We start from the raw sequence: 576,716 nt of genomic DNA, 5'->3' as shown, positions 1-576,716 counted from the left end.
CAATGACCCAGGTCACTGACTGGCAACTTAGTTAATTATATAATTAAAAATATTTCAGCCGCCTTTTCCTAGTAACCAAGGGCGCTATCTAGCCTCTTTGTTAAATGAATGATTATATTAATAAGAGAAGCGCTTATTAACTAATGACCCGCGGCACTTTTGGGCAACCTTATTAAATTAATAAAGATTAATAACCCAAGTGCCTCTCACCCAATTGCCCAGGGGGCAAAACGGCCACCCTGTTAATTGAATAATTCTTGATATAACAAGCACCTATCACTCCATAATCTGGGGTGCTTAATGGCAATTCTGTTAAATAAACGTATAGAAACAACACAAATACCTATTAACCTATGACCCAATGCGCTTACTAGTAACACAGTAAATTTAATTTTTATAAATATTACAATCACCTATCACCCAGTAACCCAGGGCACTTACTGAAAACTCCCCAGCTAAAAATTTGTCATAAGTTCTTACATAAGTTCTTACGTTATTTCTTATGTAATTTCTTACATATGTTCTTATGTAAATTCTCATATAAGTTCTTTAAATAGAACTTATGTCAGAACTTGTACACGATCTTACATTTGCTTATCAACCGAAAACTTACATAAGATCTTATGTAATTTTTTATGTAAGTTCTTATGTAAGCCCACCTGAAAAAAAAGTCGGAATTCTATGTAGAATTACTTCTGTAAAACTTTCAGGAAAGCCATTTGGCATTACACATGGTTTTACATAAGGCCTTACATAAAGGGTTTAAGCTTGGTGATACCATATGTAATTCCATATGGAAAAAAACATGGAATTACTAATTGGAAAAAGAAAAAACTTCTATCATCTAGAAATAACTGCAAAATACCATAATAAGTTATTTGCGGTTTTGCGATATGCCTTACCATCGGGATGATAACTCCAAAACAAGGGGGTTCAGCTGATTTTACTTCTATGGAAAAAAAAATTTTTTTTTTATTTTATTTTTTTTATTCTTGAAATATAACTTGAATGCTCTTGTTTTCCAGTTATCATCCAGATGGTAACACTAATTGTTAACAGTAAATGACGCATTACAGTATTCTGCAGTTATTTCTAGATGACAAAATTTTTTTTCTTCTTCCAATTTGTAATTCTATGTGTTTTTTCAAATGGAATTACATATGGCATTACCAAGCTAAAACCCCTTATGTAATGCCATTCGTAAAACCATATATGTAATGCCACATGGCTTTCCTGAAAGTATTACAGAAGTAATAACACATGGAATTTTGTCTTTCTTTTTCAGGTGGGAGTTCTTATGAGAGTTCGTGTATCAGTCGTTTAAGGAGGTTCGGTAGTGATAATTTTTTATGATGAAAATTTTTAAATTTCGATATGTTGTTTGGGAGAATAGTATCAAATTACAGCTAAATTTTTGAAGGGTTTAACCACACCGTTTTCAAGATATATTGACCTGAAAAAACAATATTTTAACATGTAGGCTTATGGAGAAATCACTTAAATTTCACATAAAAAAAACGGCTAAATGAACTTGCTTTTTTTTTTTTTAAATGAAAGAATATTGTCAAAATAATATTTTGTCAAAGTTTGAGAGAGCCCTACCACAAATTTCTATTAAAAAACAGCAAAAAATGTGCTCGCAGCCGACGACTTGGCAACGCTGCTTTTGGCGGGCGCTTTGAAATGTAATGAATAGTAAAAACTCCTTTTGTAATTGAAAATTTAAATATAAAAAATTCAACCGAATAAATGAGTACACTGTCATCAGTAGACGACGACAACAGCAGTAGACGACAACTATACAGTAGACGACGTGCCAGCAGCCGAAAAAATTCACAACTTTGCCAGACGCTCTCCCTCCCCTTGCCTCTCTGAGATTTCCCCCCGCTTACACTACCGAACCTCCTTAAACGTATTTAATTACCATCTACATACATTATTCACGGTGAATTTTAAAATTTTTCCTGCATAAAAGCGGTTAAATAGCTAATATAAATTAGTAAATACAAAAAAAAAGCATTTTTTACCTTCACTAAGGGGATTGGAACCTTGTCAAGAGAATCTCCAGACAAGTGTCTTACCCACTTGGCCAGAGTGGATTCGATACACAGGAAAGAATTGATGTCCTCGCAAGGTACTTCTAAAACTGTTAATTTTTTTATTTGTTGATAACATTTACCACCTTGGTTACCTCATCGATTAATAAACATTTTATAAATGTATTTATAACATTGTTTTGGGTCTGATAAAGCGTTTCTCGACAATAAATCTAGTAATTGATTTCACAACTACTCTTCGTTCACGAATTTTATTTGAACTTGACTTATACTTTTTATTCTAAGGGAAAAATAATGTGTTTTTAAAATTGTAATAAATTTATTGTAATTGCTATAACAAAGTTGAGGATTAACTTTTTCTCTTCAATACTTTAATGTCGGTATCGAAAACCAGCAGCAAAAATAATTTCCCAATTATTCATACATTACTCAAAAAATTATATAAATTCTTAAAATATAAGTTACTACATGAAATAAACTCTTTAGAAAAAGTATTAGATCTAAATAAGAAGTGGAAAAACACGTTCCTTAACTTGTATGAGAGATTGTAAAAAGCAATAACTTAAGGACTTAATAGCATCGATGTTAGTACATACTGATATCAGATGTACCATATAAGGACGTCAATTCTTTCTCGTGTATCGAATCCACTCTGGCCAAGTGGGTATGACACTTGACTAGGAATCCTCCGGACTAGGTTCAAATCCCCTTAGTGGAGATAAGAGATGCTTTTTTTGTATCTACTAATCTATATTAGCTATAGCTATAGAATATATTCTAACAGCTTTTATGCAGAAAAAAATTTAAAATTCACCATGTATGTATCTAGAAAGTAATTGAATACGTTTAAACGATTGATACACGAACTCTTATAAGAACTTATATAAGAACTTACATAAAAAATTACATAAGATCTTATGTAAGTTCTTGGTTGAAAAGCAAATGTAAGTTCGTGTACAAGTTGTGACACAAATTCTGATAAAAAAAATTATATGAGAACTTACGTAAGAACTAACATAAGAACTGACACAAGACATTACATGAGAAATTACGCAAAAACTTATGTAAGATCTTATGACAAATTTTCAGCTGGGTCTGTTACATAAATAATTATAAACAACTAAAACGCTTATCATCTCATGACCCAGGGCAATAACTCGCCACTCTTTTAATAATATAATTATAATTATTAAAAGCGCCTTCCACCCAATAAACTGAGGACTTACTGGCATTTTTGATAATTGAATAATTATTAATAACACAAGAGCCTATTACCCAATGACCCGATGCGCTTACTGTCCTCTCTGCTAAATAAATTATTATTACTATTTCAAATGCCAACCACCCAATAGACCAGAGGGCTTATTAGCGACTTTGTTAAATAAATAGTTTTTAATAACACAAGAGACTACTACCTAATGACCTGGACTGCTTACTGCTAACACTGTCAAACAAATAATTATAAACAACACAAACGCCTATTACCAAATGAGCCAGGACGCTTACTGGCATTTCTGTTCAATAAATAATTATCAATAAAACATGAGCATATCACCCAATAACCTGCGGCGCTTTCTGGCCACTCTGTTAGATAAACAATTCATAATATTACAAATGCCTATTACCCAGTAGAACAGGGCACTTACTGGCAACTCTGTTAAATGAATAATTATAAACAACACAAACGCCTATCATCTTACGACCCAAGGCAATAACTGGACACTTATTTAATAATGTAATTATAAATTTTACAAGCGCCTTTTACCCAGTAACCAGAGGCGCTCACTAGCCCCTTGGCCAAATAAACAAATATTAATAATACAAGTGCCTATCACGTAATAAACCGGGGCGCTAAGTGGTCACTCTGTTTAATAAATAATTATTAATGTTACAACAGCCTATTACCCAAGGGACCAGGGCGCTGTCTGGCAACTATATTAAATAAATAATTATGAACAACGCAAACGCCTATCACCCAATGATCCAGAGCGCTTACTGGCAACTTTGTTAAATAAATAATCGATAATAACACAAGTGCCTATCACCCGATGGCCTGTGGCGCTTACTGGCAACTTCATTAAATAAACGATTATGAATATTACAAGCACTAATTATCCAATGACCCAAGGTGCTTACTGGCCGCTGTGTTGAATGAATAATTGAAGTCAATATAAGCGCCACTCACTTAAGGACCCAAAGCGCTGACTGGCCACATTGTTAAATATATAATTATATCAACACACGCGCGTTAATTATATGACTATGAATTTTACAAGCACCTATCATCCAGTAACCAAGGGCTCTTACAAGCCACTTTGTTGGATTAACAATTATTAATATTATAAGCGCTTATTACTCAATACCTAGAGCAATTACTGCCCACCTGAAAAAGAAAGACGGAATTCCATGTGTTATTACTTCTGTAATACCTTCAGGAAAGCCATGTGGGATTACATATGGACTTATGTATGGCATGACATAAGGTTTTTGCTTGGTTATGCCATATGTAATTCCATTTGAAAAAACACATAGAATTACAAATTGGAAAAAGGAAAAAAATTTTGTCATCTAGAAATAACTGCAGAATACTGTAATGCGTCATTTACTGTGAACAATTAGTGTTATCATCAGGATATTAACTCTAAAACAAGGGGATTCAAGTTATATTTCAGGAATAAAAAAAAAAAATAAGAAAATAAAATTTTTTTACATAGAAGTAAAATCAGCTGAACCCCCTTGTTTTGGAGTTATCATCCAGATGGTAAGACGAATTTGTAACTGCAAATAACTTATAATGGTATTTTGCAGTTATTTCTAGATGATGAAAATTTTTTTTTTCCAATTAGTAATTCCATGTGTTTTTCCAAATGGAATTACATATGGCATCACCAAGCTAAAATCCTTTACGTAATGCCATATGTTAAACCATGTGGAATGCCGTATGGCTTTCCTAAAAGTTTTCGGAATTAATTCTACACAGAATCCCAACATTTTTTTTCAGGTGGATGACCACTTCAATATACTTACAATTATTAACAATATAAGCGCTTATCACCCAATCACCCGAGGGGATTTCTAAAGAATTAGTTAAATGGATAATTATTTATAACTTAGGTGCCTACCACGCACCGACCCATTGCACTTATTGGCCCCTCATTTAATCACATAATTATAAATATTACGAGCGCCCATTACCCAGTAACTCAGGGCTGTTGCTGGCAACTCTGTCTAATGAATAAATATTAAAAACACAAGCGCCTGTTACCCAATGACCCGGTGCGCTTACTAGCCTTTCTGCTGATAAAATAATAATTAATATTACAAGCGCTTATAACCCAATGACTCAAGAAGCTTACTGGCCCCTTTGTTAAATCAATAATTATTGATACATGAAGCGCCTATCATCGAATGACCCAGGGCACTATTTGGCAATGCTGTTTAATAATTCCTTATTAACAACAAAAATGCCTATATCTCAATTACCCAGGGCAATTACTGACCACTCAGTTAATAATATGACAATGATATTACAAGCGCTTATCATCTACTAACCAAGAGCTCTTACGAGCCACTTTGTTGAATAAATAATTATTAATATTACAAAAGCCTTTCATGCAATGACCCAGGGCACTCACTGGCAGCTCTGTTGACGAAATGATTATTAATAACGCAAGCGCCTATCCCTTTATAACCCAGAGCACTTACTAGCACTTTTGTTGAATAAATAATTATTAATAACACAAAAGCCTATCACCCATTGAACCAAAGCGCTTACTGGCCACTTAATTTATTATATAATTAAGAATATATAAGCGTCGATTAACCAGTAACCCGGGGTGGTGACTGTCAACTCTGTTGAATGAGAAATTATAAACAACACAAACGCCTATCACCTAATGACCTGAGGCGCTTACTGGTAACTTTGCTATATAAAAAATTATTAATAACCCTAGTGCCTATAACTTAATGATCCGCGGCACTCACAGCAAACTTAGTTAATTAAATCAATATTTATAACACAAGTGTCTATAACCTAATCATCTGACGCCCTTATTGGCCACTAAGTTAATGATATAATTTTAAATATTACGAGCACCTATTACCCCGTCACTCAGGGCAGTTAGTAGCTACTTTGTAAAATCAATAATTATTTAAATCGAGAGCGCCTATTACCTAATGACCCCAGGCGCTTACTGGCCTCTGTGTTAAATACATAGTAATTAAAAACGCAATGACCTGGAGCGCTTACTAGCGACTATGTTCAAAAAATAATTATCAATACCAGAAGTGCCTATCACCTAATGACTCGGTGCAACTACTGGCCACTCTGTTGAATGAATAAATATTAATATTACAAATGCCTATCACCAACTGGACAAGGGCACTTACTGGTCGCTTTGTTAAATACATAATTCTTAATATTACAAGCGCCTATCAGTTAATGACCTACGGCGCTTACTGGCAACTCTGTAAAAGAAATAATTTCTAATAACACAAAAGGCCTATTACCCAATGAGTTGGGGCGCTTACTGCCATGGCTACTCTGTTAAATAAATAATTAACAATATTGCAAACAGCTATCACCCAATGGTCCAGGGCGCTTACTAGCAACTTCGTTAAATAAAGAATTGTTAAGAACATAAGTTTCTATCACTTCATGAACCAGAGCTCGACTGTCAACTCTGTTGAAAGAATAATTATAAACAACACAAACACCTATCACCTCATGACCCAGAGCACTTTTTGACAACTCTGTTAAATAAGTATAGTTATACCTAGCGTATTATTAATAAAGTAGTTAGAGCAATAATGCGTAATTGTAGCATCAGCAAAATAACCGGATGACACTTCGTAACATTGCAGTAGAAGTGATTTCAAACCTTTCGTTCTTTAAACTACTTAATGCTCCCAATTCATCCAGAACCGAGATATAGGAGGCTGAAAAAAACCTTTTTTTTTTGCTTGTTAACCGAACTAAACTACAGTTAACAGAAAGGTTACACCTAACGTATAACACACAATTTTTGCCAGCTGAACCGTATGGGCTGATTTAAAACATGAAATTGTTGAGAAAAAAAATTGTTCAATTAACCCAATTATTTTGTAAATGACCCAATTATTTAAAAAAAAAATGATTTTGTGTTTTAAATCAGCCTGCACATTTCGGCTGGAAAAAATGGTGTGATATACGTTAGGTGTACCTTTCTGTTAAACGTCGTTTGGGTCGGTTAACATGCAAAAAAAAATTTTTTTTTCGTCGCCCCATATCTCGGTTCTCGATGAGAGGGAAGCGTTGGTTTACGTGGACGAAAGGTTGGAAATCGCTTCTACTGCAATGTTACAAAGTGTTATCCAGTTATTTTGCTAATACTATAATTACGCATCATTGCTCTTACTAAAGTGGCTAATAAGTGCACCAAATCACTAGGTAATAAGTGATTTCTTATCTTAAAATCTCACCTGATGAGAAATCACCTAAGAAATTTTAGTAGGGGCTTCTGCGTTGTTAGTCAATTTTTTACTAAATACTAAAATATAAGCACCCCGTACAACCTGGTGATAGATAGGTGCTTATTATATTATAAGTTAATGTCTTATTAATTAATAAAGTAGTCACCCGAACAGAAATCTATTAAGGATACCTCCTTAGTAAGTGAGGACCTCTATTATATAGTTATCCTACAGCGGACTTACTGAGGCAAAATAACGCGGCGTACAACGTGTGTTCCAGTAGCGCTCTCCGACAACTTACCGAAAACTTAAACATGACGCAAGATATCGCAAGACATAATTAAGTTATCGGTAAGTTGTCGGAGAGCGTTACTGGAACACACCCACAGTTGGTCCTCTTTAGGTATCCTAATTAACCATGTACAGATGTATGTAACCAATTAAACTTGAAGCATTTTTCCGGTCACTAAATATATGTGCGAATTCAATAAAAGCGAGGGACAGAAATAGAGTTAATTTGTCGACAGTGTCTATTCGGACACGTTCCGTGTATATTCCGTGAAATAGTTCGTGTACACTCCGTGTAGACAACATCTAGATGGCGTGCCTTTCCGTTATCTTCCGTAATCTTTCCGTAAAAATCGTTGTCTACAATACATCACGTAGTTTCTAGTGGAAACAAAACTCCGTATACTTCCGTGAGAAAAAAAAAAAGTTGTCCCTATCAATCCGTGAAGGCAATACCAAGTTCGTAACGGTCCGTGAGGACAAAGCCAAGTACGTAACGGTCCGTGAGGACAAAGCCAAGTTCGTAACGGTCCGTGAGGACCAAGCCAAGTTCGTAATGGTCCGTGAGAGAAAAAACAAAGTTCGTAGTGGTCCGTGAGGACAAAGCCAAGTCCGTAATGGTCCGTAAGTATAAAATTAAGTTACAGACTTGGCTTTGTCCTCACGGACCACTACGAACTTTGTTTTTTCTCTCACGGACCATTACGAACTTGGTTTTGTCCTCACGGACCGTTACGTACTTAATTTTATACTCACGGACCATTACGGACTTGGCTTTGTCCTCACGGACCGTTACGTACTTGGTTTTTATACTCACGGACCATTACGAACTTGGCTTTGTCCTCACGGACCGTTACGTACTTGGCTTTGTCCTCACGGACCGTTACGAACTTGGCTTTGTCCTCACGGACCGTTACGTACTTGGCTTTGTCCTCACGGACCGTTACGAACTTGGTATTGCCTTCACGGATTGATAGGGACAACTTTTTTTTTCCTCACGGAAGTATACGGAGTTTTGTTTCCACTAGAAACTACGTGAGGTATTGTAGACAACGATTTTTACGGAAAGATTACGGAAGATAACGGAAAGGCACGCCATCTAGATGTTGTCTACACGGAGTGTATACGGACTATTTTACGGAGTATACACGGAACGCACGGAATATACACGGAACGTGTCCGAATAGACACTATCTAATTTGTCAGAGTAAGAGAACTGCTAAATTCAGTAAAAAAATTATGATGAAAATATAAATTATTGATTAAATGGGATATTTTGTGTCCCAAAAGTAGTTAAATTGCTTATACTTTTAATACTTAAAGTAGTTATTTAGTATATAATAAATATATATGAAGTTTTGAAAGTATAAGCAATGTCAGTACCTTTGAGTTGCAAAATCTCAAAACTATATACAATAGGCTTAAGTATAATGCCAAAAGTTTTAATTTTTCATCACTCTGCACGTTTTTGTTTAATAATGATTATAACGGCGGTGATAAAGTAGTCTTATTTTCTTTAATTATTGTACAGCACGTTAAAGTCATTTAAATAAGTATACATTTTTTGCATCAATCTATTTTTTATTCTATATAATAATAATAAAGTACCTGTAGGTATAATAGTGTATTTCATTATTATCCTATCTCACTCTCTCGCATTGAATTTATATACATATATTTCAACTCTTGAAACTCATTAAGTTTTGTTAGGTAAACAGCTCTTTAGGATACCTATAAAGAAGAGGACCAACTGTACGCCGAGCAGTGGAGGGTAGGTAAGTTACCTTCCGTAATTTACTACGTTTCTTACAAGAAAGATACCTGTAAATTACCTGGATCAGTTTCTGACATTGAATGTCCTTTTGTAAGAAAACAGCTGCTCCTATAGTGCCCATGTTGTGCGTTGCAAAATTAACTTCATTTGTACGCACATTTACGTAGGAGTAATTATAATAGAAATTCATGAGTTGGTTTCAGTAATACCAATACAAACATCTGTGTTTTCAAATAAAAATGTACTGCTTTAGTTACAAGCTAACTAGAGTCCCTAAAGTAGTACCAAACGTAAAGCGCGAAATTCAAATCAAGTCTAACAACACAAGCGCCTATCACCCGATGACCCTGAGTGCTTACTGGCTACTCTTATAAACAATAAATTATTAATTAATAATACAAGTGTCTACCATCCAACGACCCGGGGCACTTACTGGCAACTCTGTTGAATAAATAATTATGAGCAACACAAACGCCTATCACCCAATGACCCGGGGCGCTGACGAGCCACTCTCTTAAATAATGAATTGTTAATTAATAACACAAGTGCCTATCACCCAATGACCCGAGGTGCTTACTGGCCACTCTTATAAATAATAAATTATCAATTAATAATACAAGCGCTTGAAAAACAAAGACGGAATTCCATGAGTGATTACTTCTGTAAAACCTTCAGGAAAGCCATGTGGCATTACATATGGTTTGACGTATGGCATTACATAGGAGTTTTAGCTTGGTAATGCCATATGTAATTCCATTGGAAAAAACACATAGAATTACAAATTGGAAAAAGGAAAAAAATTTTGTCATCTAGAAATAACTGCAGAATACTGTAATGCGTCATTTACTATTAACAATTAGTGTTACCATCAGGATGATAACTCCAAAACAAGGGGATTTAAGTTACATTTCAGAAATAAAATAAAAAAATTTGAAAATTAAATTTTTTTATATAGAAGTAAAATCAGCTGAACCCCCTTGTTTTGGAGTTATCATCCCAATGGTAAGATAATTTGTCAACTGCAAATAACTTATTACGGTATTTTGCAGTTGTTTTTAGATGATAGAAATTTTTTCTTTTTCCAATTAGCAATTTCGTGTGTTTTTCCATATCGAATTACATATGGCATCACCAAGCTAAAATCCTTTATGTAATGCCATATGTAAAACCATGTGTAATTCCATATGGCTTTTTTGAAAGTATTACAGAAGTAATTCTACATAGAATTCCGACATTTTTTTCCAGGTGGTGCGCTTATCACCCAATGACCTGGGACGCCTAATGGCCACTGTAATAATTGTTAAAGTGTAAAATAATAACACAAGCACCTATCACATATTGATCCATAAATAACGTAGTGGCCAGTAAGCACCCCGGATGATCGGGTGATAGGCGCTTGTCTTATTAATTAATAAATAGTTAATAATTATTTAATAGTGTGGCCAGTGAGCACCCTGGGTCATCGGGTAATAGGCCCTTGTGTTTAATAATTTATTGTTTATACGAGTAGCCATGCGCCCCGGGTATTTAGGTGATAGGCGCTTGTGTTGTTCATTAATAATTTATATATTCAACAGAGTCACCAGTTAGCGCTCTGGGTCATCGGGTGATATACGCTTGTGTTATTAATTAAAAATTTTGTTATTTAACATAGTGGCCAGGAAGCATCCCAGGCTTTGGGGTGATAGGCGCTTGTGTTGGTAGACCTTGTTTCAATTTATTGTTTACGTTCGGTGCTACTTTTAGGCTTACTGGGGTGTGTTCCAGTAACGCTTTCCGACAACTTACCGACAACTTAATTGTATCTTACGATATCTTGCGTCATGTTTAATTTGTCGGTAAGTTGTCGGAGAGCGCTACTGGAACACACGGCTAATCAGTTATCAGTACGACCTCCGTCCTCCGTCCGAAACTCCGACGAGTCTGACTGTCCGACCGCCGTGAGTCGCTTACACGCGCATGCGCATTGGTTTCTGACAATCAGACAATTTGACATTTTTAGGTATCTTACAGGAAATTTACATGTAGAGTAAGGAACCTCTTGTTTACGTCGTTTACCCACCACTGACGCCGCGTTACTTGGCTTCAGTAGGTCCTCCATAGGCTATTTAGTTGTTTTCTAGAGAAACTCTCGTTCACCTCAACAAGATTTCTTTTTAGGCAGTAGGGGCCCTGGGGCCGTACCATATAACTATTTTTCTGTACATCGGCCTATGTTATAACATAGGCCCGCGAAGCTAAAAAAAGTTATATGGTACGGCTCCTGGGTTATTTGGTGATTGACACTTGTGTATAGTTTCATAGTACTTCACTAATTAATAAAGTGGCCGGTAAGCGCTTCGGGTCGTCAGGTAATAGGCCCTTGTATTAATAATTAACAATACATTATTTCATCAAGTGGCCAGTAAGTGTGTTTTGTGCTTACACAAATCAGATTCTCATACTTTTGAAGAGTATTTTAGAGTTTCTGACATTTCTTACAAAATTACAAGTTGAGGATGTTAGTTAAATCTTTGTTTCAGGTATGTGTTGGAAACATAGAGGTATAAGAATAGAGGGGAAAAGCGCTATACTCAGCGCTCGGAGACAGAATATTTTTTCCGAGGATGCAAGGTTTAAGTTGGTAACACCTTGCATGAGCGCTCTCAAAAGTGACTGCCAAACTTGCGGGAAATTCAAATTGGCTATATGGAGCAAGATGCAAAACCCCAGATAACTCGACAACATTTCATACACCATAACTTGATAAATTAATCCTAAGCTATTTAACCCAATAACCCAACGCGCCTAAAAGCAGTATCACAAGCTTTAATGATTAATAAAATACAATAAACAATAACGCAAGCACCAATCCCCACACAACCCGGAGCACTTACTAGTTGCTTTGTTAATTAAAATAATAAATAAAATAATACAAGCGTCAATCCCCACGCAACCCAAAGCACTTACTAGTTGCTTTGTTAATTAAAATAATAAATAAAATAACACAAGCGTCAATCCCCACGCAACCCGGGGCGCTTACTGGCCGCTTTGTTTTTTAAAGTAATAAATAAAATAACACAAGCGCCAATCACCACACAACCTGGGGCACTTACTGACTGCTTTGTTTATTAATTAAATAAATAAAATAACACAAGCACCGATCACCACACAACCCGGGGCGCTTACTGGCCGCTTTGTTTTTTAATGTAATAAATAAAATAACACAAGCGCCAATCACCACACAACCCAGGGCACTTACTAGTTGCTTTGTTAATTATAATAATAAATAAAATAACACTAGCGTCAATCCCCACGCAACCCGGGGCGCTTACTGGCCGCTTTGTTTATTGATTAAATAAATAAAATAACAGAAGCACCGATCACCACACAACCCGGAGCACTTACAAGTTGCTTTGTTAATTAAAATAATAAATAAAATAACACAAGCATCAATCCCCACGCAACCCGGGGCGCTTACTGGCCGCTTTGTTTTTTAATGTAATAAATAAAATAACACAAGCGCTAATCACCACACAATCCGGGGCACTTACTGACTGCTTTGTTTATTAATTAAATAAATAAAATAACACAAGCACCGATCACCACACAACCCGGGGCGCTTACTGGCCGCTTTGTTTTTTAATGTAATAAATAAAATAACACAAGCGCCAATCACCACACAACCCAGGGCGCTTACTAGTTGCTTTGTTAATTAAAATAATAAACAAAATAACACAAGCGTCAATCCCCACGCAACCCGGGGCGCTTACATGCCGCTTTGTTTTTTAATGTAATAAATAAACTAACACAAGCGCCAATCACCACACAACCCGGGGCACTTACTGGCTGCTTTGTTTATTAATTAAATAAATAAAATAACACAAGCACCGATCACCACACAATCCGGGGCACTTACTGGCTGCTTTGTTTATTAATTAAATAAATAAAATAACACAAGCGCCAATCACCACACAACCCGGGGCGCTTACTGGCCGCTTTGTGTTTTAATTAAAAAAAATAAAATAACATTTCGGAATGTTATTCCTTATTTTATTTATTCAATTAATAAACAAAGCGGCCAGTAAGCGCCCCAGGCTGTGTGGTGATTGGCGCTTGTGTTATTTTATTTATTCAATTAATAAACAAAGCGGCCAGTAAGCGCCCCGGGTTGCGTGGGGATTGACGCTTGTGTTATTTTATTTATTATTTTAATTAACAAAGCAACTAGTAAGTGCTCCGGGTTGTGTGGGGATTGGCGCTTGTGTTATTTTAGTTATTGTTTTAATTAACAAAGCAACCAGTAAGCGCTCCGGGTTGTGTGGTGATCGGTACTTGTGTTATTTTATTTTTTTTAATGAAAACACAAAGCGGCCAGTAAGCACCCCGGGTTGCGTGGGGATTGACGCTTGTGTTATTTTATTTATTATTTTAATTAACAAAGCAACTAGTAAGTGCTCCGGGTTGTGTGGGGATTGGCGCTTGTGTTATTTTATTTATTGTTTTAATTAACAAAGCAACCAGTAAGCGCTCCGGGTTGTGTGGTGATCGGTACTTGTGTTATTTTATTTTTTTTAATTAAAACACAAAGCGGCCAGTAATCGCCCCGGGTTGTGTGGGGATTGGCGCTTGTGTTATTTTATTTATTATTTTAATAAACAAAGCGGCCAGTAAGCGCCCCAGGTTGTGTGGTGATCGGTACTTGTGTTATTTTATTTTTTTTAATTAAAACACAAAGCGGCCAGTAATCGCCCCGGGTTGTGTGGGGATTGGCGCTTGTGTTATTTTATTTATTATTTTAATGAACAAAGCGGCCAGTAAGCGCCTCAGGTTGTGTGGTGATTGGCGCTTGTGTTATTTTATTTATTACATTAAAAAACAAAGCGGCCAGTAAGCGCCCCGGGTTGCGTGGGGATTGACGCTTGTGTTATTTTATTTATTATTTTAATTAACAAAGCAACTAGTAAGTGCTCCGGGTTGCGTGGGGATTGGCGCTTGTGTTATTTTATTTATTACACTAAAAAACAAAGCGGCCAGTAAGCGCCCCGGGTTGCGTGGGGATTGACGCTTGTGTTATTTTATTTATTATTTTAATTAACAAAGCAACTAGTAAGTGCTCCGGGTTGCGTGGGGATTGACGCTTGTGTTATTTTATTTATTATTTTAATTAACAAAGCAACTAGTAAGTGCTCCGGGTTGTGTGGGGATTGGTGCTTGCGTTATTGCTTATTGTATTTTATTAATCATTAAAGCTTGTGATACTGCTTTTAGGCGCGTTGGGTTATTGGGTTAAATAGCTTAGGATTAATTTATCAAGTTATGGTGTATGAAATGTTGTCGAGTTATCTGGGGTTTTGCGTCTTGCTCCATATAGCCAATTTGAATTTCCCGCAAGTTTGGCAGTCACTTTTGAGAGCGCTCATGCAAGGTGCTACCAACTTAAACCTTGCATCTTCGGAAAAAATATTTTGTCTCCGAGCGCTGGCTATACTAGCCCATTAGCGGCAGCGACAGCATAACTAAGTGTAACGGGGCATCTGTCCTTGTTGCCAAAGCCACGTTATTGGCTACTTCTTCGTCCTGAATCCTACAGTTGATTCAATCTCATGTATGACTCGACCAATAACATAACTGCCAGACAAAGACAGATGCCTCGTTACGTAGCGAATTCTGCTGTCGCATATTACGCCCCCTTTTCTCCTCTATTCTTATACCTCTATGGTTAGAAAAACATCCTAATCATGTCAGAAACCCACTACTGCCGTAGAGATATTATAAAGAGATTTATAATGTCTCTATGACTATACTGCTCGTCTATCTTCAGGAGCCGTACCCCGTACCATATAACTTTTTTTCACTTCGCGGGCCCATGTTATAACATGGACTGATGTACAGAAAAATAGTTACATGGTACGGCCCCTGTAGGTCAGTTCAGTAGTTCAGTACGCCATCCGGAACGAGTATTATTTAGCGGTTCTCTCGTTCGCTGTCGCTGAAAATAGTGAAAATGCGATATTCGGATAATTCGATACATCGTTCGATATTTCAGGATACTTTGACCTTCGGAAACGAAAAACGATAAAAACTTGCAAGGGGGACACAATTTTTAGAGTGAAAAAAAAAACATTTTGTTAAGTCCCAATATGATATTAAGTGCTTCTTGATGTAGACTCGTTAGAAATCTATCATGAAGGTATTATAAAATAGAAAGTTTTTTGGTAGTGTTTACTTGTGTTAACGTTACTCTTCAATCTTTTAGGATGTCATACAACAGCTGTTTTACAATAAAAATTTGAAATTTTTAATACCATTTCTAGTTTTTATTGTTGGAGGGTCTATAGGATTGGAACAGTTCACATCCTTAAGGTAATCTATGTGAAGATTTTTAATTTTTGAAGAAGTTGCAAAGAACTAAATTGCATTTGGAAAATGTTTTTAATTGACTTTATCTTATATGCTAGGTCTACTTACGACAAATCATTGTTAATAAGTCAATATTATACTAAAGCACTACATGCATATAAACGTGGATTTAGTATTAATAAAGACACTGTGTTTTATGTACTAAAATTTTAAAGAAATTGTATGATCTTTGAATTTATTTAATAAACTGTAGGTTTTGATGTAACGCAGAGCTCACAATACCTGAAAGTCTAATATACTAGGTGTTTATTTCTTTCAACAATTCTCACCTTTTTTTTGGTTGTCATAATTTATGCTTGCAAGATTTAAATTAAAAAAAATAATTTACACTTTGACATTAGAGAAAACAAGTTATTTTTTGAATTTGTTGTTTTTCTTGGTATCTTTCGACAGTATGTAAGCAGCAGATTTAATTGAACATAAAAAAAAACATCACTCAGTGTTCTGTATAACAATTACGTTAGAAGGTTATGATACAAGGGTAAAAGCATGATGTAAGAACATAGGTAAGGTGTGGCGTTGTGCATCGATTTTGATTGACCAATCAGGAACGCTTCCATCGCGCCGCCATGTCTGTCTGCAATTTCAAAAGCTATTGAAATATAAAGCATGTTAACATCAAGAAACTAGTGAAACAATGTATATTTTTTAATTCTATATTTTCACCCCAGTTGTTTCAGTGACCAAACGTACAGTTCGTAAATATTTACACAGAAAAAACTGACTAAACAGGTAATCATTCATCAATTGACGTACATGTACATTCATACGTATGTCTATATCTATATATGTCACACTTCAAGTTTGATGCAGGGGAAAGGTTTTAGTTTCAACTTTGGCCACTTCGTTTCATTCTATAGGTTCTTTGGCGCTGTAGTACTTAAATCTCCCGCAAATATAGCGTCGAGATGGAAGGCGCAGAACGGCCAGCGTTGGGTTAGGCCAGCGTTGAGTGAGGCGGATTCAATATCGGAACTTTTTCCCTCGATCGTATATATAGCTATTCAATCTAGGAAGAATGTTCCGTCGAGCAGACAGCACAGCGGTGAAGGGGCATTGCCAAAGACACGCGAAGATTCAAAATTGTAATATTAATAACACAAGCGCCTATCACCCAATGACCCAGGGCGCTTACTGGCAACTCAGTTAAATAAATAATTAATTAAATTACAAAACTGCGTATCACCTTATGACCCAAGGCGATGACTGGCAAATCTGTTAAATAAATAATTATTAATAAATAAAACAAGCGCCTATTACTCAGTGACTTTGAGAGCTTACTTGCCTCTCTGTTAAGTGAATAATTATTAAAATGACACAAGCGCTAATCACTTCATGACCCAGAGCGCTTACTGGCCACTCTGTTAAATGAATAATTATTAAAATAACACAAGCGCCAATCACTGCATGACCTGTGGTGCTAACTGGCCCTTCTGTTAAATAAATAATTATTATAATAACACACGCGCCTATCACCTAATGAGCTAGGGCGCTTACTGGCATCTAAATTAAATAAATAATTAATAAAATAACACAACCGCTTATCACCTCATGACCCGAGGCGATTACTGGCAACTCGGTTAAATAAATAATTCTTGATAAGAAACACAAGCGCCTACCGCTCAGTGACTTAGAGCGCTTACTGAACACTCTGTTTAATGAATAATTATTAAAATAACACAAGCGCCTATCACGTCATGACCCGGGGCGATTACTGGCCACTCTGTTAAAAAAATAATTATTATAATAATACAAGCCCCTATCACCCAATGACCTTAGGCGCTTACTGGCCACTCTGTTAGAGAAATAACAATCAAAATAACACAAGCGCCAATCACTGCATGACCTGGGGCGCTAACTGGCCCTTCTGTTAAATTAATAATTTTTCACAACACAAGCGCCTATCACCTAATGACCTGGGGCGCTTACTGGCAACTCAGTTAAATGAATAATTAATTAAATAACACAACTGCGTATCACCTTATGACTCGAGGTGATGACTGGCAAATCTGTTAAATAAAAATTATTAATATGTAAAACAAGCGCCTATTACTCAGTTACTTTGACAGCTTACCCACCTCTCTGTTAAGTAAATAATTATTAAAATGACACAAGCGCTAATCACTTCATGACCCAAAGCGCTGACTGGCCACTGTTAAATGAAGAATTATTAAAATAACACAAGCGCTTATCACGTCATGACACGAGGCGCTAACTGGCCCTTCTGTTATATAAATAATTTTTCATAACACAAGCGCCTATCACCTAATGACCTGGGGCGCTTACTGGCAACTCAGTTAAATAAATAACTAATAAAATAACACAACCGCTTATCACCTTAAGACCCGAGGCGATTACTGGAAACTCTGTTAAATATATAATTATTATAATAACACACGCGCCTATCACCTAATGAGCTGGGGCGCTTTCTGGCAATTCAGTTAAATAAATAATTAATAAAATAACACAACCTCTTATCACCTTATGACCCGAGGCGATTACTGGCAACTCTGTTAAATAAATAATTATTGATAAATAACACAAGCGCCTATCACTCAGTGACTTGAAGCGCTTACTAGCCACTCTGTTGCATGAATAATTATTAAAATAACACAAGTACCTATCTTCTTATGACCCGAGGCGATTACTGGCAACTCTGTTAGATAAATAATTATTTATAAATAATACAAGTGCCTATCACTCAGTGACTTGGAGCACTTACTGGCCACTCTGTTAAGTATAATTATTATATTAGCACACGCGCCTATCATCCAAAGATCTGGAGCGCTTACTATCAAGTCTGTTAAATAAATTATTTTTAATAATACAAGTGCCTATCATCCAATGACCCGGGGCCTATTTGGCCACTCTGTTGAATAAATAATTTTTAATAGCACAAGCGCCAACCTCATAAAACTGGATTATGAGTCTATTTAAAGCCTTACGTTGGAAAAGGTTTCAAGAAAAAAAAAAAAAAAAAACAAAAAAAAAATCAAAATAAGTTCAAAGCAGTAAAATTACCTGATCGAGCTCTGACCAACATAGATTTGATAAAATATTCTAAAATCTTAAAAATCCCACGTTTTCGTGGAGTATTCATGAGAAACAACTTACCTGCTGACGGCCCATAGTTTTCTAAAGCAGCTATGGTGAATCTCGATGATACGAATGGATCTAGAACTCACTGGGTAGCTTATCGAAAATGCAGTAATAATGTTTTATATTTTGACAGTTTTGGAGATCTGCAGCTTCCTATCGACTTAATGTTATATCTAAAAGTTAAAAAGGTGAAATAAAATCATAAGTGTTATCCAAAATTTGACTCTTACAACTGCGGTTATTTGTGCTTAAAGTTTCTTTCAAAACAAATATAACTTTCTTACATCGAGAAAAACCTCTTAATTATACTTTGACAACAATGGAAGAAACATTAACAGTCCATCAAAGCATCGAGACATCTAAGGAAACAGCCAACACGTTAAAAACTATCTTATCAAAACATACAGTTTATAAAAAATCTTGGTCTAAAAATAAGAAACCGTGGTAAAAAATAAGTTTGATACTTTTTGTTGTATATAAAATGGATGAGATTCTAAGTACTCAGTCTCCAGTCACATTTGATGAATCTATTGCGCACTATAAGATAAATGCTTATCAGCCGTATGCATCGTCAATGTATGGTAACAGCGATGAAATTCGTATTTTAATTCAACATCAAGGTTTGTGTCTTTTACCACCCAGAAGTTCTTAATATGTTTCTAGAAGATTGATCAAAGCAGATTAAAATACAGCAGTAACAAATACTGCATTAATAAACAATGCCATTTGCTACTTATTTGAAAAAATAAGAGATGAGATAAATGCTATAGAGGTGGAAAAGTACAATAATGTTGGATTAACAATCCTTATAAAAAATTGGTCATCATTTCGTCCTGATCAAAAATCTACGATAAATGCAGTTTGGCTTGGTGTTTGTGAACAATATAATAATATTACTAATCATAACGGCTACTTTGATATCATGCTCCCACTGAATATCATTTTAAATTTTGCTGAAGACTGTCGTAAGATAGCTGTTAGAGTAAAACATGAGCTTATACTTAGAAGAGCAAGAAACGATATAAATGTCGTGTTGCAAACTACATTTTATGCCAATGCTCCTGATCCCGTGGCCGTAGTAACTTGGGAAGACTCTAAAATAGTATTATTAAAGCTTGAGTGGCTTATACTCCATGTGGTAATGTCAGATTCTCATAAAATTTGTTTATTAAATTATCTGCAAAAAGATAAGCTTATACCTATGAGTTTTCGAACTTGCAAGTTATATAAATATTCACTTTTATCTAGCACATCCAAACATATATAGACAGTTCAAACATCTTATCAGTTAAATAAGCCGGCTTTACATGACCACTTACGTTATTTTAGCTTTCAAAACTAACCCTTAAAATCAGAAAGATGTAAGCGTTAGTGTGTGATCACTGCAACATAAGAAATGTGAAACTCTATTTAAACCCACAATATTATCCTTATAGTAATCTGAATCTTGATATAACGCGTAATCAGTAAGCATTGATATATAATATGTATACTAATTTTCACAATTAATACTACGGCAAAGATCGTGCACCTTCACTAGGCAAACATTACATATTCATATGAATACCTTTAATCGTCCTTAATTGTTCCAAACAAAACGAGTCATTGAAAAATGCTCCAGTTGATGTGAGGCTAAAATTTGAGTCGCATACAAATTTTCCTGCCAATACGTGAGCTTATTGCTTAATTTTGCATGACTATATCGTTCAGTATAGTCCGATGAGTGAGAATGTCAAGAAACTCGTGAAAAGATGTATAAAGTCGATTCAAAGTTTTGCTAGCATCAGTTTATTTTTAACCAATATGGATAAAAGTCAGAGCAACAGCTGGAGTAAAGAAGAAGTAAAAAATAAACGACGACAAAAAGAGTGGAAAAAATTTATGATGAAAAACGAGAAGAAAGACACAAAGGTTGAAAAAACAAAATCTGAAGGAAAATCGTAAGATAAAGACTGTAAAATTGTTTGAAAATTGATGTGTTTAATAAGCTTGACTTCAATCAATATGTCACATAAACCGTGTACGAGTAATTATACAACAAATGTTAAGTATCAAAAAATCTCAACTAAGGATGATGATGATAGAAACAAGAAATCTGAGCTGAAAAATTTCGTCGATTAGTATTCAACCAACAAAGGGTTTTGTCCTAAAAATGAAAGTCATGAAAAATAAAAAAACAATAGATTTAAATATTATAACAGAGGAAGATAAAATATTTCGTGGTCATGTAAGGTTTCAAGAAATCAGGTACTGATTATGTGCTCAAAGAATTGGCTATCCCTCCGCTTAATACTAACAATACAGAAGCACAAGTATTTTTTTTAAAGCATCCTTTATCTGGCAAAAATCACCTCAAAAGTATAAGCATGAAAATTTATACCTTGAACTTTGCTATCGCGGACTAACCTGGAACTCAGAAAAAATTGAGTATACGGAGATATGAATTATTTTACGGGAGAATCTTGAAAATGTTACAAAGGTACATGTTATTGGAGATTTAAAAACAAGTGGCCATGAAATATTTGGCTTTAAGGTTATATATTTGGCCGAAATAACAGACTATCCACCGTTAGAACTCCCAAGATTGGTTACTACTTGCACACATCACATCGGAGCCTACAAATCTATGTGTGCTCTTCGTAATGTGAAGCGAATGAAAAAACTTAACTTTAATATGGAATGGGTTGATATTAATGATGACAACAATAATAGAGAGCTGTAAGAATGCATTGTTTTGTATTGTATTTTAAGAATGAGATGTTTAACAGAGTCATTTTATAAATCATGCTCATTTTATTTTTTTAAATAAACTGATTTTAAAAAATAAGACAAAAAATGTTTAACAACTATTTCTCTACCACTTTACATGCTACATTATCATGCAAAGCCCTCGCTAATACAAAAAAAAATTTTTGTATACATACAACTACCACGTAAATAAGCTGCATACGATTTTGCACATTTAAACAGCCCACGTAAGCTATTGCTGCTGATGACTTACGCTTATTGCACTGCACGCAAACTGAAACTGTGTTGCAGGTCAGCAGGTGTCTCATGCGGCACTACAGGCGATAATGCACATTGCTACTTACCCAGCGCGCGCAAACTCAAGCAGCGCTGCAGGTAACGTTTGCAACCTCAAGCAGCGCACGCACAAAGAGTGTGAGGAAGCCACAACTCCTGATCGCTGATTAGAAAATAATAAAATAAACATTTAATAATAATAATAAATAAAATAAACATTTTACATTTATTCAAGAAAATGGAAAAATTTTCGTCAAAAATTCGTTGCAACTGTACTTACAATCGTAGGACTGCTTTGAAATTCGACGTATTTTATCTTATTTGTGAACACTATGAAGCCGAACAGTTTTCAAGTTGGCAGAAAAATCATAAATAATTGAATAAAATGAACATTTTACATTTATTTGAGAAAAAGAAAAAGTTTCGGTCATAAATTTACTATAACTGCACTCACAGTCATAGGACTACTTTCAAATATAACATATTTTATCTTACGTGCGCATAATAATTAGCCAAACAACTGTCAAGTTGGCAGAAACATTAAAAATAATGGAATTAAATAAACAATGGATGTATTTTAAGAAAAAATTCCTTTTTTTGCGAAAAATCTGATGTAACATTACTCAAGACTTAGGAATGCCTTAAAATTTTATTTTTATTTCATTATGCGTATGTATACTAAGAATCTAAATGATGTTTCAGGCTGCAGAAAAATTATAAATATTGCAAAAATATAAAAAATTGGACGTTTACTGAGGAAAAATACACTTTTTTTTAGAAAAACAGGATTGATTATTTTTACAGACATAGGAGTGCTTTTTAGTTAAATATATGTACATATTCAACTAAAAAGCACTCCTATATCTGTAAAAAAATATATATATGTATATTTTTTTACGTACGTACACTATTAGGCTAAATAATTTCTAAGGTGACATAAAAGTAAATTATTAAGCAAATTACACTATGGACGTTTATAAAGGGAAAATCTAATTTTTTCTTAAAAAAGGAAATTTTACATTACTTTCAGACACACAAATGCTTGAAAATAAAATCTTTTTCTCATTACGTACGGATTCTACTTGGCTAAACAACATTTGAGTTTTCAGAAAAGTTATAAGAATTACACTACGTAAATAATAGACTTTCCTTGAGGAAAATTTTTTTTGTTCTGAAAAATTGACTTCAACTGCACTTACCGACTTGAAAACATTTTGATATATGATGTATTTTACCTGGTTGATGCATTTTACAGCATTATTGTATACTTTTGATGTTGGCAGAAAGGGTAACAATGAAATTAAACAAATAGCTCACAATAATTGCTATGATTCCAACATTATCGACAAGTTAATTAAAAATATACAGTATAAGAAAGCTATAAACAAAATTTTCCCTCAGTCTGCAAGAGAAACTGCACCGTATCATGTAATTACTTACGTAGGCAAATTTTCAGAAAATATTAAACAACACTTGAAGAAGTACAATATAAACATAGCTTTTAAATCAAACAAAACTTTACAAACTATCATCAAAAATAATAAAGATCAGGCGGAAAAAGAAAACAAATCAGGTATTTACGAACTTAGTTGTGGTTCTTGTGATAAGAAATATAAAGGACAGACAGTTAGAGCTTTCAAGTTCAGACTCAAGGAACACGAAAATGTCTACGAAAAACAACTAGATACTTCTAGTTATGCCAATCACATTCTTAAATGTAATCATATTTACAATAACAATTTTAAGATTTTACACACATGTAACAAAAGAACTCTTTAACGAACGTTTGTCATACGAAAGTATCAGCTTACTTACCACTGGATGTATACAACACGGCTCTATCATATTTACAATATTTACATATTTGTCTGTGATAATATTCGTTTATTTTGTATATTACTTTTTTTTATTTATTGCATGATATAGTTTTTCCTAAAGGTTTGAATTTGTCGGGTAAAATTAAGGGTACGACGGAGAAAATTCTAACGTACTTTAAAAATAATACATTCGCAATAGCTATCCTTATCTTACTCATATCATCTTCACAAAAAGGAATCGATGAGAATGAAGCTACATTAGTAGCCCATGTGCATACATACACATCACAGTTTTCTCCAGTATTGCCCATCCTATTTTTTTACCTTGTAATGTCATTTGAAGAGTACATTTTTCACTCATTCCAGGGAAATTCTTATTCTTTCAAGCTGCCAATAAGTGCACAAAAGCCATTTATAATTTATAACTTTAACTCTCCATGAAGAGAGTCAAAGTTAACTATAACTTTTAAGGGTAAAATCTCTACTAACAGGGTCCAATGATTAGAGCTGTTAATTGGAATAATCCAAATTACTTCATTCAGAATGTTTTGCAACTAAGCCTACTTTATGAAACTCTCACTTATGTAATTAAAAATCAGAATTTTTTCAAAAAATAATTAATCAAAGCATTGGATTGATATTTCTTCATTTTTGAAATATTAGGCAAAAGGCTGAAAAATCCATTTATCACTCCATCGTCTAGGTATTGAATACTATCTTTGTATGAATCCAATGTTGCAAAACTGTGAGTATCAATCATGTATTCATTTATATCCACGGTTAAGTTGAGAAAGCCATTGGGATATTCAGTAAATTAAAATAGATTATTCGAACCACATGATAAAAATTATTAAGCTTAGTTTCGTTCTTTATCTTATCATCTGGCAGTAAATTATTTATCGCTGGTTTTTTAGGAGGTCATCAGTAACGGAACTGCATTTGTGTCGAAATTATCTTCACTTATTGTTACTACAGATTTCTTCAAGTACTTTTTTTCTCCAACTCTTTGATTGCACGTTTAGTTTTTTTTATTCTATTTTCCATGTCGCTCATTACTTTTTCTATGGTTTCAATTTTTTCGTTTTTTATGTATAAATTTAGATTGAGTCTAATAACGATTAGGACATTTTTTAATTTTTCTTTTCTTTTGCCAAATTCCAACTTCTAATGTTTTTTTTTTTTTTTGTTTCCGTTTAATAACTATTTTTGCTTAGAGTTTTGTAGAATCTTCCTCACAATGTGTCCTTTTTTTATTTTTTTGGTGCGAAGTTTGTCAGGGATACCGTCTCTATTGTATTTTTCCGTGAATTACTTTTTCAACTTTTTTAATTATGTGTGGGATTGAAATGTTCTCTTCTTTGTCTAATATCTGTTCTTTCAATAACTTAAATCCATTTTTAGCAGTAGCATTTCTATCTCTCGCTAATCCAAAGCGTGAAATGCCAAATGTCGACCAAAGTGAAAAGTACACTAATGAAAATTTGATAACGTAAGTCATTAACTCTTCACAATAAAATTTGTTCATTTGAGATTCTATTGAAATTTAGCTAGTACTTCGTGCTGACGTTTGAAAATAATTTGTAGTATAGTGACAACAGTTTAACTAAGATACTACCTCGTTTATCAGAATCATTGTATTTGTCATCCTCTATACATAAATGCACGTCAAATTCTTCTGTTACATTTATTTCGACAACACAACTCGAAAGTAATCCCTTAAGGCCACTGTCCTTGCATACATTTCCAAATTTTTCGAAAAATAGCTCTGCATCTGAATAACTCGAGCAATGCATCAGACAACTTAGCAAATAACTTGCAATTTGTCGTTCTGCAGTTCGATTTTTGTTGGGAAAGCACTTTTTTAGTTTTTTTCTTATATTTGAAATAAGGTTTGAAGAGCACGTGTGTATGATTGTCAAATTAGGGTTGATTTTTTTGTGTATCTCTGTGTTGCGGTACAAAAAGTTCATGTACTCACACAGACTAATATTATTAAAAGTGTAGTACGAAGCTTTTAATAGTACCACGGAAAAATCTGTTTTAATTTTATCGATTTTCCGAGCAGTTATTTTTTTGGCGTTATCGGAAAAAAATTGCAAATAAAAAAAAATTGCCGTTTCTGTATACATTGCTGAAAAAGCCTCAGCTATCTCAAGTGGTGTAATATTTTTATTGCCAGATAAAAATAGAGCGTAATAATAAATGGTGATGTTTTCTTTGACGTAACTTGGTTTAGCTGCAATACTGCATGTTGAATTTAAGTATAAGAAAGTTTGATCCACACTTTGAAAAAAATGCAATTGTTTTTTAGTAAACAATATAATAAATACGCTTTTGATGGCGTGAAACTGAATACACCCTTCAATTTTATCTCCGTACGATTCATAATAATGTTTCTCTAATTTTTCCATATAATAATAACAACTTTTGTCAAGATTATCTTCAGCGCTACTCTCACTTTTTATTTTTTTAAGGACTGTTGAGCTCAGTACGTCATTCAAATTCCCTTGAGCTAAGATTTTTTTCTGGGACAACTTGTATTTTTGACTATTTGACAAAAGCCATAGATTTTTTGTCGAGTTGGTTTGACAGTTCGGTTCTGTCCATGCGTCTCATTTTTTTCTGGGTCATGATTAATATTTTTGAAAGTAAATACGTTGACGATTACATCAGTAAATGGAGCACGTACGGGCTCTGTGATTATAAATTTGTATGACGTACACGTAGAGTACTTACATGTGGCCAATACCCAGAAATATAATTCGTTTCTTCTTTTTCTTTAGTATGCAACCAACTATCTTTCATCAACAAAATACAATATTAATAATTTGAAAAAAAATATTTTTTTTTAATGAATCACACCACTTTCGTTTTTTTTTTTTTTTTTTTTTTTTATTTTATTTTATTTTTATTTTTATTTTTTTTTTTATACCGGGTTAACGTGACAGCTCTTAGGCAAAGTCGCCGGGGCCACCTGCTCACCACCTATGTGTGGGGGTGTATTGCCGCACCCATTTTCCAACCTTTTTACTGATGTTATACCGAACCCATAGGCACGGTGCGAGTATCTCCGTTCAAACGCTTTGCTAGTTAAGCTAATAGTGTAATAGAAATACCAGATTGGCCAAAGAATGAGAAATACTACACCAATAAAATTATTGTCGTATAGATAGACGATAAAGTAACAAATATCCGTCTCTAGCAACTTCTGAAAATTGTTGATAAGATGTTTAAAAAATCCACAAAAGTTAAAAATCATTTTTTTTTTAAATTACTAAAAGACTTGAGACTGTGTGAAAAATGTTTTGAATAAAAAAGAGACCTTGTAAAAAGACCTCCAAAACCCCGTAAAAATTTCTAAAATCAATTAATTTAATCATCAACAAAGTTGAGAAAACCATCAAAATATGCTTTTTTCGATTGTTAAAAACTAATAATTTCTGAAACTATGCAATTTAAAAATTAGTGCTGATTGTGCATCTCAACGATGTCAATAAACCTTTTAAATTTCAAATCGTTTGGTTCAATAGTTTTTGCGAAGAGCCATTTATTTACTAAAAAGGTGCTCTCGGAAAAGCGCTGTCAATTTTTTAAAACAATTTTTTAGTAATACATCCAACGGGATTCTCTATTTATAAGCCTCTAATATCATGTATGTGTTAAACTTAATTTTTTTTACCGGGTGTTAAAAGTGGCCGTTAGGGTTGGGCGACGAATATGTACTTATCTACCACTGCTTTAAGTCAATTCAGTGGCTTAAGAGATATGCAGTACACGTATTTGCAAATCTCGGATCGAACCTAATCAGTCGTCACACAGTCCGTCTTATATACTTTACGTCGCTTTCTTACTTGCGATTTTCGCTAAAGACTAGTGGTCGCCACCTGGCGAGCGATAGGTGGTACTATCAAGTACTAAGTTGGAAGTCGGAGCTGCGCGCGAAATTTCAAAATTCAAATTTATGTAGAAACGATCTAATTTAAGAAAAATGATTGTTTTAATAGCCGTTTCCTTTATTCCTGGATGTCCCGCGTAGTGAGTGTTGTGGAACTCATAGAGCACTCGGGGTACCATGCTTTGGGGTACACAGACCTTCCAACTTGAGTCCTTCCTTGGTCGCTGCCATATCAAGTCGTCGACGAGTCCATGACAAGCCAAAAACTGGGTATCTGATGGTGAGAGAGTTGGGCTCTCTGCTGCTTGGATGCTATTGTGACCAAGTTCGAGACAATACGGGTCCTGGAGCTGTGCATCTTTAATTTCATTCAGTAATGAAGATGTTTCGACCACGCAACAGACAGGTATAGTTGGTGTTTCCCGAGAATTTGTTGGAGGCAGTATCCGGTCCACATCGTCTTGGTTATCCGGCTCCTCTTCCACCGTATTCCGTGAAAGGAAGTCCGCCAGCTGGTTTTCTCGACCCGGACAGTGTTCGATGATGGGATTGTACTCCTGGAGTAGAATAGACCATCGCTTCAATTTATCTTGAGTTTCCTTAGCCGTGCGTAGCCAAGTGAGGCCCTTGTTATCCGTTCGCTAGGTAAATGATCGATCCTCCAGAAAGGGTCGATATTTCTTAATAGCCCAAACCATCGCTAAGCACTCTTGCTCATTGCTATGATATTTTGCTTCACATGGATTGAACTTGGCGCTAGCATAACTGATGATACTACGCTGTCCATCAGGTCTGATCTAATATAAGACGGCTCCCATTCCACGAGCGCTAGCGTTCGTCTGCAAGACATATGGCCAACCCTCATGTGGTCGAGCCAATTGTAGAGGTTTCGAGAGTTCTTTTTTGAGCCGCTCCATGGCTTCTTGAGCTTCTGGTGTCCATTTGTATGGCCGTTTTTTGCTAATGAGGTCAGAGAGAGGCGCTGTTATTTCGGAATAACGAGGCACGTATTCCCGGAGCCATCCACTTGTGCCAAGGAAGAACTGCAGCTGTTTTCGAGTTTTTGGTACTGGTAAACTGCATAGCTTCTCGACATGCTCGGGTAAGGCTTTGTTCCCCTCGGTGGTGACTTGATGTCCTAGGTATGTTAACTCCGACACCCCGAAGACACATTTTCCGATGGCTACTGTGAGTCCGTGGATTTGCAACCTCTTTAAGACAAGAGCGATATGTCTGAGGTGTTCTTCTTGTGTGTTGGAGTAGACGATGATATCGTCCGGGTAGATAAGACAGAACTTCCCCAGGTATTCGGTAAGGACTTCCTGACTCATTAGCTTTTGGAAGGTTCCAGGTGTTCCTTTCAGCCCGAATGGCACAACTCGGAATTGGTAGCAAATACCGGTGTGTGTGAAGAAAGCTGTGTATTGCATAGACTCGGGTGCCATTGCTATTTGCCAGTAGCCGCTTTTGAGATCCAACTTCGAGAATCAAATAGCTCCACCTACGTCCTTTACGGCGTGATGTATGTGGGGTACCCGTTGAGAGGTGTCTTCGGTAATCGAATTCAGCCGACTATAATCCACACAGAATCGCATGGTGCCATCTTTTTTGGGTGTCAAGACGACAGGGGAGCTATATGATGAAAAGGATGGCTTGATCATGCCACCAGCTAGCATCTCTTGAACTTGCTCCTCGATGAGTTCCCTGCGCTTGTCTCAGCAAGGATATGGTGCTAACCGGAAAGGTTGGTGTGGTCTAACCTGGAACCTGATCTAAGTTTAGAGCTGTTTGATGATTCTTCCGAGATGGGCGTGACACAAATGGGATAGTTATTCGTAGGCTACTTCCGAAGTATAGCACTCCCCTCGTCAAATCCAAGATAGATTTCTCCGTGTACAGTGTTGTTAGACCCAGGACCATTTGATGTCGTAGGTCTGGTGCTACGAGGAAGCTAAATTTGAATGACTTTCCCTGAATCCGTAGGTCAAGACAAACACTGCTGGAGGTCGTGAGAGTTGCATTACCACAGGCCAAGTCACACTGTTTAGTATAGGGTGTGATCTTCTCCTGTCCCGAAAGTAGTGAGGGATGTACAAAATTGTCGGTAGATGCTTGGTCGACCAGAGCAGCTATTTCTCGCTGACCCAGTCCTACCATAATTTTATGTAGTGGTTGGCGGGGCATGCTGGTGACATTTATTGCCGGCGTCCCTCCGGAGCGCCTGTTGCCGGCTCCCCTGACACTCCAGTTTCGTTTCCCGGGCGAGTTGAGGCTCGAGAAATTTGAATGGGGCAGTCCTTGTGAAGGTGGTAATCGGGACAGAAGTGAAACTTGGGTGGCCAAGTGTTTGGGTTGGCTCCAGTAGAGGTAGTCACTGGGGTTTGCCTGGCGTCCGTACCAGACTTCTTGCCCCGTGTCTTCGTGAGGTCTTCTTTCAACTGGACTGCCATAGTGAGAAGATCCGTGTAGGTCTTGAATGTATGGCTTCGGAGAAACTGATGAATAGATAGACGAATGAGCTCGACGACCGTGGTGATTATTACTTCTTCCTCGGCTGCAGGACTGATTCTTTTAAACAGAAGGTACTTCTCCTTCAGAAATGCTGCTACTGGTTCCTTCTCGGTTTGATGTTTGGAACATAGCTCGGAATGTAGTTTTCCCTTGATCGCCGGACTGTCGAAGCGTGCCCGAAGGAGCTCCCCAAATTGTTTAAAGGTGAAAGACAGATATTTATAAACCTGCCACCATTTTTCGGCGTCGTCACAAAGCCCCTTTGTTGCTACCAAAGTCTGTTGAGTATCCAGGGTGCGATAAGCTTTAAAATAGAGTTCACATTGAGAGAGAAAGACCTCCGAGTCTTCATGGTTGCAAGCTCCATATGTAGGTAGCTCGGGTAACTGCTCCTGAGCCCTTTGCAGAAGTTTAGCTAGTAGCTCCTCGAGGCCGGTAGTGTCTGTAGCAGGCATTGTATCGTGTGTTTTTTTTTCTTTGTTTTTTTTCTTTTCGAGCGCCACTAGGTGTTTCTTCCCACCTAGAAGGAGTTTTGCTTGATAGCGAGTTAGGCATTTATCAGTCGGCGGCGCTGTTAGACTTGGTGACTCGTGAGCACACTGCTCGTGGGTACCCCCCAGCAGCAGCTGAGAGTTTTTGAGAGATGGCCCCACGTCGAGTGCCAAATTGTTAAAGATTGTCGTTGGGGTTGGGCGACTTTGAGTGGGGAAGTACGGTTTGAAGAGATCAGAGTCACTCTCGAGTGACTCGAGCCGTCCCTTTAAGTCGAACAACGATGGTGGCATTGCTTCCGATGTTGTTGGCGTTGTGGCTCCGTTTGATTTATTGGAGTCAAACTCATCTGTGAGATGCGATGATTGGGCGGTAATTCGTAAAGGCCTCGACGAGTTAGTCACCAGGTTGACTAGTGTGTGTCTAGTTTTTTTTTTTTTTTTTGGTATTTATTTATTTACTACATTATTACAAGACACCATCTCTCCCACCCTCGCCGGGGTCTCTTGGACTCGTCTCGGTGATATTTTCGATGTCGAGAAGTCTCGGGATCTTGAAGTGGGGGTAATACCTGGACTATACTCCGAATGAGTGGCTTGGGAGCCTCCAACACCTCTGGGCTCGTAGCTGGAGAGGTTGTAGTAGGTGGAGGCGGCCGTCGGGGGGCAAAGGTACTTGGTTTTTAGGGGGGTGGTCCGTACCCTCTGAGTGGGATCACTTATAGTGGGACCAGTGGAAGGTTGGGTTATACCTTCGAAAAAATCTTCAGGGAATTGGATAGCCACGTCTCGAGTAGCCTTCCTTGGTCGGAATTCTATGAAGGTGACTACCGCGTACCCATGGGTGATACATTCATCTATCTTTTGGCCTGGGGTCAACTGTCTCCACTCGTGAGTTGAAGGTGGCGAGGTCATGAGCACCCAGATCCCAAGATAGGACTAGGAAAGGTTCAAGAAAATGTAGACAAGAGTCTTATATTAGTACAGTGATATTTATTGAATATGTACTTATCTACCACTGCTTTAAGTCAATTCAGTGGCTTAAGAGATATGCAGTACACGTATTTGCAAATCTCGGATCGAACCTAATCAGTCGTCACACAGTCCGTCTTATATACTTTACGTCGCTTTCTTACTTGCGATTTTCGCTAAAGACTAGTGGTCGCCACCTGGCGAGCGATAGGTGGTACCATCAAGTACTAAGTTGGAAGTCGGAGCTGCGCGCGAAATTTTAAAATTCAAATTTATGTAGAAAAAATCTAATTCAAGAAAAATGATTATTTTAATATACAATAATTAATAAAATAATGCCCTGGATGGTAACACGGGTTACCGTGACAGCCTACTGGCCTAGTCCTCGGAGCCACCTACTCGCCGCCTATGTGTAGGGGTGTATTGCCACACCCATTTCCAACCCTTTTTACTGATATTATACCTGAATCCATGGGCACAGTGTGAGTATCTCCGGTGGAACACCTTGCCAGTTAAGCTGACACTCTCTGCACCAATGGTGCATCGGGTTTACTCGCCACTGTGTAGCCTTTTCCCGAGTAGGACTCCATATTCCAGGAAGTCTACTCCTCGCAGGTTAAGCCAACGCTCTCTGCCGAAGCATCGGATCCGCTAATCCCTGCCTATAGCCCGAACACTCTTTCGCATTCATCCAGGCCCGAAGACCTGTGGGGCAAGAAAAACCCTGGAATTACTTTAAAGGAAAATTCCATGAAAAACCCGCTTCGAAACAGCTGGGGTTACATAGGAACTTTTCCCGATGAAAACAGTTTTTGAAAAATTTTGCATTCACCGGGAATCGAACCTACGACCCCTAGAACAGCGTTGTATCAGTATCGAGCGCGCATACCACTGAGCCAACGTCGCTCCTCACATCACCCTTGTTTTAACCTTTTATTCTCTTTATCAGGGGAAAATTTCTCCCAAAATTATTTTGACAGCGAAAACGGTGACTGCTCGATCCAATTGTCATGTTCCGGTTGACTTTTTGATTGTGTATATTTATCAGCTTTATCAGCTCCTTTACTAATATTATTATTTTTTCTGTTTCCAAATTTTCCTGATTAATGTGTAACGACGAAATATATATGAACTTGGAGAAGGTCAACGAGTCATTAGCATTAGCGGAAATATCGGTTTTATCCGAAGTTGATGCACCAGTTGCTTAACGTGAGGTATTTTCAAATCCCATTAAATTCTTTATTGAATCTACGAATAAAGTGGCTTATCAACAACGTTCAGAATAATACGCTATATTAATGCAGGAAAAAATCCTCTTGCTGGAAATTTTAGCTAAAAAATTAATGTGCAGAAAACTAAGATACAAAGTTGCTTGTTGTTTGAACCAGGTATCCCTCCAAAATCGATAAATGTTACGTTTTTTAAGTGAAACTTCCTATGTTAGGCCGTGAACAGCCGCGTGAGGGGAAATGCGTTACGAAAAAACGTACCCACACACATACATTATAGGTATGTGGTATGTATGTTTCTACGCTAAGACTAAACCGATGCGCTTACTCAAGCTGAGGTATAGGTATGAAGAAAAGATAAGGGAAGATAAAAACAGTTATACATTTTTTCTTTTTTATATTATAGTGCTTTACGTCTGGCTCGTATAAAGGGCACTACTCTGAGCACTTAGCACCTGGAAGAAGGAAGTGGAGAAGGGATGGGAGGCCTCTCATTACTGGGAGGGGGTAAGGAGAAATTAGGCAATTTTGATGCAAGAAGGTTGCCTAACACATGTAAAAATTCACAGCGGTACTTGTCCGAAAAAGTCGCCAAAAATAATTATTGAGGTGCAAAAATATATGTTACATGGATTCATAAAAACAATCATTATTATTCTAAAAATAATAAAAGTCATACCTCAAAGGCATACATCCCTCATATTCTACCTATAAATGAACTTATTTTCTATTCTCTATTATGTATTATAAAAAAATTGTCACGTGACCAAAACCCATATTCTTCATATTAATGTTAAGATTAGTAGAAACAAGTTTTTAAATTTTAATTTTAATTTATAAATAATCGTAGAAAACGATATTGAATGACGAATTACAACCTTATAATGGAAAATAGCTATACGTCCAGTGCGCTCTGGTGAGAGGAGACGCAAGCAGACGCTCACTTCGCCTAAGGTGTTCTCAACTCACTGCGAGGCGCCACCGCTCGTTAACAGGCTGACTACCAGCACCGCCAGCTCAGCTGGCAACAACGCCGTCCTGTCTCAGTCTGGCTTCAGCTCGCATGGCGGCAGCAGCATTTTATCTTGACTTACTTTTGTGTATTTCCTTTTTGTCAAGTATTTATTTTGCGAGATTGTACGTTAGTACCTGAGGCTAATTGGATTAATAAAGACCAAGAAGTCTTCTATGAGCGTCGCGCCTTATTTACTACACCCTGCGCTACCGTCATCTTCCTTGTATCACGCGCGCCCGCAGACTCCATCTCCAAAAGTATATATGTGTTTTATGCACGCGCGTACTCGAATACGTTGTAATAATAAAATGTTTACTATTTTGATACCGGATTCTTAAAGACCTATTTAGATTAGGTATAATCTAATTTTCTCAGTTTCTGTTATATCGAGTTTAATAACATTTGAGTCAGAAGTCTCACTTCTGCCGGGGGTCCTGAGACCCTCATCTGGTTTTTTTTATACGTGACATCTGCATATTTTAATTACACCTTTTTTTTTTTGGTTGAAATCAGAACGTCCTCCGAATTTTTAGGAGTAGAACTACATTTTTATATAATGCTGGTATCTAAAACTATAACATTTGTTGATGCCAGAGAAATATCTAACTAAGAAAAAATGTTAGTGTAGTCACGTAATACGTATGTATTGTCAATATAATTTTCTTAAAAATCAGTAAAAATCGATACAGTTTCCAAATCTTTCCGATAAAAACAGAATTTTTGTTTGTTGCTGATATTCGTAGAATGAGTTTAAAAGCCTTATACGTACTTATCACGGATATATTCGTATGAAAAATTGATCAAAATCGATGACGCTAAGGTTCCGAACATTCAAATTAAACGAAATTTGGAACTTCGAAATTCAGAGTTGTAATAAAGAAAAAGCATGCTAGAAAGTCAGTAATAATTAATTACACTTATAATAACAATGAAGCACCTTGTTATGCGTAAAAACAAAAACAAAAATTCGCAAAAAAAATCCTCAGGTTCGGAAGTAAGAACTTATCTAGAAAATTAAAAAATTCGGATATCCCTCTGGAATCAACTTAAATCTTACGTAGAAGCATGGGTAAACAATCAAAAGTCAATTCGTTAGTTTCAATTGGGAGGGCGTACTGTTTTAAACCGATTTTCTCATTAAAATCGAAAAAAATTTTGAAATATCTGTAGGGTGTCCTCCCAATGTATTCTCACAATTTGACTTTTAATTGCTTACGAATGCATTTATGTAAGATATAATTCGATTCCAGACGGATGATCTGTTTTTTTTTGTTTTTTTTTTCAACAGGTTCGAATGCCTAAATATTTAATTTTTTTTTTGATTTTACATCAAAAATGGGTCAAAATTGATACGTTCTCCTAATATACAAGCGAGTAGTCGATCTGACGCTTAGGACGTGTTTAACGTAACTTGTCTATCAGAACTTGAACGCGAAAAAAACGCAATCATTTTCTCTTTTAGCTCGCTAAGGCTTGGTTGTTCTAACTTTTGTTCTCTACATACTTTTTTTTTTTATAAATTTTTTCACTGTACAGTTTCCTTAGAATTATAGGTAAACAACAAAATTTGTCTTGGTAAATTTCGTACCAAGTTTAATGGGTGTAATTAAGTTGCACTAAAGTTTTAACAAATGCATTCACATTTTGATATATTTTTGCGCAGAATAAACAAATAGCTGTAACTCTGTGTTCAGTGGATACAAACACTTTTTTAAAAACATTTGTACGCAAATCATAGCTACGTGCACTTACCAATAGCTCTCAACAATGAAAAAATGAAGAAGAAAAAAATAACACGTGCAAATAATTACTGTCTGATAAACTACGTACGTAACTCGAAGCCGATAAAACACCACCTAAGTCGTTACGACCATTCCCGACGATTACGATACAATACTGTGATTAAAATCCTAATTTTCGGAGTTTTCTGTACATTGAAATAAATCCCTGTCACGTCATGTTTTAGTGTGTTGATTTCTTGTAGATGCTTAGAATATAAACTTGTACAATATGCAGTCGTTAGAAGTAGAAGTGTATTACTGTGTCATTACTTCCATAATATACACTGTAAACCTTTTTCCTGCAGAAACAAAACTTTAAAAAAAGATGCTCTCATTGCGATTCGAATCTCTACTTTAAAATTGCTAGCCAATGACCTTATCGACCCCACTACCAACCATCGTGTATAACAGATCAACAAAACCTTTGTGTTACCACCATAAAAGTAATTAACAAATAAAAATTATGTGTCAATTTTCAGTCTAAGTACACCCACGGTTATAAATTAATAATAAACAATAGAATACATCGAAAAATATACATTACTAAATATTTAAATATAAAATTTTTCCCCATGCCTCAAAGATAAAGTGCAGCTGTAAGTGACAAGTAAATCAAGTATTGCATCGATTCTACGACGCATAAAAATTAAAAGTGATCTTTGAGTGAACTTCTGTATCAACCAATTTGAACAATTGACTATGCATCAAATAATGCTATTTACAACATTTTCAGACGTCTAAAAAATATAGGATTTTGCTGTTGCTGCCAACTTAAGAGATATATAACGTAGTAGTATGTATTAGCGAGAAAAATGTTTATTAAATTTCAGACTGTTGCTATTTTTAATGAATGATTAGGCCGAACTCTTGTCAGATTTTGCTTTAAAATACTACATTTGTCTGCAGTAAACGTAGTTAGTGTAATTATTTAGATTTTTTTAACGATTGTCTTAACCAAACTATTATTTAAAGTTGTTGCACTCTAAAAGATAAAGTGCGTCAACTTCAAATGTATTTTTATTTCTGAAGGCAGAGTTGAAACAAACTTTTCAATAATAATATTAAATATCTTTTCATAAACTTCCATTGAGTATCTAATGTTATTATTTAAAATTTTTCAGCCAACTTGACAGTCATTTAACTTTTATAATATGCACAAGTAGGATCAAGTATACTATATTTCAAAGCAGTCCTATATGTATAAGTACAGTGACAGAAGAATTTTTACGGATTCTTTCTCCTTTATTGAATAAACGTAAAATGTTTATTTCATTCCATTATTTATAATTTTTTTTCCCACTTGAAAACTGTTTGGCCTTATAGTATGCACAAGTAAGATAAAATATGTTGCGTAATCTCTAAATATTTTAATTCCTTTTTTTTCCTAATAACCATTGGTCATTAGGATTCGATCGTCTGTCCAAGTAGGTAATAATTATAGTGCGCATCGATCATCTAAAACACCCTATTAGCTTTTATCGAGTTTAATGAAAAGATCTCGTCCAAAAAGAGATCATCATCATTGAAGCTTTTAATAATTTTACTTCTGGTTTTTTGTTTTTTTTATTATAAATGTCAACTATTACTAATAATATTTATAGTACAGTAATCGAACAAAAAAATTTTAATTATATTGCTTAATAATCAATTTAGCACACATCAATATCTCGAATGCACTCTGTCTTGGTGTCTAATTTCGATCTTTGATAATTCGTAATTGCGTTTGAGGTTTGATATCACATTATCTGATGCCCAACGTCGATATACTGAATATACTCATGATGTAAGAACATAAGGTGTGGCGTGGCGCATTCATTTCGATTGATCAATTAGGAACGCTTCCATCATTTCTATTTTAGTTACTGTAGTTACCTAACGCATAATTTGGTATTACTACTAGGCAGAAGGTATTGTCAATGCTTATAAAAAAAATAATGGTAATACAAATGAAAAACAAATAAAAACATATAATTTAAATAAAATCAAAGAAACACTTATAAAGTATAAAACTTCCAAACCCATACAAATAAAAAATAAAAATGATATAAAATGGTGTATGAATTTATAAAAAAATGTGAAAAGTATTTGTTGTAGTAGCCATAATCGTATAATCATACATATATAACAGTTTGTCACAACTTACTACCAGAGAAAAAAATTAAAATAATGAAAAATATTTTGTTATACAAGAAATATGTCTTATTTGCCTTGATATCTCTGACATTTGTACTTTAATCATTAAGATGTATCAGGTACACATTTTGCGAAATTTTTACAACTAATTGTATATATGTAATAAAATAATTTCCGATTCTTTTACATCCACATCTGAACTTGAGATAGAAATCTCCTCAACTTTTTTCATCGATTTATTCAATCAATTTATTGCACGACATGCATCGTCATTCGTGCACTTCAGCTCATTACTGTACAGAGGCTCTCTGTACTTAAAATGATTTAAGTAATGTACAAAATGCTCTTTGATTGCCCTCTTTCCCTTCAGAGTTAAAACACGAGTCTCAATAGTCTTAAAATTTTTTTTAATACATCGACTAGTGAGATTTTTGTGACCCCAACGAGCATAAACCATAGTAATTTAAAACTTACTAGGCTGTAAACTTACGTATACCTCTTCAATAGCACTTTTTTTGCTTTAAAAACACTCTGTGTGTTTAAGGGAGTTGGGTCGCTCCCTCGGGGAGGTGAAGAAGAGCACGTGTATGTGCAGAAAGCGCCGTGATAAAGTCTGCTGTACTAACCTAGCCTAAAAACATGCGCCCTCTGGATTACAGAAAATACATTTGTGTTCAACTTGCCAGTACTCAATAATGTTTAAATAATATACTTCAAAAAAATTACAGAATATTCTTCAAGGTATTCTAGTTTCTTATAGTATTGATCAAATAGCCTAAAAAATTTTTGTATGGGAGATAAAAAAATAAGGAGTAAACGGCATAATTAACCTGATCTTCTCTTGATAAAAGTGTGTTATGAATTTTCAAAATTAGAGATTTTAATGGTACAGCATTAAAGTACACGGTCTCATTCAGGCCTAAACTTAGTTTTAGATCATGATTTTGAGTAAAAAGGCTTCTAGAGATGATTTTGTAAAAAGATATTATGCCACGTAAAAAGTCAACTTGACTTAGTGCATTCTTGTCTCACGCATAAATGTATCATACGAGCTAAAAAAAATTTGTTGACGTTTGTGCAAGTATCTCCACAACTGCAGACGCGATTTTGTTGAAACTTTTCACGTGAATCAATAAAGTTGTCATAAATAACATATCAGTTTTTTAAAACATTTTCATCACTGTGTCAAGCGTAATAAGTATTTTTCTACAACTTTTTTGATAACTTACATTTAAGCCCATGTTAAAGACGACGAAATACGGAAACTTCATGAATTTTTTCCTCGAAATCTGTAGACGCTATTGTGTTTAACTTTAATGACAACATCTATGCAATATTTCTTTACAACGTATAATTTTTTTGAATCATTTTCATTGTTAAGTGAATTGCGATCCAACTCCCTTAGTGTTCGAAGATGTCCTATCAATTGGATCTCCGCATCTTCTGCTCTTTAGTCAGCCACTGCAGCCTCTGCGAAAAAACAAGTGAATAATAGTATAAAAAAAGTTTTTACATCAAGAATATATTTCCTTAATTTATTATTATTAATAATTATACATTTATTCTTGTCAACCTAAGCCCATATAGTCGGGTAGATGAAGCATGATTAAATGGCTAATAAGGAATTTTTTTTTACTACGACGAAAACTATTGAAATTGCTTCGTAATATAATCTTATAATGTGGAAAAATAGTTTTTTCTAAAAAAGTTGACCGCTCTATTTATTGTTAAAAGTAGTCGATTTTTTTCTTTGAATTTTGCTTAGAACTTTTTTTTGTGGTGGTATAATTTGTTTCCTATTTGATTATTTATCATTGGGCACCGGTAAGATGATCTAAAAAAATTTTTCGCCAAGTTATAGCGCAAAAAAGTTCAAAAATCGTGATTTGAAATTTCAACTTTGATACAATCGTAACTTTTACATTTCTTTATGAAAATGCTGAAAAATTTAAGATTTTACAGCTCTTATAACCATCTTCAACAACGCCCGAGGATTTTGTTGTAATACAAGAAATGACGTCACAAAACGATAAATCATTTCAAAGTTTACTTGGCAGTCCTAATTGTAAAAGTGCATGCAGACCAACAAGTCCGGATGGATTGTATTAAGGATACAAAAGACTTTGATACTATAAAAAAAAATCTTTTTTCTTCAATTTCGACCCCTATTTTGATAAATTTTGATTTTGCAATATAAACAAATTGTTATAATTTTATTATTTTTGCATGTAGCAGAACGGGATCAAGTTTACATAAAAGTGTATGTTTTTTTACAAATTAAAAAAAAAAGTTTCGATTCGATGGTTTTTTTTAAATAGTTATCAACAAAATAAGAAAAAAATTAGATTTATTAAAAATGCATCTAAGTAAGCCCCCTTGACACAAATAGCACGACGCCTGAATGCATGCAACCCAACGTTCTGGAACCGTAATTGCATATTAAAGTGTATAAAAAAATAATTTTTTTAAATTGTTTTTTATGCGCTTAGAAATCTAAAGGATACGTAATGTAATGAAAAAGACGTTCCAAAAGTTTAAAAAAATTTGTCTGAGCCAAAACATAAATTAAAATTTATACGACTGCAAAAAATACGAATTTGTTGATAACTATTGAAAAAACCATCGAATCAAAACTTTTTTTTTTAATTTGTAAAAAAATATACACGTTTATGTAAACTTAGTCCCGTTCTGCTACATGCAAAAATAATAAAATTATAACAATTTGTTTATACTGCAAAATCAAACTTTAAATTTTTTTTGTAGTATCAAAGTCTTTTGTATCCTTAATACAATCCATCCAGACTTGTTGGTCTGCATGCACTTTTAAAATTAGGACTGCCAAGTAAACTTTGAAATGATTTATCGTTTTGTGACGTCATTTCTTGTATTACAACAAAATCCTCGGGCGTTGTTGAAGATGGTTATAAGAGCTGTAAAATCTTAAATTTTTCAGCATTTTCATGAAGAAACTTAAAAGTTACGATTGTATCAAAATTAAAATTTCAAATCACGTTTTTTGCACTCTTTTGCACTATAACTTGGCGAAAAAATTTTTTTAGATCATCTTACCGGTGCCCATTGATGAATAATTAAATAGGAAACAAATTATCTTTGACTATTTTTTTAATTTAACCACCACAAAAAAAAGTTTTAAGCAAAATTCAAAGAAAAAAATCGGCTACTTTTAACAACAAATAGAGCGGTCAACTTTTTTAGACAAAACTATTTTTCCACATTATAAGATTATATTACGAAGCGATTTCAACAGTTTTCGTCGTAGTTATAAAAAATTTCTTATTGAATGCTTCAACTACTCGTCTAATGGTCAGTAAAATATTTGTAATTTTAACTTCTTGTAAATCTTCAAAATAATGTATTCAAGAAATTAATGTACAACAACCCTATAGCTGAATCTATAAACTTTAACAGCCACGTTAAAATAATTATGAGATATTCTCCTGAACCTTACATTACGACGAACAGAGGAAAAATATGTAATGGAAATTGGTTGAATAATTTTTTACTCGCAGTACACACCTTATTATTGTTGTAGAATAGTTTTCATATTTTTTTCTAATTTCCTTTTTCCTGTAGTTCTTTAATCTCTTTGTGGGAAATTATTCGCTTTCTTTTTTTCTTATAATTGATTTTGTAATTGCTTAACTTTGTCATCGCTTTTTTTCTGGGGAATACAAGATATTTTTCTCAAAAAATCAATACCAATAATGCTGTCTATCAGAACCTGTAGACATAAGTTAAATATTTACAAAAATGTGTTACCTTTTCTGGGATACTTTGATCAACGTGCAAGTCAGCGTCATCTTTTTCTTTCTTATAATGAGAACCGCTTGCAGCTATCGGGTTTTTTTATCATCTAAAGTCTCTTGATACTGGTCAACTAATTTTAAAGCAGTATCCACAGTTCTTTATAGTTTTGTTTTTTTAGCCTGCACATCATGTAAAATAACATTTAGGAGATACATAACAAATCAAGAATTAATAAAGCATCTAGTTATTCCACTTTACTGCTGCTAACGCTTTTTCACGCTTATCTTGATCGAAATCATGAGTAAAACCCTATACATTTAACTTTAGTACATGTAGTCCTTTTTGTGTGAGTTTTTGAACTCCTTCTTTGGTATCTAAAAGAGCTACATGTGTCAAGAGGGCTTACTTAGATGTATTTTTGATAAATTTAATTTTTTTCTTATTTGTCAAAAATACTGAAGGTGTACACATGTTTCAATAAATGTATTTTATTTCACATTTTTTATTAATTTATAATGTCATCACCTTACACATTAAAATCCCAATTTGAACGCGGTGCGCGGTTAATTCGTGCAAGTTAAGCTAAGCTAACGCTAAAGCGCTTTCACTCAAAAAGTGGAAAACTTACAAAAATAAAATGACAACGGTATGATGAGTCCTAAATCATCCCGGAAAAGCAGTCCGTATTTGGCCTGGACCCATTTATTGGCATTACCTAGTCAAGAGAGATATACGACTATATATCAGTAAGGTAAAAACTTTTACAGTCTCTACTGAGTGCTTAATACGTCTGTGCATATCCAAGTAGTCGATTTTTTCTCTAATAGATAGAAAACGCTTGTATAGGCTGAAATATATATCTGGGAGAGTCATCGTAGGCTGTGCTTGCGAACTCCCAGATACCTAAATAAGTGACATCTATACCAAGAGATAACTCAAGTTATTCTGACCTTGTGCTTCGACTACGTCAGCATCCATTTTCATAAAGGCGCGAAAATTTAAATTAAAAAATTTCGAATTTAATTGATTTAAAAAGAATCAGTGACATAAAATCTATTAATTGTTTCGTATACATTAAAAAGCGATTTCTTTATATAGCTTTAGTATTATTTCTTGAATAAGTACTAAATGTAAATTTACATTTTTGTGTGCGCTTATTTCGAAGTAACCTTTCAGGTGATTGCGAGTTCCTCAGAATTAATTAGAACTTTAGGAATTCGATTAATAAAATAATTTAATTAGTTAAGGTAGTCATTTAAAGATATACGTTCTAGCCAACGACTGATAATTCAAAATAATAAAGTAAAAAGGTTGAATCATTTTATTGCATTAAAAAGTTTTTTTTAATAAAGTAATAATCTTGAACAATCGCTGTATAAATTGCAGAGTTTCTAAGATTATTCAACATATACAAAATATAAAGTCACTTATTTTTTTCCCCATTAATTGAATTGGTGATTACATTCAATTGACTTTGCACTGGGTAACACCCTCTGACAGGTAGATGACTTTAATAACTACGTGTTGGACCTTGATTCCTTGGTTTTTGCAAAATGAAACATATATCAGTTGTAGCCGGTACACCGTGATTACACCACAAGAAAATAATGGTTGTAATACTTAGCATTAAAAAATTTTTTTTTGATGTTAATAAATAAAAAAATAATAGTATTTATTACCCTATAGAGAACTTATAACATTTAAAAAATAATAAAATTATAAATCTTCGTTCCAAAAATATATAGGTAATATAAAAATATGAATATTATTCGATTTACGAATATTAGAACCCTGTACGTAAATCAGTTTTGCGATATACCCAAGACTTCTCTTGGTTGCTTTCGGCTAGTAGCGCAAGCGCAGAAGAACCGTGCTCTCTCTCTCTCTCTCTCTCTCTCTTTCACTAGACAGAGAGAAGTAGGGGAGCCCCCCTACCTAGCCTTTAACTTCAGCTCCGCCCACTTCTCACAACTTAAACATAACTTTTGATTCTAGCTCCTTGTGTCTCTCGATGGTCCAGCGGACTAGCTGTTTTGATAACGATAAATTAGATGTAATTAAAAAGATGAATTTTTTTTTACTTATGGCTTAGAAGGTTCAGGAAAAACATTTCTATATGAAACGTTAATTTACTATTTTACTTCTCGTAAAAAGAAAATTTTAGCTGTGGCATGGACTGGTAAAGCAGCAATATTACTTGCAAAAAGAATGATCAGTCATGAAACGTTTCGTTTACCATTATACTTGAGTAATATAGAAAGTTCGTTCGTGGAATTTAAACATGAGAAAAAAAATAGAGGTAAGTACATTTGATTATATCTATCGAGGCCTCTATAGTCTTAAAAAAAGCTTCAGAAAAAGTTGGAAGTTGAAAAAAATACAACTTGATTTCTGTGATACAAATATCTATTTTGGTGATAAATTAATTGTTTTAGAAGAAGATTTTAGGCAGATTCTTCCAGCTTTATAAAATAGTAACGAAAGCATGATTGTACAAAAAACTATTGAATCATCATATCTTAAGACATTGTTTCGTGTTCTAAAATTAAACATCAACATTTGTTTAATTGACAGAACATTTTCTAATTCATCGTAATTATTATTTTTTATTATTGTATGCAGAAAAAAATTTTCTTTAGTCTTAGTGTTTTTCACCACTCCAAATAATGTCGAAGTCTTAATGAAATTTGATTGTATTTAGAAATTCACTGCTTTCGCATGATTTATGATACATCGCGTTAGCAAGATGCAAAAATGAAAATGGAATGTATATTGAAATAGAACGGAATAATAATTTGGAAACAGAGAATATTGTTTGGAAAGAAGCTTTTGACGTTTACTATTCTAAAGTAGATTTAAAAAATTGAAATTTTATACATTTGCAAAAGTATAAAATTGTACGTAATACTATTGTACAGTTTATTTAAATAATAAATGACGTATAAAATCAATCAAATTATTATTCAATTATTATTATTATTTCATGACATAATACGGTGAATTTTAATGATTATTGTATACTGTTGACTTTAATAAAAAAATAAATTATACCGTATTATTATACTTTATAACATTTTTACGTATTCTGTTTAGTTTTATTGAATATACTTACTTAAAAAATAATTTTTTTAAGTAACTGATTAGTTTTGGAAAATGAAATTTGTAATAGTAAAACATTAAATTAGAAAACGAAAATTTGCTTTTATATAATATGTACATTAAGTTTTTAAATAATGTAAAGTTTTTATTACACATAAACTTTTTTTTTTTAAATGTTGCGCATTATCTAGGTTTCAGAGAAAGTGATAAATTTTATTTAAATATGTAACATATTTTCATGAAGAGAAACATATGATTCCTACCTTATTATGGTAAATAGGGTTACGAGTAAGGCCCATGGTTTAAATATTCTATAAGATTATTCGTAGTTTTTTAATTTAGTATGCAAATATCGTGTCATGCCTTTATACATATTTAATAATGCAATTATGAATCGTACTGAGAATTTAAGAGAAAAAAAACTAGCGCAGTATAGCACTACCATAAGAGTGGTGTGGAAATGTATTAACAAACCAGATAGATAAAATAACTATTAATGGAGTGGTAGAAAATGTCTAAAGATGGCTAGAACAAATATTAGAGCGTTGCTTAAACTATCCTGTTTATAAATTAGAATCCTTTACTACATAAGTTTTGAGGTAGGAGACAAAAGGTTTTGTTTAAAATTTAATACGTTATCTCGGAATAAGAGTTGTGAGGTTCAATATAACAGTTTAATGTTCAGTCCAAAATCAGCAGTCACGTCATTTTATTCTTTAAACATTTGCGTATATTGCAGATAAATATTTTTACAAACAAAAATGAAATTTTCGGAACAAAAGCTTGATTAAAAAGTTTTGTAGAAGTTTATGACATTTTTGTTATAATTAAATATAAACATTTAAATTCCATAGTTGAGTCTTTCTTCCCCTCCATATTATATATATAATATAATATGCTACAAATAGACTCTTACATTTTGAATCTAATTATACTGGGCAACAAAAGAAGATTATAATTTATAATTTAATACACAGGGCCATAAGACTCTCTGACAGTTTATTCCATAATGAAAACGTGAAAATTGTAAGACATATGCTGCTTGAGAATGGCTATCCTAAGCATTTTATTAATAAACATATTAAGAAAAGACTTTGTAAGATCAATAATGATGTTACAGAGAAAATTCCAGAGCAGTTACCTCTAAATACAACCATTATAAGCTTACCATTTTTTCCAAATAATTTTGATAAGATACAACGTTTTTTAAAAAAATTTAATATACAAGTAATTCCGAGAATAAACAAAAAATTGAATCATATTGTACAGTTGGGAAAAGATACTACTGATACTTTGGATAATACTAATGTCGTATATGAAATCTCATGCAGTGACTGTTCAGCAAAATATACAAGTGAAACGAAGAGAGCTTTAAAAGAGAGAAAACGAGAACACCAAAACAACTACAAACCGGAATCGGTAGTTCCTTTAGACCAAATTTCTAATAACCATACTTTTGAGTGGGATACTATAAAAATATTAGACAAAGAGCCGAATTATGGTAAACGTTTGATCTCTGAAATGTTACACATTACCTCCAACATTCATAATATAAATAAGAAAGAAAATGTTTATAATTTAAGTTGCACTTATCGAAGTTTCTTTAATTCTGTACGTTTTTAAAGACTATGTACGTTCTTAGAATTGTATACTGATATGATATGTGAACTGAGGGCTCGGGTCATCGCACTGCGAAACTTGTTTGTGTGTGTGTGTGTGTGTGTGTGTGTGTTTGTTATAAAAGCGGGGTACATTGCGGTGTTGGGGCCTTTGCCAGTTTGACTTGCGTGTGAGCCATTTGCTCGATACGTTAAATTAATTGTCTTTCACGGTTTAAATTAAGGTAATTTATTTGTCAGTTCTACATTATATGTATCTGTTGTTTATATTAGTCATTGTAATAATTTATTATTGTCAATAAAGCCTAAAGAGGTCGACACACCAGTCGACGAAACGTCGCTTGAACTAAGTATTTTTATTTGCCCCAGAAGATCAACGAAATAAACTTATATACATTTAAATTTCACTCATAGTATTAAGAATAATCCAAGTAATTTAAATTTTGCTCTATTTTCTGGTTATGATGACAGCGGATATTATAACTTATAACAACATAATTATGTCAGAATTGAGGAAAAACTATAGGAAATTATAAACAATAATTATTGTAATTTAAAAAAAGAAATTGCAAGATAAAATAAACGTACCATTTGCAATAAAAAAAAATAAATTTCTAGCGTCTCAAATAGTACAATAAGATCAAAAAACAATAGTTCGAGAAGAAACAATTGGTCAACAAATAGAATCGATACAAATAAAAATGTTACACACAAAAAACAAAAATTTAGAAGAACAAGCTAGTATAACGAACGTTCTTCTACAGAAGTGAAGTCAATAAATATTAATATAATTTACTGTGAAAAGGATTATCATAATTGTTTACAAGAGATTTAGGTGTTATTTAGGTGACAAACATAATTTTGAATTTTTAATTATAAATAGCTTTTTGCTATAATCACGACATTGCCACTAAAACAATACAAAAGAGAAAAGATTATTATGATGTTGAATAAAATATCTTAAACCATCATCGTTTCAATAGTTGCTTTAATTTATTATCATACAGACTTCAAGCAGGTAAAATTATTTTTCCACGTTTACAAAAATTAAATTTTTGTCTTTTAGAAATCTTTGCCAAAATTTTACACAACACAATTCGCTACGTTAATATTCTAAAATAATACTGTTTTAATTCAATAACAAAAACTTGGGTGAATTGGAAAAGAGTTTGAAACTATTGAACATTAGGTTGACTTAACTTTTTATCTCCTAAGGGCTTGAAGCTTTTTTTTTTAAACTTATTTTAAATCACATTAATGGAGCAGAATTTTTAAAAATGTTAAGAACAGTTGACGGAATACTTTATAGTGTGACGTACAGTATCTAGAACCTTTGTAAGTTCGCGCCCAAGACTCACCTCTCACGGCGCATGAGCAGCGGATACAGAGTATGATGATCACCTTTCGGCGGCGGGCCAGAGCGTTATCAGCTCTCCCGCTCTCTCTCTCCGATCAGCCTCCGAACCTAACGCCACGCACGCGACTGCTCTCGCTTTGAGACTCTAATAAACGAACATATACTTTCTTCCACGTGTATTCAATCCCCTTACACCCCGAAACTCCACAATTCCCACGTAACAGGAGCACATATAAAGATTCTGATACTGCTTTAGGTTTAGTGGAACACGATTTTCGAATTCATACTATTTTTGAAGAAGCATGTAACGTTATGCTGGAATGTCAATGGAGGAAATGTTATGTTGTTCTTTATATCTAAAGATATTTAATGCGCAAAAATTTAATGAAAAAATTGAACTAATTTTTATTGAAGTTAAAAAAAAAAAATTAATAAATAATACTTTATGCCAGCTTAATTTAATTTTCAAATGTAAAGAAAACTTCAAAAACTTCCTAAAAAAGCCTTTGATTGACAAAACCTTTCTTAAAATTATTATTAGATATTGAAAAAGGAATTATTAAATCATTGCAAGTGCCAAATAAATGGAAAATAATTGATGTTTACTCTGATATTTTTGGTAAAGGTATTAACTATTCAATGAATAACGTTATACTTACTTTTCATAATTAATATACTTAATTTTTAAATAATGAAATTTTAAATCATGTAAAAAGATAAATGAGAACATATTACAGCATAGATCATGCTACTTACAAAGGTATTGAAAATCTGATAGTGATATTTATATAAATTTCCAATTGAATATCCAAACAATAATTTTCAAGGCCTATCTCCACATAAGCTTCATTTAAAAATTGAAAAAATCGTTATGTTGATATGATATGAGGCAATTAATAAACTTATTGAGAATTAAAGACCAAATAAACCAGCGTGTCAAAGCACTACTTTAAGGGTGGTGTGAAAATGTGTTATCAAATTATATTCATTAAATAATTAGGAGGGGAGTGTAAAGTAAGTAGTTTCACTAAAGATGGCGCGATAATTTGCATAATTTTACTGCATTTAGAGATGCAGCTAAAGGGTGGCTTGAGGGAGTTTTTAAAATTGTGAGGGAGGCTTCTTAGGTTCAGGTATAGGGTTATACAACAGCGAGAGGGTTCGTAGGGGGGGGGGGGAGACAAAAATTTAATCTAGTAAAAATAAGGTAAATACCGATAGAATCTTACCTTATAAAAATGGGCTCAGAATAAGGTCAGCGTGTGGTTAAGAGGGGGCTCTTCAAAATTAAGCGAAGGTTGAGGCAGCTGAAGGGGGTTTAACGAAAATTTAACCCAAAAAAAATACCGTAAAAACCAATAAAATTTTACTTTTTTCAGAGGGGGGCTGGGAGGGTAGAATGACCCTTTAAAATCACTAATTAATATAGGAAGATTTATGTACATGTATAAATGCATATATATATACAACACTTAGACCTCGTCTAATCAGAACGGCTATAGCCTTCCTAATCTGCAGCAACTTAGAAAGAGTGCCAGATAGTAATATCGAAGCTCCAATAGCTTGTGCCTTTAGTCGTAATGCCAATTTTTTATAAATTTCACTTAGTTTATTATCTAAAATTAGGTGCTGTACGAAAGCCTACTTTCATATAATACACCAAAAAATATGTGAACAGTGTAGAGTCTAGTCCATCGGAAAAGTCGTTCTTTACTCAGTTAGCTACTCAGACGATCCGGAAAAAGAGTCTCAGAGAGGTGAAAATGCTAGTATACTTGATTGTCGTACTTTAAGACAAAACTGTTTTATCACCATGATTTATCTCATCGTCAAGAAGAAATTTAAAGTCATAATTGATTTATAGGGGGTGGTTGCGCAAAGCGTCCTTATTATTAAATGACAAAGTTAACTGTTATATTATATACTTAACTGTGTAGGCATTCCAAGCAACGTTCCACCATATAAAACCATTTATAGTGGTAGTTGAAATGCTATTTATTCATTTTTGTTTTACTCAAAGTCTTTCAATGACAATATAATGTAATATACAATTCAATGAAATTCAATGAAAATATATCATAAAAATAATACGTCATACAAATTTTTGTACTGTAAAAATGTTCATCTGTAAAGAATGTTAAGTAATAAGAACACGTTTTTTTTTCTAACAATAAATTTTTTTTCATCTATTGTTCCACACCGCCCAGAAGGCAAATTAATGGACTTCATACATACAAATAATTAATAATCATTCGATTTATTCAACCAAGAGTACGATACCAAGTTATATCAATTGTATTTCAATTTATTTGTAAGTATAAAGTTCTTGGTGCGCTAGCTTTTTTTTTTAGTATTTATAATAAACTATGAATAAAATTTTTATGTGTATGTATAATATTATTCAGTACATGAGTTAATAATACCAATATATACATATGTTTAAATTACATTTAGTTTATAATTAATACAAACCGTGGAAGTTTCGCATTAAGATGGCTTATTTTATGAGTCAACTTATAAAGCCCTATCAAACCACGAAGATTTAGGTCCATTTCTATTCTGTTTTAAATTAATGTTGAAATTGGTAGAATAGGTAAACACAATATCTATTTATGTAATGCATTAGTAAGTAATAAATTTTGTCTATACATAAAAGAATATTTAAATAATGTTGTTATTATTCGATACATTATTGGATATAGTCAAAATTTTCTTTCCAAACTATATTTACAATTTCTAAAATGTTTTTTCTATCGATTTGAACAAAAATTCCATTTTTATTTTTGCATTTGTTATAGCCATGTACAATTGACCATGAGAAAATGGAAGTTTTTTCAAGTATAATCCCACATTATCAAAACTTTGAGCTTGAGACTTGTTTATAGTCATATCAAACGCTACAACTAATAGGAATTGTTTTCTATACAAAATAAAAGGTAATAACGAAGTATTTACAGTATTTAAGGTAATTATTGGAATAAAAACTTTATCATCAATTTTTTCTCCCGTAATTATTTCACCTTTTGCAATATACTTCAACAATTTTGTAATTCGCAATCGTCTACCGTTCTACAATTCGTCTGGTATACTCAAATTTTGACTTAATATTACTATTGTACCTATTTTTAATCCAAGTTAATGAGGTGGCAATCCTTCACCAATATTGTTTAACATTTTCATGGGAAAGTTAAAATAAACATTATCATCTGATTTATCAACACCTTTATAGGTTGCAGTATCGATGCTGTCATAATTTTAGTTTCTCCAATTAATTTAGTTAAGATCTTATTATTTAAAATAAAAGTATATTTATTATGTGAAGTTAGTATTACGTTATTACAAAAACAGTTGCTGTAATTACCAAATATTTTGGTACAGACATCATCTGTTGTCCGGAACTTAGGAATGTTAAATGTTTCTATGTCCCCTTCTCCAATTCTTAACAATAATTTTATAAATTCTTCATCAATAGAACGAGTATTATTTTGCAATCTTTAGATATTATACAGGTTTTGATAATCAGATTCCAAGAAAAAGCTGTTAGTTTAAAATCTTTTTTTTCCAAACTTTCAAGTTGAGAAATTTCAGTTACATGATTCTAATTTTTTTTTTTTTTTTTTTTACCGGGTTACAGTGACAGCTTTTAGGCCAAGTCGCTGGGGCAACCCACTCACCACCTATGTGTGGGGGTGTATTGCCGCACCCATTTTCCAACCCTTTTACTGATGTTATACCTAATCCATGGGCACAGTGCGAGTATCTGCGGTGGAATACCTTGCCAGTTAAGCTGACACTCTCTGCACCAATGGTGCATCGGGTTCACTCGCCACTGTGTAGCCTTATCCCGAAGAGGACTCCATATTCCAGGAAGCCTACTCTCCTTGCAGGTTAAGCCGGCGCTTTCTGCCGAAGTATCGGATCCAGGCTAATTAGCATCCCTAGAGAAGCCCCATGTTTCAGGGAGCACTTCTCGCTGGTAAGGCGAGCGATCCCTGCCTGGCACATCGAATCCGCTAATCCCTACCTCCTAACACTGTTTCGCATTCACCTAGGCCCCAAGACCTATGGGGCAAGGAAAAAACCCTCGAATTACTCTGAACGAAAATTCACGGAAAAACCCGCCTCGAAACAGCTGAGGTTACATAGGAACTTTTCCCGATGAAAGCAGTTGTTAAAAAAATCTGCCTTCATCGGGAATCGAATTTACTTTCGAATCGAATTGGCTTATAAATACGTTTTTTTTTAAATTCTTGCAGTAAGTCACCATTTTAATACTTACCCAAAAATAACACGCGTTTATGATTGCAGTCTTTGTTTAATCTCGTCTCAGAAATCGTTAATATCATTAATATTGACGCCTAGATATTTAAACTTTTTAACCCTCACGAACGACTTTCCCCCTACTTTTACTGCGATTAAACTTGGCTCATTTATTCTGTCGGTAATCTTTTGTTTTTTCTTTACTTAGTTTAAATCCTATGTTTTCTTGCTTTTTCAGTTAATTTTTTTGTTTTTCGTACAATAATTTTCCCACAATCAACCAGTAAACTTGAGTCGTCCACGTATCTTAGTATTCAAGTCGTTTTATTTAGCGGTAACCTACTTTCATCTTCCTGAACATTTTTGATCACTTGTTCAAGATCTAAATGAAATAATAACGGAGATAGCACGCCCTCTTGTATAAACCCCTTCCGTATTCCAAATTGATCGGAAAATTAATTTCAATATGAACCCTTCTTTTGCTGTCTTGCATGCAGACGTGTATCATAGGTACATGTTATTTGAAATTAAGTTCCTTATGCCGCGTTCGGCGTAAAGACTTAGCCAATAAAAAAATAACGTTACATAAAACCGTAAGAGACTAAGATAATAAAGGAGACTGGTTACTAGTCCCTCCCATCCACTGCTTTACTTCCGCTCTTCCCTTTCTGCGCATTAGCTCCACTTTTCTACCTCTCACTCTTTCTCTCTCTCACACATACTATATTACAGAATAAGACTTTTTTATTCTATACGGGATTTTTTCCCTCTTGTTTTTCCTCATTGTACATAAAAAAGCGCTGCACCTTCGATTTCATAATTGCGTTCGTTGAAAACTTCGTAGATTATTTTGTTGTTCTCCTGATTAAGCATAAACACCAAGATCTATCTACACATTGTACATAGTGTAAGAGAAATACCTGATGGAAACCCCGTTTTAGGAATCTGGAACAGCTAAATATTTTTTAAACATTGTTGAAAAAATTCGTAAAGTGAAAAAAATGGTGTTTTTGAAATAGCACAAAAAATACAGACCGCACGGAAAATTGGTCCATGTGTAAAATGTAGCTCTTAAAAAATCTACAAAAAAAAAATTGATTGCAATAGGTGATTTTTTTCGTCTACAAAATTAACTAAAGCTAGCATATTTTTCGATTGTTAATAACAATTAACCATTTTAACCAAATACTTCCAAAATAAATAAAAGTTGTGTATCTTGGTGGATTTAATACACGCTCAAACCTTTAAATCAATATAGTTATTAGTTATTGTCAAAAGTCATTTGTTTATAACAAAGATGCTTTCGTAAAATCGCTGTCATTTTTTTACAAGTTACACTAATGATTTTAATTGAATTCTCTTCTTGAAGACTTACTTTATCAATTATAATTCTTATAAATTTTGCAAATAATATTCTCCAAAAACGTATTCAAAAAACAGGTACGTTTTAACGTTATAAATAAATGGAATAACTTTTACGTTTTCAGTCGTATAACGTTGGGTGTATGTGCATATTGTAGGTGCTATTTTTCTACAAATTTAAAATGAAAAAAAACTTGCTTTAACTAACTCAGGAGCTAAGATAATTTTTTTTTAGTTTGATTATGTCTTTTCGAAAAATAAATATTTTTCTTTGAAATTATACATTTGTATAGTACATTACTTTACAGTCTATACATCGGTTGCGTATCTTCCTAATAAATGAATTTAATACCAAAGGTGTTGGCCGTTATTAAAAAACGAACCAGCCGTAGAAAATAGTATCATCTCGGGAACTACAGGTCGAAGAGCAACATTTTTTAATTTGGAGTAGCTCGTAAAAATAATGAGATTTAACACAATTTTAACTTTCTAAGAATTAGTAAAAGATATTGATTTAACAATTAATGATTTTCAATGAACGCTGACATTATTTTTCTCGCTTTAAACTAATCTAACTAGTATAATCATTTTAAAAATTACATTTTTTTGTATCCTGGTGTATATCGACGGCTCGGTAAAAGATAGAGCCAACTCAGATACTTGGTAAAAAAGGAGCCAACTCAGGTTCGGGTTGAAGAAGCAGCCAACTCGGGAGTAATTTTTTTTCATGAAGTTTTGTAGTGGTAGCAGTGACATTCACAATAAAGATATACCTATATAAACGAACAAAGATTTTTGGATGATCCGATGTTTCACTGCAATTAGACGTAATTCTCTGATAAGACTGTGGACATAATGCATTTTGAATGTTATTTAAAAAATGTTTAACTAATTTTTTTTGTTTTGAAACATCGTCTTGAAAAAACAACTTATTTCAAACACAAATAAAATTTTTTTTTTAAAGCTTTAGTATAAATAATTATTATATTTTTTTATTTTTTCCTAATTATCAAACACATTAATTGTATGTCAACGCGGCATCCTATTAAATAACGTTTTTATCAAATGCGATAGTTATATATTATATTATTATATATATATATCAACTGTGATATTCTTGTACAAAAAAGATAAGGTATCATACACAAAAATCCCATATTTTTGTAAGTATATTTGTGTACATGTACATTCGCATACAACATTATAGTCATATTTGTTTAACGTTTTCTCTTCCCCCTATGATCACAGCAGAATAGTAAAGTACCCAATTAAATAAATATAGTATGCTCTGTTACAATAACATGAATTACATTTCTAAAACGTTGAAAAATCTTTGTTCCTTTATATAGGTATACCTTTATTGTGAATGTCAGTGCTACCACGAAAAAAATTACTCCCAAGTTGGCTGCTTCTTTAACCCGAACCTGAGTTGGCTCCTTTTTCAAGCCACATTTGAGTTGACTGCTTTTTCAACCTGAATTTCAAGTTAGCTTCTTTTTCACCAAGTATCTGAGTTGGCTCTGTCCTTTACTGAGCCGTCGATATATCACTGTGCTACTTTGTAAATATTTAGTCGATAAAATAAAAAACACGTTCTTCTTATTCTTGGCAGAGACCGCACTCTGGCCACCTCACTTAAGAGATAGAGAACGATATTGACAAGAACAAATTTTATAAGTTTTTTAAAATAATTGTAATAGTTAGATTAGTTAAAAACGAGAATTCTCTATGATTTATCTAATCGTAAACATTTGGTCGAAACCAACTAGTTACGTCTAAACCCACATCGATAGTTATCTATAATATCTTTCCCAGAAGGTATTGGTCTGTCCAGGAGAATATTACATAGTACTTTATAGCAGGTTAAAAGTAATGATATATCCCACAGTTATCACAAATGTATCCGTCTCCTTTTTTAAAAATTGGTATTAATTGGTATTATGGCTGATTCGGTCCATTCTCAGGGATTCTGTTCCTTCCTCTTAATTTGCTTTATTAAGCCATGTATTTTCATACTTAATTGCTTTCTCTCTTCATTTATCAGTTCCACAGGTTTGCTGTCCATTCCCGGAGCTTTATTGTTTTTAAGTTTGTGGATCGCTTTTTCTACCTCCTTAGTTGTTGGCTAATTTATCTCTATTTCTGCGGTAAAAACGCCTTGAAGGTTTTCATCCTCATTATTCGTATAAACATTGAATAATTAAATTAAAATAATTTTTCTCTCTCGTTAGTGCTTCCTCATTATTCGCGATCATATAACCATTTCCATCTTTAATATAAATATTTCAATATCCTTTTTAATTTGCATTTATTCCCTAAAACATATCACACACATTGTTTTTTATGTAGTTTTCAATTATATTTATAATTCTCTTATTTTTCATTCACATTTCTTTTTCCTTAATATCCTACTTGCTGCTGTTCTACAATTTCTATAGTTTTCTAGAACTATTTCATTGTTATTGTTGAAGTGTACGGCTCTTGCCATTCCCCAAGCCTTTATTAACTTTATACATTTGTCATCAAACCACGGTGTCCCACTACTTTGCTTTTGCTTCTTCAATCGCGTTTTTTATTTCCTCACTTTTCAACTATGCCCTGCACCAGATCTAACATTACTGCGGGCTGATCAGTTATACAGTTATCGATTTCCCGTTTATACACTAATTTTTCTATCACAAACTTTTTTTAAGATTTACTGGAGCACTGTTTTCTCTCCGTTTTTAAGCGTATCCTAACCTTAGTTACTATCAGAAAATAGTCAGAGTCGCAATCAGCTCCTATATAGGTTCTGGCATTAAAAATGTTAGCTGTGTCTTCTGTCGGTTAATACATGATCGATTAAAAAATTTGTTAAGGCATAGAAAAAAACTGTTTTTCGGATTTACTTAACACCGTTTACCACTAAAAAAAAGTTTAAATATTCAGGAGCTATAAAGTTCATTAAATGCTTCCAGTTGTTTCACGATCTAGAATTCTTTTTCCTTTTTAGTAATACAAAATTACATTACTTTAAACGAATTTGATTTAAAGAGTGATTTTTAATTATGAATAACACAGGTCAACATTTGATCTACGCAGGAACGCCGGAAGCAGTCAGTTGCTCCTAGGGTTTTTGGGGTCGCTGATTACGATGAAGGGGTTGGCCGACCTTTATCAGGTCAGGTTCAAGGTCATTTGAAGGTCAAGTGGAGAAGAAGTCTTTTAAAAAATCTGAAAAAAATCATACCCATATTTTCGAGGTCAGCGAATTAAAATAAGGGGTCGGCTAACCTCTATCAGGTCAGGTTGAATGTCATTTAAAGGTCAAGTGGAGAAAAAACCTTTTAAAAAATCTGAAAAAACCACACTTATATTTATAATGTTATCAAATCAAAATAAGAGGTTGGCTAACCTAAATGAGGTCAGTTATAAGGTGATTTGGAGGTCAAGTGGTGAAGAAACCATCAAAAAAATCTACGAAAATTCGTGCATATGTTTCATAGGTCGCTAAATCCAATTTTTTTTAAGTAGTAACGTCTTCTAGTCGTTATTTTTTATCTTTTACGCAGAAAGAAAACATAAAAGACACGCTTAAGCTGATATTTCTGGTGAATCTTCGGCTGTTTTTTATCGTTATTTAAGCTATATTATTCATCGGCTCGAAACCTTTTCCGTTGAGTAAGAAATGATCGTCTAATTGCTTTTCACTTGTGTGTTTCATTCAACTCTCTGCAAATTCCAACAAAAGTCTGCTAGCGTATTTGTACCCTGAACTCCTTGATACCTTACTTCAAAATCTCTTAGATCCTGGTGTATCCTCTCACCTTACTCCTCGCTGAAGTCCCCTAAGTTTTCAGGGAAGGTTTCTTCTAGGAGGCCAGACTTTTCTCATATGGTGTTCATCTCGCGCTCGACTATTGCACTCGCAAAGAAAGCATGGATATGATGTGAATCCTCTTTGTAAGCCGATCATGATTGTTGTTATTTTCAGATCGCCACAAATATTTCATTTATGTTCATCATATTTTAATTTTTGTAATAAATAATGCAAATTATGATATTCTTTGTTCATTGAAACAGAATAAGCAATAGGTAAAGGAGCATACACATTCTCATTGTGAAGCAAGATAGCTTTCAGACTTCTTATCGAAGAATCAATAAGAAGATGCCAATCACAAGGTCTGTATTCTATGTCAAATTTCTTAACCAAACTTTTGATATCAATGCAGTAAATCAAGTTGTTTATTTTTGTAAAAAACTTTCTAAATGGTTTGTCTCTTAAACGGTAAAATGTAACGTGTGTTCCAGAAGCCAAGCACTTTTTTTCTTTGAGTCTTGATGCTAGAATTTCTGAACTTTCTTTTAAAAGACCCAAATCACGACAAAAATCACTTACATCAGCTTGGGATGATTTTAAGAGGTTAGCCGACCCCTTATTTTAATTCGCTGACCTCGAAAATATAAGTATGACTTTTTTCAGATTTTTTAAAAGGTTTTATCTCCACTTGACCTTCAAATGACCTTGAACCTGACCTGATGGAGGTTACCCAACCCTTTATTTCGATTTGCTGACCTCGGAAATATGGGTATGATTTTTTTCAGATTCTTAAAAAAGTTTCCTCTCCACTTGACTTTCAAATGACCTTAAACCTGACATGATAGAGGTTAGCCGACCCCTTATTTTAATTCGCTGACCTCGAAAATATAGGTATGATTTTTTTAGATTCTTGAAAAAGTTTCTTCTCCACTTCACCTTCAAATGACCTTGAACCTGACCTGATGGAGTTTAGCCAACCCCTTATTTTGATTCGCTGATCTCAAAAATATAGGTATGATTTTTTCAGATTTATTAAAAAGTTTTTTCTCCACTTCACCTTCAAATGACCTTGAACCTGATGTGATGAAGATTAGCCAACCCCTTCATCGTAATCAGCGACCCCAAAAACCCTAGGAGCAACTGACCGCTTCCGGCGTTCCTGCGTAGATCAAATGTTGACCTGTGTAATCAATAAGCCATTTAAGGAAAACTAAAGTCAGAACATTTATTAGTATACTGTTTGTTAGTTAAAAGTTCAGAAGTTGATATAAAATTATCTGTCAAACTTTATATCTCTGTAGTACTTCAAAAACCAGTCTTCAAAAAAATTTTATTAACTTATTTAATAAACTAGACATTATTAGACTTAGATGCAGGCTATATTTTATCGTAAAGCTGTGTATCAACGTATCTATTAAATATGTTATCTAACAACAGATCGTACGCAACCCTAAAAAGTGTTGAAAGATGCTTTGTTAATCTATGTATTAACAGGTACCCGTATTGACATTGGTTAGAATAAAATATAACTGTAAATATATTTTACTATTATTTACTCATACAAACGTTCAAGTTCTCGTTTAAATTTTGTTTTGATAATAACTTTTCTAGCTCTGTATTTTTATGAAATTCTCTTTACGATCAAAAAAGTTTTATTTGAACAACTATAAGATTATAATACAGATAAAAAAAATTAGTTTTTCCCTTTTATCATTTTAAAATGTCAATGAATTTTTAGTCAACATTAGGATAAGTACCTCATACTTTATCTGTAATTGGTTAAATAATATTTTTTTTATTAACTTAAAAATAACAATAACTCTAATAAAAACAAGTCAATAATTCACATTATGTGTTTGAGTTTGTATTAGTAGTAAGCATACCTTCATACATGTAGATTATTATCAAGTTGTGTATTTTTCTTATGCTTCTGACTAAGGTGTATTTCAGGTACAAATACGAGAATGTAGAGAGATGTAACTTCAGAGATGAGGCCAGAAAAAATGGAATTACCGTAAGGGAATCGAATGAAACAACTTTAGAATCACAGTATGAACCAATGAAAAAGGTAATTAACTATTTTCAAATTAAGTAAACTAAAGTTTTGTAAGATAATATAGATAACGGAGTTGAACATGTTTTACTTTAATTTCAATCAGTCAATAAAGTTTTTTTTCATTACTAATCAACACTATTCAATTAGATGTAATTATTTTACAGCTGAAATTGTATCTTTCATTACGTGATTGTTATTAATATTTTAAATGATAATTTGTATCTGAAATTATTGAAAAATGTCAGTTGAATTTTCGTGTAATTAAAGTTCTTTTAAGTTTTTGTATCATATTCATACAAGGTGTATAGATGGAAAAGTAGTTTTCCAACAAGTCTTGTCGTGTTTTAGAAGATTTAATTTTTTTTTTCGTAAATTCTTTCGTATACATGATTTTTTAATATTTTATTTTTTAGTTTAAAAAATGTCTAGTAGTCATTAATAAATTCACGCTTGTCTTCCTGAAATCCGAGTCAAGATTCTTACATTTAGTGGAGTAAATAAGTCGGAAAATGTGGAAAACCTAGGAAACAGCACCGATTTTAAAAATTTTTGTTTCCACCTGTTCCTTAGACCTTCAGGAACATTCATCGGCACTGACCCCGGTCCCGCGTGCAAAATCAAGGGAGGGGTGGATGTTGGAACCCCCCCAAACCATCTCAAATGTAAAAAAATTTATAAAAGCAATATTTTTTCTTAGAAATGCCTTCTAGTAGGTATTTTTGGTCGCTGATCACGAATCTGAGGTCCAAATTTACAAATAGTGCACCTTACAGCGGGATTTGTAGAATGGAGTGCCACTAGACAAACATTGTTCAAGCATTAAAGTAGTACATCATTAACTTTGTTTCAAACTTACTGTATTTAGTGATGTTTTAAAATATTTTGATAGGTGGGGAAAGAAAGCAAATTATAACAATAAATAATTGCAATGCTGCACGTATTCACACAGTGATATAAGAATGAGACAATCTTTATTAAAAAAAATTAGAAATTAATTACATATAAAATACAAAAGGGCAATTCACTCGTAATCCGAATCATTTTCAAAAACTGGCACTGTACTGTCTGTTGCTTTTTCTTTTGCGTCGCTGGTCCCCTCCTCATCTGGTACTCGATTGGAACAAATTATTTCATCATGATTTGTGTCAGATATCTCGTGGTTATCGCAGCTTTGTCCACCACAAACTTTACACGTTTGTGAGCAAAATACGCCATTCTTGCGACAACCGCAAGCTACTCCGCATCCACTGCGGCAGCCACACAAAATAGCATCCAAAATTTTTCTTGGCGCTGTCGGTTCCGTCATCCTTACGGGGTACAAGACGCTGTCAATCAACTTTCAACACCAATCTGTGGGATTTAGGGTTGAGATTGTATTTTCATGATTAGGCATTAAGAAACCGATCCACGATTTTACCTGATAGTACACCCGCTTCAGATGTTCCCTGAAACTGTTCAGGGCTGGAGGTAACATGCCAATATTGACCGTATTTTTCTTCGTTGACTTAAGATTTTAAGCATTTTTTTTCAAAAACAATATGTATCTGGCCTTGCACAGTTGTTTTTCCGCCGAAAGAGTAGTATCAGACGCATTTACTTTGCAATTGTATAACTCTAACAAGCATGCTACTCCACCTCTTAATACTTGATCGATATCATTTACATATTCTTTAAATGAACCTACTTCATGACGCAAATTAGCAGATGCTGGTCTATCTCTGTTAAGAATGTCAAAAAAAATTTTTTTGCCACGATTGAAAAAAGCAGACGTAGTGTCAGTTCCGGTGAACGCAAGGGCAAACAGAATATGTTCCTTTACATTTTTGTAATTCTTATCCAAACTCTTCGTTGAGAATAGCTTCATATCTACTGTCCCGCTACTACTTTTAGGTTTTAGGAAAAATATCTCTTGATCATCTGTCAGTGCAGTCAAAAATACTAAGACATCTATATCTTGAGATACAGCAACAACTTTTTTATCAGGGTAGCAGTTGGATACGATCGCTTCAGCAGCTATAGTTCTGTCAGCATCTCCTGTACACAAAATTAATTTGTAATTTTCTTCAAGCAGATACTCGTGCAACATTTTTATAAAATTTTTTTTTTTATTTTCGTTAGACAGAAATTTACTTTTCTCGATGGCTAGTTTGGTATTTTTATTGAATCTATATTCCATAGAGATGTATTTTTTGGTCCTTATAGTCCTCTCTGCTGCTTTTATTGTAACGTCATCGTACCCGTCAAAAACAATAGTAACATATTTGCCATAATTTATTTTTATGTGCGATAAATAAGTAGATGTTATGTTTTCGAAGGTATTACCAGTTTTCCAGGGAATCTTATGCAACAACATACCAGCATCGATCACATAATGAAAATTAAGTGTATCTAATTCCACGTAGTACTCTTCGAAAAAAGCGTATAAATCTGACTTAGTATTTTTTCTCATTCCTTTGGCATCAAACAGTGCTAAGGGATACGTAGCTAACTCAAAGGAAAATAAGTCTTCGAATTCTTCAGCAGACGTCGCAGTATTTATGTACACAATGCATGCCCGTTGGAATATTAGGTCAGTGCTGATTGGAATTACAGTGTCATCTACTGTTACAGTTTTGTTAATTTTATCTAATGATATTACAGAGTGCTTCCTTGATAATTTCAAGTCTTTAAAATTCTGTCCAACAATACTTTCGAGTCTACCGATTCCTTTTTCAAAAGCCTTGTGACAATCAACTTTTTTGTCCGCAAGTAATCCTGTTGAGATAGACACAAGGCCTGAACTGCTAATGAATTGAGAGCTAAAACTGAATTCAGAGCTAAAAGGATTGTGTGCGTATGAAAATTCTCGCAACGCAACAATCGCCTTAGCATCAGTTTTTTTGCGAGCATCTTGCGAATCCTTATGCTGACAGGACTTTTCTAATCCCACGCCCGAAAAGTTTTCTACACCTTCTATAACGTCTTTTGTACATAATGATATGGCCAACCACTTATGCACAACACTTTCTGCTGCACCACGACGGAATGGACCACCATCGACACTCTAAGCATTCATTAATGTCTGCTCTATGGTTTGATCAGAAAATATTTCACTCCAGAACATATCTTTCCGACGAATAGTCCTGTATCCTCCCGTAGTGAAAGCCTGATATTCAAGAGGGTCCATAACTTTCTCCAATGCCAGCATATCTTGAAGGTACAGCTGGGCTGATTTAGTATACGACATATGGCCAGCAGAGTGAAAAAACGGAATCATTAATCCGACAGTTCTGAGAAGCGCCTCCCAATCGCCCGATTTTTCGGCTGCAATCAAGTCTTTCAGTACTGACACCATCCTGAAATATAATACCCACAATTCAGCTGTTTTGCTGATACGCTGCAATTTTTCCAATTCATTTTCAAATGCATTTACAATATCTTTCAACACCTGACTTTTTAAAATGTCTTCACCGTTGCACTCTCTTGAATTAAAAAATATATCGGAGACCTCGTCAAATTCGAATACTTCCAAAAATGTAGTGTCTTTGCTTTTTAAATCATCGAAAATCGTTTGGGCCAACGCAAGCTGTATTAAAGTGTGTACGCGCACAGCACGTGAGTATGCATGTCCTGTCAAAATGTGTTTTACGGTTCCATCGGCATATATTTCACACATCAACTCTCTCAAACCTGAACCAGCCATAATTTTACCGATACAGCCCATATATGACATAAGCATGTGAAGACCTCCTAGACGAACTATTACATTGATATTTCCGAAATCAGCTACCCCAACAATATCTCTCGTCTTGAAATACAGGGGCTGGTCGTATGTAATAAAGCACGTTTTTATATCATATTGTTTTGCCGTTGAAACAGACTTCTTAGCTGCAGTGTACAGGGTGTCGAACTCACTTGGCGGGTTGTAAACAAAATCAACGTAATTGATTGCCGACACATCGTAATTTTTTTTGGACTTTGTTAACACTTCAAAAAAACCATTCCATCAAGGAAAATAATGGTCTCGTAAACGCTTGGCCCACTGACTGAAGACCAGGATTGTACTTTAGATGCATCGAAATCAAGAGGGATTATTGATGTCGAGCATAAAAAAAATTGTTAATATAATTAAATTCATCTTGTTCGGGTTCTGCTTCGCTGTTACAAACCCTTTTAGAAGCTGACGTATCAGTTGGTGATTCTGCTGTTCGTTTTGCATAATATTTCGCTCTACAATTTTGATGTACGTATCCATCGGTATTATCTGCTGTTAACTTATCAAGGTGCTCTTGTAATTGATCTTGTTTGACCTGCGAAGCTAATTGTAGTGTTTTCAAACCTTTTGAGCCAACTTTGTTTAGCACAGATCCCTCGAGGATAGCGGCAATGACCCCGACGCCAAAGTAGTCACATATGACGCCAGTTTCAGCAGAGTCGCTCATGGTTATACGTCTACAATAAGAAAATCAATGGTACCTTAAGATGTAAGTAATGAAGAGTCACATATTGTATAGGGCGCGTTCAATAATAATTGTTAAGAAATTGTTTATAATATTAACAGGGATCACAGAAGTAGCTGCATATCCAAACACGTGGTCAAAATATTCCAACGAATGATTCATGCATTATTTCACTCTGTATCTCTCACACTCCATGTATATTTCAGTGTTACATATATATATATATATATATATATATATATACGCATGTACATATACATGTGTGTGTGTGCGCGTGTACGTATATATCTATACATGCATGTAATTATATCAGAATCAGACAGTAAATTATTGAGAGAAAATCTTATTGTTTTACGTGACCATAATGCAATTGAACAGAATTTAACATAATATTGCAAACTTAAATATTACGAAGTATTAGAAATGTTAACGTACCTGTGCAGGTTAATTGTAGAGATTTTTTTAACAGATGACTTTTTCACTAACATGTAATGTATTCATATGATCATAACTTTAATAGAAACAATAATTATACGAAAAAAATCTTTTAAAAAAATTAATGAACAATGCTTAGCTACATCAAATTAATGGTGAGATTGGTGAGCCACGCGTTCTTGTAGAGGTATAGTGGTTACAAAGCTGTATCGAGGCAATATCTGAAGCAGTAGAGAAGAGGGGCACCATGGGGTTCATTCTTATGAAAGGTCAATATAGAAACGTAAAAATAGAGGGAATTTTTAGACGCAGTATCTGATGGATGTCACCAAGATCACACAAACATACGTATATCGTTGAGCTAATTCTTTTAAAACAATAAAATTTAAATATTTCTAACATAGTGCCGTAAGTTATTTTTTAAAAGAAGACCTCAGATTCGTGATCAGCGATCAAAAATACCTACTAGAAGGCATTTTCGCAAAAAAACATCGATTTGACATGTTTTAGCGGAAAAAATGGTTTTTTAGACCAAAAATGGCCCAAATCCCGCTGTAAAGTGCTCTATTTGTAAATTTGGACCTCAGATTCGTGATCAGTGACCAAAAATACCCACTAGAAGGCATTTTCGCAAAAAAACATCGATTTGACATGTTTTAGCGAAAAAATGGTTTTTTAGGCAAAAAATGGCCCAAATCCCGCTGTTAAGTGCTCTATTTTAAAATTTGGATCTCAGATTCGTGATCAGCGATCAAAAATACCTACTAGAAGGCATTTCTAAGAAAAAATATTGCTTTTATAAATTTTTTTACATTTGAGATGGTTTGGGGGGGTTCCAACATCCACCCCTCCCTTGATTTTGCACGCGGGACCGGGGTCAGTGCCAATGAATGTTCCTGAAGGTCTAAGGAACAGGTGGAAACAAAAATTTTTAAAATCGGTGCTGTTTCCTAGGTTTTCCACATTTTACAGTATTTTCCGGCTTATTTACTGGGCTAATTATTGTATCCGTGTCTTTTGTAACTTACCCATTTTTATCCTTGTGCCAAATTCTTTTTTATATAATGATATATAATTTATATCATTTTGGCCACGTATTTACTTGGATTCTTCTATTCGGCTTTTATTTTGCATTTTTCATAAATTTCTCTGTTATCTTTTGCAATTACATGCTTAGATAGTGAGACATGTTTTCTTAACATATTGACATACGCAGATGTGCCACCCAATGAGAATGACATACTTTTAGCCCCTATGAAGTAATACACTGTTTACATGTATCATATTTCTTTTACTACTATTATTTATTTATTCATATTACTCTTACTCTTTCCCATTCGAGCTTCGAGGACTTTCAATACGTTGCTTAGTGTAACATCTACATTTTTCTTATCAAATATTTAGACGTACAAATATTAAAAAATTAAGTTAGTTTAATTATTAAGTAATCAAATTAAAAAATTAAAAAATTAAAAATAGAGAGTAAAAAATTAATAAAAAATTAAAAACTAATAATTAATAGTTGTGACTTACGAGTTAAACTGAGTATTGAAAATTTAAATCACTAATCATAGTTGCTTAGTTTTTCTAGCTTTAAGTTGTGGTCTGTGTACACTTTACACTTAATCTGTTCTTATTCATTCGTTTAGTGTTTTTTTCTTCTCTTCCTGTCTTTGTTACCATTTCCTTTGCTTTTAAATTTCTACTCTTACGCGTGATAACAACACACCCCTAGATACATTCACGTTAATTAGAGGTAAAAATTACGTTCTTTACGTGAAAATACCTTCGATTAAATTTAAAAAGTGCAAACTTTTATGTAAATAGTCCTTAATGCTCCATCATTGATAATTAGTACGGAAAATTTAAATACCTCGAAATCAGCAGTTTTGTTTTCAAGCACTTACCCGAAATTTTCAAATTTCTAATAGGGTTTGAGTTATCACTGTGAAAAAAATGAAACAGAGTGAGATTAAAATTGATAACTATTTTAGAAAAATTAAAAGTAGCCTATCTAGAGATTAGGTAAAAATTTTCTTAAGACTATCAGTGTCAAAATGTATAATTAGTGAAAATTAATTTAAAAAAAAATCTTACAACGAGTTTGTTGTCTTATTTCACTAATCCTTCCCCTATTTCAATCATTCTGAGCCTATATTTTTTCTTTTATAGTTCTAATTAAAAATTTAAATTTTAATGTACACACACATACGCATATACGCATATTTATATACTACAAGGGTTTCCACCACTCTTACCCTGCGCGCTCTGCGCGCCAACCCCCTGCTAATAAATTGTAATCCCTTATATTATCTTGGAGTAGGGGGAGGGATTTATAAAGTTAATATAGAAAATATTAGAAATAATATAATGAAACTATCAATATTGAGAATGCTTGTCATCGTAACGGACATAAGTTGTCTAAGAGAATTTAATAAGAAGTGCCTCTATCTATATGTGACCCTTGATATGATGACAAACATATTAGTATTGCTTCGTATACCTATTTATTACGTATTGAAAATTTCTAATCTATCGACGAAATATTTTCTGAAGTAGAAGAAATAAAGATAGATAGTTAAAAGGTAATATTATAAATAAAAAAACTTGATTTAGTTTAGCTTATTGAAAAATCACAATTTATGATTATGATTCAAAACTAGAAAATTTTTTATTGGTAAATGTAAATAAATATTTTTCATTTGCTAATCAAAATTTAGTAATGAGCTTTTGAAACAGAAAATGTACATAATGTTATTTATTTTTAGCAAAATTTTAATTTTATATGATTTCTTATTATCCATATTGAAAACAATTATTATAGATTGAGTTAATTATTAGATTATTTCTTTGTAAACTATTGTTTGAACAATTTACAAATTTAACCGTGTTCTCGTGATGTTGTAAGTTCCTAGAATGTAAGGTAAAAGGCTGTTCGGTCTTTTCGTGTTAACGTAGGGCTAATGTCTAAAGCCTTACCATCAAAATTTGTACTACTTAAACTGAAACATCATTTTGATTTTTATAAAAAATGTACGAAATCTGATGCAATTAACATAGTGTTTGATCAAGTAAAAAATAAATTCAGAAGTATCTTCACATTTTAGTGAAGTGTTTTTTATAACTTTTAAATACTCAAAAGTATGTTATTTTGTAAAAATTTTAGTAGAAAGTTTTTGGCATTTAGCAAACCTCCACTGTTTGTATTGTAATTGTTTTTATGTGAATTTTCGGATAATGCATTTACTTTTTAGCAATAGTGTGCGGAAAATGGGTGCTTTCCGCACTGGTATTAGTGTGGAAAATCGATTTTCCGATATAGTGTGCGACAAAGGTGTACGGCAAAGGTTTTTCCGCACAGTGTGCGGAAAGGTGTGTGGCAAAGGTTTTTGTCGCACAGTGTGTGGAAAAAGTGTGCAGCAAAGGTTTTTGTCGCACAGTGTGCGGAAAAGGTTTTGCCACATACCGGAAAAAATTTTGCTACACACTGGACATCAAAATTCATACCTATTCTGTACCTATTTTCCTCACACATTGCGAAAAAACTTGTACGCAACTCCTGCGGGACGATTTCCCGCACTCGTGTGATAGACTCGCACTCGTGGCCGGTGACGGTAACTCGTACCTTGCGATCACACTCGTGCTACGCACTCGTGTGCTCAACTGGTACTCGTTCCCGTGAACTCCGGCCACTCGTGTGAGTCAATCACTACTCGTGCAGGAAATCGTCTTTTCCGCACTTGTTACGTAAATAACTATTATTATTATGTCTTTGTAATACATGTATCGATTCTAAAAAGTTACATGGCACATAGAATACTATAAACAAAAAAATATGCTGGTCTAAATTTTATATTTATAAAATATACACTGCTTACTGCGTATTTTGTAAGTGTAAAGTCAACTTATTCTTATATAGGTGGCCAGAAAAAATAGATTGAAAACCTACAAAATAATAGACAAATAAAAAGTTTCTAGAGAGAGCCCCAAAAAATGTGTGGAGGGCGAGGTACGGCTAATTAATGGCTATCTTATTAAATTCCACATAAACCCCCACACAGCTCACAACCCCACAACCTCCCAAAAGCCCCCCCCCCACATAGAAGGCAAAATTTGACTGTTTTCAAAGTTAATTTGACATTTCTATTATTTTTTTTAACCCCCTCCTCACAGCTTCCACAACCCCTCCACACCCCCCACATTATTTTTCTTGTATCCGCACAACCTATCCACGTAACAAGTATTAATAGTTTATGTGCAGTTTAAAAGATTATTCTTTTTATCTATTTTTCCACACGGCTACAGAGGCGAATCGATAGGAGAAAGAGAGGCAGGATGAGTTCAATGGGTAAGTCGGTCAGTCACATTTTTAATAAAAGAAATTATTTTTATACCACGGACTATTTTTTCTTGCTTTTTAATACTTTCCCTTTAATCGTCTTCAACTTTTAGGTCCATAAAATTTATCATCGAATTTTTAATTTTTTTCGAAATTCGGCTTCAAAACACGCTTGCCATCGAAAATTTGTAATCTTTGTTTGGATAGTTAATAATTATTCAGGAATTTTTAAATTAGGTATGATTAAAAGAGCCATTTCAGAGCTTTCAGAAACCAGTCGAATTATTATTGTACTACATTTAAAACAAAAGTTATACTATTTCAAAAAAGATGTGTTAAAGGGGCAGGTCGATCACCAACTAGAAGGGCAGGATTAGAACGGGGACTAGTTCCAAGAGGACATCTATATCTCTTTTCTAACCTAACTTTCCCTTTCCAAAACTTCGTTTATTTATTATACAAGTTTTGATATACTTAGTTAGAATTGAGAATGGTACGAAATTACCGAAGAAAAAGTTAAGGAAATTGCAATTGGCCATCGATGCAGTGCACAATGATAAAAGTATTTAAAGTTCTGCTGTTGATTTGATATACCCAGAACGACCCTTCAGAGGAGATTAAAGAACCAAAGTGTAAAAAGTGTAGGTAAGTCAGTAAACCGATGAATTTCAATAAATTATGCCAATATTGGTTGATTTTATTTGTAAAAATTTATATTTTTACACTTATGTACTGATTAAAGTTACAAAAGTTTTTATGATGAGCAAGAACAAGCTGTGGGTCAATATGCACTTGACATGGAAAAAAGACTTTTTTTTTCTTTTACAAGTCAAATGGTAACAAGTATTTTTTATTATTCCACAAGTAAGGTATTGAAATCCAAAAAATTATAAAAAGTGATATTAACAATTCAGGTTTGAAATGTTGGTTAAACTAAACATTTAAATATGAAATTTATCTGTATGTATTTTCAAAAAACCAATAAATTATACCAAGTGATATTAATTAATAAAGTTTGAAAAATTTGTTAAATTAAATATGTACAAGTAGTTATTATATCAAATAAAATCGACGGAGATCTTTTGATATAAATTTTTATAATTTTTACATTAGATATATATACACCTACATGCCTACACAAAATTTTTTCTTATCTCTCCGTGCTCATCGTGTCCCACGCTGCGGACCGCCTTGCCCCATAGGGGAGCAAAACGGTCTTTTTAGAGAGGTGTAGTAATTTGTTTTTTATAATATTACTTCTTTGCTCCTTTCACTTAAATTTAATTTAATTCTATTGCGCATACTTTGCACTTCAAGAATCACCCTTTATAATTTAGTATTGCGATTAAATAAAAGATATGAAAGCTTGGTGAATTTAGGGTGCCCATAGCATCCGCCTTTTCCCTACTGCACGCATATTAATTAATTATAACATCAATATTTGTTGATGTAATAATATTGTCACGTACGATATAGCTATACGTACGTGCGCCCTTTCTTTTTGGGTCTTACTACAGATGATTATAGTGGGAGAAAGCGGAGGCTTAAGCACATAGGATGCCGAAGGGAGCTCTCTGGCTGGAACCGGTAGAGATGAAGGTTGTACACACGCGACGCGCTCTTCTTTCGTTTTTGCATAGATAAAGACTTTGATACTAGTTCCTCGACTATTTACTTCGTGAGCACTCCAAGACCTTAGAATCCTTCGAAACAGTTTTGGTGTCAGAAGTGGGATGGTTATCGCGTTATAAAAATAAATTTTTTTCCGGTTTTTCTCGACGGTAAAGTATCAACTCTTGCGATTTTTGGGAAACATACATAGTGTCGTGCCACGAAGTGAACAAGGAACTGCTAGGAGAGGGATCAGCGAAACAAGGAGTGGCCAGAGTACGAAGAAAAGCAACTTCAAACCAAGGACCGAGACAAAGGATACCCGGGACTACGATAGAAATCGAGCAAACAAGGATGTTAAGGGTCTTGGTTGCCGTTGTTCTAGCCGGGAGCATACGGTAAGCACTTAAGATTTATAAATAAATAGATATTTATACTGTCTCAGGGGTTCTGTTGAAACTTTTTAGTGCGATATAAATTTTTTTTTTTTTGCTATCAGTTTTGCGTTCGGTATCCTCCTCATAGTATTGGTGGTGCGTCACTAGAGTAATTTATCGTGTGTCAAAAAGATTTTGGATTGTGAAAAAAAATTGATTAGGTTGAAAGCAAGAAAATAATAAATAAATAAATAATAAATTAGACACACGATAAAATTAAAATAAAGCGGGTTTATCATCGTGGAATAGAAACGCAAAGAATCGTACAGAAATTTACTTATAAGTGTTTAAGCGCTTCCATACAGACAGGAAATAAAGAAAAACAAAAAAAAGGACAATAAAGAATCTACGATGGAAAACTTCTATAAAGCGCAAAGTGACGTAATAAGTGATAAGAAGGACGAAATTTCCTTGTATCTGGAAAATGAGTTAGAGTCAGAAACACTGACCGTATTTTTAGAGCACAACCCCGAAACTCAAATAGAATGGAACAAAATGGGCAAGAAACAGCGTATACTAGTGTTAAAATTCTTTTAAAAAATGAAACCAGGGGTAATTAGGGAGAAAGTCTCACAAACAACGTCATGCATAATAGGGGTGGGTGCAGAATATTCAAAGACATAATAGGGGTAAGTGCAGAATATTCAAAGACCGTAAGAAACGACGCTGCGAATATGTCACCCTTTAAGAATGCAAATTATACAGCCGAAAATGGGATGAGCGAAATTTTGAGGAACGTAAACTTGCACTCGAAAGATACGCTTCAACATGCGTTCAGACGAAGAGAAAAACAAGCGGCGCAGAAAAAATCACAGCAATGTGTGCCACAGTTTTCGGAGAAAACACTAACACATAATTGTACGGAATCAGTACTTGGTCATAAAAACAATTGGGGCTTAACGTCAAGGACGTAGGAAGAGGTAAGAATGTATGGGGGGCAGCAAATGGGAATTCCAAGTTTTTCGGGCGCGAGGATGCATGATGCTGTAGCCAGCTACAAACCTACAGGCCCAATAAATGAAAAGGTGAGAGGCCAACCGATAGCACCGTCATCTGACTGGCCGTTTCGGGATAACAATATGAATAAGGAATACATTTTGCGAGACTAGCAACATTAAGCGCAGCCAAATTAAACTTACATAAACCCCATCATGAGTCAACGGCGAGTGGAAAACACGTACCCTGTTAGCATTCACTATAGTGCACTGTCCCATGTCAATAGCGCGGCTACTGGCATCCCTATATTCAATGGAGATCCAATAAACTTTCTGCTTTTTGAATAGATGGTGAGAATAGCAAATCTAGCAGTCCCGCCGCAATACAAAAAATACTCCATAGGTACACTAGGCAGTAAATTTAGGAAGATGGCGTCAGATCAATTTGGCACCCGGTTATCTCTGTTTAATACCGTACACGCATTTTTACTTGCTCTATCACGGTGATTTGAGAGTGTGGGAGGCATCGATACACAGCTAGCCCAACTTAGTCACTGACTCAGCTGAACAGCGAGTCAGTTATTCAGTACTGCAGCCGGGCGTAACAGCTGCATAATAGGATAATTATGACTCATGACGCCAACCCATAGCTGTCCCAAATTCAGAAAACTGCCCTCAAGCAATCCGCAGATAGAGAGTCAGAAAAACAGTTTATCTATGGATTGAAAGCGCCATACAGTTGGAACGTGGCCAGGGTAAAATCTATAACACTGAAGGAAGCCATGGAAGCGGCTATAGACGTAGACAACGAGTTAAGTCTACGTCAAATAGCATCCAATAATTTCAGCACATATGCCACACGGGAGAGATTTGGTAAGAGAAACCCAAGCATAGGTATGGTAATTAGCAATGCGCTGGAGGAAAAGAGTGATACGGACGAATGGGATGGCAACCGGGATGCTAAGTGGTGATCATATTGTCAGAAGCACTGTCTGCACTCTACGAGCGGGGGCGAAAATCTATGGAGATACGCGAAAAATGGAAGAATAAAAGACCCCGATAGGCCCGAAATAAAACCGCCCAAGAGACTAACAGAGATGGAGGACAAAAATGAACGATGACCTGCGTACGATGATCAAGCACCTAAAGCGCAGTAAAGTAATCCTGATCCTAGAAATTACCATAACAAACATAATAGCTACACATCCAATTATAATAGTTATAATAATAACAACAGATATTTTAATGGCAAAAATAGTCGCCCTCTGTGGAATAATAACAGGAACAATTCGAAGAGAATAGAAATTGCAATGATCAAAACAGGGGAAATAACTACGCACCCAATAATAACAATTATGATAATCATAATCAGCAACGAGAAAACAGTTATAATAATTACGTGCCCGGTAATAAGAACTATAACAATTATAATCAGCGACAGGAATATAATTATAATAATAACGGACCCTGGGACAACAGTTATGACCTCTACAATCAGCGAGGAAACCAAAATAGTCGATATAATCATGAAAAAATTACGAGAACAAATGGGTCACGCGCGGAGGATTTAATTTCCCAGGATGCTCGGTGCGCTCCCCAAGCGTCGGGCATCCCCCAGTAGATAGGAAGATAACAAAAACACTCGGCAGCACAGAAACGTCAAGCGTACAGGTAAGAGAGACACTAGCTGCGAGTGCTAGCGTTGATGTGATGGGAAGGAGAGATAATTTGCCTCAAAACAGCCCTCGAATGGAAGAAGAACGAAGCGATAACGGAAGCGAGTCTCAGCGTGTAGCAAAAATAAATATTTTTCGAGCAGGTACAACACCCCCTTCGGTATTCATGACAAGTACTCAACTGAGAGGAGGGGAAGCAAAATTTTACGCGGACACAGGAGCTGAAATTTCCATCATAAAGGAAGACAGTGTTCTTCCAAATGAAAAATAAACAAAGTTGAATATAGCGTTACAAATAATTGTACAAGCGGCGGAAACAATAGTGATTTCAAGAACACTGACAATTTAGATACTTTTTTGGATAAAAGAAAAATAGCGAGAATCGATAAAATAATGCAGCTTATTGATGTTTCAAGCTGCAATGAGGAAGAAAAATCACACGTCCACAAACTCATTATCCATTTGTATTTGGCCTAGATAGAGAACCACTGAAAGCAACTCAAATATTGAAACACCGCATCATAACTACGACGGATAAGCCCGTGACGGTGAAACGCTATAGGTACCCACCAGTGCTAAGGGAACAGATAAAAAAAGAGATAAAGAAATTGCTTGAGCAAAGAATTGTCGAGCCTCTAAAGTCGCAGTACAATTCTAACATGTGGATTGTACCCAAGCATGCGGGGCCGGACGGGGAGAAGTGTTGAAGCGTGGTAACTGATTTTAGGCAGCTGAACGAAATGACTGTAGGAAGCTGCCATCTCTTACCATTCCAAAGTGATATACTCGAGCATTCAGCGTCAGCTTAATACATAACAGTAGTCGATTTGAAACAGGGATTTTTTCTAATTGAAATTCACGAGGATGACGTACATAAAATGGCATTTTTGGGGCTGGACGGGCATTATTGGTATAACAGAAAGCCAATGGGATGTACGGACTTGCCCAATACATTTTTAAGAGCGATGTCACTCGCTTTGGCGGGTCTACAAGGGCATGAAATCGAAGTGTATTTAGATGACATTCTGGTGTTTGCTCCGAACCTCAAAGAGAACGGAAGGCGTTTTATTGGACTTTTCAAGCGACTTTCAGAAGCAAACTTAACAATTGAGCCGAAAAAAATGGCAATTTTTGAAACACGAGGCGAAAGTACGAGAACACGTAGTAGGAAACAGACAAATAATAACAGATTCAAAAAAACCGAATCAGCGTGTAATATATCCAAGACCTAAGAATGCAAAAAAAAAATCAAACAATTTCTCAGATTTGTCGGATATCATAGACGATTTCTCTAGAATTATGCAAAAATTGCTCAGCCGCTCTCTAAACTCTTGAGAAAAGGAATAGAGTTCAAATGGGAAAAGCAGCAGGAGCAAGCTTTCAGAACACTAGTTGACGTATTATGTAGTAAGCCGGTACTTATTGCACCTGATCTAGACAAGCCTTTCATAGTTACAACGGACGCGTCAGATAACGCAATAGGGGCAATATGAGGCCAAGGCGAACTGGGGAAAGATAGGTCGTGTAAATTTGCTTCATTATGCCTCCGAGAAAGCGAATTACGCTACCCGACGTATAATAAGGAACTGTTGGCGATCGTGTTCGCAAAAAAAAGTTTTGGCCGTACTCATTTGGGCGAAAATTTACAGTGGTCACAGATCATGAGCCACTTAAACATTATCATACGTCAAAGAAGCCCGACATAAGATTTAATAGGCTAAAAGCGGAATTCCGAGGCTACAAGTTTGACGTAGTATATCGGCCAAGAATTTCAAACAAAGCACCTGACGCACTCTCTTAAAATTTAGTAACAGGAAAAGAAGAAATAAATACTGAGCGGCCACGCCAAGAACTGTATTAGCTGGCGGACGAACAGGTGAAAGAAGGAATAGCCAATAGCGATGGGCCTCCAGCGCTCATTTTATAAACATGACCGACCCGTAAACAGCGTATTCAGGGAAATACAAAGAAAGCAAAAATTATTTACTCAGATTCAGAGGACTCAGATAAGGAAGAATTGAAGAAAAAACAAAATTTTTATGGATGGAATGGGAATTAACGCGATAGGAGAATAGATGGCCAAGCTGATGGTAAAGGAGACTCCAAATCCAAGGAAAAAGTAGAAATACACAAAAAATTAAGCAAAAGGAAAATAATGAGAAAACGAGGTCGCCCAAGGAAGAATATTATAGCTTGAAATTTAAAAACGGAAACGAACGTGGTAGCAAACGAGGTAGCAGAAAGCACTGAAACCTTTAGAAAAGGTGTTTTCAAAGGTAGAGATGTCGAAGCGTTGGAGAGAGCTGATCAAGCACGAAAGAAGTCGAAGGAAGAGGAGAGTAAAGGAGAGTTACCACAGTATGGGCATACAGCGAATGAACCGCTCACTGACGGTACTTATGAATGTAACAAAAAGGTGCAAGGGCAAATGTCAAATAGTGCAACAGCACCAAACGCGGAAGAAGAAGAACGTAGGTTAGCGAAGCCCTCAGAAAGCTCAGAAACATACTTCGCTGCAACTACAGAGGCAGACAAGGAACCGGATATACACGATTTGTTGGAAGGAAGATCAGACTATCTGCGGGTGCAAGTTATAATTGACGTAAGAAAGCGGGATGTAGAGGAAAGGCCGGGAATGAGGATTGACGTGTGGGAGCCCAACGAAAAAATACCTGAGGAAAAAGCGTCACAGGAGGAAAGGGAAAAAATAAACCTAACGTTGCGTCAAATTGGTAAGCGAGTCCAGTTTGAAGAACTGGGGGATCAAACAGCAAAGAAGCCCAACTTAGCGTAATATTTTTATTTAATCTTCACCTCCCGACTGACGAGCTGAGAATGATATTAAAAAATTCAAAATACCTGCAAAAGTATAGGGAGCCAGAAGAAACAGAAAATACACTAAAGTCGGGTACAGAATATGAAAACGAGAAATGTATATACATATTTTCGCAAGAATTAAAAAAAAATTTGTGTGTGTACACCTTGAATTAAATAAGGGAATTTACATTTATACGCACTAGATTGCAACAGACAAAGAAAAAATCGCCCACTTACATCTAGAAAGTTACGACGAGAACGTACATTACATGCCCCTACATAGATATACATAGGGAAGAGCGTTATTTTTCATTAATTCGTGGCCCTCGGACAAGCCGTGAGTGAACAACAAATTATACGCAAACAAAATATAAAATAACTGATAACTGCGTAACCAACAGACGTACAAAAATTTAGTTTTCTGAAACTTTCGTGGCCCCCGGACGCGCCGCGAAAAAAAAAATATAACGGAAGCAAGTAAATAAACAATAAAGTTAGGACCGAAGAAAAACGGAAACACATATATGCACCCTGGCAGAAGTAAGATGTCATAAAAATAACATACGAACGATATTGGAACAAAAAATAAAACATACAAGATGTGCGTGGGGCATTCTCTAACGAAAAATGTAACAAAAAGGGATTATAATAAGAATAATAGTAATAATAAGAATTATGTAACAACAATGATGAAAATAACAGTAAGGTAATTAACAGGTAGCGTTACCAAAACAAAAGCGAGGCGCTACAATCAACGAAAAATTATACAACACGTATGAAAATTTTAAAATTGGGCTGCAAGCATGGAAGATACAGGGTGCAATAGACGAAAAAAAAAAAAATCAAAAGGCAGGGAAGAGTCCGAAAAAAATATTGATCTGATTTTAGGTAACGCAAACTTATTGTTGTTATTTCTAGATACTGTGATTCCCTAAAGCAATCACATTCGTGGCGTTTAAGGACCACTCCTTTCTTTCTTAAAAATAATTTTAAAACACCCGACTTCCCCCAGAAATTCCTCAAAGATCCTTCCGGCACAAACCTGGAGCAATCGAAAGCAATTCTCGTAACCCGACGGAGGCCCACAGACTGCGTAGTGAACTCCCTTAGGTGACGCTAGTATCCGGAAAAATACAAAACAAACAACACATGGAAATCCACAAAAAAAATCATCGTAACGGTTTACACGGACGCTAGGGTGGCGTAAGAGAAATAATCAGCAATGCTGCTAAAAACAACACCAACAATTTCTGCTGAAATAAACCCGCCTAGCACCTCAGGACGTGGGACACACTAAAGACCCGATAATATTACGCTGGTGGCAAACCACCACGATAATTCAGCAAGAAAAAAAAAAACAAACAAACAAATACAAAAAAAAACCAAAAAGATGGGTAATTTGGTTAAGTAGTCGCCAACCCGGGCAAAGATAGTGGCTACAACACGCAAAATAAAGCATACGAATCAACAAAAAGCCGCAACGCAAGCTAGTGAAAAGGGAGAGAAGAAAGTTGAAAACAGTAATTGCAGTGAATGGGTGCTAGCGCTGTCGGATTATCGAAATCTATAAGGCTCCATTATAAATCTCTTTCCATACATGATACAAAAGAATGAAAGGAAGGTAGCGGAAAAATTTTATAAACAAAAAATTGGACTGACTAATATAAGCCAATTGAGCCTCTGGCACAAGATTGTTCATCTTCCTGGACTCACCTCTATTGGAGTATAATAATAAATAAATTTGCGGATAAAGTACACTTATTGAATTACCAACAAGAATGAGAAATATAAAAAAAAAAAAATTAAGAAAAATAAATAAATTATAAAAATAATAAGGACAGAGTAAAAAAACATAAAAGATTCAGCAACAAGGAAGTGTAGTCGCAGTAAAATAGCAAGAAACAGATGTATGTATATTGTATAGCGTGTGAGGAAATAGATATCTGTAAAGAGAGTGCCACACTCGCAACTGAAAATAAGTACACGGTTCTTGAATGGTATAATGCATTGGGTCGTGTCATTTTTGAGTAAACCACCTTCTAGGTACGTATACGTGCATGAGCGTAGATATAGGAAAATAGAAACATAGATAGAACGTTAACAAAGACGACACAGCCAAACGCTCTCTTTTTTCGCCCCTCACTTTCTCTACTGCGGTTCTTAAATATGTCAAAAACAAGAATATACCCGCTGGAATAGAAAAGGATATACGAAATAAGAAAACATTACGGTGGCGTATCACCAAGCATACGAATACGAGGTAGTGCAAATAGTACGCGTAGCGGTAAGAGGTGCACCTCCGGCAACTTACAATATGCAACGTCCTCTCGCACAAGAGGAGGGAAAAACAAAATTAAATTAAATTATGTATACATACATAAATCTAAGCTACGTTCGCTGATTTTAATTTAGTTGCCATTTTTATGAACAAAAAACGCACTATGTAAAAATATCTAATAGGCTCGGAACGCAGCCAATTGTAACAATAACACTAATAAAAACATTAAAATAATGATCAAACCAACCGTAGAAGAAAAAGTAATATTATACAATACATTATAACATACTGTAATGCCATACATAACTTAAGGATTATTACACTCTATGAATTTATAAATAAGAATTTTTCAATAATGCACTATATTATAAAGGGAGAAGAGCGTGAACAAAATCAATAAATGTTTACACAAAAAAAACCGGTTTAGCGAATTTGTGTAAAGGAGGAACAAGGACAAAATTTTTTTTTCCTCCACCTTTTTATTCCTATGTTGGAAATGTCACATACAACACAATTAACGCTACACAAACATTACTCTAACCAAAACATACAAATTAAAAAAGAAATCGCCATCGAGGACGATAGCAGCGTGGCCTCGGAAGTGTCACGTACGATATCATAGCTACACGTAGGTGCGCCCCTTCTTTTTGGGGCCTTCTACAGATGATTTTAGTGGGAGAAAGCGGTGGCTTAAGCAGATAAGATACTGAAGGGGGCTCTCTGGCTGGAACGGGCAAGGACGAAGTACACACGCGACGCGCTCTTTTCTCGTTTTTGCATAAATAAAGACATTGATACTAGTTCCTCGACTATTTACGTCGTGCGCACCCTAATACCATAGAATCCTACGCAACAGTTTCAATAACATAATTTAATACGTTAATTAATAATCATAAAATTACTTTAATTTATAAGTATTAAAAAATAATTTTGTAACGTTTTTATTTGTACATGTAATAGTATCAAGTCATATAAATAAATATAGTAAATAGTAAATTTTATATTTATAATAATAGTAACAAAAAAAGTGTAATACTTTGAAAAATGTATACTTATCAATTAATTATTTATTAATTCTCATTTAAAAAACTCGTGTATATCTTACTTATTTCCTTAACGTATACTTGTTATGAAATGATGATGGATGTATATTAATTTTAGAAACTAATGAATCAAAATTTATTTCTGTAACTGCAATTCGAAATATAATGATCATAAAACAAATGAAATGTTTTAAAAATAAAAGTACAATGACTTTTTGTAACGCATATACCAAGCCACTACATTATATAACAATAAATTTTGTTAACCAAATTAGTGATCTCTTACTCTAAAAAATTCACGATAGAATTTCTTAAACCAAAAATTACAATTTTTGAATATTAATAAATATCATAATAACTTTTAATTAATTGCCAAGAATTTCGTCGAGTTGTTTCTAAAAATTATCAAGTCAAGCCAATATACTATGTTGAACTTTCTTTCCAAACAATATTTCCTATTTCCGCATTTTTTTCTCTTTCTGCTTGAATAAATAAATTATTTTGATTTTTGCGTCTTGATAAAGCCTTGTGTAATTTGCCCTGAGGAAAAAAAGGTTTTTTTGAAAAATAAACATACACTATTAAAACTTTGACCTTGAGATCTATCTATTAATACAGCAAACGCCACAACGGTTGCAAATTGCTTATGATTCAAAATAAAAGGTAATGTTAAGAAGTTTTCCGTGTTTAAAGTTATTTTTGTAATAAAGATTCTATTATTTTCAAGTTCTTTTTTAGTTGTGATTTCTCTCTCTATATTATACTATTTTTGATCGTGTTTCATTACAGTCCATCTGGTGTACTTAAATTTTTTAATAACATCACTATTATTAATTATGAGGTTTAGTTCATTAGGTGGTCATCCTTCACAAATATTGTGCTACATTTATACTGTAAAATTAATCGTCCCATTCAAACACTTCTCTGTAAGTTGCATTATCTATACTATAGTACATTTCAGTTTCTTCAGTTAATTGTTTAAGAATTTTATCATTTAAATAGCAAGTGTATTCGTTATGCGATGTGAGTATAACACTATTTATAATACAATAATAGATATCAGGAAACATTCAAGACCGTACATTATTTAACATCTAATTTTTAAGAATATCAATGTTTTCTATCTTCCGTGCCCCAATTTTGAATAATAGTTTTGAAAATTCTGTATTTGTAGAACGAATACAAAACTTTAATTTTAAAATTTAGAAAGTTCTATTTAAAAGAAGATAAAGTTGTTTGTTCGATTAAAATTCTTCTGTAACTATTTTTTATCACCAAGAGATTCCGACAAAAATCACCTTCTTAAATAATTATTTTATTTCCAAAATGTTTTTTAGTGTAACATAAATTTCTTAGTGTTCTGTGTACTATTTTCAATTATTTTTTTAGAATTATTGAAACCTCATACCAGAGAATTAAATCATTTTCTCTCAATTTTTTTTCATCTCACTCGAATTTTAAAAAGGCACTCTCTAGATTATTAAAATCTAAAGCAAGCCTATTTAAACGAAAGTTCTATGACTTGTCATCCTTTTTGGAAGCAAAATTAATGTTATGCCACGTATTGCTTGGTCTAGGTCTTTTAATTTTTAAATTTTGAAATATACTCTGTCTTTACGTTTATGTATGTAGCCATAAATATTTTTCTTGCTTTTAATTGATGCACATAATTTGACGTTAATATGACATTTATATTATATCAACGAGAATTCATTATACGGTAGAACTATCGACATATCTACGGAAATTTCATGTTTTCGCCAAAGTTTACAAACATGATGTTCAAAGTATTATTTTCTCTCTCATATCTGGGGTAACCATTTGTTTGAAATAAAGTTACGTTTGTAAAAGATTCCGAAAAATTTTCCTTACAATTTTGATCAACTATGTAATGACTTTGTTCTGCATGAGGCTTATAAAGCATGTGTTTGATCACTTATTTTTTAAGTTTTGTATCTCTAGAACTTTCAGCTTAAATAATTGCATCAATTTTTTCAGGTGTAATAATTTTTTTATCAGGATGCAAAGTTATTAAAATGTGTGCATGAGGTAGACCACGTTTTTTGGAGTTTGGTGATATAGACGTATGCTAATACCTAATTAAATACATTATTTTCGATGATGTTATCCAGAACTGACAGTCATTTCAAGTGAAAGTCTAACAGTTTTGTTTGAAAAATCATTATGTCTTGTATTTTTAGGAAGATGTAATAAAATCAATTTCAATGTTTTTCATTTCGGGTAACACGTTATTGTCATAAGTAAATCTGGTCCATCACATTTCTTTTATCATAAGCATTGCATTTTGAAAATTGTTTGTGCATAAATCTTGGACTTCTGATATATGTAGATAAAAGTATAAATTGATTTCCAATTTTTTCCTTTGTATCAAAATTTTTGAAATGTTAGATGCGCTATTAATAATTGCGTCTAACAAACCTTAACAACATTCAATTCTTAAATTTTTTTGTTTTCATCTCAAATAATTTAAACGATCATGTTCAGTTATTATGTAAAAATAAATAAAAAATCTTTTTCTCAACCGTACCCATGTAATTATGAATTAAAATTTATTTCATTTGGTCTGCAAGACAGTCTGTGTGAATAATATTGTAGCATAGTAAGTTAATCGCTCTTATTTTAGTTATTTCTTAGATAACCAGTACTCCATTTCAAATCTTCTAAGGGAAAAATTTATGGAAGCACCATGGGATTGAAAAAATTAGTTAGAGTACATACAGTTGTCAAATATATTGCTTCATCATATACTTAAATAAATGGGGCCTTTAACACACCATATTTTATCAAAATGCAAAAATTTTCACATTAAATGTAGTTTTAACGTACATGATATAAGAGAATTCTTATAAATTTTTACATATCTATATAATAATAATAATAATAATAATGATAATAATAATAATAACAACAACAATAATAATAATCATAATCATAATTTTAAAAAAGTGAATGTACTATAAACTCTATGATTCAGAATAGCATAAAAACTTATTTCCAAAACAATTTACATAGTTAATAAATTATATATTTATCTAAAAAAAGTTTTTTAACATTATTTGTAACTATAAGGCTTATCCATCTGCCTCATAGGCTGTGTGAAAATGATAAGTATTATATGATAATAATAATTTATCTTGAAAATCTGAAAATATGTTAAGAATATTTATTAACAAAAACACAATCAAAAAGAAAATTTAATTTTAAAAATAATCATGGACGCTTATAAAAACATTAAAACAGTGGACAGAGGGTGCTGGAGTACCCAAGTATGAAGTTATAATTCTATAAAATTACAAGGCAAACACTACAGTTATGAGTATGAAAATATTTTTTATGAAACGGTATTGTGTACGAAAGTAGTGCAATTATTGTAGAAATGAGTATACCTACTTCGATTAAGTATGATTCCCATTAATATTTAATGAGTTAACGATTATAAACAATATATTCCGGCACAATATAATAAAAATAGTATACAGGCTGGCCAGCACTAGACTTCGCTTTCATTGAATCTTCCAATCTTATTTCTAGTCCATATTTAATCCCCAAAATATAATTGTATTTAGAGAATTAAGAAAAACCATCCTGTAGTACCACTTTCTTCAATAGGGTAGTATTACATGCCAGTGAATGTCCCTTCAGGACTTTCATCACACTTAGGTTTTTTTGACAGATATTATTTGAATGTCAAACGTATAATAAAATAGCATAAAAGTACCCAAAAAAATTTCAGCTCGTTTGACTGTACCATTATTTTACACATGTTTAATTTTAAAAAATCGACATTTAACATGTAACCTTATAAAAATCACGTTAAAAGACATTTACGCGATTTGTAGAAATCTCCCAATTTTTTGGGTACAAAAGGTTACTTTTAGATAAACCTATCGAATTTTCAAATAGACTCACTAGTTGGTTTTTCAATAAATCTAGAAAGAGGGGATGAAGCGTGCGTAAAAACATGTATATGAGAAAAACAATTGCCAGCTTTACTACACACATTAGCGTTCCTGTCACTTTTCTGAACTTTCCCTTTGCTAACTATGTGAAAAACGTCCTTGAAGTCAAAAAATCACTTTAACCACGAATAAAAAAATTGTAAAAGAATAAAACGCAATAAAAATTAATTATTATTTCTTACACTATTGAAAAATTTTTGTTTAATTTTTGAAAAAATATGAAAAATTGCGTAAACAATTATTTATTTACTGTAAAAGTAGCAAACTAAGTATATAAGAATAAATATTTATTAAAGTAATGGAAAGCTGCTCTGCTAAAATGTAGTAGTTTCTAACTTTTCTGAAAAAAAATTTAAAAAAAATTATTCTATGAAATAAATTGTATATTAATTTAATTTATAATTGAATCAAATGAATAAATAAACATTAAATAAAAATTTGCATAAGAAATAAGTTACAAACTACACCATAACATGCAGGAATCGATATTTTCAATATTAGGACCGTTCGTAGCAGAGTAGATAAGGGCCTAGCCCACTGTGCGGAAGGTCTGCGGGGTTCAAATCTCTTTAGAAACTGTTTTTTTTTCTCCAATCGGTTAAAAGAAATACAATTCATAAAATTCAAAATGTATGGTGTGGTGTTAAGTGGTGGGGAAGAATCAGGCAAAATCCATTTCCGTCACACTTTTTCTCAAGGTCTGAATCTGAAATCGTGGATTTACCCTCGCGCATAACGCGCCTATAGAAGTATAACTTCAAAAATATTTTAAGGAGGATTAAGTAAAAGTAAAATTAGAAAGTTTTGTATAATGAGATTAAATAAAAAAAATGGAAAGTATCGTTTAAATAAGATTTTTGTAAACGTATAATTTATAACAACCGTAATTAAAATAATATAGTAATTAAAAACTGAAAAGGAAACTTTCTCAAAAAATTTTTTAATTAAATTGGCTCTGTGTTTATGGAGGTTAGGGTGCAAAGCGTGCAGAGGGATGAAGCCTTACTAGTATATATGTGTTTAAAAATATTTATTTATTAAATTTTCAACTATTCGTGCGCTGACCTCTACTATTATTTATTAGTCCATGCTATTCCAGGTAATGAAAACTATATTGATATAGAAAATATATTTTGTGCAATATAAGAAAGATCTGCTTTAAAAAATGTGCAATAATAGGAAACTGCTTGCACATACACTCTATTTTATAATTTTTTCAGATCTTAATATTTCTTTCATGATAGTATAAGAAGCATTTTTTAATACAACTCTCTTTTAAATATAATGATAAAAGAGTAAACAATGAATCGCCATTTGACCTGCTTCTACTATTATTAATAATATTTTCAATTTTTTTAACTTCCAAAAGACAATACTAATTTAGTTTTCTTATTCTCTGCTTGGAATACAAATAATTACAAAAATTATCTATTAACTCGTTTTCATCTAACAGAATAATGAATATTCATCATATTCCTTGACTAGCTCTGTAAATTGGTTTATAATCATGAGCCGTTTCAAAAGAGCAACACTGACACGGTTTATATTATTGCAACACAAAGGGTAATTTGAATTTGTGGATGTATTAGTGTCATGTTATACGAAAACAAATATACTTTTATAATGACTATAGTAGCTAAGAAATTGTGGTGGTAAAAATAATGATGATAATGATAATAGCACATAGGTATAAAGTCACTATTCTTCTTAAGACTAATAAGTATAGCTAATAATGATAATAGTAATTAATGATAAGATGTTTATCCTGTTTAAAACTTAAAATTATATGAAATTATAATATTAATATTAAAATGACAACAATCATAGTAATAATAATGTTTGTAGCATTATTTTTGATCATACTATTAAATTACTACCAGTTATTTTTTGTTTGTTTTTTCTTTGTGAATACACTCCAAGGATGTGCGAGGGTTATAGCGAAGATAAGAGCTATCGGAAGAAAAAAAACAGATCTTAAGCAGAACATCTCTCTTTCAGATAAGTGTGGGAAAGGTCTGAAAGATGAACAAAAATACTAAATGTGTTAAAGTGAGTCTCCGACGTTGCAATGAAAATTGATAAGATTTGTCAATACATTTCATGAATGTCGAGAAAGATCACAACATAGTAATTCTAATAACTCATAATCAATCATTTAAAATTTTTAACATTAAAATCTGCTGAGCTGAATAGCTTTGCCATCAACGCTGCCAGTACTTCTCAGATGGTTCCCCCCTTCCCCTCTCCCTCAGCCGTTGCCCGTGGCGGTCGCGCGAGCTCGTGGCGAGACGCGCAGTTTAGCTGAGTTAGTTCTGAAGCACCCGTGCTACCGCTAACACTGTTACGTCGTTATAAATAAAAATACCAAATTTACAGAGTGGCATTGTAGAGAAGCCTTGTACTTTGTGTTGTATTAAATAAATAGAGTTAAAGAGTTAATACTCTCTTCTGTAAGTATTCATTTAACCTTGTGCCCTGGCCATTCATCCCATACCTCCGATAAAATCCTAGACTTAATCTAACGCGAGCACTTCACTCAATGATTTGAGAAGAATTATTTATTGGCGTGTTTAGGTATGCACCCCCTTCATTTCCATTCACCCCTTCCTTAAAATAAGGCAAAACTCCGTTTGGTTCTCTGTAAAATAACTCAAGGAAATTTTACTGTAGCCCTTACGCCTTCTTTACTGCCTTAACTTTTTTGTTCCGCTCCCCTTCACCCCCTCTGAAAGTAAGGTAAATGTCCCTATCAAGGAATATTGTCCCTATGGTGGAACGATTTCTTATTTTTTGTACCAAAATTTTTATTGCTTATTTATAAGTTTACAAAAATTGCAATAAATAGCTTAAAATATCTTTAAAACTTTTTTAAACATTTTATCTGAGTACACCGACATGAGAAGTAAATAAAAAATAATTTAAGAACGTGCACTTCCTGCATCTAAAATTTATGAGAATAAGTGACACTTACTATAAAGAGAGAGGATTTTTTTACCCGTCCTGTAATAATTGTAAAGCATTATATGAACTCGGAGTTAAATTTTTTTGCATGTATTAAAGCTATACTTTAGATTTATACGTATAGTTTGATGAAAAACTAGAAATTTTTATTAATTTTCGCACGTTCCGTTCCATGTTTATTGTTCGGTCAAAATGTACATTAAAAGGAACAGCCAAAATAACGCATTCCTCATTACCTGTGTAAACAAGACATCTTGTCCCCATCGTGAAGCACACTTTACTGGTCGTTATTATAACGTATTGAACAATTTCGCAGTGTTTAAAGTACTATTTGTTTGTTTAATAAGATCAGATTTGTCATTGCTCATCTTAAATTAATTGGTCAGTAATGTTAAATCACAATAACTTGAAAACATAAAACTTAACCTTGAAACTCTATTCAACATAAAGTATCACTTATTTATTTTAGATTTTAGTATACAAAAATGTCAAACACGGGTGCCAAAAAAACAAAAAAAAAAATAAGCAGAGCCTTTAAATTTAAACTCTCCTGAGATACAGTTGCATATCGACGCCTCGTACGAAGACCAGCACAGTTCAGATTTTTCAACGTTATGTTGAACGGGAAAATCTGAACTGTGCTGGTCTTTGTACGAGGCGTCGACATAATATTGCACCTTAACTTGGTAATCTACCCCTACAAATTATTTTGAATAATCGCACAATAATTTCAGAAAATATCTTTCTCTCTGTTTCTCTTACTTTGTTTCAAACACTTCAAAATAATCCAACATACACGAAAGCAATAAATCTTTGAAAATGTTTAACAACATTTTTACACTGCCTGAAAAGTGTTTGCCAAAAAAAAGGAAAAAATTATAGGAAAAGTAAAATTTGTCGCTGAATGCAAATCTGATCCGTGGTATAACATCCAGTAACAAAAAGAAGACAAGGAAGCTGAATAAAAAAGATGCAAGAAAAGAAGAAAGATTTAGTTGTAAAAAAAAAAAAAAACAGATACAGAAATCAAGGAGATCGAAATCAAAATATTACAAAAAACAGGTAATGCGGAAAAAAATTGCAAGAAGACAAAAAGTCTTAGAATATTAAAAAGAAAGAGTTAGACTTGTAAATTAAAGCTATTCTATTTTATTAAACATCAAACAAGAAAAACCGTAGATAGTTTATTATAATTTATTTGAATCTAAGATTTTATATTAAAATGTACTTAAACTGGAAATGTTTTATATTTACCAAAAACTATATTAAAAAAAATTTTACTAATGTAAAAAGGTAATAAAAATAAACATTAATTTTAAGTAATAAAAAGAAATAAATACGAAATTTTTTAAATAAAAAGTAAATCATATATATTTTACCTTGTCTTACCCCCTCTCATTTATTATTACCTTTAAATTACGCATAAATAATTTGAAAGTTCTATGTATATTGATTTCAAGTCATGTTCCGTGATAGGGACAATGACTGCGGAACAGTGCTGCCTAACTACTGCAGACGCTTAATGTATATTTTGATCACCTTCTAATTTGTCACATAAATTTTTCAATTCTGCTTAAATTTTGATATAAAACAGCAACCTACGTTCAAAAACAGATAACCCACCATTATTGATCAAAATTTTATGATTAAACGTTAAAAAAAATTTTTTATCTGTAATAAACGTAAATCGATACCAAAATTCGTTCCATGGTAGGGACATTTACCTTAGGGCAAAATTCAATTTACTTCACTGTAAAATCAAATCAATTGATTTTTAGATGCCCCCCTCACCCTCCTTGCCAACCCTCAGTCCCCCTCAAATTGTGTGTCTCCTCCTCATCCCCCTTAAAATGACTAAATTATATTTATTTGTTTGGCTCCCCTTACCATCCTTAATATTTTCGTGCCTCACTCTTGCCCCACTTAAAGAAGACTCTCCATCTGTTGACTTCACTTTAAAAAAAAATTATTGCAAAAAGGTACTAAAAAAAAAATAATAATTTGAAATATGCTGTTTATCAAGAAGTGCTGTTAAAATATTTTTGAGTGATAATTATTTGATTGTAATTTTTAGGTTATTCAAATATCATCTAACTCTTTTTTAGATCGAAAGATACAGTTCAGCTCTACGTAAAAGTCATAAATTAATTTCATGTCAATATGTGGCACGGTATTTTCATATTTCATACTAATTCAGTTGGTTACAACAATTTTTTTATTAATGTTTAAAAAAAAATTTGTTTCTAATGAATAAATATTACCACGTAACATAATGTATTTATATTCTATAGTTACTTACTTTTGTAAAAAAAAATTTTCAAATTTGTATATATGTTATGAATGCTGTTCAGTCAATATTTTACTAAAATTTTGTGTACGTATTTTCTTGTTACGTCCGAACTTCTATAAGTGAAAAGTGGAACTCGTAGATTCGGTCTACAAACAAATAGATTTCATTTTTGTTCGTCAGAAACCAGCCGTCGGCCCAAAGGCTTTATTTGCTTTTACTAACGGTATACTTTTCTTTTAAATCGTTGACTCGGCGTTGTGGTGTTAGGTTTCACCGAGCGATATGTATAAAGTAGTGTACGCCTAGCTGGCGTTGACCTACTGTTTAAGTTTATGTCATACGGTAGAAGCGTATCTTAATCATCTTTTTATCTCACGTCTTTGTGAAGGTCTTTGTCATCCGTTGTCTATTTAATTTTTCCTCGATATTCAATTTATTCATCAGAATTAGAATTATGTGTCAATCAATTAGAATATTGGATCTTGAAATGTTTCATATAACTTAGTAATTTGAATGTTTTTGAATTGAGAAAATTAATTTAATCAACAACCTAGTTATGTCTTATCTAATGATTTAATGAATTAATAAAAGCCAGAAACAGTTAATTTTAGAAATAGTATAAATAATAAAGTTTAAGATTCGCATTTACAATATTTATACGTTTATAGTTTCTTTAACTTAACTTACTTCTATGATCGTTAGTTAGACGCTGCTTATACGCACGCAGTCGCAAGATCTTACAAGGTTGACCGTCGCGGTGTTCCTAATCCTACACAAGAGTACTCGTGGCTATGACAATAATTAAGCTTCTGTTTTTAAAATCGGAACCCAAGTCGATGGTGCTTTGTTTCTTGTTGCACCTTGATTCACTTTATAGGCGAGCTTACAGTGGCTTGGTTTGCTCGAGCTTTTCTCACACAGCTTAGTCACTGAACTAAGTCTTACATTTGCTTAAAATGCGCGCTTTTAACACGTAGCTTAATCACCGAACTAAGTCTTACATCCGCTTAAAAGACGCAGCATAACTCACTCTCTAACCTTTATAGTTACTTTGGAGCACTTAATGGAAGAGAAAAGGCGAATATTGTTATGTGCGAGAAGTTTTTATACTCTTGCGTTTAAGGAGGACGCGTCAAGTTGGGGATCTAAACGACCAATCAGAGCTTAACCTAATTACTCTCGATTGACGCGAGCATAGTCGTGGTGTTATAATTACGCATCAATTGATGGTTGAAACTGCTGATCTCTCAGATTTTATATTAGGGACAAGTTGTTGTCGAAATTGTGTATGATATTTTTTGTGGACATACGCAGTAAAGAATATTCAAAATAATTGATCATTCACATTCTTGGGTGCACAACTGCGAATTGATATCGTAAGATGAGCACTTTATAAGATTGTTGGAGGTTGCACGCGTAGTTCGAGTTTTGCGACGGTAGCTTGTTTCAAAAGAAGTAAGTTATATGTCACGCGATTGCCGAAGCAGGTATACCGCTCGGTGGTTCGACATCGCTGAACTTTTGCTTTTTATAATTTAAAAATGAAACTCTGTGTTTTGAAGAGATAAATTTCAAGTACATGACATGGGACATCTTCTTAACAACATCAATTTTTATTTAATATTTTTTCATGTACGTTAAAAAACTGTTATCTTAATTTCTATATTTATAGTAAATTTTTTTTTCCACAAACGTACTTCTTAAAAGTTTAAACTAATACATTGTATAAATTGAATAATCATACTTGAAATAATCTTTCCCTTCTTTTATACTTGTAGGTAAAATACTATCATGTACATTTAAAAATAATAATATTTATAGATTAACAATAAGTATTTACTGTAAGTTGGGTATAAGGGGGATCCGTCTCTTCGTAGATGCGTAGGACTACTGGCGATGTCTACCAAGGATCTTATTATTTTTCTTATCAAGTCAAGCTAAAATAATTAAGAGAAATCACACATGTTATGTAATTACAATTAGCCATCTAATAATTTGACATAAATAAACATATTAGTAACAAAAAAAGGCTAACGAGCTTAAACTTCTTACTTTTAATAATTATGGAGAAAAGTTTTCTAGTGACTGATATGGTATTACGTATATTATAAATCTATTTGCCTCAAGGGCTGCGTGAAAAAAAACATAAAATTCATATCGTTGTACAACTAAAGGAAATTGTTTTAAAACTGAAAGTAAACATACAATTTGTTTGAGTAATATGAATAAAAATTTTCAAATACTGACTGCAGGGAGTGAAGTAGAGGAGGGGAGAATCACTTCTTTGATTGTTATTATACGATTGATATTTTCCAGTATCAATTACAAATTATAATAACATATTTAGTTTATCACATTTTATGAGTAATGAAATACAGTTAATCTTTTCCCCTGATTTGCGTAGTGTAAAAAATGAATACCTATACATTTACAAACATCATACAATTATTCTGGCTCTAAGAATAAAATGGATTACATAAACAAAAAATAATAAAGAGAAACGAAAAGCACAATAAAAATGCAAGTGGTTTAGTTCAAATAAAAAAATTAATTGAGGTGGACGGTAAATAGTAACTGATGTGGTGGCCATGTGGTTGGCATGGCCTTAAAACCAATGAACTTCATGCAAATAAGGGAGAAAAGAATTCTTCTTTATTTTATGAGTTGGCTGTAATGGAGGAAAACAAAAAAAAGCGGTGAGCCTCGTTGCTGGAATGGATGTATACATGCATAAATTGTCTTGTACAAATGAATGAATACGTTTATTTCCACGTTAGTTGTAACACTCCAATTATGTATAATGCTTTTAAAATTGTAACTAACAAATTGTTTCGTTATTTAAATTTCCTATTTGTGAAATTCCCAAATGAATTAAATGCGAAATTTGTAAACTTATAAGTCACACTTAATCTTGTATTTAGTGTTTGTCTTACTACTAATGCGAGCTTACACTATCACTGATCTAAAACTTCAATCGCACGTGTCAGAAAAATGTGATCAGTACTGTTGTATTCTTATTTCCTAATGTACAAAATCAAGACATGAACAATCATACTTCCAACCTGCTGTTTTGTTGTTCACGTAGTTTTGCAAGAATATTGCTTATTAGTCGACCTAAGTCAATCAGTGATATTTTTCACTCGCTTCAATTCTAAAAAAATGCTCCATTGAGAGGAAAAATTGTTGATTTTTATACGTGTGTCACCTGTCCTCTAAAGTTTTAGTCAACTCTTGACTCTTTTCTAGTCACGGATTCATTCGTATAATTTAAGGAACCATTAAGAAGTACTATACGATGCACTAGGGAACTCCGAAGCATCAATATCAAAGCGAGATAGATGTAAGTTATTTGTCAGCAGTATAATTAATAGTAAAACTTGTTAGTGTGATACGATAAATTCTGTTTTAAACGAAGAATAATTGTAACTTGGCTATGTAAAAGAATAATTAATATACCGTAAACGACATGTGACATCATATCTAAAATTCTATAACCCAGCAATTTTCACTATCTAATAATTAGTTTCATATTTATTATTACAGTTAAAACCTGACATTTTGTTGTTAGCAAGTGTCCTTGATCACTTTTGGTCAACATGCATGGCAGCTTACAACTTAAATCCTGCACGTGACTACTCCACGTTTATTCTGACGTGGAATAATATAATAAAGGTTACCTATGTTGGATTAAAGCTCTCACCTACATTTCCTCCCAAGCTCTAGGCGTACTTGGACCAAACTTTTTTTTCAATTTGCAGAAAATTAGCAGCTACAATATGCACCTCTTCCCCACGTTGTATTACTAAAAGTGTAAACGTTATTTCATTTATCTATACCAAAATCACTTTTGTTATAACCCACGAAATTTTGGCCGTTTTTTTCTTTTTAACTTTGTGGATGAACGAAAAGATCAATTATAACCCTTCATTTCTCCTTTTGTATATCACTTCAATAGCTACACTTTTTATGTTCATATGTTTTCCGTGTAATCTATACTTTCAGCCCTATTAAAAAAAAAAAAAAAAAAAAAAAAACTTTAACTATGCAAATTTTTCAGCAATGTTTCAATAAAAATATTTTTTCTGAAGATAGATAATCAACAGTCTAGGTTACCTGTATTTGCTGTGAGGATGAATACCAGCAGCGCTCCAGCAGATTTTTTCTAGGTCCTGAACATGTCGTGAGCAGATTGTTGTGCCGTGATACATACGAACTCGGTGACATAAATATTCATTGCAATTAATTGAGAGATCTTGGTACTGAGCACTTTTGATATATAAAAGTTTGTGTGATGAGTTATTCATAAAAAATTTGTTAACCTATCACAGTGCTGTGTATCACCAATAAATATGAAGGGCGATGATGCAAATGACACAAAAAGGTTATGGGCATATACATGTGTATATACGTGTGTGTCTCTCGGTGTGTGGTTGTCGACTGCAGCCGATGTGCCGACGACGGCGACGACTGTACACAGTGTACATTTAGCTTTTTTGTAACTAAAGCAAAGACATACTAGAGCTACTGTCAGCCAATTATTAATTTTTTTATGAGTAACTGATTGCACTAACTTTCATGTATTAAAAGTGCAGAGTTCCACAAGCTCTCAATTAGTTGCAATAAATATTTGTCACTAAGTCCATATGTATCACAGCACAACAGTTGGCTCTCAACACGTTCAGGTCTTAGGAAAAATCCGCTGGAGCGCTGCTGGTCTTCATCTCCTCAGCGAACATGAAAATGATTTTTTTGGTGCAGGATCTGTGAGTTTTCATCGAAATCGTAGATCTCTTACACTATATATAAATTAAGATGATATTTTGTTCTACTAAATCGACTAGTATTTTAGTCAGGACAATACTATCTATTCTCTTATTTATATCATGCATCCAATCGACATTAGCTTTGCTGAAGACATTAATTAAAATTACATCTCGTTTCAATGCCTATTTCATACATAACCACTAACTTTTAATCAGTTCCATTATTCTCAATAGTGCTTAATGAATCTGCGTCTTCTTTACACAAACTTTAGATGGTAGTAGGTAGCTCTTCAAATTCGGTAGCAGTGAGTGGATCTAAAATATTGAATAAATCCTGAATTTCCATAATATTCTAGGTAATTGCCTATTATTAGAAACGTTTAAAAAAAATTGTATGTACGTTACTATCAACATCAGTATTCTAACCCTCACTCTTCAATTTAGTTTATTAATGAGGAGTTCAAAAGTTTTGTTGTGTTCGAAAATTTTACTATTCTTTAAATAAAGCAAATTATTTACTGTCATTCTATTTTATTTCAATAAAAAATTAGGAGGTCATCATAAAAGGTAAATGTAGCCAGTTCCTAAATTAGTTTTTCCAGCGTGCAGATCTTAATGATGACTCTCTTTAATGTCTTCAATAGCAAAAGCTAAGGGTAAAATAATTTTGTTTGTTTCATAAAATTTTGTTCGATGTATCCAAAGTGACCATTAAGCAAAATGTGATAAAATTCTTTTATTTTCTACAGAGTTTATGTATAAGATATTGTTGCATTAATTAAACCATCAGTTTTAAAAAAATATATCAAATTATCTTTTGCGGTTATAGATGGGCCATAGAACTTTTTTCGTGTTTTCTGAATTTTTTTTATCTTGTAGCTTGACGTGACCTATGTTTCTAACACGTAACCTAACAGATTTATGTACATGCCAAAATTATTGTGTATATCTTATGGAATCGCTGGCTTTCTGTATTATCTTTTCCAAAAGAATCCTAAACTTATTAAAAGTAAGACTTATAACTTTAATAACTTTCTTACTTATCACATTTAATGATAATTTTGTGAGTTTTTTTTGTAAAAGTAGATTATAGAACATTGTATAAACTTACTGCTAAAATCTATTATATTTTCAACATATTTTCTGTTAAACAGTAAATTGCTATATATGTCAACGATGATTTTCAATAATGATTTATAAGTCCATTTAGTAGTTTCTTGTGTTTTTAATAACATCTCAATAATTTGACGATCAACATATAGGGTATATCGAATTCAATCCATTATGAATAGTTTTAAAGTGAGTAAATCGTCACACTTAAGTGTTAAAGAAAAAGTTTTGTTACTGCATTATATATCTGTAACACTATTTTATTTACTAATGTTGATTTTACACCCTTAATATTTAATACACATTTGTGAAAGAATGACAAAGTCTGTATACATTCAAGACAGTATATTATCTCTAACCATAAAGTGAATTTTATCAAATACACAAATAAGATTTCCCATGAGAGTTGGTAAATAATTAAAAACAACGTCCAACGACGGTACTATTGTACTTTTATATTTATTAAAAAACAAAAATACCGTTTTGGCCGTTTAAGCAACGTCGTGGCTTTCATCAATTGAAAAACCTCTGACTCTTACGAAAAGGATGTAAAATCGTAATCATAACAAAACTCCTATTTTTAGCCATTTTTTCGAAACTCAATGTCTCGCGTTCTAAATAATATTAAGAGCTGAAATTCAGACACAAAGTGCAGATTTCTTCGATTCAAACTCCAATGGTTATTAATGCGGGAATAGTAGAAAAAAACTTTGAACAACGAGCAGCAGAGGGCAGAAGGAGCAATGGCATCTAATGGACAACAAGAGAGGAGTACGGAGTACGTCTTGCCGGAGAAGCAGCAGAACGACGAAGGTAAACGAAAATACAGCATTACAAAAGGAACTGTGAAATCGAGAATGGGATAAATAATGGAGCTGCAAAAGAGATTAGTAACGATAATCGAAGACAAAAATACAATGTGCGCAGAGGTACGAAGTTTAAGAATGGAAATGGATAGGGCTGATAAAGAAAGGGAAAAGTTATCAAGTGTAATCATATAGTTAAAAAGCAAAGAGAGTTACAGATATAGGTATCACGATTAAATTAGGATGCGAGGTTGAGTTTTTAAAGAAAGAGATAACTAGTCGTCAAAACACAAAATGATGAGATAGAATGAGAAGCAAGGATGGGGTTAAGAGGATTAGTAGAGAGATTTTCAAAAAAATAATAAATTAACGGAAAACAGACCATATTGGCCAAAAAGCCCAGAAGCACTTGTAATAAGCGAATTAAAGTACGAAATGATAGAGAAACAAAAAAGAAAAAACAATGTAACTGGAAAGAGACGAGAATAATAGCTATAGATATAGAAAACGAAACAAACAGCATTTTGTAGAGTGAATTGAACGTAGAAACAAAAATCAGGGAAATCAGAGTAATAGAGGGGCAATAGTGGTACGTTTGGAATTTCTGCATAACAAAATGTAAATTATGAGAAATAAAAGAGGACTAAAAGGTATTGATACATGACTTAATGATTGTACACAAAGTGAGAAAAAAGAGGCAGAAGAAATCAATGAAGTGGCATGCCAGGAGGCTTAAGAAGGTTTGGAAGTTTCATTCAGAGAGGCGAGAAACAGAGAGTCCCCCCTGCCCGCACACCTCCTCTTGTACTCTACAAACTTAAAACTGTACGACTGTAAATGCTTATATTTTTGAAAAATGCCTGGCAAGGCTTGATTTTTTTTGTTCATCATCAAAGGCATCTTCCTTTTGTACCAAGGTTTCTATGAAAACGTTTTTTTTTATTCTAACACATTTAGAACATACCTTAATTTCAATTAAAATGTAAACCTAACGTTGCTTTCTCATAAGAGACCGTGTTAAACTGTCAGTATTTCATAATTTTTTTCTCGAAAATTTCCCCTGGTGAAAAATCTAAAAAAATTCATGTGCACTCCTAATATTCTCAAATACAAGATACATTTTTTTTGGCACTTTTCTCCATTTTAAACTTTTCTCCCAAACCTCCTTAAATGAAAAGAGAAATACAAATAGGATGCCTGAAGCTAAAAGTTGAAGAGATTTAGTATAATTGTCGTTTATAATATTGTAAATATGGATTTAATATTAGAAAAAATAAAAGGCATTGCAAAGGAAGCAAGCAAAGGGGAAAAGCAATTTATAATACAACATAAACGTGCATAAAGGGAAATGGTAAATTATCAATGAGGGAAAGAAAGAAAAAAATGGAGCTTCTAACATCCCAAAATAATATTAGAAATCGTTAAAAAAACATTGCATAATTTATGTGATGCAAATATCCATTGTAGTAAGACATTAGTTGTTTTAGAAGGACATTTAAAACAGATTCTTCTAGTTCAAAAAAAACAGTAATAGATCCATGATCATACGAGAAATTATTAAATTATTATATCTTTGGTCATTATTTCGTATTCTAAAATTTTTTTAAAAATATTTCGTAGAAATTATAGAAGAAAAAATTGAGTCATATAAGTGCCAAATGAATAGAAAACTACTGATGTTTGCTCTGAAAATTTTAGTGAGGATATTAACTTTTTTAATAAATTATGTTATACGTACTTTTTGTAACGAATATACTCACTTTTTAAATAATAATATTCTAAATCATCTAAAAATAGAAATAAAAATATACTACAGCATTGGTAATGCTTCTTACAATAGTGCTGATGAATCTGATGGTGATATGTATAAAAAATTTTCAGTTAAAATCTTAATACTATTCATAAAGGCTTACCTCCGCATACGCTTTATCTAAAAAATGGAACTATTGTTCTGTTAACTTAAAATTTAAATAAAGCTGATGGCTTTTTTTTCTACCGGGTTACCGCGACAGCCTACTGGCCTAGTCGCCGGGGCCACCCACTCACCACCTATGTGTGGGGGTGTAGTGCCGCCCCCATTTGCAACCCTTTTACTGATGTTACACCTAATCCACGGGCTCAGTGTGAATGTCTCCGGTGAAACATCTTGACAGTTAAGCTAACACTCTCTGCACCAGTGGTGCATCGGGTCCACTCGCCACTGTGTAGCCTTTCTCTGGAGAGGACTCCATATTTTAGGACATCCACTCCACGCTGGTCAAGCCAGCGCTCTCTGCCGAAGCATTGGATCCAGGCTAATTAGCATCCCCGCAGAAATCCCATGTTTCAAGGGCCTCTCCTTGCCGGTAAGACCGGCGATCCCTGCCTGGCGCATCGGATCCGCTAACCCCTACCTATAGCCCTAATACTCTTTCGTATTCACCCAGGCCCCAAGACCTGTGGGGCAAGAAAAAAACCCTAGAATTACTCTGAAGGACAATTCCACGGAAAAATCCGCCCCGAAACAGCCGGGATTTCATAGGAACTTTTCCCAATGACAACAGTTTTTGAAAAAGTCTGCATTCACCCGGAATCGAACCCACGACCCCTAGAACAGCGTTGTGTCAGTAACAATCACGCTTACCACTAAGCCAACGCTGCTCTGTAGCTGATAACTTATGTAACAGTAAAAGATTATGAATTACAAAGTTACTCAGAATACAGTATTGAAGCAAAAATTATGACTGGGAAGAAATTTGGAAACAGAGCTTTTATATCAAAAACAATTTTGAATACAGAAAACATTTTACATATTTCAATAAAAAGGGAAAAGGAATTTCTGTCTTCTCGTGGGACATGGGGCTACGAGCAAGATACATGGTTTAAATATTCTATAAGCTTGATTATTGTTTTTTGATTGCGTATAAAAATATCATGTAATATTCTTATACATATCGATTATCACAATTCTTGAACTTATTTAAAATTTAAGAAACAATATCCTCGTGCTATTGTACTACTTTAATAGTGGTGTGGAAATGTGCTAAAAAATTGTATAAATAACGTAAAGTAACTATCACATTCGAGTAAGAAATTTCAACGTTGAGTTTCGGAGTGATGGAAAGTAGCTGAAAAGGGCTAGACAAATATTTTTCTCGATAAAAATAACATGAAAATAAATACAATTTAACCTTGTATAAAAGAGTGGCTAATATGGTGTTGAGGTAGCTAATAGGAGCTAAGAAAAAGTACTAATAAAGTGTGAAAGAGGGTTGAAGCCTTACTAAGTAAATGTTTATAGAAATTTTAACGATACTGAGAGGGATTTTTCAAAGACGGTATGGAGGTCTGAGGGGATTGCATGCGAAAATTTGACTAAAAAATAGGATGTGAAAATCGATAGAATTTTATCTCATAAGAGTCAACTTAATAAGAATAACGTGAAAACTGACAGTATTGTACCTTATTTAGAAGGAGGTCCGAATGGGGGGAGAGGGGATGTGTGGAATGACAATTTTAAATCACTTTTAATGTAGGAAAAAAAATATAAACATACTCTCCTTTACTATGTATTTCTTTTAGTAGTTTAGGTTACGAACTACCCCGCCACTCACAGCCACCCTACAAAATAAGAAAAAATTTTCTTCATTTCTTCAATGTTGGAACTTAATACATTTTTGGTTAGATCTATTTTGACTTTTGTCTACTTAGCTAATACAACACACGTATTGTAGTTTAGTAGACAATAAACAATAGTCGTACAACTAATAAAAACTGTATTTTTAAATAAAGTTTAAAAATAAATTGTTACAACGCGCGTTTACAGAGTACTTATAAATATAGAATTTATAAACCTAAAATTATCAAAATACATTATAGAAATTTATATTGAAAATAATTTTTTAAAAAGAGAGTACAGAAAAATCCACTCTCTTTTTAGTAGTGCGCTAGCAACCATATTTCTGTTCTAGATTGAAATGGTTAGAATGGATGGATTATCGTGTGGTCTTTTTCCCATTCTATCTTTGCAAAGCTGAATCCTCAGCTGTATTATTAAAACACAATAAGGCTGAGACATTACGATTCATTTTTCTAGACTCCTCGTTTGTCTCTTACTAGCATCTTTGACCTTGTTTAGAAAGTGAAAATTTAACAGCACATGAAAAAGCTTTATTGAGTAAAAAACCAATTTAATGATGTAAAATTAAAATCGATTTACTAAAAATCAAAAATATTTTATACACTTATTAATATAGAATAGTTATTAAGTTAAATTAGAAAATGTTTTTGTAATAGTCTTCGATATTTATTTTCAGTTCATACAAAATTTAAATTTTTTTCCTTAACTAGATTTTTTATTCCTAAATCATTTAAACATTACATTGGTATAAAAATTGCATTATTATTTTGCATCTAAATAATGCCACATTTATTTGACTATAAGATAATAAAGGTTTCTGTAAATATAAACCTATATTAACGAAACTTAGACCTAGAGAGTCATTAAAATTTCTGAAAATAAAGAAAATTGCTTCCTGTATGAATTAAATGGTAATGGCAATGTATTTTCTGGATTTAGAGTTATTTTTGCAATAAAATATATGTCTAATTTTATCTTTTAGATTTTTTAGAAATAATAAAAAATGTTGTTGTAGTCACCAGTATTCCTACACAACCATGAAGAAATTTGACAACATTTACTATTTTAAACGCAGCTTTTAAAAAAAATAGATTAATTTCATAGAAATAAAAATCATAAATACTTTATTTGCCATGGAATATAAAAAGCTTTTTACTATGAATTGTTTTAAAAATAAGTTTGTAGGCTGCTTGTAATTATAAGATTTTTAGTGTGTTAACTTTTTTAAAACTATTATTATTATTACATAAATATGTAAAAAATTATTAATATATGTTTTATATGGCATGTAATAACTATTTTCGTCACATTCTGATTGAAAATTGCTTTGCACATCATTTTCCATTGGAGAATCATTATAACCTTCAATTTACAAACATACCATTTTTAGTTTTACATCGTGATAACGCTTTATACAATTGGCTGTTCGTAAAGATTTTTTCAAATATAAATCAACCATACTAAAAGTGTGTCTTTACTATTTATTAATTCTTATAGCAAACGTTAAATTTAGAGATAATTGCTTTCTGCGAAGTATACTAGGTCACGATAGTAAATTACCCATATTTAAAGTTATTTTTGATATAATAACATTATTTTATAGATTTCTTTAGTTGTTGCTTCTGCTTTAATGTTATGCTTCAAAAATTTTGTAATTTTCATTCGTGTATTATTACAAATTAAATCTCTTTACAGCATAACTATTGTAGACAGTAGAGTGTGAAAGGGAGAACACAAGACATAAAAAACCAGACAAAGTTAATTTATAGCTTTTAAGATTATTTTATTACAAAAATTATTGTTGTTATACACACCTGACTACCTCAACGCTCTGGGCCCACTGACTCGCTGCCGCTAACTCTCCATCGTCGCAGTTCGCCCCTCGCTCTGTCTCTTTCTCTATGCGCCCCTTCCTTCACCTCGTCTCACACACACACGCGCACAACACACTTCGAGCAGCTTCGCGACCTGTCAACTTTCGATAGTTGGAAAGACGAGTGGAGCGTTGGTTTGCCAAGCAAGTTATTTATCTCGCAAACTGGGAGAATCCAAAAAAACACCATCGAGATGATTGCAGCCTGAACGGCCCCAAGTTACTTTACCTGGGCACGCTGTGCGACCTTCATATAACGGGACATTGCGCCCTTCGAGGTCCATGATGACAATTTTTGGCCTGAAGGCCACGATTTCTCGTACCTCGATCACCCCGACTGATTCAACCACGATAGTCAAGTACTGCTCTAACGTATCCCAACGTACTTTATGGTCACTCCGACGCTTCCGCTCGTCAACCGCACTATTTACAATTAAGTTCTCCTGTTTTTGTTTATGACCATTACATAGAACGGCAGCCAGGCCAGGCGGTCTTACTTATGTTTACGCAGCACATTACCGTAGATCGGATAGTTATATATAATTGGTAGTTAGTGATCAAGGAAATAATAGGATAAAAATACATACTTAGAAACGGTAATAATACAATTTTAAAAGAAAAATTATTCGTGCGATTCAATCTCTTACAACTATTGCTTTAACTTAAAAATTAAGTTGATGGTGTGGGAGATCCTTATGAATACTGTTTCAAATTTATATGAATGTTACTGTTGAAAATATCATTAGCTTTGTAAGTTCCACGATTTATGCTGCAGTAAGTTAATATGTACTCGTTCAGTTAATTTAAAATTTAGTTCCTTTAAAAAATAAGTGTTTTTACAAAAAAAAATCCATTTTATTTCATAAACGAAAATATTCTCACCACAAATTATTAGCTTACCAACATCTGAAAATTCTAAATCTTATGATGGTTACTTTTTCTTGTTTCTAATAATAATTTAGAAAAACTTATATCTATCTAATAAGAATTTGTACTGAGTTTTAAAATGTGAAAAAGATAATTTTATAAATTCACTTTCTAAATTGTTGAAGTCCAGAGGTAAACAAAAGATTTTACGACTAGTCATTCCACTTGGAAGCTGATACTATGTAATAAATGTAAATCTTTTGTGAAATAACTTGAATAATTTTACTACGTGTGATCGCCTAAAATGTTTCCTGAAATTAGAAACCACAAAAAAAATTGTCTTTATTAACAAGGGAGCACTTTTGTGCTGTATTCTTCAAAAATTTCATCAATTTAAGTATCATTATTGATAAAACCCATAGCGATTGCAGAATTATTTCGTATTTAATATTGTCATGTGTTTTAAAATGTTCTAGTTAAATTTTTTCATGCTTTTTATTCAATTATAACTCGTGATAGTAATTGTTAATCGTGTTATAGATAGTGAAGCCCTTGCTGAAAGATGTTTCTTTTTTGTAGCTCTATTTCATCTATATAGTTTTTCAATAAAAATGGTTGTTTCGTAACAGGAAAACATACAATTAAACAAAATAATTAAAAATACTGCACTTACCATAAGTTTAACTGAACATGATTTATAAATTGAATATAATTTACAGGAAACAAGAAAGAACTATTAAACAAGTAAGCTTCCTCATCAAACCAGGCATTTTTTTGCGTGGTTGTTCATATCAGGAACTGTACAATGTGATATACTTGAGAATAAGTGTAGAAAGTATTTGACTGAATATTTAATTCATAATAGAAAATCTGTGCTATTCTGCACATTAACGAATCTCTTCACAAAGATAAATCGTTATAATCATTTCATTTATCCTTACTATATATAGTTGATTTATAAGGTAGAGATAAGTTAGAAAGAAATGCAATCTGTAAACTTATGATTAATATAACGTATTAGCAGCTACAGAATAGACAAAAAAATGTTTTTAAAATTATATGTAACAACGTTGATAAAAGTTTTTTTTGTACGGTCTCAAAGTATCAAAATGAACCCTATAATGTGAAACAAACATTTATGTATTACTTTATATCACAAAAAAATTTAGTCATTGGCATGGGTTGGTATTGCATCAGCACTACTACCAATACTTAGAAATTACTAGTCATAGGTCTTCCGCTTATTTTTGGATTTAAATCACATAAAAAATGCATTTTTTAAATTTGATACTGTGGAAGAAATTACGTTGTCAATTTGATAATTTAGGATAAGGCTTTTGTGAGTCTAAAGAAAGCTTGAGGAATGATAGATAGAACTTTTGTTTTGCTAATCACAATTTTTTTGAATTGCCGTTAGAAATTAAAAAGGAAAAAATAAAATCCCTGAACATCCCTCAAAAATAAAAAGTCAAGGATGTGTACTTAAAATATTTAGGAAAAATAACAAATCTGTATTAATAACCGCAATTCTGACTTCTCATGATAAATACACTTCCTTTGAAATAGTAAAACTTTTAGTTAATAAAAGGAAGTATGACAACTTATTATGGTATGGATTATACCTCGTAAAAAGGTATCGATAAATCAGGTGGTAAAATTTGTAAAAAAAATTTATTCTTAAAATATTAAACAATATTCGTCAAGTTTTTCTACCCTCAAGAACTAAATTCAAGTCCCAACGACAGTTAGATTAAGGAGGAGTTTAAATATAGCTGATGGTTTGTTCGACACACGATTGAAGATTATAATACTTTTTAGTATTATACTAAAACTAAAATTATAGTTGAAATACATTTTAGAAATAAAAACTTTTTACCGAAAGTCATTTTAAGCACAGGTAATATATATATACCTCGTTATTACCTTATATATATATATATATATATATATATATATATATATATATATATTATAAGAAGCCATTTTTTACAGTTTTAGCATTTGCTATGATAATTAACAAATCTGACAGGGCAAAGTATCTATGAAACAGGTTCATATAAAAAAAGCCTTCATTCTCTCATGGACAAGTACGCGTTTTCATATCAAGATGCAAAACCAAGGAAGATATATTTATACCAATGAAACATAAAAATAATTTAGACGTAGAAAATGTTGTTTAGTAAAAAATTTTGAATTGAATAAAAATACACGTTTTGAAAAGTAAAAAAGAAAGTTGAAAGTCTAGTGATACGAATTATAAGAGCATTAGTTTTAATCAATTTTCATATGTATTAATTATTCCGAAGGAATACGATACAGCTGTTTCGATTCACTGTGCCAATTGCAGACGAATATTGCACAGTTACTAAGTTTTGCGAGAACTTTATTTTAATAATAAAATCTTATGATTGTCACCACTGATACCATTGTAAAGAAAAATATACGTCCACACAAATATAAATATAAATTTTACATAGGTCGTCGCAGATAAATACTACCAAATAAAATTTTTCTTAATCCTTAAGTAAAACAACGTTTAATATACATGTGTTATAATTTTTTTTACGTATTTCCGTCAAATCAATCTCTTAGACTTATTATTAAATATGTAACATTGTGGATTGTAAATATATTCTACAGCATTAGCTAAGGCGAACTAACGAAGGATAGACCGTGTGAATACGCTTCACGATGCCTCCGAGGGAGCAAATTACGCTACCCGACATATAAAAAGGAACTGTTGGCGATCGTGTTCGCAAAAGAACAGTTTTGGCCGTACTCACTTCGGTGCAAATTTACAGTGGTCACAGATCATGAGCCACTAAAACATTATCATACGTCAAGGAAGCTCGACATAAGATTTAATAGGCTGAAAGCGGAACTACGAGGCTAAAAGTTTGACGTAGCATATCGGCCAGGCATTTCAAACATAGCACCTGACGCACTCTCTCAAAATCTAGTAATAGGAAAGGGAGAAATAAACACTGAGCGGCCACGCCAAGAACTGTATCAGCTGGCGGACGAACACGAGAAAGAAGGATTAGCCGATAGCGATCAGCCTCCAGCGCGCATTTTTAAAATACGAGCGACCCGTAAACAGCGTACTAAGGGAAATACTAAAAAAGGAAAAATTATTCACTCTGATTCAGAGGATTCAGATAAGAAAGTTCAAAAGGAAAAACAAAATTTTGATGGATGAAAAGGAAATAAGCGTGATATGAGAATAGACGGTCAAGCTGATGGCGAAGGAAACTCTGAGTCCGAAGAAAAAGTAGAAATAAATAAAAAATTAAGCAAAAAAATAAGGAAAACAGTGAAAAAACGAGGTCGCCCAAGAATGAATATTATATTTAGCAATTAAAAAACAGAAACAGACACGGAGGCAACGGGTGAAATTATTTTACAGGGGCCACTGAATGATACATTAGGCTATATACAAAGGGTGGACCGAATGCAACATGGGATAAATTCAACAAGCACACTAGCATTAAAAAAAAATGAGGTCGTATCAAAGGGACAGAGAACTCGTGAGCAAGTACCGTTTTCTATTACGGAACGCAACGAGAGTCCGTCAAAAGATATTATTGTTGCAAATTGTGGAGCACCAGTAATAATGAATATTGAATCAGGAAATCACAGTACGGGACTCGATGATTGGGGCTGGCAGCTGATACAAGCAAGCTTGGCGGCCGAAGAGGCGAGGAAAGCGGAAGGCACCCAAGAGTTAACGAAAGCAGACGAAGTAGCGAAAGGTACCGAGACCTCTGGAAAAGGTGTTTTCGAAGACAGAAACGACGAAGCGTGGGAGAGAGCCAATCAAGCACGAGAAAGAACGAAGGAAAGAAAGAGTGAAGGGGAGCCACTACAGTACGAGCATACAGCGAATGAGCCGCTTACTGACGGTACTAATGAATGTAATAAAAGGGTGCAAGGGAAAAAATAATTTTGTAAGGGACATAATGAAAATAAGCGTGACATGGAAATAGAATGCACAGGTACAGATATATCAGACGATGAAGCTAAAAAAAATTGTGATTCCGATCACTACTGCAGGAGATGATCCTATTTTCCAAAGAATGACGGACGAAAAATTAGGTTATATTATGAAAGAACTAGGGTTTCGAAGGGGAATAAAAACGACGAGTACACCAGCAGCAGTAGAAATCGAGGAAAGAGAGTGAAACTTGCGCAAGAGACAACTGGATATATTAAACAGACAAAAGCCGAATTCTTCGATTACGCCAACAATAATGAGCCCTTCGAAGAAAATAGTAATAGCTAATTGTGATACGCCACAGACGTCAAATAGTACAACGGCACAAAACGTGGAAGAAAAAGAACGAAGGTCAGCAAGGCCCTCAGGGAGCACAGAAACAAACTCCACTCCAACAACAGAGGTGGACAAGGAACCGGGCATACACGATTTATCGGAGGAAAGATCAGAGGAACTGCGGGCGCAAGTTATGATCGACGTAAGAAGGCGAGATGTAGAGGGAAGGCCGGTAATAAGGATTGACGTGTGGGAGCCTAACGAAAAAATACCTAAGGAAAAAGCGTCACAAGAGAAAAGAAAAAATACAGATCCGACGTTGCGTAAAATTGATAAGCGAGTCCAGATTAAAGAACCAGGGGATCCAACAGTAAAGAAGCCCAACTTACCATTAGACACAAATGCGCTGACAGATAAGTGGCTAGAGTATTTTAACGATAGTACACGAAGAGAAACGAGTGTTGATGAATGAAGAAAGTTACACCTCATAATATACTGTTTAAAGTGGTAGGACTATTTCATAGACAAATATTGGTATTTAATTTTAACCTCTCGACTGACGAGCTGAAAATGACATTAAAAAATTCAGAATACCTGCAAAAGTATAGAGAGCCAAAAGAAACGGAAAATACACTAAAGTCGGGTACAGAATATGAAAACGGGGAATGTATATACATATTTTCGCAAGAATTCAAGAAAAATGTGTGTGTACACCTCAAATTGAACCGGGAAAATTATATTTATACGCACTATATTGCAACGGACAAAGAAGTCGGCCAATTTCATCTAAAAGGTAACAGCAAGAGTGCCCATTACAGGCCCCTAAAACAAAATTCTAACACCGAATCAAAAAGGTATTCACATAACGAAAAGTGCATAAGGCCCCCAACTGAACCACCACCACCACCAGACCCTTAAAGCGACTGCAAGCCATTAACTGACGACAATACAATGCAAATAGATATAATAGTAATTTTTATAATAATATTATAATAATTTTAGCAATTATAATATTATAGTAATTATAATAATAATGACACAAGCAATATGAAATATAAAAATAGTAAAGCTAGTATACCAAATACGTACGAAAATTAAGTTTTCTTAAATTTTTGCGGCCCCTGGACGCGCCGCAAAAGAAAAATATAACGGAAGCAGGTGAATAAACAATAACAATAATAGAGAAATATATACGCGTGGATGGTGGTGGAAATATTATTAGGAGCAGTTGCAGGATAGTTTGGATTTTTAAAAATGGGGGGACCCCTTAATACTAAATTTGGCCAAAATGCTTACAGGTAGAAGAAACAGTTATGTAAGTGAATGTGCAGCAGCGGGTGCAGCGACAGGGCAACCAATAATGTTACAGACCATACAAAGACCTGTCGCATCGCAAAACCAAGTGCGTGTAGCGGTCAGAGGCGCACCGTCGGCAGCTTACAATATACTACGACCTCGCGCATAAGAGGAGAATATAGAGAAGCAATCACTATATTAAGAATAATAAGAGTAATCAAAAAAAATTATATGTATATGTATTGGTATACATATATCTAAGTTACGTTTGCTTCTTATAATTAAGTTACCATATCAACGAACAAAAAAATTCCATTATGTAACATAACATCTAATACGCTCGTAGCGCAGCCAATTGTTACAACAATATAACACTAATAAAAAGCATTAAAATAATGATCGAACCAACATTAGAAGAATCAGTAATATTATACAATACATTATAACGTACTGCAATACAATATCATATACATACAAGAAGTTGCAATAAGCACTTATACTAAGTAATAACCCTTAACTGCTAATTTTAGAGGATTTTGTTACATACAAAAATATAGTGAACGAGATTGAAATAATGGAAATAATAATTGGTTACGGCCATGTATTTCATATCGAATAATACTTAAGATCGAATAAAAATTAACAAATAAGAATTTTGCGATAATGAACTATATTATAAAAAGAGAAGATCGTAAGCAAAAGCAACGAATGTTTACACACAAAGAAATAAACAATTTAACGAATTTGTGAAAAGGAGAAACAAGGACAGGATTGTTTTCCGTCTATCTTTTTACTCCTATGTTGGAAATCTCATAGACAACGCAAACAACATTACGTAATCACAATACTCTAACACAAACACACTCGATAGTAACATGAGCATAACGCCATCTAGGACGATAGCGGCACGGCCTCGACGTGTCACATACGATATCATAGCTACACGTACGTGCGCCCCCTCTTGTAGGGGCCTTCTAAAGACGATTGTAGTAGAGCAGAGGGGTATGCAGATAGGATGCTGAAGGGAGCGCTCTCTGGCTGGAACCGGCAAGGACGAGGGTCTTACACACGCGACGCGCTTTTCTCTCGTTTTGCATAAATAAATACGTTGATACTAGTTTCTCGGCTATTTACTTCATGTGTACCCCGAGACTATAGAATCCTACGCAACACTATCTTCACCGAAAATTTTTTTATCTTTTAGCCAAATTGTATTTTCTTGAAAATTTTTCGGTAGAATGAAAAAAAAATTACGTAATTAAAATGGTAGCATCACACTACTAGCTTCTTCAAAAAATTTGTCAATTTGTGAATCATTTTCTACTAATTCTGTGGTATTTAATATGTATATATTAGGTTACTTTTCGATAAAAGATTGTATTAAAAAAAAAAACGAAAAATAAGAAACTTTTTTATTTCGCTAATTTATTTTAATCTGGAAATGGCTGGTTGACGCGTAGGGGGCGAAGCCCCTCTAGTATGAATACATACAAATAGTTAAATGTGTGGACCTCCCCAATGCCCGCTGCTACTACCCAAAAGACCCCCCACTATTCCTTCACTGCCCTCCCACAAATTAAGAGAAAATTTGTCTCATTTCTACGTTATTGTAACCCAATAAATATTGGATCTAGTCCTCCACTATTCCCTCATCGCCCCTCTACTATCCCTTTACACGATTTTACTTGCCTTCTTACCCCCCAGCGAATCCCACACGCTTTTTTTTACTGTTTCAGTGCATTTTTATCGTCGGCGCAAAATGGATAAAAAAGATGGATAAAGAATAAACAAGCCTGTACTAAATATGTATACGATGGATTCAGTAACAATACAATATAGTTATAAAAAAAACATTAAGTATATCATGAACGAGAGCACACGCACGGTAAAATTATACGTTGTTTTATCTGTGATTAAAAATTTGTAAATAGTGCAGAATAAGTTTTCGCATTCAAAAGGCATTACAATAAAGTTCATAATAGAGAAAATAAATAATTTTAATAGCTTATGAATAATTATGTACAAGTATAGTCATGTTTAATACATAATTTTCTTACTTTTTTTTGAGAATACAGATGAAACCCTTTTGAACGAAAGATTAGATCTTAATGTATCAATATCTTAAAATATCTATCTTAATTAAAAAAAAAAAAAAAAAACGAAACTCAAATAATATTGTGTTTATTGCAAAAATATCTTGAGTACTATGCTGGAATTTTTTTTTATCAAGTTAAATAATTATATTTCAATTACTTCTATTATAAACCATTATTTATTGCTTATCACAGACCAACTAAAGCTGATTTTTTAAAAACAACTATACTTAACATATGTGAAAGGTATTTATTGTATCTTTGTTATCATAACTATTATGATTACTTATACAATTCATGTTTTTCAATTAAAAAAAATTTTTTTATTTTAGACGTTTCGCCTCCTACTTTAAAACCTATGTGAAGGATTAAAATGCAATAATAGGGAGTTGGTGCGCAGAGTGCGTAGGAAGGCCGAGCGTTACTAGGATATAAATAGGTGACTCTGCCGTAAGAGGCCAATTTCGTGTTCAGAGCTCATGCCATTACAAGAAACTAAAAAAGAATGTTTAAACTACGTAAAGTTATGTTGAAAGTGTTAAACTTTTCTGGAAAAAACTTATAAGTTAAGGTGCTGACTTCTTAATGAGATAATTGAGAAAACATAGTCAAAATGTCACTTTTGTACCCTATGTCAATCTTAATTTCGCACCTAAACAATCCTACTTGGAAAAGAAATAAGCTTTTCTGACATGTCCTCGCACAAACATTGTCAAGTATAGACGTCGTACGTTACATTTATGCCGTCATAACATTACTTTTAAATCTATAAGCAAGAGTTTCAACTAAATACTAAATGTCCTACTATTCGAACGAAAATTTCGGTTTTAACGGAAATCACTTTGAAAGCCACACTGTTCTGTTTCGTAACACCTTTTAGTGGTCACTTTTCTAATCCCACATCATGACAAGGTAAATGCACAAGCCTAAACTGTCAAAAATTTTAATTGCTTAAATTAATACGTATTTTAATTCTCAATTTTTGTGTATACAAATATTTTTGTTTCTTCTGCACCCCCCCCCCCCCTTAATCTGCCACTCTATTACTCAAATAGGTAAAAAAAATTTTTTTCTTGTACTATTTATTGGCAGAACAGAAGGGTTAGTAAAATTAACAAGAAAAAATTATCTTTCATAAAGTAAGTATCTAAGAAAATGTGCCGAGTCCGAAGTAAAAATAATAATTAGGGCAGCTGCCACGGCTAAAAAACTGAAAATACCGTTTCTTGGCTCCTGTAGTTCCTACAGAAAACATTTGTTTTTAAGTCATAAAAAAATTAGATCAATGAAGTGTACTTAGTTGCACAACTCTAGTATCAAAATAGACAAAGATAGGATACTTAGCAATAGGCTTTTTTAAGTAACTTATTATAATTAAGTTAAAAATCTTAAATTTAGAAATGTTGTAAATATTGTATATTCGCTCCGAAAATCAAGTTATGAGGAATAAAAAAATCTATGCCAGCTTTCATGGTCGTAGATGTGCGCTATCTGAAGGTCCGATACAGACTCAAAGTTAATTTTTTCTTATTTTCATAAAATATCTTAAAAAATAAGAGTTATAAGAAAAGAAATGTTTCCATAATTATTATAGGAGTCCAAAGCTATCCATTTAAGTTGGTTATATGATGAGATTTTGTCGGCAATCATAAATTAATGGATATAAAAAGTACCATGGCAGTGATCTCGTTTGCTCTATCGTATTTGTATGGCAGACGAAATTACGAGGTTATTAGTCAGTTGTAGTTCTGTAATATTTTTGACTTCCAACTAGGAAACCAAAAGTATGATTTTATAAGTTATTGAACTTTTGCTCACTTATTGAAATAGTGTCATCATGTTGAGAATTGCTAAACTTTTTTGTTCTCAGAATATTATTGTTAATAGTATAATAATTTCTTAATAAGCTTGTATTTTTATTTACTGTTATACAAAAAAATACGTTTCAGTACCTTCAGAACGCCATTTTTTTTCACGAGCGAAAGGTGTTGCGGTCATTCTCGGAGCCAATACGTATACGTATCAATATATTGATTCCATAAGATTATATCGTGATACTTTTGATAGGACAAATATTACAAACAATCGAGTTTTAAAATGAATCAATAAAAAAGCACTTAACAACGCAAACAAGCTTCTTATTTCATTAAGTTTATGATAATATTAAAATATAAGGCCTACCAGCGCTCCTTAATACACTTGTAAGAACGCCATTTTGAAAATTGTTTTACTTGTTTATTCACTCACCGTGGACTTAAACAAACTATCCTTAGCTAAAGATGCATGCAGTATTAAATAAACATTTAAAAACATTATGGGGGGATGAGGTCTTGATGAGAAACTTATCTGATTTATATATATACACATTGAGATTAATTTGGACAAACTTATTAGGGTATGTTTTAACGTGATTGTTTGAAGCGTCAACTCTGCTACGTGAACATCGCCTTGTGATATTCTTAGTTACATGTTTAATTAATCATCAACACAATCGCCAGAAGATGTCTGAAAACATGTATTCTTAAGTAGTTTTTCTTCAGTTTCACGATGGTGCTATTTATTTTTACTTGCATCTTCTCTAAGTAGCCAAAAAAATTCATTTTTCTAATAATATTTACTAAAAATCAATCTTTACATGGCTATTATTGGTAGTAAAATGATTGTCTGTATTGCTTCGTCATCTTTGGCCCATGACCACTATTCAGCATCAATATACAGAAAGCAATAACCAAAACTGCTTCGTGCAAGCGTAGAATCGTATTTTCTCATAAATTATGATTTTTTTCATAAGCACTTTAATCTTTACATAAGCATTTTAATCTAACCTATTTAATACTTAGGTGTCTTCAAAAATTTTTTCAGTTACAAATTACAAAACTCAGTGAATTTAAGCAATAACTTTATTACACCATATATGTGCATGGAGCTCACGATTACAATGCGAGTTTTTAAGAACTTTAATATCTTGATAATAAATACAGTTATCGACCTTCAAAGTTTTGAAGTGTTTGCAACGGACATTTTTACAGTATCACAAAATAAAAAATTTATAGATGTTTTTTCAATACCTACCTTACGCGGCATGCACCATCTATTACGTAATGCAAAAAAAATTAGTAAAGTTTATACAGAATTTTTTTTATTTTACACGTTTTAAAAGCAATTTTTACATTAAATCATTCAAAATCAATATCACTTGATGGTTATTAATTGGAAAAAACAAAAATTGAAATATTTGAATCCTTCAACTACTACAGGCATCAGAAGCGGCGCGGCGTTGGCTCAGTGGTAAGCATACTTGTTACTGATACAACGCCGTTCTAGGAGTCGTGGGTTCGATTCCTAGTGACTGCAGATTTTTTTAAAAACGGTTTCCACCAGAAAAAGTTCCTATGAAACTCCGATTGTTTAGGGGCGGATTTTTCCGTGGAATTTTCCACAAGTAATTCCAGGATTTTTTCCTTGCCCCACAGGTCTTCGGGCCTGGGTAAATGCAAAGCAGTGTTAGAGCATAGGTAGGGATTAGTGGATCTCATGCCAGGTGCCACACAGTGCGGCCGAAGGCCGCTTTCTGCGGCCAAACCTCCAAAATAAAAATCTTTAGTTAGAGTTTTTTTGTCATCAAGTTGGCTAAGGGAGTCCCCTAAGAGACGCAAAATTTTTGGAGTTAAGTCCCTTACCTCGAATCCCTTCCATAATCTTAGTCTGAATGTGGCCGTTATGGCACGTGTAGCAACGCGTAGGGAAATCGATTAATAATCGTTTGCATTGAACACGTGAGAAAGTTTTTACTGCCAAGTAAACCTGAAACAAAAAAATGGATTCTACATCTGAAGGTAAGTACAATACTTAAAAAATTTTCTGTTTACAAAATACTAAATAGTCAATTGTTAAAAAGAGATATGCCCAGACTGTGTTTTATTATTATTATTTTTTTTTGTTATCTACATAGTCGAGTGAAAACTTTTTTATCTTGATAAATCCTGCTCTCTAAGTTATTGAAAGTTGTTAATAATATTTTTATGTACCAAAAAAAATTAGCTGCCCGTTGCTGCCCGTTGAGTTTTTTTGTACATTTATTTACAAGAATAAGCAAGTGAGACGGCGAATATACGCACCTGAAACCACCTAATGTAACTAAGATGTGCGTGTGCGCACGTGCGTATGTATAAGATTAGAAGTGCCTCATGTTTGAAACGAATTCACTGTAAATATTCATTGCGAATATTTAATGTAAAAGTTTTATTTGTTTTTTTAGGATCCAGTACTTCAACGGAAGATGAAATAACAAGATTAAAACTGTTCAATGTAATAAATAAAGAAATTAAAAAAGACATCAACGATATATATATATATATATAAATATATATATATATATATACATACAATGATGGAAAATTTTATGTCTAAAACGCATAAATGTCAGTACAGATTGTCAAATGACGAGCAAATAAAAATAGCAAAATTGATATCCGAGATGAAAAAGAGGTGGAACGATAGTAATCGAACAGAAGAAAATTTCCAAAGGAAAAATCAAGATTGGCTATCAAAACCAGTAGATTTACACAAACCAGAGAAAGAAAAATCTGTTACAAAGAAATCTACCCCGGGTCGTCCAGGAGTGAGTTTTTCAGAGTCTTCTGATCGTAGTAACCGAAGAAAAACTGAAAATTTACGAGCAACAGTATCGACAGACGAACTTTTGTATTCTGCAAAAAGTAAATTGCGGGCTGAAGGTAAAACCGATTTTGCTATAGTAGTAGATGATGTTACAAAAAGTAGTCCTACGAAAGCTAAAAAATATAGTAAAAGTTTGGACTCCGTAGGTAATAAAAATATTCCTTTTACAAGTGACAAGGCTTTATCTCTGTTTATTGAAATTGGGTTATCACAAAGTAAATATCAACAGTCGCGTAACGCTCATTTGGAAAATAAATCAAACATGATACCTTCATACAAAAAGCTACAAAAGTCAAAATTGCAATGCTACCCAACTTCGGGAATATCTTTTACGATAGATAAAGCTGAAGTAAAATTACAACCTCTATTAGATCATTCATTGGATCGTATTCTTTCAATTCAAATGGAAGAAGTGAAAACTTTATCAGAGGATGAATTAAAAAATTTAACTTTATTTTGTAAATGGGGCTGCGATAGTAGTTTGGGACTCTCTGCGTACAAACGAAAGCTTGACGAGAACAGCAATAGCGATGAAAGTATTTTTTTTACATCTGTTGTTCCACTACAACTTTTTTACACTAATACTTTGACAAAAGAAGTAAGTGTTGTATGGAAAAATCCAAGAACATCGTCAACAAGATATTATCGGCCTGTTTCAATTGAATGTGCTAAAGAATCAGTAGATTTAACAAAAGAAACAATAAATAACGTTGAGCAGAAAATACGAGAGTTGATTCTATTAACTACTACTATTTCTGGGAAAGAAGTATCTATTGAATATGATTTGAGGTTGACGATGATAGACACTTAAGTTTGTAATTCAAGAACTAATACAACATCCGCGATGCATTGCTATTTATGTAATTGTACATCTAGTCAATTTAATGATGTAAATAAAATGTTAGAACAGAAAACTAAAAAAGCTCATTCACAATTTGGCCTGTCAACTTTACGTAGTTGGATTCGATGCTTTGAATTTGATGAATAGTGTATATTATTCAACATAATCAAGATGCATGTCAATTTATAGGTTTTAGGGGTCGCTGATTATGAATTCGATGATGATCTATAACTTATAATGATCTATTAAGTAATACATAGGTTTATTTAGGGTCGTTTATCATGAATCTGTTATCAAAAATAGTAAATTCCAAATGGCCGATCTAATATGACGTCATGTCATATGAAAAAACTTATAAAAATCACAGAACTTCGACGATTGAATAAAAATTTTTTTTTGAGATTTGTAAGCTAAGTAGCTGAAAATTTATAAAAAATTAACAAATTCAAAATGGTGAAAAGCAATATGGTGATGTTATATAATAAAAAAACTTTTTTTTTTCATGTATTCTTATATTTTTATTGAAATCAAAGAGTAATTTACAAATTTTCAGTTTAGAAGTGCAGTATTCAATTAAAGTTAATGAAATATGTATAATTTATTAAATATTACGTAAAAAAATTTTTATTGCCTATCTCATATCGGTCACAGTCATCTTCATCCATGTCTGTTTCAGAAGCGGAAGACCTGTCAGAAGATTGTTTATCTTCTATTCTATTATTCACATTGGGAGGTGCTAGCAAATAAATACAATCTTTAGATAAAGATTTGAGTGGTTTAAAAGGTGATTTTTGGCAACTAATTTATAAAAAAAAAACAAAAAAAAAAAAACACATTTATATGTACTCCAACAGCCAAGACACAGCCATTAATTTAAAGAAACAGACTGAAAGTGCTCAATCGCGTTCTTATCGTGAAGCACTAATTGTTTTTTTATTAAGTAACTACTGGTGCACCTTGCACACAAGTGCCACAAGTGAGATAAGTATTGAAAAATATATAGGAATTTTTTATTTTGCAATACTATAAAAAACCCGTTACTAACACTTGCGAACTTTGAAAGTCGATAACTTTATTTATATGAAGATATTTGAGCACTCAAAAGCCCACATTGTAATCGTGAGCTCCGAGCAAATATAAAAATATTGCTTCAATCCACTAAGTTATGTTATTTGCAACTGTGCCATAAATAAAAACATAAAAATTTTTTTAGATACCAATTTATTGTACAGGTTATACTAAGGGCTTATGAAAAAAAATTAAGATCTACGGGAAGTGACGTTGAAATTTTTGATATTAAATCAACTATTTTTTTAATTGTTAATTGCATGAAGAATTTGAAACAACTAACTAATTTTGAATTATATATGTTACGTACCTTGCACTACTTATTTCCCAATTAATATAAAAAACAAACAGCATCCTGTATTTTTTCCCGACCATTCACGTATAAGCATATATTCAGCAGTTTTATCTTGTTTTGCAATTGAAAAATTAAATTTTTTTTTACTAATGATTTTTATCTTGCAACTAATTTAACGACAAAAAAACCCTCTGTGTAACATTTTTTTCTACAAACTCCAAAAAAAAATTGTTTTTATTGTAATAACCCAATAAACTTTTGACTTAGCCCCTTATTGTCATAATTTAACCCCTTTCAGATCCTTTTACAGTTCCTCCCCCCACCCCTCGGCTGCCTCTTAGCCCTTTCGCAGTCGCCTCAACACAAGGTAAAATTGTTTTTATTTCAATGTAAAACAAACTCCATAAAATTTTTTATTACTCCTCTCTGCCCCCTCACCACCCTACAATTTTTACTTGTTCCTACTTGCCGCTCCTCATTCTCTTGCCACGCTTTTCTTGGCTTCCCGAGCCCTTTTTTTTGCTTTTCAATTTGTTTTTACGCCTGCTCGCGTCCTTTCCCCTCCCTTCATTGTCTTTCAACGCTGTTCTTGTCCCCTCCTTAGCCCCTTCTTATAAGGAGTAAAAATTTATTTTATTTCCATATAAGATAACAATCTTAGTCAATGATTGCTCGTAATATTAATCCAATTTGTTCTATTATTATCTATTTTTTTCACTCCGCCCATTACAAAAATAGGCAGATGCGTTGATCTTTTTATTTTCATTATGTAGATGTGTGTATGATGTGATGTATATACGTTTATTTACAAAATTTTATATTATGGTGAAATAATAACAAAAGTTGAGATCATCGCCAATCAATCTTCATGTGGAACCATGAAAATATGCGCTATATGAAAAATGATATTCATAATATAATATACAAATTTAAAGTACTCTATATAAAAATATTGCAACATGAAGAAAGATAGCAATTCGTTAGAATTTTGCCAGTAGAATATAATGGAACTATTAAAAAAATTTTTTTTTAAATAAAATGCTTTTTGAAACCTACTTAAGCTGAAACTACCCCAGCGTCATTTTTATTTTTATTTTGCACGAAAATACCATCCTTTGTCATGCATCTTCATAAGGCAATATATGATTGACCTTATAAAAACAATGATTTTTTAAAAGATGGTCCTACTGTATTAAAAATTTAATCTTGTAATTTATTTATAGTCATTAAAAAAGCTACAACCAAGAAAACTTGCTTACTGTGTAGAACAAATGATGAAAAAGGTTTGTTTCTAGTATTTAAAGCGGTTATGGTATAAAAACTATTTGTCCAATTTTTTCACTAAATATTCTTCCTGCCTCAATATTGAACTTCAACAACTTCGTTATTTTTAACCTTGAGCCATTACAAAAACCATCTGATGTACTCAAATTTTTTATTAACATAACGACTGCTCTAATTTTTAAATTTAGTTCATGAGGTGATGGACCTTTACCAATATTATTTAGTACTTCCATTGCAAAATTGATGTAGATTGTTGTCGGATTGGTCGACTCGTTTAAATGTCGCTTTATCAAAACTGTTATATGTCTTTATTTCACTTTTTATCGTATTTAAAACTTTATTATTTAAAGAATAATAATAAATGCTCCTCCCTCATGCTTTTTCCACGCTTTTTTTGGCCCCCCTCTTCTCTTCTTCAACAAATTTTAATTATGTTTTTACGCCTGCTCGCCCCCCCTCTTATTTTATTTCCACTTGTTTTTTAGCGATTCGAACATTTTTTGTTACAAAAATCAATTTCCTCTAACTTATTTGTTTTTGTACACAATCAATATTTTTAGGTGTGGGTAAATTAAACGGTTTACGATACTTCCCTTCCATTGCAAGAATTTGAATTATGTCAATGTCATATTCCATGAATTCCACGGCTACAGCAGTATCTTTAAACGTTTTATGAATGATTCCATTATATATTTTTAAATCGTCTAATAATGTCACACCTCGTATTTTATTTAGTATTAATTATAAACAGGAATGTTCATTATCTTTTGAAAAAACAATATTTAATATTCTAATAGCAGTGTTTTAATTAAATTAATTTTTAGCGCAGAGGGGATCAAGCCCACTAGTATATAAATGTATTTGTGCATTAAAAATGAAAATACATTAAAATCATATTTTTTACAGTTTTCTAATGGCTCAGATAATTATTATATTAGGAAAATAATTTTTAAGAATTAGTTAGATTATCTTAAGATAAAAAACAGCAACAATCAATTTTGGAAGAAAGTATGGTCACATTCGTGTTGAGCAAATGAATGATTAATTGAAATATTGAAAAAAGCAACTTTTCAAAAGGTTTTTTGTTACAAAATTCAACGGGGAAAGACTTTTATTTTAAATAAATCTATCTTAATGTTAAGTAAGTAAAAATACATCAAAATAATATTTTTCCATCCAAATCTAGTAACTTACATGATCGTGAAAGTAAAAAATTGCATCTATTACAGGTCTTTAAGTGTCAGGGATAACGGGTAGAAATTTACCATATGTAACAAAAGCTTACTTCAGTTTTGGGCTGATTAAGTAAAATCACATTAGGTTCGAATCTTTTAACAATTTTACAAAAAGCGGGATTATGGCTTAGTCTAAAACACAGCGTCTTTGAGACTTTTTGAAAGTTAGAGAAAATAAAAATACTTTCTAGTAAAAATAAATACTGCATAAGTCTTAAGCACCGACAACTATATTAAAAAATAACTTTTACAAAATTTTTTCATGAGTTCTACATACGTCTAATCGATATGACTATTCTTCAGCTGTAGATAGGTTATTGAAGCATAAAATAAAGAGTTTTCTGTCATTACGACAACGATTTTTGGAATTGCTTTGTTTTTTAATTAGTATACGTAAAAATACAGTTTTGGGGCGCTAAGTCTTTTCTTGTTATTAGACAAATAGTGAAAATCAACCAATTTTTTTCACATTTTGCTAACAATTTTTTTTGGACCATCGTACTGCTAAAATAGCTACAGATCATTTTCCCGTTATCAGATATTTTATCGATCGGTGCTAATTAAATTAACTGAAATCTTTTTTTTCGCAAAGTTATAGAGCAAAAAAGTGGGAAAATCCCCATTGAAAATTTCAATTTTTCAACGTTATAAACTTTTACATTTTCCCGTAAAAATGTCTCAATATGTGGAATGCGAAACTTTTTACAGAGATCTTTTACTATGCGCAACGGTTTTTGTCTTACATAAAAAGTGATGTCACTGCACAATAATTCATTCGAAATCTTATTTGGCTGCCCTAAACCTTTCAATACAGCAAGAGCAAATTTAAAAAAATGGATTGTATCAAGGATTTTAAGAACCGTAATATAACAGAGAAAAAATTTTTTTTAATTAAGACTCCTTTTTATGATGAAATTCAATTTTGCAACACAAACAAATCAATGTAACTCAGACCTTTGAATTTGACTGTGTTGCAGTTAATTTTACTTGATAGAATACATATTTACATGGTTAAAAAAAAAAAATTACAGTAACGTGTTTTCAACAATAGTTATTAGCAATAGACGTTTATTACGATTGTTTAAATTTTAACTGTTATTTAAACAGAAAAATCTTTTCTACTTCTGCAAGGTGTTAATTGTTAATTTAAATTTGTTGATACTTTTTACGTACATTAACAATGATGAAAAAAAAATTTATGCTAAGACCCTTTGATGTGCTATTGGGAATATGCTTGTACTACGTGATACGCCGATATATATATGACTACTAAAGAAAAAGTAGTACAGGCCTTATGGGAAAAATTAAGTTTTTATTGTTTTTCGTGGTGGAAAAGGTGTTGAACACAAAAAGTTATTGGATTACATATTTTTAACATTCTGAGAATGAGGTTATTTTTTGTATACGATGAAATCGTTTATTAAGGCTGTAAACAGCGTTTTGAGGGTACGAAGTACATTTAGCCCTACATTGAGCTACTCGTTTCTGCTGTCGCTGTTGCGTCTGCTCAGAGGTAAAAAAACAGCTTGATGTTAGGTTTAACTGTACTTCGTACCTTTAAAAAGATGTTTTTGGCCTTAATAAACGATTTAATTACATGAAAAAAAGACAATCTAACTCTCATAATGTTACAAATATGTACTTCAATAACTTTTTATGTTAACCATCTTTTCCACCACGAAAAAAAATAAAAACTTAATTTCTCCCGTAAGGCCTGTACTACTTTTTCTTTAGTAGTCATATATATATATCGGCGTATCACGTAGTACAAGCATATTCCCAATAGCGTTTCCAAACTGCGGTTTGCATGCATTCAAACATCAATGCATAAGAACAATAGATTTTCTTTCTTACGTACGACAATTTAAAAGTCGCTACTATTCTCTCTGCACTTCTTTCGACCACACTGCAGCCACTTCTTCCTAATACAATTTTAAAACAAATTTCTTGTAAATTGAAGAAAGGGTGCAGAAGGAATTGCAGTTGAAAAATAAAAAAAAACAATTGTTTATCTGTTGATATCGTGACCGATAAAATCACGTATTACGTAAGTATAAATAAGCGGCTTAATGTATCATTTTAATTTTAATGTGATTGGTTATAATACCCAAGTGAGTTTCTAAGAGCGCTGCACTAAAAATGCTGTCAAAATTTATCCCTGCTGTGAAACTTGTCCAAATTGTAACAATCGGATAAGACATCTGACCCAAAGTTACCAACAAAATTTTAAACCTTTCGGATTATAATCACTCTACTTATTCGTAAAACTTTATAAGGTATATAGATACATCGATGCATACACCATGAGACCAACTTAGATTACCCTCATACTAGCTTTAAATTTTATTTTATTTTGAAAGTAAACATAGTGGTAGCAAGAATGACTACACTTCGACACAAAAAAAACGAAAATTGTAAAACATCGTTTGTTTTTTAGACATGTATATTACGTCATATGGTAAATGTTAAGACATGCTTATTTTCGTTTTAAGTACTGTACAACAAATTTTGTTAAAGAAATGTATGAACAAATAATAAAACTGTTTTATGAAACGATTGTTACGTGGGATTCTAAAGGTTCAGGGTGCTTAATAACAACGCGGCAGTTAAACTCAATCAATCACTTTATTGCTATATTCCTTGAGGGTAGGCGCTTTGCGGTCCCGAGTTACTTATTGCGACTATCCTCTTTCTAGTCCCGACGTTCTAGAGCCCTGTGGCCACTGCTGCGGGCCTTTTTATGCTCTTACCTCCCCCACTTGTGCTCCTTCCTAATACTAATAGCTGAGGCCCATCCCACGTAGTATGTTCCATACTGTACGTGACACGTCCGAGGCCGCTTCGTCGTCGCCCTCGACAACGTTCTTTTCTATACCACCTCGGGAATGATTGTTTAATTAGTGTCTGTATCATGTTGTTAGTGTTGTAATGTATACTAATCATATAAAAAAAATTAATGAGGTGTTCCTATGAACATCCTCGTTTCTTTTTCTTTTACAGGCTTTGATTAGTTTTCCGCAAGTTTATAATTGTGTTATTACACATATTGTTCGTGTCTGCGCTCTTCCCTCTTACATTATAAATTGATAAATATGCCCTTGTGGGTCTTACTTTAATTTATGATTATTCAATTACCATTTATTGCTTATTATCTAATTTAATATTTACTTATTTACTTACATATTTTTTTTTTAAATTGTTTTATACATATTCATTTTCATCATTATGATTATTATTTTTCTTTTTTCAGTTTTATTTTACTTACAACTTTTGTTTTGTACATTCATTTTCTTTTTTTTCATTTTTTTTTTTTTTTTGTTTTATACTATATTCATTACATGTCACGCAGCGTCTTTCACACAACATGACAAAAATCTTTTTTTTTTAAATTTTATTATTATCATCGTTACATACGTATTCTTTTTTTTTTAGTATTCATAGTATTCATCCATTTAACGCATCATTGAACCAAAAGGTATATCAACTGTTCTTATTTACGTATCTACTTACTATTTTCTTTGTCTATTTATTTACTTATATTTTTTCTTACCTAAGATACTTTTTTTTTTTTTTTTTTTTTTTTTTACTAGACATCATCAATGCCTAGGTATTAAGGCTCTACCTTTAACTTAGCTAAATTTTGTTTGTTTCTGTTTCTTATGGTAACTGTTTGTTACTGTCCGTCGGTTGATCTCCTTGTCGCCACTCACCCCGTACTTGGATAAGTATTGGCTGTAGTGCCATAGAGTTCCCCGGATTTTCATTTCTTACGATATTGTTTCTGGTTCTCCTTCCTGCAACTATTCTAGATAAGTTTAGTATAAGTGGGGCCCCCCATTTTAAAATCCCGACCGATCCTGCAGCCGCCCCCAACGCTATTTCAGCTGCTAACCATGCATATTCCTTCCAGTCAAAAAATTCCTCTTTTGTCTGTACTAATTTATGTATACGTTGTACTATGTCTGTCAGTTTAGTATCTGTCGTCAACCTATCCTCCGGTCCATGTTCTTGCTTACCAAGCTCCTGTAACCCATCCCTTTCTACTACCATCTTTATTTGTTTCAATATCTCATCTACTTTTACACCTTCTATTTTCTGCGCTATTTCTTTCAGATTCAAATTTGAGCTCTTAAACTTAATTATCTGGTTCTTGTCCTTCTCCTGACTTGGGTCCAATCTCGTCTCTGATGTTTGGGCTCTGCAATCTTTCGCTAGGTCTATTATTCCTGCCTTTATGACTTTAAATGTTTTGTGCTCGGTGTGATCGCATTGTACGCGTATCTCTTCCTTCTCCCGTGGTGCTGAACGCATGTTAATTCTTCGCGTGAAGACGTGTCCAATATGTGCCCTTTAATTTTGCTAGTACTATCAGGCACTCTTCCGGTTTCTTTACAGTTTCTTCTAGTATCAGCCGTATCTCACAAGGGTGGTCCTCCTCCACTTCCTGTGTCGGCTCCATTCGTGTACACACACTTACCTTTTTCAACTTCTTGCATTGTTCCACTGTCTCCCGCGCTACTGGTGCAAATCTTTTTTCGCTCGTGCTATCCGCAATGTACTCATATGTTGGTTGAAGATAAGCGACGACGTTCGTCATATTTAATCCCTCCTGTTCTACCGGCAACGGTGATATTCTGAGAAGGTCTAGACTCTCTCTTGTTACCAGCGGTATTTCGATATAATAGATAATTTTTCTATCAAGCGCTATCGTTGCTATCTTTGATATTTCTGCTATTTCTTCCCCCGTCATGTTTCTTTCTCCCGGAAATCTAAGTTCTGGTCTAAATTGTTCTGCTAATATTTCTGCTTCTGCTATCACATCTAGCGCTGCTTCTGGCAGGTGTGACACGCCTCGACTCGCTAAATATATGATATCCGTCGCTGTCTCAAATTTAGCTACGAGTTCTTCGGTCAATTTTTCGAATCTTTCTACTATTCCTGATACTCTGTCGTATCCGTCTATAAGTTCCGTAAATATTTTCAATCCTTCTTCTGTTACCTTTCCTGCTTCGTCTTCAAATCTCTTGATAGCTTGGAGAACCTGCTCGTGATTACCGGTCTTTGAAATCCTCATTTGTTCTTTTAAGTACCTTGTAGTGTCAGTCGTGTGCGTCCGGTTTGACTTCACTAGCTTCTGTATTTTCTCCTTATCTGCCTCTGCTACTTGTCCCTGGAGTGTCTGTACCGTTTCGATCTGGTTATCATCGACTTTTTGGCCTACTACTGCCCTGTACGTCGTTTCCATTCTTTGTAAGGCTCCTGGGACTCTTTTAGTAGCCCGTTCTACCTGCTCTTCACATTCATCCCTCTTCCTTATAGTTACCCCACATTTCCATTTCGTTTGTCAGCTTGCTTGTAGAAATGCCTCTGTCTGTTGGGCCATTTGATTCCAATCTACATACCATATTATCTTTCATGTCGACGCGACTGATTGAATTGGACCCAGATTCTCTACTAGTATCCCTGGATTTCTTTCAATTTGCTCTATCTCCCCCGGCTGTCCTCTTACCAGCGTGGTTTTACCCCTAAAACATAAAAAAGTTATCCTTTTTTTCCCGTTCTCACTCCCATTTATCGTAAGCTCCTAGGTCCCTAGGTTACCCTTGATCAAGGAAAGAGAGAACAACTACGAGAAAGAGAGAAAAAAATTCTACCTTCCTTTTTATTTTATTTTTATTTCTTTATTTTTATTTTGTTTTAACGTTCTGTGTGAATACAAATGCCCGTGCCATACAATTCATTACATATATTTTCCTAATAATCATTAAATGCAATCTAGTATTAGGGCTTGACTGGTTATTACGGTAAGTAGCGAGTGTGGCTCCGTCTTTACATTCAGGGTATATCGTTGCATATAATATTTATGTTATACTTATGTACATCTATATTTGTTACACCATGTATGTGTATGCTATAAACATAAAGTACATAATAGTCTTATTCCTTAGGAGTTTCTTTTTTTTTGCTCAAAATTCTGTTTTCTTTCTTACGTCGCGTGTTAGGTACATGCGTGTCCGTATGTTTACAGTGTCGTTTTCGCCGATTCTCGCGACATTTGTGTATGTATTCCTTTATTGTACCTTTGGAAGGTACTATTTTGGCTGGGATGAGCTTGGAGGAGTAGATGATTCTATGATCGCGCCTTTCCGTAGTGAGCAGTATGTCACGTCGGGACCAATACTTCACTCATTTTCCCTTACTTATACATTATCTCCTTTCATCCCTTTTTTTTATTACTGTATAAATACTTATATATATATATATATATATATATATATAATGTCATTTATGTTTCTCGAAAATTCTTATGGGGGGAATCGTAAATAAGAAAGACGAAATTGTTTCTCTGTAATTAAAGTTTAATTTTGATAGTATATGTTTTTTTTAAACTTACAAAATAATAGTTCACAAATCTCACCTGTAATTAAAGAAACAACATTCGATGTATTTTATTTACACTATAGTTCCCCTTTTTATAAAATCTTTGGATTAATTTTACTAATCCTATCTTACTACTATGATTATGTATCTTATTGTATCTTCTGGAACTTGTGATTAATTTCTATTGCACGTGTAGACCTCTGTTTTATCTTTTGATACTATTTTGCGGGAAATTTAAAATAAAGGAAAGTGATAAGAAAGTATAATATACTTTCTTACATATATATCTTATCTTTTCCTTTTCCCATGTGACAGGATTCAAGGAGGAAATGTCAAAGAGATTCTGTTGGGTTTTCCTTTTCTTATTGCTGCTCTCCCGTCAGTGTACTCGCTGATTTTGTCTGGTACTTTTCCTTGTTGTTCCCTCACAATGCAGAAAAATTTTTACTATGACTGGTGCAAGTGCGATTTTTGATATTTTCGTGCGGTTGCCCGAGTTTCTGACGTTGGGCTTTACCCATCTTAGTGAGCCGGTAAATTTTCTTTCACCTGGAGGATCGCTTTGTGCAATTCTCTTAAACTCCATCCTGCAAAAGGATCTCATGTGCAACGTGTCCCAATGTCGTCACGTAAGTAGCGGTTTACGCAATTACCAGCACGCTTCACTCTCTATTGGCTTGTCGTATAGGCATTCTTCGTTCCTTTTTTTTAATTTATTTATTCATTTATTTTTACACACATATATATATATATATTTATATATATATGCCTATGTTTTGCGTATGTGTTCTAAGTGTACACTTATGTGTTAATTGTATTAAAATGGTTTTAACGCTAGTTAGATAGAGCCACACGCACTTTTTACCCACCTCTAATACATCGTTCATGTTAAGAGTAACAAAGGAAATAAAAATAGAATATCACTTTATTATACACTTTATTTATTCATTCCCTCTTATTATTATGATTGTTATTATTTTTGTATTGCATGTTTCTCTCTTCCCCTTAATTCCTCAGTCTGTGCTTATTTTGAACGTAATATATTTCCTTTCGTTATATGTCTCCTCCCGTATGCCTGTATTTAATGAATCTTCGCGGCGCGTCCGGGGGCCGCGAAAGAAAAGGAGTTCCCGAGAGAAGTGGTATTTATTTTCACATCTATTTCTACCCCCTATTCGTCTATAATGCTATTATTCGTAAGTAACTATCGGGGTGGGGAGCAAGTTTCCTCTTAGTCCCTTTCACTTTTCTTCTTCTCCTCTTCTTATAATCTCATCCCTTGGACGCGGGGATTTCAATACACAAGCTTTTTTTATTTTGTCCACATGTGAGACCCGTATTTCTTAATTTCTCTGTAACTTCACATTATGGTTCCTGTAATCTATGCCGACTATTTCGTAAGGTCCCTGGTATTGGTCATCAAATTTTCCTTTAGATGGCTCTTTTAGTACATACAACATCTCACCTTCCATGAAAAAATTCGTGTTCAGCACCCTATTATAATAGTACTTTGATCTGTATTTGTTCTGTGTTTGGGTCATTGCTGCCAATGATCGTAATTGCGCGAGTGTCCCCGTTATTTGCAGCAGTAACTCTGTATATGTTTGACCCACCTCAGGCTACTTAAAGCTTGACGGGAGTTTTGCCTGTTGACCAAATATAAGCCCGTAGGGTGTGTAGCCTGTACTCTCGTGTTCCGACGTATTGTAAGCAAGCATACACAACAGCAATAGTTCGTCCCATTTTTCGGTCTCGCTAATGTAGGCTTTTAAGTATTCTGTTAGAACGTGGTGCATGCGTTCAATTGCCCAATTGCTCTGAGGATGAAATGCTTTGCTCCCAAGTTTTTCAATTTTAAATAATCGCTTAAACTCGTCCATCGTTTTGTTCATAAAATGCGTTCCTTGGTCTGATAATAATTGTTCTGGCGCTCCAAAGTATGCTAAAAATTTATTCGTTAAGGCTCTTACCGTTTCTTCAGCTGTTGCTCTTTGTACTGGTATTAATACAATAAACTTGGTTAGCCAATCCTGTATTGACGGGATATGTGTATAGCTGTTTGTTGAAGGCTTATTAATTGGTCCGCAATAGTCAATCGAGATTTTTTCAAACGGTCTGTTGGGCATATCTCTAACGAGCATAGATTGCTTCGTTTTTACACGCACTAGTTTCTTAGTCTGACATGACCTGCATTTAAGTATAAATTGCCTTACATCGTCCCTCATGTTCCTCCAATAATAGTCCCTTGCTATCTTATTGTAGGTTTTGTTCATTCCTTTATGACCCCCGATTGTTGATTCGTGATACAATAAACTTGGTTAGCCAATCCTGAATTGACGGGATATGTGTATAGCCGTTTGTTGAAGGCTTATTAATTGGTCCGTAATAGTCAATCGAGATTTTTTCAAACAGTCTGCTGGGCGTATCTGTAACGAGCATAGCTTGCTTCGATTTTACACGCACTAGATTTTTAGTCTCACATGACCTGCATTTAAGTATAAATTGCCTTACATCGTCCCTCATGTTCCTCCAATAATAGTCTCTTGCTATCTTATTGTAGGTTTTATTCATTCCTTTATGATCCCCGATTGTTGATTCGTGATACTCCTTAATAACCTTATATCTTTGATCCACTGGTGGTATAACTAAGGTGTTAATATAAAAGGTCGCTGTGACCCTGAGGTTCTTGAAAGTTTCCTCAAATTGTTCCAAGAAGTAGATCCATTGGCTCATGTTGAGTATTGCCAAGTCACGTATCACGCCTATAGACTTTATTTTATTTATCATTACCAGTGCCTTGAGTGACGTAATGCATTTCTTGATGTCCGATTTTAGCGCCGTACCTTAAAAATGCGATTTAATTTAAAATCCGCATTACCGCGACCTTTCTCACATTGGCTCTCATGACGTCACCAACCATCCTTTTTTCATTATTTAGGGCTATTGGATCTATGTATCCGCGCTCATATAGGGCGTCTATTGTTTCCGTATCAGGCACGCTTTCTGTTACCGTCGCGAATACTAGGTTATCTAGATAATGAAATGGGTGATCCCTTTCCCGATGCATTCTTTGGAATGGCTGTATGTTTGTTTCTTTTCCCGGTAGCCACGGTGGTTTTTCATGTGGTAACCGTGTCCTGCATACTTTGTACTTTTTTAGCTGTGGGAGGTTTGATAATACTTTTTTTTTAAGGTCTGCTTCCTCTGGTTCGCTTTTCGACTCCAGTCTGGCCTTGTTTAAACCAGCCTCCTCTTCACTTTCATTGTTTAGTAAGTCTGAGCTATTTGAAGAGTCGGGGGGTGGTGGTGGATCAGGTGGGGGCGTGTTCCTATCTTCATAAACGTCCTCATTCATGGAGTCACTTTTATTAAGCACTATTTCTTTAACTCCTTCCTTTTATTTTTTCCATGATTCGTTTACTTCACTTTTCCAATTTATATTTGCGCCCGATTCGTCACTAACCCGCGATTCACTTTCCACCGGGCTTTGTTCCTCCTCGCTATGCCTGGTTGTGGCAACGAGTGATCTGAAGTGGTTGTTGAGGAAATGCAAGTGTACATATTCCTCATTGGCATTAATCGTGAAACTTTCGAAAATTTCACACTTTTTTCCCCTCTTAGTGCCCTGTAGATGTATACAAATATTCTTCCTGAACTCTTGTGCGAACAAAAATATGCAATTATCATTACCATATTCTGTATTGGACTGCAGGATTTTTTCTACCTCCTCCGGGTCAACACATATATTCTTCCACTTCGAACATTGTAGTACATCTCGGAGTTCTCGCGCCGTCAATTGCAAGTCACAGAAAAAAATAAGAGAGTCGAATAAGCAATTACCTGGTATTTCTACCGGAAGTTCTTCGATAAGTTTTAAATTTTTATTCGACTCCATGCAGTTTTGTTCTAAATTCCGTTTGGCTACATTTCCGCCTTCTGTATTTCTTTCAAGCTTATTACCTTCATCGATAAAATCGTTCATTACCCCTTTTATTCTTTCATTCCCCGGTGGGTTTTCATTTATCTGTAGTGATCCACGCGGGGTATCTTCCTCGCTAAAGAATTTCTCTCTATCCCCTGAGCCCGTTCTCTCCTTCGAAGGCTGTTGAGATATGTTTGTATCATTGTCTGTACTTTCCGTCGGATCGCTCAGAAGTCGATCGGTGATGGTATCGGATTCCCAAGCATCTATTCTGATTCCCGTCTTGCCTTTAAAGTCTCGGCGCTTAACATCTAGTCTAACTTTCGCTTGGAAGTTATCTATTGAGTCATTAAGTAACGCTCCGATCTTTTTGTTTACTTTTGTCCCTTTTTCTGGACTTTCTTTCAACTCTGTACCCCGTCGTGATTCATTTATTTGCTTTCCGCTTACTCTCTGACTAGACGGTTGCTTTGTGCCCCTTCCTTCGGCGTCAGTCGGTCCCCTTCGACCGTACTCGGTATTTTCTGTTGCTGCTTGTTACTCTCTTGGAGCACACTTTGCACGTGAGCTTGGGCCCATCGGTCATTCTCCTTCTCTCCTTTACTCGCATTTCTGCTTGACATACCTGCGTCTTAACTCATCATCTCTATGGTATCTAAAGGGTCAAGCATTCTTTCTCTCTTTCCGATCAACTCTGTAACCAAGCCTACCTGTGCCTGCAGGTGTCCCTTGTGCTTATCATTAATTGCATTTATGTCTATGATCTCTGTATCTACAGTTTTTTCTTCCTGTTTACCTTCCTCATTTGCTAAGCTAGCTGCGGCTAGTTGGAATCCCCAATGTTTTACCAGCTCGAATTTTCCTTTTAAAGCCACCGGTGGGTCACAGTTCGCTATGATAATCTCCTTCGACACAGTTTCTATTTGCGGTGTTACTGAAAAATTTGGCGGATGCCTATGCAGCGTATCCAGTTGTCTTTTGCGATTTTTTCGTTGCATCTATGGTTGTATTTCTAGTTCTAAATACGGTGTGCTTGTTATTCCCACCCCTTCTTTTAAATTTTCTTCTTTGCACATGTAGGCTAATTTATCCTTAGTCGGACCCTGTGATAGGATTTGTTCTTCACCATTGTTTAAGGATCCTATTATAATATTTTTCCCCTTATTCTCTTCTGCGACCTGTACTTTCTGTTTACGCGGCCTGCCTCTTTTCCCTTGTTTTTTACGTGGTTCTGCTCCTTTACTCTCTATATTTTTACTCGCCACCGGCCACTCTGATTCTGAATCTGCGTCGCTGTGTTTATTGACCGTCAATTTATCTGAGTTACTCACCTTGCGAGGCTTCTTCCTTTCTACCTTTTTGTTCGACTCGTCTGAATCGGATATTTCTATCTGCCATTTCTTATCCTTTCTTATTATGTTTTTCTCTCTTCTTGTCCGCATTTTGAATATTCGTGCGGGTGGCGCATTTATGTCACCATGACCATCCCTCTCCTGCTCTTCAGCAAGTTTATATAACTCTCGTCGCGGTAGTTCAGGATTTTTCTCTCCATCCTATATAATCGGATTTCAGGACAGTGCGTCCGGTGCCTTATTGGCTATTCCTGATCTATAAACAACGTCAAATTCATAGCCCCTTAATTCAGCTTTAAGCCTATTAAATCTTATATCTGGCTTCTTTGATGAGTAAAAATGTTTAAGAGGCTTATGGTCCGTAACCACTATAAACTTTCTGCCAAATAGATAGGGTCGAAACTGCTCTTTGGCATGTACTATTGCGAGCAATTCTTTATCGTACGTAGGGTATCGAATTTCGCTGCCCTTTAGGCATCTAGAGGCATACTCGCACGGATTGTCTTTTCCTATTTCTCCCTGACTCAATATCGCCCCAATGGCATAGTCAGATGCATCCGTTGTCACCGCAAATGGTTTTTCTAGATCGGGTGCTTTAAGTACAAGCTCGCTGCAAAGTGCATCTACGAGCGTTTTGAATGCTTGTTCATGCTGCTCTTCCCATTTAAATTCTGTACCTTTCTTCAGAAGCTTCGACAGCGGTTGAGCAATTTTAGCGTATCCTTTAATAAATCTCCTATAATATCCAACAAATCCAAGAAATTGTTTGATTTTCTTTGCATTTTTAGGCCTTGGATATTTTCTTGCAGCCTCGATTTTCTTTGGATCCGTTTTTATGTCACCATTTCCTACAATGTGGCCTAACACTTTTGCTTTACGTTTTAGGAATTGGCACTTCTTTGGCTCAATTGTAAGATTTGCCCTTGACAATCGCTCTAACAATCTTATAAATCGTTTGCGATGTTCTTTAAGATTCGACGCGAACACCATTATATTGTCTAAGTATACCTCTACCTCATGGCCCTGCAGCCCTGCCAGTGCAAGCGTTGTTGCTCTTAAAAACGTGTTCGGAGAGTCCGTGCAACCCATTGGCATTCTTTTGTACTGGTAATGCCCATCTGGTCCCGAAAATGCTGTTTTATGAGCATCGTCTTCATGTATTTTGACTTGAAAAAATCCCTGCTTCAAGTCTACCACTGTAATATAGCGTGCCGTCGCCAGATGTTCCAGTATATCACTTTAAAAGGGAAGTGGGTGACAACTGCCCACTGTTATCTCGTTGAGTTGCCTGAAATCCGTTACCACCCGCCAGCGCTTTTCGCCGTCTGGTCCTGCGTTTTTTGGTACGATCCACATGTTTGAGCTGTACGGCGACTCTGAAGGCTCTATTATGCCTTGTTCGAGTAATTTCTGAATTTCAACTTTCATTTGCTCTCTCACAGCTGGCGGATATCTATAACGCTTTGTTACTATCGGTCTATTTGTAGTCGTGTTTATTTTATGTTTTAAAAGATTTGTCGCTTTCAGTTGTTCCCCGTTGAGTCCAAAAACGTACGTACCTCTATAAGCCCTCGCACATGTTTTTTCTCTTCTTCGTTGCACCCCGATATGTCGACTAACTCGATTATTTTGTCGACTCGCGCTTTTCTGCAACTTAGGACGCCTGTTTTAATGTTTTTTTCAAGTGTTTGAGTACTCTCGTTGTCACGGCCGTCCTTGTCACAACCCTTGTTTCCCACAATATTTTTCTTCGTACATGTGCAGCTGGCGTCGTTTCTTATCTCATTGCGAGATAAGAAACGACGATAGATCCCAAAGTTTGGCGAGGTCCGCGCGTTACGCCTTTTATTTTTAATTTTTCCCTACCATTTACCACTACTCCAATATCGAGACAATTCTCTTTAATTATTGAAATTTCCGCGCCCGTATCGGCATAAAATGTCGCACCTTCGTTAATATAAGGGCTTTTTAAAATTACTGTGGGTGGTGTGTATCCTATTTTCGATAAATTTATTTTCACTGTGCGAGATAGCTGCTGCTTATCTTTTTCTTCAGCCTTAGAATGTTTACGCGTCGTGGCATAAGTCTCCGATACCTTATGCTTGTCATTATCCATACCCTCCTCTAACACTCCTAACTTCCTCTCATAAATTTCTTCATTTATTGCTTTGTGATACCCGATGATTGGGGATCGCGTCGAACATCCTGCGAGTTTAAATGCCCGGTTTTCCAGCTGTTTACCCTCGCACTTTGTCTATTAAGATTATCTCTCCTATAATCATCCCTGCGATTATCCTGATTGGAGTATTGGTTATTTCGCCTGTCCCGATAATCGTCCTTCCTGTGGTCATATCTATTATAATTATGACCTACTTTCCTGTCATTGTAACTATTTCCACCACAATTATTACTGTTATTATTATTGTTATAATAATTATTACTATCGTAGTTATATTTTCTTCACTGGTGCCGATTCCCTTGGTTGTAAGGCCTTTTGCCATTATTCCCTTGTTGTCGATCAAAATTCCTATCGTTTCCATACCGACGGTGATAATTATTATACGCCACTTTCCTATCATACTAACCTTCTTCTTCTATTGTTTCTTTTTTTGGTTTTTCATCAACGTTAGGATTTTTTATTATTCCTTTTTTTGCATCTTGCCACAATTTTTCACATCCACCAGTAGAATGGGCGCCGTGCTCTCGACCATACGAACAGTACTTTTCATCAGCCACACCGTCCCACTCGTCCGTATCTGACTTTCCCACGGGTGCGTCGCTACCGATAAGGCCCACCATGGCGTCATTCCGTCTCTCGGCGTTATTTGCTCTAAATCTGCCCTTTTGCACTATCATTGAGCGGCGGAGACTTAGTTCATTATCTGCAGTAATGGCGGCTTCAATAGCCTCCTCTATCGTTTTTGGTTGGAACCCTGCGACGTTCCAGTTATACGGTGCCTTTAATCCGTACAGAAACTGCCTCACTGCTTCACCGTCTGATCTCTTTTTCGACGCGTCTTTCTCGGCTCGCGTCAAGTATGGGTTCGCCTCAGGTGCCATCATGATCCCATTGTGTAATCGCTGGACTCGCCCGCAATATTCCATAATTAATTCGTTATTCCATTGCGTGACAGTTTTAAACTCCGCTGCAAGTATCTCTACTCCTCCGATTTTATTGAATCTTCGTGATAGAGCCGACAGAAACTCGTCAATTGAATTAAATAACGATAATCGCTTGCAGAACTGATCGTCCGCTATGCCCCACAATTTATTTCCCAAAAGTACTATGAAATATTTTTCATACTGGGCAGGTATTGTTCCCTTTATCATCCTAATCATTTGCTCAAATAAGGAAAACTGCACGAGGTCTCCATTATACAGTGGTATACCATTTATTGCGTTGTTAAGGTAGCCTAATATATTAAGATTCGAGCCTAACGCTAACGGTACCCCTGTTTGTTGCCTATTACTAGGAGAAAATTGCATGGTTTGATGCTGAGGGTTACCCCGTATGTTACTTTGTGTCCTTCGAAAAAATTCTGACTGATTATTTATCGGTAGCTCGGTTAGTCGGTCAAGTGCAGGAAAAAGGTATTCTGTATTTGTATACACGTCATTATGATTTTCTTTGTATCCAAACCTCAGCCTATGTGTCCTATTGTTTGATGTATAGTAGTTACAATTTTTGTCATTTGAATGCAGAGGTGGCCAATCGCAGAATGGTATAAAAGGTTGTTCACTGTTTGTATTTTCTTGTTCTCGCCGTTTGGTATACTTTTCCTGCCAACTCGTTTTGCCTAGCCCTTCCACGCCTAATTGATCACGTTTTCTGTCTACCCCTATATTCTCCTTAATCGCATTCTCTTTTAATTCTGATTTTTCTGGTACAATTTCCAACATCTCTATTTCTGCTGTTTCATTCGTTGGCTTTGCTAATTTTGTATTAGGATTTTTCTTAAATGAAATTTTTGGTTTTATATTTTTAAATATCTTTAACATAAGAACTTGATTTTTTTATCCATCTTCTCATAGAGTGCATACGATTCGGGGTCGTGTTCAAGCATAATCGTTATTGTATCTGAATCTTCGTGTGTCATGGAAAAAGTTTCGTTTAAATCATCCCTACCGTTATCAATCTCTTCCCCGTGGTCGGACATCATTATTTCTTTCCCTTTTTTTTTTCTTACATTAGAGTGATGTGAGCTTAATCATATTAGTTGATTTCAGTCCACGTACGAAGAAATAATAGAGAAAAAAGGATTCCTATTTTATTTCCGATTCTGTATTTCTATTTTACTGGCTTCTAAAACGAGCGGAACTAGCCGTATTCGGGTTAAGTATTATTTTTTTTGTACGTCGTTTCCTTAGCTAAACAACCCCGAGGGACAATAAGTATATATATTTGAAAGGATAAAAAGAATTATTACTTACTCTGACAGAAGGCACGAAACGATGAGCGCCAATATACTCCAAGTCATCCTCTTTACTATGGGTCCTTTTGAAACTGGATGTTGACTCTTGTTCTTCCTTACTCGATAGCAGCTGCAGGTGACTGCCTTGAATTTTCTGCGCCTGTTGTTGCACTGCACTATGTGTGCTTCCCGATTGTCGCCCGAAAATTCCGAAATATCACGTGTAAAACAAAAATTTTTATTTCGCGACAAAACCTACCCCACACCTAGCACCAAAACTGTTACGTGGGATTCTAATTGTTCAAGGTGCTTAATAACAACGCAGAAGTTAAACTTAATCAATCACTTTATAGCTATATTCCTTGAGGGTAGGCGCTTTGCGGTCCCGCGTTACTTATTGCGACTATCCTCTTTCTAGTCCCGACGTTCTAGAGCCCTGTGGCCACTGCTGCGGGCCTTTTTATGCTCTTTCCTCCCCCACTTATGCTCCTTCCTAATACTAATAGCTGAGGCCCATCCCACGTAGTATGTTCCATACTGTACGTGACACGATATAACTTTTTTGTCTATCGAGCAGGTGTCCAAATGCATGCGATCCGCTGTTCGGAAACGGTATATACTTTTTTCTTGATGTTAATGTATTTAAAAATAATTTCTTTTTATAAATTTACAAAAGATACCTTAAAAAGTCAAATTTTTTATTTCAGTCAATAATTTTTCAAATTATTCGGCGAAAAAATTACTTAATTATTTTTGAGCTCTTGTATAAATGGATTTTACTTTTTTTTTCTTAACAGTTGAACTTTTAGTCTAATTTGGGTCTATTTAAGTAATTGTCATTTTTATCCATAATTTATATTACGTGAAATCTGGTAATCTAGTCTAAAACCTCATTTTGTTCTTTGAAATTTTCTTCCAAAAATTGACGGTTTTTAAATAGTATAAAAAAATATTAATTAATTTCTATCGTTAGAGCAGCAATAGATTTTGTTAAAGAAATTTTATCTACTTTACTCCCTGCAGTTATAAACGTATCTTTTTATTTCTACTATAAACCATAACATGAATGATCACTTCGCATTGTGATTGGTATAATAATGATGTAAAATATGATGAAGAAATTAGGTATGACGAATCGGCGAAAATATAGCAATCCTATGGAAGGGTGCACTGCGCCCCACCATACGTTAATGCCACCATGAATATAATGGTTTAAAGTAGGGATTTGTTTTTTACGAGTCATACACTGTTGAGTTTTCTCAATTAATGTTTTTAAGGCATTAAAAGATTATGATAAAAATTCTTTTTGCTTCTTTATAACTGTCTCTTTGTGATGTAAAAACTAAAATCTCAGTTACGTTTTTCGTCATCTACGTATAACATTATTAAACAATGATGTCATAACATTTACGTAATCCACTTTAGTATACAGTAAGTAAAAAATCTTCATTGTTAATTAAATAAGCCAAACATTATATGCCGTTGGAAAAGACGCCTAAATTCGAATATAAAAAAATACAAAATGGACCTAGCCCATTTATTTGAAAGCTACAAATTGGCTGAAGGGAGCTTATGACCAAGATTGACGTACCAAGGCGTTTAGTATCATGTGTTGTTTCATCAATACGCTTATACATATGTTTATAGTTGTGGCAAATAATTTAATAGTGTTTAAAACCATTTGTTTTTTTATGTAGTTTGTTTAGTTTATTCAATTTGAAATATTTATAATCAATACTCAAAATGTTTTTGCTTTTAAAATTCGAATGACGATTACAATAACTTTATTTTATAATCATAAGCTACGTAAAGTTTTCATTAATACATTTTCTAATCTCCGAGTTCCCTACACACTGATCAACTCATGGGACTAACGTCAGAAGTTACGATGGCCTAAACGATTGCAAAACCATAATATGCTTTTTGCCAGGAATATTACTCGACTTCAGCACACGTAATCGTTAATGTAACCTCTGTGATTTGAGACGTAATAAAGCTACGCATAACTTTTGAGTATTAAACTTACTATAAAAACTACAGTATTACAATCAACTGGAGTTGAGTCTCACGTTATCATTAGCAATAAGAACAGCACGACAATGACTGATGTATAAAAAAACGCGAGGCACGTCTACAAATAAGCTGATAGAAATCACTTGACTAAAAATTTTTGTAAATATTTATACGGTTCAGCAAATTCTTGCAAATAGTTCAATAAAAAAGGCGTATTTAATCGTCTAAGACAGTTTTTATAAAGAAGGGCAGCAGAAAGCAGACTATCGCGGACTCAATCGCGGATTCTTTCCAGGCAGTGACCCTAAATGGCAACATCGCATATTGTTTCCGCCTGATTGACTAGAGATGGTGTTAGTATTTGTAGGGTAACCAGCTTTTTGCCATAAAAGCAGCAAGAGAGAGAAGGTAGAGAGTGCATACAGCATCTGCGTCGTCTGCTAGTGTTTTTGTTTGTATAAGCGTACTGGAGTCAGGGCAATTGTCAACGTTGGTTACATTGGCACATTGAAAAGGCACTCTAGGTCGACTGCGAAAAGAGCAACACTGTAAAGCTTCTACCAGGTAGATATGCTTCCCCATTGAAAGCTGCATTCTGTATAGATTATCAAGAGTTGTCGGTTGTAACAATCTGTTATCACTTTAAAAGTAGATAGCAAATACTATCTTGCTTAATGCCATCAGGAAAAAACCTTTTGTAAGATAAGTAACAATTATTGTTTATTTTTAAGAATTCTACCCTGGCAGCTTGATACTTAGTGTGTATATGTTTTTTTTCAGAATTAACCATCTGTAAGATAGATTTATAACTGCAGCTATTTTGTGTTGCAAGGCATGAGTTCTTGATGGTATACTAATTGGGAACGTTGGGGAACAAAATCAGTATCATTTATTTTATTGTGATTGAAGTCATTTTTTCCTCGTCCTTGATCTAAAAATAATATTATCCAATCAACAAGAAGCTGTCTAATAGCTATAAGAGGACTCCTGAGGTATTTCCAAATTTGTTTAGTCTTATTGGTATGCTTATTTCAAGGTGTTCAATCACAATAAAATATATAATTTTAACTTAACTCAAGATTTAAAATTTGTTTAATAACCAAACTTATTTTTAAAAAAGTAAACTAATATTATATATATCTAATGCTTTCGAGTAACGCAAATACTCTAAGTGACTGGAAATAAATAAAAACAGTAATATATTATCCATGGAATTTTTCTTGTAAAAATATAGAAAAAAAAGTTAATTTTAAGAACTTTTAGATTTCTTGGGAAAAATAAACAGGTGCTGGATTTATAATTAAACCAAATTCGAATTTAGGCAAAATACACAAACACAGTGAAATATGTAATCCATTGGAAATTATTTTATCTGAAGTCTTGTAAAAAAAATGATTTTGCCTTATCCTAGGTACTTTTGGCTTATAGAAGAAATGTAAATGGTGATAAATCTATTTTACAGCCAAAATCAGATTCAGAGAGTAAAATACATTGAAATAGAGTAGTATAGTTTGAGTGGCAATTTTTTTGTGGTACTACGTAGCTATTAAAAAAAGTTTAACCGCATATAACAGACGTAATAGTAGAAGAGTAAGTAGCTTAGATAAGGTAGAAAATAGATGAATGTGTGAATTTAGCAACACATTTCTGAATTGTCTCTACAATGCAATACTAATAATTGATTAATTGATTGGTTATCTATTTTCAAAATGTTATTAGCTTAAAAAATTGGAATTGACTTGTTACAGAGCAGTTAAAATTATCTACTAATATAGTCTTTTTAGAAAAACTGTTTCTCACTGTTTTCTTTTCTTATCAAACTTAATTTCTTTTTATTATTTTAGATGGACATTGAACACTGGAAAAACGTAAGAATACCAAGACCAAAATACTGGAATGAAAGTTAATGTAGATTATTTTTATTGATGCTGAAGTGAATTTTTATTATATTCATAGTACACTTTGATACGTAGAACTTTCTAAAAAAATTGTAACAATTCGTTTTGCAAAATAAAATCTATGATGAAATAGTTTTATTACTAATATTTAATTTTTTAATTATTTTTACTACTTTATATAAAGCTCTTATATTATTTTCTGTTAGATTAGGAGGACCAAAAAAAAACGTCTTTTTATATTTGAAGTTTCTTATTAGTATTTTCATCTTTTGTGGTGATAGTATCATTGAATGCATTGATGTTTGAGACACGTTAATTTTTTTCGCTAAGGTTCCAGTTACATGTACATCATCTATCCAGAAAAAGGGTTCTTTTTGAGCTTCTTGATATAAAAGATATACAACTTCAATTGAATACAAAATCGCCCAACCAGCACAATAAGAAGGATATTTTTTTCCAGGATATTCTTTTGGTGATACACGCCATTTTGAACGCCATGATCTTTTTACATTCAAAGTCAAAACAGCATCACATAAAATAATTTTTTTTTGCTTATGTAGTAATGTACCTTGTTTTAAAAAACTTATCAATGCAGGAACGTAGACAAAAACATCATCATCTAGTTTTAACACGTATTTAGCATCTGCAAAGGAAACAGCTCTTATGTTATGCATTTATGGATGTACTAATAAAATAGTTAATTTGAATTTTGTTATTTACTTGAACAATAATAGGTTACCCATTTTAAGGCCATCACATGTTTATAAGTAATATTCTTATAATCGTCTAAAAAACTCCCTTGTATAAGATCTTTATGTATTACGTTTTCTTTTACCAGTTCAGCTTCGTAATCACCTGAGAAACCGACTAAAAAGAGAGTTATGGTAGATGATATTTGCTGACCCCATGTTTCTCTAATTACATTCCGTTTATTTAAATTAGCTGGTGCAGAGTGAATCAACATTAATAAGTATGGTTGCGTTTGATTGCAAATGTGATGGTTAATGGTAAATTGAAAATTATGGATATCAATAAGACTTAGTTTATCATTTGATATTGTGCTTTTATTAAAAAATTTCAAGTCGATGATGGAATTATTCTTGAGTAATGTTACAGATTTCTTTATATTTCCGAAAGAAGAAAGTGCATTTTCAAAAAACTTGTAAACAAAACAGGAGGAAATATATCCAATACAAAATAAACACATGTGAAATATTGTTACATGAAATATAAACAAAATTAAACGTCTTTTATTTGGCATCCTGAAAAAACTTTTATTTTTTACGCTATTGTATTAAAAACTATGACATAATGTTGTAAAGCACGATGCTGCTAGAGAAAAAAACGGAATTGAAAAGTTATAACATAAGCTTGAAACCTTCTGCAAGTTAGTTCCTGTTTATGACTAAAAAGATTTCTTTTATCATCATATCTGTACACGCTCATGAAGTTTTTACAGAAAGAATTATAAGTTCTATCTAAAAGTAGTTCCATTTATAAAAATATTAACTTTAGTTGGCGATCTGTACATACTTGAAGAAAACTATTGTAAAATCCTTGATTACTATGACTTCTTACGTGAACCACTGAAAAGGCATCTGGAAGAATAACTATATGTATGGATTGTTATTAATACACAGTTTCATAATGATAATGTATCTCAATATATGATGTATCTCTCTTTATACATACATACATACATACATATACACATTTAATAAAGTTACAAATAAAATCAATCATGTATAATTTTATGAAAACATTTAACATTAATAGAAAAATCGTGACACGCAATGTAAGAAATAGTTCAATTAGCTCTTATAAACTATGTTTAAGATATAGACGTTAGTATTAGCTCCTATTAGAGATACTAGTTCGAACTGACACGTTCCTTTATTATTGAAAACTTTTTATTTAAACTGGTAAAACTTCCGAAAAAAGAAGTATTATAATATTTTTTAAGTAAGATTTTTCTATACTTAGCTGTTGAAAAAAAAAATATTTTATTTTATTATATTTATTAGAGTAAGCTAAAAGTCTACCAGATCTACTACCAGCTAGTATTTATATTATTCGCAAAAATAGTAACAATAAAAATTATTGTATATTATAGAACGAGTGATTAGCGCGAAGAACCCAGGGGTAAAAGCATTACTAGTATACATCTTATTACATCTAATAATTTTAAGAACCTTATTTAATCATGTTTCCTTACTACTGTCTCCACGATTTCCTGCAAAATTTTGTATCCAGCTTCCACAAGAAATCACATAAAGTTCCTCTATTTCCTTCCTCATTTATAGCCAACAACAATTGTCCTACTATGAGCTAGCTTGATCGAGCTATTCCTCTCATAATTTTTAAAGCTTTCCCACGGCTCCCCCGAATATTTCTTTGCATAGTCACTCTATCGATTGTTTTCATTGATTTATTATGCAACTACTACAGTAATTAATACTTTTTGTAAATGCTACACTGTATATAGTTATAAGGACTAAATTCAGACATTGACTTTTTCATGTTCTTCTGTAAAATTTTATGAAATTCTTTCAGCCGTCTATGCTATATAAAATTTGGTTCTACGTTGTATTCAATAATGATAAAAAAAAAAATAAAAAAAAAAAAAAACATTTGCATTTGTAGCTAGATTATGTTATGTATCTAAAATCACTTGTTGAATAACAATAACACGAGAAGACAGAGTAAAATAAGCCAACCGAAAAACTAGTTCATTTTCTTCTAGTATTTTCTCGAAGTTCACTAAACAGAATTCGACGATATGAACTCTTGATATTGACCGCATTTATATTGAAGATGAGCAAAGACTAAGACCGGTGTGACTGGTATATACCTAATATTGAATATAAATTAGTCTAAAAATGGATACCTTCTTGAGTACCAATAATATTCGATGAGGGATAGTTCTAAAAAATAACATCTGTTGTTGTTCCACCTCATTGGAGCGATGATAACAAAGTGATACATACAACTGGTTTTACAAGCCGATTATTTTTTGCGAGCGCAATGAGTCGATGGTGGAACCAGCTTAGGTAGAAGTACCTATAGCCATAGCCAGCGTAAGGCAAAGCCCCAGAGAAATTGGTCATATCAGTTCTAGTAGCGGAATAAGCTCATACTCCGAGAACCCAGTGATACTACTTCTCGTAGCAGACCCACACTGAAGGAACATTGGTGACGCTGCAGTCCCAACCGGAACGGTTACGATACCTTGCTTTGGTTTCGCAGCACTCTCCCAGCTTGGGAGAGTTGCTTTCCCGTTTGGGACAGCAGCATTTCCAAAAATAAGGCAGCAACGATACCAGTACGTTAGGTTAGATATCTTCCTAACTACAGAACAGCTGACACACTTCTTATTTGGTGCAAGAGAACTACCATACTGTCGTCTTAAAATTTGCACATACGTAAATATAACATATATTTAAATCACACTGAATTATTATAAGTTTCTGCTTTGATTATTTTGTTTTTATAAAAAATACTTATTTAATTATTAAATTAAAATAAGTAAAGAAAGTCCTAAGATATTGTAATAAAATATTTATACAGACATTCTGACAAGTTTTAGTATATACAACATATAGATTAAATTATATGTTTAACACTTACTGTGTCTCCCTACCACTAAATAGTACAACATTTATAATTACGAATGTAGCTGTCTGTTATAATAGAATAATAAATATACAGTCTAGTACGAGAAAGCAGTACTTTTAAGGATATAAAAAAATACTATAAAATTTACTTCTTTGCAATTATGTATGACTCTAAATTTTACCAAAAAAAGGAACATTTGTTTAGTGATGAATCTTTTTTTATCATAAAACCATTAATAATATTCAAGTACATTTATGGCAAAGTTGTGTACTAATTACTACAGATGCTGACGAACAAAAAACTAGGTGAGTTACGCATTTAAAGAATTTAAATAAAATTTTATCAAATTATCATCTGATTAGTACAGATACTGATTACCAAACAACAAGTTAAAATTTAATTAATTATTTATTCATAGAAATAATGGGCCGCAAGCCCAATTACAAATTAAATAACAAAAGTTTGTTTGAGAGCGAAGCACATACAACAATATTTACGAGGATATAGGTTCAAATTAATTGTATACAAATTAAGATGTAAGATATAAATATATATATATATGACCACGGTAAGACAGTGGTTTAGGCTGCGGTTCTTGAAGCTCGGGACTCTTGGTAACGTATGTCCACGAGTTCACGACCCAGCCTTACTCACTAGGCTCGCACCTCTGAGAATCTACATTTTAATAAGTGTATTCCAACTGTGGTCCGTTGGTTCGGAAGTTATGTAAAATGAGGTCCTCTTTGCTGGTAAGTGATTAATATTACAATTAAATCTGATGTGATTTTTTACTATGCCAATAACGATAGTATATATATATACACAGTAACACAGCATTGAAGAGCCTATTGGGCACAGTTCTCAGAGAAGGCTGTAAAATATATATCTTTAAAAAACCAATGGACAGTGGGTGCTTAAGTACGCAAGTCAGAAGTTATACTTCTATGAACCTATAAGGCAACTTATATAATTATAAATATAAATATACTTTCTATGTAGGAATATTGTGTACAAAGGTGGCCCAATCATCGTTGGAATTAGTATACCTACATTAGTTGAGTGGGGTTTCAATAAATATTTTCGTATTTGGGAACTAAATAATCATAAACAACATATTATGGCTTGATTCAATTTAAACATATATATGGAGGCTAGATATAAGACTATGCAGTTTCATCGAATCTTTCGATGATTTCAAAGCAACTTCTTACCGCCTACGCTGAATTACATGTCTAACGTCACCCTCACATCTGTCACGTACGTTCACACACTTATTCCTAGTCCATATTTGATACCCAAAATATGGTTGTATCTCAAAAATTAAGACAGACCATCCTGTAGTACCGTTTTCTCCAGTGGCATATTAGTACATGCTAGTGAATGTCCCTTCAGGGCGTTCATCACATATAGGTTTTTTTGACAGATATTATTCAAGCATTAAAAAAATACTAAAAATACCATAACAAATACCCAAAAAAATTTCAAATCGTTTAACTGCACTCTTTTTCACATGTTTAATTTCAAAAATTTACAATTTAATATGTAATCTTACGGAAAAATCACTTAAAATTGCATTTATAAGATTTGTATGAACTTCAAAATTTTTGAGTGTATGAAAGATTACTTTTAGATAAACCTGTTTTTTTTTCAAGTAGATCTATTATTTTTTTAAATAACACAAAAAAAAATGGTTAAGTATGCGTAAAAGCATGTATGTCAGTACATCCATATGAGAAAAATGATTTCCACCGTTGCTGCATATATTTGCACTCCTTCCACCTCTCTGAATTTTGAGCTGAACTTTTCCCCTACTAACTATCTGATAAACGTCCTTAAGGACGTTCATTGCAGTTACAGGGCAAATGTAGTGAGTGCAGTGAGGGAGGAGCGAGCACGCGGCAGCTGTTTTGCATGCATTTTTATACCTTTATGTAGGCATCTGGCACTTTTTTTATTTAATTGCAAAAATAACTTGTAGATCCCCCTGAAAATTAAATATAATACCAGTATTATGGTATTGTTTGATGCAAAAAAAAAAATTAGACAAATTCTACCAACCATTTTGTAATGAACGAATTTCATTTTTATGTGCCTCGGCTAATGTGCAAGAGGTTGAGGGTTCAAATCTATTTGGAAACTTTTTTTATTTCTTTTTGTAATTAGTTAAAAAAAAAATTAAAAAAAGGTGCTGTAGTGTGCCAAGATGTTGTGTTGTGTGGTGTAAGGGGATCGGAAGTACGTCATGACGGGTGGAGCAAACAGAGGAGAATCAAGTAAAATCCACTTCCGTTACACTTTTTCTGAACGTCACCAATCTGACATCGTTGATTTAATCCGTAGGACAATACGCGCCTATAGAAGTATAACTTCAAACAAATAAATATTAATTTTTTTTTATGACAAAATAACGTGAATAAATATATGAAAGTATATAAATGAATTGTAATAGAAGCTGTATGAAAATAAATAGATCATGCGACTGTTAATTCATAGCTTAGTTTTTGTTGAATGCGTAAGCTAGCTGACTAGTGAATGGATGTAATCTAAGTAATGATTAAATAAATACTATAAAACTCAACATCAGTGAGGAAAAATAGAAAGGCGGAAGAGTGGTAGAATAGGATTCATCTAGTTATTGCTTTAAGAGTAAGATTTGACGGAGAGTATTCTTAAACATATACGTATGCTCTATCTTTCATGCAAATTTTGGATGGTGGTGTTGAATAAACGTCTGAGGTGGGATATATGGGAGTGGAAAAGGTAGTTTGTAGTATAGTTTTGTTGTGTAATGTATCAGGCATTTATGAGGTCATGTTGGATATTTCTGACAGAGAAAAGTGTAAGCACATCAGGGCATTTACGCTGTGGGAGAATCTATTTTGTAAGAGGCAATTCTAAGAGTCCGGTGAAGTATACTGGCAAATTCAGAAAAATTCGATGAGTGTGTGGGGACTAGATAATCAATGCGTAAGTTAAATGTCGAAGTATTAAAGACTTAAACAAATATATAATGAACTCTGCGAATAAAAAAATAGGCGTGGCAGCATCTGGACTTTAAAAGACCATGAGGAGTCAAGAGTCCAAGAGAATCTGCTGTTGGAGCACCACAGGGACGCATTTGAGAGATCAGAAGTAGAGAATCTGAAAATGAAGAAATACGTTCAATATTTTTTATGTCGTCTGCATAGACGATTCAGAGGAGAGTACTGAAGAAAGGCTGTTTATGACTAATGTAAATATTAGCAAATCAATGTAGAAGCCCTGTGGTACCCCGCACCCCGGGGTACGAACGCATCCGACAAGGCGCCAAAAATGCCAACTCTTAAAGTTCTGTCTATAAGAAACGAGGTCAGCCATCTGTATAGAGTATCACCGACACCAAAAGAGTTAGCCCAAGCAAGAAGTATGTCATGGAGAACGTTATCAAAAGTTTTAGCCATATCTGCTGCTGTGAAATGTATGGTGAAAGAAGAGCAGAAAATTTTTGTGTACTAGGTGATCAAGCAGTTTTGGTATGGACTTAGCAGAATAGTAGGTCTTTAGTTATTAGCTAGTTGAGTGTTTCCAGTTTTGTAGATGAGAAATATGTATGCCGGTTTCCAAGGTATTGGAAAGACGCCTTTAGCCAGAGATTTAGAGAAAAGAAGTGCAAATGGGTGACAAATACTTGAAGAACAACTAATAATGAAAGGACATGGAACTAGGTCTGGACCCAATTGGTTTAAATTCATCAATTGTGAGGTAACAGCAAGAATATTTAAAGGAGTGAAGTGAGGTCGATGTCTATGGAGCGTTGGATGGTTAGAGTAAGAACAGAGGAGAGTTGCTTATAAACTGAGGAAAAATGTTTACCGAGTAAGTTACACTAATTGATAGAAGTAGAAGCATGGACTGTGTAAAAACTTAGTGTATCTGGAAATTGATTGTATTTAGAGCGAACCTTGATGAACTTCCAAAATGGCCGAATATCAAATATTAGGCCCAATTCCGATTTCACTATGAATTATTTATTTAATGTTTAAAAAGCCTCAGACATCAAGTCCTTAGGCTCTTAAATGTTTTTAAATCTGTTAATACATTAGTATGCTTTCAAACCTGATGAGCACGTCTTTTCTAATGGAGTAGATCAAGCAGTTCCTGTCTAAACCATACGAGCAACCTTTAATGTGTGACATGATATTAAAATGATTATTTCAATAAAACTTTGGCAAAGTTAACTTCAGATTATTATACATCATGATGGCCGAGTGATTAGCAAAAATATAATTTAAATCCTTCTAGCAAAGCTATGTAGGTTCCAGCACAAATGGTGACGATTAAGAACATAATTTTTGACGTTCCTTTCATGTAATAATTAAAATTATTTCTGCCACAGAACTGTTATTCTAACTCTTCTTATTGTGTTCCCAGGTTATTCAGTGGAAGATTACTATAAATTTCTAGTTTCGCTATTGTTAACGTAACAACATAACATACTGAATAAAAATAAAAATTGCACACGATTGGCTAAAGTGATAATGTTATCAAATTTATTCTTTTGCATCAACAATAAAACGTTTTGGCCCGTAAATAAGTGCTCATTAGGTACAAATATAAATTTATATAAATACAGTATAACTAACAAAATATAAACGATATCTGTATCAACAAACGTAAGTACACTCACAAAAGCACTGATAGGTAGTACGCTAGGTGGTAAAGCGTTAAATACAAATTTAAATAACCGAACAAGCCCTTGTACGCGCTCGAACTACAAGTACACACATTACAGCGTGTGTAAGTATCCAAAACCATCTCTAGCGTTCGTACAACATGTATTATTTTATACACTTAGTTATGTTTGTAGCGCAAAGAAATTAAATCATAACTTAACGCACATATGAGAAAATCCACCAAACCTTCAACTTGGTGATTCTGAGTTCTTGCAAAAAAAGTTTCATATTTTATTTTAATATTAAATTCAAATAAAAATTTATCATTGTTATAAATATAAAGAACGATGCTAGGACAAAAGTTCAACTGTATGACTGCATTATTATTATTTTAATTATTATTATTATTATTCTTATTATTATTACTATTACAAATATTATTGTCATGATTATTATTTTTTTTTTTTTAATTTTAAAGGCAAAAGCACAATTCGCGGTTGAAACTACAAAAAATTTCGTGCTCTAAACATTTTCAATTTTATTGACGCATTCCACAATAAATCGGTCTTGAAATGGTTAATAAAATTTACTTTAAACCTTTCTACAAAAGATATATGAAACTGGATAATGTGCCCTACATAAGAATGAAGTTATCAATCCTTTTATAGATGATACCCATAAAAAATTGTTATTACTTTAAACATAAATATTTTATTTTTAAGTAAATTAAAATAAAATATAAATTGCGACCACTAAAATTTGAATGAAAAAACATGATTTTTTTGTCGAATAGAACTTTTTATAATCGCACATTAAAAATTTCACGAAAAAAGATTTCAAAGTTAGCTGTAATCATCGTGTTTTATAGTAAATACTTGCTAGTAAAAAGGGCCATCAGAATATTTATTAAATAAGAAATTTTAACTCATCATAAAGACTTATATAACAGCTTTTAAATTTGGAATTGCTGCTGCTTATGTATGCTAACTTACTTAACAGGACTTTTAAACATGCGTACGCAAAAACTAGAAAACTGTACGTAACTAATTGTCAACAATAAACTGAAATAATCTTCTTTTAACTATTTTTTATCTTTTACGGCTCCTTTCCCACAAAAAAATGTATGTCTACACAAGTCCATTTTTTTCTTGTAAAAAATTCAGAACAGCAAGACAAACATAATATTTATTACTTTTGATAAAAACCTTACGAAGCAAATCAAAGTACATTTGAAGAACTTGGTGAGTGAATCCAACATGAACTTATCTACTTCTTAACTTCGTTAACTTAACGGTATTATTATTATTATCATTATTATTATTATTATTATTATTATGATTATTATTATATGATTACAATTAAGAAGTTAGAAGTAAAAGCTGAACTGTTAAGTCATAAACATCCATAAATTAAGATCAAGCTCTAAAAATCTTAAAACAAGTAAAAAAAAATAAGGTGGTAATTACTGTTTTGTTAGTTGATTATTCTATTAAAAAATTAACGTTACGGAGTAAAAATTAAATTTTGAATCATTAGTTATATTTGTTTCAGTGATTAAAATAAAGTTTTTTAAGTCGTAATATACTGAATTTATAATTCGAGATTGTATGAGGAAAGAAACGTATATTTTTAAGATCTTTTGTGTCATTATTTAATAAATGCGGTGCGTACGAGAGAATAGGGCGCGCGGAGCAGGGCAGCTTAGTATGGCACCTCAATTATATCAGTATAAATACATTTTACAAATGTATTTTTTTTAAACTCCATAGTAAATGCTTGTACTACCATCCTCTGTGATTTAAACAGGAAGAAATAAATTTGTTTATTGAATAAAAAGTTTTAAAATTTAGAGTATTGGAATAGCTTAATTTCAATCTTCATTAGCTTGAAACAACATGAAAATAATTAGCTAGGTAAATGACAATTGGTACATTTGATAGAGAAAGTCTGTAACATTACTGCACCACATTTTTTTAATTTTAAAGCCTGTAAACTAATTGTAATAAGCAATCTGAAATTGCTCAAAAATAGTATAAGTGTGGCACTTAAATTATTATTAAAATGTAATTAATATCTTTATTTTAACTTAGAGTGCTACTACTATCCCGCTCTCTTCTAATGTTCATTTAACATTTTCCGATTGACACTAAAAATATTTCTTTGGAGTTGCTTAAGGACATAAGGCAGGACATAAGGGCATGTCCTGTTCCCTGCGTCACACAGTGGACCTTTTTCGAATTTTTTTTTTCAAAATCTAATATCTCATGAAGGAAATAAGATATTGACACGATTCAAAATGGAAATTGAAGCTTTTGGGCATAGGAATAAAGGAAAAATATTAAGGAGTTGTGAGAATTGCATGTTACAGTGTACCGTATATTCAAAGTTTGTGCTCTGATAAAAAAGTCCTAATATTATGATACTAATTAGCTAGTAATTACATTATACAGTATTCTGTGCATTGTATTTGTAAATAGCATCTTTGTAACATCGAAGTGACACTATAGGTAAGAATCAAAACTAAAAGTCCATTTTCTCTTTTTTTTATCATTTTTTTTAGGTTATGTCGATGTCTTATTTTTCTAAGACAGCGTAATTTGAAGTCACTTTCAATGTATGCACTAGATTACTACAGTAAGAGTCTTGAACAGTACTTTTTTCTATGATACTAATGATAAACACAAGTTTTAATACTAAAAAAGCAATATTTCAAAGTAAAATTATAATTTTGAGGTTATGTCGATGTCCCATTTTTCCAAGACAGCGTAATTTAAAGTAATTTCTAATGTATGCACTAGATTACTATATTGAAAGTCTTAATCAGTACTTTTTTTATTATACTATTAGTATAAATACAATAAACATAAGTTTTAATACTAAGAAATCGATTTTTTGAAGTAAAATTAAAATTTTGAGGTTATGTATGATTTATATAACGCTGTAAGGGTTAAATTAAGATAGGGCAGCAAAAAATCCAAAAAAATATATGCTTTGTATGTTTGTATATATCGTCTGCTATTCTTACTAGCTAATTAGTATCATAATATTAGGATTTTTTCATCAGAGCACCAACTTTGAATATACGGTACACTGTAACATGCAATTCTCATAACTCCTTAATATTTTTCCTTTATTCCTGTGCCCAAAAGCTTCAATTTCCATTTTGAATCGTGTCAATTTCTTATTTCCTTCATGAGATATTAGATTTTGAAAAAAAAAATTCGAAAAAGGTCCACTGTGTGACGCAGGGAACAGGACATGCCCTTATGTCCTGCCTTATGTCCTTAAGCAACTCCAAAGAAATATTTTTAGTGTCAATCGGAAAATGTTAAATAAACATTAGAAGAGAGCGGGATAGTAGTAGCACTCTAAGTTAAAATAAAGATATTAATTACATTTTAATAATAATTTAAGTGCCACACTTATACTATTTTTGAGCAATTTCAGATTGCTTATTACAATTAGTTTACAGGCTTTAAAATTAAAAAAATGTGGTGCAGTAATGTTACAGACTTTCTCTATCAAATGTACCAATTGTCATTTACCTAGCTAATTATTTTCATGTTGTTTCAAGCTAATGAAGATTGAAATTAAGCTATTCCAATACTCTAAATTTTAAAACTTTTTATTCAATAAACAAATTTATTTCTTCCTGTTTAAATCACAGAGGATGGTAGTACAAGCATTTACTATGGAGTTTAAAAAAAATACATTTGTAAAATGTATTTATACTGATATAATTGAGGTGCCATACTAAGCTGCCCTGCTCCGCGCGCCCTATTCTCCCGTACGCACCGCATTTATTAAATAATGACACAAAAGATCTTAAAAATATACGTTTCTTTCCTCATACAATCTCGAATTATAAATTCAGTATATTACGACTTAAAAAACTTTATTTTAATCACTGAAACAAATATAACTAATGATTCAAAATTTAATTTTTACTCCGTAACGTTAATTTTTTAATAGAATAATCAACTAACAAAACAGTAATTACCACCTTATTTTTTTTTACTTGTTTTAAGATTTTTAGAGCTTGATCTTAATTTATGGATGTTTATGACTTAACAGTTCAGCTTTTACTTCTAACTTCTTAATTGTAATCATATAATAATAATCATAATAATAATAATAATAATAATAATGATAATAATAATAATACCGTTAAGTTAACGAAGTTAAGAAGTAGATAAGTTCATGTTGGATTCACTCACCAAGTTCTTCAAATGTACTTTGATTTGCTTCGTAAGGTTTTTATCAAAAGTAATAAATATTATGTTTGTCTTGCTGTTCTGAATTTTTTACAAGAAAAAAATGGACTTGTGTAGACATACATTTTTTTGTGGGAAAGGAGCCGTAAAAGATAAAAAATAGTTAAAAGAAGATTATTTCAGTTTATTGTTGACAATTAGTTACGTTCAGTTTTCTAGTTTTTGTGTACGCATGTTTAAAAGTCCTGTTAAGTAAGTCAGCATACATGAGCAGCAGCAATTCCAAATTTAAAAGCTATTATATAAATCTTTATGATGAGTTAAAATTTCTTATTTAATAAATATTCTGATGGCCCTTTTTACTAGCAAGTATTTACTATAAAACACGATGATTACAGCTAACTTTGAAATCTTTTTTCGTGAAATTTTTAATGTGCGATTATAAAAAGTTCTATTCGACAAAAAAATCATGTTTTTTCATTCAAATTTTAGTGGTCGCAATTTATATTTTATTTTAATTTACTTAAAAATAAAATATTTATGTTTAAAGTAATAACAATTTTTTATGGGTATCATCTATAAAAGGATTGATAACTTCATTCTTATGTAGGGCACATTATCCAGTTTCATATATCTTTTGTAGAAAGGTTTAAAGTAAATTTTATTAACCATTTCAAGACCGATTTATTGTGGAATGCGTCAATAAAATTGAAAATGTTTAGAGCACGAAATTTTTTGTAGTTTCAACCGCGAATTGTGCTTTTGCCTTTAAAATTAAAAAAAAAAAAATAATAATCATGACAATAATATTTGTAATAGTAATAATAATAAGAATAATAATAATAATAATTAAAATAATAATAATGCAGTCATACAGTTGAACTTTTGTCCTAGCATCGTTCTTTATATTTATAACAATGATAAATTTTTATTTGAATTTAATATTAAAATAAAATATGAAACTTTTTTTGCAAGAACTCAGAATCACCAAGTTGAAGGTTTGGTGGATTTTCTCATATGTGCGTTAAGTTATGATTTAATTTCTTTGCGCTACAAACATAACTAAGTGTATAAAATAATACATGTTGTACGAACGCTAGAGATGGTTTTGGATACTTACACACGCTGTAATGTGTGTACTTGTAGTTCGAGCGCGTACAAGGGCTTGTTCGGTTATTTAAATTTGTATTTAACGCTTTACCACCTAGCGTACTACCTATCAGTGCTTTTGTGAGTGTACTTACGTTTGTTGATACAGATATCGTTTATATTTTGTTAGTTATACTGTATTTATATAAATTTATATTTGTACCTAATGAGCACTTATTTACGGGCCAAAACGTTTTATTGTTGATGCAAAAGAATAAATTTGATAACATTATCACTTTAGCCAATCGTGTGCAATTTTTATTTTTATTCAGTATGTTATGTTGTTACGTTAACAATAGCGAAACTAGAAATTTATAGTAATCTTCCACTGAATAACCTGGGAACACAATAAGAAGAGTTAGAATAACAGTTCTGTGGCAGAAATAATTTTAATTATTACATGAAAGGAACGTCAAAAATTATGTTCTTAATCGTCACCATTTGTGCTGGAACCTACATAGCTTTGCTAGAAGGATTTAAATTATATTTTTGCTAATCACTCGGCCATCATGATGTATAATAATCTGAAGTTAACTTTGCCAAAGTTTTATTGAAATAATCATTTTAATATCATGTCATACATTAAAGGTTGCTCGTATGGTTTAGACAGGAACTGCTTGATCTACTCCATTAGAAAAGACGTGCTCATCAGGTTTGAAAGCATACTAATGTATTAACAGATTTAAAAACATTTAAGAGCCTAAGGACTTGATGTCTGAGGCTTTTTAAACATTAAATAAATAATTCATAGTGAAATCGGAATTGGGCCTAATATTTGATATTCGGCCATTTTGGAAGTTCATCAAGGTTCGCTCTAAATACAATCAATTTCCAGATACACTAAGTTTTTACACAGTCCATGCTTCTACTTCTATCAATTAGTGTAACTTACTCGGTAAACATTTTTCCTCAGTTTATAAGCAACTCTCCTCTGTTCTTACTCTAACCATCCAACGCTCCATAGACATCGACCTCACTTCACTCCTTTAAATATTCTTGCTGTTACCTCACAATTGATGAATTTAAACCAATTGGGTCCAGACCTAGTTCCATGTCCTTTCATTATTAGTTGTTCTTCAAGTATTTGTCACCCATTTGCACTTCTTTTCTCTAAATCTCTGGCTAAAGGCGTCTTTCCAATACCTTGGAAACCGGCATACATATTTCTCATCTACAAAACTGGAAACACTCAACTAGCTAATAACTAAAGACCTACTATTCTGCTAAGTCCATACCAAAACTGCTTGATCACCTAGTACACAAAAATTTTCTGCTCTTCTTTCACCATACATTTCACAGCAGCAGATATGGCTAAAACTTTTGATAACGTTCTCCATGACATACTTCTTGCTTGGGCTAACTCTTTTGGTGTCGGTGATACTCTATACAGATGGCTGACCTCGTTTCTTATAGACAGAACTTTAAGAGTTGGCATTTTTGGCGCCTTGTCGGATGCGTTCGTACCCCGGGGTGCGGGGTACCACAGGGCTTCTACATTGATTTGCTAATATTTACATTAGTCATAAACAGCCTTTCTTCAGTACTCTCCTCTGAATCGTCTATGCAGACGACATAAAAAATATTGAACGTATTTCTTCATTTTCAGATTCTCTACTTCTGATCTCTCAAATGCGTCCCTGTGGTGCTCCAACAGCAGATTCTCTTGGACTCTTGACTCCTCATGGTCTTTTAAAGTCCAGATGCTGCCACGCCTATTTTTTTATTCGCAGAGTTCATTATATATTTGTTTAAGTCTTTAATACTTCGACATTTAACTTACGCATTGATTATCTAGTCCCCACACACTCATCGAATTTTTCTGAATTTGCCAGTATACTTCACCGGACTCTTAGAATTGCCTCTTACAAAATAGATTCTCCCACAGCGTAAATGCCCTGATGTGCTTACACTTTTCTCTGTCAGAAATATCCAACATGACCTCATAAATGCCTGATACATTACACAACAAAACTATACTACAAACTACCTTTTCCACTCCCATATATCCCACCTCAGACGTTTATTCAACACCACCATCCAAAATTTGCATGAAAGATAGAGCATACGTATATGTTTAAGAATACTCTCCGTCAAATCTTACTCTTAAAGCAATAACTAGATGAATCCTATTCTACCACTCTTCCGCCTTTCTATTTTTCCTCACTGATGTTGAGTTTTATAGTATTTATTTAATCATTACTTAGATTACATCCATTCACTAGTCAGCTAGCTTACGCATTCAACAAAAACTAAGCTATGAATTAACAGTCGCATGATCTATTTATTTTCATACAGCTTCTATTACAATTCATTTATATACTTTCATATATTTATTCACGTTATTTTGTCATAAAAAAAAATTAATATTTATTTGTTTGAAGTTATACTTCTATAGGCGCGTATTGTCCTACGGATTAAATCAACGATGTCAGATTGGTGACGTTCAGAAAAAGTGTAACGGAAGTGGATTTTACTTGATTCTCCTCTGTTTGCTCCACCCGTCATGACGTACTTCCGATCCCCTTACACCACACAACACAACATCTTGGCACACTACAGCACCTTTTTTTAATTTTTTTTTTAACTAATTACAAAAAGAAATAAAAAAAGTTTCCAAATAGATTTGAACCCTCAACCTCTTGCACATTAGCCGAGGCACATAAAAATGAAATTCGTTCATTACAAAATGGTTGGTAGAATTTGTCTAATTTTTTTTTTTGCATCAAACAATACCATAATACTGGTATTATATTTAATTTTCAGGGGGATCTACAAGTTATTTTTGCAATTAAATAAAAAAAGTGCCAGATGCCTACATAAAGGTATAAAAATGCATGCAAAACAGCTGCCGCGTGCTCGCTCCTCCCTCACTGCACTCACTACATTTGCCCTGTAACTGCAATGAACGTCCTTAAGGACGTTTATCAGATAGTTAGTAGGGGAAAAGTTCAGCTCAAAATTCAGAGAGGTGGAAGGAGTGCAAATATATGCAGCAACGGTGGAAATCATTTTTCTCATATGGATGTACTGACATACATGCTTTTACGCATACTTAACCATTTTTTTTTGTGTTATTTAAAAAAATAATAGATCTACTTGAAAAAAAAACAGGTTTATCTAAAAGTAATCTTTCATACACTCAAAAATTTTGAAGTTCATACAAATCTTATAAATGCAATTTTAAGTGATTTTTCCGTAAGATTACATATTAAATTGTAAATTTTTGAAATTAAACATGTGAAAAAGAGTGCAGTTAAACGATTTGAAATTTTTTTGGGTATTTGTTATGGTATTTTTAGTATTTTTTTAATGCTTGAATAATATCTGTCAAAAAAACCTATATGTGATGAACGCCCTGAAGGGACATTCACTAGCATGTACTAATATGCCACTGGAGAAAACGGTACTACAGGATGGTCTGTCTTAATTTTTGAGATACAACCATATTTTGGGTATCAAATATGGACTAGGAATAAGTGTGTGAACGTACGTGACAGATGTGAGGGTGACGTTAGACATGTAATTCAGCGTAGGCGGTAAGAAGTTGCTTTGAAATCATCGAAAGATTCGATGAAACTGCATAGTCTTATATCTAGCCTCCATATATATGTTTAAATTGAATCAAGCCATAATATGTTGTTTATGATTATTTAGTTCCCAAATACGAAAATATTTATTGAAACCCCACTCAACTAATGTAGGTATACTAATTCCAACGATGATTGGGCCACCTTTGTACACAATATTCCTACATAGAAAGTATATTTATATTTATAATTATATAAGTTGCCTTATAGGTTCATAGAAGTATAACTTCTGACTTGCGTACTTAAGCACCCACTGTCCATTGGTTTTTTAAAGATATATATTTTACAGCCTTCTCTGAGAACTGTGCCCAATAGGCTCTTCAATGCTGTGTTACTGTGTATATATATATACTATCGTTATTGGCATAGTAAAAAATCACATCAGATTTAATTGTAATATTAATCACTTACCAGCAAAGAGGACCTCATTTTACATAACTTCCGAACCAACGGACCACAGTTGGAATACACTTATTAAAATGTAGATTCTCAGAGGTGCGAGCCTAGTGAGTAAGGCTGGGTCGTGAACTCGTGGACATACGTTACCAAGAGTCCCGAGCTTCAAGAACCGCAGCCTAAACCACTGTCTTACCGTGGTCATATATATATATATTTATATCTTACATCTTAATTTGTATACAATTAATTTGAACCTATATCCTCGTAAATATTGTTGTATGTGCTTCGCTCTCAAACAAACTTTTGTTATTTAATTTGTAATTGGGCTTGCGGCCCATTATTTCTATGAATAAATAATTATTTAAATTTTAACTTGTTGTTTGGTAATCAGTATCTGTACTAATCAGATGATAATTTGATAAAATTTTATTTAAATTCTTTAAATGCGTAACTCACCTAGTTTTTTGTTCGTCAGCATCTGTGGTAATTAGTACACAACTTTGCCAAAAAAGTACATTAGTAATGCTATTTATAAATTTAAGTATATCAAACGGTTTATGTAATGGTCATTTATTAGGAATTACTAAATCATTAAAATACAACGTAAAACACAGAAAATTAAACCGTGGGCCAGGTTCGTAGCTCTATTTATCACAAAAAAATAAAAAACATTTTTGCTACATGATTGAAAAATGTCAAATATTACAAAAAAGTTTACCCTTTTGTCTTTTACCTAAGTATTGCGCAACGTACGATAGAAATATAATTTATATACAAAAAAATCGTATTATTTTTAAACTTGTTGTACAGATTATTTAAATGTATTTGTATTTATGCTCCAATTTAATATTTTATTATAATAATTCAATTTTTCAAAATAAATGAGAACTTCAAAAGAAATTTTTTTCCAAACAAATGATATTTAACTAAAGATATTTAATGAAACTCAATAGTTATAGTAAAAGTGATACTTACATGGAACAATACAATATAGGTTTGTTTTCTTAATCTACTTGAGATTGGTTTACATTGGAAATTTCTTTCCAAACAAAGTGTTCTATTTCAAAATTATCATAACATTCTATTTAAATATGAATTTCATTTTTATTTGTGCATCTTCGGAACGAGACGTTCAATTGACTATGCAAATCAAAACTTTATCAAAACTTTGACTCTCAGATTCCTCTAAGTAAAGTCAAAAAAAACACTGAGGTTAAAGAAAATTGTTTTCTCTCTAATATAAACGGTAACGATAATCAATTCCCTATAATCAGAGTTACTTTTGATAAGGGAAATTTTGTTTCAATTTTTTCTCTATTAAAAATTTTTTCTTTAATATTGTATTTGAGTGATCTTTTATTTTGTAGGCTGGAAGCTAAGCTTTCTCTCTGTCCGAGATAAATCTCTTGTGATAGTAGGAGCTAAATTTAACGATTGTGCCGAAATCCTCAAAAAATTTAGCAGAAACAGATTGTTTGGACATGGGTATGTACTGTGCAAATGACTCCTTATGTGCTGTAGTAAGTATTAAGCCTCATAATAACAAACTTTCAGAAAAAAATGTGTAATAGCGAAAAATGCAGATGCGAGTAGCTCAAGTGATACTGATGAGGTAAATGCTTTGACTCAAATAACTCAGCGTACTTCTGTTCGACGAACAAGACCATAGACATTGCCATTAGCAGATGCAACAAACAATTTCACCCGTACAAAGTGGTCCAATGTTTTTCTTTATCAAACAGCAATTTACGTACAGAAATTTATTCCAATGCATCAAATCATATCTATATTGATAAAGAAAAGTTTTCATTTCTGTAATTCATCTATGTGGTCAGTAAATTATTTTTTCAAGTGGCTTAAACCACTCTGTAAATGCGTGTGATTCATAAGGGCAGCTAGTTTTCCTGTAATAATACCGATTGGAAAATACAAACCATGATTTTTTACTTTTCATGCAAATTGAGTTTAAAGCCCACAACTTTATTAAGTCATAGAGTGTCTTACGAACATCATCTAGTAATTTCTGGTAAGATGCCAACTTCAACTGTCAGAAACCCAATCATATTTTAAACACTTTCGAATAAAACATGGATTATTTAGGTATCTTAAATTTCAAGACCGGTCGACTCCTGCAGATTTTACTTTACTTTTTAAGTGAAATGAATTTGTTAACCAAGTTGAGTGAGTAAACTAAAATTGAGCTTTCATAAAATTCGATATATGTATTGAGAATCAATAACTCAAACGAATTATATATATATATATATATATATATATATATATTACCGGGTTACCACAACAGCTTACTGGTTGAGTCGCCAGGGCCCCCCACTCACCACCTATGTGTGGTAGTGTATTGCCGCCCCCATTTCCAACCCTTTTACTGATGTTACACCTAATCCATGCGCACAGTGGCAATATCTCCAGTGAAACACCTTGACAATTAAGCTGACACTCTCTGCACCAGTGGTGCATCGGGTCTACTCACCACTGTGTAGTCTTACTCCCAAGAGGATTCCATATTTTAGAACATCCACTACTCACCGGTTAAGCCGGCGCTCTCTGCCAAAACATCGGATTCAGGCTAATTAGCATGCGCGGAGAAGCCCAATGTTTCAGGGACAACTCCTCGCCGGTAAGGCCGGCGATCTCTGCCTGGCACATTGAATCCGCTAACCCATACCTATAGCCCTAACACAATTTCGCATTCACCCAGGCCAGAAGACTTGTGGGGCGAGGGAAAAAATCCTGGAATAACTTTGAAGGCAAATTATACGGAAAAACATGCTCCAAAACAGCTGGGGATACATAGGAACTTTTGCCGATGACAACAGTTTTTGAAAAAACCTGGATTCACCAGGAATGGAACCCACAATCCTTAGAACAGCGTTGTATCAGTAACGGGCACGCTCAACACTGAGCCGCTTTTCACACAAATTATATTATTTATTCATAACTTTTCTTACAAATAAGCCTCAATATATAAGAGTTCTTTCTGTAAGTTGAATTGTCAAATTGGTTTTTTTTTTTTTTTTTTTTTTTTTTTTTTTTTTTACAAACACTTCCGTGTATTCCACAAACATCACAGCTTACAACATTGTCAATTCATTAACACACATTTCATTGATTCAAAATATTCTGTTTACTCACCAAACTTGAGATTCTTCGCTAGAAAAAGTGTATAAAGTAAACATAAATTAGCCCACCCTTTTATTTCACCACGTTATGTACACGAAACTTGAATAATTTTACTAAAAAATTTTGGGTGAATTGTGAAAAATTGGATTACTACGCTTGGCCAATCATGCTTTCCATTATTCTCTCAGCTTGTTTATATAATAATTTGAAACAAGAGACAACTTTTAATATATTTACTATCACGACTTTTTAAGATATATCTGTGTGTCTCAACGTCAACTTCCAAATTTTTCGCTCTTTGATGTTTCTCTATTCTTTGTCAGGCCCGTAATAATATTTTTTTGCATATCTTGCTGTCTCTTTGAGGTAATCGTTTTTACTTTTTTTCAAAGTGGTTTAGTCACAAAATTATTTCAAGATGACAGTGCACATTTAAATGATCGTAATGACCGTGACTTGATATTTTTAATCATTTTTACTACTGTGAAAGAAAAACTGAATGATTTTACATCGACCAACCACACTTATATGATACGCCATGATTCTTATTCCACCTTTGGAATATCTATGACGACTTGATAGTTTTTGATAATCTTGCTAACCCTTAATAATACACTTTTTTTTCATAGTTTTTCACCCTTCGTTATCACAATACTAAAATAATCTTTACTGAGCGTGTGTACAAACATTTTTTAAACGTGCAAAGATTGTCGCAAAATCTTTCTGTTTAGATTTATGGTTAAAGACCTCATTAGCGTGAGTGATACCATGTTTTTTAAGGATACTTGTTGAAGCAGCTATTTTTGGCCCATCTTGCTTTTCTTTCAAGTTTAACAATCTTTCAATTAAATGAAGGTGATGCTATTCTGAAGCTTTTTTGAAGTTCTCTATAATTGTTTATAGTATCGTAAAGAAAAAATAATAACTTTTTGAATAATACCACAATATTTACAAGATATACCTAGAATTTTAGAAATTGAGGTAATGTTTTAAAGTGAATTTATATATTTTCCACTCTTTGATACTCATCCAGCCTCAGATAGACCCGTAACAACTGTTTTCTGGTTATGTTTTGTGACGTGGCAAAATTTGCTTCACAATTTTTGCAAGTCACTGTCGACGCCCCTACTCTGAAACTAATTCGTGTTCTTAATGGGATCCTAGTATAACCAAAATTTTCATGTGTTTTAGAAACGACCAATGGTAAGCAGGAGAAGGAGACACACCTAGACCAGAAATGTAGCATGCGTAAGAGTGAATGTGATAATGTAAGTGTCGAGGCGTTGGCACGTAAGAATGATCCGGAAGTTAAAGTAGGGGCCAGATAAACCGTTTGCGCACAAGTAGGTGATCGGACGAGGGACGAGGGGACACCGACACAAGGGTCAGGGAGTAGAGCGCGAGACTGAAAGGGCGAAGAGGAAAGGAAAGTAGAGTTTTGACCGTCAAGATAGAGAGAGCTGTTGAGCGTGAAGAGAGTGTCCGCGCCATTTTACTTTCTCGTTTTCCTGGCCAGTACTTAGAACGAGCATCTCGTTTGTGATTCCTTTTTCCTAGAGTGTACGCAGAGATCGGGAAAGTGGTCAAGTTGCACAACGGGAAAACGCGACGAGTGTGTGAAGGAGAGAAGTCCTGAGCTTGACTTGGCCCTGAGCGCTGATCACCCCGCCGATTAGACGTCCTCCTCTGACAACCCAGCCAAGCCGAGAAGGAGGGGGCCTTACGCAGCCGGGAAGCAGGATCAAGGGACTCCGGAGCGTCAACTTTGCGGACCAGCATCCGCGACGACACAGCAGGCTCACTCGTCTGTGGGAGCCAAGCAGGTTACGTCAAGGTACCGTGAATAGGCTAGTGGGCACACAAAGGGGGGAAAAATTGAGAGGCACTAGCGAGGGCGAGAGTCACGAGACTGGGATAGGGAGTGTGGTGAGTGCGCCCCGGACTACGGAGACGCATAGACGGGCACGTCAGACAAGCGTGTGTGAGGGAGGGACAGGGACCGAGAGAAAGAGAGAGAGAGAGGAAGAGAGAAAGAGGAAGAAAAGGGAGCGCACGACTGCGCGAGCGCATGAGTACGCGCATAGCCCGGGTGTAAGGGCGGGACGGATCGAGGGCCGACGTCGGGACGCTGTGAATTGTAAGGCGTGTTTGCGATCTTCTCTGGCCATGACGGCGATCCGCGCCGGATTCTACAAGTTGCACCGAACGTGAGTGTGGGGGTGTGTAGGTACGGACAGTCAACGACGCCGAGGAGGCCTGGTCCCAGACCGAGAGTCGCGTGAGAGAGAAAGTGGGTGTAAAGGCGCATGAGTGCGTGTGCGTGTAAGCGGATCAGCATGGCTCTCTGAGCACACCACTGGCGTCGTGGTTGCGATCAAGGGCTTGCGCCGTGGCATCAGGACCGAGAGGAGTGCATGTGAAGTGATTTTAGATAGTGATTATGCTTATTTTAATAAATATATAAAATAAAATCAAGATCGCTCTTTACTGTTCTTTAGCCCCAGATGCAAATCCCCTTTTGAGACAGGTCCAGTGAAGGGCCTGTAGGGAGAGCGTCGTCGAGCAGAGACGTACGAGAGAGAATAATTTCGGTGTTTTCTTTATAACGGTAAGTCACCTCTGGGAATTAAAAACATACGTTATAAATGGCATCCCTTGTGGGGAAAACGCGTCTGGCAAGTGAAAAATAGTGTAGCGTAAATAGAGTACGAGTATAGGCAAATTGCGTCATTGTTGTCGGTCGTTTTGAGGTTAAAAGAAATTTGTGAAAAGCTACAATTATTGGAACCTATGAGTAAGAATAGCGGGACAGTAAGATCTTCGTTACTAAGTGTCCAGGGGGCCCCAGTAGTTTTAATCAAACTAACTAAGGTCAACCGCGGTTTATAGCTCGACACGATGTGGCGCTAAATATGTATATATATATATATATATATATATATATATATATATATATATATATATATATACACACACTAGCAGCCCTGAGTCTGGTAGCTGATAAACAAGACGTACGTCGACACATTAGAAATTATTTTCTGATGAACTAAATTATCTTTTTTTAAAGCTTTGTAGTATTTGGGACTTGTACTAACTTCACTATAATTTTACATAAAAGGTGAACTTACTTACTACAAAGTATTTTGGGACTTTCTATAACTTTGTTTTATTTTTTTTTGGGGGGGGGGGGGCTAAATTATCTTTATTCGAATATTTGGGACAAATTACAGTTATTGCTGATTTAGTATATATAGTGAGAATTTGAAGGCCTAGAGTGCTTTTAGACGGTGATTAATTTTAAGGATTGTGAGAAATTTTTTCATCATAACCAGAAGATCGAAGAGGAGTGAAATACATCGTGTCAGTGAATAAGTGGTGATAACAGACGAGTGGGGACAATTTGGGACGACAGCTTGGATACTTGAAGCCTATCAGGAGTAAGGGTCATCTAGGAACCAGTCAACCATCATAACAAGACAAAACATCAGCCTCGGAAAAGAGGACACCTGAGAACTGAACCTCGCTGTAATGTGACTTCAGCCGTAAAACAACTGAGAAACCGGGGATTCAAATTTTTGGGAGCCAAGGGTAGTGACTCTGCGACCTTTTTAGACAACCACAATGACTTTAGAGGTAGCTCGGATTTAATAGACGAACACATCTTAGGAACACTACCTAGCTTTTTCTCCGACCATGCTACGCGCTGGTTTCGGGTCAAGAGAGAGTCCCTGACGACCTGGACAGAGTTCAAGAAGGCGTTTGCCCTGCAGTTTGGGGGAGAGTTTGAGGAGGAGGATTTAAGACAAGACCTGTATGCTCGGACTTAAGGAAAAGGGGAGACAGTATCGGTGTTTTTGGCCAACTTGCAATACATTGTCTCCAAATTCAAACGCCCTCCGTCAATCCAGGAACAGGCAGATCGAGCCTACCGGAATCTACTCCCAGAATACCGACGGGCGATGCAAGATAAAGTGATCAGCACGCTCGAGGATATTCAAGAGTATGGACAACGATGGGAGAGGCAGAAGAACTTAAACGACAGATATGTACCCCCTCCTGCCACCTAGAGCGTACGAAGACCAAGGTATCTGAGGTCCAAGAGGTAAAAGGAACGGTCACCGGCAATGCGAAGGCAACTCTAGAGAAGAAAAAGAAACAGAATACGATAAAGTCGAATGGAGAGGTGCGAGGAGATACTCAGGTACCTAATTCCGAAACGGCTACAGAAGCAACCGGGATAACCCCGACTTCTGCGGTTGCAATGCAAAAGTCAGGTGGGACGAATGGAACAGGAGGAAAGGGGAACGGGTAACCTTGCATGGAGGCAGCAAGCGGGAGAAGGCAATCATGCACCTAAAACGCAGGAGAACATTCAACCTAAACTAGGGAAGCTTGGGAGGGGGGGAGTCATCGAGGACACCTTCCTAGGAGCCTGCTTCAAGTGCTAGACGGTAGGGCATAGGATGTCCGAGTGCCCCGAGACACTATGCTTTGCCTGTGGTCAGAAAGGGCACATAGCACGGGAATGTCCAAATAAACGGAACCAGGCTAATCGTTCTTGTATCTCTTGCAGGATGTTGGAGGTGACGATCACCACTTGTGCCAGGTGCAAACACATACGTGAGGCGTTGGGAAACGAAACAGCGGGAGGTGCGAAGTAAAAATCCCGCTACCTCCCGACAGTTTAGACCAAGGAACGGAAAAAAAGGCGTACTCGGAGATAAGTCTATACCCTTGGTGGCTTGGGACAAACTCTCCACGGAGAATAGTTGTGAACCCCAGATCCAAAACTCAGGCTAAACCACCAAGAATAGACGGAAGCCTATTCTAGGAACCGAAGAGACGGGTAAATTAGATACGACCAAAGCTAAGGAACGATATTACCTAACGGTGATCTGGGGAGGACAAAGATTTAAAGCACTTTTCGACACGGAAGCTCCGAGTTCGATCTTGGGACCACGTGGAACCAAAGTTTTCAAGGATCGCTTAAAACCTACGACCTTGGCTATGCAAAACGTTAATTGCGGAGTCACCCCGTTTCATGGGACCCTTGATGTCATGCTGGAAGTGGCAGGAACTGTCAAACCACTAGTTTTCCGAGCCAGTGACACATCAATGATGAAATGATTCTAGGCATGGATTTTATCCGACTTTTTGACTTAGAAAGGAAGTTGGGACAAGGGCTTTGGAGAGCAGGGGAAGGGACATGGTGGGAGTTCGAAAATAAGTCGAAAATTGCAGCGTTTACTATTCATGCTGAGTGCGCAGGTCTCGAACAGGTGGGCACGCTCGATAGACAAAGGATAGACGAATTGGTAACACGAATACTTTCGCATTAAGAAGGTGTAGTAGGCAAACCTCAGCTGACCGAGCACATTATTTATGTGCAGGGTACCCCACCCATCAGACACCGACTCCGACGGATGTCACCTAAGATGTTGGAGATAGCGATTGAAGAAGTCCAGCGATTAGAAAAGGAAGGTGTCATTGAGAGGTCTAATAGTGACTATTTCAGCGCCCCTGTGATGATTCGGAAGCCCGATGGGACTTATAGGTTCTGTATAGACTATCGGGACCTCAATAAGGTGACCAAACAAGATGCCTACCCGCTTCCCAGCATGGACTCTATACTAGACCGTCTCAGGAAGGCGAAGTACATATCAAAGGTGGATCTGAGACAGGCGCACTATCAGATACCAATGGAAAGGACTAGTAGACGGTATACCGCCTTCTCTATGCTGGGATCAGGACTTTGGCACTTTCGGAGAGTGCCCTTTGGTCTCACCAATGCGCCCATGACCTTCCAGAGGCTAATTGATGCTCTTTTCGGGCCGGAACTCCAGCCCTCTGTTTTTAGATACTTGGATGATATCATTATAGTCACTGACTCATTCGAAGAACATCTTTATTTCCTGGAATTAGTAGTAACAAGACTTGAGCAGGCGGGACTAGAAGTGAAAGGGGAGAAATGCGAATTTTGTGTCTCAGAAATAACCTAACTAGGCTACATTATAGATGAAAGAGGGTTAAGACCGGACCAGACCGGTCGGATGGTACTCCAGGTTCATAGACCGAGACTCGGATCTGAAGATACGCTTAACCCGGCTATTAAGAAAAGGGCACGAGTGGATGTGGGACCTCGAGCAGCAAGAAGCATTCGACGAGCTCAAAACAGCGCTAACTTCGGCACCCGTGTTAGCGCGCCCGAATTTCGAGCTACCGTTAACGTTGCAAACTGATGCTAGCGATTACGCCCTGGGAGCGGTGTTAACTCAGGAGGGACCAGACGGCGAACACCCCATCGTTTATGTGAGCCGAGCTTTAATACCTGCCAAGAAAAACTACTCCACGACGGAGAAGGAATGTCTTGCCATAGTTTGGGCCATTAAAAAGCTGAGACCTTATTTGGAAGGATATGAATTTACAGTGATTACGGATCACAATTCCTAAAAATGGTTGTTTAACCTACCTGAACCGTCTGGGAGAGTGGCCAGGTAGATAATGGAACTGAAGCAGTGGATTTTCAGGGTGGTCCATTGGAAGGGTGTCCTTAACAAGGTACCAGATGCACTATCTCGCCTACATGAAGAGGAGATAGAAGAAAAGGTATCGGCCTGCAACTTCACCGGCATTAAGGACGCCTGGTACACGTGGATGATCAACGAAGTGGTCAAGTTTCCCCTAAAGTATTCAGGGTGGAAGGTTGAAGAGGGACAACTCTACCGGTTTAGAAAAGACCTCTTGTTAGACCCCGTGCTCTTCAGAAAAGAAGGATGGAGGTTAGTAGTACCTAACGAATATCGAGAACAGGTGTAAGAGGGAGCGCACTGTACGCCCTCTGCGGGACACATGGGGGTCGAAAAGACGTACGATAGAATCACGAGGGAGTACTACTGGAAAGGGGTATATTACGATGTGCGGGACTTTGTGCGAAGCTGCGAAATTTGTCAACGGTATAAGGTATCGCAGGCGAGCGCTCAGGGACTCATGGGGACTAGGATAGTCGAACAACCCTGGACAGTAGTAGCCGCCGACTGTATGGAGTTTCCTCCCAGCAAAAGCGGATTGAAACATCTGATAGTGTTCCACGACCTGTTCACCAGATGGATAGCATTGAAGCCGCTGCGAAGGGCCGAAGGTCGTTCGGTAGCTAGGGCTTTTGAGGAATTGGTACTCTTCCGTTGGGAGACCCCAATATACTTCCTGACAGACAATGGGAAGGAGTTTAATAATCAACTTCTGTCAAAAACATTAGAGGAGTACGGAGTCAAACACGTGACTACCCCACCTTACCACGCCCAATCCGACCCGGTCGAAAGGGACAATAGAACCCTTAAAACCATGATCGCATCATTCGTCGGGTCAGACCACCGAAGTTGGGATCAACACCTTCGAGAAATTTCAACATGCGGTGAACACTGCCGTCCAAGCGACTACGAAGGTGTCTCCTGCGTTTCTAAATTTTGGGCGGACTCCGAGACCGGTTAAGAGCTTGCGTAGACAAGTAGAGGGAGCGAAACTGGTACAGAGGCTTGACCCCAAGGACTGGGAGGATCGCCTAAAACGCCTAGACTCCTTACGGGACTTAGTCTGCCGACATATAGACAAAGCGCGTGAGAAACAGGAAAAGCACTACAACCACGGGAAAAAAGACGTACGATTTCCTATAGGGACACAAGTTCAAAGAAGGACGCACCCGTTATCCGATACTGCTAACAAATTCTCGGCTAAGTTAGCGCCAAAATACGAGGGACCATACGAAATATTAGAAATACGATCCCCCACGGTATACAATCTGGGTGAGGGAGTGGGACCTTCTCTGAAGATTAATAAGGCGCATGTGTCAGACTTGAAAAGATACATACCCCACCGGTTACTATAGGGAGGAAGTAAGTAACGATAACATAATCTTCCAAATTATTAATTGTACCCCTGCTTATTGTAGATCGTATGGAGAAAACGACCCCAAGATCCAGTCAACTCGCAAAGAAAATGAGTGAGACCGGGACTGCAATGAGGGACCAAGTGGAGGACTGCATCGTGACCATACTCATGCCAGAGCATGATTACATTGAGGTCCCCAGTGATGGACAATGTGGCTTACATGCTCTCAAGGCCTCCGCCGAAGCCCGAGAAGTGCCACCGTCTATAGTCCAGGCTTTAAAAGACCTGGAATGGGACCAAGTGCCGCTGAAATGCCAGTGGACCGACGACGCATTGGGAGTGGTGTCAATCAAGGCGGGGCATCAATTAATCGTCCTCAACCTGACAGCTGCCAGCTTCAGGCCCCGCCTTCCCATATGCGATCTGTTTTCGTATTTCGAGGCGAGGAATTGCACGGGCACTACAGGGGCGTGCGAATCCCCGGGAAACGGAAGACTCTGATGTTCCAAGCAGTTTACGCCCTTGATGTAGACCCCGAAACTACGATGGCTAAGATGGTCGCTCTGAGCACCATACACAAACGGGCCCGTAGAGTGGAACAGGGGAAAGAAAAAGAGACCAGGCCAGCCAAAACTCTGCAGGAGACCCCGGTGATCCCGACGCAGGAGTTACTGCAGATGGAGATAGACGAGGACGATGTTGGGACTATAGAGCCTATGGAGCAGGCAGAGATCGATAAGATCTCAGAGGATAAGTCGACTAACCGAGGAGAGTGGTACCCCGGGACCCACAAAGCCACCTAGTCATTCGAGATTCCTGGGCGACGATTCCCGGAAAGCCAAAGAGACCTCCTGGAAGGGCCCTTTGGGAGGATGGGAGTCTTACGCCCAGGAGACGCTCCTGATAACGCTAGCTGCTAAGGGACATAAGGAAGCGTGCCGATTTAGGGTGCCACTACCCAAGATACCGGAGGAGGAAGAACCACGAGAAACTTTAGCCGTCGTTTTGAGCCAAACTCTGACCCGGAAAATAAGTCCCAGAGGGAACCAGAAGACCTAGGAGACCGAAAGACGACTTTTACCGTTGGACCGACCCCCTGTCGAATTAAGAGTTTCTTCAATGCCACCACTAATGAAGAACTCGAACCTTAGAAGAGATCAACAGAGACTATTAACGGCACCAATCCCACCCAGAGCCATCAACACCATGAGATCCTAGAAAACCGTGTCCCGAGTGAGATCATCTAGCCTTCCAAGGAAACCGGAACTGATGACTCCCTGGGTCCCATGAAACACTCCTCAACCGAGGGAAACGACTACGGTACAGAGACCTCCAGTAAACGGTGAAGGCCGTACCTACCTGGACAGAACGGCATCGACTAATGACGAGGAGACTACGTCGGATAGTAGTAGCGGTAAAACCAAAACCCAAAGAGGTAAAAGGGAAGGCAAAAAGCTCTCCCAAAAGAAACAAAGAAGAGAGGAACTAGAGACGCTGAAGTACAGAGACTACGTTTCAGGGAGTTCGAGGGAAAGCGAAAGAAATACCCTCTCGGAGACAGGGGAACCGGTAAGAAGGCACACCAGTCTTTGACTGGCGAACGCTACTACCTCGGTGGGTGAGGAACCTCCGCTACCGGTCATACGTTCCGGAGTGTAGTATAACAACGTGCGCTCGATCCGGACCCACCCCGAGCTTGATCCTACTCCAGGGGCCTGCTTCATATGCCGTAAGAGAAGGCATGGTGCCAAAGCGTGTCAACAACCGTGGGCAGAGCATTGCATAAACTGTGGACGTAGAGGGGTCAGCATGCAAACCTGTCCGCGTTGCAGCAAGGGGTACCCTGAATATCGAAGCGGGTGAAAGATCCACGACAGCTGGGGAAAGCCCACGGTACCGGTAAAAGCCCTAATGGCAAACTCCGCTAAGAGCCTCAAGAACTTTCACGAGCCAAGTAACAGGTTGTTCCAATATCGACCGACAACCCCAGAAAAAGGAGACGGCGCAGATCTTCGGAAGCGCCTCAACCAACGACGAGAGTGGACAAACCCAATATCAGAAATCGGACGATCGCGTCCAAGTGTGGGAGGTCAAGAGCTTCACGAAACCCGAACCACAGAACCAAACGAGTGCCGAACTCAAGAGTGGGAGCGTTGCGACTGGCCCGAAGAGCGACTACGTCAGTTAGAGCGACTCACTAAGAGCTTACAGGATTATCCCAAGGAGCTGCGAGAAGATATCCTCCGGCGCGCTTTGTTGAATCCTAAGCCGTACTTTGAACTAGTGGCACCCAGGGGGGAAGAGAGGGACACCGGCGACAGGAAAACAGAAAAAGTTGGGACCAGACCATGGGGATGAAGCTAGGCGACAGGGAAAAGAAGGTAAAGGGATCATATGTACACTCAGGTAATACAGAATAGAATATTAATTCATAACTAAGCGACATATACCATGTAGTGAACGAGTAGGGGCGTCGATGGCACGAGATAGGCATACGAGCATCCAGGGGATGTCTAGCCTAGGGGGGGAGAGTTTGTGACGTGGCAAAATTTGCTTCACAATTTTTGCAAGTCACTGTCGACGCTTTTATTCTGAAACCAATTCGTGTTCTTAATGGGATCCTAGTATAACCAAAATTTTCATGTGTTTTAGAAACGACCAATGGTAAACAGGAGAAGGAGACACACCTAGACCAGAAATGTAGCGTGCGTACGAGTGAATGTGATGATGTAAGTGTCGAGGCGTTGGCACGTAAGAATGATCCGGAAGTTAAAGTAGGGGCCAGATAAACCGTTTGCGCACAAGGAGGTGATCGGACGAGGGACGAGGGGACACCGACACAAGGGTCAGGGAGTAGAGCGCGAGACGGGAGGAGCGAAGGGTAAAGGCCAGTAGAGTTTTGACCGTCGAGAGAGAGAGCTGTCGAGCGTGAAGAGAGTGTCCGCGCCATTTTACTTTCTCATTTTCGTGGCCAGTACTTAAAACGAGCATCTCGTTTGTGATTCCTATTTCCTAGGGTGTAAGCGGAGATCGGGAAAAAGGTCGAGCTGCACAACGGGAAAACGCGACGAGTGTGTGAAGTAGAAAAAGCGACGGCACCCAAGGTACCGTGAGAGCGAGCGAGAAAGAGAGGAGAAATAGGGCTGATCCAAGCCTGCTTGGCCGTGAGCGCTGGTCACCCCGCCGATTAGACGTCCACCTCTGACAACCCTAGCCAAGCCGAGAAGGAGGGGGCCTTACGCAGCCAAGAAGCAGGATTAAGGGACTCTGGAGCGTCAACTTCCCAGACCACCATCCGCGACGACGCAGCAGGCTCACTCGTCTGTGAGAGTCGAGCAGCTTACGTCAAGGTACCGTGAATAGGCTAGTGGGCACACAAAGGGGGGAAACATTGAGAGGCACTAGCGAGGGCGAGAGTCACGAGACTGGGATAGGGAGCGTGGTGAGTGCGCCCCGGTCCACGGAGACGCAGAGACGGGCACGTCAGATAAGCGTGTGTGAGGGAGGGACAGGGACCGAGAGAGAGAGATAAAGAGAGAAAGAGGAAGAGAAGGGCACGCACGACTGCGCGAGCGCATGAGTACGCGCATAGCCCTGGTGTAAGGGCAAGACGGATCGAGGGCCGGCGTCGGGATGCTGTGAATTGTAACGCGTGTTTGCGATCTTCTCCGGCCGTGACGGCGATCCGCGCTGGATTCTACAGGTTGCACCGAACGTGAGTGTGGGGGTGTGTAGGTACGGACAGTCAACCACGCCGAGGAGGCCTGGTCCCAGACCGAGAGTCGCGTGAGAGAGAAAGTGGGTGTAAAGGCGCGTGAGTGCGTGTGCGTGTAAGCGGACCAGCGTGGCTCTCTGAGCGCACCACTGGCGTCGTGGTTACGATCGAGGGCTTGCGCCGTGGCATCGGGACCGAGAGGAGTGCATGTGACGTGATTGTAGATAGTGATTATGCTTATTTTAATAAATATATAAAATAAAATCAAGATCGCTCTTTGTTGTTCATTTGCCCCAGGCGCAAATCCCCTTTTGAGACAGGTCCAGTGAAGGGTGAGTAGGGAGAGCGTCGTCGAGCAGAGACGTACGAGAGAGAATAATTTCGGTGTTTTCTTTATAACGGTAAGTCACCTTGGGGAATCAAAAATATACGTTATAGTTTCCATGTACCTTTCTTTATTTTTAGCTTAATGTGTATCTATTTTTTATCAGTACTAACCTTGTTTTTTTTGGAACCCATTAAGCCTAAATTTCATTGGAATCTATTGCAAGTTGAACGAGAAAAGTTAAATATTGATCTGATGAAATAGCTTAAGGTGAATATTATGTAATCTCATAGTTTTATTAAAATATAACGCATAAAGTGACCTTATATTTTGATAGGACTTTTAAAATAATGACGAGTACAGAGTTTTTTGTCATCGTTAATCAGAAAAAACACAATGCTCTACATAAAAAATGAATAATTTTATACGAGAGATAAACGGTACATACTTTATTCTTCTCTTATAAAAACATTGTTTTCTTCTATTTGAAATGCACATGACATTTTTGGATAAAAAAAAAAAAAAAAAATCATTTAGTCATTTTTCTAACATTTTCACCAAAACGTTTAAATACGGAGTCACTTTTATTGGGAATGGTTACTTTGGAGTACTTTTTGTCAAAGACTCTTCAAGACCAAATATTTATTACCATTGACTTAAAATATTACATAATTTATTTTATAAGACATTAAATTAAATTTTTTTATATTTTACATACATTCTAATTTTTTTAGGTGGAGATTGATTAACAGATAGATACAAAAGAAGATCTTCATGAAAATTTGACACAATTTTGTTCGTGCATGTGACATTTTATTTAGAATAGTTGAAAGTAAATTTATTTTAAACTTTGTCGAGGCTTTACGCAAAACAAACATTGATACGTACAAACCTTCTTGTCGTCAAGTTTTAGCCAGTAAATGCACGGATAATTTTCACAGTTCTCTTATAATCGATTGATGGAGGAATTCTTCAATTAATCGCCAACTGGTTGTTTGTAGTTAACGCAATGTAAATATTCATCATGCATTCTTAAAATCTTACTATGCATCCCTTTAAGGTGAAGATGGAGGGTTTCTTTCAGAGTTAATTACAGATGCCATAGCTTTTGCCAAAGATTTTTATGATATGAGTGTGTATCAAATGTATGATTATCAAAGCATACAATGATGAAAAAATTTTAAAAGATGGGCGATTAGCTGAAAATATTGCTGGTAAAGCTTTGTGACACTCGAATGGCAGTAATCATGGTAAAAATATCCTTTTAAAAAGTCTAGTACCGTCCCACGTTACAGATAAAATAGAGGAAGTTATCCAAGCTTATCATGACCTAAAATTGGATCAATTAGTTATCAAGTATGATGGTATACTGCTTAGTAACTATTTCGACACTCGTTTTGCTATCTACGCGACAGTGCTGTCAGTATAATGAACAATATAGACAGATTGAGAAATATTGCTCAACTTAAGGATGTATTAATTAAAAATGACGTTTATTTTTGTATATATGATGATGGTTTTATAAGTGAGCTGATTGACCTCATTGAATTATTAAAGCCTATTTCTAAGCTTATAAATGAATCTCAAGACTCACTTGTCAATACGGCCGATGCTGTATAATCATAGCTGTTTTTGAAATTTGATCATGCTGAACACCAACAGCTCGTAAATGATAGAATCAAAAAAGCTTTCAAACCTTTAGATCTTGCTGCATACGTTTAGCATCCTCAGTATGCGGGTAGTGTGTTGGACAATGAGCAAACCCAAACGACGTATACATTTTTTGATGAAACGATGGACTCTGAGACAATGGAAGAATTGAATGAATTTTTAGCTGGCCAAGTAGAACTGCAACTGTTACAAGATAAATTCCACAAGCCAATGGTGTTGTGGAAGCTAACAGTTAATAAGTTTTTTTCCCAAACTTGTCTAAGTATGCGATTAAGTTGCACCTTATACCAGCTTCTAGAGTTCAGTTAGAAGCATACTTTCCACAATGGACATTTGTTTATAACAATTATAGAAATTGATTAACGCAGGAAAATTTCAGTAAACTAAAGGATCTGTATTCATCTTTACGGGTCAATGGACAAAAACCAAAGTAACAACTGATGACTGAAAGTATACATATAAATATATAAAATACTTGCAAAAAAATTTGTTGTAATGTTAAATAAAACTTATCTGCTAGCCAAAGTATAATCTTTTTTGCTCATACTATAAACACCACTACTATTTATCTACTCAGTCAAAAATTTATAGCTATTAATACGCCTATAATTTATAGCTATAATTATAGCTATAACTACCTATAAAACAGCTATAATAATGTATAAAATTCAGCTATAAATATAGCTATAAACTATAGCTGTAAATTTTCCACAAATAATGAATAAAAATTAGTTTAAGATCAGATTTTCTCAACATATATCGCTCAGTACAGGTGGTATCATCCGTATGATAACAGTAAAACTGGGGGCCTGAAGTATTTTTGAATAAGTAGAAAAAAAAAACAAGAAATCATATACAATTTCAAGTTTTTAAAAAATTGTTTAAAAATACTTTAGGCCCTCAGTTTTACTGTTATCACACGGTTGATACCGTCTACACTGATCGATATGTGTTAAATAAATCTGATTTTAAACTAATTTTCATTCAAAATTTGTGAAAAGATTACAGCTGTAATTTATAGCTGAATTTTATACATTATTATAGCTGTTTTATAGGTAGTTATAGCTATAATTATAGCTATAATTTATAGGTATAATTATAGCTGTAAATTTTTAACTGAGTAATGTATCTCCCTACACTATATAATTATATGGACAAAAACGAGTGTTACCTACACCTCCTTCCTACTTCCCATTATCTATTCCTCAGCTTCCCTCAATTTGCATTGTCATTAAACTCATTTTTACATGATTTTTAATCTAAATATATAAAGAACTCACCCCTACTTCCCACACACTCTCTCAAAGCTACCCCTTTACCTTTTCCGCAATCCATTTCACTTTATTTATTCCTTTCAAATAACATAGACATTAACTTATTTTTATCTTAATCTAACTCAATTACATTTAGATGATATTTTTCTTATCCAACTCCTCTTTTCAATCCAAAAAAAAGAATTTAATTCTATTAATGACGGACTACAGAATTTCAAAAAAGTGTAATGTAACGGACAAAAACAAGCTTTTGGAATACACACACACACGCATATATGTATATGTTATATATACATAATATATATTATATGGGGCATTCCACTTGAAACGGGACAAAAAAATTTTTTTTTTTCAAACGTCTGGCGATTGAAAGTACTCCATGAGAAAACGTTACTTCAATTTTTTCAGATTTTTTTACCATTACCTCTGCCGTCAGTAAATGTCAGTGACTGTGAGAAAAAAAAAAATAGCTTTTTGTTAGCATTTTTCCCTTAGAATACGATAAAAATATTTTAAAATGTTTGAGGTAAGGATTTCGTCTGTTTTTAAGGTTTTAATTCTCAAAATCAGTTTTTCAGAAAGTATGACGGTTTAAAAAAAAAATTTTTTTTTTTCCTTAAGAAAACTTAGAATGCGTCCTTTTGAAACATTTTTGTCTTACGATGGAAGTAGAAACAGTGTAAGCGCTAGAGGGTGCTGAATGTTGAAAAACACAGTTTTTTTATAATGTCTTATTCAGTAAGACAAAAAAGTATGTGTAAAGAACAAATTTTAACACAACTACAGGATTTACACACAATTCCTATGTCAAATGGCAAAATTTTATGAATATTATTCCAGTTAATCCGGCGAAAAAAATGTTTTGGATGTTGATACATTTTTTTCTCAAAATTAACGACATTTCCAAAAATTTTGCAAGACACATTTTTAACTTAAAATTTTACGTGGAATATAGTAGTATTTTTTAATTTGCAAAATTGCGCCATTTTAATTATATTAACCACCATATTGGATCCGCCATTTTAAATTCAACAAATTTGATACAGAGATCGTATGCGAATCCTGTAGTTGAGTTAACATTTGTCCTTTACATATTTTTTGGTCTTACGGAATGAGACATGATAAAAACAGTGTTTTTCAACATTCAGCGCCCTCCAGCGCTTACACTGTTTCGACTTCCATCGTAAGACAAAAATGGTTTAAAAGTACGCATTCTAAGTTATCATGAGGAAAAAAAAAGTTTTTTTTTAAAACCATCATACTTTTTGAAAAATAGATTTTAAAAATTAAAACCCTAAAAACAAAAGGATTCCTAACCTCAAAAAATCTTTAAATTTTTTCATTGTATTCTACGGGAAAATGCTAACAAAAAGCTTTTTTTTTTGGTCATGCAGATCGATTCGTCTACAAAATAAAGAATCTTTCCTACTAATGAAAAACTCAAAATTTGTTACAGTCACTGACGATAGAGGTAATGGTCAAAAAATCTAAAAAAATTACAGTAACGTTTTCTCATGGAGTACTTGCAATCGCCAGAGTTTGGAAAGAAAATTTTTTTTTTGTGTCCTATTTCGCATGGAATTCCTCATATATATATATATATATATATATATATATACACATATATATGTATACATATATACACATATGAGTGCACGGTGGCTCAGTCAGCTAGGTCGTGAGTTGCCACGCGGGAGATCACGGTTCGATTCCCGGCCAGTGCGATTTTTTCGGGCAAATGTGCTTGAATTTTTACATGTGCTTTTTCACCACGCAATGCTCCTCGAGGAGGGCTTAGACGACCTTCTCGCAGCATAATTGCCGAATTACCGCCTACCCCCCTTCCCGTAATCGGAGGCCTTTCATCCCTCTTCCCTTGCATCTCCCAAGTGCTAAGTGCCCAGAGTAGTGCCCTTTACAGGAGCGGACGTTAGGCACTATGATTTATATATATATATATATATATATATATATATATATATATATATATATCTGTACGTATCTGTATCTTTTTATCCATTCTTACGACTTAGTACATTCTCTTACAGACCCCCACCACCTAACACATACTTTTCACAACCCCCACACAATTTTTCTTGACTCCCACTGTCCCTACATTATTTTTATAGAACTTTATAGTTACCTTACTAACCTTATGGGCCCTGAACACACGCACGCACGCGCGCACATGTATAGGTATTATATTATCTTTTATTTATTTTATTATCAAACTACGATGAGACGTTACTTCTCTGTCGCTATTTCAAATTAGATTTATAATATTTAATTCATGTACAAATTATAAAAATAGATGAACACATACAAGTGTGTATATTAGTGTACATTACTTGCATGTAACATATATATCTAATAACATTATGAAAGTTTGCGATCGTCATATAAGTAAAAATAACAAAAATTATATGTTAATGAATATATTATGCATTTGGAAAAAATTCAGATCGTATATAAAACAATTACATCATTTTAGTCAAAGATTCATTTGTTGGATAAAAATATAATTTGATACATCTTTAAAATATTTTGAACTATATTCATTTATTTGTGTAAAAAAAGTTTTAACTAATAAAAACATTTTCCTGTCTTTAGAAGAATTACACGAAAATGCCGTATTAAGCAAGGATATTATTTGAGATTTTATCATATCGAAGATTTATATGTATAAGAATAAAATTGCTGTACAAAAAGCAACATGAGGAAAGTAAAATAAACTTTAGTCTTTTTTTTCGATACTTTGACTTATATTACTTTTTATCACGTCACCAAACTGCACTCCAGCAACCTCTTGCATACTGTAATATTTACTTTAAAGTACTTATTTTTGTCTATTTTTTAACAGTTCTTAGAAGGCAAATAGATGGACTTTCATACATACGAACATTGAATAGTTATTGCAATTATTTTACCAAGAATAAGATATAAATTAATTTATATTCAACCAAGCAGGGCATGCCAACGTAGCTCTTGTAAACCCCGAATATGGCACGCATATAACATGAAAGTCTTGGGCGATCTCAGTCAAAAATTTATAGCTATCAATATGCCTATAATTTATAGCTAAAATTATAGCTATAACTACCTATAAAACAGCTATAATAATGTATAAAATTCAGCTATAAATATAGCTATAAACTACAGCTGTAAATTATTCACAAATAATAAATAAAAATTAGTTTATAATCAGAACATAAATCGATCAGCGCAGATGGTATTATGCGTATGATAACAGTAAAACTGGGGGCCTGAAGTGTTTTTGAATAAGTAGAAAAAAAAATCAAGAAATCATATACAATTTCAAGTTTCCTAAAAATTGTTTAAAAATACTTTAGGCCCTCAGTTTTACTGTTATCACACGGATGATACCGTCTAACTGATCGATATATGTTGAAAAATCTGATTTTAAACTAATTTTTGTTCAAAATTTGTGAAAAGATTACAGCTGTAATTTATAGCTTTATTTATAGCTGAATTTTATAAATTATTATAGCTGTTTTATAGGTAGTTATAGCTATACTTATAGCTATAATTTATAGGTATAATTATAGCTATATATTTTTAACTGAGATGCCTTACTTAACTTGCGTACGCACTTGTAAGCGACCCAATTCCTAGTTAGCATAGTATAATCTGACGAAATTAAACCTATGACTACGCCACCGTAGCTTCCTTGAATTTTAATCTTATAATTATGCATATTGAAATTGAATAGTTTTTTATTGGCTTTGAACGTTACATCAGGTGTGTTTTGGTGCTATCTCACGTACCCTGTGTATTATAGGCTATGCGTACCGAGACTACCTATCACGTCTTATCGTCTTGATCTATGACCAGTGATTCCAGCTCCACCTAGCTATATTATGGTATTTATGCACTTATCAGACATTCTCGAGTTTCATTTAACATGCCCCATGCGTGGCCCCGCGTATCAGACGTACCTCAGCATAACCGACAATATTTTCCAGCTATTTCGCACGTGTGAAATGTTCGAGGGAGTACCAACTGATCAATTTTTTTTACATGCGACCGTCTTCCTGTTAAACAAGCCCTAGAGCTACCTGACACGTCCGTGCGTCTTTGGCATATCACAGCATCACCTTAAATTGTCCCCACACGTCCGTGAGCCTTTACTGTGCTTGAGTTGCAACCTTGTTTGTCCCTTGGAGAAGGATGCGAGTGTTAGGCAGAACCTAGTGACAGTGTCTTCCACCGTAAGACCTTAAGTGCTCTGGCACCAGCCAGACAACTATTGGGTTTCTCTTACGCCCCCGCGAATGCGTCCGATGAATACTACTAGTGCACACAAACGGTTATGGGGGTATGCAAGCGTAGGCAAACACGTTCGAGGAATATTAGAGTACACGAGCGTGTCCGAGGAATACTAGCGTATGCAAAAATACGTGGACATAGCTGAGGAAGATCAGCACATGCAAGAGCACGCGAACACATACAAAGAATACTAGCTAACACGAGCGCATCCGAGGAATACTATATTTTATATGAGCACATCTCAGAAATACGAACCTATACGAGTGCATCCAAGGGATACTAGCTTATACGAGTACTTCCCAGAAATACTAGCGTACACGAACACATCTAAGGAACACTAAAATATGCGAGCGTACGCTAATGCATCCGAGAAATACTAGCGTACACACGCCTGCCCAAACGTACTCTAGCGTATCTGAGGGCACGCTAGCACAACCGAGAGAGCGCTAGCACCACTGGCATATCCAAACGAGCGCTGCCGCATCCAAGGATTCCGAGGGCGCGCTAGCACGATTGAGCAGGCGCTGGCACATCTGAGGATTCCGAGAACGCGCTAGAACAATCAAGCGGGCGCTGGCGCATCCGAGGACTATAGCTAGGTGGGGCTGGAATCACTGGTCATAGATCAAGACGATAAGACGTGATAGGTAGTCTCGGTACGCATAGCCTATAATACACAGGGTACGTGAGATAGCACCAAAACACACCTGATGTAACGTTCAAAGCCAATAAAAAACTATTCAATTTCAATATGCATAATTATAAGATTAAAATTCAAGGAAGCTACGGTGGCGTAGTCATAGGTTTAATTTCGTCAGATTATACTATGCTAACTAGGAATTGGGTCGCTTACAAGTGCGTACGCAAGTTAAGTAAGGCATCGCAGTTAAAAATTTATAGCTATAATTATACCTATAAATTATAGCTATAAGTACAGCTATAACTACCTATAAAACAGCTATAATAATTTATAAAATTCAGCTATAAATATAGCTATAAATTACAGCTGTAATCTTTTCACAAATTTTGAACAAAAATTAGTTTAAAATCAGATTTTTCAACATATATCGATCAGTTAGACGGTATCATCCGTGTGATAACAGTAAAACTGAGGGACTAAAGTATTTTTAAAAAATTTTTAAAAAACTTGAAATTGTACATGATTTCTTGATTTTTTTTTCTACTTATTCAAAAATACTTCAGGCCCCCAGTTTTACTGTTATCATACGCATGATACCATCTGTGCTGATCGATATATGTTCTGATTATAAACTAATTTTTATTAATTATTTGTGAATAATTTACAGCTGTAGTTTATAGCTATATTTATAGCTGAATTTTATACATTATTATAGCTGTTTTGTAGGTAGTTAAAGCTATAATTTTAGCTATAAATTATAGGCATATTAATAGCTATAAATTTTTGACTGAGATCGCCCAAGACTTTCATGTTATATGCGTGCCATATTCGGGGTTTACAAGAGCTACGTTGGCATGCCCTGCTTGGTTGAATGTGTGTAGTCCAAGGGGTGATCGATATCGTATGTGCTGTATTCCATGACGAGCTAGTAAAAATCTTAAATTGTCTAAAAAGTTTAACAATGTGCTTTGAGAACTCAACAGTGGTTTGCCGGGCAAAGCTAAGGTTTATCGATGCAACGGCTTTCACGATAGGATCCGATGTTAGTCAAGGATAGTTGAGGCTGCAAATAATCACTGATCCTGGATATGCTCAGCTAACCTAGAGTCCTAGGGATTTTCTTGAAACACGAAATCACGCTAGATGGCGCTATGGTCATTCGGCGTTCAAGGGTGACAAGGGTACTAGTATTCTCGACTGCCAGAAAATTTTTTCACTGCTTAAGGTGGCTCCTCACTATAGATCCCACAAGAAGAGTAAGCATACTGCAACACAGCTTTTCATTGGCTGTGGAGATTCTTGACTAAAAATGGATAGATACCTATAGTCCCTTCAAAAAAAGTTTAGTCACATCTACACCGTTGAGTTATATCGTACAATACAGTGACCCGAGCAGACGTATGTATACAAAAAGTACATAAGTCAGCCCCACATTAAATTATTTTCTTAGTTCAGCGTCTCATTTATTTTTATGATTATTACGATTCCCAACAACTCCTATTCATTTAACGTATAACTTTCTGACCAATTCAAACTACGCGGGCTACCGCTCATCAGTGTAGCCTACACTTTCCATCTGTTCCGTGACTTGCACAGTTATCTACTATTTTCACAAAATATCTTACAAAACCCATGGTAATGTCCAAGTACCTGAATATCGTTGGAAATATTCTGATTTCTTCTATCTGCTACATAGTTTTCTATTAAGAACTACAGTATCTTTGCTGAGATATAATACAACCTGCGCCACCAATTTGACGACCTTCCATAAGAGGCTATGTTACAGAGTCTATTTTCCAGTTATTTTTTTTCAACAATTTTGGTGGTGACGAGGTCTAAAATTTTGAGAAAAGACTCCTTGCACCTTCAAGAATCATCCTTTAAAATATGTTCAATATTAAGGTCCTAAAATTTAAGTTTACGCATTTGATTAAATCTACCAATCAGCCACACTAGTACGCCGAGTTTCCAGACAACCAATCGCAATGCGCCGCGTCTATTTAGTTAGTCAATAGCTTTGTAAAGTAAGCAGCGGCTTGCTCTTTAGATGTAGCTGCGCGATGTAATAGCCAGTTCGTACTCGGTCGTTGAGCAAGGTGCACGCACCTTTGCATGAGCACACACATACGCCTCTTTTTCAAAGTTTTACACGCGCACTTTAACGATCAATTTACTGCCGTTCATTATAACTCGATTACTTCTATTACTTCTCGTTTCGATTATTCCGAATCTTTACCTCAGAATAGTAAAGTGTTTGTATCAATATTATTAATTTGGTGTTTCTATTCAATAAATACTTTTAAGAGTGTTAAATATAAATCAGTCTTATTTACTTAACATAGAAACACACTCCCGCTCCGATACTCAACATTTTTGGCGCTCGAACAGGGACAATCGAGTAGTAAAGTAAGTAGTGTGCCACGTGGTGTAACAGTCGAGTGCGTTTAGTATCACTGCCAAGTCGCTCTTTCCGCCATATTGGAAGTCTTAACGACCATGCGAACGGCAAAACGACATCGAGGTCATCTTGTTGAAGTGTGTGCTCATTAGAAAGTAAAGTGTATAGTGTCGTTACGCACTATTAATAGCGCGCGGCACGCGCAATAGCCTTTAGCCATTGTGACAACACCTCCAATTTTAGTGTTTGCTATAAGTTTAATACGCTGGTTCACTTTACTTTTCGTAGGTGCTGTACTCATACGTACACACACATGTAGAGCGCGGCTCTCTGATAGCCATTATATCCGCCATCTTTTGATCGACGATTCTCCTTAGTTTACGTTGGTGTTGTACTCACATGTACACACACAAATGGAGCGCAGCTCTCTCACAGCCTGTATATCAGCCATTTTGTGACTTAGTTCTTTCTTTCTAGTACGTCATTTCTTTGCCTACGGTGAAGTAATAGCTCATTATTGCTACAATTGCTGCAGGCAGGTCACACCTGTTCCACCAGCTAATCAGTCCTACCATCCAGTCTACGTAGCCTGCTTGAGCTGCAGGCCCTCTACACCTGTAGCAGGCCATCCACGCCTGCTCCACTAGCCAGTCTACGTCGCCTGCTTGAGCTGCAGGCCCTCTACACCTGTAGCAGGCTGTCCAAGCCTGCCCCATCCGCAAGTCTACTTCGCCTGCTTGAGGAAGGCCCTCTACACCTATAGCAGGCCATCCACGCCTGCTCCACCAGCCAGTCTACGTCGCCTGCTTGAGCTGCAGGCCCTCCACACCTGTAGCAGGCTGTCCATGCCTGCCCCAGCTGCTGTCCACATCGGTGCCTGCTAGTACAGCAAGCCATTCTCGACGCACGCTCTTGCAGTTTTCTGCGGGCCACTTATGTCTGCTGCCGGAGCTGCAGTATAGAATTCTTGTGCCAGTAGAGACTTCAAGTTTTAGATTAAGATCTTAGATTTAGTTTTCAAGTTTCTCGTTCGAAAATTAGTATGCCGTTTACGAATATGGAGGATCTTTATACCGCACAGACTAAATTGCACAAAAGGATTAGCAATTGCTTTGAAAACTTTAAGAAATCAGGTAGTGAAAGGATGTCTCGTGGTAGAGCAGAAGCTATGGTACAGGCTTTGGAAGATTATTTAGGAAGACTTCGTAAAAATCATCAAGACATTCTTTTACTTACTGATTTAGATTATAAGCATTTATATTTTACTAGCGAACTTTTTGATATGACTGAGGACGCGTACTATTCAGTAAAGGGAGATTTTGCCGAGTACATTAGATGTCTCCGTTCTGAAAACTTCCCACCTACTCCGGACCCAAATCCCACTTTGGTAGTTCCGCCTATTGGTAATTCTTACCTCTCAAGAATCAAACTTCCCAAGTTTACTGGTAAATATTCTGATTGGGAGAATTTTCGGGATACCTTTAGGTCTTTAGTGCATCGGAAGGCAGATATCGATAATATTATTAAATTCCATCAATTACGTACTCATTTAGGTGGCGAGGCTTTAGACTTAATCAAATCTATTCGTTTAGCAAAAGATCAATACCCTACAGCTTGGCAAACTCTCATCGAATATTATGATAGTCATCGTCGTATAGTTAATAGCTATTTGTCTAGCATTATGAATTGTAAGGCTATGAAATTTGAGTCTGGTACCGAGCTTAAACGGATTTATAAAGAAATGCTGAATCCTATGGACTCACTTCAAGCTATGGGTCGTGACTTAGGAAGTAGCGATCTTTATATTGCTACAGTAGTTAGTAGGTTTGATGCTTCAACGAATAAAGATTGGCAAAAGTTTCTCGGTAGCGAGTCCCAACCTCCTACTCTAACTCAATTAAAGCAGTTCCTAAATTCTCAAATCATAACATTAGAGGCTTGTGAGAATTTATCAATTAAACCTCAACTTAGCAAAGTTAGTAGTAAATTAGCTATTGTAGCTTCTCATCAGTCAAACCTCGATAGTGAATTAGTAGCTAGCAATGTTATTTCGCAAAGCCCTCAAAAGTGTGTAGCTTGTCAAGGAGATCATTCTCTTGGTAAATGTGAGTCATTCAAGACCTTTTCACTAGATTCTAGAAGAGATTTAGTTAGTCGACAACGGTTGTGTTTTAACTGTCTGGGTAATCATTTGATTAAAAATTGCAAATCCAAGGGCACTTGCTTAACCTGTAAAAGAAAACATCATACCCTGTTGCATATTTCCAAACCCCAGCAGGTTGAATCTTCTGAGGCTTCTCAAGTCATTGATTCTCATGCACTTTCGTCTCAACATTGTGAAGTACCTCAAGCCGTCCATCATAGTAAAGATTCTCTCTCTAGAGGTATTGGTGTACTATTGGCCACTGTTCGTCTCTATGTCCTGGGCCCCACAGGTATTAGATTGATGGTAAGGGCTTTGGTGGATCAATGCTCCCAGTGTTCAATCGTTTCTGATGCTCTATGTACATTGTTAAAACTTAAACGTCAATGTTCAAATATCCCAATTAGTGGTTCTGGTGGTACTTTAGTTGGTATAGCTAATAGTGTAGTTGAATTTACTATTTCGCCTAGGTTTCCTTCGGAGTTTAAGCTGTCCGTCACTGCTAAAGTATTATCTCGGGTTTCTTCGTATCGGCCACCTGTTAATCGATGTGTTTTAAGTTTTAGCCATTTGGAAGGTTTAGAATTAGCTGATCCTTGTTACACAAGTATGGATAATATTGATATCATACTTAGAGCTGATGTGCATGCTCAAATAGTCGAAGGGTCAGTCCGGAAGGGCAAACTTAATGAGCCTATTGCTACTCGTACTTTATTAGGGTGGATTTTCTCAGGTTCTATGGGCTTCGAGGAAGCAACTAGTGGTTGTGCAGTTTCTTTGCATTGCGCTGAAGAGGATCAACTTATTCCCTTGTTGAAGCGTTTTTGGGAAATAGAGGAACTCCCTGTTGATCCAAATTCTCTTTGGACAGGGGATGAAAAAGCTTGCGAACAACATTTTATTGACACCCATTACAGAAATAGCACTGGTAGATATGTAGTTAGACTTCCATTTAAGACTGATCCAAAACCCTTAGTTAAAGAACGTGATGCCGCTAAGACTCTGTCTATCACTATGCAGAAAAATTTAGAGCGTAGATTTCATAATAACTCAGTATTATTTGATGCTTATAGTTTGTTCATGCGTGAGTATATCGATCTTAATCACATGGTGAAGTTAAAACTCGATGAGACCAATAATGGTTGGTTCTTACCCCACCATGGAGTAATTAAACTTGCAAGTACAACTACGAAACTCCGTACCGTGTTTAATGGTTCAGCTAAATTCAAAGCGGGCATCTCTTTGAATGATTTACTCCATGTTGGGCCCAATTTGGTGTGTAATCTTTTTGTTCTTATCACTTCTTGGAGATCTTACAAGTTTGTTTTTTCGTCTGATATAGAAAAGATGTTTCGTCAGGTTTGTGTAGATAAGATTGATCAGAAACATCAGTGTATCTTTTGGCGCTTCTCTAGTTTAGAACCGGTTTTAGCTTATCAATTGAAAACCGTGATTTATGGCCTAGCTTGTTCTCCGGACCTAGCTTAATTGTAGAGTGATCAAGCAGTTGGCTAGTGATTACGAATTTGAGTTCCCTTTAACTTATCCCATTTTGATGAAAGAAATTTTTATGGACGATGGTTTGTTAGGAGCTCATAGATTAAGTGACGCAGTTGAGAAACGAGATCAGCTCTTAAAGGTTATGTCATTGGGTGGTTTTTCCCTTAGAAAGTGGTCTCCGAATAATCCAGACATTTTGGCTGGTTTGCCCAGTACACTTATAAAATCTTCGCCCATTATTCCATTGAATGAAGGTGATTCTTCGGTAGAAGTGCTCGGCATCGTCTGGTATCCTTAAGAAGATGTTTCTAGTTTTCAAATTAAATTTCCTTTAGTACCGACATCATGGACCAAAAGAGCTGTACTCTCCCATATAGCTAGATTATACGACCCACTTGGTTGGTTAGGACCTGTCGTTATTTTTGCTAAAATTTTCATACAATCTCTGTGGCTTCTTAAATTAGAATGGGATTTGTTGATATCAGAGAACTTATTATCAGACTGGCTTCGTTGGTTTCAAGAAATCCAATTATTGAATCAAATTAAAATTCTTCGTTGGACTCAATTTTCACCAGTTGTTCAAGTTATAGAGCTGCATGGTTACGCTGATGCTTCTAAACTAGCCTATGCAGCTGTTTTATATCTGCGTGTTGTTGCTAATCAAGAAGCTTATGTTTCACTTTTATCGGCAAAAACGAAAGTAGCCCCTCTTAAAACATTAAGCGTTCCAAAGCTCGAACTTTGTGCTGCCCAATTGTTATCAAAGTTAGTACACCATTACAGTCAAAGTCAGGACCACAGAGAAGATGCAGTCCATCTGTGGTCTGATTCAAAGGACGTGTTGTATTGGTTAAGTTCTCAGCCGTCTCGTTGGCCTACTTTCGTAGCTAATCGTTGCAGTAATATCATGCAGTTAGTTCCTACAGCTACGTGGCACCATGTTTCAGGTAAGAGCAATCCTGCTGACATAGCCTCTAGAGGCGTTTGTCCCGCGCAGTTACTGGAGCATTCGTTGTGGTTCCAAGGACCTCTAGAGATTCATCAGCTATCCACGGAGTACCCTGTTTTTACTTCAAATAAAAATTATGAAGTTTCTAGCAAAGTTTCTGATGCTGTCTCTCATCATCAAAGTGCTAAACCTGAAACTTGGGATCTTTATTATCGATATTCAACTCTAGAAAAGCTTTTAACAATTACTGCCTATTACCTTAGATTTGTTTATAAGCTGTATGTTCGCATCTTTAATAAGTCTCAATTAGATTTTTTAAATTTAAGCGTCATAATAAATAGTTTTAGTACGTGCCCTACTGTTCCTGAACTTTATAATGCAAAACTCCTGATGGTTCATTTGCATCAATTGATTCATTTTACAGCTGAATTTCATTTGCTCAATTCAGTCGCTCATTCTGTCGATAAAGTTAAGCTCAAACTTCCGTCAAATAGTTCGTTGATCCCGTTAAAACCGTTAGTCAAAAATCAACTTATTAGAGTGGGGGGTCATTTGAGTAATTCGTTGCTGCCATTTGAAACTAAGCATCCTTTAGTGTTGGCGGCTCGCGATCACTTTACTGAATTGGTCATAAACTATGCTCATAAGATTACCTTGCATGGCGGTCCTCAATTTACTTTGAGTACTATTCGTCGGGAGTTTTGGATTATCAGGGGACAACAGAGGATTCGTTCAGCTCTTGTAAATTGTATCACTTGTAGACGGTACTCTGGCCCTACCTTAACTTAACAAATGGCAGATTTACCTAGTGCTCGAGTTCAACCTGTACCCACATTCTTAAAGACTGGAATGGATTATGCCGATCCATTTTTAGTTAAGTTATCTAGGTCTAGAAGTAGAGGTACTACCAATGGTTACGTAGCCGTTTTCACTTGTATATGTACCAGGGCTGTTCATTTAGAAATAGTAGAAGATTATAGTTCTGACGCCTTTATTGCTGCCTTCCAGCGTTTTATTTCTCGTCGAGGCCATTGCTCCGATTTGTATAGTGATCGTGGTACTAATTTTGTGGGTGCTGATATTGAATTGCGTAGAAGGTGGTACGAATTTAAGGAGTCTAAATCTTTTCAGTATCAAATGAGATCCTTGAAAACTCAATGGCATTTTAACCCTCCCGCGGCTCCGAATTTTGGTGAAGTCTGGGAATCAGTTGTAAAGTTGATGAAGCATTATCTTCGGCGAGTAGTTGGTAATCAGATTTTAACTTTTAACGAATACTCCACACTGCTTTGTAAAGTCAAAGTTTGTATGAATTCGCGACCTCTATCTCCGTTAAGAGATGATCCTAGTGATTTCGACGTTTTAACCCCTGCCCATCTGCTTAATCTAAAGCCAGTGACGCTACTACCGGAGCTAGATAATACTGATGTTAAAATTTCATGTTTGCAACGTTGGAAGTTAATAACTCAACTTTCTCAGCATTTTTGGCGTCGTTGGCATCAGGAGTATCTTACGAATTTGCAAAGTAGATCTAAATGGTATCATCCACAGAGATCATTAGAGGTAGGCGATTTGGTTTTGATTAAAGGTAAGAATACTCCTCCTAGTTGTTGAGTGTTAGCTCGAGTTGAGGAAACATTTCCAGGTCCTGATCTATTAATTCACACTGTTCAGGTTCGCACTGCTACCTCTACCTTAGTCCGACCAATTTCCAAACTTGTCCTATTACGGATGAATGAGGATTTGTAGTTAAATTATCAATCTTCCTTCTCCTCTCGTCGAAGCAAGAGGGGGGAGAATGTTCAATATTGAGGTTCTAAGATTTATGTTTACGCGTTTGATTGAATCTACCTATCAGCCACACTATTACGCCAAATTTTCAGACAACCAATCGCAATGCGCCGCGTCTCTTTAGATACTCAATAGCTTTGTAAAGTAAGCATCGGCTTGCTCTTTAGATGGAGCTGCGCGATGTAATAGCCAGTTCGTACTCAGTCGTTAAGCAAGGTGCATAAACCTTTGCATGAGCACACACATACGCTTCTTTTTCAAAGTTTTACACGCGCACTTTAACGATCAATTTACTGCCGTTCTTTATAACTTGATTACTTCTATTACTTCTCGTTTCGATTATTTCGAATCTTTACCTCAGAATAGTAAAGTGTTTGTATCAATATTATTAATTTGGTGTTTCTATTCAATAAATACTTTTAAGAGTGTTAAATATAAATCAGTCATTAAGCTAAAGCTAGCCGACGGACTTAGCCGACGTACTATATGGAGCGCTCTACAAAGTAATAAAAATTTTTAATGAAAAAACCTCCCATTCGCCTATATTTCTAGTTCTTAAGTACATAATAGTGAACCCATACGAATTCTAACTTAATAAAACTGTTTATGACAGTAAAATATATGAATAAACGATAATTACAGCCGTACAAATCAATGTAATGAAGACCGCTTACTGTAACTCACAAACCAAAAATAGGATTGGCTTTAAAATTGATACAAGTATTCCTAATAAGGTCTACAACAACACCTGATAAATTTTACGTCGGCAGAATGATTATAAACAACAACATTTTATAAATAATCATGCCTGAAAACTTAAAAATCCGTAATTTTATGAAATAATTACCCATAACTTTTTTCACAAAAATACAATTGCCTCCAAATTTTGTCTACTTGATCCTAAGAAGCATACAATGATTCCAAATAACTTGTAAGTCAACAGAAAGTTGATAACTTTTATTATTGAATAAACAATCACACGCGACCAGCGACTAAACGAAATATTTGACCAACTATTTACTGTAACTCATAAACCAAAAATAGGATTGGCTTGAAAATTAGTACAAATATTCTTATTCGAGTCTACAACACGTGATAAATTTTACGTCGGCAGAATAATTGTAAACAACAACATTTAATAAATAATCATGCCTGAAAACTTAAAAATCCGTAATTTTATCGAATAATTACCCATAACTTTATTTTTAAAAATACAATTGCCTCCAAATTTTGTCTACTTAATCCTAAGAAGCATACAATGATCCCAAATAATTTGTAAGTCGGCAAAAAGTTGATAACTTTTATTATTAAATAAACAATCACACGCGACCAGCGACGAAACGAAATATTTGACCAACTATTTACTGTAACTCATAAACCAAAAAAAGGATTGGCTTGAAAATTTGTACAAATATTCTTATTTGCGTCTACAACAATACCTGATAAATTCTACGTCGGCAGAATAATTATAAACAACAACATTTCATAAATAATCATGCCTGAAAACTTAAAAATCCGTAATTTTATGAAATAATTATCCATAACTTTATTTTAAAAAATACAATTGCCTCCAAATTTTGTCTACTTGATCCTAAGAAGCATACAATGATCCCAAATAATTTGTAAGTCGGCAGAAAGTTGATAACTTTCATTATTGAATAAACAATCAGACGCGACCACCGGCACATTCACTTATTTGTCTGAAATTTTCTCGAAAAGTGTCTCATGAAGCACAGATAGGATTGCTTAAAAAATAGTTGAGATCATTTTGAGTAAGTCGAGATGAAGATTTTATATTTTTAAGTCGGCAGAATGATTGCAAGGAAAGTCAGTTAAATATATATTATTCTTACAGAATGGAAAGTTTTTTATCTTGATTAACTTTGAGCGGGATTTTTCTTTGCTTTGACTTAATTTTTTTTGTTTTCAAATAGGAGTTACATAGTTGTAGCATGGCCGCTGTTCAATGCTGTATACGACGTCTTGGCGACGAAAGTTTTATACTGATACATTTAAAAATACTACATCTCACAACGTAAAATCATCTAACAAGGAGACCATGCACAGCAACTTTTACGCAATTATTTTTTTACATATATTTACTCATAGTTTGCAACGAATATCTGACTCGTATTGCCTTTTTGTGTTCATTGCTAATGATTACAGTTTACGCTTGGATAAAATTTATCTACAGGATAACATTTTTGAATTGGCCGCGATGCTGTGTAGGCATTTGGTTTGAGTGTATGTTGGTAAGTTAGATTCTTATTTTATTTACATTCAGCTTGTCACGCCTACCACTTCTTTCAACGACGGGAGTAAAGCAAGTTGGATCTTGGATTCAATCGTTTCTGAGCGGTTGCTTGACTATTACGCTGTACCACACGGAGGATTATTGTCCAAATAAAAGTCGATTCTTAAAATAGCGTCCTCGTTAATTAATGTGTTGTAACCAAAAAGTACGATGTATGACACAAACATTTCAAGTGCATGCAGCATCATAAAATTAAGGTGTATGTAAACGGTTATATTGCGTGCATACACTGCTAATCTCGATGTCACAATACATACACCAAAGTTTTCAGTGAACGCTCTTGCATTCACTGAAATTTCCAGTGTACGTTGAAGCGTTCACTGAAATTTCCAGTGTACGTTGAAGCGGTCACCCAAGTTGAGATTTTGTATCCATATACCATGATACAATGATACGTTAATAAAGTTATTGATACACGGGAAGTTTTTAGAAAGGGTTTGACTTTTCAATAAGTTGCAAGGTACAAAGTTCAAATGATGCGTTTGTGTAACCAGGAACGTTTGATACTCACAACCATATGATACGAGCCACATAACCTGTAAAGTGTCAACTTATAAATATCCTACACGGCACCTTAAGTTTCACCGAGATTTTGGATGCATCCTGCGTCGTACATCGAAAATCTCGGTGTACGATATATTTACACGCAAAGTGACCGTGCACACGCACCTTAATTTTTTGTTATCAGTGTACCTTAAAAATAACGTGTCATACATCATACTTTATTGTTCATACATGCTTATTGACTATGCTCTTTTATTTTCATCGAAGTTTTCAGTGCTTGCATGTGAGAACAGTGATTATTTAGGACAATAATCCTCCGTGCACGTATTAACGCTGTTTTGCGTACAAATATGTTTTCACGTACTAGATGCCGCGTTTTCTTTTTACGTGATGCCTTAGTAATTGAATTTGCTTTATGTATTATATATAGATATACCAGGTTTAAGAAGACAGTCGACATGCTAAAACACGATGAAACTCGTGTTTATCTATACTTACCGAAACATTTGCGAATCACAAAGTAAAACATCACTCAACGGTTATTCCTCAGTCGTGTTGGACAGTCGTAGTTACCTCAGTGCACTGTTTCAGCTTTTATTGTTACGTTCAATTGTTTTAACCGCAGACAGCATAATATTAGTAGTCCGCCTTTTATTCTGTTGTTATTTTATTGGCACGAGTGCATTTTTAATATGTGAACGTCGTAATACTATGTGAAAAATGGTTCTTAAAAAGTTTTTCGTTTCCTCTGAACATATTGTCAGAGCTATTTGTTCGTACTGCGCGACTACAAACGAAAATGTTAGTGATTTTTTGAAATCTTTAGTGCAACTCAGTTACACGAATCAAACTTGGCACGAAATTTGTCGGTTGATTTTACCTCGTAACTTCCGTCCTGAATGCATATCATTATATCAAAAACGAGTGCATGCTGTGTTTCGATACAACCAAAAAAAAATCATTGAAGAAATATGCAACCCTGTTTGTAAGCAAGATGGAAGTCCGTCATCACGGGTTGGACAGGTACATTGCACACATCAGACTTCTACAGAAAAAAAAGACAGACCAATGGATACTTCTAGTTGCAGCACTGACGACCCACATGATGATACAGCTTCTGAAGGTAAAGGTTATTATACTTCATTGTGTAGTTGTAAAAGTAAAAGCATTTTAAATTTGAAAGCTAGTAAAGGAAGAATATATAGACAACACCGATAAAAAAATTGTAATTTTGGCCCATATAATAAATCAAGTTATTGTCATGGAGGGTGCTAATATGCATGAAGCCTCCAGGCTAAAAGTACTTTTTCTACCTCAGACGTATTTAGAGGTCTAGATATTTTAATAGGTAAAATAGGGATTCTTACTTATATGGATTCGACAAGGGCTATAACTGGGTCTTATGGCGCTCGTGAAGCTCATATGTGACGAAAATTACTACCGTCAGTACAACTACCGTCAACTATCATTAATAATTCCGATATTGCTGGCTTGTGGGCTTCAATTAATTTATTAAATATTTATTAAATGTACGCGTACCGTTGAAAAACAATGAAAACTCACCCGCCCCGTCAATTTTCCTTGTATATTTTAGTCTTAATATATTGTATAATAAGAAACGATGTGTGTGCTTTTTAGAAGAGCCTTCGTTCTGTTTCTTTTGTTGTGAGCGCAACTATGTGATAATTATCAGCTCAAGTTATTAGTTTTAACTTTTTCTTTAATTTGTTAAACACGACAGTCGTTTGAAAAAACGCATTTCCTAGTAAAAGACGCACATTTCTTATAAAGTTTTCGCTTCAATTCTAAGCCTGTTTATTTTAGAATTATTTTCTATGGAGCTAAAACTAACCTCATGCCGTAGTAGCCTCACCAGGGACGAATCGGGCCTAAGGGGCCCCGGGGCTTCATTTTTTTTTTTTTTATTTGAGCCAAAAAACAATGGAAATCACTGTCATTCTTCCACGCACGACTTTGATAAGTCTTTCAAGCCGTATAAAGCCTCCAGTCTAGGAAAACACTGAGTTTTCCGACAATACGTATGCAGGCGTATACTAAAAAAATTGATAAAAAATTGTATTTTTTATTAAATCCATTGCACCACTTGAAAAACGAATGAAAAACATTTCCATCAGTCCCCCACACAATACCAGTAACTTTTTGAAGCCGTGAAAGGCCGCCAGACTTGAAAAACACTGAGTTTTCCGACGATACGTATGCAGGCGTATACTAAAAAAATTGATAAAAATTGTATTTTTTTTAAATCCATTGCGCCACTTTAAAAACGAATGAAAAACATTTCCATCAGTCCCACACACAATTCCAGTAACTTTTTGAAGCCGTGAAAGGCCACCAGACTTGGAAAACACTGAGTTTTCCGTCGATACGTATGAAGGCATATACTAAAAAAATTGATAAAAAATTTTATTTTTTTTTAAATCCATTGCGCCACTTCAAAAACGAATGAAAAACATTCCCATCAGTCCCACACACAATTCCAGTAACTTTTTGAAGCCGTGAAAGGCCGCCAGACTTGGAAAACACTGAGTTTTCCGTCGATACATATGCAGGCGTAGTGAAGCTGATAGTAGCTCCACGCAAAGTAGCCTCGCCAGAAACGAATCAGGCCTCAAGGGCCTCAGACCTTAAAATTTTTTTTATGCATGGTTCAAATATAAAAGAAAGTACATCAATGCGATTCAATACCTTAAATATTTATTTATATTTTTAGCACAAACAAAGGTCGCAAAACTTAGAAAATTCACCATTTTCGCAGATACGCATACACGCGTACACCAACAAAGTTGGAAAAAAATTCATATTTTTTTTAAGCATTTGTGCCACAATAGAAATACATAGAATACACTTCTACAATATGTACACACAATACCTGTGGACTTTTTTAAGTCGTGAAAGGCCGACAGGCTTGAAAAATCAAGGGTTTTTTGCAGATGCGCATACTCGCGTATACGAACAAAGATGGAAAAAAATTCATTTCCTTTTTTTAGCGCTTGTGCCACAACGGAATTACACATGTGATGTGGCAAAAGTTCTTAATGGGATCCTCGCATAACCGAAATCTTCGTGTGTTTTAGAAACGACCAACGGTAAGTCAGAGAAGGAGGCACACACCTAGACCAGAAATGTAGCGTGCGTACGAGTAAATGTGAGAATGTAAGTGTCGAAGCGTCGGCACGTAAGAATGATCCGGAAGGTAAGGTAGGGTCCAGGTAAACCGTTTGCACACAAGTAAGTGATCGGACGAGGGACGAGGGGATACCGACCCAAGGGTCAGGAAGCAGAGCGCGAGACGAAAAGGGCGGAGGGAAAAGGCAGTAGAGTTTCGACCATCGAGAGAGAGAGCTGCCGAGCGCGAAGAGAGTGTCTGCGCCATTTTCTTTGCTGTTTCGTTTTCGTGGCCGGGACTCGAGACGAGCATCTTGTTGGCGAATCCTTTTTCCTGGGGCGTACGCGGAGATCGGGAAAGGGGTCGAGCGGTACGACGGGAAAACGCGACGAGTGTGTGCAGGAGAGAAAGTGACGGCACCTGAGGTACCGTGAGAGCGAGCGAGAAGAGAGGAGAAATAGGGCTGATCCAAGCCTACTTGGCCCTGAGCGCTGGTCGCCCCGCTGACGAGACGTCCTCCTCTGACAACCCTAGCCAAGCCGAGAAGTAGGGAGCTTTACGCAGCCGGGGAGCAGGATCAAGGGGACTCCGGAGCGTCAACTTCTCGGACTACCATCCACGACGACACAGCCGGCTCGCTCGCCTGCGAGAGACGAGTAGCATAAGTCAAGGTACTGTGAATAAGCTAGCGGGGACACAACAGGAGAGGGAAAAACATCGAGAGTCCATAGAGAGGGCGAGAGCCACGAGCCGGGGATAGGGAGCGTATCGAGTGCGCCCCGATCGGGCCTTCACCGAGACGCAGAGACGGGCACGTCGTGCCAGCGGGTGCGAGAGAGAGAGAGAGAGAGAGAGAGACAGAAGGGCACATGAGACCGAGAGCGAGTAGTAGTCGCGTAGTCGTGGTGTAAGGGCGGGACGGATCGAGAGCCGGCGTCGGGACGCTGTGAGTTGTAAGGCGTGTTTGTGACCGTCTCCGGTCTCGATGGCAATCCACGCCTGGGACCTATAGGTTACGCCGAGTGTGAGTGTGGGGGTGTGTAGGTACGGACAGGCTACCACGCCGAGGGGACCTGATTCCATACCGAGAGTAGTGTGAGAGGGGAAGTGGGTGTAAAGGCGCGTGAGTGTGTGTGCGTGTGAGCGGACTAGCGTGGCTCTCCGAGCGCACTTCTGGCGTTGTGGTGGCGATCGAGGGCCTGCGCTATGGCATCGGGACCGAGAGGAGTGTACGTGAAGTGATTGTAGATAGCGGTTGTGGTTATTTTCAATAAATCTGTAAAATAAAGTCAACATCACCTTTGTGTTCATTTGCCCAGACGCGAATCCCCTTTTGAGACAGGTCCAGTGAAGGGGCGAAGAGGGAGAGTGTTGCCGAGCAGAGACGTACGAGAGAGAATAATAACGATATTTTTCTCTCGAACGGTTAGTCACCTTGGAGAATGTAAAATCCACGTTATACACAGAATTCACTTCTAAATTATCAACACGATTTTTAGTAAATGCGTTTGGAAATGTGTACACATTGGAAATGTGTATTTTACTTATTTTGAAAGAGTCACAAGGGCTCAAAAAAAGATATCAATGTATTTCTAACTTTTTTCGTGTCCGCTTGTATGCGTGTAGTCGGACAACTCTTGATTTTTCAAGCCTGGCGGCCTTTTACGACTTAAAAAAATCCATAGGTATTGTGTGTGCATATTGTAGAAGTGTATTCTATGTTTTTTTATTGTGGTACAAATGCTTAAAAAAATATGAATTTTTTTCCAACTTGTTTCGTATACGCATATATGCGTATCTACAGAAAACTCTCGATTTTCTAAGCCTGGTAGTCTTATATGGCTTAGAAAAGTTATAGGAATTGTATGTAGATATTAAAGAAGTGTATTCTATGTATTTTAAACATGGCACAAAAGCTACAAAAAAAGATATGATTTTTTTAAACCCTTTTTCGTATACGCGTGTTTGCGTTTCTGCGGAAATGGTGTATTTTCTAGGTCTTGCAACCTTTGCTTGTTTGTGCTAAAAATATAAATAAGTATATTTGAATTATATTAATGTACATTATTTTTAAGTTGAATTAAGAAAAAGAAAATGTTGAAGCTCCGGGGCTCTTGAAGTTTGTCAGAGGTATACAGTCAGAAGTACACAAGTAAATATTTTAGTAGAAAAAAATTTTTTTTTAAATTAATATTGGTTATGTCAACAGATATAGTAAGTGTTTATTTTAATAGTCAGAAAACATGCAACAATCAAGAATTTTGGTCGATTGCGGCACAAATCATTGAATGACTTTTTTTTGTATTTATCAAAATAATTGCTCGATCTTCTGCTTTCCTGTATATTTTTCCTTTTCTAGTCCTTTTTATGATGCAGGATTCATATTTTGTCAATCACTAATTAATCTCATTTTTCTGAATGTTATTAATTATCTTATGCATTTTTAGACATAATGAACAGTTCTACTGGGTGTTATGGAACAACAAGTCCATCACATCATGCAACAACCCCCGACAATACGTACGATAGTATTTCTGAAAATAGTAATAATTTTCTAAATGACTCTGAATCTGAAGACGTTTCTTTACCGTTTAATAAATCGGAGAATCGAAAACCGTCAAGTCGAGAGCTGGATAAGGTTACTGCAATACCCGAAGAAACGAATAAAGAAAGAGAGAGTCAGCAATGGATTGAGCAAGCATCGTTTCAATTGCCTAAAGAATTTTGGCAGAAAAATTTTGCGGGTGAAGACAAAAAACGTATAAAACAAGGTTGGTGTGATGACTTTAACAAGGAATTCCAAAAAAAATATATGTATTGCATATTATCAATCAAAAATAGTCGACTGTATGGTAAAGAGAAAAAAAGAAACAATAATTATTTTTGGGTATTAGCTACATGTAAGTACTCCACCTGTACGTCGTATAAATTTATTATCAACGAAGCTATACATCCACCCTTTACCGATTATACTGTTAAAGTCTTTACCTCGAGAAAAATTTTTCATGATCCACAAACAAAAGAGACACACCGTCGTTTAATAAAAGGCGAATACAGAGCTCAACTGTCCGGTCATCTTGAAAAGAAGTCTGCTGCCTTAGTGAAATGGTCAAAAGTGAAGAACGTTCCAGAAGATGTTTTAGCACAAGGTAATTTAAACGATGCACCAAGTTCATCTGTTCTTCAAAAAATAAAAAGCGAGAGCCGTGCTAAAGATGATCTTGATAAAAATTATCATGCGTACATGGAAAAGCTACAAAAACAGTATGAGATGTTGTACGGTGACACAATTAAAGGTTACATACAATTTCACGCCGTTAAACCACTGCTGATAATTATGTTTACTGAAAAACAATTTGAGTTTTTAAAAGGAGTAGACCATATCTTTTTACATTTAGATGCTACTGGTAGTATCGCCACTCGACCCAGTTACGCCCAAGAAAAAATGACCATCTACTACTACGCTCTATTTTTGTCTGGAAATAAAAATTTTGCACCACTTGAAGTTGCAGAGGCCTTTTCTTCTTTTCATACAGAAACTGCGATTCTTTTTTTTTACGATTTTTTGCGGATAATTTGAAAAAAATAACTGCTAGGAGAATCGAAAAAGTTGTCACCGACTTTTCTTTAGTTTTACTTAAAGCCTCATGCTACACATTCAATAAAATCAGTCTGTGTGAGTACGTAAACGTGTTGTACCACGATATAGAGATTTAAAAAAAAATTAAGACAAATTTAACTATTATTCACTCGTGCTCTTCACACCTTATAAAAAATATAATAAAAAAAGTTAAAAATTGTTTTGCTAACAAACAGCAGTGTAAAGAACGAGGAATAGCTATTTATTTATTTAGTAGCTTAATACATAGCTCTAGTCTGTCCGATGCTGCGATATATTTTGAAACTTTTGTCAGAATCTATGGTAATATTCATGAAGACAAATATCTTTAAGAGCTTACTACCAGTATTGTCTTCAAAAATGATGAAACTGCCGAAGAATTCGATGATAACATTTTAGTACATGATCGTTACGATAATTATAATGAATCAGTTGGAAACTCTATTAAATCTTCCTCACAGTATTACCTTTTTTTTGTAAATCCAAAGACGAAATTCTTAAAAAATTTCCAACAAATACTAATCAAAACGCGTTTTATTCTGAAAATCTAATGAACTACGTCTTAGATTTCTTGTTAGTTTACTTTCCAATCTGGTCAGCTGTTGGAATTTCACGCTTTGGCTTAGCAAGGGAAAGTAATGCTGCTGCTGAAAATGGTTTTAAAGTTCTTAAAGAACAAATTTTAGATGGGGAAGAGAAAATATCCTTCTCGCGCATAATACAAAAAAATGAGGAAGTAATCCAGGCAAAAATTCAAGAAAGAAAGTTTCTCCTACTAACTTCACGCCAAAAATAAAATAAAAGAAAATTAACTAACAATGAACTTGCAGAGAATGACATTAACTCGAGTTCTGATGTGCCACTAAAAAAAGAAAAATTAGAAGTTGAGGTATGGCAAAGAAAAAAAAAATTACAAGAGGGCCTAATAGATATTTGACACAATCTAAATTTATAATTGAAAAAACAGCTATAATCGACAACATAGAAAAATTAATAAGCGAGATGTCAGATAGTATAAATAAATCTAAAACTATAATAGCAAACCAAAAAAAAAAAAAACCTTTGACAACGTCTACTGCAAAAATATGTGAGAAAAACGTGAATACAGATGAAGTGGCATTGTTTAGTACATCAGATAGCAGCACTAAAATCACCGATAGTGTAACAGCAGCTAATGAGAGAAATAATGAAATTATGTGTCATAAATTCTTATTTTCTCATTCCGTCGATCTGTTTCAATTTAATGAATATCCTAATGGTTTTCCCCAGTATTCATCAAACATAAATGGTTTTGTAATCGACATCACTAGTTATAAAACGTTACATCCGTACAACGATTTTGAGCAATACTTGGATGATGGAATAATAAACGGCTTTTTTAGTCTCTTGCCTGATGTTGCAAAAAACAGAGACGTTTCAGTGCAATGCTTCGATTTTTATTTTTTTGAAAAAATTTTAAAATGTGGCTATATTAGTAAACGTTTTATAAAGTGGGCTAGAATACAAAATGTTATTAATAAAGAGATTTGGCTTATTCCCATCAACAAATCAGAGCACTGGACGTTGTTGATGGTCATTGTTGGATTACAAATAATGGTACACTTTTACGCATGGCGAGCCAAGATCACAAGTGATAAATGGCATATGTACTCTTATTTCGAGTTTGACAAAAAAACAAGTGCCCTGGAATGAGTGGAAAATTTACGTGCCAAATAACATCCCGAAGCAACAAAATAAAAAAGGTAAAACTAGTGGTAACTGTGGAGTGCACGTGTGCACGTGGGGAACCATCATTGCGTCATTTACATCTACTCAGTTTTGTGAGGATGATATGAATAAAATAAAAATCGCTATGGCAAATATTTTGTTTCACTCACAAACAAACGAAGATAAAGCTGTAAGAGTTACAGAAGGGCGGAAATACTTACTGCAAGACCTGGAAAAAACCAAAGACGTACAGTGCAATACAGGTGTGTTGTCGGAAATACAAGTATATAATACACCTCCAATAGAATTTCAAAGTACATTTGAATTTTGTGAAGCCTTACCCTTACTATTACCAGATAAATTTAAAACTTTAAGAAAACCTGTAAAATCAGGTGGACAGATGTGACTGCATGTATCTATAGACCAAAAAATATTGTTTATGTTATTTTAAATGCGTGTGTAAATATAAATATTTGCGTATTGTACTAGTCACATACTGAGATTAAAATAAACCTTGTGAAAAACATTAGCCTGTTACGATAAACAAAGAAAAATAGTTTACAATGTTACGTTAAGCAAAAAATGTGATTTAAAAGCATGTGATTACGTTTGAAATTAAATACTACTAGAAATAATTAAAATCGTTTCTTATCTTAAGCAAATCTTGAAATATATTTTTAAGCAAATCTAAAAAATATTGACTTATAATTTTTTACCACAGAAAACCAATTTCATTTATTTGATTCGAAATACGAAGGGCATCGGGTACTGTTGTAGGCTCCGAGATATCAATTGTAAATAATTAATAGGCAATGCTCATTTTATAAAGAAAATTATGACTCATATTTTATCAGATAATGTAATTTTTGTTAGTCACGTATGTTTACTTAAAATTTTATTTTATTTTTAATCACACGACCAATATAATAGTCTTTCAATATCATAATTGTAAACATAAAAAAAACTACATCAGATTTGAAAGAAAACATGATTTAATTACGAAACTTTCAGCCCATTGTTGGTCCAATAAGTCAATGTGTCGATGGTAACGTATAATAATTTATTAAATAATGATTATTAACTTTTTACTATATACAAACTATTTAAGATTACTGTGAGCTACAAAAAAAATCCAAAGAGAATTGAAAAGCAATAATAATTTCTAAAAAAAATCAAATGATAAATCAGTTGAACTACGATTGTTTTCGGCCTTTAAGCTGCAATTAATCAAAAAAGTTCTTGCTTATAATTATACTGCTAACGTAAAAGTCATTAGGAGTTAATGTTATATTAAAAAAATGCCACCAAACTAATTTTCAAAGCAATTTCATTTTTAGTTCATTAGCTATAACCAATTTTCCATAAATTTAGTCAACGTGTCGCTGGTCGCGTCTAATTGTTTTGTTTCATAATAGAAGTTATCACTTTTCTGCGGACTTACAAATTAATTGAGATGATTTTATGCTTCTTAAAATCAAGTAGACAAAATTTGGAGGCAATTGTATTTTTGTAAAAAAAGTTATGGGTAATTATTCCAAAAAGTTAAGGATTTTTAAGTTTTCCGGCATGATTATTTGTCAAATGTTGTTGTTTATAATTATTCTGCCAACGTAAAATTTATCAGGTGTTGTTGTAGACTCGAATAAGAATATTTGTGCCAATTTTCAAGCCAATCCTATTTTTGGTTTGTGAGTTACAGTAAATAGTTGGTCAAATATTTCGTTTCGTCGCTGGTCGCGTGTGATTGTTTATTTAATAATAAAAGTTATCAACTTTTTGCCGACTTACAAATTATTTGGGATCATTGTCTGCTTCTTATAATCAAGTAGACGAAGTTTGAAGGCAATTGTATTTTTGTGAAAAAAGTTATGGGCAATTGTTCTATAAAATTACGGATTTTTAAGTTTTCCGGCATGATTATTTATCACATGTTGTTGTTTATAATTATTCTGCCGACGTAAAATTTATCAGGTGTTGTAGACTCGAATGAAAATATTTGTGCCAATTTTCAAGCCAATCCTATTTTTGGTTTATGAGTTACAGTAAATAGTTGGTCAAATATTTCGTTTAGTCGCTGGTCGCGTGTGATTGTTTATTTAATAATAAAAGTTATCAACTTTCTGCTGACTTACAAATTATTTGGGATCATTGTATGCTTCTTAAAATCAAGCAGACAAAATTTGGAGGCAATTGTATTTTTGAAAACAAAGTTATGGGTAATTATTCCACACAATTACGGATTTTTAAGTTTTCAAGCATGATTATTTATTAAATGTTGTTGTTTATAATTATTCTGCCGACGTAAAATTTATCAGGTGTTGTTGTAGACTCGAATGAGAATACTTGTACAAATTTTCAAGCTAATCCTATTTTTGGTTAATGAGTTACAGTAAGCGGTCTTTATTACATTGATTCGTACGGCTTTAATTATCGTTTATTTATACATTTTATTGTTATAAACAGTTTTTTTAAGTTAGAATTTGTATAGATCCACTATCATGTACTTAAGAACTAGAAATATAGGCGAATGGGAGGTTTTTTTTATTAAAAATTTTTATTACTTTGTAGAGCGCTCCATATAGTACGTCGGCCAAGTCCGTCGGCTAGCTGCAGCTTCATAAATCAGTCTTATTTACTTAACATAGAAGCACACTCCCGCTCCGATACTCAGCAAAATATCATTTAATACTCCAATGTTTTGATTTAGTGAGGAGCCACCTTAAACGCAGCCTATGAAAAAACCAAGAATGACTTTTATTGAAGATTAATTAAATGGAATAGCTGAACTTAATAATAACAAAGTCGATGAAAGTGGTGAGGACAACAACTTTAATGAGTAGTTTCATGTTTTAATAACTTTGCATAAAAATTTTTATTTCAAAGTATTTTACCTTAACATATTTTACAATTAAAATCAAATTTTTAATATCTAATTGTAGAACTCAAATTTCTGTACCTTCGAGTTCAATATCTCGAAAGCGCATCAAGATAGAGTTTAGTATTATTTTTCCCAAAATCCTTACTAAGTTTGTTATGGAAAACCACACTTACTTTTCGTCGCCACATGAATCGTAGGACCTGCGATTACTCAAGCCACTTAAAGACGTATGTATAGGCTCAAATAGTTTTTATTCCTGTCATCACTGTGACTTATGTTAATTTATGTGAGCAATTTTTATGAAATTGCAATCATTTTTTAAAAATTATGCAACACTTTTAAGTACATAAGCACATAGTACATGTTATAGAAATTACAATCAGCCGATATACACCTTACCATGTTTTCAAGAATCAAATATTATTAAATTGCGTACATCTTGTACTTCTTATGACTAAAACAGTGACGGCAGTAGACCATAAGCAAAAAAATGGCTAATTTAGCAATGTTGCTATGTTCTGTATTAAAATGTTCAGTCACCTCAGTTCTCAGAACATTATGAAGCAGTACATCAGATACGAGATTTTCCTTTAGATGAACGTAAACGTTTCACTATTGATAATTTTTGTAAGTTCCTAGCTCTTTTAAAAAGTAGTTTTTCCAACAACGCAAATATTTACATATTGAGCTGTTCACATAGACATTTTTTGCTTAATTTAATGTGAACGTTCATATTGAAAAGAGGGTTCCACTGTTCCGCTAAACTCAAATTGAGTGAACAGACTGAACAGACCTATGCTGTGTTCTATGTCAGTCAACGTCTTAGAGTGAGGTCAACGTAGCTGCCACTGTAGGCTTTGTAGCCTGCATCAGGCAGCCTGATGGAAAAAGAGGTATAGGTATGTTCAGTCTGTTCACTCAATTTCAGTTTAGCGGAACAGTGGAACCCCTTTTTCAATTTGAACGTTCACATTGAATAGGCAAAAAATGTCTATGTGAACAGCTCCGATAACGTGCTGACTCCGTGAACTCTACGAGCAAATTTCATAATATGCTATAAAAAAATGATAACTGCAAAATCGTAAGCGGGTGTAGCAGCTACTTTGCAAAAAAACGTCGGACGTCTCAGTTTTTTGCTTAAAATAAAAATGAAATGAGCTAGTCAGGGAGCAAAAATGATTATTGAATCGGAGCACTTTCATTCATAGAGGTATCATTACTAAGTGTCGCAACTCTATAGACCAAGAGCTAAGGCCGAGGGGTGGTCAAATTTGAACCAGCCGCCGCACTCTCACTAGAATTAAAGAACCTTATGATTCGTAGAGATCCAGAATACTTCGATTACATTTCATAGTAATAAACAGTTATGTGGTTATTATAGTGGTGCCATGTGGCAGGGTTGTTAATATAAGTTGCTTTTTAGAATTAGATGTTTTGAAAGTTTTAAAACTTAAAAGTTCTGTTTTGTTTGCTACAATCTATAAAGCTATAGCTACAAGGCATAGGGTCTATAGAGTATAGAGGTAATGCGTGTTGTGCTCTCCTACTGTAACTAGTGTACGAACCCTTATCCTTTTTTGTCAATCAGTTGATGCCGGGGATCTCAGAAGTGAAAGAATAACTTGGCGGAAAATTCAAATGGACTAAATGGGGCATGACGCAGAAACCCAGATAACACTTTTATGCATAATAAATTAATAAAATAAACCCAAGCTATTTAACCCAAAGACCCGGGGTACTACTAGCAAATATCTCAAATAATAAATTGTTAAATTTAATAACAAAAGCGCCTTTCACCCAATGACCCAAGGCGCTTACTGGCAAATGTATTAATATTAATGGCTCAATTTAATAACAAAAGCGCCTTTCACCCAATGACCCGGGGCGCTTACTGGCAACCCTATTAAATAATTAATTGTTAAATTTATTAACAAAAGCGCCTTTTACCCAATGACCCGGGTCGCTTACTGGCAAATGTATTAAATGATAAATTGTATAACACAAGTGCTTATTCCCTGATAACCTCAGGCGCTTACTGGCCACTTTGTTAATTATTAAATTGTAAAATTTATAAAATTGTACTATTAATTAATAATTTATTATTTAATAGATTTTCCAGTAAGCACCCCGGGTCATCGGGTGATAGGAGCATGTGCTATTAAATTTAACAAATTATTATTTAATATATTTGACAGTAAGCGCCCTGGGTCATTGGGTGAAAGGCGCTTTTGTTATTAGATTGAGCGATTAATATTAATACATTTGCCAGTAAGCGCCCTGGGTCATTGGGTGGAAGGCGCTTTTGTTATTAGATTGAGCGATTAATATTAATACATTTGCCAGTAAGCACCCCGGGTCATCGGGTGATAGGAGCATGTGTTATTAAATTTCACAAATTATTATTTAATTCATTTGCCAGTAAGCACCTTAAGTCGTGGGGTAAAAGGCGCTTTTGTTAATAAATTTATTTATTAATATTAATACATTTGCCAGTAAGCACCCTGGGTCATTGGGTGAAAGGCGCTTTTGTTAATAAATTTATTAATTAATTATTCAATACATTTGGCAGTAAGCGCCCCGGGTCATTGGGTAAAAGGCGCTTTTGTTATTTAATTTAACAATTTGTTATTTAAGATATTTGCTGGTAGTCACCCCGGGTCATTGGGTTGAATAGCTTGGGTTTATTTTATTAATTTATTATGCATAAAAGTGTTATCTGCGTTTCTGCGTCATGCCCCATTTAGTCCATTTGAATTTCCCGCCAAGTTATTCTATCACTTCTGAGATCCCCGGCATCAACTGAATGACAAAAAAGAATAAGGGTTCGTACACTAGTTACAGTAGGAGAGCACAACACGCATTACCTCTATACTCTATAGACCCTATGCCTTGTAGCTATAGCTATATAGATTGTAGCAAACAAAACAGAACTTTTGAAAGTTTTAAAACTTTCAAAACTTCTAATTCTAAAAAGCAACTTTTATTAACAACTCTGCCATGTGGTCTTTTTTATTAACCAGCCGCATCTTACACCAATAGGTGTAGATTATAACGTTGTGCTATTTGCGGCAAAATTAGAATACATCTTATACCCAAAAAATTGACCTTCAAAAATAAAGACTCCTTACCCAATCTTATCTATGACACTCATCTGAGATAATAGATAATTCGTCATAAATAAGATTATAGATAATATCATAGCCATATGAAACATGTAAACAGCTCGTTCTTATGTACGGCGCTAAAGCACGCTTAGGAAGAGACACAACATCAAACCTAGGTATCTGTTTCTCTTGCACGTTGCCAAAGGTGGGGGTCAGTGAACTAAGGCCAGCTGCTGCAACCTCCCCTCCGTTAGCAACTTGAGAATGAGAGAGAGACATATATACATGTTCGATATTGTTTCTCTTTCTACGTGTGCTTCAGCACCGTACATAAGAACAAGCAGTCTATTTTTTATATGTCTATGGATAAGAATACAATATATCTTTATTCCTGCTCCTACAGAGGTATAGGAAATAGGAATAGAGGAGAAAAGGGGGCGTGACATGCGACAGCCGAATTCGCTACGTAACGGGGCATCTGTCCAGCGTTGGGTTAGGCGGATTCAATATCGAAACTTTTTTCCTAGATTGTAGAGTTATGTATACGATCTAGAGAAAAAGTTCCGATATTGAATCCGCTCGAGCAGACAGCAGAGCAGTGAAGGGTCGTTGCCAAAGACACGCGGGAATTAAAAATTGTAATATTAATAACACAAGTGACTATCACCCAATGACCCGGGGCGCTAACTGGCCTCTCTATTAAATAATAAAATATTAATTACTAACACAAACGCCTATCACCTAGTGACCCAGGGCGCTAACTGGCCTCTCTATTAAATAATTATGTATTAATTTTTAACACAAACGCCTCTACCCTAGTGACCCAAGGCGCTTACTGGTTGCTTTATTAAACGATATATATTATTAATTAAGAGCACAAGCGCCTATAACCCGATGACCCGAAGTGCTTACTGGCCTCTCTATTAAATAATAAAGTATTAATTATTAACACAAGCACCTATCATCTAATGTCCCAGGGCGCTTACTGGCCTCTCTAGTAAATAATAAAATATTAATTTTTAACACAAGCGCCTGTCACCCGATGAACTGAAGAGCTTACTGGTCACTTTATTAAACGATATATATATATATATATATATATATATATATAATTGATTAATAACAGAAGCGCCTGTCACCCAAAGACCCAGGGTGCTCACTTACTACTGTATAAATTAATAAAAGGATAATTAATAACCCAAGGTCCTACCACCAAGTGACCCAGGGCGTTGACTGGTCGTTTTATTAAACGATATGTAATATATTAATTTATAGCACAAGCGCCTGTCACCCAATGACCCGGGGTGCTCACATCCCACTGTATTAAATTAATACTTATTAATAAATAACACAAGCGCCCATCACCCGATGACCCGGGGCGCTAACTGGCCTCTCTATTAATTAATCAAGTATTAATTATTAACACAAGCGCCTATAACCCGATGACCCGGAGTGCTTACTGGCCACTCTATTAAATAATAAAACATTAATTACTAACACAAACGCCTATCACCTAGTGACCCAGGGCGCAAACTGGCCTCTCTATTAAACAATTATGTATTGATTTATAACACAAACGCCTCTATTCTAGTGACCCAAGGCGCTTACTGGTTGCTTTAATAAACGATATATATTATTAATTAATAGCACAAGCGCCTATAACCCGATGACCCAGGGTGCTTACTGGCTACACTATTATATGATAAAATATTAATTATTAACACAAGCGCCTATCACCTGATGACCTAGGGCGCTCGCTGGTCGCTTTATTAAACGATATATATTATTTATTTATAGCACAAGCGCCTGTCACCCGATAACCCAGGGCGCTAACTGGCCTCTCTATTAAATAATAAAATATTGATTAACAGCAAAAGCACTTATCGCCTAATGATCGTTGTGCTATTAATTAATAATATCTATTGATTATTAAAGCAACCAGTAAGCGCCCCGGGTCATTAGGTGATAGGCGCTTTTGCTATTAAGTAATAATATAAATCGTTCAACAAAGTGACCAGTAAGCACCCTAGGTCATTGAGTGATAGGCATTTGTTTTAATAATCATTATTTTATTATTTAATCTGTCTTTGCAGCGTTGGGTTAGGTGAATTCAATTTCGGAACTTTTTCCCTAGACCGTATATATAGCTTCACGATCTAGTAAGAATGTTCCGTCGAGCAAACAGCACAGCAGTGAAGAGGCATTGCCAAAGACGCGCGGAAATTAAAAATTGTAATATTAATAACGCAAATCTATATTACCCAATGACCCGGGGCGCTAACTGGTCTCTCTATTAAATAATAAAATATTAATTATTAACACAAGCACCTATCATCTAATGTCCCAGGGCGCTTACTGGCCTCTCTAGTAAATAATAAAATATTAATTTTTAACACAAGCGCCTGTCACCTGATGAACTGAAGAGCTTACTGGTCACTTTATTAAACGATATATATATATATATATATATACATATAATTGATTAATAACAGAAGCGCCTGTCACCCAATGACCCAGGGTGCTTACTTGCCACTGTATAAATTAATAAAAGGATAATTAATAACCCAAGGTCCTATCACTAAGTGACCCAGGGCGTTGACTGGTCGTTTTATTAAACGATATGTAGTATTAATTTATAGCACAAGCGCCTGTCACCCAATGACCCGGGGTGCTCACATCCCACTGTATTAAATTAATACTTATTAATAAATAACACAAGCGCCTATCACCCGATGACCCAGCGCGCTTACTGGCCTCTCTATTAAATAATAAAATAATCATTAACAGCACAAGCACCTATCTCCTGATGACCGTTGTGCTATTAATTAATAATATATATCGTTTAATAAAGCGACCAGTAAACGCCCTGGGTCATCGGGTGATAGGCGCTTGTGCTATTATTTAATATTTTATTATTTTACAGAGTGGCCATTAAGCATGTCGGATCGTCGGGTGATAGGCGCTTGTGTTAATAATTAATACTTTATTATTTAATAGAGAGGCCAGTTAGCTTCCTGGATCATTGGGTGATAGGCACTTGTGTTAAGTATTAATACTTTATTATTTAATAGAGAGGCCAGTTAGCGCCCCAGGTCATTGGGTAATAGGCACTTGTGTTATTAATATTACAATTTTTAATTTCCGCGTGACTTTGGCAATGCCCCTTCACTGCTGTGCTGTCTGCTTGACGGAAAACACTCTCACTAGATCGTATAGCTATATATACGATCTAGGGAAAAAGTTTCGATATTGAATCTGCCTAACCTAACGCTGGGTGTAATCCGCAATCGCCGCCAGCAGTTAACGACGTAACAACGTTGCGTGGTTGGGGGCGCTACTGTCGATTTATTGGTGATGTGATCCGCAATCTCACCAGCAGTAAAGCAGACGACGTCAGTCTACTTGCTCTTTTTCGTGACATTTTCCGACATTCTATCGTCTGCTTTGCTTTGTTTACAATCAGAAAATGTTACGAAAAAGAGCTAGTAGACCGACGTCGTCTGCTTTACTGCTGGTGAGATTGCGGATCACATCACCAGTAAATCGACAGTAGCGCCCCCAACCACGCAACGTTGTCACGTCGTACATTTGTAACTGCTGGCGGCAATTGCGGATTACACCCGCTGTGTCTTTGTCTGGCAATTATGTTACTGGTCGAGTCCTACATGACATTGAATGAACTGTAGGATTCAGGACGAAGAAGTAACTAATAAAGTGGCTAAGGCAACAAGGACAGATGCTCCGTTACACTTAATTATGCTGTCGCTGCCGCTAATGGGCTGGTATAGCCATAGAGATATAAGGATAGAGTGCACTAGAGGCTGAATACAGCGATACGGTAAAAGAAGGAGATGGTTGCCGAGTGTGCTCTCTGTTTTTTTCTACCCGAGCGCTGTGATTGGCTGATGCTCAAGAGGCAATAATTTATGTCAGGGGCCGTACCATATAACTATTTTTCTGTACATCGGCCTATGCTATAACATAGGCCCGCGAAGCTGAAAAAAGTTATATGGTACGGCTCCTGTAACTGCCACTAACGGCCAGAATACCCCCTTGAGCAGCAGCCAATCACAGCGTTCAGCTTAAAAGAGATGGAGAGGAGACTCGGCGACCATATCTTTATTTTAGCGTATCGCTCCCCCTCACGTACATTAGAATAATTAGCGCACTCTATCCTTATATCTCTATGAGTATAACACTTTTTCCCTCTGTTTTAATACCTTTATGCATACTCCAGACAAAAGACATCGACATTGCATGCATCACAGAAACACACTTAGACAACACAAAAACCCTTCACATACCAAATTACACGGTACACAGACGTGACAGATGCTAAAAATTCCATAGCGAAGTGGCTGTCCTTGTACGCAAGGGCATCTGTCATCGAGTCATAACAGAGATTAGTAGAGAGATTACTGACTGCAATGCTACGGCGCGAGTTCACTTTTGGCCACTGTTTCGAGCGCCCCGTCGTGGCCAAGCGGTCGAACCAGGCACACATATTTTTTATTTTATTTGAGAAGCGTGGAGGGGGTATACCGAGTGTGTGCCTACGGATTCGCGTGGGAATGGGAATGTAGGCACATACTTTGGAGACGCGTGGAAGGGGTATACTGAATATGTGCCTGCGGAGAGAGGAGTGGTGCATGGAAATGCCGACTACAGCCATATAACTATATATACCCGCGTATATCATAGCGAAAGAAAGCGACGAGTCTTTCTCGCTGTATACTAACTTCTCAAATATAAGGCCTTAGAAATTAAGGGGAAATAGAAAAGAAAAAAAGATTTCACATCTAATATTTGTAAAATAAAAAACCTATTCTTTCATTTAACAATTCTCTATAACATATGAAAGCTTAAGAGAGGCTAGCCATATTATTTTTCGAAAATTAAATCATAAAAATAAATGTTTACGCAATTGGAAGCTCAGACTTTCAAGGCATTTATTTTTTAGTTCTTCTTGTACTTTGAATTTTCGTTTAGTACTGCGTATCAAAGTACGTTGAAAAAATATTTAGCTTGAAATATTTTTTGAGGTTGATAGTATGGCTATAAGCACCTTAAATTTAAATTATTATTTTTACTTATCATAATCGCTATGAACTGTAGGCCAAGCTCCGGAGGGTATCATTGAACATATGTAACTTTAGGTTATATGGGGTCCGAAGTTTGAATAGCTAAGATGGCTAGGGCTTATGCCTTCGACGGCATATTTTGGCGATTTGGGGTTCAATTCTGATTGCCATTGGAATTTTTTTTTTTTTTTTTTTTTTAATATAATTCAGTATTCTATTTCAATTTCTTATTGCAACTTTTATTTTAATTTGTGAATATTGTCAACACTTTTTTTTCGTGCACGTTAAAAAAATTTTATTTTTAATACTGTGTCACGTACATAGATTCCTACGCAACAACTGACTATTAAATAATTTATTACGTTAATAGTTATAGCTGGCAAGGCTAATTCATAATTTTAAAGGTAATAATTTGAATGATAGTAACATTGATAACTAACTAAATACTTGGTAGATCATATAAATCTTTATGTGCGTATTCGTATGCTTGCATGTGTGTGATCTCAGACTTTTTGACCGATGTCAATGATTCAGGACTCAGAAGGATTACTTTTTCATATTGTTACGATGGCTTGGGAGAAACAATCGTCATAGCTTTTTAAGGTTGTCATACCTCTTGACGATTTCTTGATTTTTTTAAGCAGATTGTTGTATTATTCAGGTGAAAAAAATATTCTTATACATATTTTAGTTTTACTTAGGAAAAATTCAAACAATTACATTTTTTTAAATCTCTCCATACGTTATACAGTTTCATTTTGAACAATAAAACAATTTTTTTTCTTTCGATTCATGCATTCAAAATTAGTATTTCAATAAGATTGATAGAACAATTCCCTAATTTGTAATTTTAATTAAATTCTTAACAAGATCTTATTTCATACAGTACGAAAAAACTACATTTTCTATTTTCGCACACTCCATAAGAGTTTTTTTTATAGGATAATTTCTACTTTAATGTGATAAATATTATGATTTCATTGACAGGTTTTACACATCTGAGCTTGTAATTTATGTATGTACATTTTAATACTTACTGTAGCTAAAAAAAATAAATGTAGTTTGGTTTGGTCTTAAATATCTTATACGATTGTTTCATTAAAAAAAACTTTAGATTGCAATAAATGACTAAAACTTTTAATTTGCTACTCAACATAATTTAATATTGTTGAATAAATTTCTACCTGCAGAGAAAATACTGAAACATTTAATGATAGCAAGGCTCATTCATAATTTTATGATACCAAACAAATGATTTTTAAGGTTATGAATAAAATTTAAATGGTTTCAAACTTCCCAAAAATTATAAACATCTAGTTTACAAGAGAAAATAGCCAAAGGCCCAAAAAATTTACTTTCGTTTTAATAATTTTCTTAACAATTATCACCAGTAAATTTCTACAATAATATTTTTTTCAATCAAAAATAATGGGTGCTTAATATTTTTATGCTGTCAGCACATAGATATTAAAATTATGTCAAATTCTACAATCTAAATTGCACCAGTGGCTTTGATAAATCCAAGCAAACTTTACATATTATTAAAATTGATACAACAATTTCCTTATTTGTAATATCAATTTAATTTTCGAAATAATTTTATTTTATAGAGCCCGAATTGCTTAATTTTTATTTTTGCTTTCCATAAAGTTTTTAGATCTTTTATTTTTATTTTCATCGAATAATAATTTTATTTTAATAAAATAAATACTATGTTTCCTTAACAAATTTAACTAGTCTAACGTTTTAATTTATATGTACTTTTAAACGCTTATTTTAATATTTTTTCGTTTTTTTTATTGCTGAGAAAGCAGTAATATGTTTCTCGGTAGCGATTTAAAGTGTTAGATAATTGTGTGAATTCTTCCCAAATTTGGCACTGAAAATTTGTTTATTGGTAACATTATACCCTCTAATAAAAGAAATTATGTGAAACAATAAGCTTAGATTCTTTTTTTTAATATAGAAATTTGTATAAAAAAAATTAAAATTTTCGATTAACAAGTCATTGGAAGCTATTGAGAAATACAGATTAAAAGCGGAGTGCTTTCTGGCGTATAATCACATAAATGAAGCAATAATTTGTATTGATATAGTAGATCGTACATACTCCGTATCATGTGGTAATACGCTTTTCTATCATTAATAAATTTTGTATTAATTATTGAACAACGTGGCCAGTAAGTGACCTATGTTACATAGAGATTGACCACAGTGTTATTAAGTAATGCTTAATTGATTTATGCATATAAACATACATACTTCTATTGCCAACTTAAAGTTAAAGGAAAAAAAATTTACTCAAAGAAACCCTTTTTTTCCTCTTGATTTAAAAAAGCTCTTTCATGTCTTCTACTCTGAAAAGACTGTTTCTTGCGCTGACCCACCGACATTATTCAGCGATTCAAGAAATTGTAAGACTTAAAAAAAAATTTGAACCACATCCTAAATTATGAATAAAAATCGGGCCTTACTTTAAATAAACAAATTTTTAGTGCAAAATCTTCAAAAATCCACTCAGTTTTCTGACACTCTAAAAAGCTATCGTTAAATGTTTCAGTATTTTCTCTGCAGGTAGAAATTTGTTCAACAATATTAAATTATGTTCAGTAGCAAATTAAAAGTTTTAGTCATTTATTGCAATCTAAAGTTTTTTTTAATAAAACAATCGTATAAGATATTTAAGAACAAACGAAACTACATTTATTTTTCTTAGCTACAGTAAGTATTAAAATGTACATATATAAATTACAAGCTCAGATGTGTAAAACCTGTCAATGAAATCATAATATTTATCACATTAAAGTAGAAATTATCCTATAAAAAAAACTCTTATGGAGTGTGCGAAAATAGAAAATGTGGTTTTTTCGTACTGTATGAAATAAGATCTTGTTAAGAATTAAATTAAAATTACAAATTAGGGAATTGTTTTATCAATCTTATTGAAATACTAATTTTGAATGCATGAATCGAAAGAAAAAAAATTGTTTTATTGTTTAAAATGAAACTGTATAACGTATGGAGAGATTTAAAAAAATGTAATTGTTTGAATTTTCCCTAAGTAAAACTAAAATATGTATAAGAATATTTTTTTCACCTGAATAATACAACAATCTGCTTAAAAAAATCAAGAAATCGTCAAGAGGTATGACAACCTTAAAAAGCTATGACGATTGTTTTTCCCAAGCCATCGTAACAATATGAAAAAGTAATCCTGCTGAGTCCTGAATCATTGACATCGGTCAAAAAGTCTGAGATCACACACATGCAAGCATACGAATACGCACATAAAGATTTATATGATCTACCAAGTATTTAGTTAGTTATCAATGTTACTATCATTCAAATTATTACCTTTAAAATTATGAATTAGCCTTGCCAGCTATAACTATTAACGTAATAAATTATTTAATAGTCAGTTGTTGCGTAGGAATCTATGTACGTGGCACAGTATTAAAAATAAAATTTTTTTAACGTGCCCGAAAAAAAAGTGTTGACAATATTCACAAATAAAAATAAAAGTTGCAATAAGAAATTAAATAGAATACTGAATTATATTAAAAAAAAAAAAAAAAAAAAATCCAATGGCAATCAGAATTGAACCCCAAATCGCCAAAATATGCCGTCGAAGGCATAAGCTCTAGCCATCTTAGCTATTCAAACTTCGGACCCCATATAACCTAAAGTTACATATGTTCATTGATACCCTCCGGAGCTTGGCCTACAGTTCATAGCGATTATGATAAGTAAAAATAATAATTTAAATTTAAGGTGCTTATAGCCATACTATCAACCTCAAAAAATATTTCAAGCTAAATATTTTTTCAACGTACTTTGATACGCAGTACTAAACGAAAATTCAAAGTATAAGAAGAACTAAAAAATAAATGCCTTGAAAGTTTGAGCTTCCAATTGCGTAAACATTTATTTTTATGATTTAATTTTCGAAAAATAATTTGGCTAGCCTCTCTTAAGCTTTCATATGTTATAGAGAATTGTTAAATGAAAGAATAGGTTTTTTATTTTACAAATATTAGATGTAAAATCTTTTTTTCTTCTCTATTTCCCCTTAATTTCTAAGACCTTATATTTAAGAAGTTAGTATACAGCGAGAAAGACTCGTCGCTTTCTTTCGCTATGATATACGCGGGTATATATAGTTATATGGCTGTAGTCGGCATTTCCATGCACCACTCCTCTCCGTAGGCACATATTCAGTATACCCCTTCCACGCGTCTCCGAAGTATGTGCCTACATGCCCATTTCCACGCGAATCCGTAGGCACACACTCGGTATACCCCCTCCACGCTTCTTAAATAAATAAAAAAATATGTGTGCCTGGTTCGACCGCTTGGCCGCGACGGGGCGCTCGAAACAGTGGCCAAAAGTAAACTCGCGCCGTAGCATTGCAGTCAGCAATCTCTCTACTAATCTTTGGTCATAAGTACGGACACTGCCAACTGCGAAGCAGTCGGCATCGAAGTACGCACCACCTTATCTGCCTTCATCATAATCATCTCCCTCTAGTCTCCTTTAACAAAAGATAAAAACCTCCAATGCAGAATCCTGCTGTTTGACTCCAACATCCCTAAGATGCTTGCTGGAGAATTTAAATACCAAGCACAAATCGTGGGGATGCAAACACGAAAATCCTGAGGGTCGTTCCCTCCTCAAACACTTTCACAACCTCAACATCAACACTGAGGTTCCAAGTGAACCGACTCACTATCTGAGCTCACCAGACCAAGACTCAGCCATCTTAGACATATTTTTGACGAAAAACTTGACCATCCCCAGACCTCCCTTGCAACCATAACCTAGTCTACCTAGAAATCGCTAGATCTCTTCTCACCATACCCGTTACCACCAGCTGCATAGACTGGGTCCGCCTTGCGTATAACCTCAAATCCGTCCTATTCAAATTTCATCGATCCCACCTGAAAAAGAAAGACGGAATTCCATGTGTGATTACTTCTGTAACTGTAATACCTTCAGGAAAACCATGTGGCATTACATTTGGTTTTACGTATAGCATTACATGAGGAGTTTTAGATTGGTAATGCCATATGTAATTCTATTTGAAAAAACACATAGAATTACAAATTAGAAGAAGGAAAAAAATTTTGTCATCTAGAAATAACTGCAGAATACTGTAATGCGTTATTTACTGTGAACAATTAATGTTACCATTAGGATAATAACTCAAAAACATGAGGATTCAAGTAATATTTCAGGAATAAAAAAAAAAAAAAAAAAAATGTTTTATCTGTAGAAGTAAAATCAGCTGAAGCCCCTTTTTTTGAAGTTATTATCCCGATGGTAAGACAAATTGTTACCGCAAATAACTTATTATGGTATTTTGCAGTTATTTCTAGATGATAGAAATTTTTTCTTTTTCCTATTAGTAATTCCATGTGTTTTTCCATATGGAATGACATATGGCATCACCAAGCTAAGACCCTCTATATAATGCCATATGTAAAACCATGTGTAATGCCATATGGCTTTCCTGAAAGTATTACAGAAGTAATTCTACATAAAATTCCGACATTTTTTTTCAGGTGGGGTCCCATCAGGTCCCAAACGGAACTTAACATAGCATTGGACGAATTCACAGACAAACTCAACAGGTGCACACAAGACGCCACCACAACAACCACAGCTTCCCAACATACACTTGATCCCCCCCGCGACCTCCTGCATCTCATCAAAGAGAAGTAGAGATTCCAGAATTTCTGGCGAAAACGGAGAACCCCCGAACTAAAAGTTCACCTTAACTTCCTTGAAAGGGAAGTCAAATCCCAAGTCTTTGAATTCCGAAGCAAGGAATTTAACAAATTCATAGCCGAGGCAGAGTCCCACCCTAGAAATGCTTGGAAGGTCTTCAAAAAAACAAACGGCCTTATGTCCCCCCCCCCCTCCTTTAACAAGGGAACAAACTCTACTCGCTAGATTCAAACTAACCAGAGATCTTTGCAGATTCGCTGCAAACTCAATACTCCGCCCCTAACCTTTGCGCTGAAGAACTAGCGCAGGAACACGCGAGAATCAACCACATGTTGCAGCAGCAGGTCCTCAACAATCCAGATTTCAAACACTGCACACCTTTCGAAATCAGAGGCATCGTCCGCTCCCTAAAAACTCGGAAAGCCCCTGGCAGTGACGATATCTCCAATAGCGTCCTGAAAATCCTCCCTCAAAAATTTATAACGGCGATTTGCAACATCACCAACACCGTGATGCGCCTTCGTTATTTTTCAATTGCGTGGAAGGTGGCTGCGGTCATCTGCCTCCCGAAGCCGGGAAAACCCCTCAGCTACCCCGCAAGCCACAGACCCATTAGCCTACTCTCATCGCTCAATAAAATCACTGAAAGCGTCATTCTTACCCTCCTAAACAAGCACGCCACGGAAAATAACATCCTTCCCAACGTGCAATACTGTTTCAGAGCCAGACGTTCAGCCGTACAATAGCTTCTGAGGGTCACCGAAGACCTCTCCGATAACCACATCCACAAAAACTTCACCGTGATAGCTTTCCTAGATGTACAGCAGGCCCTCGACAGATTTTGGCACGAGGGCCTCCTGTACAAGCTTATTCAGTTAGGTTTTCCGCAATACCTCATCGGCACTATCAAATCCTACCTTTCGGACAGATTCATTCACGTTAAAGGAAGCGACTCCTTCTCCGACCCCCGTCCAATAACCTCCGGAGTCCCCAAGGCTCCAAACTCTCACCCACCCTTTTCAGCATTTTTTGCCACTTCCTGCCCCAGTGCCAAAACATCAACACGTACGTCTATGCAGACGACGTCGTGGTCAGCTGCACGTCAAAACAACACTCGCGGTGTACTACCTTTCTAAACGAGCACATCGTCACTCTCCATAACTGGTATAGTTTTTGGTAACTGGTCATAAATAAGGCAAAGACTATAGCCATGCTTGTCTTAAGGAAAAATCTAAGGAAGAAACTGCAGAAGATAAACGTAAATGGAGTAGAAATCGACTGGAACTACTCCGCCAAGTACCTCGGCGTAACGCTAGATCGTCGACTCACGTACGTTCCGCATATCAACAGCACCCGCGGTAAGGCATACGGAGCCTTCGTGAAACTAAAGCCCTTCTTCAACAACAAAGCAGTCTCTCATGAGACCAAGCTGCGCACCTTCAACGCCATCATTTAGAGCATTAGCACATACGCGATACTAAGGTGGGGTGGTGCAAAGGGAAACCGACTACAAGACATCCAGGGCCCTTTCATGAAGATACTGAGGTCGGTCCTGGATATTTCATGGTATATCAGGAATACCTAGATTATCAAGGAGTTCAACATCGTCCCCCCAATACAAGCAGCCCCCGTCCTTGCGTCTAAAATCCGCGCCTCCATTACGGACCACCCATTAAACCCCACCATCGCCGCACTCGCGAACATTCAACCCGGTCGCTTCGACCTTATATGACGTCCATGCGCTCTAGCACAGAATCCCGAGGACCCTCAATGTACTCTAGGTCTTCAATCCTCCCAGCTGCCATCGGATGCATCATCTCCATTATCTCGCCGAAACAAACGTGACTTTAATTCGTACGCTCCCTTCAGGAGCACCCTTCTATCTGCCATATCCTTTACGGCCTCAATCCTATACAACACTTACACAAATCACAAGTACGCTTCCAATACCCAGCGGACTCACACATCTACACACACACACACACACACATACAATAACACCAAATTGAAGCTTCTCTAACTCTATTCCGGCGCCAGCCAAGATTCGAGCTTCGCCCAGATAATACGTAAGTGCCCCCTTCTCTCATTCCTTTAAGAGCGAGCTGGCCTCCGAAATTCTCTGTTATTTTCTTTCTTCTTTTTCCTCTTATGCCCTTTTGTCTTCTAGGGGAGTGGTCCTAATTAACGAACCTGTCCCATGCAGGGAGGTTAGTTTTTAGTCGGTAGGCACACCGAGTGAATCCGACACAACCAACGGATTAGCTGGGGTGTCTTTGAAGATTTTCCTCTCCCCGCTCCATCATTAAAAAAAAAAAAAATATATCTATTTATGTATTATGGTAAGTTGCGGCTGGTTAATCAAAAAGATCCTACGGCACTACTATAATTTTCACATAGCTCTTTACCACTACGAAATATGACCAAAATATTCTGGATCTCGACGAATCATAAAGTTCCTCAATTCTGATGAGAGTGGCGGCTGGTTAAAATTTTGACCACCCTTTGGCCGAAGCTTTTGGTCGACTATGTCGCTAGTCGCAATTGCATTAACTGTTGATATGGCATAGAGATACTAGAGATAATAACCCTTTAAGAAATGCAGATTGCTCGGTCCTGCATACGCGTCTGAAGTATGAATAGAAAGAGACATAGCATTGAGCGCGAATATCTGTCTTTCTTACACATTGACAACGGTTGACCATTGTGAGTCAGTAAACTGAGTAAACTAAGTCCGGTCAGCAATACCCACATAGGTCGCAAAGTGCGAGAGAAACAGACATCCACGTTCGACATTATGTCTTTTTCCAATGGTGCTTTAGCATATACCTATATATACATGGGACAGTGGGAATATGCCTGTACCACGTGACATCAGGGATGGGTAAAGACACGGAATTCTTATTTGTTACACGACACGTGTCACAAATATTATTTTTGTCATTTATGTCATTTATGTCATTTTGTTTTATTAAAAAAGTCATTAATTTTTAAGTCAGACACATCAAAAAAATTTACTGTTTTTTTATTTGTACTTTAGCTTTTGTGACTTATTAATTTTGTATTAAAAATTCTCAACATCTCAGTAATTTTATAAAAATATATTTTGGCAGATCAAATTACTTACACGATGTTTTGCTTTGATTTAAAAATAAGTTGATGTGATTCGCTGCAAAATTTAAAGCTCTTGCTGTCAAATATTTGCAAACACATTTTTTTTTAATTCATGCTCAAAAGTACTTAGCATTTTAATATTCAAATAAACTTTCACAAAAATCTTATACAAATATGTTGTTATCAAGTAAGACATAAATTAGACCGTTTCTGGTAGATTACCTCATTTACCCTACCCAAAATATGAATGCTGAAATTAGTCATAACTAACATCGTTGATTCTGCGTTGATCCCATGTTGAATCTATGTTGTTCCATCGTTTGATCAACATTGATTTAAGTCAATATTAGTAATTAACTTCAAAATAATTAATATTTTTTCACGTTAGTATTGCAGTTATAATTTAAATAAAGTTTCTTAAAGCTTATAACTTCAGTACTGACAAGTTAATTTAATAAGTCATCGTTGATTCAAAGCTAAATCAGCATTGACATTAAACATGGAATCAACTTTGAATCAAAGACGTAATTCACGACTGATATCAGCATTGATTCAGCATTGATATTGTTGATAGGGTACGCGTATATCGATCGATATAGTAAAGAAAAAAACGATCTGAAAACTTTTTTAAATAATGAAGGAATATTTTCTGCTGAAAGTACAACGGAAAACAGATAAAAAAAGTATAAATCTAGTTTTACATGCAAAAAAAGGACTAAATCAAGGTTGCGGGCTCGTGTTTCTTACTCGAAAATTTGCAGTTTTGGACGACGCCTAGAAGCAAAATACGGTGTTTTTATTTTTTTCTGACGCACACAATCTTAAAGTTGTTAACGTAAACAACATATTTATGTTTTTTACGGAACTCAAAAGTATTGAATCTAAGACTTGGATGCTGTGTAAGTTGCGGTTCCTAAATCTAAAAAGTTTTAACCCTATCAAAAATTTCAATGCTGAATCAATGCTGAATCAACGTTGATTTTAGCGTTGAATCAACGCTGAACCAACGTTAAATCAACGTTGATTCAACGTTGATTTCATGAATGACGGAACACTGAAATCAGTCGTAATTTACATTGTAGATTCAACACTGATTCAACGTTGAATCATTGTTGAATCAACAATGTAAATTACGACTGATTTCAGTGTTTTATCATTCATGGAATCAACGTTGATTCAACGTTGGTTCAGTATTGATTTATCGCTAAAATCAACGTTGATTCAGCATTGATTCAGCATTGAAGTTTTTGATTGGGTTACACATTTCATTGGTGAATATGCTCTTTTGTTATGACTGGTCTTGTTTAAGTATGATCTTAACCGTTTTATTTTAGTGTTATTCGTAGGTCTCTTAGGATTCAGCTCGTGAGCTCTATTTGTTCTTTTTAGTCAAGTACAAATAATTATTTAAATAATATGGATGATTTAAATTAATTATTAATTTTTAATTCTTTCATTCAAACAGTTCAAAATAGTTATTCTCTTGGCAACAGTCCACTCAGATCACTTTAACAAGATTTTGATGTTAACTATATTACTGATAAATAACTTAATGTATCACTGATCGCTGTTACTGCTGCTTCGGAGTCCCTAATGCTTAGTGCAGTAATTACCAGTGATTACTTAAACCACACAAATATATGAGTTCGTGGCCCGTAAGATGTTGCGGTTTCTGCTTATTCTGCTATCGCCGGAACCACTTTTGGCAGACTTCCTTCATTGTACCTTGCTCCTTAGCGTAGTCAAATATTATTGATACTCTCCCAAACAGAAATTTTTTTTTTTATTAAGTAGCGAAAAAAAAAAAATGATAACGAATAGTGATATGTCAGAAAGTCCAGATTTGAGACTATAAATAAGTTAAATAATTATCCTTATTAGTTATTATTTTTTATCATTTTTTATTTTATTTTTTTTTTTTGTCAGGAATGTCAATATAGAGACATCGAAAAAAGTAGAAACTAGAAACAACTTTTATGATTCAAGATCACTGTGTAATACTTGACTATTAAGTTTTCAAAAATACTAATAGCTATTGATGATTGTTAATAGTAGATTACATTTATTGTTTAATATTTTATATCAGATAGGAAAAAATAATAAGAAATAATGAGAAATAATAATCTCTATGGTCACAGTTGTACCATTTGATCTTGCGAACAAAAAAAAATAATAACTAATAATAAGTATTTAAGAGTTTTACTAACAACTTCTGACAGACTATTGTGAATATTAAGTCCTATTACTTGTCTCAAATCTAGACATTAAAAACTGTTAATATTTTTTTACATTTTCAACTAATTTTTAAAAATAATTATTACCAACTAATCAAACAAAATTATTTCCGCTTGGGCTCGATTTGCACCCGAGTTGCCTCAGCCAACACGTTATGCCTTATATGTATAAGGTACTTGCAAGTTGCGGCAGTCAAATGTAGACACTAAAACTTTAAAGAACAGGTAACAGACGTGAAAAGAGCGATTTTTCCTCTTAATGGTGAGTTTTTATAGCGTCAGAGCAAGTAAAAGAGGCCTTTGGTTGAATTAGGTTAACCAATAAGCGATGTTCTTGCAGACTGCATTGACAGCAAAACAGTAGGCTTGCCCAATGATGTTACATGTCATGATTTCATAAATTAGGATATCATCGCATTTTTCTGACATGTGCGATTAAGTTTTTGGGTCAGTGATAATGAAAGCTCGCATGAGCAATTAAAGAACGCCAAATACAAGTTCAAGTGTGACAGTAAGTTTACAAATTTCGAAATTAATCTTTGGGGATCTTACAATCAGTGTTTGTCCGAGTCAGGGGCGGCTTAAGACATTCTAGAATCCTGCGCAACTGACCGATTTGGCGCCCTACATAGCCCTTCAAACTTTGAAGATGGGTAGTAATCTATGAGATGGATGAGAAAATTACTATATAGTAATTTTGACTGATTTTTTAACAACCATCTTTGCCGTCAGTGACGGTCAGCAATTTTAAATTTTTTTATTTGACCGCACTGATAAAAGTGGTGTTAAAAAAAGGATAATAACTGTACTAAAAATTTATATATTTTCCGAAAAAGCTAAAACATATACTTACCACATGACGCCAACCGTTACGTTTCAAAAGATTTCTATTATATTTAAAATAATTATTATTGTGTAGCAGCCGTACCAATATAATTTCACGGCATAATAAAAATTACTATGTCGAACATAATAAAAATTGTGATAGTACAATTTTTGTTATACAATATAGTAAATTTTAGTCTAATCGTTTTAAAATATCTCACATTCTAAAAGTAGAATTTGCTGTGTGATATAGTAAAATTTCTCTTTCCACTGCATTGCTATTCAGTATAGTAAAAATTACTATATTCGAAAGTAAGTTTGTACAACATCTATAGGTATATACGCCTATTGATTTTCAAATTTCAGAATACATTAATGTAATCATGACAAGAAATATATTTTTAAATTTATAATGGTTAAAAATTCATAAATTAATACCTGCAGACAATTAGTTTGAAATCAACTGATTATCCGTTGTTAACAGTGTTGTCTACAGAAAATCTATAAAAGGCAAAGGTTTAATTCCCAGTCACTCTACATATTTTTTAGAATAAAATTTTTTTAAAACACTTTAGTAGGTATCAGTATTGGTAAAGAAAAAAAATACTTATACACAAAAAAACTATTAATATTAAACTTCTGTTAACTATACATATTTCAGGTACAGTGTATATATATATAAATATATAGCTTTCCTAGTATATATATATATATATATATATATATATATATATATATATATATATATATATATATATATATATATATATATATATATATATATATATATACTAGTGGGGCTTCGCACGCCAACCCTCTAACTTGAAAGCCTACTGTTCTAATTTAAATCTATAGTAGTATAGTATAAGTCTTTATTTCAGCTAGGGGGTACAACCACATATGGCTTCAAGGGATTATTACAATGTATGTATTAAAAATAAAATATAAACAATTAGTTAATACAAGTTAGTACGCAAATTAATAGGTAAATACATAAAGAATGTGAATACATTTGAGTTAACAATTAGTGTTTAAAAGAAAGAACAAAAGAGAAAAATTAATTAAACAATTTCATTCAAAGATAAGAATTAGAAGTTTATAATCTAGGCAGAAATCCAGTATTCAGTATCCCACTCACTCTTGTCTTGGTTTAGGAGAAACGCAAATAGGAAAGTTTTAAAGCTATTTATTTTAGATGCGTGAAATATAGTTTGATGAAGTTTATTTATGAAAATCGATGATTGAACAGCGAAGGATCGTCTCATAGATTCAGTTCTGGAGTAAGGTATAATGAGATAATCCATGGGAAAACGAGTAGACCGTCTAAGATCTGTAAAATTAGATGTTAATCGATAAAGGGACATAATATATGATGGACATTCATGCGCTAAAACTGAATAAGATTGGATGCCTAGGAAATAATCACGACGACGGGAAACAGAAAGCCAATTCAACTGAATGCGAAAAGGAGTCACTCTGGACTGCCAACTAATGTTGCCGTATACAAATCGAACACAACCATTTAAGGCTCTGTGCAGTAAGAGATTTGAAGTTTCAGCAATGCCATGGTAGGCTACTGACATATAATCAAAGAGCGGAAAAATAAGACTTTCAATGAGCTGCTTTCTCATGGAGAAAGATAAGGCGTGCTTACAATGTTTGATCGTGTAAAGTGAGCGAAAGACACTGGCAGAAACATGACGAGCATGTCGCTCCCAACTTAATGTAGAGTTCAACCACAAGCCAAGGTCCTTTACTTCAGTCATGTAAGGCAATGGGACACCACCAACTGTTATGGGTGGTATTCCCATTAAGTCCATCCGAGAGATATTCGCCGCACTACCAAGAACCAAGGCAGACATTTTTAAGTAGTTAGCATCCAAGCCATTTTCCGTCGCCCAATCGGCCAGTGCCTGAGAGACCCCACTCACATACCCAGCCGCCTGGTGAAAGTCCTCAGGATAGCATGAGTAGTAGAGCTGGGTATCATCAGCGTACGACATGTGGGCGCAGTGCTGTAGCACCCGTGGAAAATCATTCACGTAAGTGAGAAAGAGCAATGGACCGAGCACACTACCCTGAGGTACCCCAGTCAATGAGGGGCACCAATCAGACAGGGCCCCACCATCACCCCTGACTGCTTGTCGGCGACCATGCAAGTAACTGAAGAGCCAGTCCAGTGCAGAATCACTGCAGTTTAGGTCACGTAATTTTTCAAGTAGGCGGGCATGAGGTATCCTATCAAAAGCCTTGCTATAATCAAATAGGACGAGAATTGTCACTTTATGACTGTCAATCGCCAACCTCACGTCATCAATAACCCGAAGCAAGGCCGTCTGGGTACTGTGGTCCCTTCTAAAACCCGCCTGCCATGGATCCAACAGTTCATTCTCTTCTAGATATGTGTATAATTGAGCATGGGCAAGGCGCTCACAAACCTTTGAGAGCTCGGGGAGCTTCGAGATGGGGCGTGTATCTGAGGGTGAATTTATAGTCTTGGATTTAGCGAGCGGGGTAATTAATGAGTTTTTCCAAGATGATGGATATGTACCTGTTAAAAAAGACAAGTTCAAGAGCAAAGTCAAGGGTTCAATAATACACGGGGCAGCAAGCCTGAGCATTCTTGCACATATCCCATCAGTACCACCCGAGAGAGCAGAGCATCGAAGGAGAGCACGCCTCACGTCATGAGAACCAGTACGCAAGAAATTAAAGACAGGCTTGGATAAATCAAGGGGCATATTTTTAATGCGCTGTAGATCTTCAGGTAAAACAGGAGCTCCAAGAGATGTAACATCAGAGTAGAACGAGATAAGTTCATTTGGCGAAAAGCGTAATAGGGGGGATGGTAGACGTGAGCCAGTTAGGCCCGACTTACGGATTACAGACCATTTTGCTCTGGAGGTAGCCGCAGTATCCAGTTTAGATGCAATATATTTATTTTTGGCAGAATCCAAGAAATTGCGGGCTTCTCTCCTCAAGTTACGGAAAGCAATGAGGTCATTTTCAGATCGAGTCCTCAGGGCCCGCTTATATGCAGCATTCCTACGCTTCATAAGGAGGCGAATTTTCTGTTTAACCCAGGGTTTTTCAGAGGATTTAAAACTGATCTGTCGAAGTGGTGCAAGCGAATCAAAGACAGACAGCACAGTGCTGGAGAAATTACAGATAAGAGAGTCGAGATTGATTTGCGTGCTATCTGTCACATCCAATGGCTCTAGAAATGGAAAATGAAAGTTTGAGAAAGCTTTTGTAAGTTCAGTTGTTAAAACATTTAGGTTTATTTTATTGAAATTACGTGCGAAAAATTTTTTGATATACGGGTGTGGTTTGAACAAGGACAAGGTGAGCTCGATAAAATCATGGCCGGCTATGAAAGGTGAATCAGATTTTGAGTAATTGAGGACGGCATCAGAGCTATGGACAATAAACAGATCAAGCCAGGTGTGTGTAAAATAATCATAGCGAGGGGAATGGTGTGTGGGTTCTGATTGCACTAAAAACAGTGAATAGGAAGCTATGTATGATTTAAAAGATCGAGTAAGGCAGGTATCACTATTTATATCAATATTAAAATCGCCACAGATGACTATGTTTGTGTATGAAGGCAAAAATGAAGCTAGAACGGAGAAAAATACATTTGGGAAAGCTCCACTAGGACGCCTGTAAACAACTGAAAAAAGAAGTACTTGGTGTGGAAATGATATTTCTAATATTAAATATTCAGGCGTATTATCAAAGATAGGGTCTGAGCGGCTCAGTATTTTGACCGGAATATCGTCTTGGATGTAGGAGCATACTCCCCCCCCACCCTTCCCCTCTCTATCATTTCGGAAGACATTATATCCTTGTAATTGAATAACAGAATCATTATCTAGTGAAGTCAAAAAAGTTTCGGAGATAGCCAGAACATCAAATTGATCTTGGGAGCATTTCAGTTCTATTTCATTGAAGTGAGTTTTTAGTCTGTTAGCGTTAATATGGCCAATTTTTAATGAACTTTGTGAGTTGGAGTTAGAGGGAGCTGCTGTTTGAAGGGGTACATGGCGTCATACTATGGGCGAGTCACACGGGGGGAGAGAAAGTAAATCTGCTTCAGAGTACACGGGTATTAACTAAGATGTCAGAGTTTGGCGCATGCATACGGTAAGGTTTCTTATAAGAGGAAAGGCGTAGTTCATGCGCTTGTGTGCTTTCACAGCAAGGCGCAAGAGCAAGTAGACCTGCTGAGGTAGAAGTGGGCGTAGGTAGAGAGTAGAATTTCCACCCTCACCAAAGATATCAGCCGACTTTTTCTTGGCTAATTTGCCAGATCGTCCCGTAACACGGTCGCGCATCTCAGCCGAACTCATTTCAACGACAATCCCTCGGGTATTTGAAGCAGCTGGGGCATGAGACAAAGAGGATGCAGGTTTTCTTGCAGGTGCCCATTCACGAATCGAAGCAACAAATCTTTCAAAATTACTACACCCGACCGCATTAAATATAGTACTAACAATCTGCTCGTTTGAGTGTTGAACTGTGTTCGGTATGCCAGATATTATGAGTTCAGCAGTATCTTGAAGCAATGAGTTGGCCGAAAGGTTTGCAACCGTAGTACGGACACTGGCAATGTCGGCAGTAGTCCTTTCTTGAAAGTCTTTCAATGAGTTATCAAGCGTATCGAATCGAGTATTGAGTGTTGCGGTGTTATTATCAATTTTGGAGTCGAGCTTTTTGAGATGATCCAAAATATCAGAAAGCGATGGTCCTGTATTTTTGCCCGCCATTATAGAAGAATTTACCAATAAATTTCCGACAGTATTATCCGATAAGCGCCTACTTTTGTGGTTAATAGAGTGTTCCGGCGGAGAAGGTTCACGAGGTCGTTTTGCGGAGGGTTTGCTTGCATTCAGTAGAGAAATCCTACCGTTGAGTATAGTTTCCCGGGAATACAGTAAAAGAGAGCAACAAGTAAAGAGTGAGTCAGAGCTTCGAGAATACCAGCTTTGTTGTGTACATTTAAAATGGTACGGTTTTTTACAAGCAGAACAAATACATAAGCGTCTGTTTATATCAGTGTTGGAATATTTAGCGCTACGACAAATTATGCAAGACTTTCTAGTCATAATACGGTGGCATAATAGATAAAAACATAAGTATAACTGAGCACGAAGTCAACAATTCTATGCTTCAATCGAACAACTACTGATTTAGCATATAGGTATAAATGGTATTAAAGCTAAAAGTAGGTCGATAGCGTCGTACGTATCAAAACGCGTATAAATTTTGATAAACAATAACACAGCGAGAGAGGAAAACACACTCTCAAGGGAACCAGAGAGACTGGTATAAGCTTAGTTAAATCGATTAAAGTAACGTACTGAAAGCGAAAATATTCTCACTCACTACGCAAGTTAACGGCTTTGTCGGTCAAGGGCCCATGAATAATTCAGTGTTGGGATGCTGAGAAGCAGTAACTGATCGAATGACCGGAAGAGAAGCAGCAATCACGTTGAAAAATCCGCAATCAGGTCCATCGACAAGGATATGTGCGATCAGGAGCACCCGCCGATCTGTGGGCCAGGAAAAAGACGCAGCAGTGTAGCAAGCATTCACAGACCCCCTGGCTCAAAAAAGGAGAGCAACCCTGGTTATGCTCTCAGTAAACTAGAGCCGGTAGGAGACTGGATGCCTGCAACAGTGAAAGTGCCTCGTTGACGTACGAGAAAAACGAGTGAGTGAGAAAGTCGATTTTCAAAAGTAAATATAGGCACAAGGAGCTAGCGTAATAACACGACTGCTCATACTCACCGCTCGATTGATACTGAAATCTATACATTTATACTAGTAGGGGTTCAGCCCTCTGCGCGCAAACCCTCTACTATTCTAACTTAAAAAGAGTTTTTAAATTTCATTTGTTAGTGGGGAGAGGTTGGTGCCCACAATTTCGTGGGGAAGAAGAGTTTTTGATATACATCGTTAAGCATTAGTTATATATTTATCAGTAAATTTCCACACCACCCAGAAGGTACTATTGTGGTACGTTGAGAGTTTTTTTGAGAACTCTCCGTTGTGTTTAGAAAAAAAGGTATACATTGTTTTTTTTAAGATTAAATTCTAAACAACGAAAAGTTTTAACCACTTTAATCACATATAAATTATTTAAATTTCATAAAACATATACTTTACATTATTTTTGTTTCTATTATGCATTCTATATTTTATCAATTAATATAAGTGGTTAGAAGGAATTTTTCATTTACAGATTCAATGACAAATATGGAAATAATTTCTTCACAGTGTTCCACACTGTAAATTGGAAAAATCGTTTGTACTTTGTACTATTAAAATTTAATTTAAAATTAACCTAAATATTTTTGAAATTTTTTAAAATGAACAATATAAAAGTTAGCGTAAAAAGGGATGAATTGTTTATTCAGAACTTTTTCTTATTGTCTGTATAGTGACAAAGATTTCCACATGAGAGTTCGTTGTATATTAATCAATAATGTTGTAAACAAATGGCAAAATTATTATGAATATACAGTAGGAAACGATTATTATCAAAATGTAATAAGTAGTGATAAATATGTTAACATAATGTTAAAAAATGGGACTTATGGTACAAGTATTCTAATTAAAAGCTTCTCAGATTTATAACATGTTCACGATATAGTTAATTTCTCGAACAACGATATTCAAACATACGGAAATTCAAATAGTAATTTTAAACTAAAAATTAATCTTAAAGGAAAAATATAATAAAAAATATTGCCATTGTTCAATTAAACATTGTATCTCTAAAATATCATGAAAGATTTTGAACTTGTATAAAATAAAGTAAGTGGTTCGACATCGTTCAAAGACATCAGAACACGTAAAGGAATAACTTAGGAAACTTTTAAAGATACTACAATTGCAATGGGTTTAATAGACAATGATAAAAAAATCGATAATATTTTTAAATTAGCGATTGCTGTCATGTTTTCATATCAATTAATACAATTTTTTGCTTGGTTTTTAATTTCAGAAAACGTTAAAGGTGATAAAATATGGAATAAATACAAAGAATTTTTTACGAAGGGTTTGCCTAATAATAAAGATAATTGAGCTCTTTTACATATTAACTAAATTTTAGAATCAACAGATAAATCATGTGAATGCTTTCATTTACCTACACCAAAAAAAATGGAGAGTAAAAAAAAAGATATAGATTATGAAATACGTTTCAGTAAAGAAATGTTTAACTCGATGTATAAAAGTTTGAATAATGACCAGAAAAATATGTTTCATAGTATTCGCGAACAAACAAGTAATATTTTCGTTATTGATGGTCCTGGAGGGTCAGGAAAAACTTATGTTTATAAAACGTTAATTTATTTTTTTATTTCTCAAAAAAAAAATCATGTCAATGGCATAGTATCAATTTTGCTTCCAAAGGGGATGACCAGTCATAGAACTTTTAGACTTCCTTTAGATCTTAATAATTATACTGGATAAAATTATACTTGACTATCAAATCTTAATTTTTATGGAACTCATTCCAAATTTTTCAATTAAAAATCAAAACATGTTCTAACGATAAAGGATTCTTAAAATTATTATTAAAAATTGGGATAGGGAAAATAAAAATAACTTTTAACATTCCTAAAAATTGGATCTCAAATGATGAATGTTCTCAAATATTTTGTAATATCTACAATTGTTCAATGAATAGTGCATGTTATACTTACATCACATAATGATAACACCTCTTATTTGAATGAAATTAAAACTAACTATAGTATAGATAACGCAACTTATAAAGGGGTTAAAAAGTCAGACGATAATATTTATTTAAATTTTCCGGTGGAAATGTTGAACAATATTTTGAATGATTGCCACCTCATGAACTGAATCTAAAAATTGTTACAATAGTGATGTTACAGAGAAATTTAAGTATATCAGATAGCCTCTGTAATGGAACACGTTTACAAATCACAAAATTATTACAGAATAATATAGAAGGAGAGATAATAACTGGAGAAAAAATTGGAAATAGAGTCTTCATTCCAAGAGTAACTTTAGACACAGGAAACTCCTTAACATTACCGTTTATTTTGTATCATAAACAATTTCCAATCGTTGTGGCACTTGCCATGACAATAAACAAATCCCAAGGTCAAAGTTTCGGTAATATAGGTTTGTATTTTCAAAAACCCATATTTCCTTATGGTCAATTATATGTGGCTTTATCAAGATACATAGATAACAATAATTTAGTTATTCAAATAGAACGGAAAAAAAATAAAAATAGAAAATATTGTTTGGAAAGAGATTTTTACATAATTTATTGACTTTACTTGATGATTTTTATAGATAAATCAGCAATATTTATGGTTATAAATTGAAAGTCACTTATTAATGTTTCATTATTCAACAAGTATACATGACAAGATGTATGAAAAATAGTGTGAGGGGGCTGTGGGGGGTCTGTGGAGGGACAGGCAAAATTGTGTAGGGGGCTGTGGGGGGTCTAAGGAAAAAGTTAGGAATTGTCAAATTAGCGATAAAAACGGTCGAATTTCAGCTTATTTGTGGGGGGCTGTGGGGGGATATGTGGAATGTCCCACACAAATAACTATATAATGTAGGGAGATATTTATGTACATACATATGTACATACATATATTTCTTATATTACTTGAAAATAAAAATTATTTTTGCACAAAGTAAGAATTACAGTATCGAATAACAAATTTTTATTATAATCTGGTTTTACTGTGTAGCACGGTTATTTTTATAATATGGCGAGTATGTCTCAGCTTTTCTTTTATGTTATAGTTGTACTACTTTTGTAACATAACTTTTCTCAGTACGCAAACTGTAGAATACAATAAAATTATTTTGAAATTTCTTGGTTGAGTTATCATCGTATTACAGTGAATTTAGATATAGAATAGTAGTTTTCGTCGGATAAGGGCCGTCGTCTCTGGGGCTATTTTGCGGTCCTTAGGGACGTAAGATAGCCACAACGCAACGGCACTTATGTGGCGAATTCTATTTTACCTACCAAAGGCACACCCAACCCTTAAAAACGCCCGAGATCGAACAGTATATTTCTTACCCAGGACAGAAAGTAAAACTTATGCGCTTGAATAGTGCGATTGCTGTACGTTTGTGACCAAAGTGAGGACGAAATTTTTGTATTAAGGGTGGAAAGGGCAACTTCGCGCCCATGGGCACACATGCCGCCCGTCAATTACTTTCCGCCCTAGGGCGGAAGCAAAGTTTTGGTCCAGCAGAGTCAGAATGATTCTTACTGCCCGTGGGCGGAACGTAACTAGTACGCGGAAAGTATGCCCGAGGGTGCAAAGCACTTCACGTGAGAGACGAAAATATATGTTTCAAAATTATTTTTGTTTATAATTTTATATCAATATTACGATCACGCTAACGCACGTCGTAATCATTTTGTAACTCTTTTTTAATATAGATATACACTTCATGAGTGCAAAATACGTGATAGAATTAGGTGACGAAAGGTTTCAAATAAGCATAACGTAAGTATTGATATGACATATTTGTGATACGTTGTAACATCGGTGTATCCACATTAATTTTTTTTCCCCTTTCTTCAAAACTTTCCTTGCCGATTTTATAACACCAAACGCAGGTAACCTCTAGATCGCTAACGGGATACTGTACGACACATCACACCAAGTATCCTCAATAAATCCAAGGCGCGCCGCGAACAAGTACATTGCATTATTGCTCGACAATCGCGTCGATTTAATCAAAACGGTCGCCCTCACCCCCTTTTAAATATTCAGACAAGAAAAATAACCACCTTTTAGCCCCACGTTCCACCTACGAGTCCAGTGCGAGTCCCGAGCTATTAAGCGAAAGCTTTTAGGCTCGAATGGTACGTTGCACCAACGTAACAACGTATTTGAATACGTAACGAAACTAAGAATATATTTTCAATTGGGTGTGTACTTTATCATAAACAACAATATATACTATCTACTACAAATTGTATAAAAATCACAGTATATTTTTGGAAAATGCAAAATTTGTAAAATTCTGGGTATAGATCTGCTATATGGGATTTGCCTATTTTGAGTTAAATTTTTAAGACCACGGTATTTATCAGCAACCTTGAAAACGTATTGTAATATAGCTTTTTCACACAATGCTTATGATTTTAACGAATAAAAAAGCAGAAAAGAGTGCATCTTTAGAACCCTCTAGTGGTCAAAAGGGGCTTAAAAGAAAAGTTGATGGCTTAAGCGTAAAAAAAAAAGAAAAAAAGTTATAAGGCTTTTATACTTTCCTAAACTTTAATTTTGATGTAAAAAACCACCGTAATATGCTAAAAACCCAACCTACGAAATTTTAAAGTAATTTTATCGAATTTTACGAAAAAAATATTAGCAAAACCGTATTTCTTCTTTTTTTTGACCCACATAATTTTCTCCCTTCTACCAATCCCCAAAATTTAAAGGAAAAATTTTTTTTCTGTTTCAGGTAACGTTAAATGTCCCTCGCACAAATATGTTTAAGTGTGTCTCTGTGTGTATGTGTGTATGTAATTACGTAGAAATAAAGAATTCGAATAAGTAGTAAAATCTAGTTAAATATCGTTGTAAAAAAGTCTTTGTCTTGATTGACTGTCGCGCAATACATTTTTTTTAGGAAAGATATGTACTAATGGGCGAATCGAGTTATACCGTGTGACACTTTGGTAGAATATTAATCATATTTATTTAATGATTGTTTACTATTGATACTCAAGTATCACTGATTCCGAAGAAAATATGGTAAACTAAGTTTTAGAATGTAGGTGGTGGATTAGTTCATTATGATAGTTTAAGTTTTATTCTAACATTTTTTATTTTTAACTAGAAAAAATTGTTTTTGCAGTATTTTGCTTTGTCGCCTACTTGGCACCTCTGCCTTTCTAGCGCGCTGGGCAAGTGCCAAGCTCGCCCCACCCTTAAGCCACTCCTGGTCCGAGTCACAGTTCCGGGAAGAAAAACGCAGCTCTTTATCTTTGACAGATTTATTTACATTTATTTCCAAAACAACTGACGAGTAATTACACTTCTGTACAACTTCTAAGACTCTGAATGCAGTACAAATCTGAACACAAAATACGTTCTTCAAGACACTCAATTTACAGAGAGCACACGTTGCTACAGATGCTGCTGGTTCTGCTGTTGGCGTCCGAGTGGTCGAGAGCGTGCAGTCCTTGCGCGCAGAAGGGCAGCATGAGCGGTGTCATGAATCACCGCTAGATAACATTACAATGATGTTGTTAGCGCTCCAGATGACTCAAAGTTAAGATCCTTGTCAGTCCCTCCCTTTAAGTACATCGAAGTTCGCATCTGATATTATTGCTCTGATTCTTACATCTGCTTGTCGGTTCTTCCGTCTGGAGTTGGTTCAGTGGTTTCAGTGGACTCACTGTCCTCCATATTTGACATATCTGTAAGATAAATATATACATGTACACACACACACACACACACACACACACACACACACACACACACACACACACACACACACACATATATATATATATATATATATATATATATATATATATATATATATATATATATATATATATATATATATATATATATATATATATATATATGGGGCATTCTGTATAGACGTGAGACCCCCCTCAACAAAAATTGGTGAGGCGTTTCGAGGCGTATGAGGGCTTAAAATTTAGCTCAAGACCTCTATTTTCAAATGCCGTGTGGCGATCGTGAGTAATCCAATATGGCGGACCAATATGGCGACCAGAAGCAAGTGGGAGTATCCTAGAAATCAGGTTTTTTTATTATTCAGCTCTGGAAAGCTTTTGAAAGACGGGTAAAAAGATCAAATACATTTTTATATCATCACTAGACATGACCATGGACCGAACTACAGTTACAAACATGTTTAACCACAGATAACCATAAAAAAGTGACTAATAAGTCCTTTTTTCAGAAATTTAAGATGTATTCCACAGGATTGATGAATTTTTATGATTAATTTTGAACAGTTTTTGTTGTTAGGGTTCATTAATTGTATTCAGAGGCGTCTTTGGATATATTGTTGTCCATCTGCAAAAAGTGAGTAGAAATTTCTTGCTCCTTTGCATCCAAGACTATCGAGAAGATACTGAGCAGAATACAACTGGTCACTTTTTTGAGGTTAGGAATGATGCATCGGGTTTTCAGCTCAAGCCTTGGTCTTTATGTCACTCAGTAATGTATATGGCGCCAAAAAACTCTTCTCTCCTTCTTTAAACTACGCTAGAAGCCTTATTACAACATAAAACAGCTTTGTTCGTCACTTATTTGAGGTTAGGGTTGTTCAATCGCATTTGTAATCATAGGGGGAGGAGCAATAAAGTTGATATATCATAATTGCACGAAAATAATTCGTCATCATATCTCTAAGAAGACCTCGGTAGCTGATATCACATTTTTTTTTTTATTAGTCACTTTTTTATAGTTATCTGTGGTTAAACATGTTTGTAACTGTAGTTCGGTCCATGGTCAAGTCTAGTGATGATATAAAAATGTATCTGATCTTTTTACCCGTCTTTCAAAAGCTTTCCAGAGCTGAATAATAAACAAACCTGATTTCTAGGATACTCCCACTTGCTTCTGGTCGCCATATTGGTCCGCCATATTGGATTACTCACGATCACCACACGGCATTTGAAAATAGAGGTCTTGAGCTAAATTTTAAGCCCTCATACGCCTCGAAACGCCTCACCAATTTTTGTCGAGGAGGGTCTCACGTCTATACAGAATGCCCCACATATATTTCCCTATATTATATAGTTGTATTATCGAAAGTGAGTCTTAGCTTGTTTTAACAATTGTTGTTTGATCAAATTATATTTCAGTAACCTATAATTCATGCTGTTAGCTTAATGTTGTGACATTTCATGTGTCGTTTTTACCCATCTGTTCTTTTAAAACCATTTCCACATTTTTCACATACTTCTTTTTCATGGTTTTAATGAATTAACATACGTCTGATTAAATGTGACGATCTTCAAAGTTACATATTTTTGAATTACTGAAAAATTTCTTGCTAAACAATATTTTTAATTTCTGATTCATTCTCGGATTTAATTTGAATAAAAATTCTTTTTGTATTCTTACGTCTTAATAAAGCAACGTATAATTGTCCGTAAGAGAATAAAGGTTTTTTAATATACAATCCTAAGGAATCAAAACTCTGTCCTTGTAATTTGTTGATAAACATAGAACATGCTAATACAGAGGGAATCTGTTTTCTATAGAAGACAAAAGGTAATGATAATGAGGTGCCAGTATTCAATGTTATTCTAGGAATATAATTTTTGCTTTCTTTTTTTTCTCTTGTTATTATTTCTGCTTCTATATTATACATAAATAATTTTTTTATTTTCAATCTTGAGCCTCTGCAGAGACCGTCTGATATGCTTAAAAATCTTATTAACATTACTAAAGCATTTATTTTTAATTTTTATTCGTGTGGTGGAAGACCTTCTCTGATATTATTTAAAAATTCTATTGGAAAATTAATATTTATGTTATCATATGTTTTATTAACTTCTTTTTGGGTCACGTATTCTGCTGTTGTCAACAAATTATCAGCCTGCATTGATAAATACACGAGTAATATCGTTATTGATTAAAATGACAATTGTCTACTCAATCTGTTAGCGGGGGGTTGGCGTGGAGCGCGCAGGGAAACGTTAGCCCCTCTAGTACACACACACACACACACACACACACACACACACACACACACACACACACACACACACACACACACACATATATATATATATATATATATATAAATACATATTATATACTATATATTTTATAGTTAACTCAGTGGGGCATTCCACACAAACCCCCCACCACCCCTCATTTGCCCCCCACCAACCCCCCACAAAATAAGGTAAAAATCCGTTATTATTCTTGCTATTTTGACATATCGTAGTTTTTCTCAAAACCCCCGACAGCCCCCCACCGAACCCCCCACGCATTTTTTCATGGCCCCCCAGTACCCCCCACCAAGTCCCCACAAAATATCTTAAGTATAGTATAGAAGTATAGTATGTCTTTATTTAAGCCAGGGGGTACAACCACGTATGGCTTCATGGGATAATAACAATGTATGTTTTAATATTTAATCAAATAGTTACAGATTAGTGCACCATACTGTAATCAGCTAAACTTAAATAAAATCAAATGTATTTCGATTTATTGGATCCCTTGGTTTCTTTGTAAGCATAAAGTTTTTGGTGGGCTGACTTTTTTTGTTAGCATTTTGTAACGTTGCATTTTGCCAGCCCTGTCAATGTGTTAAAGTCTATAACCACATTTCTACCAAATCACATAGAAATATTGTATAGTATTTTTTCTCAAAACATTTCACATCACCCCACCTACCCCACACGGCCCTCCCACCGACCCCCACGAATTTTTTCATGTCCCCCACCGTCTCCTGTCTTATCACCATGATTAATTTCATCGTCAAGAAGAAATTTAAAGTCATATAATTGATTCATAGGGGGTTGTTGCGCAAAACATTATTATTTATACAACTAAGTACGTTTAAAAACCAATTTATATGGAGTTAACAATATTTTGAAACCAAATAATACATACACATATATTGGTGCGCATAATTATTATATCATCATCACTTACATAGTCCTTTAATACACAATTCTTCTTTTTACGTACATAAATTTAAGTTCAATTTAGAGTATCATTAATATAAACAATGAAAGTTTTGCATCAATTCATTAGTCATTTTATAAAGCCTGATTAAACCACGAAGACTTACGTCCATTCCCATTCTGTTTTAAATTAATACTGAAATTGGTACAATACATGAACACGATATACAGTCATAATATGCATCATTAATTAATAAATTTTACCTATACATAAAAAAATAATAATTAAATCGTGTTATCAATATTAGAAACATTGTTATATTCAAAAATTTATTTCCAAACAATATTTTCAATATCTAAACTGTTTTCTCTATCGACTTGAACAAAAATTCCATTTTTATTTTTGCATCTTAATAAAGACACGTATAATTGACCATGAGAAAATAAAGATTTTTTTAAGTATAATCCCAAATTATCAAAACTTTGACCTTGAGACTTATTTATAGTCATACCAAATGCTAAAACTAATGAAAATTGTTTTCTATATAAAATAAAAGGTAATGATGAAGTATTTCCAGTATTAAATGTAATTCTTGGAATGAAAACTTTATTACCAATTTTTTCTTCCGTTACTATTTTGCCTTCTACGTTATACTTCAGTAATTTAGTGATTCGCAATCGTGTACCGTTATATAATTCGTCTGATATACTCAAATTTCGAATTAACATTACTATTGTACCTACTTTTAATTTAAGTTCATGAGGTGGCAAGCCTTCACGAATGTTGTTTAACATTTATACGGGAAAATTTATATAAATATTATCATCTGATTTATCAACACCTTTATATGTTGCAGTATCGATGCTGTAATAAGTTTGAGTTTCCCCATGTAATTTACTTAAAATCTTACTGTTTAAAAAAAAGTATTTTCATTATGTGAAGGTAGTATCACGTTATTGTCGTCAACAGTTGCTGTAATTACCAAATATTTTGGTATAGACATCATCTATTATCCAGGATTTAGGAGTGTTAAATGTTTCTATGTCTCCTTCTCCAATTCCTAACAATAATTTTGAAAATTCGTTATTACTAGAACGGATATTATTTTGTAATCTTAAAATTTTGCAGGAGTTCCATAGAAAAGATGATTTAATAGTTTCTTCTATGATTATAGTTCTATTACCGTTTTTTATAACTGGAAGACTTTGTCAAAAATCTCCCCCTAGTACTATTAATTTATCACCAAAGCAAAGTTTTGTATTACACAAGTCTCTTTAACGTTCTATCAACGATTTCTAGAGCTTTTTTTCGGAATCATAGAAGCCTCGTCCCATATTATTAAATCAACTTCCCTTAATTTTTTTTTTTTAGTTTCAAATTCTAAAAATACACTTTCAATATTATCTAAGTCTAGAGTTATAAATGAGTGACTTATATAAGTAGGTTTTTCCGGATCCTTTAGAAACATCTATGAAATATACTTTTTCATCTTGTTCACAAATAGTTTTAAAAATTTTTTTTTGATTTTCATTTAAATTTGTGTACATCCCACCTGAAAAAAAATGTCGAAATTCTATGTAGAATTACTTCTGTACTTTCAGGAAAGCCATATGGCATTACACATGGTTTTACATATGGCATTACATAAAGGGTTTTAGCTTGGTGATGCCATATGTAATTCCATATGGAAAAACACATGGAATTACTAATTGGAAAAAGAAAAAATTTCTATCATCTAGAAATAACTGCAAAATACCATGATAAGTTATTTGCGGTTAACAATTTGTCTTACCATTGGGATAATAACTCCAAAACAAGGGGGTTCAGCTGATTTTACTTCTATGTAAAAAAATTTTATTTTTTTATTTTTTTTTTTTATTCCTGAAATATAACTTGAATCCCCTTGTTTTAGAGTTAATATCCTGATGATAACACTAATTGTTCACAGTAAATGACACATTACAGTATTCTGCAGTTATTTCTAGATGACAAAATTTTTTTCCTTTTTCCAATTTGTAATTCTATGTGTTTTTTCAAATAGAATTACATATGGCATTACCAAGCTAAAACTCCTTATGTAATGCCATTCGTAAAACTTTATGTAATTCCACATGGCTTTCCTGAAGGTATTACAGAAGTAATAACACATGGAATTTCGTCTTTCTTTTTCAGGTGGGATTATATCGAACATTTTTTTACTGAAAGATATTTCCTCAACATTGCAATTATTAATATAGTTGCTAATGGTTGGTGTCGGTAAATTAAAAGACTCACATGATTTACCTTCCGATACCGAAATTTGATTAATATGTAAAAGAGCACAATTATTATTATCATTATCGAAGTCTTCCGTAAAATATTTTTTATATTCATTTCAAATTTTATCTCTTTGAACGGTTTCTGAATTCAAAGACCAAGCAAAAAATTGTCTTAACTGGTATGGAAACATAATTGTCATGGCTTCTTTAAAAATAGTGTCGATTTTAGAATCACGTTTTATTAAACCCATTGCAATTGCAGTATCCCTGAAATTTTTATATGTTAATTCATTATGTTTTTTAACGTTTTGAAACGATGTAGCCCCATGTAATTTATGTATTTCTTATAAAATATTCAAAAGTTGGGGGGTTGGCGCGCAGTGCGCGCACCAGTATATATATGTGTGTATATATATAATAAATTCATTTTACTCAGAGCCCTTAATTTATCAAAACTAAGTTTTGATACATATATAAATTTGATAAATGTATGGATATGTACACGTACATCTATATATCTATTTGTATATATGGGGCATTCCACGTCAAGTACAACGGTAAAAAAATAGTTTGGGCCAAAATATATGGAAATCGATAGTCCTTTGTGAGAAATCATTACTCTAATTTTTTCAGAATTTTTTACCAACACCAAAGCCGTCAGTGACGGTCACAAATTTAAAATATTTTCTAAGACCCAATTCTTTCCGATTATTTTGCTAAACAAAAAAAAAAAAAAAAAAAAAAATAAGGGCCACATTTTGTAGATTTTTTGACGTAGAATCGTTTAAAAATATTTTAAAAAAGATTCGAGGTTACGTAACCCTACTTTTTTCGAGTTTTTAAGCTTAAATAATTTGTTAACAGGTGCTAGGAGGCACTGAACATTATCGTCACCAAATTTGACGCTTTTTCGCTTGAGTTTCTAAGTTTTACAATCAGATAAAAAACTTATTAGTATTCATGGAGACTGCCGATGATGAGTGTGTAGTTAAACTTTCGGAATTTAAAATGGCTGATCCCATATGGCAGACGATTTTTGGAAATATTCAAAAATAATTCTAAAAAAATCGTATCGTACTTCTTGTTTAATTCTAAGTAAAAATTGTATCTTATACTTTTTCGATTAAATGCATGTATCCAGAGCAAAAAATTCATAAAAGTTTAATTATACGAATTTGCGTCAGATTTCATATTTTGTCTGTTCACTAATCCGTAAGAATAATTACAATACGTTTACATTTATGCAATTAACTTTGTAGATCGCCAGTATCGACATTTGTGTTAGGTTATCTGATATCAACATGGCGGATTAGATATGGCCGACGGTTCATTGCTGTCATGGAATTTAAGTGCGAATATGAGCCAGTCTATTAATGCTGTGGTAGTCTCTGAAGCTTATACGGTTCCAAGTGAGCTTCTATGTGCTGTTGTAGTCACGTTAGGCTGAGAGGCCACTTCGAAACTACCAGCCTATCGACTTATAACATAACCTTTTTACAAGGATATCAAATTACCTGATCTTCTCATCTGGCGGGAAAATTAAACCTTACTTTTTAGTCATTTTTTTGTTCAAATATTCAATCGAATACCTTTTAAAGAAAACGATGTAAGTAATTATATAAGCCTGGTTATTGATTTGGATTGCCTGCACTTGGGACCCTAAGACGGTCTGGGAGCTACGCAGTTAAACGAAGTGCTGTTCGAGCCAGCTCACAATCAAAAACATTGATGATTTGTTAGTATATATCAGTGCCCTCCGGTGAATTTGGAAATTCAAAGTGATCAGTGATCCGTTGGGGGCGAAATGTAAGAAAATAAATAAATACAAGTAAAGTGTATTTAAATTTTCCTGCGTTGATTTATTAATGCGCAACGTTTTGCTGACAATATGCGTCAGCCTCATCAGGCTACAAAATTAAAATTAAAAACACACAATGAGTGATCTGGAAGGCTCAAACACAAAAATACAATAAATTTTTTTGTAAATTGTTACCGCAGGTACGCGAAAATTCGTAAGTTTGGTTGACTTACTCGTCACCTGTCATGCTGTCGACTGACAATAAATTACAACCACAAGCCAGCGCTTATATAGGCGGAGCCGCAAAGGTAGACGGTAAAGGGCGATGAACTCGATCGGGACATTTAAACTTTCGTAGTAAAGGAAGGTATGCTCTATTAAAGGAAAGCACATCCTCCTTTCTATTGATGTTGTGTTTGTCGAGTTTTATATAAAGCATTTCGGAAATAATTCTTTTTTTATAATTGGATTCTTTGTCAAGGATTTTAAAGTTATCCCAATCGAATTCATGGTCAAAATTGATTTGGTGTGCACAAACAACGGAATCGGAGTTTTTACTTTTCATATGTTCACTGATGCGGACCTCCGCCGCTCGCTTTGTTTCACCCACATATGACGCAGGACAATTTTTACAATAAAACTTATATACTACATTTGTCTGTTTATGTTTATTCGTTGTATCTTTTCCTAAGCGGACGATATGCTGCAGTTTATTGTTAATAAGAGGGTAAGTGTGAATATTGTAGGGTTTTAACATGGTTGAAATTTTTTCAAAATTATTGTCAATATATGGTATGCCAATTTTGCAGAGAGGGTAGGTGTTTGTAGTGCTTCTGTTATGATTACTATATTTGTGTCTTTTTAATCTGACCTTTATGTTTTTATTAATAAAGTTAAAAGGGTAATTGTTTTTTATCAACAGGTTTTTCACCCTAGCAATATTCACACCGTGAAAACGTGTACTGGCAAGTAAGATCGCCCTATCAACCAAATTAAAAACAATATTTCTCTTATAGCTAACTGGATGACCAGAAAAATAATTTAAGATTCGTCCGGAAGAAGTAGGTTTTTCAAACCAGTCAAAATTAAAATAATTAGAATTTCTTATTATCGTCAAGTCTAAAAAGTTGAGTTTCTTGTCAATCTCCATTTTATATGTAAATTGTAGTTTGGGATGATATGAATTAAAAATATTTAAGATTTGGTCAATATGGTCAACATTAATAAAAAGTAATACATCATCCACGTAACGAAAATAAAAAGATGGAATAATATTATAGTTATTTTTTAAGATGGAGAGACAATCATTTTCCAGGTCGTCCATTACAAGGTCAGCAAACAAAGGTGAAATAGGAGAACCCATTGGCGTGCCGAAAATTTGTTGATAAAAAATGTTGTCAAAAGTAAAAAAAGTATTATTGAACAAAAATTTTGTACATTGTCGAATTTCATCAACCGGGATTCGACATTTATTCATTATGGTCACAATACGTCGATCGATGCTCCGTAGTACCAACTCTAGAGGAATATTAGTAAATAGGGAGCTGACATCTAAAGACATTAGTCTATAATTAGTAGTGGGTTTTATATTTTTTAGTTTGTTTTTCAATTCAAAGCTATTATTAATGTGTGATATTGGAACGTTGACTGACTTCTTGAGTTCATCGTAAATTACTTTTGCTAGAAAATATGTAGGGCTATTGATAAGAGAGACGATAGGACGTAAAGGGGCATCGACCTTGTGAATTTTCGGCAAGCCATAACATTTAGCTAGAGTTGTATCTGTGAGCGACAAAGCGTTGGGATGGTATGTTCTAGAAAGGAAGCCGTTAGAGTTGAGATTCTTTAAAATGTTAGAGGTTCTCTTTTGTAGAGAGTTTAATGGGTTTTTTGAAATAATTTTATACGTCGATTTATCAGACAGTAAATTATGCATTTTTTCCGTATAGTCACTTTTTTTGAGACAAACCGTAACGTTGCCTTTGTCAGCAGAGGTGAAAAATATATCAGGATTTTTGTTTAGAAAATTTTTTGTTGATTTTAAATTTTTTAAATATTGGCGGTCCTTTCTAGAAATAGCTGGCTTTTGTTTACAAGCATTAACTAAATATTGAGATAATTTGTCACGGATTTCGGTCTTTACTCGATCGTTCGTATCGAGGTGTGAGAGACCAACTTCTAGGTTTTTGATAATACATAAAAAATCGCGTTCACGAAAAGATGTTGGGAGATTGAAATTCGGTCCAAGTGATGCAATTTCGGCGACATCTTTAGGAGTGGCTGTATTCGTTAAATTGTGTATTGAATCATTATTACTGGTTGTGGTGTTTGTTTCCGGTAAGATTTTTTTAAATTTTTTATGTAACGTATGATTAGATCTTCTGTAGATGGTGTTTTGTTTGATGTTGACAAATTTATAATGTCGTTCACGAATATTGTAGTCTAATTTTAATGACGCGATGTGATCTTTTAAACGGGAAATTGAGTTTTGCAAAAATCTAATATGTGTGTTAATGTCGCTAATTTCGAAGTTCAGAAGTTTCTGACAGAAATGTAAGGTACTTTTGTTGAAATCGGCATGTATCGGTTTGCAACGGAAATTGACACTTGAACACTTATTGTAGAATACATTATGTACAATAAGTGTCCAAGTGTCAATTTCCGTTGCAAACCGATACATGCCGATTTCAACAAAAGTACCTTACATTTCTGTCAGAAACTTCTGAACTTCGAAATTAGCGACATTAACACACATATTAGATTTTTGCAAAACTCAATTTCCCGTTTAAAAGATCACATCGCGTCATTAAAATTAGACTACAATATTCGTGAACGACATTATAAATTTGTCAACATCAAACAAAACACCATCTACAGAAGATCTAATCATACGTTACATAAAAAATTTAAAAAAATCTTACCGGAAACAAACACCACAACCAGTAATAATGATTCAATACACAATTTAACGAATACAGCCACTCCTAAAGATGTCGCCGAAATTGCATCACTTGGACCGAATTTCAATCTCCCAACATCTTTTCGTGAACGCGATTTTTTATGTATTATCAAAAACCTAGAAGTTGGTCTCTCACACCTCGATACGAACGATCGAGTAAAGACCGAAATCCGTGACAAATTATCTCAATATTTAGTTAATGCTTGTAAACAAAAGCCAGCTATTTCTAGAAAGGACCGCCAATATTTAAAAAATTTAAAATCAACAAAAAATTTTCTAAACAAAAATCCTGATATATTTTTCACCTCTGCTGACAAAGGCAACGTTACGGTTTGTCTCAAAAAAAGTGACTATACGGAAAAAATGCATAATTTACTGTCTGATAAATCGACGTATAAAATTATTTCAAAAAACCCATTAAACTCTCTACAAAAGAGAACCTCTAACATTTTAAAGAATCTCAACTCTAACGGCTTCCTTTCTAGAACATACCATCCCAACGCTTTGTCGCTCACAGATACAACTCTAGCTAAATGTTATGGCTTGCCGAAAATTCACAAGGTCGATGCCCCTTTACGTCCTATCGTCTCTCTTATCAATAGCCCTACATATTTTCTAGCAAAAGTAATTTACGATGAACTCAAGAAGTCAGTCAACGTTCCAATATCACACATTAATAATAGCTTTGAATTGAAAAACAAACTAAAAAATATAAAACCCACTACTAATTATAGACTAATGTCTTTAGATGTCAGCTCCCTATTTACTAATATTCCTCTAGAGTTGGTACTACGGAGCATCGATCGACGTATTGTGACCATAATGAATAAATGTCGAATCCCGGTTGATGAAATTCGACAATGTACAAAATTTTTGTTCAATAATACTTTTTTTACTTTTGACAACATTTTTTATCAACAAATTTTCGGCACGCCAATGGGTTCTCCTATTTCACCTTTGTTTGCTGACCTTGTAATGGACGACCTGGAAAATGATTGTCTCTCCATCTTAAAAAATAACTATAATATTATTCCATCTTTTTATTTTCGTTACGTGGATGATGTATTACTTTTTATTAATGTTGACCATATTGACCAAATCTTAAATATTTTTAATTCATATCATCCCAAACTACAATTTACATATAAAATGGAGATTGACAAGAAACTCAACTTTTTAGACTTGACGATAATAAGAAATTCTAATTATTTTAATTTTGACTGGTTTGAAAAACCTACTTCTTCCGGACGAATCTTAAATTATTTTTCTGGTCATCCAGTTAGCTATAAGAGAAATATTGTTTTTAATTTGGTTGATAGGGCGATCTTACTTGCCAGTACACGTTTTCACGGTGTGAATATTGCTAGGGTGAAAAACCTGTTGATAAAAAACAATTACCCTTTTAACTTTATTAATAAAAACATAAAGGTCAGATTAAAAAGACACAAATATAGTAATCATAACAGAAGCACTACAAACACCTACCCTCTCTGCAAAATTGGCATACCATATATTGACAATAATTTTGAAAAAATTTCAACCATGTTAAAACCCTACAATATTCACACTTACCCTCTTATTAACAATAAACTGCAGCATATCGTCCGCTTAGGAAAAGATACAACGAATAAACATAAACAGACAAATGTAGTATATAAGTTTTATTGTAAAAATTGTCCTGCGTCATATGTGGGTGAAACAAAGCGAGCGGCGGAGGTCCGCATCAGTGAACATATGAAAAGTAAAAACTCCGATTCCGTTGTTTGTGCACACCAAATCAATTTTGACCATGAATTCGATTGGGATAACTTTAAAATCCTTGACAAAGAATCCAATTATAAAAAAAGAATTATTTCCGAAATGCTTTAAATAAAACTCGACAAACACAACATCAATAGAAAGGAGGATGTGCTTTCCTTTAATAGAGCATACCTTCCTTTACTACGAAAGTTTAAATGTCCCGATCGAGTTCATCGCCCTTTACCGTCTACCTTTGCGGCTCCGCCTATATAAGCGCTGGCTTGTGGTTGTAATTTATTGTCAGTCGACAGCATGACAGGTGACGAGTAAGTCAACCAAACTTACGAATTTTCGCGTACCTGCGGTAACAATTTACAAAAAAATTTATTGTATTTTTGTGTTTGAGCCTTCCAGATCACTCATTGTGTGTTTTTAATTTTAATTTTGTAGCTTGATGAGGCTGACGCATATTGTCAGCAAAACGTTGCGCATCAATAAATCAACGCAGGAAAATTTAAATACACTTTACTTGTATTTATTTATTTTCTTACATTTCGCCCTTAACGGATCACTGATCACTTTGAATTTCCAAAAACATTGATATTTACAGCTTTGGAGTTGTTCAAATGGCTAAACACCACTGATAGACTGCCGGGCATAAATTTTGCATACTCTGACATTAAAGGGTATAAATGAAACAAACAAAAATTGAACAGCCAGCTTTGCTCCAGTAACAGAATAAAGTCATTGCAAAATAAGCACTGTCTCATCAGCTTGGAACACGGATTTGTGAGAGCAAAAAAATACTCTGAATCTACACGTTATGAAGATTATAAAATTCTTTGAAAGATATTCTTACATTTTTTTAATAGAAAATTTATATTCTTGAGAAGTAATGGATTCCAATGTCTATCTGCAAGCTAAAATAAATTAACTCATTAAAAATATATATATTTTTTAACTGTGCTCCTTGTCAGCAAACCGCAAAACACATTTTTACAAAAGTCTAACGCAGAGCATGATACGAATTCATATTTAAAATCCATAACAACAATCAACCGGCGGCCATATTTAATTCGCCATGTTGATTTCAGATAACCTAACACTAATGTCGATATCGGCGATCTACAAAGTTAATTGCATAAATGGAAACGTATTGTAATAATACTAATATCAAAGGTGAAACTTCCAAATATTATTATATTATTATTGTATTGTAATTATTCTTACGGATTGATGAACAGACAAAATATGAAATCTGACGCGAATTCGTATAACTAAACTTTCATGAATTTTTTGCTCTGACTACATGCATTTAATCGAAAAAGTACAAGATACAATTTTTACTTAGAATCAAACGAGAAATATGATACGATTTATTTTAGAATTATTTTTGAATATTTTCAAAAATCGTCCGCCATATTGGATCAGCCATTTTAAATTCCGAAAGTTTAACTACACACTCATCATCGGCAGTCTCCATGAATACTAATAAGTTTTTTATCTGATTGCAAAACTTTGAAACCCAAGCGAAAAAGCGTCAAATTTGGTGACAATAAAGTTCAGTGCCACCTATCACCTGTTAAAAAATTATTTAAGCTTAAAAACTCAAAAAAGTAGGGTTACATAACCTCAAATCTTGTTGAAAATATTTTTAAACTATTCTACGTCAAAAAATCTACAAAGTGTGGCCCTTATTTTCATTTTTTATTTTTTTTCTCAGCACAATAATTGGAAAGAATTGGGTATAAGAAAATATTTTAAATTTGTGACCATCACTGACGGCTTTGGTGCCGGTAAACAATTCTGAAAAAATTATAGTAAACGATTTCTCTTAAAGGACTATCAATTCCCATATATTTTGGTCTTAACTATTTTTGACCGTTTCACTTGACGTGGAATGCCCCATACAAGTAGCAGTTTTGATAAACTAAGGGCTCTGAGTAAAATGAATTTATTTATTTAATATCTTATCTCTGAGGTTGTGGTGACTGTCTATGGGCAAGGGCTTGGTCATAATATCCGCTTCATTCTCTGAGGAAGCAATCTACTGAATATTAACTCTGTCTTGTTGTACACAATATTTAATAAAGTCTCCATGGGTGTCAGCCATATAACTTTTTGGGCCAGTCGTTTCTCTTTCTGACAGTTGTCTCTGAATAGTTGCCCTCCATCCATGTGAGTACATTTAACTGCTGACTGATTGTCGCACCAGATGGTTACCGGGTACACAGTTTTTCCTATCATAGTCCGGATGGCTTTGTCTAGAGAATCAAGTTTTTGACACGCATCGCTCATGGCTAAATACTCGGCTTGGCAGGTGGATAGGATGACATATGGCTGCTTGTGACTTCTACAATGTATAGTGCCCTTGAACAACTTAATGACGAAACCTCCTGTTGTGGTAGTCTCTGAAGCTAGCGTCAGTCATAGCCTCCATGTTCTCGTCTCTATCTCTGAACACCAGACACAACTCATGAGTGCCTTTAAGATATCAAAATACTCTTTTAACTTCTTTCTAGTCCAGCTCAGTGGGTTTTAACTGTCACCTGGACAAGTAGTTGACTGCAAAGGATATATCTGGTCTAGTTACTCCTGCCATGTAGAGGAGGCTTCCTATAGCTTCACTATAGGGCGCAATAGTTCGCTGCGCTGCTTTTTTTTCTATCGTGCTCAAAGTTCTTTAATTACTTATTTTTTACTTGTCTCGTCAGTATGGCAGTTTCCTGGGGTTTGCTCTCATACATATTGAATAGCATCAAAATTTTATTAGTAATACTTTGACTGCGTGAGGGTAAGAATCTTCTGATTTATGTCCCTGAAAATTTTCATGCCCAAGTAATATTTGAGTTCTCCCATGTCTTTCATTTGAAGCGTTGTACTTAAGCTGGATTGATTTCATTCATTCTAGTTAATTCGTTCCCAGCTAGTGGAATATCATCAACATACAACACTAATATCACCATTTGGTTATTTTTCCTCCAAGTAAAGAGAAAGGGATCATTAATATCTTTTTCAAGACCAAGTTTTAAGACTTCCTTGGTAAAGCGTTTATTCCATCTCTTGGAACTTATACGAAGACCATAGATTAATTTTTCGAGTAGGCATATCTTATTGCCTTTGTTCTCATCTGAACTACAATCTACCATGTCTGGGATTTTCATAAAAATGTCCTCTTCTAAGGTTCATTAAGGAAGGCGGTTTTAACATTCATCTGGCAAACGTCGAGATTATATTTATTAATAATGGCAAGAGCTGCTCTGATTACCGCCAGTCTGGAGACAGGAGCGTAGGTTTCTTTGAGTTCATACTCCCTCCTGTCTTCAAAACCTCTTATTACCAATCGTGCTTTGTAAATAGGTTCTCTATTTGGACTGACTTTTCTTTTAAACACCCATTTTGACTCTATAGTGTGTATTATTTGACCCCATTTTTATCCAAGGATGGTCTGTTGACTATTTTCCACACTTTGTTTGTTTCCATGGATTCCAGTTACTCTCTGATAGCTTGTAGCCACTGTGTTTCGTGATCTGAATTCAAGGCTTCACTGGGTCTAACTAAGTTTGTTTCAGCTAATAAGACATAAGTCTTTTCATCCTCCGATCTTAAATTTCTTGTTCTTTATAAGTGTTTATGGCAGGTAAACAAATGATATCATCAAGGGCAGGAGCTTTTTCCGCCAGTCTAAGGTGGGACCACGTTGGTCTGTTGATCCTGGCTTTTCTGATGGGTAGTTTTCTAACTTTGGTGTCTATTTCCTTGGTTAACAGCTTCTCTTTTGTTTGGCCGCCCTCTCTTTACTTTAGTGGCGCAGCTTTTGAATGATCAGACTCTGTAGTGTGCTCTGAAATCTCCGGATTGTCATACTCAGGATCCGATTGAAACTTTAAATCTTTCATTAAATTATTTTCTCTTGAGTTATTCATGTACAATCTTTTCATTAAATGGATGAATGTGAAAATCGTGTCTAAAGTTCATTTCGCTTATATCTCTTTAACAGTAACAGATACGACAAAAATAAAAATACCAGCTTGTAGGGCGGAGAATTTCCTATTGATTTGATTTATTACATATCTTTGAACAAGCGCGAAATTATGTTAAAAATTGATTAAGCATTTTATACACTTGCTGTAAGAGTGAGTGAGCAGGAGAGAGTTGCAGCCACAATTAGCTACGAACTACGAGGCCTACGAGCCGTATCCTTCAATGCTATACTACATACTTGCGTTATATACGTAGATCATGGTGCGGGGAGAGAGAGAAAGAAGCAAGAAGGGAAGTGGCAGCGAAAGCAAATGTTGGATCGAATTTTTCTTTTTCAGGTTGTGGTGCGCACACTAAAATATTTTTAAGTCCTCAGTAAACATGTTTGTTTAAGGATATTGTGCATGAACGTGCAAAAAAGATTTTAATATTTGCATCTTTAACAATATTTTAGGAAAAAGATTTTTTGGCAATTCGAACATTGCAAATATCTCAGCCGATTTTTATTTTTTTTATTCAACCAAATGATACGTATTGTAATATGTATTTGAGAGCATTGAATGGTGAAAAACAGAATGTAAAACTGAAATCATCATTTTTTTACTTCTGTGGGATACCATGTACGTAAACTCAACAGGCCAATCGTTTCGAATAAAGAGCGCGACCGGTGACAGTTCGGGTACACTGTTTTCAACCCCCGTTTACCAGCGAGATCGATCACAGTAACCTAGTTGCACAAGAAAAAAAAGTTCTTGACATCATGACAAACAAAAGTGTATAACGCTAACGTTCTGGAGATACTCACTACCCGCTCGTCTGATAAGAAAGTTCGGGAGTTTTTTTGAAAGTCACTTTGATAGAAAAAAAAAAAAAAAAAAAAATAGATAATTAATATTTGATGCATATCAGATAGCAGAAACTTTTTGAATATTGTTTTACCGCGCAAATTTTCGAGAAAAGACATCACCAATCTCAATCTGGTATCACGTGAAGAAAGCGCTTTTATGATATTTAATGTAAAATTGTGAATGTTAGTAATTTTCTTAAAATACAAAATAGTTTATTTAGATAGCGTAACAGTTTAACAAAGACACTCGTATCGAAAATGAGCTCCTTGCCAAAGATTTGAAAAAAAAAAAAAATTTACAAACAACGTACTCAAATTTTTTTGCTCTCCATACGAACTTTCTTAAAACTGTTCAGCTGTATCGACGCCTCCAACGAAGAAACGTTCAGGATGGTCAGCCACCATTTACATTAGCATTGTAACGTGACGTCAAGTACATTTCTTTGCCGGAGGCGTCGGTGTACGCTCACAACTTGCAGCATTTTAATGCTGATGCTTGAGGCAATGAAAGCTTTCACTCATTTTTAAAAACCATTAAATGTACGGACTTCTAAAAAAAGAGGTCAACTTCGATGATTATACGTTTTGCCGACAGGACTGCCCTCAATGTCACTTCACTGCCGATGCTTGCAAACATACCCTCGTGCAGTAGAAAAAAAATTTCAATCGATCAACAGTACACTTCCAAAATAATTTCTTCGACACTTATTGATGTTAACTTTTGTGCAGCAACGTACACACAGTTTGATTATGTGAATTTAGAAATTGAAATAAAAATCTTTGAAAAACAGTGCAGAAAATAGTTTTTTTATGATTAAGAATAAATCAATAAGAAAAAAAATCTTTACTAGATAAACCTAAGAAAGGAATTGAACCAACGACCCCTAGAACAGCGTTGTATCAGTAGCGAGCATGCTTACCACTGAACCGACGCCGCTAATAGCTTAACATTATTTAGTGCCCCAAAAAATGATAGAAGTCTGTATACATCATTGATCGAGGTTAATTAAGTGGATTGCGATGTAAATAAATTATTTTGTAAGCAAACTATACACTTTAACTTCTGCTAGTATTATCTATATTATTTACTGCTAGTTTGATTCACCAACACTAGTGGTATGAGTATATATGCCGTATGTTCCAGTAGCGCTCTCCGACAACTTACCGACAACTCAAACATGACGCAAGATATCGTAAGGCATAATTAAGTTGTCGGTAAGTTGTCGGAGAGCGTTACTGGAACTACACCCATGGTGGTGTTCTCCAACACAAGGAGTATATCTACACTTCGTATTCGACTCCTACTCGCCATCTGCTGGATCTTGAATGAAACACTACAAGTATTTTACAAAAATTATGACTACATGGGACCAACTGTTATCTTACACCGTGACATAGGACCATCTTTTCTGCTTCTTACACCGTGGTTAAAGGCTTATCCATTACCTGTTATTATTTTTTAATGCCAAAGATTAACTCTGAAGTGCCATAACAGTTACGAATCGAAACATTTTTCTTATTCACGTTAGTTGTATATACGTTCTTATGGTATATTTTTTTCCAACAAAGTTTTTGTGTATTCTCTACAAATACTTACTCTGTTTTCCATAGACAATTTCTCCTTCAATCACCTAACTCTTAGTTTTTTGTATATAGTTTGCTTTTGGCGATTATAAATCATTGGGCAATTTTTACATGTAGCTACACAGAATTACATACAACAAAACTATGAAATGCAGTAATAGCATATCATAGAATCAAATTGGACCTACACTATCATTATTAACTTATGGATATTTCTAAGCAGTACGCTATTTCTAGCACAGAGTGGATTACAGCATTAGCTGAAAAATTAGGTTTTCCCCCATTATCTGATGTATTACTGTGTAAACTGGGGGAAGATATATCTTACAGGTTACGCGAAATACTACATGTAAGTAAAATGGCCAGAGATATTACTATCATTGTATTGACTAGAATATTAATATGTGATTATAATTATACTTTACTTGAGTCGTCTGTATTTTAGAAATGTGCTCTGAGACTACGTCACAGTAAGAGAAGGTATTTAAAATCAGTTGATATCAATGCTGTATTCAGAAATCTTTGTGATGTTAACTTATCACTTGGAGCACCAGAAAGTCTGCCAGACTACTTTCCAGAAGTGCATTTCTTTCCTGCACAAAATCATATGGTTGACATATTGATAAAAGTTTATAATCCACCATGTTTACCTCAATTAACTGCCCCATTGTTTCAAGGTATGCTAGTATATATGTTCCAATTTGCAGTTACTACGGGCCATTATCGTGTGCCGTGTTAAGTACAATTTCTTTTGTTGGTTGTTTGGTCCCATTCCTCAAGAAAGTATATCTATATTCACTATGTACATAGATGTCAATGTTAGCTAGGAGAATTGAAATGACCGACCGATCACTGGAGCCGTACCATATAACTCTTTCCGCTTCGCGGGCCTATGTTATAACATAGGCCGATGTACAGAAAAATAGTTATATGGTACGGCCCCTGAATAACGTACCCATTTACTGACTCTTTGTATACACTTAAGCTGCGTTAACTGTACACATCACACAGGGGGGCTCGCACATGACCTGTATAGAATTGACCTTAAGGAAAGGACATGTAAGCAGAAAAACATTAGACCGGGCTCAAACAGTGATGAACCGGGGAAAATTATTCGCTCCCAATTTTTTTTGCTTTCTTGTTAAAAATATAGTTATGTACCTGAAAGTTCATCTTGCCACCCAAGAATGTGGTCAGGTATTGTTTAAACAATTTTTTTGTAAACAATTTCGTCAAAGTTGTTTTTTCGACCTGAAAAAAATATTCTCAGATTATCTAGAACATAAAAACCAATTAAAATGTATATACCTAAACGCCACAGTTTTAGAGTAAAAAATTCCCAAAGTTTCAAAAAATGCATTTTCTCCGATTTTCAGAGCTCCACGACAGTGTTAAATAAACTCACTATCATATGATACAACACATAATCATAAACTGTAAGCCTTCCTCTACAACCTCTAAAAAAGAAAATGTCGAAAAGTTTAGTGGCAAGATTTTTTTTTGCAATAAACGTTTAAGGCATTTCAGCGCGCTCTACTGCGTGAGTCTATACCTATACGTAGTGTCTATTCGCACCAAAACGCATCGTATATTTACGTAATTACGTGGATTTAGTGGATACGCATGCGCAGTGGGCAACTGTCCGGTACTTACAGGATCCAAGTTTTTTTTTTTCCGAGCGAGCGAGGCGCATGCGAGTGCGTGGATATAAGGTGTGAACAGACACAGCGATACATATATATGTTCATTACACGCTGAGCCACAAAGTGTGTATATAGTTATACACTCACACATGAGCGTGCGCTGAAACGCCTTGAACGTTTATTGCAAAAAACAATCTTGCCACCTAACTTTTCGACATTTTCTTTCTTAGAGGTTGCAGAGGAAGGCTTACAGTTTATGATTATTTGTTGTAACATATGATAATGAGTTTATTTAACACTGTCGTGGACAAGGGCGGCTTAAGATATTCTGGTATCCTGGGCAACTGACCAGTTTGGCGCCCTATATAGCCCTACAAATTTTGGAGATGAATAGTACTTCATGAGAAAATTATTTAGTAATTTTGTCTAATTTTTTTACAAACATCTTCGCCGTCCGTGATGGTCAAAAATTTCGAATTTTTTAATCTGACCGGGCTGATAAAAGTGGTGTTAGAAAAGGATAATAACTGTACTAAAAATTTCTATATTTTTCGGAAAAGCTGAGACATACTTACTTTACGACGCCAATGGTTACGTTTAAAATAAATTAAATTTATTATTTTTGTGTACCATCCGTACGAAAATAATTACACGGTGTAATAAAAATTACTATGTCTAACATAGTAAAAATTGTGATAGAACAATTTTTGCGATACAATATTGTAAATTTTGTTCTAATCGTTTTAAAATTTTCCACATTGAAAAGTAGAATTCGCTCTGTGACAGTGAAATTTCTCATTCCACTGCATTGCCATTCAGTATAGTAAAAATTACTACGATCGAAAGTAAGTTTGTACAACATCTATAGGTATGCACGCCTATTGATTTTCAAATTTAAGGATAAATTTATGTAATCATGACAAGAAACATATTTTTTAATTTATAATGGTTAAAAATGGATACCTGCAGATAATTAATTTCAAATTAACTGATTATTCGTTGTTAACAGTGTTGTCTACAGAAAATCTACAAAAGACGAAGGTTTAATTCCCAGTCACTGCAGATCTCTTTTAAAATGTATTCTAAAAAGAAAAAAATATCTATACACAAAAAAACTATTAATCTTAATGTTCTGTTTGTTACATTTATATAAATTTTATTTATTTATTTATTTTATACATATATAAATATTTTGTGTGCAACATATATGTGTATGTATATATTTCTTATTTTGCTTTTATCTAAAAATTATTTCTGCACGAAGTAAAGTAAAAATTACTATGTCAAATAACAAATTTTAATATAATCCGGTTTTACTGTGTAGCATGGGTATTTTTATAATATGGCGAGTATGTCTCAGCTGTCCTATACAATACAGTAATTTTTATTATAGTTGTAATTCTTTTTCTAACACAACTTTTCTCAGTGTGCAAATTGTAGAATACAACAAAATTATTTAAAATTTGTAGGTTGGGTTATTAGCATATTACAGCGACTTTAGATATAGAACAGTGTATTTCTTACCTAGGGCAGAAAGTAGCACTTGCGCCCTTAAAAAGTACAACTGTTGTATGTTTGTGCCCGAGGTGAGAGCGATATTTTTTGTATCGAGGGTGGAAAGTGTAACTTTGCGCCCATGGGCACACTTGCCTCCCGCCAATTACTCTAGTACTTTTAATTACAGTCCAGCAGGGCCAGAATGTTTCTTTCTGCCCGTAGGCGGAAAGTAACTAGTAGACGGAAAGTAGGCCCTAGGGTGCAAAGCACTTTGCGTGAGGGACGAAAATAAACGTTTCAAAATTCTTTTTTGTTTATAATTTTACATCAGCATTACGATCATGCTTATCCCCGTCGTTATCATATTGTCAAACTGTTTTCACGTAGACATACGCTTCATGACTGCAAAATACGTAATACAACTAGGTGACGAAAGGTTTCAAGCAAACACTACATATTGATATGACGTATTTTTAATACGTTCTCAAATACGTAACAAAACTACGTACACATTTTCAATTGGGTATGTACTTTATCAAAAAACAATAAGACTAAGTTATAAAGTATCACACTTTCCTAATCTTTGATTTCAAGGTAAAAAACTACCGTAATGTGCTGGAAGTCCAACCTACAAAATTTTAAAATAATTTTATCGTATTTTACGAAAAAAACGTTAATGAAAACGTATTTCTTTTTTTTTTGACCCGCATAATTTTGCCCCTAAAATTCACAAGGTTGCGGTCAAAGTGAAAAATTTAATATTAGTGACCGTGGCTAACGGTAAAGATGTTACTCAAAAATCTGTAAATATAACATTATTCGCTACGTGCACAAGCTGAAAAAGCAATAGCAACAATACCTGTGCCAATATGTGAAACTAAACGATAGGTTTGTCTTCTGCTAGCAGGCTGCTAAGCATTACTATCATCAAAAAGTTATGTGTTTATACATCGACAACCATTCTGAGTAGTATGTACATATTTTACTCAGGCATGTTCATTAAAAAACGCAGTGAAATACATTGGATACTGTGTATTTCTTAGAGTTTTTAGCTGGGGCCTGATCCTCCAAGTGTATCGTATGAACGTGTGTACATACTGTGTGAACACGCCGGTATAGGGCTAACGGAGCTCTCTGATTGGTCAGAGGAGGTCTGTGTTGACTACGTTGCAAACTAATGAAACATATCTCGTATCACACAGTACACACGGACATACTCAAGCGCTTATAGTGCTTGTAGTACAAATTTTGTCCTAAGTTATTCACATAGGATTGTACCACTTGAGACATTGTATTAATTCGTGATGTAATAAACACAGAACCTTTCGTGTATCTATCGAGGTACTGGGTTCCTATAGGTATCAAGCACATATCGCGAATATTGCCTTCTGCTGTGCCAGACCAATAGTTCTCATTTTTCCCTAGGATGGTGCTGCTTCAAAATTGTGCACGTAGCGAATAGCGTTCTCATCGAGTACTACCGATCCCCGAAATTCAAAGGACAATTTTTTTCTGTTTTAGTTTACGTGAAATGTCCCACGCACAAATTTGTTTATAAGTGTGTCTGTGTGCGTGTATGTGTGTATGTAATTACGTAGAAACAAAGTATTCCAAATAGTAGTAATCTAATTAAATATTGTTGTAAAAAAATCTTTATCCTAATCGACTGTTGCGCAACACATTTTCATTGGGAAAGATATTAATAGACGAACTGAGTTATACCATGTGACACGTCAGTAGAATATTAATCATATTCATTTGATAATCGTTTATTATTAATACTTAAGTATTACTGATTCCAAGGAAAGTATGGTCAACTAAATTTAAGAATGTAAATGGTGAATTAGTTCATTATGATAGTCGAAGTTTTATACTCACATTTTTTATTTTTAACTAGAAAAAATGGTTTTTACAATACTACAGTGTTTTGCGTTGTCGTTTACTTGGCGTCCCTGCCTATCTGGCGCCCTGGGCAAGTGCCCAGTTCGCCGCACCTTAAGCCGCCCCTGGTCGTGGAGCTCTGAAAATCGGAGAAAATGCATTTTTTTAAACTGTGGGAATTTTTTGCTCGAAAACAGTGGATTTAGGTATATACATTTAAATTGGTTTTTAATAATGTTCAAGCTAAGTGGTAGAGGAAAACTAAAGACAGGAGATGAATAAACAGTAATCTTTGGATACAAAGTGGTTTATTGGTTAGCAAATAATAAAAGTTACACTCAGAGAGCAACACTCGGCTTGGCGGTCAAAGGCGGAGTGAGCCCGCCTGCGCACGACGCGCCAAGGCAAGCAGAATTGAGAGACTCACATACACACACTGGACTCTACACACACACAACTCTGCGCGTACATAAAAATTGTTTACAGAAAAATTGTTTCAACAATACCTGACCACATTCTTGGATGGCAAGATGAAATTTCAGGTACATAAATATATTTTGAACACGAAAGCACCAAAAAATTCGATGCGAAAAATTTTTCCCGGTCATCACTGTTTGGGCCCGGTCTACATAAGACATAAGAAATACGCATAAGGAAGAACAAGCCGGGACACAGGGGGCTTATTCTCACGCGTAAAAGTCGTGTTTCACGTCCTCTGAAATCTAAAACGATATATCCCTATGAGCCACAACCTTCATCTATTCGGGGATATATGTACAGTTTTCACCATTAAGGCACAGTTAACACAGTTGCGACGATGTGCTAAAAAGTGTCCGACATGCGCCACGTTTCTGAAAGTAGTGCCCAAAAACGTTTTTTAAAAGAATTCAGGTTTTATACATTCAGGACGTATTTGCAAAAAAACGTGGTCATTAGATGTTTTGTTTATAGTTATAATTTGAAGAAAAGCAACAAGTCCATTAAAAACATATTTATGAATAAAAAATGTGGACTCAAATTTTAGAATAAATCAGGTGTAAAAATCAGAATGTTCATCAAATGGCAGGAGGATATAGTGTGCATAAACAATAGCATTTGATAACTTGTTGAAAATTTTTGAAAAGTTTTGAAAGTTTAGCGAATATTGTAGAAAAAAATCTGTTATTGCATCACGCCCCCAAGATTGAATTCGGGGATTCTACAATTCCTGTAACGACAAAAAGTAAGTGTGGTTTTTGATAGAGACTTACCAAAGATTATGGAAAAAATAATTCAAAAAGTTCTATCTTGTTGCGTTTTTGAGATATCGAACTCGAAAGTACGAAAATTCGAGTTTTACATTTAGACGCAGAAAATGTGACTTTAATTGTAAAAAATATCATAATAAACAATAATTTTTTTGCAAGCTATCGGCATTACCCAGGATGCACCGCGAAGACGTTGCCTGCTGAGCATCCCATGTGTAATATATTTTTTTTATCAATGCCTCACATATGTGGTTGACTACTATACTATCGGTACTTCGTACATGATTTGGTTATTTTTCAAAACGCACGTAAGCTAGCGAAGCTCACGAGGGAGCCATTACTAATTATATTTTAATTTTTTTTTATTAATTCCAGACATATGTTGTTGGCCACTCCACTATCGATACTTCGTAAGATTTGATTATTTCTTACAACGCCAGCGAGCGAGCGAAGCTTGTGAAGGAGCCATTACTGATTGTATTTATAATATTTTTTTTATTTATTCCATTCATGTGGTTGGCTACTCTACTACTGTTACTTCGTAGGATTTGGTTATTTTTTTACAACGCGAGCAAGCGAGTGAAGCTCGTGAGGGAGCCATTACTGATTACATTATCTAAGCTGTCCTTTTTTCGTACAGGCTATAGATATACTGATGAAGTAGGCCTAACAACTCTTACATGAAAATATTATCAGTTACTAAGCTGATACGAATAGAGAATATACTTTGATCTATGTCAGTGAGTTGGAAATCCATAGTAAAACGATAGTAAAATTAAAGTATATTTCATCATTTTTAAATTAATATACAATATGACTTTATTAAATGTTTTTGTATGAAAATTAACGATATATGAAACTTAATTTTTGACTTGCGAGACGTAACATCTTGAAAATAAGCAAGTATGAATTTTTTCAATATTTTTTTTCTTACTTTTCATTATCAAATTAGCAAGAAATCGCCCTAGTATCGCATTTATACGTAAAATGATAATTTCGTACTTTCGGTTTAGATATCTCGAAAACGGATCGAGAAAAATTTTTTAAATTATTTTTCCCATAATTCTAGATAATTTTTTTACCGAAAACCACACTTAGTTTGTGTTGCCACAGGAATCGTAGTCTTGTCGAATATTTTACGAGAATTGGACAATCATGCATGTACGGAATGCATGCATGCATCGAACATGACAATCATCGGGGGATTCTACGATTCCTATGGCGACAAAAAGAAGTGTGGTTTTGGTGGAATCGTAGTCTTGCCTTGAATTCTTAATGAACATCTGCCATGAACCAATTGTATTGATTTACTTTCTTCTTAAAGTAATTATAAAAAACATTTATCTGAGAGCATTCTTTGGAATCTGAAAAAACTTATGTTCTTGAATTGTTTTGATACATTTTTGCAATTTAGATATGCACAAGGAAGACCTTTTACATTGCCGATTTCAATTTATTCAATAAATTCGTCCTATAAGATCAACTAAGTCCAATCAATTCATCTATTCGAAATTTTGAGTAAAAAGATAACAATTTTATCATTATATTATTTAATTAGTATTTACAACAAAAAAGAGGTATCTTAATTAGAGGGACTATAGAGATTATATGTAACGCACGCAACTATGGGGATGGTGACTTACTGACTTAGCAAACTAATCTCAGTTGGCGCAACCGGTACTTAGACTCTAGCCAATAAAATGTAAGAATGGCTTATGCTTGAAAGTATACATATATATGTAATCTGTAGTGCACATGCATACTTTCGTGCATAAACCGTTCTCACATCTCATTGGATAGAGTCTAAGTGCCGGTTGCGCCATCTGAGATTACTTTGCTAGGTCACCATCCCCATGTGTATAGATTGTATTGAAACACAATCAAAATCCACTTTCTTTTACATAATACTGTAAGCAGTTCAAGAGGTTAAAGAGGTCATACAATTTTTGTAGCCGGTAGCCAGATTTTTGAAAGTATGATGTTAAATAAGTTTATAACGGGTCCAATTTATGGACGCCATTTTGTATAGCAGTGTCGCAACTGTGTAAACTGTGATTATATTTTCAAAAACATGGCTACCGCACGCGCAAACTGAAAGATTTCTGTAATTTTTGGGCTACTTACAGTATTCTTAAAAAAAAATGAATTTATATTGTAATATAATACTATACACATGATAATGTGCGTCACAATTAATTCAGATGCCTCTTGTTTATTGTAAATACTTATTCAATAAATTGGAACGGGCAAAGTGATGAAGGTTTTCCTTGTGCACAACTAAATTGCAAAAATGGATCAAAATAATCCAAGAACATAAATTTTTCGGACTCCTAAGGGTGCTCACTGATTAATATATTTACAGTCATCACTTCAAGAAGTTGGATCAATATAAATTATAAATGTTTTACGACGGATGTTTATTATGAATTCAATCTTGCGGTCGAGATGATTTCAGTAATACAATAGTTCTGATGACTTCTACATTTATTTCAGAAATTTTTTGGACAATTTTTACGTAACTTTTTTAATTTTTGAAATTTTTTTAACATGTTATCAATTGCATGTGTACATGCACACTATTATTCCCTATTATTTTATCAACTATTTGATTCTTACACCTGGTTTATCCTTAAATTTTTAAGTACGCATTGTTAATTAACAAATATGTTTACGATAGTCTTGTTACTGTTTTTGATACGATTACTACAAACAAAATATTTAATCACTATATTTCTTTGCAAATGAGAACTAAATTTATTTATAAAACCTGAATTCATTATTTTTAAACGTTCCCGGGCTATCGGAAACATAGCGCATGGAGAACACTTTTTAGCATGGAGGGTGGCAAATGTGTTCACTGTGATCAAGGATGGGTAAGTATAATACACTTCTTCTTTTATTCAAAAATGACGTTTTATTTATGTATGTCATAAATGACACTAACGTAAATACTTTTTTCAACTTGTATACATTTAGAAAGATAACTGTTTCTACGTTATTTTATTTATTTTTAATAATTTCATAAATCCATCAAATACTTGACAACTCATTTGATTAAGATTGCAAGTCTCTAGTGTTTTGTATTTATTAACTTGCTATAGCTTGAAAGCTAAATTTATAGGGTAGTTGAGTTAATTAACTTTTTTACATTTATTAATTATATTTATTACATGAATGATATGAAAGCCAATTATAAGATAAGTAATGTAATAAAAACTAATTCCGTCTTTTTATCCATCACAGTCTATATGATAGAGATAGTATTCGCTATGTGCAAATTAGTGGAAAGGAAGGTTGGCGTCACTTGTCACTTTCACATGCAGTCTAATTAAATTGTCCGACAACTCCGCCAGTGGCGGCCGCGTCAAATAATTTTCTCCTATTTAACTTAACATAAAAAATCTGGCAGAATGGGGGCAGCACTGAACTGGCACACAGCTAAAGCTAACACATAGAGTGGGTAAGTTCCATAGACATGCAAGAAAAGTAGGACTTGCTCCTAATAGTGTACTGACGTACTGACGAGTGTACCTTAGTTACATCATTTGGAACAAGTCCGTAGATGGCTCGTACTTATGGCATTAGTCTTCTGCGCTGAAGCTTGAGTAGAAAGAGACACAGCATCGATCGGATCAGCAAACTACATGTTGACTGAAATATAAATAGAGAAAAACTCAGTAGACATACAATTTGCTCACTCGCTCGATGCTGTGTCTCTTTCTACTCGTGCTTCGGCGATGTACGTACGAACGAGCAGTCCATATTTCTTGTATGTCAGTAGTAGTCCTATGTTCTTGTACAAGTAGATGTGTCGATGAAAAGAGAAACTAGATTACAGGTCACATATATCTCTCTCTTAAAGAGGCTCTTCCAACCTGTTAATACAGATTTTAGAAATATCATGGGAATTTTTGACTTTTTTTGGGACTACCCTAATAACCTGAATGTTCAATCTAGTGTTGCGAAGCCGTCAGGCTGACCATCAGAAGGTGGTTTTCGGACCCTCCTGCTGAGCGTCCACGAATGGGAGGGAATTCGTCTGACCGACTATATGTTACCGATGTTAGATAACTTGATAACTTTGATCCTGAGACTGATAAAACAAAGATTCTCGGCTGAGATTGATAATGACTGGAGTAAAAAAACTAAGTAGAAGATTATAAATAGTTAAGTGTTATTTTTACAGAAAATTATGTTTGGAATATTAAGTTTTAAATATGATCTTTTAATTTATCTAGGTTCCAAAAAATGTTACTTTTAGTTAGTAAAATCTTCTGTTTGTTGTAAGAAATGAAAATTATATTACTTCTCTTGTGATTTCTATCCGGAAGTACGAGCCCCGTTAGGTGGCGCTGATGTTGATCGCAAAGTTATACTAAGACCACGTAATACAGAGTGGCAAGTACAAAACATGTGTACAATATTGGTAGATTAATATTATATTGTTGTTAATGTTTACCAAAATTTCGTGTCCTACAATAAAAATATTTAAGTAATTGAAATATGTTAATGGTAGAGTAAAGCCTTTTGAAGAAAGAAGCATAATTTTAAGTTTGAATCATGTTTTACTATATAGTCATTGTAAAAACTCTAAAATGGGATAATTGGATAAATACTTTGCTCTGTGTTTGCAATCGTCTTAAATATTTAGCACCGCAGATTAGAACAGTAAGTTTTTATATGATACTTATATGTTTTGTTTATTTCGAAAACAGTAAACTGTGGTAGTAGTACACTACAGTGTATGTGCACTGGTAGTAGTGTCAGACTACTGTCGTCTGCTTTGTTTGGTACAACTTTGAGACCAGCATCAGCGCCATCTAACGGGACTCGTACTTCCGGATAGCACTAATCTGAGATGCAGGCAAGTGTTCAAGGAATCACCACTGAAGTTGTGAAATTCTTGAATTAATGAGTTGTAAAAAGTGTTAAACTTACGACGTATTTAATGTGTACAAAAATAAGTTGTTTAAACACATCTTTTATTTAAATATTTTTACTTTAAGATAAATATGCTCAAAGATACCTTTTGCATCTATAAAGTTTCGAACTGACGGTTTACCGACTGTCGGTCAGCTTGACCTGACAAAAATAAGAATTACTGTCATTTTGCAACAAAAAACTACTTTTTGTCACTGATTGTTGGTAGACGGTAAGAAATTACACCGACCTGACCATAGTGAAAAGGAGCGGTAGAGGTGTGTTCTTATGGACGAAAAATTTCAGCCAATCACAGCGTTGGAACAAGTAACCTTCCATATTGGAAATATATATAGATATTGGCCAGGCGCATGTCACGCAGCGCCACTCTTGGTGTCAAAATCATGCAACCGCGGATACCCACATTATACGGCAACAGCATACACCGATGCACACTTTTAGTAATAATTAATTAATGAGCAGAAAGTTAGTATATTTATTCATCTGATAATGGATGTTTTAATAAAAACAGACTTTAGGAATATCACACACTCGATTTGTTTTAACTCTGGAGCTTTAAAAAGAGGTAAACAGTTGGTTGAAAGTAGTCATGTGTGTGATATTACAGAATTTCAAAGTGATGGAGTTAGCAACTTGACAACTGCTGTCGTAATAAGGCAGACCTCAGTAACTTCAGCTTCATACAAAGTTAATATGCATGTACGTTTTATTCAGATTATTTTGAAAATTGTCTAAGTTGCAATGCACATGAAAAGTACCTTTATTTACAGTTAGATAATCATCGAAATTTATGTAATTTTACTGTAATCTGTCTTTGCGCTACTGTTACACTGAACAACACAGCACTCTCAGTCAAAAATTATTAGCTATTAATTTAACTATAAATTATAGCTGTATTTGCAGCGATAATCAGCTACAATAATAGCTACAATTAGCTACAAAGTAGCTATAAGTATGTACAAATAACAACTATAAAAAGTAGCTCTTTACAGCTATAAATTTATTGCGAATTTTAATTAACAGAATTTATTCAATAATCTTTTTTTTCGTAAGGTACATCAGCCATATCAGGTGATATTATCCGTACAGTAACACTTAAATTTTAAACAATAAACGAAGAAACAAAAAAATGTTACTGTTAAAATTTTTTTCGTTTATTAATCAAAAATACTTGAACCATATTTCATAAACGTTTAAATAATAGAAATCACCATAATCATGTCTTATTTCGCGTAATTATCTTTTTTTTTGCTGTCCGCTTTTGCGAGTGAGCTCTGGATCAAAAACTAACGAGGCTTCATTTATATATTGTTACAATCAAACATTTTACAACTGTTCGTGGCACCACATAGCTCATTTTTTTACATTTGAGTAACTGCAAGTTCATAATATTGACACAATGTATGCATACGTTATAATAACATCTGTCAATTTGACAAAATACTGTTATTCTTTCCTTAATTAAGCAAAAATGACAGTAATTTAGTACCCCAGGTTTCCTGTTTTCGCCACTACGCTCGCTGGCGTCGGCTCATCCATCCCCTCCCATCACTTGCACCTGGCCAATAGCTGTACATCTTACAACGTAAACAAACTTTTCCGGAGAGAGTTTGAATGTATTAAAAAAATTTGAACTTAAAATTCAAAATCATTTAAGGTTGTGTGTTCTATAAAAAACTGTAAAGATAGAAGCGAAAACGTTAAAGAACAAAATATTAGGTTTTTTTCTGTTCCAATAGATGTGGAAATGGCAAAATCGTTTTGCACTCTTAAGTTGTTTAAAATTATTGTACTCTTTGTACAGTATTCATTCTCCTGTGAAGACAGATGATTGGTCGAAGATGCAATATGGAAGGTCGCTTGTTCCAACGCTATGATTGGCTGAAATTTTTGTCTATAAGAACACGTCTCTACCTCTTCCTTCCACTATAGGCATAGCCAATTTGCAAAGTAATTGAATGATTTTAAATTGGTGACCTTGAGAAAGTGAAACGGAAGTGGATTTCGCTTAATTCTCCCCCTTCGCCCCACCCCGTTACAAAATTTCTGCGCGATATCGTGCAACATATCCTACACGATATCTTACAAGATAACGTACACGAAATCTTATAGGATATCGTGTAAGACTTCTGGCACGATAATCTACATGATATCCTACACGATATCAAGCAAGATTTTCGGCAACTAACAAATAAAAAAGAATAAATTATAACCCATAAAATTTTAAATTTTTTCTGCTAAAAAGTTGTTAGAAAAGCTAACATAAGCAGTAAAAAAAAGCATCTCTTTGCTCTAGTTAGGAGATTTGAACGTGGTCCAGAGGACTCGTAATCGAGTGTCTTACCCACTTGGCCAGACTGGATTAGACACTCGCAAAAGAATTTACGTCCTTATGAGGTACATCTGAAACTTATGTTTATTATTTCATCATTTCGTGAATAATATTTACCACCTTGGTTACCTAATTGATAATTAACATCTTATGAATGTACATTTTATATTGTTTCGTGTCTCTTCACCCGCTCGTAAACAAATAAATCTTGTAATTGATTTTACAACTACTTTTCGTTCACGAATTTTACTTATACTTTAATATACTTTTCATTCCGAAGGAAAATTAGTCGATATTTAAAAGTGCTATAAATTTATTGCAATTGTCACAACAAAGTTGTAGATTACTTTTTCCTCTTTAATACTCTAATCTGGGTATCGAATACCAGCAGAAAAAACAATTTAAATTATAGGATGTTAATTATTAATTAGGTAACCAAGGTGGTAAATATTGTTCTCGAAATGATGAAATAATAAACATAAGTTTTAGATGTACCCATGAGGACGTAAATTTTTTACCGAGTGTCTAATCCAGTGTGGCCAAGTGGGTAAGACACTCGACTGCGAGTCCTCCGGACCAGGTTTAAATCCCTTAACTGGAGCAAAGAGATGCAAAAAATTTAAAATTACATGGGTTACAATTTATACTTTTTTATTTTTCAGTTGCCGAAAATTTTGCTTAATATCGTGTAGGATATCATGTAGATTATCGTGCAAGAAGTCTTACACGATATCCTATAAGATTTCGTGTAGGATATTTTGCACGATATCGTGCAGAAATTTTGTTGCGGGACCCTCTGACGTACTTCTGGTCTCCCGCATAAAAGTGACTTAAGTTTTCCAAACTTAGCAAAACTTTTGGTTTGCAAAAGTTTGCCCATGATTGCCACTAATAATTTGCTACACTTGCGTTATTACCTTTAGTAAAGTTGGGCAAACATTTGCAGACGTTTGCCCACGTTTTTCCACGTTTGTCCAACTTGGTAAATAATGAATTAAAAATATAAGATATGTACATTAGAAAGCATTAAGTTAGAAACGTTTTTCTTTAAGCAAAAATAATTACTTATCATGCAATTCAAGTATTTTTTATTGAGGTTTATTTATGTACAAGTGCTTTAACCGCAAACATTTTATTCTCAATTTTTAAATTGTGACAAACATTAACAATATTGCTAGTATTTCTTAAAACTAATTCCTCTGTCTTTTTACATAAATAAATGGTAGGAGCATAACTTTTGAGAATATTACACTTAAAACATTATGTCCCTTATATTTTGTAATGACCGCATAATTCTTACAATTTACATTACAATCATTACATAAATACAAACATTGACAATCACATAATTTAAGAAAAGATTTGATAAATCCTATTTGCTATGTATGATTTTGAAAAAATTGTACACATGATGAATTCGTTTTCTTCTTAGGTGCATGAAATTTGGTTTCATAATAAACATTTTTACTTAATATGCTATTAAAAAAGTGGCATTTGTTATAAGCATCGGCATATACATTTATTCCATTATTATTAAAAATATCAATTATATAGTATTCGTTTCAGTTTTCTTCTATGCTTGCTGCTTTTTTCTATTTTCACATAAAAATTAAAAATATTACTATTTTCTTTGACATATTTTTCTTTTAGTTCTGAATAGCACAAAAAAGATTTTACTGCTGATGAACTTATCTATAACTGAGGACTATTAGAGCCATGTACGTAATTTTTTATGATTCCATTTAGGTTTTCAAATGTAAAACATGACAAAACCCATAATGGTTCAAATTTTTTTACTTCATCCGGTAATCAAAGTAAGAGATGTAAGTTACACGTCATGTATACGAGGTGTGATCAAAAAGTAAGGTGACTCTTCATTTTTATAAAAAAATATTTATTTATTCATCTAAAATTATGTTATCCTCTTCAAAATAATCTCCCTTAGATACAATGCACATGTGCCAACGCTTTTTCCAGTCGTCAAAACACTTCTGAAATGCTATTTTGGGTATTGCTTTAAGCTCCTCCAGCTATGTAGCCTTAATCTCCTCAATCGTGGCAAATCTTCGTTCTTTCATGGGCTTTTTCAATTTTGGGAAGAGGAAAAAGTCGCTGGGGGCCAAGTTTCGTGAATATGGTGGCTGAGGCATGATGGAAGTACTGTTTTTGGCCAAAAAACTACGAAATAATAACGACTTGTGCTCAGGTGCATTATCATGGTGTTCGCGGATACATGTCACATACCCAAAAGAACCGTCAAAATTGATTGGCGTGAGCCAAACGATATGTCAAGATCATCAGCTATTTCTCTAATCGTGATTCGACGATCTTTTAGTACCATTTCTTTTACTTTCTGAACATTTTCGTTGGTGTTTGACATGCTGGGTCGCCCAGAGCGAGGTTCATCATTAACATTTTCTCGGCCCTCTTGGAATAACTTATACCACTTATAAACATTTTTTTTGCTCACAGTTGACTCACCGTAGGCCACTGTCAACATTTCAAGAGTTTTTGAACACTTAATACCATTTTTTACACAAAAATTAATACAAACTCTTTGCTCCATTATTTTCAACAAAAAGAAATCGCCGAGTACGCAAACATGAGTGTAACCCTTAAGTCTCTCACATAAAAATAACACATGCTATATAGTCAAAACTATGAACATATGATCGTGACTAGTGTACCAACATAATAAAAAAAATTTTTTAACTTAGAGTGTAAAGAGCGCGCGCAATTCAAAAAGTCACCTTACTTTTTGATCACACCTGGTACTTGTCATCGTACAAAGTCTCGAATATTTCAACATTTTCATTCAATAAATATCTTGCTTTTTCAATCACATCATTGCTGATGCTGGGATGACTTAAGAAACAAATTCCGTAAGCTAATAGAATGTGATGTTGGAAATACTCGGTTTTCATAATTTTTCTAACACAGGTAAACTGTAGGCGAATAAAAAAGTTTTCAGTTTGTGCGCTTTCCATTATGAGAAGTCTGAAATTTTTCTTGGTAAACGATCTAAAAACGACGGAGAGGTGAGATTTTTCAAAATTTTATCAATGACATTGATGATAGAAGGTAGCAATGACGATGGGTGACTTCTTAAATCTGAGTCAAACCAAAATGTCATGAGTCTTTAAACGAGTCCTTGGTAAATACAATGCATTTTATCTATTGCTGCAGACTCAATATATTTATGTACAATTGGGATTGGCCACATAGCGGTCGCACCATCTGTTATCGAGTTTGCAAGCAGCGAGAGAAGGCTTTTTTTGCAGGCTCAAAACTTAATCAGTGCTCCCAAGTATAATTTATTTATTCTTTATGAATATTAACTAATGGTTGTGACAGTGTATGTAATAGGCAGATTAATTAGAAGTGTATCTGTGATTAGCACTGTAACATTGTTGACAAAGTAAGTGGCTTGCCCATTTTTATTGATCTCAAATTTTTTAATGTTAACATATGTGCAGCATACACCAAATAGGGAGTGTGTAGTTAATTTTAAAAAATATACATCATATTTTTTAGTCAACAAAAATGTATTAAACAATCTACGAAATATGCAAGCCTCGACATATAAAAATGAGCCCTTAAAAATTGTTGGAGGGATCAATGAGAGTGGTCAATTTTACATGACATGTACTTGCAAGGCTGAATTAAGTAAAAAATGCAAGCATATTTTGGAAGCTTTGTTTTTTTTGCTACAGGTAAGTGAATTACATATAATTGTTTTATTAAAACTATTAATATTATTCCTACTTATAAATAAAAAATCTTACTGCTTCTATTAATAGATTTAATAAAACAATTAAATGTAATTTACTTACCTGTTGCAAAAAAACAAAGCTGCCAAAATATGCTTGCATTTTTTACTTAATTCAGCCTTACAAGTACATGTCATGTAAAATTGACCACTCTCATTGATTCCTCTAACACTTTTAAAGGCTCATTTTTAATATTGCGAGACTTGCATATTTCGTAGATTGTTAAATACATTTTTGTTCATTAAAAAATATGATATGTATTTTTAAAAATTAACTTTACAGTCCCTATTTGGTGTCTACTGCACAAATGTTATTGAGATAAATAAAAATTGGCAAGCCACTTACTTTGCCAACAATGTTACAGCGCCAATCACAGATACACTTTCAATTAATCTACCTATTACATACACTGTCACAACAATTAGTTAATATTCATAAAGAATAAATTAATTACACTTGGGAGTACTGATTGAGGTTGGAGCCTGCAAAATAGCCTTGCATCTCTCGCTGCTTGAAAACTCACCAACAGATGATGCGACCGCTATGTTGCCAATCCCAATCAAACGTAATTCATTTGGACCTTTCACACATAGTACTGGAGCTTTGATTTCAATAGCCTGTTTTACGTACAACAGTGTTTTCTCAGTCGTTCGCAGACTACAATTTTGATTTAAAGGGTAAATTGGAACATGTTCGATTCTTTTAGTTCCTATTTAACAGTTTAGACACCTACGCTTTCCATTATATATATTTGAATGTATGTATATGCTTGCTCTGACCAATCCACAGGCCTCCTAAAACGATATTTTTTTTCATCCGCAAATCAGGAGGTAATTTAATGATCATAAAATCCAAAGGCCAGACACTGATTTTAGATTATTTAAATTTTTTTTTTTTTTTTGTTGGATGGAGCGGGGAGGGGAAAATCTTCACAGACACCCCAGCTAATCCGGTGGTAGTGTCGGATTCACCCGGTGTGCCTACCAACTAAAAACTAACCTCCCCGCATAGGACAGGTGCGTGAGGACCACTCCCCTAGAAGACAAAAGGGCATAAGACGAGAAGGAAGAAGGAAAATAACGGAGAATTTCGGAGGCCGACTCGCTCTCAAAGAGATGAGCGGAGGGGGCACTTACCCATCTGGGCAAAGCTCGAATCTTGGCTTGCGCCGGAATAATTAGAGTTAGAGAAGCTTAAATTTTGTGTTATTGTATGTGTGTGTGTGTAGATGTGTGAGTCCGCTGGGTATTGTGTATTTGGAAGCATACTTGTGATTAGTGTAGGTGTTGTATAGGGTTGAGACCGTAGAGGATACGGCGGACAGTTTGGGTGCTCCCGAGGGGAGCGCACGAATTGGAGTAGCGTTTGTTTCGTCGAGATCATGGAGATGGAGATGATGCATCCGATGGAAGCAGGGGAGATTGAAGACCTAGAGTATATTGAGGATCCTCGGGGTTCTGTGCTAGAGCGCAGGGACGTCTAATAAGGTCGAAGCGACCGGGTTGGAGGTTCGCGAGTGCGGCGATGGTGGGGTTTGGGTGGTCCGTAATGAAGGCGCGAATTTTAGACGCAAGGACGGGGGCTGCTTGTATTGGAGGGACGATGTTAAACTCCTTGATAATCTGGGTATTCCTGATGTACCACGGAATACCCAGGACTGACCTCAGAATCTTCATGAAAGGACCCTGGATGCCCTGTCGTCGGTTTCCCTTTGCAGCGCCCCACGTTGGTATCGCGTAGGTGCTAATGCTCTTGATGATGGCGTTAAAGGTGCGCAGCTTGGTCTTCTGGGAGATGGCTTTGTTGTTGAAGAAGGGCTTTAGTTGCACAAGGCTCCATATGCCTTACCGCGGGTGCTGTTGATGTGCCGAACGTACGTGAGTCGACGGTCTAGCGTTACGCCAAGGTACTTGGTGGAGTAGCTCCAGTCGATTTCTACTCCACTGACCTTAATCTTCTGCAGTTCCTTCCTTGGATTTTTCCAGGAGACGAGCATGGCTATAGTCTTTGCCTCGTTTACGACCAGTTTCCAAAGACTATACCAGTCATGGAGAGTGACGATGTGCTCGTTTAGAAAGGTAATGCACTGAGAGTGTTGTTTTGACGTGCAGTTGATCGCGACGTCGTCTGCATAGACGTACGTGTTGATGTTTTCGCGCTGGGGTAGGTCGTGGCAAAAAATGTTGAAGAGGGTGGGTGAAAGTTTGGAGCCTTGGGGACTCCGGAGGTTATTGGGCGGGGTTCGGAGAGGGAGTCGCCTACTTTAACGCGGATAAATCTGTCCGAGAGATGGGATTTGGCGGTGCCGATGAGGTAGTGTGGAAAACCTAATTGTATAAGCTTGTACAGGAGGCCCTCGTGCCAAAATCTGTCGAGGGCCTGCTGTACATCTAGGAAAGCTATCACGGTGAAGTTTTTGTGGATGTGGCTATCGGAGAGGTCTTCGGTGACCCTCAGAAGCTATTGTACGGCTGAACGTCTGGCTCTGAAACAGTATTGCCCGTTGGGAAGGATGTTATTTTCCGTGGCGTGCTTGTTGAGGCGGGTAAGAATGACGCTTTCAGTGATTTTATTGAGCGATAAGAGTAGGCTAATGGGTCTGTGGCTTGCGGGGTAGCTGAGGGGTTTTCCCGGCTTCGGGAGGCAGATGACCACAGCCACCTTCCACGCAATTGGAAAATAACGCAGTGTTTGAAATCTGGCTTGTCGAGGACCTGCTGCTGCACTATGTGGTTGATTCTCGCGTGTTACTGCGCTAGTTCTTCAGCGCAAAGGTTGGGGGAGTATTGAGTTTGCAGCGAATCTGCAAAGATCTCTGCTTTGTTCGAATCTAGTGAGTAGAGTTTTTTCCCTTGTTGAAGGAGGAGGGGGGGACGTAAGGCCGTTTGTTACGGAGTTTTTTGAAGACCTTCCAAGCATTTCTTGGGTGGGACTCTGCCTCGGCTATGAATTTGTTAAATTCCTTGTTTCGGAATTCAAAGACTTGGGATTCGACTTCCCTTTCAAGGGAGTTAAGACGCACTTTAAGTTCGGGGGTTCTCCTTTTTTGCCAGAGTTTCTGGACTCTTTTCTTCTCCTTGATGAGGCGCAGGAGGTCGCGGGGGAGTTTAGTGTATGTTGGGGAGCTGTGGTTGTTGTGGTAGCTTCTTGTGTGCATCTGTTGAGTTCGTCAGTGAGTTCGTCTACTGCTATGTCGAGTTCTGTTTGGGACCTAATGGGGCAGCATTTGAATGGTGAGGATCCGAGGTTATACGCAAGGTGAACCCAGTCTATGCGGCTGGTGGTGATGGGTATGGTGAGAAGGGATCTAGGGATATCTAGGTAGACTGAATTATGGTTACAGAGGAGGTCAGGAGAGGATCTTGGTTCCGTAGGGATGGTCAAGTTTATTGTTAGGAATATGTCTAGAATGTTGGGGTCCTGGTCTGGGGAGCTTGGATAGTGAGTTGGTGCGCTCGGAACCTCAATATTGATGTTGAGGTTACGCAAGTGTTTGAGAAGGGAGTGTCCTTTTGGATTCTCGTGTCTGCACCCCCACGATTTGTGCTTGGCGTTCAAGTCGCCAGCCACGATCGTAGAGATGTTGGAGTCAAATAGAGAGCTTATGCAGTGGAGGGTAGGATCAACCGTGGGAGGGGAATAGAGGCAGATGATTCTAATGAAAGAGGATGTAGTGGCATATACTTCGACTCTAATTGCTTCGCAGTTGGCAGCGTTCGTATCGATGACTCGATGGCGCATGCCCTTGCGTACAAGGATAGCCACTCCGCCATGTGATTGGTCGCATCTGTCTCTTCTGTGGACCATGTAGTTGTGTATGTACAGTGACTTTGTGTTGTGTAGGTGTGTCTCAGTTATGCATGCAACGTCTATGTTTCTGGTCTGAAGTACGTGTACAGGTTCAGTCGTTTTGTGTGTAATGCTGTTCGCGTTCCAGTTGAGTAGTGTGAAGTCTCTATCTATCGTGCTACTGTTCTGTTTTCCTCTAGTCCGGACACCCTTTGGTCGAGGCGTGTCAGCAGAGTCATTATGGAGTGGAGGATGATCTCGGTTGTGGGGGGTGTGTTGAGCAGAGGAGTTTGGGGTTGTGCTCTGGTCTGCTGTTGAGAGGTCGCCGCGTTCGAGTAAGACATCCCTGGGCGGGTGGTGGACGAGCCATGGGCTGTTGAACGGAGGTTGGGTTTCACAAAAGGGGGAGGAAGCGGAGTCCTTTTTTTAGGGGCATGGGCTCCTTTGTGAGGAATTTTGGGGCAACCCCGGTAGAAGGCGCGGTGCTCACCGTTGCAGTTTGCACAGTGAGGGGTAGCTTGGGTGGTGTCCCTTTTTGGACAGGTTGCGGTGGCGTGGTTTGCGCTGCAGAAACCACAGACAAAGGCAGCGCGGCAGTAGGAAGCCGTGTGGTTAAATTTCTGGCAGCGACGGCATTGGGGGATGTCGTTGGACTTGCGCTTTTCTTCTACTCGGACGGAAGTGCCCCCGAGTGACCTGAGGTTGTAGATGGCGCGGGAGTTTGGGTTCGACGCGTCAAGGTACACGGTGACCAAGGACCAGGTTCGGTCACCCTTTTTAATGCGGTAGACGCGACGGGCGGAGGGTACTTTGTCCTGGATCATGTCCAAGATTTCTGCTTCCGTGTAGCCAATATTAACTCCACGGATGACGACCACCATTTGATGGTCCTCGTGAAGTTGGTGTGTGGTGAACTCGACCTTTTTTCCGTCAAGGTCGTGGACGATACGACGGAAGCTGTCGACGTCATCGGAGTACACGCGAGTACCCTGGGATGTGGTTATAACACGGCGGACAGGGATTTTTTCCTCGGTGAGAGCTTTGTTGATTTCGGGCCAGAGTCTCTGGTCCAAGATCGTGATGGGAGGTGGGGCCTTTTTTTTGGGGATATTAGCAGTCTCCTGCGTTTCTGCATGCGCTGGATCCTCGAGGTGACCGTCAAACGCGTTTTTCCCTGCTTGGGAGGAGCTTGGTGGGGCTTGGGATTCGCGAGACTCTTCAAACTCCATATCGGAGAGTTCGGAACTAGATAGTGACATGTTGGTCACTAGCATTTGTACGCCTTCTCTTCACGGCCGAATTTGTGGAGGCATTTTTCACTTGCCTAGGGCTGGGCATGGGAGGGGGCTGCTTTGTTCCTAAAGTAGATGGTAAATCCATCTACTTTAGCAGGTTTAATGGGCCGCGGTTTGTGGGTGACGGAGAGATGAAATCTGAAACTATTACCGGGGTGTTTTCCGCTGCGCGGGGGGACTTGACATAAATAGCTGCGATAATATTGTCCTTCTCCTTGTTGGATTGGACAAGTTTAGCAATTTGCCGGTTGGATTTTTCCAGCTGGATAGAGTACTCACTCGTAATCTTCTCCAGGTACTCGTTCCGCTGCCGGAATTCGGTGAGTTCGGCTGCAATTTTAGCCAGTGTATCGCCACGGGAGAGTGGGCTGCGTTCCCGCTGGGAGTCCTGTCGGTTGACGTGGAGGTCTCGGCTTTTCAGCTCGAGGGATCGCTGGTCCATTGGCCGGCTGACTGTCATGTCAGACACTGCGGGGAACTGTGCACTATTGTCACTTGCACCATTTAGCGCGGACATCTCGGAAGATGATGAGTCTGTTTCTTCTAACAGCGCGTCGAAAGAGTTAGTCACACTGACTTGAAATTGTGGATTATCCACAGTGCTCATTTTTTGGCTGTGCCCTAGTGAAGGGCTAGCCAATTGGGCCACCCCTGAGGGCGGCGTGTACGCGGGTGTATAAACTAGCGGAAACAGTCGCGCGGCGCGACTAAGTCGCGTTTACGGAAAGAGAAATAGGTAGCCCTAAAAAGGGCCGTTTAGAGAGAACTCAAGTCTGAGTAAGAGCGATGCGTAACGGGCGTGCGCAGAAACCGTGCGTTCGCTACGAGCGCTGGAGCAAGACTGAGATTATTTAAATAAAACTATCCCGTCAGAGTTCCAAGAAAAAGTGACATTATTTGTATTTTGGTAAAATTTTTAGGTAAAGATTTGTATATTGATCCATCATAAATATCTTCGTAGTTATTTTCATACTTTTTAACTCGCGCAAAACAATATTTAAAATTTTTTCTAAAATGACCTTTTTTTAACATTGTCGTTAATTGAGACAAAATAGGGATTTCAATAAAATAATGAGAAGTATCTTTGATACATTTTGTGCTATGCGTAGTTTCACTAACTTTAGAATAACATCTTGAAAAATAATAATGTCGATTAAGAGGCGTTTCGATGTCTGCGAAAAACTTTTTAAATTTATACAATGTTTTTGCACACTTATTAGGCTTAATGCAATATAATTCTATAAGAGAAAAAGTGCTTGATAAAAGTACACCTGCAATTTGGAATCCAGCAGTTAGTGCAAAAATAGCTGAAATACTTTCTGCAACAGTTAGCGGAGTTTGCGGGTATAAAGGTACATTAGCATCTGCCAAGATGTCTTCAATCTCTGACTCATTTTCACTTTCAGAGGTATTTTCGCTCGTCCATTCTTCATCTACTGAAGAACTTTCAGTCTCATCTTCAGAGGAGGAGCTTTCATTGTCATCGCTTCTATTATCAAATACTGTTGGTCAATCGCACGCTTATAAAGAAAAAAAAAAAAAGTTACCGAGGATATGTACATGTGTACATGCTTCGAACATGTACACGTTAGTGTGCGTCTGCATTTTTGTGTGTGAATATGCATGCATGTGTATTGGGTATAAAAGTATGCGTGGGTGTTTATTTACGTGTATATTTATTTAAAATGCCTCAGTTCACACTCAAATTCATTTAAATATCAATTGACTTACGCAAGAAAAATATATACAAAGTAATTTAATTACTTTCTGCATCCTCGTATATCTTAGCATGCGTACGATTATCGTTACCCTCAGCGTTGTCAAAGTCAATGCCAGTATAACTTGAAGAGCTTTCTACCAATAAAATTGCGATGTGTACATAAAAGCGAATTTACGTTTATATAGTTTTCAACCGAGGGGTCAATTAACCTTTAAATGTACAAAAAAATAAAAACAAAGTCCGTGGTAAAAAAAAACTCTTTTCAGCCTGACTAAAAATATTAATATTAGTTTTAATACTGTTTACCATCACTCTCTATGCAACTAGATCAACTTTCACTTTCTGTGCTTGCAGAAGTAGACGAGGATGATGCATCGTCCGGTGTATCATCACTGTCAGTCATCCGATTTTTTTTCATTATCCTGTATTTAGAAACTTTTGAGTATTTTCTAAGGTTATTTTTCCCTTTCGGCATTTTTTAATTCAAATACAAAAAAACTTTTTGTTCAAAGAATTATACGAATACTAAATCGTTTGCACGGTTATGAAAAAAAGTGACGTTTACGTTGTTGATTGTTGCGAAAAAAAAGTGCCAACTTCATTTGAATCAGACATCAGCGATCAATACGATTTCCTTCTCAAAATGTATGCCTTAATTTTATGGAAAGATACAAAAAATACGAGTGTGTTACCTTTGAAAGATGTTAGAACGAAGGTAGAAAATTACGAGGTGAAACAGGGAGGACGTTGGTACACAACGGAACTCATACAAACGAGCAGTAAGTAAAAATACTATTTTAACCCTATCAATAATAGGGTACGTCATATGAAATGCTTAAAATCTACCGGTTGGCTACGTAGAGAAAAAAATACGTTTTAAAAAATGGCCGTTTCATTTTTTTTCTTTGTGTAACCGGATTTTCTCTTCGCGTTTTTTACTCAATAGCTACACATTGCCATGTATACTTATAATTAGAAGGAGATGAAAATAAGAGGAAAGGCATGAGAGTTGACTCATTTTCATGGGCACGTGTGCACCGGAAAAGCCGAGTTGGGTCCCGGCCGATAAGATCCCTTAATCCTGTAACCGAGTTGAGTCCCGGTCATTAAATGTCGGTGCTAAGTTGGGTCCCAACACTCATGTCTAGTAATTTTTTCCTAGTTACTTGTTTAGTTTTCCGATAACAGCAAGTATACAGTATGCTATCAAATAAACACTATTTTCTTATATATTGAACAATGTTAGTTACTATCATGGCAACAACAAACCAACACTACCTTACATAGTAAACACTACAATTATACTACGATTATCAGCTGACTGGCGTTAGTCGTCAACGTTGCTTTAAAGTATTACTTTAATTAAATGATGGAATTTTGTATTAGTGAACAAGGTAAAACTTTAATTAAAAAAGATACCTTTACGTACCGATTTCACAAAAATTTAAGTGACAATGTAGGTCGTTGGAAGTGTTCAGTGTCCAAGTGTAATAGCTATCTGAAACTAAGACGAGAAGAGATAATTCAACAACCTACGGCACATAATCATTTGCAAATTGACGAAGCTGCTTTAAACAGATGATTAGTAAGTAACGTGCTTAAACGAAAAGCATTTGATGACATAGGTACTCGACCTTCAAAGTTATTGTGTGACCACTTAAAACAACGTGACATACCCACAATAACAATTCAAGATACTGCACGTATACGAAAGAATATCGGAGCGGCAAGATGTGGTAGATATGGCAAACTACCGAAATCTATTTCTGAGTTTCATGAAGCTTTGGAGAAACAACAAATATTAACCAACCAGCACGAAGATTTCTTATTGGTTAATGATAAACAGTCACATATTGTATTATTTTCAACGGCCAGTAATTTGAAACTGTTGTCTGAACTAGACACTTGGTTTGTAGATGGGACTTTTTACAGTTGCCCTACATTTTTTACTCAAGTTTTTGCAGTTCACGGCTTTCAACACAACATCTACATACGTTTCTATGAAGTTTTTACCTATCTAGTACACCGTGACTATACTATACTTGGCATTTTTATTCATGACAAGGAGTCTCCGCATACAGACAAATTTACGTAAGCCAGTATTTGCATATTTAAGAAACACAAACACATTTTTAAACACGCCAGTATATATATAAGTCACCATTTATCAAGATCTATATATGCTGCCAGTCCGAAGCCTGGATTAAGTGTGACGGAAAAAATAGCGTATGTTTGAAAGCATATCCTATATTTTCTCTGTTGCTATAAGAATGAAAAAGTAACTAGGCAAAAATCACTAGACATGAGTGTTGGGACCCAACTCAGCACCGACATTTAATGACCGGGACGCAACTCGGTACCGACATTTAATGACCGGGACCCAACTCGGCCCTTTTTCTCAGTTTGGGACCCAACTCGACAACGGCCCGTGTGCACTAACTTAGAAGTCGTCTAAAAACTAATAACTTAAGCTAATTATTGTTTCTTGAACCAGGTAACCAAGATTAACTGGAATCCTTGTACGTTACGACGGATGCCAATGTAATCACGCCTGATAAGCGTAAATCGACTTCAGATGAATCGATTTACAAGAAACGGCAGTGTGATGCAGAAATTAAGAGTATGCTGTCAATGAGGCGAGAAGCAGCGAAAGAAAAAAATACGATTATCATGCAGAAGAAGAGTATTTTCGAAACCGAGTAAGTTAAAAATAAAAAAAAAAAATGACAGAAAAATTTGTATGTAAAATTTATTACTTTTAGAGCACTGGACTCAAACAAGGAATCTGAGAATGAAAATGAGAGCTCAACGAAAAATAAGATTAGTGACAGCGAAATTTCTACTATCAGCGAGAAAACGGCTTCTCTTTTGCCACCCGCAGTTTCCCACACTGAATTCGAAATGACTGAGGAAATGCAGCAATGAAAAGATACAAGAAAAAATTGCTCGTGCTTGAAAATAGCGAAATGTGAGAAATCTTAAATTTACAATAATAAAGATACTAAAAATTATTTAGTATGTAATGTTATTTTTACAAAATCATATTTACTTACTTTTTAAACATTTTATTTTAACTTGTGTCACGTACTTGTCTTTTATGATTAACTAAATAATAATTTCTTTTAACTGCGTGTATTTGTGCAAATAAGCACACTGTCTGTTGAGAGCGCAAACAAATTGATTTTTGAATCAAGTTTCAATGATTTCTTTTTTTGCAGTTGATGAAATTCAATTCTAAAAAATACAAAGTACTTCGGAATTGGTGGAAACCATACACTTTGCACAGAACTCTGGGGTTGACAATTTTTTGGTTTCAAAAAATTTTCCGAAGGGCAACATGGTGACTATTTATATATTGTTATGTATTACATGTAGATTAATTTTTACTTTTATATAGCTAGAGCTAATCAAAAGGTCAAATATGATGGTTAATCAGCTGCAGCTGAATCATTTACAAGGGCTGTACAACAAACAACCGCGAGAAATGACGAGAAAGCTGATGAAATTAATTTTAGGTGAAGAACAACTAAAAATAATTTCAGTAACTTGTTGAAAGGGATGGCAGCCTGTACCAGAGAATGTGTACATGGCTGTTCAAAGTAAGTTTTTACTTTTTTTTCTTACATTGTTATACGCTCTCTGAAATTGTTGAAGATTGAGAATTATAATTTTAATATTTCAGGGTTCATTAATGAAAATCCAACAAAAAAGAAATATAAAATTTCTGACGTGGATTACAAAGATTTTTTAAAGTACCTTTGCTCTACGCTACGTAATCCTAATCAGACTTATGACAAAAAAAACAACGATTTAAAAGTAAAAGATAATTTCCAACAGGGTGACGCTGAATCTATACAGCATGAACAAAGAAAAATTACACCTGATAAAGAGATTCCGGAAATACAAAAAAATTAAAGAAAAACTGAAAGTACAGTTAAATCAAACCAAAAAAAGCAAAAGAAAAATTAACAGAATGCTGCTCGATATTTAGTTAAATTTTAATGTTTACATTTAAAAAGCTTACGTAGAAATGTTAGTGATTCCAAAAGTACAACTTTAACACGTTTTACTTTAATATTATATTATTAGGTAGTATTTTCTTCAAATGAAAAATTAACATTTCAAATTGTATGCTGTTTTGCTGTAATTGATAAAAAAAATTATAATCTAATAAAATTTTATTAACGCATGTATATTTAATAATGTATATTACATCGAAAGAAAACAGAAGTAGAATATGGTGTATAGGCAAGTTGTACAATCTTTTTTTTATTAATTCAACTACGTATGTGGATAGTTGCAAATCTGCTTGTGTGTCTTGAAGCTTGGCCACAATATGGGGAAAAAATCTGAGGTGCCTGGTAATGTGTACGTCCTTCCTGGAGCATTTACAATTTCTTAAACGAGAATAAATTTCTCAGGATTTCCTACATTTGACAACTTTGATTTTTTCCAATAACAAAAAAGTTCCTTACACAAAGGTTCCTCAGATCTTCTATGCCACTACATGAGAAAAGCGAATGCATGATTACACCCTCCTACAAACAATAAATTTAAATACGATAACTACACCATATTTTTGTTTGAATGAGGAATGTATATGCTATACAAATACTGACTTATTGATTTTTTTAAAATCTACAGTATAAATTTCATCTCGCACTTCGTGTTCAGAACAAATTTTAGCTTTGACTATGCAAATTGGTCCTCTCTTGACACACACGTAGCCGTACATCTCCGTAGCTTTTTCTAACAGATCTTTAAACATACGAACAATTTCTTTAGTGACACTATACATGAAGATTTATAGATTAATGTGATAATGTTAAAGACACAATATTTATAAAACTTGCCTATTTGTTTTTGTAATAATTTTATTACTACTAGTCAATTTTTCTAATGGTGTCTGGACCTCCAGGGGCTTCCTTTTTGAACAAAAGCCAGCACGTGCCCAGTTCACCAGCTAAAGTCACTGCTAGTTATAAAAAGGTCGGTACATCGACTTAGATATCTTTCCATTTAACTTGATAATAGCTGGGGTGTGCTTGAGAGAATCGCTGCACCCTGTAAATAGTACCCAGTAGTATGGATGACCGAGTCGTCTGAGGAGAATTTTGCAAGGGGCCCGCACGAAAGACTCTCACACCATGCGGTTAGGGCAAAAAGTTGAAAGCAAAAAAATTCTCTGATACGGTAAAAGCTGAAAAGAATTCTAGAATTCAAAATACCAGTGCTAACACTTATTTGCTTTTGCTCCAAGCATTTCAGGAGCGTTAAATCGATCATACTTTTGGATGATTTCATAAATCATGAATAAGCTTACGTTGGGAAAATTTCGTGAATCAGCTTTCACAAATCCTGCTTTCAACTGATAAGCCCTATTTGACATTATAATACAGCATATAATAAGTCTTATTTGTATAGACGAATTATTATATCAAGCATAAACAGAACGTATACAAGCAGTAGCCGATGTGGCCGTCACTGCAATTTTTCACTTTACGAATACATACTGCTATATCACTTGATTTCTTATCATGTCACTGATTACCTTTATACTACTGAACTATACTACAATTCTCATACAGGTGACAGCGTAAAAAAAAAACCAAATAACGTCCGACGCTAACGACCAACTACGAAGCATTTTCAAGGTAGACGGAAGACAATTCAAAGTTAGCACTTTTAATTATTTATTTATTATAAAAAACGAACCCTGAAAATTGTAAAAAAAATAATTTATGTGAAACTCACACCTAACTTTATGAGATTGAGAACCTAAGGTTATGAAATTGAGAGGTTAAGTTAAGAATGTGTCGAAAAGTCAAGAAGATCAATCATGAAACTTTTTATTCATAGAATTCGAAATATCCTTTTAATCTTACTGTCTGGAGCAAGTTTACGAAAATTCATGAGTTTTGAACTCCAAACCCCCCGATTTTGAGGTTATGAGGCTATAAGGTCATGAGATTATTGTAGTATTATTGTTTCATAATGATAAATTTCAGAACTGAGAAGTTTTGTTTTTGAGATGTTTTGAGTTGAAGGATTGAGAATTCATGTAAAGTTCGAGTTTTTTTGGACTCATTTTTCAAGGTGTTGAAAGATTCTGACGTGATTGAGCCAAACTACCCTCAGATTCGAATCCAGTAACCCTGAAAACCTATAGTACGTATTGTATGATTTAACTGCGACTTTTTTTGTGGACCTGTGTCATTAAAAATGTGCAATTGTACTTCTCATCAGAATTCATGTACAAAGCTAGTAAGAATTTGTGATACATCAAAAAGTGGATAAATAATGAATCAACTATTTCTAATCCGTACACTAATACACTCTAAGTAAAAAATAATACAATTTTTACTGTAATTGTGCAACTAGCAAGGTATTTTAAGAATAAGATATATTTAGAAAACAATTATTAGCACATTGATTTTTAATAAAAAATTTAGATAATTATTGATTGTAAAAATAATTATCTACAGTCATTAAATATTTTTTTCCTAAAGCAGTATAAAATGAAAATAGTTGTCATTGATAAAAAAAAATCCACTTATCTACTTATTTCGATGCCATTAAATTATATCTTACTAATATGTAAAGCAAAGTCGTTAAAACTGTTGTCATCGCTAACCGCAAAAACTACTGAACCGATTTTGCTAAAATTTTGCATACAGATTCTTAATAATTCCGAGATGGTCTTCGCATAGTTTTTTTTCTTGAAAAAGTTAATAATAATAGCTATAAACAACGGTTTGCTAATATAAGCAAGCTTTGCATTTTAGTTCAGTAGAATCCGCTAGGTGACATCGAGGTAAAATTGAAGCCCCCCTCAATCAAAGATAGTGAAGAGTGGTTATAAGATGCCCCATCGAGTTGCTGATTGTCGTAGTCGGTCATCGGCAGTACACCAAGTACAGAGTTGTTAGTCGTGCAGCTGGGCATCCTGGCTACTGATGACACTCTTCTTTCATGGGCAAGCGAAATAAATTGGTGTCTACCCCGGATCGCCAATATAACCGAGTGCCACGGCAAAATAGGTGGTCAGAATGTCAACGTTTAGCTAGAGCACAACCTGCACCAACATTTCAGAGCTTTGTGGCCGTTCAACCATCCGGCCTGATGCTGTCAGAGAATTTTTCACTTTAAACGCAAGCCAGTGAAGACAGCCCTGAAGAGTACGAGCAGCCAGAATGGCTTCCTTCTTAGTGGTCATACCGAGGGTATACCTTACAAAGAAGGTATTCTTCAGGTCCACTCCTCCACCTAACGATCACCGGTTGTTTATTCGACCCGAAGTCGAGATATTCTTTGGTTAGCGGCGTACCTCCCTCCATCACGGTCTCCGTACACAGAGACTTCGAAGGCAAGAGTCAAGCTACCCACAAACAGCTCTTCATCATCAAAAATAATAATAAGGAATAGCTGGAAGTTTTATCACTGGCCCTTTTCAGGGCCACTTTAAGTACAAACCTTTCCTACTTAACTATCAATCTCATCGGTTCTTTTAAGAGCCACCCAGATTTTAACTACCTTGCCAACGAATACATTTTTACTACCATTTCCGATAACGATTCGTCGACTGCAAGACTATGTAAAGCCAGCCACTATTAAACCAAGTCAGTCATTCACCGGCAGACGTCACGAGCAGAGTTGTTCATCGCAAGGCTGGAAAACCAGGAATCACCGATCCTCTCCAAGGTCTGTGCTGGGAGAACCTAACAGCTATGAAGCAAACGTAGTTTTCCTCCCGATCAGTGTGGTGCTACAATAACAGTCTAGAGAAGATCGCCCTGAGGTGTAGAGGCAATCACATTAGCTGGAAACTTCAGTGAAGAAAAAGTTTACTTCAAATGCTCACTGGTCCTTTTCGGGTCATCGGATGTCGAACTACCTTGCCAACAAATATATTACAACCGAATAAAGTTGAAAAAATAGGCTTTAGGGCTTGCAAAAGTCTTAATAGTCCGGGTCGTAATCTGGAATTCGTGGGAGAAATTATTTGAATAGGATTTTTTTGCATGATCTTACGCAAAATGATCACCTAAAAACGAATTTGCATGTTGCCAGGCTTCAAAGTTGTAGGAAAAATGTTTGAACAAAATTTTTTAAACAAATTAAAAATATTGTTTATTTTGCCCTAGAAAAAATTTTTTTAGCTTTTTTGGAAACAATTTTAAACAAAAAAGATGTCTTGAAAATTTTCTCCAAAATCAATACTTTTCGAGATATTCATTGTACAAAGTTTAAAAAACCGCGAAAATCGCCACTTTCAAGTATGCAAAACAACAATAAAAATTAAAAATTTTGATGTTGCCAAAGTTCTCAAATATTCTTCAAACATCCCTTGAAAAAATCCTAAGGCGTTTCCGGATGTTATTTTATTGCAAACCCTTCATTTTAAATTTACAATCAAGCGTGTGCATTGTTACGGTCGGCCGCTGCTGGCCGCGGCTCTCATGCTCTGTCTCTTTCCCACTCACGAGGAGTACACGGAATTTACTGGCGCTCATATTTGATTTCAATGGTAAGTATATTATTCTTCTATAGTGATTGTGGGAATAAAAATAATTATACAATCTTTCATATTGATGGAAAATGAGGTTAACCTAACTGTTGCTATATAAACATACATGTATTTAAATAAAAAAAATTATTTTAAGTTGAGCCTCAGTTTGAATGGAATATGGTAACAGAATTTTATACGTTTACGTATACTAACTTTATTATTCTTCTTTGAAAAATCGTGTAAAACTAAAGCATGCCACTGTAAAAAAAATGGTTTGAATTGTATCGCTCTGTGCGGTTGTGATTTAAATGTTTGCGAAAATAAATGTGTCGTATGTATAGAAGAAGTTGATTGTTGATGAAGGGTTGTAACTTTTTGTCATTTGAATTCTTGTTTTTTAAATAAAGAATTAAATAAATTACTTGATTTTGTTTCAAAAATTAAATTCAAACCTAATCCTGATCCTTGTACTTTCAGCTATTCAATTTATTTTATCTGGCTAAAAAAAATCGGCACGGCACGGCGCTTGATACATTTTCAAGTTGAATTGGATTTTCGTAATTAAAAAAACATAACTGCATTTTTATTCCCACAATTACTATAGAAGAATAATGTACTTACCATTAAAATCAAATATGAGCGTCAGTAAATTCCGTGTACTCCTCGTGAGTGGGAAAGAGACGGAGCATGAGAGCCGCGGCCAGCAGCGGCCGACCGCAACGATGCACACGCTTGATTGTAAATTTAAAATGAAGGGTTTGCAATAAAATAACATCCGGAAACGCCTTAGGATTTTTTCAAGGGATGTTTGAAGAATATTTGAGAACTTTGGCAACATCAAAATTTTTAATTTTTATTGTTGTTTTGCATACTTGAAAGTGGCGATTTTCACGGTTTTTTAAACTTTGTACAATGAATATCTCGGAAAGTATTGATTTTAGAGAAAATTTGCACGACATCTTTTTTGTTTAAAATTGTTTCCAAAAAAGCTAAAAAAATTTTTTCTAGGGCAAAATAAACAATATTTTTAATTTGTTTAAAAAATTTTGTTTTAACACTTTTCCTACAAATTTGAAGCCTGGCAACATGCAAATTCGTTTTTAGGTGATCATTTTGCGTAAGATCTTGCAAAAAAATCCTATCCAAATAATTTCTCTCACGAATTCCAGATTACGACCTGGACTATAACTATTCCATAAGTTGCAAGAAGTCGAATTAGAAGGAAAAATTTAAATGCATCTAAGGAATACAATTTTAGGCGTCAAAAAAATGACGCTGAACATTAATCGAGATTAAAGTAGCATAAAAATCGATATATGAAGAATTTATTGAGTGAGAAATTAGTTTTTTATTATAACCCTCATAGTAGTATCTGGAATCTCCTAGATTTTTACAAAGGTAGAATATGTATTTGTATTTTTGTGGTGATAAAAAACGTAGAGATTAAGCTCCAGGACTTTGATGCTGTGGTCATACAGTTGTGAGATAAGAGAAACATTTTTTTAAATTGTATATTTTTTGTGAGTTTTTAATTTTTTGAGCTTTAAAAAATAGCCCTAATCGTATATCATACGGGAGAAACTGCAAATCAACGGCCTTTCAGGGCCAACGATTATTTTATGGCATAAGGAATGCACGGTACTTTTTAGCATAATTATATTTTTTTTCACTTTTTACAGCTTTTTACTTGATCAAATAAACTGTATGCATTCCAAACAAAAATGTTTTTAATAAGAAGATTTTTGCTCTGAGAAGTGTCAGAAATAGATGTAAAGTTTTTAACTGAAAACGTTTCACATTACATTTCAACACACTATAGTATTCCATTTAGATGGGGGGCTGCTAGTTATGTATAATCCTCGAAATTAAAATGAGTAAGCGTTCACAGATTACTTAGTGATTGGTTTGTATTGCATCTCTGGCATTAAGGCAAGTGGATTAGTGACTTTAAATATATTATTTGTAAGTTATGATTTATAACACACATGTACATGATTTATGTGAACGGGTATTAAAGAGTAGTGTGAGTACTGAAAATTCTCTTTAGAACTCAATGAACAGAACAGATACTCAGTTTGATTGATGCCATTTGATGATGCTATTTGATAGCTTCTAAAACACACTTAATATTCTTAGCGTTCGTACAGCAGTCTTATATTATAGTTTTTAAAAAAGCTATCTGGTAGTATCAATTGAAGAAGTGACTTGGATTCTATTAAATATAATGAATAGGAGTAAAGTCATATAAACAAACATAAAAAGTAGTTTCGAAAAACACATTACAATAATAATGTTACTGATTATTATAAACTGATTGATAAGAAGTCCTAAAATTAATGTATTTGTTACTCGTATTTTAAAACTGTGTATAGAAAACGTATCACTAATTATTATTATTTTTTTTTTTACTTATTAGTGCAGTCTTTATAAACATTGATGGGTTTCCTATAACTTTGTTACTTTTTGATTTTAAAACATTTTTAAACTTCATGTCATTACGTATGTTCAAATTTCAAATTCTTTTTTTCATTTTTTGAACATCTTATTTGTCACTGACCTTTCAATAGAAATTTTTTCCGCAACTTGCACAAAAAAGCGACGCTTATCAGGTACAGCTTCATTTACATTTTTAGACTTTTTTGTCGATACAGTGATTGGGCAGTCGATCATTATTTTAGACTCATGTGATTTTTGAAATCTAGCTATTACAGTTTTTGATTGCATTGTCTCTTCACCTGTAAATGTGCTGTTAAAAATTCGATGGTTCCTCTTGATATATTTTTTTGTTCATCTGGTATCAGACAAACACTGTTGTTATTCTACGATTAATTTTATTTATATATGATGAGAGAGTAAAATAGTATGAGTATCTATGGTAGTATATACGAGAGAAGTGCTTTTGGGCTACATACACTGGGAGGAAGTTGGTCGGAAGGACGAATAAATATTTCTGTTGGTAGCGTGCTTCATTGCTTAAGCCTTCTGATAGCTCACTTTGGGCGTGCAGCGTGCCTCTCATCGGCGAGTGGCTGCGCCAAGCGCTTGATCGGACAGTTTTTCCAACTTTTAGGTAATTGGAACGCTGAAATTGTAGGCGATCAATCGTCAGAGAGCGTGGCCAACCATCACATGTATAGATTAATATAAGTTCATTTTAGCATATATGTTTTACTATTATTGCAAGCAACGAAAAGTAGTTATGATTAATATAAAAATGTTGTGGAATGTTGGTTATAACAGGTAAGTTTGACTTGGTGCATCAATCCGTCAGCGCTCAAGAATAGGACCACTTATAGGCCCCAATAGGCAATAGCGTTAAGAATAAGGTCACTTTTCTCGAATTTTTCACTTTATTTGCTGTGAAGTACAGTTCTAACCTTTTAATCCATACATCTAAATCATATTTTTTTTCAACAGACGGCTCAATATTACCAATGATTCCTCTTGAGACCATTGTTTCTTCAAGTAAGGCCATAGTTTCTGAAGAATCGGAAATCAAGTTTGAAGAAAAGCTAGATGATATGCAAGGCTTTTAATATGCTAGCTTTGCAAACTGCAAAGGCTCCATGAGGATGAGAGGTTTTCTGGTAAAACTGTTTGGTAACGCAGTTGCTTGAAGGACAAGATAACAGTCATACGTTGTCCGTCCACCTATCGGGCTGAGTACGTTGCTATGAGTGACGCATGGCAAGAGATAATATCTTTTAAGAACTCACTGTCATTAATTCTGACCAACTTATTGCTGCCTATGACATTATGATGCAATAATAGAGCTGCTGAAGCTAGTAGTCAAGTTAGTAATAGTAACAAATTAAGATACATGACAAATGTGAAAGAACATTATGGTTTATCAGTGTGACATTATAATATCCATAACTCATCTTCAATAGTTGTACAATTCTTAATGTTTGTCATCTCTAAGAATAAAATTGCTTACAAGTTTTGGTAAAAAGGCAAAAGAGTTATCTTAGCAGCTGATATTTGTAACCCTCACGTTTGTTTTAATCTCTTACCCGCAATTGCAGAGGGCTTATTAATGTCGTTGTCACATGTAAAGTTCAATGATTCTATTTTAGTATTTAAATACTTTAGGGTTAAATATCTACTTTAGCATGTATGCGTACATAACAAGTTCTGTCGATCATACATGCATACACTTTCTGAACAGTCATGTATCGAATCTACACTGAAATTCTTAGTTGTGTGGAAGTCGTACATATCATTAAAGATGCTTGCCTCCTTAATATCTAATTTACCGTGATTTGGTCTTGAATGTGTGCTATAATCTTGTTTGGTTCTTAAGTGCGTCGTTTCCTCCTAAGTTAAAATTCTGTCTAAAAATCTGCTTTACATGCTATACAGCAATAAGATGTTCTAAAGAACTCAACCATTTCATAAATGCTGTGAAGCCCTAGTTTGTCCTCAAGGATTAATACAAGTTGGAATTTAATAAGAATTTATGTGTCATTAGTAACAATTTTTATACTTTCTGTGTATAGAAAATTAATTTCATCTGCGAGATCGTGGAAAACATTTTTATTATTACTCTTCTTTTTGTCTTTGTTGCTTACTAACATGTAAAACAAAATACAATTTAGTTGTGATGCTGATTAGAATGGTAAAGTAGCTACAGAAATATAGCCTGCCCTAAATTTATTTTTACCTCCATAATTCTCCAGACAATTTCCTACTTCCAGCTCCTCATAAATTTATAATAAGGTGAAATGAGGTATAGTGGGATAACGCAAAAATTGCAGGGCTTAGTGGGACAGGAAGAGAAGATCATAACTGGTAAATTCATTTGTTAAAAAAATGTCCTTTCAAAAATTACCTTATATTCCTTTATCTCTTAGCGAGATACTCCAAAAATATTTTGTGGTAAAAATTTAAGGGAAAATTGAAAAAATATTTTATTAAGCTGTCTAAGCATTCGTTTGACGCATGTCTTTCATGAGGCATTTCACTCATTTTAGGTGTGACATTAAAGTTGGCTGTAGAGATGTATCGAAAAAAAAAATTTTTTTTTGGTAGGCTTAAACTACTCATACTTAATCATATGACACTACAGAACAAATTTTATAGACTAAATCTAGGAAATAATTATTTTGTCATAAAATATAGTCTGCCCTTGTATACACTTATTTTCTGCAAACACGATGTAGAAGTGGGACGGAACTTATCATTGATGTAACACTACTGCATCCACTTTTTTTAAAGCTAAGTAGTAGTGGAACAAGTACATAAAAAGCCCAAATTCTGTTTTTAACGGCTGTGATACGAATTATATTATAACCAAAAACTATCCGTCCGTCAAAATTCAGACAAGACGTATTGTGAATATAAAGCAAGCTCATATGACAAGAGAAGCTCGTACGTTGTGTATGTGTGCGCGTGTGTGTATTAGCTTTAAGGTGAATGCTTCATAATATGCTGACATGGAATACGGCCAGCCTCATTGTAAAAATGCATGTATGTATGAATGATTAGTTACTTGCTAATTAATTGTTTAATTCTGATAATATATACTAATTAAAAATTTGTAATTCACACATTACTTCATTATATTCAAAATTGATTGTAAAATTCTCAGAAGGATTAATTTCGAAATTGTAAACTTACTATCACAATGAAATTGTATTTGGAGTTCTTATATTGCTGATACGAGCTTTCATCATCACTAACCCAAAAACTCAATCGCACTTGTTAGAAAATGCGATTAGTACTGTTGTATTATTATTTCCTAGTATGTAAAATCATAACATGTAACATCATCGTGCAACTGTCAACGCAGTCTGCAAGAACATCGCTCATTGGTTGACCTAATTCAACCAAAGGCCTTTTTACTCGCTCTGATGCTACAAAAACGCACCATCAAGAGGAATAATCGCTCTCTTTACATCTATCACCTGTCCTCTAAAGTTTTAGTCAACTCTTGACTCTCGCGACTTGTGAGTACCTTATACACGTAAGGCATAACGTGTTGGCTGAGGCAACTCGAGTGCGTATCGCGAACATCAATAGTATCAGACTACGCTAAAGAGCGAGGTACAGCAAAGGAGCCCCGCTGAAAGTAATTCCGGCGATAGCAGAGAAAGCAGAAATCGCAACATCCTACTGGCCACGAACTCGTTCTTGTAGTTTAAGGAAACACTAAAGGTTACCACACGAAACATTAAGGAATTCCGAAGCAGCAGTTACAATAATCAGTGATAGATGTAAGTTTTTTATCAGTAATAAAATATGCGCTGAACCTCGTTAAAGTGACCCGATTAAATTGTATATAAAAAATCAAATTATTATTAAATTGCTTTAATAAAGAAATACATTAATTACCCATATTATTTAAATAAAGATTATTATTCAATACAAAAAGAACAAATAAAGCTCACGAGCTGAATTCTAAGAACGCCACGGATGACACTTAAATAAAACAGTCAAGACCTTACTCTGAACGAGTCCGGTTATAACAATTTCATGCTTTTTACAATAATTATCGTGCGAGTGTCATTGGTCTGATCTTTAATATTTAAGTTTGTTACTGTCCGGGGTATTATTTCATGATTTATTAATTATTAAAATAACTACTATTCATTAAATTCAATCGTATGTAAGAAGAGCTGTGCAACTTCTCGAAATCATCCTCCTGGATCATCCGATCTAAGCCTAAGCCAGGTTATCGCTTGATAAGACCTGTGCTACGGCAGTGGCTAAGGCGATAGTTAAGTACAATAAATACTAATCTATAAAACGACGCAAAAGCTCTGTGTGTCGACTCTATACTTCACCCACTCTTGCCATCATTTTCTGCATTACGTGGCACTGCTGCCCAACCACTGTGAGAATCTAACAAATATTTTGGCAATGGGCTCTCCTTGACTGCTACAAATCACTGCCCAACCACCCACCAGCTCCAGCGGTGGCATCGGAATCCAGCAAAAGCAGTGCTTCACCACGCCTAGAGCCTCCGATCGAATTTTCTCATCGTTGATTGATCCCTACAGCCAATTCACATCCTCAGAGAAAATTCTCGACCACCTCAACTTCCTTTCGCTGTTCGAAGCTGCCCACCCCAGCAGGCCAGTTTTAACAAGTTAAACTCAAATGTACTTGTAGGTTTAGTAGTTAAGTAAATAAGAGCATTGTTACCAGGTAAAAAGACATAATCTGATACTGAACGTCAGTGTAATCTGTATTAATGCATCCTATGCAATGTAAGAGAATCGACTTTACAGCAAATTGTATATTTTTTCAATAAATAATTTTCATTACACTAATTTTTTAGATGCCAACTCTTATTGGCACCAACGCTAAGGTAAAAGCTAAGTAGAAAAACGATGAAAAAAAGCTCTAAAAATAAAGTAGCAAAGAATAAAGTTAAGATAAAATCAAGTCAAAACGTTAATAGGTAAGTGAAATTTGTTAAACTTAAGGTAAATAAAGATTAAAATAAAAAAAAGTACCCAATTTTAAAAATAAAAATAAGGAGGAAGTATCTAATGAAAACTGACCCTTGGTGGTTAAGGATTTGATATATTATTTAGAAAAAAAGAAAAAGAAAAAGAGAAAACATTGCGAAAGCAGCAGGTATTCATTGAAAAACAAGAAAAAAAAAGAGATAAAAAAGCTAGAGTACGAACAGAACTTGAATGATAAGTTTTAAGACAGTAAAACGTCTTGAAGAAAGAAAAAAATTAACTAGAAAATTAAAAATTAAAAAAAAAAATTTTCAATTAGTTAACAGGAATGAAAATTATGACACAATAGTACATGAAATACAAAAATCTTCATCTGAATGAGACGACAATGAAAAAACATCAACTGCGTGTGAAGTTTAATCATTGCAGAGCAAAAAAAAAATTAAAATCGTCTCTGTGTGTGTGTGTGTGTGTGTGTGTGTGTGAGTGCGTGTGAAGGTGTATTTATGTTCAAGCTTTCATGCTTACGCCTGCAATTACACATGCTTGTACAAACTCGTACACTTGCTTACATATGTAAAGCTTAGAATATGGCGAGTTATGTATTAAAAATTTTTTACTCTTTACATAATTTTACTCTTTATTTATATTGTATTCCTAAACTAAATGTTTTTTGTAAAGAAGTAACAAGGCTGGGTAGGTGATGAAAATAAAAATAACAGTGTAAGAAAACAGAATATTAGTTAAAAATTTATTTTACAAATTTACTATATATAACACTTGGTGAACCTATAATTGAACAAATATTACTTATGTTAATGAAACAATATACAGCGAATCTTATCTAATTTTTGTATTAATATTTTAAACATACTTCTTACAACAATTTCTGGCGATTATGGAGATGATTTAGCCAAATCTATTGACGGTTTTATCCTTGCCTGTCTAAGAGATGCTCTATCATCCCTAGGCGGAGTTGTTCAGTCAAATATCTCCATAAAGAAAGGAGTAGGAGCTATTGGTAATGGCATAGATGTGTTGTTCTATGTACCATCATAGTGATAACACCAACGAAGCAATTTTTGATGCCGTACAATCAATTATTATTATTATTATTATTATTTTTTTTTTTTCAGTATAAATATTTTTTAATAAATCTCAGGTGAGATCTCAAGTGAGATTTATCAGGTGGGAAGTATTTACGTTCTCTAATTAACCATTAATCTCATCGGTTCTTTTTAGGGATGTCTAGCGTTAAACTACCAACATATACATTTTTACGACGATTTCTGGCAACGGTTCGCTTAATAAAAGACTATATGTATAAAGCCGTCCACTATTAACCTAAGTCAGTAATTCACTGGTATACGTCACGAGCGGAGTTTTTCGCCGCGAGGCATCTAACTCTGACTACCGACAACCCTGCATTACCCTCTCGATTCTAAGTATTCAACCAGGAATCACAGATTCTCTCCAGGGTTGGTGCTGAACGAACCTAACAGTGAAGCTATGAAGCAAAAATAAACTTTACCAAACGGGACAGTCTCCAACAGGCAAGTATCGCGAACCAATCTCTCCATCTTAGAACACCAAAACGACTAAGCTTTGCAAATAAAGGTGCTTTGGACACCAATGTCTCGGTCATAACACCAGGAGACGTTGAGAAAGAACTCTACAACTAGCTTCAATGCTTTAGGCGACGTTGTTTAATCAAAAACTCATGTTTTATATTAGAAGACGTCGAAATACATAAATTGGCTAGCAAAAACTATAGGTTAGCTTAAAGCTATGGAACTTTCTGTGTACAAATATGCCTGTAAAATAAAAAAAAATCAGCTAACTTCAAGTAGTTATAAATGAAAGAGTTTTCACACTTACTAAAACAATAGGTATTTTGGGAGACCTTTAATAAGTTTCTTGTAGTCTCGAAATTTTGTCATCTCTTAAACAAAATGTAAGAAATATGCCTGCAGAATTTGAGAAAGCAACTTGCATAGTTGAAGTTATTAAATTACTATGTTAAACAAGTTGAAAAACGTATCAGCTTTGGAAAAAAACTTCTAATAAATGTCCATGATTAATAAAAAAATCAATTATGAATTATGAAATATCACAGAAATGCTAATATGTGCATTATTGAGTGTTTTTAAAAATAAGCTGGGCTATAAAAGCAAAAGAACCAGGTAATGAATTAATAGAATTTCCAACAAAAATTTTAAAGAATGAATAATAGAACACATTGTTGAAAAAGTTTTTTGGAGTTCAAGTACACTTAAAATATACATTTCAAATAAACGATAAAGATTTAAAGTCATTTTAAACAAAATATTAAGTAAGTACTTTTTCTATTTAAATTTATATTTTTTCACGTATAATCTTATACAATTAGTTTTTATACTGTGAGTTTGAAATCCAATAAGATATGGTCTATAGCAACGGCGTTTTTAGTTTAAAAAAATTTTTTAATTTTCACAAGACGTACATGAGCCATTAACTACATCATACTTTTTCTGGACTCATTTGGCTCAGGTACATTAAAACTACATGATTCCAAAGTGATTGGCTTGATCCCGTAAAAAATTTCTGCGCGATGTCGTGCATGATATCCTGCACGATATCTTTCAATGTATCTGTTGAATGTTGGAGGTCAGGAGAATCCAGCAGGGAAAGAATAACAGCTCCAATATACGTGTAACTGTAAGTTTATTTATAACAACAAGGCCACTGATAAAGGAGAGCGGTGCACGTCTTACTTCGAAGAAAGTTAAAAGGTATCTACGCATCGACTTCCCAACGGTAGCGATCATAGGTCAAGCGCCCTGTAAATAAGTGTGAAACGCATACATGTGTGATCAAGCGTACAGACAAGAGCCTATTGATAACGCGTAAAGTCTTTATATATAAAAGGGAAATGGAAGTCTCATGGGACTAACTATATATTTTAACAGTATCCTACACGAAATGTTACGGGATATCGTGTAAGACTTCTTGCACAATAGTCTACATGATATCCTACACGATATCAAGCAAGATTTTTGGCAACTAAACAATAAAAACGTATAAACTGTAACCCATGTAATTTTAAATTTTTTCTGCTTAAAAGCTGTTGAAAAAGCTAATATAAGAAGAAAAAAAAGCATCTCTTTGCTCCAGTTAGGGGATTTGAACCTCATCCAGAGGACTCGTAGGCGAGTGTCTTACCCACTTGGCCAGACTGGATAAGACACTCGGAAAAGAATTTACGTCCTTATAAGGTACATCCGAAACTTATGTTTATTATTTCATCATTTCATGAATAATATTTACCACCTTGGTTACCTAAATTGACAATTAACATCTTATAAATGAACATTTTATATTGTTTCATGTCTCTTAACACGTTCGTCAACAAATTAGTCTAGTAATTGATTTTACGACTACTTTTTGTTCACAGATTTAACTTATACTTTACATATACTTTTCATTCCAAGGAAAAAAACAAGGCTGGATTTTGTACAGCAGTTACAGTTTGTTACGTTTTGTTACATTTACTTACAGTCGACTACGACTTAATATATTACCTTACGACTCATTATGTTTACTATTTTGATTCTAAAAAGGCACTCGAATCTCGTGAAAAAGCAACTGTAATAAACTCTATTAAGAAGTAAGGAAATGTCATGTGTAATATTTTACAACAGCCTACAGTTTTTGGCAGTTTTCTACACTGTTTAATATTTTGCTATAATCAATAACTTTTAGACGCATTTATTTATATTTTCAAATAAAAATTACTTTTAACGAAAAAAAGTTGAGTAATTACTTCGAAAAATTATTAGTGTAATAGTATGTGGTGAATCATGTCAAAATGTAATGAAAATGTAAGAAAACGTAACACAACATAACAAAATAAAAAGAACGTCTAAATTCAATTAGAACAAAAGTTCCTTACATCTTCTTAGGTTTTCTTACGGGTCACGGCGTATTATTACACATGTTTACTTTTTCATTCATTTTGTTACGATTGCAAATTCTCGATAGGTTCTAATAAATTTATTGTTATCATCACAACAAAGTTGTAAATAACCTTTTCCTCTTTTACACATTAATCTGAGTATCGAATACCAGCAGAAAAAATAATATTTTTCACTTATTTATACAGTACTCGGATAAATTACATCTACATTCTTACAACATAAGTTTATACATAAAATAAAGTTTTTTTAAAAACTATTAGATTGAAACAAAAATTAGGAAAACTTTTTCTCAACTCGAATAAGAAACTTTAAAAAAACATTATTTTAAAGACATAATAACGTCATCAAATGTTGTTTTATGTAGTTTTGTTTAAATTATTGTATTTTTTATAAATGTAATAATAATAATAATTCTTTTTTTATCGTTTTGTTGAAGAAAGAAATTGTGAAATATGGTGGAGAAGTATCATGTAGGGTTTACTTTGCATTCTTATTAATGCATGTTGCATTAGAAAGTTTTGAAAAGATTCATGTAAAGTTTATTTGGTTCTATACTTTTGAAAACACAAAACTAATTTCACAATAAAAAAACCGTCAACAAGTAATGCTTCTGAATTATTTATTTTATTTAAAAATTGTGTAAGTTGTCTCACTTTGGTATGCTCAAATGTAATGGGATTGAGATCTTTTTAATACTACTACACAAAGTAAATACATACATATTTTCGCACATATTTAACAATTTTAAAGGTACTGTTTATGAAGATACAAGACTCATGATAGCGACAATAATAATTTTTAAGAAGCATCGATCAAATACTGTGTTTTTGTTCTTAGGCTCAAATTTTTAAATTGTTTTTACTAAAAACTTTATAGGTACCTGCTTTACTACTTTCCTTAAATATACCTTTATGTATAATCATAAAAATTGATTTCATTAATAGGAACAGTGAATATTTGTAGGAAATGCAAGCGGTAAGAGTTGTGTGATGTATAACATATTTATTGAAGATAGCTTGCGCATCACTATTCTGCCCTAAGAATGTAGTTAATATTGCTTGTAATAAGAATGAAAATTAAAATTTATCATCACTTTTATTTTTAGATTCTTGATGAAAATGGTATTCCTGTTTTATTTTAAATAATCCCACATTCACGAGTTTACCTTGAAAAAGCAGAGAAATAATATTTTGACCTTGTGTACACCTTTCCAAGCCATCATATGTTAAACGAATACTTTTCAGTCTATATTATAGATGTATAAAATGTTCCAAGAAATAGAAACTAACAATTAAATAAGTCAGTTCCTTAGAAAGAAAGATTATGGAAATATCTGTGTCCAAAGCCCAATAAATCTGGGTCTAAAACTAATGGTCTAGCTGACAGTGCTAGACTTGTGATCTGATAGCGTTAGTATAAAAAGTTCCGTATACTTTTTAGATTTTTTAATTATTTGAGGTTGATTATTTAACTTTTTTAGTCAATAGTATCATATATTATGGGTGAGATTAACACTTTTGTTTGACACACATTATTTAAACGTATTGAAATTTAATCTTTAGTACTAAACCTGTGAATTATTTGCTTTTTGTAGCGCAGCAAAACTGTAGCACTGAATAAACTTTCAAAATTTTTAAAAAAACTTTTTGTTATGCTGTTAAAACTTAATCTTTATTGTTAAAAATGTAAAACAAAATAAATATGAACTTTCTTTACAATTTCAATAATTTATTTTTACTGAACCATATAAAAAGAATTATTATGATTAAGTTTATGAAAAACAAAATTACTTTAATTGACTTTCACATGAAACAACATGTAATATAATTTTAATGTTCTTTCGAAATGAAATTTTTATTTAAAAATATAAGAAAATGTGTCGAAAAGTTATTAATTATAAAAAAATATAAAACAGTGTAAAAAACTCCCAAAAACTGTAAGCTGTTGTAAAATATTACACATGACAACATTTGCTTACTTTTTAATGGAGTTGATTACAGTTACTTTTTCACGAGATTCGAGTGCTTTTTTAGAATCATAATAGTAAACGTAACGAGTCGTTAGTTAATATATTGAGTTGTAGTCGACTGTAAGTAAATGTAACAAAACGTAACAAACTGTAACTGTGGTACAAAAGCCAACCAAACCTTGCATTACGTCACAGAAAGTTACGGTTTGTTAAGTTTTTCAACATTTTTTTTTCTGTTGGGGCATTTTTAAATATTGACTAATTTTCCCTTCAAACGAAAAGTATATGTAAAGTACAAGTAAAATCCGTGAACCAGAAGTAGTCGTCAAATCAATTACTAGATTTATTTGTTGATGAACGTGTTAAGAGACATCAAACAATATAAAATGTACATTTATAAGATGTTAATAATCAATTACGTAACCAAGGTGGTAAATGAAACAATATAAATTGTACATTTATAAGATGTTAATTATCAATTACGTAACCAAGGTGGTAAATATTATTCACAAAATAATAAAATAATAAACATAAGTTTCAGATGTACCTCATGAGGGCGTAAATCCCCTCCGAGTGTCTAATCCAGTCTGGCCAGGTGGGTAAGACACTCGCCTACGAGTCCTCTGGATGAGGTTCAAATCCCCTTACTGGAGCAAAGAGATGCTTTTTTTTCAACTTATATTAGCTTTTTTAACAGCTTGTAAGCAGAAAAAATTTAAAATTACATGGGTTACAGTTTGTACGTTTTTATTGTTTAGTTGCCGAAAATCTTGCTTGATATCGTGTAGGATATCATGTAGACTATTGTGCAAGAAGTCTTACACGATATCCCGTAACATTTCATGTAGGATATATTGAAAGATATCGTGTAGGATATCATGCACGATATTGTGCAGAAATTTTTTTACAGAATAATTCTGCAAACGGCTGCTACTTTGGATTCCAGAATCAGGTAGAATTAGATTGAAAAATTTATTGCAACCAAGCCAACAGCTATCTGTTTATAAAGTAACGTTAACTCTGATAAACATTGTGTGTTTAACATTAATTTAATTATGTTCAAGTTGTGTTTGTTCAACTGCTTATTTTACAATATCAAAAATATTTTTTGGTGGTCTAGGCCTTACAGTAAGTCATATTTGTCACAAATTTAATTAGTATCCCTCTTGTTGATCTGATTCTTTTGAGATATTCTAAAAAATTTCGAAAAAAAGCATATTCTATCCGGTTTTTTGTGACAAATAAAATACTCGTGTTGGATATAGGGTTGAGAACTAAGAGTCATCTTATGTGAATTTTTGTCAATTTTCAAGTCCAAACTCTTTTGTTTAAAGATTTGCAGTATACAAGTTCCTATACAATTTAACTAGCCTCAAGTATAATATAAACTGAATGACTGATAGGAATTATTGTGCATCATACTGACTTTGAAAATCAAAGATACTTACAAAAATTAATTTTAATTATTGCAAAGTTTAAATACTGCTGTCAAAATTAGTGTTTACATAAACTGAGAGTGATGTACAAGTTACATGTAACATGAACATAATTTTACGTTAGTTATTTATATAAAATTATTTATGAACAATATGTTGCAATTTTTTTTTTTAAACCTAAGTGAGCATCCAGAGTAGCATAGGAACGATATCTAAGCAAAATGTAACGTTAACACATTTTTTAAATAAACTCTTTCCGCTGTGTTACGTTGTTAACTGCAGACGCTCGACTAATATTTTTTAGTGCCAGTACAACGTGTAAATGCTTGAGCAAAACAATCGGAAAAAATGAATAAATAAAATCTTTGCGACACGTGCATTCCCGTTCTAACCAAAACTCTTACTGACAACGGGCACGTTGGATCGAAAAATTGTATACACCGTATGTGCGAGAAGTACGCGACTAATACGCACGGAATGGCTTGTGATCAGTGTGCCGAGATCGTGCTGAAAACTCGCGCACACTTGTGCGCAGCCGGCCTCCGATTGGCCGAGCGACTGCGCGTCGTTTGAACGTCCAAAACTCAAAGACACAGCGCTCAAAGCCCGAACACATAAAACCCAAATGCCTAATCCCAAACGACCCAGTGCGCTTACTTGGCCGCACTTTTATTTTATTTAAGTGCGGCCAAGTAAGCGCACTGGGTCGTTGGAGATTAGCCGCTTGGGATTTTGGTAATTAATAAATAAAATAAAAGTGCGGCCAAGTAAGCGCACTGGGTCGTTGGGGATGAGCCGCTCGAGATTTTTCTTATTAATAAATAAAATAAAAGTGCGGCCAAGTAAGCGCACTGGGTCGTTGAGGATTAGCCGCTTGGGATTTTGGTGATTAATAAATAAAAAAAAGTGCGGCTAAGTAAGCGCACTGGGTCGTTGGGGATGAGCCGCTCGAGATTTTTCTTATTAATAAATAAAATAAAAGTGCGGCCAAGTAAGCGCACTGGGTCGTTGGAGATTAGCCGCTTGGGATTTTGGTAATTAATAAATAAAAAAAAGTGTGGCCAAGTAAGCGCACTGGGTTGTTGGGGATTAGCCGCTTGGGATTTTGGTAATTAATAAATAAAAAAAAGTGCGGCCAAGTAAGCGCACTGGGTCGTTGGGGATTAGCCGCTTGGGATTTTGGTAATTAATAAATAAAAAAAAGTGTGGCCAAGTAAGCGCACTGGGTCGTTGGGGATGAGCCGCTCGAGATTTTTCTTATTAATAAATAAAATAAAAGTGTGGCCAAGTAAGCGCACTGGGTCGTTGGGGATGAGCCGCTCGAGATTTTTCTTATTAATAAATAAAATAAAAGTGCGGCCAAGTAAGCGCACTGGGTCGTTGGGGATGAGCCGCTCGAGATTTTTCTTATTAATAAATAAAATAAAAGTGTGGCCAAGTAAGCGCACTGGGTCGTTGGGGATGAGCCGCTCGAGATTTTTCTTATTAATAAATAAAATAAAAGTGCGGCCAAGTAAGCGCACTGGGTCGTTGGGGATTAGCCGCTTGGGATTTTGGTAATTAATAAATAAAAAAAGTGCGGCCAAGTAAGCGCACTGGGTTGTTGGGGATTAGCCGCTTGGGATTTTGGTAATTAATAAATAAAGAAAAGTGCGGCCAAGTAAGCGCACTGGGTCGTTTGGGATTAGCCACTCGAGATTTTTCTTATTAATAAATAAATTAAAAGTGTGGCCAAGTAAGCGCACTGGGTCGTTGGGGAGGAGCCGCTCGAGATTTTTCTTACCAATAAATTAAAAAAAGTGCGGCCAAGTAAGCGCACTGGGTTGTTGGGGATTAGCCACTCGAGATTTTTCTTATCAATAAATAAAGAAAAGTGCGGATAAGTAAGTGCACTTGGTCGTTGGGGATTAGGCATTTGGGTTTTATGTGTTCGGGCTTTGAGCGCTGTGTCTTTGAGTTTTGGACGTTCAAACGACGCGCAGTCGCTCGGCTAATCGGAGGCCGGCTGCGCACAAGTGTGCGCGAGTTCTCAGCACGATCTCGGCACACTGCTTGTGATAGTCTTGTTTCCTTTTTGGCATTTTCATAGTTCCCTAAGGAGGGTGTCAGAAGGACACCGAAATATTGGAAATATGTTTTAGACAATGAAATATAGCCATGCTTTTACATTTCACTATCTGTAGTTCATTTATTTTATTATAATATTTTTAAAAAATAATGAAATATTTAACATGAAAAATAACAAGGAAAGTTTAAATTTTTCCTGCAATTTCCGAGTTAATGTACATTCTTGTGTTGCGTTACTAATAGTTGACGTGGGTCTTAAAATTAGCTTTAATATCACAATTAAAAAACAAAGTTTATAAATAATGTTTACGTACAATTCACAAAAAAAAAATAGTAGTTGCAAATGACTTATGTATCATTTCCATGGTTTTTAAAGATGCTTATTTAGGTTATAATATAAAAACAAAAAAAAACATATACAACACAATTAAGATACATGTTTATTTAAAAAAAATGTTCACGTTACATTTTGCTTAGATATCGTTGCTATGATACTCTGGATGCTCACTTAGGTTAAAAAAAAAAAATTGCAAAATGTTGTTCATGAATAATTTTATATAAATAACTAACGGAAAATTTTGTTCATGTCACAAGTAACTTGTACATTACTTTCAGTTTATGTAAACACTAATTTTGACAGCAGTATTTAAACTTTGCAATAATTAAAATTAATTTTTGTAAGTATCTTTGATTTTCAAAGTCAGTATGATGCACAATAATTCCTATCAGTCATTCAGTTTATATTATACTTGAGGCTAGTTAAATTGTATAGGAACTTGTATACTGCAAATCTTTAAACAAAAGAGTTTGGACTTGAAAATTGACAAAAATTCACAAAAGATGGCGAAAAGCCAAAATTGCAGGTCGATATTTTTGCCTTGATTACTCGTTGGCGTTTTAATGTATTTATCTTTGCGACGGATATTGTTAAGTTGTTTCGTCAAATTCTCGTGCATCCTGAGGATTATAAATGACAACACATTCTTTAGAGTTCGAACTTGTCGTAGTCCATCCAGAACTTTCAGCTGTTGACTGTTACTTATGGCACAGCTCCGGCTCCATTTCTCGCTATTCGTACGTTGCTTTTATTAACTGAGGAAGGTGAGTCTTTACACCATGAGGCAGCTGCTATTTTTTGCTTGCAGGTTTGTGTTGATGTCATATTTTCTGGCGTGGATACTTTATCACAGGCCTTGATTCGTCATAATGAGTTGATTGAATTGTTAGCTGATGCAGGAATGGAGTTGGGCAAACGGGCTTCACATGCTCGTGAGTTACTTGATGGTCTGGATGAGATCCATGGTGCTGAGGTTTCGATTGAAACTGTTTCAGCATTGGGCTTGAAGTAGCATCCTGATACCAGTATTCATGGCTGGAAAAGCTGGAGTGGGATAAGAAGCTTGTTGGTGATCTTAAGTCTCGCTGATTGAGTTTCGGTGCATCGTTGTCTTTTTTTAGTGAGATCAGGATTGCTCGTTGTTTAGGAGTTTCTGAGTCAAATGATTGGAGCTTCCATGGCTTTTGTGATGCGTCTCAGAGAGCATATTGTGCTGCAGTATGTTGTGTTAGTGTTGATGGTCACTCGCTTTTGATTGTGGCAAAGTCTTGAGTTACTCCTGTCAGGACACTGTCTCTTCCTCGATATGAGTTGTGTGGTGCTGTTCTTCTGGTTCACTTAGCTAAGTTCGTCGTGCAGCATTTGGAGAGTCAGCCTTCGGAAATTGTGTTTTGGTCTTATTCTAGAGTAGTTCTTGATTGGCTTAAGGGATAACCTTCTCGTTGACAAGCTTTTGTGGTGAATTGAGTGAGTGAGATTTTGACTACTTTTCCATCAGCAACTTGCTGTCATGTATCGTTGGCCGAAAATACTGCTGACCTTGCTACTCGAGGTGCAACCCCATCTCAGTTAGCTTCTTCAGAGCTTTGGTGGCATGGTCCGTGGTGGTTTTCATATGGTGTTCCTCCAACTATGGATTTTGAATCGATGGATGAGTTATAGGTTGCTGCTGCCATGGCTGCGTTGGAGGTGTCTCTGGATTTAGCTGAGCGAGGGAAAAATAAATTGTAAGAAAAGTTGAGACAGTATTCCAGTTACCCGACTATTTAGAGAGTTGTCGTACTGCTGTTTCGTTGGCATTTGTGAGCTTAGAGATGATCTTTCAAGTGCTCTTTCAAGGATAGCGTTGGCTTGGCAGGTGGCTCGAGTAGCAATTTTTTGGATGGTTTAGTGAAGTTATTTTTTCGTGAAGTAGATGATCTCCGAAAGGGTCATGTTTTGACATCCGCCTCATGCTTGTTACGCTTATCACCATTTCTCGATGAAGATAGATTAATGAGAGAAGGTTGACGTCTTCATCATGCTCCATTGACTTACGGGGAAAGGCATTCAGTAATTTTGCTGGGTCAGAAACTCCTAGTCCGAAAAATGGTTGAAAACTGTTATCTGGTAATTATGTATAGTGATGTTTCTCTCATGAGGAGTTATGTAAACAGATTTTGTTGGATAGTTTGAGGGCTTAGGTTGATCCAGGTTGTACATCGCAGGTATTTAACTTGTACTCCTTATGCTGTTAGACCCGCAGTACAGAAGATGGCACCTTTGCCAGCATTTTGATTGCAGACGATTCGATCTTTTGCTCTGATTGGTATTGATTTTGCCAGCCCATTTCCGATACGATTTTCAAAAAGTAGAAGAGCTAAGTCTGTGAAGGGTTACGTTACGATTTTTGTTTGTTTACTATTCAAGTTAGTGCATATTGAGGTTGTGTCTTATCTTTCAACGCCAGCCTTCCTCGCAGCATTTCATTGATTTCTTCTCGGTGAGGCGTGTGTCAGACGGTGTACTTAAATAATGGCACTACTTTTAAGGGTGCTGCTCGAGAAATAGCGGCACTATTTCATAAGAATTTGGTAAAAATGACGAGAATTGTCTCGGAGTTTTCTGAGCAGGGAATCAAATGGCAATTTATTTCCCCGTGAGCTCCCGATTTTGGGAGATTGTTGGAGGTGGTGGTGAAAAGTTTTAAATATAATTTTTGGTATGTTATTGGTGAGAGTATTCTAACTTTTAAAGAAATGTCCAAGCTGACTGCTTGTCTCAATTCTCGTCCTCTCTGGTACATGAGTTCCGTTGCTGACGATTGTGTAGCTCTCACTCTGGGTCGTTTTTTGATTGGCTCTGCTTCTCTCTTCATCTTAGAGTCCTGTTTGGAGGTTAATGCCGGTTTAAAGGACCTAGCCGTATAAGAAGGTAAAAAGTGCCTTAGCTCCAAAAATTCTGAAAAAATTCATATCGTCAAAGTTTGGAAAAAAAATTTTTTCAAATTTTGTTCAGACCTCAAAAACCGTTATGGGATCACTGGGGACCCAAAAACGTGTTTTTCGGTTTTTCTCAATTTTCTCGATTTTTAAAGCATGAAAAAATCTAAAAAAATTGTCAAGTTGTATTTTTGTGTTTAAAATATACATGAATTTTCTTCAAAATTTTAGCGCCAAATTTAAATTTTGAGGGACGTTTGAAATTTTAAAAAAGACGGTTTTTAAAAACCTGCCTAGGTGCGGGGCCGAAAAAAATGTATGTCTTATATTATATTTTTTTTCATTATCATGAATTATTTTAGATTTTTTTAAGCCGGGGGACATGTAGAAGAAAAATAAAAACGCTTTTTCGGACATATTTATTGATTTTTCTGATATAACCGCTTTAATTGGCACCAATAGTTCATAAACTAACACTGTAGTCATTTTAAGTCTGAAAACCATCTTTTTTTGCCAGATATCTATTTTTATAAAGAAGTATGATAAAAAAGTTTATACGATTGATAAAATAAATGAAAACTGGAAAAAAAATTAGAAAATGGATTTAGTTCACATGTGAGTGGAGCGAGCTTCAATTACACAATGGAGTGTGCTTCAATCACATTGCCTTTACACTAAGGGTGTTTTTTTCTCATTTCATTCAAGAAAATGATGTACTTGATGACGGGAAACACGAGGAAACCGACAGTTAGTTAGATTCTGTCATAAAACTGTATACATTCATATGTTGTAAAGAAGAAGTACTTCTTTACACCGTATGAATTTGAAATATGCCATTTGATTCTGTTCGTGGTTCACCTGTTGTTAGAGAGAGAGGGCGAGAGCAGCCGATGAAGTAAGATAGGTAGGAAAGGCTAGGTAAAACAGAGAGAGAGAGAGAGAGAGAGAGAGAGAGAGAGAGAGAGAGAGAGAGAACGAAAAAAGGGGAGTTCAGTTGGATAAAAAAATGCTTCCTAAGGCCGCAACTTATTGTAAAATAGCTGGATTTTTACATAACTTATTCGGTAAAAAAATATACAAATAGGTGAAGATCGTCCAGGTAAAGATGACTAATTTAGAAATTAAGCGCCCGGTGACTAAGTTCGTGAAATTGCTCGTCGGGCAGGATATCTCAACTCATTTTGCAAATGTAAGTGGGTAGCGAATCGATGTAGATTCTTTTGAGAGTAGAGGATGGCAGTTTAGTCATGCAGGTGTCTTGGCTCGGGCAATTCTTGCGTGCGTTAGCATTGTTTAATTTGTATACACGTAACACGGAGTGCAATAGGCGTGTAATATGCGACCGTTAAAAAAAAAATAAATATACCACGATATCCCGTAAAATAGCGTTGTAATATTGACTGGTTTTTGAATTGTATGTAAACTCATGTAAATATGTTCAGCTTTAATGCTCGTTTTTGTTATTAATTATTGGATTTGTATCCTTGTAATTGAAAACAGACTATTGTCTTTTTAAATTATATTATTAAGACAAGTTATGATATTATAGTACTATATTGATATATGGTCCTGTATAAAATTCAAATATTGCTGAATTGGATTAATTATTTTCATAAGTCTTAGTAACTAACAGTAATTGGAACTGATTATTTATTTAAAGTAATGATATTGAAATACGTACTTGGTAGTTTGGAGCATGAGTATTTATTCATAATTTATTTACATCCATCAATATTTCGCTGTCTTGCTGACAGCCTCTTCAGGATTAAAATCTACAATTATAACGAAATAAAACTTAGTGAAAATTTGATATGAGTAACACTTAATTTCTACGTACAAATATTCATAAATACAATAATATTGTACCATGTAGGTGCTAAAATAACACACTTTATGGACAACTATTCCGCCTGTAATTCAGTCCATATATTTACAAACTTTACTTAGTTCAATGGAAGTCATGTTCTTAAGAATACAATACTGTCATAAACATAAAAATTTGTTCATCCAAAGAGTGATATTAAGGTGGCGCTGACATGTTGAAAATGAAAGCCTGTTGAGATCGAAACACATACTAAATATGAATCACAGAGAACAATGAACATTGAACGAGGCAATATATCGAAGATGTAGAAAAGTGGTGCGAAATTTTATACGAACTGTTTATAATGAATATGATAATTTTACGTGTTTTTATTATAAAATAATTAACTATTGAAAACTACAATTTAATTTTTATACTTTTTTTCTTTTTATAACGTTAGCTGATAACAATATAAATAGACAATTAGATATAATAAAATTAAAAAAGTTTTACAAAAATTTCTTATTTTCAATGAAAAAAAGTATTAAATGTAATATGTGTTTCGATCTTAACAGGCTTTCACTTTCAACATGTCAGCGCCGCCTTAATATCATTCTTGAGATGAAAAAATTTTTATGTTTATGACAGAATTGTATTCTTAAGAACATGACTTCTATTGAACTAAGTAAAGTTTATAAATATATGGACTGAGTTATAGGCGGAAAAGGTGTCCATAAAGTGTGTTATTTTAGCACCTACATGATACAATATTATTGTATTTACAAATATTTGTACATAGAAATTAAGTGTTACTCTTATCAAATTTTCACTAAGTTTCATTTCGTTATAATTGTAGATTTTGATTCTGAAGAGACTGTCAGCAAGACAACGAAATATTGATAGATGTAAATAAATTATGAATAAATACTCATGCTCCAAACTACCAAGTTCGCATTTCAATATTATTTGATGACAAAGGAGTAAGTGAAAGAAGTCTATAGATATGTATAATTATTTAAAGTCTTACGGCTCCATCCAAGAAAAAGGAGCTACTCTAGTTGTAAATTTGTTATTGCTTGGTCGCATCAAGGTGGATGGTATGTTAGAATGAGTGTGATTTGTGAGTAGTTGCTCTAGTAATTAGACGGTGTGATGTGTGTAGTTTTAAGGAGTGAGGATGTGTGCATGCATCGTGTTGTAGAGTTCGGTGGCTTGCGATATATATGTATATATATTCTGTCGAATAGTATAGTGAGAAGAGGTATCATACAGTAAGGTGCAGAAGCAGACAGTTGCTTTTTCTTGCGCTTGGGATAATCGCAGCGATCGGACGCACTGGGCGAAGCTGCTACTCGTTGGCATCATTTTGTGACGAACTCATGTTGAGAGGCTGGCATCGGCGCGGCGCTTCAAGACTCAGCATCAACAGGCAGTTTTCTGTGTAGCTCGTAGTCACTTCATCGCAGTACGATGCCTTGCAATTTTTGTCAGGGCCAACGGAAGCGGTAGCTACAAGTATCGTTCGAGTCCGTTCACAAGAAGCTTCATCGATGGGGAGCATGTAAATTCCGTAAGAAAAGAAAAGCCCGACGCTTGTATCACATCCTATTCATTGTTGCTTGGTTTCGCTAGTGTAAACGCACTTTTAGCCAGTTGTAACGTTGTACCCAGCCAGCTAGGCACTCGCATACAACTACCTCGAGCATAACGCCATAGACAGCGGTGCAGCTCCTGCCCCTTTGATATGCCTGCTGTATCCCAGGCCGCAGTCCAAAGTCCCTCGCACAGCTATTTATTTTTTCTAATGTTATAGGCTCACCTTTGACAAGTTATTACAGTGCTCCCAAGCTTTAAACAGCTATGCAGCTTTGGCCCACGCAGTCATTTGATCACAACTAGCTAGCCAAAATTCTGCAGTACTCTTCTCAATGTACATAACCCTTGTGAGAAAACCCAGACAAATCACGAGTTACCACAAAGCCAACGCTTCTGACAATGCAATCAACGATTGCTGGTTGGCTGATAACGCACCACAACCTCTTTTATTTATTTGATTAGCCCTTAACGCTTATTGGCATATCGATTTAACCGGAAAATCATACTGGCGCCTTTATCAGCCTGGTCCCCACGTTTTAGTCCGTTTTACTTTCTCAAGAATGGAAGCATGACCACAAGTGACCTACATGCCAACGACCAACGAACTACCTCTCATGCCATACAGTCATATCAGCGTCTCTTAATAAGCGAGCGCGCGTGATGTAGGCCTGAAAGTCCATACCCAAGTTCGCTGAGCTCACACACAAGCACGTACAACTAAATCTTTGGGATTCACCACATACAATCACCCACGTGCGTGTAATCGACGCTGCGGCTCCATTGTAATCCTACGTCTAAACTGCAAACAGTAATAGATTTCTCAAAAACAGATTTTTTTAAAAATAAATACCTATTTACATAGCGTATTTATTTTTAGGCTTTATTGTCAATAAGTACATATAGCCTTGTTACAGTAAGGCACATTTTACATTATATTTGTCACATATTACAAATAATGGATACAATAATAGTTTTTGTAGTTCGCTGGTACGGTGATGATTTTACATTGACCACCTGGAGAGCGAAGGATCTAAGTGATAAACCATTTCGCTTGCGAGAAGGTCTCCCATCTCTTCACGAGGAGCTTTGCATGGTGAAATAGTACATGTGAAAATTCACAGAGGTACTTGCTTCAGGACTAGTCCAAAATCGAACTGCGGTCTCCCGTGGCCCAACCCGCAAGCCAGCCGACCAAGCCACCGTGTGCTTATAAAGAAAAAAAAAAAAAAAAAAACTCATGAACTGTGTAAGTTGTAAGGATCCTTTCAGCCTCTATCTAATAACATAAAAATAAAGAGTTCCTAATAGCCTCTATTACCCAACCAATCGAAAAGTTATTGCTATAGTTATGTATTTTCTTCGGGGAATATATCTTTTGAATTATGAAACGTGAACCTTAGCATGCTTAACACTTATTCCGATATCTAATGCGTATACGACCGGAAACTTCTCCTCAACTATGGTAAACGGTCCCTCATACCTTGATGTTAGTTTAACTGAAAATTAGTAGGTGGAACTAGACTAAGGATGAGTCTTACATTTAACCTAATCACCCACAGAAAATATAGCAGACTTTATACCCTTATTCTAATACTTCATCTGCGTTCAGGCTCGAGGCTGGAGGGGGTGTCTAGCGTTGAATGTATATGATATTGGCTTGTTTTTTATTGATAATGGTATTTAGATAAACAGAGATGGTTAACTCATACTGGCCTGCGAGAAGGGGATGAAAGGTGTTGCTAAACATCGATACGAGTAATTTTGAGAGACTCGAGCTCTCTCCTCGCTCGACCGCCGAAAGGGTCAGATACTTGTTTTGAGTTCGCGACTTCGTTGGTTTTTCAAAATTCTACTTTAAGCCGTGTTACGCTAAAAGAGCCTGATCCCAGCTTTGCCTACTATTCGCACAAATTCTTTGTAAGGAACACCACAAATTGCTTATACACTATTAAGAGCCTATAATTAGGGTTTATTGTACATATGTTTTGCTAATTGTTATGGATTATGTTTGGAGTTTATTTCAATCATTTAATAAATCCGTTATGCTGGCTTATACAAATAAGGGATGACAATTTTAATTGTTATAGTTTTATTAATTTAAACACGCTTCCACTGACCCTAAATTACCATAGACTCTATAATTTCTCTAGTTTTTGAGACATCGAGTCAAAGCGAACAATCTGTTATGAGCTTTATTAATAAATTTAGCCATTTAGTTACGTAATGCATTCACTCTTTTCAGTCTATCAGGCCAAACTTCGAGAGCCACTTCTAATATCAGCGCTTTCCTCTCTACCTCTCGTCTCAAGCTTTGAAACGGTCCAGGTTACCTAGTAAAATTAAGGTGGCTCCAGTGGCCTCAATGTTAAAATTATAAATAACCCAACCGAGGTTAATAAAATTGAATTATATTCTTTGAATTCCCATCTTTCTATTCGTATAAAAAAAAATTAAGGTTGACGATGAAAATTGTAAGAAATCATGCTTACAAAATCGTAGTTTGAAGACGGGTTGGATAGGAAATGCAAGCTTACGCGATATACAACCTACTGCTGCACTTATATAAATAACCCGTAAGGTGTAAAAAATATACTATCTTATATATATTATTACGCAGTTTTCGATGACGTCAGAAAAGTGTCTTATTATCGAACAAAATCTTTAAATAATCGGAGACTAAATATACAGTTGCGAGTGCAAGTCAGCTCTCAGCTGTCTGCATTCTGCAGAGTACATATATATAGGTATAACTACTCTTGAACTTAGGAGCGTACCGTAACAGTTCATCAATTAGGGCACCATAAAACTTTTTTGTTTTTGTATATTAACTCACTAAAGTAACAGATAAAATGTAGAATATGGCTTACAACAGTCTCTACGATAATTTTATACCATATTTTAAAGAAAATAATGATTAATTTTTAGTCTCCCCATTTTGATACGGCACTAGGCGCTGGAGCCACCTTAAGAAAGGCTAGTAAGACTTCAATGGATGCCTGTACATCCGTGTTAACTACATGTCAGAACTCATGCAGATACACGTCCCAAGAACGATGATCAGCCTCTATAAACCTGGTGATCGTCATCTTGAACATTCTATTAACCCTCTTCACTAGCTTCGCCTGAGAATAATAAGGAGACGTAGTTACGTGAGCCACCCATACTCAATCAATACCTCCACTGGCCATTTATTATAGAACTCCTTCTTATGGTTGATCAAGGAATATTCCAACTTTTCTTAACGGAACAGTACAAGTTCCTGGAATACAATGGCAATTTTTTTTCCGTTAGCCTTACACAGTTCCTTCAGTTTTATCCAACGGGTAAACATATCCTGAAAAACCACAATTTATTCATACCGGCTCTTACTAGGAGGCAGCTCCATCACATCAGCAGCCACTACTGTCTAGGGGCGTTTCATTATCCTCGAGCCCATCAAGTCCTGGGGTCCAGTCAGCGAAACTTTATATTTCTGGCATACTAGATATTGTTTAACGAACGTGTGGACTTCGTTCCACATGCCAGGCCAGAAATATTCTTTAGCCACTCTATCGTACGTCTTTTCCATCCCAAAGTATTTTGTACCAAAAATAATACGCCCAAATTATCCACTTTAGGGATATTCGCAGGGGTCAACCCAACCGTAGTACAATGGGAGGGCCTCACTCTGGAGGATCCGCCTTCTTGATAGTGGCTTCCTCTGCGCCAGGTTAGTACAATTGTTATTCCAGCACATTCAGCCATTAAAAAGCCCGACGTCCTTAGTTTGAACCCAAACATATACCACGGATCGTCAAAGGATTTCCAGTACTTTTTTTTTCAGCCTACAGTGACGTCCCATTTCCTACCACAGTCAATGCCTGCTGTTCTTAGATGGTCTTTGAATTGTTCAGCCACTGCCAGCCCTGCCAACGGAATGTCAGCTCCAGAATCGATCATCGTATCATATTCTTTGGGTTACAAAGAAACACGAGCAAACGGACGTCTGGGTATGTAATCCGCCCTGGCCACTTCACTACTTTCAGCTGTATTTACTACGGCCGTTGCCTCTTCCTAAGATAAAAATACGGGACTTATCGATATTTTCTTATCTCTACTATTTACAAACTTCAAGGTGATCTCCTTAAAGTTGGTTAAGCCAGAACAAGCTACTAATTTGACAAAATTCTTACAGCTATAATCTAACAGGATTCTTACGATCCATAGGCATAGGAAAACCTAGTAACCAGCCCTTTTTCGCTGCCACTTACTCAATACAATCCTCATAGTTACTATCAAAACCTAATGCCATGAGTGATGAGCTTTTTAGTAAGTTAGACGTGAGTATCGAATTCTCCTGAACTAGCCCTGTTAATGATGTCGACGGATTTTTTGGTTCAGGTTTATCGACTCTCACGTCTTCATTTATCTGCTGGGACTCTACTAATTTTGGTCAGAAAACAGGGATCTCTATTGTTCTTCCACCCACGCATTTCCCAAAAACTTCGGCATATCTGCACAATCCAGACAGTTTGCAAATATAACTCCCGATGTCCTGCATACCTGATATGATAATTGCAAATATGATATATTTAGTGGGCATTCCTTTGCTCTATGTCCTGGAGCTTTTAATTGCAAAAAGCAGTTGCTAGGGCCCTGAGCTCTTCGATTACCTGTTTCCTTTCACAAATAACATAAGCCATCGTTTTAATTGGATTAAAAGCTACTTTGTTCCTTTCCTTGAGGTGCTACATTCTATGGTTTAGGATTTGGTAAACATTTCGAAGGAATCATCGTTGCCTGAACGGAGTCTCCAGTCTTAATTCTTCTTTGTTGTTTTTATTTTTAGAGCCACTTTACTGGCTTTCTTCCGCTACAGCCACTTTTGCCGATTTAATTTGTGGTCTAAAATCTGCCGCAGTCGGAATTCTTGACTTCTCAACTAGAGGTAGGGGAACATGCCTTGCATCTAAATCTAATTCTTTTTCATTCGTTCTGACATATTTTTCTATATTTCCTAAAGTTCTCAGCCTTATATGTGCCATGCTCTTTCGATAAAATGCTTAGAGATTACGTAGAGCCAACTCTTCTTGCGTCTCCAAGGAAGGAGGGTTAGAAAATCTGCTAATAATACATTTGAAGCAGGACAGATACTTTGATATTTTGTTCTTTTTAACTTTGGTGTTCAAACTCAATTCTTCCATAAAATTTTCCCTATATAACTCCCCGAGGAACTGCGAGTTATATGCCTGTTAATCAAATTATTGATTAATGTGAAATCATTCCTATTGTATTGGTTATAGTTTTTTGCATGATCATAGAAAGCCAAGATAATGATGATTCTGCCAGCGCGAATGATTTGACACGCCTGAGTTCATTTCTTCAAGTGCTGGCTGGTGCTCATCCCCACTACGCTCCCACGTTGGCCATCACGATGCGTATAACATTAGTTTTGCAACAAACTACATCGATAAAATGTGATAGAACATTTTTCCACAAAATTTAGCTAATAAGATGAGAAAAAATGTTTTCTCTCTTTGTAAACCAATACACCCATTGATTTTCGTTGAGGGCTATTTTGTAACGTTAAACCCATCTAACTAGGCAAACGCATACAACTACCCTGAGCACAACGATACATACATCTACATACATCTGTGCAGGTCTGGCCTATCTGATACGATTGCTGTGTCCCGGTGCCAATGGCTCACCTTTGACAAGCCACTACAATGCTCTCTAGACTCTACTACCCGCAAACCCCTGGAGCTACTTACCATGAATTCGCAGCCACTACCTGGTTCACTCAAGGAGGACACAAAGTACATCTCGTGACACGAGTCACCGCTAGCCACGTGTCACGTATCCACTAATACCTGGCTCTAAGAAGTCACTAACCCAAAGTGAAGGGCACGAAAACGCGTCACCCTCACTGTCTCGTGCACACTGTAGCCACTGTATAAACCGTCGAACATTACTTAGCGCTATCCTTACGACCTTGTGTACCCTAAGTTCTCCGGGTTCTGGCCCCAGTTTTCTTGCAACCCACCCAGCCACCGAATCACACCCTACCAGCTAGCACCCTGCAGTTCTTTTCCTGGTCGACAAAATTCTTATCAGAAAACCCAGACAAATTGCGAGCTACACAACATACGCATCCAATGATACACAGAATTTCCTAATCACTTAAACCACAGAAAATCTAAAAGCCTTCCAGTAGGAGAAACGCAACCACAATACTCGAGGCCAGCTGCTTTTTTTTGTTTGATATCTCGAAAACTCCATACCAGCAACCCTTGATTAATCACCTATTGTCTATCAATGAATGCTGATTGGCTACTTACATATCAGCGTCCTCTTTTATTTAGCTAACTATCCCTTAAACCTTATTGGCATATTAATTTAACAAAAAAATTGTACCGTCGTATTTACAAGCCCGGTCCCCACCTTTTACTACATTTCACTTTCTCAAGAGTGGAGGTGTAGCTACAAACAACTGACCCGTCAACGTCCAATAAACTGTACCTCTTATGTTATTGAGTCATGTCAGCGTCGCTCAACGAGCGCGCGCGTGCACGTCTTAGGTCTGAGAGTCAATACCTGAGTGCGCTGAGCTCACACACAGGTACGTGCTATTGATAAGAATAAATAGTTTACTTAAGTAATTGTAACACGTCAAACTTACCTAACATTTTACTTCTGTTAAAGGTAATTTTTATAGGGATTATTAGGTTGTTTGGTTATTAATTATAACTACCTGAAAAAATCCCGCAAGTTCGAAGGCCGTGAGTAAGCGAAATAATATCATAGGTTTGAAAAAAGGTAATTGCAAAATTATTCGTCAACTGTTCTGTTAACGATAAAGTTGACTCTATGGTAAGCTAGATGCAATCAAAAGACGGAGGAAAAAAAGATGACCTACATAAAGAATATCTAATGATTATTTATAATATAACAAATTTGCACAACAATATCCAACATACTTTGGAGGACGTTCATCACTTGAATTTTTTCAAAAATTATTTTCAAAAAAATGCCTTAAAACTACTGAACAAAAAAGTTTAAGAAAAAATAAAAAAGAAACAGTAGTATCTTTTTGGTACTTACTTCATCAGACTGTTATTTAATAAACAAGACTTAATTGCTACCTTTAAAGTAATATTGAATATGCAACTTTTATTACTTAACAGAAAATTATCTGCCAGGATGAAGCATTATAATCAAGTATATAAAATTTTAAATGAAAGCGTTAACATTATTAGTTAGATACTTTTGGGCGTAGAAAAAGTATATAAAATTAGAGATTGATCTTTCCATGGCAATAAAATGTTTATCTGCATCTTAATGTATTGGATTTATTGTTAAATTGTTTGACACATCACATTTAGCATTACATATATTATTGGTAGAAAATAATCTACTACAACAAACAATCATTACTGACAATAATTTAATTTATATTATCTGTTTTTCCATACTTTTTTGGTTTTCAGTGAAAAACTATTTACTAATAATCAAATATTGCTGCCCTAGTACCTCTTGTGGTATTAAGTGCCTCTTACTTAGTTAAATAAGCCCTATTAGGCAATATGCTCTTTTTTTCTCTCTCTCACTTTATGTACACACTTACATAAGTTTCCGTACACACAGGTAAACGTGTGTGAATAATTATTATTTATTGCTATCATGCTATCTTAACTTCATTGATGTTTTGATTGAGCTTTCTGTCATTTCTACTCTCTTTACCTTCGGTGAATTGCAAGGCAGTCTGCCATTATTTAACGTTGATATTCAACGTCCGCGGTACACGGTCTAGTACCCATAAACCGTGCACAGTATGTACTGTATACCATTTACAGTGAAAACGATGTGTCGAGTACGGTACACGCAACCAAAGTACAAAGAGTAATTAACACCATTTACCTTGCGCAGTTAATAATACACGGCGCACGGTAGCAGGCCCCTAGTCACTGCCTTAACAATTAATACTTTAATGTCTGTCACGAAGACTAGTACACATTTCTGATAGCAATACCTGTGTTGTAATTTACTTACAATTAGACATCTTTATGATTAAATAAATTTTTTGCTATAAAATAAACGTTGTTTTTTGTTTTTGTTTTTTTCACAAATAGAAGCAGAAGTATTTGATACTACATTTTTAGAAGAAACAAGTAACTATACTAAAAAAGTGTTGAAAACTATATTCAATGGATCTCAAAAAACATTTGAGGTAATTATTTAAATGGTATAAAAATCTTTATTAAGTGCATGACTACAAATTATAATTTTTTTTCAATTATAAATGAATGTTTAACAATTTCAGGTTCTTCTTAGTAATTATTCTACTAATACTTTTCTTACTAAAGGAGTAGTCGATAAATTGATGTTGATAGCTAGATCCATGCTCATATCTCATAATGCACAATATACAAAAGTTTCCATGCGCACCTGTCAGTTAATAATGGCACTTACCAACGATAGCAAAGCAGTGTATCACCATCAGCTCGATTCAGTAATGTTCAAAAAAATTTTTTATTACTAATCAAACAATTTTCATAACTATCACGTATAAATTTTAGACTATTGGCTGGGGTTTATAGGAATTTTTTTAAACCGCATCTAGTTTTGTACCATACTTTACATACTTCTGTATTTACTCTAGCTTCTGTTAATTTTATTGCACATCATAATAATATGAGATTCCACTTGTTTTATGCGCCGAAAAAACTTAGACAATCGTTTTAAAATTTTTTGAATGATACGTATAATTTACGTGATACGGTCAAGCCGAGCACTTGTTGTACGCGAGGATCTTTTATTTAATTGTTAGGAAACACGGAGGGAATAAAACTTTTTATAGTCTTGGCGTTTTTAAAGTAGTGTTCATTAAATAGAGTATGTGTATTTTAATGGCAGAGCTTAGAGTACAACAAATGATGGCTCTTTGTTTGTTGATACGCCTGATATATACATAACATTATTCGTGGAGAAGTTACTAAAGGTAGGTACATAGAAACATATACAACCAATCCTTTTAGAATCAAAACTGATTTATACCATGTCTATTGGCTTCTATTCATACTAGATTGAACGTTAAGATTCACACAGTATCATAATAATAAACAGATTAGATAAGAAAGAACAAGATCTAAAATCAAAGTATGTATGAACATACAATAAATGTTACAAAATTAGAAAGTGATGATTTTAAATTATAAGGCAAAGTTATAGTTATTGTAATGACTAATAAATATAACGAGTTATGCGAAAAGAAAGTAGAAATAAAGATATGACTTTAAAAGCTTATACGAACATAACTAATACATAATATGGTAATTTTATTTATGTTCTACTTTTCATCTTTATAAACCTACATGCAGTTATGGTTAGTAATTTCGGGAATACTTCAGGGACCAAAAAAAAAATACTTGTCATTATAAAAACTTTTAATAATACCAAAAAGTAAGATATACACTCAAAGTGCACAGCGCAGCAGTCTGTTCTCGACTTCTCTCTCACATATATTTAACCTCATGCTTTAACGAGCAGAGAAAATCTGTCGACCCATTGTTTCAAGCTTCAATCACTTGCACTTTCCTTTCGAGATAAGCCACGTGCTAAAAATTCCGTAGAGATAGTGTTGCTCGTCTACGTTTTGTAGGGCTTGTGTCCAAGATTAAGTAAAGATATTCATCCATGGCATGTTGGAAACATGTCTGAACTTTTTGAGATTTTTTGTGCGCTTCGTTTTTTTTGTAATAAAGCAATGAAAGTCAAGTTTTTAATGAAGGGGGGATATAAATTGTCACTCAAAGACATATGTAACATTACTTATCTTTTAAAAGCATTTATAAAATTTCGACCACATGTTGGTCGTTAAAATATAAAGATTTAAAAATAAAATTTGTTTGAATCAACCGCTTATTAACGAAGATGTTAACGAAAATGTAAACAAGCACTATTTAATGTTAATTCTTGTATTAAATAGCTTCTCCAAATTTTTCTGTTGCGTACGAAAACTAAATATTTTGTACACTCAGAAGGCATGTAAGAATTAAAAAAGTTTGATTTTTTAAAATTTCTAACACATTTTTGTTGTTTGGAAACTATTAGTATTCACTTGTATGTTACATTTTTCTTCGAGCAAATAAAAGAATTTCTGTTTTGCGGAAAAAATTTGCAACAATCTAGAGAATCTAAAGAGTACTCTTTAGTTTTTTGAGTAATATTTAATTGAGAATTCTGAGAAGAACAAATGACGTGAACATTGTTTTAATTTTCGGTGATACTTGTATCTTTGTCATACCGAGGGAACCACCTAAGTATCTTTCAGACCTACTTAACTTGTTTTTTTTTTTTTTTCATAACTAAAAAAAGAAATTTTTTTTAAATTTTAATTTTAAAAGAAACTACACTTGAAACATAAAATTTTGTATCCAAACACTTGTATTTGTGATCCATGTTAATGACTTTAAAAACTGACTTATCAAATTATAGTTATAGTTTTCTACTAAAAGAATCATTCTTTACCACAGTTCTAGCCCCATTTGATAGTAAGACGTTTAACTAAGAAGTTTAACTTCACTTCGAAACACTGCTAGTTTACTTTCTCTGCTACTTGTCATGAAGCATTACTAAAACTTGTTTTTATAAGACTAGCATTAGTAACTAAAATACTAAAAGTTTCAATTTTTATCAGAAGTATCTCATTCTTGGACAACTTAGAAATCCTGGATCCTTTCTTATAACGTTCACACAAAATAGATCAACTAATATAATTAATGCATGTTGTAGATACGAGTACTTATGCACTGCCAATGTCTAGCAGTTGACATCATGTACGAGTATGACAACCATCAGAGTGCGTTAGGCTTGACTGAAAAAGTTGAAAAAAATTTATAAATATTAAACATTCATGCACTTTGGCTCTTTGCTTTCTCATAAATATTAGTTGTGTATTTATAATATTTTTATTTATGTATAAAAATTTTATCGTTAATTTGGTTTTTCTATAGGAGTGAAGTCATCATATAAATGAAATTAACTGTCAAGAAGATTATCAGAATTCTTTATAATCGATTAAAGTGTCATTTGAGAAACTTGAACTTAAAATATTGAATTATAAATAGCTTTTTTGGTTCATTTACGACATCGGTACTATATGTTACAAAATAAAAAAGATCATCCTGACACTGAATAATACGTCTAAAATCGTTTTACAATAAATTTTTATATATTATTGTATAGACTTAAAGCCAATGAAAATATTCTTTCACATTTACAATCAAATTTTTGTCTTCCACTTTGTCAAAATTTTGAAGAACAAAATTTTACTCATAACGAATATACTTACGTTTTTGATAATTAATTTCTAAATCATGTAAAAGCAGAAATAGTAAAATATTAAAGCATAGATCACATTATTTAAGGGTGTTAATAAATCTGATAAGTGAAATTTACATGAAATTTTCAATCAAATTTCTAAACATTATTCGTAAAGGTTTGCCTTCACCTAAGCTTAATTTGAACTTGAGAACAACTCTTGTGTTGATACAAAATATAAGTATAGTTGATGTATTATGTAACGGTACTAAATTGCAAATTACAAAGTTAATTATATTCTGAAGCTTGCAATTAAAGAAAAAATTGGAAAAAGAGTTTTTATACCAAAAATAACTTTGAATACAGGAAATTAAGCCTCATTACCTTTTATCATGTACAGAAAACAATTTTCTTGAGTCTTAGCGTTTTTTATGACTATAAACAATTATGAGGGTCAAAGTTTTAACAGTATTTAATTATATTTGAAAAAACCACTATTTTTGCATAGTCAATTAATTATACGTCGCGTTTAAGAATACTATTTTCATTCAAATAATACGTAGTAATAATTTGGAAATAGAAAGTATTGTTTGGGAAATAATTTTTGACGTTAACTAATCTGAAGTAGATAAAAAAAAATAATTTTTATACATTTGTAAATGTAAAAAATTGTATTCAATATTATAGTGCAGCTTATTTAAATAATAAATAAATGTATGAGTTTCATTAAATTACTATTGCGATATTGTTTCATGACCGAATAAGTTAAATATTTATAATTATTTTATACTTCTTACTTTTCATAAAAATCGAAATTTTACTGTAATATTCTACGTTGATATTGTTTTTACGTATGCTGCTTAGTTTTATTAATTATCAACAATTTAAAAAAAGGTTGCTTAGAACCACTGATTTGTTTTAAAAATTTATGTTTGTAATATTTAAAGATTAGAATAGAACATAGAAACATACGGATTTATAAAATATGTACATGACGTTTTTAAATATTATAGAGTTCTTATAGCATTTTTTTGTACGTTGCGCATCATCTAGGTTAAGGACAAACTGGTAAACTCCATTAAATACAGAGTGTTTTAAATTTTGAGCCCGGAAAACTATACTACATAATTAAGCTCATCAAAAGCTCTCGAAAAGCTCTTTACAAAATTTTGATTCAACTATAAATTATTGAGACATTGTTAATTTAAACATCAGTCAACCCCACCAATCACAGAGCACTAAGCATCGTTGAGTGTTGACTACGTATTCGCTCCGTGCATCAGGTTGGAGGGGATAAAAAAAACGACTGCAGCGCTGTAGGTGAGCAAAGTTGGCGAACCCGTACCCCCATGAATCGTACAGTAAACGTTGTCTTGTATGAGAAAAGATATTATTTCATTTAAAGTAATTAGTTGAGAAATCGAAGGCGGAAAAAAAATGTTATTTAGCCAAACCGGGTCTATAATACGGATAAATAATTTTTCTAGGCACTTCAAATCGCCCAAAATTTTAAATAATGGGTTATTAAATATCATCTGTCATACAGTACACAAAACACATACTTATCTGTAATGTTGTATACGTGAGAGGATGAACTCCAAGCAGTCGACATAGGCTGCCGCTAGCTGTATCATCTGAATCAGTGTTTACGTTTACAAAGTAACGAAATGCGTACGAGACAGTGCTGCGTTGTTAATTGCAACAAGAAAGAAAAGCAGGGGGTGGTGCTGTATAAATTCCCAAGTAGACCCCATGAAACAAAACAAAAGGAGCTGTCAGCTCACGTCGGAGATACAGCGGTCTTCGTTAATCTGATGAATAAATTACACATTTATGTATATGTTACCATAACCTACATTTGTCAAGCATAGGCAATAATGTACTTACAGATAATTCTACTTTGTATGGATTTAAGCTGACAGATGTTTATCTCACAACATAGCAATTGATCAGATGACCGACTCCTTTATTTACATATTCCTGTACGTAGGCAACGTGCCCACTCTCTACTAATTTTTTAGCTTTTTTCAGCGTTTCATTATTAAAAACTATGTTGCAACTTATACTTCTGAAGCCTGTTTGGATAATCATATCCATTTTTTAGGGTGCTGATGTTCACGCGATAGCAGTATGTACGTCTTATTCAATAAATAATACTTTCTCCTATAAGCGACAGTGTTACGATTTAATCATACGGGGGTATGGTATTGCGTGATTCTGACACCGAGGGCGGCGCTGCGTGTCATGCACGGAGCGAATAGCTAAACTCTTTTACGGCGAGGGAGGTAATGGATATGCCAGAGAACAAGGTAACTGACTGAAGAGATTTAATCAGTTACCATACCAGCTCAGAATTCAAATAGCAAGGCCAAAGATTTTAATCAAGAGCTGATTTCTGAGAAATGATTACGCGCATCAACTGTGTTTATTCAATGCAGCTCTTTTTTTCTGTAAATTTTACTAAAAAACAATTTCATTACATTTCTCTAAGAAACTCATCACCTGATAAAAAAAAAACAGAATGCGAGAAGGTCTCACGCGTTGAGTGCAAATAGTCAAAGAAATTCTTGATTTTTCAACGGTTAAATACTTAAAGACGAAATTTTTATTTTTTGGGAACTAAAGTACCATAGAAAAAAATGTAAAACAAAAAAAACAAGAAGGTTTGCGCATCAAGCACGTTTATTGAGCACAAATCTCCTACCTTTTAAGTACGATAATCTAATATTAAAATTGTATTTTTTTTTAAACTCCTAAAAAGTTGTACAGATAATAGTTAGGAAAGGCTAACATTTACTAAGTAAAATTATTTTGAATTTAAAACTTTCATTCGAAACGATACAATCTGAACTTGGCGAATTTTTGAAAATCTACTCAAAATCCGAATTAAAAAAGTCGAGGAAAGTATGCTCGTCGAAGGCGTCGGTACAGTGCATCTTTTTTCCTCTTAAATTTTTGAACTATACTACACAAGAAGGGCAAACAGATCACGAATTAGGTGCGATTATTTAGCGCAACTTCAAGACTTTCAGAAACTTAGATCAGATAGAACAGTGAATAATTGTTTTTCTCAGAAACTGTTTCGTCTAATAAATAATAAAAACACAAATAAATAAAATTAAGATTAAGCACGTCAAGTGCGCTTATGCAGCACAGCTTGTTAAAGCTGTACATTTTACTAGAAAAGTATTAGCTGTAAATTCTTAGAAAACTCTATTGCCTAAAAAAACATTAAAATTTATGGATGCGAGAAGGTCTCACGCTTTAAGCGCGTTTACTCAGGGCGAATCGTTGTGTTTTTTCTTCTAACTATGTATCGATAGGTATTAAACTTCTTGGAAACTAATACTACATCACGATTTTAAATATAGAACAAGGGAATTTCGCGCATCAAGCGCGTTTATTTATCGCAAAGTACCTACGTTGAAAGTGTAAATATTTAACACTAACATTTTTCTTTTTTTAAACCTCTACAACGTCATAAGGAATAAACGATAAAGAAGGTCAATCATACATAGCATTGAAAAAAAAATTTTTAATTTTTGAACTATTTTAAAAATAAAAAAAAATGACAAAAAAGTAACGCTCGTTGCGCGAGTTTGCTTGGTGAGATTCTTTTTATTTTCAAATCTTTATTTTTATCGATAGATTTTTAACATTTTAAATATTTTATAGCCTTCTCAGAATCTAAACAAGAAAAATTGAGAAAAGAATGCGCTTTGAGGGCGTCTATACGGCGCATCTTTTTTACTGTCTAATTTTGACTGTAAAAGAATAGGGTTCGAATATTTTTGATTTTCAGTACTATATCAGACAAAGAAGGAATAAAGATTAGAAGCGTCAAGTGCGAGTCAAGCAAAAATTTAAGAACGTGACGTTTCAGGCAAGGTTTCGTGGGGCTATCATACCATACCAGGAATTTAAAAAAAAGCAAGAAGATTAGGAGCGTTTATCTCTTTCATTTTGCTAATTTCTTTTTCTTTTCAATTTTCACTGTGAAATAAAAAGATTCAATTTTTTTGTTAACTTTATTTCCATGTTAAGAGGAAAAAAGAGGTCAAGAAGATTACGAATGTTGAGCGTGATCGTTCATCGCCATTCTATGACATTTTTAAACTTACTTTGAGAAGATAGAAATCAAAAATAAAATAAAAAATGAAGGTGAAAAGGTTATGTGTGTCGAGTAATTTTATTTATTGCAGTTTGATGACTTTAAATTTCATAATTTATTTTTAAATTATTGGTACCATATCTGCAATTAAGAAAAACGTAGTCAGAAGATTGCACGTTTACGCGCAACTCTATTACTTAAAAAAACTAACTTTCAAAAAATGAGATTTTAATTTTCTTTTAATTGATTACGTGATTAAATAACATTCATTCAAATAAGCGGAAGGATTAGACGCGCGAGGTATATGATACAGCCTAGCTTTTGGATTCCAAAGAAGTGACTATTCAAAAAAAAGTATTAAAATTTTTTTTTCTTATAACTGCTTTATAAAAAAAAAAATACAAAAATTTTGCGCGTTTACAGCGTGTATTTGGCACAACTTGTCGAATTTACAATTCTACTCAAAAAATGAAGGATTTGAATTTCTTCTAAAATTTACCTATTGACCTACAATATTAATTATGGAAGGCAAGATATCTGCGCGTGGAGGACATTTATACAGTATAGCTTTTATACTCTTGAATTTTTCTGAAAAAAGGTAGAATTTGAATATTTGTTCAACATTAGTGCTGGTTTAGGGAAAAAAGGCATAAAAATTATGCGCATCAAGGGCGTTAATTCATTACAACTATCCAACTTTAAATGAATAACGGTAAAAAGAATTTTAATACTTAAAAAATTTTACTAAGAATAAAAATGTCAGTTTAGAATGCCAGGATTTAAAACCTGTTAAGGGTGTTGTTACAATGCAGCTCTTTTACTTTTGAATTTTTACTATAAATTTTTTTTCCAATTTTAGAGAAATATCAAGATTCAATGCAATTTCTTTAGTAATTTTTAAGAATAGTTTTTTATTTCGTCACACTTTTTCCAGGCTTTGGACAGGCAGTATATTATTTAATACTCTAGCGTGTTTAAAAAAAAATTAATTTCATATCTTGTTCTAAATGGCTCTTTCCTTGCCTCTTCCTCTAACCACTCTAAATGCTGCAAAAGGTTGGAAAAAGTCATATTAATCGATGGTCGAAATATTTTAATTACATTTCGAATTGCATTTTATCTTTACAACAAGTGCTTGATGTGTCCCCCGTTGTTTTCGATAACTAAATTAGCTCTTCGAACAATATTATTGACAGATCTTTGGGCCATTTCTCTTTCACACACCTCATCAAATTCCCGGACTATTCTCTGTCTTCAGTTCTCAGCATCAACAGGTTCAGTTTGTCCACCGATTCCTTGACGCAGCCCCAGAGAAAATAGTCTAGCGGGTTCAGGTCAGGGAAACAGGCTGGCCACGCTGACTTCCTCGACCTATCCACCTCTTCGGAAAGGTGCTGTTACGATACCTTGTGACATTAGCTATAAAATGGTCTGGGGCTCCATCATGCTGGTAAATGAGTCTCAGTCGTGTCACAAGCGGGACGTCTTCTAACAGCTCAGGCAACTGGTTTTGCAAAAAATCCAGATACGCTGCACCGTTAAGCCGAGGAGGCAAACATTCAGGACGAATCTACAAATTAAAAAAATGGAGGAGTCAAGAACAATACGTACTTAAATGATATTGAAATATTGTTATTTCTACAAAAAATAACTAAGTGATCCCGTTTTAGTGGTTTCTTCAATTTTTAATACAAAAATATCACGACATCATAAAAAAGCTAGATTCAAAATATTTTAAATCACTATTAAAAAAAAACAACAATCCGCGGAATTGAAATTTTGTTTACACGCTAAAAATATTTCTACGCTAAAAAACACTATAAAAAAAAACTAAATTACTCATGACTAAATTTTCAATGGTTCCATCCCAAACATTGATACTCCGTCAATACTAAAAACTCGTCGCCCGGCAAGGATTTTCGTGTGACTAGAAATGGTAGGTATGTTAATTAAGCATGCCGTTCCTAGTGAATGTACACTCATCGATCCACAAGATCGAAATTACAAAATTAGTATCAGCACGTGTTGAGACCAAAAAACCACCACAGAAATTCACACGGTTCTGGTAATCGCCAAGCAGCAACTCTTGCACCCGCCGATAGTCGTAAGAGTACTTCCCCGTATCCGCAATTACAGCGTACACTCTGCTAGGAGTGACGTTAAGCTAGCGTCCTACAGCACAAACTGATGTTTGAGGATCATTCTCAAACATGTCCTTAATCAACTCCTCCATTTCTGGCACTAAAACCTCACGTGGACGACCAGCATCCCCGCAAAAAGGCAAAACGTTGCCCGTTTTCATAAAACGACGATGAGAAGCACCAATCGTCTTTGGATTCAAGTGACGAGAGCGAGGCCAACGAGCACGATATTAGCGAACAGTTTCCTTAAAATTTCCACCGGCAAGATGAAACAATAGTTTAGTACTCACGATGGTTTGAACTTCGTGAGTACTGTATTTATGCGCGACGTTCTCACAAAGTTCAAACCATCGTGAGTACTAAACTATTGTTTTTATTTTATTTTATTCGTTTTTCAAGTTTTTGTTTTAATAAACTACATGAATGCAGTACTAACGTTTACAGAGCTTCGTTCTTCCTACGGGTCTGTCGACCCCCTTATTACCTGAGAAATTGTGTCTATACTCATCTCATGTTTAAAGAACTTCGTCCTTATCGTGGGTCCCATGACCCATTTATACCCCTTGGTTTGTTGTTTTAATTTCCTTTATACTTTTGTCATTTGTTTTTTTTTTATTTATTTTTTTTTTTTTCATTTCTTGTTTTATTTTTTTTTCATTTCTTGTTTAATTATTTTTCATATTTCATTTCATTAATTTTTTTTTTCTAATTTTTTTGTATTTCCTTTACTTAATTTCTTTTTTTATTTTTCTAATTAATCTTTTTTTTTCATTCCCTTTTTTATTTAATTTTTTTTTCATTTCATTGTATTTATTCATGTCTTTTGTAATTTCGTTTCATTTTGTTTTCATATTTCATTTCATTAATTTTTTTTCTCACTCATTTTTTTTCAATTGTATAGCCCATGAATACAATTTTAGTTTTTTTTTAATATAATTACTTAATGACATTTTGCCATTATTTTTTAATCAAATTTAAAATAAACGCCCTTAAGAACCTTTAAAATAATATGTAACTCGAAATATACATATGTAATGATCTTATATAATTTATTTATTATTGATTTAATAATTTACTATATTTATACACTGATGTGACATTGTAACATAATTTGTTTGTCGAATTCGAAATAAGCGCCTTTAAAAACCATTGATACGTTTTTCAACTCTATTTTTATGTTTATTTTAATAATTTATTTATTTATTGAATAATTTATTTATAACAGTAGTTATTAGCATTATTTTAATGACAAAAAAACATCAGGTTTGAAAAAAATCGGTAGGTATTTTATGCATCGAATGCAGGATATACTAATATTTAATGCGTAATAACGTGCCCTATTCGATTTAATCTATACAATCATATTTATGCTAATTAAATTTTTTGTTTGTTTTCAATTTATTATTTAAAAAAAAAATTTTTTTTTTCAGAAGCAAGAGACTTCTAGTAAGCGACTTCCGTTTTATGGAAATCTGTCCTTTTTAAAAAAAGCCCCCAAGCACGTGGCATGAAAAATAATTAAATAAATAATTTATCATTAGTTGAATGTATTATCGGTGAATGCATATGAAAATGAAATATTATAATTACGAACCACACGATAAGTACAAGAAACTGAGTTTTTATAATCGGCAGCGCTCGTAGCAGAGTGGGTGAAGTGCTTGACTCACATGCGGTAGGTTGAGGGTGCAAATCTCTTTATTGGAAAGTTTTTTTTTCTTTGTTTTTTTTTAGAATTGTAAAAGAAAAAAATTTAAAGTTAAATAAAAATTATTGTGGGAAAATTAAAGTAAAATTTTTTTAAATATTAATTGCTTGGGAGTGTGAAGGGGAATGGTGGGCAAAGGAGTGTAAGAGAGTAGCGGGGGACAGTTGGAAGATATATGGTGGGGTAAGGGGAAGTGTGTAGGGAACTAATGGTGAGAGGGATGGGGTAAGGGGGGAAACTTAGGAGGAAGAGACTTCCGGTAAGCCACTTCCGTTTCATCAAATCTGTCGGTCTTAATATTCCAGCCCGCTCAGTACGTGACATAAAGAACTTCGTTCTAAAAAATGAACCATCTCCTTACACTCCTCGATTGCATAGTTCTGCTTAGCGCAATCCATCACAACACTTGTGGACCAGCGGATTTTTAAGTAAGCTATTTTTTGTAAACAAGTCAGTCTAACCTGTAAAAACATGAATGCCTACGTGCAATACGAGTTCAAATAAGGAACTTTGTGTGCCAAATAAAAAAAATTGACATCGGACGGATTCGTTCATGGGCTGACCGAATCCAGAGTTCAACACCTTGCCGATGATGCCAACTTACATTCTTATTTCAATTACATAAAATACAAGCATGAAAGACTTCTTTATTAATCAAAATCTTGTGTAGATATCCTAATATGTCAATAAAAAAACCTTATTGTGTTACAAAAAAATAAATAAAATTTAATATTCTACTTTAAATTAATTCTTTTGATGTTTTGATGAAGAAGTAAAACAGTCAGGACGCATTGACATGTTTCACATACGCAAAACTCGTACCAATTAACGTCGATAATAAAATAAAAGATAATAAATACGAAAAATTTGTATCAGGATACTTTAAGTTATTAATTTAATATAAATCATTATAAGTCACAGCGTGTAGCGCGTAAAAATTTGCACCCTATCCTTTCAAAGTAATATGTAGTTAAAAAAAAAAAAAACATAATGTTTCATCCTGAGTAAACGTGCTTAGAGCGTGAGAGTTCCTCGCATTCACTAATTGTGGTGTTTTCTTTAGGTGGTAAAGTTTTTTAAGAATTCAAAGCTAATCTTTTCTAGTAAAATGTACGGCTTTAACGAGCTGTGCTGCATAAACGCACTTGACGTACTTAATCTTAGTTTTATTTATTCATGTTTTTGTTGTTTATTAGACGAAACAGTTTCTGAGAAAAACAATTATTCACTGTTCTGTCTGATATAAGTTTCTAAAAGTCTTGAAGTTACGCTGAATAATCGAACTTGACTCGTGATTTAGTTGTCCTTTTTGTGTGGTATGGTTCTGAAATTAAAGGGGAAAAAGATGCACTGTACCAACGCCCTCGACGCGCATACTCTCCTCCATTTCTCTTATTCAGATTTTGATTAAGTTTTTAAAAATCGCAAAGTTCAGATCGTATCATTTAAAATGGAAATTTTTAAATCAAAACAATTTTGCTGAGGAAATGCACGCAACACGCGAGTTTTTTGGTTCATTTTTTTTCATTTTTTTTTTTTTTTTTTTTTTTAGTTTATTTTTAGTTTTTATGTTGAAAAAAAAAAAATGGAAAAAAGATTGCTAATTAATCACTTTGTTTGTGGTTAACCTGTTAGCCTTTTCCAACTATTATCCGTACGACTTCTTAGGAGTTTATAAAAAATACAATTTGAATGTTAGATTATCGTATTTTAAAGGTAGGACAATTGTGCTAAATAAACGTGCTTGATGCGCAAACTTTCGTGCTTTTTTTTATACCTTATTCGTATAGTACTTTAGTTCTCAAAACAATTAAAACTTTTTCTTTAAGTATCTTATCTTTAAAAGATCAAGAGCTTCTTTGACTATTTGTGCTCAACGCGTGAGACCTTTTCGCATTCTGTTTTTTAATTTTTTTTTTTTTTTTTTTTTTTTTATCAGGTTATAAATTTCTTGAAAAATGTAATAAAACTGTTCTTTAGTGAAATTTACTAAGAATAGTGCTGCACTGAATAAACGCTGTTCATGCGTGTAATAATTTCTCAAAAATCATCTCTTGGGTTCAAGTACTTTGGCTTTGCTGTTTAAGTTCTGCGCTGGTATGACAATTGATTAAATCTCTGCAGTCGGTAACCTTGTTCTCTGGCATACCTATGACTCCTTCGCCGTAAAAGAGTTTAGCTGTACGTAGTCGTCCCTTCACATTGTTTAGTGCCCGCCTCCTAAGTCTAAGTGCTTTGTGATTGGTGGTATTGACCGATGCATAAATTAAAAATATCTCGTTAATTATATATCGCCTCTTAATTTTGTTGAGATTTTTGAGAGCTTTTAATGAGCTTAATCGCGTACTGAAGTTTTCCGGGGTTAAAATTAGTACGCCCTGTGTACAAGATGTTTCACTGATTCTATAAAATCATTTTAATATTCAATTAGAATATTATTTGTTGTTTTTGTCTTAGTTTGGAAGTTTTATGTTGATTTCTCATACATATTTAAAAATGCAATTTTATTAACAATTTTAGAAAAAAAGGGTTTACATAGATAAAATAGTTATAAATAGAGTAGCAGAAAGTGGCTGAAAAGGGGCTAGAAAAGTTATCAGAGCCTCGTCCAGACAATGTATTTTTAAATTGAGAGAGACTGAGTAAGGTTTCAAAAAAAGTGTAAGGAATGCTGAGAGGGGGGTTGCAATAAGTAATTTAATAAAAACTGGCGTGGTAACCAATGTAATTTTACCCTATTAAGAGGTTGCTAAATGGTCTCTAAAGGTAATTTTTAAAAATTATGATGGGGTCTCATTGAGTTATCTGCTCATTGGGTTATAAAATTGTGAAAGATGGTGGAGAGAAGGCTGAAAAAATTTAACCCAATAAAAATAAGTAAAGTGAAAACTGATCATTCTATCCTATTTAGAAAGGAGCTGAGGGAGAGGCTTAACAAAATTGAACAACCGAGGTGAAAGGCGGTGAAAGAAGGGGGGGCTAAACGAAAGTTTAACTGTATAAAATGTCATAAGAACGTTATTTGCGTTATTTACCGTACTTTATCAGCTTGGCTGAGGGGTGGGTACAGTGGTGGTTGTGTGGGCCGACTTTTCAAAACCACTGTATATTGTAAGAAATATATATATATATATATATATATATATATATATATATATATAAACTAGTGGGGCTCTGTCCCCCTGCGCGCTCCGCGCGCCAACCCCCCCATTTATTGTGTTATACATGTAATTTTTTCAAAATAAGGTTTGTATATAATTTTTTGAAGCCTTGAAAAATGATAAAGTTAATTGTTAGTATGAAAATAACATGTTGAAGTATATTTTACAGAATTCGGAAGACTATGGCATTTTTCGAAAATACTCGGGAATAAATTTTCTACGCTGGGGAATGATTACTGGTCTGCTTTAAAGGAAATATGAAGAACAAGCTTCTGATTTCAAATAAAAGTAGTTAAATTTATATAGACAGAGAGATGTGCCCTTGACTTTTTGTTCGTGAGCTTTACTATTTCTTCTAGTTGCCCCCTTTTTGAAATGAGCTGTCTATCCTGTATGTATCAATAGATATTTCTAAGCTCTTTTATTTATATATGCCCCCTGCGCGCTCTGCGCACCAATCTCCGTAATTGTCAATTAAATTCACGAAGTATGGAAAAAAATCGAAATTATGTTAATTGTTACTTAAAATTTATACATGTAATAAATGTATATTGATCATAATTAATAACATAAAATTTTTACAATCACTTTTTATTTTCCCTGACTAATAACAGCTATTTCTATGGGATTAGTAGAACACGATTTTCAAAACGATATAATTTTTGAAGAAGCATGTAACGTTATGCTGCCTTTTCAACTACAAAAATTTTTCGCATGGTTTATTATGTCTGAAAATTTTTTTGGTAATATTTTTTGGAACAAATACAGAAAATTTTTTATTAAAGATTGTAAAGATAATCAAAATGAAGATCTTTTACATTTAAACAAAATTTTTACTTCTAAAAATATGTCTTGTAAGGATTTCAGTTTACCAGAACCACCAGAAACAATACAAAAAAAATTGATACTGACAATAATGAAAGAATATTTCATAAACATAAATTTCATGAAATTTTTTCACAACTCAGTCATGATCAACGTCGAATTTTTCAAGAAAAAATAAAATTAAAAAAAAAAATTTTTTTTATCAATGGTCCTGGTGGATCTGCAAAAACTTTTCAATACAAAACATTAATTTATTATTTCATATCAATTGATAAAAAAATTCTTACAATGGCTTGGACAGGTATTGCTTTTATTCTGCTTCCAAAAGGAATGACCACTTACAGAACTTTCAGACTTCCTTTAGACTTAAGCACTATAGAGAGTGCATTCTGCCAGTTTAAGCCAGATAAACAAAAGTTTCGTAATGTAAAAGTAATTATTTGGGATAAAGCTTCTATGATACCAAAAGAAGCGTAAGAAATCGTTGATAGGACTTAAAAAGATTTATTTAGTAGTAATAAACCTTTTGGAAATAAAATAATAATTCTAGGTGGAGACTTTCGTCAAATTCTCTCAGTAGTAAAAAACGGAAGCAAAATTACTATTGTTCATGAAACCATAAACTTTTCTAATTTTTGGCCTTTATTTAATATTTTTTTTTTAAAAAATAATATACGTTCAAATGGTGAAAAATTTTCTTCATTGCTACTGGTCTGGGTCGTAATCGGGAATTTGTGGAAGAAATTATTTGGATAGGATTTTTTTGCATGATCTTACGCAAAATGATCACCTGAAAACGAATTTGCATGTTGCCAGGCTTCAAAGTTGTAGGAAAAATGTTTAAACAAAATTTTTTAAACAAATTAGAAATATTGTTTATTTTGCCCTAAAAAAAATTTTTTTAGCGTTTTTAGACAATTTTAAATAAAAAAAAAGTCGTGCAAATTTTCTCTAAAATCAATACTTTTCGAGATATTAATTGTACAAAGTTTAAAAAACCGTGAAAATCGCCACTTTCAAGTATGGAAAACAACAATAAAAATTAAAAATTTTGATGTTGCCAAAGTTCTCAAATATTCTTTAAACATCCCTTGAAAAAATCCTAAGGCGTTTTCGGATGTTGTTTTATTGCAAACCCTTCATTTTTAATTTACAATCAAGCGTGTGCATCGTTGTGGTCGGCCGCTGCTGGCCGCGGCTCTCATGCTCCGTCTCTTTCCCACTCACGAGGAGTACACGGAATTTACTGACGGTCATATTTGATTTTAATGGTAAGTACATTATTCTTCTATAGTAATTGTGGGAATAAAAATTCAGTTATGTTCTTTTTAATACAAAAATCCAATTCAACTTGAAAATGTATCAAGCGCCGTGCCGTGCCGATTTTTTTTAGCCAGATAAAATAAATTGAATAGCTGAAAAGTACAAGGATGAGGATGAGGTTTAAATTTAATTTTTGAAACAAAATCACGTAATTTATTTAATTCTTGATTTAAAAAATAAGAATTCAAATGACAAAAAGTTACAACGCTTCATCAACAATCATCTTCTTCTACACATACGACACATTTATTTTCGCAAACATTCAAATCACAACCGCACAGAGCGATACAATTAAAACCATTTTATTTACAGTGGCATGCTTTAGTTTTAGATGATTTTTCAAGGAAGAATAATAAAGTTAGTATACGTAAACGTATAAAATTCTGTTACCATATTCCATTTAAACTGAGGCTTAACTTGAAATAATTTTTTTTATTTAAATACATGTATGTTTATATAGCAACAGTTAGGTTAACCTCATTTTTCATCAATACGAAAGATTGTATAATTATTTTTATTCCCACAATCACTATAGAAGAATAATATACTAACCATTAAAATCAAATATGAGCGCCAGTAAATTCCGTGTACTCCTAGTGAGTGGGAAAGAGACGAAGCATGAGAGCCGTGGCCAGCAGCGGCCGACCGTAACAATGCACACGCTTGATTGTAAATTAAAAATGAAGGGTTTGCAATAAAATAACATCCGGAAACGCCTTAGGATTTTTTTAAGGGATGTTTGAAGAATATTTGAGAACTTTAGCAACATTAAAATTTTTAATTTTTATTGTTGTTTTGTATACTTGAAATTGGCGATTTTTATGGTTTTTTAAACTTTGTACAATTAATATCTCGAAATGTATTGATTTTAGAGAAAATTTGCAAGACATCTTTTTTGTTTAAAATTGTCCAAAAAAGCTAAAAAAAATTTTTTCCAGGGCAAAATAAACAATATTTTTAATTTGTTTAAAACATTTTGTTTAAACATTTTTCCTACAACTTTGAAGCCTGGCAACATGCAAATTCGTTTTTAGGTGATCATTTTGCGTGAGATCATGTAAAAAAATCCTATCCAAATAATTTCTCCCATGAATTCCAGATTATGACCTGGACAGGAGAAGGCAAAATTAAAACTTTTATAATTCCTCAGACATGGAAAACAAATAATGTATGTTCCAAAATTTTTAATAATGATAATGATTCTTTTATGAGTAAAGCTATATTAACATCTCACAATGAATACACTTATTTTTTGAACAAAAAAATTTTAAATAATATGGTAGGAACATTAGTAACGTACTATAGTATTGATAAAGCTTTTTTTAAAGGAGTAGATAAATCAGAAGATAATATTTATATTAATTTCCCTACAGAATATTTAAATAGTATTAAAGAAGGTCTTTCTCCACATGAATTGAATTTGAAAATTAACGCTATTGCTATGTTGATACGAAACTTAAACAAATCTGAAGGACTTTGCAATAGTACAAGATTACGAATTACAAAATTATTTAAATACAACATCGAAGCTGAAATAATCACAGGTGAAAAAAAAGGAAATAAAGTCTTTATATAACACTAAAAACAAACAATTCTTCTTCGCTACCATTTATATTGTACAGAAAACAATTTCCATTTACCTTAGCTTTTTCTATGACTATCAATAAATCTAAAGGTCAAAGTTTTGATGCCTTAGGTGTACACCTTAGAAAACCATTATTTTCTCATGGGCAATTATATGTTGCATTGTCTAGATGTAGAAACCCAAAAAAAATTTTTATCTAAATTAAATCATAAAACAAATTTGAAATTCAAAGTATTGTTTGGAATGAAATTTTAGAGTACCAAAAAAACTATTCTATAGTTTATTACTATTTTTATACTTTCTAGCAAATTTTATCTTTCATCAAAAAAGCAAATTTCAGTACCGTCTAGTACCCAGATTTATGTAATTATAAACAATCCGTTTTTTGTAATATGTTTTCTAATACACCATCAAGGATGCCAAATTTTATCAGTGTGACAAATGTTACTCAAAATTTTCAAATAAAGTCTGTAAAATAAAGAGCGTCTATCGTCGCACCAAAAAATTCACAAAGAAAATTTTTTTGTATGTGATCTGTGTAGCATTATAATATTAGACAAGAAAAACTATTTGCGTCACACAAAGGAATGCCAAAACATTGAAAAAAATTTTAAGTGTATTAAATGTGAAAAAGTTTCAAAAGAAATTATCTCTTACAAAGACATTTGAAAAGTCATGAAAAAAACGTTGAAAAAAATATTTGTCAAAATTGTGGAAAAGGTTATGTAAGAGCAGAGCACCTAAAAAGACATTTTAGATTATGTAATCAAAATAAACATCGTAAGTAAGATAATTGTAACAAAATTTTTTGTTATGGTCAAATAAAATTATTTGTGAAAATTAGACCACTTGTAACAGTTAATATATAAGGCTCTACGAATATATTTATATTATACATGGGGAAGCTGTGGAGGTGCTGGGGGGCGTCGGGAGGGGAGCGGGGGGGAGATAGCAAAAAAGTAGGATGACTCAAAAAATGCAAGATAATGACAGAATAACTTCTTTATTTGGGGGATCTGAAGGGGAGCTTGGGGGAAGCAGGGAGAGGTGGGGGGGAGTGGGGGGAGCAAAACCTCGCTCTAACTCTTACGACTATATAATATAGGAATATATATATATATATATATATATATATATATATATATATATATATATATATATATTGTGACGTGGCAAATCGAAAGTTCACTTGAGCACGTCACAGAACCCTTTACATTGACGATAAATGGCGAGAGTCTCGTAGCTAGCTCTCTCTCTCCTGCGTGTGGCTTGCCGTAGTGTATGGAATCCCTGTGTGAATCCGGGAGGCCATAGTTAAAAGTAGCTATAGAGTTCGGCCTGACTCTTCTTCCGTACTTCCAATCGGTATTCCAGAGGTGTGTGTGTGTGCATGTGCGATGTTTAGTGAGTGGATCTGGAAACGACAGCTGTCGGTGTCGTTGTCCTGGGAGCAATCCTAGTATCGAAGATACTTGTACTAACATATAGAACCTGTTTTTCTGGTTACAACAATTTTCCGTGAAGGGGGAGACTGGGAAGACCATGGGAGGATGTGGGGGGATGTGTGGCCAGACCCATCTAAACGACTACAGAATATAGAATGATATGCATACACACATATCTAACTATAGTATATAGTCGCTTATGTGAGGCATTCTACATCCTGAATTCCGAACTCCCCAAAACTCAGTATAGCCCTCCACAAATCTCTCGCGACATCCCCCTACAAAACCCGGTTAGCCCCTAACGTTTCTTCTTAAAAATGGGTAAAATTTTGTCTTTCTCTCCCTTATTTTTGCTTAGCTACTTTTTGTTCAACCCCCTACTACTCCTACAACCCCCACCGACCTTCAGTCATAATTTATGCAGTTGCGACACTCCGTTCTAAAATATCCGCCATGCGCCATAGTCCCGAGATTATAGCCTGGGAACGTTTAAAAATAATAAATTTAGGTCTTATAAATGTAGTAGTTATCTGCAATGAAACGTAGTCATTAAATGTTTCATTTATATTTGTGATATAAAGAATAGCAACAAGACCATTTAAAAAAAATTCAATAATCAAAAATGTATATTAAAAAATTTAGGAATAAATCAGGTGTAAAAATCCGATTGTTTAAAAAAGTAGTAAGTAATTATAATAATTATATTAAACTAATAAAAAATTATAATAAACATTTTTATCTGTAAGCATTCTTTTGAATCTGAAAAAACTCATGTTTTTGCATTGTTTTGATACATTTTTTCAGCTAAGATATGCACAAGGAAAACCTTCTTTTACTTTGCCTATTCCATTTCATTTAATAAGTATTTACAAGAAACAAGAAGCATCTGAATAATTTTTAACTCGCATAACCTTATGTATTGTATGGAAAAACAACCTTTTTAATTTGTTGTGAAAACCTTTAGGAGCATTCAATTTTCACTCTTACTTGGTCGGTACGGTTGTTCCCTTTTTAGAGTAAAACTTCTCTAGGCTGGCCTTAAATGAGAAGTTAACTCGTAAAACGAATGAGCGAGCAATTGCAGGTTTGTACACCTATAGCTATACGCTTGATATGCCAATGCAAAGGAAGCCATCGTAACCAAATAGGCTGGCGGTACTACAGAAAATGACAACGTCCGGTGGACAACCACCACATTGTTGTTCTCCCTAACCTTTCCACTGCACTGCCAGTAAGCGAATACCACATGATGTAGCATATACTTAAATGCGTCTGGTGTGTGTGTGCGCGTGTGTGTGGTGTGTGCGTGCGCGTGTTACGCATGTACACATGTGTAAAGCTTTTGATGCTTGTTCATCTTTCTTTTGCTTGGGCATACGACAGTGCGGTGCAGCAGCTCTAGCTCTATGTATCTATTATATCTACTTAAATAATTTTAATTGACGTAATCAGTTATAATAATAATTAAAATCGAAAAAAGAAATCATAATGGACTTAAATCAATCGACCCGAAAGGAAAGCATGCAGGGTTTCGTTAGAGTCTAAGCATCCTTATTGGAAAGTAGGGGGTTAGCGGGCGAAGCGTGCAGGAAGGTGAAACCTTCTAAACTTTTTTATTTATATCTTCCTGTATTATATAGTTATTTCGAGTAGATTCAGCCTCGAACCCCCCTCCATCCTCATCCATCCTCCTAAAATACCTTATTATTTGTTTGTTCTCTTGCTGTCTTGTTTATTTAATTACATCCCCATGCATCCCCCTTCATTCCCACCTTACTTTCAAACAACCATAGCAGCTTAGGAAGTGATTGCGTTTTGTTAGGTATTTGTTTTATTTACGCCAATCAATTCCAGTGTTGTACAAGACACTTCGATATATTTTGAAAAAGTCTTAAACTTGCATGATAATGAATTTTTGTACTATAATATCCTGTAATAACGAAAAAAAAACTATTTATGTAACAAAATAACAATTTGTTTAAAAACATTGTTTATCATGAATTTACAAATTGTAAATTTTCATGTCTTTTTAAGTTTTCTAACCTTGAAAATCCTTTTCCATAATTTGCACAAACTTGTTTAATTTCACATTTACTATGAATTTTCATATGTCTATATAAATGTGTTGATCTCTTCAATTTTTTATTACAGCATCTGCGTGTAATTGTTTTTTCTAAACAGTGTTCCTTTTGATGTCTAACATAGTTTTGTTTTAAAGTAAATACATTTTTACAAGTATCACAAACGGATAATAATTTTTGATGTGTCTTCTTACGTTCTATTAACTTTTTAGGATTCAAAAATTTTGTTTTGCATCCATTGTAAATTAATAAACCTTTAAACTGAAACATAATTTCTTATTACAAGTTGTATTTAATCAATTGTATGAGTTTAATGATATATTTTTACCTTAACTGCATTGTGTGAGCTAAAATAAGTAAAAAATTTCATTTTCAATTGATGATGTCAATTAGTGTAATTTTTTTTTTGCATTAGTTTTCATTACGTTCCCAAAGAACCAGGAAAATATTTGTGTACACGTAAAAAACAGATGATTGCTTTTTTTCTGAATTTTTTTTTTCAGAATAAAGTTTACAAAATTTGCCAATTTTTAAATTAGGGATAACATTATACAATATGGAATATTCGTAGATGGAGTAAACATTTTTTACCCTGAACATTTTTAAAAACATTTTTCAATGTGGATAATGTGGATAAATAAGTATCTAATTGAATTATTGAAAGATTTCGGACCAAAAAATATTTTGTACTTTAAATTTACTTTCTGCTTTAATTTGAAGATATTACTTGGATTTTTACATCTCGAAAGAGCAACATATAAATGTCCATGGAAAAATAAAGGTTTTTTAACGTATAATCCTACGGAATCAAAACTGTGACCTTGAGATTTGTTAATAGTCATTGAAAAAGCCAATACAAAGGGAAATTGTTTTCTGTACAAAATAAATGGAAGTGATAATGAACTACTTGTACTTGATGTTATTTTCGGTATAGAAACTTTACATCCTTTTTTGTCACCTGTAATTGTTTTTGCTTCTATGTTATATTTAAATAATTTCATTATTTTCAACCTTGTACGATTACAAAGGCCATCGGAAGTACTAAAGTTTCGTATTAACATAACTAAAGTATTAATTTTTAAATTTAATTCGTGTGGTGAAAGTTCTTCTCGAATACTGTTAAAAAATTCTTTTGAAAAGTTTATGTAAATATTATCGTCTGTTTTATCAACTCCTTTATGAGTAGCATGGGCTATGCTGTAATAAGTTAATTTTTCTCCTTTCATGTTTTCTAAAATTTTATTGTTCGAAAAATAAGAGTATTAATTATGAAACGTTAATATTAAATTATTTATTGAAAAACCACTAACATTACTAAAAAATTTTGAACATCGTTTGTTTTCCATTATTCAGGTATTTTTATACAATCTATTTTTCCATTACCAATATCTAATAAAAACGACGAAAATTTTATGTTTATTGATCTAAAATTTGTTTTCAAATGTAAAATTTGAAATACATTAAAAATTTTTAAGTATTTAATAGTCTCTTCTATTATGTTGATTTTATTACCACATTTAACTACAGGTTAAATTTGACGATAATCACCTCCTAAATTTAATAATTTGTTTCCAAATGGTGTGTTTGTATAACTCAAATCTTTCAAAGTTCTATCAACTATTTCTAAGGTTTTTTTGGTCTCATAGAAGCTTTATCCCAAATTATGACATCAACTTGACGTATTCTTTTTTAATCGGATTCTAATTCTAAAAAAGCACTTTCAATTAAATTTAAATTTAATGATATTCTTAAAATTCTGTGGCTCGTTATTCCTTTTGGTAATAAAATCAAAGCTATATCTGTCCAAGCCGTAGATGAAATTTTTCTGTTTAAAAAAAAAAAAAAAGTATTAACGTTTTATATAACGCGTATAGGGCATGGAGCCCCACTAGTGTGTTTATGTGTATATATATATATATATATATATATATATATATCTAAGAAGTCAAATTAAGGATGCTATCTTGTACTCAAATTTTCGAAATAATACACACGTACACGTATAAATATTAGTAACTATAATGTGCTACTACCAAATTTTTTAATACCTTTGTAAGTGTACGCAAATGTCGTTTTCGTTATTCTGACTAATATTATTTTTTACCAAGATATCCAACTGGCCGTATATACTGACCTTAACTAACCTTTAATATTTAATTCTTAATACACATTTTTTAATTTTTTCCCACGTTGCTCAAAACGCAAGAATATGTACCTTTGACATAGAAAAAATATTTTATTTATTTATTTATTTAAATAACTCGGAGTACTATTGTAAATAAACCTTTCATAAACTTACTACATATCAAAGTACATTCCAAACAAACGGATACCCGCAATTTAAGAAAACAAGTATTATATCTGATTATCACACTTACAAAACTTGGATGAAAGATATGATTTTAGAAGGTAATTAAATGGTTGTATCTTACAATACATTCCTTTTTATAAAATGTAAATGTCGTGTAAGGGACAAAACGCGTCAACCGGATCACTGGTGCCCTCGAAATTCTATTTTACAATCAAACACTTTTGTGGTCTTAAATTGAAGGTTAACAAGTATACTTCATTTTACCGTGTAAGCTTTTTGAAAAATTCTAAATGGCGGATCAGTATGGTGGGACTATTTATGTGACGAACATGACTAATTGATTCCATAGTTACTTAAGTGTTCAAGTGCTCAAATCATCGTTACATTCAGAATAAGACATCTTTTTAACATCTGCTCTATTTCTAGGTACAAATATAAGCTAATTCTAATTTTTGTGAGCAGAAGTATGTCCATAACCCCAAAAAACTGTAAAAAAATTGATTTTATTGGTTAATAGTAAAAATACTTGAAAATGCTAATGTACGGCTTATTACTGATAATTATTTGTTGTTTGATGCGAATACGTCCTGCTCTGTATGCATGTACACACCAGCATACCCCTTATCTCAAAAAAAATCCGAAAAAATCAGTTTTATGTAGTTAATAGTCACTAAGAGATCTTTAGAAGTATAGAATGAATTCATTTAAATGTTTTACAAATCTAAGAATACAAGTGTCACCTAACTATGCCCAAGAACCCAGTTTTGTATATTTAATCTCAAGAAAATTCTTTGTAAATAAGTTTTACATAACGTACGGTTACTTGGGGCAACAAAAAATTTTGTCATAAGATTAAAAGCTCATGTTTTCCAGTGCTTGAAAAAAAATTATTCTGTTTGTATTAAATCATTAAAAATTTATTTCTCATTCATTTATAATGGTTCAGAATTTACTTATTTAAAAAAAAAGTGTTATGGTTTATAACTAGAAGCATGTTAAAATTATTTTCAATATATCATTAATTACTTACCTTTCATTTTAAAACTCTTTTAAATATATGATACTAGTGCTAAATAATAGTTTGTCTCTCTTAATTATGTAGTTATTTGAGGTTAGGCGTATGCTGGTGTGTACATGCATACAGAGCAAGACATATTTGCGTGAAACAAATACTCATTAGTACTAAGCCACACATCATGATTTTCAAACATTTTTAGCTACTATAAAACAAAAAAATCGATTGTTCTACAGTTTTTTGAAGTTATGGACGTACTAACTTCTGCTCACAAAGAGAAAAAGTAGCTTATATTTGTACCTAGAAATAGAGCAGATGTTAAAAAAATGTCTTTTTCTAAATGTTATGATGATTTAAGCACTTAAATAATTATGAAATCGATGAGTCATGGCTTACACAAATTGTTGCTGCCATACTGATCCACCATTTTGGATTTTGCAAAAAGCTTACACGGTAAAATAAAGTATACTTGTTAACCTTCAATACAAGACCACAAAAGTGTTTAACGGTAAAATAGAATTTTGAGGGCACCAGTGATCCAGTTGACGCGTTTTGTCCCATATACATATTTGTTGTGTCAGTAAGCGTGTGTGTGTAAATCTGGCTAGTTGTATGTATAATAACATATTTACTTATTAAAAATTATCTATTTATACATCAGAAACCAGTGTACATGTATTATTGCGTGAAGTTAACTCTATAGCTTTTTGTCTTTTTTATTTGAGAAAGAAAATGGAGTACCGGAGATTCCCTCGTAGCTTTAACCATTCGTGCCATAACTGTATAAGCTGTACTATGTCATTTATTTTTATGTGTCTCTGAATTATGTTCATTGTCTTTTAAAAATAATAATAAGAAAATATAGAATAAACAACCAAATAACTAGGCACCGAAACAACGCTCTGCTACCACGCTATGATGATTACTACTTATATTATTTAATCTTATCCTCCAGTAAAAACTGAATGTTTTTGGACTTAAGTCTCACGCTTCCTGACTGGTCGCAAGACAAGCAGTATGTCCAGCTTTCCGTTTGTTATTCGAAAACAAGAGAAAATGCTGTGTTCGTAAAGTGTATAGATAATAGTACCTCTCGCTTTACTTTTCTTCTTGGGTCTCTGTCCTTAATGGTATCAATTAAACTGCTACTCTTGTGTTGTACAATCCTTTGGCATCGCTTCTTTTAATATTATTAATTTGGTATCGTCAATGAGGTACTCTGCATCAACTCTAAACAAAAGTTTTAACAAAGGCAAATAATTACATTTTTATTATATATAGCAAATATATTACAACATTTTAAATTAATAATTATGATCACACTCTATGAGTGATAGTAAGCTAGTTATAATAAATTGTACAAGTGGCACACTTGGCAAGCAAGATTAATAAAATAGTTCACACTCCCGGAGTGGTAGAAAGCTACTAACGAAAACGCTGTACTAAACAATGCTCTACGCAAAGCCTTTTCTTTCTTTCTTTTATTCCTACTTGTATACTAATTACGAGACGGGCACTTGATGACTCTAGGCGTTTGGACTTTGTGGCTTGCTTAGGACTTGACAAACGCTGACTTTATATTTCGAATTACGCCAAGGTATTGAATGAACTGCTTTTAACATTCCTCGTTGTAGGAGTAGTCTACAAGAGGTAGATAAAGTAAATCATATAGAATGGTAGTACCGGCAGCAGGACAATGTGAAAAAGAGTGTATAAATCACATATCAGATAAAATGTTGGACAGAGATTTGGGATTATGAAAATAACGTCAGAAGAATAATGGAAAGAAATCTAATAATGAACGAAGTAAGAAAAACAGGAAAGTTTATTAAAGAAAAAAGCTTAGAGAAACACGGGAGTATTGCTTTGTGTCAAAGAGGTGCAGGTGGTAGGATCAGGAGTTCTGTTAGAATTAAGGTATATGAAAAATATTATAACGCTTTTAAAAAGAAAAGAGACTGGAGAGTATAGACATTAGTGTTGAAAATTATTTTACAAATAGAGAGAAGGAAGTAAAGGACTGTCTGGGAAGCTTGCAGGATTAGGAAAGAAGAAATGAATTAGCAGTAAAGTTGGGATGTATGAAAGTCCAAGTGGAAAGACCAGGAGTGTAGTAGAACTGGTTTGACTGCAGGGGTAAACTGAAACTACAGAAATACAGGAAAGTAGGGAAAAAAGGCCGATATCAGCAGGAATAACAAGTCAAACATATAGGTACAAGTAAGTGGGGAAGAGGTATGACGAAAATTGTATGCTGAAATATAGCAGGCTTAAAAAATTTCGCTTTAGCGGGAAATTTTATACATAAATTCGGTATCGTACTTATTCAATAAACTTAAGTGGAGGAAAAAAAAGAACACGAAATGTTTAAATAAATTTAGTAAAAAATTGTGTGTAGACAGGAAAAGTTTCAGTTAGAGAGAATAAAACGGAGAGAAAAAAGGGGGATGTTTTTGTAGGAATTAGTAGAAAACTTAAAAAATTAAAAATTTCAAGGATAGAAAAATGGCAGGGGAGGATGGAATTGAGGTGGAATTTTTCAAGAATTTATTAACTATTTGGGTAACTAAACTGATACATATTCTATAAAGACTACAGACGCGAACTTAAATTATTGAAGGGTGAGAAATAGCAAGAGTTTATCCAATACACAGGGCAGGGAAAGATAATGAGATTAAAAACTACAGGAGGCTCGCGTTACTGGATGTAGGATACAAAATATGGGCGTGCATAATAGCTGAAAGAGTGAAGAATTGGGTAGAGGTATGTAAAGTATTATAAGAGAGTCAAGCCGGTTTTAGGAAAAAAAGAGGGACCAGGAACCCATATTTGTGTACTAAATAGTTGAATTAAAAATAAGCAATAAGAAAAAGGTAAGAAACTGTACGCAGTTTTTTTTTAGACTTTCAAACAGCATTTGATACAATAAATAGAAAAGTTTTAAGGAGAATGTGATGGGATGAACAAACGTTAAAAATAACTTAAAAACGCACAAAACATCAGGTAGTTATGGGACAAAGACTAACAAATTTATTCAACAATATAGAAGGAGTAAGGAAAGTGTGCCCATTTCAAGTAAGTAAGCCCGGTTCTTTTTAGTTTATTCATAGAGGATATGTATACTAAGTGAATTGAAAAAAATAGAAGGAGTTGGGATAGGTTATCAAAAAATACACATTTGCAGATGATGTACTATGAGTACTATGCTCAGAGCGTTCAGAGGATACCTAATGATAAAGGACTGAGAAAATAAAGTACGTAAAATAAACTGGAAGTAAATATGACAAATACGAAAGTCTTCATTTTTAGGTATAAAGAAAGAATAGGAGAGGAGAAGTTTGTATTCATTAACCACCTCAAGCAATTCTTTAAATTTAAACATCTAGGAGTGTAGTTTGCAACCAAAAAACAGTTTTACAAGACACGGAGAAAAAATGGCAGATAGAACTCAAAGAACAATTAATGCAGTCTAGGGCTTATGTAAGAGAGCACAAGTGAGTAACCTGAAATAGAAGACTATTTCTTGCAGATGTCATAATAAAAACACGATGCTTATACGGTGCAGAGACTTAGTGATGGTGAAGACAGGATGAAATGGAAAAAATAGAGTGTAGGTTCACAAAAATGATGATGAGATTAAATGCTGAGTCACCAGAATACATATCGAAAATGAAAGCGGTAAGAGTGCGCATAGAAGTAGACATCAGAAAAAGAGCTGAAAACTTTTTTTCGACACGCCGTGCGCGGGGACCTCGATTATGAGCCATCTTAAACCAGTAAGCATCGGTATTGGCTTGGCCATTTTGAGTCGGAGCTCAAATTTTTACGGGAATACCTCCGAAATTTTGGTAGAAACCAGAATTGCGATATGCTCCCACCCCAAAAGTTGTGCTACGCTCGGTATAAACAATATAGTGAAAAATGTGTCGTTTTGACCCCTATTTTTTGGCCATTTAGGCCAAATATCATGGAAAATATCGCGTCTACGTGAAAAATGAGATAAAACAAAATTGTTTGTGAGAAAATTTCCTATCGGATAAGTATTTTAAAAATTGAAAAAAAAATTTTTTTGTTGCAAAAAATCCGAAATTAAAAAAAAAAAAAAAAAAAAAAAAAGTGCAATTTGGAAAAGTTGGAAAACAAACTCGAAGACAACATTATATTCGCTTGAAAATACTGTCAGGAAAACTTCAAGTTATAATAAAAATAATGGCGCAAAAACCAGCTCGGTATTGTTTTTTGTTTTTGCACAATAATTTTGCAATTTAGGTATCTCCGAAAAATATCGAAATTTTGAAAATGTTGCTAAAGGTTAAAAAACAAATTCCACAAATTGCTGATTTTTTAACGTATAGTAGATCATTAGACCTTTCAAATCCATATTGAAAAATTAAAATCGGATAGTTAGGAGAGTGTACAGAATTTTTTTAAATTTGCTATCATTTTTTTGCTTATAAACAAATTGAATATCTTCGCGAATTTCCCAAAAAAAAAAAAAATTGAAATCAGTTAATCCGTTCCTAAGATATAGCTAGTCAAAGTCAACTCAAGTTTAACAATAAACAATAGCAGCTATCCAACTGATTTTAGAACGAATGCCCTCGTTTTGTCCAGTTCTTTACTAATTAACATTAGGCATGCTGAAATATATTATTATTTAACGATAAATGCGCAATTCAGTTGATCCTATTGCGAAAAAAATTGCTGCGAGGTGGTGGTGGGGGGCGACCATCAGACCTTGCTTCAAAAGTGAACCAGCAATCTTAAAACGAACGCGCGCTTCAAAATTGACAAAATCTCGGCTTCTAGTGAACGGATTTGAACGTTTTTTTTTTTAATCTGGGGTGGCATTCAACAACAAGTTCAACTGTAATATTTGTATTTTCGTAATATATTAACAATATGCCTGAATTAATTAACAATTATAAATGAGCTGGAAATTTAGCGCTTTACGCCGGATAGAAATTTTTTTTTTCCTCAAACAACATTAATAATCTCAAAATAATAAAAACCAAATAAATTTTAAGAATTAAACAGTAACATGTTTAGAAATTGTTGTAATAAATTGTTTAAACATTTTTATTGCAATAAAAATTTTTTTTTGGGATACATTTTTTATTGAATTGGACAAACATTTATAGAACAATACAAGAACCACACAAAAATATAGGGGAAAAAATAATGAAAAATTTTATTTTGGGTTGTGATTTACTTTTATTTTCATTCCTTTTTATTTGATGGATTCGCACATATTGCATAATACGCATGATACAAAAAAATACATATTCATATTTGAAAAACGAACTAATCTTAACGAATCATTCCTCCATATCTTCTCTATTATCATATACATCTTCATCTGTAATATGCCAGATATTCGATGAGTCTTCTGTGGAAATCACAAGTTCTTCGTATGGATCATCATCATCATCATCATCATCCTCGTCTGAATCGTCTTGATAGCGTTTTTCAGACTCCACGCTTGAGGTTCGTGCAGGGGGTGCATTCTTACACCTCTCTTCCACGCAGTTCACACAATATATAGAGCACTTCAATCCGTGCTTTATGCAACTGCAGGATTTCAAGCAACCTTTTAGACAGGAGCAACTTATATTTTTCAAAAACGTCTCGGGCAACAGAGGGTCCGTGGTCTGAATAGGTTCCAAACCATCAGATTCGAATTCCCAACCCCAATACTTTAGATTCAACACATTTCCAAGCCATAGCTGCACTTGCATATATGCTCTGTAAAAGTGTGCAGTCGCACAGCTGAAGCAGCTGGTTTTAAAACGAAGCAAGCTTTTGAAGATGCAGACACCCTCATAGTTGAAACCGCTATAAATATTTCAACTGATTCGGAAAAAGCTATTATCGTAGGCGAAGACATCGATATATTGGTTATATTTGTCCTACGTTCGTTGAAACAGCAAAATATACTATTTTTAAAACCAAGCAAAGGAAACAAATCAGAGCAGATGTACAGCTGCGATTCTTTTTACGCAGAATTTGGATTAGACGCAGCTACAATGGAACAACTAAAAAAAATAGTTAGCTTCATACATAGCTTTTCAGGTTGTGACACTACATCTTCTACAGATTCGGTAAGCATAAGCTCATCAAAACGTTGCTTGCTAACAAGGCTTTACTAAATGAAGTTTTAATCTTCAATGAACCAAACGCTTCACGCGCAGTAATACGAAATGTTTGCTGTAAAGTAATAGCAGCAATGTATACAGGAAGAATTACAAGCATCGATTTAAATTAATTACGCTTTATATGTTTTAAAAAAGGTTGTAAAAACAAGACACTTAATCTCTCGGTACTTCCGCCAACAAAATCTGCTGCGACTGCACACTCTTACAGAGCAAAAATGCAAGTGCAGCTATGGCTTGGAAATGTGTTGAATCCAAAGTATTGGGGTTGGGAATTCGGATCTGATGGTTTGGAACCTATTCAGACCACGGACCCTCTGTTGCCCGAGACGTTTTTAAAAAATATAAGTTGCTCCTGTCTAAAAGGTTGCTTGAAATCCTGCAGTTGCATAAAGCACGGATTGAAGTGCTCTATATATTGTGTGAACTGCGTGGAAGAGAGGTGTAAAAATGCACCCCCTGCACGAACCTCAAGCGTGGAGTCTGAAAAACGCTATCAAGACGATTCAGACGAGGATGATGATGATGATGATGATGATGATCCATACGAAGAACTTGTGATTTCCACAGAAGACTCATCGAATATCTGGCATATTACAGATGAAGATGTATATGATAATAGAGAAGATATGGAGGAATGATTTGTTAAGATTAGTTCGTTTTTCAAATATGAATATGTATTTTTTTGTATCATGCGTATTATGCAATATGTGCGAATCCATCAAATAAAAAGGAATGAAAATAAAAGTAAATCACAACCCAAAATAAAATTTTCCATTATTTTTTCCCCTATATTTTTGTGTGGTTCTTGTATTGTTCTATAAATGTTTGTCCAATTCAATAAAAAATGTATCCCAAAAAAAAATTTTTTTTGCAATAAAAATGTTTAAACAATTTATTACAACAATTTCTTAACATGTTACTTTTGGTTCTTAAAATTTATTTGGTTTTTATTATTTTGAGATTATTAATGTTGTTTGAGGAAAAAAAAAATTTCTATCCGGCGTAAAGCGCTAAATTTCCAGCTCATTTATAATTGTTAATTAATTCAGGCATATTGTTAATATATTACGCAAATACAAATATTACAGTTGAACTTGTTGTTGAATGCTACCCCAGATTAAAAAAAAAACGTTCAAATCCGTTCACTAGAAGCCGAGATTTTGTCAATTTTGAAGCGCGCGTTCGTTTTAAGATTGCTGGTTCACTTTTGAAGCAAGGTCTGATGGTCGCCCCCCACCACCACCTCGCAGCAATTTTTTTCGCAATAGGATCAACTGAATTGCGCATTTATCGTTAAATAATAATATATTTCAGCATGCCTAATGTTAATTAGTAAAGAACTGGACAAAACGAGGGCATTCGTTCTAAAATCAGTTGGATAGCTGTTATTGTTTATTGTTAAACTTGAGTTGACTTTGACTAGCTATATCTTAGGAACGGATTAACGGATTTCAATTTTTTTTTTTTTTGGAAAAAGCGTCTTGCCAAATACTATCATCCTACAAAATTTAAATCCAAAAACTGGGAAATTCGCGAAGATATTCAATTTGTTTATAAGCAAAAAAATGATAGCAAATTTAAAAAAATTTTGTACACTCTCCTAACTATCCGATTTTAATTTTTCAATATGGATTTGAAAGGTCTAATGATCTACTATACGTTAAAAAATCAGCAATTTGTGGAATTTGTTTTTTAACCTTTAGCAACATTTTCAAAATTTCGATATTTTTCGGAGATACCTGAATTGCAAAATTATTGTGCAAAAACAAAAAACAATACCGAGCTGGTTTTTGCGCCATTATTTTTATTATAACTTGAAGTTTTCCTGACAGTATTTTCAAGCGAATATAATGTTGTCTTCGAGTTTGTTTTCCAACTTTTCCAAATTGCACTTTTTTTTTTTTTTTTTTTTTTTTAATTTCGGATTTTTTGCAACAAAAAAATTTTTTTTTTAATTTTTAAAATACTTATCCGATAGGAAATTTTCTCACAAACAATTTTGTTTCATCTCATTTTTCACGTAGACGCGATATTTTCCATGATATTTGGCCTAAATGGCCAAAAAATAGGGGTCAAAACGACACATTTTTCACTATATTGTTTATACCGAGCGTAGCACAACTTTTGGGGTGGGAGCATATCGCAATTCTGGTTTCTACCAAAATTTCGGAGGTATTCCCGTAAAAATTTGAGCTCCGACTCAACATGGCAAATCAAGCCAGTTTCTAACAGATGCTTACTGGTTTATCTGTTGTGGCTCTAAGGACCTCGATTTACATACGTGACTCACATTCGTGCTCCGCACTTGTGCGAGTGCGTGTGTACGTCGAGATCTTTGCAGAGCCCCATTTGATGGCTCATAATCTCGTTCCCCGCGCACGATGTGTCGAAAAGTTGTATACACAACACTTGCAAGAGGTTAGGTGATTGACACATGTGTGTCTTTGCACACTTACTAGCGCTCGTGTGCGAACTGACATACATGCGTCAATAGCCTTCCTCGCGCACTAGTATGGTAAAGTACTATAATGCATATTTTAAGGATGGGCAAGAACAGATGGCCATACAGTGACGCCTCGGACGAAAACAAGTCCAGCTCAGATTTTTCAATGTTATTTTAAATGAGAAAATCTGAACTGGCCTTGTTTTCGTCCCAGGCGTTGATATATGCTTGATGGAGGAATTAAAGACGTTCATTACAGTTAGAGAGAAAATGTAGAAAGTGCAGTGAGGGGGAAGCGAGCATGCGGCAGCGCAGGAAACTGTTTTACATGCATTGGTATACCTGTAAATAGTTGTCTGACACTATTTTTTTTATTTAATTGCAAAAATAATTTGTCGGTCTCTCTGAAAATTAATTATAATACCAGTTTTATGGTATTGCGTCATGCAAAAAAAAATAGAAAAAATTGTCTATGCCGTTTTCTAATAAATTCCATTTGTATATGAATTCTCCACAAGGTTACGTGTTAAATTGAAACTTTTTCAACATTCAATATCCAAACAATGATAGTGTGAAATGGTCTCAAATTTTACACGTGACTTTCTAACATCATTACAAGCAACCTGATGGAATTTCAGGAAGGTTGTACCCAAAACGCTATGTGTGATGAACGTCTTTAAGGGGAATATTCAACGAAAATCCAACAAAATAGGGCAAAGAAGTTAATGCAGGCTATGAAAAAGTAGGGGGTAAAAAAAAGGTTAGAACTTATAAAAAAGGGAAACGGAGAAGAAGGGCTTAAGAAAATTAATGAGAATTTTGTAAGAGGCAGAGAAATTTTAATAAGCTAAAAAATACCAAAAAACTGGAAGGAGATTTAAAGATCAAATTATTGTAAATACTACAAAGAATTGAAAGAAAAACCGGGAGAGAAAAATATTGAAGAAAAAAAAGTTTGTTAAAGGATTTGAAAGAGCAGTGATGTAGGCTGAAATGCGGAAATATAGGAAAGATGAGAAAAAAAGGTTTTAAAGTGCTAGACTGCAGGCTTCGCAGTGAGAGAGAAAAGAGCCTAAAGCATGTGTGGCTGTGTAAGGAGTCAAAAATAAGGTTAGAAAGGAAACGATAAAGTCGGTTAGGAGTATAGGCTTAGCAGATAGTGAAGGGACGTGTAGAAAGAAGCTTTTACAAATATTAAAAGGGGAACTGGTGAATGTTTGATGCAAGTATATAAAATCTATTGAATATATAGCTAAATCAAGAACCGATGCAGTGTGATAACTAAGGGTGTGAAGTACAAAATCAAAGGAAAGTTAGCTCTAAGTAAAACTAGAGTAATAAAGAAGATTGTAAAAGGAGAGAAAAATATGTCCTGAAATAAAACAAATTACATAAATACATTAGTATACAAGTATATTCTTCATTTGCTATAAATAATGGAGATATAAAACAAATAAAATTAATCATAAAATATATAGTAACCTCACTAGTCAGTAATTAAAAAAAATTACTGTATTGATTATTTTAAGGTAACAAAAAATATCTATATAAGCACAAAGGTAGGCTCATAGTCATGTTTAGTATTGTCTGGTGTTATAATTAAATTATACTGGAGTGTTTATAACGCAGCAATAATACTTTAGCATACGTGTGAAACAAATCATTTTTTTTTAAGTAAAACTTCTTATGTTGGGCCGTAAATAGCCGCGCAAGGAAAAATGCGTTACAAAAAAGGTAGCCATCCATCTTGCGGCTCAAGCCCTCTCCTCAATCTCCTTTCTTACACACTTCCTCTCGCTTCTCTCTCTCTCTCTCTCTCTCTCTCTCGCGCATGTACGCTGCACGATCCCTTCCCTTCATACTGCTACTATACCTATATATATATATCTCCCCATATAATATAGTTGTATTGACGAAAGTGAGTCTCAGCCCCCCCGCTCTCCCTCAGCTCCCCCTCCACCTCCCCCCAATAAAATACTTATTTATCTAATGTTTTACCATCATAAATCTTAAAAAATATACACAATTTAGTACCTAAGTCACACTTCGTTTTTAGGGTTTTTTAAGTCACTGATCATAGGTCTCCCTCTGTCTATTCGCTTCCCCTTACTCACTATATGTCTCTGAAGTACCATTATTTATTTAACTTGATTGAACTTTTACATTTCAAATCTCTTTCTGGTCCATGTCTACTTTACCCAAATATAAAATTCTTGATTACTTGAGGACTTTATTAAGTAAAAGACAGAATTTAGGAGGGGGTATAATTTAATAGACAAACACAATTAAGCTTTTAAAACAATAATTCATTCTGTTAGCTTAATGTTGTGACATTTTATGTGTCATTTTAACCCATCTGTTCTTTTAAAACCCTTTCCACATTTTTCACATATTTGTTTTTCATGGTTTTTATGAATTAACATACGTCTGTTTAAATGTGACGATCTTCAAAGTTACATATTTTTTAATAACTAAAAAATTTCTAGTTTAACAGTATTTTTAATTTCTGATTTATTCTCGGATGCAATTTAAATAAAAATTTTTTTTGGATTCTTACATCTCAATAAAACAACGTATTATTGTCCGTAAAAGAATAAAGGTTTTTAATATACAATCCTAAAAAAACAAAACTCTGTTTTTCTGATTTTTTAATAAATATAAAACATGCTAATACAAAGGGAAACTGTTTTCTATAGCAGATAAAAGATAATGATAATAAGGTGCCAGTATTCAATGTTATTCTAGGAATATGAACTTTGCTTTTTTTCTCCCATAACTATTTCTGCTTCTATATTATACTTAAATAATTTTGTTATTTTTAATCTTGTGCCACTACAGAGACCGTCTGATATACTTTAAGTTCTTATTAACACTACTATAGCATTTATTTTCAATTTTAATTCGTGTACTGGAAGACCCTCTCTAATATTATTTTAAAATACTATTGGAAAATAAATATTTATGTTAATTTAATAATGTTAAGTTGATCATATGTTTTATCAACTACTTTTTGAGTCACGTATTCTGCTGTTCTGAACTAATTTTCAGCCTTCATTAATAAATACACGAGTAATATCGTTATTTTGTGTATTCAATCTGTTAGTGGGGGGTTGGCGCGCGGAGCGCGCAGGGTGGCGTTAGCCCCACGAGTATATATATATATATATATATATATATATATATATATATATATATATATATATATATATATATATATATATATATATATATATATATACATATAAATGTGAGACCCCCATCTCGCCAAAAATTGGTGAGTTGTCTGGAAACGTATGATGGGTCAAAATTTAGCTTGTGACCTCTAGTTTCAAATGCAGAGTGGCGATCCCGAAAAATCCAAAACGGCTGACCAATATGGCAACCAGAAGCAGGAGAAAGGACCCAAAAAATCAAATTTTTTAAATTATTTAGCCCCGAAAAGCTATTAAAAGGCGGGTTTAGAAGTTTTATTTATAGAGACAGTATCAGTTCACATAGTCATGGAATTTGCTATGATTAAAAACGCATTTAACCATCCCTAACCTAAAAAAAAAGATCAATAAGTGAAAAAAACGTGTTTTTGGCAACTGGAATCACTTCTGAGTTACGGTAATGAGTTAATTTCGTGCTGATATCATATATTAACTTTATAACTATTTAATGTACGACTACAAATGCCATTGAGCAACCCTAACCTTGAATACGTGACAAACAAAGCTGCTCTACGCTGTAAAACGGTTCCTAGCACGTTTTGGAGATCGAAAAGAGAGTTTTTATTGTGCGTTTGTTATTTCTGATCACTACGTATACAGCGGCTTGGGTTGAAAACTAAAGGCATCGTCCTTAACTTCAAAACACTGACTACTAAAGGTGTTTTCCGCTGTTATGTATCTTCTTGTACGTGTTGGAGGCAATGAAACATACTAATCTCGCTTATTTGGTGTGGATGACCGTCAACATATTTAAACATGGTTTCGAACATGACAAACGAACCCTAACGTCAACAAAGTCTTTAAATTTAATAGTAAAAGAGCATAGTAATTTATGCTAAATTTTGAAGAAAGAGGTAAAAATAAGAAACAAACCAACATCAAGCACGCCTTTATATTCAAAAACACTACATATAATACGTTTATTATCATTGTTATCATTATTATTATTATTACAGTTCAAACATTCTAGAAATAATGTAACAATGTCAAATTTATTTACCTCTATAACTATCATCCCAAAAATCTGTGCAGATGACTGATGATTTTTCTTTTCCCCACTAAATTAGTAACCAAAAAATGAGAATCACGCTATAGAGCTTACGGAACTACCATTTTTTGTGTACTGCCTTCAAACATCATAAAACAACGGTATAAAGCGAATAATTAAATTTTTTTAAAAATGAGGTTCTTGTACACTACTAAAGTTGAATCATTAAATAGCGTAATAAATATCATTTTCGAAAATTCTTGCTATAATTTGATGTTTTACGAGCAAATCTCGTAATAGTTTAGTTGCTATTTTATTTTTTTAAACAATGTTCATTTCAATCGCAAATAAACTATAATAATCTGGACAGGTAAAAGTTTTTCTGTTAGTTTTAACTGTACATCTTACCTTTTTTATCAATGTTATTGTAGACTCCTTACGCAGTTTTACAGTTACAGAAACATATACTCGGTATGTTAACAATTTTTTACAAAAGTGATTTCTAACTTAGTTATTAATAAATAGTCTGGAATGCTTAGTTATTAATATCAGTCTTTAATGCTCATTATTTTGATGTCTCAGCAATAAAGCGGAAAATTATATTGATGATTTTAATCTTAGAATTTCGCGCTCTATATGGGGTATGCGTACAATGGGCTCATTTTTCAACACGCTGTATAATGAATCATATCTTAGGGTTTCCCAAAGAGATTTTCATTTCAAAAATTTTGTTTTATTTATATAACCATCCCAAATAAAAAAATTTTATTTCTATTAATAACGTTTTTAATGATTCATCTTTAGTAGTGTACAAGAACCTCATTTTTTTAAAAATTTAATTTTTCGCTTTATACCGTTGTTTTATGACGTTTGAAGGCAGTACACAAAAAATGGTAGTTTCGTAAGCTCTAAAGCGTGTATCTCATTTTTTGGTTACTAATTTAATGGGGAAAAGAAAAATCATCAGTCATCTGCATAGATTTTTGGGATGATAGTTATAGAGGTAAATAAATTTGACATTGTTAAATTATTTCTAGAATGTTTGAACTGTAATAATAATAATAATACAATAAACATAATAGTATAATAGTGCTTGATCCCTTTGAAGTCTTGAAAACAACATAGTAAAAATGATACTCCTTTCCTATTTATCCTTTCATATTTATACATATAAGGAAAAACATTCATAAAGTATTGAATATGTATAATATGACAACTTAACCTTTGAAAACAAGAAAAAACGCTGTATTTTAAAAGGAAAGCAAAATTGGCTAAAAATAAAAATTTTTGCGGGTTTTCTAAAGAAGAACTACATGATCAAGGTGCACAAATATAGAGGGGTTGGACTATGCACAAACATTACTTCAGTTTTTTCTTTTTTTCAATTGTATTTTGAAAAGAGCAAGTAAAAAAAAATTTTCTTTTCTATGCCGTATTTGAAAAATAAGTATAGACGTTTACGAAATCTTCGAACAATTTAAATTCGTAATTCCTTAATTTGGAAAGTCAATAATTTAAACGTTAACCAAATGCATTTTATCTGTATTCATCTGAAAACTGGACACCTAAGTCAAAGAAGTGAGTTTTTATTACAACTATTTAAAAAAGGTTTCCTTAAAAGAAACGTTTTAATAATTATATTATTTGAACTATTACATTGCAGATTGCATTGTACAAAAAGTAAGTGTCATTGTAAAACAAGTTTTCGACTTTTGTACGAACCTCTTATTAAGGCAAAATTCGTTTGCGTTTCATGTGATACTAAAACATGAATAAATAAAGATATTTAATGTTTGCAAAAAACTAAACATTTATTCTCTTTACTACAAATTAAGTGCAAAAATAGTGCACGTAGTTTACATAATAATTATCGCAGCCATCAGAAGTTTCACAAAAATCAGTCATAAAAAGTAAAATGTCTAAGTATAGTAGTTCATTATATAAGTGATATCAGTTGAAATTTTCTCAATTTTTGTAAGAAAAAGTACTACGATAAAGAAAAAAAAAAAAAAATAATAAATAATGACATATGGGAAATCGAATCCACGATGTTTATGACAAAAAGTATGTAGTTTACCTCCGAGCTCTGGAGATTTTAAAGTTACTTTAAGACAAGACTACACACGTTCATTGGCTGACCCTAGTTTAAATTGAAATTTTTTTGCCTATTTTGATTAGAGTTAACTATTGTTTCAATTTTTTAAACTGGTGAAATTAATTTCAAGGAAACTTATTTACAGAACTTGTTATAAAAGCTGAGACACTTATAAAGTATTGAATGATATTTTAATTTAATTTACAGTAATTTATTTTCTATTAAGTATCACTTTGTCCTTAAAAACTCTGCCTCGTAATTATTCTACCGTACTAATTATATTGATCTCATGAACTTTTCTCGATGAACTATGTTATATTTTGTCATATGTTCTTACATCATAATTGTATTAACTGATAGTTTGTAGTTTAGTGGTTTTTTATTCTATCAGAATGCAATATCAGTGACGTTGTTTTTCTGTAATGTTCTAATATTTTTATACTTTCCTTGCTTGTAAAAACAAGAAGTCGTATCAGAACCTTCAAAAGCGTGGATGGATAAAATATATTAACTTAAATGGTTGTGCAAAAACCTGTCTCTGTTGTACATACATGGAGTATCCCCTCTCTTAATTGGATTATCAAATATATACTGTCTCTCGCAATGTCTCTTGAATGTCAAATAATTAGCATTTTCAGTGGTTTTTACTTTTTTGTGAGAAAAGTTGTAAATGAATGAAAACTCAAGAAAAATTGTCTTCTTTGTATTTTTAAGCGCTATTTCCGATTTTTTGTTTTTGTCAAGAAATTTTTTTTCGCGTCAACAATCGCAAAAAAACCTGTTTTACGAAATTTTTTGACGTTTTCTCACATAGATTCTTTGAAAATTTACTTTCTAAAAATAGACTCAGCTGTTTCTGCTATTTTTTTATAACTATTCCGTAAAAAAGTGGTCTGATAATTATTCTAAACTAATAAGCTAACTCGCCCTTACTACTACAAAAAATAGCTATAAGGTACTTAATTTTTATGTTCAATGTCTTCTTTAGGCTTAGATGTGGTTATTTCGACACTCTATCGTATATTACGCCATACAGTAGTTACCTGCCCGAACGGTACCCATGAGAAATTGCGCTATAAATTCCAAAATGTAACAAATAATTTGAAAAATTACATATTTTACCATAAATTATAAACAGCTTTTATATATATTAGATAATCAATTGAGATTTTTGGCAAATTAAATACATGAAACATGCTGTAGTAAAACGATATTGAATTTTGTGTTGGGTTGGTAAAACGAATATGCGTCCTAAGTTTTAACAACATTCATTAAAAAAACCAAAGTGTAAAGAACGCCCTTAAGATATAAATTTATGTAAAGGGTCCTTAAAAAAATCGTTTTAATGATAAATTTGTAAAACAATTGTTAATTAATGTTAGAGAAAGTAATTTTAACAAATTTTATTCTTAAGGTTACACTATTGGGTTTTGAAAAAATCGGTATGCCTTACTATTCCAACAACCAGAATATTTCATAAGGTTTATTATTTCCCTTTTTTAATACACAACAATATCCAACCATTTTGCTAAAAGCCCAACCGTATTAAACAATAGATAAACAAGTTGTTAATAATAGATAAAAAAGTTGTTCAGTTTTTTTTTAATTCTATAAAAGTGAATACGTATTACTAACTATGTTTTACGTATTAATATTCATGAAACCATGCAGTTTTGAAAGACGTCAGCTGACAACAAAAATAAAGGTAAGTTGTAGAGAAAAAAATGGAGTACGGTATTCTCCAATATACGGAAGAATCAATCCAACAAAAATTGTATTTTTTTCCTTGTTTTATGGTAAGCTTAAAAAACGAGTTGACCAAGCCGTCTTAAGAAAAAGCTGTGGAAGAGGGGTGTAGACATACCTATCAAAATATGTAAATAATATAGAAAGATCTAAACGTATTTTTATTCAGACAGAAATAGAAGAAACACAAATTGAAGTTATTAAACAGTAAATCTGAGGTGCAAAAAAATATAAAAATAACAGGTAACTAAGAAAAATTTTAACTTTTTAATAAAAAGAGTGGGGATTAGTCTCTCTTGACACTATCATAAAGTAATCTCAGAAAAAATTTTAAGTTAATGTAGGGTGGTGGGGGGTCTGAGGGGTAAGTAACCCATATTGAATGCAGTTGTTACGAAAATTTAATGAAATTAGCGTTGTAACACCCTTACCTTACAAAAAAATTTTTGTTAAAGAATTCATTACTTTTCAAGATCGATTAATAACATCAATATCTGTACTACAGATGTATTGTACTTTGCGTGGTCTATTGTACACCTATTGCTATATTCGTATTAAATCAGTTTATTCTCAACGTTCTTAAAGGGTACACGACATTTGCTAAGCCCTACCTCACATATAATACAATGGCAATGAGGATATCCGAACGGAAACATATGCACGCAATCAGTAATTAGTTAGGAATAGCTAAATTTATTCAGCTATTATGAAGTATACGGTACATTTTAGTAAAGCAAACGAGTACACGAATTGAAAGTGCAGTACAAGTTAAAAAGTTGCAATTTATTTCAAGCTAAATGAGTATAGAGATTCAAGTAAAAGCAAGTACTTAGATACAAAATTTATATAAAACAGAACTACTTGCGCTATACAAAGAAAATGACATCGAGACGTCAGCAGATAAAGTAGACGAGTTACGAATAGTTCTACGTGAATTTTTTAAAGGTTAGTTAAATGAATATAATACAACTATAATAAAGGTAACAAAAACGATTGTAGATAATAAAAAGATGAACGAAACAAATATAAGTAAAAAAGTGGCAACGAGCGTTATGAAAAAAATGGAAATAACTGGCAATTTATATTTCGATTTTAGAAAACATGATAAGGAGCAGTACGTGGTCAGAATGGGAAAGTTTCTCATAGCAAACGATGTAATGGATAAAAATAAATAACGAGCAATTTTATCAATCAAAGTTAGAGCAGAAATATACGCTGTAATGGCCAAAGTGTGTAAACCAGATGAACCAGGAATTAAAAGTTACGACAACATTACTGGTAAAGAAACATTTAAAGCCGCAGGCATCCCATTTGGTATATCGCTCCTATTTTCGTCAGAGATCCCAGAAAGATAACGAAAACATAAGTGATTACGTAGCTGAGTTAAAAAATTTGGCAAACGTCTGCAAATTTGATAAACTGGAAGACCAAGTATTGGACCAATTGATAATGGGCTTAGAAAATAAAAGTGTCGTAGTAGAATTGTTGAAAATGGAAGACCCAACACTTGAAGTAGCTCTTAAAAAGGCATTAGCCACTGAAACAGCAAACGAAGGAGCAGAAAAACTGTAAGAAACTAGCATTAAAAAATTGAATGATGAATTTCATAAATTAAATATGGCGTCAAAAACTATCGTGGCATCAAGGGTGGATGTAGAAGAGGTAGACACGACAGACAACAGCAAGGTGGGAGCAGAGAAGAAGAAAGACAGCAAAATCAACAATAACGTAGTCAAGAATCAGGAGCAACAATGCGGCCTATGCCAAGGTTGGTTACACATCCAAGATATACGATGAACTGCTACTGTTATGGTAAGCCAGACCATTATGCGCTAGATTGCTATTATAGTAAAGCGACGTGTAATATTTGTAAACGAACAGGCCCAGAATAGGGCCCAAACGTAAAAATACACCGTTTTAACGGTATATCTCGCTATAAAACAGTGTTTAATAAAAAATTATCATGTACCCCAAGGTTTTTGAGGTCGCTAATTACAAATTAGAGGTTATATTTTGAACATTCAACATGACGGATCCAATATAGCGTCCAAGATTTACAAAATTTTCTAATTCGCAAATTAAAAAAATAACATCTAATTGTACGGAGTTTTACGTTTGAATTGACCTTTTTTAAAATTGTCTTAATAAACCTACCTAGTGCAAAAAAATAATTAAAAGAAAAAACTTTTATTAATTGTATGCCCAGTACGTGAATAGTAAAAAAAAATTTCAACTTTTCATTATTTTTATTTTGTAGTTTTTGAGATCGCTGATTACAAATCTGAGACAATAGTTTTAAAAGTAAAAACGATAGATCCAATGTAACAAAAATTTTTTTTAATTTTCGAATTTCTTAAAGTAAATTATTACATTTAATTTGAAACAAATTCACATTAATGGTATTGTGAATTATTTGTTTAGAAGGCTTCCTCGTGATAGTTCCTGAACCTAGACCAGATGAATTGAATCCTTAAATGTGTGCTGAATCTAATGGTATCCTCATTTATATCATTTACCCAGCAAAAATTTGAGATATCATTGATATAATGTTGCGCTGTTTAACAAGTATTCTTACGGGGGAGCACGCACACGTTATAAAAATAATCCTATAACTTAAATAAATTAACAGTTCCCGAAATAAAATTGCACAAGTCTTGTAAAAAAAAACTCCCTCTTTCAAATGATACCCAGCAATTTAGATGTTTGCCTGGAAATTTTCAAGATTTACGACTAAGAATATCGGAAAACGAAACTGGTGATAAGTACAGCGTGCCGTTGGCTGCTTTAGCTCGTGATCTTCTAAGCACTGACTCAACTATATAAGTATATAAGTTGGTATCTCTACCGACTATTATCTGTCTCAATTTGGGTTGGCATCTCTGCACGGGGGAGCTTCCTCAAAGCAGACGTTTTTGAGAAAAGATTTGATAAATTCTTTTGATGAAAGTTCAAAAGTTTTCAGAAAAAAAGGTTATGTTGTCATTCAATCAATAATTTATTTTATTAAAACATGATCGATCCATTTACTGCGTAATTGATTCGTTGCTTTTTCAGTTTCTGCGTTAGAAAGCTTTGGATATTGGTTATGTTTTATTAATAGTTATTTTCAGTTACGTATGATCAAGTCTTCATTATACGTGTAGGGTAATACACTTACTATACTTTTACTACATTGACCATTACTACACTTCAGTTGTGTATAGTACCATCTCGTATTTAGTAAAATTCTGAAACGATGGCACCTACAAAATAATGATCATGCCTGACATCGTATGAATGCCAAATTGATACCAAATTCCATTACTAAGGCGTCTTTTAGTTATCAGTTGTCTGAAGATAACATTTTGACAACTGATGACTAAAAGACATCATAGTGATAGAATTTCGCGTCAATTTGGCATCTGAGCATGCAAAAATAAAGATTCTTCTGCTTCAAAAAAGCGTGGACCAGTTGCAAAGCACATTTCTCAACTATGGTGTAAAATAAGTGCAAACGCCGGGTACAACGATGAGTTGACTCAACGCAGAAATGAATGAGTAAGAAAAGTGAATGAAATATCAAAAAATTTTGCAACGGTATTTACACCTTAATGAATAACGCGATCACGGTGAATATCAAGGCATCATAAGATAATGATCCCTCTGATGATGACGCTGACGAGGATGGAAGAAAGCGTAAAAAGGAGAAAAGATTGGATGCCAAGGTTATTGAAATCGTACCGAAAAAGTTTCGTCCAAAAGCTGCAGTTATCGAAAGACGATTGCGCGCTACTGATAACTTTCAGTGGAACAATAAACATACTGTTATCATACGTGGCATTTGCATAACACAGTTGAACATTGTCAATCTCGTAAATGATGCCTTGAGGGACAGGAAAAAACGCACACCGATGGGGCGTAATCAGTTTGCAGTGGCACTTCGTATGGCAAACATACCACGAGAGTATCGGAAACGCTCGAGTATTAAAATTACTGATCGACAACAACGACGACGATGGATCAAAATCGCCAAATAATAGTCCAAGTTCTACGACGAATAGTGGGAGTTTTCTCAATAAAAGTGGTACTGAATAAACGGCCTCGCCGAAAAATAAAAAAAAAATTTTTAAAGTTGTGGCTTCGTCGAAACAAGTATGAACATAGTGTCGGTTAAGCAAAAAAGTTACCAAGGCAAAGAAACATAAGTAAAACTCAGGGAAGAAGAAAAAAAACAGTACTCTTGATGGTTTAAACGACTTGCTACAGTTTGAGATGCATTTACCTGGATACAAATTTTGCGGTCCTGAAACGAAGTTATCGAAGTGTATTGAGCATGATGATGTAGATATAAGCCCCTAAGATGATGCATCTTGTTAGCACTATCTTTTCTACGCTACGGATAAGAAGGTCGAACGTCTAAAAGCCGATCGGGCTTCGGCTAAATTTGCTTTTTTGCGTATGCTTGCCGGAAAAATACTGCCAGATGAGCAAACAGTCGCTGTATTAACAGCATGCTGTATGTGTAGCAAGATTACATTTGAGAAGTTTTTTTGTGCATCAAGAGAGCCATTGGATCTAAGTAAAAAAAAAAAAAAGAAGGAAAAAACAATGCATAATACTTTTTAAAAACTTTACTATGAAGCAGCGCGACCAACCACATAGTAACGAACTCGCGAGTACAGTGAACAAATAAATATTTGTGATTGAACATAATTTGTTGGCTAGAGAGTCAAAATAGAAAGAAAAATGTCTATGATTTACGTGGACCTATCAGGAATCGTTTTCCCAGAAGAAGCGTATAACATGCGTAACTTTACTAACGCGAGGAAAACTGATTTAATGGATTTGAGAGCTTTAAAAACTTACAATTAGGTTAATACATGAAACGAGCAAGCAAGCCAACGCTAATATGTATATATCTATATATATTATCTACTATATCTATATATGTAATATAGCCTTTTTCTATATCTACTGCTGCATGGTGGAAATAGTAACGTGGCTGTAATACGGGCTAAACTGGGCCTCTGTTATAGCTAAGGTACTATCAGGTAAATAATGTCTGACACAAAACGTCACTGGATTGCTTTAAAGTCTTCAAAAAAACATAGCAAAACTCGTTTTTCTTTCCTGTCTATCTTTTAAAACATATATATGCACGTAAATAAGAGTGCATGAAGCATTACATATGTATATTACGACAACCTAAGCTTTGAAAACACAAAAAAATACTATACCTCGAACGAGCAGCAAAATTGCAAGAAGTGACGACCGCACACCAATGTATCTGGTAACGGATAAAAGCAAAGAATATGTAGGCCGTGAAATGCAATTTGTCTTACGAGATAATAAAATTGAATAAATAGTAGCACGTAGTTCATAAGACGAAGGGTGCAATAGCTGAATGTTTTATAAGAACTATTAAAGAAAAAATATGGTGATACCTTACACACACAAACAATCGTCGTTTCGTAAACTTTTTTTTAAGTATAATAGAGACGCACAATTATACAAAGCACTCGTCGACAAAGATGGCACGGCACGTGAACATACAAAGCAACGTTATGACAGACATATTTATAAAAATTTTAAGTACAACGTTAGAGATTTAGTTCGTAACAGTAAGACGAGAAGGGTCTTTGCCAAAGGCTACAAAAGTGATTGGACCCTCGAGTTGTTTAAAATTGTACGTATCTCTCGCACATGACAGCCTCCAATACATTTTTTCAGAGATTTGGCTGACAACGACATTGACGGCTTCTTTTACTAGGTAGAGTTAAGCAGAGTGCGAAAAGAATTGAACGAAAGCTTCTTTGAGGTTGTCAAGATATTTAAAAGTCAAGGTAAAGAACGTTCTCAAAAATATTTTGTTAGCTGAAAGGGATATTCTAAAAAATATAATTTTTGGGTAAAGGGTAATTATTTAAAAGATATAAAATAAAGGACGAATTTTACCTTGTGGTGCCTAGCAACAGTAGCACGCAGTATTACCCTGATAATACTATTACGCATTACGTGACAAGATTATCTCAGAAAGTAACCTAGCAAGGTCAATAGAGTGTTGGTATATCAAAGATATAATCACCATTGACGTTTCAACATGACGTAAAAGATAGCAAAATAAAAATTACCCGAAAGTGCATACAATGGCAACACAGTTATGTACATTGAGAACGTCCTGTAATTCATGTAGATTATTGCATACGCCCGAGTCTATACGAAAATATCGAAAAAATAATACAAAAAATTAATAGTTTTAGATCACGCGATTTTTAGTTTGGAAATAAGTGGTTACGTAGTAGCTTAGTTAGTCTATTCAAAAATATCTTGGATTGAAAAGTGCAACATTTCATTTCTTGGAAAATAACAAAATTTATTCCATTAATCCAGCAAATCTCGCAAACGCTTTATCGCTGATGCTCATGATTTACAGTGACATCTGCGAACCATAGATCGTAGGATCGTAGGAGACGTTCTAGTTGACCTAATTCAAGCAAAGGCCTCTTTTACTCGCTCTGACACTATAAAAACTCACTATCAAGAGGAAAAATCGCTTTTTTTACGTCTGTCACCTGTCCTCTGAAGTTTTAGTCTACTTTTGACTCCCACGACTCGTGAGTACCTTATACACGTAAGGCATAACGTGTTGGCTGAGGCAACTCGGATGCAGTTCGAGAGTATCAATAATATCAGGCTACGCTAAAAGTGGTTCCGGCGATAGCAGAGAAGTCAGAAACCGCAACCCCTTACAGGCCACGAACTCATTCGTGTAGTTTAAGTAATCACTGAAAATTACTGCACGAAGCATTAGAGAACTCCGAAGCAGCAGTAATAGCAATTAGTGATAGATGTAAGTTATTTATCAGTAATACAATTAACATCATAATCTTGTTAAAGTGATCTGAATGATCTGTATCTATTCTTGAATTGTTTTAATAAAAGATCGATTTAACACTAGATTTATCGATCAACGAATGTTCTCATTGGAATCTGATTAAACACGATAGCATTAGATAAGACGTTCGATTTGCTAGCGCTCTAACTTCGACTGTTAACTGTATAGTGTATGCTGAGTACGAGAATATTCTCTATAGGCTCACTGCTTGGACATGTCAATCGTGTCTTGGTTTGGTTTCTGTTGGTTCGCTTAACCAGCCATAAAATTCAATGGACCTCATAGCAGACATTCAGTATTTCAAGTTGAAAAAAAAGACATAATGGTGCCGAAATAAATTACTATCGTTACTCCGAACAATGACTTTTCCACACATTGGGTAGTAAAACCTTTTTGTTGCTTGCAAAAACTGAGTAAAGAGAGGCAATGACAAAATATTTGGTTGTCCCGATATCATAGTGGACTTGATTTCTTTGAGGCTGAAGCAATTTTAAAAGCGATTTTCAAAATTTTGAATGATATTGGAAGAATCACACGCAAAATTTATGTCAGAGGTTGTGAAAAGTGGTACGATTTGCATAAAATTACGAACTGTGAAGTCATAAATTTGCAATACGAGATCGACTGTCCACCTTTAAACGCCTTATCATTGAAAAAGTATTGCATACATCACGCATTGAAGCAAGATTATCGAAAATGTCGATGTGCTTTGAGTAATGTTTACAAATTAAAGTATTGACTTTGTGAACACAGTTTCGACAAGAAATCATCAAAACAACAGAAATTAATCATGGGCAGTATGCAGATACTGCAACACCTCTTGCAAATCTCTTTGCATACTGTGGGTGTATTCCTAACAGATCAGATCCTACGAGTGTGGACGAAACCGACAACGCTTGTCATAAACACTGACAATAATACAAAGCCAAAGGTACTCGTGGGGTTGCTATGTATACTGATATACAAGGTAATGGCTTTTATTTTGATAGCTATGGTGTACAACCGTATAAACCTTATCACATCAATCGCTTACAAAAAAATTGTAAAACACTGCGTTGGAATGTTTAACTGCTACAAAGCCTATCCTCAAATGTATGTGGTCAATTTTTTTTAAATGTTTCTGTTTAACATGAGTCATTAATAGGGTTTCAGAAAATTTATTAACAGTTTTTCTGACGATTTAAAAAGAAATGACTAACTCGCCAGACGTTTTATTTTGTTAAGATGTAACAAAAAAGTAAAATTTATGTTTTGGATAGCGGTGGATGTACAATAAAATACTGATGAAGTAGTTGTAGTGAAATGTCGTTGATATGAATTTTATTTCTCAGCTTTTATTATGTATCATTGTAATTTTTTTCTTATAATTTGTAGTCTGCGCATTACAAAAGATGTAGCTACGGACTGTTATAAATTCTAAGAAATAAAAATTTCAGCATTTTGTAAGCCTACCTCTGTATGTTTTGTGAAAAAGTCACTGCCAGAATTTTTATACTTTCGCGTTCATACCTGTTTTTCAAGTAATACTATCCAAACCGCTTGGTGCTGCAGTTTTAACAAGTTCAAACGTGATTCACCTCTTTCAAGGGTTTTTAATATCACTGCTCTTTTGAATAATGAGTAGCATACATTTGTGCTTCAACATAAAGCAGCTGTCAGTCTCAGGTCAATCATCTGATAGTAAATACATTGTAACGGAGACAAAATCGAGCCTGTGAAAAAGAGAGTCTTTGAGAGATAAGCTTTGGATCTGTCAGCCTCAAAGCAGCATCAACAATCATTGCTCTCTCAGATTATTTGCAAGATTTACAGATTGTAAAACGGGAGACTTTGACAAAGATCTCATGTGTGGTATTGTGTACAATATTGCCTGTTTTTATTTGAAGGCCCTTGTTAATGCCATCAATTATAAAAATAAGTAAAATAAATTTCTTTCAACTTATTACTTAACCGTAGACTTACTTCTTTCCCTGATACAATGCAGATTTAAGGATAAAATAAAAGTAAAACGGCCGAAAACCCCTCCAGTATCCTCACTTATAAATAATTAATACAAACAAATACATACACATAGAGGGTTCAATAAATTATAGCGACGGATTGGTAAGAAAATGTGAGGAGGGGGAATGTTTTGTGGCCTGCCCAAAAAGTCTCTTCAGATCAGGTGTAGAAGGAGGGGGTACCCCCTACACAACGTAATACCGCATGAGATACGCTGTATTAAAATAGTAATAAGTTTTTTTTTATTTGTTGAAAATTTGGTAATCAAACATAGAAGTTAATAGTGTACTCGGTCGCCATGGCATGCTTCTCAAACTCGCCTGCGTGACGCTGCCGCGCCACTTGATTAGATTCTAGTTACATTATACGTATATAATACACGTATACATATAATAACACACTTTATGATACTATATAGTACATTATTACATACAAATGTATTCGTGTATTATTATTATTATTACAAACATGGAGATTTTATATAAAATTTTGCATGAAACGATATTGTATATTAAGGATTATGATTCAAATAATTATTTATTAGAAGTTAGTTTAGTCAAAAGTCATTATATTATTGATTTCAATCTTACAGAATGTACTTTTATGTTCATGTTTGCCTATGGATGATTAAGGAGTTATTAATATTTTTAAAAGTAAATAGCAGACCTGTAACAGAATAAAGCTGTGAAAAAATTTACAGCTGTGGAGTTTTGAACCTGGAATCTGCGGTATAGTAGTCCAATGTTGTATCACCTGAGCTAGACCCGTGCCTAACAATAATTAAAACTTACATATCACTCTATTTAAAGGTTCACTTAAACGCAATAAGCCAACCTTACAAGTAATGATTTTTTTGCAACAAGTGAGTAACTACATTATAATTGTGAAGAAAAATTTTCTTCTTAATTATAAAAGACACCACTTGACTGGTTTTCAAAGCACCCTAAATATAAGGGCGAATACCAATTTTGTCTGTACCAAAAGAAATATATCTAAGAAAATATTTTCTGATAGTATAAGCTATATATGTTTTCTTAAAAGTTTATTTTGTCGCATCTACTAATAAATGTTCTTGCAATAAAGAATATTAAAATGTTCAATCAAACGAAATTATTCTTGACACAAGAAGAAATGATCTTGATGTAAGAAAACAGATCCTTAATTCGCATAGCTTTCTCATTCAGGTCCAAAAATATTTAAATTTACTTTAATGAAGCAAATACTTACTACATTCCGAAAGCACATAACATAAAAAAGGCAAAGAAAATTTTTATAAACAAGTCATGTATTTTTTTATGTCTAGAAAACATTTACTTAGAACTATTCCAGCATTATATTTACTTGAAAATTGAATCATTTTTTTTCAAAGGAGTGTCTTTAATTTCACTGTTTCCGTTTTATCACTAGCATCAGCTTTCTCTGTAAGAAAATAGTTTCTTGGTTTTAGTAGCTTTTTTTTACATCGTCAAATGTATACATAGATTTTTTTTTAATCAAGAAAATATTAACTAAGTTTGTATAGGATATAACATTGAATTCAAACAATATTTTTTTAAACAAGTTATGCATGTACTTGTTTCTAGAAAGTATTTACTTGGAACTGTTTCAGTGCGAAATCCACTTGAAGTAAGAAACATTGTTCTTAAGAGTAGTGTATTTGATTTCGTTATTTTCGTTTTTAATACTAGTAAACATTTTCCTCATGTAAAATTATAGTTTCCCGATTCTCATGGCTTTTTTTTATGTCCAAAAAATTATAGATTTTTGTTTATTCAGAAAAATATTTACTAAGTTTGTATAGCATATAATATTAAAGTCAAACAATAAATTCTTAAAAAAGTTATGTGTATACTTGTTACTAGAAAGTGTTTACTTGGAACTATTCAAGTATCAAATTTGCTTAAAGTAAGAAACATTGTTCTAAGGGTAATGTATTCGATTTCGTCATTATCGTTTTTAACACTAACAAATATTTCCTCAACATAAGAAAATAGTTTTTGGATTCTCATAGCTTTTCCTTACATGTCCAAAATTGTATAAATTTACTTGAATCAAGGAAATATTTCGTAAGTTTGTAAAGCATGTAATACTGAAATCAGTTGATATTTTCTTAAATAAGTTATGTGCTCAGTCAAAAATTATTAGCTATTATTTTAACTATGAATTATAGCTGTATTTACAGCTATAATCATCTACAATAATAGCTATAATTGACTACAAAGTAGCTATAATCATGTACAAATAACAACTATAAAAAGTAGCTGTTTACAGCTATAAATTTCTAGCGAATTTTAATTAACAGAATTTATTCAATAATCTTTTTTTTTGTAAGGTATATCAGCCATTAAAGGTGATATTATCCGTATAATAACACTAAATTTGGGGGGTTCAAGTATTCTTAAACAATAAACGAAGAAACAAAAAAATTTTACTGTTTAAATTTTTTTCGTTTATTGTTCAAAAATACTTAAACCCCCCACTTTTTGTGTTATTACACGGATGATATCATCTGTTATGGCTGATATATCTTACAAAAAAAATTTTGTTGAATAAATTCTGTTAATTAAAATTCGCTAGAAATTGATAGCTGTAAACAGCTACTTTTTATAGTTGTTATTTGTACATGATTATAGCTACTTTGTAGTCAATTATAGCTATTATTGTAGGTGATTATAGCTGTAAATACAGCTATAATTTATAGTAAAAATAATAGCTAATAATTTTTGACTGAGAGTGTACTTGTTTCCAGAAAATATTTACTGGGAACTATTCTAGTATGAAATTTGCTTGAAATATGAGACATTAGTTTTGAGGGTAGTGTTTTCGATTTCGCAACTGTCATTTTTGACACGAGCAAATATTTTCTTGATACAAGAAAATAGTTTTTTGATGTTTATAGTTTTTTTCCATATGTCCAAAAATATATATAGATTTTATTGAATCAAGAGAATGTTTACTAAGTTTAAATGGTATATAATATTAAATTCAAACATTATGTTCTGAAACGAGTTACGTATATACTTATTTTTGGATTATATTTACTTGGTACAACACAACTAAGTGTTTTAAATACAGGTACAAAAAAGAATACTATTAAATTGCAATGTCTTTTTAAAAAAGTCAGTTCCTTAAGATAAGATTATAATAACTTTTCAAATTGGAAATATTTGTATTAGATTGACAACTTTTAATTTTAACATTCTGATAAGGTATACGTTTTAAGTGACCTTATATTTCCCTCCCACCATACTAACTCTCATACAGTGTTTTTAAGAAGAATACAAAATAGTATGTAAAATTAAGCAGTAAAAAGAACAGTAGAAAGAACAAACTTTCCCTCTCCTTTGACTGTAAGATGGATATCTTCAAGAGAATGCGCCGCAAGGGTATTCTGTAAATAGCCTTTCTAGAGTTATTGACCTTCTTTTTCCCGAGTTATTCCATATTGATGTCTCAACTATTATCAAAGAGTAAATAGGAAGCTTCCCAGTGTCGGATGGCCAAATCTTCAAACACAAGGTGTTTAACCGACCACGTTCACGATCGTAATGGTGTCCTTATTAATACTAAGCTGTCGAAGTGCTGATACTACCAAAAAGATCTTTTTGACACCCTCATAGGCTTATTATGTATTATGAGCATATGCAGAATCACACCAAATTAGCTACATCCTAGGCTATGAAGTGAAAGCTTAAGCATCAAGACCTAAGATGAATAAATTATCTAACTGTATTGCTACCGTATTCTTACTATTTTATACAAAAATAATTTAACTTTGTTACCTTATCTATAGAAACTGTACAAAATTAATAAATTTTCTTATTATGTGCTGAATATCTTTAAAAATAATTTTTACTGAATTTTACATGCTTAATTTTTATGGTAATTTTTAACAATAGATTATTTAACAAAACACCCTTATTTCACTCATTTATACGTACTCTTTTATGTGCGTCTTCATATTTTGAAAAATTTTTTAAATGTAAATTTTGTTACAGGTAGAAAAATTAACTGAATTATTACTGGAACTTCTTCTTGGTCAAGGTTTTATCAATCCACGCTTAGAATGTTTATTTAAGAACTGTGTGCTAAAACTAATGTTAAGATGGCCAGTTATAACTTACAAATTTATTGTGATGTTAAAAAAAGTTTTGATTATAAATGATGAACGACGTCTCACAAATGAGAAGAAAGCAATAGCGTTAGAAATATTGATTAGTGTTGAGCCCTTGATATTTTTCAACGAATCCATAGCATCACCACTACATTTGACCAGTATTTTAATATATGCAACTCCAAGCTCCTGTATTTGGCATCGAATTGCAGTAATATTTTTGTCATATATTTGTAACATATATTTACTTACAAGCCTTTAAATTCTTTTTATGGGCTTCTTTGAAACACTTTCCTTTAAATTTTTTTTAATAGTCTAGGGAAACATACTAACAAGTTTGTGTGTGTAATGGTAACTTAGTAGGTTATAAAGGGTATTTTATCATTTTGAAAATTAACTACACTCTAATAACGACTATAATACGATTTTTTTTTAATAGTATTATTGCAATCAAAACGTATGTTTAAGCTCAACATTCCCTATTGTTCGATCACCTCACTCTGGGCTTTTTGAAGTGAAAGTTCTTTTGGTGAATTGTGTTCAAAGAGTTTATCCACAAAACAAGCAAAGTGAGTGAATGCAGATATAGACATGCACTATGACGCTTGGTTTTCTTTCATTCTCTTTTGTGCAGATTATACTATGAATAAAATCAATGTATGTGAAATTATTTTTATGAATTATGTCTGTATATTTATATAATGTGTGTATACATATATCGACGTGCGCGAGGAAGACTATCACAGCGTGTCGTCATCCCATTTAAAATAACACGGTGTGACGTTACCCTGTGATAGTCTTCCACGCACAGGTCGATATGTATGTATGTATGTGTTTCTTTCAAATTTGAAATTGAATTGGTACTTTTTATATTGTGATACATTTGCGTATTATTATTAATTTCAATTAGAAAAGCCTTGTAATTAAGCAGTTGCCATTTGGGTGATACTACCCTTGGCATTAAAAAAATTGAGTTAAAATTAAATCGAATCTCTTACACACATAAGCAGCGGCTCATCTTTCTCTTTCTTGCACTGCTAAGTGCTGTTGCTGCAAATGATCAGAAATTGTAATGTGGCTGAAATTGGATCTTAACTATTCCCCTGTTATAGCTAATGTACAATTAAATTTTAGGTGCTTACTGTCTCTCTGGGTCTCTGTCTCTCCCTATTACTTATAATATTATAAAAATGTTGTCATCAATGCAATTATAAATACATACACACATGCGCACAATAGTAAGTCGAAAAAAAGTAACAGAATACTACAGCGAGTGTGTGTATGTGTGTGTATGTGAGCACATGTGTACATATTTAGGACGGTCGAAAGCTTAGATATTCCGACCTTTACCATAGTTCTAATCTTATGAAGACATAGGACCGTGTGGACTGGACTCTGGAGTTCATTTAATTCCTGTTATGTGTAAATTTTCATTGTAGTTAAAATTATTTAAATATTTCATGTTTTAAATATTACAAAATACGTACTGAGAATATATAAAAACTTTCATAGGGCAATTTGACCTTCGAAAAACATAACGAACGTTGTATCTCGAAAGAAATGCAATATAGGCAAACAATACGAATTTTTATGGATTTTCTAAGGGGAAAAAAAATTATTGACAAGCACGAATTTCCATGTTGGACAATGTAGAAGTATAAGCTCGAATTTTTTTTGTGATTATGTCTCAGCAACAGCTTCTTGAAATTAAATTTAAAAAAAAGTTTATGTCATGTTGAAAAAATTTATACAGTTGCATAGAAACTTTTTTTTATTATTTTCGTAATCATTACCTTCAAGAATATAAAAAATTTCATATCTTAAATAGAATGTTTAAAACATGAAAACCAACAATTCGAAAGTATTTCAAAATAACCAAGAAACCAATGAGGTGCACAAATAAAAAATGATTGCTCGGTATACAAACAAAACCTAAAGTTTTGTATCTTTTGTAGCTGCATGTCTATAAAATGAAGGTAAAAATGTGTAACATGATAACAATACCCATATTAACGTATCATAATTATTTGAAAGTGGTTTTCTGGCAATAAAACCTTCCGACGACGTATAAAATGCTCATATTCTTAAGAAAAAGAGAGGTAAGCTAAAAAGACAATTATAACAAAATTTCATATACATGTATCCATGTATGGATGAATCATTACAAATTTTACTTCAAGGTACAAAAATGCAAATATCAAAATAACAGGTCATAAACATGTATAAAACTTTGTTGAAAGTTAAAGTGTTAAGTGCAGAAGTTAACGAATGTATAAAATTATCGCTTTTTACGATGTAAGCTAGGGAATGGTTTGTACAAATACAAACATTTCTTAATTTTATCATAAAATTAGATTTCCTAACAAGATAAAATATTGTGTGAAATACGTTTAAGAAAATTTATTAAAAAATGCATAACTTTGTTTAAAACATTTTATTTTCATAAATTAGATAATCATTGACAATGATAGACTTTTATCAAGTTTCCGGGAACCATTTTTTGATAAAGATGAATTATTCAAAAAATTTATTACTTCATTCGTGTATTCCCCATCTTCATTAAAAGAACGGTTACTTTAATGAGTGACTTTTCTCATCTATGGTCAACTAAATGATGGGAACAAGCTGTTTAATACAAAATTATAATTTTTTTTTTTTTTTTCTTCTTCTTTTAGTAGTAAAGATAGCCATTAACACACCTAGGTGGAATACTAAGGAAAATTTTAGAGTGGAATGTTACTGCTCAAGTAGTAAGAGGTGATGACTCACAATTAGTTTTGGGCTAGGTGTGGCGTAAAAATAATTATAGTGATTGTCGATGGTCAAGATGTGCAATGTGATTCAAGTGAGTATTCAAGCAAATTTTTAAATGTTTATCATCGTATCAATACGCGCACATAGATAGAGGTATCATACAGGTATTTTCAACTTAGTGCTCTCAGCCAACCTGTGTCCTTTTCGATAGCAAATAATCTCCTGAAAATTAAAGATGAATGAGTAAACTTTTTTTTTTCTTTTTTTTTTTTCTTTTTTTTTTTTCTAAAGAAATTTGAAAACACAAGCAAAAATATTAGAAATCTTCTCCGAGTGTGGATCGGGCACAAAAATTTCTGTTTTCTAGACAGCTAATTTACCCTTGAATTTCTAAGGGGCTGTATTTCTCACGCACTGTGGGTTAATATAAATGTTATTGTCAGAGCTGTCTTTCATTCAAAACGAGTGTATAGAATAATTCTAATGCTTGTATATAATTGATATGATACTAAATGTATCGCAATTCGCTTACATACCAACTCAACTCATATTGAGTACAAAACAAATAATAAGAATTTTTTGATCTTATAGGGGAATAACTATAACAGTTCTATAACGGTAGTGATATTAACTATCTAAAAAGACAACGTTTCGCCAACAGCTGTTTGACCACATTGCACATCTTAACCATCAACAATCACTATAATTATTTTTACGCCACACCTAGCCTGAAACTGATTGTGAGTCATCACCTCCCACTACGTGAACAGTAACATTCCATTTTGAAATGTTCCTTCGCATACCACCTAGGTATGTAAATGGCTATCTTTACTACTAAAAGATTAAAAAAAAAAAAAATTATAATTTTGTGTCAAATAGCTTGTTTCCATTATCTAGCTGACCATAGATGAGAAAAGTCTTTCATTAAAGTATCTGTAACCGTTTAATGAAGTTGGGGAAAACACGAATGAAGTAATAAATTTTTTTGAATAATTCATCTTTATCAAAAAATGGTTCCCGGAAACTTGATAAAAGTCTATCATTGTCAATGATTAGCTAATTTATGAAAATAAAATGTTTTAAACAAAGTTATGCATTTTTTAATAAATTTTCTTAAACGTATTTCACACAATTTTTTATCTTGTTAGGAAATCTAATTTTATGGTAAAACTAAGAAATGTTTGTATTTGTACGAACCATTCCCTAGCTTACATCGTAAAAAGCGATAAATTTATACATTTGTTAACTTCTGCACTTACCACTTTAACTTTCTACAAAGTTTTATACATGTTTATTACCCGTAATTTTGATATTTGCATTCTTGTACCTTAAAGTAAAATTTGTAAAGATTCATACATATACATGCACTTAACTAAGCATTTGGAAAAGTATCTATGGAGCTCACATTAGTAATGCTGATTGAAGGTTAATTTAGAAAATTTTTTACGCTATCTTAAAATTGTCAAGTCCGCCCTTAGATTCTTCATTCGTTACCATAACACCCACTGCATACTAGATGTTGTACAAATCGGTTAACAATGGAAACTTTAGTCAAGATAGAGCTTTAGCTCACTGCTTTATTCTAAAGCTATCTTACGTCAAACTTCTTTGCCCGCAAATATATTGCAACTTAACGAATTTGACAAAGAATAGAGCTCATCAAAGGTTTTAACAATACCTAGAGTTACAAGAGGGTGAACTAAAAGGAAAACTTCTAATTCTTTAAAAGTATAAAATTGTACGTGCCTAGGAACTGACGCAGAAATTTTATTAATGTTGAAACTGCAGCGTCAAAATAGACGAATATATAATCAATTAAGTGACAGATCAGATTTTCATTAAAATCATACATTTACAACTTAATACATTTCACAAATGATTGTAGAACAAATCATGCAGTACTATATGAGTTATATCTGTAACTTGGTATAGAGTGCTTTGTAATACAACCGTGCATCAATCGAGGTCCCTTCTTCTGTAAAAAATTTTTAAAATACGACAGTAAATTGACGTTCTGGACGAAGACTATGCCCAGATTGGCCCTGGACGAAAAATTTGCCCTTTCGACGTCCCGGGTAAAGATTATACCCTTTTTTCTAGTCCAGACAAAAACTATGCCCTTTTTTCAGTCCCAGACGAAGACTATGCCCTTTTTTCGAGCCCAGACGAAGACTATGCCCTTTTCTAGAGCTCAGACAAGAACTATGCCCTTTTTCTAGTAGTTTGGACGAAAGCTATGCCCTTTTTTGGTGCCAAACGAATACTATGACCTTTTTTTCGAGCCCGGGCGAAGACTATGCCCTTTTCTCGCGTCCGGACGAAGACTATGACCTTTTTTCTAGTCCGGACGAAAACTATGATATTTTTTTCGAGTCTGGGCTAAAACTATGCCCGTGTCTGAACGAAAACTAAGTTAAAAAACATTCAAGTATTATTTACTGATCCCTCTTGTGTTGTGCTTCCCCTGAAACAAAAAACTTTAGTATTTGGAATTCAAATAAGTGTTTGAAAAAAAAGAGAATGAGCTTTTTTAAAAGATTCCGTAAAGTGAATATTATAAAAACTGTAGGCAACAACTACTATGTAAATAAATTTGACTATATATATCTAACTATAAACATAAATGTAGAGTGAGCTTATTGCATAGTTTTCGTCCAGACTAAACAAAAGGGTATAGTTTTCATCCAAACTCCAGAAAAGGGCATAGTCTTAGTCCGTAATCCCAAAAAAGCATAGTTTTCATTCGGACTAGAGTAAAAGGCATAGTTTTCGTCGGGACTTAGAAAAAGGGCATAGTTTTCATCCAGGCTTCGGAGTAGGGCATAGTCTTCATCCGGGGCGTCAAAATTAGGTATTTTAGTGCAGGGTTATGTTCTTATCTTAGTTTCTGTATGCAAGTATTGTACAATTGAATTCATAAAATAATAAAGGTATACTTACCGCGATTCTAAATTATAAGTAACCGCAAATTTAAAAAAATAGAAAAGTCTAGTACTAACGATTTGAACTAGCAGTTAAGCCGCCGCACCTTCGCGCCATGCTGCTGATGAGGAGGCTCCGATCTACCTTTTGCGCACATTTGCAGGTATTACCAAATAAATAGGTTCTTAACTTTATTGCAGCAGCTGCGTGGTAATTCATAATTGATTAAACAAAGCGTCATTTAAAAGTAAAACCTTTATGCTGTGGTACGCTGTAATATCACATCTCAATGTTTATAAACGAAATCGTGGTAAAATTAAAAGAAATCTATCTTGGATTAGTCTAAGAAAAATCATTTTATTTCTGAGATTCGCAAAAACATTCCAACAACACGAGAAAATATAAAGCATTACTTAGTTGTATGAGATCTTTGAGCTATGTGATAGAAAATTTAGATAAACATTATTTTAAGGCCGTCGTAATCATTTATAATAAGAAATTACAATTTTTAATACTTAAAAACATAAATATTTAAGAATAAAAAATAAATAAAGTATAAATGCTCAAAAGATTTTTAGAATAAATTGAAATTAGCAAATTTTTGTTTTGAGTTGCACTGTTTAGTACTTCTCCAGTAGATCGTTTTTATTTGTATACTACAACTTGCACTTTTATTCAGCTACACCTTAGTGTATTGGGATCATCCGATATTTAAACAAAATTTATTCTATAAAATTGAAACTGCCGACTTCCTGGGTTTTTTTTTGCATTTTACAACTAAACTCTTAGTCGTTACGTTTTTTTTTGTTTTGTTTTGTTGTACATAATGTAGTAGGCTATAATTTTTACGTTAAACATTCTAAGTTAAACTCACAGTTTTTTCAGAATTAATAAAAACTATGAGCAGATATAATTTTTGGAACTAATTTGTTAATAACATACGATACTTAATTACTCAGATGTCCATTTTTTTTCGATATTTTCCATAGTTATATTTCAAAGCGGTTGAAAAAAAAGTGAAGGAGTGAGCTGTTTAGAGACAGCAACACGATGTGAAAGATAAAAAAATAATTAGGTAGAATTTTTTGTCGACACATGTATATTAGATGTAGTTTATTGAGGCTAACAAAAAATGTTATGTTATGTTACTTATATCACTACAAACTTTTTAAAATAAGAATTATATGTTGCAGTAGAAAGCATTGTGGTAGTTGGCATCACCTTTTTTTAAGGATGGCAGCCATTTCAGAATGGTAAATCATTTTTTCGTAAAAATGTTGCTTAACATAGGTACTAAAGAGAAAGTTTTAATATTTAAAATAATATAAACGCTACGGTATAAAATATTAAATTTCATTAGAAGCCTTAAAAATGCCATTTGACCTCGCTTTTCTCGACCTTTTAGGCATAAATATTTTATATAATATCATTTTCCCAAGTACATGCCATAAACTTAATTCGACACAACCGTAAATTTAATATAGTGACCTCCTGAAGGTTATCAGTTACATATTTTTTACAACTTCTCTTACATAAGTATCGAATTCGAAAATTCTGTAAAAATAGGAGTTTTCGTTGGATAAGTGCCGCCGTCTCCAAGGCTATTTTGCGGCCCAAGGGACTTAAGGTAGCCGCGGAGCGATGGCACTTATTTGGCTAATCCTATTTTTCCTACCGAGGGCACACCTGACTCTTAAAAACGCCCGAGGTCGAAAATAGTACTTTTCCTACGAGTTTGAAAAGTCTTTGTTTGCGAACCGAGAGGTTTGCGGCCCGAGCTGAAGGCGAGGTCCGTAACGAGGTTCGTAAAGGAGACTTTTCGAACGAGTATTGGAAAACTGCTTTTTTGCCCGAAGAAGTACCAGCCTCCCAAAACCACCCGAGGGCGGAAAAAAATTTTTTTATTACCATGAGCCGAAAGTACAATTGCCGCTTTGTGTTCTCAGGCCATACTTTGCGCCCTTGAAATCATTTTGGGACCACGGGCAGAAAAAGTTTTTTCAGCCCTCGGGTGGTTTTGGGAGGCTGGTACTTCCTCGGGCGAAAAAGCAGTTTTCCGGAACTCGTTCGAAAAGTCTCCTTTACTCGCCTTCGGCTCGGGCCGCAAACGTCTCGGTTCGCAAACAGAGACTTTTAAAACTCGTAGGAAAACTACCATTAATCTAGGTTATATTCGAAGCCGAATTCATTAGACGTCTATGGATGATTTACCTCTCTTTTATAGATCTCTTGATGTGTGTATTGAAAAAATAAATTTTTCCTCATAAATACGAATATGTAATTATGTAACTATTTCGTTAAATATTTATCGTTAAGATGAAGCAGCTTCGACTGTAGATGCGCAGTGTCAAAGTAGTGTACATATTCGTTTATTAGTGGAGACTCGAATTCGGTGCGCTCCGCATGCCAGATCTCTACTACCACATAATGATTAAGGAAGTTGTTTCCCAATATATAGGTCAATCGTATATATAGATATACAATCCTAAGGTTATGTTCAAACATCATCTCGTATTCAAAATATCAGAGAGAAGTGTGAATGCCTTTGCGTACACTTATACGTACATAAACACATACATATATTTACTTGTGTTCATGTGATAATGTAACGTTGCTACATACGCGATACTTACTTGGTTATCTTCCAAAATCAAACGAAGAGCACTGTTTTGATTGCTATTGCTTTAAAACTATGGAGTAAGAAATTCACAAAAAATTTATGTGTTTGTATTTTCTGCCTAAGGTAGTTTTTAGTAGTTTTTTAATTATTTATAGATTTGGGTAAGTTACACTTTTTAAAATAATGGGGCTATGTAGTGTTTGCACCATTGCTCCAATGTTAAAAGAGTGATTTTTTGACGAGGATATTTTACTTACGACGTGGTACATCGTTTTTGAATTTTTTACACATATTTCTCGACGCTTATATTAGTTTTGCTGAAAATTTCATACCTTTTTAGAAACTTTTGATTTAGAAAACAACTACCTTAAAAACAATGATTGATTACCAGATAATTATTAAATACATTAAATAACATTGTAATAAAATAATAGTACCGTTATTCAATCATACAAATATAATAAGTTTTAAAAAAATGACAAAATCCACTGAATCATTGCATTATAATTTGAAAAGTAGAGCAAAATTTTTATTGTACATCAATTTTAATAATAAGTAAACTGTTTTTAACAAAAAATTATAACTTTGTTTTTGAATTTGTGAAAAAAGCTAAAAAAAATTCTTTTTCAAATAATCATAAACGTTTTCTTTTAATTTATATGGAATCAAGTACAAGGAGCAACATCATTTCTACGTGAGAGAACGCATAACAATATAACTTATGAAACCTTCAAAGAAAATGCTATCGTCGTGGGTTTCGAAAAAATGATGTTTTGGTTTGATAAAACTTTTAGAGAGACTAATATAATAATGTTTTCTTTTAGGCTAAAACAATTTTTGTAGGAAAATTATAAAAATTATTGTAGAGAAAATTTTGATATAAATAAAGAAATTCGGAAACTTTTTTTTAAGTTGAATACTATATAACAGAATAAGGATCACATGTTCAGAAAAAAACGTTTTTACATAAATCTTGCAAATATTATAGATATATATATCTTCCTATATTATATAGTTAACTCAGTGGGGCATTCCACACAAACCCCCCACCACCACTCCACCACCTTCCATTTGCCCTCCGCCGCCCCCCACCAACCCCCCACAAAAATAAGGTAAAAATACATTATTTTCTTGCTTATTTTGACATATTGTAGTTTTTCTCAAAACCCCCCAAGCCCCCCACCGACCCCCCACAGTCCCCCCACAAAATATTATATAAATAGTATAGAAGTATGGTATAAGTCTTTATTCAAGCCAGGGGGTTAACCCACGTATGGCTTCATGGGATAATAACAATGTATGTTTTAATATTTAATCAAATAGTTACAGATTACTGCACAATACTATAATCAGCTAAACTAAAAAACAATTAATTGTACTTCAATTTACTGGATCCCTTGGTTTCTTTGTAAGCATAAAGTTTTTGGTGGGCTGACTTTTTTTGTTAGCATTTTGTAACGTTGCATTTTGCCAGCCCTGTCAATGTGTTAAAGTCTATTACCACATTTCTACCAAATCACATGGAAATTTTATTTTTACTTATTTATTCTATTTTTTGCAAAATCATCTACTTCATTTAATTTAAACTAAGCTGTAAGTGGTATTTGATAATTTTTTATTACATTTTTGATATTATTTTCTTTAAATATAAGTTTTTGTTTATTTTCAAGATGAACAGCTAGATTTACAACTGTATGACTTCTACCACAAATTGGATATTACATAACGTGATTTAATTATTATTTTTTTTGTTAAGGTAAAATTTATTAATTAATGATACATATCATAAATGTATATCGTATTCATCTAGTGTACCAATTTCAGCATTAATTTAAAACAAAATAGAAATAGACGTAAGTCTTCGTGGTTACATCAGGCTTTATAAGATGACTTATAAAGTAATGCGAAACTTTCATTGTATATATTATTCATACTCTAAATTTAACTTAAGTTTATGTACGTTAAAAGAAGAATTGTGTAATAAAGGACTATATAAGTGATGATGACATAATAATTATGCGCACCAATATATGTGTGTATATTATTTGGTTTCAAAATATTGTTAACTCCATATAAATCGGTTTTTAAACGTACTTAGTTGTATAAATAATGATGTTTTGCGCAACAACCCCCTATGAATCAATTTATGACTTTTAATTTGTTTTTGACGATAAAATAAATTATGGCAATAAGACAGTATTGTCCAAAGATAGGTAGAGACGGTATGATCACGGTCAGGTTCCAAAAAAGTGGTGTGGGGAGGCGGTGGGGGCCATAAACAAATTCGTGGGGCTCAGTGGGAGAGCCATAGGGGGTAGGTGGGGGAATGAGGGATGTTTTGAGAAAAAATACTATACAATATTTCCATGTGATTTGGTAGGAATGTGGTAATAGACTTTAACACATTGACAGGGCTGGCAAAATGCAACGTTACAAAATGCTAACAAAAAAAGTCAGCCGACCAAAAACTTTATGCTTACAAAGAAACCAAGGGATCCAGTAAATTGAAGTACAATGAATTGTTTTTTAGTTTAGCTGATTATAGTATTGTGCAGTAATCTGTAACTATTTGATTAAATATTAAAACATACATTGTTATTATCCCATGAAGCCATACGTGGGTTAACCCCCTGGCTTGAATAAGGACTTATACCATACTTCTATACTATTTACATAATATTTTGTGGGGGGGGGGCGGTGTGGGGTCACGAAAAATTGTGCGGGGGGTCGGTCGGGGGCTGTGGGGGGTTTCGAGAAAAACTACTATATGTCAAAATAAGCAAGAAAATAACGGTTTTTTACCTTATTTTGTGGGGTTATTGGTGGAGGGCAAATTGGGGGCGGAGGGGGGGTGGTGAGGGGGGTGTGTGTGGAATGCTCCACTGAGTTAACTATATAATATAGGAAGATATAAATATATATTATATAAAAGAACGTATCAGTGTTCTGACGACTTTAACAAACTACATTTCTTTTCTGATACAAATTATTTTCTACTTTTTTAATTTACAATTTTTTTTTTAATGTGTCAAAGTTATAATCAAACGAAAAATTAGAACAGTTTTTGAGCCATCAGTGACTATAAACATAAACAATTCATCTTCATTACCTTTTATACTATATAGAAAACAACTTTTTTTAGTATTAGCGTTTTTCATGACTCAAAAAATCTTAAGTTGAAGACAAAAGGTTGAACTTGAAAAGATTTTTGTCTTTATGTGGTAAACGAGGATTTCTGCGAGGTTCACTGTATGAAGAATTCGTAGGCTTATATTATTGTTTGACTGATTATGATATTACCATATGATTTTTTTGTTTACGTTATTTAACTTAATAAATACTATACACAAAATATTATTGTCAGAAATTTTTGCAGTTATTACCAACAAATGTTTATTTATTAATCTAGTGCCAGTGAAAATAAAATTTTGTTTCGATAATTTGATAAGATCATGAGGTAATAAACCTGTTAAAAAACGACATAATGAAAGAATTTTGTCTTGTATTTATTAATGTAGAAGGCAAGACAAAGATGTGATGTTAAGAGAATCAAACAGAAAATTCAACCAAATAAAATACTGAACCAACAGTAATAGTTTTACTTTATAGTGAAAGTGGCCGAAATGGAACTAAGTAGGTGTCAGAGTGCAAAAGAGGGTATGGACTGAAAGAAATATGTTACTGGATTGAATGCTGGACATACTAAAATAGTGTACACTCATACTGACAGGGTGCTGAAAGAAGCAAGGGGTATTATTGAAATGAGTGGGCTGCGAAAAATGAGAGGGGCTGAAGAAGGAAAGGGGTGTTATTAAAACGAGGGGATTGAGAATGGATTTTTTTTTAAACTTAACCCAAGAAAATCTCAGACAAACTAAACTAATTTTATCCAACATTAAGGGAGCTAAGAGAAGGGCCAAAAAGTGCTGGAGAGAAAGTTAAGGAGGGCGATTAATTAATAAACCCATTTAAAATAATGGAGAAATGGAAATAATTTTACTTTATTTTAAGAGGGGGTGAAGGGAAGATGTGTAGAATGAACATCCTTAATCACTATGTAATAGAATTTTTATTACTCATACTCCGACTTCCTGCGTGCTTTACATGCCAACCCCCCCTACCCCCCTTGCAGATTATGCTATAACTATTACCTTATCCAAAACAAGTTTTGCATTTTTATTTTATTAATTTTTCAAAAATTATGTTATTGATTCTTCAGTCAGCAAAAAATATGTTAAAGTGGATCTGACTAGATTCGAAGATCTAAGGCATTATTTGGAAATACTGCTATAATAAAAATGTATTTGCAAGGTTCCGATAGGAGGATTTTAATTTAATTATTGCAATTTAGTATAGTATCAGCATTCAGTCTTTCTGCCACAGGTAATAGTGTTGCTTCTTACTAATGCAGGGGTTGATTTTTTTTTTGAATAGGTTAAATTTTATGAATAAACAAGAAAAATCACTCTATTTTGTGAAAGCTAGCGACCGCCTTTCCATCATACAGCTATATCGATGTGTGCGTGGAAGACTTTTACAGCGTGACGTCATCCCATTTAAAATAACATGGAGTGACGTAACGCTGTGATAGTCTTCCACGCACACGTCGATATACGAAACTACACAATACAAAGTCATATTTAAAATTGTCTTTTTTAAGTTGGAATAAAGAGGAGTGGAGGCTAATCAACTAAATTCTAGTTAAGTTTCAAAGGTAAAACAAACGAAAATTACTGTAATTAGAGGGATGGCTAAAATTAGCAGGGAGAGCTAGTGGTTGCCTTTAATTCATCCAACTATACAATATAGAACAATGCATATACATACTAGTGATGCTTCACCCTCCTGCGCCAACTTCCTACCCTAACTTAAAATAAGGATCTTTTAATTTAATACATGAAATAGTAACTTATGTAACATTTTAATTTTTGTATTGCTATGTGATTTATAAAACGCATACAAATTTGTATTCGTAGTTCAAGTTTTGTTTAGTTTTTAACAGTCAGAACCATACCTACAATAAAATAAGAATATTGATGTGGTATTTTTTGAGTAGTTAGCTTCAAACGATTATCCAAGAAATTCAGTTCGTTGAATCGTAATTTTTTTTTTTTTTTTTTTTTTTTTGTTATTAATATTGGACTCAAAAAATATTGAACTGCCACTTTTATCAATGTATAAACTCATGAATATGCACTTAAAAAGAGGTTTGAAAGTTCCTTTACCAATGCTGGTATTATTCTTGGTCCATGTATATTATTGTCCGCGTATTATTGTGGTCAATTTCAATACTAAATCAACGGAGTATCCGTAATAATACCATTATAGTGGAAGAAGTTATGTGTGCACTATTTATTGTAGACGTGATACTTTGTCATGCAAATGTAAAGTTTTACACGCTATTTTGGAAGTGAAGTCCAGTTAGTTAGATACTCTTTAACTCACTTTAATGATTTCAAGTGTTTACTTACCATAAGTTATCAGTTCAATGAAAATATACGCATTATTCGAGAGTCCTGCAACAAACGAAGCAACCACAACAATACCCTCACCTATGTGTGTTTTTATTATCTACAAATTCAGTCAGTTCAGATTTTAATACAACACTGTTATTGTGCTGCATTGAGTTGTCAGTAATTTATGTTTTATCTGTTTTTAATTTTTTTACGTAGAAAAAACATTTTTAATTTTGCCAATTAATAAATTTTTGTAATTAATCTCAGTTAAAAATTTATAGCTGTAATTATACCTATAAATTATAGCTATAATTATAGCTATAACTATTATAATTTTTAAAAAACTTGAAATTGTATATGATTTCTTTTTTTTTTTTTTTCTACTTATTCAAAAATACTTCAGGCCCCCAGTTTTACTGTTATCATACGGATGATACCACCTGTACTGATCGATATATGTTGAAAAAATCTGATTTTTAACTAACTTTTATTCATTATTTGTGAAAAATTTACAGCTGTAGCTTATAGCTATATTTATAGCTGAATTTTATACATTATTTTAGCTGTTTTATAGGTAGTTATAGCTATAATTATAGCTATAAATTAAAGGCATATTAATAGCTATAAATTTTTTACTGAGAATAATAATTGTGTACTCTGTTATAAATGTATAACTGACTTCTGACTTTGAATCTCTATAGTAAAAAGATTTATATGACAATCTTGACCTTGTTATTTTGATTTACAAATTTTTTTTCTTCCTAGCAATACATTTGCATTAAATGTTGCAAAACCAAACAAATTACAATACAACTCAATTAACTATCGAATTTTTCCATCATAAAATAAGGGCTGCTAAATACATTTTTTGTATTAACCTGTAAGTGGTAACATTATTTCACCTTTGCAACAACAATTATTTATAACTCTTTTTTTACTATAATAATTTATTTAATAGTAAAAACATTATTAGTATGGAAATAAAAAAAAAAGAATATTTAAAACTTATATTACTGAAACAGTTTACCACTCATTCAATAAAAATATTTTTTGCTGTTGTATGGGCTTGTCCACTAAAAGTGGACCACCTTGAGCGCGTGGGGGCTACTTTCGCCGGAACACGCTATGTTCCATTCGCTCATAACAGCTGAGAAATAGATAAAAAAATAAGTAAAAAACACAAGTCGATAGTTTTTTAATTGTTCTTTCCGATAGTGCTATTTGTTTATTCTCAAAACTTTTTTTTCGTGGAGGAAAATGAATCAGAAATTCATTATGTTTTTCTGAAATTCAGCATGTTTTGATAAAATAAAATTTTTAGAAATCTAAAGAGCAATGCTAAAACATTACCTCCACAAATTTTTAGAGTGGGAGAGCAAAAATGCGTGAACTACAAGTAAATGAGACAATGACATGAGCAAGTTACATGGCAGCGAGGCGTGCAGTTGTCGCTTTTGCCACGCCGCCATGTGTCAACACACTGTTACTAACAAGTTTGTTGTTTATTGCCACCTCGCCGCCGTGCAACTTTCTGATGCCAACGTCTTTATTTTCTTGTAATTCACGCATTTTTTGCTCTCCCACTCTAAAAATTTGGAGAGTTAATGTTTTAGCATTGCTCTTTCGATTCCTGCAAATTTTATTTTTTTAAACCATGGCGAATTTCAGAGAAACGTTTTGAACTTCTGACTCATTTTTCTTCACGAAGAAACGATTTTGAGAAAAAACAAATGGCAATGGTGGAAAGAGCAAATTAAAATCTGTTGATTTGTGTTTTTTAATTATTTTTTTAGCTTTCTGCCAGCCATTACGATCGAGTTAAACACAGCGTGTTCGGGCGAAAAAAGTTCCACGCACACAAGGTGGCCCGCTCGCAATGGACAAGCCCATAACAGAAAAAAAATCTGTTTATTGAATGTACAGTAAGCTATTTTAGTAATTTTCAATGTTTTTTTTTTTTTATTTCATCTTAAAAAATGTTTCATTGTTTAATAAATTATTGTAGTCAAGAAAGAGTTAAAAATAATTGTTGTTGCAAAGGTGAAATACTTTTTTTAACTGTATTATCTAAATTCGAATTATTCTTAAATTTTTTTTGAAAGTCATAGGATAAAATATTAAAATATCTACTTCTCTTAAATAAAACGGGTTTTAAGTTATACCAACAAACATAAATTACTTCAAACAAAAATTTTAGAAGAAAATGCAAATTGTTAATAAAGATCTCATTAAGTATTTTCTAACATTTTTAAGTTTACGTTTTTGACATGTTTAATAACCTACTTTTTAATTTCAAACAACTTATACTGTCATTGGATTATATGTTTGCAAATCATTTTACGAGAAAAGCGATAGGGCTACAAGATAATTATAATAAGCATGTTGATCATAATGACAATAATAATAACGATGATGATTATTATAGTAATGATCGTAATAATGCTGATAATAATAGTAATAGTGATAGTAATAATAATATTGATATTAAAAATAATAATAATTATAAGGGAAATAACAATAATTATCATAATTATAATAACGATGATAACAGTAGAAATAAATCTGATGATGATGATTATTTTAGTATCATCTCTTTAAAAATAATATTATACATTTACAAATTCAGTTAGTATTAATTTTGTGAGGCACAAGATATGAATTAAAATGTATTGTGAAGAGCAGCGTTGGCTAAGTAGCAGTGCTTGTTACTGATACGTCGTTCTAGGGGTCGCAGGTTCCATTCCCGGTGGATGCAGATTTGTTCAAAAACTGTTATCACCAGAAAAAGTTCCTATGCAACTTTGGCTGGTTGCCCCACAAGTCTTCGGGCCTGGGTGAATGCAAAACAGTGTTAGGCCTATAGGTAGGGATTAGCGTATCTGATGCCAAACGCGAGGCCGGGATCGCTGGCCTTACCAGTAAGGGTTGGTCTCTGAAACATAGGGGTTCTCCAGTTATGCAAATTAGCCTTGATCGTATGCTTTGGCAGAGAGTGCTGGCTTAACTGGCGAGGGGTGGATATCCTGCAATACAGAGTCTTTTCCGGGGAAAGAATATACAGTGGTGAGTGGACCCTATGGACCATTAATGCAGAGCTTAACTGGCACGGGTTTCACCTGATATACCGTGCTGTGTCCATGGTATGACAGACGTACGATATCAATTGAGGGATTGGTAAATGGGTGCAGCAATACACCCCTACACATAGGTCGAGAGTGGGTGGCCCCAACGACTAGACCAATAGACTGTCGCGGTAACCTGGTAAAAAAAAAAAAAAAAAAACTTAATTCTAGTTGACAAATAATGTACTCCTCGACGTAAATATTTTTTGTGCTTTTCTGATTATTGCATTGCAAATGTTTATGAAACTGTGTTTTTCTGTACATTTTTAATAAATTTTTATTACCATAAATTATCAAACCGTTTAACATTAAGAAGTGAACATATCTTTGAAAAATTGTCATATTATTGACTTTTTTAAGGCACTTCTTGAATTGAGCTACAAATACGGAAACGGAGTTTATAAATATGTCTATACATACTTTTTAAATCTTAGTTCCAGATTCAAAGTTTAAAGAAATTTTAGGGTCATGGTTTATGTGGCGGATAAACCTTAGAGTAATGTCCAAAATATCGATTTTTTCGAAAAAATGATTAACTCATCCCGTTTAATGTTCACTTACGCGTACTGGGAGTTGTTTTTTGAACAAATTAACTTAAAAATTTGTAACCAATGACTTTAGAAACCCCTATTCAATTATTTTGAGTTTACATAATTTGGTTCTGAGTGGACAAAATGAAGTTTATCACAGTTTGATATTTTTGTTTAGCAAACGTAAGGAGCATAATTCGTATCACAAAGAAAGTACACCATTATACTCCTTAAACTGTTGAGTTTCCAGAAAAAATATTCATAGAAGTCTTAGAAATTGAAAAAGTATGAAATAGTCTCACCACATGTTTGGATGCTTTGCATGCAGACGATCATTAAAAAAAATTAGATTAATGATACAAAAACTGAGTCAAGCGATAACACTTTAGCTGAAGATTGAAGAAAATTCGATGAAAGTAAAGAAAATCCATCTTTGGATAGTAATGAAGAGTATATAACCAGGAGTGTAGAGAAACTTGTTGGAAAATTAGATCAAAGGAGTCTGAATAATTTATTAAGAAAGGCAGGCCTATCTAAAGAACAGTGTGAATTTATGGCTTGAAACTTAGAAAAGTGGAATTGGTTGAGAAAGGAGACTAAAGTAAGTAAGTATCGTAAGAGAGAGGAAGCCTTTCGTAAATATTTTAAGGAAGATTGAAGTCTAGTTTACTGCACCGACGGCCAAGGACTTATTAACAAATTAAAATCAGGTGTATACAAATCTGAGGACCAGCGATTGTTTACTGATTCGTCAAAACGGAGCGTTAAAACAGTACTTCTTCACATCACAAATGAGAACGCTTCTTCACAGTTAGCACATTCAACTGTGCTGAAAGAAGAGTATTGAAACATTGAGTTGGTTATGACAAAAATAGAATGCGGGGAATATAAATAGCAAGTATGTGAAGACTTAACAATTTTATTTTTGATACTAAAACAACAATCTGGAATTAAAAAAAATTTTGCTATTCGTATATGTTTGATGGTAGAAATAGGGAAAGACTACAAAACGAAAATGTGGAAATTGAGGACATCATTTGAACCTGGAAAAACGAATATTATAAAAGAGCCACTTTTGGATCCATCCAAAATTTTGATATCTCCTTTCCACATAAAGCTTAGATTGATAAAACAATTTGTCAAGGCCTTAAACCAAGATGGGGAATGCTATAAATATTGAGGCGAAACATTTCATTTCAAAACTAATGGTAAACTAAAGGCAGATATTTTTTATGAATCTAAAATTCATATTTTATTTAGAGATAAAAATTTGAAAGAACTATGAAAGATGATAAGAAAACAGCATAGTCTAGTTTAAAAGAGGTATCCAAAAAATTTTTGGGTGACACTTCAGATGTGAATTACAAAGATATTATAAAAAGTATAGTCGCAATTTTGAAAAATATGGCTGCCTAATGAACGTAAAACTTGATTTTTTAAATTCACATATTGATCAATTTCCTGAGAACAACAGAAACTTTAGGGAAGACCAAGAAAAAAGATTTTACCAATACTTAAAAGAATTTAAACGCAGGTTTCAAGAATGGTAGAGTATAAATGTGTTGGCAGAGTACTGCTGGATGATAAAGAGTGAAACAGCTTTCAAACGACATTTTTCGCTTACACTGTTGTGCGCGAAGGCAGAGCTGCTTCTGGCCTTCTTGCGAGTCGACATCTCTGCAGTGGCGCCAATAATCTCAAGCGTTGAAATATGTTGGTTGATGAAGATCTTCATGGCAGCAAAGGTAGGAGGTTTGGTGGTAGAGCTCTGCGAGGACTCCCATTCTCGCAGAGCCCGTGCGTCAAGCTGCCGGATGATGAGCGCCACCACCAGCTCGTCCCAATGAGCAGTAGGACGGTCTAGCTGTCTTAGTGCAGCTAAGGCATTCACAGTGCCACTGAGTAATGTCTTTAGCTATTTTGCGGAATCTGATGTAGTTGGCAAGGAAAGCAAATCCCTGGTTAATGCTGAGACCAAGCGCCGCTTGTTTGTGTAGTGGTTATCAAGCATCTTTAATGTGGCTTCAAAATGTGCATCGATCGTTTGCACCGTACAAACCATTTCCGCTGTTTCACCCTGGACATATGTCTTCAGGTGCTGCAACTTCTCGACGTTGCTTAGCTGAGAATCACGCACGACGATAGCTCTGAACAAATCCTTGAATTGTAGCCAGTCTGAAAACTTGCCTGAAAAAGTTGGTACAGCTATAGGTAGGAAACTTCTTGGCTCACCCAAGGGCACAATTTTGTCACTTTCTGGTAGCATAGGAAGCTGTTGCAGCTTCTCAGAAAGAAGTGCAGCCAAATCAAGATAGGCCTCATCTTGAAATGTGAGAATTGTATCGTGATGCATTCGGAAGGTATTCCAATTGGCTCCCAACTGCTCTAATCGTCCTTAAACTATAGTACCTGTAAATTTTTCTTGGCCTAGCTTTTTCAGATTCATGTATGCGTTGTTGATCCGCTTCTCTTGTTTTTTGAAAATCGGTTTCAAGTCCGACGACATGGAAACTCAATACTTTCGTGAAGCGCGCTTGACAAACGATGCGAAGTGCGTTGAACTTAACGACCGCCCGCCTTGACGATTCAGTGACGGAAGCCGCCTACATTGCACTGGAACTCGTGAAGTCTTTCACAAGCCCACACACACAACACGCCCAATACTAAACAGGTCACAGCTGAACTTAGATTCAGCACACGTTGCAAGTTCCGACCCTACACTGAAAAGTTAAATGGTTTCCGGAACCACGCTCTGCTACGAAAAAGTTTGCGCTGGGAAGTAATGCTGGAATGGCAATTGCCGTGAGTAGGAATCGGGATCAGCGGGTCAATTGATCATCACGTTGCTTAAAACTATATAAAAATTTATTAACAGAAAATTACTTATAAATGCTCACTGTGAGAGAAGCGTTCTCTACAGCGGCCATAAGCTGACTGTTGCGCAGAACAGTTAAATTTGAATGTCTCAAGCATTTTTGGTCTATACATTGCAATAATAAAGTGAAAATAGCTAGTGGTTAAGAAAAGATAAACATAAGCTTAATACAGGTAAAAGTCTTTGTTTCGATTTTGTACTTAAAGAGATAGTAGATATAAAAAAGCGTTAATAGAGAATGTTGATTTAAATGTAGCGCAATGAATATAACTTGTAAACTGAACAGTGTGTACTTTCCACTTTTACTTATTTTAATAAAGCACATTAAAAAATGATTTTTGCATGTATGGAAAATCGATGCAGATAGCCAGAATTGATTAAACGGGTTTGTATGATATCGTATAACCTCTAAATATTAAAAAATACACCATACCTTAAAAAAAAGCAAGATAGAGCAAAAATCATGAGTTTTGCGGATTTTGTAAGGGGAATCAAAATATCGTTACACACAAGAAGATTGGCATTGATTTATGAAAAAACATAATCTCAATTTTTGATGTTTTCGATGCACCTGCATAAAATGAAGAGGGAAAATCATGGGAAAAGTCATATTACATTTAGTTTAGGAGAACAATGATGCAGAAATTATTTTACATGGCCATGCGTGCACATAATCTTCAAATTTTAAAAAATACGCAATTTCTTCAAAAGACAGCAAAATATATCAAAAATAACAAGTTTTACCGTTTTCATGAAGGCAAAAAAACATCATGGCACACAAAAAGAGAGGTGTTGAGTTATGCGAAAACATAATCTTAAATATCAGTATTTTTAATATTTCTCTATAAAATTAAGGTGGAAAATTTTTGGAAAAATTATAGCATATTTGAAAAATCATTACAAATACGTAGGATACATTTTTCATTTTTTTGCCGAACAATAATCTTAAAAATCATTTGAAAAACACAAAATCGTGGACGGACAGATAGATGGACCAAATATCTGTGGTGCGTTACGTGTGCGTTTGATAGTCCTATAAAGGACCAGTGAGCCAATAAATTTTTTCTTGACGTAAGTTTCCAGCAAACTTGGTTACCTGAATACCCCAGGGTGGTCTTCTCTGACCTTCTGTTGTAGCACCAGACTGAAGAGAAAAACTACAACGCTCGGAAGCGTTGAAGCTAGTTTTAGTGCTCTTTTTCAACGTTTCCTGGTAATATGCTGGAGCCGATAGTGTCTAAAGCACCTTTCTTTTGTATAGCTCAGTCGTTTTGGTGATCCGATGTAAGGTGATTAGTTCGTGACGCTTACCTCTTGGAGACTATCCCATTTACTCAAGTTTATTTTATCCATTGTAGCTTCATCCAGTGTTAGCTTCGCTCAGCGTAGACCTCGTAGAGGATGGGTTATTCCAGGTTGAATGCTTCGAGCCGAGAGTGAACGTAAAGACTTATAATGGCCCTGAAAATGACCAGTGATAATACTTACAGTCATTTGTCATTATTGTTTTTAATAATAGAAAGCCAGCTGTGGGTAGCTTGACTATTACCCTCGAAGTCTCTGCATACAAAGATCGTGCTAGAGGGAGGTACGCCGCCGCGCCGCTGGTCCAAGCATATCTCGTCTTCGGTGTAATAATAAGTACTAGTTGTAAATCAAGCTTAGTGCACAACTGTAACATAGGCGTAAGACTGGTTATACATGCACATATAGAGGATTGTGTCTTGGATCTGACCTAAAGTCAGTCATGTAAGCAGGTCGTACTTGAATACACACTTACTGTAACTAAGCTTATAATAAATGATTATTCACTATAAGTATTAAACATCTTTATTTAATGTATAAACTTACGACATTGCACTGCAGCACATAGATCGAAAGTAAGAAAATAATTATAAAACTGAAGAGAATAATAAACACGTGTGTTGAAAAATGTAATAAGAAAAATGGCAACGACTGAAGAAAGTACGAACATAACGACAACAACGCCAAGTATAGCAGGCACAAGGTTCACGGATTTGAGACCTTCAGAGAGGACAAGTAATCTCTCTACTAAAGGTTTCAAAAATTAGAAACTGTGACTTGAAATTTATAGAGTTGCATCAGGTGTGAAGCAAATGCCAAGTAAAGTGCAGGTAGCTGTACTTTTGCACTCGATAGGAGAAGAATGTGTGTATATATATTTATATACATAATACGTTTCCGCTCATGGAAAAAAATACTAATAAAGAAAAGATTATAATGCTGTTATGTAAAAATTTATAGATTACTTTATATCAATGAAAAACGAAAGCGTCTGTTTGCACGTATTCTCTACAAGGAATTAACATCTAGGTGAAAAGTACGATGTGTATATTATGGAGTTGAGAAAATTCAGTGGAGATTGTAATTTTCAAAATCCTTAAGACAGACTGATAAAAAATCGAATAGTAGCAGGTATAATTGACAATAGGGTACGAGATAGATTATTACGAGAGAGTGATGTAACTTTATCAAAAACTATACAAATTTGTAGGACAGAAAAATCGCTAAGCAATAAGTAAAATAGATAGAAGCACCTACAATGGAAATTTCGAGTATAAAGAAAGGTTCAGACAGTAAAATTTAGAAGACAACAAGTACAGGGATAGAAAAACAAAAATAAAAAACGTCACAGCCGGTTGAAGAAGCTACTGGATTCAAGAACCAAGGAGAGAAAACCGAAACAGACAAGAGACACAAGACGTGCCAAAGGTGTGGGTATACCTATGATTACCGCAAGTGTCCGGCCTACAATCAAGAATGTAGAAGATGAGGAAGAAGAGGGCATTTCGCGAAAAAGTGTCTTATTAGAAAACGTATAAAAGTAGTAAGTGTGAATTGCGAAAGTGGTGCATCAAGTGATGAATTTTTTATTGATTTTGTTAGCGTGCATGGTATAGAGGTGTACAAAGAATGGGTCTACCCCTTGCAAATGTGTGATTATAGTGATAAGACAGTTGAATTCAAAATTGAGACAGGTACACAGTGTAATGTGATTCCCTTAAATATATGCAAAAAACTAGGAGTTACTAAATTAAAAAATTCAAATATTATATCAAAAACTAATCAGACCAAAAAATTAAAACTGTAAGTAAAATTCAAATGAAATGTAAATTGGAAAATAATACTGAAATTCTTGAGTTTTAAGTTTTTGATAGAATAGGAGTTCCTATTGTTGGCCTGGAATGTCTAATATAATCAAATTAAATACTAAAAGTATCTGATACTAGAAAAAATAGCTTAAATTTGATAATTATAATATTTAATAGGGGAAAAAATTATTAAATAAGTATAAATATGTGTGTAAAGATTTTGAAAAACTAATGATGAAGAGTCTAAAATAGAACTGTAAGAAGGTAGTATAGGTAAAGTGGAACCGTCCAGACATTTATCATTTAAAATGATGAATAACTTGAAATATGAAATAAATAAAATTAAAAAAGAAGGTATAATAAGTAAAGTAACAAAACCAACTGATTTTATACATTCTGTTTTAATAGTATATAAACATGATAGTACATTGAGAATATGTTTGGATCTAGGCTACCTAAACACCTGCACAAAAGAAGAGCACTTACAAATTCTAACTTTAAAAGAAATTGCAGTAAAAATGAAAAATGAGAAATATTTTACAACACTAGATGCTAATAAAGCGTTCTAATAGGTGGTGCTTTCAGAAGATAGCAGAGAACTGACTACGTTCACTACTCCAAAGAGGAGGTATGATTATAACAGAATGCCCTATAGGTTGAGTTCCAGCAGATTTTCATAGGATAATGAGACAAATCTTAAAAAGAATAGGAAATGTTGGAATTTATACAGATAGTATAATTATCTGCGCAGAAAGTAATAATGAAATTGATCAAATAGTAGACAAAGTTTTAAAAAGGGCAAAACAGTGGGGTTTAAAATCCAATCTTAAAAAATGTAAATTGAATGTTAGAGAGGTTAAGTATTTAGGTCATAAATTGTAAGAAAAAGGCTTAGAAGTCAATTGTACTAAAGTTGAAGCGATACAATCTATGAGAAAACCAGATAAAAAAAAAAAAAGGAATGACTCTTCTGGGTACCGTTAATTACATATCAAAATTTATTCCTTATTTTTCGCAAATAAAAAGTGATTTAAGACAATTAGTTAAAATAGATGTACCATTTATCTAGGGTAAACGCTAACAAAAATCGTTTATAGGGTTAAAAATAATCTATGTAAACCACCAGTTTTCGCGTTTTTTGATAGTAATAAAATAACAACATTAAGCGTTGACGCCTCTAGTGAAGGACTAGGGTGTGTTATACTACAAGAGAAGAAACCAATTGATCATGGCTCAATATCTTTAACATCATCTGAAAAAATGTACAGTCAAATAGAGAAAGAAAGCCTAGCAATTCTTTTTGGTTGTAAGAAATTCGAACAGTATTTATACGGAAAAATTTTTTAGTAGAAACGGACCATAAGCCATTGGTATCCATGTACAATAGATCGTTAAATAAGTGTTCATCAACGTTACAACAAATGATGGTTAGTCTGCAAAGCTACAAGTTTAAACTTGAACATGTACCTAGTAAAGATTTAACTATTGCTGATTATTTAAGTAGAAATAATTTTCGAAAATTCTGAGATTACTGGAATAGAAAAAATGAATTCATATGTTTTAGCAGTAGAAAATAGTCATAATATTACTGATACAAGAATGAAGGAGATACAAATTAATACTGTAAAAGATAATGAATTACTAGCATTGGTTAATCAGATGAGATAAGGCTGGCCAAAGAATGAGCAGATAGTTCCGGATGAAATAAAACCGTATTTTACGTTTAAAGAAGAGTGAAGTGAGCCTAACAGGTTAATTCTAAAGGGAAATTGTATAGTTGTTTCAAAATTCAGTATGCTCATTTAAGAAAAAACAAATTTTAGATACTGGCAAAAATAGCAGTTTTTTGGCCAGGCATGTCTAAGCAAATTAATGAAATGATTGAAAATTGTTATACGTGTAAAATTTTTATTAATAAAAATAGAAAAGAGCCAATGATTTCAAAAGAAATACCTGAAGAGCCATAGAAAGTTTTGTCTGCTGATATTTCTTATTTAATAAGAAAAAATTATATATTAGTTGTAGATACTTTTGGTAAATTTGTTGAAAAAAAAAACTAAATAACTTAACTTCTAAAAAAACAATAAAAGCTTCCAAGAATAATTTTTTCATTATATGGGATATCTAAGATATTATATTCAGATTCAGGCTTGCAATTTACTAATGAAAAGTTTTCTGATTCTAAAAAAGAGTCGGGTTAGCCGTTTCCAGTACGTACTATCCTGCTGCCATTATGTCATCACTGGCAGTATCAGCTAGTTTTTCGTCATCATTGATCCTTGATAGTTGTCCATAGAATATAACTGAGTAGAAATTCATGCTACTACTGCCCGCGTATGTACTTAACATAATACCTGCATGTTTGATGGTTGATGGCCTACGTGCTACTTCTGCAACAGATTGAAATAGCTGAAGCTCCAATTAGCTATTGGCGCTTCTTTTAAGAATATAGGGATTGAAGTTTTTCTTACTTAATAAAAATGATGTAGAAAATAACCAAATTTTTCCTTAATTGATGGTGGGTTTATTGAAATTTGGAAGGCTGCTAGCATATGAAAGGCTGTAAGACGTTTGTTGATGATCCACTTCAATCACTATATAATACACACATAAAGACCTTTTTTTATTAAAAATCACCCATCACAAGTAGTTACTTGATTATTATTGCTTGGTATCATTTTCCTCGTATAACAGCAGTCTTAATACTATTCTCTAAGATATGAGCTACCATAACGCACCTTTTGTATGTTTATAAATCTTTCTATATTATATTGTTATGCAGACAAAAGTAAATGTCAGCTCCTCCCGACTCACTCTCAGCACCAACTAAATCCACACAATTATTCGCTTATTTTCACGTGATTTTGATCTAATAATATTTGAGCAAGATTACCCTGCACCTCCTCATCTCTCTTTTGGTCTCTTAAAGACTTGAACTTAAAAATCAGACACAAGCTTATGCAGAAGAATTAACTGTGATTTTATGAACAATAATGATTGTAAATAATAGTACCAAATGTTTTAACAAAAACAGTATTAAAATGTTGATTACTTTAATCAACAATTATGTCTGCTTTGGTATTTAGAGTCCACAATACAAGTGTAATATTATATCATAGTTAGAGTGAATATTTTAAGTACTTGTAGCTAACTGACTAAAATACACTGTTGTTATAAGTAATTCTTAATAACTATGGAGTTTATTCTTAGCTATTGATCCGTTAAAACGGTCTTTATGTTGCCTTTGATTTATCCCTTTTTCATAAGATTGATAAAATTTTTGTGCTACCTACAGTGTCAATGTTAAAATGAATGCTAATCGAGTTTATTGGACTATCATTAAGTGTAAATACTTTTTAAAAAATATGTTCTTGCGGAAACCCATTGTATCTAGCAATAATATTTCTAATGGTTTTGATGCTGAACCTAACTGTAATTACGGAGCTTTAAAATTGTTAAATTTTCTTTTGTTTTTCATGTATATTTTTACGGTTTTGTAAATAACTTTTGTATGTTTATACATATTTCTAAAGTAAAGGATAAGTATAATTGTTAATAACATTTACTTGACACCCACATGACCTTGCTAATTATGCAATTAATCAAGCACGGTTATACGAAGTTGTGTGGTTAAATATTTTTTTTCATTTTTATTTAAGGTTTCATATACAAGGTTTTTTTGAATAGTGCAATATTTATAAGCTACATTTTTTTGATTTAGAAAAATATTATTTAACACAACGACATTCACTATCTTTATTTTTGATTCGATACTATTACTCACTTCAGAAATAACTGAAGTTCTTTATAAGGCAATCAGCCCCTGAATTGTTTTCATCTGGATTATACTGAATATTATATTTAAATTGCAAAATTTAGTTTTTATGTCAGAGCTCTGTGTCTTTGCAATTTTCTGTATTGAAATTTCATAAAGGTTCATAACTCGTATGTATTTCAAATGTTTGACCTACAAGATAATATTGTCAATTTAGAATGGCCTATTTTATTAGTAAACATATATTATCTACATTGCTTTTCTTGTTTTCCGAGATGTAGTGAGTTTTCGCAAAAAATAAAATACCACCTTAGTAGATCCATCTTCTTGAGGTTGTTTACGATTGCAACAACTCCTTCTAAACTAGCATTGATGCCAATGTATACTGTCTTATTCGGATTGAATATCACTAAAATTGGTGATGCACAGAAGTATTCTTTTATTTTTTGAAATTTTTTGTACATTTATTTGACCAAATAAAATGAACATTCTTCTTAGAAGATTATGTAAAAGCTTTAATGTAATCGCTGACCTAGAAACGTATTTCACATAGAAGTTCACTGTACCAAAAAGTTATCTAATTTGTTTTTTCATTTTTGGCCTGGAAAAATCTTAAAGCACTGCTTAATTATTATTAATCTATGTTATGCTATAATTCAACATTATGTGTTTGAAGTATTTCACTTTTTTGTGTAAAAATACGTTTTCTTGAATTTAGTTTTAAATTAAGTTCTTATAAAACTTGCAGGGTTTCATGAGTGTGTTAGAAATGATCTGCATAGTATTTTGAAAAATTAAAATATTATTTATGCATAGTAATGTATTAGGAATTTTCTTGCAGCGTTTTTACGTATCCTATATCCCTAATCTCTACCTTCCCTGTTTTTTTCCTAATTACCCTTCTTTTCTTCAAGTATGCGAGTCCTGCCTGCGGAGACTTTTTAAAGTTCCCCTCTAACGACTGGGTCATCTATATTTCTGGTACTATTTACAGAGTGCAGCGATTGTCTCAAGTACATCCCAGCGATCATTAGGATTAATAGAAGGATATCTTCTAATAAACCATTTATCTTGCTGTACCGGCCATTTTTAATACCGACAGTAACTTAACCCAATGAGGTATCCAGGTGCTGGCTTTTCTCTGAAATAAAGCAAGTCTATACATTACGAAAAAATCCACAATTCGTTTTTAAAAATTCTATAAGTAGTTTTTTAGAATTCTAAGTACTCTTTTTATCGAAAATTCCCGAGAAAAAAAATTCAAGAATTTTCGGCGGTATTTGAGCCCACGACTCCTCGAGTTTCTCTAGCTAGAAGGCTATCACGCTTAACACTAAGCCATTAAAGCTCTTATTATCATATTTGTAATCTATGGCAACGGAATTCACATTATTGTTTTTAATTATACTTGAACGAACTCGTTGAAATATAGCCAGGGCTGATTTAAAGCCGAAAGGTAAACATTCCCATTGCCAGTAACTCTGGTATGTCATAAAAGTCGTTTTATACTTGTCTTTATCTCGTGAATAAATAGACAGAAAGGTTGAATTGATGTCTAATTTCAAAAAGTAAATATATTTTTCTTCACGTACTACGAGGTCATCCATTCTAAGAAATAGTTATTCTGTGGGAGTAATTATTTTATTTAAAAAGTGAATTCCTTTCATTGCTTACTAGCGGCCCCCCGTCTTTTCACTAAATGGAACACCGTAGTGTGTTGACATGCAATGTGAAACGTTCGCAGTTAAAAATTTTACATCTATTTCTGACACTTCTCAGAACGAAAATCTTTTTATTAAAAACATATTTGTTTGGAATCCATACAGTTTATTTGAGCTGTAAAAAGTGTAAAAAATGTAATTATGCTTGAAAGAACCGTGCATTCCTTATGCCATAAAATAATCGTTAGCCCTAAAACGGCGTTGGTTTGCAGTTTCTCCCATATAATCTGTGAACAGGGCTATTTTTTAAAGCTGTAAAGATTTAAAACTCACAAAAAATATATAATTAAAAAAAATTTTTTCTCTTATCTCACAACTTTATTACCACAGCAACAAATTCCTGGAGCTTAATCTCAACAGTTTTTATCCCCACAAAAATACAAAAACATATTTTACCTATTGGAAAATCTGCAAGATTCAAGATTTTACTATGAGGGTTGTAGTGGAAAGCTTATTTCTCACTCAGTAAATTTTTTATTTGTCGATTTTGATGGTCCTTTAATCTCAATAACTTTTTTGACGTCTAAAATTGTATTCATTAGATGCGTTTGAAGTTTTCCTTCCAATTCGACTTCTTGCGACTTTTGGCATGGTTAAATTTTTTGTGAGCACTAAAGGCTATTTTTTCAACTAAATTAGGTTGTAATATATTTATTGGCAAGGTAGTTTGACGTTCAATGATCCTGAAAAGGACTGGTGAGATTCTTAAGTAAACTCTTTCTTAACTGAAGTTTCCAGCAACCGTGATTGCATCTATACCTCAGCGTGATCTTCTCTGACCCGTTATTGTAGCACAACACTAATCGGGAGGAAAACTATAACGTTTGAAGCTTTGGAGCTAGTTGTAGAGCTCTTTCCTAACGTCTCCTGGTATAACGTCAAAGACGTTGGTGTCTAAAGCATTTTTTTTGCAGACTCAGTTGTTTTGTTGATCTAAAGTGGAGAGATTACTTCGTGATGCTTTCCCGTTAGAGACTGTTCCGTTGGCTCAAGTTTATTTTTCCTTCATAGCTGTTAGGTTTTTCCAGCGCAGACCTTGGAGGGGATCGGTGATTCCTGGTTTAATGTTTAGAGTCGAGAAGGTAATATAGAGTCGTCGGTCACTGGGGTTCCTAGCCTTGCGACGAACAGCTCCGCTCGTGACGTCTGCCAGTGAATGATTGACTTGGTTTAATAGTGGCTGGCTTTACATAGTTTTTTATTTGACGAATCTTCTCTGGAAATAGTAGTAATAATGTTTTTGTTTTTAAGGTACTTTAAACTTAGGTGGCTCATAAAAGAACCGATGAGATTGATGGTTAAGTAGAGAACGTAAATACTTATGATGGCCCTGAAAAGGACCCGTAGTGATACTTCTAGCCATTACTTATTATTATTCTTGATAATGGAGAGCTAGCTTTGCGGGTAGCTTGACTCTTATCCTTGGAGTCTCTGTGTATGGAGACTGTATAGGAGGGAGGTACGCCGCTGACGAAAGAATATCTCGTCGTCAAGTTGTTTCCTGGTTGATCAACCGCTAGTCGTTAGTCTGGAAAGTGGGCCTAGAAAATTTTCTTTCTATATAGGTGTGCCATTGGGACGATCCCTAAGAAGGAAGAAGTTGTGGCTGCCCGTACTCATCAGAGCTGTCTTTCCTGGCTTGCAGTTGAAGTAGAAGATTTTCTGATGGCACCAAGGTGGTTACACGGCCACAAAACTCTGAAGTGTTGAAGCAGGTTGAGCTCTGGCTAGACACGTCTTCTGGTATTCCGCCGGAGACGTTGACGTTCTGAAATCCTGTTTATCCGTGGCACTTGGTTGTCCTGGCAATCTGGGATAAAAGTCGATTTATTTCGCTTGCCCATGAAAAAAGAGTGTCATCGGTAGCCGGGATGCCCAGCTGCACGACTAACAACTCTGTTCTTGGTGTACTTTCGATGAATGACTACGATAATCGACAACTTGATGGGCCATCTTATAACCATTCTTTACTATTTTTGATTGCGGGTGGCTTAAATTTTACCCTGACGCCACCTAGCGGATCTCACTGAACTAAAGTGAAAAGCTAGATCACTTCAGCAAGTATTTGATCTTATTTATCACTATTGTTATTAACTTTTCAAGAAAAAAATCACGCAAAAACTATCTCAGAATTATCAAGAATCAGTATGCGAAATTTCAGCAAAATCGGCTCAGTAGTTTTTGCGGTTAGCAATTACAACGGTTTTAGCGACTTTGCTTTATATATTAGTAAGATGAGATATGTAAAACCAAAAGGATTATTATAATATGCAATTAATACTTACAATAACTGTTGATGGATTGCCTCTATTCTTCTACCTCCTCAACGTTTTATTCAGTATTTAAAAATTTTGAATTTGAATTACTCAAATATGTTTCATGTCTTATTTCAATAAAAAATTTATAGTAAAAGCTTACTTTAGATGGCGCCAGGGCCACTCGGTCCTGATTTATGTATGTATTTGTGTATTAGTGAAACAGGTGAGAGTGTGTATGTATACGAGGATGTATACATTTATTCACGAATACATAGATAAATCAGGACCGAGTGGTCCTGGCGCCCTCTGCGCTAAACTTTCATCATTTATTACCTTTAGTTGTTTAAGAATATAAATTTTATCTATTTTTTCACGCTGCCCTCAAGAAAAATAAATTTATTTCATACTTACGCCTTGAGAATTAAGTATTTTACTATTTTTATGTTGTTTAAATCAGTCGTAACAAAAATGTTTCAACAACATAATACTTCAATTAATGTTTTTTGTTAATACATTCGTTTAACAATTTGGACATTAAAAATTTACAAACAATAAATATTTTTATCTAGACTTAAATTAATTTAAATTATCTTTCTACATAACATTTTCCATTTCATAGTTATTTTGACTTTTAATTTATGTATGCATTACATTCTGAGTTTTGCATACTTATGATACTACAGGAAATTGTCCGTGGGCACATAAAAGTTTTTTTAAATATAAACCAACAGGGCCAAAACTTTTTCTTTTTTATTTAATAATTGTTATCGCAAAAAAGTAAACTAAAAAAATCGCTTTCTTTACGGTATAAAAGGTGAGGATTATTGATTACCTGTATTTAAAGTTATTTTTAATAAAAGAAATTTATTTTACAGTTTTCATACTGCTATTGCTTCTGCTTTAATATTTTACTGACATAATTTTGTGATCTAACATCCTGAACTATTAAACAAACCGTCACATATACTAAATTTCTTATAAATATAATTATTGCTCTAACGTTTAAATAAAGTTCAATCCATACCATAGTACATTGATATAATCTTGTTTAGTTGATTCAAAACTTTGTTATTTAAAAAATAAGTATCTATTATGAAAAGTCAGTATGACTTTATTAATGACAAATATTGTTAGAAGTTATCCAACGTTTCAGAATTTTAAATGTTTTAATTTTTCCATTCCAGGTTTCTTGTAACAATTTAGCAAAATTTATATATATTAAGAGAATACTTAAAGTTTCGAAGTGTAAGAAATTTTTTAGAAGAGTGATGATTTCATTATCTCAGCTATTACCATACTTATACTATTTTATTATAATGGACAGCATTTGGTGAAGATTTTTTATCTCTAGCTACATTTTTTGTATTTAAAAATAAGACCAACAGTAAGTTTCTTAGTCAAGAGTGCTCGTGGTGTTGCCCACGAATTATAGCTGGATTTTATTTATAGAAATAAGGAGACAAAAATTTTATATTCGTTTAATTTTGTTAATGCAGTCTCATAGTCCATTTACATTAGCTGAATCAAGAACTAAGGAAAATTGTTCACTAGTCTTATGTTTTTAATTAAGTATAGAAATAAAAGAAATTCTGCCTTTTCTTGCGAGGAATAAAGGGTGGCCACTTGCTTAACGAAGATGAATAGTGTAAGGGCGGTAAATGGAGAGGTAAGAGGGGAAGTAATCCAATACATTATTGATTTACCAACCAAAATTTAATTAGGTTAATTTAACAGAGAATTAGAAAGAATCTGTTTCTATTTAAAAGATTGGCTGAATGGGCTGAGATAAGGGTCAAGGGGGCAAAACAATAATAGAGTATTGTCTTTTTAAAAGGCGGTGAGGGGAGTATAAAAAATGTGAAGAAGGGTGAGGGAGAGAAACAAATAAATACAGTTTCGTCTTTTTATAAGAGGGGAGAAGGGCATGAGAAATCTAAAATTGAAGGGAAGGCGAAATAGATGTATAAAATTATGTCCTTATGCGAGAGGCAAAGGTAAGATCCAGGCTCACTGTATTTGTAAGCGCAAGTATGAAAAAAAAATTACAACTTTAAATGTGTAAGTTAAACACTGATAATCAGAGATTTATCTCATTATTAAAACATTTATTAATATATTTTAATAAGTTGGGGCAGCTTATCCATTTGTACAAAGAAAAAAAATTTTATATCCTAAAAATTATTATAATGAAACTGATTAAGCACTTTTTTGCTAATATTTATAGCCAAAATTGTAAAACTACTCATCTAAGATGCACTTTTTTACATTTAAAGCTATGAGACATTACTTGTGATCTACTTAATTATTTATCCGTCATCCTGCAGTTACTAATCTGTATAATTACGATAAAAAATTTATAGAGCTACTTTTTGTAACATAATAATCCTGTAATGTGCTTATTTATAGTCAAGCATGATAGATGCACTTGACAAAACTCTTTTCAATAATATGTCAGCACATTGAACAAGCTTCATCTGTTAACTGTACTATGTCGCCTGTCAAACTAATAATTGCAGAATTAACGACTCAATTGTCTTATACTGACTTTGAAAATAGTTACGGTTTTTTGTCCAAAATCAATAATTGACGCATTATAACAATACTAGTTTGGTTGATTTCGGTCTCCTGTCCTTCAAATCGCATCAACCGAAAAATTTTATATTTATTGAGTGTCTGATCCGTATTCTCTGACTGTATATGTATATTTGTCAGGCAAGGTATTTTATTTGTCTGTAGTTTATGTCGCCATCTCGAGGTGCTCTTTTATTTGTGATTTCTTAATGTAACATTCTTCTTATACTTATTAATTTAATTTAACTATTAAATATTTGCATCCAACTTACGGTTTTTTAAAGAAAAATATTATATTGATATTTATATATTGTTATTTATCTTATATTGATTATTAGATTATAACCCATACAGACAAATAATAAAAGTTAATACGAATAATGACAATATCACTACCAGAAAATATTTTAAATGTAAAATTAGGTATGTATTGAGAGTACGTTTTAAATGTGTCAATATTCATTTTGTGTTTGTCAGATGAAAATATGTTGACTGATCATTGTAACACTACATTTATTGGACGTGTATTTGTTGGAATGTGACACATGAAATAGATATTGAATTGACGCTCTAATTTTGCAAAAATTTTGAAAGAGGATAGAATTTTTAATCTTATCTAGGCCAGTTGAAGACAAAAAGTCCAAAAACACATATCTTTGCAGCAACAATCATGTATAAATGTTCACCGATCTTATCACACCACTTATTTGAGGGAATCAGCGATCAAAAGTGCAGCAGTATATGCAGAAAAGATCAAACAAGCGAAAAAATTAAGATCATTTGAGATAGATATACCTTTGATTTTGAAAGCTTATGTTTTATATGGGGCAACAATGTGTCTGCCAGCTTCATGAAAAAATACAGAAACTACAGAAACAGTACAAAAGTACAGAAACTAAAAGTAATGTATTAAATTTTATAAATCAGTATGCTGTTTTTTTTAATATGATAAATCACCATGTGACTTCTGCAAATGATTTAATAAAGGTTCATGCACGCTATCATGCACAATGCTTGCTAAATTTTTACTTAACCAACCATGGACAACGGACGGAGGGACCTGCATTAAGTGAAGCCTCTTAACAAACTTTTGACTTCGTTACAAATGATTTTTTTTCTCCAAAATACCGACCTGTTTCAACATTCGTTGCAACATATACTGGATTTGTGCCTGGGTAAACACTTAGTTGGCAATGTTTAAAAAATAAACTTCTAACCATGTTTGGAAACTATAGAGTTCGATAAATAGAATAGAATAGAATGAGGAGAAAGAAAAAAAAAGAAAAGTGTAAATGGCACGTCATATCGTTCATAGGATATAAAAGCCCTACAATCGATACCAAACATTTTCATTCTATCGAGAAAAAAATCAAAGGAATGGGAAAAAGTTAAGATAACACTTGCACACTGCATAATATCTACAGATTAACCACGTTTTTTATCATTCCCAATACTACTCGGTTTGTCCTATATGATTCACAAAAAACATGGCTCTCGCAATCTCATCGATTCACTTTCACATTTCGGATTGTGTAGTTTGAACAAAGATACAGTTTTGTTTGTATTCATGACTCAGAATAGCCCAAATTCGAAAACGCCAATATCGATTTTTTTTAGATAATGCTGATCAAGATACGTGCACCCTAGAAGGCCACAACACGTTTCATACAATGGGGGGCATAATTTGTGTTATTCGTGCCCCTGTTGTACAGTTGAATAACGAATTGGATTAAAATAGCAACCATCTGCTCCCGTGACTGGTAAGTTTAATTTTTTACTACTACAGTTTCTTAACTAAAAAAGAACCACACCACTACAAAATATACAAATTTAAAATTTAGATTTGATAAATTCTCTTTTAAACGACCCTTGAGTTGACTCACGAAATTTTGTATTTTCTTATGGAAAAAAGAATAAAACTACTACCTTTCCGTCGTGGAATGGATTTATGGAAGAATAGACAAACCCAGCCGAATATTTTCTTTCGAAAGTTGTGCCCCTGCCCTTTGTCAATCCACCAGCCTCTAATTATGACACTATTCTCACTGTTCTGCTTAAAGCTGATACACGTTGCAAAAATAATGGTCATCAACACACTTCCGTAACGTTTGATCTACCGAAGTTCAACAAAGTGCAAGAAATATTAGCATGTGCAAAAATCACCAATATCGAAAATAAATCAAGTCGCATAATTTTGCGGTCAGGTGGATTTCACACCACTATGTTTTTTCTCGAAACGATTGGTTACATAAAGGATGGGAGTGTGCTTTAAAAAGTCTTCAAACAAATTTTTTCTGCTGGATCTGCATATGCTATTTTCAGTTGTGTCAGCCGACGTTCAGTGCTAGCTGACATTATCATTGAATTTTTAAATATAACAACAGAAGGGAAAGAAGCTGTGTAGGCTCAGTGGTAAGCGTGCTCAGTACTAATACAATACCGTTTAAGGGGTTGTGGATTCGATTCCTAGTGAGTGCAGATTTTAAAAATAACTGTTTTCATCAGAAAATGTTCCTATAAAATTTCGGCTGTTTTACGTCGGGTTTTTCCGTGTAATTCTCTTTCAGAGTCATTTCAGGGTTTTTTTTCTTGCCTCACAAGTATTCACGCCTGGCTGAATACGAAACAGGGTTAGGGGTTTTGGTAGGAATAAGTGGTTTCGATATCAGGCAGGTATCGCCGGCCTTACCAGTGAGGAGTGGTCCTTAAAACGTGGGACTTTTCTGGGAATGCTAATTTGGCTAGATTCGATGCTACGGCAGAAAGCGCTGGCTTAACCGGCGAGTAATAGAGGTCCTGAAATATGGAGTATTCTCCGAGAAAAGGCTATACAATGGCGAGTAGACCCGATGCACCACTGGTGCAGCTTAACTGGCAAGGTGTAACACTGGAGATATTATCACTGTGCCCATGGTATGATAAGTATGATATGAATTAAGAGATTAGGTTATTAGCAATGCACCCCTACGTATAGGTGGTGAGTGAAAGGCCCTGGTAGCTAGACTGTCACAGTGACCTGGTGAAGAAAAAGACGAGGAAGGCACCTACAAAAACTTTTAAAATTTCTAAGTGACCTAGAGACCGCCAAAAAAATAGAACAGACAGATTTCTAGCAAATGGTACTAAAATTTGAAACACAATTTAAGTTGCTCAAACGCAATGGGCCCACAGCGAAACTGTGGATACAGTACTTTGATATGGTAGTCATTTTAAAGCAGTTTAAAAATGCAGAAGGAGTTGGCATAAAAACAGAACAGTAATGTAAGGAGAGAAATTACTGTCGACGAAATGACAAAAGTAGTGTTTTCCAATAACCAGTTTTCACTTAATGAATCAAATAAAAAACGAATCATCCAGTTTTTATGCCATATATTTGACCAAGCAGGGATCGCAACTAAGATTGCTGGAGACGACGCAGACGAGATAATAGTTTCAACTGCTATAGATATTAGCTGTACTGCCGATAATATTGTTGTTAGTGGCATCTCGACCAATTTTTTATTGACAAAAAAAGGTCATTGAGACGTAGCACTAAACTAAAAAATTGACTAACCAAATGAAATCAGCTGTGGAAGCGAATTGTTTTGGTGTTAATAATATTTATTGAATCAACGGATATTTACAATATTTACAGAGCAATTTGAATATAATTTAGATTTAATAAACAATAGATAAACGTGAAAAGTAAAAACGAATAAGTTCTGTCTTATGTAAAGCGAGCGAGAACGAACAAAAATAAGAGTTGATACAAAATACCTGTGACCATATAGAAGCCAACCAAGACGATTAGAATTTAGAAAAACGACATCGAAAAAACGAGCAATTAGTTGACTTATACAACGATCTCAATTTACTCAAGCGATGTTAACAGGTCGAAGTCTCAAAGGCGAGAGAGCCAGCAACGCCTCGTAAGTGCCGTCGAAGCCGCGATCTAGCCGCCGCTAAGGGGGGAGAATTTCGTTCCAATGACAATACTAACAACAAAACTATATTTACTTATTCCCTCAATCGTACAATAGCAGCCCGGATGTCGCGCAATTTAAATTTCAAAAAGGCAAACACGAATCCAAGCAATTGTGGTTGGAGAAGACATAGACATGTTAGTAATAGTGACGGAGCTCACTTATGAAATAAATTAAGATTATTTTTCAAACTCAACAGACAAGCTTCACCATCTGTTGTATTTTTCACGCACATCTTCAATTAAAAAAAAAGTATCTTACATTTCTCACTCTATTTCCTAGTCTGGTACGCTACGATTTCTAAATTATACAGCACAAAAACTTAACGTGGAATGTTTAACGATCTGCGTTTCCAGCACTTCAAAACGTGTGCCAATAATTTAAATTCACTGCTGAACTCGATTCCGCCAACTGAGGGTGGCGGGGAACAACATTCCTTTCGCTTTTATTTGCAGATTTAGCAGTGGCTAGGCAACAAAAAATCTGTGCTTGAATAAGGTTGAAATCAATCACCAAACGGCCTATTGCCAGTATATTCAATCATGAAACTGAATTTCAATAATATGGTCAGAAAAATAACGTGTCGATGTATAACGCAATGCAAACGAACGTGTGCAGATATCATAAACATGGATTGAAGTGCACTAATTTATGCTTAGGATGTCTTAGGCAATGCTAGCCTCCTTGTAGCATTCGAGGAAAAACGTTTGCACCTAGCTTGTCCATCCACTTGTGGATCCTTGGCGCTGCCCACACCAGTGATATCGTGGTCTGTTGCTTAGTACAGCAGTTCAAGCTTTTTGCAATGAATAATTGCTGTAAGCAATTACAAAGCATAGCATGATGTACGTGCGTACGTCTAGCAGGACCTTTCGTTTTTACCAAAGCAGTAGGTAAAAGTGTAGTATTACCTGAAGATGCACTCCAGTTGCAAGATAAACGCTATTCTTTAGCGAGGGCTGTAGGCCAAGTCAAAGTTACGAGTCAAGTGCACGATGAAGTGTTTGCCTGAGCATAAGCGGAACTTCTCCGTCACAGTGGGATCCGTGAAAGTCGAGCTGCTAGCTCCCTTGTCCGTCTTATAGTTATGCTGCAAAAAAAAAAGGTTATTTTAACACTGATTAAAACATCTAAAATCGTTTTATGATAAATGTTTTAATTTATTATTATATAGACTTGAAGCAGGTAAAAATATTCTTCCACGTTTACAATTAAATTTTTGTCTTCTACTTTGTCAAAGTTTTTCAGAACAAAGTTTGCTGTGTTAATATTCCAGAATACTACTGTCTTAATTCAGTAACAAAAACTGAGGTGAAACGGAAAAGACTCCAAAATAATTTAACAATAGGTCATCTTAACATAGTGTTCCCTAAGGACTTGGAGCATTTTTTCAATCTAATTTTAAATCGTACACGCAAATTATAGTAAATTTTATAGTACACGCAAAGATGCTACTATTTCTTTAGGTTTAGTGGATCACGATTCCCAAATTCATCATATTTTTAAAGAAGCATGTAGCGTTATGCTGCCACACCAATTGAGAAAATTTTTTTTTTGCGTGTCTTTTAATGTCTGAAGATATTTGTGGTAATAGTTAATGGAAAAAAGGTAAACAATTTTTTATTAAAGATTAAAAAAAAAAAGAAAAAAGAATATTGATTTATTACAGCTAAATAAAATTTTCGAACTTGAAGAAAACTTCAAATAATTTCTAAGAACGCCTTAAAAACAGTTAAAAGAACATAACGTGGTTTATGTAATACAAATATCCATTTTTGTTATAATTTTTTATTTTAGGAGGAGCTTTTAGACAGATCCTTTCAGTTTTGAAAAATGAAAATAAAATCATGATTATACAAGAAAGTATTAAATAAATAAATCATTATATTTTTGGTCATTGCTTCGAATTCTAAAACTTGATATCAATTTTCGTTTTATTGACAAAACGTTTTTACAATGATTATTAGATATTGGAGAAGGGAAAATTGAATTATTGCAAGTGCTTATTACACTTAATAACATTACGTTTACTTTTCATACGAATATAAATTTACTTTTTGAATACTAAAATTCTAAATCATGTAAAAGAAGAAATAAAAACATATTAAATCAGAGATCTTGCTACTTACAAGGGTATTGATAAATCTGATAGTGTTACTTATGTAAATTTCCCAATTAAACTTCTAAACAATATTCGTAAAGGCTAATCTCTACATGAGTTAAATTAAAATTTGGAACAATTGTTCCGTTGATACGAAATTTAAGTATAGTTGATGATTTATGTAACAGTACTAGATTACAAATTGCAAAATAACTCAAGTATAATATTGAAGCAAAAATTATAACTAGGAAAAAAATTGGAAAGAGAGTTTTGATACTAAAAAAATAATTTTAAATACAGAAAATTAGGCCTCAGTACGTTTTATGTTATAAAGAAAATAATTTCCTTCAGTCTTAGCGTTTTTTATGGCTATAAACATATATGGAGGTCAAGGTTTTAATATAATTTGATTATATTTAAGAAAACTACTGTTTTTTCAATTTTAATTATACGATGCTTTATCAAGATGCAAAAATTAACATGGAATTTTCTTTCAAATAGAACGTAATATTAATTCGGAAATAGAAATATTGTTTGGAAAAAAATTTTTGACGTCAACCAATTAAAAGTAGATAAAAACAATTCAATTTTTATACATTTGCAGAAGTATGAAGTAGTGCGTAATGTAATAAATGTACTTATTAAGAATTGAGAAAAAAAATACCAGCACACTATAGCACTACCTCTAGGGTTGTGTGCGTTGTTCAGACAATGGGTTAAGAAATTGTGAGGAGGCTGAGGGGAGTTTCTTAAAAAGATAAGGAGAGCTTAAAAGAGGGGTGCAAAAAGTAATTGGTACTAAAAATGACATAATAACCGATATAATATTACCTTATTCAGAAGTGCGGCTAAAGGGTGGCTAAAGGGAGTTCTTTAAATAGTGGTACTTTATTTAGAAAGGTAGCCGAAGGGAAGGTGGGGTTGCATGGAGAGGGTTCTTTTATTTCTGGATCACTGCTAGGCTTTATAATACACATCCTTTCCGGGCCCTGGTAACTTAGTTTTTGGAAACCTCTGTAGATTTTGATTGGATTTCTAGTCAATATAAACATTCCATCGGTTATTGAAATTTGCAGTTTCCTTTCTGGAAATCAATTTGTACAGAAATAATTCCTCCAGTGTAACTCAACATATTTTTATTGTTCCCGGGCTGACCATTATACTTTCTGGTAATTGAAACAAGTAAAAATTGCATCCAAATTATGTACTTTCTTTGATACAATTTAGTAAGTAAAAGCATAAGAATTTCTTCAGTTACCGAAGTTTACTCTTTTCTTTCTGGGAATCAATTCATGCTGAAGTAATTTTTTCAGCCTTCAATTATGTACTTTCATTGTTTTCGGGACTGAACTATAAATTTCCTGGAAATCAAAGCAAGTTAAAATGGTATTCCAGTCCTACACATTTTTAGGTATATTTTAATAAGTTAAAGAAGACAATTTTTTTTCAGTTGCTGGACTTAAAAGTCATACTTTCTGAAATTGGACCAATACTAGCTTTCCAGTTTTTCCTCATAAATTTTTTTGGTTTTCTTAACTCATCTGAAAGGTTCAGATAAACAAAAAGTTAATAAAAGTGTTATGGTAGATAGCTAATGCCTCTATATGGCAAACTTCTTCATGATCTTCATTACTATTGCCGAATCCCTTACAAGTACTATTAGAAAATCGTTTTTTCTTGGATTTAATATAGATCAATATACACTTTTCAAGAGAGCTAAGGATGATTTTCAAACTTTTTTTGGTTGTAAAAGGCTCGAGGTTTATTCTTAATAGTTCTCTTGATGCATTTATATCTTATACACATCAATTACACATAGTTGACCATTTAAAAAAAATTTTTTTCCTTTGATATAATGTATGAGAAATAAAAGTTCTATTATAGTTACTAAATAACGTCTTATTATAATTCTTTTAAAACCGTAGTGTAACTGATTGAGGCATCTTTTTTCGAAAAATCGTTAAAAAGGCGGTACGAGTAAATGCGTGCATTTTTAGTCACTGCACACAGCTCACAGCTTATGAGGTGAGAACTTACGAACGATCCCTATGAGTGTTAATAAATCTCTTGCTATTACTAGAACAATTCCTTTTTTCTTAGCTTAAACTTGATCATGCACGCTTCGAAAAGAATAAGCACGATCTAAAAACGCTAGTCTGGTTATGAGAACGATTCAGATAAATTTTTATAGTCGTTGTTCGGAATTTATGATGTTACAAAAAAATTACTTATCGTATATTCTATCAGTATCACAAAATAAAAAGTGTTTGTCATCGTACATATAATGTTTGATAATTTGCAAAACAATGGGGTGATAAAAATGAGTTGTATTTGCCACATTTTTTACCAAATTATTGTTAAAGCAGATAAAGTAAGTAAAACCCTGTATATTTTTCTTCTAGAAAACGTAGTTTATGCCTCTATAAGGTTAATTTTTTTACGATCTACATTACAATTAAATCTTCTCTTGCGAATACTAGTGAAAACACATTTTCTACTAAGCTTACACTCGATTATACACTTTTCGAAGTGGGTAAAGAGGATTTAAAAATGCTAGTCTATAGTTAAAAAAGGATAAGATCAACTCCCTCTTATTCTGACCTGTGATTTTTTATGTTTCACAGTATGATTTATGGTAACTTTTGTCGGAGTATTAAAAAGTAGAAAGCGTTCTAATGATACGTATGATTTATAATCTTTTGCAAAACAGCAGGATGACGGATATAAGTTGTTTATTTTCCTATTGTAAAGTATAATTTTTGCAAAAGTGAGAATTAGTAATATCTTATGTTTTACTTCTAGAAAACGCAGCTCATGGCACTAATTGTAAGTATAGTGTGAATTGTACTACGAACTCTATTACTGTCAATAAATTTGTTGCACCGACGTTACAATATTCTTAAAAGGAAAAGAACGATTTAAAAACTTTGGTATGATTATAAAAAGGATTTTGAGTAATGCTAGTAATGCTCATAATTTTCTATTTTTCACAAAATTACGTTACGTATATAGTGTTGAAGTGTGAAGCAAACTTACTCACAATCTTTATAATATTTAGAAAAACTATTGCAATTGGTTATTGCAAATATGCTGATCATACTCTATTTAAAAATAATAAGGACAACTTGTAAGTTTTTAAGTTGTAAAGGGCTTAAATTTTTTTTTAGTTCTCGCTATACATTCATGCGTCATAAAAACTTTCACATTGTCGCACCATTTTTTTTGAAATAACAACTTAGAAAGAAAGATTGACGCTGAAAGACTGAAGAGAAAGATACGCCGATGTATGACTTTTTGAAATTATACTTCTATAGACGCGTTAAGCGCGAGAGTAAATAAATGAAAAAGAAAAAACACTTTCTATGAGACTCGAACCCACGATCTTCTGCACACTATTCGAGGCCCTTACCCATTTTGCTATGAGCGGTTCTGATGAAAGATTTTCGATTACTTATACTTATGGTGTGATTCGTAACCTATTTTGAATGTAAATTTGTATTAACTGTTAAATTATTTATTTGGTTTTGGTTTAATCATAAATAACATTAAGAAGATAATAGATTATTTATCAAATTAATTTTTTTAGATAAACGTTTTTTCGAAAACTTGAAAATTAGTATAGCCACGCAGCTTTTCCATATAATAGTAAATGTTTGTTTACTTATCAATAATTTCTTACTTTTACAATAAATTAATCATTTTTTCAAAATTTTCAAAAATTAAAAAACAACTAATGGACAGAAGCTGCTTGGGTACCCAAGGACAAAGTTATACTTATATGAAATTGTATAGCAGGCAATATAATTATAACTGTAAATATAGCTTCTATAAAACGATATTGTGTACAAAGGTAGTGCAATTATCGTTGGAATAAGTATACCAACTTTATTTAGGCGTCGTTTCAATTAATATTTGATATTTTTGATTAATAAACGATTATAAATGATAGATTACGACACAATACAGTATAAACAATATGTAGGCTGGTCAGTCCAAGATTGTGCCCTTTTGTTAAATCATTCGATGATTTTAAAAAAAACTCCCCACCACCTACGCTGATTACATCTCTAACGTTACGCTCACATCTGTCACATACGCTTAATTCCTACTTCACACTTATTGCTTGTCTACATTAAACACTCAAAATATATTTGTGCTAAAAAAGTTAAGAAAAAACATCCTATAGTACCGCTTTTTTTGAGGTGGTTCGCCAGTAAACCTTAATGTCTCACGAACTGGATGAAATTTTGAGAAATTGTAATAGAAGTCCCAATGTACCACTCAAAATTTCATATCCGCGTAGCGTGGAAAATTTAGCGTAATAGCTCTACGAAAATTATACTTACAAGCCAATTGACATACGAATAATAATCGGTTTTTACCAAACCAGATTTACAGCTAAGATCACGTGCTTTCTCCTCGTACTTAAAAAGTTGGGGCTTAGCGTGAATTTTACTGAGATATTTAACGAAAAAGTGAATTATTTGTGGATTTTGCCGTCATTTGGCCTATATATAGTTATATAGCACTTCATACGTTACGTTTCTTGCGCATGCGTACAACCAGAGCGCGAAACCTCGATGTATGTATTGTACGTACATGTATTGGGTTGCTACTACTATAAACAAAAAACCGACTGGTGAAAGGATAGTATTACATGCAAGTAAACGTCCCTTCACGACGTTTATCACACATAGGATTTTTTGACAGATATAATTCAAACATCAAATGTACATTCGAAATAGCATATTTAAAACCTTTAAAAAATAACAGATCGTTTAACTGTACCTTTTTTTTTATGTTTGATTTTGAAAAATTGCAATTTAACATGTAATCTTACAGAAAAATCACGCAAAATTGCATTTATAAGATCTGTAGAAATTTTCCAATTATTGTTTGTATAAAAAAATTACTTTTGAATAAACCTATTAAATTTACAAATAGATCCACAAGTTGCTTTATTTTTATTTTTTATTTTTTTTTTTTTTTGGATAACACGAGGAAGAAGGGGTGGAGTATGCGTAAATGCGTGTATGTAAGTACATCCATATCAAAAAATTAATTGCCAGCGTTGCTGCATATAGGCTTGTCCACTGAGAGCGGGCCCTCTTTTACGCTCCGGACTTTTTTCGCCTGAACACGCTGTGTTCAACTCACTCATAATGGCTGTGAGATAGCTAAAAAAATAATTAAAAAATGCAAGTTAATAGATTTTGATTTACTCTTTTTGATGTTACTATTTTTTTTTCTCAGAAACTTTTTTTTCTGCCACCGCCGCGCCGTGTGACCTGCTCATGCCAACGTCTTCATTTTCTTGGAATTTACAAATTGTTTGCTCTCCCAATCGAAAAACTTTTGGAGTTCATGTTTTAGTATTGCTCTTTCGATTCTCGCAAATCTTATTTTTTTAAACCATGGCAAATTTCAGAGAAACGTTTTGAACTTCTGATTCATTTTTGTCCACGAGTCTAACGATTCGTATTTTTAAATTATTTTCTTAACTATTTCCCAGCCAATATGAGCGAGTTGAACATAGCGTGTTCAGGTGAAAATAGCCCTCGCGTTAGCAAGGTGGCACACTTTCAGTGTACAAGCCCATCTATTTGCGCTCCTCCCACCTCTCTAAACTTTCCCCCGCTCACTATAATACAAACGTCGTGTAATAAAGTATGAAGAAATAATGTGAACAATAATGTAATTATTACAAAATTAACATATTTATGATAACTCAATAAATATTGAACATAGCATAGGAAAGCTGATCTGCAAAAATATACGAATTTCTAAATTCTCAAAAAAATTATAAACTAAAAAAAATTACTTTATTAATTAAATTATTTATTTATTAAAGTTATTTATAACTAAACAAATTAAAATAAGATGAGAACCACACGTAGATAAAGTAATCGAATATCCTATCAGGACTGATCATAGTATAGTGAGTAAGGGCCTTGGCTAGAGAGGCTGAAATTTTTCGATGATTCCATTAACCAAAAACCAAAATATTGTACCGGAAGTTCCATTTGTTAAAAATCAAATGACCGAAAATCCGTTTATCCAAAAATACACTTTACAAGAAAGTTAATTTACAGAGGACCTATTTTTCCCAAGGTTCGTTGTACCTAAAGTCAGTTGAGCGAAAAGTAAGTTATCCGAAAACCATTTATCTAAAGGTTAAATTATCCGAAAACTTACAAACTATTTATTTACGTTTAAAATAAACATATGTAGTACATAAAAAGATTACAATAAATAAAAAAGTTGTTAGAGTGAGGAGAATGTTTGAACATGAACAAACTGGTTATTTTGGGGGAGGAAAAAAATTATCGGTGTAAATAATTATTTTCAGCCTTGTTGTGTAGTATACTATAGATAAAATGTAAGCTGATTAACAACCTTGTCTGCGAAAAATGTACCATCTAAAATTAGAACAGTAGTTTATTTAATAATAATAATTATTTTATCCACTTCAAACAAAATGATTGAAACCACACCTTAACATAAATTTGTCCCCCTTAACATAAGATTTGAATAGAATAACGTTTTTTCTTTGCCAATAAATGATAAAATAACACGATCTTAGGTGAATATGGTTAAACTTTAATTTTCCAATACCATAAACATTTAATGAATTATCTCATGATGCTATTATAACGTCAAAATATTTTTTTACGTCTTTTGTATTTCACGAAAAAGACAGAAACTTTTTAAAATGAACGTTTGCACGTCACCATATGCATATAACAATACAAATAAAAACGTTGACAAGCTTTTTTGTAAATCATATTTGTATATTTTTCTGCTATATATAGACTTAAAATTTAATACTCGTTCATTCAAAGTGTATGCCCAACAAATTGTAAGTTTGAGAAAATTTTCAACACACTGTTTTTGTCGAAACTTATGAGACATATCTTATTTAGATTTTAGGTTTGTTACCGACAGAAGTACATTTAAGACTTCAGATAAACTTTATTTGAAACTATGGTCTAAAGTTCGAGGAGTATCCCTGCATTTTATTAAAATCCATTGTTATTTCGGTTTTCGAGCATTATTAAATTTTATAATGATACTTGCATCCCCGTTTTACCGTATAAACCACCTCACTGAATCAGCTCTGACTACCTGTTATTGTATGAAATTACTTTATCGTGGTATCTTTATCGTGCAGGGACGTACGCAGGATTTTTTTCCGGGGGTGGGTTTTTTCTGTCACATGTACATGCATAGTACATTGGTCATTTGGAGCTTCATGAGGAAGGGGAATTAACCCCTCTTAAACCTCCCTTGTGTACGGTTCTACTATCGTAGATGTTGTAGACGTACAGTGAATTAATGGCACCCGTCAAATTAACTTCGGTCTCTTTGCATACACATAAAAGAATGAAAGAATAATAAGGCATACGTGTATACTCTCTTACGAGTTCGCTTCTCCTACTTTGGTCTTGTTTTTTTACCATTTGGAGGCTTAGTGTGCCCTCAGTAGGAAAAATAGGATTCGCACGTGGTGCGAAAACTACCATTTTGTCTCAGGGCGCGGTGCTGTGCACGCTTGCTGCCTGCTAATTACTTTCCACCTATGGGCAGGCAAAATCATGTGGGCTTTGTTGGGCCCGAAGTTTACTCCCAGTCAAAGGCATAAAGTGTTCCCGTGGGTATAAAGGTGCACTTTGCGTCCTTGATACAAAAAATGTAATTTTTATCTTGGTCATAAACATACAACAATCGGGCCCTTTTGGTGCGCAAGTTGTACTTTCTGCCCTAGGTAAGGAATATATTATTTATTTGTGTCTTGCCAACGGGTCTTGAATGAACACTACAAATGCAACAAACAAATTAAAAGTTACACTGCATATGTAAAATTTACATACCGCATGAACATAAGAAATTATATAAACTGCAATATATTGAATTTTTTAGTTACTTTTGAGTACATGAATTTCCCTTCGTTTTACATCGAAGTTTTCCTTATGAAGTAGAAAATGTATCAGCTTTTCTTTTGATTCTGAAGAGAAAAGTTATTATTTTATTCCAACATCATGCATTGTTATTTACAATCCAATAAAAATTGATCCTTAAATAAAGTTAAAAATTTAACTAGAATTAGCCTGACTTCTTTAACTTTTGATTGATAACTTTAAATTGTTTATTGTTATGTCAGTTTCAGAATTACAAGTTATACATATTTCTTAGATACTTCTTTGGAAAAGTCGTAAAATTCAAAATAATTGTTCATTAAGTTTGAATGTGCTCAAATCACAGTTGTTATAGATATGAGAAAATAAATTAGCATTCTCTAAAACTGCAAGAGTAATTTCGTTTTTCAACCATTTTTAAAAGCCAATTTTTAGTCGATTCAACTCGTTTTTGATTAGAATTTGTTGTTGATAACCATGTTTTGTTTACTATAAATGAGAAAAGAAATGAAAATAAGTTGTATTAAGTACATGTGTAATATTTTTATTTTGATACGATTTATACTAAATAAGTACAATAATAATCTATTCTAAATCAAGGAAAAAGAGGGACGTTAACTATTTTTTACTTATTTATTATTATTACTCACATACCCCACTCGGGTTAGTAAGGAAGAACGGGTTTACAATGCAACTACCTGTACTCCTTTTACAATTGTTATTAATTACAAATAGCTATTGTCCTGAATTACAATTCACTGTTGAGACATGTAACAATAACAACAGCATCAGTTTCTTAGATTTGGAGATTATTATTCAAAAAAATAACACAGTACTAACTTATTGGTACCAAAAACCCACACACTCAGGCCGATACTTGAATTTTCTTTCCCACCATCCAATACAACATAAAATAGGTATCATTTACACACTAGTAGACTTTTCTATAAAATTAGCACACAATTTCATAATTATAATTTAAAATTGATTAATAAATTTTTGTTAGCTAACAACTATCCTCAAAGATTTATTGACAAATTTGTGAATAAAAGATCACATACCTTGAAAAACATGAATATGATTGACAATAGCAACAAAAATAAAAATAATTATAAATTAATGTTATCATTACCGTATATTCCCCACTTGCATAGTCATATTAAATATTATCGTAAGAAGCTTTACATTGGTCTTGTATACAGTTTAAACAATAGATTAAAATCAATCTTTTCACTTGGAAAAGATGTAACTGAGCCACTTGATAAAAAAAATGTCGTTTACCACACACCATGGCGAATTGCAACTGCTGTTATGTTGATCAAACATCGAGAGCTGTAAAGTTAAGAATGACAGAACACAAAAGAGACATCGAGAAAAAAAAGAATACATCGGTACTATCACAACATAGCATTGAATTTACACATAATTTTAATTTTGATAATATTAAAATTTTAGACATAGAACAAAATTACAAAAAGCGCCTTTTTTCTGAAATGTTGAATACACGTTACTTTAATAATAATATAAATAGACAACAAGATACAGAAAAATTGAAAGATTGTTATAGGTCTCTCGTTATGTCAATTAAGAAAGGTGACTAACTTGATATACATGATTCGAGGACCCCTTTCATTCATAGTATTAGAAAAACATGAACTATTTATGTGCGTCTCAAGGAACTGCTTGCGATTCTTATTCAATTGTATTACGTGCGTGTACTATGTCATTTGTGTATGTGCAGGTTATAAAAGCCACTTAGCTTGAAACTCTGACTACATTACGATTTTACATCTTTTTTGTAAGAGTCAGAGGTATGTTATACATGTAACTTAATTTGCGTTTATTATATTTTACTTAAATTTGTATTGCAAAGAATTTTGTTACTCATAGATTTTTGTACCTGATAAGAGCCGGGACGTTGTCCAAACGGCCGAAACGTCGTTTCGTTTTTTAATAAATTCAAAATATGACAGTACCACCATTGGACGTAGTTTTTAATTAACCTTTTACAATTGTTTGATTTTGTCTCAATTCATTTTGCTTTCATTTTCTTATATCATTTTTAGTTTCATAATCCATAATGTCAAACCTTAACCTATCTTTTGACTATCTCTGATCACCGATTGTCTTCCCTACCTATATACTTTACTCTACTATATACTTTACTCTACTTTCTTTTCTTTTCTTTACTTTACTTTAATCTCGTCATAATGCCGATTCAAAAATTCAAATGTTCAAAAATTCAAAAATTCAAAAATTATACAATTCCGAATATTCAAATATTCAAAAACTCAAAAATTGCAATTAATTTCTATTAGTCATCATAACTGAAAATTACTAAAATTTCAAATTTATTAAACACTTAGAAAAATTATCGAAGTTTTTATCGAAATCCATTTAATCTTATTGTCTCAATTTAATTAACAATCTTTACATTAGCCTCTGCATAAATGTTCACTGACTTAAATTCCTTTGACTTTACCACTTTCCATCACGCACTTAGCCACTTCCTACCACTTCAATCCTCACTTCCCCTCTTCTCTATTGTGTATGCCTCTGTTTCTCCCTTTTTGGTCACCTCTCATCATTGGCCCTATATTTTTCTGTTCAGCCTGCTGCCAATGTCCTCCTCTTTCTCCTCTCTTCTCATCATTTGCTTTCCCTGCCCCTTTCGCTTTGAGCAAGCTTCTTCCCTTTGTCTCCCGATTATACCTTCGAGCTCTTCTACTTAACTTCTTACTTCTTGCTTATTTACTATCTCCTTGATGTCTCTCTCCACATCCCATGCCCAGGTCTCCCAGAATTTCTCTCCCTTCTCGAGCCATTCTAGCCTTTCTTTCATTCCTTACAGCTTCTTATTTGTTTCTACTTCATCTGCTCCTCTCTTGTTCTCCAACATTTGTTCCTTTTCCTCGACGATCTTCTTCTCCTTTTCTCTTTCTCTCCCTATGTTTGCAGCGTACGCTGTCACTCGATGCAGCTCTCTTTCCACCTCTCTTATCCACTCACCTAACTCGCCTTTCTCATCTTTCTTCAGCAACTTCTTGATCTCCTTCTTTCTTTCCCTCTCCTGGCTTGCTTGATCGTCCATTCTTTCTTATCTACTTTTCTCTCATTCTTCACGCCTGCTGTTCTGCGACTCTCATACACAGTAAAAAATGACTTTAGTGGATTTACTATTCCTCTAGTAAAAATTCCTTCGTTCCGCGATGTAAAAGTACTAGTTTGTAGTGTTCTCACTAAACTTCTTGTAAATCTACTACTACTGTTGTAATTTTACTATGCTTAGCATGGGAAATAATCCGACCTATGCTGAACGTAGTAATTGTACTACGCACAATTGTAACTAAATTTACTACCAAATAAGTAAAATTACAACTGTCTGATATTCATAACTCTCAAGCAAGTCATGGGGTAAAGAACTAAAGAACCATGAGGTATTCTGTTTTTGCTTTTTCACGTTGTTCACAAATCAATCGGTGTTGTGATCGATCTCCTTAAATAAAAAGTAGCGCAGCAATAAATCTAAGCATTTATAAAAAATAAGTCATTCTTAGTATCAGCAGTTACAAAATCTCATTAAACAAAAGACTTCAAACGTAATTTAAAAAAATTTAAATGTAATTTACATTATGTGCCAAAATTAAGTGTTAATTTGAGTATTTATAAGATTACATAAATTAAAAATATTTTTCTTCATTTTTATGTATGAAAGTACAATACTTTAAATTTAAGATTTCTTTTTATGCGTATTAATTAAATTGATATATTTTACTACGATTGCGTTCACGCCATCTACTGCATACGTTACATACTTACCACTACTTCAGTATATTTACTATTGGAATAGTAAAAAAACAACTCAGATACTACTCCCCCTTTTTAATTCTAGCCTTACAAAGTGGGAAGTAAATTTACTATTACAGTAGAATTTTTACTACTGCTGTAGTAAATATACCACGCTCAGCATAGGTCGGATTATTTCCTATGCTAAACGTAGTAATTTTACTACGATATTTTTTACTGTGTACCACATGATTTTGCTAGCCGGCTCGTGATATCTTTCTGCTATCTTCTCTTTTCTATAGAGGTCTGTTTCGCTCTGCTTCTTGCTGTACCGGATCACTGCTATTTTCTTCTCCCCTGTGATTGGTGTCGCCCTCCTTTCTTTTCTCGCTAGGCTGAACTTCCTTATCCAGTGCAGTACTTCCTAATGCCTGTCTTCTCCTCCTCTCTATCTGCTTAAGAATCAGAAGGCCTCTCCCCTTCTCATCTAGTGCTTCTTTGACTGCATAGCCAGACTTGTATTTTTCACAATACTGTTCGGTCGAGAATTTCTCAACATGAGATCATCCCGCAGTTAATGTTTTTTTTACGTGTTTTCATTGAGTCAATAAATTATGCTGAAAGTAGACTGTTTTGTGTTTACACAAGACTGTTTATTGAATAATTAAATTAACACTAATTACAAGAGGTATTTGATACAAGATCGTTTATTGCACGTGAACAACGCTGACTTATTGATTCGAAGCTAATTATAAAATAAGAACGATTTACATTTTCAAACGTAGTGCCTGTACTTATTTAACGAATATCTCACAACACGTGTAGATCGTCTGCACGTGGGGAGGGTCCCGAGTAAGTAAACGAATTTACAGAAAAAGAGAACCTCTTGCTACTCAAAGATACAACAAGATTTCAAAGCCACGACGCCACGATGGCCGGAAAAAGGGATCTGAAGGTTCGCTCGAACGAACTGAGTATCACCATGCACGACGAATCGTGTGAGGTTAAGTCTAAGCACCGTGTGCTCTTTCTCGTAGCGCTCGAGAACTAACTCACAAACGTCAGGCTCACGCTGACATGCTCGGCCTCTCACGCACCGCCTCTTCTGCGCGGCGTCTGGTGCGCAGTCGTTTACATACGTATGATCAAGCCAATCGTGAGTGTGTATGTTTACTTATTCCCTACGTTGTGTTGTGCTAAGATACTAATAGCTTTAACAATACTGTATGTGCAACATCAGTAACATTATACTGATGTAAATAGAAAATTTAGTTTATGAGATTTAAAATCTCGCGCTTTAGGATATTTTCTTACCTATAAAGGCCAATCATAAGCGTGCGCGCGTCTATTAATACGCCAATAGACTCTGTTTATACTTACCTTTGTCCAGCGGCTTGCTGCTGCTGCGGTTATCGTCAGTCAGTCTCGTACGCCCGTTTTGGTAAGTCGCTTTGTGCTCGTGTTTATAATTTTCACGTGTATCGTTTTTACATAAGATTTCTGTAACGAAAAACGATTCACATTGTCGATTGACACGTAATTTCTCTGTCTGACTCATAAACTAGTTCTTCCTTTTTTTTTATCTTGCAAGTAAGCAAGCATTATGACTTGTTAAAGTAAAATTCAACAGAGAGATTATTTTTTTTTATAATAAACGGCTAAAGTGTTTAAAAGTGTGTTGTGCATTTATTATTGTGTTCTTTTTTTTACATCCTTTTCACGCTCTCCCAAATCCGGCTTGTGATATAAATTATACAGTCCACTATCTTACTGAGTTCAATTTCGAACATGGTCCTTCGAGCTGGATGTAGGGAGGTGAAATATAGGTGTAGGACATTTTCCTTTTGTGTAAGACATGTGGTCGTTTTATCAGCCATCTTGGCTTCTATTTGCGTTTTTCTCGGGCGACGAGGCTGACGCGGTCAACGCGCCGGCGCGTAGTCTGTACGCACACACACACACATATAGCCATATCTCTTTCTCTCTTTTCTTTATTCATTTGTCGTTGGGTGCGAGCGAGTCCATTGTTTATATAGGGGACTCACTGCTGCTCGTGCTTTGGTCGTCGTCAGCGTGTGCTGCTGCCTGCCTCTGCAGGCTATTGAGACAACACCGCTGCTGCTGCTGGCTCCACGGGTCCTTTCATCTTTAGCGTGTGCTGCTGTCAACTAATACAGGCTATTGAGTCAGCATCGCTGCTATCAAGTCCTGCAGGTCTTTCGAACTCAACATAACTACGAATACTTGGTCCTGTTCACACGGTTTGTAAAATTGTATATTTTGTGGTTTGTAATATCAGTTCCTTATAGTTTTTCGTTTTTTTGTTTACCGATTGACTTGAATATATTTTTGCGAACTTAACTTTATGTAAGCACTTGTAAAAATTAAGAACTATACCGTCGTTTAGCGTTATTGTTGAATTAGTTAGCTTTTGTTTGATTCAAATTTGGCTTTGGTGCGTGGTTTGTATTCATTTATTGAACATTTATTACTTGAATTGAAATTTACCTTATCAAAATGGATAACCTTTACGAGGTACAAGTTTAACTGTTTAATAAAATTGAAGGTTCCTTTAAAAACTTTAAAAAACTTGGCCAGGTAAAAATGACCAGGGGTCATGCTGACTCTAGGCTTCAACAACTCAGAGATACTTTTGAACATTTCAACTCTACTCATGATGATATTATGAATATGAAACATTTACCCACAACTCATGATTATTTTAAAAATGAGTGCTATGAAGTGGGAGAGGATACTTTTTATTCCGTTCAGGGTGATTTTAACGATTTTTTCAATTCGCTTAATGATCATTTGAATCCAACAGGCACCTTACCTCCTGCCAATGCCAATGTAAATTCGTTTCAGAGTTTCTCTTCTTTACCTTCAATAGACTTGCCATCCTTTGATGGTGATTGCTAGTTGGGAGAATTTTCGCGATGTTTATGGGGCTATAGTCCATAGGGAGCAAGAATTACCAGCTATTATTAAATATCAACATCTTAGGGCGCATCTAAAGGGTTAAGCTTCAGACCTTATTAAAAATATACCCTTGTCTAAAGAGAGTTATATACAGGCCTGGGATAACATGACCCGGTATTATGATAATAACCCTCGTCTCATTAATACGTATACAACTACTATTCTCAGTTGTCAAGCTATGAGAGGCAGTTCTTGCTCTGAAATGAAGCGCATATCTAAGAAGATAACAAGTTCTGTTGATTCCTTGATATCTTTAGAGGGAGCAGTAGGAGATGCTGACATATTTATCGCTCTTGTAGTTAGTAGATTTGATTTTCAAACGAACAAGGATTTGCAAAAAATGTTAGGTAGTAGTAGTGATCCTCCTACTTCAGGTCAACTACGAGACTTCATTTTGGCACAAATCATTACAATGGAATCGTTTCCTTGTAAACCTGTAAATAAGATTGTTAATATTCGCGCAACTACTCCTTTTAAAAATATGGGATCTTCTAGTGGTAAGCCTATATCTGGTGTTACTGCACATCAGACAGTTGTTTCAGATTCCATTTTTTGCCAATTTTGTAATCAAAAACATCATCTTGTCTCTTGTGATTCATTTAAATCACAGGATTGGAGCGATAAACGGAAATTTCTGAAGTCCCATCGTCTCTGTGTTAATTGTTTTGGTCCTTGCCTTAGTCAGGAGTGCTCTGTTAATAACAAGTGTTCACACTGCAATCAAAAGCATCACACCATTATGCACAGAGGGGATAAGTCCAGCTTTACATCTGTCTCTGCTAAAAATAAGCAAACAAAATCTGTAAATAACTTGACGAACTCTTTTACTGTACAAAACCAAGCTCAGATTTCTTCAGCGTCTAGTGTGAATGTACAGTCATGTAGCAGTAATGAAATCGTCTCACCCAAGGTGCTTCTAGCTACTGCTCGTGTTTTCATGTATGCCACTGATGGATCTCGTATATTGGTACGAGCTCTCATTGATCAGTGCTCACAGAGTTGTCTTACCACTAAATCTCTCTGTGATATGCTGCATTTGAAACCGAGATCAGTTAGTACGACTCTGTCAGGAGTGGGTCGACTGATTTCTATGGACGCTAGTAAATCAGTTGCTTTCAAATTTAGGCCTCATTTTGAGTCTGGTTTTGAGAACCTTGTTGATGCGTTAGTCGTGCCAAAAATTTCTTCCTACGAACCACCTCTAGGTGTTGTTTGGCAAATTTAGACTATGGGAAGGATGTAATTCTAGCAGATCCAGAATTTTACAGGGTAGATAAAATTGATATTTTGTTAGATGCATCTGTCCATGCAATTATTATCGGTCAAGAAGTTCGCAAATTAGCCCCTGACTACCCAATTGCCCCTGCTTCGCAAATTGGTTGGTTGTTATTGGGTCAGATGCCCTTTGGTTCAGGATCTAACTTGTCACAAAAATCACTAGTTATGGTTAATGTTGAGGAAACTCAGCTTAATGAGTTAGTTCAGCGGTTTTGGATTATTAAGCAACTTCTCAAGCCTCAAAAAATTTTGAGTAAAGACGAGATAGCCTGTGATGAGATTTTCATCAATTCACTCTCTCGAGATTCAACCGGCAGGTATGTTGTACGGCTTTCTTTTAAGTTTAATCCTAAAACTCTTCCTGAGCTACAGAGACAATCGTATCAATCAGCGTTGGCAGTTTTTCTCCATTTAGAACGGAGGTTTGTGAGAGATAAGTCTCTACATGATGCTTATTCAGCATTCATGTCCGATTATATATCTTTGGGACATATAAAGGAATTACTGGTTGACAAATTAGCAGCTTGTTATCTACCTCATCATAAAGTTCTTAAAAATAACAAGTTGCGAGTAGTTTTTAATGGATCAGCTTCTTGTAATTCTAGTTTCTCGCTCAATTCCATTTTACGCTCTGGAGAGAATTTTTTGCTTAGCTTAATTGATATTATTATCAGATGGAGATTTTACCAATTCGTCTTTACTACTGACATTGAGAAAATGTTCCGACAAGTTTTGGTAGCTCCTGAAGATCATGAGTTTCAGGCCATTTTATGGAGACCTAATGCATTCGTACCTATTCAATCTTACGTCTTTAACACTGTTACATATGGTTTAATAAGTTCACCTTACTTGGCCACACGTGTTCTAAGGCAACTTGCCAAGGATTACACTGAATCTCATTCTATAGCTGCTCAAGTTCTTTGTGAAGACTTCTATGTAGATAATTGTTTGTCTTATAGCCATACGTTAGAAGATGCTAAGAATTAATATCAGCAACTAATTAAATTGTGTGAATTAGGTCAATTTCCACTGAGAAAATGGTCAGCCAATTCATCTGAGTTGATAGCTGAGTTACCAGTAAGCCACTTATCTAGTAAGCCAAAGATCTTAAGCGATGATGAACCAATTGTTTCTGTTTTAGGCTCACATTGGAATCCTAGTAGTGACGAGTTTCGATTTTGCGTTACAGTAAACGTTGACACACCCGTTCGCTGGACCAAACGTACTTTATTAGCGCAGTTGTCAAAATTTTTTGACCCTTTAGGCTAGTTGGCTCCAACGATAATTTTTGCTAAAATACTATTTCAATCTCTTTGGTTGTTGCAAGTGTCTTAGGATGATTCTCTGTCACCTGATTTGGTTAAATCCTGGACTCATTGGTTAAATGAAACACCTCTGTTGAACGAAGTTCGAATACCTAGATGGAATCATTTTTCACTAGATTGTAAATCCCTCGAACTTCATGGTTTTGCCGACGCTTCTAAAAACGCCTATGCAGCGGCTGTTTATTTACGCGTTGTACGCGTGGGTGAGATTTTTGTACATCTACAATTAGCCAAAACGAAAGTAGCTCCGATTAAAACGCTAAGTATTCCAAGACTAGAGCTATGTGCTGCAGAATTGTTATCCACAGTAGTTAGTCATTTCGTTGATGTTAATTCATTAAAAGAAGTACCAGTTCACATGTGGTCCGATTCTAGGAATGTACTATATTGGCTCAATCGACTTCCTTCCAAATGGCCAGTTTTCATAGCTAATAGGTGTTCAAAAATTCATGAATTGACTCCATATGCTAAGTGGCATTATATCACGTCAAAGCAAAATCCAGCTGATGTAGCTTCTAGAGGTGTTCTTCCGGGCCAATTGCTGAATCAAATATTGTGGTTTCAGGGCCCTAAGATTCTTCATGAATTACACCCTAACTATCCAGAGTTTGGAGTAGAAATGATTGCCCCAACCTCTATAAATGTAAATAGCTCAATGCCTTCTGTAAATAGTCTTGTAAATAATTTTGAGTCTTTTTATATGACTCTATTAACTAGTTGTTCCAAGTGGGAACGGTTGCTAAGAGTACCAGCATATTGCCTTCGTTTTACATACCGTTGTTTACATAAAATTAAACAAAAGAATTCATATTTACCTATAGCTGGAGATCTTAAGCCCCCTTTACAGGCTAGGTTGCAGTTTATGGACTTGTATTCTTTTATTGAAGTTGACTCGATTCACCTTTCAACATCAGAAATTGATTGTGCTAGACTGTGTCTAGTTTATCAGCATCAACAATGTCACTTTTCCGCTGAGCTCAAGGTACTAACTAAAAATCAAGATCGTAGTTTAGAAGATAGCTTACCACTACTTCGATCTAGCTGTTTGCTTAATCTTACGCCGTTTATAAACTTCGGATTCATAAGAGTTGGGGGTAGATTGAGTAGAGCCCTACTTGATGATGATGCCAAACATCCCTTGATACTAACAGGTAGAGATCAGTTGACATTTATGCTTATTGACTATTATCACCGATTAACCTAACATGGTGGAGTGCAGTTGACGATTATTACACTCCGTCAAACGTACTGGATTGTAAATGGTAGACGGACGGTAAGAGCTGAGCTTACTCGTTGCATCACTTGTAAAAGATATAAGTCCAAACCACAAACTCAGTTAATGGGAGAGAGCATTGTTCTCGTGTTACTCAGAGTCCTCCTTTTCAAAAATCAGGGATCGATTATGCTGGCCCCTTTCCAATACGCTTGTCAAAATACAAGGGTAAAGGAACTTTCAAGGGTGACATTGCAGTTTTCATCTGCTTGTCAACTCGTGCAGTACATCTTAAAGTAATGGAGGATCATACTAAGGAGGCCTTTATAGCTGCCTTTCACAGATTTATTTCTAGACGTGGCCACTGCACAGATTTATTCAGTGATCATGGCACGAATTTCATCGGTGCTGATACTGAATTGAAAAGAATGTTGGTAGAACATAGTCGTGACCCTAATTTTGCCTATGAATTAGGTAAATCAGGTACAGAGTGGCACTTTATTCCTGCTTCTGCTCCACATTTTTGGGGCTTATGGGAATCAGCAGTCAGATCCGCTAACCATTATTTGAAGCGTGTAGTTGGCGATCAGATTTTGACAGTAGTTGAATTTTCTACTTTATTGTGTAGAATAGAGGCATGCCTCAACTCTCGGCCCTTGGCTCGCCTTAATGATGATTCCTCTGAGCTTGATCCTCTTACTCCTGCTCATTTTTTGATCATGAGGTCTTCATTTCTTGTGCCAGAGCCCGATATTTCTACTGAAAAGGTATCGCCACTTAAACGCTAGAAGTTAGTGACACAATCTCTCCAAGTTTTCTGGAAAAGGTGGTCACTTAAATACCTTTCCACTTTACAAAGTCGTTGCAAGTGGTTGAATCCTCAACGCTCGGTTAAGCCTGGTGATCTCGTGCTCATAAAAAACGAGTCTTCTTCACCTGGTAAATGGCCTTTAGGCATGGTTGTTGAAGTCAATAAGGATGTCAAGTCTCTCGTCGGAGTCGCCAAGATTAGAACCGTTTCATCTAGTTTTGTAAGGCCAATACACAAACTAATATTATTGCGTACCGTATCTGAACTTGAGTCAGGACCCAATAATAATTAGTCTTATTAGGATCAATTTATTTTCTCTTCATTTACTATTATGATTATTAAATCTCATAACTAAAAGTCACAAACCTTGCAAAAATATATATAAAATTATCAGTAATTTGTTTATTATGTTTTTTTTTTAATTTTTTTGCATTATTTGCTATTGTACGAGGAAAGCGTTCCACTGCTTTATTCTTACGGTACTTAGTTGTATATTATTTCATCCTCTTGTCCATCAATCTTGAGACTATGTAAAACATCAGTATTAGTAATTGTTATCGGCTGAATGTCATTATATTAAAAAAAAAGAACTTTCATTATTTAGAATTTTTGTAAGTGGAATGCGATCCACCCTTTTGTCCTTCTAAGACTTAGTATTAATATACATTCGTTACACTTCTGTCTATCAACCTTGGGACTATGTGCAACATCAGTAACATAATACTGATGTAAATAAAAAATTTAGTTTATAAGATTTGAAATTTCGCGCTTTAGGATATTTTCTTACCTATAAGGGCCAATCATAAACGTGCGTGCGTCTGTTGATACGCCAATAGACTCTGTTTATACTTACCTTTGTCCAGCAGCTTGCTGCTGCTGCGGTTATCGTTAGTCAGTCTCGTACGCCCGTTTCGGTAAGTCGCTTTGCGCTCGTGTTTATAATTTTCATGTGTATCGTTTTTACATAAGATTTCTGTAACGAAAAACGATTCACATTTTCGATTGACACGTAATTTCTCCGTCTGACTTATAAATTAGTTCTTCCTTTTTTTTATCTTGCAAGTAAGCAAGCATTATGACTTGTTGAAGTAAAATTAAACAGAGAGATTGTTTTTTTTATAATAAACGGCTAAAGTGTTTAAAAGTGTGTTGTGCATTTATTATTGTGTTCTTTTTTTTACATCCTTTTCACGCTCTCCCAAATCCGGCTTGTGATATAAATTATACAGTCCGCTATCTTACTGAGTTCAATTTTGAACACTGTACCACATGCTGTATTGACTCTGCGTCCTTATTACATAATCTGCATAGGTTTCCTCTCTCTCTTTCTTCCGATGCTGTCTGTTTTTCACCTCATTTCCACATCTAAACCTTGCAATCATTATTTTATTCTTTGCCTCTAAGTACGACTTTGCATATTCAGGCATGTCTTTTGATGGCGTTAGTAACTTTTTGTAGAATGTATTATACCTCGACTCCTCTATCTTTTTTCTTCTCTGTATCTTTTCTTCAGCTTCGAGATTTCTTTTCACATGTACATGCAGTCTGCCTTCTCTTCTAAGCTCTTCTACATCCTCGTTGCTTCTCAGAGTTTTCTCTAGCATTTCTCTCCTCAGTCTCCCTCAGTATCCTGCTTGCGTGTGTGACCCTACTCTTTCCTTGTCTTTGTAACACTCTTTTACTAGGTGTTTTTCTGATTTTCTCGCTTTCTCTTCGTACCTTACTGCTCTCACTGTTGCTTTGCTTGTGCAGCTCCTTTGTTTTGTCACCTACTGTAGTATGTAGTTGGGCTTGTTTCTGTTTAGCCTTAAAATCTGCTTTGCGTAATTATATCTGGACCTCTCCATTCCGTATTCATCTTTGTAGCCCCATATCTCTGCTCCAAAGAGTTCTATACTCTTGACCAATGCATGGTACATCCTGTCTCTTCTTTCTAGGTCTTCTGTGAAAATTATCTCTCCAATGCTCCAGGTCTTGCTTTTCACTTGGATTTCTCAAACACCATTATTTTTGTTTTTTCGATGCTTACTGTTAGATCCTTAATCGATGTGTATTTTCTGAACTGCTTCAGCAATTGTCTCATGCCCTTCTCATCTTCAGCTAGTAGCACTATGTCATCTGCATATATTATTGTTCTGACCTTTTTCTTACCTATGACTATACCTCCTACTCTTTTGCTTTCTAAATCTCTTCTAGGTTTGCAATATGTATCATTAACAGCATCGGGCTTATTGGGCATCCTTGTCTAACTCCCTTTACTGTCCATAACTCCTTTGAGATCTCGTTTCCCACTTTAACTTTGTAGCATGTTTTCTCATATATTTTCAGAACTCTCTTATTCATCACCTTGTTGCTGCTTAATCATTTAAGACGCTTTTTTTAAGTCTACAAAGCAAGCGTACATTTTTCCTCCTTTCTTGCTGAGTCTCACGTTTGCTGCATGGTTGAGGACGTAAATCGCATCCATCACTCCTCTTCCTTTCCTAAAGCCAAACTGGCTCTTCTGCAGCTCATGATCTACTTCTTTTATCAACCTGTCTTTGAGCAGCCCTGCGTTTAGTTTATAGGCTGTGTCTAGCAGCGTGATCGCTTTGTAGTTTTCTACTCTCTCTTTCTCTCCTCTCTTAAATATCGGAAATATGAGTCCTGTTTTCCATCGTGCCGGTATGTTTCCTTCCTTTCATATTTTTTGTAACAACTTAAAAAAAGCCTCCCCTATTGTCACTGGCATCTTAATCCACACCTCAATTTCTGCTTCGTTTTCACCTGGTGCCTTCCTGCTCTTCAAATTTCTTATCGTCTTGATTACCTCTTCTCCTGTAAAAGGTTCCTCTGTCGTGGGTCCTCCAATTCCTACTTCTCCATCATCTGCTAGTTTCTCTACCGTTCTTCCCCCCCCCCCAACTTTCTGGCGAAGTGCTCTTTCCAAGTATTGAATTTGATCTCTCTGCATACCTCCTATCTCTCTCTTCAGTATTTATTTATGTACTGCCATGCTTTCTTTTCTGTCTTCATTTGTTTGATCTTGCTCAACTTTTCTGCCTTAAACATTTCTTTCTTTTCTGTATTCTTCTTGGTTTAGCTCACTTTTTCTCCAGTCCCTCAAGGTTTTTCTCAATATTCTCTTCCGCTGGTCTAACTCTTTGTCATGCCATGGCTTTTTCCCTAATACCACCTGTTTCACCTTCCTCTCTACTTTGAGTATGGCATGTTCAATCTTGTCCAATATTTCTTGCATCCTCTTGTTGTTGCTACTTTTTTGTGCCCTTTAATAATCACACTTCTTGTGATAGGTATCTATGAGCTCTTCGTTCCATACCTCTCTTTTACAACTCTACCTAACGTCGAGTCCCCTCATTTGCCTCCTCTTCCATTGACTGATCTATCCTTATTTCTGTGACCAGTGAAAGGTGATCACAGTCGGCTCTTATCCCTATTATAAAATTCTCAAGTTTTGAGTAAGTTTTTTATTTGAGTAAAGAGTCGTATGAAAAATGTAAAATTAAACTCGAATCTCGATTTGATTAGGCTACTCTTTACTCTCTACTTGTTGGTATTGTTTTACTTGAATTTTTCAGTGAGAGCACATTGTGCAAAAAGACATTTTTGATGTAAAACAACATCTTTCCATCTAGCCTATCAAAAAAAAATATTAAAAATGCCTTTTTCGAGATATAGCATGTTTTGTGTTTTTTTTCAGTAAAAATGAAATTTTTTCGGAACCAAACCATCGAAAAGCTGCCTGAAAAATACATTAAAAATGCTATTTGCAACAGTTTTTAAGGATAGGAATAAGGCCGAAAAATGAGCTAAAAACAGTGACTTTTAGCGCTCACACGGCGGGCCTGGGACGTTTCGCGTGAAACGCTTCATATATATGTATTTTCCAGTGTCTTCTCCTGATCCATGCTTTATTGCCCATCCTTTCTCTTCCAATTCATTCCCCAGGGTTTTTCCTTCGCTATTCACTACTCTGTCTTTTGCTTTCCTGATTATTGTCTCACCTTCTGAATCCAGCGGGCCCCCCAGACTTCTTGTCCTCGCGTTTCAGTCACCTCCCATCAGAATCCCTCGTTCTGATTTCCATTCATCCTCTTCTAGTGTTCTCATCGGTTCTTTCACTCCCTGACTGTACATCAATATTATTTTCCACTTTTCACTGTCCACTGTTCCTGACGAACTTATCACTTTACTTCCTACGCATTCACAGATTTCACTTTTCATCAGACTCATTTTTCTTATCCCGTATAACATGCCGAGGCTCGCCCTCTCTTTCTTATGCTCTTTGATTACTTCTGCATCCCACCATTTCAAGTTCCTGCTCAGCTTGCTCTTCAGTTTGCCTTATTCCTTTGCTTCTGTCCAAGTTTCTGTCAGCCCCCCCACGTCAAACTCCTTTATGTACCTCCAAAAATCATTGTCTTTAATTGCTAAGCCAGCCACACTCCAGAAGCACACTCTGACCCTCCTCATTTCTCGTTCCTCTTCTCCTATGTTCTATGTTCTCTTCTCTATCTCTCTTTCTTCTGCTCTCAGACATCTGGATCCTTCATTCCAACTTAATCACTTGTCTCCTAAACAGCATTTCATGTAACCGACCCTTGTCTTGAGATCTTTATCTCTCTTCTTCCTTACTACATCTCTTATGTGTTTCTGAATCTCACATTCTCTTTCTTTCTGTTAGATCATTATCTATGTATACTCCTTTGTCTAGATTCCTCTTATTTTTCATGATTTCGATTTTGTCTTTCATGCTGTTCAGCTTCACTAGGACTTTGTCTCCTGTCTTCTGTCTTTTTCTACCCCTGAGTATAAACGCTATTTGGACTAACACCCTGGTCCTTGCTATGAGATCTAAAAAGCCATTCACTTCTTCTGTCAAATTCTTCTCTTTAAATTGTTGTCCCTTGATGATCACATCCAACCTTTTCTCTCTCTCTCTCTCTCTCTATCTCTTGTCACTCTCTATCTCCAAAGTCCTGATTCTTCTTACCAACTCCGCTTTTTCTGCCCTCCACTCTTCCTTTTCTTACTCCCATGCTCCTTTCTTCTCCCTCCATTCTGCTCTGATCCCTTCTAGTATGTCATTTAGTTTTATCGTCGTCATCCTTTTCAACATTCCCTATTTTTCTCGAATGCTCCTCTCTAGTCTCTCCACACAGCGTGGTTGTGTGACTCATCCTCCAGACTTTTCTCATGCTCCTTATCTTTGTCTTTCTTCGTCTTGCTAAGACCTGCCTCCAGAATCGTCTGTTGCACCGCTGTTGTTTTAAAGATCGTCCCGGTCTTGCTGGGCACGTTGCCTGTACGTGCGTTAGTCGTGCTTCTTGTGTTCTTCTTTTTGTTTCTTTTATCGCTCTTGTCGTCTTTCATGCCTGTTGTGAAGAAACTTAACCTCTTTATTGTAGGTTTACTCGTTCTGTGACCTTGGATCTCGTTATTTTTTGTTCATCCTCATATCTTTTCCTGTTACTGTGCCTTCAGCTTCTCTCTTACTCTTATTTATGTTAGTCCTTCTTCCCTTGTGTCCTAGAACTTTTTGTTCTGCGGTTTTTGTTATTTTCTCGTGTACAACTGCTCCGCAGTTTGAACGCATGTGCGTCTCCTACCAGTGCTTAACCTGAACTCCAAGAGGGACGTTAACTAAAGATGCTCGAATGAAAGGCATTTATCTTATATGTATGGGGCCAGCGTAAATGATATTCTGATCATACTATTTACATCTGCGTAACGTAAACGTAATAAATACATTTGTCCTTACTACTTATAACTGAATAAAAAGATACAGGTGTAATTTACTGACTGAATGATGTTCTGTAACAATCGGTTACTTCATATAATTTTTCTTTTATTTACACTGAACATTTTTATTTCAAGATTTTTCTTAAGAGATTTTTCCGAAAAATTTCAGAAAATACAAACAATTTTGTCAACGAAACGAGATTTATAAAAAAACTTCTACTTACAAGATATCACAAAACACGATTTTGAAATTTCGAAAATACACGAGAAATTTTGTGAAATTTGTTTTTCTTGGACAAAACGATACTGACGTTTGACGTAGATACTACAAGTGTATTTATATGGTTGTACGGTTAATTGGGTATTTACAATACATACATCGCCATAATACTACGCATTATGATGCCTCTTGAACAATACATGTTTCCTTACGACTCCAAATATATATTTGAAACACATTTGCCCCACTACATAATGAACACTGTCTAAAATCAAAAAACAAACAAGTATCAAATTATTAGCTGCTGTATTTTAATCGGTTATAGTATACGTGGAGAAAAAAAAGGTACTGACACTCTTGTATGACGTCTAAAAACTACCTGTCGGTTTTGTTCTGTGACAAGAGTGCCACCGTATTAATACATAAAATTAATCAAGCCTGCTTAGTTAATTATCCTGCTCAGTCGCGTTGCATTAACGTTGTGTAACAAAGGGTGGAGGTGTTTATGCAGAACGGGTAGCAACCGTCTTTTATCTCGTGTGTCGTATTGAGACGCGTGTTTCCACTTGCATCGTGTCGTTTTTATAATTCTCAAAAAAAAAGTTAGTGAACTTATTGCCGCTTCTGTGCATCAAAAGTGAGGGGAAGATAGCTGTTGTGACGAGAAAAAGGAAAGATGCAGGCAGGAAAAAAAAAGAGGAAAATACTCTCGTAAATTGGAACAACTTCTTGACAGAAAGTTATTTCAACAGATCAAAAAAGAAAGCGATTTACTGTGAGTAATTTTTTATTCTATTTCAATGTACTCTTTTATCTTACATTTTTTTATTTGCTAATGCCAGAACATTCTTCTGCTTTTTATACGTTTTGGTAAAAAGAAAACCACGGTGTGCAAAGCACGTCTCATGCTTTTTAAATGCAATACCTCACACTTCTCTCTTTCTCTCTTACTTTACTCTTTCATATTATTAAAAAACGTTTTTACATATTTCGCCTCTCGCTAATGGGAAGCAAGTCAAAAAACGCTTTTCAAAAACACGTATTTTTAACATCCATGGCTATCACCTCAACGATTTTTTCCTACCTTTTTCTTAATCGTCAATACATTGTACTGCAGGGCAGTAGGGGGAACAAGAAAGCTGATGCAGAAACTGAGCATATGCATCTATTTAAGAACATGCTTGTACAGACATGACCAGCACGAGAGAATCGCGTGGTTTAAGACAAGCATTTCCATGAAATACTCTCCGTCATGCACGTTCTTTCCATTTAGATCGATTTACGCTTCTTCAATATATCTGCACTTGCTTTCTTTTTGATGCATGTACACGTTTCGTACTGTGCACGCATTGTTTACTTGTAGTCAAGTTGCGTTGCCTGTATTTATAACTGATCTACAGAGATGGTGGGAGAATGAGGGAGATAGAGAGAGAGAGCCACACTTTGGCGTGCACGGATTCACTAGGGGTCGGTAGGAGTAGGACGATGGGCTGGTAGAGAAGAAGCAGATGTGGAAGAGGCTAAAGGCGCGCATCACCGGAATAAAGTTGGTCACGTGGTGCTACCAATAAAACACAATATAGCCTTATAGCCACTCATTCCGCGTGCTTATTTAAGATGAGCAGTAAATATACAATGCGTGTCGTGTTTATCGATAACAATTTTGAAGTGCGGTGACCTCAGCTTTAGATATACGGCAGTACGCTAAATCATACTTTTGTCCTGCTAGTCTAATCAAGAGACATTGACTTGCTCCATCTGTAAAGTCTTCGTTTTGTTGTTGCTTTCTTTATTGTTTCGTTGCACAAGAAAGTTATATATCTCTCGCTGCAGTTCATAACCCCCTTCCAGTGCTCAAGAACAGAATCGGATTTACCTATAGGACGTCGACAAAGACCCTGTACACTTATATACTGCGAAAAAGAGATAGGAACATATTGGCAGCATTCGTCAGGAATACGTTGAAGTTTATTTTATGAATCCTACATTATAAAACTGTTCTTGCTGTTAATAGCGTGACCTGATCTCACAATTTTTTTCAATTAAACCATCTAAGAAAACATTAGTAAAAGTGGCTTTTTCAAGTATAAAAAATTTTTTTCAGTTTTTTAAAACTATTTTCAATAAAATTAGTCATTTTTTTTTTTTTTTTTTTTTTTATGCATCATCACCCGTAGGCTCAGACATGGCATTCTTTTACACAAGCATAGTGTTATTTAGCCATCGGTGCACCTGAGTTATGACCAGATGTTTATATACATACGTATATAAACATCTGGACTAACTCAGTCACACCTATTATCACGTAGACAAAGCGTCAGAGAAACAGTTAATCGACCTTCAAGAATTAAGAGCTCAGACAAAAGGGTGAGACTGAATGGTGACTAGACGATCACCCATCCAAGCACTAACCGCGCCAATTGCAGCTTAACCTCGGAGATCGACGGAACTGCAACTCTACCGTTACGCTACCGCGATCACTTAAAAATTAGTCATTTTTTGTAGATTCCGTTACTTTTGAATAAAAAATTTCCAAATTTAAAAATAACGCGTTACTATCGATTTTTAGAGCATGGAATAACAAAATATAACATATTCAAAAACAAAGCATCCAAGAACAGCGAAAGCAGGAGATCAAATGAAAAATAAGTCAAGGGCTATGCTGTGTACATAAATATTAATGTCTGGGTGACTTAATAGTAGTTTAAACGTCGTCACCTAGACATTTATAAATATATGAACAGCATAGCCCTTGACTTACTTTTTATTTGAAAACATAACATGTTTGTAAGGTAGACTACGTCAATACCAACTGCAAACTTCTCAGTAAAATTTTCAAAACAGGTCATTAACAATAATTACATGGTAACAGTTAAGATTTCTTGAGGGCATTTCAGACATACTTGTTCACAGCACTTTTTATCTATATATTTATAATTTCGGTGTGGCACCGTTCGCCTGCATCATATATTGTCATTCACTACTATGGAAAGGCAGCGCGAAAACGCCTTACATAAACGTATATGTATGTGTCATTAGTACTATCACAAGATTTCTTCGACGAAGCTTACTAAACTTGGACTTACTTTATTTGTTTTTTAAGATCGATTACCACTTGAAAAAAATTTTTATTCCGTAAATTGTTTTTTCTTTTTTGATTTTATTGATTTTCGACAATAGGATTTTTCTCGGATTTCTCATAATACTAGATATTCAAAAAATTCGTTGATGCGTTAGGACATTTGATAATCAAAATGATAAAAGATTCTTGTTTAATATACTAAAAAAAACAGGTACTAGAATAAGATTTAAAAAATATAGTATTTGAATGTAAATAGGAAACATGTAAATCAGTCATACCTCAGTATTTTTTGGACAAATTTAAATGAATCAATAGTTTTTTTTTATTTCAGATACTAATCACTATTCCAAATAAAAATTACACACTTTTCTGTAGAATTTTTTTAAAATAACAATTGGATTGATTTTATAAAACTTATTTTTTTTAGAAAAAAGATTTTAAATACAGTTTTTAAAGTATTAAAAAAATTTCTACATATAAACGTATTGATGTGAAATTTCTCAAAAATATGAGGATGCGTACAAACAAACTAGTATATTTTTTCAATTTATCGAAGTTTCCAAGTGACCAAGTATGAACATCATTTAAGATTACATATTTATTTGTTGCAGTTTTACGACCTCTTGCGATACAAATAATCATAAATACTTAAAAATTAAGGCCTCAAAAAATAATTTCTATAGTAAACGGTTTTCATTTGCATTAACAAAAGTTTTTCAGTAATGATATTCAGAATTTTTTTTCTAATATTGACTCATAAAGTAAATAGATGGAGTGAATTGATTTAAACAAAAAAAAAAAAAAAAAAAATTAGTTTAGCTGAGCAAAATAAGAAATTTAAATATATGTTCCTATATTTTATAGTTCTCTCGGTGGGGTCTTCCACACAGACCCTTATTCACCCCCCCCCCTCCAACGCCTGCCACTTTGACAGTGAGAAAAAAACCCGTCATTTTCTCCCTTATTTTGACACATTGTAGTTTTTCCAAAACCCCCTACAGCCCTCCACTGACCCCTCACGCATTTTTTGTGACCCCCCACCCCCACACTACTTTTGGGGAACCTAACAGGGATCTGTTTAATAATACCACCTTGTATATGTGTTACTAAAACTAATACATACATAAATTTGTATTATTAAGTAATAAATTTTGTCTATACATATAAGAATATTTAATTCATGTTGTTATTATTAGATCCATTATAACTTATAACAAAAATTTTTTTCCAAACTATATTTTCAATATTTAAAATGTTTTCTCTATAGATTCAAACAAAAATTTCATTTTTATTTTTGCATCTTGATTAAGCCACGTACAATTGACCATGAGAAAATAAAAGTTTTTTCAAGAATAATTCCACATTATTAGAAATTTGACCTTGAGACTTGTTTATAGGCATAGCAAATGCTACAACTAATAGGAATTGTTTTCTGTATAAAATGAAAGGTAATGATGAAGTATTTTTGATGTTTATTGCAATTTTTGGAATAAAAACTTTATTACCAATTTTTTCTCCCGTAACTAATTTGCCTTTTACCTTATACTTCAACAATTTAGTAATTCGCAATCGTGTACAGTTACATAAGCCTTCTGATATACAAAAATTTCAAATTAACGCTAGTATTGTATTTATTTTAAATTTAAGTTCATGAGGTGGCAAGCCTTCACTAATATTGTTTGAAATTTCTACGAGAATATTAATATCTAATTTATTAACACCTTTATAGGTTGCATTATCGATGCTGTATGCCTAATACAGCATGTCGATTCAATGGTATTTCCTTTATTATTTCCAGTCGGAGATGTAGGATAGAGTATATACGATAGACAAACATTTTTAGCAAGAGCAGAAAACCTTACGTTGCTTAAATATTACTTATATTGAACTTCTTATCGACCAAATAGTAAAATTTTTAGTTCTATACTCTATGCTGGAAGATTAACGCAACAATATTATAATAGAAAGCAATAGAATAAACTTTTTTCGCAATAACCAAAAAATTCTAAGGATTGAATGTTATGAAGGATTAATAGATCACATAATGTGTAGTGCCTCAAATAACTCAATTTTAAAAACAATAAAAATGGAAATTTTTTCAATTTACCTTCAACATACATCCGTGGTACTAGGTATATGCAGAAGCACTATTAAGACACAATGGCAATAATTTGAAAATTTGGACGACCTGATTGTTTTATTACCGTAACATTTAACCGTAAATGAAAATAAATAAAGCAAATTCTAAAAAACTTTCCTAAAGGTACCACTCCAAATCGTACACCGAATATAACTGTTAGATTATTCCAAACAAAATTGAAATCAAATTGAGACGATATAATTACTAAACACAATATTTTCGGAAAAGTTATTGCTTAAGTTATACCATTAAATTTCAAAAAAGAGGATAATCTTATCCTCATATTATTGTAACATTGCATCTTAACAATAAATTTTTTACTACTACGGACATAGAAACATATATTTCGTCGGAAATTCCACTTGATTCATAAATACAATAGATAGTTATTAAACACATACTTTATAGACCTCATGGTAAAGAAAGTCCATGTCTTACCAGTCATCAAAAAATTTGTACAAAAAGTTTACTAATCATACTGTTTTTACAAAAAATGGATACCCAAATTACAAAAGAAGTGACAATAGATGTGATAATCACATACATGTTATCAAAAATAGTAATGAAGAAACTTAGGTGGATCATTCAATGGTAGTACCATACAATCCATTTTTATTAACATCATATAATTGCCTCATAAATCTTGAGTACTGTGCATCTATTCAAAGTATAAAGTATATTTTTGATTATGTTCATAAAGGAAGAGATAGAGCATAACATAAAATAACGAAAACAGATACGAGTGATAAGAAAGACGATGTAAAATTTTTTGATGAAATATCAGAGTATGTAGATGGCCACTATTTTAGCCCCATGGAAGCAGCATAGTGATTGCAAGAGTTCTTTCTGTGTGGACGAAGTCATTCTGTATTTAATTTACCAGTACATATTGAAAATATTCAAATAATAGTTTTTCAAGACAGCAATATGTTTAAATCAATAGAAAACTCTGAAACAGCATTAACTGATTGGTTTAAATTGAATGAAATAGACAGTTTCGCAAAAAAATTAGATACGTCAATATTCCACAATATTACTGTTTTAGTTCTACAGTAAAAACTTGGGTTAGAAAATAAAGAGTTAGACGTAATTTAAGTTAAACACTACTCTCAAATACATAAAATATTTAAAGAAGCTTGTCACGTTATGCCGCCACATCAACTAAGAAAACTTTTCGCATGGTTTTCAATATTTGAAGAAACTTATGGTAAGTCTATTTGGGAATGACTCCAAACAATTTTCATTGAAGATTTAAAACACGTTAATCAAAATAATGTTTTAGGACATTTAAATCGAATCTTTAAATTTAAAGAAAATTCATATAAAGATTATTGATTACCGGAACCATTTGAAACAGTAAAATCTGAAAATATAGAGGACAATAAAACTGTAATTGCTTTAGAAACAAATTTTAAGGATTTATTTGCTAACCTAAATAGTATTAAAAAAATAATTTTTAATGGAAACATTAACAGTGATACGAAATTATACTTTAGTAATGGTCTAGGAGGTTCTGGAAAAACATTTTTATACAAAACATTAGTTTTTTTTGTTTGGATAGAAATTGCTTCAATTCTATTATCTAAAGGAATGACAAGTCACAGATATGAATTACATTGAAATTTCTTTCTTGGAATACGAAGCTGATTTTGAAGAATTATGAGAAGTAAATGTAATTATTGTGGATAAAGCTTCAATGATTCCTCAAAAGCTTTTAAAACAGTAGATAAAACTTTGAAAGATTTATGAGATAAAAATATTCCATTTGGTGGAAAATTATTTATTTTAGAAGGTGATTTTAGAAAAAGTGATGAAGCATGAGTGTGAAAGTTCTATAATAAGTGAAACGACGAGGTACTTATTTCTGTGGAAACACTGTAAAAACATAAAATTAAAAAGTAATATGTGATGTACACATTTAAAATTTTAATTATTGTTAACAGATATTGGAAATGAAATTATAAACTGTTTCGAATTTTCTCAGAGATGGAAAACTCATGATGTTTCTGAAAAAATTCATGAAGATGGTATAAATAGCTGCTTATACGAACTTATTCTTTACGTCCTAAGTACTTCTAATACGAACTTTCGTACATTTTAAATAATAAAATTTTGAGTTGAATTGAAAGAAAAGAACATACTTATTACAGCTTAGATTATGCAAAATGTAAAGGTAGTGATCGCACTGATGAAAATATAAACAAAAATTTTTCCATAGAAACTCTATATAATATACATGAAGGATAACAGCCCCATGTTTTAAATTTTAAAGTAGATGCTATTGTTGTATTGATAAGAAACTTAAGTATATTTGATGGATTGTGCAATGGCACTAGACAACGTATAGCAAAATTATTTAAATACAATTAAGGAGTAGAAATAATAATTGGTAAAAAATCTGGTAATAAAGTTTTCATTCCAACAATTACAGCAAATACCGGTAATAATTCGTTTTTTCCGTTTATTATATACAGGAAACAATTTCAAATAGTTCTAGCTTTTTTATGACAATCAATAAAATGCAAGGTTAAAGTTTTGATAAATTAGGATTACAAGAAACCTTTGTTTTCTCGTAGTCGACTATGCGTATTGGTATCAAGATGTAAAAGTCCTGAGAATATATTTATACAAAATGATTCGGAGAACCAAGCAAACATTGAAAATATTGTATGGCAAGAAATTTTTCTCTGAGAAATTAAGTTTTTTAAATACATAGAATACATCTTAAAAATAAGAACTTAAACAAGTAAAAACATAACAAAAAAAACTGGTTTATTAAGATACTGTATTTTTTAATTTCTACATTAAAAAAAAAAAAAAAAAAAAAAAAAAAGCTTACATTACCAAATTTTTGATGCATATTATGACTTTGACATTTATCATGAAAATTTTGAATTTTTGTAAAAAATTAATTTTACGAAATTGAAGGACAGGACAGCTTTTAATTTTGTTCAAGGAATTCTATAATGACAAAAATTGTCGTACATTTTTAAACGCTTATTTTATAGATATAAAAATTCTATACTTTTATTGTTTGTGCCAAGAACCATATCACTGCTATGTTATTATAATAATAATTATTGATTAGTAAATATTTCAATTCGTACAATTATACAGATATGTATATTTTTTTTACAATAAAATCTTCATCTCTGAATACTTGAACTCTAAATATGAGTTGTATTTATCATATAATAAAAAATTGTGATACGGAACTGTATGTTGTATGTATATTTTAGTTATATTGATGTATAAAAAAGATCACTAAGATAAGTAAGCAGTCTGAGAGATAATCGATGATTCATCTAACAATTCCATCATTCTGTAGATATTGATTCTGTAGATATTTTGCATTATATGTTGTTATTAAATTTTCAAGTTTTAAATATTCTTGAGGGGTTGGCACGCGAAGCATGCAGGCGGCGAAGCCTCATATATATATAATATATACACACTAGTGAGGCTCCGCCCCCCTGCGCGCTCTGCGCGCCAACCCCCCCACTTTTGAGTTGGTTAAATACTTTCCTTTTGAATAAGTCATATCGTGGAGCTTAGAAGCAGTGGAAAGTGGTTGAGGAAGGCTAAAATTAATGAATTTGGTAGAAAAAAAATGAAAATTAAGACAATTTTCTTTATATTTTACAACTATTCTGACGAGCGGTGCGTATAACAGCTCTGCGTTGCTTTTTTACTATGTATGTATATGCTATCGTCATTGGCATAGTCAAAAACCTCGTCAGATTTAATTTTGACATCAATCACTTACACAACCAGCGAGTGTGTAATCTTTTATTCAGTATGCTATAATTTAATTTCAAGTCATTTTTTGGCTTCGTACGGAATATACATATGCCAGTGGTATGATGTAGTACTTCTAAATCACATGCCACCCTCCGGTAAATTAATTTTTTGATTCTCCCTCATTGTGGATTACACCTAAATACTACTCAACATATAAATTAATGTAAATATCAATCAGATAATAATATTTATATAAATTTTTTCATAAACATGTTGAACAATATTCGTGAGGGCTTGTTACCCCATGAACTTAAATGAAAAATAGGTACAATGGTAATGTTAATTCAAAATTTGAGTATATCAGCAGATTATGTAATGGTACACGATTGCGAATTAATAAATTAATGAAGTATAAAGTAGAAGGCCAAATAGTTACGGGAAAAAAATTGGTAATAAAGTTTTTATTCTAAAAATTGCATTAAATACTGGAAATACTTCATCATTACCTTTTATTTTATATAGAAAACAATTCCCATTAGTTGTAGCATTTGCTATAACTATAAACAAGTCTCGTGGTCAAAGTTGTGATAATGTGGGATTATACTTGAAAAAACCTTTATTTTCTCATGGTCAATTGTACTTGGCTTTATCAAGATGCAAAAACGAAAATGGAATTTTCGTTTAAATCGATAGAAAAAATATTATAGCAGTTGAAAATATAGTTTGGAAAGAAATCTTTGATTGTAAATAATAATGCATCTAATAGTAACAACATGATTTCGATGTTGTTATATGTATAGACAAAATTCATTACTTAATAATACATCCCATAAATGTATATTATGTTCATATATTGTACCAATTTCATCATTAATTCAAAACAGAATAGAAATAGACGTAAGTATCCGTGGTTTGATAGGGCTTTACAAGTTGACTCATAAAATAAGTCATCTTAATGTAATTTAAATTTTTTGTCTACATTGGTATCATTAACTCATATACAAAATAATATAATACATATTTATAAAAATTTTACACATAGTTTATTATAAATGCTAACAAAAAAGAAACTTAACGCACCAAGAACTTTATACTTAAAAATAAATTGAAGTACGAGGTGTGATCAAAAAGTAAAATGACCTTTTGAATTGCGCGCGCTCTTTACACTCTTAGTTTAAATTTTTTTTATTATATTAGTACACTAGTCACGATCATATGTTTATAGTTCTTACTATATTGCATGGGTTGTTTTTATGTAAGAGACTTAAAGGTTGGACTCGTGTTTGCGTACTTGGTGATTTCTTTTTGTTGAAAATAATGGAGCAAAGAGTTTGTATTAATTTTTGGGTAAAATATGGTAGTAAGTGCTCAAAAACTTTTGAAATATTGACAGTAGCCTACGGTGAGTCAACTATGAGCAAAAAAAATGTTTATAAGTGGTATATGTTATTCCAAGAGGGCCAAGAAAACGTTAATGATGAACCTCGCTCTGGGCGACCCAACACATCCAACACCGACGAAAATGTTCAGAAAGTGAAAGAAATGGCGCTCAAAGATCGTCGAATCACGATTAGAAAAATAGCTGATGATCTTGACATATCGTTTGGCTCATGCCAATCAATTTTGACGGATGTTTTGGGTATGAGACGTGTATCTGCGAACACCATGATAATGCACCTGCGCACAAGTCGTTATTAGTTAGTAGTTTTTTGGCCAAAAACAGTACTTCCATCATGCCTCAGCCACCATATTCACCAGACTCAGCCCCCAGCGACTTTTTCCTCTTCCCAAAATTGAAAAAGCCCATGAAAGGACGAAGATTTGCCACGATTAAGGAGATTAAGGCTACATCGCTGGAGGAGCTCAAAGCAATACCCATAATAGCATTTCAGAAGTGTTTTGACGACTGGAAAAAGCGTTGACACAAGTGCATTGTATCTGAGGGGGATTATTTTCAAGGGGATAACATAGTTTTAGATGAATAAATAAATATTTTTTTATAAAAATGAAAAGTCACCTTACTTTTTGATCACACCTCGTACAAATGAAATAAATTGGTTTAAGGTTGTACTTAGTTTTATAAATGAAATGGTCATGAATTATTTGTATGTCCAAAGTCCATGTAGTTGCCTTCTGGGTGGTGTGGAAAAATAGATGAAAAAAATATATATTGTATGAAACAAAACGTGTTCTTATTAGTTACCATTCTTCACAAATGAACATTTTTACAGTACAAAAATATACATGACATATTATTTGTATGATATATTAAATTATATTTTTTTCAAAAGACTCTGAGTAAATCATGAATAAATAAATAATCTTTTAACTGCCAATATTAATTGTTTTATATAGTGGAAAGTTGCTTTAAATGCCCTACACAGTTAACTATATAATATAATTACCTTTATAATTTAATATAAAATAATGATGATGCTTTGCGCAACGACCTCCTATAAATCAATTATGACTTTAAATTTATCTTGACGATGAGGTAAATCATGGTGATAAGACAGTTTTATTTTAAAGTAATTTAATAATGAAGCAGATTAAAAATAAAAGATTATTCCATGTATGACACGTACATGTCTGTATACACATTAAGGTCCGAGAAATACGGTATGATCCAGTTTCTCCAAAAGTAGTGGAGGATACGTGGTGGGGGGTCACGAAAAAATGCGCGGGGGGCTGTGGGAGATTTCGGAAAAAACTGTGGTGTGTTAAAATAAGAAAGAAAATGGCGGGTTTTCACCTTATTTGTGGGGGGGCTGTCGGGGAGAATGGGAGGCTGTGGGGGGTTGGGTGGAATGCCCCACCGAGATAATTATATAATGTAGGAAGATGTGTGTGTGTGTGTGTGTGTGTGTGTGTGTAGCTGAATGTAGCACTTACTTACTCTTGAAGTGAAGACATTGCGGGAGAATATTGCAATTAATTATTTTATTTATTTTTAGATATTTCTACTGCTATCCCTACACGGAAGTTGACTTTATTTTTTTTTTTTGTTTTTGTACCTTTGAGCCGGATACTGCATAGAGAGAGACTCTAGTGTGGGTCGTTGCTATGGACGTATCCTGTTGATGAGAGACGATGCGTGCTTGAAGAGTTTGGAAATGAGTGCGCAGGTTGAGAAAATGAAAGCAGGGAAAGTAAAAAGGGTTCCAAAGGGCGAACGGAGAGAGCAGAGTTCGTTGGGATGTGCTGGAGACAAAAGTACCGACAGAACATCGGAAGAGCAAGTGAGTACTTTCTTTATAGTCCTTCGTCGTGGCCCTCGTTTAATTACCCTAAATTTCCTAACTTTTTGAACATTTTTGCGATGTAACACTCAAAATTAATCATTCCAGAAGACAAAAACTGTTGAAATTTATAACTTGTACGTAAACTAACAATAAGTAATATTATTAAATTTTTAGGTCTCATCAGTGGCGTGCATCCTGTGATAATAAATTCTCCCTAAATTTCCGTAGTTTTCGATCATTTTTGCGATAATACACTGGAAACTAATAATGTCGGGAGACAAAAAATAATGGAACTTATTACTTTTATAGGTATTAAGTAATAATAATAAATGTCTAGGCATTATCAGTGGCGTGCAGCCTGTGATAATAAGTTTTTCCTAAATTTCCGTACTTTTCGGTCATTTTTGCGATGTAACACTTGAAATTATCAATTCCGAAAGACGAAAGTTGTTGGAACTAATTACTTTTATATGTATAAAGTAATAATAATAATAAATGTCTAGGCATTATTAGTGGCCCGCAGCCTGTGATAATAATTTTTCCTTAAATTTCCGTACTTTTCGGTGATTTTTGCAGTATAAAATTTGAAATTAATAATCCTGGAAGACGAAAATTGTTGAAAAATATTACTTTCTTATGTATTAAATTGTAATAATAAATGTCTATCCATTATCAATGGCTCGCAGCTTGTGATAATAGATTATTCCTAAATTTTTGTGCTTTTTGGTCATTTTTGCGATAATACACTGGAAATTATGAATTCCAGAAGACAAAAATTAGTGGAACATATTACTAGTATATGTATTAAGTAATAATAGTAAATGTCTAGGCATTATCAGTGGCGTGCAGCCTGTAATGTTAAATTTTTTCTAAATTTTCGTACTTTTTGGTCATTTTTTGCGATATAACACTTGAAATTAACAATTTCGGATGACGAAAATTGTTCGAACTTATCACTTTTATATGTACTAAGTAATATTATTAATTGTCTATACATTATCAGAGATATGCAGCTTGTGATATCAGACTTATTTGAAATCTAGCCATTTTTTGGTTTTTTTTGAGGAAACTTGATGAATAATAAGTCTTGGAAAACGAAAAGTGCTTCAATTGTTGTGCGTCCTTATCGATAATTATTTTTATTTTGCCATCTCCAGTGGGATACAGCTTATTTAATTACAATGTCTCGAAACTTTTGTTTGTTATGGTCATTTTCACAATGGTATGTTGAATATATTGAGTTTTTTTTAATGGTTTTTATAATTTATTGTGCAGACAGAGACTTACCTTGATTCATGCATACTACTATATGTTTAATTGAATAGTTTTGAAAGCATAAACGCATTTTTACGCCCATACACTTGAATCAATCCTTAAACTCCTATACCTCGAGAATGTTAAATTTTTCTGATCTAAAAATTGTTAGGTGCCTTTCTCATATTTTGTTAAAGCGTTTAAAGAATTTTGTTTAAAAAAAAGAAAAAAATTTTTTTTTTACTTTCGTTGCATGCAACATTGCAAACTTTAGTCATGTTTATGAGGGAAAGAGTAACCGAGAATGTAAGTCCTTCTCTCATTATATGATTGAATTAGCAGACCTTGAATCGACATCGCGAAGGTATTGGGAGTGATTTATCCGAGGATTAAGTTATTTCTGTTTCTCCTGCGTGGTTGTGACACTAGTGCTCGTTTTTCTCTGCTTGGCCCCAGAGAGTACCCCTGTTTTCTTAGATCGGGAAATCGCATGCCGTCCGTGCTGTTTACTTATTTTTAATATCTAACGTGACTACATTTCACGTAATTAAGGTCGAACATCGTAGAACACACCGAAGTGAAGTGAATCTTGTCGGAGTTTAAGACCTCCGGTTGCTTAATTATCAAAAAGATGGGCATCCCCGAGACGTTTTCATATATTGGTAGGTTGTTAAATTTATTTTTTGTCTGGGTTAACTGAAAGCGTTCTTTTTTTCTTTTTCACAAGTAGATACATTATCGAAGGCCCTGAGCGAGTGATAAAGGGTAGAAAGAGTATTTTTTGTTTCATGGCTAAGATCGTCAATTAGTAATTGAGAGGTTATTTTTTTATGAGCATTAATTCAAATAAAAGATGCCACTACCCTGAGCCGATTATAAAATTTTCTCTTCGTTCTGTAGATATATGATTGTATTAGGAATGTGAGAAATTATATATTTTTTTGTTTGGTATGAATTTTCAATTTGAGGAAGGGCAAATCATCAATTTTCTTTATTATATAGTCGCACAGTAAAACATTCTTTATTTTAATGATAAATCTATTTCAGTTCAATGAATTTTTGATGCAATGCACCTAGAATTGATTTAACAAGATATATTAAATCATATATAATTCAAGTAGTATTTAAACGCCGAAGTTATATTTGAAATATTTTTTTTTTGTTTTCTTTTGATTGTGACCAACATGTAAAGTTTTTCTTTTGGACTATATCGTTTATTAGCTTATCTTAATTTTTTAAAGCCTCCCAGGGCGTTGTTCCACTTTACAATTAATTTCTATTATTTTCACATAATCGTACTTTTGTCACCGAACACCGCGTCCGATATCCTCTGTGGTGCTTTGCCAGCGTAACCCACAAATAATAGAAGTATACGCTATCAACAAAAAACACCTTGCAACCATTACCTCGTCACTTTTGAACAGTACAAATTAAAAAATATCTTTTTTTATGATTGTGATGTGTCCTGTTTATGATTGTGTATGCACTTACAATGTGCAGTAAGCCAAGAAAAATTATATTTTCTTAGAGTAAATTTTTTTTTTACTTAGAAATTACATAAAACCCTACGTTTATAAGTGAAAAAAGCGTTTTTTTCCTAATAAGTTAACTAGCATATTGTACAAATAATACGGTGACATATGTTTGGCAGATAGTATAAATATAGTCATATTTACGTATTACCACCAATTTAAGAACCAACGAAAGTATACTGTCTCTCATACACTTGTCAAAGTGGTTTTCCGTTGTCTGTACAATGTACTGTCTTTATTTTGTTGTGTATTAATGTATTTATATTTGTACAGATATAAAAATGTATTTAAATACTGTCTAGGGGTCATGGCGGCACAGCAGTTAACACATCCAAAATTACTTATGAAGAAAATAGTTTCACTATTAATAATTTTTGAGCCAATACTACAGTTATTTATATAACTTTATATAATTACTAAAACTTTCTACTCTGAAAGTCTCTCGAAAACATTTAAAGATCAGTGATAAGAATATTCCATACTATTTTAATTTCACTTATGCAGTACTCAATTTTTCGTATCTTTCATCGAAATAATGAACAATAAATACAAAAAAATAGTGCTAATCTCAGGGTTTGCAAAGTGTGTAAAACAAGAACTGCTAAAATAGAATAAGGTCTCATTTTTTTATTGTTTATATTGGATTAATGTAATTGAGTATGTTTATACATGTAACACACAACACATGGTTTTGTGATATATAATACTTGGATATCAACTACTTAAATCAGCAATTAATTATTCTGATTTTTATTGTGCTATGTAGATCGCCATCTAATCAGAACGCACAAGAAACTTATTAATGATTGTGAGTTATTTACGCGTGACCTTAACTTTGCAATTGAATGTTAATTAATTGTGCAATAATTAATTTTTTTATCGAATAATTACTATAAAAACAACATCAAAACCATATATATAAATTTATTTGTTCATGCCAACGAAGAATCATGATAGTAGCTTTTGGTAACGAAAATTTACGTATTCGGTAAGTAGAGAAATATTCTTTATCGTTAAGTAATATCTCATGCTTTTTTTATGTAAAGTAATTAATAGGAAAATAATTGTATGGTTTTTTTTTTTTTTTTTTTTTTTGCCAAAAGAAGAAAAACAAATCATAAAAGTGTTGTAGATTATGTAAACAAACTGTCTTAATATCACTGTATCCGTTAATACAGCAGTGGATACTCTTTTGCCCCATAATCTAAAAAGCGTTGATTCGAGTCTTGATAGGAACTTTTTTTTGAGGAGGGGGGATTTTGTTTTGGTCTTCATATTGGAAAGTGCACAATGTGCCATAAGGTTTGCTTCAAAAAGTAAATTTCTTGTTTTTAAAGTGTTCAGAGGTGACAAATTAATGGGTTATAGTTATCAAGATTTTCATCACTCGAAGCTGCTCCAAGTGGTGCATAATAGCAATAGTACCTTAACTTCTGAAGTAGTCATATAATATAATAATTTCTACAGTGCCTACAGCGGATGCACGAATGTGGGTGTGAACTACCCTATCGCACGGATGCATAGCGAAAAACGTTTTTCCTTAACGCCTCGAAATAACCCTATAATCTCGTAGAAACATCGAAACAAAAACACTTTGTAATCTCAAGAAAAATTAACATTTGGTTTAGTTTTTGAATTGTAATGGCTCGAAAGTCTAAATTCTAATCTTTGAGATATCGAATACCTCTAAATATGAATAATAGTACAAATAACGTTACTATAGCTAATTGCATACATTTTTAACTAATTATTTCCGACATTTTTTTGAAGGCTTATGGACAAAATACACGGGATAGAAAAAAATATGTTATTACTAATTTTATCTGACAGAACGTTGTAACCAAAAAATCGTACGTCATGTCCCAGATTCTACGTTACTATTCTGCCTCGGTATTTTTGTGTTGTTGCTCAGCAATCAGAATTAAAAACAATGAATTTTCCCCGAAGAGACGTTTACTTATTAATGTAAAGGGACAGAAATACGAAAGAGCAAATCATCATTTGAGGAGTCATAAAATCGAAGCTCATACTTCGGTAAAACTCTCTCACGCTTTATCTAACTCTCTCACTCTATCTCTTTCTCTCTTTCCCTCTCTCTCCCTCTTTCTCTAACCCCCTCTCTTAAGTTGTGTTTTTATCGTCTAAAGGATTTCAAATATTTTTAGGGACTATAAATATGTGACACAAAATTAACGTGGTACCGCTTTTCGAGAGAAGCAGGAACAAATGAAGCTTAGACGAATGCACTCTGACTACTGTTTTAGTAACGAAAACCAAGAAAAAATTGAACAAATAAAAAAGTGGTTAAAGGTGCAATGTCAAATGACATGCACAAAATTGTTCAAAATCTTCCAGAATGCTGAAGAAAAGTAAGATAATAAACTTATTACGAACGTACAACTACATAACTTAAAATATCTAAAAAAAAATTAATTTATGAATAATGACTGTTTCCATTAGTGTCATAATTTTAACAATTCGAATGTCACAATTTTTTTTTTAAACAGTACTAGTTTTACATTACTATCAGTATTGGAAATTTTTTTAGTTGAGTATACTTCAAATTGGAGTCAAAACTTTTAAAGCATTTCTTTAAGTGTGATCCGTGAAACATATGTACTTAAAATTTGTTAGCAATACGTTCATACTTGAATGTTGAAAATCATACATTTTTTTCCAATATAATACATGCATTTATTTCAATAATCAATACGTGAAGTACGTCTCTTATAGTAAACGTTACATCTATTGCTAACATGTTGATAAATAAGTCACAGTCGTATTTTGCAATACAAATTTCTTGATTTAGCCTTTTTTTTGAAAGAATTTTTGGATTTGATTGTGCTATTTCGTGTCAAGTAACTATTAATCAATGAGAATTATCTTACTTTTTTATTTTTTCTCAGGGGCCTCCTCCTCCCTGCTTCCTCACATGTGCTCTACCATCTGTGGAGTTCACACAAGCTTTGCTTCAAGGGGCTCTAGAGAGGCACATAACGTACACCACACTAATTTTGAGGCACCTATGACCAAGTTACGTTCAAATCGTCAGTACTATATAAAATGGTTGGTGAATCAAACCGAAAAAAACTCACAAATATTTTTCTAACTATTTAGTTTACAATACTGTTTTTCAAAAATTCATAACTTGAACGTCTTTTCAAAAAAAAATGTAATCCAAACATTAATACTTTGAATGATGAAGCTGTGTTGCTAATAATCGAAGCATAGAGCACATTTTTGAAAACCATCAGATAAAAAATTCTCAAAAAAATGTATGTATTCCGTTACTCTCTCAAATATTTTTTTTACCAGTCTTCATTTGCTTTTAAACACATGGTGGTCCACAGTAATAAAAATAAGAGGATTTTTTTGTGTTGCGCCGTTTCTCCAATGTCATAAGTGGCAAATTAAGTGATTTTTTTACAAAGATATTCAATCGACTACGGGGCAAATCGGTCTTAAATTTTGCACATATGTGTTTTAATATATGAATTAATTTCGCTGAACGTTTTGTAACTTTTTAAACATTATCGATTTGGGAAACTATAAAAGGGGTTTGAACATAAAAGTAGTATATTTAGGAGTCCCTTGAAAAAATTGATTAATTCTTAATTATAACATGTGTTGTAAATATTTACATTACAAACAGCACACACCAATAACAGTGGTCTCAACTTCTCCATTTTATAAATATAACAGTTTTTAGTTCAAAGCAACGTTAATACTATATTTATAGTGGTATACAGGCGAAAACCAAATTTTTTTACATGTTCGTTTAAACATTTAATTAGCTTAAACATTACAATACAAGCCAGTGGTTTTATTTCTTAAAGAATAACCGTATTAGTAAAAAATTATGAAAAAAGAGATTTATGGCGTATACATTGCGGTAAAACCATTTCAATAACATCTGGGCAACTATCGTTTTTTTTTAGATTTAGAGATGAAGCAAAATTCGTTACTTATAAAGGGATGAAATCGACAATGAGAAGATGGAGAAAAGAAGTGTATCCTGCAAATCCCCCATCGATGCGCAACTCGGTGCAGGACATTGATCAAGGATGTTACGACAATTTATACAAGAAGTCTTCGGATGAAAAAGTTTCCACTGACATTATAGAAGATGTTGACGGAAATATTTATATTTTCTTTTACAATAAGGATTTCATCAAAAAATACAGGAACTCAGCAACACTACGACACTTGTTCCTTGATGCCACTTTTAAAATTACTCCTTGTGTTCCAGGAGCTACACAAGTTTCTAATGTTGTTGGGTAGTGTCCGGGCACGTAAGTTATTATACTTTGATAGATTTAGAAGTAATATTATGCTAACGTTTTTTCGAATGCACAAAGCATTTAAAAGAATAATATACTTCTGTGATTGGAGATGTTGAGTTGGCTCCTGGGCCATAAGGAGTGAATACTAACACTATAGATCTCCAGATTAACATTTTTAATAAAATTTATTGAAGTTATACTTCTATGGGCGCGTTCTGCCCTACGGAGTAAATCAACGATCTCAGATTGGTGACCTTGAAAGAAAGTGTAACAGAAGTGGATTTTGCTTGATTCTCCGCCTTCGTCTTGCCTTTCTTGACGTACTTATGGTCCCCATTATACCATACAACGTCCTAGTACCACACCATGCCACACAACATTATCTCACCACATCACACATTTTGAATTTAACTTATTTTTTTCTTTAACCAATAAAAATAAAAAAATAAAAAAGTTCCTAAAAAGATTTGAACCTCTGACCTCTTACATACTAGGTAAGCCCCCTACTCACTCTGCTATGAACGAATTTATTTAATAAAAAGTTAATTTTTTGGTACATGTTTTTTTCAAAAATTTGGAAATAAGTATATATATTAGCAGAGCAGCTGTCATTTGTATTAATAAACATTCATTTATTAATCATTCACTTGTTACTTTTAAAATAAATAAATAACTGTTTATACATTTTTACATGTTTTCAGAATTTTTATGATTAAAAAAAAAATTTCTTTATGTATCAATACAATAATTGATTTTTATTGCGTTTTTTCTTTTATGATTTTTCCTTTGTGATTGAGAAAAAAATTTAGACAGGTGAGTAAACGCTGGAAACTATTGTTCTTTTATGGATGAACCTACATACACGCTTTTACGTATACTCGACCCCTTTTTTTTGTTTTTTAAAAAAAAAAATAAAAAAAAAATAAAAAAAAATTATAGATCTATTCGAAAATGAAACAGGTTGATCTAAAAGTAGTCTTTTATACAAACCAACATTGGGAGGCTTATACCGATTTTATAAATGCAATTTTAAGTGATTTTTCCATAAGATTACATGTTACATTACAAATTTTTAAAATTATACATGTGAAAGAGGGTACACCTGAACGTTCTGTAATTTGTTTTGAGTATTTCTAATGGTATTTTTTAGTATACTTTTAATACTTTTATAATATCTGTCAAATAAACCTATGTGTGATGAGCGTCCTGAAGGGACACTCACTGGCATGTACTACTATGATATCGAAGAAAGTGGTACTACAGGATGGTTTGCTTAATTTTTGAGATACAATTATATTTTGGATATTAAATATGGATTAAGAATAAGTGTGTGAGCGTATATGACAAATGTGAGCGTGACGTTACAGATAAAATCAGCGTAGGCAGTAGGAAGTTGTTTTGAAACCATCGGAAGATTCAATGAACAGTTTTGTACTGGCCAGCTTTCATATTGTTTGGATTGTATTGTGCCATTATATTTACATACATATATGTATATATATATTGTTCTTAAGTGTTCAGATATTAAATATTAAAAGATTTATTGAAACCACACCCAACTAACCTAGGTATATATATATATGTATATATTCTTCCCAACGAGAATTGCACCACCTTTGTACACAGTATTGTTTCATGGAAGGTATATTTATATTTATAATTGTATTATCTGCCATATAATTCGATAGAAGTATAACTTTTTACTTGGGTACCCAAGCACCCACTGTCCACTGGTTGTTTTTTACCGTCACACTTTCTCTAGGCTTTGGACTAGCAGTATGAGTTAATCAAATTCTAGCGCGTTTAAAAAAGTCATAAAATTATTCGTAAATTGTCAATCTTTTGATAAAATAAGATACTATTAACTATTACAAGATTTGCACCGGTAGAAATTCGTTTGAAACAGTTTTAATATATCGACTCCTAGTAGTATAACCATGTTTATACTTGATCATTCCCCCTTGTAAATAACTTTCTTTATCTTGCAGTAACTTTTATTTTTTTTGGGGAATTACGCATTTTAATATCAATTACTGCTTGTACGATTGGCCGACACTGTTTTCTTCACTTTATTAGTATTTCCGTCTGTTCTTGACATGCTAAGTTTTCCCGTCGCATCACGCTCTTTGTTTAATTTTTCAGGCTGTATTATTTGTTTCGGTTGTCATGACATCGAAGATAACTGCAACATACAATAGCATTTTGGAATTTTTCAAAATCTTAACCCATAATTATGAGTGATTTTAAATGGTCAATCAGACTAGCTAAAATAGCTGTATATTCATGTACTAAAAGAGTCGGATGTAATACTTACTTTAATAGAGTACAGTATTCACTTTCATTCTTTCCATTTCAGTTTTGATAGCAAATTTTTTCTTCTTACATTAATTTTTATTAAAAATGACAATTTCATACGTAGTAAATGTATACTATTATTTAACGTACGATTTGCTATTCATACGGCTAATTAGATTGTCATTAATTAATTTGATAAAATGTAATAATTATTTAGTATTGTTAAGGATGTTCACGACCTAATTGCGTAGTATGAGTAGAGGGCAAAGGAAAGATGAACAAGTGAATAAAAGTTAAGTTAATAAAATTGCATAACAGAATAACAGCTGTGTGGAAGAGTGGCAATCACGAGTAGCCTAGAAAATGATGGTAAAGTAGGGTTAACATTGTCATTATAGAATAAATTAATATAACTTAGCCTTTCGGATCGTTTAGCTACTTGTAAAATTTTTTTACAATGTTTCCACTACTGTCACAACACAGTATCTGTTTAGGTTGAACCATATGCAGTTTAAATCATAAACGCACTTGACGCGCTCTTGCATAGATATCTAATTCTTGCTTATAACACATATGAATTTAGAAACAATAGCATATTATTCTTAAAAAACTAGGGAGATCCGCCTCGTGCACTAACCTTCAACATCCATCGAACGTATAATTTAGTAATTTTCAACTCTAATTTTTTGACATTTCAATTTAATTTAATTTAAACTGTAAGAAAGCATTGTCCAGTTTTTCCGCTCTTGGTTACTCTAGACCAATCACATCACAAATAATTCTGGAGTCACGTAACATTCTTCTCTGTAAAATTGCATAGTATGATACTCCATGATTTTGTGGTAAACGTAACATATTTCGACTACATTTGTTTTTTACCACAATACAAAAATGTAAGCCCCAAAAATTATACATTGCACATTTGGGTAAAATATATAGGTCATTCTACTGAAAACGGCATATTTCGAGGACCGGAATGGACAAACTCTTAAAACGGGTTTTTAATTTTTCGAAAAAAATTTTGTATTATCTGTGACCAAAATAAGCTAAAATTTTTTGGGCTTGCTGGATCTGCACGAAAAAATTTTTTAAGACTTTTTTTATTGTATTTTTTAAAAATAGTAGCGTTATGGGTTGGAAAAATCATCTTAAGGTCATGATTATACCACTCACAGTAAAAGTTCATCTGTATCCTTGCACTTGTGCGATGTCCTGAATCCCTACTATTATATACTACACCATCCGAGTCGACAACAGAACAGTGCACAAAAATATGATGCGATTCGTCCACAAAAGCATTACAGGTTCGAAAAATCATCTTAAAATCATGATGATACCATTATAGTGAAAATTTAACTTTAATCTTGTCTGGTAAGATGTACTGTGTCTCTAATATTATGTACTATACTAATCCAGCCGATAAGCTAAGACTCAGTGAAGATACAATGCGTTTTGTATCGCTACGGGATGGTGTTACAAGCTCTTAGCATAAAAAGGAGCGTTACGGGCTCTTATAAAATTGTCAAAAAATCGAGATTGTAACGCACCAAACGCAAATGGAGCTTTACCACTGCACTTACATTATGTAAAAAACAGCTCCATTGTCACCCACCACCTTCCGAGTCGATAACCGAACACTCAAAAAAGTTACATATTATTCCTTAGCGTTACGGGCGCTTAGTTTTTATTTTAGGGGGACAGAATCTTCAAATTCGCGAGTTTGTAGAACTGGCTTATTGGAATGGAAAAATCGAAGAAAATTTCTGCAACATTTTTGACCTTTGTTGAATACAAAACGCCCTTATTGGAATGCCTAAATTCCATTGTGTCCGTTTGTGAGAGTTTTCCGTTGAAATTTTAAATTTGTAAGATTTCATTCCCGCAACTTTAACAGTAGCCAACTCTTGTATACAATTTTGTAAAATTATCAAAAAGGAACCCTTCCGTAATGAGGAAGTGTTGGAAGCGCTGAGAAATCTTTTATCGTTGGCATTTTTACCAGTCGACAGTATCGAAGGGGATTTTGAACGTCAAGTCTTGGACATGGATCCTGATATTGCAGTCATGTTGCAAGGTGTTAAACAGCGAATCGAGTGTTATTGGATTAAAATCGTTAATCCCATAAACACTGCAGTGTTTATGGATGTGATGTGCGAGCTAATAATAACTTGGAGTCCTTTAACAGCGTGATGTCCCGTGACTTTGAAAAGCATCCCATAACGACCGAGTTTGTACGTGCGTGTTTTTAAATTTGTTATTCTTTAAACCTAATAATAAGATCTTTGATGTAAGGATGCTGCCTATTTATGTGAAATAATAACAGAATTTCATAAATATTGGAAATAGTAATATTTAGACGATTCTGAATCCACAAATATTATTTTATCGTGTGTTATAATATAAACTATTGAGAAAAATCACGATGAAAAATCGTGTTTAACGTGGACTTTTATGGTATGGCTGCCGAATCAGCATTCAAAATTATGATAGAAATGATACATGTCAATAAAACTTACAGTACTGATCCAAAACTGTTCATGGAGTAATCGTGCAAAGTTGTAACTCGTGTAACAATACTTTTTATAGATTTAAACATTTAAATCCCTTCACAAATTCCACATTATGTTGATATTCTGCTATGATCATCCATTGTATTCAAGGTACCAGTAATTTACTTACCTACTCAAAAATATACTAACTAGACAACGTCCTTAACGATGGCCAGGAGGATCATAGTTGAGGTAATTGAAGAAGGGCTCCCACCCCGTGTTGGAAAATCTCTCTTACCCTCGCACTTTCACCCTCATCCAACGAACCGTATACTATATTTGCGTTATATACTGGTTTTGTTTGAAACATGGATTGATATGCAAAAATTTTTACTAACTAAAACCAGAAAAAAATACGATTTTCTTCCGTACCCCAGTATTTTCACAAGTTTTTGTCCATATAAACGACAAAATTGAGGTAAGCTTATAAAAGGATATATTTTAAAAAGCTTGACTTTGACATTGATTTATTTCAGAAACTGAAGCACACTGAATCCTTAAAGAATTAGATATGATGCAGGGTACTCTTAATAATATATTCCTCACGTTATACATTGTTCTTCTTATATACATAATAAGTCCTGACCATTCTTAATATACTAATATATTCGAGGAGCATGTATTGTAATACTCCAGTCTACAACTGTGATAAGCAAGTAGACTAAATTTAATTACCTTGTCCTTGAAAAAACTCTTATACTTTCGAGACAAGCTGATTTTTTGCACATATTTCGAATTTCAAGATGTACAGTACGTTTCATGCTATTACTACGAGATCTAACTTAAACTAGGGTTAACATAAGATTTCATGTAGCGTGCTTGAAACAAACTAATGGTTTTGAGCAATACATCATCTTACTAATATATAAAGCAAAGTCGCTAAAACCGTTGTAAGCGCTAACCGCTAAAACTACTAAACCGATTTTGCTGAAATTTTGCATACCGATTCTTGACACTTCCTAGATGGCTTTAGTAAAGTTTTTATCTTGAAAAATTTAATAACGATTTCAATAAATAAGCTCAAAATTTTGAAAAAATACGCCAGATTTTAACGTTAGTTCAGTATGATCCGATAGGTGGCGTCTATATAAAATCGAAGCTACCTGCAACAGAATTAGATAAGTGCGGTTATAATAGGCCGATGTGTCTCAGAAATTTCTGCCGTCGTTTACTGGCAAGTCACCGAGCTGCATCGAGAATGTAGATGATAGTTGTGCAGCTGGGTATCTCAGTTACTGACGACGCTTTTCATCAATGGGCAAGAGACCTAGATCTACTTTCATCTTCAACCTCCAGAGTTGACGAGTGCTACCAATGAAAAATTTATTCTAACCGATAACGTCTCCGGCGGAATACCAGGAGACGTGTCTAGCGAGAGCACAACCTGCTCCAACACCTCAGAGTTATGTGGCCGTACCACTATCTGGTCTGGTGCCGTCAGAGAATTTTTTACTACAAATTTAAGTCAGGGAAGACAGCCCTGAAGAGTACGGGCAGCAACAACTTCTTTGTCAGTGGTCGTCCCAACGGTATACCCACAGAGAAGGTATTTTCTAGGCCCACTTTCCCGACTAACGATGAGCGGTTGGTTATCCGGGGAGCAACCTGAAGACGTGATATTCTTTGGTCAGCGGTGTACCTCTTTTCATCACGGTCTCCGCACACAGAGACTTCGATGGTAAAAGTCAAGCTACCCGCAGCTGGCTGTCTATCATCAAGAATAATAATAAGGAATAACTGGAAATTTTACCACTAGCCATTTTCAGGGCCAATATAAGTATTTACGTTCCCTACTTAACCATCAATCTCATCGGTTCTGTTAAGGGCTACCTAAGTTAAAACTACCTTGCCAACAAATACATTTTTACTACCATTTCTGGAAACGTTATTCGTCGATTGAAAGACTATGTAAAGCCGGTCACTAGTAAACCAAGTCAGTCATTCAAGAAACTGACACAGAAAATTTATCGAGATTGGAACAGCAGTGTTAAAATCGACAAATAAAGAATCCATTACGTGAAAGATCAGCTTTTGATTGTACCCTTACAGTAATCTCTGTAATCTTTAGAGATCTAAATTCAGATTTTTAAATAAGTACTCAAGACTTTATTGCTCTGGTAATGAAGTTGTGAGATAAGAAAAAAAAAAATTTTTTTAATATATATTTTTGGGAGTTTTAAACATAACAGCTTCAAAAAACAGCCCTTTTCGTAAATTTATACAGGAGAAACTGCAAATCAACCGCTCCTTATGGCCAACGATTACTTTATGGCATAAGGAACGCTCTGTACTTTTCAACATAATTATATTTTATTCACTTTTTACAGCTTATTATTTGACTAAATAAACTGCATGGATTCCAAACAAATATGTTTTTTAATAAGAAGATTTTTGTTGTGAGAAGTGTCAGAAATAGATGTAAGATTTCTAACTGAAAATGTTTCACATTACATGTTAACACACTATGGTGTTCCATTTAGTAAGTCTCGGGCGAAGCCCGATTTATCGATTTATCGATATTTACATGTATCTCACCATAATCACGTGGTTCAAAACTATTCATAAAAATTTGTCTCTATTTTCCGTGAACAAACAAATTTTTGATTAAGAATGATTCTGCAAGCCTTGCATGTCGTTTTACAAGATATTTATCAAGTACTACTACCAAAAAATCATAGTGTAATAAACAAAGTCAGAATGTCATTAAACGCAACAGTTGCACAATCTTACTTTTTTAATTAATGGAGTCTTTAATTATTTTTAAACATCATTGCTTTTTTTAGTGGCTTTGATAAGAACTCTGCTGACAATAACATTGCAGGTGAAACATTTGGACCGCGGTTAAACCATTTCCAAGTTACCCTGGTCCCAAATTATGTACAAACAACAAGAACTGCTTTAGCGTAGATATTTTAATAACAAAACCCTACTTTTTATATCAATATTTGCATATGTGGTGACCCTTACTAGTGAAAGCTTCATTTGAACTTCGACCATGAAGCGTCACTGCCCGGTGTACACAAAATTTAGGAGTTATTCCACATCAACTAAGTTTAGTTAACTAAATTTTTAATCGAAACTTATACACATTGACAGTACAGCCATTACAGTAAAATATGTACATAATTAGTGTCATTGCCGTCAACAAATAGTCTGTCGTAACCTGTATGGTACTTACTTTTAATCGCTCATAACTTTTGAATAAGTATATGAAGCTGTATAATTTTTTTAGTTTTTTTTGAAGTATCAAATTTTTTTCATGACGGCTTTTAAAGGCTTAAACCTTCGATTAAGCACGTGTAAAGTTTCATTGGGAATAGTCAATGATTATATTACTTTACTTTTAAACAGTCTTAAGCTCCCTACAGTAACGTAACTGACATCGTTGGTAAATCGACAATCAAGCTTCACGTTTTTACACAGTTTTCCGATCTTATTGACAATAAAAAACCAAAAATTGTATGTCCTTCAGTAGGGCAGCTGTGAAGGTCCTCGTAGCTAATGGAGGTCCAGATAAATAATAAATAGTCTTATTTGTATTGTTTAACACAGAATCTGAAGTTGCTGCTCGTTTTTTGCAAGAAAGGTTCAAAAAATAACAAACAAGAATCTTGCTAACGATATACAAAACTATTATTCACGACAAAAAAAAGTTTTTTCTGATACTTCTATTCTTTTCATGTAATGAATGCATATTGTAAGTTTTTCTGTATATTCATTAGTTTTTTGAAAAACATTCAGATTTTTCAAATACGCAGATTTCAGCTGTTATTTTAAAATTTTCTATTTAACCTTTTCTTAAATATTAAGTGCTTTAAGTATTCGTTTAACTTATTACTGTGCAATCGCTAGTGGACACCTCAATGTATTTGATTCGTATCTGTAACACTTATTGCGCAAGCATGGCAATAATTTATAAGACATCACGTGAGAATTATGTACTTTTAAAATTTACTGAATAATAATTATATGTATTCATCATTGATGTAATAATCAATTAGAATGTTCAACAAATATTTTAAACACTTACTGGTTGTACGAAAATTAATGAGGAGCAACGTACAGCACAGTTATAACGAATAAATTACACTTTTAACTTAAAAAAAAAAAAAAACTATTACTACTCTCAAGACAGAATAAATAAAAAACCTATGTAACATTTTTTAGTTCAATACCTCTGATTTGTAAGTAACACATTTAAAATATTCTCAAAAGGATTAATTTTTTTTTGGAAACCCACTTACTTTGTTTTTAATGATTATAAGATTCCGTTTTACTTGATGTACTTTGAGGAATATGTTAACATTTTTTTCACACAAAGAATGAAGTTTTCAAGAAACCATTCAGTAAATCCATGTTATTGTTTATTTCAATAACAATATCTAAAGTCAAACAATAGTTTTTTCAAAGATTGTAAATAATGTGGTTTTGACCGAAATATGCAACGCGTGTGGGAATTTATGCTAACTTGCGTATTCTTTAAATTTTTGTACCATCTGCCGTATACATGTATTATCAGACCGTAATGGGACATAAAATTATGTTCACAAGACAAAAAAGCGGAAATTATAAAAACTGTATTAAGTAAAATAGTGTCATACTTTTTGATAAAAATTTATTGAAACTCTTAAACTCTTAAAATTAGTGTTGAAGCACATAAAAAAATCATGGAAATAGTTTTAAATGCTTACCATAGGAACAAAATTAAGTGTATAACTTGTTGATATTTTTTAATTGTATTTTTTGCTGCAGTATTAAGAAAAAGTGCCTAGAAAAAAGAATTTTTCTTTTAAAATTGTTACTAGTACCGCTCGCGTATCGATCAAAAATGAAGATGAACCTCAGTTACGATCAAAAATTAAGTTGAACCTCAGTTACGTGGTGTGGAATAACCCACACATCACACATTTATGTATGTACATACAACTGTTTTATTTTTTAGAATGGAGGCTTCTACAACAAAGGAATATTACGAATGAGCGTTTTATTAATGCTGTGTCTTTACTGAAAGGAGACATCAAATAAAAAATTGTACGTGACTCCGCCACAAATGTACCACTCACAATTGGCGATGTGCCTTAGGCAGAAAAAGAACAACTACGGCCAGAAGGACATCTACGCAAGTGAAATATGGAATAATCATCTAAAATAGTTGTTTCCCAACATATAGAAGTAGATATGGAAAAATTATCTATTTATGTAAAATAGCATAATTATCATAATATAAATGTGCGATACTGTATGTGGCACGAAATTTATAATTCACTATGTGCAGTCATCTAAAACAGCCACCTGCATGTCAAGAAGAAGTGATGCTGGATAACATGATTACAGAGCTTTTTATGGGCTGCAAACTTTGTTGATTGTTTTTAATGCATGTTTGCTTTGATACTATCGGTTTTCAGTATCGAGAATTTGTTTTAAACAGATACCAACTTTACGTAGTTACAAACAATAATACAAATTCTTAACACTGAAAATCTACTCTTAAAGTATAAAAAAAGCATAAAAACTACAAAATACAATTAACAAAGTTTGCAGCACACCAGAGGCTTTATATTCGAGCTATCCAGCATCGCCTTTTCTTGCCATTCAGGTGGTGCTGTTGTAAATGACTGCACACCGCAAATAGATATTTTTCAAAGTTTTCTTATGTATCCATCAATTAATCGTATAAATGATTAGTGGGCAGAAAGTTTGCAAAGCAGCGCGCCCTGAGACGAAATGGTAGTTTTCGCACCAGGTGCGAATCCTATTTTTCCTACTGAGGGCGCACTAAACCTCCGAATGGTAAAAAAACAAGACCAAAGTAGGAGAAAGTAACTCGTAAGAGAGTATACTTGTATGTCTTATTATTCTTTCATTCTTTTATGTGTATGTAAAGAGACCGAAGTTAATTTGACGGGTGCCATTAATTCACTGTACGTCTACTACATCTACGATAGTAGAACCGTACACAAGGGAAGTTTTAGAGGGGTTAATTCCCCTTCGTCATGAAGCTCTAAATGACCAACGTACTATGCATGTACATGTAACAGAAAAAACCCACCCCCGGAAAAAAATCCTGCGTACGTCCCTGCACGATAAACATACCTCGATAAAGTAATTTCATACAATAACAGGTAGTCAGAGCTAATTCAGTGAGGTGGTTTATACGGTAAAACGGGGACGCAAGTATCATTTTAAAACTTAATAATGCTCGAAAACCGAAATAAGAATGGATGTTAATAAAATGCAGGGATACTCCTCGAACTTTAGACTATAGTTTCAAATACAGTTTATCTGAAGTCTTAAATATACTTCTGTCGGTAACAAACCTGCAATCTAAATAAAATATGTCTTATAAGTTTCGACAAAAACAGTGTGTTGAAAATTTTCTTAAACTTACAATTTGTTGGGCATGCACTTTGAATGAACGAGTATTAAATTTTAAGTCTATACATAGCAGAAAAATACAAATATGATTTACAAAAAAGCTTGTCAACGTTTTTATTTATATTGTAATATGAATATGGTGGCATGCAAACGTTCATTTTAAAAAATTTCTGTCTTTTTCGTGAAATGCAAAAGACGTAAAAAAAGATTTTGACGTTCTCATAGCATCATGAGATAATTCATTAAATGTTTATAGTACTGGGGAATTAAAGTTTAACCATTCTCACCTGTCTCTGCTAACCCACAAAATAAACTTAACTTATAACTTCGACTTTTGTAAACTTTACATTTTGTCGATTTTCTGGTTGCCCACGGCACCACAAACGTCTATTCTTAGACGTAACATTTCGTGTCGACGAAAACGCGGATCTGCCTGGCCAGCAATCCCTTAACTCTTGAGCAACGGCTCATCTCGATCGACTTTCCCCCTTGGGAAAGAGTTGGTCTACAACCTAACCAAAAGGTATTCTAAAATAACTTACGTATCATTACTCATTCTCTTTCATCACATTCTACTAAAGTTTTTTTCTATCATCATTTATAATCAAAATGTAATTTCTTTCATTCAAATAAACCAGGTTTTTTGCCAAAAGGCTTTTTCCTGTTCATGCTGTGTATCATTGATTTTATAGCCGTTAGCGTCTTTTTAAACTTCAACTATGTAAGTACCAATTAAGAGAGCGACGCCTGACCCCTGGGGTCTTACTCTCTTTGCGATGTAAACATATATAACAATTTAATATTATCATTTTTTTTAATGCCTTACTTTCTTTTTAAAAATAACTTCAGAGTTTGAAACCGTCGCATACGCAACATCACCTAAGATCGTATTATTTTATCATGTTTTGGCAAGAAGAAAACGTTATTCTATTCAAATCTTATGTTAAGGGGACAAATTTATGTTGAGGTGTGGTTTGAATCATTTTGTTTGAAGTGGATAATATAATTATTATTATTAAATAAACTTTTGTTTTAATTTTAGATCGTACATTTTCTGCAGACAAGGTTGTTAATCAGTTTACCTTTTATCCATAGTATACTGCACAACAAGGCTGAAAATAATTATTTACACCGATAATTTTTTTCCTCCCCCAAAATAACTAGTTTGTTCATGTTTTAACATTCTCCCCACTCCAACAACTTTTTTATTCATTGTAATCTTTCTATGTACTATATAGCTTCATTTTAAACGTAAGCAAATAGTTTTTTAGTTTTTGGATAACTGAACCCTTCGATAAATGGTTTTCGGATAACTTACCTGTCGCTTAACTGACTTTCGGTAAAACGAACGTTCAGAAAAATAAGCCCTCTGTAAATTAACTTTTTTTGTAAAGTGTATTTTTGGATAAATGGATTTTCGCTCATTTGATTTTCGACAAATTTAACTCTCGGTTATGCGGTAGTCGGTTTGTTTCATATGAGAAAAACTAGTCATATTCAAAACGACTTGCGGTTTTCCGATCTTCGATATTTGGGTTGTCGGTTAATAGAATCATCGGAAAAATAGCAGCCTCTTTCTTGGCTAGTGTGCAGGAGATCGCAGGTTAAGACTTGTGGACAGTTTTTTTTTTTTTTCTTTTTTATTCGTTCAAATAATTGAAATTTATCAAATTAAAAATTTTGGACGGGGTAAAATCAGCAATTGGACCGGGAAAATCAATTCGCCCGCAATTTTTTTGGCATCTTTACCTTACGTATACATTTCATGGCTTAGTGTGTGGTAAGCATAAATAGATATCCACTGACGTGTGAGCATGCGCTGAAACGCCTTGAATGTTTATTGCAAAAAACAATCTTTCCGCTCAACTTTTTGACATTTTCTTCTTGCATATTATAGAGAAAAATTGATAGTTAAGGTTTATCGGTTATAACATATAAAAATATGTTTATTTAGCAATTTTGTGGAACTCTGAAATTTGGAAAAAACGCGTTTTTGGAAACTTCGGGAATTTTTTACTGGAAAATGTGGGGCTCAGGTATATACATCCCAACGAATTATTTGTTCGGTATGGGCTAAAAAATAACAATGTAGCACATAGTAAATAAGATAATGCAAAAATATTTTGGGCGAATTGATTTTCCCGATTGATTGCTGATTTCGCCCTGTCTAAGTGTCGTGTGGTGGCGTGGCGTTGTGTGGTATGAAAGGGATCGGCGTTGGTGATACGACAAAGGACGTTGAGCGAAGGGGAGGTAACATGCAAAATCCATTTTCATCACACATTTTTCAAGGTCACAAATCTGAAATTGTTGATTTACTCTCCCGCATTACGCACCTACAGAAGTATAACCTCAAAAATTTTTTGTATTGTAGAAATACAATACCTGATTTTCATGGCCTTTTGTTCTTTCACAATTTTTCAATTTGTCATGGTGTCTACCGTACCTGGAAAACCTGGAAAACCGGGGAATCTCAGGGAATTAATTTTGCTCTGGAAAAACCTGGAAATCTCAGGGAATTTTCAAATATTTCTGGAAATTTTATAAAGAGTTTTTACTTTACTTTTGTATTGATTGTAAAAATCAATACAAATTATCCATAACAATTTTCCACATATATTAATACTTAAATTTAATTAAGGTAGAGATTTATCAAATTTAATATTAGTATGATCCATACAATAGATGGGAGGATATAACAAATCTACTTAAATATAATACTTTTGAATTTAGCGATGTTACCTTTCTTAAGAAAATACGTGGAAAAAGTATCAAAAGATGAAACAGAACCTAGCTGTAACTCTTTCACTGTAGTAAAAAATATATTAGGTGATAAGTTTCTAGACGCCAAATTAATTTTTTTTCAATCGTTTGCTGAAGAAATTGAACCATTCTTAACAGAATTTCAGTCAAATGAACCAAAGACTCCTTTTTTATATGATAGATTACTTAAATTACATTTTAATATTTTAGAAAGAATAGTTAAGCCAGAGTACACATGCGAACCCAAAAATATCATAAAAATAAATTTACTAGATAAAAGTATTTTATTGACAGCAGATAAAATAAAAATTGGTTACGCAACTAAAAATGCATTAAAAAAATTAAAAAATATTTCAGAATTAGATATTTTGAGATTTAAAAATGGTATTCGTACTATCATAAAATTTTTTGTTGACAAAACTTTTCTTAAATCTCCTTTAAAGTACCCGTTTGTTAGAGGTTTATCTTGTTTTGATCCATCTTTTACGTTAAACGAGAGCCTTGCACGAAAACGTTTATCAATAGTTTTAGAAAAACTAGTCGATTGTAGTATCGTACCTGCTATTACAGCTGAAATAATTAAGAGAGAATTAAAAGAAATTATATCGCTTGAAACAACTAAAAAATTATTAAAAAGTTATAAGTCAGAAGACAGACTAGACGAGTTCTGGGTGAAAATAATAAATATTCACGGAGCTAGTCAATATAGTAATTTATTTGACTTAATAAAAATTATTATGATTTTTTCACACGGTAATTCTGAGCTTGAAAGAGGGTTTTTTATTAATAAGGACTGTATTGTGGAAAATCAAAAGGAAAAATCATTAATAGCTGAAAGAATGATTTACGATGCAATTAAATCGTGTCAAAAACCTTTACATGAATTTGAAATAAGCAAAAAGTTAATTTCTAGTGTTTGCATGTCATCATCTTTATACAAAGAAGATTTAACCAAAGAAAAGAAAAAACGTGATAAAGAACTAGAAGAGAAAAATGCAAAAAAAAGAAAAATATTAGCTTTAAAAGAATTAGAAACTAAAAAGAAAAAAATAATGAATGACGCATTAAAAGAAAGCGCTGTAGTAGAGAAAAAAATATTAAATTTAAAACAGATATAAGTTTAGTTCGTTTAACAGATAAATATTTTTTATGTAATACATGTTTTATGTGTTTATTATAAAAAAAATTGTTATTAGATAATGATTGACTGACAAATAAAAATTTTAACTCATATTTGACAAACTTTTATTATTAAAAAACTTCTGGAATTCCAAAAATTAGGTTCTGGAAAACCTGGAAATCTCAGGGAATTTTTTTCAGCAGATGTGGTGGACACCATGATTTGTGATTGAGGTAACCTTTTTGATTTGAGGACTTTCATCACATAGTTAGTGAAGGAAAAATTTTGAAAGGTGAGAGGAGTGAAAATGTATGCAGCATCGCTGGCAATTATTTCTTAGATTACCCAAGTGCTCAGTGTCCACTGGTTTTTGTCACTCATTTTTTCGTCAGATTGTTATAAAAAAAAAAAATTATCAGTAACTTCGTGCATTTTTTGGTCTTAAGAAGTCTTTTGCACGGATCTCACACAACTAAAAAGTGATGTTTCTTATAGAAAAAAATGTGAAGAATTTAATATCTAATGGCATCCAAATTTTAGTTCGTAAGTATAAAAAATTTTAAGATATTAGATGTCAAAGTTTGCTGAACGTAACATTACTCTTATGGAGCCGTGCTTCGAAACGTCATATATTGGCTGTAATCCAACTGTAACAGTATGTTCTCTTGACAATAATGTAAATGCATTAAAGAAAAATTCCTTATCTTTCAGATTTTCCCTAGTAAAATGTAGGTTATCGTGGAAAAAGTCAAGATATTTGTGTTAGAAGTAAGCAGCTGTAAAGAGTTTCCATAATTAATTATTGTAAATGAAACGCGCTCTCATCCACTACTTGATGATTTTAATCGATTAGATAAATATTTTTAGAATAGGTATTATCATGTTGCAAGAGCCTCCTTAAATAAGACAGTTAATGGCTCTTCTAAGTAAGTTTATGAAAACAATTTATGAATCCCTAGTATTAAAAAAAAAATTATAAGTGGCTGATAATGTGCATGATATATTATTTGTAAAATAATAGGGTGGCAGATATGAGTTTTATTTGTCACTTACTTATGTGTCAAATTGTCAGAAAAGGTAGTATCATTAAATATGTGCATTTCTAGGTTTTTAATAACACAGCTAATGCCTTCATAAAGTTGTATCGCTTATTATCACTATAACGGTCAATGCATCTCTTGTTAAAAGTATTACAAATTTTTTCTATTAAATTTATACTGGATCATACAGTTAAAAAAAAAAAGAGGATTACTTGCAAAAGCTGGTCTGATTATAATAAGGCTTAAGATTTATTTCCTATAATTGAAGCTCATACCTTTTTATCTTATACAAAGTAACATATCGTCACTCATTTTTAAAACTTTTTTCATGCTTTATCGTAACTACTAAGAAGACAATTTTGCAGTACAGTTAGTGCATCATAACCGTTTTCTTATATTATTTAAGCGTTAATGATAATTAAGAAGAAACTGATTAACTTGTATAATTAGTTGCAAAACAATACTATGACAGATATTAGTTTTATTTGCCGCTTATTCTTCCACAAAATTTTCGAAATAGGTGGTATTTGTAAATTTGTGCATTATTTAGATTTGGAATAATGTAGTTGATAGCTGTATAAGGCGAACTTATTCACATTGTTCATTGTCGTTGACGCATTCCTCGTTTTTTAAGTATTGATAAAAGTTAAAGAGTCAGTTTATTCAACGTGTAATACATTATTTGCAAAATAACAGGGTGATAGATACAATTTTTATTTGTCACTTATTCTTTTGTCAAAATGTCAGAACAGGTAGTGTTACGTCCGAATATCTATTAATAAAGGGCTGAACTCGTAGATCCGTTTTACAAATAAATAAATTTAACGTTTGTTCGTCAGGAAGTAGCCGTCAGTCCAAAGGCCTTATTTGTTCTTACTTACAGTATACTTTACTTTTAGATCCTGGACTTGGTGGTGTGGTATTACGCTTCACCAAACGGTATGTGTGCTGTAGTGTTAGTGTCATACGCAAGCCAGCGTTGACCTACTGAATTTATATTTTATGTAATGCAGTAGTAGCGTATCTTATTTGTCTTTTTATCTCACGTCCTTCTAGAAGTCTTTGTCATACGTTGTCTATTTAAAATTTCCTTGGTATTCAATTTATTCACTTCAGTAAGAATTATATTTCTATCAATTAGAATTTTAGATCTTGAAATATTTCATACGATTTAGTAACTATAATATTTTTTAATTAAGACAGTAAATTCAAACAACAACCATGTTATGTCTTATCTAATAATTTTATAACTTTAGAAAAGCTAAAATAGTTGATTTTATAAATAATGTCAGTCATAAAGTTTCACATTTCCATTTACAATGTTTATATAATTTATAGTATTTTTAACTTAACTTTCTTCTATGATCGTTGGTTAGCCGCTGCTTGCGCGCACGCAGTTTCAAGATCTTACAAAGTTGACCGCAATGATGATCCTAATCCTATACGAGAGTACTCGTGGCGATGATAATAAATAAGTAATTAGTCTGCTGCTTTTAACGTTGAAACCCAAGTTAATGGTCTTTTCTTTCTTGTTTCTCTTCGATTCGCTTTTTAGACGAGTCTACAGTGGTCTGGCTTACTCGAGCTTTTCTTACACAGCTTAGTCACCGAACTAAGTCTTACGTTTGCTTAAGATACACGCTTCTAAGAGATAGCTTAATCACCGAATTAACTCTTTCATCTGCATAAAGACGCAACTGAACTCACTGTCCAATCTTTATAGTTACTTTAGAGCACTCAATAAAAGAGAAAAAGCGAATTTTTTTATGTTTATGGCGTTTTTTTATACTCTTGCATTTAAGAATGCTACGTCAGTTTGGGTATCTGAACGACCAATCAGAGCCTAACTTAGTAACTTCTAATTGACACAAGCAAAGTTATGGTTCAATAATTACACAGTAATTAATGATAAAAACTGCTGATCTCTCGGATTTTACATTAAGTACCAGTTGCTGTCGAAATTGTGTATGATAGTTTTTGTGGACAGGCGTAGTAAAGAATGTTTAAATTGTTGATTATTTACATTCTTGGATGTACTAGTGCGAAGGATTTAAAAGATGAACACTTTATGAGTTTGTTTGGAGGTTACTCGTGGAGTTGAATTTTGCAACGGTAGCTTGATTCAAAAGAAGTAAGTTATACGTCACGCAACTGCAGAAGCAGGTGTACTGCTCGATGTTTGGGGATCGATGAGATTTTGCTTATTATAATTTTAAAATTATACTCTGTCTTTCGAAATGATGAACATTTAGTATATGACATGGGATTCCACGCGCCCCTTCTTAGCTGATTGCCGCCTCGGCAATCATAAAAGCGAAAACAGTCAAACCTTTATCAAGTACTTGTAATAAAAACATATTTATAATATATTATTATTTTTAATTTATTTTTTTTGTGTTAGTAATATAATATATTAAATTTTAAGAATAGAGCATAAAAGTTTCATTTACATATGAATCAATACAATTTATAACATTATAAATTATCATTTCTTGAGGTTTTGCTGTTACAAATCTTCCGTGTTAAATTTATCGTAGGTGATTTTGTACTACAGCAATGATCGTAGAATTGTTTGCAATTTGAAAATGGCAGCTTGGTGGTCAGGATTTCTTCTCAATTTGGTAGAAATGATATTTGCACTTAACTGTATCGTGATTTACGAGTAAGGCGATTTGGAGTTGTTGGTCAGATTTTTTTTCTTTTCTTTTTTTTTAAGGCATTACATGGTATGGCAGGGCACCTGAATTATAACTGGAGTATAAGATAAGGTTAATATTTATCTTTTATGTTTACCTGAAGCAAATTGCGGTGGATTGGTTTCTATGCGAGTTGATTGAAGTCATTAGAGAGTTGTTGTTTACTTCACTTCTTGATGGCAGTTTTTATTGGTAGTGTTATGCAGTAGGCGTAGATGTTATTCATTTCACGGAGTATCCTTATGACGTTGATGTTTCATGTGATATTACTGCATGATCCGTAACGCTTTATCGAAATAAAGTGAGAGGAGGTACTGCAGTGTTGCTATCACGCTTTTATTGTATTGTTGTTGTTGCTGCATAAAATTGTAACAACAGTATGATATTTATTGTCGATGATGTTTTACAAGTCTAAAAATTTTTTTGCAAACTATTAGACATTATTTTTACTGTAGATTTATGTCTTAATTTTACACTGCACTAGTATTAGACTAAACGTTGTTGAAAGTCATTTGTTGTAAATACATCTTCAAAACGTAAAATTATCCGTTAATGGTCTCGCACGTACGTATGATTTGTTTTATACTAATATGTTAAATAATATACAATAGAAGAATACAATTTTAGCGATTAGTGTACATAAAAAAAAATTTTGCTAAATTTTATTTGATTATTCGTATGGATTGTCATGAATATGAATTAACAAAAAAAAATTTTTGGATATTTATTGGTAATAAATTATGATATTGCTTACATTCAACTGTTGTGAAAAGAATTTCAGTTTTGAGAATCAATTGATTGATATTTATTTATTTATATTTTAACTACTGTAATTATTCTAAAGTAATATGGTTTGATCTTATTGTTGATTTTATTTTCATTTAGTCGTACTCTATGAACTTATAAGTTTTTAATGAAGATCACTTTGCAGTAACAAATATTAGTTAATTGTATTGGCAAAACTTAGCTGTTGATTCAATAAGATTATATGAAAATAATTCCTGATATAGTGAATTGCAAGAGTTAAGATAGCTCCCTAATTTACTGCTCTAGTCAAGTAGGAGAATTTGACTCTTGTATATACATATGTATATACGTGCATCAGTTTCGGTATTCTACTACCATCTGTCACATAACCATGAAACTGATTTTCTCATTTTGTTTGATAAATAAGCAAATCCGCTTAAACATACAGTTATTTTAATATTTACATGACTGAGTTCTCCATGAATTACATTGGGCAATATTTCTCTGGGCAGAGGTGATTTTCCATTGAAGAAGAAGACGAGTTACCAAATACACACTGCAGCAAACTTGTGTAAATAAAGCAATTCAAATAGGCTAGTAATTGATTTTGGTGTTTTATTGGTTGATGAGACCGAGATTTCGATGATTTTTTCATGAGTCGTTCAAAGATTGATCAGATTGCGTTTCATTCGATTGTTGCAACAATTTGACAGATAGATCAGTGAAATCGTTATTTCGATATTGAAGAGCTAGATATAGTACTATGGTCTGAATTAAACGTTATAGAGAAAATTTTTGTGTCACAAGGATTGTAATAATAAGAAATATTATCGCGATTGTACGTGTTGGAATCGTCATATTTAACTTGTATATTGTTTTGATTGGGCTGAAAACATGAATAATTTTTTTGTCTGTTTTGTTGGTGTACTGATAGATTTTGTCTTGCTGTACAGTGTAATTTCTGAACAAGGCATATATGTGAATTTTGGTGATACATGGTAGCGTGAGTATTGGGGTAAAATATTTTCCCAACTTCTTCGGCTTTTAAAGCTACCTGCAAGGCACCAGCAAAAGTTTTTGGTACCTTTGACATCATGTTGGCTCGAAATCCATTGGGTAGGCTTTGCATAAATGCATCACGCCCAACCATTTAAAGATATAATTTTGAATCAGGCTGTTGGTTTTCAGGAATGTTGTTGGAAGCGGCCTCTATTTTTGCTGCTCTAGTGCCTTGATTAATGAGTTTTGAAATTGTCTCGTAAAAATTAGGAACAGTTTTTCCCTGTTTTATCTGAAAATTATTTATGTCGGTGATGTACTTAGCGTAAGTTTTAAAAGGAGCAAAGTAAGCCTTTAAATGGTTCATAAGATCGCAAAATGTATTCATTGTTAATCCATCTAGACAACCTCTTGCTCTACCTTTTAGCCTGAAAATGACTGTTCTTAAAAATTTAGGTTCTTTCGCGTTTGAGATAAGAGACCTACTACTTTCAATATCTTGCAAGAAATCTCTGAGCGGTATATTTTGGCCACTATGTATGGGTATGTGTAAGGCAGCTTGGTGATAAATAAAGCATAATTATTTAGGGCTACGTTACGTGATAATTTAAGGCATTCAAGTGATTTTTCGGCTTCCCTTGCCCTATGGTATTATTCCAGTAACTGTAACCTTGTAGCTACATCAGTTATCTTGCTCAGATGCTCACTAAATTTATATTTTATGTAATGCAGTAGTAGCATATCTTATTAGTCTTCTTATCTCACGTCCTTGTCAAAGTCTTTGTCATACGTTGTCTATTTAAAATTTTCTTGGTATTTAATTTATTCATTTAAGTAAGAATTATATTTCTATTAATCAGAATTTTGGATCTAGGAACATTTCATACGATTAAGAAATAAGAATATTTTTAAATTAAGAAAGTAAATTTAAACAACAACCAATTTATGTCTTATCTAATGATTTACTAACTTTAGGTTATAAAGTTTGAGATTCGCTTTTACAATGTTTATACAATTTATAGTATTTTTAACTTAACTTTCTTCTATGATCGTTGGTTAGCCGCTGCTTGCGCGCACACAGTCGCAAGATCTTACAAGGTTGACCGCAACGATGATCCTAATCCTACATGAAAGTACTCGTGGAGATGACAATAAATAAATAATTATTCTGCTGCTTTTAACGTTGGAACCCAAGTCAATGGTCCTGTCTTTTTTGTTCCTCTTTAATTCACTCTTTAGACGAGTCTACAGTGGCTTGGCTTGCTTGAGCTTTTCTTACACAGCTTAGTCACCGAACTAAGTCTTACGTTTGCTTGAAATGCACGCTTTTAACACGTAGCTTAATCATCGAACCAAGTCTTACTTCTGCTTAAAAGACGCAACCTCTATAGTTATACTTTGGAGTACTTGATGAAAGAGAAAAGGTGAATATTTTTATGTGTATGGAGTTTTTATGCTCTTGATATTTCTTTTTGATATACGTAGTAAAGAATATTGAAATTGTTGGTTATTCTCATTCTTGGATGTACTACTGCTAACTGATGTAAGATAAGCGCTTTATAAATTTGTTGGAGGTTGCACGCGTTGTTCGAGTTTTGCGACGGTAGCTTGATTCAAAAGAAATAAGTTATACGTCCTGTGATTGCAGAAGCAGGGGTACCTTTCGATGGTTGGAGATTGCTGAACTTTTGCTTTTTAAAATTTAAAAATGAAACTTTGTTTTTCGAAATGAGAAATGTTAAGTATATGACATGGGCAGTCACAGTAGTATTGTTGAATATGTACATTTTTCGGATTGTTATAACACAGCTATTCCCTCTATAAGGAAAACTTACTGATGGTCTTTATTACTGTAGTCAAATTTCCTTTATTAAATTTTTTTTTTTTTAGTTAAAACTTGATCATACACTTTTCAGAAAGTATGAAGACGATTTGCAATTGCTAGTATCGCTACGAAAACGTTTGAAATTTAGAGTCCTATATTTTTAGTCTTTGATAGTACAATCTTATTTTATAAGAAGATGTACTTTGTCAACTGTTTTTTTTAGTTTTTTTTCTGTTTCATTGCAATAAATAAACAGTAAAAATGCAATCTAGTTGATGCATAAAGGTTTTTATACATTGCTTAAGCGTAAAAAATTCAGGAGCGATCTGTTTACAAGTAAATTGTACAGTTATTAAACAAAAATAGAGTGACAGATATAATTGTTATTTTTTAAAGATGACTTTTCCAAATTGTCAAAAAAGTTTGTATTAATAAATGCGTGCATTCTTTAGTTTTTAGATAATGCAGCTAATACCTCAATAAGGCAAACTCACTCTCGATCTTTATTACCTTTAATAAATGCCGATCAAAAACTATGAGAAGTGCTTTGTTTTTTAATTTTAAACTGGATCATACTTTTTCCAAAAATAATAAGGGCGATGCCTAAAGCTAGTCTGGCTATAAGAATCTTTAAGATGTATTCCCCATAATTTTCGCTAGTTAATTTTTATGTCACACAAAGTTACACATCGTCACCGTTTTCAATTTTTTTGTGCTTTGTCATAATAACTTAGGTGTTAAGATTATACTTTAGATACTACAAAACAATTTTTATTTATTGAACTGAATATACGTATAATATCTAATCATTTGCAAAACAATAGGATGACGAAAATCAGTTTTATTTGTAACGAATTTTATCGTCAAATTTTATTAGAAAAGGTATTCTTAGTAAATGCGTGTATTTTTCATTTTTTATGTAACACAGCTAACGCCTCTATAAAGCAAACTCACTCATAATTCTTATAATGGTTCGAAAATGTGTTGCAAAGTGTTTCACAATACTTTTTCTCTTCAGCCTAAACTGTATCATACACCATCCAAAGAAGATAATGATGATTTGAAAAAGCCAGTCCTTTCATAAAAAGGTTTTTAATTACATTTTAACATTTTTGCTAATCTATTTCGTATGTTTTTAGTTAGCACACTTTTTTAACTTGAATAGTTTATCTTTATTTGAGATCTTATAATAGTTCTCAAGGATTTAAAATCAAGTTACGGTAACTTTATTTCCGTTTCCATATAATGGTAAAGCATCAAAAAAAAATTTTAGAGTGTATCATTTCATTTCTTGTCAACATAGCTCAAACTTTTATAAGACGAACGAAGAAATTAATTGTATTGCGATTAATAAATTTCTTACAAATGCTAGTGGCCTCGAGCGCAATTTTGACAGTACCCCTGACTCGAGCAACTTAAAAATGATTGGTCGGACTAAACGATGATAGTATTATGAATGAGTCATCATGCGCTTGCAGAGAAGCGACTTTGGGACTCAACCATCCGGTGAAAGTCTTAAGTATATGCATAATATTATTGTAATAGTATTGTCCTTGTTTAGTGTGACCAATCGTTTCAAAATTGCTCGACTTGGGGTCAAATCTTTTTTTTTCTGAGGGACCAAAAAATACAGTATTAAAAAACAGTAAAGGCAGACTACAGATTCTTATATTAGTATAAAAGGCTTCGATTAATTTTTCGTTTTTGCTGTTATATTCTCAAGTTTTAAGTAAGTACTTCAGTTTCAACTTGTAGTTTTTAATTTTATTCTAGACTCCGTAAAATAAGTTAAGAGTAAGAAATATAGTGTGGTATCTACTTAACCTGTTCAACATACTAAGAGCATCAAATAAAGATTTAGAGATTTCTAAAAGTACATATGGTGAATAATGATTTGCAAGACTATAAAGCAACAAATGTGAATATTCTTCGTTCCTTTTCTACACAGTCAATTGTTAAAAAAGGATGAAACATATTTAAGCGCTTACTCTTTACTTAAATAATTTAGTACTACCATTGGTAAAATCAGCGATTTGATGCACTCACAAAATATTACATTTTCATCTGTGTGAAGCCACAGGGACATGCATCAAACTTTTAACAAAATTGCGAAATCGGGAAGGATTGTTACTGGGGAAACATGGGACAGGATGTGTGTCAATGTAATAGTAAAGGCACCTATCCATTAAGTAACAACATACTTCTGCATACCAGAAAAAATATTATCTAGAGGTGAACAATTTCTAAATAAGTTATTAGAGGAATTTGCAGGAGTACTTTCAATAGATAAAATGGGACTTTCACTCATGTAGTAATGGTGCAATATAATGAATTCTCTAAACTTTAACGGAGTATCTGACATTGAGATAAGTATTACTTGGCTATACAGCCAGAATTTCGTTAAGCTTTAAAGAAAGAAAAAAAAAAAAATCAATGGCCAGACAAGCAAATGATCAATACTTGAAAGAGTTAAAAAACACACTAACGAAGCTTAAAATGAGTGCAACTATGAATCAAGTACAGATATAACACGGGTCTTAAAATTATTGAGATTAAAAAATTGAACAGAAGATTGCTCTCAGAAAAACGGAAAGAAAGAAACATGTTATTAAGGAGCCGAGAAATAAGTATGAAGCCCTATATAAAGATATGTATCGGATTGTTGGTAAAAATTACGAAAACCACAACATAAAGTTCAAATATGAAGACAAGATAAGTAGTGCTTGTGAATAAAATTAAGCAAGCAGGCGTTTGAAAAACTCAATAATTAAATAAGAGAAAACTCACAAAATGGACAGTAGCATATTTTGAGCGATCAGGTGTATGAACATAAGGCAAAAAATAATAATAACAAAAATTAGCAAAAAATAGCCAGAATAATAAGAGAAATAGAAATAGAGCAAACAGATGTCGATTATAAAGAAATATAAACGAAATAATAATTCGCATGTGTATATTCTTTGTAAGCGTGGTCTTCTGGCGACTTAAGGACATACGTAAGAATTCAAGTTTGTGCATGTAAAAAAAACTTGGAGAAAAATAAAAATACATTGTTGTTGATTAGCATTTGTGGTACCAAACTTTTAATCTTCTCACGGCATTTCATATAAATAATTTTTTTTTACAAGTTTTACAATTTTTGATAAGGTTTTAAGAAGGAAAGAACAACAGTGTAATATATTTTGACCATAGCACAGGTTATGTATCATAAAATAGCACTTAGATTTATATTTAAAAACGTACTACCATTTGAGTATCGTTCTTTGTATATCTTCTTGGATCCGCCATTTTGAAAAGTGGGCATTGAAACATTTGGTATCCGTGTCTTTTACTGTAGTTGTAAGTACATGAAGATTTGATTAGTTAAGAAACTTGTATTTTAAAATGTAATTAAAAAACTGAAAAAGTAACTTCATACGTATAGATAAAACATAAAATCCATATTCAATTATGTAATAATGTTGATAAATAATTTATTATAAATCGTAATATAAAAATTATCAAATTGTTGAAATTCATTGATAAGAGAAAGGTTATTGGTGCATTTAAGTTTTTTTGTGTTACTATTATTTTAAAACAATGTAAGATTCATTACTTCTTATATGTACACATATCACACGATACAACTATTATTACAAATTAAAATGTTACATAACTTTTAAATAATAAAAACCGTGAAAGTATCGCCTAACTTAAAAAGATTGAGTTAATAACCTATTAAATTGAGCTCTATCATAACCACGACGAGACGGAACTCCCCAAACCCAATCGTAAATTCGGATAGTATATATAATAATACACATGTATACTTGATGTATGTATATTATAAATTTATACATGTTTTAAATGTATTAATATTTTGTATGTATATTTATATATACTATCTTGATTTAAAGAACCCGACTATCTCTTACCTATCGCTTCAATGTACACGTGTTGTAAAATGATTATTGTTGTGTTTCAATTTTGTAAATCAGTAATTTAAAAATTAACCTTATAACTGCCATTTAAAATATTAATGATAATAAAATCAACTAAATGTTTTGAAAATAGCTATAGTAATTTTCTTGTAACATATACACTAAACAATCATATTTTAATAAATTTTGTTAAAAAAGTTGAGAGATTTTTCATGCTGAAAAATTCAAAATTAAATTTTTTAACAAAAATTATCATCATAAAAAAATTTACATCAAGTCATGTACACTTGTTACATGATGAAACATTAATAAGCGACTTTCAATTTATCGCCATAAATATTGCCGATTTATCCATAAAAATCATTAAGTATAGTCAATAAATTATGTATGGATCTCTTTCCAAACAATATTTTCTATTTTTGTATTTATTTGTCTTTCTACTTAAATAAATAGGTTATCTTCATCTTTACATCTTGATGAAGCCACATATAATTAATCATGAGAAAATAAGGATTTTTTTAAAATACAAACCTACATTATCAAAACTTTGATCTTGGAATTTGTTTATTGTCATAGCAAATGCCACAACGATGGAAATTGTTTACGATACAAAATAATAGGTAATGTTAAGGAGTTTCCTATTTTAAAAGTTATTCTTGAAATGAAGACTCTATTGCCAATTTTTTTCCTGTTATTATTTCTCCTTCTATATAATACTGTAATAATTTTGTGATTCGTAAACGTGTTCCATTACAGAGTCCATCTGATATACTTTTTCTCAGTAACATTACTATTGTACCAATTCGTAGATTTATTTCATGAGATTGTAATACTTTACGAATGTTGTTCAACATTTCCACCGAAAAATTTAAAAAAATATTATCGTTTGATTTATCAACCCCTTTCTAAGGTGCTTTATCTATACTAAAGTAGGTTTTAATTTGTCCAGTTAATTTTTTTAGAATTTTATCATTTAAATAAGAGGTGTACTTATTATGCGACGTAAGTATAACACTATTCATCAAAAAATTATAGATATTAGAAAATATTTGAGATCCAATTTTTAGGAATGTTAAAAGTTTTTATTTCCCCTTCCTCAATTTTTAATAATGATTTTGAAAATTCTTTATCCTTAGAACAAATATTGATTTTTAATTTTAAAATTTGTAATAAGTTCCATAAAAATAAAGATTTAATAATTTGTTTAATTATAATTTTTCTATTACCGTTTTTTATTACTAGAAAATCTGACGAAAATCACCTCCTAAAGAAATTATTTTTTTTTTCTAAAATATTTTTCAGTATTACATAAATCTCTTGACGTTCTGCCTACTATTTTTAATACTTTTTTTTAAATCATTGAAGCCTGATCCCAAATAATTAAATTAATTTCTCGTAATTTTTTTATCTGACATGGATTCTAAAAATGCACTCTTTATATTATTAAGAGCTAAAGGAAGTCTAAAAGTTCTATGACTGGTCATACCCTTTGGAAGCAAAATTGAGGCTATGCTAGTCCATGCCATTTATGGGATTTTTTTAGTTTGAGAAATAAAAAAATGAACTGACGTCTTACATAAGTAAGCATTTTCCGACCCTCTGGGACCATCTTTGAAGAAAATATAATTTTTTTTGTTCGCAAATAGTATGAAATATATTTTTCTGGTCATTATTCAAACTATTATATATTGAGTTAAACATTTCTTTACTGGGAAGTATTTTATGTTCTTTTTTACTCTTCATTTTTTTTGGTATACGTAAATTTAAGCATTAACATGATTTATCTTCTGATTCTAAAATTTGGTTAATACGTAAAAAAGCTAAATTATCTTTATTATTAGGCAAACCCTCCGTCAAAAATTCTTTGTATTTAATACGTATTTCATCACCTTAAACGTTTTCTGAAATTAAAAACCAAGAAAAAAATTGTCCTAACTGATATGGGAACATAACAGAAATTGCTTCTTTAAAAATATTATTGATTTTTTCATCATTGTCCATTTAACCCAATGCAATTCCACTATCTTTAAAAGTTTAATAAGTTATTCCTTTATATGTTCTCATATCTGTGAATGATGTCAAACCAGTAACTTTATTTAATACAAGTTTAAAAAAAAATCTTCCATGTTTTTTTAGAGATACAATGTTTAATCTACGTATTGCAATACTTTTTATTACATTTTTGTTCTTCTCTAAATTGTCAATTTATTATTAAAAATTTAGTATTTTTAAACGTTTACGTACTTTATGGATTTTTCAAAGTCATCATATTTATTTAATTTGAACAAAGCTTTTAACTGTGTCTCGTAGTTTTTTATAACAGTTTTAATATTATTTTCTTCAAATACCAGTTTTTGTTTTTTTTCAAAGTTAACAGCTAAATGTACAATTATACGACTTCTACAGCAAATTGGGAGTTCTTGTTATCACTAAGCTCCGAAATTCTTCTATATTCAGCGTAACCATTCGTTCTAATTAAAGTTACGTTTGTAAAAAATTTGGGAAATTTTTTATACATTATTTATCAATCATACAAGGACTTTGTTTTGTATGAAGTCCATGAAGCATGTGTTCAATCACTGATTTCGTGAGCTTCGTATTACCAAAAGGAATTTCAGCTGAAATAATTGCATGAATTTGTTCAGGTTAACAATTTTTTTATCAGGAGGCAAGGTTATTAAAAAATGTGCATGAGATAGACCACGTTTTTGAAATTCGATGTAATAGACGTATGCTAATACTTTACCGAATGTACCGTTTTTAATGATGAAATCCAAAACTAACATTAATTTTAAGTGAAATAGTCTATCAGTTGAGTTTGGAATATCATTTGGTGTTGTATTTTTAGGAAATTTTCATAAAATTAACTTAAATTCTTTTCATTTAAAATTGCATGTTACTGTTATAAATAAATCTGGTCTGCCACATTTCCTCATTATAGGCATTGCATCTTGATAATGTTTCTGCATATATCTTGGACTTTTAATTAGTTCATGTAAATAGGAGTATGAAAAGATTTCCAATTTTTTTCTTTGTCTCGATATTTTTAGAAATGTTAGATGCTCTATTAACAATTGCGTCCAATGAACCTTAAAAACATTATATTCTTTAATTTTTTTGATTATATCTTAAATAATTTAAACGCTTATATTCTATTATAATGTAGGAATGAATAAGAAATTTTTGTGTCAGCCGTCCCCCGTATAATAATAGATTACAATTTATTTCATTTGGTCTGTAAGACAGTTTGTAGGAACAATGTTGTAACACAGTTAGTTTTTCGCTTTTATTTTAGTAGTTCTTAAAATAACCGGTGCTCTATCCTAAATGTCCTAAGGGAAAAAATAATGGAATTACCATGGAATTGATAAAATGAGAGAGTTTATTTCAAAATTTTTCTTTAGGATAATTATCGGGTAATTCTTTCGGATGCACACTAAGATCGACACTTTCTGGTAGTCTAGAGTCTTAAAATATAATAGCACCGCATTTTGCTGTAAATGGTTTATTGTATGTATGTTTTTGCTGGCTGGTTTTTCTTTAAAAAATCATTTTATAATTTAGTAGTGTTTCTACACGTGATTTGATGTAAATGTTTGTACTTTTTCGCTATTGGATTTTCTTTCATACTTTTTGTCAAAGTTTTGATATGTTTTTTTAAGAATTTTACTATTATTTATAGTTTTCAACCTCAGATCAATAACAATTTCATTATCAATATATGTATATATATAGCTGACTATTTTTTAGTTTTTTATTAGGATCAGAATTCAATGTGTCTATTTCTTTAGTTATTCAAGATACAAAACTAAACACATGATTGTAGTACCTGATAAGTATTCTAAAATTATCATAATTTAGTAAAACAGCTTTTAATGCTAAATTAAATTTACTCAACGGACTAAGACGAACTTTTCCCTTGTGACAACACGTTGATTTTTTTTTCTTCTGGACAAAAAACTGCTGAACAATACATGCACTCATAACTCATTTCACCATTAACTGCAGGATTTACTTATAAGTCATTATTTTTATTATGAGTACTACTTAAAAACTGATTAAAACTTTTATTATTAAATGTATTATTACTTTTTTTATATTCAGTTTTCTTTTTTTTTTTTTTTTGATTCAATAAGTGTAAGATTTCGTAGTTTTCTTTTGATACCAGTATGACAGTAATACAATAACTTAAATGTACCTGAATCCACACTTCCTGAGAAATGAATGTTGAATTTTGAATCATTTGAACAATCACCAAAATATAACATGTTCAGAGAGTTGTAAATAACGATTGTAATGTGTAGATTTATTTTATCCACAAAACTTTGTGCTTCAATTTACGTACCATCAGTCCCTGAGTATTCATTATTTCAAAATTATTTTCTGAATTCTTTACATTTTTTAAATGCTCATTTTTAACAATAAAATCAATATAAAAGTTCCATTTTTTCATGACATTTTAAATTATTATTAATCTTGTTCTAGAATGAAAATAGACTGTATTGAAAAAAAAAAAAAAAAATTTTTAACAATCCATTCCCATCTGTTTGATATAAAGTATTATCTAGTGAGTTTGTGAATTGTTTAGGCTCACTATGAAGTTATCATACGACTTTTTTTTGTTTTATGTTTAACGTATTACTTACTGAATTATCAACTTTTGTTTCAATATTATTTTTATTCTTTGACGATGTAAATTTCTTATTTTTAGAAAAATTTTCTTCTGAACAGTAATAATAATTTATTATATTACATGATTCATCAATAATTCTTCTATCAAATTCGCTTTTTGGAGATAAATTATTGTTTAGAAATTGGTTTTAATTTCTTTTTTCATTTATACTTTTATCATTTTTACGACAGATTTTTTTTTGTTTTCCGAATGACTTTCGTAAGCTATCATTATTTAAATATTTTGTAGGATTCTAAAAATCTAATATATCATAATGACTAGAATCATTGTTTCCAAAAAAAAATGAATTTAGTTTAAGATTACTATTCAAATTTTTATATGTTTAAATATCGTTGCTCGAGAAATTAACTATAACATGAACATTAAATAAATCTAAAAAGCTTTCAATTTCAATACTTGTACCATAAGTTCCATTTTTTGACATTGTGTTAATATATTTATCACTACTTTCTACATTTTGATAATAATCGTTTTCTACTATAAATTAATAGTGATTTTGCAATTTATTTACAACATTATTAATTGCTTAAGAACGAGCCTTCATATAGAAATCTTCGTCATTATATAGAAAAAAAAAAAAGTTTTAAGTAAACAATTTCCGTCCCTTTTTACGCCAACTTTTATATTGCTCATTTTTATAAATTTCAAATTACAAATTTTTAGTTTGATTTTAAATTAAATTTTAATAGTACAAAGTACAAACGATTCTTCCAATTTACAATGTGGAATACTGTGAAGAAATTATTTCCATATTTGTCAGTGAATCTAAAAATCAAAAACTTTTTCTAACCACTTACATCAATTGATAAAATATAGAATGCATACCAGTAACAGAAACAATATAAAGTATATGTTTTATTAAATTTAAATAATTTATATGTGATTAAAGTAATTAAAATTTTTCGTTGTTTAGAATCTTATCAATAAACGAATAATGTAGGAGAGATAAACCTCCTGTGGAACTGTTTTTATTTCAGAATTTTGACGAAAGCGTTTTTTGAATAACAAAGAAACCACGAGCAGATTTTATAATATTTTTTGAAATTTACAAATAATAATGTAATATGTGCATAAAAATTTCAAATATTCATTTCTGTACATGGTAAGAAATACTGAAGTAAATTAATTTTTTCATTTGCGGTTTTTCAATATTCATCAAAAAATTAAATGAAAGTAATGCAGATGAATTTCAAATGATTAAAGATTTACGGAAAAACTTTTAAACTTTTATGCCAGAGGTCGGTACGCGAAGCGTGCAGGAGGGCGGAGCTTCACTAATATATATATATAGATATCAATTGTGACTTATGCAGACATTATTATGTAAAAAAACGTTATTATGAGAACAAAATCGTACTTATGCGAACTGTTCACATAACTTAGCACGTAAGGTCCTTATAAGTCACCTTAAATAAAGATGTATATACATGTATGTATAATGAAGAGTTGGATTATCGACTTAGCTGCATCTACGCAAATGTGCAATCATAAATTATTTTTTAATTATCTTCTACAAGTTGAGAATAAGAAGATAGCTGTCTACAGCAAAATAAAGATATGCGTAAGCGGAAAAAGCCGGTAAATTTGTGAGTGAATCATCAAGGTCACTAAAATAAGTTTACTTATTGCGTGTGTTACAAATTCCGTAAGTAGCAACAAATTTGGATGCTCTTGGTGCTTTGGCTAGTGAAGGATACTCGACATGTTGTAAAGGAAAAAACTACTTTGTTGAAAATTCCAAGAAGTAGTTAGTATTTTCAGGCACTAGCTTGACGAATTTTCTCCACAAGCTTGATGCCACAAGGCTAGAGGAAATACGACAGAAAGTGTCAACAAGCAAAGTAATCAGTAATGCTGTTTTTGATATAGACTTATGGCACAAAAGGCTTGAACATTTAAATCTAAAATTTTTCTAACTGTGTCAGTTGCATTGGAGGCAAGAGCATAAAAACCTCTTTTCCGCAAAACAATGGAGGAAAGCTAGTCAAAAGTAAAAACTTGTATACAGCAATGTGTGCCAAATGATGGATAAATCTGTAGGAAAAGCCAACTACTTTATTACTTTCTTAGATGATTTTTCTAAAAATTTATTTACGTACTTTATCAAGAGTAAAGCAGAAGTGCAACAAGTAGTTGAGTTCTGTCAAGTTTGCAGAAAAACAAAGTTAAAATAAACTTAAAATTCTTAGGAGAGATACCAACAAAGTATATCTTAAAAATACAGTCAAGTAGTTCTTCGAAGAAAATGAAATCAAACTTAAAACTTCCGTAACTTACCATCCACAACAGAATAGTAGATCAGAGAGAATAAATTGTAATTGATAAAATTGAAATAATTGAATAATAATTTTGTAGCTGAAGCGATAGCTAGGGCAGCTTACATAGAGAAGGAGAAGGCGATTAGAGAGGAGGTAGCCAAAGAAGCACAAGGAGTTAAAGGGATCAGTGGTGTCTAATGACAAGTTCGAGCCACCAAAATTTGTAGTAGTATGGGTATTGCTATATCAGGGAGCATGCCAAGCAATAGATTCCTTACTCATGACCAAATAGGAACAAGCGTGGAAAAAGAGCAAATTCTCTCAGTGCAGTGGTGTACTTTCCAAGGGAACAAGGCTAATAAGTATTTTCGCTTCATAATGAAATAGGTCATCATGATCATTTTATGGCAAAATAGATTATGAGACATAATTTACATTTTTTAGAAAATTTTTTTTGTTACAGATGGATCCCAACAAACTAACCGAAGTTACTCGTGTCAGATTTCTACGAACCCAAAAAATAAGTTACCTAGAAAAAGATCAAGCCTATATGGTGACAAAAATACACAAAGTCCTTACTATGTATGGTCCAAAAGTCGTCATCGAGATTGATGAACAGTTTAAAATGTTTTTTTCTGATCAGCTTAACAGAAGCTTTAAACAGTGATAAAACTTTTTGCAGTGCATTATTAAATACATTTAGTTAAATGAAATTATTTGGTAAACGTGATGGTTGTTCAAAAAAATTTGCTTAAGCTTTACCAGTGTTAATAGTTTATGATGAAAATAAATAAATGAAAAATTTGATTTAAATAATTTGCAAATTTAAATTCGCTATAAATTTTGCTTATCCATCCAATTATTGTGATTGTTGTCCTTAATAAAAACTTGATTACAAAATTGTTGAAGAACTTTTGTTACCAAATGTATGTCTGGATACTTAGATGTTAGCTCTCGTTTGCAATAGCCATTAAAGACCGACTGGTTTTTATAATATTTCAAATGATAAGTAACAGGATAGGTTTTTTAAACTTTATAAACTGTAAATATTTCAAATGGCCAGTTTAACGTATAGCCTCTTTTAAAGGCATTTTTAACTTGACTCACATGCATTCTATCATTAACTTTCAATTTAGGCTTTTTTCCATTTCATCATTAACCCTGAATTTTTGTAAAAGTTGAGCTTCATTGTCAACTGTGACATCAATAGGCTTCATACCAATTGTTCGATGCTTTTAGGCGTTGGAGGCTACAACTAAATCTGGTAAAACATTGAGCCATTTGTAATTTTTGCGAAAACAGAACTTTAAGCACATTTCATTTTTCAAAGTGTAATTAAATTGTTCACTTATAGATTCCTTGAAATTGCTGTATTTTAAATCGAGATGGATGTCACATTTTTTTATGAGGTCTTGAAAACCTAATTACAGAACTCTTTACTTTTGATGGTATGTATATTTTTCGGTATTCGACCATCTCATCATATGAACTTCATCGCTGCTGTAACATCTTTTTCAGTTTTATCTGTCCAGGTAAGGCCCATGCCTTATTTGATTACAGTTTATTTATTATAGTTGGCAAATAACTATGACCTTCCTTTACAAATTCCTTCTTACGATCCATCTTCATTGACGGCTGGTAAGGAAATGAGAGACAAATCCTTAGAGCATTTTAATCATCTTCTGAAGTAATATTAGAGATCGGAGATAACATCACTTTGATTGTATTTATTTCCCACTCCAAGGTTGCAATTTTTTGAGTAAATACAATGCTGTAATTTCTTAGCTTTTTTTCTTGCTTATACAAGTTTGCAATTTTTTGAGAAAATACATCGCTATAATTGCTCAGCTTTTTTTCTTGCTCATCAATAATAATTTTCATTTCTTTCTGAAAAGTGTTAATATTCATCGCATCATTTTGGTGGATATCTACTGCAACGTGACACTGTCTTTTATATTCAATACCATACTGTGCATCTGTAGTGAATTTACAGCTAACATCTGGAGGACCTTGATTATCGCTTCCACTCTTACGTCGAAACATGTTGATGCTTATTTTGCTACGAACGTAATAAATGCTAGCATATATACTCAGCTTCACGCAACTCTGCGATAATAGATATTATTTCATTATCGTAGCAAGGATTTCCTGCGAATCTTTTTGCTATCAGGTATTTAAGGCGATCAGTTAACTGATTCGAATTGTCCCAGTGAATATAATCTACTGTCTGCTGCATTGTTTTAGCAATTTAAAAGTGTAGTACCAGCTATCCACTTTTTTTATCAATTTCATAAAATTTATTACGGATGTGCGTCTTGATAGGTCTATTTTTGTTGTAGTCTCTTCTGTGGGCACTTGAATTATTCGAAAACATGTAATATGTAATATTTTTTTAAGTTACCTTCACTCATGAAAAATCTATCAGAATGATTTTTCGTAAGTAGCTCGATCAACCTATCACTAATTAAAAAGTTGAACTCACTCATATTATACATTGTCAAGATGATTATGTTTGTTTTAAATTGTAACGTTTATTTCATCATAATCATTCTTACTTTAAATAGCAGCAAAATCAACTATCGTGTCATCATCTTTCTACTTTTCTTTCTTCATTTATTTGATAGGTAGAATCTTGGCTTTATTAAAAATTACCGAATATTTCTTTTTGTCCTTCTTTCAGTAATGTAATGATTTCTTAAAAAGAATAAGTAATAGGTTTGAAACTCTCTTATAAAACTTTTTGAGCCTTGTCTTTTCCAGATTTTAATAGCTAATATTTCCTTCTGACAACTTCTCTAGCCTTTACTAATTAAAAAAGGATGTCTCTTTCTTGCTTGTACATTTTAATGCTTTAACGTCTCAAAATAGACTAAACAATATATTATGCACGACCTATATTTAAAGCAAAATTGTCAAAATCTTTGCTGTAGTTACCGCTGTTAATTTCTCTATCTTTGTCGATGTATATTGAGTATATGAACATAACAGAGTTCGCGTGTTGGGTAGTACATCATCTGGAGATACTTTCGCTTCATGTTTACTGAATGGAAAGAATTGTAAGTCATCTATGTACTCTAACAGCTTTTTCAAATACTTGTACTTTGGCTGACTAAGCGAATTCAAGCACAAACAGACGTTTTCAAACCTCAGTCTATTCGGATCTACAGTTAGCGCCAGTAGACTGTTGGTTTTATCACAGTTGGATGGACCACATAATACGACTCGAATACCATCTGGGAGTAATCTACTATGGCGATTCAAACACTTTTTATGTTCCACGACATCGTCAAAGTTTGGAACTTGCAATTTCACAGTTTGCCACGACATCGTCAAAGTTTGGAACTTGCGATTTCACAGTTTGCTTTTTGAACTTTATCATAAAATTCGTCTACTTAATTATTTGCAAAAAGACAAAATGATATCTATAAGTTTTCGTACTTGGTAGCTCTCTGAATATCTACTTTTACCTACAACATCGAAGATTATCTAGATAGTCAAGACAAGTTGGAAAAGCAACGTTCCATTGTACTGGCTTTTCAAACAAACCAAAAAAATTATAGAACTGCTAATGATAGGAACTTCGATCACTGTCACATAAGAAATGTAAAACTCTATTAAAATTTACAAGATTATTCTTATGGTGATCTCAATCTCGATACTATAAACAATTAGTATGCATTATTGTTTGATATTTATGCTAACTTCAAGAATTCATGTAATAGTAAAGACCTTGTAATTTTGTTAAACATATTTAACTTTTTGGACATCGCACCTTTGATTGTCATTAATTTCTTCAAGCAAAATTAGTCGCTAAAAAATTTTCCAGTAGATGTGTGTTAAGATTTTGAATTTCACGATAATTTTCCCGTCAACTCGTCAGCTTATTGCTTGATTCTATACGATCGTATTGTTCAATACAATCTAGTAGCGGTAGAGGTCAAGAAACTCATCTGAAGTGCTTGTAGGAGTAAAGCTATGAAGGCTAACATAGAACTCTGTTAACATCATTCGTCTATCAAACGTCATGGGACAAGGTCAGAGCGCAGAGAAGAAAAAGTATGATCAAAATATAAAGAGTGTGAAAAGTTACATTTTTTTAATAGTTTTTTAAACTGAATCCAATAACGGAAATGCTGCGATCTATGAAAGTAGTTTTGTACCATGGGTGCAAAGTAAGAAAATCTTGCTTGAAGGGTAGGGTTCTTATAGTTGGAGCCTAAGGTATGAATGTTGTTTTTTTAGGGTGCAAAATCGTAATTTGTGCTTGTGGGCTCACTTGGTGTCCGAAAGTACTTTTCTGACCATGGGTCAAAATACTTTTTGCCTATGGTAAGGAAAATACTTTTTCATACAGTAATTAGGCTGCAATACAATTTTTCAAATACATTCAGTTTAAAAAAAAATGTATTATTAACACATATTTCTACAGGCTCTCCAAAAGAAGCATACTGACTTGTATTCTTATTTCTCGTCATATTTCTATTTCTTGGTCTAATACAAACAAGAGTTAATTAACTAACTGGCGTCTACATAGGAAGCACTCAAATTCATACTAAATCAGAAATCACATTTCTATTGTACTGTACATACGTGTTATCGACGTAAGTGATCCTTTACTAAAAATTTGTAAAGCATCAAATTTCTGTAATAAGAATGTAAATTTTTATAACATTTTTTTTTGTTATGTCCATATTTTTATTATGTTTTTCATAATGTTTAATTTCTGTGTATTGTTTGGTGAATAAATTTTATCCGATAATACTATAAACACATAGCCAGTGAAATGGATCTCTTAAAGGAGTTTTATCGGTTACAGAATTAACAATGAGAAATTGACAAAAATGAATTTACAAATCAATAAAGTGATAGAAATTACACTGTCAAAATTTGAAGTCAAGAGTCTTTAAAATCGTCACGTCTTCTTGTTTGGAAAAATGCTTTGAGAAGATCGATTTACTGTTACAGAAAAAAGTTGATAAACAATAAAATGTAACTTTAATTTCGGTCAATATGGTAATAATGAAAATATGAGAGAAATCATCAAAACTCCTGACGATTAAATTTAACTTCCCAAACCATCTTAACATCCTTCTTTGGTAATGATAGATGCAGCTCGTTGTGATGTAAAAAATTTCGAGTCTGTATTTTTAAAGATTAAAAATTTACAAAAAATAGAAATCACTTTAGCAGTGGAGATTGAATAATACTGATAAACAACTACTATCCTAATAGTCACATATAAGTTATTTAATCTTGTAATACATAACTTAAAAAAAAGATTCAATAGCTTAGCGGTTAGCGTGCTATTTTCCTAGCTACAGATATCCGAGGGGTTGTGGGTTCGAGTCCCATCACAAATTATCGAGACTTTTTTCGATAGCATGAGTCCCCAGGATGCCAAAAAAACCATTTATCCAATTTTTAAAACCAATAGTCGATTTTTCTGGTAATGTCTAAACCTCCAGAGACATTCTTTTCAAATAAAAGACAACACCTGGCCATAGCTTATTGGGTAAAGTTACTGTTGGTTATAAAAAAATGGTTCTAGCAAATTAGATGGATTATTGAAAAATATCTATCTACCAAACTTGATAATAGTTGGGATGTGCTTAAGACAATCCTTGTGCCCTGTAAATAGTACCGAGTTGAATGGACAACAGAGTCGTCTGAGGAGAACTTTGCAGGGGGCTTGCTCGAAAGACTCGTATACTTGGTGAAAAAGAGGCTAATTAAGGGAGAAAAAAGGTCTGATAAAATAAAAGATGTTTAAAGAATACAGCCGTACTTGAGCGCAAAAGGGTAACATTTCTTAAAAAGTTTTTTTGTAAAACATTGGTCAAAAGCTCAATAAAAAAAAAAATTATTAAAAAGAAATCAAGATAATAAAAAAGAATATATGGTGAAAAACGAAGAAGCAAGCTCAACAAAAACTAAGACTAAAAAAAAAGAGAAGACAAATACTAAAAAATATCTTAAATGAACTTATTTTACTGTTAAAAAATTTATCAAGTCATTCAATTTGTTCACTACTTGTAATTACTTATCGTTGTAAATTTTCATGTACAATAGATAATATTGTTTTTCTACTTTTATATTAAATAAGAACACATATTCTACAAATGAAATTGTATTTGAATGTCTAGACAGCTTTCTACTCAGTACAAAAATATTTTTGTATTGTATTTGATGTACTGGTTAAGAATGGAAATATTATTCGGAAAGACAAAAATATACACACGTTATATTTCTACACCACTTTATAGTCAGTTTAACAATGAATTAATAATATCAAAGTATCTTAGATTGCGTGATTTACAAAGTTTAATTTTTTTCAATTACAAAGACGATCCAATGTCAGCCGTGGGAGAGCGAGAGTCTCAAAAAAGTCCTGTCAAAATCCATAAGAGTGATATACCAGTGAGATTGATAGGTTCTACTTTTGGATCACCTATATATGGCTTGGATGAGTGGTTCTGTGCCTTTTTTGACAAATTTTTTTTGAGATCACAGTATTCAGTTAAGAACTCCTATGAAGTACGTCAGCAACCTCATCAACTTATTGTTCCTCCTGTTGTTTTATTGGTTTCGTTTGATGTGGTATCACTTTATACCAGCTTGCCTTTTTCACTTTTCAGAGGTTGTACTAGCAGCAAGTTAGGCTCTCTTGTGAATCTTTTGGCTAGAGACAAAAAAGAGTTTTTTTTTTTTTTTTATTTATTTATATTATAGTGCTCTACGTCCGGCTCCTTTAATAAGGGCACTACTATGGGCACTTAGCACTTTGAAGGGGGAAGGGGATGAGGGATGGGAGGCCTCCCATTACTGGGAGGGGGGTAGGGGGAAATTAGGCAATTTGTGCTGCGAGAAGGTCGCCTAAACCCTCCTCGAGGAGCATTGCGTGGTGAAAAAGCACATGTGAAAGACACAAAGACACAAAAAGAGTTTTTGGATGGTTTTGATTTTTTAATTAATTCTAACTATTTTACATTTAATCAAAGAATATATTTTCAGCTTTGTGGCACATTGCTGGAAGGTTGTTGCCCACCGCGGATTGCTGAAATAGTACTCGAGTCACTTAAGACTTCCATTGTTCCAACATATGGGTAGTCTATTCTCACTTATATTTAGATATGTAGATAACTGTTTTTCAATTATTAATAATGATATTCAATAAGTGCTGGAACTCTTCAATAACTACAATCCGTTTATCCAGTTAAAACTTGAACAAGAAAACAACAAATCGAATTCCTTTTTGGATACTTTGATTACCCAAGTTCCTAAGGCTGAATGTATGGTTGACTTACATTGCAAACCATCTGCCTCATGCAGATGTTTAAATTTTTTCTCATATAATCCGGTGGCACAAAAGACAACTATAATTTTTCCATAATTGATAAAGTGTTTAAACTTATTGACACTAGTTTTAAAACAAAAAACATTTTAGAGGTTAGGAGAATCTCAGCTTTGTTTGCCTATCCTCCCTTTTCCGTATGAAAATATATTAGAGCTAGGGTTAGTATGCTCCATAGAATGGCCAAACGTTCCAAAATTATGAACCACAAGGTAGATTCTTATACTTTAATCACAGAAAACTCTTCTACTAAACTTTCCTTCTTAATACTTCCATATTTTCAACCATTATCTTGGATCGAGAAAAGAATGAACTCAGAAGGGAATTCTCTGAAATAATTTATATTACAGATTATCATAGTAATGTTAATCGACAGCTTGAAACTAAAAAATCAAATCCTGTACATAAGAAGTTCTTGCTTGACGTAAAATACAAATTTCTGTGAGCGCATTTATTTTTAGTTTTTTTTAACTGCATAATTTTATTTTTCGTATATTCTACGTATATGACATCCAATACCAATGTTTTTAATATCCTCTGTTTTTGTCCCTTACTTAGTATTAAACCTCTAGAGTTTTTTATTCTATGTTTCTACCTTTACCTCACCTAAGAAGATTTTATTTATGTACGTACATAGTTTGCAGATTTGTTGTTTAGCGTTGTTTTATTATCCAAGAGTCATGTTATACTAATTTTTCTTTGCACACTACATGCTATGTAATTGTAAGTTATCCTCCCGCCTGTATTGGTATTGTACATTTTTAATTTAATGTTATATTTGTTTTTATTTAGATTAGCCTTAAACATTTGTTTATTTTTATACCATGTTGCCCTCAAGAGGACATCTAAAGGATGTTGAAATATCAAAATTTGAAGCAGTATACTATACATACTAAAATTCGATGACGATAGTGGCAACATCAAGAATCTCGCAGTTTAGTATTCACTGCATGATCATCAAGACATTGATAGTATTGATGTAGCACCGCTGTAAATCTTGATTCTAGACGTAAGAAAAATTTACATTCCAAATCCTGAAGTAAATATTTTAGATATGCTCTTTTCGGGTGCGCAGTGACTTATATTAACCGGACGCACTTACCAATACGGTCAACTGCGCAACCGAACAGCACATGTCCAAAATATTTACTTCGGGATTTGGGATGCGAATTTTTATTGTATTTAGAATCAAGAAGTACAGTCTAGCTATATTAGGACTATCGATGTATGCAGTGTATACTTCGAGATTCTTGTTGTCACCACTATTGACATCGGATTTTAGTATGTACAGTATCTTACGTGCATAACTTACATTTTTTTTATTTTTCAAACAATTATTCTAATAAAAATATTTTTGACAATGTTATTAGTTTTATTTCACAGTTGACTATTTATGTCAATTTTTCGTCAGTAAATGGTGTATTTAGAGTCAATCGTACAGGCTACGCTGTACTTTAGTAGGACAACTTAAAGTGATGGTAGTATTGTACTGCATATTTTAGTCCTGATACATACTTGTTAGGTTGTGGTTTTAAGCTCAACTACACACTAGGGACAGAGGCTATATGATGGGTACCTTACGTATGTGTATTATGTCACTGTTTGTTTATAGAGTAGAAAGGACACCAGTTTTTTTGATAGACGGAAGACACTTCTTTTCTTTTGACACAACTTCTCTCAAAATTGTTTGGTTGCACCCCTGAACTTTCTGGTTGGAAGTGGAATAAAATATAAGATAATCCTTATCAAGATAACTCTGAGATAGACAAGTATTAAACTTTATCTCATTAGTCAGTTTATTTTTTTTGTGCATCAAGCAATAAGGTCCAATGGTATCCTAAAATACTGGTAAGATTTCAGGATAATGATTTCCAATGAGCTACTCTTAAGTAGGAAATGGGTATCTCATAATAACGGAGAAAAAGACGGTGGTCGGTAAACAATAGAACAGTACAAAGGGATATGATTTCTTACATACATTAAGATTTATTGAAAATATATAGCTCTAGCTATTGTTGTATTACTTGGTTAAAAACAGAGTAATGAAGTGCTCCAAGGCATCTAATAACTTATTTTATTTTACTCATTTCCTATATAAACGCCGATATCAAGTGTCCATCAGCTGGTAACTGTGTAGGTACTTGCAGTACGAGAACTTCAGTTACCTATGTATGATAAACATTTTTTAAATACATTTAACTTAAAATTTTTTTTTCATGTAATCAGAAAAATTAGACAAACTGTGCATTAAAAAATAAATACCAAACCGTTTCATAAAGGTCATTGATAATTTTCATGCATGTATATTTGAAACTCAAATAAAGTGTTAAACAAAATAATAATATTATGGTATATTTATTCTTCCTTAGCTAACTAAGTTATTTCACTTGCCAGTAGTTAGGAAATATTAAAAATTATTTTTTACTTTTAGTTGATGATCAATGCTCTTTTAAAATCTGGAAAACACCAGTTAAGTTATTCAATCATCTCTCAACATTTTGGCGATTCTATTATTCCTTACTTAACAGTTAATTCAGAACTAAATCATAGGTCCAACAAATTGAGGTTTCCCATGATTTACAAAAGTAAAATAAAGTACATAAGACTAAAAAACAACTTTAGTAGCACATTCACTAGAAGGCAGAAAATTTTCTCAGATTTAATTTTGAAAGAGCCAAGACGTGAAATCAAGTCAGTATCGCTTTAACATTAAATTATCATAAATTAAATACGATGATTATTTATATTTTTAATTGGATCAATATTTTACCCCACAGATTTGCTTTTTCTGGTGGACGACCTATATCATCAAATAATCTACGTCGAGATAATTTACGAGCTAATTATCAAATACTAAGGAACGATTGTCCAGCTTCGTATGCTCTTATTGCGTTAAATCGGCTTACTATTCCAAAATTTAAGAGAAATTTTTTTTTTGATTCTTACAATTTATCAAGTATCATATTTTGAAATATTTAATAATCACTAGTATTCCATTATGTACTCTTAGGAATGTTACAAAATCAAATTTAAAAAAAATTGTTTTTACGACAAGAAAAAAGTACTGTCTTGCAGAAAATATGTAAAATAAATATATTTTGCCAACCAAATTATTGTTAACAGCTATGTAAAAATGAGAATTCATGTTTCTATTACAAATATTTTCATATATATTTAAAGTTATCATTCTATCATGTTTTTTGAGCAGTATTGCAGTTACATGAACAAAAGAATTCCAGAAATCATTCTGATAACCATCACATTTTAAAAACAAAGGAATTTTTCTACAGCAGTATGTGAACTTTTGTTATAAGTTACAGTAATTTCTAGAAGTTTGTATAGATTTTACTATATCATTTACTGTAAGGCAACAGTAAAATTTTTTTTTTTAATATTTGGAAGTAAAGGAAGATCAGACGTCTGCTGCAGCTAGATAACTTTGACACCAATGTTGATAGTGTCAAAGATTGTTAACCACTCAAACGAATTATTAGACACATGACTAATGGGTGCATGGTAACAGTTTTTCGGCTGTAACTTTGATATTTGCGAGAATTACAATGAAAGTAAAAGTTTTAGATATGATTTAAATACGACTTCTTGGTATTTAACATTTTTGTCCAGGGTGTACTCCAAACGTTCTGTGAGCCAAAACGTACTCAAAAATCGCTGAAATATAGCTGTTCCCTATCTAACTTACTTGTTTTATAATTTGCATTATAAAATTGAATGTTAAAAATTTAAATCTCATTGAAGTACAACGTTTTTGTGTGAAAAATTTTGACCAAGGATGTAACCTATCCGTTCTATGCCCCAAAAAGTGCTCGTATTAAAAAAAAAGTTGTTTGCCTCTTTCCAAATTTTTTGTTAAGTATTTTAAATAAAAAATTCGACGTGAGAGTTACAAGTCTTGTTGAAGTATAAGTTTTTCGTATTCAACACACTCATTTATCATATCGAATTGGGGCTTTAAATCGCAAAAAATGCCGGAAAAATGCAAAATTGTCGTTTTCCCCTATCTAATTAATTATTTTTACATTTTAGATAATAAAGTTAATGTAGAAATCATAGACCTTTAAAAAGTATAACTGTTTCTTGTCTAACATAAAATTATAGCTAGCTCAGAATACGTCGAGTGACGCTCGAGGCAAAGCCAAGGGCGGTAATCATTATGTTCTGAGGCTTTTTTTCTTCGTCTCGTGGTATGTATAAATTTTGTTACCAACCAAGTTTTTTTCAGACTTTATTTTTTTTACAAACAACGTAAGAAGTTTCTAAAAATAAATTTTTAAAAAACAACTCTTTTTTCAAATAATATAGTAAGAATCCAGAAAGATTTTTTTTGTTAAAGATAGTATGTTATTAACCATGCCTGAGCAGAAATACATAGAAATATCTGACTAAAAAGTTTATTGATAAGAAGTTTATTTACTGCAAGGTAAACAATGTTGAGCTATATTTAACCAAGTATAAAAATTTCGGGCATGCATGTATCGAGTAATGCGAGTAGTTAAAGAGAAAAGAAATTAAATTTATACTTGCTATCTCATTACCAAAAGCGTATCGCGTATGTTTTTCAACTAACAAATACAAAGTATAATTCTTCGATTATTTCACAAAACCTGCGATAATATCACGCCCAAATTCAGATTCTTCAAATTAAATGTTTAGAATTTTCAAATTATTTTTTCGAAGTTATATAATGTCAAAACTAGTTAGAAACTTCTAGCCTATCTCTACGATGATTTATTAAAACCCCATGTTAATTAAATTGCAATTTTTTAGAAATTCAAAAAAAGCGTTACGGCAATGACCGACTTATCATTACCGTACTTTATTAACGGTATTAAATATAACAACGGTACTTTTTTTTTGCGATTGTAAAGCTCTAAGGTGAAATTTTTCAACGAAATTTCGTTTTTTGTATCTGTACTCTATATCTCTTCGTACACTGTAGCCATCTAACCGATGATTTCAAATTTCTCGGAGATGAGAGGCATTACGGTAATGACCGCTTATACCAGAAGCCACAAAAAATGAAGTTTATAAATGCTTCATATTACGGTTATGACATTTTGGCCCGTTTTTCAACCTTACGGTCACGCAAAAAATTTTTTCGACACGATCTCAAAAATGCATTTAGGGAGAATTGGGTTACACTACTTAAAATAAGTTCCAACTTGAAACTATTCGATCCGTTATTTTTAAGCATAGGCTTCATGGAGTATCGCATTTTTTGTGAAATGACCCATTTATGGATATAAGAAATATAATGATGGTTCGTGCAAAAAAAAACATTGCTCAGGTTCATCCAAAGAAAGTACAGCTCAAGTGTTCAGGAGAGAAAAATACAAATTATTAAACCCGAATAAAATCAAGTACAGCTCACGCGTTCAGTTAAAAACAAACATGGCTTGTCACCTTCAGGTGAAAAGAATTACAGCTCAAGCGATCAGAAGAAAATAAGCTCGAATCACCAGAGCTGGTTGAAAAGAAGCTCAGCTTGTGGACTCCCGTTGTGGACACGTAGGAGAGTGGACGTGTAAAAGTGAGCTCCTGAATAAAGCAATAAATAGAAGAAAGAACAAGGGTAGATAGCTGTAATAAAGTCTTTAAAAAGTGGTAAAATACATGAGGACATAATAAACAGTGACAAAAAGTGAAAAAGAAAGTGAAACAGGAGGATTATAAAGGATTAAAAAACAGGTAGGACAGAGAATGCGAGAGACGAACAAGACGCCGATGCAAGTCGCAAAAGAATAGTGCAATCGGGTGAACAAAGGAAAAAGTTGTATACGAAGGAAAAGGGAGAAAGAAAGAAGTGATAATAATTAAAGAAAAATAAACAGTGAATAGTGAAAAAGTGGGCAAACAGGGGAATAGAAAAAGTGAGGTTAGGAAACCCAGTAAGAAGGAAGGGCACGGGCAGGGAAAGGTGATTTCTTTTTATCGGTTACCAACAGAGAAAGTAGATAAGGAAGAGACCAAATTTTCCGACGGTAGTTACGTGGTCAATAAAGAAGGAACCCTAAAAAAAAAGGACATTTTTATAGAGACAGTAGATAAATGAGTTTTTAACAACCTGGTTACTGGCACTAGATAAAAAGAATTCCTGAATGACCGGAATTGACAAAGTCGGTAAGAAAGATATCTGTAGAGTCAGTAAAATTTTGAAAATGACAGGAAAAAATGCACATATTAACACGAGAAGTAATACAAACACAAATCCAAAAATCAAAGAACAATCCACCCTGAATTTCCAGAGAGAAAAAGAGAAAAAGGATGAAAGTCAGGATGTTAAAGAACAAAATGATAAGATGAGTAGGATAGTAAAGAGATTAGATAGTATGTTTGAATTGATGGAAAGATTAGAAAAAAGAGAAGAAGAATGGAGAGAGGAAAGAAGCAGGTGGTTAAAAGAAAGACTAGAGTGGATAGAATAGAAGAAAGCTATTGAAGAAAGGATCAACAGATTAGAATGGGAATTAGGAAAAAAATGAAAGGGAGAAGAGAAGACAGAACATTGTCATTAAAGGTGCAATTATAGAAAAAGAAAATACAAAAAAGAAGGTGGAAGAGTTTGTGGAACAGAAAATCAATGTCAATGTAAAGGTGAAAAATGCTACTGAAATAGTGGTAAAGAAAGGAAAAAGTGATATGAAAATGGTAGTAGTAGAATTGGAAAGCAAGGAAATGAAAGACAGTATCATGATGAACAAGAAGAAGCTTGAAAAAGGAATATATATTGAGAATGATTTGACACGAAAAGAAAGAGAAATACAAAGATTAATATTAGATAAATCAAAGGAACAAAGAGACGAAAGAAAAACCACAAAAATTGGCTATATGAAATTAATGATTAATGATAAGTGGTTTAGATACAACGAATGGAAGGGAAATTTCCTAGAAGAAAGAAGAAGGATACAGAGGAAGATAACAGGAAGATCGCAAGAATGAAGAGGACAAGAAGGGAATGAGGAGAGGGAGCTGGAGGAGGAAAAAAAAAAGTGTAAATATATGCGTTTGGAACTTAGCAGGAGTGTTAAATAAGGACGTGGAAGTATGGGAATATTTAAATAATTTTGATATTATAATGTTAGTAGAAACATGGTTAGAGAAAAATAAATGGAAAGATATAAAAAGTAAGATGTCGAAAAAGTATGAATGGAAATTTGTTGCAGCAAAAAGAGAACATAAAAAAGGTAGAGCGAAAGGAGGAATAATTACAGGAATTAATAAGAAGTTAGAAATTAATAAATACGAGGAATTGAGTGGTAACATAGTAAAACAAGAGATTAAATATGGCGAACAAGAGTGGACATTTGTAGGAGTATATTGCCAAGACGTGGCAAAGACAATGGAAATTATAAAAGAAAAAGTAGGAACGCAGGAAAAAGGTGGTATTATACTGGCAGAAGATTGGAATGCGAGGACTGGCAGGGAAGGTGGATGGGTCAGTGAGATGGAGATTGGAAGCAAGGAAGTTAGTAACAGGAAATCAAAAGATGAAACAATCAACGAGGAAGGAAGAAGGGTAATTAAGGAAATTACAGAAGAAGGATGGGGTATAGTTAACGGACAGAAAGGAGAAGAAGGAAAATACAAGTACATTGGCAGCAGAGATGAGTCAGTAATAGATTATGTTTTAAGTAATCAAGAAGCGTTAGATCAGATAAAAGAATTAAAAATAGGACAAAGAACAGAGTCAGATCACATGCCATTAGAAATATACTTAGAAAATGAAATAGAGATGGTAGAAGATAGGGGAGAGGAAGAAAAGGAAATTTCAAGAAGAGAATGGACGCAAGAATTAATAGACCAATACCAGGAGAGGTGCGGAGGATGGAATTGGAAAGAGATACAAGTAGAAAGAAGTTGAGAAGAAACAAAAGAAGCAATAGAAGCAGCAGTACCAAAAACTAAAAAACAGTCTAAGGTATGGAGGTTGGGAGAAAGAAATTGGTATGACAAAGAATGGAAAACAAAAAAGAAGGAGCTGAGAAAAATAATGAAGCTATGGAGAAAAAAGAAAGTGGATAGAAACTATCTAATTAACAAAAAGAGAGAGTATAGAAATTGGTGCGAGGCGAAAAGAAAAAGGTATGAAATAACGGAGGAAAGAAATATAAAGGTCGCAAAATCAGAAAGGGAGATTTGGAATTATATAAATAGATATAAAAAGAAGAAAGCAGGCGTTAATAATAAGACAGAAATTGAAAAATGGAGAAGGCATTTTATGAGGAAACTAGGCGGTAAGGATGAAAAAGCTATGATGATAGAAAAGGTGGAAGAAGAGAATGCAAGAATAGATAAAATTACACAGAACCAAGAAGAAGTAAGCAAAGAAGAGTTCAAGAGGTTAATAAATAGGTTAAAACTGAGGAAGGCACCAGGAGATGACAAACTAGAAAACGAAATATGGAAATATATGCCAAAAGAGGTTGATGCAGCGCTATGGGAATTGATGAAGAAAGTATGGGAAGAAGGAAGGATTCTAGTACAATGGAGAAGAGAAGTGATATGCACAATTTATAAAGGAGGTGATAAAGAAGAGCTGGATAATTTTAGAGGGGTAACTTTGACATGCACAGCATATAAAATATACGCGAGTATGTTAAATGAATTATTAAAAAAAGAGATTGAACAAAAATTAGCAGAAAGTCAATTTGGATTCAGAGAAGGAAGAGGGGTGATGGAAGCATTTTACACGCTGAAGCACATAGTGGAAGACAAATTAAGTAAACCAAAAGGAAAAATATTCGCATGCTTCATTGATCTAAAAGAGGCATTTGACAGAGTAGATAGAACGGTTTTAAAGGAAAGATTGCAAGATATGGAGGTGAGTAAAATATTGATAAGTAGAATTATGGATATATACAAAGAAACTATAAATATAGTGAAGGTAGGAGATGAAATATCAGATGAATTTTGGACAGAGAGAGGAGTAAGGCAAGGGTATCCATTGAGCCCAACATTATTTAATGTGTACCTAGTGGATCTAGAAGAGGAAATGAGAAAAGGGCAAGTAGGAGGATGCAGAATTGGAAATGAAAAAATATGGAGTTTATCCTACGCTGATGACAAAGTTTTAATAGCAGACAGAGAAGAAGAGCTAAAAGATATGTTAAAAAGGTTCAAAAAGTACATTGAGAAAAAGAAAATGATTTTGAGCGAAAGAAAAACAAAAATTTTAGTATTCGAAAAAAGAGCCAGGAAAGATAGAGTATGGAAATGGGGAGAAAATGAACTAGAAGAAGTGACAGAAATTAGATATCTGGGATATATTTTACAAAAAAATGGTAGTAATGAAAGGCATTTGGAAGAAAGGAAGAGAAAGGCTTTAATGGCGATGAAAAGCGCTTGGAGTATAGGTGAGAGGATATTTAAGTATAGTTATCAAAGAAGGAAGAAGTTATTTGTGGCATTAGTGGAGAGTATAGCGTTATTTGGAGCAGAAGTATGGGGCTGGGAAGAAGATGAGAGATTGGAAAGTATACAAAGAAAATATATTAAGTGGTTATTGGGATTAGACAGGAATACACCAAATTATTTAGTGGAAGAAGAATGTAAATTGGGAAGCATGAAAATGAAGGCGCTAAGAAGAGCAATAAAATTGAAAGAAAAGATTAGGGACTTAAAAATTAAATTAGCAAAAGAAGGCATAAGAGAAAAAGATAAAGATAAAGAAAGAGAAAACATAGGAAGAGTAGCAAAAAAGAGAATGTAAATATCAAAGGAAGAAGAAGTAACAGAAACAAGATACATGAGAGGGACAGAATTCAAAGAGCAAGTAAGATTTAAGATAACAGAGAGTATAAGAAGAAAGGAAAAAAAAAAAAGATTAGAAAAGATAAAAAACTTAAGATATAATAAGATATAAAAGGACATAATAACAGAGGATGAACCAGAATATCTGAAGATGGAAATACCAATAAAAGATAGAAAATTAATGGCAAGATTTAGATGTGGTAATGAATGTTAAAGCAGAGAACATTGGAAGGAAGAAGAAGAAAGGAAATGTAAATTATGCAAGGAAGAGGAGGAAAATCATACACACATACTGAAGAGATGCGGAAAAACGAGGAGCGAAAAAGTAATAGAAGATATACTTGATAAGAGCGCAAAGAAAATAGAAATATTGAGAAGAATAGTTAGGAAAAGAAAAGAAGGGGAGAGTTCCTGAGAGTGCCAAGAGAAATAGGATGAAGGAATTAAGAAGGAAGAAGGGAAGGATATGAGAAGAGAGAAGAGCGAAGAGAAAGGATTAAGAAAAACAGTGTTAAGTGTAAAGTGAAGTGTAAATATACTTTTAAAAGAGACTGTAGTATTTAAGATTTAATTAATTTAGTTGCAGTGGCTATATGGACAGTATATTTTTGTTTGTTTTTTTTTTTAAAGTTTTTAATATTATATAAAAGAAAAAGTGACTAATTGTTTCAGTATTATCAATAGATTTCCTTTTATTTCATTTCTAGTTAAATTTAAACATAAATATTAATATGAATTTTAAATTAGTAGCAAATTATCTTTGAAAGTTTTAGGTTTATAATATTATCTAAAAGTAAAAGTGACTAATTATTTCAGTATTATTAATAGATTTTATTTTATTTTATTTGTAGTTAAATTTGAATATAAATATTAATATGAATTTCAAATTAGATTCAAATTATCTTTGAAAAGTTTTTTTTTTTTATTTATTATATTTTTTTGTTTACTTACTAATAAGAATAGGTTATGTTACTTGAAAATCATGAATGAAAATGTAAAACATATGTAAAAGTAATGTGCAAAGATAACGATAAGAAATGTAACGGAAGCCCTCCATACCCGAAAGGGACGGAGTATGAAATAAATTTTAAAAAAATGAATAAATAAAGAAGCTCAGCTTGTGTGTTTGGATTAGAAAAGCTTGCTGGCAAACACATCCTCGAAGATAACTCCCGACACCTCCAACTAGCCCTCACTGTTCTAACCCGCCCACCCAGACAGGCAGGTTTTCATAATTCGGCGCTCAACGTGGGGCCTTCTCCAAAAAACTCGCTGCTGCTGCAGGTATTCATAAGTCCCAGAGTCTACCAGCACCACCGACTGACAGATACCTAACCCAAAATCAATGAAAACTCCTCGATAGGGAGACACACCTTGTGGCGCTCGACACAAAGAAGACTAAAAAAAAAAAAATAGAGAAAAATGTATGACACCAGGAGCCTCCTGCGAGCCTGCTTTGGCAGTCCGGCTATACATGGAAGGTTGCATTCGAAACTTAATTCCAATCGTTAAACCGAGACGAAACCTGTTGCTGCATTACTACAAGAGAATATTTTCTATTCCAAAGGATCAGTGCCACTACCACGGAGAAATTAATAATAACCATCATCCTTGAGCTCATCTGTCCGCCTCTACAGAGCCATACGTTCAAAATGTACGCAAAGCTCACCACGGCTGACTAACTACCGAAAGGCGAAGAAGATCTTTCAAAGGCCAGTGTTTTAATGTCTACTATCTTATCGAAATAAGTGAAAGAAAATGAAGTTTATTTTGAATTTGAAGAAAAACTGTTATTCGTTCTTACCTGCAATTTATCGCCAATTTACAGAAGATTAAGGTACAATTTGGCACGCAAATAGATGCAATTTAAATACGAACCTAAGTTTACTTAGTTTGTTCTACTTTTCTTGATGATGTTGTCAATCTTTTAATTAACTTAAAATATACACACAACATAAAATATAGTTTCGTATAACTATATTTTATTATATGGTCAATACAACATGAACTTCGAGTTAGAGTATTCGGAGATGGAAACATTATTATAAAGACTTTTTTGTGATAGCAGAATATACATCTGTGTATGAGAATATAAATCAAAATATTCTTTAACTGATATAAAAAATTATAATTACAATATTCTTTTTGTAAATAAGATAACAAAAATTAATTCAAAATAAGATTCACTATATTTGTATACTGAAAGTCACACAGTCTACACAATTGACTAAGTCTTAAGTTATTTATACAAAGATAGAAACAATTTCATAGCAGCAATGTTGTGTTTGTCTTAGAAAATAAAATTATGAAATTTTTTTTATTATAAATTTTGCGTTTAAAATTTATGACGATTTTTGTAAAAGTAAAATTTTGAATCCAAAATTAAAGGATGTCCTTTTCTTTAATTTTGTAAGCTTAATTTTTAACTAAACTTTAAGATTTTTAAGATAAAATTTAAAGTTATAATATTCATAAAAAGCTTTGTAGTGTGAGTATTTCTATTTTTTTTTTGTAAGAACTTAAAAATACAGTGTCGTGATATATAAGTAATTTTTTTTTGTTCTTACTCGTTCAAAGTCTAATTCTGAAAATGAATTTAAATTTATTTCAAAACTCAATTTTTTACAGGAAAATGAAAAAATTATACAGAATAAATTTTTACAGAAAAATAATTAATCCGTTAATGATCAAAAATCTCTTGCCATACAATATTTTTAATGTGTGATTGATTTTCCGAATACTTTTGTATTAATATATTTTAAGGATTCTTACATCTTGATACCAATACGTATAGTTGTCCAATATAAAACAATGGTCTTTCGCAGCAAAATGCTAATTTATCGAAACTTTAACCTTGTAATTTATTGATTTTTATGGAAAAAGCTAGAACTAATAAAAATTGTTTTCTGTGTATAATTAACGGTAAGAATATTTTCATTGGTGTTTAAAATGATTCTGGGTTTAAAATCTCTCTTACTATATATTTTTTTTTTTTTTTCAAATAAATACCTACTTACGTAGTGTATTTATTTTTAGGCTTTATTGTAAACGAGTACATATAGCTTTGATACAGTAAGGCACATTTTGCATTATATTTGTTAGATATTACAAGTAATGGTTACATATTCCATTATTGGCTACACATTATTAGATACACTTTGTAGTTTTTGTTGATACGGTGATGATGTCACATCGACCACCTCAAGAGTGAAGGATCTATGTGGTAGGCATTGGTACAGTTGTACTTCGTTGGCACGTTGATGATGTCACATACACCACCTCGAGAGCAAAGGATCTATGTGGTAGGAAATTTTTGCTGCGAGAAGGTCGCCCAAACCCTTCACGAGGAGCATTGCGTGGTGAAAAAGCACATGTGAAAAATCACAGAGGTACTTGCTCGGGAGCGTCGCTCTGACGGGGAATTGAACCCGCAGGCTCCCGTGTGCCGTTCCGCAAACCAGCCGACCGAGCCACCGCTCGCTCACTCTCTTACTATATTTTTGACAAGTTATTATTTCTGTCCTTTAATTATATTCTAATATTTTTACTATACGTGGGTTAGTGCCATTGCACAAACCATATAATATACTAAAGTTTCTTATTAACATAACAATAGCGTATATTTTTTAATTTTAAACATAAAGGTATTATCCTTTATGTATATAATTCAGAGTTAGTTTTGAAAAATTTGTTTATATCATCTGTATTGTGATCACTACCTTTATATTGTGCATAATCTATACTGTAATAAGTATATACTGTCTCTTTAATAAAATTCTAAATTTGATTATTTAAAATATACGAGCGTTCGTTATGAGTTGTCAAAATGACTCTTTTTAATCAGCTACTTCTACCATTCTCATACATTTGGTTACAAATGTTATCAGTTTTTCATCCCTGAGAAATTTCAGAAGACTTTATGGTTCTGTTTTTAATGTCCATTAACAATAATGAAAATTGTTTATCTGTACACCACATATTATTTTTCAATTTCAAAATTTTGAAGTGTTTTCATAGAAATGAATACTTAATAGTTTCACTAATTATATAACAACTATATAATGTATTTATAGAACTTTGACACCCATGCTTTATTACTGGAAGTATTTGTCTAAAATCGCCTCCTAACATGAATTATTTTCCACCAAATGGAAAATAATTATTACATAAATCTTTTACAGATTCACCCACTATTTCTGAAGCTTTTCCAGGGATCATTGAAGCTTCGTCTTTAATAATTACATATATTTCTCGTAATTTTTTTAATCAGTTTCGTATTAAAAAAAAACTGTTAATGTTTATTTAAATCCAATGGTAATTAAAATTTTCTATGACTTGTTGTTCTTTTTAGTATTATAATTGAAGACATTCAATATTGTTTGGTCTGAAATATATCAATAATTCGAAAAAATTTTTATCCCTACAAATGTTTTATAGTTTATGTTGTTTTTCGTAATTTGTAAATTAGCAAAATTTGAAAATTTTATTTTAAAAAATCAAAAACTCAAAAAATAAATACGTAATTATCTGTTTTTTATATGTATATCTGTTTTTGATAAGTACTAAAATTTTTTTCAGTTATTTCTTAGCAAATGGAATAAAGATTGGAAAAAAAAATCAAATTCATAGTTATTTTGAATTGAAAAGTTAATACATATATTTGATACATATATTAGGCCACGCAATGCATTTGAGATAAAAATATATCATTGATCTCAAACAATTATTTAAATACTTGTAATAAAAAATTATGTTTCAGTTTGAAAGATTTATTCATCTGCAATCTATGCAAACAAAATTTTCGAGCCCCGAAAAATTAATAGATTATAAAAAGACACATCGAGAATTGTTATACGTTTGTAATTTTTGTAAAATTGTATTTACTTTGAAACAAAATTTCGTTAAGCATCAAAAGGAACATAATTTAGAAAAAACATTCACATGCATACATTGTGATAAAGAATTCAAAATATTAACACATTTAAATAGACGTATAAATTTTCACAGTAAATGTAAAATCAAACACATTTGTACAAAATGTGGAAAAGGATTTTTAAAATTAGAAAATTTAAAAATACATATAAAAATCACAATTTGTAAATTCATAGTGTATTAATTATTCGAAAATGAATTTATTTATTTTTCTTTATTACTACAGGATATTCTAAAAAATTTTATCATCATACAATTTGAAGACTTCGTAAAAATATATCTGATACTGTCATACAATGTAAAGTCTTCTTAAAAATGTATCGTGTACTACGCTCGAATTAAATGGCGCAATTAAATCAATAACCCAACAAAATTATTTTTTGATAATATTATTTGAGGTGGATGGGTGGGGAATGAAGGAGGGTTAGAGGCTTAATTCCCTATATACTTAAAGAAGCCTTTGTTCTCTCATGGTCCATTACATGTAGCTTTATCAAGATGCAAAAAAAAGTATGTTCATACAAATAGACTGTGACAATGATTCATAAATAAAAAATGTAGTGTGGAAAGAAATTTTTTAATATAAATTTTATAACATTTATAAATTGCAAATTTAAGGAAATCAAATGTATTGGATAGTGAATGTTTAATGAATGAGTTTTTATATAAACAAATGCTGCCTTTTTAAATTATAATACATGACATGATGTATTATAATTTTAAAATAGTACAGTTTTGTTAAGTAAATTAACTTAGTGTATTGTATTCAAAAATAATAATTTATCTGTAGGGTTAAGAATTAAAAAATCTTAATTGGTAAACGTAAATTGATTTTTCTTGTTAAAAAATAAGAATGTTATAATTCTTGTTTATGACAATAATCGTGCATTAAGTTATTTACTTTTACCAAAAGTTTGATTTTGTATGATTTTTTACTATACGCATTAAAAACAATTATTTACAAATGAATTTTTACTTAAATTATTTGTTAGTATAATATTATTTGAAAAAATTTCGAAGTACTATAGTTATAGTGTAGTAAAAATGTTGTGCATATTTTTTCAAATTCAGTATTTTTTAAAATTGTTTTCACCACGCATAAACCCAAGGAATTAGTAAAGGACAGACAGGTTATTATTTGAAAAATAACAATAATAAAATTTTTATTAATGCTTATAACTGATAATTTCCAAAAAAATTGAGAGAGGGGAGTTCTGCCTTTTCGTGGTGACGTAGGGCTAATGTCAAAAGCTGTTTTAACAAAATTTTTAATCTGTAAGTTGGAACTTTACTTGTATTTTTGTGAAAAATTTTAAAAATCTGCTATAAATTATTAAGTGTGTGTGTGTTTTTTTAAAATCAAAAGTATATTTGAATTGTTATAAAATTCCGGTGAAAACTTCTAACATTAAGAAATGTATTATTTTCGAATAATTTTAGTGGAAAATCCTTTGACATTTGGTGAACTTCCATGGTTTAAAATATTAATGTTATTATGTAAGTTTTTAGATGATGCATTTATTTTTATCATGTAATAATATTTGTTTCGATCATTGAAAATTACATAGTACTAAAATAATACAAACAAAAAAAAAGTTTAACGTGGCCTACACATTACGCTTATTAAATATGAACGGGTAATTTTTACAGTTCGTAAATATGAATATATTTGTATATATTCTACTTATATGAATTTAATTTCATAAGTTAAAATAGCTTATATGTTTAATGAATAACTGATAAAATTTGTTGCATAAAAATTTTTTAAGTGTAAAGTGTGTCTATTTGCCTTTTTATTTGGGTGGCCTGGAAAAATAAACTGATAACGATGCGTGGCACGTTATAATATACACATAGTAATTTATGTTTATTTCTTAAGTACAATTGATGACTCTGCTTGGTATTATTTATTCGTGAGATTAGAAATTTAGAAAGTAATTTGTTTGGATGTCGTTTTTATTTGCGACAATACATTTCTCTTAACGAAGGTGTAGGTGTGATTAAATTTTCAGAGTGTATAGACATGCAAGCAATCTTAGTTAAGTAATACAAGTTAAATTACGTTATTATAATATGATTAGAACAATCAGGAGCGTACATTTTATTCTCATGCTTGGCACGTTAAAATAGCGTGGGAGGCTGGAGAGAGCTGTGGAAGGGTTGTGGGGACCCCCGAAAAACCTATGGAGGCGTCGGGGGGGGAGGCGAAATATAGGGCTAGCATCTTTTTAACTATGTCAAAATCACGTATAAAACGTTCTAATTTTATCTTATTTTGTGGAGGGCTACTTATTACAACATTTTTTGTGGAAAGGCTGTGAGAGAATTATGACTGCCCCACACAAAATAACTATATAATGTAGGAAGATATACAAGTAATTGCTCGGTTCATTGCTCGTTTCCGACGCTGAAAACCGTGTTTTACCATTTTTGCGATTTTTTTTTAAGCCTTAGCAGAAAACATTTTTGTTCGATTTTATTATAATCGATTGGCATTATTTAATTCTCTACAACATACTTTTCTCACGCTGGCCTATTTCCGTTACCGAAAACTTAGTTCGATCTTTCTATCAATAACAAATATTGTGATCTGCTATTAAATTACGAAAAACTTGTCATGTTTAAACTATTAATTTTTTTACTAGGTTATTTGACTAAAAAAACAACAATTTTTTTCTAGGGTAAACGGTATATCCACTTTGAAATTTAATTTATCGTATATTTTAATGCAATTGAAGAGCTATTAATATAATGTTTGAATGTGACTTTAATTTTTTTATTTAAAAACACACGCTGGCTTGATCTCCTACTCAGTAAAAAAAAACCACCTTGTACCTTTATTGTTCCGCTGTTACTGTAACAAAAAAGAGACTTTAATTTTCAATTTCGATTCAGCATCATGTAACACATTGTAAATTTATTTCTTAAAAGTTTCATTCTATCCTCTAAAGAGCAAGTATCGGTGATTGGCATCCCAACCATTTTTAAGTAGTTAGTTCACAATATACATTTTCGGGTGTATTTATTTCTGAAATTTGCCCTTACGTAATCAAGTATTGTTCATAAGCGATCCAACTGTTGACGAATATAATACTTTTAAAATTTTCCCGTAAGTAAGCAAGCATAGGCGATAAACAACCCCACTGTAATAAATTATAGTTAGGTATAAAAATATTTATTTAATCAAGCAAACATCAGCGATCAGCAACCTAATTTTTTTTAATACAGTTGAAAAAATTAATTTTCAAGCTAGCCTTGTGGATTAGTAACCCAACTATGTTTAAGTAAAGTTAAGTAACAAAATATAACTGTCCACAAACAAGCATCTGTGACCAGAAACTCGACTGTTGTCAAGTATTAATAGTTAACAAAGTATTTCTTTGGGCGACAAAGCATCAGCAAATGTAAACTTAACTTTTCTTTTGTATTAATTATTAATGAAGTGTGCCTTTAGGCAAGAAAGCAACGACGATTAGAAACCTAATTGTTTTTTTAGTATTTAATGGTACATCCGGCTCGGAGGACCAAAAATGTACGAGGCGTATGCGTTAGCACACACTAGGCTCGGATAGGGTGATTGGGAATATACAATAAAACACAATAAAATTAAACAGCATAAAAATAACAACTTTTAATGTCACTCAAAGGCTAAGAAAACACAGTTAGTATTCACAAAAATTGTAAAGGTCAAAATTATACAGGAGAAAATAAATACTGTCTATAGTCTTAAAGCAACGAACTATTGAAATATATAAAGGTGAAGAAAGTAGAAAGAAAACAGTCAAGTTGAATAACACAATATTTAAACACACACTGGCCTTGAGCTCGCAAAAGAGTTTGAAAGTTACATGAAATAAATGTGAAAATGAAAGCACTGACAGAGTATAACTGATTGAAATATTGATTAACTATAAACCACTGTCTGTTAAAAAATGCACAATCACTGTCTGTGGAAATACACAAGAGTTTCACTGAGTCTTGCTGTTGATAATCACTGGTAGTTCGATGAGGTTAACTATTTGAGCTGGTCTGCAAATTATGCAATGAGCAACTTAAACAAAGCACTAAGTGCACTGCACTGCACAACTGAGTTTTGTCCACTGTATAGCGAGAGTTAATCAGAAGATTTACACTAGCATTTAAGGTGATGTACGCACCTTTGAATGCTAAAGTTTGGCAACGTAACTTAAGAGAGTGTTTCTTCGACGAGAGCTAAGTATAATCTAGCGCTTACAGTATACAAAGCTTGCCACGTGAATACGCACACACACACCTGCAGCGCGCCAAGTCGACCAAGCGCACACGCACAGAGCGTTGAGCCGACAGAGACTACAAATGTACACAATGTACACAAAAGCCGGGCCTACTGTCGGTCGCTCTCATTTCCAACATTCCGCCCGCCGTCAGTCAATGGCTGACAACAGCCGTAGACCAGCAGTGGCACCAACTTGTGAATTGGTCTCCTGAGCGCGCCCACTGAGGTCTTGAGAGTCATCACTCTAACCAGGCCATCCTTGCCTGGGTGGACAACGACGACTCTGGCCAGCGGCCACTTTCCTGGTAGTAGAGTCTCACTAGTTATAAGCACCAATGAGCCTGTCTTGATGTCATGAGCTGGAGTATGCCACTTGGAGATTGAGTTTAATCTAAGCAAGTACTGTGTAGACCACTGCTTCCAAAACCTTTGTTTTTGAGCTTGGATTAGCTGCCAGCGAGTGAGCCTTGCTGGAGGTAAATCCAACTAGCAGCAACAAGCGGTTCTGGTGGTGAGTTTAGCGCCGATCCTACTAAGAAGTGTCCTGGAGTGAGTGTGTCTACATCCTCTGGATCATTGGTAAGTGGTTCTAGTGGTCTAGAGTTCAGTATTGCTTCGATTTGAGTGAGCAACGTCGTGATCTCTTCAAGCGTGTAAAGAGTCTCTCCCATAGTCCGATGGAGATGGTGTTTCATCGACTTCACTACTGCCTCCCATTTTCCTCCCATGTAAGTAGCAGCTGGAGGGTTGAAGTGCCATGACGTTTCATCTTGGGCGAGCATGGCTGATAGATGAGAATTTTGACTGATTGCTTCTGAGTATAACTGTTGAAGAGCCCTGTTTGCACCAACGAAGTTCGTCCCACAATCAGAATACAACTTAAATGGTCTGGAGGGAGTCACCCTGGCCTCGGGTAACTGTCCCATGAGTTGTTGTGCTCTTTGTGCCCGGTACCTGGCACATTTGACACAGTAGAGGATTCTGGATCAGATGGGGGCCCTTCCACCGATTATCCAAAACTCTTGATGAGTTTTACTAAAGGTAAGCTGAGTTTCTCCGTGTAGAGTTTGCCGATGAGCCTGATCGATAACCAAACTGGTGAATTGAGCTTGACGAGGAAGTAGGGCAGGATGTTTTGCATCAGGTCTGAGCTTGGCATTCATGAGTCTGCCTCCCACACGCAGTATGCCAGCATCATCAGTATATGCCATCAACCGGTGGAAAACATGGCCCTTTGGGAGAAAACCTGATTTGAGCATCTTGATTTCCTCCTTGAAACATTCCTGTTGAGTTAATCTGATGAGTAAGAGCTTAGCTTGAGTGATGAGTTCTACAGTGACAGCTACGGATAATTCCTGGTGTGTGAGTAAGGCTTTGAACTTGGCACAAGCAAGTAAGAGGGTGGCTGTGATACGATAGAGTTTGTGCAATGTAGAGCTGGACTGAGTGAGCCTGCGTAGGAACTCCGAGTCTGAGACTGATGACACCAATCCTGACACCTGACGCGCCTCTGTCTCATCCTCCACCTCGACGTTACTCGGCTGCAAAGGCCAACCATCCTGGGGTTGTATCATCCACTCTGGTCCATGCCACCAGAGCCTATGCTCAATCAATTGTGCAGTGAGAATCCCTCTAAAGGCACAGTCAGCAGGATTCTCTTTTCCAGGGACATGTCTCCAATGTGCTGCAGGGACCAGATCCTGAATTGCCGCAACTCGATTCCTGACAAAATCCTTCCACTTATTTGGATGAGAAGAAATCCAATAGAGTGTGACTGACGAATCTGTCTATAAGTGAATGTTGCTGATATTGAGTGTGAGTTGGTCGGTGACATACTTAGTGCGTTTAGCCAGGTTGAGAGCTGCTGTCAACTCCAACCTTGGTATTGACATCCTCTTCAGTGGTGATACTTTCATCTTGGTGACGTGGCTGAGTGTGCGTATTCACGCGGAAAGCTTTGTATACTGTAAGCGCCAGATTATACTCAGCTCTCGTCGAAGAAACACTCTCTTAATTTACGTTGCCAAACTCTAGCATTCAAAGGTGCATACATTACCTTAAATGCTAGTGTAAATCTTCTGATTAACTCTCGCTATACAGTGGACAAAACTCAGTTGTGCAGTGCAGTGCACTTAGTGCTTTGTTTAAGTTGCTCATTGCATAATTTGCAGACCAGCTCAAATAGTTAATCTCATCGAACTACCACCAATTACTACTACCGATTATCAACAGCAAGACTCAGTGAAACTCTAGTGTATTTCCACAGACAGTGATTGTGCATTTTTTAACAGACAGTGGTTTATAGTTAATCAATATTTCAATCAGTTATATTCTATCAGTGCTTTCATTTTCACATTTATTTCATGTAACTTTCAAACTCTCTTGCGAGCTCAAGGCCAGTGTGTGTTTACATATTGTGTTATTCAACTTGACTGTTTTCTTTCTACTTTCTTCACCTTTATATATTTCAATAGTTCGTTGCTTTAAGACTATAGACAGTATTTATTTTCTCCTGTATAATTTTGACCTTTACAATTTTTGTGAATACTAACTGTGTTTTCTTAGCCTTTGAGTGACATTAAAAGTTGTTATTTTTATGCTGTTTAATTTTATTGTGTTTTATTGTATATTCCCAATCACCCTATCCGAGCCTAGTGTGTGCTAACGCATACGCCTCGTACATTTAGCAATAAAATGGTCTCTTAGGCATGAAAACATCGGCGTTTAGCATATTAACTATTTTTTAGTATAGTTAGTCAACAACATGTGCCTTTACTCAAACAAGTTTCAGTAAATGGCAACTCTCACTTATGAGTTTGTTTATGTATGAATTAAGTTTTACGAAAACTAGCATAAGAAATAAGTAATGTAACTCTGAGACAGAATCGCTTTTCTAAGATAAAAATTTTTTCGCCTGCTTATCACCAATCATTGCTTACAGAAGAAATCTATCCATCTGCATACTAAAAAATAGTGGGGCTGCTAATCGCTGATGTTTTCTGACCCATGATTCTGATAATTCTGGAGCAAAGTTATAATGAAACGAGTAAAAAATTGACGTTTTATTGTACCACTTTTTTATTAAGCCACTGAATTCGAAAATAATGTTTTTGCTGAGCTCTATACGCTGATATCTTTTCAAGGTCGCCATATTTTATGACGTTTTAACAATTTTATTGGTGGAAGCTCGTTACCAACGATTTATTTTCATTATTTAAATGATTTTAAATGACAGTTTGAATCACAATAACAATTAATACATTGTAACAGAGTCAAAATACTAATCAAGAAATTTGTCATAAAAAATTAAGAAAAGCTTAGGAAAAGCCGTGCTAACACTGGAATTGTTAATTTGGAGTATATCTCTTAGCTGCTTAGGTTTTCAGTGAAGGAAGTCCTAATTTTTTCATTTATAAAGACAAAGAATGAAGTAGTTACTATGAAATATTAATCAAGTAAAATTGAAATGGACGTAGTAAGTAGGAATTAAAGAAAATATAAATATATGAGTAATATAGGTTTGGACCACAAAATTGACATTTTTTTTAGTTTTATGTATCAAGAAATGAGTGTTATTGCTTTTTTATATTTTTCGATTATTATCAATTTTTGATAGCATTTTAGTTATTAAAAAAAATCATCACTTTGTTTTCGTTAAATCATACCTTTTCTCATTATTGCCATAAAATGCGTAGTAATTTTTTTCACCTCTACAAAGTCTGCTGTAGTTTTTTTTGTCGAAACAAAGACAATTGTGACTCGTTTCATCACAACCAAGAGCACTGTAATTTTTTTTTGTCGTAACCAAACGCGCTGTAATTGTTTTTGTCCCAACTAACAGTGCTGTGATTCTTTTCGTTGCAACCAAGAGCGCTGTGATTTTTATCTTCAGAACTAAATGCGATGCGACGTTGCAGCATATGGCACTGTCGTTTTTTTTCACAACTTGGCATGCTGTACTTTTTTTTGTCGCAGCCTATAGTGCTGTGATTCTCTTCGTTACACTTTACATATATTTCTCGAAACATATCCAAGTTGGCATAGTTTTTGATTAAGGCGTCACGATATATGTATATTAAATAGTATGTGTATTATGACTGACGTCTGTACTTCTTTAAAATTATTAAAAAGTTTAAAAAAACGTAGTCAGGGATACATGAAAGTAATTAAATATAAAATAAATTTGCTGTGGCATGAGAACAAAGTTTTTTAATTTTAAAATCACATAAACAAAAATTGTTTACTGTTTCAGTTTTGATTATGTTGAATCATAATATTAGCTACAGGAAATAACCCAAAAGCAACGGAAATTAAGCTACCTTGTTTGTTAAAGAAAAGCTACGTCTCGCATTACATTTACAGAGTATGCATAGCAATCCAGTACTAATAAAATTAATAACTAAATAAGATCACTTTTTTGATGATAACTAAGTAAGGAAAGAAAAACAGGAAAGATCTCTTTTTATCAGAAAAATTTTTTCCTTCAAACTGAAATTAGCTGTTTTACTCAGGTACTGAGGTCCAGATTACAATGAAGGTAAAGTCAAGTATCAAGGTTTCCAAGCAATACCAAAAGTTTTCCTAATCTTAGTCAATTTTCATTTGTGTAAAAAAAAATTTGTAACGTGCTTTTCCAGAAAAGTGCCCGTTATTTCTCATCTGAAAAAAAATGTATTTGTTTGAAAAAGTACCTTGTGAGGGAGGAACAAACTGGCGCTTTATTGACTTGTTTAGAATATTACCATCATCGCTCGATAAGTTATCACCTTCCTTATAGCAGTATGGTAATCTAAAAAAGATTTTTAATCGAGATTATGCATACTTTTTCAGGTAAATTAATTTAGTACGGACGAAGGTAGTTTAGTACACTCCTAAACAATTATGTAGCACTATTCAAAAAACTTAAAGAAAAAAATACATTAACCTGACAATAATTTTTACAGTAAATTTTATGATGCATTGGCATGTTATAACAATTTCAGGTGGTTCGCCAGTAAACCCAAATGTTTCACGAACTGGATAAAATTGTAAGAAGTTGTTAATGTGCCTACACTTAAAATTCAGACCCGCTTAGCGTGAAAAATTTTTTGAAGTTGATGTATAAAAATCATAGATACAGGCTGGTCAAGCATAGGAACGTTATGGATTTTTACTGAAACCATATAAATATAACTTTAGTTACTCTTACGGCAAAAAATAAAAAAAACAGACTTGTATTTAAGGTCACGAGATTTCTCCTCGTACTTAAGAAATTAGGGGTTTGCGTGGATTTCACTGAGATATTCAACGGAGATGTTGTCTGTTCATTAATTTTTCCCGTGCTCAGCTTAGGAGGTGAGAGAGTTTTCGCCTATATAATCATAAGGCATAGCATACGTTACGTTTGTTGCGCATGCGCACAACGAGAAAGTAAGGCCTCGATATAATATATGTATATGAGTATATCGGGTTGATACTACTGTGAACAAACTCCTTGGCGAACCACTTTAAGCAGCTAAGACTGCGCATACACTCAAATGATTTGAAAAACTTCTGACGCTAGAAATCTTAGACAGTATTTAGATCTTTACTTAAAAACTGATACACTTGAGTTACAAAATTTTTTTGAAAATGTAAGAAATAATTATCTAAGCGTTTAAAAATTAGATGCACTTGAAATTCCATGTTCAAAAAAAGTAAATTTTATGTATAATAATACAATAAATTAACCATGCTTCAGTTGACAATTAAAAATTTTTTTAGAGTCCAAATCAAAAATCCTTATGGTGGATTAAGGTAAGTTAAGCATTTAAAACTACGGCCTCACAATTTCTATTATGATGATCAAAATGCTCACAGATATATTTTAGAAAGAGATTTTGAGTATCCAGAGGAGTTCTACGACTCTCATAAAAAAGTTCCATTTTGTTCAAAACATTTTTCAGCTCTAGGTGCAAAGTAGCCTAAATTAATGTCAACTTCAAACAATGTGCAAAAATATATGTTGCATGAGGAAGCCTTTAAGCAAGCTGTTAATCATGAATTAGAACTAAAGAAAAATTCATCATGCCTTAAAATTCTAGTAAATTGCATTGCTTATGGAATATATGGATCGAAATAACTGTAAAAGATGAAGGACTTAGGATGAGTCTGAACTAATTCTTTTTAAATTGCTAAACTATTATTTTTTTTTCCCCCGAAAAAATGATGAAAAGTGAGGGACAGCATATCGATATGAAACTTCTTTATTATTAAGATGTCTTTAAGGGATTGGCGATTTTGGTCGTGAAGCAGGTCAAAAATTCAAGTAATTGTTCCTTTAATCATAATTTTATTTTTTGAATTAATTGATAAGAAATAAGATACTAAGCTCTATAGAACCCATTGAGAAGATAAGTTTATTTAGAAATAAAACAACGTTAGAATTTATAATTAAAATTAAACAATTTACACAAATTTATTAAAGATTAAATGGAAAAAATTGCACTGTGAGAGTACAGTGGTCGGGCTTCAGAGAATACAAGCACGCATTGAACGCATACAGTACAGCTGTTTGTGCGTAGCTATCCCATCTTTGGACTCCTACAGTTTAAAGCAACGCTGAACTCTCTGAGCCCAGCACTTCGATTCTATACATTCGAACCTCTGACTGAGCTATCAGTTCATGATCGCATATATCATGTATGTCCGCCTGATTGCTTTGAACTGCAGTTAGCATGTTTCTTTACCTCTGTGGGCTCTACGTGCTTAGCACGGTGCCGTCTACTGGGGTCATCCAGCACCTACCTTTTATCATTTTAGTGCCACGGATAACGAACAAACGCACACGTATGCAATCTATTATTTTTGTTTTTCTTGTGCCTTGTGCTTTTTTTTGTTATTCTGTTATAAATTTATTTCCATTATTAAGTTTAATTATAAAATTATATTTTATGTTTTATCTGTAAATAAACAGATCTTATAATTTGGTTTTGTAAAACTTGGTACTTTATTTTTTATACATAAATTCATAACAATTAAATTGCTATTACAAGGAAAATCACTTGGTCTTTCGACTTGCTGAGCAACTGTTTACCCGTATACATATTTTTTGTACATCTATATTTATAACCTTGTTTTCTTACCATGCTTGCAATACCAATCGTACAACAAGCTGCTCATAATTAACATCACAATAAAAACACACCTTAGATAACCAACTTTGCTTTAACTATAACTCTGCCGCTTCTATGATAATAAATAGCACTTGGCTACTGTAAAGGCGTTGGGTCTCAATGCAGGTCAAATACTCAATATAATAATGGTAAAACTCTTACATTCTTTTTTGCCATTTAACATCGATTACAAGTGGAATGACTCATTGTCTCCTAATTCACTCCTAAATTTACACGAACTGAATACATTTTTGCGATTTATATACATGGTGCATGTGCCAAGTGCACCTTAACCTTTTTGACCATACTAAAAATTGCAGATTTTGTTCCCGATTCAGCATTCTCATGAAACACTTTTAATATCTCAGCTAATTTACCTTAGTTAAACGTCAATTTAATGTGCCTTGGCCTGTCAATATACTCATCGACTGCCTTTGTGAGCATCACTATTCTAAACACATCTCTCGTGATCAATCTAGTCATGATAAGTTTGATTTTTCTGTCAGAACAAAAATACAGAGCTAAAAAGTTTTTGTTATCAAGTTCATAAGCGGTATTATGTATGAGAGTCTAAATTAAACAAAGACTCTGAGTTTGAAATAGAATACTGTAGAGTAATAATTATGTCTTGATCTAAAGCAGATGTATTTCGTTGAAAACGAATACAAGTCAGGTTATTATATTTACTGCATCATTCTGTCCTTAGAAAATCCAGTACAACTACAAAGATTAGACACGTTTTTAATGTTTCGACTAAAACAAATAAGGCGTATCCTTGAATCATTCTTTTTTTACGGGTCCAACGATCCAATACAAACTATCTGACCATTAGCTTTAATTTTGTACATGCCACTATGGTATAACGGCTGACATTTAAAAAATGTCTCAACAAATTTTGGTATGTTAAAAAAAACCGTTTTTGTTTCAACGTTTATTTTAGTGACATAATAATTAAATTTGTACTTCTTAACTTAATAGAGCTACTTTTGGAGTGTCTGCAGCAACTTTCTTGGTTATTCTTTACATAAGTTAGTGGATGATGTGAAAGGGTAGGGGATCACTTTTTCTAAAGTTTTTTTTTCTTATTCTTTTTTTTCTAAAATATAATTTTTTAATGCAGATGATTTTTTAAACACAAAATTTCAGTAAAATGAATTTTGTTACATTTTTATATAATGCGCAATGTTTCGAAGGTACCTCATAATATCGTCGTTAACTATAGATTCTTGATATTTATTAACTATGTGGTGCATTCTTTCCTCATTGCGTTTTTTTTTTTTTTTTTTTAATTAGAAGGTGCCCTCACACGTTGACCTACATCTATGGTTTGCGTGTCTCCGTGCTCTTTTGTAAGCTCGTTGAGAAAGGTGTACATGCTTGGATATTTCCGTCTCATTAGTACTTGCCATCGATTGTGCCATCCCTCCGATAGATTGTTTGTTATTGCCGTACGATTCAATACTGCAGTGTACTGATTCCACATTCGTGGTTCATATCTAGGAGGAACTGCTATCTGCCTTCCCCTAGCTGGTCATCCACGAACGTATGTGACTTCGACGTAATCAGCAATAAATCTTTAGGCATCTCTTCTTGTAACGTTTTAAAGTGTTCTCAAAAGTCGTGAACGGAGACAAATGCCAAGGCACGTAACATATAAGTATACGTTTTAATAGATCGATCATCCGGATCATTGTATTTACTTTGCAAGCCTTCCAGCTGCACAGGCTTGTAAATTGGGTTACTTAAATAAAAAAAACATCCTTTAAGTTTGTCTTCTCCAATGACTTTTTTCACAGCGCTGATCAGACCTAACTCAAAGTCCGTCATAACCAAAGATGAGAAATTGATTCGAATCCCAAATTCTCGTGCTTTTGAAATTAATACCTCAAAATCTTTACAATTATATTCTAACTGACAGAATATACAAGGTAACGCAAAGTTCTTGTCTGCTTGAGAAACAGAACCCAATATGTTCCCTCTGAATATCATGCATTGCATTGAAATAATCTTTTTAAATCGGTAGTTGTAGCAAAAATTAGAATTCTCCCTCCCTCATAATCTTCTTCGTCGGCTGAATCGTACAATAAGAATCTGTCTCTCTTTAGACTATGCCGATATTCATGGGGTATGTACGTAAGACCTTCTAGTCCCTGCAGATTTGATGGCATATCCTTTGATCGTTCTCGCGTTACCGTTTTTCGTATATTCAGTCGATCAAAAAGTTGTGGTAACACGCCTATCAAGAATGAGTGAATAACAAAAAATTTATTTTCCAACAAAAAACTATAAACGATAACAAAATATTATCATTTACCTGATAGTATACCATGCAATTTATTTCTAAGTATTTGTGCGGGTGGAGCTTTGTGCATGCTCCTTTGCGGCTCTTCTAATCCTACGCATAACTTTCAAAGCTTCCACTTTCTCAAAATCAGGTGCATGTGACAAATGCTCAGAAGCTTCGTGGGGTTTTGTCTCCGTAGGTCCTTGAATAATTACTATATTTCCTCTCGATGTTGATGTGATAACTTGTGTAGAACATTCGTTACCTTTTTGACATTTTCAGTACACTTTACCAGCTTTTTCGGGTACATAATAATCAAGATAACCATCGATATGCAGGAAATCTCTTTTCCAAGCTTTTACAAATTTAACGACCATTTTCACTAAATTTTTTTTTAAAATGATATACTTGGGGTTTCCACTAAAATTTTATCTTTAACAATACTAAAAATTTCGTTTTAAATCTCTAACCAAACAATTTTGTTTTCGTGAAGTTGGTTACTACGAATATATTACATCCTGAGTTGATACAGACGAATCATATGATTAGTAAAAACGCTACCTATCCGTCAAATTCAGACAAGACGTATTGTATATACACAGCAAGCTTATATGACAAGACGAGCTTGTACGTCACTTGTATGCATGTGTGTGTAATAGCTTTAAGGTGAATGTTTCAAAGTATGCTGACATATAATACAGCCAACCTCGTAAGAATGCACGTATGTATTGAAATTGTACGTTTCATGTATGGATGCATAAATCGTATTGTGTGTATGAATAAATAATGTACTTGCGCATTGATTGTCTATTTCTAATAACGTTTACCAATATTAAAAATTTGTAATTAACAAATTATTTCATTATATTCAAAGTTGATTGTGAAATCTCCAAAAAGATTAATTGTGAAATTTGTAAACTTATTTGTTAGACTTGAACTTGTACTTGGCGTTTTTATATTGCTGATGCAAGCTTTCATTATCACTGATCCAAAAAACCCAATTGCACTTGTCAGAAAAATGCGATTGGTAGTGTTGCATTGTTACTTCCTCATACGTGAAAATAAAAACATGGAAGATCATCGTGAAAGCCTACTGTTTTGCTGTTGACACAGTCTGCAAGAACTTCGCTCATTGGTTGACCTAATTCAACCAAAAGCCTCTTTTACTCGCTCTGGCGCTATAAAAACTCACCATCAAGAGAAAAAATTGCTTTTTTTACGTCTGTCACCTGTCCTCTAAAGTTTTAGTCTACTCTTGGTCTTTAGGTGCAGTTCTTGGTCTAAAGTTTTAGTCTACTCTAATCTTTAGGTGCAGTTCGAGAGCATCAATAGTATCGGGCTACGCTAAAGAGCGAGGTACAACGGAGGCGGCCCCCCGAAAGTGGTTCCGGCGATAGCAGAATAAGCAGAAAACCGCAACATCTTACCTGCCACGAACTAATGCGTGTAGTTTAAAGAACCACTGAAAATTACTGCACGAAGCATTAGGGAACTCCGATGCAGCAGTAACAGCAATCAGTGGTTGATGTAAGTTGTTTATCAGTAATATAATTAATACTAAAACCTTGTTAAAGTGATTGTATTTAAAAGAATAACTATTTTTAATTTTTTTAATAAAAGAATTCAATTAATGTTTAGACATTAAACATTAATTAAAGTTATCCATATTATTAGAATAAATATTTTTACTTAACTAAAAATAACAAATAAAGCTCACGAGCTGAATCCTAAGAGGCCCACGAATGACACTAAAATAAAACAGTTAAGACCATACTCTAAACAAGTCTGGTTGAAACAAATACATAAACTTTTTTTCTCATACGGTTCGAAAAAAATTTTTATTTTAGAAGTACGTTATCTTAGATATCAGATATTTCAGAAAAATTTTAATTAGAAAACAAATAGTATTTAAAAAAAAAAAATTTTGAAAATTTATTTTAGAAAAAGTGTACCTCAATCTATAAAACTTAGTTACCGTAGAGTGAGCATTATTATAAGCACAATTTTTATGTCGACGATCTCTTAACTGGATCAAGTAGTTTGGATGAAATTTTTCAATTTCACAATGAGTTAATTAAAGTTTCTAAGAAAAAAGGCTTAGCAATAAGAAAGTAGGACTCGAATTATGAGCAGAGCTTAGACAATCTTAATAAAAAGGTTTTTAAATTATTACCTTTAAAATATCCAGTTACTGATTTAATATTACGAAAAACACATGAAAAAGCCATGCATGCTGGTATTCAAAATACTTTGTACAATCTATGTTTATGCGTTTAGCTGTTTAGCGGAAAAGATCAAGACAGGAAAATAGTGCCCAAGTGGGTGGCACTTTCATAATAAACCCATCGCTTTGCAGGTTCCTATGACAGACTTACTTGAGTTTTTTATCAGTGAGAACCCAGATTTTTTGCAAGTAGAAGCCAATTATTTTAATCCTTTATATGTTAAACAACAAAAGTTCTACCATCAAGGCTGTATCAAACATACGGATGATCATTGGTTAGACCGGTGGAAAACGACGCATTTCGATAAATGATTCACTCCCGTCTGTATTTGATACAAACCGTCACTTGACGAAGTAAATTATGTTATAAGATAGTTTTAAACATGTGCGCGCATTTATAACAATTTTAATTAAATTTTTTATTTAGTTAAATAAATCATAAATATTTTTTGATTAGCTATCGTTTGCTAATAAAATATTATCAAATTTTAAGAAAAAATAGTCCATCCGAAACATATCCCCAGACGCGCAGTGGTTGCACAAGTCTTTAAAACAGGCCCATACTTTTGTGCAAAAAAATGTGAATTTAAATGGTTGGCTACCGCCTGGGAATTTTATATTTCTTTTCTTTCACATCTTTTCTTGAAAATAAGCATCATCCCAGACAAATAAGGTGACATTTAAAGTTTTTTATTTATCTTACTCCGTGTGACGAATAATAATAATTTTTAACGAGTGGCTACCATTTAGAATACATTTGAAAAAAAGCTTAATGATACGAATCCAGTGATTAAACAATTTTCAGACGTGGAGCTCGTACACGAATATTTAATAATTAATAAATAAGTTGTATTTAATAGAACAAAATAAATAAACGACCCATTTCGATAAATGATTCACTCTCGTCTGCGTTTGATACAAACCGTCACTTCACGAAGTAAATTATGTTATAAAATAGTTTTAAACACATGCACGCATTATTATCAAATTTCAAAAAAAAAGAAATCCATCCGAAGCGTATTCTCAGATGTGCAGCAGTAGCACAAGCCTTTTAGACAGGCCCATACTTTTACGCGAAAAAATGTGAACTTAAATGGTTGGTTACCATCTGGAAATATTATATTTCTTTTCTTTCACATCTTTTGTTGAGAATAAGCATCATCCCAGAAAAATAAGGTGACACCTGAAATTTTTTATTCATCTTACTCCGTCGAATAATAATAATTTTTAACGAGTGGCTACCTTCCAGAATAAATTTAAAAAAAAAGCTTACTGATACGGATCCAGTGATTAAACAATTTCCAGATGCGGAGCCTGTACACAAATGTTTAATAATAAATAAATAAGTTGTATTAAATAGTAAATATTTTGTAATTACAGGCAAGCGTCTGGCATTTTGTTCAATACTAGTGTTTTTGTTAAAAATAGATAAATAATGAAATTTCCAGATGATTATTATACGTATTTTTATGTATCTCTCCTAAAAGAATCAGTCACACGTGACTGTCCTCATAATACGTCGTGATCTGGTTGGTCATGAGGGACCAAAGGCGGCACGTTTGAATGTATATAAGTATGAGATTAAGTATAACAAGCGCCTGGCTACATGTAGCATATAGCTGCTTATTGATGTCGTTTGAGCATATATTTTATTAATTTAACTATTCTATTTAGATTAATTAATTAATTGTTAAATACATATGTATAGAAACATATAACCAAAAAAGTTGGGGGGTTGGTGCGAGCAGCGCATAGGGGGCGAGCCCTAGTAACGTTCAAATCTATTTTGCAAGCTATTGTATGCAATTGGAAAGGCGCACAGATGTCAGAGACTTGTCTAAAACATTTTATGTCGCTTCTACTACAGTTATATGCTCTTTAAACTGAAACATAAATATAATCTTTTATACAGTGATATAGATAGCTCAAACTACAGGATAATTAAACATTATTAATATACGTAGTGATAAAATTGTCCAAAAAGAAATATAATACATCAGATTAATGTCTTCAAAAAATAAGAAAATTAATGATTGTTGAAAACAAATGATTAATTTTCTCTGTTTAAATTGAAACCTTGCAACCGTTGTGTCAATCATGATTCAACTGGAAATTTTATCTCGCAACTTGAATTCTTAATTAATTATTGTTGTGTAAAAAAACTTAAAAGTATTTTTACCTATTACGTGAGTCAGAAATTAAGAACAATTAAAACTGCATGTCCTTACATATTGTTTTTGCACTGTATTGGACTTGAAAAATTAATAGGATTATAACTTGTTACGACAATATTTTTTTATTCATTTATAATAAAGGATTAAAAATTGTAAATCAGATCGCTGGATTAAATTTTTCTGTACAGTAATTTAAATTTTTTGACCAAAGTGAATAAAAATAACTTTTTAAAATAAAAACATAGTTATTGTAATGATTAAAAGTACTGTCAGGCCAAAGCCAAAATGATTTTTCATTCATCACTTTAATTACTGCCGTTCCGCGAACCTTGCTGGATATTAAATTCAACTAAGAACGCTGTTTTTCAACTATTGATGAACAACTAAAATAGATTATTATTCACATAATGGTGTTAATTAGTATAAGTTGTTATCATTCAAACTGCCAGACAAAACATTACCATTTGTATGATTGTAATTTTCCAAATTTTAATAATATTATGTCTTCATTTTCTTGTTGGCCAGAACCGCTTCAGTTACATGTAATTAACAAAAGATTCAAGTTTTTGTTTATTTGTTCTAACGTTCTATTAACTGTTTTATTTACAGCCAAAAAAAACTTTTAAAACAGTCTTGGACAAATTAAAAAAAATGTGTTTCACTTTTTTCCTTGCATTATATTGTATTTTAAAGAGAACATTAATGAATACTTTTAAGTCCAACGATTTTTTTTTCTTTTATAAAAAATTAACAAAATTTTCTTAAAAATATCTTAAACAAATGATTAAGTATTTTATTATTTTTATTAATAATTTTAAGTAAAAGTTTTTTTTTCTTGATTTTATATGCCTTTCTAACTAATGTAAATCACTGTAGCTTTATTTAATAAATTCGTAACAGTGTAATAAAAAAGAAAAAAATTCAATACTATCTGGCCAAAAACAAGTTGTACAAATGTTAGGTTTTAACCACAAACTCAAAACCTTTGCTTTAATAATGATCTGACTGAAAACGCAATCTTGCAACTTATAAATCTCAATTAATTATTGTTATTTTAGAAAACTCTCAAGTTTCATAACCTGTTAAGGGAGCTCCAGCGAGCACGGGTACCAACCGATAAATAATTGTGCCAGTTGGTATCATTGTTGCAGGTATATTTGCGAGCATCATCGTATAATATATGTTTGTGTAACTGTAAAAACTGTATGCTAATACGTGTGGAATACAACGACTCGATGAATACTTTACGGAATATCTCAAACTTTTTTAGGGTCACCTATATTTTACAAGGTATCATCTGAAATCTGAGATTTTTTTCTATTAAACAGTTACTGTAAGAATGTTCAACTCCTACATTATAGTTAGAAAATAAAAAATTTTTATGATGCTCCACAAGAGGTTGTGTAGAATGTGCGAACTTTGAGAGCAAGTAACTCGAAATTTTTCACGGTTAGAGTAGTAAATAAAGACATCGCTGGATTCAGTGGGTTCTTATCTATCAATTTAACTACCTATGACCTCTCATCTCCTCCTGCTAGAACCCCCTTGAATAAGTCGGAAATTCAGAACGTTATCAACCACATGTCATTATGAATAGATTTAAATGTTCATCAATTGCTAGTCTCATGTAAGTTGGTAAGATATTAACTGCAAAAACAAACATAAGTCTTTAAATTTATGTCATATAATATAGAAATTTGAGAAGAATATCAAACTTGTTTTTCCGCAATACAATACATTTTTTAAATAAAAACGTACTTTTTAATAAGAATCCTAAGGTAGTTTGGCCAATAACAAACAATAACTTTATACTTATACCTGTAAAAACCCTTTTCCCTTCATCAGGACTTTTTACTTAATTTGAGAAATTTTTAGCTTACAAAAAATAATAAGAAATAATTCTTTATTTCAAATCCTAATTATTATCAAGGCATGCTTGGGATATCACCCATAAGGCGAAGTATCTTTAATATTAATACATGAGACCACAATCAGAACTTCAAGTGAATCGGGGTAATTTGTTTTAGCATCAATTTTCTTGCTCGCTTTTTCGTGCACGTGTACAAGAGTTAAGTATCGACTGTTTTTAATACAAGATTCTTTATATATCATTTTTATTTTTTTTAATAACTAACTTTAATTACAAGGTGAATCAACTTATTCTTTCAATAGTCCTCTCAAGGACGTATTTGTCTGTGCATATACGCGTGAAGTTATTTTGATCCTGACCACAACATCAGTAAAACGGTTTCGGCAACTTTCAGAGGAGTTTACCTGCTGCATCGGACCTGGGAAGTAACGATGGTTAAGGGACGCCAAACTTCCGACGACGATGATTTGGGAGAGCCCAGTGAGTCTAAGGTGGCCTTGTTACCTTTGTCTGCCATCTTGGAATTCTGCGGGTCTAGCATAACTGGATGCACCCTTGAGATCTCAACCCTGACTGTGATTTGGGGCCGGATCAGGATATATCTTGTCTTTGACCAGTCCAATTCTTTTCGTTTTTCTTTTTTTGGCTCGGCGGAACGGAAGTCTTTCCGCGAAGCGGAACTTTAGTAAGAACTCTAGCTAAATTTTTAGCCCTCTCCGTGCCGATACAGACCTCTTAGTCTAAAAAACGTGTTTTTTCAAGAAAAAAAAAGAACATTTCTGCTTATCCACTATTTCAAAAAATTAAAAAAATTTAAGAACTTGTAGGTTCTAAAACAGAAATACACTGATTTTTCAGATTTTTTCGATTATAATGAAGCTCGTAAAAAATTTTTAAATTTTTTCAATCGTTCTTTAGGTTATGTAGGTATTTTTTGGCTCACTTCTAAATAACTTTTTTTCATGTGCTTTTTTTCCATTCTTTCGAATTATGGTATTTAAAAAATTATTTTTGCGCCGGAACCAACTAAAAATTAGAAAAAACCGTTTTTTCGAGCCTTTTTTTCGTTTTTTCAGTACATAATCTCAAAACCAGTGTCAAAATAAATATGTATAAACATTTTTATTGCTATTTTTTAAAATATTGTTGAACCCCACTGCCATAACTACTAATTTTGCATCAAACGCTTACTTAAGGAGGATTGGGCGATTTTGAATTAAATGCTGGCTAGGTCTGAAATTCAGAGATTATATAGATAAAGTTTGCTAGATTTTTTTAGGAAAACAAAATAGGTAGGTCAACACATTTATTTTCGAGAAAAAATCGCTTGTGAAAATTTGTCATTTTAACACGCAACCTTACGGAACCCGAAATTCAATAGACTACCGTACCGCAATGAAAAGCTGTGGGACCACACATTAAATTGGTACATGTACTTGAAAGTATAAAGAATCTATTATTTAAAAAAAAGAATAGGATCAACTCGTTAAATTTTGAGAAACTAGCGAGGAAAACATCGAACACGAGAATTGTTTTGTTCAGGTACTGTAAGTGCGCATGCGCTGTACATTCATAAACATACAAGCATGAAAATTTAAGTCTAACACAAGTATAGGTATATAATAGCAGATGAGAGCAAGAGAGTACAGTGTTGTCAGCTTTATCGTGGCAGGGCCGTTCTCTTTACAGAAGGTACCTTGGGAAAACTAATAATTTTTTTAATATCGATTTTCCCAATGACTTTTCCGCGTATTATTGCTATTTTGTTCACACATGTGTATAATCAAAATGATTATAAAAAAAGTATTACAAAGAATCATTTGTATGACAAGTACCCCACAGGGGCCCCTCAATAGATACGACACCAAACGCCCAAGCCTCCTTAAGCTGCTTTGCTTCGCCAAGTTCACACGTTCTTATTGCGCGAGTTGCTTACTCGTTCCGCATTTTGGTCCTCTATACACTTGTTCTCCTATACTGAGCCTTATATTGTACAACGTTAACTGTTATTATTATAGTTAATATTATTGATTTAAAATAAGAGGGAGAATAGGCACCAGTACATCAAAAAGAAACACTGACTTGGGAGTAACGAGTTATCTGGATTCAAATAGGAGGAATAGGAAAAACAATGAAAAATATGAATAAAGAATACGAGGAATATATTACAACTTTGAATTGTATAACAAATAGTTTTTTACAATTTTTAATTGCATGTTACACGTTAATTTGACAATTTTTTGGAACTTACGAAGGTTTAAACGTTTACTTGAACACTATACTTCAGGATTACTGAATTATTCATTCAAGTTTTAGTATTTTAAATGCATAAATTTGATGTAACATACCCCATACATACATATGAATGGTGTATGTGTTTAGTGTTTAAAATCCTTCAATTCAGTAGTCCAGGTGACGTTGACAGTACATAAAATTTATCGTATCAAAGTTCTTGCACAGGCTTATAAGGTAATTACTCATGTATTTTGATCTTCTGAATACGGATTTTCTAATTATACATCCAAGAAGTGAGTAGACTAATCGTTGTAAGCAATTTTTAAAAACAGTAATATAAACAATTATACTTTCTGTGAAAAGATATCTTATTAAATGTATTATATCGTGATTTACATTATAATTTTTATTAAACTACATAAAACATTGAAATTCATAAGACAAATACATTAGACAATTTAATTGCTTTAGACTTATTATCTCCGGACTGGATTTAATTCAACTACATAGTCGATAAAAAAAAATTGTTTTCTGAGTCAAGTACACGGCTTAACTACTACCATGCTAGGAGGTAAGAGTCTGCCAGAAGGGGGAGGTGTGGTCGAGAAATGCTCTTCACTCGCGTGCAACCAGCCGTAATCGACAGAGTTTTTTTAAATTCTTTTCTTTATTCAACTTATAATTGTTATCTAATAGTTATCTTTGGCTACATATTGTGAATATATTAAGCACTGTGAGAAAAAAATCGAAAATAGGTTCATAATTGAGGACTGTTGGTGGGTTCAAACATTTTTTTCTCGATTGGCCTACTGTGTGTCAGTGAGACAAGTAACTGTATGAGATTACAATCATTAGATGTCCCTTAACTTTCTGCAAACAAATTTTATTAAAAGTTTATTGGTTAAAAAAATAATGCAAACAAATTTTATTAAAAGTTTATTGGTTAAAAAAATAATTTTAATATGATTTAATTAAGTTCATTAATTTCGTGATAACTACATAATGATTTCGTAACTTTAAAAAATATTTATTACTATACAAATAATTTTTTTTTTAAATTAGTTTTTTTTTGGAATTACTATTACAATCTCTTAGTACATATTAAATATTTGCCATTTTAGTTTTTGCATCAAATATGGATGATGCTGATGCAACTGATCAATGCTGTAATTGCTTGAAGCGAAATCTCAGTAGAATGTCGGCTCAGATCAAAATCATTAATTCAGCTAGTGAAGTCGAAACCGTTTGTGAGCAGTTGATTAAGGATAATATTAAAACTGCGTTTAAACTCTGCGATCAGTGCAGAAGACTTGTTGTTTTTGGCACACGAAAAGCTTGAAAATGGCTAGTTCTCAGATCTCAGAAAGTATTTTTGAGGTAGTAGTAAGAACACCTAAAGTTAAAATACTTATCATAGAGTTGGCTTTTCATAGAACTTTTATTTCTCATACAACATGTTACATCTGTAGAAATAAAAATAATTTAACGCTTGTACCATTAACTGGAAGACTGCAGTGTTTTAAGGAATTGAAAATCTTTATTCCAAATGGAAATCAAGTTTGTGCTGAACATTTAATTGAAAAACAACTATTTTATGATGATCTGAAACGTATACAGGTATACAGTAGTACTAGTTATTTAACTGCTGATAAAATATGTTTATTTTTAAAGAAATTTTGAGATTAAGCTGCAAAATTGTTTCATAAAGACTAAAATTATAAGAGTTTACCGAAAAACAAGAATTCTCTTTTACTAGTCTTACGACTGATCAATTGCAAAAGGTGAGAATATTGTTAGTTTCCATGAGATCATCCACTTCTAGAGACGTCATGCAGGCTCCAGTTATTTGCTTTTTTAAATTATGAACTGCATCATCAAAAAATTTTATTTCATCTATTTTCGAAATAAAAGGTAATTAATTCATTTGAAAAAGACGTCATACTGATGTATTTTGGTGTGAAAAGTATTTAAAGAGAGGATCTTGTCCGTGATCACACTTCGATTCATAAAAAAAAATTGTTTTATTTGTCAACTGAGCTTGCTTTCGTTTTAAATGTAAAATCTACGTCATTAAAAAAGTAAAAATAACGAGTACTAACGAAAATCATATTCAGGTCACAAAAAATATCCTTTAGTCAAGCCTTTTACTACATGCACAATAGATGGATTTGTTGTTAATCTACCTGGTCCTTTTTTAGCCACAGAAAATGATTCAAGCATCATGGAGAAAGTAATGGATGATCCAAATGGTATAAGAACTATCATGAGAAAAGGTTATTTTTGCATTGTGGATAAAGGTTTCAAGGATGTAGAACCTTATTTAGAAAATCTTGGTTTTAAGGTTCTCATGCCTGCATTAAATGAAAATAGACTAAACTTGAGTACAACTAAAGCGAATGAATCTGGTTACGTAACGAAATTAAGATATGTTATAGCAGCTGTTCATGGCATTCTAGGTCCGAAGTACAAGCTTCTTTACCAGCAATTAGACACTATAATTTTACCAAAAGCTGGTGCATATTGTAGAATTGAATTTTTTCTCAATTACTTGTTTGGTAAGCGTTTAAATAGCGATAAAGATGATAATGGCTTACAAAGTATAATCGGAGAAAGAATGGTAAATATTACAGAAAATGAAAATACTTTAGCAATAGAAGCTGAGACAGACAGATGGCCTCGACGGCCCACTTCTTCGATTAATATAGCATCTAATAAAATTATCGACTTTCCAGAGTTAACTTAAGTTTAATTAGTAAACAGAGTTAAAAAATTAATGGATGATGATAACAATATCAATAAGGAATATATTAAAATAAAACCTTATATTATCAAAGTATTACTGAAGTCCTGGCATATCAACAAAAAAACTTACAAATGTTTCATCGAACATAAACCTAACACTATATCGTTCTAACATCGAATATAAACCACACTCCTAAATTGGATACAGCGGTATCCTACGCCATGCATGTAACTGTAACAATGGATTACAAACTGCAGGCTCTTGTTCTCACATTGATGCAGTCATACAGTATTTTAGTAATGCAAGATACAAATCAAATATTATTCGACCAGTAAAAATTATTTCGGAATTATTAGTTACTTTAGATTTTCATCCTGTAATAGACAAAGATAGTGACGAGGACCAAAAATATTATAAATCAATCTAAAAAATTATGACTATTGCAAATTCCGTTCATAAGTTAAAAATTTTAAGAACGTAACTTCATTATATTTTAATAAAAACTTAAAGATATTAATAGTGTTTTCATAAGAATTAATTTCTATAAGAAATACTGATACATATTTACTAATTTACAAATGAACTAGCACAAAAACGAATTATTAATTAATATGATTTACAAATAATATAAATTCTTTGCACCTAAATAAGGCTATATCCGATCCTTTGCAGCTACAAAAAAAAGAAAAAATTGTAGAACGATTTCAATGTTCTAGGATCTGTTGAACGAGTGTTTTGAAGGTAATATTCGAGAAATATATATATTTTTAAATTTTTTCTGTGATTTTAAAGCAAAAATGTTTGTACATATCTATTTCGCTATTCGTTTTAAGAATATGTACAAAAAAAAACGAAAAAAAGGTTTGAAAACACAGTTTTTTCTAATTTTTAGAATGTTCCGGCGCAAAAATAATTTTTTAAATACCATAATTCGAAAGAACGGAAAAAAATACATAATAAGAGTTAGTTATAAGTTAACTGAAAAATACCTACATAACCTAAAAAGTGATTAAACTTAAAACTTTTTTATGAGCCTTATTATAATCAAAAGAATCTTTTCCTTAAATTCTTGAATTTTTAAAAAATTTTTAAATTTGTGGATTGAGCACAAATTATTTTTTTTCACAAAAACACGTTTTTTAGATTAGGAGGTCTGAATCAGCACCTACAGGGCTAAAAATTTAGCTGAAGGAGTTCTTACTATAGTCCTTTCGAATGGGTTCTCCAATATAAAATCCAGGAAAGTGCAGTTTTTGCTATCTAATCCCACTTTAGCCTTTCGACAGCAACTTGTACTTAATGTAAAATCCGAATATCTTGCTCCACAATGCACATATGGATGAGCTGCAACATAAGGCTCTATTTACGTATGACACTGCTGGAGAAAATATCGAGCCACAAACAGAGATATCAAGTGTAATGTAATATCATACTTCTGATGTCACCGGTGTGGACATGATTCGCTCACTTGCCAATTTATACACACTATCATTGACGGAAGTTGTCCATAGCACGCGTACTTATGTTACTCGAAAGAGATCAAAGATTAAGAATAAACGTGCTCGACTCGATACTGTGATTTCTGATTGTTTTACCATTTGCAACAAGTTTGATGTTGATATTATAAGTTACTATTTACCATTTATCCACTAAATTAATTTTCTGCGTATAGTAATAATTGATTCGTATGTCTCAATCGTAAAGATAGCATGAGGAAAGGTTACATGAACAATGGTAAAAAAATTCTACATTTAATATACTAATTTTAAATTTAAATAAATATGAAAAAAAATTTATGGCTCTTGTAAGGGTCAATTGTTTTACAAAATTATATTACGTATTCTTAATTATTCCATATCCTTCTTTTTTGGGACATGAACGAATATTTTCAGAATAATAATTCTTTTTGAATTTTGGCTGAGACGCCTCAACGTGCTTCTCTAAAATGGTATGACAACTCTTGCTGCTTTCCTTCGACTTATTTGGTTTATTGAGGTACGGACTCATTTTGATGTTGACTTCTCAAGAGATACACTTCACATGAAGCTTCATATAATTTTTATTTGTTTATAAGTAAGCAAATTTCTATCAAGTTTTTATTTTGCACCTCTTCATCAGAGTGAGTGACATCTTCCCACTCCATACGAAAGTAGAATTTTTTCATTTGATTTACATTGTGGACAGCATACATAGATTGATATGCACCATTATAGTGGGGGCATGCAGTGGCCAATGTTGGAAGCTGAAATGGTGGGTAATCAGTCATATCAATAATTCGCAAATTAGATCTTTCAAGCCACTTTTTCTTCAATTCTCCAATTACAAAAATCATTTTTGCATCTTTCAGATTTCCACGAAGCACATTATCATGTAGTCAATATCACCTGATTTCCAATCTAATCCATAATAAGCCAGCTTAAGTCTCAAATTCTCGCGTTTGTATTTATTATTTAGTCTGCACTAAGGAAATGGTGGCTTGAAGATAAATACCGTGGCTCTTCATCCCCATGGAGTGAAAAATTCGCCAACTTTTTAAGCGCGGAATCATTGTCAGGTTATTTAAGGCCCTGCATATCCACCACGTACTCCATCATGTTGAAGACTGCAAATATTTTTCAATTTCATAGACGTGATTAAACAAGTTTTCTTACGTCACCACTGATATGGTTGTACTCTACAATACGATCATGTAGAATGAGACAGTAAGCAGATACATTTTCTAGAAAATTCTCTCGTGCTTCAAACTCCAAACGTACGTCCACTGGCATGCTTTTCAAAGCTTCATTTTGCTTGAAACAATCAATTACAATGAGAGACATGCATGTAATGAAATCTGTTTTATTTAACATAGGTTCTGGTTCTTTCCCGTAATATGCTGCTTAAAAATTCTTGTACATATCGTATAATATTGAAACCTGATTTTTATTAATATCAAGCTTAAGATTTCTAAAAGGATAATAGTGTAAGTTTAAGAAGAATTTTACATAGCTGATATAACAATGATTAAAGAGACTGGCATTAGAAGCAGGCTCATTTTTCTGTTTTTTTTGAAAGCCCAAAATGACAAAACGAAACTTTTCCAACTAATTGGACACTTTGACAGTCCAAACATAGTTTTTGGTAATAAAGGGTACTAATACAACTCCCACTTGCGGAAACTCATACGAATAGACTTATCTTTGCAATAATATCAAGCAAACGGTTTTTTCGTCTATCTGATGCAATTATGGAAGGCACAAGCCACTCTATCTGTATCAATGTAAGCTTATACTTTTCGAAATTTTGATTTTCAGCTAATTGTATAACGACGCTAACATCATCTCTTGGTCTTGTAAGAATTTCTTCATATTTTGCATTAACCACAACTTTGCGATAGTCCTCAGCAAATCTCACTTGATGTTAAATCAAGATTTGAATCTTATCACTGTTATAGAATGTTGATGCAATGTGGGGTCGATGTGCATGAATCTCGTAGTGCGCAACCGAATCATCGAGTACGACACCTGACTGAATGCTGAGAATCTCTTTTATCTCGACGTTTTTCTGTTTGCAGACAGCAAAAGAAAGCACAAGTTGTTTGCCACCAGAAGCTCTTACTATCAGGATAAAGTTTTTCAAGAACTGCACGTTTTGATGTGTTAACGCTTAGGGCATTCATCGATAACTGATCTGTCCCATCCATTTTAGATTGTTTTTATAGCTTCATCTAATTTTGGTGGCTCGCGAATGCCGAATTGTTCTTACCCTCGTTAATTCATTTTCATAGCCTTGTCCAACTTTACTTTTGTTGTTGTTGTTGTTGTTGTTGTATACTCTGCCCAATTTCAGTTAGGTTGTTTCAAGTGTAGCCGTATTTTCATAACTTCACCACGAAAATTAATCAAGTTACCGTCCTGATCAATAATGCGCACTTAAAGATGATCTATTATTTTCACAGCAACTGGTAAATTAATTATTTGCGATGGAACTTCGACAATCTTGTATCCTGGTGGTAAGGCTGAAAAAAATTAGTGGATGGTATGAACTTTTTCTCCGTTTATATAGGCTCTGGTAGTGATATTGCATTCAACTCTCTAAGTGTGAACCTTGAGAATAGCAACAGGTAAATCCAAGTTATGAGTAGTGGTATGTTTTAGAATTCGTTTAGAAAAGCCTAAAAGACGGCCTATAGAATATTTTGGTCTGAAATAAAAAGTATGACTACACGTTAGTATGCAAATAGTATTATTGTTTGGTTTAATGCTAATAGCTATAGTGTTGGGTGAAATTCAACGATGTTGCCTATGAAAAACAAGATAAAGCCTTTTTCTACATGGGACGTCACAAAAATATTGACTGCTTTTATCTTTGTCAATCATATGCTGAAGCTCCAAGGCATTTGGTCAGAGATAATCTAATACATCAATCAAAAATGACTCAATATCTTGAATTTCGTAGCTGACGGTTCGAAAAACAACCACTTGATACTACGTAAAACTTATTATTACCTTCATGAATATTTGAAATTGAATTGAAAGTTAGAAGTTCTACTAGACCAAGAACGTAGTTATGTGCTAACGACAACTTGATAGGTGGAAAATATTGCGCTTCAAATATAGATAATGTTCCTGATAAACATAATGTGAATGATTCTCCTATGATGGTTTTTAAATAACTGATGTTACTTAAGTATTGACATACGTTTATATAGGTTCAAGGTGGAGTTTTTCCCAAAGAAAGCTTGAGCAATGATGGCCACAATTGTATGTACCAAAATCTTGGTACCTCTGAAATTATATTTGACATCATTAACACCAAGATATAGCATTACATCAATTGGTGACTGCAGGTCACCAAAACTGTCGAAATACGTCACGTTATTGCCGTGCTTCCTATAAGCAACCTAGTGAGTACCAGGGCCATCCTTATCATCGAGATTGACTATTGCTGATTCGGAAAAACTTGAATTATCGGCTGACAAAGCATTTCTCATAAAAACTTCTCAGAAATGTGGGATTTTTAACATTTTTGCATACTTGATGAGGTCATAGTCTGGGAGAGCTCGGTAAGGCAGTTTTACACAGAAATTTTTTTTTTTAAGCCTTTTTCGGGTCTTAAATATAGATCCAAGCCGTTCTTATATGGTTTTAAAAAGATCCTCTTTCCAAGGAAGAGCGCCTGCATTTCTTTATTATGTCTCTCACTCTCATCTAACTCTTGACAACTCCAGTTACACCATTAGTAATGGCACCTTAAACACTTAAACCAGCAAACGCAGGAATAAGATATGGTAAAAAGCCACCAGTTTTTTAACGGTATAGGCAATACTAGAGCTATTACAATACTTTTCTTGCTACCAACTTTTTCAAAACCTCCTGTGCTCCCTTTAACGCCAAACTAATAACTTTCCAAGCTCAACTACTTGGAACCATAGACTTCGAGGCACTTCGTATCAAGCTTTTCAAAGTGATTTTCTTCTTGTTTTTTATTTTATTTTTAGTTACTTTACTAGAACTCGTACTAGAAAACGATCCCATGCCAATTTTGGATTTCAATTTCTGGTAAAAACAGCAGCTTTTTTTCTTAAACTAGTGTCTTTGGCTTTGAATCTTTGCCACGCCTGTCCAGCGAAAGTCTTGTTAGCAGTGTTTTTTGCCACGGTGTTTTCTCAATTCAGAGAATAAACTATACTGTGTTGTTTACAAGCTTGATCTAATGGGTTGATACCTGGATCTCCGTGAGCTAATCTCTTGCCTAGTTTAGTGCTTGGTCCATAATATTGATATCCTGGTAGTGCAGTTTTACAGGCAGTTTGTTGATAAGTGTGTTTATAACTTCACAGCCTTTGCGATGATGAATGATCATCACTTTTGAAGTGCTTAACCATGAATAAGCTTGAAAATATGAGTAGAGCACTATTTATAGTTTCATATTTCAACTGAGTCAGCATACAGTCGACGCAAGCTCTTGAGAACATAATATTAAACTTCTTTTCATTAATTTCAACTAACTGATCAACAAGATTGGAAAATACGATGACGCATGAGCTTGAAAGTATAAAGTCATACTATTTATAGTATTATTATTCAGTTTCAGTTGAGTCAGCATACAGCAAACATGAGCTTCGTAGAACAGAATATTAATTTTTCTGTCGTGAATATTGACGAAATCGTTAAGCAAGATAAGAAAATAAAACGCCATGGTGATCTGCTACCCGATCATATAAGAGCTGTTGTTTGTGGTCCATCAAACAGTTATAAAACAAACGGCTTACTTGCTTTACTTACTCACCTGAATAGATTGAGATTAAAGAATGTTTATTTATACTCAAAGTCGCTGAATCTGCCAAAGTATAAGTTTCTAGAACAACTATTGGAGCCCATAAACGGTGTAAAATATTTTTCATTTAGTGATCATGAATCAGTCATATCTCCCGATAAGGGCCTACCCAACTCCATATTGATATTCGACGATGTTGCCTGTGAAAAACAAGATAATGTGAAAGCCTTTTTCTTCATGAGACGTGACAAAAATATTGACTGCTTCTATCTTTGTCAATCATATGCTGAAGCTCCAAAGCATTTGGTCAGAGATAATTTAAATCTCTTAGTAATGTTTTGACAAGATGATATAAATTTAAAGCACATCTATAATAATCATGTTAATGCTGATATGATGTATAATGAATTTAAAAAATTATGTGTAAACTGCTGGGGAGTTGGAAAATATGGGTTTATTGTAATAGACAAGGAAAGAAATGTGGAAGATGGTAGATACAGAAAAGGATTTGATTCTTTTGCTATAAATATTACTCATGCTAATTAAGTTTGTATAAGTCTCTTGTTAACCATCAAGCGGACAACGTGGATGCTTTTCGTTAGGAAAAACACCTTCTTCGTCAAATTGAAAAAGCAAGAGAAGCTATTAGACGCAAGCACCAGTTATTAAAGTCAGGCAGAGAAAACTTTGAAAAACAGATTGGGAAGACTGTCATGCCTATTACTGATTCGCTTAACAAAATAATCTATGACAAAAAAGAACCTTTCACCAAGCTTTGAATCTCCACCTAGAGAGCTTTTCAAGCCTTTTAAGCCAAAAATTAAAAATTTTGACACATCAATGTTCCAGTCCGCAAAAAGTAATAGTAATGATTAAGACGATGCTTTTTCGTTGGATGATACTATCAAAGATTATGATACCGTTGTTGAAAAAAGTGATGATGATGATTTAGCGCATGATATTGATAAAATTTTTTTAATAAATCCATACTTACAAATACTTGATAGAAATGAGCCAGAATTAGATCGAATTTATGGGATAAGAAAAGAAAAAAACGGACAATATATACTTGTTGATTCACCCACACTGGAAAAAAATTGGCGATGCTGCCTTACCAACGCTACTGTAGGCAGCGTCTCCAAGTGGTTGGTGTAACTGCTTCCTCAGATTGGGTGGACTGCTCACCCAAGATCGGAAGGTAACAGCACCAAGCACTTGATCGCGTCCCTGACCCAAGTTTTGGTGTAACTGTACACTATCATGCATTCATTGACTATACTTATATAATGTTGTTTACGTCTTGCGTTTGGTTAGGCGGAAAGTTGGCGTGCAATAATAAAAGTTAATAAGTGTTAGCTGTTAATGTAAGTGCGTGAACTTGTAAAAATTTATTGTAAAATTAATGAGATGGATGACACAAAAATAAATGTCAACGAGCATTCCACCTGTTAGTAAATATAACCTTAATTTCTTTGTTTAAGAAAAAAAGTTTTTGCTAGACGTTGTTGAATATTTTTGTAAATATTGTATAGAGAACGCTATGTTTGGTAATAATAATGACTCCATCGTTTAAGCAAAGGAAGTCAAAATTGATAACCTAGATGAAGAGAGTTGTGTGAATGATACTTCAGATAGTCGCAAAGAATATCCCTGTGAAGACCAAAACACTCAACAGTCCACACTTCCTGCTCAAAGTGATTCTACTCGATCACCCGTTAACATTTATCAATTAATTTATATTATCTGTATTTACCTATGTTACCTTACTTATACGTATCCTAAATCATCTACAAACTTTATATAAGTATAGCCAATGAATGCATGGCAGTGTACAGTTACACCAAAACTTGGGTCAGGGACGCAATCAAGTGCTTGGTGCTGCTTTCCGATCTTGGATGAGCAGTCCACCCAATCTGAGGGAGCAGTTAAACCAACCACTTGGCACTGTCGACAGTAGCGTTGGTAAGGCAGCATTGCCAATTTTTTTCCAGTGCATATATTTTAAAAAAAGTCAAATTCACATAAAAGATCTAATACACCCAATGACTGATGAATTAATGGAGTAACTTACAAAAAAACATCCTGATAAAAAGAACATGACACCAGATAATTTAGCTCAGTACGAAAAAATCTTGGAAACTTCGAGTGCGCATAGAAGAAAATTTGACAAAAATGAGACGATTCGACCATACAACAGTAACAAATTCAATAATGTTATTGCCCCTTTATTTAATCTCACACAAGTGAAGAAGAAAGGTGGGTCCATAATTTCGTTCAAAATTGCTAAGCTCAACACGCAAATGGACTACGTTTATTGGGACGACCCTAACGAACTGGTCAATCGACTTCGATTACTAGTGGCAGAAAAGTCAGCTGGTAATCTTAGTCATATTAATCAAATAAATTCAATCGTTGAGGAGCTTCGTGAAGCTAATGTTATATATTGAGTTTGGTTATCAACTTGACTTCAGTATCAAAATGAACATCGACGTATTCGGAGGTGGATTAGCTAATTCAAAAAGTGATAGTCGAGGTCCTCAAGAAATCGGGTATAAGCTCACCACAGATGGTCAATTGGATTTAGAAAATAAAAGATTGTGCAATGTTGCATCAGCTGTTCAACCTTATGATACTGTAAATCTCACTACTTTACAGAAGGAAAAAAGTTTCATTTTAGATAAACAAGAGAAAATAAGTTTACTATTGAGCAACTTGAGTGATGTATTCTCAGAAACAGTACTCAATTCGCAGCGTGAAATACACACAGTTAAGGAGATTGTTGCGCATACATCTAATACAACTTGAAAAGACATTTAGGAGGGATGAAAGAAGTAGTGAAAGAACTTCATAAACCTGCCAGACGTAACTATCTCCTTTGAAAGTTTGATGTCCATGGCTTGGATGAAACATGGTAAGCTGATCTTGTAGAGATGATACCTTAGGCTCGAGAAAATAAAGGTTATAAATATATGCTTATAATCATTGATGTATTTTTAAAATTTGCATGGGTTGTGCCTGTAAAGAATAAAACTGGCCAAGATTTGACTGTAGCTATAAAGTCGATATTAATAGAGGGAAGAGGTTCAACTTATTTACAAACATCCATATGTGAGCGCTTTAATCGTACACTGATGCATGCGATGTGGAGAAAATTCAGTTAACAACGTAGCTATAAGTGGATTGATATTTTACCTAAGTTATTGGCGGTATGAAACGATAGGAAGCATCAAATGATAGCTATAAAACCTAAGGATGTATCAGCTGCTAATTAAAATAATGTTACTAAAAATTTCATGCCTAAAAAAAACATTAAAAAGGAAGAAACCTAAATTTAAGTCGGTTGATAAACTACGAGTGAGCAATATCAAGCAAATAATTAAAAAAATTTATACACTTAACTAGTCTACAGAAATTTTCACAATAGCACGAGTAGCTCTTACTAGCCCACCAACTTATTATTCAAAAGATTATCAAGAGCAACCTATCTCTGGAGGTTTTTATGAACAGGAACTCCAGCAAACCAAATATCTAGATAATTATCTTGTCGAAAAAATTGCGTTCTTGTTAAATGGTTGGATTTCGACAATATTAACAATAATTGGATTGATAAAAAGATTTATCAAGTGTTTTTTCAAAATTTGATGTTAATATAAAAAAATTTGCAGAAAATAAAAATTATTATTTTTATCAATTGTATCAAAAATAAATAAACGAAATACACAAAATTACATTAAACTTTTTATTTTACACTAAAACTATGACATAATTATGCATATTAAAATATAACTTTGGTTTTCATAACACCCATAAATAATTTCATTGTATTCGAATCTCCTTGTTATTTCATTAAACAATTTTCATCTTCTAGTAACGTGTCTACAATCATTTTTGGAAGAAACATTTGGAATTCATCGTCCAACTCGGCAACAATCTTCATCCCATCCTACGTATTGACTTTCTTCAGTTTTGTAAGCATGAAAATGCGATAATTTTCCACTTCTCTCAGTTTTTTAGTGGGGAGATCTTGACCCTCAGCGATACGATTCAATTTATCAAAATTAATTTGTAACACAAAACAAAATATTTAAAAGCTTTTGTACAATAAAAAAAAAATCATTTATTGGGGAGAATCACGTCAACTGTCCCAGCGCCGCGGTGGACGGCCCGCGCGGTCGTCAAACACGACGTTTTCAACTCGTCGTTTCGGTGTCAAAACTTTGATAAAAAAATTATCTAAAAACATATTCTTACGTATTTTTTCCTCAGCTTTCTAGTGGTGGCATCAGTTTTTTAAAAATTTGCTCCCATAACCTCGAAAAGTGCACTTGTTTGAAAAACACGTTTTATCTCCATGATCTTTAACTTTTGGAATTTTTTTGATAGTCTAGATCGAAAGATGAGACATTTTTACGTAGATATCGACAATAAAAAAAGAGGGGTTTTTCGTTTTTATAACGTATTTAAACGACGAACGAGACGATGGGAGCCGCGGCGGCCGGGCCACGCGCGGCAGCAGCGCGTCCGCCGTGTGTCGTCTGCTACGGTGAGTCTGTTTGGCTATATAATATATAATGTAGTAGTGGCGATGTAAACAACAGTTAGTTAACCAGGGCTTACAATGGATAAATAATAAATGTTTTGATAAAACTTATTCATATGAACAACAGTTTTATAATAAAGAAATAAATAATGATTAATATTGAATAAATATTAGATATTTACACAAATAAAGCAAAAAATGAAAACAAATTTGTTTTACTTCGTTCTCTTTTTCTTTTTAGGCATGGTAATCGAAGTGACACTTGTTTTACGTTCTTTCAGTTTCGGAAAAATTTCATACTGGTTACTCAAAGAAGTTTTCTTCAACAATAATTTATTATCCTTAATGGGGATAAACGCATGATAATTCAATGTCCCTGGAATTAGTTTCACACTGGAAATTTTGTCTTTTAATCTCAAGGAAGTTTCTTCGTAGGCAGATTTGCTACTAAAAAAACCTTCGTTTCTTTGCAGTAAAACCTACGAAATCTTCGACTTACGATAGCACAACCTCAAGTCATAAAAATAATAAATACTAATATTTAATTAATCAATCGAAACTTGTTGCGAAGTGCAAACCGTCACGGTCAGGTGTATTTGTTTACATCCAGTCAGAGAGACGGTAGCAGACGGCGCGCTCCTGCCGCGCATGACCCGGCCGCCGCGGCTTCCATCGTCTCGTTTGTCGTTTAAATACGTTATAAAAACGAAAAACCCCTCTTTTTTATTGTCGATATCTACGGAAAAATGTCTTATCTTTCGATCTAGACTATCAAAAAAATTCCAAAAGTTGAAGATCATGGAGATAAAACGTGTTTTTCAAACAAGTGCATTTTTAGAGGTTATGGGAGCAAATTTTGGAAAAACTGATGCCACCACTGGAAAGCTGAGGAAAAAATACGTAAGAATATGTTTTTAGATTATTTTTTTATTAAAGTTTTGACACCAAAACGACGAGTTAAAAACGTCGTGTTTGACGACCGCGCGGGCCGTCCACCGCGGCGCTGTGACAGTTGACGTGACTCTCCCCTATTGTGTATTAGCTGTGCAGCTTGAAGCATTTAAGGAATTATCAGCGCATGCATTAATTTAACAAAAAAGATATGTTGAATATTTACTAACCTTTAGTTAATTTAGGCCTTTTATTCAAGATGTGGTCACAAACTTTAAAGTTAGATGAGTGTGAAATCTTACTAGAACGCACTGTCTTGTCTGTAAAATTTTCAATGTTAATCCTCTTTAGAGTTGTCGACAGATTAAGCTTAGCCGTTTGTTGCATCTCCTCATATATGGCTCTCCCCCTTTTGCTTGACAAAATTTGACTTGTTGATTGGTAGATTCTTCTCTAGTCTCGCTTTTCTGATAGGTAGTATCTTCTTCTTTCTCTCCTTCATTGATAGGGCTTGGGATAATGCTATAGTGGCCCCAAGGTAAGGTATCTGTTTGACCACACTGTAGATAACGCTTATCGTCATACGTAGTTAACGATATTTTATTTTCTTTTTCTGAGAAGAGTTGATGATGGCATGATCGGATACTTTTCTGCTCTCGAGACATGCTTGTATTTTTACACAGACATTTGATATAATCATCAAAAGTGATTGTAGCCTGTACCGCATTATTTTTTACACCTCTTGCTTTTTTTGATAGCTTTTAATTTTTTATTTTCATACTATACATTTTTCTTCTTAATCTTACAAATTCTAATAAAATATTTCTATTACATTCATCTTTAATGAGGTAAACAATTTTGTTATTGTCTTGTTTAACATTAAATAGATTGTTTTTAGCATAATCCCATGTATCGAATTCTTCAAGATTATCACTCATGACTTTATACACATTGGTGTTAGTTACTTTACATAAAAGACTATCAGTATTAGTAAAGAGTAGTTTAGATTGATTCCCTATACAATTTTTCATAAAGTCATAGTGAAATCTATAAACACGTATTTTGATAAGTATAAGACACATAATCCAAGGTATACAGGTTTTTCAATCCAAATTTCATTGCGTTATAACTGTATTGTAACAAGCTGATTGTCAAAGATGAAAGTTCACGACTATGAAAGTTTGGTTTAGCAATAAGTGCTTCTACACCATATCGTCCTTCCCACTGATTAACGAGTTTTACATCAACATGTTTTCGCTTATTTTTCATCGTTTTTACATAAACTGCGTTGTTAAACAGTTTGAACAACATCTTCTCGAATTCGTTTTTCGCATTTTGGCGTTTTAAACTATTCAAGTCTATATACTCCGTCAACCATGTACTTATTTTAAATTTCAATACTCGATGAATTTGTTTCAAGTAGAGACCATGCTTTAATGCTTGTTTTAGTGCTCGATATATTACGTAGCAATTTTTGTCGTATAAAGTAGTCATTAATTTTTTTTGTTTGGATCCTACAGGTGTTTTATGTTCAGCGCAAAATGATAAGTCCTTATGTGCATTGTGTAGCGTTTTCAGATACTCAAAATCTACTTCAAGAATTTAACCCATTTCAGCATCATCTTTTACGTTCGTGATACCCACTGGATTAATATTTTGTGTCCATTTCGAACCACTATAAGGTAATGGTTGAATCATAGCCCACTAATATAAATTATTAATGTCATGATACAGAAGATATTTTTCATTTTCGTTAGGTTCATAACCTTTATTCATTTACTGGTTATTCGCTTTGGCATAACTAACAATTGCTATGTTGACTAATGCCTCCTCGTATATCACGTTCAATAAACATAAGCATATCAATATCCGTTAATAATTCCAATTGAATCTGAAAAAATGACCTAATTTATAAGGTTTATCAATAAACAATTTATATATTTAAAAGCACAATCACTACCTTTGTTTATTTTAACTTTGCATCCCAGATTAACCCAGGTGAAGTATGATAATGAGCTGGGTCCAATTCATATGCTTTAAGACAATCGTTTCGAAAATTTTCAAACCCTTCTGCAAGTAGCAGAACATTTGTCTTCAAATATAAATCGAAATATTGTTCGACTGTCTTAATATTGAATGTGTTCCATACATTTGTGGCATGTTCATATTCTAGATCAGAAGTATGAGCTTTGTATAAACTGCTATAAAAATTATATATTGAGGGAAGACTGATTCTTGAAGCTTTTCAAATAAAGAAACATAATCACAAGAAAATACACTTTCCCTCTTTAATAATCTAATTATTTTTCATCGTTCATGAATATTCTTTTCAAAATTTTAAAATTATCCAGATATGATAATAATTTATCCAGGGAAGAACCCATAAATTAAAAGGAGTCGATAAAACGAAGATTTATGTTAGTTCCTTCTACATACTTAATGAAAGATATGTATTTTTCTTTTGTTTGTGGGAGAAGTTGCACCTAACCTAGAAAGCTTATTGAAAGTTCTTTTATGAACAAATGTTAGCCGTAACCACTTAAGTTATAAAAGATTATAGGTATGATTCTTAAGTCTTTGTAATTGAGGTTATACTTAAAGTGTGCAGGACCTTGGTACCTGAAATATGTTTTATATATAGTAAATTGTCTACATTATACAAATAGTACCAAAAATTAATATTTCATTGTTTGATATTTACTTTCCCGTAAAGTAAAAATGATCTCGAACCTTCTCTGCTTTTGATCTAAAAGACTCATTAGAAATATGACACAGCAAAGCATTACTAAATTCATCTTGTTTTTGAGTTGTCAAATTTATCATTTTGCATGGATTATCGTATAAGTACTGTAATTGAAATGCTTAAGCATGTAACCTGTTTAAAAGGCACATAGCAGGTGCTTCATCTTCTTCACAATTTCGTCTGTAACTCTTGTACTGTGATTTACGATTATCATAACTACATTTAATAGTAAATCCAACGCTAAATGCTTTGTGCTCTTGAAAAACATGATCACGTTTAACAGGTTGTAACAAACATTCAAAATCTGCGTATACTACGTATGGTACACGATTTTTATAAGTAAAGTTTTTTAATTTAATTATATTTTCATGATTATTGTTTCTAAGAAGTGTAATTTTACATATAATTATATTTTTACAATCAGTTTCATGTGCTAGTAATTTTTGCGCTGTCCAAAAATGATGAAGACAACGATCACATATGAATGATGCACATTTTTTAGAGAATGTTTTATGTACCAAGCGAGAAAGATTTTTCATCCGTACATAGTGAAATCTGTTGGATACATGTACATTATTTGCTTTTGGTGTTCTGTTTTTTTATTTTCATTAAAATAAAATTTTTCAACCAAAAGGTTCGCATGTTTATCTTTTTTCTGAGAAATTTAATGACAAGGGAAAAAACTATATACATTACTTTTTTTTAAAAAAAAACCAATTTATTGAAACATCATTCTGTCTTTCAAATTTTTTAACTGTCTTTGTATGTACTAAAAATTCAATGTCATTAAAATTCAATTCATCTTCATATTGAGTTTAGTTGAAGATACGAATGACCAACCAGATTTTTTGTCTTGAAAATCTTCAATGACATGTTACCTCATGTGAATTCCTTGAATTTGCATATGTTGCCAAAGAAAGTGCTTCTTAAATACTTTGGCGCTCAAATAGATACTATGTATGAAGCTTTATAGTCGGGGTGCCAGAGGTTCAAAACATGGGTTATTTCGTTGTTGGACGGAATTTGATGAAACCTGGCAGAAAGGGAAGGTCATTGCCCGTACAGTGACCCATTAAAAAAGTTAGAATAAGCGATGTCGGGAAGGTACTTTGTCATTGCAAAATAACTTTGATAACCCGTTTTTTTTCAGTTTTCTTGGAATAACTCGAAAACGAAGCGTTTCAGCGAAAAATGTTGAATACAAAAGTTGTTCAGCTGATGATTTTACGTAGGAATATGGTTTTTTGATTAATTAAAAAATTGTTTTTCCGACCGAAAACCACCAGAAAAGTAACAAAACATGCTGAAACAATAAGCATTAAAAAATAAAGGAAAAAAACGATTTTTATCGTTAATATTTGGGTTATTAGTAGGTATTGGTATTGTTAACTAAATGTACCCGGTCCGGTTATTCAAAAACAATATGGCGACCTATTGCAAAATTGTTAAGTTAAAACTTTGGAACGCTGTAAATTCTGACTGAACGGATCTTGATGAAACAAATTGGAATCGGTAGGTATGAACGGCATCTTTGAGTGTGCCAAATTTCAACACTTTTCAACAATTAGTTTTTTTGTTATTAACCAAAAACCATTTTCTGTGCTTCGTAATTTCAAATGCATTTGATTACTCTTAATTTAAATGAATTTACAAAAAAAAATGTTTATTGTAGGATGTCTAGAAGCCGAGATACGATACTTTTACATTTTTGCTTGTACTATCCGATCTACTGAACGTAGGCAATTCAAACTTGGATATGTACTTTTCAAAAGTTCCAGCTACACGGCAAAAATAGTGCAACATTAATTGCTGCAGTATTTGTTGAGCAATCGCTTATTTCACTCAGTCTGTTTGGGTAGCTTGAGCGCGCGGGCGCTCTGTTGCGTCGATAAGGACGTGCGCCGTACCGACATGCGGCCCACGTAGCCGTCGCTTTCATCGTTAATTGCAAAATGAATTACTCGACAACAAAGGCACGTACGATAACTGATTTTTTTTTTAATTAAAGTAAAATCATTAGCTGAACAACTTTTGTACTCAACATTTTTCATTTTCGAGTTATTCCAAGAAAACTGAAAAAAAACGGGTTATCAAAGTTATTTTGCAATGACAAAGTACCTTCCCAACATCGCTCATTCTAACTTTTTTAATGGGTCACTGTACGGGCAATGACCTTCTCTTTCTGCCAGGTTTCATTAAATTCCGTCCAACAACGAAATAACCCATGTTTTGAACCTCTGGCACCCCGAATATGAAGCTTCATACATAGTGTCTATTTGAGCGTCAAAGTATTTAAGAAGCACTTTCTTTGGCAACATATGCAAATTCAAGGAGTTCACATGAGGTAACATGTCATTGAAGATTTTTAAGACAAAGAATCTGGTTTGTCATTACGTTATACACTAAATTTAGTCGTAAACATTAATAAACTTAATCTCATGAGAGGAAGTTCTTATACGGAATTGCCAAGTGCAGAATCGTGCATATCGTATCTTCAACTAAACTCAATACTAACTGAGGGTTCCAATGGTCTTAAATTTTATTCATTTTAAACAATAATAAACTATGCATTAGTAAATATCTTTCAGCCAAAATACTTTTTAAATATTTCTTTATTAATAAAATTACGATCAAACATATACAATATGTAATGTTTGAATAAATCAGTTGAGCAAAGCGATAAGATTCGTCTAAAATAAAGAGTTTATTATTATTATTATTTACAACTATGTACAATATTATAAGTAAGCACGTTTTTAACTAACCTAAAATAAAGAGAATCAACAATCAAGACTATTGCTTAACGGATCTCTCAACAATCACTGACACTACTAATATTTCACAAACTTAGAATTGTTTATAACAATTCTGATTAAATTCTATTAATTTTATTTATCTTAAATACAGTATCTTAAATAACTATGTTTAAATTTCTATCTCTTGAGTCAATGCTCGACAATGTTTTCTATCTATCTCTCTCTATCATAAGGCTCGTGTCGAGTATCTGTTGTGGCCGACACGAGACGGTTTCTTACCAGCGTGCTTTAATATACACACGAAGCTTACATATCTCCCCCTAGGACGTCAATTCTTCTTTTTTTTTATGTGGAATTGACGTTGGGTCACATCTCCATAGGGATGAGCTTCGTAATGTGGTATAAACCTTTTGTAGTCTTTTTGTTGTTTGTGTCGATCCTGTATATCGAGTCTGATATTTTCTTCTCTATTTTGAAAGGGCCGGTTCTAATTTCTTCCAATTTTTTTCTATTCAGTTTATTTTTGTTCATCACGTAGACCATGTCACCCTCTTCAAACCGGTAGTTTATTCTGTTTTTGTCGTATGATGATTTATTGTAGTTATGAGACTTTCGTGTTCGAAGTAGTGCTTGGTTTCTGTCTATTTCCAAGTTTCTTTTGTATGTATCGTTGTTTTTTAGCTCTGGTGGCAGCACATCGGTTTGTTCTCCATTCAGTAAGTACTCAGGTGAGAAACCTGTGACCGAATGGTCTGTTTCGTTATATTTTTTTCTGCATTCCTCCGCCACTGTCGACCAGGCTATTTTCTTAGTTTTTTCGTTTATGTTGCAACGTATCTTGTTCACCAGTGTTTGGTTTAGTCTCTCATTTAGCCCGTTAGAAAACGGAGCGTCCACGGCTGTGAAGATCATTTTGGCCCCCCGTTCTTTCACATATTTTTCAAGTTCTTTTGAACTTATACCAGGGTATTGGTCCGCTAGTATAATTTCTATTTTTTCATTGGGTGGGACTTTATTTAACAGGTTCATAGAGTCTTTTGCTGTTTGGTTTTTTGAGCATAAAATGTATGCATATCTAGTGAAATGGTCTTCCAGTAGGTGTAGATATTTTTTTGTTGATCTTTGTCCACCAAACCCACCGATAGTGTCCAGAGACATTATTTGGAACGGTTTTTCTGCTGGACCCAGGTGTGACATAAGACCATAATTTCTGTTTAGTCTTGTTTTATTTTTTATACATATGTCACAATTACGTGTGTGTTGGATGTTTTTTCTTAAATTTGGTGCCGTGTAGAACAAGTTTATTTTGCGTGCAATTTGATCTGTACCTGCGTGGCCATAGTCATTGTGTATGCGTTGTATTAAGGTTTTACTGTATTCTTCACTTAATATTATTTTTTCTTTTCCTTTGATCTTTTTGTAGTAGACTTCATTTTTTTGTAAAAGTTTACTTGTGTTTCGTATTATTCTTTCTTTTTTTTTTGGTCGTCTATTATTTCTTGTAATGATATGGAATTTATTGTTACATTATTTGCTGTTATTAACACATCTTCTACATTTTCTTCAGGTTCTAAAACTGGGTTTCGGGTTATATTTAATATCGCAGTTGTATTGGGATATGTAGTGTATCATATCTCCCAATTCTTCATCTGTTCTATTTTTGACGTTTAAGTTTTCCAAGGGTTTGTGGTCGCTGTAGATTGTGAAAAATCTTCCAATTAGCCAGTGTTGCCAGAATTTTATGCTTTCCTTGATGGCTAGGCATTTCAAGAAGATTGCTTTTTTCTTTTTTTGTGATTCATTTAATTTCTTCGAGAAATATGCCACTGGTTTCATATTACCGTTTTCTTGTGGTTGTTTGAGTATAGCTCTAAGACCCTTAATGCTAGCATCTGTGAATAAATAAATTTTTGATTTTGGGTTAAAAATTGCTAAGATCGGCTCCAAACTTAAAATATTTTCGATTTTATCGAAAGCGATTTCACATTCGGTTGTCCAGGTGAATTTTTTTACTGTTTTTCTTAGCTGCGCATGTATGGGTTCAAGTATTTCTGTAATTTTTGGCACATATTTTCTTTCAAAGTTAATTTTTCCCAGAAATTGTCTAATGTTTTTCTTGCTTTCTGGTGTTTTAAAGTCTTTTATGGACTTTATATTATCTTTAAGAGGTGTTACTGTGTCGTTTTTTATTAAATGCCCCAAATATTTTACTTCATCTTTGGCAAATTTGCATTTTGTAAATTTTAATTTTAAACCTTCTTTTTTTATTGCATCTAGGAGAAGTTCTATATGTTTCAAATGTTCCTAAAATGTTTTTGAAAAGATAATTATGTCGTCTATATAATTTGTACCAAATCCCTGCAAGTTAGATTTTTTTATTATATAAACTAAAATTCTTTGAAAGATGGCTGGCGATGTTTTTAGTCCATAAGGAAGGCATCTCCACTGGTAGTGTCCTTCTTGAGTAATAAAGCCACTCTTTTTTCTGTCTCCGACTCTGAAAGAAATGGACCAAAATGCCGAGTTTATGTCCAGTGTTGTAAAATATTTACAACCTACCGTCTTTATTAATAGATCTTCTATCAGTGGAAAAGGTTGAGCTTGTGGAACAACTATTTTGTTCAGTTCTCTAAAGTCCACGCACAGTCTATTTTTCTTATTTTCTTCTTTTTTGAATGCTAATGTGTATGAGTCTTCGATCAAGCCATATTTCAAAAGTTGTGAGATTTGGTCTTCAATTTCTTTTCTGTCTTCAATTGTACATCTGTAGGGTCTTTTGTAGCAATATTTATCTATCTGTAGGTCTATGAAAGCCTCATAATTTTTTACTTCTCCGACATCATATTTATCTTTGGCAAAAATGCCTTTATAATTATCTATTAGATCATATATTTTCTTCTTTCTTTCATCGTTTAAGTGACTAGTGTCTACCTTAAATTTCTCTGTGTCGATAAATTTATTAAAATTTACCTCATATCTATCATTAATTATCGTATTATCTTTATCTTCTTTTTCTTTTGTGTGTTTAAATTGAATATTTAAATTCTCATCATGAGTCAATCCAAATTTTTTTACACTATCTAAACCTAAAATTAGGTCATATTTAAAATTTTCATTTTTATACACGAAGGCATGTATAATTTTCTTTATTCCATTAATTCTTATATTTAATTTTACCAGACCATAACTTTGGCCTTGCCCACTAATTGTTTTTTTGTTGAATTTTCTTTTTTCTTTCTTGAATTTATCTTTTATTAATTTTGAGTTTATTATTGTTATTCTTGATCCAGGGTCATAAAGCCCTTTAACTTCTAAAGAATCTTCTAACAATACTTTTATTTCAATTAGTGGGGGCAAGTCAAGTTTTTTGGATCTTCGTTAGATAATTGTATATTTAGAAGTGTATTTGTTAATACGTCTTCATCTTTTTTTTCTTTGTTGTACCAGCATAAATTTTCTGGATGAAATCTATTTTTTTTCCTTTTGATTCACAAATTTTGCATGGATTTTTCTCTTTTTTTTCGTTTTGTTTTTTAAAATTTTGTTTAATTGGAAGTGATTTTTTTCATCAATAATATCTTTTACTAAATGTTCCAAGCCTCTTAAATTATTAAAAAAATCATCAACCTCTTTAACTTTTTGTCTATCTATTTTATCTGTTATAGAATTTGGTAAGCCGGAGGCAATTATATCAATTAATATAGATTTGTTAATAGAACTATTCATTTCTAGTAATAATCTTTCTTTTTTCAATGCATAATCTAGTAGTGAACCTTTTAGATACTTAAAATTCATAGCATACTTTACCGGGGACCAACCTTTATCAGCATATGTTTCTGTCAAGCTCAGTTCCCACGATGACCAATCTGACTCCACTGTGTGCTTTATCAGCATTGAGTTATACCAATCTTTGCAGGAGTCATCCAGCATTAGTCTTAATACCTTAATTTTTTCTGTGTCTGTATTTAATTCCAAGCGGAGACACTCTTTATTAAAAATATCTATCCATTGTGACACGTTGGTTGTACTTTTTGAGAACTTTTCAATTGAGAATTTTTCCACTAAATTTAATTTATTTTGTGTTTTGGGTACATACTGAGTATTGACTGTAGGCTTTTCAAGTTCTACTTTTTCTAGTAGATAATCATTAAACTGCATGTTTTCATTATCAAAATAAACTTTTTTTAATTGAGAAGTAAGTGTTATCCACACCGCTCTTTTTTCGTACCTTTTTTTTATAGAAGTTTTCACCATCTTAAAAATTTCAGTTTTCGTCAATTCTTCATGCAAACCTGCTGGTTGAAGTTCTTTTGGTAGTGTATATCAATTTTGATGCGTGTCTTCAATTGACATTAAACCATAAATATTTGATTTATTATCTTCTGGCTTTGGAATTATTGAAAATTCGAATTTTAGTTTTTCCATTTTCCCAATAAATGATTGTTGATTTGTAATGTTTGAATAAATCAGTTGAGCAAAGCGATAAGATTCGTCTAAAATAAAGAGTTTATTATTATTATTATTTATAACTATGTACAAAATTATAAGTAAGCACGTTTTTAACTAACCTAAAATAAAGAGAATCAACAATCAAGACTATTGCTTAACGGATCTCTCAACAATCACTGTCACTACTAATATTTCACAAACTCAGAATTGTTTATAACAATTCTGATTAAATTCTATTTATTTTATTTATCTTAAATACAGTATCTTAAATAACTATGTTTAAATTTCTACCTCTTGAGTCAATGCTCGACAATGTCGATTCTCTATCTATCTCTCTCTATCATAAGGCTCGTGTCGAGTATCTGTTGTGGCCGACACGAGACGGTTTCTTACCAGCGTGCTTTAATATACGCACGAAGCTTACATGTAGTTTTATATACATTTAGAATAATTTTGACAAAAAGGAGTAGTTAAAATAGTCTAAAAATATTAGAATTTATTGAAATATTTTATAAATTATCTTGATAACCATATATGATACAGCGCACGGTGGCTCACTCGGCTAGGTCGTGGGTCGGTACGCGAGAGACCGCGGTTCGATTTCGGGGCAGTGCAACTTTTTGGGGCAAGTACCTCTGTGAATTTTCACATGTGCTTTTTCACCAAGTGATGCTCCTCGCGGAGGGTTAGGCAACCTTCTTGCAGCATAATTGCCTAATTTTCCCTTACCCCCTCCCAGGAATGGGAGGCCTCCCATCCCTCTACCCTTCCTTCTTCCAAGTGCCAAGTGCCCAGAGTAGTGCCCTTCATAGGAGCCGAATGTAAAGCACTATGACATAAAAAAAATCATGGTGATGATGACGATTATGATGATGATGACGACGACGATGATGATGATGATGATGATGATGATGATGACGACGACGACGACGACGATGATGATGATGATGATGATGATGATGATGATGATGATGATGATGATAACGACGATGACGACGATGACGATGACGACGACAATGACGACGACGACGAAGTGTACTTAGCGCAGCATGGGTCTGCATTGAACTGTTCTCCATTTAGAAGCCTTACCACCTTACTTGCGCTTTAAGTTAGCCTTCTTCCTGGCCTTTTTTAACGCTTCCCTAATTATTAGTCAGTTAACACGGCTTCGTATCTTTTATCTCCTGTCTCGCAAAGAAATACCGTGCTATACTACTGTATCTTTTTTGAGGTGGTTGAAACTTCCAAATCTAAGGCACAGCTTTTATCGGTCTTTTTTTTTGCAGTCATGGGACACATGTCTATACCCTTGACATTTGAAACACCTTGTTACAACAAACTTTTTCTTAACCTTTTCCAAACACGGCAGGATACCAACCCAATCTTGCCCCACTTACGTAATTCACTTCCTTAGCGACTGCTTTGTAGAGATTTACCAACGACATTCTTTGTTCCTTAGTGTTTTCTTTGAGGAGTTGATCTTTAAGTCTTGGTTACTGCTTCCGATAACCTTTTCAAATGACTGCCTTATTTCTGCTTCTTCGACAATACTGTCTAAACCGTGGACTTCTAGCGTTGTTTTACGTGCAGTGGTTACCACTTTTCCTTGACTAGCCACTGACTTCTTCTTATTTTAAGAGAAACTTTTTCGAAATATTTCTTACTTCTTCAGCTTCCAAAAGCAAATATCCTTTCTCAGTAGCTACGACGCTTTCCACAATTGCTCCCGTTTCATCTGGATTAAAACTTGCTTTCATTGATTTAAGTACTTCGGCAAAAGTATTTTATTCACCTACCTTGACAAGAACTTTTGTCGTTGTTTTTAGAGCTTTTTGATTCTCCCTCTTAACTCTCCCTCAGTATTACTCTGAAAATTCTCTCCATGTTTGCCCTCGCTAAACCCCTTGTTTTTAATCGTTGCCGTACTTTGCCTTATTTCAGGGCTTTCTAAAGGACTTCTAATTCTTTTAGCTCGTTCTATTTCTTTGAGAGAAAAGATTGGGGTTTTTTCTGAACGTACCGTCGCAAATTATCCCTTCTCTGCTCCCTATACTGCAAGAATTCGAAGCACAACTTTTAGGATCTATAGTGCTTTTATTGAAAAAAACGTCTTGTTTAATGATTTCTGCCAATTTGAGGTGTTCAAAAGCTACTTCAAGAGAGAAGGCACTCGAAATCTTTTGTTGCAGATTCGACTTACTGAATCTCTTTGTTTCATTTTAGTCTAAGTTCTGCGCCCTATGTTACCATGGAGGCAAGCTCACTTTTTGTCTGGTTACTAAAGACGCTAACATCGATCTCCTGGCCAGCGTTGCTACCTATGATTGTAAGGCTAGATCTACTACCTTTATTCAATGGTGGCCATTCAAGGTCCAGTAAATCTTGTTGACCACTAAAAACATTTTTTTGGTCATCTCCCGGACCACAATCTGTGTAGCCTGTGGCCGCCACCCAAGCTTACACCAGATCGGAAGTGTCAGCAGATTTCCTCTGAGAAGTTACCACCTGGGATACTTGTTTTTCATTGACGTTCTTCATATTTGATTTTTCTTCAGATCGTGTTGACCGGTGAAAGTCAGCACTACCCTGTTTTTCATAAATAACTATCTGGAAAAGGTTAAAACCAGCACAGCAGCCCACTCCGTTCTGGGGATAAGTGCTACTAACTCGAGCCGGCCAGGACTTGACACTATCGCTCAGATCCACCTGTGAAGACTGCCCTAGCGTTGTGTACAAAGTGTAAAAGTAGAGGTTATGTTAAAATAATATTTACATGGGTAAACCACAAATACTCCAGAGAGGCGAGAAACAGGCATACAAACCCCCAACAGGAGCAGAAAACCGAACAAGACGAGCTAGCACAAATAATGCACTGAAAAGTGCCAATATGTAGCCTCCTTAATGGTAGTGAGCCTAGATTAGTCAACCCACCACGTCTTTTTTATTTACGACGCGTGCAGCCATCTCAGATGTGATTACCCTGCATTATCCGGGCCTCGTCATCCAGATTCACTCGCTGCCAAGCTCCTCACTCCAGCAAGAGAAAGATCCCGCCACTCATCACCCGAGGCTTCCTGCTGGTATGCCTATGTTAATATAGTGTAAGTTCAATGCCTGCATCTAATAAGAATCTTATAAGCACCGCTTACCTTGTACACGACAGGGTTTTAGTTTTTGTTAGCCCGCCTCAAGCATTCGGGCTGAACCTATGACGGAAGCAGAAAGCACAAAGCATAGGAAGCACCAGCCCGCCCATCCACATTGATAGAAGCAAGAAGCTTAAGGCTGAATTCCTAGTAGCAGGATCTCCCGTCTCTCACGAAGTTCGAATTTTCTTGGCTTGAAGCCTAGCTGAAGAGATCAGCGCGCTCCTTGAGCACACACTGGCAGCAAAGCTAAGAAGTACGAAAAAACACCAGGTCGTCACAGTCTTTACAAAATGAAAATACTCTTGCTTCACTCAGACCCAAAATTGTTTTTTTCACTTATTTAACCACTTAAGTGATTCCAACCAAATCTAAAACGCAGTGTTCGAGGTTTAAGATACCCTAATACACACTTACAAACACGCGCGCACGCACATACACATACGATCTATAATGAAAATAATAAACATGATTGCATTCCCTAGATACGAGCAACAAATAAAAAATTTGATTAAGATCATAATTAAGTTTTTGGGCTTAATGATTGTTCGGATGTATGAGAAAGAGAGAGAGAGAGAGAGAGAGAGAGCTGTAACAGTAGAGAGTAAATTTGTAATTTGAGTAGTAGGTATGCTCTCTCCGTGTCAGTCTGTGTGTTGTTAGATATTAACTAGACAAGGATAGCTCGCTTTTCCTTATGCGTGGGGGAAAATTTCTTGAGGTAGTCGATGGTGCGAGGCGTATTCGAGTTCAGTTTTTCGTTCTGTTCGGCCGGAGCAAGCGACTGGGAAGCCACGGAGTCGACTCTTCTTCAAACTTGGAGATTCGAGAGAGCGACAAGACTACAACTTATCAACTTATCAATTGCCGTGGACTTCATCAGCAACGAGCAGCTTTTTGGAGGCATCGACAAAATACATCATTTTTTTTTCTTCGTCAAATCGAGGCCTTCGTCTCACCTTAACATCTGCGAGCGAGATTAGTAACACAGCGCAGGTATTTTGTAAATTTACTAAGAAGATAATAGGTGTGTGTTTGCGAGCGACCAGGCAACTATATTATTCGAGACCTTTCGAAAGGTAAAACAAATAAAGTCAATTTCGTTTCATAAGTTAAGAAAATTGTTCTTGCTGTTTATTTTGTTTTCCTTTCCTTTACTATCAACCATGGCAAAATTTGTGGCAGTTGCTCCGCGTATGATATTCAATAATTCGATTGACTTAAAGCGTCAACAATGATCGCTAAATTGGTTTTTTATACCAATTTCTAAATATAAAAAATTTTTTTTAAAGTGACGTAATAAGTGCAAACAACAGAATGAAGTTTGTAATACACTCGGTAAAGTAATATACTATTAATCATGCTATTATTTACATCATTATGTACATATTGACGTATATTATATTCCTTATTATCTACTTGAAAACCCTCTTTTGGATGTTTTTTATTCAGAGTATAAAATGAATTGTGCATTTTTAGGAAGAACTTAAGTGTATCGTCACATCCTTGAAACTGCTATACTTTATACCTGGCATAAAATTGGAAGTCAACTGCAACAGAGTTACTAAAAATTTGATCAAAATAAAGGCAAAGTGAGAATTTTTCACGTAGTAAAGTCCAATTTACTACTGCACGGTTGTTAATTATATAAAGCGTTGTTTTGCTTCAGTTGACAATTGAAAACTCATCTTTGACACGTTATCTAATTTCACACGTCTTTGCGATATTTTTGTATAAATTTGGGCATTACCAAGTGAATAAGAATTATAGTTATATAAGTCTTTAAAATACTTCTATTTTATGTAACAGAGGTGAGGATCTACCTGCTATTAAAGATTTTTTGTGCGCTACTTCACACTTTTTTATTGAGCCAACTAAAAATAGATTCGTATTATTGTAACTTGAAAATCATTAGTCAAGAAGATAAAATAATAATTAACATGAGTGCAAAATCCTACGTTCCTTACTGAAGATGCAGTAAGTATTAAAAAACACCCATTGTAGGAAAATAATAGTATCAAATGAGCATAAAAAAGCAGCAAATTATTGCAGAAGTGCTTTACTTCCCTGAAGGCACTGTTTATTTTTTTGAAGCTAATTTTTTTATAGGACGTTTGGGATCTCGGCTTGGGAAGTGACTTTCTAAAAACTGACATAATTTTGCGACATGGTCACGTGGTCTCTCTCTCCTACCTCCAGTAGCTGTTGATTGTACCTATGCATATACAGTACAGTTTTGTTGCTGCTGGCTGCAGGCGATATGCATGCAGCAAAAGTGCAGCTACTACAGCTTTAGCTTATTCTTACTGATAAAAAGTATATGCCTACATGGAGAGAAATACGTAGCAGAAATACTGAAAGAAATATCCTGATGCGTCATCAAACGCGTCATCTACGGACAATCACATATAAATGTATCTGTAGTACCCGTATACTAGTATGTGTCACCATACAGCGTCTGCTTGATCGCACAAGAGCAGACAGAGCTCGGCTCAGCTTTACTACTATATATACATACAATGGTTGCTCCTCACTGTATATAAGGTATACATCCCTATTCGTGGAACATGTTCCTATTCATGGAACATGAAAATTCATGTATTTGTTACATGATATAATTCATAAAAAAATTGTGGTTGTATATTGTGTATTTTATTTATCATGTGAAATGACCAATTGTACAGATAATACTGGCAAAGCCAAACCTAACCTATCTTTAGAACTATATATATTACAGTATCAAAATTTGACGAGTAATTTATAAAATTCTAATAAAAAAATAAAAGGTAAAATTACTTCTCTTAAATACAATGGTGTTATACAAGTAAAAATACTTTAACTGTCGTAAAATGCTAGACTTAATTTATGTTTAAAAAAGTATAATAAATAGGAATATAATTATAAAATAATAGGTACAATGTTTCATAACTATGTACATTTTAGTCTCATAATCTTTCTACAAACTAATGAATTTATTCATTCAAAACAATATTTAAAAATTAGAATAATAATAGTAAATTTATAGCGCACCAGTAAAAACCAAAATTTATACCATCAAAGCTTACAGTTAAAAAAAAAAGTTTGAAGAAACAAGTGTGATGAAATTTGTGGTCATAATAAAGACATTCATCTTACTAAACGTTTGCTATACAGATTTCTCTCTGTGTATTACTTATCAGTTGTGCATTTTTTAAAATATTATTATCATTTACTTTTTTTTAGCAAACAATGTATACTCACATATTTGGTAATAAATTGTTAGATATTTATCCCAGAAATGTGTGTGCGTGAGTGAGCGGGCGCGCACGTATTCATTGGGATGTATACGTATTTGTGTAACTACAGACAAAGTATCTCCGGTGAAAGACGTTGCCAGTTAAGCTGACACTCTCTGCACTAATAATGCATTGGGTCTACTCACCACTGTGTAGCTTTTTCCCAGAGGAAACTCCATATTTCAGGACGTCCACTCCTCATCGGTTAAACCAGCGCTCTCTGTCAAAGCACGGGGTCAAGGCTAATTAACATCCCTAGAGAAGCCCCATCTTTCAGAGATCACTCCTCACCGGTAAGGCCGGCGATCCCTGCCAGGTGCCTAGTATCGGATCTGCTAATCCCTATCTATAGCCCTAACACTGTTTTGCATTCACCCAGGCTCGAAGACCTGTGAAGCAAGGAAAAAACTTTGGAATAACTCTGGAAAAAAAAATCCACGGAAAAACCCGCCCCTAAATAGCCGGGGTTGGGTAGGAACTTTTTCCAGTGATAACAGTTTTTGAAAAAATTTGCATTCACCGAAAATCGAACCAACGATCCTGAGCCAACGCCGCTCTTGAAGGCTTTGTTTATTGTACAATATGTTTCTTTCACACTTAATGAGGTGTAAGGAGTTAGAAAACATGAATGTCTTTCTGTCCTCATTCGAAGTATTTATTCCGACACAATTGATTAATACTGAATATTACAAACAGATGTGTTATGACTGGACTTGTTTAAAGTATAGTTTTAATCGTTTTATTCAAGTATTATTCGTGGGTTTCCTAGTATTCAGCTCGTGAGTTTTACTAATTTTTTTCTTTACTAGGATGAAAAGTCTTTATGTAAGTGATACGGATAAAATTAACTATCATACTTTCTTATTCAACCGATTTAAATTCATTTATTGTTTTAAACACATTTCATCGCGTCACACTAACAAGATTTAGTATTAATTATATTACTAATAACTAACTTACATTAATCACTGATGGTTGATACTGCTGGTTTAAAGTTCTCTAGTGCTTAGTGCAGTATTTCTCAGCAGTTCCTTAAACTACACGAATAAGTTAGTGACCAGAAAAGAGAATGTTGCGGTTTCTGCTTTTTCTACTGTCACCAAAACTACTTAAGAAAGAGACTCTCTGCTTCGCAGGTCCCTTGGGCCGCAAAATAGCCCCGGAGACGATGGCACTTATCCGACGAAAACTACTATTTCTGTCCAGCACTTCTAAGTTATCTAGGTTATTTTAGTTGGAACTTTTACTAATATCATTTAATTTATCTTTGGATTTAAAGTAAGAGACAAGGGATTGAAGAGATACTTCCATGAAACCAGTTGGTTTTTGATTTATAGAGCTAAGGCTCTTAGAGTGAAACATCTGTCTATATTGATAAGGCCTTCCTGAATAGTGTGTATGTGACTACATCCTTACAGGATAAATAATTACCAGCATTGATGCATATTTGCGCTTTTCTCACCTCTTTGAACTTTCTCTCCACTAACTGTGATGAACGTCCTTAAGTTAAAAAGTCACCATTATCACGAATAAAAAAATAAAAGTTTTATAAAGACAATCATTTATTTGTTGTAAAATTAACAAATTAATGATAAATAAATTACTATTGAGTTAAATGTAAGGACATTGTTCTGCTTTAATATATTAATTTCTTAGTTTTAAAAAAAATTATTTGTCTAAAAACAGTTAGTTGATTAAATGAATAATTTAAGCATAGATGCAATTTATAATCAAACCAAATTAATTAATAAACAGTAAATAAATATTTACATGAAAAATAAGCTACGAAAAATACCATAACAAGCAGTTACCCCTGATAACAGAGTGTGTAAGGGACTTGGTTTGGGTGCTGGAGCTCAGAGGTTAAATCTAGTTGGAAAGTTTTTTTTTTTTTTTCATGATATGGTTTAAAAAAAAGTAATAAAGTTCAAAATATGTGTTGTGGTGGCGTGGCGTCATGTTGAGGGGAAAAAGTAGAGGGAAGCGAGGTAAAGGGGAAGTTACACGCAGAATCTACGTTCGTTGCACATTTTCTCATGGTCACCAATATTAAATCATTATTTACTCTCGCGCATAACGCGCCTATAGAAGTACAACTTCAAACTTTTTTATTTAATTCCTCTTCTAGTAATAAAAGTGCAGTATTAAAATTATTATTAAAAAATAAATAACTAAATTTTTAAAGTTACAGAATTTTTGTCATGATATATGATAATTACAGTTGAATATATTTTAAATTTTCATAGGGTAAATAATCATCGAAAACTTAAATAAAAAATCTTACTACCATACATAGATCATACAAAAATTATTTGTCACTATTATACAACTTTTAACAAATAAATTTAATTTTCTATCCAAAATTTGGTAAAATTTATATTATATGCCTGTTATAATGTTTCTTTCTTACAACCAGCAAAACTATCTCAATAATCTTTTATAACCGTAAATAAATATTGTTTTTGCTCATCATCTCTAGTAATTGAGTTATTACAGTATGTCATTAACTTTACTTCTTTTTCTACTGTGTCGCTTACGACCTTAAAATTTTTAATAATTTCCAGTAAGTAAACATAACTATTATGCTTTTACCATTGTTATAATGTAATAGATCTTTTGATAAAAAAGTTGACTCAACATTGAAGCATTGAAAAACGTCTAGTGATATTGTACAAATACAATTACTTATACTTGAATTTATTAGGTTTTATTAATGTCTCATTTATTTTGTTAATTTATTAATGTCTTTTCTTTTGCATTAAGCCATTTTTTATATAAAAATTTACAATCCAAATCTAGAGCCTCATACATTTTAAGCTTTTATTTTATTAGTAATTTAGAGTCAAATAATTATGATGCTGCTGGTTCTGGTGTTAAATATTACAAGCGATTTTTAAATATTTTTATTGGACAACTCAATAATTTTTTAATAATATTTTAATAATCATATAAAATTTTATATATTTTAAATTTTGACTCAGTGCTTGGTTAGCAAATGGTGCAGAAAATCAAGCTTTAATGTACATTTTTACTATAAAAATACACAAATATTCGTATTTCATTGCGTCTGCCTTGTTTTTTAAAAAGTATTGTTTTCTAAAAATAAATATCTTCGAACAATAACTCGCTTTGACCATTCATCTTGCATGGTGTCCCAGCATAGGAGAAGGAAATATACTCTTAGACAATTGCGCATTCAGCACTAATTCTCAGAATTCTTCGTGATCATGTTTGATTATGAAGTTTTTTTTTTTTTTTCTAATTTTCGAGACAAAAGCTTACAATTTAATTCATTTTCATTTTTTATATTCATTTACATAATGATCAGTGATACCAACATTACTTTTTTTATTAGTAGTTATCATAAAAGTTCCAAATTTCTTTAATTATTGTATATGAGGCCCAGAAATCTTACCAAATTTTTTTTCAAAAACGTACTGCAAGATAATTTCATGAATATGATGTCTGCAGATCAAATGAAGAAGGTCTTTACTCAGTAATTGTTCTACTTCTATGCAAGCACCATTTAATTGACCAGTGTTACTTGCTGTTGATTCACAACAAAGAGCTTTAATGTTTTTATGTAAAGACCAGTCTATGAAAGTGTCAAACACAGTTTTGGCTTGACTTTTTCCAGTACTTAAAGAAATTGTTGGCAAGCCCGAAAGCTGCTCCGATTCTTTATTAATTATGACTATCGCTAATCTATTAATAACTTATGTTTATAAATACCCTGCAAAAATCTTACTATCCCAAGGAATAGTGTCAAACGAGTTAGAAATCAAGGACTGAAGAAAGTTTTTTATAGCCTCATAGCGTTCTTTATGTAGCTGTTTACAAGCTTTTCGTAAATAATTATTGATATAGTAATCAGTACTAAATTACTTGTACTAACATGAAATGCTTCTGCAGCTGCCTATAATAAATTTACTGCATCTTTTTTATTTACTCTGTACTTATCTAATGCAGTTGTAAGCTTAAGTGTAATAACAAGTGCAATGGATCTTTTTTTTGGAGGTGGTGTATGTTGCGATGGTTCAGACTCAGATTCTAGTCAAGTTGACATTTTGAAATTTTCTTAAAATTAAAAACATTTATTGTAAGTATGAAGTCAAGTTGTAGTTGTGTACTAAATCAAAAATATAAATCGTTTTTTTAGGAGAGTTATTTTTATGGCATTTTTTAGAAAACATGTTGAGTAAGTCACTGTTTTTAAAAAATTCGTTTACCGCAATGTTTAAATACTCACAATCAACCTCCGTAGGTAAAGACACTATCATATCCTTTCCAGATGCAGACTTAATAATAGAAGTTTGCTGTATTGGAGATGCTAAAATAAATGGTTTTAGTCTTGGGTTATATGTTTGCAAAATTTTATCAAAGTAATATATAGAGATTAAGTCAAAATAAGTATTAATTACGCCAACGATTTTTTTTATCGTCTTCATTATTCATTTCATCACGTCCATTCATTTCAGCAACAATATTAAATAGGCTTCTCTTTAGTAATTTAAATCATTTCTTCAAATTTTCTTCCATCTTTCATACTCTCATTCTAATTTAAGAATACAATGTGCATTCTGAATACCGGCTTTCCGCCAAAAAAGAGTACATTCTTCAATTGCCAATGTTGAACTTTTTCGTACAGATTTTGATACTCTTCGAAGGTTATGAAAAAGTACAGTTAACACTTATTTAATACTACGTAAGCTACTATTTTAATCTGTAAATCGTATGGTACCACCTTAAAGTTAAAAAAATGAAACAACTTTTTATCGTTTAGTTAAAAACATTTTCAACACTTTTGAGAGGTTACGCACTTTCTTTTCAGTACTTGTTTAACAATTAAGAAAGAGATGTTGGATTATCGACTCATGATTTTCTATCAATAAATTAATCAGCATGTTACTGTCTTATCGCCATCGATGTCGTCGTTAATAAAAAAGTTAAGCCGCCATCAAGCTTACAATTAAACATCGAATTTTAAACCTAACAAAATAAATTTGTTACAATATTTATTTTTGTATCTAAAACATATGTGTAGGATATTTAAACCAAAGAAAAAATTTTGTTATACTTTTTAAAATAAATAATTTTATTTATATATTAGCATTGAAGTACCTGAACTGCCGCCTCGCTAATATATAAATAAAGTTTGTTATTTAAAAAAAAAAAAGCTCTTTTTTTGTTTCAATATTTCACACACGTTTCAGATACTAAAATAAATGTTGTAACATAAATCCAACTCGATCAGCCCTGATGGTAATTTGGCGTCAGTGATTATCGTCTGATACGTATTGTTATGCTTGCCAAGCCTACACTAAATTAAGACCTGAACCAACTGGTAGCGCCATCTCGCACGAACTACATGAGAATTTCAGTGGATCAGCTGATCTACAAAATTCGTATTGATAGTTTATCCTAAGTATGATTAATCGTGTGCATAATGTGACTTGGATTTTATAGGAAAATCAAGATAGGCATAATATAAACGAATTTTGCATTAAGAAAATATTTCAAGAGTGTCATGAGCGTTTTTTAGTCAGTCAATCGGATGACATCATATATGTATTTAATACACCTAAATACCTATACATACGTAATATCCATCACATGCTAAACACGCGACAATGCCACGCTAGTAGAGGAACTTATATATAGATATACTTAATAAATAGACTCACCTTTCTTAAAGTAAAATCCTCATGCCATTCATCATACACTTGGGTGCCGCACAATCTTTTGATATTTACTTAGCCCAAGATCTTGTCTTAATTTCCTTATAGAAATCAAGTCACATCAAGCACATTATTAATCATATTTTGTAAAATTGATGAACTATTTTAACTGATTTTGTGCATCAGCAAATTCACTGCATCTCTTATGTGGTTCATGCAAAAGTGCTCTAACAGTAGGTTAAGGTTCTTATACATAGTTATTTTAGTTTAGATGCGATATTAACTTAAGAGGTAACATTATTTCTCGTGAAAAATTTTACGACTAAGTCGTTTCCTAAAACTTCAAGTATACTGATATTATTGTATGTCTACATTTCTAACTGATATGTAAAAAAACTAGGTTATGATAAACGTGCCATGCACGCTGGTGATCATATTTATAATCTAATAGTTTCATGTTATTTCGTAAGCTCTAATACTCGCAAAATAATAAAGTATGGGACAATATATTTTTTCTTGTAAACCCTGAACACATTAATAAAAACGTTCAAAATGTTGTATCGTTTATTTAAAATGTGATTATTTAAAAAAAAGATAGGAAACTAAAAATAAATTTTAATTTGACAATTTTTTTAAATTTAGTTAATTTACAAAGTTTCATAAGTTTTATAAAAACTATATACTTTGATAAAAAAATCTTAAAAATAAGAAAATGTCTTGAGACTAGTTGAGTTATACTATTGAATTTTTTCAAAACGTCAAAAGATGATTTTTTATTTTGATTATATACAAAATTCTGAAATAAAAATTTCGTAACGCCATGGACACCATTTTTATACCTCAGTAACTTCGATAAATATATATTAAAAAATAGATATTTAAACATATTTAAGTTTAATTTTTTATATTTCTAGAATATTCACAAGAATCATTTTTTCGAAACCACATTTAGGAACTACCTACGTAAAAAACCAGTTGAAGTGAGTTAAGATTACGAATTTATTTTTTGAGATCCATAAAAACTATTTTGAATCGAACGATTTTATTCTGTACTGCAATTGAAAACAATTGTCTATTATTAAAAGCATTCTAAAGTATTATTATAAATAAAAGGATATGTTTGCTTGTCCGTCGTATTTTTAGTTATATAACAATTTTTGTTCATAACTTTTTTTTCTTCTCACTTTCGGTACAAACTGATCATACTATTTGATGCAGCACATAATAGTTCGTGTAAATAGTACCGGAAAAAAAAATGTTATTACTCCCAAGTGCTTTTACACGAATAAAAGTGTTTTAACGTATTTTAACATGAAGATTCTATAAGAAACTTGAAAAAAAGTAACGACCACTCTAGTATTCATGTTATGATAAGGTCTCACAAAAGTCTTAAATTTTCGTTAACTTTAAAACAAAATGATCTTCAAACACTTTTAAGTTGCCATGTTATAATTTGGTCCCTGTTTTTCTGTCCTATTAAATACTATGTAGTTACTTTTAATGTTTGTGATAATATATATTGCGTACCTTATTATCCTTCAGACATCTTGTAGACTTTTCTGCATGTTTATTGCCCCAAGATCCTGCAGACTGAGCTGCAGCTATTCTTGTAGACTCCGCTGGGGAAATAGCTGTTTCAAATTTTTGAGAAGAAGAGTTGCGTCCAGATCTAATGTGTTGAAGGTATATTAGCCATGTATAGGGATATCATCCAGATGATAACCTCATAACTAAGGAGTTAAAGAATTTTAAAACTGTTTTTGTGAAACTTTATGTTAGAAAAAAACTGTTCAAAGATACTTCAACTCCCCAGTTTTGAAAGATCATCTGGATAGTAACAATAATTGCGGCTGAGAAATTTTCAATATATCAGATTTGGACACAACTTGTCTTCTTGAAAACTGTAGACAGCCTAGTCTGCAAGGTTTTAGGGCAGTGTATGTATAGAAAAGTATGCAGGATGTCTGCAGTGAATTCTGCAGGAAAGTCAGCTGATAAGTGTGCAGGTAAGGCTGCAGGATAATAAGGTACGGATATAGTTACACTACGCTCAAAAAGTAGTTCATAAACCTAAAAATTTTTCATTTCCATTATTATTTTATATTTTACTTCGAAGTCAGGGCCTGTTATAAAATTAAATTATTTTAGCAAATGAAACAATCCCAAGTATTGCGATTTATTTAAATATTTATTGTAAAGGAAGTCTTGTAGCATTCTGAATTTTTCAGAAAGTTTCAACAAGCTTAAGATTAGTTTCCAAATTAAGTTTTGAATTTTGCTTGCAAGCAGTTAAAGGATATTGACTAATAATTATACAATTTGTTAATCATGCAAAATACTTTTCCAAGTGGTAAATTGGCTCTAACTTTCAGACCGTGACTTTGTTGTGAACTGAGCGGGTAACTAGATGAATAGGCGATATTTTTTTAAAAGTTTCTTTTCAATGAAAAGTGTGGAAGATAATTTAAATTGCAAAAACTGGAATGTTATGATATCTTGTATTATAAGTGTTGCAGAGAATGATACCTAACCAATTTTTAGCTATCTGAGTTTTTGTAATAACTCACCTCTGCACCTACAATTAAAGTCTGAATTGAGAAAGTCACCCCAAATACTTGTAGGTTCGGGTACGAGTAAATTCTCATTTAATTTTTTAGTACATAGTTATTTGAGCCTACTAGAAGTCATAGATATTGTTTCATCGTTGTTTAGCCTAGCAGTAACAGTCTCTTTTTTAGCACCCATAATCGTCAAGCCATTATTGATGCTACTTCCTGCCGCACTTTCTGACACTGGCTTAATTTTTTATGAGTACTCGATTATTACTATGTTGGACAAGTTTTCTGTGTTCAAAATTTGCCACGTTGATTCTTCAACTTGTGACTAAACGTTTGACTGAACATGTAAAATATTCCTTAAAGTGGAGGATTAATGGTTAATTAATGGTTAATTTACCTGGGCTATAATTTTTCTGTTTGCTCTACGCTTGATATATTCTCTCATTAGATATCTTCATTAAAATGTTCCTCTCAAATCCATTGACCAAATTGTTACGTTGGAATACTGAGTACTACTTTAGGTAATATAATATTAATATTACAAAAAAAATTCACTTAGAACTTATATTAAATTAACTTTTTTAACCTTCGTACTTTCCGATAAACACGGTGAACATAAAATTTGCAGACGACAATGATTAAGCTAACTCTGACTCGATGCGAAGACAACCATCGCTGCGCTCTACTAAAACGGTCATCTTATAAATCAGCCCTTAGCACATCAAGAGCCATACCCCCACCACGAGTTTCCAGACCTATATGTACGACCATGGTCCAAGAAAACCTATGCTGCTGTAGTGTATCTTCGAGTTTAGCATGGTAAAACTGTTCACGTATCTATTCAGTCGGCTAAAACCAAGGTTGCCCTGATCAAGGTTTTGAGCATACCGTAGTTAGAACTTTGTGCTGCTCACTTACTATCTAAGGTGGTGCTACACTTTCTCGAAGTTACGTAATTGAGCTTCAGTCCAACTTGAAAAAATGTCTTATTTTGGCTTAATAGGTTTCCTCTCTATTGACCGAACGGTTATTGATAAACGATGCTCGGATATTTACACTATGACTGATTGTAAAATGGCACTGTATCTCAACAAAGCTAAATCATTCTGATGTGGCCTCACGAGGCATGCTTGCTAGTCAGCTTTTAAATTATCGGCTTTGGTTTGAGGGACCAAGGTTTCCACATGAGTCTAAACCTAAATTTTTGGAACTTGATTTAGATGTAGTCGAAGATACAGCCTTATTGCATGTGAATGTAAATAGTTCTAATTTGTTTTTTTAATTTCATATATTTCAAATATTCTTATGGGAAAAAATTAGTTCGAATAACAGCTTACTGTCTAAGATTTTTCCCACAACTATCAGCTTAAAGTTCCATCTAAAAAAGGCGGCGTTAATTCTGTCAAAGGGCGTTACAGTAATATATCTTTGAAATCCCCCGCTCGGACGAGTATGCCATACATCCGAATTTCGGTTAACTTTATTCAGCACATCCTTGGTGTGTCTACTTTAACATTAAAGAACGCTTGTTTCTTTTTTATATTTCTTACTCAACAGCGTCACTATTCTGCTGATTTTAACTAGATGTCAAAAAGGACGGAACCTTTCCCTCACAACTCGTCGGCATGACCTGACTCCAGTCGACTACGTAGCCTCAGACTGATTCTAAAGGACAGACTAATCTGAGTCGGTGCCTGCCTCAGTAATTCGTTTCTCGATTCTAATATTAAACATCCTATCAGTTTAAATAATAGAGATTACGTATCATCATAGGTTGACTTTTGGTGAAGTTCAGCTAACCTTAAATACTCTTTGTCGTAAATTTTAGATTTTGCTAGGGTGACAAGTCGTCTAGTCCGACATTTCTTATGCATGACTTGGAAAAGTTTCTCTGCAAAAACTTAAATTCAGTTAATGAGTTATTTGCTAAAATTTTATTCTATCTCGAGTCCATCTTTTAAAAAAACTGGTCGTCGTTTTGATACGTACGGTAACTACGGCAGTTCACCTGGAAATAGTCGAAGATGATTTGACTGAAGCTTTCATTGCTACCTTCCGTAAATTTACCTCTTGTTGCAGATAATACATAGAGCTATTCAGCAATCAAGGAACAAATTTTGTGGGAGAATCCACCTCTTTAGCTAGATCTTGCCGTCTGTAAGGACGCTAAATCCCGGGTCGAAGTTGCTAAAATTAAATCTGCTACTTTTCTTACAGTTCATCCAATCCATAAGTTTATATTTCGATGCACTGCTACAAAACTTGAGTTAAGTCAACGATCTAATATTAAAGAACTAGTATAAGTTAATTTAGCCTAGATTCAAGAGTCTGTTAAGTTTCCATACTTGTTTGATTAATCGTTTATTAAAATAAAAATGATCAAGATTTTGTTTAAATTACATCAAACATCAGTATTTTATTTTGTTGCGATTTTTTTTCCGTAGGATAGGATATTAAATAACAATAACTGTAAGTGATTATGTAAATATTATCCTGTATTATAATTGTCGTCCACACTCCTGTAGAGAATGAAGTTTTTATGGCAAAAATTAAATAGTTGTGATATTACTAAGAGTTAATTTTGTCTGATTGATATCTCTGCGTTGAGACTTCGGTCTATCAATCTAAGAAGTATCTTGGAAATATAATTAATTTTTTGAATTACGCACTTATCTTTTAATTAGATAGTGGACGCTTGTACTACTTTTCCTACGAGTGGCTTCATGTATGGTTGATATAAGAAACTGACGACTTGGCCTATCGCAGGCATCTACGAGTATCGCCAGCGTATCAATCAGGCAGGCTTATCTTTACGTGGGCTAATTAACTTATTTGACAGAGTTTCTATATTTAAGAATTAACGAATCTCTGACATACATTTGTTAGTAAAAGTACTGTATGAGAAGATAGTTTATTTTTGGTCGTCACTCATTCCTCGTCTTGAATTCTTTTTCTTCTTTGAGTCCAATTTATTACAAAATTATGAAGTCCAAATCATTTTTTATCGAACATTATAATTTGATAGTAATACACATCAGTAACCACACTTTACAACAATATGAGCGTACCAAACTCTTGATTAATAAGACGTACTGCTGGGCTACTTATCGGCAAAGAGCTTGTTGATATTTAGTTGTTTCTCCGCAGCAAACAACACTCTGTATCAGCCTATGATATTAGAAAATCGTCCAAAACGCGCAAATAATGCATAATTTTGTAACATACATTATTTAAAAATAAACTACTGATAAAAAAATTTTATGATGGATTTGGATTCAGGATACTTTACTCTACGCGCTGGTAACCGCTCCTAAAGTACTTTTGAATGTCTGTATTTAAGATGCACAAATTTGATTTTTTTTTTTTTTTAATTTAATGTGATTTAAATTCGTAAAATATTTTACATAGAACCTTTAACCCTAATAATGAAATCAATTTCTCGCATTCTCTCTTTTAAAAGATTAATATTTCGTAAAATCGCTTTTAACGTTGTTTAAAATTTATGATAGGCAAACAATTCTGTAACTTGTAATTTGTATTAAAAGTAATTTGGACGTAATTCCAATACATAACATTGTCGAGTTTGTCTACCGTAATAAATAAATCATTGTTTTGTCAAAAAGCTTTTTTTTAATTCTACCGACCTTCTAAAAAAATTAACCAACTCAGAATAGTAAATCTGCAACAAAAAAAATTTTTAATCAAAATAAATTGAACAATTTCAGAGGTTTTTCCTCTTATCAAAAACTTTGCATAATACGTAAGTGGTACGATGGTTCTCATCACTAATAACATTTTTTGTAAAAATAGTATTTATATTTGTGATGAATATTTTTGCCTTGATAAAAAAAATTAAGTTTTGAAATAGTGCGTCGTAAAAACGATTATTCAGTGAAAAAATAAATGTATTATTAAGTGTGCTTAAGATCTTGAAAATAAGTCACTTGGTCATAGATATCTAATAATTCATACAGATCGTTTCGAAAAAAAAAAAAAATTGATTGGAGTGAGACAAAATGTTTCCAAAGAGCAATTATTGAGAAAAACTAATAATAACTTTTTAATTTTAATTAAGAATAATAAATTAAACGAAAACTGTGTTAGTAACAAAATTACAAGAACAAGAATGTTGGTCGGAGCCTTTTCAAGTCTTTAAGTGGCAGTAAATACAGTAGACGTTCTTGAAGGTGTGCAGTCCACTGTGGAAATCGAACAAAGTCAATGGCGCAACGAATCAAATTACATCTGTCTGTGGACCTTTAGGGTGTCTGGTGGGATATTACCTTTGAGAGAATATGTGTGCGTGATAGATGTGGTAAGCCTATATACATAAGGGGCCGCACGTCAAGGGATAGAGTTCAGTCGCCAATAATTGTCAACTTTAGCACTATTATTGGGGCAGGGAGAAGAGGTCAGGGCCCGTTCGCTGTGGATACCAGATTTCTATCTCTATTTTTACAACCTGTACGGGTCATCCCGCTTAATCACAGACTCTAAATACAAACGACTGTGCGAATATCCCGCTCACAGAAACTTCAAGGCCAACATCCCATTGAGCACATGGATGCTGGGGCAAGGCGTTTTCAAGCGTATGTATTGAGAACTCAGTTTATATAGTTGTGATTGTTTCACTTCATTTACATAAGAGATTCTGCTGCCATGTAAAATTTCTTTATTTGCGAAGGTTAATATATATATATATATGTCCCTATATTTCTAAGTTAAGATAGTTTTGCCTTTCTGTCTTTCAGTTATTGTTTTTGTAAAAAATCACAAATGTTTAGCCTTGTATGATAATAGAAAAATGAATTATAAATAATGTAAACATTAATTAAATTTTATGCACACCTTTATTTCTACAGCTTTTCCTTGATTATTGATATCATCAATATAAAATATTTTTATTTGCGCTGCTTAACTGATTTATATACATATTCATCGTCGCTACGCTCAATCCGTCATTTGACCGATGAGAATAACAAAAAGAGGATCTCACAAGGGGACCGTACCAGTGTCCATGGGCGAAGTGTGGTAGATACTTTTGTTGGAATTCAAGTCGTCTAAACTAAAGAAAGACTGGTTAGCGGTGCGCAGCGAGCGAGGTGGGCTGGTGATA

General features: G+C 33.5%; 6 protein-coding genes and 1 non-coding gene across 9 annotated transcripts; 3 read left to right on the top strand and 4 right to left on the bottom strand.

Moving 5' to 3' along the window:
• The first annotated feature begins 15,598 nt into the window (after positions 1–15,598).
• l(3)neo43 (cytochrome c oxidase assembly protein COX16 homolog l(3)neo43) lies at positions 15,599–138,650 on the top strand. Its single transcript, XM_014349248.2, has 4 exons — positions 15,599–15,742; positions 15,809–15,915; positions 59,154–59,271; positions 138,525–138,650. The coding sequence occupies exons 1-4, from the start codon at positions 15,737–15,739 to the stop codon at positions 138,585–138,587; spliced, it is 294 nt and encodes a 97-aa protein (XP_014204734.2). The 5' UTR covers positions 15,599–15,736; the 3' UTR covers positions 138,588–138,650.
• Positions 138,651–138,697: 47 nt separating this feature from the next.
• LOC106636753 (beta-1,3-galactosyltransferase 5) lies at positions 138,698–139,850 on the bottom strand. The gene is made up of 2 exons (XM_089595705.1): positions 139,299–139,850; positions 138,698–139,221 (listed from the first exon to the last, which is right to left on the bottom strand). The coding sequence occupies exons 1-2, from the start codon at positions 139,837–139,839 to the stop codon at positions 138,698–138,700; spliced, it is 1,065 nt and encodes a 354-aa protein (XP_089451831.1). The 5' UTR covers positions 139,840–139,850.
• Positions 139,851–182,583: 42,733 nt separating this feature from the next.
• On the top strand, positions 182,584–215,964 carry LOC149373779 (uncharacterized). The gene is made up of 6 exons (XM_089595704.1): positions 182,584–184,944; positions 185,153–185,423; positions 185,505–186,116; positions 196,302–196,625; positions 196,878–197,118; positions 215,805–215,964. The coding sequence occupies exons 1-6, from the start codon at positions 182,584–182,586 to the stop codon at positions 215,962–215,964; spliced, it is 3,969 nt and encodes a 1,322-aa protein (XP_089451830.1).
• A 35,861-nt stretch (positions 215,965–251,825) lies between these two features.
• On the top strand, positions 251,826–498,737 carry LOC106636749 (uncharacterized). Of its 3 annotated transcripts, XM_014349244.2 has the most exons (8): positions 251,826–251,937; positions 252,046–252,322; positions 252,419–252,650; positions 316,210–316,307; positions 316,401–316,589; positions 370,618–370,944; positions 498,120–498,379; positions 498,466–498,737. In XM_014349244.2, exons 2-8 carry the CDS (start codon positions 252,179–252,181, stop codon positions 498,656–498,658), a joined length of 1,443 nt encoding a protein of 480 aa, XP_014204730.2. In that variant the 5' UTR covers positions 251,826–251,937; positions 252,046–252,178; the 3' UTR covers positions 498,659–498,737. The 3 variants fall into 3 exon arrangements, with proteins under 3 accessions (XP_014204730.2, XP_014204729.2, XP_023247741.2); XM_014349243.2 differs by having other exon boundaries at positions 251,826–252,322; XM_023391973.2 differs by lacking the exon at positions 370,618–370,944 and having other exon boundaries at positions 251,826–252,322.
• On the bottom strand, positions 311,662–311,815 carry LOC111643771 (U1 spliceosomal RNA). Its single transcript, XR_002759745.2, has one exon. It is a non-coding gene; the product is annotated as a U1 spliceosomal RNA (small nuclear RNA).
• Positions 498,738–515,089: 16,352 nt separating the features above from the next.
• LOC149373778 (uncharacterized) lies at positions 515,090–515,569 on the bottom strand. Its single transcript, XM_089595703.1, has one exon. The coding sequence runs from the start codon at positions 515,567–515,569 to the stop codon at positions 515,090–515,092; it is 480 nt and encodes a 159-aa protein (XP_089451829.1).
• Positions 515,570–515,629: 60 nt separating this feature from the next.
• Positions 515,630–516,559, bottom strand: LOC149373777 (uncharacterized). Its single transcript, XM_089595702.1, has 2 exons — positions 516,480–516,559; positions 515,630–516,365 (listed from the first exon to the last, which is right to left on the bottom strand). Exons 1-2 carry the CDS (start codon positions 516,557–516,559, stop codon positions 515,630–515,632), a joined length of 816 nt encoding a protein of 271 aa, XP_089451828.1.
• Between the last annotated feature and the right edge of the window lie 60,157 nt (positions 516,560–576,716).

This window comes from Copidosoma floridanum, unplaced genomic scaffold (assembly GCF_036245765.1).
Source record: "Copidosoma floridanum isolate Cflo_tuat_1 unplaced genomic scaffold, Cflo_Japanese_pri ptg000027l, whole genome shotgun sequence".
NCBI classification, from domain to species: domain Eukaryota; kingdom Metazoa; phylum Arthropoda; class Insecta; order Hymenoptera; family Encyrtidae; genus Copidosoma; species Copidosoma floridanum.
The sequence above is the reverse complement of the archived record's forward strand: the minus strand, read 5'-3'. Positions and strand labels throughout refer to the sequence as shown.

Bases quoted from the DNA above. Each gene is read 5' to 3' on its own strand.
- LOC106636753 (XM_089595705.1), bottom strand. From the start codon at position 139,839: ATGCCAAATAAAAGACGTTTAATTTTGTTTATATTTCATGTAACAATA. The intron at 139,222-139,298 runs GTAAATAACAAA...TTTCCTTTGCAG, and splicing joins GGTAACCTATTATTGTTCAA to ATGCTAAATACGTGTTAAAA.
- LOC149373779 (XM_089595704.1), top strand. From the start codon at position 182,584: ATGGAGGATCTTTATACCGCACAGACTAAATTGCACAAAAGGATTAGC. The intron at 185,424-185,504 runs GTGATTCTTCGG...AATTTCCTTTAG, and splicing joins CATTATTCCATTGAATGAAG to TACCGACATCATGGACCAAA. The intron at 196,626-196,877 runs GTTGGTGTGATG...CACAAACAAAAG, and splicing joins CAAAAAACGTATAAAACAAG to AGACACACCGTCGTTTAATA.
- LOC106636749 (XM_014349244.2), top strand. From the start codon at position 252,179: ATGGATATTTCTAAGCAGTACGCTATTTCTAGCACAGAGTGGATTACA. The intron at 252,651-316,209 runs GTATGCTAGTAT...TTTCACAAATAG, and splicing joins AACTGCCCCATTGTTTCAAG to AAGCAGAAGTATTTGATACT. The intron at 316,590-370,617 runs GTAATGTTCAAA...ATTTTGTTACAG, and splicing joins ATCACCATCAGCTCGATTCA to GTAGAAAAATTAACTGAATT.
- LOC149373778 (XM_089595703.1), bottom strand. From the start codon at position 515,569: ATGGGACAGTTACCCGAGGCCAGGGTGACTCCCTCCAGACCATTTAAG.
- LOC149373777 (XM_089595702.1), bottom strand. From the start codon at position 516,559: ATGAAAGTATCACCACTGAAGAGGATGTCAATACCAAGGTTGGAGTTG. The intron at 516,366-516,479 runs GTATGTCACCGA...GGATTTTGTCAG, and splicing joins AACCTGGCTAAACGCACTAA to GAATCGAGTTGCGGCAATTC.